The 542,099-nt window shown below is 58.7% G+C and overlaps 14 protein-coding genes and 2 long non-coding RNA genes across 25 annotated transcripts; 8 read left to right on the top strand and 8 right to left on the bottom strand.

Moving 5' to 3' along the window:
• Positions 1-17,134: 17,134 nt before the first annotated feature.
• SSC4D (scavenger receptor cysteine rich family member with 4 domains) lies at positions 17,135-31,181 on the bottom strand. Its single transcript, XM_029082774.2, has 9 exons — positions 31,132-31,181; positions 28,375-28,553; positions 24,117-24,152; positions 22,725-23,030; positions 22,075-22,146; positions 21,469-21,957; positions 19,308-19,622; positions 19,043-19,120; positions 17,135-17,675 (listed from the first exon to the last, which is right to left on the bottom strand). Exons 1-9 carry the CDS (start codon positions 31,179-31,181, stop codon positions 17,359-17,361), a joined length of 1,842 nt encoding a protein of 613 aa, XP_028938607.1. The 3' UTR covers positions 17,135-17,358.
• Positions 31,182-37,836: 6,655 nt separating this feature from the next.
• Positions 37,837-55,412, top strand: DTX2 (deltex E3 ubiquitin ligase 2). 2 transcript variants are annotated; one of them, XM_029082629.2, is made up of 10 exons: positions 37,837-37,877; positions 39,263-39,583; positions 41,840-42,470; positions 47,005-47,066; positions 48,873-49,013; positions 52,268-52,338; positions 53,072-53,227; positions 53,790-53,951; positions 54,261-54,350; positions 54,750-55,412. In XM_029082629.2, exons 2-10 carry the CDS (start codon positions 39,337-39,339, stop codon positions 54,972-54,974), a joined length of 1,785 nt encoding a protein of 594 aa, XP_028938462.1. In that variant the 5' UTR covers positions 37,837-37,877; positions 39,263-39,336; the 3' UTR covers positions 54,975-55,412. The 2 variants fall into 2 exon arrangements, with proteins under 2 accessions (XP_028938462.1, XP_028938463.1); XM_029082630.2 differs by lacking the exon at positions 48,873-49,013 and having other exon boundaries at positions 37,840-37,877.
• A 934-nt stretch (positions 55,413-56,346) lies between these two features.
• On the top strand, positions 56,347-61,837 carry UPK3B (uroplakin 3B). Its single transcript, XM_029081748.2, has 6 exons — positions 56,347-56,750; positions 58,546-58,695; positions 59,319-59,541; positions 60,144-60,223; positions 60,855-60,990; positions 61,188-61,837. The coding sequence occupies exons 1-6, from the start codon at positions 56,666-56,668 to the stop codon at positions 61,339-61,341; spliced, it is 828 nt and encodes a 275-aa protein (XP_028937581.1). The 5' UTR covers positions 56,347-56,665; the 3' UTR covers positions 61,342-61,837.
• A 3,079-nt stretch (positions 61,838-64,916) lies between these two features.
• On the top strand, positions 64,917-75,382 carry UPK3BL2 (uroplakin 3B like 2). Its single transcript, XM_029082469.1, has 7 exons — positions 64,917-64,953; positions 70,067-70,651; positions 72,072-72,224; positions 73,539-73,752; positions 74,173-74,249; positions 74,722-74,845; positions 75,066-75,382. Exons 1-7 carry the CDS (start codon positions 64,917-64,919, stop codon positions 75,172-75,174), a joined length of 1,299 nt encoding a protein of 432 aa, XP_028938302.1. The 3' UTR covers positions 75,175-75,382.
• A 14,139-nt stretch (positions 75,383-89,521) lies between these two features.
• On the top strand, positions 89,522-117,877 carry LOC100083784 (ras GTPase-activating protein 4-like). The gene is made up of 21 exons (XM_029081586.2): positions 89,522-89,599; positions 98,185-98,241; positions 98,634-98,747; positions 99,792-99,853; positions 100,353-100,482; positions 102,956-103,037; positions 104,898-105,029; positions 106,948-107,039; positions 107,786-107,903; positions 108,613-108,766; positions 108,976-109,040; positions 110,133-110,245; positions 110,373-110,565; positions 110,640-110,777; positions 110,934-111,078; positions 111,731-111,894; positions 113,222-113,359; positions 113,599-113,734; positions 113,813-113,933; positions 115,491-115,555; positions 116,012-117,877. Exons 1-21 carry the CDS (start codon positions 89,535-89,537, stop codon positions 116,125-116,127), a joined length of 2,400 nt encoding a protein of 799 aa, XP_028937419.1. The 5' UTR covers positions 89,522-89,534; the 3' UTR covers positions 116,128-117,877.
• Positions 117,878-120,396: 2,519 nt separating this feature from the next.
• POLR2J (RNA polymerase II subunit J) lies at positions 120,397-130,123 on the top strand. Its single transcript, XM_016228472.3, has 4 exons — positions 120,397-120,557; positions 122,040-122,129; positions 129,702-129,876; positions 129,972-130,123. Exons 1-4 carry the CDS (start codon positions 120,505-120,507, stop codon positions 130,005-130,007), a joined length of 354 nt encoding a protein of 117 aa, XP_016083958.2. The 5' UTR covers positions 120,397-120,504; the 3' UTR covers positions 130,008-130,123.
• Positions 130,071-141,534, bottom strand: LRWD1 (leucine rich repeats and WD repeat domain containing 1). 2 transcript variants are annotated; one of them, XM_029082539.1, is made up of 15 exons: positions 141,462-141,534; positions 140,837-140,933; positions 138,996-139,230; positions 133,311-133,427; positions 133,093-133,236; positions 132,791-132,925; positions 131,957-132,160; positions 131,757-131,871; positions 131,565-131,674; positions 131,273-131,480; positions 131,116-131,188; positions 130,803-131,035; positions 130,553-130,717; positions 130,365-130,468; positions 130,071-130,271 (listed from the first exon to the last, which is right to left on the bottom strand). In XM_029082539.1, the coding sequence occupies exons 2-15, from the start codon at positions 140,914-140,916 to the stop codon at positions 130,137-130,139; spliced, it is 2,058 nt and encodes a 685-aa protein (XP_028938372.1). In that variant the 5' UTR covers positions 140,917-140,933; positions 141,462-141,534; the 3' UTR covers positions 130,071-130,136. The 2 variants fall into 2 exon arrangements, with proteins under 2 accessions (XP_028938372.1, XP_028938373.1); XM_029082540.1 differs by having other exon boundaries at positions 133,311-133,382.
• A 126-nt stretch (positions 141,535-141,660) lies between these two features.
• ALKBH4 (alkB homolog 4, lysine demethylase) lies at positions 141,661-144,105 on the top strand. Its single transcript, XM_029082384.2, has 3 exons — positions 141,661-141,762; positions 143,199-143,396; positions 143,524-144,105. The coding sequence occupies exons 1-3, from the start codon at positions 141,664-141,666 to the stop codon at positions 144,058-144,060; spliced, it is 834 nt and encodes a 277-aa protein (XP_028938217.1). The 5' UTR covers positions 141,661-141,663; the 3' UTR covers positions 144,061-144,105.
• Positions 144,106-145,559: 1,454 nt separating this feature from the next.
• ORAI2 (ORAI calcium release-activated calcium modulator 2) lies at positions 145,560-154,531 on the bottom strand. Of its 4 annotated transcripts, none has more exons than XM_029081615.2 (3): positions 154,437-154,531; positions 151,137-151,373; positions 145,560-146,126 (listed from the first exon to the last, which is right to left on the bottom strand). In XM_029081615.2, exons 2-3 carry the CDS (start codon positions 151,359-151,361, stop codon positions 145,596-145,598), a joined length of 756 nt encoding a protein of 251 aa, XP_028937448.1. In that variant the 5' UTR covers positions 151,362-151,373; positions 154,437-154,531; the 3' UTR covers positions 145,560-145,595. The 4 variants fall into 4 exon arrangements, with proteins under 4 accessions (XP_028937448.1, XP_028937449.1, XP_028937450.2 ...); XM_029081616.2 differs by lacking the exon at positions 154,437-154,531 and adding an exon at positions 151,996-152,079; XM_029081617.2 differs by lacking the exon at positions 154,437-154,531 and adding an exon at positions 151,815-151,834 and having other exon boundaries at positions 145,560-146,078.
• Positions 154,532-158,860: 4,329 nt separating this feature from the next.
• Positions 158,861-166,823, bottom strand: PRKRIP1 (PRKR interacting protein 1). The gene is made up of 6 exons (XM_029081677.2): positions 166,669-166,823; positions 164,102-164,180; positions 162,693-162,793; positions 161,884-161,969; positions 161,649-161,716; positions 158,861-159,601 (listed from the first exon to the last, which is right to left on the bottom strand). Exons 1-6 carry the CDS (start codon positions 166,795-166,797, stop codon positions 159,507-159,509), a joined length of 558 nt encoding a protein of 185 aa, XP_028937510.1. The 5' UTR covers positions 166,798-166,823; the 3' UTR covers positions 158,861-159,506.
• A 4,404-nt stretch (positions 166,824-171,227) lies between these two features.
• SH2B2 (SH2B adaptor protein 2) lies at positions 171,228-193,390 on the bottom strand. Its single transcript, XM_029082468.1, is given in 15 exon segments — positions 171,228-171,830; positions 172,598-172,742; positions 172,744-172,770; positions 173,307-173,500; positions 173,646-173,819; positions 173,919-174,013; positions 175,403-175,494; positions 179,354-179,455; positions 181,737-181,781; positions 181,784-182,056; positions 182,058-182,126; positions 182,128-182,240; positions 182,331-182,469; positions 182,471-182,577; positions 193,234-193,390. Coding segments are annotated over 15 exon segments (2,058 nt in total). The 3' UTR covers positions 171,228-171,504.
• Positions 193,391-203,065: 9,675 nt separating this feature from the next.
• LOC114817847 lies at positions 203,066-204,687 on the bottom strand. Its single transcript, XR_003765711.1, has 2 exons — positions 204,613-204,687; positions 203,066-204,353 (listed from the first exon to the last, which is right to left on the bottom strand). It is a non-coding gene; the product is annotated as an uncharacterized LOC114817847 (long non-coding RNA).
• Positions 204,688-205,538: 851 nt separating this feature from the next.
• LOC100084199 (protein CASP-like) lies at positions 205,539-211,021 on the bottom strand. Its single transcript, XM_029082467.2, is given in 6 exon segments — positions 205,539-205,825; positions 208,800-208,917; positions 209,704-209,721; positions 209,723-209,824; positions 210,262-210,378; positions 210,965-211,021. Coding segments are annotated over 6 exon segments (699 nt in total).
• A 15,813-nt stretch (positions 211,022-226,834) lies between these two features.
• On the bottom strand, positions 226,835-431,024 carry CUX1 (cut like homeobox 1). Of its 5 annotated transcripts, none has more exons than XM_029082234.2 (24): positions 430,859-431,024; positions 376,703-376,813; positions 324,574-324,621; positions 316,695-316,773; positions 306,783-306,920; positions 303,387-303,510; positions 301,658-301,734; positions 300,308-300,374; positions 282,854-282,902; positions 276,463-276,567; positions 274,126-274,314; positions 267,773-267,831; positions 265,146-265,194; positions 264,099-264,195; positions 262,349-263,020; positions 260,893-260,958; positions 255,943-256,044; positions 254,740-255,578; positions 252,843-253,011; positions 251,639-251,695; positions 242,320-242,610; positions 236,572-236,760; positions 234,295-234,559; positions 226,835-228,086 (listed from the first exon to the last, which is right to left on the bottom strand). In XM_029082234.2, the coding sequence occupies exons 1-24, from the start codon at positions 430,919-430,921 to the stop codon at positions 227,501-227,503; spliced, it is 4,491 nt and encodes a 1,496-aa protein (XP_028938067.1). In that variant the 5' UTR covers positions 430,922-431,024; the 3' UTR covers positions 226,835-227,500. The 5 variants fall into 5 exon arrangements, with proteins under 5 accessions (XP_028938067.1, XP_039770393.1, XP_028938071.1 ...); XM_039914459.1 differs by having other exon boundaries at positions 252,843-252,993; XM_029082238.2 differs by having other exon boundaries at positions 262,349-262,714.
• LOC114817848 lies at positions 357,972-367,216 on the top strand. The gene is made up of 3 exons (XR_003765712.2): positions 357,972-358,297; positions 362,256-362,447; positions 366,958-367,216. It is a non-coding gene; the product is annotated as an uncharacterized LOC114817848 (long non-coding RNA).
• Positions 431,025-517,173: 86,149 nt separating the features above from the next.
• MYL10 (myosin light chain 10) lies at positions 517,174-525,340 on the top strand. The gene is made up of 6 exons (XM_029082601.2): positions 517,174-517,224; positions 518,557-518,632; positions 519,581-519,685; positions 520,800-520,878; positions 524,547-524,595; positions 525,242-525,340. The coding sequence occupies exons 1-6, from the start codon at positions 517,189-517,191 to the stop codon at positions 525,338-525,340; spliced, it is 444 nt and encodes a 147-aa protein (XP_028938434.1). The 5' UTR covers positions 517,174-517,188.
• Positions 525,341-542,099: the final 16,759 nt, after the last annotated feature.

Genomic DNA, 542,099 nt, shown 5'->3' with positions numbered 1-542,099 from the left:
AAGTCACCCAGCTGGCAAGTGGCGGAGCCGGGATTCGAACCTGTGACCTCTGACTCCCAAGCCCGGGCTCTTTCCACTGAGCCACGCTGCTTCTGGGGTCCGGGGTCTTTAGGGACCTGGGAGGGGGCCGCAGCGGATCGAGGATGGGGGCGACAGGGGTCTAGCTTTAGGTGGACATCTGTAAAATGTCGCTTAGGTCCCACGAAAGGCCTGCTGTTCAGTGGAAAGAACCCGGCCTTGGAAGTCAGAGGTCATGGGTTCGAATCCCAGCTCTGCCACTTGTCAGCTGGGTGACTGTGGGCAAGTCACTTCACTTCTCTGGGCCTCAGTGACCTCATCTGTAAAATGGGGATGAAGACTGCGAGCCTCATGTGGGACAATCTGATGACCCTGTATCTACCCCAGCGCTTAGAACAGTGCTCTTGCACATAGTAAGCGCTTAACAAATACCAGCATTATTATTATGATTGCCCTCCTTCCACACCTCCATCCTCCTCCTCCAAACACACAGCTAGAAAGGAAATCAGGAGGTGATTCATTTAATCATATTTATTGAGCACTTATTATGTGCAGAGTACTGTACTAAGCGCTTATCTTAGCTGATCTGGTCCAGCCCCCTGCCTCCAAGCAAGAGTAGGGTCTGAGATTGAGGGGGGCTCTCTTCTGGGATGGGAGGCTTCCTCGACCTGCCGTGGAAGCCCACGGGTAATGAATAGTATTTGCTGAACGTATACTCTATGCAGAGTATGCTGTACTAAGCGCTTGGGAGAAGACTAGAGTTAGTAGGCAAGATCTCTGCTATCATAGAGGTTGCAATCCAGGGGAATATTGGAAAGGGCCTGTGTATATGCCTCAAGTTGGGTGCTTAGGCTACGGGCCTGGGAGTCAGAAGGACCTGGGTTCTAATCCAGAAGCATTGAGAAGCAGCGTGGCTCAGTGGAAAGAGCACGGGCTTTGGAGTCAGAGGTCATGGGTTCAAATCCCTGCTCTGCCACTCGTCAGTTGTGTGACTGTGGGCAAGTCACTTAACTTCTCTGTGCCTCAGTTACCTCATCTGTAAAATGGGGATTAAGACTGTGAGCCCCACGTGGGTCAACCTGATTCCCCCGTGCACATAGTAAGCGCTTAACAAATACCAACTTTATTATTATTATTGTTATTAATCCCAGCTCCGCCGTGAGTCTGCTGTGTGACCTTGGGCCAGTCACTTCTCTGTGCCTCGATTCCCTCATCTGTAAAATGGGGATTAAGACTATGAGCTCAATGAGGGACAGGGACTGTGTCCAACTCAATTACCTTGTATGTATCTCAGTGTTCAAGTGCAGCGCCTGGCCCACGGTAACCACTTAAATACCGCAATTACTATGATTATTAATACCGTACTAATCACATAAAAAGCTTCAAGATAGGCAGCCCCTAGCTGATATACCCTTTTTGATTTCCTTCATACGATCAACAATATTTGTCAGTTAATTAATCAGTAATTATCGAGCACCTACGGTGGGCAGAGCACAGTACTAAGCACTTTCAAAAGTCCAACGGAAATGAAAGTTCTGTAAGTTTACAGTCTAATGGAAAAGTCCGATTATTTACAGATTGGAGGGAAAAGATGGCTTGGTGAATAAATACTTAAATAGCAGAGTACAGAAATCAATATGTACCAAAGCGCTATGGGTGGCATTGAGTGCCTAAGTGCTGAGGTGGTATTTGGAAGGATACGACGTGGGGAGGAGAAAATGCCTCCGGGAAGGCCTCCAGGAAGAGGTGGGCTTTCAGGGGGCTTTGAAGATAAGGAGAGCTGTGAGCTGGCAGATTTGAGGGGGGAATGGAGTTGCAGGGAGGAAAACGACATGAGCAAAGGATGGGAAGTGGGAGAGTCACGAATGAGGAATGTGCCACTGCTGTCCACCAAGACACTACTGACCAAGGCTACGTCACGGGCCTGCGAGTCAGAAGGACCTGGGTTCTAATCCCGCCCCCTGCCTGCTGTGTGACCGCAGGCAAGTCACTTCCTTCTCTCTCCATCAGTTCCCTCATCTGTAAAACGGGGATAAGAGTGCGAGCGCCATGTGGGACCGGGATTGCTTCCAACCCGATGAACTTGTATCTGCTTAGAACGGTGCTTTGCACATAGCAAGCGTTTGCTAGTGCCATAACTATTAATTATAATTTATTATTAATGGTGTTTGGTGGCCCCGTGAATGCCCCTGACCATTACCTCAACCCTAGGGTGTCCCCTCTGCCCTCTTTAAGGTTGAACCTGGCAGGGCACAACTCCCGAAAGGTCCGTTGCGCACGTGCCTAAGCAGCCTTCGTTCCAGTTCTCCCCTCATTAAGAGAAGCGAAGTGACTTGCCCAAGGTCACAGACCAGACAAGTGTGACTAATTACAACCCTCTAGACTGTAAGCTCATTTGGGGCAGGGAACGTTTCTATCAACCCTGTCATATTCCAAGCGCTTAGTACGGTGCTCTGCACCCAGTAAGTGCTCAATAAATACTATTGAATATTAAATGAATATTGTCCTCTCTCAAGCACTGTAAGTATTCAATAAATAGAATCGATTGATTCATTTTTAAGCCTAAGATTCATTCATTCAACTGTATTTATTGAACGCTTACCATGCGCAGAGTGCTTGGGGAAGGACAATATAACATTCATTCATTCTAGCGTATTTATTAAGCGCTTGCTATCTGCAAGACTCTGCACTAAGCGCTTGGGAGAGTACGATATGACAACAAAAAGATAACTTCATGCCCACAGTGAGCTTCTAAGACGCTGGCCCGTCTCTTAAATACAAACTGGAGAAGGCCAGGAGTTTCCCTAGATTCTGTACCGTTGCTTCCCCGGCTTCGGAGCACGGAATATCCCCAAGAAGAGGGTCACGGTTTCTGCCTTGCCCCCAACTACATGACCCCCAGGACACGATAGCCAGGTGGAGTCTCCCCCACTGCTAGTGAAATGAGGGCACCTTGAGGAGGAGGGAAAGTCGGTTGACTCTGCCCAGCAGCCTGGACAGTAGCGTGGCTCAGCGGAAAGAGCCCAGGCTTGGGAGTCAGAGGTCACTGGTTCGAATGCCGCTCCGCCACTCATCAGCTGTGTGACTGTGGGCAAGTCACTTCTCTGTGCCTCAGTTACCTCATCTGTAAAATGGGGGTTAACTGTGAGCCTCACGTGGGACAACCTGATGACCCTGTATCTCCCCCAGCGCTTAGAACAGTGCTCGGCACATAGTAAGTGCTTAACAAATACCAACATTATTATTATTCTCAGGGTTCCAGCTCAGAAGGTGAAACTTCCCCATTTGAGGCCTCTGGGCATTTGGGGCATCCTGTGGGACATGATTAAGGGAGGTCACGGTGAACGTGTCTGCTGTATGACCTTGGACAAGTCCCTTTGCTTCTCTGGGCCTCAGTTCCCTCATCTGTAAAATGGGGATGGAGACTGCCAGCCCCACGTGGGACGGGGACTGTGTCCAACTGATTTGCTTTTACCACCCCAGCACTTGGTACAGTGCCTAGCACATAGTAAGCCCTCAACAAATTCCATAATTATTATTATTAACTGAATTAAACGTCATCATCATCATCAATGGTACTTACTGAGCGCTTGTGTGCAGAGCTCTTACTCGTTGAGAGAGTACATCCGTGTCTTCTCTAGATGGTAAGCTCATCGTGGGCAGGAATGTGTCTGTTATATTGTTATATCGGACTCTCCCAAGTGCTTAGTACAGTGCTCTGCACAGAGTAAGCGCTCAAGGACGATTGTCTGAACAAACAGTGCTTGACGCCTAGCAATCGCTTAACAAATACCCTCATTATTATTAATATTATGACAGTAGAGTCTAGAGGAGTGTTAGCTTCCTCTTCCTGCCGCCATCTCCAGCTGCCCCACTGGCCCTGCGGCAGCCCCCCGAACCCCGAACCCCAGCCCCAGGCCCGGTGGCTTTTTTCCACATGGAAACTCCCGGAGCAGCCCCGACTCGACCACCCCCAAGCTCCGCAGCGACCCGCGGGCGAAACCTCGCTCCGGCCCGGAGGCAGGATAGAGCCTGGACCTGGGAGTCAGAGAGTCATGTGTTCTAATCCCGGCTCTGCCATTTGTCTGCTGTGTGATCTTGGGCAAGTCACTTCACTTCTCTGCATCTCAGTTACCTCATCTATAAAATGGGAACTAAGACTGTGAGCCCCATATTGGACGGGGATTGCGTCCAACCTGATATCCTTGTATCCACCCCAGCGCTCAGAACGGTGTTTTGAACGTAGTGCTTAACAAATACCGTTATTATTATTATTATTACCTCCCCCTCTTGCCGCATCAGGGCAGGGAGGCGTGACCTTTCCTGACTGCCCCTTTCCCATCATCGGATGTGCATTAGTGTCCCGTGAGCCCGGCGGAGTCATTAATCTCTCCCTGTCCGGGCACTCAGCTGCCACTAGCTTCCTCCCACCGGAGGAAAGGCTTCTAACTATCCCTGGGCATCTCATCCTGCTGCTCGGCCAGGCTCAGGGAGGGGAGACCGTTGAGGACGCCGCCCATCATCCACCCGTGTGGTCATCATCCCCCCCCCGACCCCGGGATCAGGGCTCGGTTTTCCCCACGGGGCCGCAGGATCTAGACTGTAAGCTCATCGCGGGCAGGGAATGTACCTGTTTATTGTTCTATAGTCCTCTCCCAAGTGCTTAGTACAGTCCTCTGCACACAGTAAGCGCTCAGTGAAGATGAATGGATGAATGAGGGGCTCCCTGGTCCTAGTTCCACCCCAGTACGCTGATGCTGTGCGATCTAGGGCAATCCTCTCAACCTCTCTGGGGCTCTGCAGGCTTCAATTGCAAAGGGGAGATGAGGACCTCCTAAAACATGATGAATGGAGGGGCGGGGGTGGTTTGAGTGCTCTGGGGACAAGGCCTTTCGGAGCCACGTTCCGCACTGGTCGGCAGCAGTGTCGTTGAATTCATTTCTGGTTAGTTACCCGGCCCGGGGGCGGAGGGGCAGCGGGGAGAGGGGTCATCTGGTTAACTGGTGGGGGGCTGCCCGGGCCGAGCTGCAACTGTGTTTAAGAGGATTTATTCACGCATTCGGTAGTATTTATTGAGCGCTTACTATGTGCAGAGCACTGTACTAAGCGCTTGGAATGGACAATTCGGCAACAGATAGAAACCATCCCTGCCCGATGACGGGCTCGCAGTCCAAGCCGGTCACTGGGACCTTGAAAGGATGAAAGGGCCGGTGGCCCCAAGATTGTTGGGTAGGACACTCAACCACCTGCCTCCTCCAGGAAGTCTTCCCTGATTCATTTCCAAGACGGTGGATAGCACCCAGTCAGTGCTGTGTGGCCTTGGGCAACTCACTTCACTTTTCTGGGCCTCAGTTACCTCAACTGTAAAACGGGGATTGAGACCGGGAGCCCCACGTAAGACAGGGACTGTGTTCAACCCTACTGACTTGTATCCACCCAAGCGCTTAGCACAGTGCCTGGCATATAGTAAGCACTTAACAAATACCACAATTATTATTATTATTAATAATAGTACTGAATGCTTACTATGTGCAGAGCACTGGAAGTACGATAAAACAAAGACGGTAGACATGTCCCCTGCCCACAACAAGCTTACAGTCTTGAGGGAGAGACAGACATTAATAGAAATAAATAAGTTATGGATATGCACCTAGGTGCTGTGGGGCAGAGGAAGGGGTGAATAAAGTGTGTAAATCCAAATCCACTAATTAATTATGGCATTTGTTAAGCACTTATGTGTCAGACACTGTTCTGAGGTGGATTCAAGCAAATCGGGTTGGAAGCAGTCCGCATCCCACCCGGGGCTCCCAGTCTCAATCCCCATTTTACAGGTGAGGGAACTGAGGCACAGAGAAGTAAAGCGACTTGCCCAAGGTCACGTAGCAGGCAAGTGGCGGAGCCGGGATATCCTAATGGAAGGGAGCATGGAACTAGTAGTCAGGAGACTTGGATTTCAGTCTCGGCTCGGCCATTTGCCAACTGTGTGACCTTGGACAAGTCAGCTCACTTCTGTGTTCCTTGGTTTCCTCATCCGTAAAATGGGGATTAAATGCCTGTTCTCCCTCTGAGACCGTGAGCACCGTTTGGGACGGAGATGACGTCTGATCTGCTTGGACTTAGCACGTGGTAAGAGCTTAATAAATTCCACAGATCTTTCTTTCTCGAGTACCTACTACGGGTAGTGCACCGTACTGAGCGCTTGGGAGAGAGTGGCAAAATGAGCGGACACGAGTCTGATCCGATTATCCAGTATCCACCTCATGCTTAGCAAAGACAAAGCAAGTGCTCAGTAAGTACCGTGATTATGATTACGAGCTACTCACTCCACTCAGAGAGAATCAGCTACGAGGGAGAGAGAGAGAGGAGACTGAGAGTCCATCTCGGTCTGCAGCGAGTCATCGTCCTCCCGATTCTCATCGTCTTCGGGCGTTTGAATTCCTGCCTCTCTGGGCTTGGGACCAAGAAAATGATTTTATGGCTAGCACAGCCAGAAGGACCAAGATAACCGCCAGGAGTAGGGTCCAGTTACAGCTTCCCGCCAGCTAAGAAATGATGCAGTTATTGTCCCGGGGAAGGGGAGAGAGGGGGCTTTCTCCACGCGTCGCCGAGTCCCCAAGTTAATCCAATGATCGTATTTATTGAGCGCTCACTGAGTGCAGAGAATCCATTCATTCGTTCAGTTGTATTTATTGAGCGCTTACTGTGTGCAGAGAACTGTACGAAGCGTTGGGGAGGATAAAAATAGAGCAATAAACAGACACATTCGCTGCCCACACAAGTTGACAGGCTAGAGGGGGAGACGGGCATTAATAAAAATGAATAAATGACAGTTATGGACATGAGACATAAGGGACTGGGATGAATAAGGGTGACGCAGAAGGGAGTGGGGGAAGAGGGAAGGAGGGCTTAGTCAGGGAAGGCCTCTTGGAGGAGATGGGCCTTCGATAATAATAATGTCGGTATTTGTTAAGCGCTTACTATGTGCAGAACACTGTTCTAAGCGCTGGGGTAGACACAGGGTCATCAGGTTGTCCCCCGTGAGGTTCACAGTCTTAATCCCCATTTTCCAGATGAGGGAACTGAGGCACAGAGAATTTAAGTGACTTGCCCACAGTCACACAGCCGCCAAGTGGCAGAGCCGGGATTCGAACCCATGCCCTCTGACTCCCAAGCCCGGGCTCTTTCCACTGAGCCGCGCTGCTTCTCTCGATAAGGCTTCGAAGGGGGTGGAACGATCGTCGGTCGGATATGAGGAGGGAGGGCGTCCCGGGCCAGAGGCGGGATGTTGGCGAGGGGTCGGCGGCGACATAGACGAGATCGAAAACCGGTGAGACGGTTGGCATTCGAGGAGCCAAGTACGAGGGCCGGGTTCGAGAGTGGCGAGGTGAGATCAGAGGGGGCGAGGGGATTGACTGCTTTGAAGCCGACGGTGAGGAGGTGTCGTTTGATCGGGCAACCACAGTACGGAGAATTGTGTTAAGCGCTTTGGGCTCACAAGGAGGAATTCTCCCCCAGTGGCCGCCGTCCTCCAGTTGAATCCAGATTCACCTCCATAATAATAATTGTGATTTTTGTTAAGTGCTTTCTAGGTGCCAAGCACTGTACCGAGAGCCGGAGCAGATACAAGAAAATCAGACAGGACACATTCCCCGTCCCATCTGGGGCTCGCGGTTGGTGGGGAGGAGCAGTGTGGCCTAGTGGATAGAACACGGACCCGGAGAAGGACCTGAGTTCTAATCCCTGCTCTGCCATTTGTCTGCTGTGTGATCTGGGGCAGGTCACTTCACTTCTCCCTGTCTCAGTTACCTCATCGGTAAAATGGGGATTAAGATGGGGGGCCCCAGGCGTCGAACCCGATGACCTCGGATCTACCCCAGCGCTCAGTAAGCCCTGGCACGTAGTGAGCGCTTAACAGATAGCACAATTATTATTATCGTTTATCACTGTGGGGAAAGTTAGCTGGCCTCTCCGTTACTGGCCCAGACTCTAGACTCTGAGGTCGCTGTGGGCAGGGAATGTGTCTGTTTATTGTATTGTCCTCTCCCAAGTGCTTAATATAGTAATAATAATGTTGGTATTTGTTAAGCACTTACTATGTGCAGAGCACTGTTCTAAGCGCTGGGGGAGAGACAGGGTCATCAGGTTGTCCCACGTGAGGCTCACAGTCTTCATCCCCATTTTACAGATGAGGTAACTGAGGCCCAGAGTAATGAAGGGACTCATAGTCACCCAGCTGACAAGCGGCGGACCAGGGATTCGAATCCATAACCTCTGACTCCCAAGCCCGGGCTCTTTCCACTGAGCCACGCTGCTTCTCTATAGTGCTCTGCACACGGTAAGCGCTCAAGAAACATGAATAGCGCTCAGTAAATAGGAATGAATGAACTCTTAGCGATTCCCCTGAGGAGAGGCAGTGGTGTCTTTGTGGACAGTCTGGGCAAGGCAGGAGAATCTGGGCCTAATCCCGCTGTGTGACCTAAGGCCAGTCACTTAACCTCTCTGAGCTTCAGTTTCTTAACCCTTCCTCGCAGGGATGTTGGGAGGATAAGGAGTCAGAGGTCATGGGTTCGAATCCCGGCTCTGCCACTTGGCGGCTGTGTGACTGTGGGCAAGTCACTTCACTTCTCTGGGCCTCAGTTCCCTCATCTGGAAAATGGGGATTAAGACTGTGAGCCTCATGTGGGGCAACCTGATGACGCCGTATCTCTCCCAGCGCTTAGAACAGTGCTCTGCACATAGTAAGCGCTTAACAAATACCAACATTATCATTATTATTATTAAGGGAGATATGAGATGTGAACACGCTTTGGGAATGGGACTGTGAAGGGAGGATGAAGCAAAGGGAGAGGGCCTCCTCCGGTGACTGGGAGGTGATGGGGGTTTGGGCTCTGAGAAGCAGGAAGGCCTAGTGAAGCAGCGTGGCTCAGTGGGAAGAGCCCGGGCTTGGGAGTCAGAGGTCGTGGGTTCGAATCCCTGCTCCGCCGCTTGTCAGCCGGGTGACTGTGGGCAAGTCATTTCACTTCCCTGTGCCTCAGTTCCCTCATCTCTAAAATGGGGGCGAAGACTGTGAGCCTCACGTGGGACAACCCGATTACCCTGTATCTACCCCAGCGCTTAGAACAGTGCTCTGCACATAGTAGGCCCTTAACAAGTACCAACTTAACTTCTCTGGGCCTCTGTTACCTCATCTGTAAAATGGGGATAAAGACTGTGAGCCTCACGTGGGACAACCTGAATACCCTGTATCTACCCCCGTGCTTAGAACAGTGCTCTGCACATAGTAAGCGCTCAACAAATACCAGCTTTGCTTATTATTATTGTACTCTCCCGTTAAGTGATCAATAAATACGACTGATTGAATGAGGGTAACCGTCGGTTTCGACAGGAAGGGGGTTGTGGCCGGTCCCTTTCCCGAGTCCCTGGAGGAGAGAGGGGGGGACGGAGGGAGGGTCGTAGAGGTCAGAGGGCACAGGGTTCCGGCAGAGTGGGGAAGGGGAGAGAGCTGGGGTGTGTCTCCTGCAGAGATAGAGAGGAGAGAGAGGGATCGGATACTCTCCGTTCCAGCAGGCAGCCCTAGCCACCCAGCCTCCCCTCCGCAGTTATTGATCTCCTATCGATTAAGCCAGCGGGCCAGCTCAGCAGGACGAGCCGAAGGTCACTCTCTCCCCGCCTCTGGCTGGCTTCCCCACCTGGGAAAAACGGGAAAGGACCACGGGAAAGCCGGGGGACGGAGACCCACCCCCGGCCCCCCCCGGGCCCTCCTGGAGGGCCGCCCCTCATCTGTAAAATCGCGATTGAGACCGTGAGCCCCACGTGGACCGGGGACCGGGTCCAACCTGATTAACGCCTATCCTCTCGGGCCGAGAAGCAGCATGGCTCAGTGGAAGGTGCCCGGGCTTGGGAGTCAGAGGTCGTGGGTTCTAATCCCAGCTCTGCCACTTAGCTGTGTGGTTTGGGGCAGGTCACTTAACTTGTCTGGGCCTCAGTTACCTCATCTGGAAAATGGGGCTTAAGACCGGGAGCCCCATGCGGGACAACCTGATCACCTCGTATCTACCCCAGGGCTTAGAACGGTGTTTGGCCCATAGTAAGCACTTAACAAATATCAGTATTATTATTATTACCCCGGCACATAGTATATGCTTAACAAATATCTCCCCCCGCCCCCCGCCAGACTGTAAGCTCGTTGGGGGCAGGGAATATGTCCGTATATTGATCTGTTGCACTCTCCCAAGCGCTTAGTACAGCTCTCTGCACACAAAAAGCACCCAGTAAAGGCGACTGAATGAGTGGCTGAATGGGAAAATAATAATAATAATAATGTTGATATTTGTTAAGCGCTTACTAAGTGCAGAGCACTGTCCTAAGCGCTGGGGGAGATACAGGGTCATCAGGTTGTCCCACGTGAGGCTCACAGTTAATCCCCACTGTGCAGATGAGATCACTGAGGCACAGAGAAGTCAAGTGACTTGCCCACAGCTGACAAGGGGCAGAGCCGGAATTAGAACCCATGACCTCTGGACTCCCAAGCCCGGGCTCTTTCCACTGAGCCCCGCAGGCGGTCAGCAGGCCCGACCAAGTGCCCGCTCTCAGTTTTTAGGGGCAGCTCGAAGACAGGGGGATTGATGGGGTGACCCGGAGGCGGGAGGGGAGGGGACCCCCCCCCCCTTCCCTCCCATCTTTCCTTCCTTCCTCCCTCCCCCTCCCCCTTTGCCCGGTCCTGCAGTGCCAACAGGCTCCGTCCTGCAAGTCATGCTAAGCAGGGCTGCAGTGCCCGTCCCAAACTGCATTACGAGGGGCGACCGGCTCCGCAGTGATGGATGCCCAAGGTCCTGCCCCCCGGGATGGGCGGCCCCAGGGATTTTCAGGGGTGGGGGGGTTGAAGGGTTTTTTCCCCTTCCCCAAAGCACCCTCTCATCTGTGATCTCCTGTCTTCAGTCGTCCCCGTGAGGAGGGGGGAGGGAGGGAGAGGCAGGCGAGGCCAGCTGCCCCCCTCTCCCTTTTACAAAGGGGAAACTGAGTCTCGCGGGGGTTAACTGTCTTGACTGAAGTCACACAGCCGGCCAGTGGCTCCGGAGACTCTTGACTCCCTTGCTCCTCCCATAAAGACTGCCCTCTTAATATTAATAATAATGGGATTTGTTACACGCTTATTGTGTGCCAGGCACTATTCTAAGCACTGGGGCAGATATAAGCAGATCGGGTTGGACATAGTCTCTGTCCCACGTGGGGCTCCCGGTCTCAATCCCCATTTTACAGATGAGGTAACTGAGGCCCAGAGAATAATAATAACTGTGGTATTTATTAGGCACTTACTTTGTGCCAGGCACTGTCCTGAGCACTGGGGTGGATTTAAGCAGATCGGGTTGGACACAGTCTCTGTCCCACGTGGGGCTCCCAGTCTCAATCCCCATTTTACAGATGAGACAGCTGAAGCCCAGAGAAGTGAAGGTCACACTTCAGGCAAGTGGCAGGGCAGGGATTAGAACCCACAACCTTCTGACTCCCAGACCCGTGCTCTATCCACTAGGCCACAGCTCTGGCCTTCTCCCTCCCTCCCTTTGGACCAACCCTCTGCCCTCCAGACCCGCCCAGCCAATGCCGGAAACATTTGTTATGTGGTTGGCAGGCTGGGTCCTCCTCTTCCTCCCCTCAGTCCATACCAAGGAAGGATGTTCTTGCTGTGCAGAACACCCAGGTCTGGGGCAGACCTTGCAATTCCAGGCAGAAGCTGGTTGCCCCCCACCTACACGCAGCCCCCCAAATCCCTTCCTCACACCCCTTCCTCAGCCTCCCAGCCCAGTCTCGCCATCCGGTCTCCCAGAGCGTGGGCCTGGAAGTCGAAAGGTCATGGGTTCTAATCCCGGCTCCTCCACTTGTCTCCTGTGGGACCTTGAGCAGGTCACTTCACTTCTCTGGGCCTCAGTGATCTCATCTGTAAAAAGGGATTGACACTGGGAGCCCCAAGTGGGACAGGGCCCGTGACCAACCCAATTTGCCTGTATTCACACCGGCACTTAGTACAGGTTCTGGCACATAGTAAGTGCTTTACAAATACCATAATTATTATTACTATTATCTCCATTCATTCATATTTATTTACAATACAACAATAAACAGTGACATTCCCTGCCCTCTACAAGCTCCCAAGTCTACAGTGGGGGAGACAGACATCAATAGAAATAAAATGACAGATATGTACTATTGGAGGAGTGCTTTGGGGATGGGAAGGGGGACGAGCGAAAGGGAGGCAGTCGGGGCGATGCAGAAGGGAGTGGGAGATGAGGAAAATAGGGCTTAGTCTGGGAAGGCCTCTTGGAGGAGACGGGCCTTCAATAAGGCTTTAAGGGGGGGGGGGAGTCATTGTCTGGCAGATTTGAGGAGAGAGGGCATTCCAGACCAGAGGCAGGACCTGGGCGAGGCGTCGGCGAGAGAGCGAGATCGATCTATCCCTGTCCCGGCCTCCCTTTCCAGCCTCCCTCCTGCCCTGCCCTGCTTTGTCTCCCCAGCAGGGATCTTTGGGGAAGGATCCACCTGGACAGTTTGTAAATTCAAAGTGGTGTCTCACCACGGCCCCCGACGAAGATGTGCCCGGTCGGACGGTCAGAGAGGGGCAAACTTGAGCCTGGAGGCTGGCCTCACCCTGCTCTGAGAGGGGTTAATAATAACTGTGGTATTTGGTTAGCGTTTACTGTGAGTCAGGGACCGTACTAAGCGCTGGGGTGGATGCAAGCAAATCGGGGTCCCTGTCACATGTGGCGCTTACAGTGTCAATTCCCATTTTCCAGATGAGGTAACTGAGGCACCGAGAAGTGAAGTGACTTCCCCAAGATCACACAGCAGACAAATGGTGGAGCCGGGATTAGAACCCACAACCCCAGAGCAGATCTTCTTTCAGGCCCAGGACAAAGGGGCAAAGTTCACCTCCTGGCATTCACCTACCGTCCCCTTCTTCTAAGGGGAACTTCTGCTTGCCTAAAAATAATAATACTTACGGTTCTTGTTAAGTGCTTACTACGTGCCAAGCTCTGTTCTAAGCACTGGAGTAGATACAAGTTAATCAGGTTGGACACAGTCCTTGTCCCCCATGGGACTCACACTCTTAATCCCCATTTTCCAGGTCAAGTCGCCGAGGCCCAGAGAAGTGAAGGGACTAGTCCAAGGTCACACAGCGGGTACCCGGCAGAACTGGGATTAGAACCCAAGTCCTTCTGACTCCCAGGTCCGGGCTCCATCCACTAAGCCACGCCGCTCTGGGGGCCGAAACGGGCTTAGACACGCCAGCTTCCTCACGACTCGGATGCCCGCCTGTCTCGGGTCGGGGTTGGGGGAGGGGGAGTCCTGTGTCACCCAGCGGCGACCGCTGTGACATCTCCATTGTTGGACGGTCTCTGGGGCCGGCAGCTGGCCGGGGTGGCCACGTGATGTTTGTGCCGCCCGCTCCCCCCGGCCCCCGCGGGTCCCCGTCGCCCCTGGGCGGACGAGGGTGGGCAGGGGCTCGGGAGGACTGGTGACATGTGTCTTACCTGCTCTGGGGCTGCCTCATCCTCCGTGGGCCTTGCCAGGTGGCACCTTTGCCCAGCTGAACCGAGGGGAGAAGCTGGGGCCATTCATTCATTCATTCAACCACATTTATTGAGCGCTTACTCTGTGCAGGACACTGTACTAAGCGCTTGGGAGAGTACAATAAAACAATAAACAGACACATTCCCTGCCCACAGAGAGCTTACAGTCCGGCGGGGGACATTGATTCTATTTATTTGCTATTGTTTTAACGAGCTGTTCATCCCCTTGATTCTATTTATTGCTATCGTTCTTGTCTGTCCGTCTCCCCCAGTTAAACTGTGCGCCCGTCAAAGGGCAGGGACTGTCTCTATCTGTTACCGATTTGTACATTCCAAGCGCTTAATACAGTGCTGTGCACATAGTAAGCGCTCAATAAATACTATTGAATGAATGAATGAGTGAATGGGGGACAGTCTAGAGCAGGGGGGACAATTGCCATTCGTCTAAAGGATTGGGGGAGCCCTGTGGGGGCGACCAGGGGATCCCGTGGGTTGGGCTGGGGTGGGGGGGCTTTGAGAGCCCTTAGCATCGGGGGGGGCGGTGTTTGTGTATGCATTTTAGGTGGAGGGGAAGCAGGGCCAAGTCTGTTCCAGGCCCGGTGGGCTCAGCCCGATTCATTCCTTCAGTCGCATTTACTGAGTGCTTACTGTGCGCAGAGCACTGTACTAAGCGCTTGGAATGTACGATTCGGCAACAGATAGAGACAATCAGTCTAGCTTACAGTCTAGTCTACAGTCCCTAGGGATGGATGGATTGACTGGCTTCCGCTGACCTCCCCAGCCCCTCTCCCCCAGGACCCCGGTTTCCAAGAAGTCCTCCCCCGAGCTGGGGTGGGGGCTCAGCTACTGGATGTAACTAAACCTACGGTTGGGTGAGCTTAGTCAACAACCAGCCTGGAGGCAGGGGGTTGGATCAGATGACCCTCCCACCCCCCAGGATCCTTCTCCTACCCTTTGATCCCAAGGTTGGGGGGTGGCCCCAAGTGCAGGGTATGAAGGGAGATGAGGTAGGGGAATAATAATAATAATTGTCCTATTTGTTAAGTGCTTACCGTGGGCCAGGCACTGCTCTAAGCATTGGGGTGGATACAAGTAAACGGGGTTGGCCGCAGTCCCTGTCCCACTTGGAGGCTCGCAGTCTCAATCCCCATTTTACAGATGAGGTGATTGAGGCCCAGAGAAGTGAAGTGACTTGCCCAAGGTCACACAGCAGACACGTGACGGAGCCCGGATTAGAACCCATGACCTCCTGACTCCCAGGCCCAGGCTCTATCCACTTTTCCCTGCTGCTTCTGAAAAGGGAAAGAGGTGGATTTGGGATGCGGGAGGCCGGGGGAGCGCGAGTGGGGGGGATGGATTTCGGCTTTAAGGAGGATGAGGGGTTGTGGAAAAGGTGACTGAATCCCCGATTCCCGGGATCCTGTGCTCACCCTCTCCTGAGGATACCCAGCCCTAGAGTCCTCCCTTCTCTGGCCATTTCCCAGATGGGCAAAATGAGGTCCGAAGTGGGGCCAAGAGGGCGAACCCGGGAGTCCCCGGCCCAGGTCCCCGGACCTCTGAGCCTGCTGTCTGGGGTTGGGGGACGGGGTGGGGGGGGGTCACCCTGTTCTGTCCAGAGGCCGCCAGCTGCCCCACCCCCCAGCCCCCAGGCTCAGCGCACCTCCCCGTCTCCCCCCACCCCGGCAGCATTTGGTGCAGTGCATCTTGGAAAGGTCCAGGGCTGCAGCGCGGGCGTCACCCGGAGAGAGGAGACGGGAGGGCCAGATTCCCAGCCAAGATGCCCGTCTCGCTGTTCGGCCAAGGGCCCGTCTGCCCCGCACCTGACCAGAGGCTGGAGCGGGGGCACCCAGATGGCCCCGGGAAGACGGGACCCCGCTCCCCTCGAAATCCTCAGGGGCTGGGCTGCGGCCCAAGGGTCCGTGAGCCCAGGGGTCTGAGCTCCGCAGCCCGAGCCCAGGATGGAGTCGACCCATCGTTGGGGTGAAGGGGCGGGTGGAAGCAGAGATTCCCCGCTTTCTGCCACTTCCCCAAGGGGAACCTTCACAAGCTGCCTCCCCAAGCTTCCTCTAATGATCCCGTCCCACCCGTCCAACGCACGCTGCTCGCTCCGAACCTCTGAGTCTATGGAGGAGGACAGGGGGCTCACTTTCGGATCCAGAGACCCCCCCCCTTTCTACTCTGTGCTATGAGATCAAGCAGGAGAAAGAGAGAGAGAGAGAGAGAGGATCTGACATTCCCAGCTCCAACGCGTTCCCCTCCCCCAGATCTCTGGGGCCTTGGTGTGGCGGGAAGCAGCAACCTGCTCCCCTTTCCAGGAACTCCCGGCCGAGCCGGTCGATGCGGAGCCTGGCCACCGGACTCCGCGGGATGCCGACCCAGGCCGGGCCGCTGGCCGACCCCAGAGAGGGAGAGACTGCCTAGAGAGGGCAAGGGGCCTGCCTGAGGTCACCCAGCACGGCGGGGTGGTGGGGCGGAGCTGCAGCGGCCCATGGGGAGGGTCTCAGGGAAGGGAGGCTGGGGGGTGGTCTCAGGAGGGAGCCAAAAACCAAGGACACACCCCTCAGGAAGACCTTTCAGAGGGTCATCTGCAGGAAGCGGGGTGTTTTAGTGGAAAGAGCCCGGGCTTGAGAGTCAGAGGACCTGGGTTCCGATCCGGGCTCTGCCTCACGTCTGCTGGGTGGCCCTGGGAAAGTCACCTCACTTCTCTGTGCCCCACTTCCCTCATCCGTAAAACGGGGATTAAGACCGTGAACCCCATGTGGGACGGGGACTGTGTCCGACCCGATTACCTTGTAGCCACCCCAGTGCTTAGAACAGTGCTCAGCATACAGTAAGTGCTTAATAAATACCACAGTTATTATTATCAGTCCCTCACCTCCCGCCGACCCAGCCGTAAAAGCCAGGTCAGGCAGAGGGGCTGGGGAACACGTTCCAGGCCCCGCATCTCTGGGGGGCTCATGTCGGCCTCTCCGGGACCCTGCCTAATCACAACTTCCCTGGGAGACCGGAAAAAAAACCATTCTTTATTGGCTTTGCATCTACATCTTGGTGGGGGGAGGAAGGAGGTGGACCCAGACGTCCCCCCCAGCCCTCTCCCGCCTGGCAGCTGCCCCGCCTAGACAGAGAGAAGGGCACCGTGCCAACTTGGCAGCACCACGGCGGTAAGGCAGCCCACCCTGCTGGCTGCTCCTTGGCCCCGTCCACTCCCGCCCAGGGTCTCCTCTGCCCGTTGGGGGAAAGCTGGGCTCCCAGGGTGGGGTTGACCGGCACCCAGTCACCCCCAAATTCTCTGAGATGCCACCGCCTGGGCCCCGTCCCGGCCCCCGCCCTGCAGCCGGGCACGTGTCCGCGGGGATGCTGGCTCATCCTGCTCCCTAGGAAGTGCGGAGCAGAGAGGCCGGGGCCGGGGGGCCGGGGGTGGGGTGGGGGGCCGGATCGGGGCTGGGCAAGAGAGAGCTCTCCAAGTGGGGAATGCTAAATGTGCCACCCCTGCCCCCGGCCAGGCTCAGACCGCCCCCGGGTCCGGACCCGGTCTCCCCACGGACCCTTTCCTACGCTCCGGATCTCCCCCCACACCCTGTCAGGACTCCCTGTCCCATCCGGGGCCCTTCCAGAGACAGATGGGGCAGCGGGCAGGGGTTGGACGGCTCACCCGCTACCCCCAGCCTAACCTCCGGTCACCCAAGAGAGGGCTGCCTCCATTCGACCATCCCAACCCCGACGGGGGCTGGGGTGCCCCTTCCCCTCTGGAGGGTCAGCGGGGGCTCTGAGGGCCTCACCGGAGGCGGCAGAGAGCCCCCGCGTCCTCCGAGTGGTCACAGTTATGCACGTCCCAGCGGATGTGGGAGCACCGCAGCAGGGCCGCCTCGTCCCCCTTGCACTTGACGTTGTCCAGGAGGATGGGGCCGGCCCCGGGGCCGAAGCGGGCCTCCCCGCGGGCCTCCAGCTCCCGGCCGCAGCCCAGCTGGCGACAGACCACCCGCACGGCCCGCAGGTCCCAGGCGTCGTCACACACCGTGCCCCACTGCCGGTGCAGGAACAGCTCCACGCGGCCTTCACAGCGGTGACTGCCGTTCACCAGGCGCAGGTGGCCTAATAATAACGAGAATTACGGTATTCATCTATCTATTTATTTCTATTCATATCCGTCTCCCCCTCTAGACTGCGAGCTCCCCGTGGGCAGGAATGCGTCTGTTTCTTGTTATACTGTTGTTGTTTGCTGTTAAGCACTTAGTACGGGGCTTTACACACAAGTGAGTGCTCAATAAATACCATCGAATGAATGAATATTGCACTCCCTCAAACGCTTAGGACAGTGCTTTGCACACAGCAGGCACTCATTCGGCGCTTATTATATGCCAAGGACTGTTCTAAGCACTGGGGGAAGTCAATCAGGTTGGACACAGTCCCTCTCCCAAATGGGGCTCACACTCTCATTCCCCATGTTACAGATGAGGGAACTGAGGCACGGAGGAAGTGAAGTGACTTGCTCAAGATCACACAGCAGACAAGTGGCAGAGCTTGAATTAGAACCCACGACCACCGGGTGCTGCTTCTCATAAGGGGGCGGGCGGGCACGGAATGGGCCCCAGCCAGGAAGGACCACAATAAGCCTTCCTTTCCTCTTCTCCCACCCACTCCGCATCACCCTGACTCGCGCCCCACCGCACTTATTATCTGCCCTTTAGTTCTATTCATGTCTGTCTTCCCCTCTAGACTGTAAACTCGTTGTGGACAGTGGGTGTGTCTGTTGATTGCTCTATTGCATTCTCCCAAGTGCTTAGTACAGTGCTCTGCACACAGTAAACGCTCAATAAATACGATTGAATGAATAAATGAATGAATGAAGCCAAGCTTGCTGTCCAGGCCCCAGGCCAGACCCTTCCCTTCCACCCGGGCTCCTCACTGCGGGTCCTGAGAACTTTGGATCAGAACCAGAGCGGGCTGGGGGTGTTGGAAATCTGAGGGGGACGGGGGCGGAGGGGCTGGGGGGGGCTGCGGAATTGGGGAGGAGGGAGGAGCCCAGGAAGTTGGAGGACCAGGTGACTGAAAGTCTGGGACCTGAGGTGGCTGGGGAGCTGAGAAATGGGGGATTGCATCAGTTCACTGATAGACATCCGTGCTGGGTCCCTGGGGAAGAGTCAGGGATGGAGAAGGGAGAATCAGGGGTATCTGATGGTTCGTGCTGGGTCAGCGGGGAGAGGGGAGAGTCGGGGATTCCCGTGCTGGGTCACTATGGGAGAGTCGGGGATGGAGAGAGGCGAGGCAGGGGTGTTGGATGGCCCGTGCTGGGTCACTGGGGGAGAGTCGGATTTTGGAGGGTGCATCCCTATCAGTGAGGGCGGACGTCCAGGAGGGCAACCTGCACACCGTCCTCCCAGCGTCCCAGGAGCCCTGTCGGAGAAAGAGTCGAGGGCCAGATCCGGCAGCATGGGGAAGGGGCTGGGGGGGGTCCATACCGTCTCTGGGAGGGGGGACGGCCGCCGTCGTCACCTCAGGGCCCTCCTCTCCGACACGATCTCCCGCCTCCTCCGGTCCTGAGACAGCACCAGACAGAGTCCCCGGGGGTACTAGGACTGGGCCGGGGCGGGGGCTCCGCCGGGGGACACCCCCAGGCTGGGCATGGGGAAGACTGGGGCCTCTCCGGACCTCCCCCCTTCGTAGCCCCCTCCAGGCGGCCCGGGGGTCCTGTCTTCCCCGGCCTGCGGCCCCCGCCCCGCTCACCGAGACAGATGACGCCCGCATCCTCGTGGTGGCCGCAGTTGTGCTGGCCCCAGCCCAGGTGGAAACAGTCGCCCAGCCTGGCCTCGCGCCCGGTACAGTCCACGTTGTCCAACAGGACCGGGCCGGTGCCGTAGCCGAAGTAGCCCAGGACGGTGGCCCCCAGCGCCGGCCCGCAGCCCGCCTGGCGGCAGGCCACCTGAGCGTCCAGGAAGCCCCAGTCGTCGTCACAGACGGTGCCCCAGCCGCTCGGGTGCAACACCTCCACACGGCCCTGGCAGCTGCCGTTCCCGTTCACCAGCCGCAGGCTGCCACCTGCTCGGGGGGGAAGGAGGGGACGACGGGGGCGGAGGCCAACGCCCACTCCGGGCCTGAGCTGAGGGCCCCTCGCCCCCAGTTCCTGCCTCCCACCATCCCACACGCAGAAAGCCTTGAGCAGGGTGAGCTCGGCCCTGCTCCTCCTCCCCCTCCACTCTCCCAGGGCCCAGATGCCCACCTTCTGCCCCTGGAAGTGGGCATCGAAGGCAGACCGGGCCCCCTCCCACCCTTCCAACTCACTTTTGTCCCCCGGACCCGGCTGGGCCGTCAGGGGCAGCTCGGTGCCCGGGGAGAGCCGGTCTCCAGCATCCGTCACTGTGGAGACACGCGGATCGGGGAGGGGGTGTCCCACGGGCTGGGACCCCAGAGAGACGGCAGGAAGCCGGCCTGAGTGGAGAACGCCCCCATAAACCCTCCCGGGGACCCAGGAAAAGGAGGCGCCCACCATCCTGACCCCAATTGAACTGCAGGCCTACCCGCCTCTAATCTAGCCCCAGCCCATGCCCCTCGCCCACCCCTGAGGAGAATGAGGCAGGGGAGGCGAGGAAGAAACGGGGACCTGCGAGACCCCCTCTAACCGGACAATTCAGGGAAGGCTAACTCTTTCTTGACCGTGATCAAATCAATCGACCAGTGGTATTTATTGAGCGCTTCCTATGTGCAGCGGACTGTACTAAGCGCTTGGAGAGTAATAATAATAATGATGTTGTTGGTATTAATTAAGCGCTTACTGTCCTAAGCATTGGGGTGGATACAAGCTAATCAGCTTGGACACAGTCCATGTCCCACATCTTCATCCTCTTTTTCCAGATGAGGTCACTGAGGGCCAGAGAAGTGAAGTGACTTGCCCCAGGTCCCAGAGCAGACAAGTGGCAGAGCGGGGATCAGAACCCAGGTCCTTCTGACTCCCGGGTCCGGGCTCTATCCGCTAGGCCGTGCTCCTTCGCTAAGTACAATGTAACAGAGTTGGTAGACACGTTCCCTGCCCACAACGAGCTCTGAGTCATGATCCCCCAAAAGGAGATGGAAATAAGGAATCCTCCAAGATTCCCTGCTCCCCGTTCCCAGCTGGCATGGCTGTGGCTGTCGCCTCCCCAATTCCGGTCTCCCCAAGAACCTGGACCTAGCCCCCAGGGGCCCCGGCCAGATTCAGGCGGTAATTCCAACTTTGGTCCCGGGCAGAGAGATGCCCCTTCTCCGAGGGGGTGGTTGGCACCGGTGAGGGGGCTCCTTACCCGTGCCGGCTGCGGTGAGGGCGCCTCGGTGGTCCCGGGTGGCCGAGGTCGGGGGAGTCGTGGTAGAGGAGATGCCGTTCCCTGCACGGAGACGGAGGGAGGTTGGCGGGAACGCAGACGAGACAGAGACGGCAAACGGGCTGGCGGGCCCCTCATCCTCCACCCGGACCACCCGAAGCCCGCACCGCTACGAGGCCAGGAAGGCGGAGATGAGGGCGTGTGGTTCAGTGGTCTGGGGTGACGCCCCCACTCCTTCCCAGGGGTCCTGAGTTTACACCTTCTGCTACCTTCGCCTCACTTTTAACATCTCAAGTCACTTAACTTCTCTGTGCCTCAGTTCCCTCATCTGTAAAATGGGGATGAAGACTGAGCCTCACGTGGGACAACCTGATGACCCTGTATCAAGCACTTAACAAATACCAACATTATTATTATTATTTTGTATCACCTCCGTCAGCCCTCGGGGACTCGCGGTTCTCTTTGTGGTTTGAACATCTCCATTTTCATCCTCTACCCACCGAGCCCTTCTTCCTCCAAGCTGTAAAACCCGCCTCCCCCGTTAGACCGGAAGCTTCCCGTGGGCAGGGATCGTGTCTCCGACCTCGATTTACACTCACCCACTTGCGTAGCCCAGTGCCCCGCATACAATAAACACGAACGGATCGATTGGTACGGGCATGAACCGGGATACTCTGGGGGTACTTTTGGGGCGTGGGGGGCTGCCGGGGCCTCGCCCGGGGCCCGTGTCCACGGGCCGGGGAAGGGGTATTCCACGGCGCCCGCACCGGAGCAGACGACGCCGGCGTCCTCGTGGTGGCCACAGTTGTGGATGCCCCAGCCCAGGCTGTGGCAGGCGGCCAGGCGGGGCTCCCCGCCCTCGCAGTGCACGTTGTCCAGCGCGATGAGGCCGGTGCCGTAGCCGAAGTAGGCGTTGGTTTTGGCGGCCAGCGCCCGGCCGCAGCCCAGCTGGCGGCACACCACGGCGGCGTCGGGCAGCCCCCAGTCGTCGTCGCACACGGTGCCCCACGTGCCCCGGTACAGGATCTCCACGCGGCCCTGGCACGGCGTGCCGCCCCTGGCCAGGCGGAGGCTGCCGTCACCTGGAGGCCCCGGAGAGGCGGGGGAGAGAGCGGGACCACAGTGCACCCGGACTCTGGGGTCTCAGCGCCCTCTCCCCGACTCCCCGTGGGTCCAGGAAACAGCGTGCCCTCGCTCACCTTTCCCATTCAGCAGCACGGTGGGGGTCGCTCTGCTGGTCAACACTTTTCCCACCAGGGTGGGCAGCAGCTCTGGAAAAGAGGGATGGGGCTGAAGGGGAAACGGCTCGGCCTAGCGGATAGAGCACGGTCCCGGGAGCCAGAATCCACTTTTCTGCTGTGTGATCTAACTAAGTCACTTGGCTTCTCTGGGCCTCAGTTCCCTCATCCGGAAAATGGGGATTAAAACCGTGAGCCTCATGTGGGACTGGGTCTGGTCCCACCTGCTTAGCTTGTATCTACCCCAGGGCTTAGAACAGTGCCTGGTACATAGGAAGCACTTTACAGATGCCATTAAAAAAAAAAACCCAGATGCGGTCGAGGATTTTAGCGGGGAGCCGTGGCGGTAGGTGGAGGCTGAGAAGCAGAGATCTTCAGACCCAGAGGGTCTAGAGAGGTCATCCAGGCATCCCCCTGTCCCCGGCTCCTTCCCCTCTCTGTTCCCAGCGCCTCACAGACACGCTAAGACGACGGCAACGGGCCGGTCTCTGTGGGGATGAAGTGGGGGTCCGGGGAGGGGTGACATGGGTAGGTCCGGGCCCCCCCCCGGGGGCACCCCTCCTCCAGCTGGGGGGCCGTGGGGCAGGGGGCCGGAAGGGGCAGGTCCTCACCGTTGCACACGACCGCCACGTCCTCGTAGTGATAACAGTTGTGGACGCCCCAGCCGTGGCTCCCGCACTCGCTCAGGGCGGCCTCCCGCCCCTTGCAGTCCACGTTGTCCAGCAGGATGGGCCCCCGGCCCTGGCCGAACATCAGGGCCGTGGGCACGGGGAGAGCGTGCCCACAGCCCAGCTGGCGGCACACCACGTTGGCGTCCACGAGGTCCCAGTCGTCGTCGCACACGGTGCCCCAGGAGCCGTTGTGCAGGATCTCCACGCGGCCCTGGCACCGGCTCCGCCCGCTCGCCAGCCTCACTTCTGTGGGCACCGGCAGCAGGGTCGGGGGGCGAGGAGGGGCGAGGCCTATCTCGCGGCTGACCTCTCGCCCACCTCCTACCCCTGGCCTGGAACGCCCTCCCTCCTCAAATCTGACAGACGATTCCTCCCCCCTCACTTCAAAACCTTATTGAAGGCCCACCTCCTCCGGGAGGCCTTCCCTGACTGAGCCCCCCTTTCCTCTTCTCCCACTCCCATCTGCGTCGTCCCGACTCGCTCCCTTCATTCCTCCCCCCCCAAACCCCACAGCACTTATGTCTTTATCTCTCAGAGTGGCTCAGTGGAAAGAGCCTGGGCTTCGGAGTCAGAGGTCGTGAGTTCGACTCCCGGCTCTGCCACTCGTCAGCTCTGTGACTGTGGGAGAGTCACTTCACTTCTCTGGGCCTCAGTTACCTCATCTGTAAAACGGGGATTAACCGTGAGCCTCTCGTGGGACGACCTGATTACCCCGTATCTCCCGCAGCGCTTAGAACGGTGCTCTGCACATAGTAAGCACTTAACAAATACCAACATTATTATTTATTTATTCATATCGATGTCAGTCTCCCCCTCTAGACTGTAAGCTCGTTGTGGGTAGGGAATGTGCCCGTTTATTATTATATTGTCCTCTCCCAAGCGCTCAGTACAGTGCTCTGCACCCGGTAAACACTCAATAAATTGAATAATCGAATGATTGAATAATTGGGGGTGCCCCAGAGGGCCGAAGGGTCCCGTCCAGCCCTTCCTACTCTACCCCCACTCTCCTTTGTCTCCACTCGCCAAGCTGTGTGACCCGGGTCAAGCCCCCCGAAATCCCCCATCCTCTACCAGGGTTCCAGTTTTCCCAGAAGGTTTGAGGGACTGATGTCACTGTCCAGCTAAGGCAGCGGGGAGAGGAAGGATGTTGGTGGGTGGACATTGCTGAGCCCATGGGGGGGTTACAGATTTAGGCGCTGTAGCAAGGCCGGGGGTGGGAGAGACCAGGAAACCGCTCAGTCCAGCGCTCCGAGCACAGTCCAGTGCTCTGGATGTACTGGGTGCCTAGTACAGTCCAGGGGACGACTGTCCCGGGGAGCTGGGAGGGCCTACCTGGGAAAGGTAGCGGTGTGGGCTCCAGGGTGCCGGCTGGAAAGGCAAAAGAAGGGGATTAGACAAATTAGACAACCCGGGCCAGAGGTCCCTGCCTTTGCCCTCGGACAGCTAATGATAATGATAATGATAATAATAATGTTGGTATTTGTTAAGCGCTTACTATGTGCTGAGCACTGTTCTAAGCGCTGGGGGAGAGAAGCAGTGTGGCACAGTGGAAAGAGAACAGGCTTTGGAGTCGGAGGTCATGAGTTTGAATCCCAGCTCTGCCACTTGTCAGCTGTGTGACTGTGGGCAAGTCACTTAACTTCTCTGTGCCTCAGTTACCTCATCTGTAAAATGGGGATTAAGACTGTGAGCCCCACGTGGGACATCCTGATTCCCCTGTGTCTACCCCAGTGCTTAGAACAGTGCTCGGCACATAGTAAGCGCTTAACAAATACCAACATTATTATTACAGGGTAATCAGGTTGTCCCACGTGAGGGTCACAGTTAATCTCCATTTTACAGAGGAGGGAACTGAGGCACAGAGAAGTGAAGTGACTCGCCCACAGTCACACAGCTGACAAGTGGCAGAGCCGGAAGTCGAACTCACGACCTCTGACTCCGAAGCCCAGGCTCTTTTCCACTGAGCCACGATGTTGTCTGTTAAGCGCTTACTAAGTGTCAAGCACTGTTCTAAGCCCCGGGGTAGATAGAGAAGCGGCACGGTGTAGTGGATAGAACAGGGGCCTGGGAGTCAGAAGGTCATGGGTTCTAATCCTGATTCCGTCGCTTGTCTGTTGCGTCACCACTTCGCTTCTCTGGGCCTCAGTTTCCTCATCTGTAAAATGGGGATTGAGACCATGAGCCCGGGTTTGAGAGCATGAGCCCCATGTGGAAGGGAATGTGTCCATCCCAATTCGTATCCATCCCAGCACTTAGTAGACTGCCTGCCACATAGTAAGTACCTAACAAATATAATCATAACAATAACACCACCTAATCAGGTTGGACACAGTTCGTGTCCCACAGGAGGCTCAGCCTTCATCCCCATTTTATAGATGAGATAACTGAGGCCCAGAGAAGTGAAGTGACTTGCCCAGGGTCACGGACAGAAAAGTGGCAGAGCTGGGATTAGAATCCGGTCCTTCTGACTCCCGGGCCCATGCTCTATCTACTAGACCACGCTGCTTCTTGGTGAAGATAAAAAACTTCCCCTACTGGAGGACTGGATGGAAGCCTGGCAAATCACTTAACTTCTCTGTGCCTCAGTTCTCTCATCTCTAAAATGGGAATTAATAATAATAATGTTGGTATTTGTTAAGCGCTTACTATGTGCCAAGCACTGTTCTAAGCTCTGGGGTAGATACAGGGTCATCATGTTGTCCCACGTGAGGCTCACAGTCTTCATCTCCATTTTACAGATGAGGTCACTGAGGCCCAGAGAAGTGAAGTGACTTGCCCACAGTCACCCAGCTGACAAGTGGCAGAGAGGGGATTCGAACCCATGACCTCTGACTCCCAAGCCCATACTCTTTCCATTGATCTGTGCCCCATGTGGGACAGGTTCTGTGTCCAACCCAATTACCTTGTGTCTACCCCAGTGCTTAGAACAGTGCCTGGCACACAGTTAGCGCATAACAAATACCGTAACTATTATTAATATTACTATTAAGTCCCTCTCTCTTCCTGAGGTGCTTAAGGTGGGGATGGTCATTTGTTTATCAGAGAAGCAGCGTGGCTCAGTGGAAAGAGCACAGGCTTTGGAGTCAGAGGTCATGAGTTCGAATCCCGGCTCTGCCACTTGTCAGCTGTCTGACTTTGGGCAAGTCACTTCACTTCTCTGGGCCTCAGTTCCCTCATCTGTAAAATGGGGATGAAGACTGTGAGCCTCACGTGGGACAACCTCATTCCCCTGTATCTACCCCAGCGCTTAGAACAGTGCTCTGCACGTAGTAAGCGCTTAACAAATACCAAACAAATACCAACATTATTATCTATCTGTAATTTATGTATATTAATGTCTGTTTTCCCCTCTGGACTGTAAACTCGTTGTGGGCAGGAAATGTGTTTGTTTATCCTTCTTGTCGTACTCTCCCAAGCGCTTAATACAGTGCTCTGCACCCTGTTTGCGCTCAATAAATACGAATGAATGAATGAATGAATGAATGAATGAATGAATGAATGAATGAATGGCAGCCCGGGAATTTACGGGGTAAGGGCGCCCCCTCGCGTCCAATTCCGGTAACGTCTTGTTCGAGTCTAGGCCCTGAGCTGTGGCCACCCAAACTTTGGCTCACCTACGTTAATAATAATAATAACAATAATAATAATAACGTTGGTGTTTGTTAAGCGCTTACTATGTGCAGAGCACTGTTTTAAGCGCTGGGGGAGATACAGGGTCATCGGGTTCTCCTACGTGAGGCTCCCAGTCTTCATCCCCATTTTACAGATGAAGGAACTGAGGCCCAGAGAAGTGAAGTGACTGGCCCACAGTCGCACAGCTGACAAGCGGCGGCGCCGGCATTCGAACCCATGACCTCCGACTCCCAAGCCCGGGCTCTTTCCACGGAGCCACGCTGCTCCTCTAAAGCCCGAGGTCCACCCTGGAAGCCCTCGCCAAACAAGCCAGCTGTCCAGAGGTCCAGAGGACCTCCAGTGGTTGCCTATCAACTTCCGCCCGAAACAAAAACTTCTCACTCTGGGCTTCAAGGCTGTCCATCCCCTCGCCCCCTCCCACCTCACCTCCCTTCTCTCTTTCTCCCGCCCACCCCGCACGCTCCGCTCCTCTGCCGCCCACCCCGTTCTCGCCTGTCCCGCCGACGACCCCCGGCCCACGACCTCGCCTCCCCCAAACTCACTCGCTTCCCCTCTTCAAAGCCCTCCTGAGAGCTCACCTCCTCCGGGAGGCCTTCCCACACTGAGCTTCCCCTTTTCCCTCTGCTCCCTCTCTGCTCCCCCTTCCCCTCCCCTCAGCTAAGCCCCCTTTCCCTCTGCTTCTCCCCCTCTCCCTTCCCCTCGGCACTGTGCTCATCTGTCTATATTTTTATTACCCTATTTATTTTGTTAATGAGGTGTCCATCCCCTTGATTCTATTTATCGCGATTAAGTAGTCTTGTTTTTGTCCGTCTGTCTCCCCCGATTGGACTTGTGAGCCCATCACCGTTGCCGAATTGTCCACTCCAAGCGCTTAGTCCGGTGCTCTGCACATAGTAAGCGCTCAATAAATGCTATTGAATGAATGAATGACTGCTTCTCTCCCCCCGCGAGCCCATCCACGAGCCCATGTGAGGGTCAGCTGGGCAGGGGAAATCGAGGCAGGGCCCTGGAATTGAGGAGGGAGGAGCCCTCAGGGCCATGGAAGCAGCAGGTGGAGCGGATAGAGCATAATCCTGGCAGTCAGAAGGTCATGGGTTCTAACCCCTGCTCTGCCACTTGGCTGTGTGGCCTTGGGCGAGTCACTTCTCTTCTCTGGGCCTCAGTTACCTCTTCTGCAAAATGGGGATGAAGACTGGGAGCCCTGGGCGGGATAGGGACTGTATCCAACCTGATTTGCTTGTATCCACCCCGGGACTTAGTACAGTGTCCAGTACGTTGTAAGCACTTAAATACCATAATTATTATTATTAGGGGTAGAACCCAGAAATGGGGGCCGGGCCACCGGGCACCTCTTCGGGCCTGACAGCAAAGGGGTAGAAGAAATGTCACCAGCTGTGTGATCTTGGCCAAGTCACTTCACCTCTCTGGGTCTCACTTACCCCATCTGGAAAATGGGGATTGAGACTGTGAGCCCAGGCGGGACAGGGATTGTGTCCAACCCGATTTGCCCGTATTCACCCCAGCGCTCAGTACAGTGAGAAGCAGCGTGGCTCAGAGGAAAGAGCCCAGGCTTGGGAGTCAGAGGTCATGGGTTCGAATCCACCTGTCAGCTGTGTGACTGTGGGCAAGTCACTTCACTTCTCTGAGCCTCAATTCCCTCATCTGTCAAATGGGGATTAACTGTGAGCCTCACGCGGGACCACCTGATGACCCTGTATCTACCCCAGCGCAGTGCTCTACACATAGTAAGCGCTTAACAAATACTAACATTATTATTATTATTACAGCGCCTTGCTATGTGTTTACCAAATACCATTATTAATAATAGTGGGATTAATAAAGGAGCAGCTCTCTGTGGTGCGAGTGGACTGGGAAAGGAAGAGGCGGGAGAGAAAACAGGTCGGGACACCGCGTACAGCACAACGAAGGGAAGGGAGAGGGAGGAAGACGAGCTCACCTGGCGGGAGGAGGAGGAGAAGGAACAAGGCCCAGGGGAGCAGGAACGGGGGGACGGTCCAGGGGGCCGGACTCCACGCTCTGGTCTTCTGGACGGGGCAGGGACCAATGCGCATTTCGACTCCTCGCACGCAGGGCCCGGCGGTGACGGTCCGGGGGCCTCTCCGGGAGCGGGACGGGCTGTGGATTGGAAAGCCGAGATCAGCGGCTCCTCCCCGGGAGCCCGGCCAGTGGTGGGAGGTGGACAGGGGACCCGAGAGTTCTCTCCTTCTGCCACCCGGCCCGCACGCTTCTCTCCTCTAACCCTCTCACGGGGCCACCATCTCGCCAGTCTCGCCGCCGACCCCTCGTCCACATCCTGCCTCGGGCCCGGGCCGCCCACCCTCCTCACAGCCGGCAGAAAAGTGTGAGTGGAGGAGAGGGAGGACAGGTGTCGAATGCCCATTTTGCAGACGAGACCCAGAGGCCCGGAGAGGCCAAGTGACTTGCCCGAGGTCACCCGGCGAGTGGGCGGCACAACTGGAATACGAACGCGGGTCCTCCTCCTCCTCTTAAGCCTGTGCTCTTTCTGCTAAGCCACCCCGCGGATAGAGAGAGAGCAGCGGGGTTCAGTGGAAAGAGCCCGGGCTTGGGACTCAGAGGTCATGGGTTCGAAACCCGGCTCTGCCGCTTGTCAGCGGTGTGACTGTGGGCAAGTCACTTCACTTCTCTGGGCCTCAGTTCCCTCATCTGTCAAATGGGGATTAACTGTGAGCCCCACGTGGGCCAACCTGATTTCCCTGTATCTACCCCAGCGTTTAGAACAGTGCTCTGCGCTTAACAAATACTAACATTTTTAAATAGAATCCTGAGAAGCAGTGGGGCCTATTGGAAAGAATCCAGGCCTGGGAATCAAAGGACCTGGGTTCTAATCCCAGCTCCGCCACTTGTCTGCCGGGCGACCTCGGGTAAGTCACTTAATAATACTAGTGATGGTATTTGTTAAGCGCTTACTATGTGCCGAGCACTGTTCTAAGCGCTGGGGTAGATACAGGGCAATCAGGTGGTCCCACGTGAGGCTCATTGTCTTCATCCCCATTTTACGGATGAGGTCACTGAGGTAATAGCGCTCAATAAATACTATTGAATGAATGAATGAATGAAGTGACTCGCCCCAAGTCACCCAGCTGACAGGTGGCGGACCCGGGATTCGAACCCATGACCTCTGACTCCTAACCCGTGCTCTTCCCACTGAGCCACGCTGCTTCTCCGGGCAGAGCTCGGGGTGGACCGACCTGACCTCAGGAGGGGCCCGGAGGCCCGGCACACAAACGGTTCAGCGGGACAAGGATGAAAAATAATCTAGTCCGGGCGTCGGGTTTTCAATACTCCATTCATCAGGCGGGGGCCGGGGGGAGGCGGGAGCGCCCCTCCGAATAATGTCGCCTTTTGTGCTTATCAGCCCGGCCTTCCTCCTCTGTGACAGGCCCCGGCCCGGGCCCGGGGACGAGGCTGAAAGATGGAAGCCGAGAGGTGGGGCGGCCAGACGCGGGAGGGGGGGAAGAAGAGTCTGCCCCGGGGTCCGGACCGATGCGCCCCTGGACGGGTCAACTGCCCCCCTCTCACAGTTTCACGCTGCCCCGGGGCCCCGGGTCCCGCCAAGGCCCGCCGCCCGGGGTTGGCCGGGTTTTAACCCCGGGCCCTGAGGGACGTGGGTAGCGGGGAAGGGGATCCCGTGCCTTGCGTGACCTATTGGAAGCCGCATGGCCTAGCGGACAGAATGCGGGCCTGGGACACGGGTTCTAATCTGCCACCTGTCTGCTCTCTGACCTTGGGCAAATCACTTCACTTCTCTGGGCCTCAGTTTCCTCATCGTTAAATGGGAATTAAAACTGTGAGCCCCAGGTGGGACAGGGACTCTGGCCAATCTGATTATCTCGTATCTACGCCGGCGCTTAGAACAGTACCTGGCACATAGTAAGCGCTTAAAGAATAAAATGATAATATTATAATTATTGCTATGGGACCCCGACCCGGTCCCGGGTGGATCCTGCCTCGGGGGGGGGGCACGAGGATCGAAGTGTGTGTGTGTGAGTGTTGCCAGGGAGGGGGGTCCTGTGTTTTGCCACGAGGTCCTTGACCCGGTCGCGTGGCCTAGTGGATAGAGCACGGGCCTGGGAGTCAAAAGGACCTGGGTTCTAATCCCGGCTCTGCCACCCGTCTCCTGGGCAACCTAGGGCAAGTGCTTCGCTTCCTCCGCGCCTCGGTTACCTCATCTGTAAAATGGGGATTAAGACCACGAGCCCCATGTAGGACAGGAACTGTGTCCAACCTGATTTCCTTGTAATCTTCCCGGTGCTTGGTAAGTAAGCGCTTACAAATCCCACACTTCATTCATTATTATTATTACTATTAATCATATTTATTGAGCACTTGCTGGGTGCAAAGCGCTGTACTAAATGCTTGGGAGAGGACCCTAGAACATCAGACTCATTCCCTGCCCCCAATGAGCTCACAGTCCGGAGGGGCAGACAGACATTAATATAAATAAACAAATAAATAAAAGATAGATACATAAATTACAGGCATATACAGATATATGCATTTATTTATTCATTCAATCGATCGTATTTATAGAGCGTTTACCGTGTGCAGAGCGCCGTGCTCAGGGCTGGGAGAGGAGACCCGGGTGGGAAGTAGACAAGGTCGCCGTCCCCCATCTCGTTCCTCCCGCATCCCTCCCGGAGGCCGGGTCCCGGAGAGGGGGTGGCCCACCTACCTGGCCGGGGGTCTTTCTCCGGGAAAAGGAGCCACCGCTTCCTCGCTCATTCGAGGACTCCAGGCCGGGTGGGGAGGAAGAGATCAGGCAACGGGGCGGAGAGCAGACAGGGGGCAAGGGGGGCCAGCCATGGGCAGCAGGGGTCGGGCCGAGCTCCGGGGGGCCGGGGGCTGAGCCGGGCACTGCCGAGGTCATCGCCGGGGGGATCTCCCGGGGACCCAGAGGCAGGGCCGGGGGCAGGGCCCGGGGGCGGCTCGGGTTTCAGCGAGGAGGGAGCGGGCAAAGGCCTTGCCAGCGGGAGTTGGCACGGGGAGGGGTCGGGTTCCCTTGGCGGCCGGAGCAGGGTGGCAGAGGGAGGGGGAGAGGTCGCCAATAATAATAAGGGGGGGATTTACTAAGCGCTTACTCCGGGCCAGGCACCGTACTAAGCACTGAGGCGGGTTGCAAGCAAATCGAGTGGGATACAGTCCCCGTCCCATGTGGGGCTTACGGTCTCAATTCCCATTTTACGGATGGGGTCGCTGAGGCCCAGAGAGGTGAAGTGACTTGCCCAAGGTCACTCAGGAGACACGGGGGGGAAGCCGGGATTAGAACCCCTGACCTTGGGACTCCCAGGCCCATGCTTAATCCACTAGGCCATGCTGCTTCTCATATGTATAAATACGTATGTATTTATACGTATATACGTGTATATACACATACACATATATATGCATATATATGGATATATATACACACACACATATATGGATATATATACACACACATATATATGGATATGTAGGTGTATATACACATACACCTACATATGCATATATATGGATATACACACACACACACATATATATACATATATATGGGTATATATAAAATCCACTAGGCCAAGCAGCTTCTCATATTTACATATATGGGAATATATATGGGAAGCAGCGTGGCTCAGTGGAAAAGAGCCTGGGCTTCGGAGTCAGAGGTCATGAGTTCGACTCCCGGCTCTGCCACTTGTCAACTGTGTGACTGCGGGCAAGTCACTTCTCTGGGCCTCGGTGACCTCATCTGTAAAATGGGGATTAACTGTGAGCCTCACGTGGAACAACCCGATGACCCCGTATCTCCCCCAGCGCTTAGAACAGTGCTCTACACATAGTAAGCACTTAACAAATACCAACATTATATATGTAATTTATTTATTTATATGAATGTCTGTCTCCCCCTCTAGACTTTGAGTTCACTGTGGGCAGGGAATGTATCTGTTTCCTGTTCTGTTCTACCCTCCCAAGCACTTAGTACAGTGCTTTGCGCACAGTAAGCGCTCAATAAATACGATCGAATGAATGAATGAACGAGGCGCAGGCGGAGCGCCTGCTGAGTCTTCGGGGGCAGACACTCAGCACGGAGCTCTGCAAACCACAGGCGCCCAGTACAGTGCCCTGCACCCAGCTGGGGGTCAGGAAAGCGCTCCGTACAACCCAGCGCTTAGTACGGTGCCTGGCACATAGTAAGCACTTAATAAATATCATTATTATGAAAATGGGCACCCAATATACCGCTCCCCCTATAGCGGGTGGTGTTATTGCTCTTCATGGTGTTTGTTAAGAGCTGTGTGTCAGGCACTGTACTAAACACTGGGGTAGAAACAGGTTAATCAGGTTGGACACGGTCCCGGTCCCACGTGGGGCTCACAGTCTCCATCCCCATTTTATAGAGGAGGAAACTGAGGCCCAGAGCAGTGAAGTGACCTGCCCAAGGTCACACAGCAGACCAGGGGCAGAGTGGGGATTAGAACCCAGATCCAGTTCTCTGTACTCAACAGGAATCCAGTGGCGCTGATGAGGGTGATAAGGTCTAGGAGAAGCAGCGTGGCTTAGTGGGAAGAGGCCGGGCTTGGGAGTCAGAGGACGTGGGTTCTAATCCCGGCTCTGCCACTCGTCTGCTCTGTGACCTTGGACAAGCCGCTTAACTTCTCTGTGCCTCAGTTCCCTCATCTGTAAAATGGGGATTAGGACTGTGAGCCCCACGTGGGACAATCCGATTACCTTGTATCTACCTCAGCGCTTAGAACAGTGCTTGACACATAGTGAGCGCTTAACAAATACCATTATTATTATTATTATTAGGCACAAGGACAGGGGCTAATGAACAAGATTTGCAGATAAGATCACCTCAACTGGGTTGGTTTTTGGGTCAGTCCTGCTTGGAGGCAGGGGAAGCTCTCCATTCAGTCATTCATTCAATCGTATTTACTGAGCGCTTACTGTGCGCAGAGCACTGGACTGAGCCCTTGGATGACCTTAGAGAAGCAGCGCGGCTCAGTGAAAAGAGCCCGGGCTTGGGAGTCAGAGGTCACGGATTCGAATCCCCGCTCTGCCACTCGTCAGCTGTGTGACTGTGGGCAAGTCACTTCACTTCTCTGGGCCTCAGTTCCCTCCTCTGTAAAATGGGGATGAAGACTGGGAGGCTCACGTGGGACAACCTGATGACCCTGGATCTCCTCCAGCGCTTAGAACAGTGCTCTGCACGTAGTAAGCGCTTAACAAATACCAACGTTCGTATTATTATGACCTCCCAAGACCCCTGGGATCCAATGAAAAGACCACAGATTCCTCTATCAAGGGCAACTTTCTCAGGGAGGGAGGCAAGCAGGGTGTCACCCCCAGAGCCCCCGGCCGGAGGCCGCTTCGACCCGCCCCCCCACCCGCTCTCCCCCCTTCTAGAGATGCCTCCGAGGGCGTTTGCGGCCTCCGTCCCAGACAGAATCACCTTTGTTGGTCTCCCTTAATCTCTTCCCTGGCAGGAATTGTGCCACGGGAGCCAGCTGGGGGACGGGGAGGGGGGGTGGGACGGGCTGGGGCTGCGGGCCAAGGGGGCCAGCTTGGGCCTCTGCAGGCTCTGACCCAGGGTCTGGAGAAGGGGGTCTGGACCCCAAACTGGAGAGGGCGGCGGAGTGGGTTTCAGAGTCCGGAGAGGGGGAGCGGGTGAGGCTGGGGGGTAAGGGGGGCTGGGGCTGCCTGGAGTCCCGCCCAGGCTGGGGGAGTGGAAGAATAATAATAATTAATAATAATCACGGTACTTGAGAGTGCTGTACTAAGCGCTGGGGTAGATACAAAACAGCTGGTCATCGGTGGTGGGGGGGGGGGGGCATTGCCTCTGGAGGTTGGTGTGGTGGGCGGGATCATAAAATATCGATAATGGTATTTGTTAAGCACTTACTCGGCACCAAGCACTGGGACAGATACAAGATCATCAGTCCCTGACCCACAGGGGGCTCACGGTCTAAGTAGGAGGGAGGGCAGGCATTGAATCCCCATTTTACAGATGAGGAAACTGAGGCCCAGAGAAGCTAAGTGACCTGTCTAAGTTCATAGGGCGGGCAAGTGGCCGAGCCGGGATTAGAACTCAGATCCTCTGACTCCCAGGCCCGGGCTCTTGCCGTCAGGCCACACTGCTTCTTGATCTGGAATCTTTCTCCCACACCTAGAGAGGCTGCTGGAAACACCAGAGATAGGATCCAAACCCCTCATTGCTTTACCCCGCCGTTCTCTCCCTGCCCTGGACAGCAATAATATTAACGATGGCAATAATAACAATTATTATTATTCTCATTTCTCCGGCCACATTCTGTTTTTTGTTGAAATGTACTCTCCCAGGCACTTAGTGAGCTCTACACACGGTAAGTGCTCAATAAGTACTTATTGAGTACTTATTGGGGAGATCGAATGACTGAATCAAGGTCTTCCATCTCAGGACAGAATTGTTGGACATTCCAGGACTTTCCCAGCAAGTGGAGGAGTGTTCATAAGGAGAATTCTTCGGGCTCCCAAGCACTTAGTAGAGTGCTCTGTACAAAGTAAGCACTCAGTTAATCTGATTGATTGATTGATTGACGGATGGCCGAGCAGGGATTAGAATCCAGGTCCTCTGACTCCCAGACCCGAGCTCTTTCCACGAGGCAACGTTACTTCTTTTTAACCTTTCTTAGTCTCTGTTTCCTCACCTGCAAAATGGGGATAAGATTTCTGCTTTCCCTCATTCTTAAACTGTGAGCCCCAGGCGGGATAGGGACTGTCAGAGCCGATGGCCTAGTGGATAGAGCACAGGCCTGGGAGTCAGACGGTCATGGGTTCTAATTCTAACATCAACATCTCAGTGTCTTTTCCGGGGTCTAGTCCCCGTGCGGTGTAAGTGCTTAAAAGAGAGAAATACATGGAGAGAAATAAAATCAAGCAACAAATAAGACATCACTGGCCCCCTCGATTTCCACTGAGGGAGGAGGAGCACACCTTTTTTTTTTTTAATGGTATTTGTTAAGCGCTTACTATGTGCTAAGCACTATTCTAAGTGCTGGGGTGCATACAAAGTAATCAGGGTGGACAGAGTCCATGTCCACATGGGGTTCACAGTCTTTATCCCTATTTTACAGATGACTGTGGCAGCAGGATTAGAACCCAGGTCTTTCTGGCTCCCAGGCCCATTTCTCTTCTCTCTCTCATTCTCTCAAGGCCACTTGGGATAGGACTTCCCTAAATCCCTCCTTTCCAACTCTCCCACTCCCTTCTGCTTCTCCCTGACTTGTACCCTTTCCTCATCCCTCCTCCCAGCCCCACACCACTTAAGTCCATATCTCTCGTTTATTTATTTCTATTAATGTCTGCCTCCCTCTCTAGACTGTAAACTTGTTGTGGCCAGGGAATTTGTTTATTGTTCTATTGCGCTCTGCCAGGTGCTTAGCACGGTGTTCGGCCCATAGTAAGCGCTCAATAAATACGATTGACTGACGAGGGCAAGCATGGCCTAGTGGCAAGAGTCCAGGCTTGGGAGTCGGAGGACACGGGTTCTAGTCCCGGATCCGCCACTTGTCTGCCGTGCGACCTGGGGCAAGTCATTTCACTTCCTCTGTGCCTCCCCTCATCTGTAAAATGGGGATGAAGACCATGATTAGACTGTAAGCCCGTCAATGGGCAGGGATTGTATCCATCTGTTGCCTATTTGTCCATTCCAAGCGCTTAGTACAGTGCTCTGCACATAGTAAGCGCTCGATAAATACTATTGAATGAATGAATGAGCCCCCTGTGGGACAGAGAATGTGTCCGACCTGATTAACTTGTAATAATAATAATAATTACATTTGTTAAGCGCTTCCTATGCGCAAAGCACTCTTCTAAGCAATCAGGTCGCCCCACGTGGGGCTCCCAGTCTTCATCCCCATTTTCCAGATGAGGTCAGGGAGGCCCAGAGAATAATAACGTTGGTATTTGTTAAGCGCTTACGATGTGCCGAGCACTGTTCTAAGCCCTGGGGTACTCATTCATTCATTCAATAGTATTTATTGAGCGCTTACTATCTGCAGAGCACTGTCCTAAGCGCTTGGAATGAACAAGCTTTATTGCCATTGTTCTCGTCTGTCCATCTCCCCCGATTAGACCGTAAGCCCGTCAAACGCCAGGGACCGTCTCTATCTGTTGCCGACTTGTTCATTCCAAGCGCTTAGTACAGGGCTCTGCACATAGTAAGCGCTCAAGAAATACTATTGAATGAATGAACAAGTCGGCAACAGATGGAGACGGTCCCTGCCGTTTGACGGGCTTGCAGTCTAATCGGGGGAGACGGACAGACGAGAACGATGGCAATAAATAGAGTCAAGGGGAAGGGGTAATAATAATAATAATGTTGGTATTTGTTAAGCGCTTACTATGTGCAGAGCACTGTTCTAAGCGCTGGGGTAGACATAAGGGAATCAGGTTGTCCCACGTGGGGCTCACAGTCTTAATCCCCATTTTACAGATGAGGGAACTGAGGCACAGAGAAGTTAAGTGACTTGCCCACAGTCACACAGCCGACAAGTGGCAGAGTAGACACTTGGGAATCAAGTTGTCCCACGTGGGGCTCCCAGTCTTCATCCCCATTTTCCAGATGAGGTCACTGAGGCCCAGAGAAGTGAAGCGACTCGCCCACGGTCACCCAGCTGACACGTGGCAGAGCCGGGATTCGACCTCATGACCTCTGACTCCAAAGCCCTGGCTCTTTCCAACCCCGCCCGCCGAAAACTACAACTCCCAGGAGGCTCCGCGCGCGGGGACATGCGCAGTAGCGACCGCGTTTGGAAGCCGCGCCGCCAGTTGCCCCGCCGCCCTCCGGCTCGCTCGGGGCGTCTGCCCACCGACCCCGACCCCAACCGAGCGGCTCCCCGCGGCCCGCCGCCACGGTTAGGCGGGGCCCGGACGAATCCCGGGGACGGGCAGAGGGAGGGAGGGAGGGAGAGAGGGAGGGGGAGCCTCGGCCCCGGGGGCGGAACTGGGAGGGCGTGGGCGAGAGACCGGGCGGAAGTAGGGGGAGGGAGACGGGCGGAAGTGGGGGGCAGGGGACGGGGACCCCGGGAGGAATTGGCCGGGAGAGGGGGAAGGGAGACCGGGCGGAAGTGGGGGGGAGGGGAAGGGAGACCGGGCGGAAGTAGGGGGGAGGGAGACCGGGCGGAAGTGGGGGTAGAGGGGGAAGGGAGACCGGGCGGAAGTAGGGGGAGGGAGGCCGGGCGGAAGTGGGGATGAGGGGGAAGGGAGGCCGGGCGGAAGTGAGGGTAGAGGGGGAAGGGAGACCGGGCGGAAGTAGGGGGTGAGGGGGAAGGGAGACCGGGCGGAAGTAGGGGGTGAGGGGGAAGGGAGACCGGGCGGAAGTAGGGGGTGAGGGGGAAGGGAGACCGGGCGGAAGTGGGCAGGACTGGACGTGAGGGGAAGGAACCCCAGGAGGAAGTGGGGGTGAGGGGGTAGAGAGGGAGGATCTGGGGGTCCGGCCGGGGAGGGGAAGGGAGACCGGGCGGAAGTGGGGGGGAGGGGGAAGGGAGACCGGGCGGAAGGGGGGGGGGGCAGGGACCCAGGGAGGATCTGGGGGGGAAGGGGAAGAGACCTCGGGAGGAACTGGGGGTGCGGGGCCGAGGGAAACCGGGCGGATCTGGGGAGGGGAGGGAGAAGGGAGACTGGGCCGAAGTGGGGGGGAGGGGGAAGGAGACTGGGCAGAAGTGGGGGTGGGGGGGAAGGCACCCAGGGAGGATCTGGGGGGGAGGGAGAAGGAGACTTGGGGTGAGGGAGGAGGGAAACCGAGGAACTGAGGGGGAGGGGGAAGAGAGACTGGGCCGAAGTCGGGGTGAAGGGGCAGAGAGATTGGGGGGGCCCTCCCCGCCCTGTCTGGGAGGTGGGGGCTGTTGATTCTTCCCCCAGGTGGAGGCCGCAGGACCCCGACCCTTTGCCCGAGCGGAACCCGCCCCGGCCGTGCCACGATGGGCACGACGGCCGTGGCCGGTCCGACCGGACCGCTGGCCGGGGAGGGGGGTCCGCCCGGGACCCGTCTCCCCGGGGGACCCCGGCAGAGAAGAGGACGGCGCTGCTGCCCTTAGCAAGACGGCAGGCCGGGGGCTGGCAATGCCCAGACCCCGGGGCGGTGCCCCTTTCACAGTCAGGGCCCATGCCGTGCCCCGATGTACTGTTGGTATTTGCTAAGCACTTACTATGTGCAAAGCACTGTTCTAAGCGCTGGGGGGGATACAAGGCGATCAGGTTGTCCCACGTGGGGCTCACAGTTTTTAATCCCCATTTGACAGATGAGGGAACTGAGGCCCAGAGAAGGGAAGTGACTTGCCCAGAGTCACACAGCTGGCAAGTGGCGGAGCCGGGATTGGAACCCATGACCTCTGACTCCCAAGCCCGGGCTCTTTCTACTGAGCCACGCTGCTTCTCTATATGCCCCGATATGCTCCAGCCCCGGGGCCCCTGGACCATTTTCTAATGGTATTTAAGCGCTTACTCGGTGCCAGGCCCGGTTCCAAGTGCCGGGGCGGATACAAGATAATCAAGTCGGTCGCAGTCCCCGTCCCACAGGGGGCCCCCGGTCTTCATCCCCGTTTTCCAGATGAGCTAACTGAGGTACAGAAAAGTGAAGTGACTTGCCCAAGGTCTTCCGCTTCAGCGGGGCCCGGGAGCCCAAACGGGCAGGGAAAACGACCTAGAATCACTGCCCAGTTGCAACTGGGCTTCACCGAGTTGCCAGCACTGGCATCAGTCTTCCCCGGGCTGGCCACCTCAGCCCCCTCCCCTCCCGACACGACCCCCCCACGAGGCCCTAACGGCTGCGTGCCTTGCCCCGGCAGGTTCGAGGCGGCGGCCGGAGATGAGCGGCGGCGAGAGGGACCCCGTCGGGTGAGCCCCCGCCCGCCCTCCCGAGATGGCCATCGCCCCGAGCCCCACGGCCCCGCAGGCGGGCGCCGTGGCGGTGTGGGAGTGGCAGGACGAGGGGGGCAGCTGGCGGCCCTACAGCGGGTCCGTGTGCAGCTACATCGAGCAGTTTGTCTGGCAGCAGGGGCCGCGCGGGGGACCCCAGTCCGCCAGCGTCCCCCTGGGGCAGGCCGACCCTGCCCTGGCCCCCTACATCATTGACCTCCCCAGCTGGACCCAGTTCCGCCAGGACACCGGTAAGGTCGGGGAGAGGCGGGAGCGACGGGGTGGGGGCGGGTTGGTGACTCTAAGGGCACCGTTCAGCGCGTATCCCGTGCTGCACACTGGAGCCGAGGCAAGGTAATTCCTTCGGTGGTATTTGTCGAGGGCTTACTGGGCGCGGAGCACTGTACTAAGCACTTGGGAGAGGACAGGGCAACCGTAAACAGACCCCCTTCCCTGCCCACCACGAGCTTACAGTCTGGAGCAGCGGAGACGGGCGTGGCTCAGTGGAAAGAGCCCGGGCTTCAGAGTCGGGGTCGTGGGTTCGACTCCCGGCTCTGCCACCCGTCAGCTGGGTGACTGTGGGCGAGACGCTTCACTTCTCTGGGCCTCAGTGACCTCATCTGTAAAAATGGGGATTAACTGTGAGCCTCACGTGGGACAACCTGATGACCCCGTATCTACCCCAGCGCTTAGAACAGTGCTCGGCACATAGTAAGCGCTCAACAGATACCAACATTATTATTGATATAGCAAAAAATCGCAGATAGGTACATCGTGATCAGATCGGCCACCGCCCTGTGTCCTACCAGGGCCTCTGAAGCATGGTCGCGATTTACAGGTGGGGAAACTGAGGCTCAGACGGGGTAAGCGACTTGGCTGCGGTCACCCAGTAGGCTAGGGCAGAGTGGCTTTAGAACTTGAGTCCCCCACCCCCCCGGCCCTTGCGCCACTCAGCTGGGGAAACTGTGGCCCGGAGAGAAGGACCGTGGCCGAGGTCTCTAGATTCTGATCCCGGCTCCGCCACTTGTCTGCTGTGTGGTCTTGGGCAAGTGACTTCACTTCTCTGGGCCTCAGTTCCCTCATCTATAAAATGGGGATTGAGACCGGGAGCCCCACGTGCGACGGGGGCTGTGTCCAACCAATTTGCTGGTATCCACCCCGGCACTTGGTTAGGTACCTGACCCTCAGTAAGCGCTTAGCAAATACCACAATTATTATTACCCATCGCCTCTCCTGATCCTCAGAGGGGGATCTGTGGCAAAGATAATAGTAACGATGAGGGTATTTGGTAAGCGCCTACTCTGTGCCAAGCACTGTTCTAAGGCCCGGGGTAGATATAAGGTAATCAGGTTGTCCCTCGTGGGGTTCGCGGTCTTCATCCCCATTTTACAGACGAGGTCACCGAGGCACAGAGAAGTAAAAGTGACTTGCCCAACGTCACACAGCTGACACGCGGCAGAGGCAGGATTAGAACCCACGACCTCTGTCTCCCTAGTGCCTGTCCCCAGGGCAGCTGGTGAGGAGAGCCCTTCGAGAGGGCCCAGGGATCGGGCTGGGGGCAGCGCGGGGCTCCCAGGCCGGGTTGCTCACTCAGCCTCGGATCCCGTGGCCTTCGAGAGGCCGAGCCGGTTCGACCGGGACCCGCCGGACCCCGGGGACCTCACGGCTCCCCGTCGGCCGGGGCTCGGGCCGGGGCCCTCGGGAATCGTGGCCGGCCTGGGCTGCCGGAGACTGCCCCGCCTCCTGGGGAGCGCCGACGTGCCCTGACCTTGGGCCGTGGGGCGGCGTCAGGCCCTGGGCAGTGCCAGCCACGGGGACGAGCCCTGCCCTGCCTTAGGATGGCACTGGGCCAACCCCGGAAATGCTACTCTGAACTGTGAGCTCACTGTGGGCAGGGAATGTCAGTGTTTACAGTTGTACTTTCCTAAGTGCTCGGTACAGTGCTCTGCACACAGTAAGCGCTCAGTAAATACATCTGAATGAACGAATGCCAAGCTGGAAGTGGCTGGGGTGACCCGGCTGCAGAAGGCACTTCCGCTTTGGTCCTGGGCTTCTTGCCTGAGGGGGATCTGGACCGAGCAGCCCAGGCTGGGTCACAGGGGGGGAGAGTCGGGGGTCTCCGGTGGTCTGCCCTGGATCTCTGGGGGAGAGTCGGGGACGGAGAGGGAAGAGTTAGGGGTGTCCGACGGTCTGCGCTGGGACACTGGGGGAGAGTCGGGGATGGAGAGGGGAGAGTCAGGGGTGTCAGGTGGCCCGGCTGGGTCAGTGGGGGAGAGTCGGGGTGTCGGATAGTTCATCCCTGACTCTGAGGGTGGATGCCAGGAGGGCAACCAGCACGTTTCCTTCCGGCATCCTGGTTGGCCCCGACGGAGTCAGAGACCTGGGCTGGACACGGGGCACGGGGCAGGCACCGGAGGGAAGGAGTCTCTCGGGGCAACTCCGAGCCCGCCGGGAAGGGGGTCTGGCCGGGTCGCGCCCGGCCCCACCAACCGCCCCCCGTCCCCCAGGCACCATGCGCTACGTCCGGAGACACCTGTACCCGGCGCTGTCGGCCCCCGGCCGGGGCATCCTGTGGGAATGGCTGAACGACGAGGGCACCTGGACCCCGTACGAGATGAGCGTCTGCGTCTACCTCGAGCAGCAGTTCGCCCGCGGGAGCCCCGGGGCCGACCTGGCGGCCCTGGGCTACAACTACACCGTAGATTACGGCAGCCACACGCAGGTCAACAAGACGTCCAGCTTCCAGCGCAGCGTCCGGCGGAGCCTGGGCCCTCCCTACCCGGCCGCCGCGGTCCTCGGCCCTCCCGGCCACACGGGGCTGGCCTGCTCCTGCCTGCAGTGCCTGGCCGGCGGCGCGTCGGGCCCCGTCTCCCACCGGGCCCGGCACTGGCCGTCCCACCTCCCGGTGTCGTCGGCGCCCCCGGCCCCGCACCGGACGGCCGCCCTCGGGGCCCACCAGGCCTTCGCGCCCTACAGCAAGCCCGCGCTGGCCGGCGGCCGCTCGGCCCCGAGACTCAACGCCGCCCCGGCGTGGGTTCCGCCGCAGCCGGGCGTCCCCGCGGCCCCCCGCCTCTCCCAGCCCGGCCCCGCCGTCCCCGGCCGGCCGCACGCGGGACCTTCGACGTCCAACGGGACCAGGTACGGCCCAGGGGCCCGGGTTGGCGTGGGTTCGTCCATTTAGCCGCGGCGCCTTAGTCTCCTTCCACACCCCCTTGTATCCCTCCCCCTCCCTCTCGCTGGGCCAGATTACAGGGCGTGGGGCTTCCGGGTGCCACCCTGACCTAAACGTTGGCCGGCACATCACCTGCAGAACGGGTCTAGGGTCCGTCCGTCCCCCCCACCCAGGGGATGAGGCGTCTTTAACCGACAGGAAGGTCTGATCCTCTTCCAGGGGCGATGGACAGGCGGTGAGGCAACCAGAAGGGCCGGCCTACGGGGAGGGGAGGGCGAGGGCAGGACCGGGACATGCCGATCCGACTCCGCCAGCTTCCCCCGTCACGCTTCCTCACCCTCTTGAGGGCACCGCCCTTCCCAGACCTTGGGCTGGCACAGGCATGGAAGTCTCACCTCCGCCTGGCCGTGTTTTGGGGGAATAACGGTAGTGACGACCCTGTGGATTTCAGCTGGTACTAGGTAAGCACCGTTCTAAGCCCTGGTGTAGACACAGGGTGACCAGACCAGCCCCTGTCCCACGGTCTGAGAAGGAGAGAGAGCAGGTCCCAGTTTTAAAGGAGGTTCTTGCCATTATCGTTATCAGTATTATTATTACCGTCGAAGCGCTTGCTCTGTGTTAAGCACTCTTCTAAGCACTGGGCTAGATGCAAGTTAGTCAGATACAGTCCCTGGCCCACGGCCTGTCTCCCGGACCGTCCCACCCGGGGCTCACAGGATTGTCTCCATCTGTTGCCGAATTGTCCATTCCAAGCGCTTACTACAGTGCTCTGCACATAGTAAGCGCTCAATACATACTATTGAATGAATGAATAAATAGGAAGGGGAGCAAGCATCGAATCCCCAGTTTCCTGATGAGGGAACTGAGGCTCAGAGAGGTGAAGTGACTTGCCCCAGGTCACACAGCCGGCAAGGGGCTGAGCTGGGAGTAGAACCCGGGTCCCGTCCGCAAGGCGAAGCCGCCCCTCCGGGGTCGCCGGGCCGATTTTCGCGTGAGGGCCGGTGGAAAAGATGGAGAAAGTTGGGCCCCGGGGTCAGCGGTATCTCAGATTTCATTGTCGTATTTACCGAGTGCTTACTGTGCACAGAGAACTGTACTAAGCGCTTAGGACTTAGCGCTCAGGTTCTCTTGGGTTCCATCAGGCGCTCTTCTGGGAGAAATTGGCTCTCAAAGTCCACTTCCTTGTTGGCTTCTACCGTGGCCGGGGCGGGTCGGGACGGGATGCCCCCGGAAAAAGTCGGCCCCCCAAAATGCTGACGCTGCTGTGATGTCGAGTCTTGCTGAACCTAGGACAGGCTGCCCGAGTCTGAAGTCGGACTGGGGGTGGAGGAAGGTTGCGGGGGTGTGTTCGGGGGGGGGTTGCGTTGTCGCTGGGGGAGTGGGACGGCAGGCCTTGCCGACGGATGAGCGGGACCCGGACTAGTCCGGCCCGATCGGTGGCTATTCCGGGTTGGGATGTGCTGCTGACTCTTGTCCCGGGAGAGACGAAAGCAACCTGCGTGGGCGCACACTCGACCGGCGCATCAGGTCAGGCTAAGGTCTCCGTCAGGTCTGGGCCGACCCCAGCCCGCCCGGGTAATAGGCAGGGGCACCCGGCCCGGGAGCCAGGCGGCGACCTGAAGGGAAGAGTCTGGACCGGGTCGGTCCGCGGGCCGGGCGGGACCGGGACCCCAGGAGCGTGCCGGGGAAATACCCGCTCTGCCCGAGGAAGGTGGGCTTCTCGCGCTACAGCACCCGGCCCAGGGTAGTCCAAACGAGACGCGGGCAAGTCCAGCCCGACGTGTTCCTCGCGGGGTCAGAGAGGAGGGAAGATTTAGCAAGCCGCAGAGAACCCCGGGCCCTGTTGCTCGTCGCCGGCCTTTCCTGCCCAGGCGGTCGGTCGGGCCGGCAGGGGAACCTCCTCCCCGCCCTATAGGGGTTTCACCCTCACACCCGGGCAGCCTGCCATCTCTGTGCGTTCCCCGGGGCGGGGAAACTCGGGTCATTCTCCGATAACGGCAGGTCTGAAAGTGCGAGGAGCGCGCCGGGTCACTGGGGCCGCTCCCTCTGTGCCGCCTCTCTGTATCGCGAGCCCGCCCCTGGTCAGGCGAGGCGGGTGGGTGGAGGCTGGCAGGTTTTTAGGAACCTGGTGGCATCTGGGTGGTGGCACTTCCCCCTGAACCCCTCTCCAGACTCCCCTGGGGGAAAGCCCAGAGGAGCATGGCCTATGAGTCAGAAGGTTGTGGGTTCTAATTCCGGCTCCGCCACTGGTCCGTTGCGTGACGTTGGGCAAGTCGCTTCACTTCTCTGGGCCTCGGTCCCCTCATCCGTCAAATGGGGATTGAGACCGTGAGCCCCGGGGGGGGGGGGGCAGGGACTGCGTCCGACTCGATTTGCGTGTATCCACCCAGCGCTTAGTATAGCGCCTGGCACCTCGTAAGCGCTTTCCACCGACCATCATCGTCATCGTGGGGAGCAGGGATCGGGCCCGGGGCAGCCTGGTTTTGGGGCCTCACCGGGCAGAGAAGTTGGAAGAGGGAGGGACCCCCGGGAGGGGGTTAGGTGTCTTTTGGAGGCCGGTTCCGACATGTCTGCTCCACCCTGCCTCGTGGCCCAAGGCGAGGAAGAGGCCTGTCCTGTTCAGCGAGGCTACGCTTCCGGCCATCTGGGGTGCGGTTCAGGACGGGGGCAGAAGGCGGCTTCTGACAGAGCCGTGGCCGTCTCTGGGCGCGGGACGGTAGTCCAAAGTTGTGGCCCCGGGGCTTGTACGAAAGGATCCTGGCGTCTGGAGGTTGTGGGAGCCGGTCACCCCCGACCCCCCGGGGGCCGTCCGCCTCAGGCCTCCCTCTCCGCGTCACCAGGGAAAGGCAGGGACACCAAGGAAAATATCAATCAATCCGTAGTTGAACGGCTTCATTCATCCTTTCAGTCGTATTTAATAATAATGTTGGTATTTGCTAAGGGCTTACGACGGGCAGAGCACTGTTCTAAGCGCTGGGGTTGTCCCACGTGGGGCTCACGGTTTTCATCCCCATTTCGAGGGACCTGAGGCCCAGAGAAGTGAAGTGACTCGCCCACAGTCACACAGCTGACAAGTGGCGGAGCCGGGATTCGAACCTGTGACCTCTGACTCCTAAGCCCGGGCTCTTTCCACTGAGCCACGCTGCTTCTTACTATGCGCAGAACACTGTACAAAGCGCTTAGGAAGTACAATTCGGCAATAAAGAGACAGTCCTGCGCCCAGGCTTAGTGGATAGAGCACGGGCTTGGGAGTCAGAAGGACCTGAGTTCTAATCCCGGCTCTGCCACATGTCCGCTCTGGGACGTTGGGCAAGTCGCTTCACTTCCCCGGGCCTCAGTTACCCCATCTGTAAAATGGGGATTAAGAGTGTGAGCCCCACGTGGGATAGGGACTGTGTCCAACCTGATCAGCTTGTGTCTCCTTCAACACTTAAGAGAGTGATTGACACGTAGTAAGCGCTCAACAAGTACCATAATTATTGTCATTAAAGTTACCTCATCTGTAAAATGGGGATTAACTGTGAGCCTCACGTGGGACAACCTGATTACCCTGTATCTACCCCAGCGCTCAGAACGGTGCGTGGCACATAGTAAGTGCTTAGGAAATACCGACATTATTATTATTACCCTCGGAAGAGGAGAACCGAATCTGTCAGGACCAGCTCTTTGGGCCCGAGCGCGGTGCCCGCTGCTTGAGGGAAAGGCCGAAGGAGAAAAAAGGGGGAGGGATGGGGTTGGGGGGACGTAAGGGGGTGGGTCCGTGGCTGGACGGGCAGAGGGGCCGCCATCCGTGGGACTCTCGGAGACGGCGACGTGGCTGCCTCGGGCCCCGGCCGTCCAGCGCCCACCGCGTCCCCTCCCCGTTCGGGAAGGATGGCGGGGCGCCTCGACCCTCGGCTCCCCGCTGCCGAGGAGACCATCTCTGGGTCAGTGTAGGAGAGTCGTGAGGGGGAAGGAGGGTTGGAGGTGATGGAGTGCTTTAAAGCCAACGGTGAGGAGTTTCCGTTCGATGAGGAGGTGGATGGGCAACCCCTGGAGGTTCTCGAGGTGGGGGGAGACGTGGCCCGAGCATTTGTGTGGCAAAGCGACGTGGACCGAGCATTTGTGTGGAAAAGTGACCTGGGCAGCAGAGCGAAGCCTGGACTGGAGCGGGGAGAGACAGGAGGCAGGGAGGGAGTAACCCAGGCTGGTAGCGTGATCGGATTAACGTGGCAGTGGTTTGGATGGAGGGGAAAGGACGGATTTTAGCGATGTCGTGAAGGGGGAACTGACAGGATTTAGTGAAGGGCTGAATATGTGGGTTGATGAGAGAGGAGTCGAGGAGAACGCCAAGGTCACGGGCTTGTGTGATACGGTCCCTTCCTCCCTGCCGGTTCCGGTGTCTGGATGGGTCTCCCCTCTGAGGGAGGAGGGTGGCCCGCTGGGCACCGACCCCGGGGCTCTGCCCGGCTGGCCGCCCACGCGCTCCCTGACGCTCTTTCTCTGCTCCGCCTTCTCCAGCGCCCCCGGGAGCATCCCCGTGCCAACGCAGAGGTCCAGCCGGATTCAGCAGGCCCTGGCAGGTGAGCCGCTCGGATCCCTCCGGACCCACTGCCCGGGGCGGGGGCGGTCGGTCGGAAGCACCCCGCGAGGTGCCTAGGCCCGGAGGCCGCCGGTGGATGCGGCTCAGAACCGTGGAGCCGTGGCCACTTGTCCGGGGAGCCGTCAGCCCCGGCCAGCGGGGCGCGGCGCCAGGTGAAGCTGTGACCGGGGAGTGGGGTGGGCGGTTTGCCCCGGGAGCCAGCTGAGAGGGTCACATCCTCTACACACCCCAAGCTTCCTGTCATCTTTCCAAGAAGCTCTGAGGCAGGAAACTTTGAACCCAGCACCAGGAACGGGCCTCCCGCGCTGGTGGCATATCACGACAGGGGCTGATCTCTTGTGAGCCTGGCAGAGGCTGGCTCCTCCCTCGGGCCCAGAGGAATTCGTCCCCAGGGTCGATCTCCTCCGCCCCCGGTGCCCAGAGAAATTCCTCCGGGAGGCTGCTCCCTCCTGCTCAGAGAAACACAGCCCCAGGTCTCGATCCTTCAAGCCAGTTGGCACCCCCATCCTCCCTTGACAATGGGAGGTGACCAGTGGGTGAGGGGAGGGAAGGAGCACGGCACTGGGGCCCAGGAGCCCCGGATTTGAGTGCCGCCTCCGTTCCCTGCCTGCTGGGGAACCTCAGGCAAGTCTCTCACCGCTGGGCCTCCATTTTCCCATCTGTGAAATGGGGGACAATAGCACCCTCACCATGACAGAACTGACCTAGGAGGCAGAGGAGCCGAACCCTCAGCCTGGAGATGAGCGGTCCGGTCGCCGACCACCTCCTCCGCCGCCAGACCCAAGCACGGAGACCGCAGAATCACCGTCGCACCGCGATTGGGTTCTCTGTCTCGACCCCAGGGGGGACCCCGCCGCCTCAGGGAGGGGTCCGTTTCTATCCCTCGGACCCCCAACGGACAGCCTGGGTCTTTGGGCACCGCCTGGCATCCAGCCCCTGGAAACAGCCGGTTGTTCTTGTGTCTCGAGTTCTCCCTGCCGGTGCGGCTGGGGGGCGAGGGGGCGGGAAGTTGCCCTCCGAGAGGCCATGGTGCCACCTGATTCTACCCGGGGACCCGGGCCGCCGCAATAGTTTCTCGGACATCTCTCCCGCGGCACCGTCGACCTTGAAGGGTGATGGCCGGTGGTGCCGGTGCGAGATTTCCCGAGCCCGGGACGAGGTCCTTCTGGCCTCTGGAAGGATGATGGGGATTTGAAACTTTAAAACTAGATGAGTTCACCCGCCCGTCCCAGTTGGGAGCGAACCCCTTCAGGATCCGGGGCCAACCTGGCGTGGGACGTTATGGACCTGGCCGGAGCAGCAGAGCAGGGCGCCCCGGCCCTGCCTGGAGGAGGCCCTTCCAGCGAGGGGTTGGCAGTGCCCGTGTCTCCCAGAGAGCTGCTTTGGGTAGCTTCGCGCCCCAGATCCAATCTGTCCCCGTGCCACTCAGCCCTAACCCCATGAGACTAAATCCTGAAACAGATCTGGTCAGTGTCGGAGGCCTGGGGCACCTTCTCTCTGTATCAGGGTCCTGAGATTCTCCACGATGCCCCCCCACCCCCCCTCGGGGGGATCCCAGGGCCGTACCCTCTCCTTCCTCCTCTCCGTCCACCCGCCTCCTGGTCCACTCCCTCCCTTCCTGCTGGCCACCCACAGTACTCTGCAGGGGTCGTGTCCTCCGCCAGGGTTTGATTCGGGTCACGTGCTGAATTGATTGCTTTTCGTTTTTCTCCCCCACCCCTCCGACGCTGGCTCCTCTGCATGTCCGCCTCCCCCCGACCCCCACCGCCCTCCCCACCCCCCACAGGCATGACCGGTGTCCTGATGTCCGTCCTCGGGATCCCCCCGTGCCTGCCTCACCCACCGCCGCCCGCCAGCACTCCCGCCTCCCGTTTGTCCACTAAAAGTCACAGCTCAGTCAAGAGACTGAGGAGACTATCCAGGAAAGGTAGTGCCTCTGGGAGAGAAACCCACCCTCCTCTCGGGGGCTACCGGGCCTCCCGGAAGCCCCCCACCCCCCACCCCGCCTTCCGATGCTTGCGTGTTGCTCCTGTCGCGCCCCTCGCGCCTCTCCCCTCGAGGCCTCTTTCACCCCTGCTCTGCTGCTTTTGGGGAGACGCTCTCCCCCCTCACCCCCAACCCCTCTCACCCTCTCTTTCCTCTCTTGTGAGCCATGTTTAGGAAGGCGGCTGTTCCCCTCGGTTGGTACTGATTCAACCCCGCTTACGTGCCCAGCGTCGAGGTGCTGGGAATAATCACATCGGAGACGGCAGCTTTCCTACGCAGCGCTCGGCATCTAAAAGGGAGGGAGAGCCGGCGTCTTGTCCCCCTTTCGCAGATGAGGAAATGGAGGCCCCGAGGGGTGGCGACTGGCCCGCGGTCATCAGCCAGCGGGCCGGGGCAGAGCTGAGTCTCCCGGGCCAGGCTGGAGTGGTGGGGGTGCCCGGTGGGTGAGAAGCTTGTGGCCAGCCTGGCGACGAGGGCTGCCCCTCCAGCTTGCCCCTCTCTGTGGCTCGGGGAAGTTGTCCGGGAGAGATGGAGCAGTGTCAATCGATCATTGGTATTTATTGAGCTCTTACTGCGCGCAGGGCACTGTTTTGAGCCCTTGGGAGAGTACAACCCAATGATATAGCAGACATATTCCCCGCCCACGACGAGCTTCCAGGCTAGCGTCCACTCTCAGCGTGGTCCCACGATCCAGGACTCTGGGGCCTGGACGGCGTCACGGGCCAAAAAAGCCCGCTCGGCCGCTGGGAAGCGGAGGCGTCGGGGGAGGACGGAGATACCCGTCTGGCACGGCGGGATTGGATCGTCCGGGGTGGCATCCAGATGGGATCCGGACCGAGGGATCGGTTTCTTGCGGTCCCCCACTGCCGGGGACAGAGACCGGGAGCTACATGGAGGGAAGAATCTCACTCCCACGTGGCCACGGGGGACAACCGACCACCCCCAACCCAGGGCAGCTTGTTGCTAGTCATCGTTCGGCCCAAGGAGCGCCCGTGGGTCGGAGTAGCTGGTGCTCACTGGATGCGGTACACTGCGCTAAGTGTTGGGGAAGGTTCAGCTCTCCATGACTGAAGCTAATGGTCCATCCCGGTCCCACCTGCCCTTCGCCTCCCCTTCCTGTCACCACTGCCGAGACCCGATCCGAGCGTGGTCTCTCTCCCAACAGACAGGCTGCCTTTTTCTCTTGGACTGAGGGCATGGTGGGGGGGGGACACCCATTTCTCCTCCCTCCCCGCCATCTCCCAGCCTCCCAGAATACTTCTCCCCAGCCATCGTTTCAGAGAGCAGCGGGCTACGAGCTATCCGCCCTAGAGAAGCGACCAGGCAAAACCACATCCCCCGCCCACCCTGGTCTCAGCCCCGGGGGGTTAAGCTTCTTGCCCATGGGTGTGGGTGGGTGGGGGGTTACCCCTGCCGTGGAGGGGTACCCCCCACACACACCATTAATCCCAGGCAGCAGCAAAATGGTCTCCACAAAGTCTTCCCACAAAGTGGGAAACGCCGCCCCGTCCACCTGAAAGACCTGAGATGCGTCCCAGTTGTCAGGCCGGTGCCCGCGAGCTAACCAGGCGTGGTCTGGCAAAGGCTAATAATAATAATGTTGGTATTTGTTAAGCGCTTACTATGTGCAGAGCACTGTTCTAAGCGCTGGGGTAGATACAGGGTAATCAGGTTGTCCCACGTGAGGCTCACAGTTAATCCCCATTTTACAGATGAAGAAACTGAGGCAAAAAGAAGTTAAGCGACTTGCCCACAGTCACACAGCTGACAAGTGGCAGAGGCGTACCGCGTTGCGGCTGACTCTAATGCGATTCCACCGATCTGCCTAGCGCCCCGCTCCGATCCCATTCATTAACTTCTTTTTTTTTTCCTTTTAATGGCATTTACAAAATGCTGACTGCGTGCCAGGCACATTACTAAGTGCTGGGATAGGTACAAGATAATCAGGTCGGACCCGGTCCATGTCCCATATGGGGCTCACAGTCTTAATCCCCACGATGACCCCTCAAAGACTCATCCAGCTCCGGGATTCCGAGTCCCACGTTGTCCTATAACCCCCTCTCATGGAAATCCGTGCCGGCTTCACAGCCAGCTGGGGTGTGGGCTGGCTGTGAAGGCGTCTGAACCAGGAGCTGTTCCCGGTGGTGGCATTTATTAGGCACCGATGAGGACAGTAGCGCTCTACTAATAGTAATAATTACCTTGTTAAGGGCTTACTATGTGCCAAACACTGTTCTAAGTGCTGGGGTAGATAAAAGTTATTCAGATTGGACACAGTCCCTGCCCGTCATGGGGCTCACACTCTTAATCCCCATTTTACAGATGAAGGAACTGAGACCCAGAGAAGTGAACTGGCTTGCCCGAGCAACAGACAAGTGGTAGAGTCAGGATTAGAACCCAAGTCCTTCTGACTCCCAGGCCCAGGCTTTTATCCACTACCCCACCCTGCTTCTCTCACAGGCGCCCTAAGTGCTTTCCCTGCCTTCTGGGAGCTTCATTCATTCATTCAGTAGTATTTAATGAGCGCTTACTATGTGCAGAGCACTGTCTAAGCGCTTGGAATGGACAATCGGCCACAGATAGAGACAATACCTGCCCATTGACGGGCTTACAGTCTAATCGGGGGAGCCAGTTTAGCTTCCAGTTTAGCTAGAGGAGAGAGGCAGACACGGGCTGTTTACCATGTCGGGAGCGGGCTCGGCCAGCCTTTCTGAGGAATCTTCGAATTTCCTTGACCTTACCCAGCACCCAGCCAGCATTCAGCGGTTTCCATTTCCTCCCATTCCCCGTTGATGGTTTCTGGAGCCCCGGGGGATGCGGAGGACAGGAGGGAGTCTGGGGGGATTTCTCCAGATGGGCAGCGGGACGGGTCCTGGGACGCGGAGGGAGGTGTCGGGGGGGAGAGGGGGGTCTTCCCTTTGGACCGTGGGCTCTGTCCATCCTGGTCCAACACCCCTTCCCTAGTGCCGGGCCTGAATCCAGCGGGCTCTCCCATCCACAGTTTTCCTGCTCCTCCTCTTCCTCCTCCTCCTCCTCCTCCAGCACGCACTAACGCGCTGCAGTTTTAACCCTTTTAACCTGTTTCCCCTCAGGAGCTTGGGCCTCGGTTGCTTTCTCTGCCGGCCCCCGTCACCCTTTCTCCTGACAAACCTCATAAAACGTTTCTCTCCCTCCGTCCCCCGGTCTTCCTGCCAGACGCCCCACCCACTGAGCCCGGGCAGGTGGTGAAACGGTACCTGGACGAGCTGCAGAGCCCTCCGGATGAGGTAATAATAATAATAATAATAATAATAATAATGATATTCGTGAAGTACTTACCCTGTGTCAGGTACTGTTCTAAGCCCTGGGGTGGATATAAGCAAATCGGGTTAGACGCATGGAGCTCACGCTCTTATTCCCCGTTTTACAGATGAGATACAGGAAGCCCAGAGAAGTGAAGTGACTTGCCCAAGGTCTTGTGGTAGAGCTGGGTCCAGAACTCAGATCCTTTTGAGTCCCGGTCCTGTGCTGCTAATAGTAATAATTATGATACTTGTTAAGAGCTTACTATGTATCAGGTATTGTTCTAAGCGCTGGAGTAGATAAAAAAAATTAATCAGGTTGGACACAATCCCTGCCCACCTGGGGCTCATACTCTTCTCCCCATTTTACAGATAAGGTAACTGAGCCCCAGGGAAGTAGTCATGATCACTATGAGATTTGTTAAGCACTTACTATGTGCCAAGCACTGTACTAAGTGAAGTGACTTGCCCAAAGTCACACGACAGACAGGTGGTGGAGGCGGGATTAGAACCCAGATCTGTGTGCTCTATCCACTAGGCCACACGTAATAAATATGATTGAATGGTGAGCGGCAGTCGTCCATGCTGGGAGTGGGTGGTGGGGACTTCATCCTCCCTCCCTCATTCTCGGTGGGCTTAAGGAGAGGGGCCGACGCCCTCGGCGAGGGGCACCCAGACCTGGCAAGGTGTGGGGTGACCGGGCTCTCGCCGTCTCCAGGACTGCATGATCTGCATGGAGAAGCTGTCCGTGGCTTCGGGGTACAGCGACGTGGCTGACGGCAAGATCGGCTCCGACACCGTGGGGAAACTCACCGACTGCGGCCACGCCTTCCACCTGCTGTGTGTGCTGGCCATGTACAAGAACGGGAACCGGGTGAGTCCAAGGCCCTGGGCACCCCCCCAACCCTCCCCACCCCCCGCTGCTGGGTTTCCCGACCTCGGTCTGATCGAAAACTGGGAGAGAGGCCGCGGCCGCCCCCGGTCCGCCCCCCGTCCCGGAGTCTGGGGTTTCTAGGTGGGCCCTCGGAGACGGGGTTCCTTCAAAGTGAGGTGCTGAGGTTCTGGGGGACGGGATTGGCGGGGAGACTGGAGGCAGGGGTGAAAGAGGCTGCTGGGGTCATGAGTTGAGGGGGAGGTCACTCAAATCCGGATGGTGGAGGAGATCAGGAGCCCAAGAGGAAGAACCTCTCAAGTTCAGGATCACCTTGAACTTCCCCCTTGAAACTCGATGGCAAAAGTCAGAAAGTGGGATGGGGCAGCCGTGGGAGACCCGGGGGACCCCAAGAGCACACCGCCTGCCTCGCCAGCGCCCCGGCCCAGGGAGCGGACCCTTCGGGGGTCGGAAGGTCGGGGCCCGAGCGCCCACCTGACCACCCTGGAGAGGCCCTACCCCCGCTGAGCCGCCTCAGCCTTTGGTTTGGGCCCCCCCGGTACAGGACGGCAGCCTGCAGTGCCCCTCCTGTAAGACCATCTACGGGGAGAAGACGGGCACGCAACCCAAGGGGAAGATGGACGTGTCCACGTTCGCCGTGTCGCTGCCCGGCCACGAGGACTGCGGGACCATCCAGATCGTCTACTCCATCGCCAGGGGGATCCAGGTGAGTCGGCCACGTTGGCGGGGGCGGCGGGGGCCGGAGGGGCGGCGTCAGCCCCCTCCTCATTAGTCCCCTGGCAGCGACAGGGGAGAATTATTTGGGCCCGGAGACCTGCCGCCCCTCCCCAGGCCTACGGGGCGTGCTCAGCCCCGGCGCGGAGGCGGGGGACCTTACCCGTGCCGCTCTTGGGAGAGGTGTGACACCTCCCAGCTGGGCCCCCCGATCCCGGGAGGTCCCCCCCCGTCCCCCGCCGAGAGGGGCCGGGCCGGGCGTCGCGGAATCCCAACCGAGTCATCTCCTTTGCCGCCGCAGGGCCCCGAGCATCCCAACCCGGGAAAGCCGTTCACCGCGAGGGGCTTTCCCCGCCACTGCTACCTGCCCGATAACGCCCAGGGTCGCAAGGTACTTATTGCCGGTCGTCTGGGTCCTGCTCTGTCTCCTCCTGTCTAGCGCCTCCCCGCCGCCTCCGCTCTCTGCCTCTCAGACTACCATTCAAAGCTCTCATCCCCTTTCTGGGGGTTTGGCGGCATCGCCCCTGATGCCACGATGCCAGGGGAGCGGCTCGGCCCGCCGCGGCCTGGCCGCCGTTCCCGGGGGGGGGGCGCCGTGCCCTCCCCGTGGCCGGGTCCCGGCGGCCGGTGCCCCCGAGCGAGCTTCCGGGAGGGCGGGTGTCCCCCTGGCCGTGTCATTGCGGGGGCGGCTGGGAGCGGGCAGAACCCCCACTGCGACCCACCCCCTGTCGCACCCCCACCGTTTCCCCCCGCCCCCCTCACCCGGTGTGCCCCGGCGGCCCGCCCCCAGGTCCTGGAGCTGCTGAAGGTGGCGTGGAAGCGGCGCCTCATCTTCACCGTGGGCACGTCCAGCACCACCGGGGAGACGGACACCGTGGTCTGGAACGAGATCCACCACAAAACCGAGATGGGGCTGAACCTGACCGGCCACGGCTACCCCGACCCCCACTATCTGGACAACGTGCTGGCCGAACTGGCCGCCCAGGGCGTGACGGAGGACAGCCTGGGCCAGTAGCCAACTGGGCTCTGAGGCCGGCCCTGCCCCTCCCCTCCCCCGTCCTTGCTGCTCCCCTCGCGCCCCTCCCCGGGCACTGACACCCCGTGGCCTTAAGTCCCGGCCCTCAAGGGCTTCTCCCGTGCGAGCGATAACGGGGGTCGGGGGCCGGGGACCCCCGGGCTGGAAGAGAAGGTTATTTTTGTATGCGGTCCGAATGTTTTTACACAACACGTCGTCCGTCGCCGGCATCTGCCCGGCCGGGGCGCCTGGGCCACCGGGCCCAGAGCGGGCCGAGCCGGCGCGTTGGGGTGGGGCCGGGGCGGAGGTGGCCGTCTCGGCCCGCTGCCCCGCCACCCCGCCCCTACCACGGTGCCTCGTCCCCGCCGGGGCCCCGGATGCCTTTACTTCTCTCCATCACTTGCAATAAATCCTGCAGAGCCATGGTCCTGGCCTGAACGCGCTGTCCTGCTGGCACCCCGCCCGGGGCCCTTCCCGGCCTAACCGCAACGTGGGGGGCGGAGGGCGCAGGTTGGGGCCACCAGCGGGGCAAGCCGAGGAGGCTGCACGGTGGCCAAGACGGCCAGTGGCTCTCCACAGCCCCAGTGCAGGGGTCACCCAGCCCCTCACGGGCGACACCGCTAGCCCCACTCCATGCCCTACATTCTCTTCCCCAAGCTTCCTCTTCTCCCCTCGCTCCCGGCCCTAACCCCTCCGCCCGCTGCCCGGCAGCCTAGGTGGGCACCCGGAAGAGACGGGCGGGGACGCCGCGGACGCGCAGGCGTCTCGCGGCAACAGGAGACGTCGGGCGGGGGAAGAGATGCGTTTAAATCGGGTCCAGATTTAGGGTCTCGAGAGATCCATTTCGTCCATGCCCCTGCCTACAGACCCAACCCCAGCTGTGTCGTCCCGGCCCGCTCTCCGGCAGGGCGCGGGCCCGACCCAGCTGGGGCCGTGAGCCGCTACTTTGGTCGCACAGGGATTGAGGAGGCAAGGTGGGAGGTGGACTACTTGGGCACGGGCAGGATGCTCATTGACGTCTAAAGCACGCAAACGCGTACACTCCCAGATACGCGTGTATCTACCCTGCCCACATCTCCCACACGTACCCACTCAACACCTAGGCGTACACAAAATGGCTAAGCGGTGTGTCCTTCCATGTACTCATCATGCACGTCTATGCGGGCCCCCCACGCCTCCTCGCCGGGGACCACCACGTGCTGGACCGATCCACTGGTGAGGCGAGGCCACGGCTCCCAGGCCGGGGTTTGGGGGGATAGCGGGGCTGAGGCCGGGCTGGGCCCTGCTGCCCCAGGAAGGAATTCCAGCAATGTGGCCCGGAGCCAGGCGGCGGGGAGGGAGGGAACCGGCACCGTCCAGTTCCCGCCGGGCACAGAGCCGGGGGCCGAGACGATGCGGATCGGTGAGGTCGGGGGGGTCCCGGGCCGGACGTGGCCACTGGCAAGCCGGCGCGGCCCCTCCGTAGGACCATCTTGCCGCCGCTAGCCAGGAGGGAGTAGGGAAGGGGTGGAAATACGGGTTCTTCTGGCCTTGGCCCTCCGGGCCACCCGCCCGACTGGTTGGCTGGCAGGGCCGCCCAAGACCCGCCCTGGAGGGAGAGTGGCCGGACCAGCCCCCTCTCGCAGTGCCCTGCGACCCCTCGGTGACGAGGCCCCGTATGACGTCTTGGGAGCTCTGCCTGACCAACTGCCATGTATCTCTCAGCGTGGACGCGACTGCTTCCAGCCCTGGTCCCGCTGCTGGCGGCGGGGGCGGTTGGCCCCGGGGCCGGACTGGGTGAGTGTCTGCCGGGACGGGGAGAGAGTCCGGGAGGTTCAGGTCAGCTCTGTTCATCGCTGCTGGTCAGAATCACTGGCGGACGAGGCACGGGCTTTAAGGTGGGGTCCCCTCCCTGGGATGGGGAGGAGGGCAGCCGGTCATATTCTGCCCTGCCCTGGGCACTATCACCCCCCCCCCCCCGGCCCTTCCATTGCCCGGGCCCAAACAGGTTGGGACCATCTGTATGCCCTCTTCCTGATCCTAGCCTCAGTTTCCCTGTCCGGAAATGGGGGCGTGTGCCCCTTCCTACCCCTGGGAGGATTCAGCAGCAGTTGGAGGCCTATTTGTTAAACACTATGTGCCAAGCACTGTTCTAAGCGCTGGGATAGATGTGGGCAAGTCACTTAACTTCTCCGTGCCTCAGTTACCCCATATATAAAATGGGGATTAACTGTGAGCCTCACGTGGGACAACCTGATTACCCTGTATCTACCCCAGGGCTTAGAACAGTGCTCTGCACGTAGTAAGTGCTTAACAAATACCAACATTATTATTATACAAGGTAATGAAGTTGTCCCACGTGGGGCTCACAGTCTTAATCCCCATCTTCCAATGGGAAGATGCGGTCACTGAGGCTCAGAGAAGTGAAGTGACTTGCTCAGAGTCACACAGCCGACAGTGGTGGGATTAGAACCCACGTCCACTGACTCCCAAGCCCGGGCTGTTTCCACTAAGCCACACTGCTTCTCATAGCGTGAGAGCATGAGATAGCCCTCCCCACCCCCCACCCCCACCCCAGGAGAGAGCCCCACCGAGTCACCGATGGTAGGGTGGGAGCCCACCACCGGGTCTCTGTTCCCCAAGCTTAGTTCATTCAGTAGTATTTATTGAGCGCTTACTATGTGCAGAGCACTGTACTAAGCGCTTGGGATGAACAAGTCGGCAACAGATAGAGACAGTCCCTGCCGTTTGACGGGCTTACAGTCTAATCGGGGGAGACGGACAGACAAGAACAATGGCAATAAACAGCGTCAAGGGGAGCGTGGTGAGCGTGGGCAGTGAGGGTGTGGGGGGATTTAGAGCAGGGACCCTCAGTTCTCCTACCCGGTGGGTGGGACCCCTTATTTTAGGGGTCTGACGTGTAAAGCACCAAACTAAGCCTTCGGGAGAGTGCAATAAGGGGATGGATCAAGTCCCCGTCTGAGGACGGACCGATGGGATCAGGACTCTGTGGTCTGGACAGATGCAGGCGAAGGGGGCAGGGTTGAAGGCGCCGGAACCAGGACAAACGTAGAATTGCTGTTCCCTAAATCCCACCCACCGGGGTAGGAAACCCTCTGGGGCTGGAGGGCGGGAAGGGCGGAAGGATGGGAACCACCAACAGGAAGCGGGTCTTCCCCCCAGTCGGGGAGTGAGCACAGGAAATCCATTCTTCAGGGAGCTGGGCAGCCCGAAGCACCAGCTGGATCAGAGGAGTTTGGCAGACCCCTGGGTGGGCAGTCCGTGTTGGGTCACTGGAGGAGAGTCAGGGAAGGGGAGAATCAGGGGGGTGGGATGGTCTGTGCTGGGTCACGAGGGGAGAGTCAGGAGTGTGGGGTAGTTGGGTCACCGGGGGGGGGAGTCAAGGATGTGGGATGGTCCATCCTGGGTCACCGGTGGCAGAGTTGGGGGGGGCCGGGTGGTCCACCCCTAATCACGAGGGTAGGCGCCAGGAGGGCGACCAGCACGGGTCTCCTTCCTGTCGGAGTCCAGGGCCGGGTGGGCCGCGGGGCCTCCCCGAGGAGCGTCACTCAGGGGGTGACGCTCCCTTCAGAGCTGATGAGCTACAAGCCCCAGGTGTCCGCTCATCCCCTCGAGGGCAAGGTTACTGCCAGCACCTTCACCCTCGACCAGCCGCGCTGCGTCTTTGACGGCCAAGTCGTCTCCACCGACACCATCTGGTTGGTGGTGGCCTTCAGCAACGGTACGTGGGGATGGAGTGGGGGCCCGCTGTCGCTGGGCCTCGGTAGAAGGGAGGGATGAGGAAAAGGGACCACCCCCCTCCTTCCTGACCTCCTAGTCAGTTCCCACTGACACTCCCTAGCCCCAGGATGCTGGAAAAACAACATTCACTACTGCTATCTTCAAGCGTAAAAATAATAACAACTGGGGGATTTGTTAAGCGCTTACTGTGTGCCAAGCACTGTACTAAACGCTGGAATGGATACACAAGAAGCGAATCAGATTGGACACAGTCCCTGTCCCACATAGGGTTTACGGTCTCAATCCCCATTTTGTACATGAGGTAACTGAGGCCCAGAGAAGTGAAGCGATTTGCTCAAGGTCACACGGCAGACAAGTGGCGGAGCCGGAATTAGAACCCGTGACCTCCCGACTCACAGCCCATGCTCTAGCCACTATGCCATGCTGCTTCTCTAAGTATGTGCTTGAGGGCGGAGCCCCAGCTCAGGGCCTGGGTTTGAGGGGATACCATGGACCGGAGCTGGGTTTGAGAGAGGACCCCCCCCAACCAGGGCCCGCTGAGGGCGGATCTCGGGCCCGGGGTCTGTCCCACGGCTTGTCTCTCTCCCCTTCCCCTCCCCGCAGCCTCTCGAGATTTCCAGAACCCGACGACGGCGGCCTCCATCCCCGCCTACCCCAGGCTGCTGACCGACTACTATTACATGACGCTGAAGGTGTCTCCGGATCTGTACCCGTGCGCCGACGCCGGCGGCCTCTCCGTGCTCCGGGTGGGCACCGATCCGGGCTGCCTCCGAGACCCGGGCAGAGAGTACTGCAATGCCCCACTTCCTGCCCCCGGGCCTTATAGGTGAGCCTCAGCCAGCAGGGCGAGACTTGGTTTGTCGGAGGGCACGATCAGGATTTTGCGGGGGCAAATTCCACTTCCATCTGCGACTCCATCCATCGGTAGTATTTATTGATTTTTTCATGGTATTTGTTAAGCGCTTACTATGTGCCAGGCACCGTGCTAAGCCCTGGGGTAGATACGAGCTATTCAAGGTGGACTCAGTCCATGTCCCACGTGAGGCTCATCATCTTTATCCCTATTTTACCGATGAGGGAACTCAGCCACAGAGAAGGGACGCGGCTTGCCGAAGTCACACAGCAGACAAGGGGTGGAGCCGGGAGTTGAACCCAAGTCTGCCGGCCCCGTGCTCTATCCACTAGGCCATGCTGCTTCTCTTCACTGATCGAGAGCTGTGGTCTGGTGGATTTGAAAGGGGCGTTTCAGACAGCAGGGAGATGGGGTGAGCGAGCGACTGGAGGTGAGACGGTTGAGAACGTGGCCCAGTGAGCTGAGGGGCAGCTCTGAGCCCGAGTTTTCCCATCTGCAAAATGGGGCTGGGGCCCGGGCTCTGGTACTCGTCACCTCCCAGAGACGCCCAATCTCCCCCTCTTCCCCATCTCCAGAACCAAGTTTCTCGTGATGGATGAGGCAAGCCACCCCAAGGCAGAGACGCAATGGTCTGATCCAATCACCCTCAAACAAGGTAATCTGGGAATGGGGCGGGGGGGAGAGGGGTGGATGGGGCTTCCTGTTTTCCAATCAGGAAAGTCCCTGCAGCCCTTTCCCTGAATCTCACAGAGGGAACTGGGGAGACCTAAGGAGTCAATCAGTCAATTGAATTTCTTGAGCACTTACTGTGTGCAGAGCACTGTACTAAGTGTACAGTCCAACAATAAGCGGGCACCTTCCCCGTCCACAGCGAGTTTACACTCTAGAGGGGAGAGATTCAGGTACCAGAGACCCCAGGGAAAGCAGGACCTTCAATTGTGCCCCATCCCCCTCATCTCTGTCCTGAGTATTGCCCATGGCTGCTTAGCATAATAATATAATTATTGAGCACCTGATACGGGCCAGGCACTGGGCGAAGTACTGGGCTAATCGCATCAGCCAACCGCTCTCCCACAGGGGGCTCAAAAGCCTTGACCCGAGCCCTAGGCCTGGACCCCCAAGCCAGGGATCAGGGCAACCTGACATGCCACAAGGACCATCCCGCGCCCAGTGGGGGTGGCGTGCCCGTGCGGAAGGAGCCGCGGGGGTTAAGGGGTCGTGTGGCGTCTCCCCCCTACATCCCCACCGCCCGGGTCCGAGATGAGTTTCTCCCCCCATCACCCCAGGGCGAGACCCCAGCTCCGTGGACACGTGGCCCGGCCGGCGTGGAGGCAGCATGGTCGTCATCGCGTCCATCCTGTCCGTCCTCGCCGGCCTCCTTCTGCTCGCACTCCTCACTGCCGCTGCTGGAGCCTGCACAGTGTGAGTCTTGGTGCCCATGGTGGGGGGCGGCTAATGGGCCACCTGAGCCCAAAGAGAGGGAGGCGGGGTTTGGGGGAGGGGTGCCCTTCCTGCCCCCATCCCGGCCACCTCGAGGAATCTGCAGACGGATTGGGGACGGGAAGGGGGCTGGAGCCCGGGAAGACCCCCAGCTCAGACCCTGTGCCCCTCCTCCACAGCTCCAGCCTCTGGAGGCCCGAGGAGGTGACGCCCCCAGAGCAGCTGCGCCTCGGCTCCTTCCTGGCCAAGCGCTACAGCCCCCATCCCTTGCCCCTGTCCCCCGGCAGGGCCCGCACGCCCTCCGCCACCCGTGACCCCTACATCGGCCACTAGAGATGGACCCACCCCCCACCAGCTGTGGGCCCAGAGCCCCTCCACAGGGGGTTGGTGAGGACCAGCCTGCGGCCCTGAGCTGGAGGAAGACCCTCCGTGCAGTGATGAGCAAACCTCCCCACCCCCCACCGCTCCCCAGCAGCCCCCACCACAGTGGGGGGGATGCCAAAAAAATGGGGGAAATAAGAGTGACACTCGCTGAGTCAAAAAGACCTCCCTCTGCACCTTCACCTCCAACTCAGGGACCAGGATGGGGGCACTCCCCAGCAGAACCCCCCGTTTTGGTCTCAGCCTGGCAGTGCCCCCCATCCGGCTCACAGGGCCCCCGAGAAGACTGCAGAAGGGTGGAAAGGTGACGAGTAACCCCCCTATACCTCCCCCCACCTCAAAGCCGCGGGGCCCGAGGGTGGTCCAGGGTCCCCTCCGAAGAGGCAAGGTGGTGGGTCTGGGAAAGACGTGCTTTTACCCCCAGAGAATAAAGTGTACGGGGACTGGATCGTGGCTGTGACTTTTCCTCAGCAACAACCCCCAGGCGTGCCATCTTGTCCTGGACCGGTTCCCGGGACGGGGCGGCTGCCATCGAATTGGGATACTGGGCCCTTTTGGGGAGATATGAGCTTTCTCCGGGACATAAGCGTGGACCCCCTGCTCCTCTCCCCCTACCTCCTACTGAAGGAGAAGCAGCGTGGCTCAGTGGAAAGAGCACGGGCTTTGGAGTCAGAGGTCATGAGTTCGAATCCCAGCTCTGCCACTTGTCTGCTGTGTGACCTTGGGCAAGTCGCTTCACTTCTCTGGGCCTCAGTTCCCTCATCTGTAAAATGGGAATGAAGACTGTGAGCCCCACGTGGGACAACCCGATTCCCCTGTGTCTACCCCAGCGCTTAGAACAGTGCTCTGCACATAGTAAGCGCTTAACAAATACCATCATTATTATTATTATTACTGGGGAGGAGGACCGAGTCCGCAGTGGGACAGTCTGTCTCTCAGCTCTGTGGCCCTGTGGCCCGGGAGGAGAAATGGGAGTAGCAAGGAAGGGAATGGGGATGGGTTGGTTGTCCTTTGGCCTTGCCAGACGCAGCTGACCAGGAAGGGGTGGGACCTAATGGAGAAATGGTCCCAATTATTAGTGAAGAAACTGAGGCTCAGAAAAGGGCCACCCCTAGCCCAGTGAATCAATGGGGGAGATGCCGGGTTGAAAACCCAGAAATCCAGGCATCCGCCCCGGGCCCTTCCTGCTTGGTTCCCGGTGGTCACAACTCCAGTGACGAGGGTCCTACTGAGGCAGGGATCCTTCTTCCCCTTTCACAAATGAGGAAACAGAGGCCCAGAGAGGCTAAATGGTTGGCCCAAGGTCACCCAGCAGGCTATAACTCCCCTCTCCTGACTCCCAGGCAACTCTGCTGACTCTAACCCCATTATCATGTGGGCTTTGTCCCCCTACCCCCCACTTCCATTCTCCAAAGCATTTCAAGAAGCCCCCTTTAACATGGCTCCGCTAGAACCCGATTACCACAAGCCACCCTGGGGGTCTCGTGACCCCCTCCCCACCAGGAGTCCGAGTCTATGACCTCCCTCTTGTCCTGGTTTAGAGAGGGAGGGCAGGGATGAGATGGGGAAACTGAGGCAGGGCCAGGAAAAGAGCTGGGGTGTCCTGGGGCTCTCCTGCTGCCCCGTGGGAGCCCCTGGGCCCAGTTTCCAGTGCCCCTCCCCTCTCTGAGTCAGAGCTGCCTCAGGCTGGGTCCTGTTCACCTCTCCTTCCCCACCCTGTTCTGGGCAGGCACGGTGTCCTCTCGCTTCACCCACCGAAGCTCTTCCCTCCCCCACCGGGACACCTGCTACAAGGGCCAGGTTGCCCGGTGGGCAAGACCGGGGGGGGCCAACCCCTCAGTCTGGTCACAGTTGAATTCCCACCATCCTCTCCAGGCAGGGACCACTCGCCGCCTCACAACTGACCCAAAGTCCAGACCAACAGGGACCTGAACGCTCAAGATCTCTCTTTCTCTCTCTCTTCCCCCACCCTGGGCTGGGGCAAACTACGGTCCACAGCTCTGAGTCACCCAGGAGGGGTAGGGGGGTGACGGCAGTGGGGGAGGGAGGGAAACAAGAGGGTGGGAAAAAGGGGGGGGGGGCCTGAAATGACTCACGGTTTTGGTTTCTTCGCCCTCTTGCAGACCGAACAATAAAGCTGTTTTGCTTAGATTTGGGCAGGTGTCGGGGAGAGGCAAGAAAGGGGAAGCAGGGGGGGCAGGCGGCTAAAGAAACAGCAACATAGGAATGGGGAGCTGTGAGGCAGGTGCTGGGGGAGACGTCCTCGGCTTCTGGGAACAGCGAACGGGAGAGCCCTGGGCTCAGTGCAGTATAGAGGTTGAGGGTGACCTGCTGATGGGTGGCACAGAGTTTCCAGGGGTGCTCAAGGATTGGGGGTGGCACTGGACAGATACGGTACCCTTGTCCCCAAGACCTCAACACGGAGCAAGGAATACAGGTGTGTGTATACACTTTACCCCCTTCACTCCTGCCCTCACCCTAATTACTGACGGTCGTGCTCCCTGGCCCCTTCTGTTCTTAGGGCAGAGAAGTTTAAAGCCCCACCATCCAAACTCTAGAAGTTTAATAGTTATGGTATTTGTTAAGCGCTTATGATGCCCCAGGCACCCTTCTAGGCGAACAATAATCTAATAATCTTTTTATAATCTCGTTGGACGTAGTCCCTGTCCCACATAAGGCTCACAGTCTTAATCCACATTTTCCAGATAAGGGAACTGAGGAGCAGAGAAGTGAAGTGACTTGCCCCCTGTCACACAACTGACAAGTGCCCCTCTTCAAAGCCCTACTGAGAGCTCACCTCCTCCAAGAGGCCTTTCCAGAGTGAGCTTCCTCTTTTCCCTCTGCTCCCTCTGCAGCCTCTCTGTCCCCCCACTTCATCTCCCCTCTGCTAAGCCCCCTTTTCCCCCTTTCCCTCTGCTCCTCCCCCTCTCCCTTCCCCTCCCCTCAGCACTGTGCTCATTTGCTCATTTTATATATCTTTATTACCCTATTTATTTTGTTAATGAGGTGTACATCCCCTTGATTCTATTTATTGCTATTGTTTTTGTCTGTCTCCCCCGATTAGACTGTAAGCCCGTCAATGGGCAGGGATTGTCTCTATCTGTTGCCGAATTGTCCATTCCAAGCGCTTAGTACAGTGCTCTGCACATAGTAAACGCTCAATAAATACTATTGAATGAATGAATGGAAGTGGCAGAGCTGGGATTAGAACCCATTCCCTTCTGACTCCCAGGCCCGCGCTCTGTCCGAGGCCTGGAGGGGCCCGGGGGGGGGGGGGTCCCGCAGTCCATCCCGCTGCTTCCGTGCAGGACCTCCTCAACCACTCCCAGGTGGAGGTTCATTCATTCAATCGTATGTATTGAGCGCTTACTATGTGCAGAGCACTGTCCTAAGCGCTTGGAATGTACACTTCTGCAACGTGCTCACAGGAGGTGTGATGGGTCTGGTCTTCATAGTCTCCAGTGAGCTGGCCTTCCAAACCTAATCCCTCCCGAATCATCCCCTCCCTCTACCTCTCCCTCGAGCCGATGACACCACCATCCTCCCCACCCGGGAAGCCCATACGTAACCTCGGTGTCCTTCCGTTCTCACATTAGATCGTCGGCTAATCCTGTGGATTCTTCTTCTGAAACACTTCCCGGATCCGCCCCATCCTCTTCGCCCAAACACCCCCCACCCACTTTCAGTCTCTTCCCAAGGCGATCAGTTGGCCGTATCGGCCTCCTCCCCGGCCTCTTTACCTCGGGCCTCTCCATAACCAATTTATACATTCCAAGCGCTTAGTACAGGGTTCTGCACATAGTAAGCGCTCAATAAATACTGTTGAATGAATGAATAATAATAATATTTGGGAAGCACTTAATAATAATAATGTTGGTATTTGTTAAGCGCTTACTACGTGCAGAGCACTGTTCTAAGCGCTGGGGGAGATACAGGGTCATCAGGTTGTCCCACGTGAGGCTCACAGTTAATCCCCATTTTACAGGTGAGGTAACTGAGGCACAGAGAAGTTAAGTGACTCGCCCCCAGTCACACAGCTGACAAGTGGCAGAGCCGGGAGTTGAACCCATGACCTCTGACTCCCAGGCCCAGGCTCTTTCCACTGAGCCACGCTGCTTCCACTTACTGTGTGCCAAGCACTGTCCTAAACCCTGGAGTGGATCCAAGGTAATCAGGTTGGACACAATCCACCCGAGGCTCACGGTCTTAATCCCCAATTTACAGATGAGGCAGCTGAGGCCCAGAGAAGCGAAGTGACTTGACCGAGGTCACACAGCAGACAAGTGGCGGAACTGGGATTATTCATTCATTCATTCAATAGTATTTATTGAGCGCTTACTATGTGCAGAGCACTGGACTAAGCGCTTGGAATGGACAAATCGGCACCAGATAGAGACAGTCCCTGCCCTTTGACGGGTTTACAGTCTAATCGGGGGAGACGGAGGGACGAGAACAATGGCAATAAATAGAGTCAAGGGGAAGAACATCTCATTAAAACAATGGCAAATAAATAAAATCAGGGTGATGTACATCAACCGCGTCCTCTGACTCCCAAGCCTGTGCTCTTGCCACAAGGCCACGCTGCTTCCAGCTCCACGTGGAGAACAAAAGTGGGTGATGCGGTAAAGAACCAGTCACACGCACAACAGCCAGCGTCCGTGAGAGGGTCAAGGTGTGATGGGGTTGTGATTTCTACCTAAAAATGTCCCGGAAAGAAAAACCAAAGTGGGCTTGGCCCCAGGCCAGGGAGTCTCAGCCTAGGTTTATGGGTCCCCTGCTCCCTCCTTTCTCCAAAACTCATTTCTTTTCCTCCTTCATCCTGCTCTGGGGCTGGCGGACCCAGTGTCTACAGGGGCCCCAACCTCCCACTCTACCCCTGCCCGCCTCCAGCCTTTTCTTCTCCGGGTGAAAAAAAATCTCATCCTCTTCATCCTTCCCTTCCCTGTGGGGAGGGTCTTGGGGACCCTGCCATTTTCCCCGGGAGAACTGAGCTTGGAAAGCAGCATGGCCTAGTGGGTAGAGCACGGGCCTAGAAGTCAGAAGGTCATGGGTTCCAATCTGGGCTCTGTCACTTGGTCTGCTATGTGACCTTGGGCTAGTCACTTCACTTTTCTGGGTCTCAGTGACTTTATCTGTAAAGTGGGGGATTGAGACCGTGAGCTCCATGTGGGATAGGGAACTGTGTCCAACCAGATTTGCTTGTATCCAGCATTTAGTACAGTGCCTGGCACATAGTGAGTGCTTAACAAATACCATTATTATTATTTGGGGAACAGGTTGGGTGCTGAAGTCCTCCCGCCTCATATTGAAGTGATAAAACTTGAGGGCGCTAACCACCGAGCCCTCAAACTCTCCTCCCCGGAGCCTCCGACCTCTTATCTGCCCCTCAGACTTGGGGCAGGGCTGGACCTCGCTGGAGTCGCCCCCCACCATACACACCCGTGCTCGTCTCTAATAATAATAATGATTACTATGGTATTTTTTAAGTGCTTACTGTGTGCCAGGCACTTTTCTAAGCGCTGGGATGGATCGAAATGGACAAGGTCTCTGTCCCGCATGGGACTCGCGGTCTTCATCCCCACTTTACAAATGAGGTAACTGAGGCCCAGAGAAGTGAAGCGGCCTGCCCAAGGCCACACAGCAGACAAGTGGCAGATCCGGGATTAGAACCCATGACCTTCTGACTCCCAGGCCTGTGCTCTAGCCCCTACTGTCAGCTCACTGTGGGTAGGGAACAGAAGCAGCGTGGCTCAATGGAAAGAGCCCGGGTTTGGGAGCCAGAGGTCATGGGTTCGAATCCCAGCTCTGCCACCTGTCAGCTGTGTCACTTCACTTCTCTGTGCCTCAGTTCCCCCATCTGTAAAATGGGGATGAAGACCGTGAGCCTCACGTGGGACAACCTGATGACCCTGTATCTCCCCCAGCGCTTAGAACAGTAAGTGCTTGGCAAATACGATGATAATAATAACAATAACGTTGGTATTAAGCGCTTACTATGTGCCGAGCACTGTTCTAAGCGCTGGGGTAGACACAGGGGAATCAGGATGTCCCACGTGGGGCTCACAGGCTTAATCCCCATTTTACAGATGAGGGAACTGAGGCCGAGAGAAGTTAAGTGACTTGCCCACAGTCACACAGCTGACAGGTGGCAGAGCCGGGATTCAAACTCATGACCTCTGACTCCAAAGCCCATGCTCTTTCCACCGAGCCACGCTGCTTCTCTATACCAACGTTATTATTATTATTACTGTTCTACTGTCCCCGCCCAAGCAGTTAGCACAGTGCTCGAGTAAGCGCTCGGTAAGGACGACTGCACGAAGACAGGGGACGGTTCAGCCCCCTAAGGAGAAGCAGGGGGGAGACGAGAGGCGGAGGCCTTCAGGGTGGAGGCGTCCAAGGGGAAGGAATGCCGTTGCCGTTGGCAACGATGCCTCTCAGGGCCCCTCCCCGTACCCCATCACCACCTGCACCCAGAGGAATGCCCGGGCCCATTTTTGCCCCTGCCTGCCAGCACCTGCCCGCCCCCACCCGACCTCGCCCTCCCCGTCCCCACTCAGGGGAGTGACTGTGACGGGGACACATCCGAGTCCACCACCTTTCCCTCCGGGCTGGATGGCTCGCTCCGGACATCTCCCGTAGTTGAGGACGAGGGTGGGGATTGCTGGGGTATTGGTTCAAGTGCTTACCCTGTGCCAGGCGCTGTACTAAGCGCTGTGGCAGATAAATAGCATGACTTAGTGGGAAGAGCCCGGGTCTGGGAGTCAGAGGACGTGGGGTCTAATCCCGGCTCCGCCACCTGTCTGCTGGATGACCTTGGGCAAGTCGCTTCACTTCTCTGGGCCTCAGTGACCTCATCTGGAAAATGGGGATGAAGACTGGGAGCCCCCCGTGCGACAACCTGATTAACCTGGATCTACCCCAGCGCTTAGAACAGTACTTGGCACATAGTAAGCGCTTAACAAATATCATTATTATTATTATTCACCTGCTGCCAGGCAGTCATGTCCTGGGGACGGGAGGAGATCCTTGCTGGGAGCTCTCTGGAATAACGAGACAAATAAAAGGTGTGAACAGCGCTTAGAACAGTGCCTGGCACATGGTATGTGCTTAACAAGTGCTAGTATTACTTACTGAGTGCTTACTGCGGGCAGAGTACTGTACTGAGCGCTTGGAAGAGTATAATGCAACAGAATGGGTGAACACATTACCCCACCATAAGGAAGCAGCGTGGCTCAGTGGAAAGAGCCCGGGCTTGGGAGTCAGAGGTCATGGGTTCGAATCCCCTCTCTGCCACTTAGCTGTGTGACTGTGGGCAAGTCACTTCACTTCTCTGGGCCTCAGTTACCTCATCTGTAAAGTGGGGATTAAGACTGTGAGCCTCACGTGGGACAACCTGATGACCCTGTATCTCCCCCAGCGCTTAGAGCAGAGCTCTGCACATGGTAAGGGCTTAACAAATACTAACATTATTATTATTATTATTATTAAGGAATTTACGGCCTAGAGGACTGACCTGAGAGTTTATTGTGTGCAGAACACTGCACTAACAGCTAGGGTGAGTACAACATAGTAGGTAGGTACCATCCCTGCCTTCAAGGGGTTTGAAGTCTAGCTGAGGAGACAGACAGGTAAGAGGTGCAAAAAAAAAATAAAGATTTGTACCTATGTGGCATGGGGGTGGGATTGGGCTGAATGCCCGGGTTTTTAGAGGGCTAAGACTTAAGGGTATGGGAGAGACAATAGGGAGAGGAAATAGGATGGGAGAGGAGAGATTAGTCAGGGAAGCCTTCCTGGAGGAGATGGGATTGGGTTTTTTTGAGGGTTTTGAAGATGGGGAGAGTGGTGAAAGATATGGGCTGAAAGATATGGGAAAGAAAGAGGGCTGAAAGATATGAGAAGCAGCGTGGCTCAGTGGTTTGGAGGGATCGTCTCTGTTGCTGAATTGTACTTGCCAAGCGTTTAGTCCAGTGGTCTGCGCACAGTAAGCTCTCAATAAATACGATTGAATGAATGAATGAATGAATGATGGGAGTGGGGAGGGAGTGGGAGTGGGGCGACTAAAGTCTTCTAGGGGGAAGGGGGTGGGTCTCCCGGGCCCCCCAGGCCCGTCCTCCACAGGGCGGGGAAGTCCAGACGAGCGGCGAGCGGAGGGTTCATTCACTCGGCCGTATTTACTGAGCGCTTACTTGGCGCAGAGCACTGGACTAAGTGCTCGGTGCTGATAATGACGGTACTTGTTAAGCGCTTACTACGTACCAAGCGCTGTTCTAAGCGCCGGGGTCCCACGTGGGGCTTACAGTCTCAATCCCCATTTTACAGAGGAGGTGACTGAGGCCCAGAGCGGCTCGCCTAAGGTCCCGCAGCAGACAAGTGGCAGAACGGGGATTAGAACCCATGACTCCCAGGCCCCCGCTCTAGCCACTGCGCCGTGCCATTCGATCTCCCGGGTCCTGGAGCCTCCCGTGAAGGCAGCTCCCAACCCGTCCCCCCGAATCTGGGGGCTGTCCGGGGGCGGTTCTGGGGGCTGTCTAGGGGGCTGTCCGGGGGCCTGTTAGGGGGCTGTCTTGGGGGCTGTCGTGGGGGCTGTCCTGAGCTGTCCGGGGGCTGTTCTGGGGGCTGGGGGCTGTCCGTGGGCTGTCCTGGGGGCTGCCCGGGGGCTGTCTTCGGGGCTGTCCAGGAGCTGTTCTGGGGGCTGTCTTAGGGGCTATCCGGGGGTGGTTCTGGTGGCTGTCCGGGGGCAGTTCCGGGGGCTGTCCCGGGGGCTGTCTTGGGGACTGTCCGGGGGGTTGTCCTGGACGCTCTCCGGGGGGCCGTTTCGGGGGCTGTCCCGGAGGCTGTCTGGGGGGCAGTCCGGGGGCTGTTCTGGGGGCTGTCCCGGTGGCTGTCCGGGGGCCGTTCGGGGGGCCGTTCGGGGAGTTGTCCCGGGGGCGGGCCGGGAGCTATCCGGGGGCCGTCTTGGCGGGGGCCGTCTTGGCGGGGGCCGTCCCGGGGGCGGGGCGGGGCGGGGCGGGCCGGACAGCCCGCGGGACCCACCGGGACGCCTTAACCTGGGCTCGGGCCAGGGGCCTCCCAGTCGCGCCGCCCGCTCCGGCCGATGCCCTCGGCCTCCAGGACGGCTCCCTCCCGCCCGCGGGACCCACGAGGAGCCGGAGGATGGCCACCCCTCGCCCCCCGCCGCCGTCCCTCATGCTGCCGCTGCCGCCGCCGCCGCTGCTGCTGCTGCTGCTGCTGCTGGCCAGCCTGGGCCCGGTGTCCGGCCTGGGTGAGACCCGCGGCCGGAGGGCAGCCCCTCGGGGGGCCCGGGGGGGCAGTGTCTGGGGGCGTCCAGGACAGCAGCCGGGGGTGACCGGGCGGGCGGCGTCCGGGGGCGTCCGGGGTAGTGGCTGGGAGGGTCCGAGGGCCACCTGGGGGCTTTCGTTCATTCGTTCGATAGTATTTATTGAGCGCTTGCTACGTGCAGAGCACTGTACTAGGCGCTCCTTGGAGCTCTAGAAAAGGAGGCTTAGGGAGAACCCCCTCCCGAGTCTCGGGGTCCCCCCGGCTCCTCAGAGGAGTGGGTAGGGACCCCCCTCCATTCCGTGTCCACTGGGCGTGGATTGGAATTCTGTTTCTGAATGAATCTGGCGAAAACCCCAGTGAGAGGAAAAGAGTGGGAATAGAGGCGCTGCTGCCAATCTCTCTGCCGTCTCCCCAGCCGGGTTGGGGTTGGGGGGAGGCCGAGGGGTAAGATCCGGCCAGGGGCATCCCCGAAGGACACCCACCCCAACCAGAACCCTCTCGGAAGTCCGGAGGCCTAGAGATGGACTCACCCGGCTCTTCATTCCTCCTCTGGCGACCCCCCGTCTCTCTCCCCCTCTGCCAAGTTCTAGGATGCAGGGTGAGGGTGGAGGGTTGGGGGTGTCGGGGGGAAGCTGGCCTCTGTCTTTTCCCCGCCCCTAGCTTCTTCCCCTGTCCCTCCTCCTGCCTCTGCCCCCAGAAACCTGAGGCCGCCGGTCAGGATCCCTGGGGGTGGCATGGGGAATGATGGTCACCCCTGCCCGGAGCCGAGCTGGCTTCTTGTCCTTCGTCTTCGAAGGATAGAGGGATGGTAAAAGGCTTTGGGAAAGTGCCCCGGGTGAAGCCCCAGGGCTTCCAGCGACCCCAGGATCTGGGGCACCTGTGCTCTCTAACGGAGGTCTGAGGGATCAGAAGAACATCAGAGTCCCCTTCTGTCCTTACGCTGGGCCGCTCAGACCAGTCTCCTGCCATTGACCGCTCTCCCGGGGCCCCCATACAGCCCCCAGCCCCAGCCACGTTCAATAAGATTGAATGAATCGTATTTATTGAGGGCTTAATGTGTGCCAAGCACTGTTCTTAGCGCTGGGGTAGATAATCGGGTGGGGCTCACAGTCTTCACCCCATTTGACAGATGAGGTAACTGAGGCCGCTTCCCTGCGGACTGTCGGGACTCGTAGTCTCGGCAAGCACACACGGATGACATTGTCCAGCGATGCGTGAGGGGCGGGGGGTTGCTCGGCGGACGCCGTGAGTTCCACAGCCCCTCTCGCGCGGTGGCTCGGAGCCAGGGTGACCCCCAGGCTGGCCCCTCCGACTGGAGGCCCATGGATTCCCCAACAGGCAGCTGTGTTTTGGGTGCCGACACCCCCTCGTTCTCTCCGTTTTTCCTTCGCTGCCACCTCCAGAGAAGATTGCTTACACTCCGGTCATCACGAAACTCCCCATGGAGGGCAAGATCACCTTGTCCACCTTCACCTTGGACCAGCCCCTGGGCCAATTCAACAGCAGCGCCGTCGACGACTTGGATGACATCTGGCTGGTGGTGGCCTACAGTAATGGTGAGCCAGCAGGAGAGTTGGGGCACCGCCCGGTGGCTCCCTGCCCTTTCGGGGCCAGAGAGCCTCCTTCTGGGAGTCCCGAGTTCTAATTCTGCCTTTCAGGGGCTTCCCAGAGAGCCTGCCCCTCTGGGCCACCTCTTCAGGAAGGGGAACTGGCAAGGGCTCGGGTGGTCTCCGTAGCCACGCCTAGAGGTAGCACTCCGGGAAGGGGCTGGGGGAGGGGAGGGGTGGGTGTGACTGGTGTCGCCCCATCCGAGAGAGGCGGATGAGCCAGGGACCCCACCCCAGGACCTCCCCCTGGCTCCTCCCGGGGGACCTCTCAGCCTCACCGACCCTCTACCCTCCATTTCCAGTTGGGCTGAGCCCGGGGCCTGGGTTGGGGGTGAGATGGAAAACTCAACCTGAGGGCCCGGGGGGACCCAGAAAAGTGGGCGATGCCAGGGAGAGTGTGGGTGACCTCTGACCTCGGTTCCCCTCATTCATTCGATCGTATTTATTGAATGCTTATTGTGTTCAGATCACTGTACTAAGCGCTTGGGAGAGTACAACAATAAACACACACTCCCTGCCCAAAATGAGCTTATAATAATGTTGGTACTTGTTAAACGCTTACTATGTGCAGAGCACTGTACTAAGCGCTGGGTTGTCCCACATGAGGCTCACAGTTAATCTCCATTTTACAGATGAGGTAACTGAGGCACCGAGAAGTTATCGTCTACCTCCCCCCCGCCTCTGTTCTTCCCCCTTCCCCTCCCCTCAGCGCTGTGCTCATTTGTACCTATTATTTATTACCCTATTTAGTTTGTTAATGAGGTGCACATCTCCTTAATTCTATTTATCTCGATGATGTCGTTTTTGTTTTGTTTTGTTTTGCTCTGCCGTCCGTCTTCCCCGTTTAGACCGCGAGCCCGTCATTGGGCAGGGATGGTCTCTATCTGTTGCGGAATTGTAATAATAATAATAATGATGATGGCATCCGTTAAGCCCTTACTATGTTCAAAGCACTGTTCTAAGCGCTGGGGGGGGATACAGTGTGATCAGGTTGTCCCACGTGGGGCTCACAGTCTTAATCCCCATTTTACAGATGAGGTAACTGAGGCACAGAGAAGCGAAGTGATTTGCCCAAAGTCACCCGGCTGACAAGCGGCGGAGCCGGGATTAGGACCCATGACCTCTGACTCCCTAGCTCGTTCTCTTTCCACTGAGCCACGCTGAATTGTCCATTCCAAGCGCTCAGGACGGTGCTCTGCACATAGTGAGCGCTCCATAAATACTATCGAATGAACGAACGAATACCTCCTTGCTTCTGGACAGCCACGGACAACTTCTCGAACCCTGTGAAGCCCGATGAGGAGTACAACCTCTCAGAACTCTCCAAGAAACAGTATTACATGACGATGAGGGCCACCAGGGACCTATACCCCGGGGGCAATAACTCCAGCTTCCTGCACGTGCTCCGGGTGGGCCAGGAGGCCAACTGCACCTCCAAATCATGCAACGGCTACCTGCCGGGGCCCGGGCCCTACAGGTAAGAGCCCCCTGCCCCCTGTTGGGTCACACCCTCCGGCCATTGACGCCTTCAAGGGTAACCACATGGGGGCAGAGTCAGCCCACCCAGCCTCAGCCTCCCCCCCTACCCCTCCACCGCCAGCCCTATTCCTCCTGCTGCTTCCCGGAGGGTCTTGGGAAGGTGGGAATTCTTCCCTGGATTTCCTGGGAGGGGGCAGCTGGGTCCGCGGGGAGGGGTGTGTGTTTCCAGAGGAGAGGAGGCCCGAGGGAGGCAGAAAGGGAGGCCCCATGGGGCCTGGAGGCCGGTAAAGGAAGCACAGAGGCCCTGGGGTCAGAGCCGGGGCCTGCAGCGGTGGCGAAGGGGGAATGACACCTCCTGTGGACGGGAAAGAGCCAGGGTTGGGGCTGGGAGCTCCATGGAGACTTCTTTCCCTCCTAGGGTCAAGTTTCTGGTGATGAATGAGAGAGGGCCTGTGGCAGAGACGGACTGGTCTGACGATATCGCTCTGAGAGAAGGTAATTGTCCGGGGGTGTGGAGAGGGTCTGGCCCCTCCACGCTCAGCCCTGATCCAAAGCCGCTCTGCCGGTGGGCGAGGATCTCTCCAGACCCTAGCGCCGCCAGGTCGGGTGGCACTTGACGGGGTGAGTTTGTGGTGGCGTCATCCAGCTAGAGGCATCAGTGGCAGGAGGCGCTGTCACCCGGGCCGATGAGCCAGATCCTTCCTTCCATTCATTTTTTCGTTCATTCAGTTAGTGCCAACCACTGTACTAAGCACTTTTTGGGAGTACGCTATGAGAATAAACAGACACATTCCCTGCCCTCAACAGGCTTCCAGCACAGGGGTAGACGGAGGCTGGGAAAGCTGGGAGATGGAGCAGAAAGCAGTCTATCCATGTAGAGTTGGAACGGGGTGGCTCTGGCTGAGGAGGGAAAAATCTTTTTCATTCTTGCTGTGCACTCCCTCCCCCTCCGCCTTCCGCTTGCCAGCCAAGGACCCCGGCGACCCCAACCCCACGAGGCGCAGCACTTTCATGATCGTGATCGTCACCATCCTCTCCGTGCTCTTCGCTCTCCTGCTGGGTGCCCTCACCGGCGTTCTCATCCAGGCATGGTAGGCCCCGGAGAGCCGGCACGGGGCTGTGGGGGGCCGTGGGGGGCGAGCCCCAGGATTATAGGGATAGAGCTGGGAATCCCGGGGCTAGTGCTGACCTTCTGGGCCGTTCCCACCTTCCGGTGCCTCAGTTTCCCACTGGGGGGGGGTGGATGGGGCTACCCTGAGGGGCATGGAGGGCCCATCTTAAAAAACACTCCCCACCTGCTCCCCTTTGCAGCTTCAGCAGTTCCGGGAGCACAGACATCTCCAGCCCCAGAGACTCTGGGCGAGTGAGAAATTACGTCACCCACCACATGTACAGCCTCTCTGTCACCGAGAGCAACTGAGGGTCTTCTCCGGCCCCAGGCGTCCACCCGTCCCAGACTTGGACCCGTCCCCTGGCCCGCTTCCTCCAGGCCCCCTTCCGCTCCCTTCCCCAGCCACTCCGGAGGGGCTGACCAGGTGGGACCGATGGGTTCGTTCCTTCGTTCATTCCATCTTATTTATTGAATGCTTAAAGCGTGCAGAGCCCTGTACTAAGCACTTGGGAGAGCACAATGCAACAATAAACGGATACATTCCTTGCCCACAACGAGTTTACGGTCTAGGGCGGGAGGACAGATATCAATACAAATAAATCAATGACAGGTATGGACTTAAATGCTGTGGGGCTGGGAGGGGAATGAATAAAGGGAACGAGTCAGGGCAACGCAGAAGGGAGGGGAAGAAGAGGAAAGGAGGGCGCAGTCAGGGAAGGCTTCTTGGAGGAGATGTGTCTTTAGTAAATCTCTGAAGTGGAGGCGAGGAATTGTCTGTGGAGTTTGAAGAGGGAGGGTGTTCCAGGCCAGAGGCAGGACATGGGCCGGGGTCGGCGGTGAGAGCGAGTCACTTCACTTCTCTGGGGCTCAGTTACCTCATCTGTAAAATGGGGATTAAGACTGTGTCCAATCTGAATAGCTTGTACCTACCCCAGAGTTTAGAACACTGCTTGACTCCTAGTAAGCGCTTCACAAATCCCATTATTATCATTATTTCAGAGTTCTGCACACTATCAATGCTCAAAAGGTATCTCGGATTGATGGATCATGAGGGGAATAAGGCCACGTGGATGCTCTGGGGAAACAGATGTGCCCAGCAAAATCGGGGGATTGTTGCTATTTCTGAAAAGTGAATCGGAGAGGGAAGACCCTGGAGTCCTCGACCCCCGCTAGGCGTTGAGCCCCTCGGGCGACAATGGGGCCTGGGCCTCGGAGCACTCCTATTGGGGGATTCGTACCCCCAATCCAGTCCCTCCAACCCAGTCCCCCCAACCCAATCCCCCATCCCAGAAGGTAGGGAGAGCCAACGGGGCCACCCCCATCCCTCCCCAGCCTCAGTTTCCCTGGTGAACGTCAAACAGGCCGCTCCCTCAGCCGAGGGGAAGCGGTCCCTGGGATAGAATCAGCCGGAACAGAGAGAGAAGCCACCCAGCCAGCAGCTTATGTTTCACTTCACAAGGCCGTTTCGCCCTGCCGTTGTGACATTTTGATTTATCTGGCTGACCGGAGGTGATACAGAGCGTAAAGACAAATACAAGTTCAGGACAGACGAAAGGACCGCACCTTCCTCCAGGCCAAGGGAGGGCAGAGGATCCATTCTCACAGGGAGCTGTGGAGCTGGGAGCAGCAGCAGATCCCAGAAGGGTTTGGAGGGATCCATGGACGAGCTTTCCATGCTGGGTCACTGGAGGAGAGTCAGAGAAGGAGGGGGAGAGTCAGGGGTGTCGGATGGTCTGTGCTGGGTCACTGGGGGAGAGTCAGGGATGGAGAAGGGAGAGTCAGAGTGTAGGGTGATCTGGGCTGGGTCACTGGGGGAGTCAGGGATGGAGAAGGGGAGGGTCAGGGGTGTAGGGTGGTCCATGCTGGGACACTGAGGAGAAAGTCAGGGATGTGGGATGGACAAGGTTGGGTCACCAGGGGAGAGCCACGGTTGGAAAGAAGAGAGTAAGGAGGTGAGAGGGAAGTGAGAATGAGATTGTGGCTATGCCAACTACACAAAAGCCCCTGTCTGAGCCCACAAGCAATGACAGACTATCCAGCAAGGGGAAGTGCCCTTGGGGAAACTGATGAAAACCGGATCAGGGAGGATCAGCAGGGAGATGGGAGGTTGAGGAACAAGATATCAGTTGAGGGGAACTCAGCCCACAGCTGGGGGCAACAGGGAAGCAAATGGGGGCAACTGGGCTGTCCCTTTATGACTCAATTAATCGATCATCAATCTACCATACTGACTGAGCACCTACTGGGTCCCCAGCATTGTACTGAGCATTTGGAAGGGTACCATATCAACAAGATACACGTCCTCTGCCCTCAAGGAACTTTTAGTCTAATGGCAGAAACAGGTTACAACCACTTTCATTTTTTTTTAATGGTATTTGTTAGGTGCCTTGTGCCCGCTGCCGTACTAAGCGCTAGGGTAGATACGAGATAATCAGGTTGGCCACAGTCCCCGTTCCGCATAAGCCTCACAGTCCTTAAATCCCCGTTGTCCAGGAAACTGAGGCACAGGGAAGCAAAGTGATTTGCCAAGGTCACACAGCAGAGCCAGGATTAGACCCAGGATCCTGTGACTCCCACTTTCCACTAGGCCACGCTACTTACTAATTGACTTTCAACTTTCCCACCTCTCCCAAGCAGTATCTCGAGAGGAGATCTTTCACCTTCTCCTAAAATCCACTCCCTCCCCCTGCGTTTCTGACCCCACCATTTGCACTTTTTTTTTGATATTTTTCATTCGGTCAGTCAGTCATTCCATCATATTTGTTGAGCGCTTACTGTGTGCAGAGCACTGTAGTAAGTGCTTGGGAAAGTACAATACAGCAATGAAGAGAGGCAATCCCTGGCCACAAAGAGCTCAGTCTAAAGGGGGAGAGATAGACGTCAGTACGAGTTAACAGGCAGCGTCACCTCTTTTCCCTCCTCGACCACCATCTTCAACCACTCACTCTCCAATGGATCCTTCCTCACTGTTTGTAAACCCGCCCATGTCTCCCCATCCTAAAAAGCCCTTCTTGACCCCATTGCTCCCTCCAGTTATCGCCCCATCTCCTTCCTACCTTTCTTTTCCAAACTCCTCAAGTGAGTTGTTTACACCCGCCGCCTCCACTTCCTTTCCTCCAATTCTCTCCCCGACCCCTCGCGTTCCGGCTTCCGCCCTTTCCATTCCATGGAAACGGCCCTCATTAAGGCCACCAACAGACCTCCCTTCTTGCCAGATTCAACGGCTTCTACTTCATCTTCATCTTCCTCGACCTCTCAGCTGCCTTCGACACCGTAGCCCACCCCCTTCTTCTGGAAACAACCTTCTCGCTGTACCTTGATCTCATCTGTCTCGCCGCCGACCCCTTGCCCATGTCCTCCCTCTGGCCTGGAGCTCCCTCCCCCTTCATATCTTATGCATATCTTATGAATATCATATGCATTCAGGGGAAGCAGCGGGGCTCAGTGGAAAGAGCTTGGGCTTGGGAGTCAGAGGTCTTGGGTTCAAATCCTGGCTCGGCCACTTGTCAGCTGTGTGACTGTGGGCAAGTCACTTCACTTCTCTGGGCCTCAGTGACCTCATCTGTAAAATGGGGATTAAGACTGTGAGCCCCACGTGGGACCACCTGATTCCCCTGTGTCTACCCCAGCGCTTAGAACAGTGCTTGACACATAGTAAGCGCTTAACAAATACCAACATTATTATTATTATTAAAATCATATCTCCCCCGAGAGGCCTTCCTTTCCTAACCCCTCATTTCTCCACTCTACTCACGCCCTCTCTCCATCACGTATGCACTTAGAGTTATATTTCTTAAGCATACACCCTCCCATCAGCCCCACAACGTATGTCTATATCCTTATTCTCCGGTACTTCCCCTATCTGTAACGCATTTTAATGTCTGTCTCTCCCTAAACTGTAAGCTCTTTGAGGGCAGGGACTTTATTATAGCGTACTCTCCCAAACATTTAGTACAGTGCTCTGTACACAGTAAGTACTCGGTAAATACTATTGATTGATCTGCACACAGTAAGCGCTCAATGAATACTCTTGACTGAACTCTCCCAAGCATTTAGAACAGTGCTCTGCATGAAGTGCTCGATATATACGACTGACTGTTTGGTTAATTGATAATTAGGGACAATAGGAGGAAGAACGAGGATAAAACAAGTCATATGGATATGCCAGGACTAAATGCCCGAATTAAAATAGATGAATGTGCAAATACGCTTGCGTATGTGCCTCGACCTTCCCCAACCTGGCGGAGGATAAATTGAGTCCCCTCTCTGGGCTCCTCCATCCCCACGCCCCCACTGCATGGAGGCCAGGGAGATGACGCCTCTCAGACAGTGTCCGCTTTTGTGGGTTGGCAGCCGGTTTGCAGTATCCAGGCCGGGGGGCTGCGGAGTGGGGAAGGGAGGACATCAGCTGCCGGCCTGACCCGTCCTACCCACTTCTCTGCACCGGATAAAGTGCTGTTCCCTCCTTTCCCTTCCGTTGTGCTCGGTGTCCATCCTGATATCTGGCTACTATAAATCCATAATTCAGGCAGGAAAACTCAATCTGGGAGCCCAAAGTTGTCCAGCGCCCCTTGGGAGGGGCATCAGGAAATGACCCCAGACCCTCAAACACCCAGAGCTCCCTCCTCCAGCCCCCGGAAACCACTCCCATCCTCATCCCCAAGAATTAGGATGGCATCTGCCTTTTCCAGCACAGCTTTCCCGAGATGGGTCAAGTGCAAAGCAGATAATCCCTGCCTGGGTCAGAGCCGCCCAGCCCCTCCACCCCCATGGCAGCCTCGGTGTGGGAAACAGCTGGACGATTTATCCCTAAGACCCCTGGGGAGTGGAGGACACAGACCCCTGTTCCTCTCTGGGAGTCTGGGGGAATTAACTGCTCTTGATAATAATAATAATTGTGGTATTTGTTAAGTGCTTACTATGTGGCAAGCACCGTTCTAAGCCCCGGGATAGATACAAGATAATCAGGTTGGACACAGTCGTCGGCCCAAATGGGGCTCCCGGTCTTAATCCCCATTTTACAGTTGAGGGAACTGAGGCACAGAGTAGTGAAGTGACTTGCCCAAGTTCCCGTAGTAGACGTAGTAATAATAATAATAATTCTGGTATTTGATAAGCACTTACTATGTGCCAGGCACTGTACTAAGCCCTGGGGTAGATATAAGCAAATTAGTTTGGGCATAGTCCCTGTCCCATGTGGGGCTCACAGTCTCAATCCCCATTTTACAGATAAGGTGACTGAGGCCCAGAGAAGTGAAGTCACTTGCCCAAGGTCACGCAGCAGACAGGTGGTGGAGTCAGGATTAGAACCCATGTCCTCTGACTCCCAGTCGCCTGGAGAAGGCCTCCCACCCCCCCACCGGTCCTAAAGAGGATCTTCCCCCCCAAAACACCCCGTCCCCAGTGATGGGGGGCTCTGGACAGAGAAGGGTTGGGAGGCCCTGCAGGAGTCGTGCCCAGTGCTCTCGACGTGCCCCCAGCTGGGTATCAGCCGTGTGTGTCCTTGCCCTTTCTCCTGGCAGCTGTTTAGCCAGCCCAGTAACTGGAGAACAGCGGGATAGGGGGTGGGGGGACCAAGGGAGGGTGGGCTGACCCCTCACCCACCTGGACCCCTTGGTACAGACCCCTCTGTCCTGCACCCGTTTCCTTCCCCCTGGTCCGATGCCATCCCTGGGTCTGGACGGGCCCAGAAGGAATCCTGAACATTAGCTGGCAAATGTGGGCTGCGAAGGCCACAGAGGCTACCAAGGCAACCTCCTGCCAGTCTGTGGTGCCACGGCACCTGGCCGCGGTCACTTCGGCCGGCAGTGGGTCAGGGGGTGCCTGGATCCAGGGTCCCTCTCTATGCCCGGCTAGGTAGGGGGGTGCTCCAGGGGTTGGGAACACGGCCCCCCGGGTCACCCCTGTGCCGGGGGTGTCATGTCCAGAGTGGGGTGTAGGGGAGGACGGGGCCCAGCCCCAGGCCAGAGAGTGTAGGCAGGAAAGGGGATTCCCTGGTTGAAACAGATAGCTCATTCCCGGCCAGGGAACAGAAGTAGCCTGTCTTTCCTGGAAACCCCGGAGTCTGGGGGGGGGGGGCCTGGAGGAAGGAGGGAGGGGACAGAGGTGATGGGGAGGGACTGAAGGGTGAGGGAGGAGCTTAGGGTGGGTGGGAGGAATTGGGGTGAGGCGGGGATGGGGGCGAGTGGAAGGGTCTGAGGGTTAAGGGAGGACCTGAGGATGGGAGAGGGGGTTGGGATGAGGAAGGGGATGGGGTGAGTGGGAGGGCCTGGGGGCGAAGGAGGATCTGAGGGTGGGTGGGAGGGGTGTGGATGAGGGAGAGGATGGGGTGAGTGGGAGAGTCTGGTGGGGTGAGGGAGGGGCTGGGGCACAGAGTCTCTGGGCTACCACTGCTCTGACTCTAAGTTTATTAATTTTCCTTCTGATCACCCAGCTTGGCCCAACCGGGGCGCTGAATTGGGTGGGGGGCTTCCTGGTTTTCCACTGCCCCCCCGACCCCCTCCCCTGTCCTTTCGGCCTGTTCACCCACTCCCCAGTGAGCCATGGGGCCTGGCCCCGCTCCCGTCGCCCAGAAGTGGGAATTCCAGGATCCCTGGAACGCCCCACCCCGCTGTCTCCCTGATGGCCCCCTGCTCCCTCATGGCATGACCACACACTGCTGTCTCTCTCTATATTTCGCAGTCTCTCGCTATCTTTCTGTGTCTCTTGTTATAGTATTGTCTCCGTCTCATTGTCTCTTTCTTTCTCTCACTATCTGTGTCTTTTGCCCTCGCCCTCAGTTTCCTGCTGTCTACCCTGTCTCTCTGTCTCATTATCTATGTCTCTTACTGTCTCTCAGTTTCTCGCTATGTCTCACTGTCTCCCCTTATATCTTGCTGTCTCTCCCTCTCTCTTGCCGTCTGTCACTACCTAGGTCTCTTGCTGTTTCTCTGTTCTTATTACGTCTCACTGTCTCCCGCCGTCTCCTGCTGTCTCTCGCTCTCTCTTGCTGTCTCTCCGGCTCCTGGCTGACGTCACGGAGCCAGACGTCTTCCGTGTCTGTAGGAGGGTCAGAAATTCTGGGAGAGGGACACCCGGCCCACGGGAGACTCCTCCCCGTGAAGTCCCCGGCCCCCAGTCTTGTCTGCGGACCCAGAGGCCCGTCTGCCGAGGCGGGAAATGAAGGCTGGGGGCAGAGTTGGCCGGCTGCCCCTCTGGCAGGTTGCCCCCTCCGGCCTAGGGGTGCGTGTGTGCCTGTGTCTGACTCTGAGGACCTGGATCTTTGGTGTCTCCGATCAATCAATGGCATTTATTGAGTCCTCCCTCTCTGCAGAGCGCTGTACGAAGGACTTGTGAGTGTAACTGTGAGTGTCTCTTCCTTTGTCTCCCTGTCTCTCTCTCTGTGTCTCTCTCCCCCACCCCTGGGTTTCTGTCTCTGGAGGGGGTGAAAAGTCACCAAATCTGCAGCCAATCTCATTGGTGGTGTTTCTCAAAGGCCAAAGCAGCCTGTCCTGAGCCTTGCTCTTAGAAACTTGTCTAATGGGGTTAGAATGGGGTCAGGGTCACTGAAGGCAGGGCTGGGGGAAGGGCTAGGGTTAGAGTTGGTTCAGAGTTGGGGTCATGGCAGTTGGGGGCAGACTGGCTTAGTGGGTGGCACGGCTTAGCGGGTAGAGCACGAGCTTGGGAGTCAGAAGGACCTGGGTCCTATTCCAGCTCTGCCACATGACTGCTGTGTGACCTTGGGCAAGTCACTTAACTTCTCTGGGCCTCACTTACCTCACCTGTAAAATGGAAATTAAGAGTGTGAGCCCCATGGGGGGCAGGCAGTGTGTCCAACCTGATTTTCTTGTATCTACACCGAACAGTGCTTGGCACATGGTAGGCGCTTAACAAGTACCGTTATTATTATTATTATTACTGGGGCAGGCGAAGAGCCTCTGGCCAGGGCTGCCTCTCTGGTCCACTGAGGGAGAGGATGACCGGTGATCCAGACTGGCCTTCCAACCCCCACATAGGCATAGTGGGGAGAGTTTGGTCAGCGGCAGTGCTGACCAATGGGCCACCCCAGGGGCCTCTGACCCCATCCCCCCAACCCCCGGCCCCCACCAGCCTCCGGGCATTCCTCCTTCGGTCGGCAGGGCTGGACATGCCGGGAAGGAGCAGAGGAAACCTCCTGACTTCCCCAGGCGGGCCCCACCGGAAAGGACGCAACTCAACATTCTGGGATTCCACGGATAGGATTTTCTGTGTGTCCTCGGGCTGGTGGAGGGACCTCTCTTAGCCCCCCACCCTAGAACCCGGGGGCTTTACAGGCCAGGGACAGGGACTGAGACCCTCCCCTCCCATTTGCCTCGTCCAGCTGGGCCACTTCCCCTGCCCAGCCTCGGTTTCCCCTGTTCTGGGAAGCGGAGGGAGGGCTCGTGGGCTCTCTGGGCCCGAGGCTCCCAGAAAGGTGGGGCAGTTCAAACAGACAGATCAGCCTCCGGAAAGCACTCTGCAAATGTCAAATGTCCTGGAAAGGTTAAATCAACAGTCATAATAATCTCTCTCTCTGGCTCGAAACCCATCTCCGGTGGCTTCATCCTCTCCTGCAGCCCCCAGCCCGGACCACTGACTGGTCCTTGCCAGTGCCCCAGCCTCATCCTGGCATGGGCAAAGGGGCCCACCCCCTCACCAACCCCCTAACCCCCATCCCCATCAATTAGGGCATGAGGGTGGGGGAGCAATATTCCCGGCCTCCCCCATGTCCAGGGAAGCAACACGGTGTAATGGATAGAGCCCGGGCCTGGGAGTCAGAAAGACCCGGGTTCTAATCCCGGCTCCGCTGCCTGTCCGCTGTGTGACTGTGAGCAAGTCACTTCACTTCTCTGGGCCTCAGTTCCCTCATCTGTAAAATGGGAATTGAGACTGGGAGCCCCACGTGGGACAGGGGCTGTGTCTAACCCGATTAGCTCCTATCTACCCCAGGGCTTAGTACAAGTGCCTGGTACATCGTCATCGCTGAACAAGTACCACAGTTATTATTATTGTTATCATCCATCAATTGGCGATGCCATCGAGGGGTTGGGAGGAAGACGGGCGGGGAGGGGTACCCCCAGAAGGGCCAAGATCAGCGGTGCAAAAATCAGGTTCTCCCACCATCCCTTCCCCAACATAGTCTGATGTGGAGCCAGCTCTGCTGCAAAGAGAGGCCTGGGGCTGAAGCTGGAGGCAGCTGGTAGAGAAAGTGGAAGTGACGGTTGAGGGTGCTGGGATATTTCCTCCGTCCACTCCCCCGCTCACCAAGGAGGGCCCCCCCCCACCCCCCTGCCACCCCCAGGGGAGAAAACCTGGGCAGCTGGCTGATTCTGTTTTCCCTGTTCGCTCATCCCAAGTTAGGCCTTGCATCATATCCAGTCCACAGATTAGACGGTTGGCAGAAGCAAGGGTGGAGATCAACTACCCCAAATTCATCCTCCGCCCCTTCCACTTTCTCTACCAGCCGCCTCCAGCCTCAGCCTCAGGCCTCTCGTCGCAGCAGAGCTGGCTCTACACCACTCTGAACACAGAGGCGGAGGGGGGATCCCTCCGGGTAACCCGCTGACCGGCAGGAGCCCCGAGGGAGCCGCAGGACGCGATTCGGCCTGTTTCTCCACCCTCCCACAAAATGGCGTGAACGATGCTGGCCGCGCTCCCCCCAGAGCGGTGGGCCTGCACTATCGGAGCCTCCTTTCCCCCACGCCCACTCTACCCTGGGCACTCTCCGTGGGGTCCAGAGACACTCAGAACACCCCCTTCCTCCCCCCACCCCCGACATTCCCTCCAGTCTCCGCATTGTCCCCGAGGCGCCTGGTCCATGATTGATTCTCCAGTCCTCCCACACCTCATTAAGTGTCCGAGACAAGGTGTTCCACTCCCGGCCCAAATGGGGCTGGGCCCGTCAGCCGCAGAGAGGAGGGAAAGGAGGTGGAGGGAAGGGGAGTGTTTACTGTTGCATTGTACGCTCTCAAGCTCTCAGTAAGGTGCTGTATGTATAGGGAATGCTCGATAAATACGATTAAATGAATGAATGAACCTCTCTAGGACCTGCATTCTCCCCCAGATGCAGGACCTGCATTCTCCCCCAGATGCAGCCACAGTCTCTGCCTGGCAGGGTCCTATTGGGGGTAAGATCTGGGTCTGTCGGGGGCCGGGCTTAAGCTCCTGGTAGCCCGGGGCTAGGAGAGAGGGGAGAAGAGTGCCATGACAGGAAGGGTCCTACACTAGGGTGGCCAACGATGACCCTAGGGGACACCGGACACGTTTACAGCTTGTCACGTGTCAGTTATACATGGTGTTCGTAATGTGATAACCTCACACAAGCTGCGTTGAGGAAGTCCACCCAGACCCACGAGAAGCTGCGTGGCCTAGTGGATAGAGCATGGGCCTGGGAGTCAGAAGGACCTGGGTTCTAATCCTGGCTCTGCCACTTGTCTTTTATGTGACCTTGAGTAAGTCATTTCCCTTCTCCGGGCCTCAGTTACCTTATCTGTTAAATGGGGATTGAGACTGTGAGCCCCATGTAGGATGCGAATTGTGTTTAACCTGATTACTTTGTAACCGGTGCTTAGAACAGTGCCTGACACAAACAAGGTGCTTAATAACATTTTAAAAAAAAACCTCACCTGAACTAGAAGTGGGTCAAGTAGAGGACCCCGGCCGCTCCCCAACTGCTTTGGACTGAGGCACCCCCTTCCCAGGATCTTGTGAACGTGGGCGCCAACTCCGAGTTGGGGGACTTGAGAGCCTGAGTCAAGACGGGGGAGGCTGGGAGATGAAAAGAGAAATGCTACGTGTAAAAGCTTCTGGTGCCAAATCCATTAGTGACGGAGAGGGGAGGATCAAGGTTGTTGGATGGTCCATGCTGGGGCACTGAAGGACAATCAAGGATGGAGAGGGGAGTCAGGGGTGCGGACTGGTCTGTGCCGGGTCACTGGGGGAGAGTCTGAGATGGAGAGGGGAGAGTCAGGGGTATCAAATGGCCCAGCCCAGCCCAGGGCGGGGGGTGTCCAGGAAGTCAGCCAGTGGCCAGGCAGCTTGGTGTCCCTGGAGGAGACAGAGCCCAGAAAGGACGGACTGTGGGCCTGTGGAGCTGACCCAGGAGTGGGTGGGGCAGTGTTCAGGGCAGTTGTCCTCCCCCGGGCCAAGAACCCCTCCCTCCACTCCCCCTCCCCTGCCCCCAGCCTCTGACCTCTTCCTGTTTTTCCTCCTGCTCCATCCTGCCAGGTCAAGGTTTCCCTGAGCTTCGGGTCTGGTCTCCCCATAGGGCTGGAGGGGAGAAAGAGGGGAGGGATGGAAACCCCCCACCCCCGCGCCTTCATGCCCAAGGGGAGCCCGCGTTTGGGGTTTGTTCCGTTCCTGTTCTCGTTCTCACTCTCCCTGCTGGGTGGGTGTCTGTTTGGAAAGGAGGTGGGGCAGGGCCAGGCAGGGCCGGGCAGGGTGGAGGGTTGCCGGGCACCCGTTGAGGGGCACCGCTGATTGATCCCGATCCTGGCATCGGGCCAGCAACGGTGAGACTCCCAGAGGGGGGAAATTAGCCAGGGTGCCAGGCAGTCCCCTCTCTATCGAAGCAGGAGAGCCGTCGAGGGTAAAGGGGCTTATCACAAAATCGGGCCTGCTACGGGTTCATAAACAAGCTCGAACACACACCTCCAGGTTCACACACCTCCAGGTTCACACACAGGTCAGTCATGTAGCCAAACATACGTGGACTCATTGTGGTATTTGTTAAGCACTTACTGAGCTCTGTATTAGGTATTGGAGTAGCTACGAGATAATCAGGTCAGACCAAGCCCCCGTCCCACATGGAGCTCCCGGTCCAAGCGGGAGGGTAAGCAGTGTGGCCTAGCGGAAAGAACCTCAGGCCTGGGAGTCAGAGGACCTGGGTTCTAATTCCATCCCCGCCCACTTGTCTGCCGTGTAATCTTGGGCAAGTCACTTAACCTCTCGGTGTCTCGGTTTCCTCATGTATAAAATGGGGATTCAATCCCATTTCCTTTACTCAGAATGGGAGCCCCATCAGGCGATCAATCATATCTATTGAGTGCTTACTATGTGCAGAGCTCTGCACTATGAGCTTGGGAGAGTACAGTATGACAGTTAGTAGACACATTCCTTGCCCTCAACAAGCTTAGAGTCTAGAGGTGGAGACAGACATTAATATAAATAAATAATGGATATGTACCTAAGTGCTGTAGGGGTGAATAAAAGGTATAAATCCAAATGGAAGGGCTATAAAGAAGGGTTGGAAAAGAGGCATTGAGGGTTTAGTCAGGGAAGGCCTCTTGGAAGAGATACACCTTCAGTAAGGACTTGAAAGTGGGGAGATTGATTGTCTGGTGGATATGAGGAGGGCGGGTGTTACGGGCCAGGGGCGGGAAACTGAGTTACAGCCAGGTTACTTGCTCATGGTCACACAGCAGACAAGTGGCAGAGCGGCTCAAATCCTCATAGAGAGAGCCTGGGCCTGGGAGTCAGAGGACCTGGGTTCCCAGTTCCACTTTGCCTGCTGTGGAATCTTGGGCAAGTCCCTTAACATCTCTGTGCTTCAGTTTCCTCGTCTGTAAAATGGGGATTTAATACCTGTACTCCCTCCTCCTCAGACCGTGAGCCCCAAGTGGGGCAGGGATTGCAGCTGATGGAGTTGTATCTACCCCAGGGCTTGGCACAGTGCTTGGCATATAGTAAGTGCTTAACTGATTCCAAAATAATAATAATAATTATCTATTCCATATTCATGCCTGACTTCCCAACCATACACAGCCATGTGCTAAAAATAATAATTGCGGTATTTGTTAAGCGCTCTCTGTGTGTCAGGCTTTGTACTAAGTGCTGGGGTAGATAGCAAATTGGGTTGGACACAGTCCCCGTCCCATGGAGGGCTCACAGTTTCAGTCCCCATTTTACAGGTGAGGTAACTGAGGCAGAGAGAAGTAAAGTGACTTGTCCAAGGTTACGCAGCAGATAAGCGGTGGAGCTGGGATTAGAACCCGTGACCTTCTGACACCCAGGCCCTAGCTCTACCCACTGTACCATGTTACTCAGCACACACACCACTCCAGACAAAGATACTCATCCCCAGGCTCAGTCATCCATGTTGACGCATATGCTCAAACACATACCACATGTTGTATTTCACATGGACAGACATGTATGTTCAAACCGGTGGCCATGTAGACACATGTGCCACCACCCATGTCGAGGGCATTCAGACACACACCCGCACCCTCAACCCCCCCATGTTGACACGTGCAACCACTAAGAGCACATGCCATACAAACAGAAGCAGCACGGCCTAGTGGATAGAGCCCGGGCCTGGGTGTCAGAAGGACCTGGGTTCTAATCCCTGCTCCACCACTTCTCTGCTGTGTGACTTTGGACAAGTCACTTCACTTCTCTGGGCCTCAGCACGCTCATATGTAAAATGGGGATTGAGACTTTGAGCCTCACATGGGACAGGCACGGGTCCGATCTGATTAGCTTCCATCTAACCCAGCGTTTAGAACAGAGCCGAACACATCATAAGCGCTTAGCAAATACCATAACTCCCCCTCAAACACTCAAAACAAAACAAAAAACTCACATGTTCTCGCAGGTCAACACACCATGCAAAAATAATAATCGTGCTTATTAAGCAGCTGTGGAAAGAGCACAGGCTTGGGAGTCAGAGGACCTGAGTTCTCATCCTGGCTCTGCCACCTGTCTGCTGTGTAACCTTGGGCAAGCCACTTCTCTTCTCTGTATCTCAATGACCTCATCTGTAAAATGGGGATTAAGACTGTGAGCTCCACGTGGGACAACCTCATTACCTTGTCTTTACCCCGACGTTAAGAGCAGAGCTTGGCACATGGTAAGCGCTTGAAAAATGCCATTATTATTGCCATTTATTTCATTTTATTACTTATTACTATTTTGTTATTTATCAAGCACTGTGCTGAGGGCTGGGGGAGATACACGTGGCTTAGTGGCAAGAGCCCGGCCTTGGGAGTCAGCGGTTGTGGGTTCTCATCCCGGCTCCACCACTTATCAACTGTGTGACTTTGGGCCAGTCATTTCACTTCTCGGTGCCTCAGTGACCTCATCTGTAAAATGGGGAGGAAGACTGTGAGCCCCAACCTGATGACCTTGTATCTACCCCGGCGCCTAGAACAGCGCTGGGCACATAGTAAGCCCTTAACAAATAGCGGTATTATTATCATTATACAGTACATCAGTTCCAACACGGTCCCCGTCCCGCCTGGGGTTATCAGGCTAAGGGGGAGGGAGACCATGCCAACCTGCGGGAGGTCACACGGGTCAGACCCAGACCTCACGTTTGCACACGCGTTGGCACAACGGTTTGCACAGCAGTCACACACCTGCTCCCCTCCCTCCCTCCAGACAGGGGGAGGGGGGCTCCAGCAGCCAATGGGAGGCGCCGCTGCCGGCAGACCCCGCCCCCTCAGGCCCCTTCTCCGCGCTGATTGGCCGGGGGCGAGGCCGGGGGCACCGTTATTCCCCTGCACCCACGGGCTGAATGGGCACCCGGTCATTCGGTGGCTGGCTCCCTCCTCCTCCTCCTCCTCCTCCATCTCCTCCTCCTCCTCCTTCTCCACCTCTTCCTCCTCCTCCAGCTCTCCCCGCCACCGGGTCCCCAACGCCCCCCGGGACCCCCCCCCCCCCCCGTCCGGGCCATGGCCCAGCGGAGTTCCCTCTTCATCCGGATCGTGGAAGGAAAGAACTTGCCCGCCAAGGACATGTGAGTCCCCCACCCCGCCCCCCGCCTCATCTTCCCCTCCGCCCGGGGGGTGGGCTGGCTTGGAGGGGCGGGAGGTCGGCAAATCCTTGCAATCGATGGAGGAGGGGGCTTGGGGAGACAGTCAAGGCAGGGGGCGGGGAAGGGGGAGAGGGTTGGGGTCTAGGGGAGGGGGTCAGGGAAGGGGGGGAGGGAAGGGATGTAAGGGGTGGTCCGGGGGAGGGGGCTGGGAGGAGGATTAAGCGAGGGGTCTGGGGAGAAGACTAGGGGAGGGGGTCGAAGAAAGGATTAGGGGAGGGGTCTGGGGAAAAAAATAAGGGAGGGGGTCGAGGAAAGGATTAGGGGAGGGGTCTGGGGAAAAGAATAAGGGAGGGGGTCGAGGAAGAGATTAGGGGAGGGGTCTGGGGAGAAGATTAGGGGAGGGGGTCGAGGAAAGGGTTGGGGGGGGTCTGGGGAGAAGCATAAAGGAGCGAGTCGAGGAAGGGATTAGGGGAGGGGTCTGGGGAGAAGCATAAAGGAGGGAGTCGAGGAAGGGATTGGGGAGGGGTCTGGGGAGAAGCATAAGGGAGGGGGTCGAGGAAGGGATTAGGGGAGGGGTCTGGGGAAAAGCATAAAGGAGGAGGTCGAGGAAGAGATTAGGGCAGGGGTCTGGGGAGAAGACTAGGGGAGGGGGTCGAGGAAAGGGTTAGGGGAGGGGTCTGGGGAGAAGCATAAAGGAGGGAGTCGAGGAAGGGATTAGGGGAGGGGTCTGGGGAGAGGACTGAGGGAAGGGGTCGAGGAGAGAATTAAGCGAGCTGTCTGGGGAGAAGACTAAAGGGGGAACGAGGAAAGGATTAGAGGAAGGGTCTGGGGGATAGGGTCAAGGAGAGAATTAGGGGAGGGGTCTGGGAAGAGAACTAAGGGAGGGGTCGAGGGAAAGGATTAGGGGAGGGGGCTGGACAATCCAATCTCGCTCCGGGAACGGCCCTGGGGATAGGGATTGGGGAGGGGTCGACTCGCCCTCCTTTCCGAAGGGAAAACCCACCTCCATCCTGCCCTCCCGCCCGGCGCTGCCCCTCGCCCATCCTCTTGCTCTCTGGCCCGGGGGGTTTCTGCCGGGGGCGGGGAGGGGCGGGGGGGCTTCCCCATCTTTACGGGAGCGAGGTTAGCAGCTCCGATAGGAGCGGGGAAGGGGATCCGGGATGTGTGTCGGAGGAGTGGGGAGGGGTCCTGAGGGTGCCGCCCCCTGGCCTGTCTGCTGAGAGGCCCCCCGGTCCATCCCGGCCACCAGCTGGTCAGGAGGTCGCCCCCAACGCGGGCATCGCCGTGGTCAAGGTGACTCATCGGGTCCCCCCGGGGTGGGGGGGTGGGAGGAGGGCACCACAGGGCGGAGGGCGGTGGGGGGTTACGGGGGACCGGGCCGGTGGCGAGGATGGCAGCGAGGGCCTGAGTCCCAGGAGGGCGCTGAGCTCCGGCCGGGCAGCCAGAAGCGGCAGGTGTGTTTGACCTAATTCTGCAAGTGGGGAAACCGAGGCAGGGTAACGGGATGGGCTCGGTCCGTGTCCCATCACCCCCATCCGCGCGTTCGCGCGCCCCTGACCCTCCTACCCTGCTCTACCTCCAGGAGACCCCCTCCCCGCTAATCCACTCCCCGTCTCCGGACCCCCCAGCCTGAAGCCCACAAAGGTCTGGGAGTGGGTGTGGGGGGGAGGGTCTAGATTTCTTCTGGGTTCCGGTGCTGGGACAGCTTGGCCCCCCCCCTTCCCCCCGTTGACCTCATCCCCCCGCCCCCGCGACCGGCCATCGGCGGACTTTATTCCCGGCCGCTTTGACCCTGGATTTCCAGCTGAATAGTTCGAGGCCTCGGCAGGCCGAAAGGAAGGACCAGCGGGAGCTCAGCGGTTGCCATGGCAACGAACCGACGGGGTGGGCAAGGAAAGGATGGCTGAACTTGGAGGCGACCACGTAGCCCGGTGGGCTGGAGAGGGGTGGGCGATGGGGACGGGGGGGGGGGGCGGAGGTATTGAGGCTGGGGGCGGGGTGGTGACAGATTATGGACCCCCCTCGACCCCCCACCCCAGCACCAAGGGCGATGGACTCGCATCTGCTGGGGAGGAAGCATGGGGGGTGGGGAGGGGTCCTCTCCGGAAAGGTCTTCCCCCTCACCTCTGGGGCTCCTTTCATCTTTCATTCAATAGTATTTATTGAGCGCTTACTATGTGCAGAGCACTGGACTAAGCGCTCGGAATGGATAATTCGGCAACAGATAGAGACCATCGCTGCCCACTAACGGGGTCCTTCTCCCTCCCTTCCCTACCCCCACCTCGGGCCAGAAATGAGAAGTGGGTCAACCGAGGGAGTCGGGAGCTGATGTCACCTGGAGGCGAATGAGAGGCTCAGCCCTCGCCCCCCGCCCCTCTCCCCCTCCCCAGCCACCCGGGAGCGGGGGTGACGTTGGAACGGCCAGCTGGCGGACACCAGAGGTCAGCGGGGCAGATGCCCCTTCTGCCCCCACCTAGGTCTCCGGCTCGACTGCCCATGGGAGCCCCTCGGGGCCGGGCTGGGGGCCGGGGGGTCCCCACTTCGGGGGGTGCCCGAGGAGAGGGTGGAAAAAGGGAAAGACGTTTGGCTTCCAGTCATGAGGGAGGCAGGGACCCAGAGTGTAAAACAGCGGGGAAAGCTGTGCAGAACCTCGAGAAAATCCGCGTCCCTGGACTTGATAATAATTATGGTACTTGTTGGGTGCTTACTATGTGCCAAGCACTGTTCTAAGTCCTGGGGTAGTCCAAGTTAATCGGGTTGGGCTCACGCTCTTAATCCCCATTTTTTGCAGATGAGGTAACTGAAGCAGGGAGAAGTTAAGTGACTTGCCCAAGGTCACACAACAAACATGAGGGTTGTCCCAGGCCTGTGCTCTACCCACTACGCCATGCTGCTTTCGCCTTTCTCTCTGCTGCCAAACCCCAGCATTTGGCGGGGGTTGGGGAGAGGAAACGGGGGTTCACTGCTCCGCTACTCTAGGCCTTCCCGCTCCCCAGCCAACCAATTTGCTTCTTACAGGGTCAGTTTCTAGGTGGGGAGAGAGCACTGCCCACCAAGTCCACAGGGTCTGCCCCTCTCCCCTCTGCAGCCCACAGCCTGAACCCCTGGCTCCTGGGGATGCAGGCAAGGGGCCTGGATGCTACTTGACTGTCCTCCCTCCTCCCATCTGATCGCTTCTCCGGGCCACTGACCATCTGCCCGCAACTGACCCCCCCAGCCCGCCCCCGCCCCCTCATCCTGGGCCCACACGGGCCAGCTGGAAACCCCAGACAGGCCGAGCCAGGTGGAGTCAGGGGGAGGGGGCCGTGCAGGGAAAAGGAGCCCAGCTCCAGGATGGGCCAGCCGGACAGTGCGGGTTCGGTCTCCCCGTCCTTCTTCCACCCTGGGTCCCCCGGGCCTGGACTCTGTGAAATGAGCTCCCACCGGGGAAAACCCTCACCCCTCACTCCTTCCTTCCAAAGTAGATGGGGTTCAGGCGTGGGGACCATGTCTCCTCTTCCCTTGGCCCTTCTCTCAGTGCCTAGCACAGTGCTGCGTGTGTGTGTGTGTGTGTAATTTATTTCTATTAATGTCTGCCTCCCCCTCTAGACTGTAAGCTCGTTGTGGGAATGTAATGCTTATTGTTCTATTGTACTCGCCCGAGCGCTTAGTATAGTGCTCTGCACATAGCGCTCAATAAATAGGATTGACTGACTGCCTGGCAGTGTGTCTCCTCATCTGACCGGCAGCCCGCCGAGATCAAGGACCGGGCTTCCTCCTCCTCGCCCCTCCTTCCGCACCTAGCACCCAGTGTGTTTGTGTGTGTGTGTGTACGTGTCCCGTCTTCCCATAGTGTTTGTGTACGTGTATGAAAGCTCGTTGTGGGCAGGGAATATGTCTACCATGCATTTAGTAAATAAGATTGTGTCCTGTCTTCCCAAAATGTGTGTGTGTGTGTGTGTGTGTGTGTGTGTGTGTGAGAGAGAGAGAGAGAGAGAGAGAGAGGCTGGCAGCCCCTGGCAGGGAGGGGTGGAGTTTCCATCCTCTGCCCATCTCTGGCTCCTGGTTCAGGGCTCTGCCCACAGTGGGTGCTCAGTACAGAACTCACCTTCCAGTCCAGCCCGATGTCGTCCACCCCCTCGGCCTTTCTGCGGGGTGCGGGGCGTCTGCCTGACCGCTCCCCACCCCTCAGTCCCTTCCCGGAGACCCCCGATGGGTGGGGGAACCCCAGGTTGATCTACGGAGCTGGGTAGTCGTTAATTATGGCCCTGGTGACCAGCTGCCTTCTGCTGCGGGTTGGGAAGAGCCTCGGCCCCCAGATAGAGCCCCCTAGGAGATGGCCTGGGCCTAGAATGGGGTGGGGGGAATGGGGTAGGGGGCTGCACCCAGAATGGGGACCCCAGCCTTGGGGAGCAGAGGGAGGTGCTGCTCAGCGCCCTAGTTTCTATCCAAGAAAACGTCTCCAATCTCCTCCCTCGGGTTTATGCAGTCTTTTGTTTATGCACTGCCTCACCTTAGTAGCAACCTTGTTAGCCCCATTTTACAAGTGAGGAAACTGGGTACCAGAGAAGTTAAGAGACTGGCCCAAGGTCCAGCAGGAGGGTGGCCAGAGTTAGGCCTGGAACAGGTTTTCTGATGGCCAGAACTGTGCTTCTTCCCCTAGACCATGCTGACTTCCATATCCAGGCGGAAATGGCTTTCAGGTCTACTCCAGATCCCTCCTGCTGCAGGGGCAGCCCATCCAGCAAGGGTGCGGGGGCCAGGCCATGGGGTTTTGACATTGTGACTCTCATTCTAAGCCCTTTTCACCCCATCACCTTTGGAGATGTAAGGAAAACCCAGATCGGTCTGCTGGCTTTTTCCCACCGCCTCTCTCTCTAGAAGTTGCTTCCCAGGGGGATGTTGGAGGGGCTTTGATGAGAGCCCCCACTGGACCTGTTCTACCCCGTGCCACCCCCCGACCTCTATGGGGGTCAGGAGGCAGGGGGGCCCTGTCATATTCAACTTCAGGGGATCTTGCGGTTGTGCGTCTCGCTGGATCTCTCGGGTGAAGCAACCAAAGCCAAAGCCCTAAATTTAGCTGCTGCCCCTGGGGTAGGCAGGAACACTGTGTCTTTTCCTGCAAACCCCTTTATAGAAAAGGAAAGCAGAGGGTGGTTATGAGCATGGGCCCACAGACGTAAGATACATTAATTCATTCATTTAATTGTATTTATTGAGCGCTTACTCTGTGCGGGCAATAAGCAGATACATCCCCTGCTCTCAAAGTCGAGAGCGGGGGAGGCAGACATTAATATAAGTAAACTACAGACATGGACAGAAGTGCTGCGGGGCTGGGAGGGGAGATGAACAAAGAGAGCAAGTCAGTGTGATTGATGCAGGAGTGGAAGAAGAGGAAAGGGGGGCTTAGTCAGGGAAGGCTTCTTGGAGGAGGTGTGCCTTCAGTAAGGCTTTGAAGGAGGGGAGATTAATTGTCGGATTTGAGGAGGGAGGGCGTTCCAGGCCAGAGGTAGGACCCCTGTGGGCGAGGGGTCTGACATAGATGAGATTGAGGTACAGCGAGAAGGTTAGCATTAGAGCTCGTTGTTGGGTAGGGATGGTCTCTATTTGCTGCCGAATTGTACTTTCCAAGCGCTCAGTACAGTGCTCTGCCGACAGTAAGCGCTCAATAAATACGGTTGGATGAATGAATTAGAGATAGGGTCAGGGGGCCGGGTGGGGATGAGGTCCGATCAGGGCTGGGGGAGGAAGGTGGGGGGACCCACTTGGGTCAGGATAGAGGAAAGGGCGTCTCCCCGTTTCAACCTCTCCAGAACCTTCGATCAGAAAGGACCAAGTAAATAGGGGGTCCTGACCAGATAGGGCTGTGGAGTAGACCTCACACTGCAGAATACCCACCCCCACCCCTCCTCTGCTCTTCTCAGGAGCCCCAAGCCCTCTGTTGACCCCTAAGTCCCAGGAAGAGAGAGGAAACTGAGGCCCAGAGGTACTTGGAGGTAGATTATGCTGTAGACTGTAAGCTTGTCGTGGGCAAGGAGTGTATCTGTTTATCGTTATATGGTACTCTCCCAAGCACTTAGTACAGTGCTCTGCACACAGTAAGCGCTCAATAAATACAATTGACTAGCTAGTAAAAAAATGAGCCTTATATGGCTTGGCTTTTGGTCCAGGAGCGGTGGCCTGAGGAGACTGTGGTGGCCCAGGGCTCAGGATTCACTCCGGGTGTCCCCAAGTACCCTCCCTCCCTCTGGCCACCAGGATGGTCAGGGAAGAGAGCAGCATCTGGAGGAAGAGAGGGCCGCAGGCTCAGGACTCTGGACAGACGGAGGGTTGGGATGGAGGGAATGTTGGGCAGAGTGAACCCCGAATTGTTGTTCCCCAAATCCCACCCCTCCAGGGTGGAGTCGGAGGGGCGAAACTGGAACAAAAAGCGAGAAACACGTCCTGCCTCGGCAGAGGGTGGGAGGAGGTAAGCAGAGGGAATCCATTCCCACAGGGAAGCCATGCTGCCGGAAACACCAGGAGGTCCAGAGGGCACTGGGCAGATCCACAGATGAGTCTAGGTGCTGGGAGAGAGTCAGAGATGGAGAAGGTAGAGTCAGGGGTGTTAGATGGCCGTTCTGGGTCACTGGGGAGTGTCAAGGATGGAGAGGGGACAGGAGAGTCGGGGTGTCAGATGGTCACATGGGGCTGGCGTCCAGGAGGGTGACCAGCACAGGGTTAGTTTTTTCCCATGCACTTGTGGTTCAGTAAAGCAAAGTCCTGGACTGAACGGACCGTGGGGCTGAGGCGGGGTAACTCTAGACCGCAAGCTCACTGTGGGCAGGGAATGTGTCTGTTTATTGTCGACTTGCACTCTCCCAAGTGCTTATTACTGTGAATGGGGTGGGGCGGGGTCGGTGGGAGGTGTCACTCAGGGTCTCATTTATTGCCCTTGCTTTGGCCGCCCTTTCTGGTCCCCCATCCCCCGGCCAGTCTCCCCTTTCCTCCCTGAGCAGCCGTGTCATTTTGGAGCTGGTTGCAGCAGGCCAGGAGGAGGGGAGGGAGCTTGTCAGGAGCTTGAGGCTTCCTAAGAGGGGAAATCGGGATTCCCTCGGGGGTCCAGGGTACACTGCACTCTCCCTCGACCCCTAGAAAAGTGGTGTGTCATCTGGGTAGAGGGAGCCGTTCCCCAGGCTGTGGCAGGCCCTCCATACCCCCCATCCCCTGCCACGCACTTCCTGTTTGGGTTTGTTACTTCTCTTCTGACTTGTTTTTCCACCCTGGCATGCAAGGTGTGGCACGAGGAAGGGGTGGATTTCCCCTGCCTCCGGCCCTGTCCTGAGGGCCCAGTTCCGCCCCCTCCACAGGAACCGTAGTGGAGGAGTCGCCCACCCCGGCCCCCAGAGGAGTCTGGAATCTGCCCTTCTGTATCCTGCAGGAGGGAAGGGGGTTCTGGGGCTGGGGTGGGGGGAGGTTCCCCAAAAGGGAGCATCCCATCCCACCCTGAGGGACCTCATGGGGCTGGGCCGCCCCGCCCCACCACCAGTCTGGGCTGGGGGGTGGGCACTGGAGTGATAGGATGGCGAGGGAGTGGACAGGGTCAGCTATGTCAAGGGGCTGGCTTTGTCTCAGACCTCCACCCTTCCTGAAACCGGGGGGCTGAGACTGCCTTCTTGCTCCTCCACCATCTCCTACAGTGCTCAGAGCACAACCTCCCTGCTCATACTTTCTCCTCCCTCCCACCCTCCACCCCTCCTAAATAATCCAAAAGCAGCATGTCGTAGTGGATAGGGCACGGATCTGGAAGTCATGAGGAGTCATGGGAGTCGTGAGGAGTCATGGGAGTCATGCGGTCATAGGTTCTAATTCCGACTCTGCCACGTGTCTGCTTTGAGACCTTGAGCAAGTCACTTCACTTCTCTGCGCTTCAGTTACTTCACCTGTAAAATGGGGATTAAGACTGTGAACCCCACATGGGGCAGGGACTGTGTCTAACTTGATTTGCTTGTATCTCCCTCAGCGCTTAGTACGGTGCCTGGCACAGAGTGTTTAACAAAACACCATCATGATTATTATTATGAATCTCAAGCACTCAGTACAGTGCTCTGCATACTGGACGTGCTCAATAAATATGAAATTTTTAATAGTATTTGTTAAGTGTTTGTTATGTGCCAGGCACTTTTCTAAGTGCTGCAGACCCAATCCATATCCCACTTGGGCTCACAGTCTTAATCCCCATTTTACAGATGAGGTAACTGAGGCCCAGAGAAGTGAAGTGACTTGCCCAAGGTCACTGAACAGACAAGTGGTGGAGCTGGGATTAGAACCCTGGTCCTCTGTCTCCAAAGCCCGGGCTCTTTCCACCAGGCCACGCTGCTCCTCTGTTGGTTGATTAACTGGGGAGCGGGATGGACCAGGGAAGTTTGCCACCTCCATCCCCAACTTTGAGAGACCCTCCCCGCCATCTTGCCCCCTCCTTCCACACCCCTTCCTCTCACTAAATACTTGTTGGATCAGGGATTGGTTCGAGGGCTGTCCTTCCCAAAGGCAGGGGGGTGGACTAGATGACCTCTCAGCCTGACCGGGCATCGGGTCTTGTCTTTCAGCACAGGGAGCAGCGACCCTTACTGCATCGTGAAGATCGACAATGAGCCCATCATCAGGTGACCCGTCCCTCCGTCTTGGCCGAACATGGGGTGGGAGGAACCAAGCTCCCCCAACTCCGGCTCCCTCCCTCCTCCAGGCCCCCTTCAAACCCAAGGCCAGACCGACCTTGGATCTGATCCGGGTGGTCCCATCTGCCCTCCCGCCCCTTGGAGTGTGAGGAGGAGTCCAAAGGGAGAACTGAAGAACTGAGGCCCAGAGAGGGCTAGACACCCGCCCCGGGCCACATGGCACCACCAGAGTGGGGTCAGGACTGAATCTCACGACCGGAGCCTCTCCAAGCCCACTCTGAGTCCCCGTCCCCACTCTGCACCTCCGCGGCCGGGGCGGGGGCACCCGGCTCTCGGTTTTTCACTCTGACCAGGACCCCTCTCTCCCCTCGACCTCCCAGAACAGCCACGGTCTGGAAGACTCTGTCCCCATTCTGGGGCGAAGAGTACAAAGTCCACCTCCCGCCCACCTTCCACTCCGTGTCCTTCTATGTCATGGACGAAGATGCCCTCAGGTACGCCGGACCCCTCCCAGGCAGACGGGGATCTCCCGGGGGGTTGCCAGGAACCCCAGCTTCCCCCTCTGGGGCCCACTCCGGCCCCTCCCTCGGATGGGAAGTTTTTCCTCTGTGCTGACCTAGATCCCTCCCGCTGCTTGTCCCTCGTCCTCCCCCTCCAGTCAGGTGATCGGGCTGGGGGGCAGAGAGCATGTGTATGAAACCTGACCCTTCAGGCCTGCCCCGACACCCCTCTTTCCCTCTCATACTGGGGGACTCAAGATAAATAGACCAGCTTTGGGGTCCCGGGCGTCACCCCCGGTTATGGAGAAGAGCCATAAGCCCTCCCCTCCCCCCTTTCCCTGTCCCCCTGGCAGAGCTGAATCATTTGAGAAGGTCAGGATCGGGGCAGGGCCAGATTGCGGGGGTGGGGGAAACCCAGTCTTCTTGGACTCCCGGTGGGATTGGGGGAGGGGGACGGGTTTCCACCTTGTATCCGGGCTCTAGGCTTAGGTCACGTGGCATCCCCCCCAAAAACCAAAGAGTAAACGGTATTATCTGTCCTGGTGCTCCCCGGCCCCTCGGCGGCCCCTCTCCGCCTCAATGGGGCCCTGGCCCTGGTCTAGACACCCTGACATTGTGCTTGAGGCCAAACAGTGAGGCTGAGGGCTGGGGGTGAAGGCTGCCTGGAGGAGACAGTCTGACTGAGGGGACTGGGCTTAACCTCTGGGGGAAGATGAAGAAGGTTGGAAGCCGAAAGGGTCTGGGAGAGGAGGGAAGAGGGAGGAGGAAGAAGAGAGGTGGAAAGAGGAAGGAGGGAGAAGAGGAGGGAGGAGGGGAAGAGAAGAGGGAGAAGAGAGGAGGGAGAACAGAGGAGGAGGAAGGTGGGAGAAGACAGGAGGGATGAGGGAGGAGGAAGGAGGGAGAGGAGAGGAGGAGGGAGGAGGAAGGAGGGAAAAGAGAGGAAGGAGGAGGGAGAAGAGACAGGCTGAGGAAGAGAGGAGGGGGAAGAGAGGAGGAAGGAGGGCGGGAAGGGACCCCCAGCGCCGTGTCTCCCTGCAGCCGGGACGACGTCATCGGGAAGGTTTGCCTCACGCGGGACGTCCTGGCCAAGCACCCCAAGGGTGAGCGACCCCGGACCCAAGGGACCCTTCCCCCACCCCAGGGCCCGCGCAACTCAGGGACCGGTCGAGCTCCCCTAACCCGGCCCGGATGCCTGAGGTCGATAGCCCAGCAACTCTCCCCTCATTCAGTCAGCCAATCCTATTTACTGAGCGCTTACTGTGTGCAGAGCACTGTATTAAGCGCTTGAGAGAAGACAGTATAACAGGCGCATTCCATGTCCACAGCAAGCTTACAGTTTAGAGGGGGAGACAGACATTAATAGAAAATAAATATATGACAGATTTGGACATAAGTGCTGTGGGGTTGGAATGGGACTGTGAATAAAGGGAGCAAAGAGGAAATGAGGGCCTAGTCAGGGAAGGCCTCTTGGAGGAGATGGGCCTTCCCAATCAGGCTTCGGTTTTCCGGGAGGAGGAGGGGGGGTAAGGAGGCGGGGAGAGGGGTTGGAGAGGGCAAACGGCCCCACAGTGACCCCGGGCCCCCTCTGGCCCGCCCCAGGCTTCAGCGGCTGGCTGCACCTGGCCGAGATCCACCCGGAAGAGGAGGTGCAGGGGGAGATCCATCTGCGGCTGGAGCTGGCCCCTGGTGAGGGGGCCCCCAGACTGCGCTGCACCGTGTTCGAGGCCAGGTGACCGCCGACCCCGTGCCCCCACCCTCCAGCCCCCGCCAGCCACCTCCTTCACCAGGGGCCCTGTCATCCGAAACCCTGGCTCTGGATCGGCCGGGCACCCACCACAGAGGAAGTGGGAGAAGGGATCTTGCCCTCCCTCGGTAACCGGTGGCTCCATTTGGAAGCCCTTCCTCTGGTAATAATGATCGTATTTGTTAAATGCATACTATGTGCCAGGCACTGCACTAAGCCCTGGGGTGGGTACGGGCAAATCGGGTTGGACACCGTCCTTGTCCCAGTGGGACTCACAGCCCGAATCCCCATTTTACAGTTGAGGTTACCGAGGCGGAGACTTTGAGTGACTTGCCTAAAGTCACACAACAGACAAACAGCGGAGTCGGGATTAGAACCCAGGACCTTTCGACTCCCAGGCCCGTGCTCTATCCGCTACATGAAGCTGTTTCTCTTGATCTAAACTGGTCCCTCTTGCTGGCCTTCTTTATCTCATTCCCAGCTTCGTTGATCAGAGGCAAATCCCTGCCTCAGAACCAGGTTGTAGTCAATGCCCCAAAGACAGTGGGCGGGACCAGGGAGGTGCTGCCTTTCACACCTGGGGAAAAAAAAAAAATCAGTCCAGAGAGGGCAAGGGACCTGTCTGAGGTCACACAGCCCGGCAGCGGCGGAGAGATCACTCCACTCTGCCTTGCCTCACCAGTTCGAGGGGGAGAAGCCAGAAGCCCTCACTCCCACCCCACCCCCAGGAGAACAGGAGAGGAGGGAGAAGGGGGGTGACGTCCACCTCTGGTGTGACTCACTGTCCCCTCTGCTAGCCCTCTTTCCAGGATGTCCTTCTGGGGCCGGCGGGGGAGGCTTTTATGGGCACGTGTCAGGGGAGGTTGGCAGGGGGAGGGCTCCCCAGAGCCCAGCCTCCTTCGTGGGTAGCGTGGCTGGGACTCCGTGGCTATTTTTACTTCCCTGACCCTGCACCATCCTGCCTCTTCCTCTCCCCTGAGAGTGAGTCATGGAGAATTCCACAGCTGGACATCTTCTGCTCAGCCTGGCTGCCCACCAAACCCCCCTGCAGAGGCCAGTGAGGGACCCGGCGCCCCCTCTACCCGCCAACTCGGGGGCCGGGGGCCGGGGTCACCCCCAGGGACATGCCCTCCGCCCTCCGAGCAGGCTGCCGGATTTCTGACGGTTGTGCTGGGTAACCTAGATAGCGCCTTTGCCCTCTTGGTGTCTCAGTTTCCCCACCTGGGAAATGTAATGAATCTCTGATCTCCGGGCGGGCCCAGCGGGACCTTGTGGGAGAAGGAAGGAGGCAGAGGAGGAGGCTGGGGAAGCAGCGTGGCCTAGTGGAAAGCGCTCGGGGCTGGGAGTCAGGAGGCTTGGGTTCAAATTCCGGTTCTGCCATTTGCCCGCTGTGTCGTTGGGCAACTCCCTTAACTTCTTTGGACCTCAGTTTTTTCACCTGTAAAATATGGATTAAATGCTACTCCCACCTACTTAGCCTGTCCCGTGTAGGACAGGAATTGTGTTCAACCTGATTATCTTATATCTACCCCAGTGTTTAGTATAGTGCCTGGTACGAAGTGAGAGTTTAACAAATACCATTAAAAAAATGGCCCTACCAAGCCCAGCCAAATGAATCTGGAGTGGCTGAATGCGATCCAAACAGGGTGGGGTGTGGGGAGGGACTTGGCATCTCTTGGGGGGCAGGGGAGGAGAGGAGGGGGGCTCGGCGAGCCGGGGGTACGGGAAGTTGCCGGGTCGGGGGGAGGAAGGAGTCCTCGGCACCCTGCCCTCTGCCCTGGAGAGTCTTGGTCCCTGAACTTGGGGGGTTGGGGGTGGTGAATTGTGGAGTTGGGGCTTCTGGAATGCGTTAGGTCTCCGGAGAGATGGAAACAGTCGGTAAGACAGTTTCCTTGCCACTGGGAATTGGGGGGTCCCCGGGGTCTGACCGGTTCAGTGACTGGGTCTGTACCTCGCCTTCTTCCCCCCACCCTTCCTTCCCACTTCGGGGAGGGGAAGGGGGGTCGTGGGATCCCAGCGAAGTTGGATCTATGCTGAGGTCCGGCCCCGCCGGGAGCAGGGTGGCTCCCTTCCCGTATCTGGAACCATGTCAGGCCCCTGCCTCTCCCTCAGTCTCCTAACCCCCTGCCTCCTCCCCCAACCCCCCCAATTCCCTCCACCCATCAGGACTCTCTCTCTGAGCACCAGAAACCGGATGGGGAGAGGGACAACCAGCTCCACCCTATTCTTGGGGAGGGGGCCACCCCTGGGGGAGGAGGAGAGCAGAGTCTTTATCCTCTTTTTATAGAAAGGGGTAAGTTCTCCACGTTCACACTGGGGTTAGAACCCGTGTCCACCGCCCAAACGCTTTGAGTCTGGCCAGGCCCAAACCAAGCAGGGAGGTAAGTAGGGTGACCCACTTAAAGGTGCCCCCAATGGGAGAGTGGGGGGTGATTGTGATGGTGCCTTCCCTTTCCAGGGACCTGGCCCCAAAGGACCGGAACGGAGCCTCGGATCCCTTTGTCCGCGTGCGTTACCACAGCAAGACCCAGGAGAGCGCGGTGAGCGTCAGAGCCGGGATGGGGGACGGGGATGGAGGTGGGGACTGGAACCCAAGACCCTGGAGGAGGGGGCTCATAAGAAGCTCACAGTCTACAGGGGGAGATAGCCATTAACAGTACAGTGCTCGGCGCACAGTAGATGATAATAATGATGATGCTATTTGCTAAGCGCTTACTGTGTGCCAGGCACTGTTCTAAGCACTGGGGTAGGTACAAGGTCATCAGGTTGTCCCATGCTCTCAGTCTTCATCCCCATTTTGCAGATGAGGTCACTGAGGCCCAGAGAAGTGAGGTGACTTCCCCAAAGTCACAAAGCTGACACGGGGTGGAGCCAGGATTAGAACCCATGACCTCTGACTCAAGCCTGGGCTCTTTCCACTAAACTACACTGCTTCTCAGAGTGTAGATTGTAAATTGTAGATTGAATAATAATAATAATGGTATTTACTATGCACCACACCCTGCTCTAATCGCTGGGATGATACAAGATAATTGGGTTGGGCGCAGTTCCTTTCCCACTCGGGGCTCACAGCGGTGTGGCCTAGCGGAAAGCACAGGGGCCCGGGAGTCGGAGGACCTGGGTTCTAATCCCAGTGCTGCTCCTTGTCTGCTGAGGGACCTTGGGTAAGTCACTTCACTTCTCTGGACTTTAATTACCTCATCTGTTAAATGGCATTTCAATACCTGTCCCCCTTCCTACTTAGACTGTGAGACCCAAGTGGTGTTTGATTATCTCGTAGCCATTCAGTCGTATTTATTGGGCGCTTACTGTGTGCAGAGCACTCTGCTAAGTGTTCGGGAAAGTACAAAACAGCAATAAAGAGAGACGATCCCTGCCCACAACGAGCTCACAGTCTAGAGGAGGCGAGAAAGACATCAGTGCAAGTAAACAGACAGCGCTAAAAATAAATAAAATTAAAGATATATACGTAAGTGCAGCGGGGCGGGGGGGGGGGAAGAGCCAAGGGAGCCGGTCAGGGTGATGCGGAAGGGAGTGGGAAATGAGGAAAAGTGGGGTCAGCGTTTAGTGCAGTGCTTGGTACATAGTAAGTGCTTAACAAATATCACTATCAATATTATTAATGAATAAATAAAGCAACCAGTGGGATTTTATGAACACTTAACTCTAGCCAACTTCTCCAGGGCGGGGATCGGGTCTACTCATCCTACTGAACTCTCCCAAGGGCTTAGTACAGTGCTCCGCTCAGAGGGAGCGCTCGATAAATACTGATTGATTATTCCTCGGACTCTTCTGACTAGGCCACCGACCTCTCCCAATCCCCCAATCCCAGGGGTGGCGAGGAATGGCCGGGGATCATATGGGAAAGGGAGGAAAGGGGTGAACGGGGGGGGGGGGCTGGGAGAGGGGGTATGGGAGCGGGTGTCGGACGGCAGCCTCACCTGTGCTCCCCTGCTCCCATGCTCCCTGTTCTCATGCTCCCTGCTCTCGTGCTCCTGTATTCTCGTGCTCCCGTGCTCTCCGATCTCTGTTCTCGTGCTCCCATGCTCTCTGTTCTCGTGCTGTCGTGCTCCCGTGCTCTCTGCTCCCGAGCTCCTGTACTCTCGTGCTCCCATACCCTCTGATGTCCGGTATCGTGCTCCCGTGCTCTCTGCTCTCGTGCCCTCTACTGTCATGCTCTCGTGCTCCCTGCTGTCGTGCTCCCGTGCTGTCATGCTCCCGTGATCTCTGCTCTCGTGCTCCTGTACTCCCGTGATCTCATGCTCCCCGTGCTCTCTGCTCTCTGTGCTCATGCTCTCTGCTCTCGTGCTCTCTACTGTCATGCTCTCGTGCTCCCTGCTCCCGTGCTCCCCCGATCTCTGCTCTCATGCTCTCTGCTCGGGTGCTCCCGCACCCCTCAGGTGGTGAAGAAGTCCTGCTACCCACGCTGGAACGAAACTTTCGAGTTCGCGCTGGACGAGGCCGCGCCGGAGAAGTTGTGTGTGGAAGTCTGGGACTGGGATCTGGTCAGCCGCAACGATTTCCTGGGGAAGGTGAGGCCCGGCCCGGCTCCCCTCCCCATGGCCCTTGTGTATATGTGTACATATTGATCATTCTAATTCCATTTATTTTGCTTAATGATGCGTATGGATCTTCAGAATTCTTTTATAATAATAATGTTGGTATGTGTTAAGCGCTTACTACGTGCAGAGCACTGTTCTAAGCGCTGGGGGAGATACAGGGTCATCGGGTGGTCCCCCGTGAGGCTCGCAGTCTTCAGCCCCACTGTACAGATTAGGGAACTGAGGCACAGAGAAGTGAAGTGATTTAATAATAACAATGTTGGTATCTGTTAAGCGCTCACTCTGTGCCGAGCACTGTTCTAAGCGCTGGGGGAGACACAGGGGAATCAGGTTGTCCCACGTGGGGCTCCCAGTCTTCATCCCCATTTTACAGATGAGGGAACTGAGGCACAGAGAAGTGAAGTGCCTTGCCCACAGTCACACAGCTGACAAGCGGCAGAGCCGGGATTCGAACCCATGACGTCTGACTCCCAAGCCCGGGCTCTTTCCACTGAGCCACGCTGCTTCTTTTATTTCTAACGATGCTACTGCTGCCTGTTTACTCGCTTTGATGTCTGTCTCCCCGCACTTCTCGACTGTGAGCCCGTTGTTGGGTAGGGATTGTCTCTAATTGTGGCTGAATCGTTCTTTCCAAGCGCTTAGTACAGTGCCCTGCACCCAGTAAGCGCTCCATAAATACGATGGAATGAATCCCAGGAGCTCCCTCCTCTTCCCTCCCATTCATCCCTTCATTCCATCGCATCTATGGAGCGCTTACTGCTGATGATGATGGCATTTGCTAAGCGCTTACTATGTGCAAAGCACTGTTCTAAGCGCTGGGGAGGATACAAGGTCATCACGGGGGGCCCTCAGTCTTAATCCCCATTTTACAGATGAGGTAACTGAGGCCCAGAGAAGTGACTTGCCCAAAGTCACACAGCTGACAAGCGGCGGAGCCTGGATTTGAACCCATGATCTCCGAATCCCCAGCCCGGGCTCTTTCCACTGAGCCACGCTGCTTCTGGGTGCGAAGCACTGCACTAAGCGTTGGGGAGAGGACAATACAACAATAAACAGACACATTCCCTGCCCACAACGAGCTTACGGTCTAGAGGGGGAGACGGGCATTAGTAGAAATGAATAAATGACAGATACGAACATAAGGTCATGAAGAAACAGCGTAGCGTAATGGTTAGAGCACATGCCCGGGAGTCATGAGGTCATGGGTTCTAATCCCGACTCCGCCCCATGTCTGCTGTATGACCTTGGGCAAGTCTCTTCACTCCTCAGTGCCTCAGTGACCTCATCTGTAAAATCGGGATTAAGACTGTGATCCCCACGTGGGATCTGCTTGTACCCACCCCAGCGCTTAGTACAGTGCCTGGCACATAGTAAGCACTTAACAAATACCGTAATAAAAGAATAAATATATATTTTTATTATTATTACGAACATCATCTCCGAAGTAGTGGCGATTTAATGACTATTTCTGCATTGACTTTGAACCCCATGTGGGACAGGGACTGTGCCCAACCCGATTTGCCGGTTGGTATCCACCTCAGCGCTTAGTACAGGGTAGGCACACAGTAAGGGCTTAACAGATGCCAGAATTATTATTAAGTGCTGTGGGGCTGGGAGGGGGGAATGAATAAAGGGAGCGAGTCAAGGCAGAGCAGGAGGGAGTGGGAGAAAAGGAAAGGAGGATTTAGTCAGGGAAGGCCTCTTGGAGGAGGATAAGCCTTTGAAGGGAGGAGAGGAATTGTCTGTGGGATTTGAGGAGGGAGGGCGGTCTGCTTTCCCCCTTTCTCCCTCATCCCCCTCCCCGACTCTGCTGACCCTGGAGCCCCGGTGACGCCCCCAAAAGAGAGTGTGACCTCCCCCTCCCCCCAACTTTCCCTTCCCCCCCAAGGTGGTGTTCAGCATCCGCGGCCTGCACGAGGCCCAGCGCGAGGAAGGCTGGTTTCGGCTCAGGCCGGACAAGTCCAAGCCCCAGCTGGACGAGTGAGTGACCGAGCTCGGGGCGTCCAGCATCGGCTTAGCGGGGAGCCCCCACCTCCCCCATCTCCCCAAGGCCTGGGGGGTCCCGGAGCCCCAGGGGGATGGGGCTCCCCGGTGGCCGGAGTCACCCGAGCGGCATCCTGGGCTTGGGGGGCGGGTGGACACTGGGCCCAGGGGTGACCAAGCGTCGCTTATTAGAAAGAGGCCCGGCTGGGGAGTCATAGGTCGTGGGTTCTAATCCCGCCCCCGCCACTTAATCAGCTGCGGGACTTGAGGCCAGTCACTTCACTTAGAGAAGCAGCGTGGCTCAGTGGAAAGAGGCCGGGCTGGGGAGTCAGTGGTGGTGGGTTCTCATCCCGGCTCCGCCACTTCCCTGCTGGGTGACCTTGGGCAAGCCATTTCACTTCTCTGGGTCTCCGTGACCTCATCTGGAAAAATGGGGATTTAAAAATGTGAGCCCCACCTGGGACAATCTGATGACCCTGTATCTCCCCTAGCGCTTAGAACAGTGCTCAGCACATAGTAAGCGCTTAACAAATACCGACATTATTATTATTATTATTATTCTCTGGGCCTCAGTTACCTCCTCTGTAAAATGGGGATTGACATTGTGAGCCCCGTTTGGGGCAAGCCGATTACCCTATATCTTCCTCAGCGCCTAGAACAGGGATTGGCATATAGTAAGTGCTTAACAAATACTATTATTATTATTATTATTATTATTATTATCTCTGTTCCCCTGCGGCCAGGGGGAACCTGGGCTCGTTACAGCTGCAGGTGCAGCTGCGGGACGAGGTGGTGCTGCCCTCTGCCGTCTACCAGCCGCTGGTGCAGCTGCTCTGCAGGGAGGTGAAACGGTGCTCCAAGGTAATAATAATAATAATAATAATAATAATAAAAAGGTATTTATTAAGCGCTTACTATGTGCCAAGCACTGTTCTAAGCGCTGGATCCAGGGAAGGGGCTGGGCTGGGGCGGGGGGAACCAACGGGGTCCCAGGGAAGGATCTGGGGGAGCCGGGAAAGGAGATCAGGAGTCCCCTGGGGGAAGGACTTGGGTCGGGGGGGGAGCTGAGGTCCCACGGGGGAAGGATTTGGAGGAGAAAAGTGGCCTAAGGGGTAGACCCTGGAAGTCAGAAGGACCGGGGTTCTAATCCGGGGTCTGCCACGGGTCTGCACTGTGACCTTGGAGAAGTCACTTCCCTTCTCCGGCCCTCGGTTCCCTCATCTGTAAAGTGAGGATTAAAACCGTGAGCCCCCTGTGGGACATGGATTACCTTGTATCTACTTCAGTGCTTAGAACAGTGCCCGGCACATAGTAAGCGTTCAGCAGATGCTATTCATAAAAAAAGGAGCTGGGAGGGACGGTGTGGGGAGGGGCTGGGGTCTCGATGGGAGGGTATCCTGTATGTTTTAACTCCCCGGTAGTTTTGAGCATGCGGGCACTGCCCACCAAGGTGGGGGCAGAGGGTCACGGGGGCCTGGTGTCCTGGCTTTCAACGGGGCCTCTCTGCAGTGGACCGCCCCAAAGCAGGGTATCCGCTGCTGCCCCCCGCTCACTCCCCACCCCCTGGCAGGAGGAGGCAGGACAGATCATCACCCTGATCGAGGAGACCACCACGGCCCAGTGCCGGCAGGAAGTGGCCACCAACCTGGTGAGGCTGTTCCTGGGGCAGGGCCTGGCCAAGGACTTTCTGGATCTGCTCTTCCAGCTGGAACTGCACAGGGCCGGTGAGCCCCACTGGAGGGGGGCGTCCGGTGGGAAGGGGGTTTGGGGGCGCGTCCTGGTCCCCGAATCCTGGACTCGGATGTCCCCTCATCCCCCTCGGCCTGACCCAGTCGCCCTCCAGACCGCCCCCACCCAACCTTTCCCGTCCGGCCCGGGGCCCACTCCTCACGCCACCCCCCACCTCACGTTCCCCCTTGTATCCCCCCGACAGGAGAAGCCAACACCCTTTTCCGGAGCAATTCAATGGCCTCCAAATCCATGGAGTCTTTCCTGAAGGTGGGTGTCCAGGCCCCCGCAACCCCCGCCCGCCATCCTCACCCCACTGCCTGTCCCCCCTGTGTCTGCCCCGTGCCCTCCCAGGCCCGCTCTGCCCAGCTCCGGCTGTCACCACATCCAGGCAGAGCTCCAACCTCCAACCTCCCTCCACCACCCAGAGTCAGCGGACTCTCCCCGGCCGCTTCCTCGGCACCGTGGAGACCCACTCCCCAAAGCCCTCCTGTGCCCATCTGAGTCAGCCTGGCATTCAGTAGCCTGTCCATTAACGGTGTGGTCTAACGGGCAGAGCACGGAGTCAGAAAGACATGGGTTCTAATCCCCGCTCCTCCCCTTGTCTGCTGTGAGACCTTGGGCACTTCTCTGTGCCCCAGTTACCTCAACTGTAAAAGGGGTTTTAAGACTGTGAGCCCCATGCGGGACAGGGACTTTATCCAACCTGATTAGCTTGTTATCTATTCAAGTGCTTTAGAAGAGTGCCAGGCACATACTAAGTGCTCAACAAATACCGTCATTTTTTTCCCGGGTGCCTGCTGGGTGTGGGGCACTGTGCTGGGTGCCCGCTGGGCACGGGGCACCGGAGTGGGCTTCTACTGAGTGCAGAGCACTGGCCTAGGCACCTGCTGGGTTTGGGGCTCTGTACTGGGCGCCTACTGGGGACAGCGTGCTCTATCGAGTGCCAGCTGGATGCAGAATGTAGTAAATATGCTCGGGAAAGAACAAGACCCTAGACTGTAAGCTCAGCGTGGGCAGGGAATGTGTTTATTGTTGCATTGGACTCTCCCACGCGCTCAGTACAGTGCTCTTCACACAGTAAACATTCAATAAATGCAACTGAATGAATAAACAATAGAAGTAAAAGACACGAGTCTGGGACTCAAGGACCTTAGGCAGTCATGGCTCCCCTCCTTATTCCCACCCTCCCCTCGCCCACCATCCCCTCCGGCTGGACCCCTCTAGACTGTAAGCTCGTTGTGGGCAGGGAATGTGTCCGTTTATCGTTGTCCTCTCCCTGGCGCTCAGGACAGTGCTCTGCACAGAGTCAGCGCTGAATAAATACGACTGAATGAATGACCCCGTGCTGCCCTCCTGCAGGTGTCCGGGATGCAGTACCTACATAGCGTCCTGGGTCCCACCATCACCCGCATCTTCGAGGAGCGGAAGTACGTGGAACTGGACCCCAGCAAGGTGGAGATCAAGGACGTGGGGTAAGGCCGGGGTGCGGTCCTCCCCTCTCACCTCGGGACCCTGCGGGCCTAGAAGCGGCCTAGCTCCAGGCGGACCCTCCCCGGGCCTCCCGGGACCGTGACCTCCTCACCCCCCACACCCGGCCAGGTGCTCTGGGCTGCACCGGATCCAGACGGAGAGCGAGGTCCTGGAGCAGAGCGTCCTGCACCTACAGTCGTACCTGGCGGGCCTCCTGGCAGCCATCGGCCGCTCCGTCAGGTCCTGCCCGCCGGTCATCCGTGCCACCTTCCGCCGCCTCTTCCAGCGGGTCCAGGAGCGCTTCCCGGAGGAGAAGCACCAGGTAGGGAGCCGCGTTTCTGGGTTTCGGGGCCCCGGGGCCGGCCGGCCGCCCACCCTGCGTCCTTGCCCCCTTAGAACGTAAAGTTCATCGCCGTCACCAGCTTCCTGTGCCTGCGCTTCTTTTCCCCGGCCATCATGTCCCCCAAACTCTTCCATCTGCGGGACCGGCACGCCGACGCGCGCATCAGCCGCACCCTTCTGCTCCTGGCCAAGGTGCCAACCGGGCTGGGGGGACCGGGCGCGGGGTGCGAGCTGGGACGACGGCAGGGGGTTCGCGGGGGTGAGGTCGAGGGGGTCAGGCCGCCCCACAGGGGTCTGCGGGACCACTGACCCCCCCCGCCCTCGGCCGGCGCCCCCGGACGGCCACAGACCATCCAGAGCGTGGCCAACATGGATGCCCAGGCCTCGCGGGCCAAGGAAGCGTGGATGGGGCCGCTGCAGCCCACCGTGCAGCAGGGGGTGGCCCAGATGCAAGACTTCATCACCAAACTGGTGGACATCCAGGAGAAGGAGGGTGAGCGGACGGCGATCGGCCAGCCAGGCCGATACGGGGGACAGATGACGGGGGGAGCTGCTGGCGATCAAACAAGCGATATCATTTATACTAATAATATGTGGTATTTGGTAAGCGCTTACTACGTCCCGGGCACCGTAAGCGCTGGGGTGGATCCCGGCAAATCAGGTTGGGCACGGTCCCTGTCCCCTGTGGAGTTCACAGTCTCAAGTCCCATTTTACAGATGAGGGAACGGAGGCACAGAGGAGTGACTTGCCCAGGGTCACACAACAGCCTGGGATTAGAACCCGTGACCTTCTGACTCCCGGGCCTGGGATCTATCCACTACCACCGTGTGGAGCGCTTGCTAGGTGCAGGGCACCGTACTAAGTGCTTTGGAAAGTATGATGCTACAGAATTAGCAGAGGCATTCCCTGCCCATCACGAGCTTACGGCCCAGAGACTGAGCGGCGGTGGGGAGACCCTGGTCCAACAGAGGCCTCGAGTGGGAGACCCCCGCCCCGGGGCCTGGTCCGCAGGCGGCCCTTGGGGTCTGGGAGGAGGAGGCGTGGGGGAACACGGAGGGTAATCTCCTTCCTCCTCGCTTCACCCCATTCCTTCCCTGTCCACCATCCGTCCGTCCGTCCATCCCTCCCACCGGCGCCATGGCAGAGCTGGAACTGAGCGTGCAGGGGGCACTGCTGCCGATGAAGGAGGGACCCCTCTTCATCCACCGGACCAAGGGCAAGGGGCCCCTCATGACCTCGTCCTTCAAGAAACTCCACTTGTCCCTGACCAGTGAGGCCCTCAGTTTCGCCAAGACGCCCAGTTCCAAGGTGCCCTGTGGGAGCGGGGCTGAGGGTGGGGGATCTGGGGGGGCTGGGGGTGCGGGAGGGTGGAACCTGAGACGGGCTGGGGGCAAAACGGGAGGCTGCAGGAGTTGAGTGCAATGGGGTGAAGAGGGTAGGCATCTAGTCTCTAGTCTCTTTGATTTTTAGATCTGTCCGGCACAGTACCCAGTGCTCAGCACAGTGCTCTGTATACAGTAAATGCCCAGTTCGGCTCTGTGCCCAGTAAACACTCAGCACGGCGCTGTGCACCCAGCCGACGCCCAGCACAGCGTTCTGCACACAGTAGGTGCCCAGTACGGCTCTCTGTTCACAGTAGATGCCCAGCACAGTGCTCTGCACATCACAGAGTGCCCGGCACAGGCCGTTAATAATGATGTGGTTTGCGAGGTGAGCAGGAAGCCCCTCGGCCCCTTCCTCCAAATAGCCAAGTATGAATGTCCCCCTCACTCTTTCCTCCTCTCCTTCCTGCCGAGCCCCTTTGCTAGATTTCCCCTGTGGTGAGTATTCAACCTGGCCAGCTGGAAAGAACCCGGGCCTGGGAGACAGAGGACCTGGGTTCTAATTCCGACTCCGCCACTTGTCCGCTGTGTGATCTCGGGCAAGTCGCTCCACTTCTCTGTGCCTCAGTTTCCTCTTCTGTAAAATGAGAATTAAATCCCACTCCCTCCTACCTAGACTGTGAGCCCCCTGTGGGACAGGGACCGTGCCCGAACTTCTAACCTCGTATCTGCCCCAGGACTTAGAACAGTGCTTGGCACGTAGTAAGCGTTTAAGAGGTACCGTAGTTACGTCTCTCCCAGAGCAAATCCCAACCGTGGAAATAACAAGCGCGGGCCTTGATAGAAACTAGGCAGCGGGCCGGGTGGAAGTCAGGTGGCGGGCCTGAAAGGAGTGTCCTGGACCCTGCCTCCCGTCTCTCTCTCTTCTGTCTGTCTGTGTGTCTCTCTGTTTTCTGGTATCTGTCCCAGCGCTTAATTCGATGCGCGACACCCAGTAATTATAATAATAATTAGACTACGTCTGGGTTCCATGTGTTGTGGGGAGGGGGTGATCTCCGAGGCCGTCGGCTGCCGGTGGTCTCTGTAGGTTCTCGGGGGACAGTGAAGAGGGGCGGTGGAAAATGAACGGGGAGGCGGTGCTTGCATTTTGGGGGGGTCAAAGGGAACTTTTGAGGCCGATCGGGGGCTCAGAGAATCACTCCCAGGGTGGGCTCAGCTCTCCGGCCCCCAGCCCGCTCCTCCCCTTCCCCCACGCTCCCCCGGGAGGGGCCTCTCTGAGCCCTCCCTCCCTCCCTCTCCCCATCCACCCACAGACAAGCTCCTTCATCCCCCTGGCCAGAATCCGGGCGGCCGAGAAGGTGGAGGAGAAGAGCTTTGGCAGCTCCCACGTCATGCAGATCATCTACACGGACGAGGCTGGCCAGGGCGAGACGGCCTACCTGCAATGCAAGGTCACAACGGGATCAGGGTGGGCTGGGACCACAGGGGGTGCCGGGACCGGGGGGATCCCGGATCCTGGAGGGGCTGGTCGACGGGAATTCCCCTCTCCTGAACCTGGAAGGGAGGTTCCGGCAGCCGGGGCAGAAAGATGATCCCCCTGCCTTGGTCCTGACTGCGTATTTCCTTGCCTCTGTGTGTGTACATTTGTGTGTGCTTATGTTGGGGTGTGTGCGACGGCGCCCGGCCCCAGTGTGTGAACGAGTTGAACCAGTGGCTGTCGGCGCTGCGGAAAGTGTGTATCAACAACCCGGCCATGCTGGGCTCCTACCACCCGGGCGTCTTCCGGGGAGACCGCTGGAGCTGCTGTCACCAGAAGGACAAGGCCGGTAGGCCGGGGACGGGGAAGGGAGGGGAAGGGGAGGGTCCCCCCAAGCCCCCACACCCCTCACCCCGCCGCCCCTTAGGCCCCGGCTGCGACAAGACCCGCTCGCGGGTGACCCTGCAAGAATGGAACGACCCCCTGGACGCGGACCTGGAGGCGCAGCTCATCTTCAGACACCTGCTCGGGGTGCGGGATGCCATGAGGTGAGAGACCACCGCCTCCCACCCCCCCCCATATCGAGGGCATTTACTGAGCGCATACTGTGGGCAGAGTGCTCTAACAGTAATAATAATTATGGTACTTGTTAAGCGCTTACTATAATAATAATGATGTTGGTATTTGTTAAGCGCTTACTATGTGCAGAGCACTGTTCTAAGTGCTGGGGAAGATACAGGGTCATCAGGTCGTCCCACGTGAGGCTCACAGTTAATCCCCATTTTACAGATGAGGTAACTGAGGCACAGAGAAGTGAAATAACTTGCCCACAGTCTCACAGCTGACAAGTGGCAGAGCTGGGAGTCGAACCCATGACCTCTGACTCCCAAGCCCGGGCTCTTTCCACTGAGCCACGCTGTTTCTCTTGTGTGCTGAGCTGAGCACTGTTCTAAGAGCTGGGGTAGACACAAGTTAAGCACATTGGACACAGCCCCCGTCCCCCATGGGGCGCAAGCTCTTAATCCCCATTTTACAGATGAGGTCAGTGAGGCCCAGAGAAGTGAAGTGACTTGCCCAAGGTCACACAGCAGACATGTGGTGGTATTTGTATTTGTTAAGCGCTTACTATGTGCAAAGCACTGGGGAATACAAGGTGATCAGGTGGGGCTCACAGTTTTAATCCCCATTTTACAGATGAGGTAACTGAGGCACCGAGAAGTGAAGTGACTTGCCCACAGCCACACAGCTGACAAGTGGCAGAGCTGGGATTAGAACCCGTGTCTTTCTGACTCCCAGGTCCCGGCTCTATCCACTAAGTCATGCTGCTTTCTCAGCGCTTGGCGGAGCACAATATAAAGGAGCTGGTCTCTTGTTAGATTGTACTCTACCAAGGGTTTAGTGCAGTGCTCTGCACACCGTAAGCGCTCAGTAAATACAACTGAGTGACGCTGGCTGCTCTATCCCCTCTCCTCCCCGGGCCCTGGGCAGAGCTTTAAGGAGGACCTCCCGGCGGAGGTCATCTGGTCCAGCTCCTGCCTTCACACCCGGGAATGGTCAGAGGAGGCAGGACGGGTGGAAGTGGGGGGTGGGGGCTGGAACAGTTCAGTCAATCAGTCCGTCGGTCAATCCTACTTATTGAGCGCTGACCGACCAGGGTTCTAATTCCGGCTCCGCCGCTTGTCTGCTGTGTGACCTTGGAAAAATCCCTTCACTTCTCTGTGCCGCGGCTACCTCATCTGTAAAATGGGGATTGAGACTGCGAGCCCCACGTGGGACAGGGTGTGCTTGTATCCACCCCGGCGCTCGGTACAGCGCCTGGCACATAGTAAGAGCTTAACAAATACAGTTATTATTACAACTGGGTGCAGAGACTGTTCTTAGTGCTTGGGAGAGGACAATACGAAAAGAAACAGACACATTCCCTGCCCACAACGCGCTTACAGTCTAGAGGGGATAAGCGAGTGAGGGTCTGGGCTATTCTGAAGAGGGGTCACCAACCACAAACACCCCCAGAACCCGGCTCTCCCAGCTGGGCCCCGGGACCCGCCTCGGCCCCTCGGGGTCTCGGTTGCTCTCCCTGAGCCCCTTTCTCTCTCTCTGCCCAGGGAAAAATATCTGGAGCTGAGGGCACCCGGCCAGTACAGAGATGCCCCCCAGGGCCCGAGCGAAGGTAGGTGCCAGGCTGGGGTGGGGGGCACTGAGATCGAGCGCCCCGAGGGTCCGCCCGGCTGACCATACGATCTCTCACTAGTCACTGGAGGTGGGGAGGGGACAGGGAGGTGGGTCAGAGGGGGCACTCCCCAGCCGAGAGCAGTGTGGTCCGATGGAAAGAGCACGGGGCTGGGAATCAGAGGACCTGGGTTCTCACCCCAGCTCCACCCCTTACCCGCTGGGTGACCTTGGCCCCGTCACTTCTCTGGACCTCCGACTCCTCGTCTGTAAAATGGAGATTCGGTGCTGAGACTGGGAGCCCCGGGTGGGTCAAGGATTGTGTCCTTGTATCTGCCCCGGGGGCTTGGCAGATGGTAAGGGCCAAATACCACCGTCGTTATTGTTAACCTGGGAACCCTGATGTCTGCGAGAGTCTGGGGGTGCCCAGTCCTCACCTCCTGCCCCACCCCTCCAGCCCCCGCCGATGGCCCCACCGAGCTTTTCCAGATCCTGGGGGCTCTGGAGGACGCTCACCGCTCCGGCCTGCTGGCTGACCGTGACCGCAATTACCTCCTGGAGCTGCAGACGTGAAGCCCCAGCTGGGAGAGTCCACCCGGCCTCCCGCACCCCGCCTGCGCCCCTCGCTCTTCCTGCAGTCATCGGGGGGGCTGGGGGAGGGTCACACATTCCACGGGGGCGACCTGGGGTGAGGGAAGGGAGTCGGGGAAGGGGGGGGCTAGCTGTGTAGGAGCCAGCGGGACGGGACATCCCCCCTCACGCGGTCTTCCCTGTGGGTCCGGAAGCTGCCCTGGACACTGGGCCCCACGGAGAGAAGCCTGGACCGGGCCTGAACTCGAGCCCCGTCTGTGGATTCGCACCCCGGGGGAGACTCGAGGGGAGAAGCCGGGTACGGGGGGTGTCTCTCCCTCCCTTGGAAAGTGCGGGGCTGGGAACCGCAGGCCGGGGGTGAGGGGATCGAGAGGGGAGGTCCCCACCCGACGTCCCCGGACAAGACCCCCCGCCCCCAACCCCCTGAGGTCCGATGGCCTGAGATCTCCCCTTGCTTCGCGGGAGTGCTGCCTCCCCTCTCCTCCCCTTCCCCCTCCTTGGCTAGGGGTCTAAGGCACCCCCCGTGATCCAGGGGTGGGTTCAGCCATATTAGTTTGGACACTAGAGTCTCCTGCATCGATGCTGGGCACACCTGGGGTCCCCACGATGGTGTTGGGGGGCAACCCGTGGACGGGGGCGAGGACCGATCTGTCCTCCCCGGGGCTCAACGTGGAGCTGCAAGTGGCTGTCCCAGAGCACTGGCTAGAGGCCACTGGGGGAGGCCTAGGCCGAGGGAAGGAGCGGGGCTGTGCCTTGCGCCTGGGAAAGTGGCCCCGAGCGAAGCACAGCTGTCGCAGAAGGGCCTGGACTCCCTTCGAGCCCCTGAGGAGGCTCCAGTCAGAAATCGAGTGAGTCGCCAGCCTGATCCAGCCGGAAGACACCGGGCGATGGAAAGTAAGAGCAGCTGGACAACCCCATGGCCCACCCAGCCTGCTTGGAACTGCTGGTTCCTCTCTTGGACTCCACCCTCAGGGCTAGGGGTAGGCCATGCGACACCTCGTCTCTCCCCCAGTGACCACCGTGGACCATCCCACCCCCTTGACTCTCCCCTCACCATCCCAGACTCTCCCCCAGTGAGCCGCCACGGCCCATCCCACCATGGTCCCATCTGCCATCTCTTTCTGGCTACCCGGCTTCCCGGGAGAACTGGTTTCTGTCCTCTTCCTCTCACTTTTCCCCCCTCTATCCCCCGGGGGGGAGAAGTGGGGATCTCCTTCCCAGCCCCTTTCCCATCTCCGGGGAGGGTCGGGGGCGGAGGGAAGTGGAGGAGAGTTGAGGCCCCAACTGGGGCGGAACGACTCGATCGGGACACAGACTGAAGGCCCCTTGGAAGCAGCCCCCTCCCCGGCCAAGCCCCTTCCCGGGTCTCCTGCAGTCGGGGACTAAAGGTGGTGGCGAGAATCGGCCCCGGTCCCCTGGGGGGGGGTCCCGGTAGGAGCCTCGGGCTGAAGAAGAAAGGGCTAAAGCCCCATCCCGACACGTTGTGGAACACGTTCTGGCCCTGACCCACGAGCCCAGGTGGCCCCCCGTGTCTACTCCATGGGACTGCTGCCTGCTTAGACCAGAAGCACCTCCCCATTCTAGCCTCACCACGTCACGGGATTCCATTGCTTTCCCCATCACAGTCATCCAGACTATTACTACTCCCATAACTATTCCTCATTTCCCTCATTTATACTCAATTTTATCGTCTGTCTCCTCCACTGGATCGTTAGCTCCTTGTGGGCAGGGATATGTCTACCTACTGTATCGTATTATACTCTCCCAAGTGCTTAGTACAGTGCTCTGCACCCAGCAAGCGCCCAATAAATACTACGGATTGATGGATTGGTCGACTGAAATGGGGGGGAAATTCCTGTTCTCCCTCCTTCGTAGCCTGGGGGTCCCTGATCATCTTGTACAGCCTGGTGTAGTGGATAGAGCGCGGGCCCGGGAGTCAGAAGGTCATGGGTTCTAAACCCTGCCGTTTGTCTGCTGTGTGACCTTGCGCAAGTCACTTCATTTCTCTGGGCCTCAGTGACTTCATCTGTTAAATGGGGATCGAGACTGTGAGCCCCACGTGGGACGGACTGCGTCCGACCCGATCTGCTCGTATACACCCCGGCCCTTAGTAGAGTGCCTGGCACATAGTTAAACACTTAACAAATACCAGAAGTATTATTATTATTATTATCCGAGTGCTTGGCAGATAGTAAATAATTAATAATGATGGTAATAATAATCATTGTGGTATTTAAGGGTTTATTATGTACCAAGCACTGTGCAAAACCCTGAAGTAGATGCCAAGTATTCAGGTCAGGTACTGTCCCTGCTCCAACCAGGGTTCATATTCTAAGTATGAGAGGGAACAGGTATTTGATCCCCATTTTAGAGATGAGGAAACTAGGGCACAGGGAAGTTAAGTGACTTGCCCAGGGTCACACAGGAGTCGAGAGGCAGAGTGGAGATTAGAACTCAGGTCCAAGCCGGTGCTCTCTCCACTAGGCCATGCTGCTTCTAAACAAATGTCAATATTATCACTAGGTCACCTATTAGGGTGGGAATGGTGAGAAACCCCAAACAGACAGCAAACCTGACTCATTAAATAATTAACAGTGATATTTCTTAAGTGCTTACTATGTGCTAAATAGTGTGCTAAATGCTGGGTTAGGCAGACGGATAATCAGTTCAGTCCCAATCCCTGACCCTCATGGGACTCACAGTCTCAGAGGGAGGGAAACGGGTATCGAATCCCCATTTTTACAGATGAGGAAACTGAGTCACAGAGTAGTGAAGTGACTTGCCCAAGGCCACGCAGTGGTCGTGTGGAAGAGTCGGGCTCCGAGACTTGCCTGGAGTTGTAGGGGTTGGTTGGAGAAGAGGTGTGAGGGACTAGGGGGTGGGGAGGCGGGATGGGAAGGAGAAATAAGATTTTAGTTAATTTCCCTTTGTCCCTTCAAACTCAGTGTGCTTGTTTGTCCCTTCTGAACTCCTGGGACCTTTTCGGTTTAGGGTGGCAAGAACCCCTGGGACCTGGAAATTTTTCCACTTCATCCAGTCACACAGAATGTCCAACTCGATTTGCTTGTGTCCACCCCAACGCTTAGTACAGTGCCTGGCATATAGTAATCCCTTAACAAATACCAAATTATTATTAAAAATAAATGAGGTGCACACCCCAGCCCTGGGATTCAATATGGGACAAGGACCGTGTCACACTCGATTTCCTTGTATCCACTCCAGTGCTTAGTACAGTGCCTGGCACAAAGTAAGTGCTTAACAAATACCATTATTATTATTACTATCATTATTTTATGTTATATAATATGTTATATCATGTTATTTATTATATAACAATAATAATAAGCAGAGAAGCAGCACGGCTTAGTGGCAAGAGCACAGGCTTGGGAGTCAGAGGTCGTGGGTTCTAATCCCGCTTCCGCCGCCAGCCTGCTGTATGACCTTGGTGAAGCCACTTCACTTCTCTGTGCCTCAGTTTCCTCATCTGGAAAATGGGGATGAAGACGGTGAGCCCCACGTGGGACAACCTGATCACCTTGCATCCTCTCCAGCGCTTAGAACAATGCTTGGCACACAGTAAGGGCGATTGGACTGTGAGCCCGTCGTTGGGCAGGGATTGGCTCTATCTGTTGCCCAATTGTCCATGCCAAGCGCTTAGTCCAGTGCTCTGCACACAGTAAGCGCTCAATAAATACTACTGAATGAATAGTAAGCGCTCAATAAATACGATTGAATGAATGGTAAACGCTCAATAAATACGATTGAATGAATAGTAAGCGCTCAATAAATTCGATGGAATGAATGAAAAAATGCAAAGATAATAATAGTTATTAATAATAATACAGGCGGCATGAGCCCGGGCTTGGGAGTCAGAGGTCATGGATTCGAATCCCGGCTCTGCCACTTGTCAGCTGTGTGACTGTGGGCGAGTCACTTCACTTCTCTGGGCCTCAGTGACCTCATCTGGAAAATGGGGATTAACTGGGAGCCTCATGTGGGGCCACCTGATGACCCTGTATCTCCCCCAGCGCTTAGAACAGCGCTTAGCACATAGTAAGCGATTAACAAATATCAACATTATGATGAGGAGGAGGAGGATGAGGAGCGTGGCCCGAGGCGCATGCGCAGAGGCCTCCCGTCCCTGCGCCCCGCGGCGACTGCGCGGACACCTCCCGGCCGCCAGGGGCCGCTGTGCGGCACGGCCCGCTCCGTCCGTCCGCTCGGACCGGAAGCGGAAATGGCGGCGGCGGAGGAGGAGGAGGAGGAGGAGGAGGAGGAGGAGAAGGAGAGGGAGGCGGTCTTAGCTTTGGCGTTAGTGGTGAGGCGCCGCTCGGTCGGGGCGGCGGGAGAGGAGAGAAGATGAACGCCCCTCCGGCTTTCGAGTCCTTCCTGCTCTTCGAGGGCGAGAAGAAGTGAGAGACGGAAGCGCGGCCGCTGGGGGGCGCCCTGCCGGCAAGGAACGACAGGGGGAGGGGAAGGGGACGACGCACGGGGGCGCTGTGGGGCGCGGGGGAGAGAATTCATTCATTCATTCGTATTTATTGAGCGCTTACTATGTGCAGAGCACTGTACTAAGCGCTTGGAATGAACAAGTCGGCAACAGATAGAGACGGTCCCTGCCCTTTGACGGGCTTACAGTCTAATCGAATTCATTAGATTAGACCTCTACACATCTAGATTAGACTAGACATTAGATTAGACATCGAATTCATTCATTCATTCGTATTTATTGAGCGCTCAATGGAGGGGTCTAGAAGGGGAGAGTTTGACGCTCATAATCATGGCCTTTGTTAATCGCTTACTATGTGCCATGCAGTCATTCAATCGTATTTATTGAGCGCCTACTTTGTGCAGAGCACTGGGCGAGTAATAATGTTGGTATTTGTTAAGCGCTTACTCTGTGCAGAGCACTGTTGTAAGCGCTGGGGGAGATACAGGGTCATCAGGTGGTCCCACTTGAGGTTCAGTGTTAATCCCCATTTTACGGATGAGGGAAGTGAGGCCCAGAGAAGGGAAGTGACTTGCCCACAGTCACACAGCTGACTAAGCGCTTGGCATGTACATTTCGGCAACAGATAGAGACCATTCCTGCCCAACGACGGGCTCACAGTCTTAATAATAATAATGGTGGAATTTGTTAAGCGCTTACAATGTGCAAAGCACTGTTCTATGCGCTGGGGGGGATACAAGGTGATCAGGTTGTCCCATGTGGGGTCAGACGTGAGCAGGAGGGGGGCTCAAGAGCGTGAGAGGCTGGGGGGTAGGGAGAAGGGGACAGGGGCCTTTTCATCAGCTTAGCATTGCCCAGGTTTTCCTTTCTCTCTGTCTCCATTGCTGACCCTCCTCCCCACCTCTACCGTTAACTTTGGGCGTCCGCAGCATGGCTCAGTGGAAAGAGCCCGGGCTTTGGAGTCAGAGATCGAATCCCGGCTCTGCCACCCGTCAGCTGTGTGACTGTGGGCGAGTCACTTCACTTCTCTGGGCCTCAGTGACCTCATCTGTAAAATGGGGATGAAGACCGTGGGCCCCACGCGGGACAACCTGATTCCCCTGTGTCTACCCCAGCGCTCAGAACAGCGCTCTGCACATAGTAAGCGCTTAACAAATACCAACATTATTATTATTAGGTTCCGTGCTGGGTCCCCTAACCTTCTGCAACACTCACGTGACTTCAGCCTCCTCCTCTGCACGCGGGGACTCCCAGATCCAAAATTCTATCTCGATACTCCCCGAGTTAACAAAATTCCCTCTGCTCCTGGCTCCAGGGCATCTCCAGGCAGATGGGGAGGGTGGAGAGAGGAAGAAGATGGGTGGCAGGGAGAGTCCGGGCCCCGAGGGGCAGGGAAGGAGCAGATCCCGCTGACCCTGTTCTCTCCCCCCCCCGCCCGGCCCAGGATCACCATCAACAAAGACACAAAGGTGCCGAACGCCTGCCTCTTCACCATCAACAAGGAAGACCACACCCTGGGGAACATCATCAAATCGTAAGTGGAACCTTCCAGTCAACCAAGCAGAAGTGTCTGTCGAAGGGCTTACGCTGGGAGGAGCGCTGTACCGAGGGCTTGGGAGGTAGTAGACACGGTCCCTTGCCCTCGAGGACTTGGCAGACTAGCCAGAGAGACAGGCGCTGACATCAAGTACGCGTGAAACCGAGTTTGAAGAGACGTACGGAAGTGCCCTCGCCGGGCTGGGTTCCCCAGGGCTTAGGAGATGAGGACACAAGTGCCTAGATGGTGCGGAAAGGTCCGAGTGGCAATACGGGGGCAGATGGGGTGAATCGGGGAAGACCTCCAGGAGGAGATGGGATTTCAGAAGGGCTCGGAAGACGGGGAGAGCAGTGGTGTGGCCTGATGTGAAGCCGGAGGGAGTTCTGTGCAGGAGGAAGAGGTCGAGCCAGAATTTAAAGGCGAGAGAGACGAGAGTGTGGCCCGGTGGCGTTAGAGGAGCGGAGCGTACGGGTGGGATGCAGTGGGAGAGGAGTGAGGCTAAAGCACTGGGGAGAGAACTGACGGAGGTCCTGAAAGTTTCTGCCTGATTCAGGGAGGGCCAGGCAAAACCGTTGGCAGTTTCTGAGTTGAGGGACGATGTGTGTCAAAACCGTGATTCAGAACCGTGATTCAGGGCCCGGGCCGCAGCGTGGAAGGCTGCCGACAGAGAGGATAAGGACTGAGCGGAGGATTCGGGGACTCTACAGTTGACTATCCGGAGGGGCACGGGCCGACGGGGGAGCGGGTCGGTGGACCCAGTTGTGCTCGAGGAGGTTGTTGGGTTGATAGGAGAGCTCACCTACTGATCCTACTGAGAGCTCACCTCCTCCAAGAGGCCTTCCCACACTGAGCCCCCCCTTTTCCCTCAGCTGAGCCCCCTTTCCCTCTACTCCCCCTCCCCTCCTCACCCCACCCTGTGCTCCTTCCTCTTCCCCCTTCCCCTCAGCCCTGTGCTCATTTGTATATATTATTTATTACCCCATTTATTTTGTTAATGAGGTGTACATCCCCTTGATTCTATTTATCGTGATAACGTTGGTTTTGTTCTGTGTCGCTCTGCCGTCCGTCTCCCCCGATTAGACTGTGAGCCCGTCATTAGGCAGGGATGGTCTCTCTCTGTTGCCGAATTGGACATTCCAAGCGCTTAGTACAGTGCTCTGCACATAGTAAACGCTCAATAAATACTATCCAATGAATGTTTAGCTCAGCGGGACATCCAGGTACGGATGACCCAGAGGCAGGAGGAGATGGGGAGACTGCAGAGAGGGAGGGAGGTCGGGGCCAGAGAGGGAGATCTGGGAATTAGGGAGTAGGTTGGCATAGAGTCGGCACCTGGAAGGTGTGAGAGCCGACGAGGGGCAAGTCAGGAGAGGAGGGGATCCAGGACAGAGCCCCGGGGGACCCGCACGGTTAAGGTACTCGAGGCCGAAAAGGAGCCGGCGAAGGTGACCAAGATTGCGCCGAGAGGAAAACCGGGAGAGAAGCAGTGTGGCCTAGTGGCTAGAACCCGGGCCCGGGAGTCAGAAGGACCTGGGTTCTCATCCCGGCTCTCCCGCTTGTCTGTTGGGTGATCGGGGGCCAGTCCCTTCACTCCTTCAGGCCTGAGTTACTTCCTCTGTAAAATGAAGATTAAGACTGAGCCCTAAGTGGGACATGGACTATATCCAACCCGATGAGCTTGTGTCTGCCCCACTGGTCAGTACAGTGCCTGGCACATAATAAGCGCTTAACAAATGCCTTTAAAAAAATCAAAATTAAAAAAAAAAAAAATACAAGAAACTGCCCCAGAAAAGCTCAGGCTAAACAATGTTTCCAGGAGGCGGGAGGGGTCCAGCAGCCAGTGACAGAGAGGCCGGGGAGAATTAGGAGGGAGTGGAGGGCATCGCCGGCCACGGGGGAGTGAAGGGGGTGGAAACCAGTCTGCGGAGGGTAGAGAAGGGGGTCCGACAGTGGTGGTGGTGGAGAGGTGTGTCCCGTCACCCCTCGGGCAGAAGTAGGAGCAGGGCAAGGGGTTGGAGGAGGCGAGTGGGAGCAGACAAGCTTTTTCGGGCCCTGAGTGAAAGCTGAGTGGGAGAAGCCAAGAGAGAGGGAGCGATCGAGCACTTAGTGTGTGCAGGGCACTGTGCTAAATGCTTGGGAGAGTACAGCAGAGTCAGTAATAATGATAATTCTAAGTATGTAACAAATACCACCGTAATCATTACTATCATTAGAGAAGCAGCGTGGCTCAGTGGAAAGAACATGGGCTTTGGAGTCAGAGGTCATGGTTTCGACTCCCGGCTCTGCCACTTGTCAGCTGTGTGAATTTGGGCAAGTCAGTTAACTCCTCGGTGCCTCAGTTACCTCATCTGTAAAATGGGGATTAAGATTGTGAGCCCCAAGTGGGACAACCTGATTCCCCTGTGTCTACCCCCAGCGCTTAGAACGGTGCTCGGCACATAGTAAGCGCTTAACAAATACCAACATTTATTTTTTATTTATTATTGTGGTGTTTGCAGAAGCACCTGTGCTGTATCCTAGCACTGTGCTAAGCACTGGGGGTAGAAAAAACAGACTGGACCGGAAGCGGTCGCCGCCCCACGTGGGACTCAAAGTCTAAGACGGAGCGAGAATGGGTATCTGATCCCGGTCTAAAGAGCGGGAAAGTGAGACCCAGAGAAAGTACGTGACTCGCCCGTGGTCACACAGCAAGCAAGTGGCAGAGTTGGGATTAGAACTCAGATGTCTTGATTCCCACACTTTCCACTGGGCCACACTGCTTCTTCATGGTCACTGCCCTCAAAGAGTTTACAATCTAGCGGAGGCGATAGGCAACAAAGTATATTACAGATAGGCGTTGTAGTAACATTTATTAAATGCCCACTTGGTGCGGTACGCTGTACTAAGCCCTTGGGAAGAAGAGAATAATCAAGTGACACGCTCCGACAATTTATTATCAATCGATGGTATTTATTTGGTGTATTACTGTGTGCAGAGCTTGGGAGAGTACAACACAACAGAGTTGGTAGACACGTTCCCTGCCCACATAAAAATAAATCAAGCCCACACACACGCACACAAACGCACGCTAAGGAGGGTGTAAATAATTGCAAGAATCGACCAAAGGGGTGGTTCAGGTTTCAGGTGCCGGGAGGTTAACGGGGGAAGGCTTGTTGGAGGAGGCGGGGATTTTAGGAGGGCTTTGAACGTGGGGAGCATCTGCTGTGGGGAGGGAGAACAGGGAAATGGAGGAACGGCCCCGCGGGGGGCCCGACGGTGGAGAGCCGGGATGCCCATCGTGAGGGGGGGTTCGTTTGAGGCAGGGGGACATTCAGGCGGGCCAGGCGACGCTCCGGAAAGATGGTCCGGCCAGAGCTGGGACCGGGCCCGGGGCCGGCAGGGCCGAAACAAGGCAGCCGCGGGACTCGGCAGGAGACACCGAGGTTGGGGGCAAGAGGTGTGAGGAGGAAGAAGGGCACGGCTGCTGAGTTCGCGCTGGGATATGTCAGTCGGTCTCTCGGCCGAATTTATTGAGTGCTCACCGTGTGCAGAGCACTGTACACTTGGGACAGTCCGTTCCAACGATGTAATATGTGAGCTCGGGTACCTGAGTATTCACACCCTTCTGGAGCGATTAAAAGAGTCTGGGGGCCCAGCAGGGCTGGAATGGTAGTTGGGGTGTGTTTGGGCGGGGATAACTTGGAGACAGTAGACATTCCATCAGCGGAGGCCTCAACCAAACAGTGCTATTTATTACTATGGGCTAAGCACTGTACTAAGCACTGGGGTAGGTACAAGATCATCAGACCCCGCAGGGGGATCAAAGTCTAAGTAGGAGGGAGGCAGTGAATCCCCATTCTGCAGATAAGGAAACTGAGGCATTAAGGAGTTAAGTAAGTTGCCCAAGGTCACCCAGATGAGTAATAATAATGTTGGTATTTGTTAAGCGCTTAGTATGTGCCGAGCACTGTTCTAAGCACTGGGGTGGATACAGGGTGATCAGGTTGTCCCATGTGAGGCTCACAGTTAATCCCCATTTTACAGATGAGGTAACTGAGGCACAGAGAAGTCAAGTGACTTGCCCACAGTCATACAGCTGACTAGTGGCAGAGCTGGGAGTCGAACCCATGACCTCTGACTCCGAAGCCCAGGCTCTTTCCACTGAGCCACGCTGCTTCTCACAGGAGTGGCAGAGCTAGGATTAGAATTCAGGTTCTCTGCCTCCTAGGCCTGAGCTCTTTCTACTACCAATAATAATGGTGTTTGTTAAGCACTTGCTATGTGCCAAGCACTGTTCTAAGCGCTGGAGTAGATACGAGGTAATCAGATTGTCCCACGTGGGGCTGACGGGTTTCATCCCCATTTTACAGATGAGGTAACTGAGGCCCAGAGAAGGCCATGAACAGAGAGACACAAGGAACGTGGCCCGGTGGCAAGAGTCTTCTCCATGACTGGGTCCAACGCAGTGCGTCCAGCCCAGCACTCAGTACAGTGCCTGGCACATAGTAGGTGCCTAACAGATACCCTTTCATTCATTCATTCATTCATTCAATAGTATTTATTGAGCACCTACTATGTGCAGAGCACTGTACTAAGCGCTTGGGATGAACAAGTCGGCAACAGATAGAGACGGTCCCTGCCGTTTGACGGGCTTACGGTCTAATCGGGGGAGACGGACAGACGAGAACGATGGCGATAAACAGAGTCAAGGGGAAGAACATCTCGTAAAAACCGATGGCAACTAAATAGAATCGAGGCGATGTACAATTCATTAACAAAATAAATAGGGTAACGAAAATATATACAGTTGAGCAGACGAGTACGGTGCCGTGGGGATGGGAAGGGAGAGGTGGAGGAGCAGAGGGAAAAGGGGAAAATGAGGGTTTAGCTGCGGAGAGGTGAAGGGGGGGTGGCAGAGGGAGTAGAGGGGGAAGAGGACACGGCCCGGGGGTCGACGGCGGGATAGGCGAGACCGAGGGACGGCGAGGAGGTGGGCGGCGGAGGAGCGGAGCGTGCGGGGTGGGTGGTGGAAAGAGAGAAGGGAGGAGAGGTAGGAAGGGGCGAGGTGACGGAGAGCCTCGAAGCCTAGAGTGAGGAGTTTTTGTTTGGAGCGGAGGTCGATAGGCAACCACTGGAGTTGTTTAAGAAGGGGAGTGACAGGCCCGGATCGTTTCTGCGGGAAGATGAGCCGGGCGGCGGAGTGAAGAATAGACCGGAGCGGGGCGAGAGAGGAGGAAGGGAGGTCAGAGAGAAGGCCGACACGGTAGTCTAGCCGGGATATAACGAGAGCCCGTAACGGTAAGGTAGCCGTCTGGGTGGAGAGGAGAGGGCGGATCATGGCGATATCGTAGAGGTGAAACCGGCAGGTCTCGGTAACGGATAGGACGCGTGGGGCGAACGAGAGAGACGAGTCGAGGATGACACCGAGATCGCGGGCCCGAGAGACGGGAAGGACGGTCGTGCCATCCACGGTGATAGAGAAGTCTGGGAGAGGACCGGGTTTGGGAGGGAAGATGAGGAGCTCAGTCTCGCTCACGTTGAGTTTTAGGTGGCGGGCCGACATCCAGGCGGAGACGTCCCGGAGGCGGGAGGAGATGCGAGCCCGAAGGGAGCGGGAGAGGACAGGGGCGGAGATGTAGATCTGCGTGTCATCTGCGTAGAGATGGTAGTCGAAGCCGTGAGAGCGAATGAGTTCACCGAGGGAGTGAGTGTAAATGGAGAACAGAAGAGGGCCAAGAACTGACCCTTGAGGAACTCCAACAGTTAAAGGATGGGAGGGGGAGGAGGCGCCGGCGAAGGAGACCGAGAATGACCGGCCAGAGAGGCGAGAGGAGAACCGGGAGAGGACGGAGTCCGTGAAGCCAAGGTGAGATAAGGTATGGAGGAGGAGGGGATGGTCGACAGTGTCAAAGGCAGCAGAGAGGTCAAGGAGGATCAGAATGGAGTAGGAGCCATTGGATTTGGCGAGAAGGAGGTCACGGGTGACCTTAGAGAGAGCAGTCTCGGTAGAGCGGAGGGGACGGAAGCCAGATCGGAGGGGGTCTAGGAGAGAATGGGAGTTAAGGAATTCTAAGCATCGGTCGTAGACGACTCGTTCTAGGATTTTGGAAAGGAAGGGTAATAGGGAGATAGGGCGATAACTGGAGGGGGAAGTGGGGTCGAGAGCGGGTTTTTTTAGGATGGGGGAGACGTGGGCATGTTTGAAGGCAGAGGGGAAGGAGCCCTTGGAGATTGAGTGGTTAAAAATAGAAGTTAAGGAAGGTAGGAGGGCAGGGGCGATGGTTTTAAGAAGGTGAGAGGGAATGGGGTCCGAGGCGCAGGTGGAGGGGGTGGCACTTGCGAGGAGGGAGGAGATCTCCTCTGAGGATACTGCAGGGATAACTGGGATAACCCCAGTAGTTATCCCAACCCTGCCACTTGTCTGCTGTGGGACCTCGGGCAAGTCACTTCCCTCTTCTGGGCCCCGGTTACCTCATCTGGAAAATGGGGATTCAGCACCTGTTCTCCCTGCTGGGACAGGGATCTGGTCCAACCTGACTTTCTTCAGTGTACCCCTGCGCTCGGTACAGTGTCTTGGCACAAAGTAAGTGCTTAAAAAGTACGATTTAGGAAAAAAAAAAGGCGTTGGGTCTAGAGAGGAGGAGACATTAAAATAAATTATGGAGAGGTGAGCCCCCATGAGGGACATGTTTAATTCCCTGTGTCTTCTCTCCCCCTCAGTGCTTAACACAAGGCTCTACACAGTCTAAGCACTTAATATATCCATATATATAAGTGCTGTGGGGGCCGAAAATTGCCCAGTGGGATTTATTGAGCACTTACTTTGTGCAGAGTGCTGGAAGCAGACACTACAGAAGAATTAGCGGACATGTTTTCTGCCCATGAGGTAATGGTCTATGGAGGGGGAGACAGACAGACCTTACTATTCATTTATAATAATATATAATTTAAAGATAACGTACGTTAAGCGCCGTGGGGTCGGGGTGAACGTCAAACGCCCAGAAGTCACAGATCGGCGTGCCAGGACGACGCAGAAGAATGAGGGGGAAGAGAGGGCTTAGTCGGGGAAGGCGTTTTGGAGATGCCATTTTTTTAGGGCGGCTTTAAAGGTGGGGACAGACTTCCAGGCCCGAGGGAGGAGGTGGGCAAGGAGTCGGCGGTGAGATCGAGGTACCTTGAGCAGGTTGGGTGTAACAGGAGACCGGGGAGGTCAGGTCAAGGGGAGGAGAGCCGTGAAGCCCGTCGGCTTGGGGCGAGCACAGTCGGGGCGGAAGAGAAGGCTGAGGTGGTGGGAGGCCCGACTTCTCAAGCACTCGGATACTCACCCAGCCCCAGCTCTAATTGATTTTGGCTTCTGTCTCCCCCACTAGTGCTCAGTACAGGGGACAGTGCTGCAGCAGCAGGGATTAGATGAGGAGGAGGGAAGGGTTCTTGCCCCCCCGCCCCTTGCTCCCTGTGTCCAAACCTTGTGATTTCTCCTCTCCCGAGCTCCACTAGGAAGTCAGCTCCTGCAGGAAGCCGCCTCAGGCGGGAAGGAGGGAGAAGCCTCTTAAGACCCCCTTCCCCAACCCCTCCCGTCCCCCTTTGCAGGCAGCTGCTCAAGGACCCTCAGGTGCTCTTCGCCGGCTACAAGGTCCCCCACCCGCTGGAGCACAAGATCATCATCCGGGTCCAGACCACCCCCGACTACAGCCCCCAGGAGGCCTTCACCAACGCCATCACTGACCTCATCAGCGAGCTGTCCCTGCTGGAGGAGCGCTTCCGGGTCAGGCCGCTGGCGTGGGGACGGGGGGGGCTGCGCGGGCTACCTCCCGGGTGGGACAGAGACCACTCACACACACTCTCTCTCTCTCCCTCCAGGTTGCCATCAAAGACAAGCAGGAAGGCATCGAATGAGGAGATCCTCCCTCCCCCCGCTCGGTGTACGTAGCGCGACCCCATCCACGAGGGCGCAGACTCTTAAATAAACCAACTTTAATAAAAGTGAAAACAGCTGGGTTGGGCCCAGGGGGCTAGCGGCCGTCCCTAATGCTTCTTCCAGATGGCCATGATGTTGGTGTCCGTCACGGCCACCAGGTAGGTGAGGCTGGGGTCCGCGCTGACGGTGTTGACCAGGGTCTGCTCGGGGCCCCGGCTGCGGAGGGCCGGCCACCTCAGGATCTGTGGGCCAGGGGTCCGGGGAGCCGGGTGGTCAACGCCCAAGGCTCCCCCCCCGCCCCACCCCCCGACCTCAGCGGAATGGGCCCGGCTTACCTGGGTGGGGGGCACCCGATCGCGGGACCGTTGGCGGAGGCAGCGGCCGACGTCGTAGACCCAAACGCTCCCCTCCTCGTCGCCGCAGAAGAGGTAGCCCGCCTCTGCAACGCAGGCGCGGGGGTTGAGGGGACGCCGGGGAGACCGCCCGCGACGGGAGGCTCCCCCGTGGACGACCCCCAACTCACCGGGGCAGGCGCTGAGGGTGAGGTAGGGCAGGTCGGTGTCGGCCCACTGCAGCTGGGCCAGGATGACCACCTCCGCCTTCTGCTGCGGCCCGCTCCTGGCCTCGCCCGGCCAGCTCCGGCTCCAGCTCCACAGGGTGACGGAGCCCGGCCGGCAGCCCTTGGTGGCTGGCGGGGACGGGGGCGACGGTGAGGTCGGCGAGCCCCCCCCCCCGGGGCCTCCCTCCCACCTCCCGTCGCCGCCGGCACTCACCCACCACGTCGTCGTCCACAAAGGCCAGCCCGTCGACGCGCCGGCCCCCGGGGCGCGGGCCCTCGGGGAGCAGGAAGTGCACCTCCCACCCCCTGCGCTTCTGGGGCCGGTCCAGCCGCACGTCCCACGCCAGGCAGCCGTCCTCGCAGCCGGCTAGCAGGGAGCGGTCGGGGCCCGGGGCCGCCGGGCACAGGCGCAGCGGCGTCGAGTTGGCCTCCAGCACCAGCAGCTGGCTGGGACGACGGGGAGGCTGAGCCCCCGGCCGCGGCCCCCGCCCCCCCCCCCCCCGGCCGCCACCCCGCCAGACCCTCACCTGGCCTTGAAGTTGTACTCGCAGTCGGGGACGCCGATGTCCCACAGGATGATCCGCTTGTCGTAGGAGGCGGCTGGGCGGGGAGGAGGAGGAGAGGTCAGGGGGGCGGAGGGCGGGCCCGCGGCCGTGCCCCCGCCCCCCGCCGCCCGGCTCTCACTGTAGAGGTGGGTCTCGTGGGTGGGGCTGAAGCAGGCGGTGGCGACGGGCTTGCGGTGCGCCTTGATCTCGCCGTAGCAGAAGCCGGCTCGGACGTGGACCAGTTTGACCACGCCCCTGCGGCCCGCCGCCGCCAGCACGCTGTAGCGCTTCTTGCGCCCGTCGGCGGTGATCATGGTCAGCGCCGTCCAGGCCACGGTGAAGAACTCCTGGGGAAGGCGAGGCAGGGCGGGAGGCGGGGGCCCAGGACGGGGAGGGCAGAAGAGGGGAGGGGACCGGACCGGAGCGCTCACCTCCCCGGGCACTTTGTACTTGTTGAGGACGAGGCCGCTCTCGCAGTCCGTGACGCACACGGACTCGCCGCCGCAGGTGGCCACCGTCTGGGACGGGCGTCCCGCGAGGCCTGCGGAGGGCGGGAGCCGGGGGTCAGGGAGGGCGTGTGGAGGGGCGGGGCGGGTCCGGCGGGACGGGGCGCGGCGACTGACCGGGGTCCAGGGGCGGCTCGAAGGCGCAGTCCCACAGCTGGGTGCTGAAGTCATCCGGGCTGTTGGCTTTGCTGTGGCACTGCAGCATGTGTAGCGGTTCCAGGCTGAGCCCGGCCTGCGACAGGGAGGGCGGTTGGGCGGTGCCCCGGGCGGCGGGGACCGGAGCCCCTCGGGGGTCCCACCCCCGCCCACGGCCTCACCTCGTCGTCAGCCCCGGGGCCGGCCGGCTCCCCCGCTGCGGCCGGGGGCGCCTGTCCGTCTGTTTGGCCGGAGGAGGGGGCCTGGCGGCTGGGCCTCTTCGGGGTCAGCTGGATGCCGGCGACGCCGGAAGGGGGTGAGGAGCGAGCCCGCTTGATGGGGGAGAGGATCCGGGAGGACAGATCCTTCCTCTTCCTGGGGGTGGGCTGGGGGGGGGAGAGAGAGAGAGAAAAAGGTGGGTGGGCTTCTCCTTTCTCCTCTCCTTGGTTGCCCCTGAGGCTCTCTGTATATCTGTCCTCGCCCTCTCCCGCAAGCCCCTCGCCACGGGCCCCAGCTTCAGTGAGAAGTAGAAGCTGTTCCCCACCGGAGCAGCAGGAGGGCTCTGGGTCAGACAGAGGGAGGAAAAAGGAGGAAAAACTTCCTGCTTGTCAACCATCAGGGAGGGGGGGCGGGGGGTCTGCCCCCGGCACCAGGCACCGGCCAGTTCGGGCCCGAGAACCCATCATCCACAGACTTTGTCCACTAAGACACAACTCAGAGGCAGGGCGGCCTAGTGAAAGCCCGGGCCTGGGAGTCAGAGGACCTGGGTTCTAGTCCTGGCTCCGCCACTGGTTTGCTGCGTGACCATGGGCAGGTCACTTGACTTCTCTGGGTCTCAGCTCCCCCATCTGTAAAATGGGGATGAAGACTGCGAGTCCCGTGAGGGTCAGGGACCGTGCCCAACCTGATCATCTTCTATCTATCCCAATGCCTAACCCAGTGCCCAGCACACGGTAAGCCGTGCCAGACCATTATAAAATAAAACTCAACGAAGAAAAAATCCCGCGCATCCTCACCGCGGTCTCCTGGCTTCCCGCCTCCTCTGGACCCCCCGCCTCCTCCGGGCCGTCGCCTGGCGGAGCCGCCGAAGTCTGCCCTCCGTCCCCGCCACCCAGATGGGATGCCAGGAGCTCCTCCGCGATCATCTTCACCTGCAGGGGACGGAGGGAGGGGGGCAGGGAAGTGGCCAGCGGTCAGTCATTCAGTTAATCGTGCTCACTGGGTGCAGAGCACTGTACTAAATGCTTTGGAGAGGACGATACGACGACGAGCGCAAAGAACCGCAGTCTAGAGGGACAGAGAGGAGCCAGGCACGTACCCGCCACTGGGTGAACTCGCTGAGGGACTTGGGCCCGTACTGGATCTCCCGCATGACGGACCTCATGAAGTCCTTGCGCACCACCCTGGGCCGCGCTTTGGGCCCCGTTCGCCCCTGGAAGCTCTTCTCCCAGTGGGCCGTCACCTGGCCGGGAGAGAGCGGTCACCCCGGGGATGGGCCGGCGTCCCGGCCCCTCCCTCCCGGGCCGCCCGCCTTACCCGGCCGGTCAGCTCCCGGTTCAGGACCTTGACGTGGTTGGTCAGTGCGGACGAGTCCTTCCCGTTGACCTTCTGCAGGTTGGGGAGGAGGAAGGAGACCTTGTAGTTGTCGTTGACCTGCACGGCGGGGGGGGGGGGGGGGAACGGGCGGAACTCGATGGGGGCTCTCAGACCGGAGGCTGATCCCACCTCCGCCCTGGGCCTTGGTCTTCCCGTCTCTGCAATGGGGAGAAATGCCCCTTTCCGGGCGGCTGGTGGACCCCTGGGAGATGAGGGTCTCCTCCCGACCCCCCCCGACCTTCCCGGTTCACCACGGTTCCCCGGCAACTCGGGGCTTTTCAGATGGTAGGCTTCAACTCCCATCTCTACGCGGATGACTCCCCGATCTCCCTCTCCTCCGCACACTAGCATTTCCTCCCGCCTTCGAGACACCTCCCGCCGACGCCTCAGACTTAACGGGTCCAAAACAGAGCTCCTCATCTTCCCACCCACGCCCCGTTCTCCCTCCAGCACTGTAGATTGTTGTACTGTACCTTCCCAAGCCTTTAGTACAGTGCCCTGCGCACGGCGCTCGGTAAATACGACTGAATGAATGAATCCTGTCTGACGAGTCCGTAACTTTGGTGTGATCCTCGATCCCCCTCTCATTCAACCCACACATTCCATCTGTCACAAAATCCTGTCAGTTCTCCCTTCGTAACATCTCTACGATCCACCCTTTCCGCTCCATAATACTAACGTCGGTATTCGTTAAGCGCTTACTATGTGCGGGGCACCGTTCTAAGCGCTGGGGGAGATACAGGGTCGTCAGGTGGTCCCACGTGAGGCTCGCAGTTAATCCCCATTTTACAGATGAGATCACTGGGCCACAGAGAAGTTTAGTGACTTGCCCACAGTCACACAGCTGACGAGTGGCTGATCATGTTTTGGGCAGGAAAGGTGTCTTACTGTTGTACTGTACTCTCCCAAGCGTTCAGTACAGTGCTCTGCCCACGGCCCTCAATGAATTGACAATGAATATTAGTATTAATCGTATTTATTGCGCGCTGTGTGTGCAAAACACCCTCCTAAGTGCTCCCAGAGCATACAGTATAACCAAACGCATTCCCTCCTCACAAGGAGGGAGAGGGAGAGGGAGACATTAATATAGATAAATTAATTACAGATACATACGTGTGCGCCGTGGGGAAGGGGGAGAGGACGAATGAAGGAGCGAGTAGGAGCGACACAAAAAGGGAGTGGGAGAAAAGGAGCGGAGGGCTGTCGGGGAAGGCTTCCTGGAGGAGACGTGCCTTCGATAAGGCTTTGAAGTGGGGGAGAGTCACTGTCTGAGGAGGGAGGACGTTCCAGGCCAGAGACAGGATGTGGGCGAGAGGTCGGAGGCGAGATAGACGAAATGGAGGCCCATCTCCCTTTATTAATCCCTCCTCCCAGCCCCACAGCACTTAGGCACGTAAGCCCTAATTTATTTATTTCTACGAACGGCCTTCTCCCCCTCTAGACTGTGCGCTCATTATGAGCGGAGGATGTGTCTGTTTATTGTCGCATTATACTCTCCCAAACGCTCAGTACAGGGTCTGCACACAGTAAGCACTCCATAAATATTCCTCAAGGGTCAGTTCTCGGCCCTCTTCTGTTCTCCATTTACACTCACTCCCTCGGCGAACTCATTCGCTCTCACGGCTTCGACTACCATCTCTACGCAGATGACGCAGATCTACATCTCCGCCCCGTCCTCTCCCCCTCCCTTCGGGCTCACGTCTCCTCCCGCCTCCGGGACGTCTCCACCTGGATGTCGGCCCGCCACCTAAAACTCAACGTGAGCGAGACTGAGCTCCTCATCTTCCCTCCCAAACCCGGTCCTCTCCCAGACTTCTCTATCACCGTGGATGGCACGACCGTCCTTCCCGTCTCTCGGGCCCGCGATCTCGGTGTCATCCTCGACTCGTCTCTCTCGTTCGCCCCACGCGTCCTATCCGTTACCGAGACCTGCCGGTTTCACCTCTACGATATCGCCGAGATCCGCCCTCTCCTCTCCACCCAGACGGCTACCTTACCGTTACGGGCTCTCGTTATATCCCGGCTAGACTACCGTGTCGGCCTTCTCTCTGACCTCCCTTCCTCCTCTCTCGCCCCGCTCCGGTCTATTCTTCACTCCGCCGCCCGGCTCATCTTCCCGCAGAAACGATCTGGGCATGTCACTCCCCTTCTTAAACACCTCCAGTGGTTGCCTATCGACCTCCGCTCCAAACAGAAACTCCTCACTCTAGGCTTCGAGGCTCTCCGTCACCTCGCCCCTTCCTACCTCTCCTCCCTTCTCTCTTTCCACCGCCCACCCCGCACGCTCCGCTCCTCCGCCGCCCGCCTCCTCGCCGTCCCCCGGTCTCGCCCGTCCCGCCGTCGACCCCCGGGCCGCGTCCTCCCGCGGTCCCGGAACGCCCTCCCTCCTCGCCTCCGCCAAACTGATTCTCTTTCCCTCTTCGAAACCCTACTTAAAACTCACCTCCTCCAAGAGGCGTTCCCAGACTGAGCTCCTCTTCTCCCTCTACTCCCTCTGCCACCCCCCTTTCACCTCTCCGCAGCTAAACCCTCTTTTTCCCCTTTTCCCTCTGCTCCTCCACCTCTCCCTTCCCATCCCCGCGGCACCGTACTCGTCCGCTCGACTGTATATATTTCCGTCACCCTATTTATTTTGTTAATGAATTGTACATCGCCTCGATTCTATTTAGTTGCCATCGGTTTTTACGAGATGTTCTTCCCCTCGACTCTATTTATCGCCATCGTTCTCATCCGTCCGTCTCCCCCGACCAGACCGTAAGCCCGTCGAACGGCAGGGACCGTCTCTATCTGTTGCCGACCTGTTCATCCCAAGCGCTTAGTACAGTGCTCTGCACATAGTAAGTGCTCAATAAATACTATTGAATGAATGAATGAAATAAATATGACTGACTCCACCGATAGCTCTTGCCCCTGCAAACCCCCCTGCCCCCGAAGGCCTCGCCGATCAAGTCAGAGACCGCCCGCCTCGGTCGCCCCAACTCCACGATTATTACCGATTCTCCGTGTTCTCCCAAACACAGTGCTCTGCACGTGGTAAGTGCTCATTAAATGCTATGGATTAATTGGGGAGCTCACGCCTGATGGCTTCAATTGGATCGAGGTCGCTGCCCCCGTCCCCGCCAGGACCTCCCTAATTGCATGGCACGGGGGCAGCCACTTGCCAGGAGCTCTGTGCCCGCTCTCTAGATGGCCACAGTCAATCGTTCCCTCTCTCAGGGCTCCTCCCGCTCGGCCTTCACACACGTCCCCAAGAACCTGTCCGCTCCCCCTCGCCTCCTCCGCCCCCCGGCCCCGCTCCTACTCCCGGCCGGGGGACCAGACGCACCCACCACCTCCCCCCGCCTCCGACCCCCTTCTTGACCCTCCGGAGTCTGGTTTCCACCCCCTCGGCCTCCTACGACCTCCCCTTCGCTGAATGTAACACTCTGCTCTCCAAATTCGCCTTGGTCTTGCAGCCACTGGCCTCGGCGGACCTCTCCCGCTTCCTGAAAGCACCATCTAACCTCAGTTTCCTGGGAAGCGGCGTGATCTGAGTGGAAAGATCCCCTAACCGGGCATGGGTTTTAATCGCGGTTCCACCAATTGCCTACGGGGCGACCTTGTGAAAATCACTTCGCTTCTCCGTGCCTCGGTCTCCACATCTGCAAAATGGGCATTAAAAACCTCTTCCTCCTTCCCCTTGGGCTGTGAGTCCTATGTGCATCAGGGGCTGGGCTCAAACTGCTTATTTTCTATCTACCTCAGTGCTTAGAATAGTGCTTGGGACACAGAACCAACACCTCGACGCCATCCTCTCCACCGAACGCAACTCGCTCGCTCCTCTAATCCTCCGCTCCTCTCGTACCACTGACCCACAGCCCTGGATCACCTCCACAGTCCGATTCCTCCCCTCCTGTACACGAGCCACGGAGCGCCGCTGACAGAAATCCAGACACCGGGTTGACCTCGCCGTCACAAAATCATCCTCCAAGGCTTTAGCTCTGCCCACTCCTCCGCCAGGCAACATTACTTCTCTCTCCTTACTGACCTCCGTGCCTGCGCCACTTGTTTCGGACGTTTAACTCCCTCTTCAGACCTCCCGCCCTCCCCATCACTTGCCCCTAATGACCTGGCTACCTATTTTATTGACAAAATTGAAACCATCAGGTGTGACCTCCCGAAAATCTCCCCTGCTCCTCTTCGGCCCCTCCTTTCTGCCCCTTCTTCAACTCCGCCATCTTCCCCAGCAGTATCTCCAGAGTTTTCCTCCCTCCTCTCAAAATCCACCCCTTCCACCTGCACCTCTGACTCCGGCCCTCTGCTTATCAAAACACTTGCTCCCTCCCTTCTTCCCTCCCTGACCACCACCTTCAACCGCTGGCTTTCCAACGGCTTCTTCCCCACTGCTTTCAAACGCGCTCGGGTCTCCCCTATCCGAAAAATAAACGCCCCCGTCCCCTGACTCCAAGGTTCCCTCCAGTTACCGCCCCATCTCCCTCTTACCATTCCTCTCCAAACTCCTCGAGCGAGGAGTCTACGTCTGCTGCTTCCATCTCCTCTCCTCCAAACCTCCTCGCTCTCCTCCAGCTCTCCCACTCAATCTTCGCTAAGCACTGTCAGATTTTCCCCCTCGACATTCCCCAAGTTCCCCCTTTCCCCGCCGGGCAGACGGCCGCCGGCCTGGCCCACGCTCGGACCGGACGGCGGCCACGGCCCCCGCGTCCTCACAGACCTCCCTGCCTCCAGTCCACACTTCATTCCGCTGCCTGGTTCTTTTTCCCCCCAAATTATCACCCCACCCCTTCCTCCCACAACCCTCTAAACACCCCCACTGGTTGCCCATCACAACGGGACATCGAGCAGAAAGCTTTAAGGCTCTCCGTCGGCACTCTCTCCTTCTCCTCCTTTTCCACTCTCTTCATCCATCATCCCCAGCTCACACTTCGTTCCTCCCCATCCGGCCTTCTCACCCTGTACCGCGTCTCTCTCGCTGCCCACCTCTTGCTCCCCCCTTTCCTCCCGCTTCGCATCTGGCAGACCGCTTCTCTCTCCACAGTCTGCCTGAAATCACCTTTCCTCCAGGAGGCCTTCCCTGATTAACTCTAATCTCCCCAGATTACCTGTCCCTGTCCCACCTGTCGCCTCGCCTCCCCCGAGAGCGCTTCTGCCCGATCCATCAATGAACGGTACCAATTAAATGCTTCCCGTGGGCCGGACACCGTCCCGAGCGCTCGGGAAAGTACAGGAGAGTTGGCAGACGCTACCAATGCCTTCAGAAAGCTTACGGTCCGCAGGGAAGGACCGTAAAATAGATTACCGGGGGTGGGGGGATAGAGGGCACAGATGAAAGCCGAGGAGCGGGGGTGAGCTCGGCGTTATGCCCTCTGACTTCCTCCTTCCCGTCTGCAATCTGTCTTCGTGTCGGTCTCTCTTGCTGGCTTGGGAGCTCCTCGCGGGGAGCGGGAGATCGGGTCTACCGCATCCTCCCAAGGGGTCTGCAACGGGGTAGACGCCCACTACGCTTCGGGGCCGCCGGCTCCACCCGCTGCTCTGCCCTGTCTGGGTACCCGGTCCACGCCGAGAGCGCTTCCCGGAGTGTGTCCGCCCTCCATCCCCGCGGCGCGGGCCCGCCGGCGGGCGACTGACCGTGAGGTACAGGTTGTCCTCGAAGGTCACCTCCTCCAGAAGGGGGAACTGGGCCAGGGACGTCAGGTCCCCCAGCTGGTTGTTGGCGCAGTTGAGGACCCGCAGGCGGGGGAGTCCCAGGCCGGTCGGAAGCCCCTCCAGCTGGTTGTCCGACAGGTCCAGCTCGGCCAGCTGCTTCAGGCGGCCGAACAGCTCCGGGTCCAGGTCGCCGCTCCGGAGCTGCAGGTTCGACAGGCTGCGGACGCCCCGGGAGCCGGGGTCAAGGGGCCGGCAAGGGCACGGATCCCCGGACACCTGTGGACGGAGGGTCCGGCCCCGTCCCGCCCGTGGGGCGCAAGGGAGGAGAGGAGGAGGGGGGAGGGAGGGGCACACCGCGCTCTGTGGCTTGGGATAAGTGATACGACTAACATGGCATAGCGGACAGCGGGCGGGGTTAGGAGTCGGAGGGCCACGGATTCTAATCCGGCCTCCGCCACCCGTCTGCTGTGGGACCTTGGCCGAGTCACCTCACTGGGCCTCGGTGCCCTCATCTGTAAAATGGGGATCGAAACTATGAGCTCCATGTGGGACAGGGGACTGGGACCAACCGGATTTGCGGGTATCCACCCCTAGAGCTCGGTATAGTGACCGGCACCAGTAAGTGCTTAACAGACACGGCAAATATTATTCTCTACGTGCTTTGGGAATGATAATACTAATTACGGTATTTGTTAACCGCAGTTCCAAGCAGTTCACTCCGGGGTAGATACAAAGTAATCAGGTTGTCCCACATGGGGCTCGCGCTTTTAATCCCCACTTTACAGATGAGGTCCCAGTCTGCGAGCCCGTTGTGGGGTAGGGATCTGTGGCCGAACTGTACTTTCCACGCGCTCAGGCCAGCGCTCTGCACACAGTTGGCGCTCCACAAATTCGACTGAACCAACGAGGCACCGAGAAGCGGGCAAGTGGCGTCTCCCCCTTTCAGACCGTTAGCCCGCTGTTGGGCGGGGATGGTCTCTCTCTCTCTCCGTTGCCGACTTTCATTCCGAGCGCCCGGTCCAGTGCTCTGCACACACTAAGCGCTCAATAAGTATGACTGGATGAAGGAACCCACGTCCCCTGACTCCCAACCGCGGGTTCTTGCCACTAAGCAGCGTGGCTCAGTGGCAAGAGCCCGGGCTTGGGAGTCCGAGGTCATGGGTTCGAATGCCGGCTCGGCCACTTGTCCGCTGTGTGACTGTGGGCGAGTCACTTCTCCGGGCCTCAGTGACCTCATCTGTAAAATGGGAGACCACCTCGGATCTACCCCAGCGCTTAGAAGAGTGCTGTGCTTTATCGCCGCTGTTCTCGTCTGCCCGTCTCCCCCGATTAGACCGTGCGCCCGTCGAAAGGCAGGGCCCGTCTCTATCTGTTGCCCACTTGTCCACTCCAAGCGCTCAGTACAGTGCTCTGCACACAGTAAGCGCTCAATAAATACAGAAGCAGCCTGGCTCGGTGCAAAGAGCGCGGGCTTTGGAGTCCGAGGTCATGGGTTCGAATCCCGGCTCGGCCACTTGTCAGCTGGGTGACTTTGGGCGAGTCACTTCACTTCTCGGTGCCTCAGTTCCCTCATCTGTAAAATGAGGATGAAGACCGGGAGCCCCACGTGGGACAACCCGATTCCCCCGTGTCTACCCCGGCGCTCGGCACATAGTAAGCGCTTAACAAATACCGACATTATTATTATTATCGAATGAATAGCAGGCGCCTAACAAATACCAACAGCATCATCACTAAGCCTGGGGCGAGGGGCAGATGCAGGTGTGTAGACACGGGGGGGGGGGGGGCGCCCAGGCCACGAAGGGACCCCTCCCCGGCCTTACTCCAGACGCTTGATCCTGCTGAGCCGGTCGCACTTGGGTTGGCCGCGCTGCAGCAGCAGCTGCGCCGACAGCGGAGCCATCGCCGGGCCGGGGGGACCTGTTGGGGGGCAACGGGGTTAGAGGCTGGGGGGGAGGAGGAGGGAGGGGAGGAAGGGGAGGAGGGAGGGAGGAAGGGGGGAGGAGGAGGGAGGGGGGAGGAGGGGGAGGAAGGGGGAGGAGGGGGAGGAGGGGGGAGGAGGAAGGAGGGGAGGAGGGGGAGGAGGGGGAGGAGGGGGAGGAGAGGGGGGGAGGAGGGGAGAAGGGGGAGGAGGGGAGGAGGGGAAGAAGGGGGAGGGGAAGGGGAGGAGGAGGGGAGGAAGGGGGGAGGAGGAGGAAGGGGGGAGGAGGGGGAGGAAGGGGGAGGAGGGGGAGGAGGGGGGGAGGAGGAAGGGGAGGAGGAGGAAGGGGGGGAGGGGAGGAAGGAGGGGAGGAGGGGAGGAGGGGGAGGAGAAGGGGGGGAGGGGGAGGAGGGGAGAAGGGGGAGGAGGGGAGGAGGAAGGGGAGGGGAAGGGGAGGAGGAGGAGGAGAAGGGGGAGAAGGGGGAGGAGGAGGAGGAAGAGGAGACAGGGGAGCCCAACCCAGTTACCGTAGGCAGCCGTGTCGCCCGCAGCCCCGAAGCGGCCTCCCTCCGGACTCCCACGTGCTCCCGCCGCGCATGCGCAAAGCCCTTCTCTTTCCCCCCCACCCCTCCCCGGCCGCGCCCAACGGCGCCTGCGCGGGAGCCCCCCGGACTACAACTCCCAGCCGCCCCCGCGCGCCCCGCTCCCGGCAGCCCCCGCGGCGCGCCGATGGACAGGGAGGCCGCGGGCGGCTGCGGCTGCAGGGGCGTGCGGAGCTGCTTGCTGTGCGAGCGCCCGGGGACACCCCCGAAGGACCTTCCCGACCAGGTGGTCGGGCACGGGGGGGACGGGGGCAAGGGGGGAGCCACTCACCCGCGGCCTGGGCCTCTTCCTAGACCGTAAGCCCGGCAGAGGGCAGGGACCGTCTCTACCTGTTGCCCATTTGTCCATTCCCAGCGCTTAGGACGGTGCTCTGCACATAGCGCTCAATAAATACTACTGCATGAATGGTTATGGTGGGATTTGCTCAGCGCCTACTGTGACCGGGAGCGGTGTGGCTACTGAATACTATTGAATGAGTGACCTCTGGCCCCCGAGCCGCACTGCTCCCGGTCACAGTAGGCGCTGAGCAAATCCCACCATAATTATTCATGCCGTAGTATTTATTGAGCGCTTCCTATGGGCAGAGCACCGTCCTAAGCGCTCGGAATGGACGAGTCGGCAGCAGATCGAGACGGTCCCTGCCCTCTGACGGGCTCACGGTCTAATCGAGGTCGGGGGTTCTAATCCCCGCCCTGCCACTGCTAATGATGATGATAATGTTGGTATTTGTTAAGCGCTTGCCATGTGCGGAGCGCTGTTCTAAGCGCTGGGGTAATAATAATAATGTTGGTTTTTGTTAAGCGCTCACCATGTGCAGAGCTCTGTGCGAAGCGCCGGGGTCTCAGGGTTGGCCCACGTGGGGGTCACAGTCTTCGGCCCCATTTTACGGATGAGGTAATAATAATAATGTTGGTGTTCGTTAAGCGCTTACGATGGGCAGAGCGCTGTGCTCAGCGCTGGGGTGATAATAATAATGTTGGTATTTGTTAAGCGCTCACCGTGTGCGGAGCACTGTTCTAAGCGCTGGGGGAGATGCAGAGTCGTCAGGTTGGCCCACGTGGGGCTCAAAGTCTTCGTACCCATTTTACGGACGAGGTCACTGAGGCCCAGAGAAGTGACTCCCCCACAGTCACACAGCTGACAAGTGGCCGAGCAGGGATTCGAACCCCTGACCTCTGACTCTCAAGCCCGGGCTCTTTCCACGGAGCCACGCTGCTTCTCAGCTGGGTGATCCTGGGCAAGTCGCTTCTCTGGGCCTCGGTGAACTCATCTGTAAAATGGGGATGAAGACCGTGAGCCCCACGGGGGACAACCTGATGACCCTGTATCTACCCCAGCGCTTAGTACAGTGCTCGGCCCATAGTAAGCGCTTAACAAAAACCATCCTCGTCATCATATGTGCCAAGCCCTGGGGTAGATACTAGGTAATGTGGGGACCCCGGCTGGGGCAGGAGCCGTTGCCCGATCCGGTGATCTCGTCTCTACCCCGGCGCTTAGCCCAGTGCCTAGCTCAGAAGGGCTCTGAATAAACACCCGCCTCTGCCCCGTGACAGGGAAGAGAAACCTCTGTGCAAATCCGGAGGGGCCCTGCCCCCGACCCCGGGGTGTCTGGTGTCACCGCCTGCCCGCACCCCTCCTGACCCTGGCTCTTGCCCCCGCAGACGGTAGCCCGTTTCGTCTACTGCCCCGAGACCGGACTGGCCCAGGGTGCGGAAGCCACCGAGGTGCAGGGCCGGGCCTTCCCCTTCCCCGGGGTGACCCTCCTGGAGGACTTCGTGAGCGCCGAGGAGGAGGCCCGCATGGTGCGGCTCATGGACCGGGACCCCTGGAAGCCGTCCCAGTCCGGCCGGAGGAAGCAGGTGAGAGGGAGAGAGACGAAGAGCGGGGTCTGTGCCCACCCCTACCCTCCCCCCGCTATTCAGAGCTGGCCCGGGAGACCCCCTCGGTGGGCGGGCGGGGGAGCTGACCGTCCTCTCCGCCCGGCAGGACTACGGCCCCAAGGTCAACTTCCGGAAGCGGAAGCTGAAAGTGGGCGCCTTCGACGGGCTGCCCGCCTTCAGCCGCGAGGTGGTGCGGCGGATGCAGGAGTCGTGCCCGGTCCTGGCGGGCTTCGCCCCCGTGGAACAGTGCAACCTGGACTACGACCCCGCCCGCGGCGCCGCCATCGACCCCCACCTGGACGACGCCTGGCTCTGGGGCGAGCGTCTGGTCAGCCTCAGCCTGCTGGCCCCCACCGTGCTCACCCTGACGTGGGCCGGGGGCCCGGGCGGCCCCGAGGACCTCCTGCCCCGCCCCCGCCCCGTGGAGGTGGCCGTGGGGCTGCCCCGCCGCTCGCTGCTGGTCCTGCACGGCCCGGCCCGCCACCGGTGGCGTCACGGCATCCGGCGCCGCCACGTCCGGGCCCGCCGCGTCTGCGCCACCTTCCGCGAGCTGTCGGCCGAGTTCGGGCCGGGCGGGGCGCGGGCCCCCCTGGGCCGGGCCCTGCTGGAGATCGCCCTGACCTTCCGCGGGAAGCCGGTCTGACGGGAGAAAGGAGGGACGGATGGACGAACGGGCGGGCCCGAGCCGGGGGGGGGGGGGGGGCCGGAGCGGGGTGCGGGGTGAGGGCCCGCCTGGCTCGGGGGGCCGGGCCGGGTGTCCCGGGACCAGGGCACCGACGGACGGTGAGAGTCGGCGGGAACCTGCTACCCGTGGCCGGGGCGATGCGGGGAGAGGGACGGGGCCTGTCTGGCCCGGGGGCTCGGTGACCCGCGGAGAGCGTGACGGGGCGGAAGCTCCCCCGACGCTCGGCTCCCGGGAGCCCGGCCCTGCCCACAACGGAGCCTCGCCGCCCGCTCCGGGACCTCCTGTGCTGCACTCTCCAGCGCTTAGTACAGTGTTCCGCACACCGTAACCGTTCAATAAATACAATTGAATGAACGAATGCGCTGCTACAGCTGCTCCTGGCCCCCGGGGCCCAGCCCACACCCTCCCAGCAGGGGCTTTCCCGTCCCTGTGCTCTGCTGCCTGGCTAGGTGTCAGGGGTGGCTTGGCTGGGGGACAAGGGGACACACAAGCTCACGTGCACAAACGGGTGTGTGCTGCTCCACCCAAGCAGGCTGGGAGCCACGGGGCAGTTGTTCTGTGAGGTACGGGTCCTGCTCAAGGCCGTGCTCCCCAGAAGTCCCCGAAATCCTAATTTGGGCCAAAAAACTCCCACTCCCCGACAGGTCATCCCAGTTCTGGTGGTGCAGGCCGAGGGCCGGGCCCCTCCGCGGGCTGCGGGGTCCGGCCTCTCCCGCTCGCACGGCAACACTCCCCTCGGGCCGCCGCCCTCCCAGCTGCAGCTCTCCCGCACCGAGGCAGCCCCGTCGCGGCCTCCGCTCCGGCAACGGCTCCCCTCCGCCCACGGCCGTCGGTGACCGGTGGATCCCCTAGCCCCCGCGAGGCCGGCTCCAAAACCGGTTTTCCGGGTCTGAACGGCTCGAGGCCACACGTCCTGCCGACGGGCTTGCGGCCGGGCAGAATTCCATAGAAGAGCACGATCCTGGACCTGCTTCCACACGCATGGGACACGTCCCGTACCCTCTCCCTACCTGTACCTCAGAGTCCCTCTCCCCCACTGGAATGGACCCTTGCGGAAGGCGTGGGTCTCGTCTACTTTCGCTGTCTCCCGAGTGCGGGAGGCGCTCAGTAGACACCGCTTTTGGACTGACACCGCTGGAAGAGGGGCCCCGGCGGACCTCATCCCTTCGCCCGACCGGTTGGCCCCCGGACCGGAGCCTCGGCTGGGGGGATCGGTAGCCCGGAGGGCCAGGCCCTCCCTGGGGCACCCATCCAGGGGGAGAGGAAGAAGGGGAGGTGAATCCTGCCGCCGCCCCATCCTCAATCGCGCCTCCGGACCGGGGTCAAAGGTCGGGCGGTTCCGGGCCACTCAGAGGCAACCCACGGTGGGCGGGAGTCCCTCGAGGCTACCGGCGAGAGACCGCGCCGGCCGGGGTCCCTCCCTCCCCTCCCACGGCGAGACAGAGGACGGAGGGACGACGGCGGCGGCCGCGGGCGGACCAGGTTTATTCCCCTCACACCACCTGCAGGCCGCGGTCGTGGCCGTCCAGCTGCACCTTGAGCTTGTGCAGCTCCTCGATCTCGCGGTTGTGCCTCTCGGTCTTGTGCCGCACCAGCGAGCGGTAGAAGTGGACGGTGAACACGACGAAGATGAGCCCCACGGGCACCATGATGATGGTGGAGACCAGCGCGGCCCGCCAGCCGGCGTGGGCCCCGGCCCCCGGCCCCCGGCCCCCGGCGTCCACCGGCAGGAACTTGATCCAGCACAGGAGGACCACCTCGGCCAGGAAGAGGAGGATGCCCAGGACGGTGGAGAAGCCCCAGGCCAGCTCGATGTAGGGGTGCATGCGCTCGTGGGGGGACTCGCTGATGGAGTTGAGGTTGTGGATGTTGCTGACGGCCTCCACGTTGGGCAGGATGCAGGTGCTGATGAGGAGGGCGAACAGGTGCACGGCCACCAGCACCGTGGTGCAGGCGCTGAAGGCCACCAGCAGCGTCTGCGGGTACCGGTACTGCATCTCCAGCTGCACCTCCACCATGGCCACCTGCCGGGCACAGCGCACACGGACCCCCGCCCGCTGCCCCCTCCGGCCCGGCCCGCCGGAGGAGCCCCGGCCGACCCCCGCCCCGTGGACCTGGGAGACCGGGGCGGGGCTGGGGCCCTGACGCCCGGGAGATCCTTGTCCGCCGGGGGACAGAATGCTAGACCCACGTGGGGCCCCCCGGAGCTCACCTGGCCCACCCCCCGCCTCCGGGCTCCAGCCAGAGGAAACCGTCCCTACGGTGGGGAGTGGGAAATGGTTGGGGGGGGCGGGGGGGCCTCCGCCGGACCCGGACGTCCAAACTCCTCCCAGCCCACCTGGCTACCCCTAACCCTCCAAGCCAAGCGGCCCCACTCGCTGGACTGAGGCCCGACCCTCAACCCTTAACCCTCAACCATTAACAAATTCATTTGTTAATGAATTGTACATCGCCTCGATTCTATTTAGTTGCCGTCGTTTTGACGAGATGCTCTTCCCCTCGACTCTATTTATCGCCATCGTTCTCGTCCGTCCGTCTCCCCCGATTAGACCGTGAGCCCGTCAAACGGCGGGGACCGTCTCTATCTGTTGCCGACTTGTTCATTCCAAGCGCTTAGTACAGTGCTCTGCACGTAGTAAGCGCTCAATAAATACTATTGAATGAATGAATGAATCAACCCTCTGGTGATTCGGCCCGGTCGACTGCGGGAGGGAGCCACCTCGGGCTCACCCCCTCCCCTAGCCTGGAAACTCCCCCGGGCTTCGCCTCCGGCTGACCCCGCTCGCCCCCTCGAAGCCCTTCCACCGACCGAGCTCCTCCGGGAAGCCTGCCCGGATTAATCGCTCTTCTGATGTCTCTCCCTCTAGACCGTGAGCTCCTTGTGGGCGGGGACCGTGTCTCCCGGCTCTGTTGCGTTGGACTGTGCTGCGCGCACGGGAGGCACTCAACCGATTCCATCGATGGGTCGGCTGACTCCTCCCTCCCGACCACGACCCGTAGCCCTCCCGTCCACGTCAACTTCCGTCCCCCGGAGGGTTTGGCCTTGACTCATCGTCTTATCCGTGCCTCCTGTCTCCTCCGCCGCCGGTCAGTTGCTCTGTGTCCTCCACCCCTGGTCCGGAGCCCGTCTCCCCGGCAATCTGGACTCCCCGAATGGTCTCTAACCGGCCGCAGCCCCTTGGAAACCCCGAGTCCACGAGGAACACTCCGGGCTGAAGCACGTGGCCGGGGCCGTCCCCGCGGGGGGCCCGCCGACCGGCCGCGTCTCCCTGCGTAACCTCGGCCAGACTCCCTCCCCCTTCACATCTGACAGACCGTCGCTCTCCCCACCAAAGCCTCCCTAGTCAGTCGCGTTTTGGGAGCGCTCGCTGTGTTCAGAACACTGTACTAGACGCTTGGGAAGTATAATACAACAATAAACGGTGACATTCCCTGCCCACAGAGAGCTTGGAGTCCACATCCATAATTCTTCTTAACGTCTGTCTCCCCATCTAGAGGGTAAGCTCCTTGTCGGCAGGGAATGCGTCTATCAGCTCTGTCGAATCGTACTCTCCCAAGCACTTAGTAAAACACTCCTCTCGCCCCGTTGCCGCTTCCGCACTGTCCCTCCTCCCCCCTCCCTCTCCTTCCCTTCCTTCGAAGCCCATATCATTCGCCTCTACCACCCCCTCCAGTTACTTGTCGCCGTCATCTACCGCCCTCCCGGTCCCACCTCCGACTTCTTCGACCACCTTGACCCCTTTCTCACCTTCCTTCTCTCCTTCTCTCTGCCCACTCTGATCCTCGGAGACTTCGACATCCATACGGATGTACCCGACGACTCCTCTGCCGCCCGCCTGCTATCCCTCCTCGACTCTGCCGACCTCCTCCTCCACCGTACCGCGCCCACTCACCGACTCGGTCACACCCTCGATCTCGTCATCTCCTACCGCTGCACTATCTCCTCCCTCACCGACTCTGAAATCCCTCTCTCTGACCATAACCTTCTCACCTGCCTCATCTCTCACACTCCCTCCCCCTGCAAATCTTCGCTACTGCCCCACAGAGACCTCCGCTCTCTCGATCCCATCCGTCTTTCCAATAGCATCTCTCCTCACCTCGCCGCCCTGTCCTCTGTTCCCACTCTCGACGATCGGGTCTCCGCTCTCGACTCCACCCTCTCTACTCATCTCGACTCTCTCGCCCCCCTTTCCCTCCGCCGCTCTCGCTCCACTAACCCACGGCCCCGGATCACCTCTTCCGTCCGCCTCCTACGCTCCTATGCTCGAGCTGCCGAGCGCCGCTGGCGAAAGTCCAAGCACCGAGCCGACCTCACACACTTCAAATTTATCCTTTCCTGCCTTAACTCTGCCCTCTCCTCCGCCAGGCAAAGCTTCTTCTCCTCCCTCATCGACCCCCATGCCCGTCACCCCCGCCGATTGTTCTGGACCTTTAACTCTCTCCTTAGGCCCCCTGTTCCCCCCCTTCTCCCATCTCTCACCCCCAATGATCTGGCCACCTATTTCCTCACTAAAATCAACACGATCAGGTCTGAGCTCCCCAAAGTCACCCCTCCGCCTCTCCCCTCCCCCCCACCGACCCCCTCCCCTACTTTCCCATCCTTCCCTGCAGTATCCTCAGAGGAGATCTCCTCCCTCCTCGCAAGTGCCACCCCCTCCACCTGCGCCTCGGACCCCATTCCCTCTCACCTTCTTAAAACCATCGCCCCTGCCCTCCTACCTTCCTTAACTTCTATTTTTAACCACTCGATCTCCAAGGGCTCCTTCCCCTCTGCCTTCAAACATGCCCACGTCTCCCCCATCCTAAAAAAACCCGCTCTCGACCCCACTTCCCCCTCCAGTTATCGCCCTATCTCCCTATTACCCTTCCTTTCCAAAATCCTAGAACGAGTCGTCTACGATCGATGCTTAGAATTCCTTAACTCCCATTCTCTCCTAGACCCCCTCCGATCTGGCTTCCGTCCCCTCCGCTCTACCGAGACTGCTCTCTCTAAGGTCACCCGTGACCTCCTTCTCGCCAAATCCAATGGCTCCTACTCCATTCTGATCCTCCTTGACCTCTCTGCTGCCTTTGACACTGTCGACCATCCCCTCCTCCTCCATACCTTATCTCACCTTGGCTTCACGGACTCCGTCCTCTCCCGGTTCTCCTCTCGCCTCTCTGGCCGGTCATTCTCGGTCTCCTTCGCCGGCGCCTCCTCCCCCTCCCATCCTTTAACTGTTGGAGTTCCTCAAGGGTCAGTTCTTGGCCCTCTTCTGTTCTCCATTTACACTCACTCCCTCGGTGAACTCATCCGCTCTCACGGCTTCGACTACCATCTCTACGCAGATGACACGCAGATCTACATCTCCGCCCCTGTCCTCTCCCGCTCCCTTCGGGCTCGCATCTCCTCCCGCCTCCGGGACGTCTCCGCCTGGATGTCGGCCCGCCACCTAAAACTCAACGTGAGCGAGACTGAGCTCCTCATCTTCCCTCCCAAACCCGGTCCTCTCCCAGACTTCTCTATCACCGTGGATGGCACGACCGTCCTTCCCGTCTCTCGGGCCCGCGATCTCGGTGTCATCCTCGACTCGTCTCTCTCGTTCGCCCCACGCGTCCTATCCGTTACCGAGACCTGCCGGTTTCACCTCTACGATATCGCCGAGATCCGCCCTCTCCTCTCCACCCAGACGGCTACCTTACCGTTACGGGCTCTCGTTATATCCCGGCTAGACTACCGTGTCGGCCTTCTCTCTGACCTCCCTTCCTCCTCTCTCGCCCCGCTCCGGTCTATTCTTCACTCCGCCGCCCGGCTCATCTTCCCGCAGAAACGATCTGGGCATGTCACTCCCCTTCTTAAACACCTCCAGTGGTTGCCTATCGACCTCTTCTCCAAACAAAAACTCCTCACTCTAGACTTCGAGGCTCTCCGTCACCTCGCCCCTTCCTACCTCTCCTCCCTTCTCTCTTTCTACCGCCCACCCCGCACGCTCTGCTCCTCCGCCGCCCACCTCCTCGCCGTCCCTCGGTCTCGCCCATCCCGCCGTCGACCCCCGGGTCGCGTCCTCCCGCGGTCCCGGAACGCCCTCCCTCCTCACCTCCGCCAAACTGATTCTCTTTCCCTCTTCGAAACCCTACTTAAAACTCACCTCCTCCGAGAGGCGTTCCCAGACTGAGCTCCTCTTCTCCCTCTACTCCCTCTGCCATCCCCCCTTTACCTCTCCGCAGCTTAACCCTCTTTTTCCCCTTTTCCCTCTGCTCCTCCACCTCTCCCTTCCCATCCCCGCGGCACCGTACTCGTCCGCTCGACTGTATATATTTTCGTCACCCTATTTATTTTGTTAATGAATTGTACATCGCCTCGATTCTATTTAGTTGCCATCGGTTTTTACGAGATGTTCTTCCCCTCGACTCTATTTATCGCCATCGTTCTCGTCTGTCCGTCTCCCCCGATTAGACTGTAAGCCCGTCAAACGGCAGGGACCGTCTCTATCTGTTGCCGACTTGTTCATCCCAAGCGCTTAGTACAGTGCTCTGCACATAGTAAGCGCTCAATAAATACTATTGAATGAATGAATAAAGCGCTCTGCATACGGTAAGCATTCAGGAAATACCATCAGTTGATTGTTTGAGCCGAATGGACTAGGGGAAAAGGCACGGGCCTGGGAGGCGGAGGACCTGGGTCGTGATCCCGGATCTGCCACTTGCCTGCTGGGTGACCTTAAGCAAGTCGCTTGACTTCTCCTCCACTTCCTCGTCTGTAAAATGGGGATTCGGTACCTGTTTTTCCCGCCCTTGGGCATGAGCCCCTTGTCGGGCAGAGATAGGGTCTGACCTGGTTATCTTGGGTCCACCCCAGTGATCAGCACAGTGCTTGACACCTAGTGAGCACTTACCAGAGACCCCCGTGATTATCATTATCTCCTACTTTAAGCACCCTGCCCAAACCCCCGCTCACGGCGCCTTGCCCTCGGCAGGTGCCCGGGAGCCCGCGCCCCTTTACGCGGGCGCCCGCCGGACCTCGCCGCCGGAGAGGGAGACGTCGGCAGACTCACCATGGCAAACCCAGACAGCAAGGCGGAAGTCCTGCTGGAGGCTTTGAGCTTGGCTCTGCTCAGGTAGAGTTTCCTCCACGACAGGGCCTGGACCGAGTGGTGATTGGACGTGACGAGCTCCAGGTAACTGCGGCGCACCCAGTCTCGGTAGTCCATGCCCTTGTGGCCCGGCTCGGAGCAGGCGGGCGTGGCCGGGTCCCCGGGCACGTTCAGCTCCGCGCTCATGATGGTCGCCACCTTAGGGGAGAGGATGGGGAGAGGAAGAGACAGAGAGAGAGCTTCAGAGGGTGGAGAGAGAGGGAGAGTAGTGCTAGACCAGAAGCTCCTCGGTGGCAGGGGTCAGGTCTTCAGACCTGAACGCCTAGTACGGTGCCCCTCACCCAGCGGGTGCCCCCAAATACCATCAACGGACAGGGCGCCCACCCTGGGCACAGGCTCCGCGCTCCTCTGAGAGGACGGGCTGGAAGACGGGTGAGACGCCAGAGCCCGCTGCTCCCCAGACTGAGGAGGAGCTCAATCCGGAAGGGAGGAGTCAAACTGGACCCAGACGGGGCACCGTTCAGGAGCCGGGGACTGGGCCCAGACTGGACTGTGCCATCTCCCACTCCGGCCCGGCACCCAGTGCCCTCCCTGGGCAGCGGCGGGGATATGCAGATTCCGGAGGGCGAGGGGACTGACCGACTTGGGCTGGAGCGGGTCCATCTCCCGGCTCTAAACCACGACGGGAACCCGCCTGTCCCGGTCCCCCCGCCGGACTGACCCACTGCTGGACCCCTCCTGTCTCTGCCCCGGCCCGGAAACTAGACCACCGCGGCACAGGCCGGGCCACGGCAGACCAGCTGGGCCCGAACGGACTGACCGCATCGCCGGCCCCGGATGCGAACACCACCGGATGCGGGTTTTAATAGGCTTCCCCCCCCGCCGAGTCGGTCCCACGGAGGCCGCTCCACTTCGAGGATGGGAGACCCGAGGGAGGCGCCCCAGTTAGCCGCGCCGGAACGTGAGGTGGTACGCGGCTCCCCGGCCCAGCTCTCCGCGGGGGGCCAGCGAGTGCGGATCTGGGGCGCGGCCTGTCCCCGCCGGTCGGCCCCGGTGTCCGGGACCCGGCGGGGAAAGGCCGAATGCAAGCGCCGGGCACCGGGGCAGCTCGAGCGAGCGCTAATTAATCTGGGGAGCGGGGCCTCAAGGTCGCGGGCACCTTGCGGTCACTTGGGTCCGAGCTATTAACTTTTCATTTCCACTGGCGGAGCCTTCAAGGAAAGACCAGACCGCTTAGGGTGACCGCCGGCGGACGGAGGTCTCCGGACCCACTGACCGGGATGCTTCCCGCCCCCTCGCTCTTCCTCGGAAGCCTCTTTGATTATTTTCAAGCAGATCTGGGGAGGTCGGGGGGGGGGGGGATAAGGACCCCTTGGAACTCTCAGGGAGGGAAAAAGCACGCGTCCATCCCCGATCTTTTTTCAGGTCGCCTCCTGGAAGTCCCCCGGTCCCTTTCTAAGGGTGTTTCTAGACCCTCAGGGTGTCAATCCACAGTATTTGCCGAGCCCCTGCTGTGTGCAGGGCGCTGTAGTGAGCGCTTGGAAGAGTACCATAGAGTTAATAGACACGGTCCCCGCCCTCGAGCTCGCCCCCACAGTTCAGACTTCTGCCCTCTCCTCCTCTCCCCATTCTTTGGCTGCCTTCCGTTCCCGAATGCCTGCGGCTTGTAGGAAGGGAGAGGAAATGGGAGGACTGGGGGAGAGCCGGGGAGAGGAAGGGAGAGAGAAGGGAGAGAGAAGGAGATGATCGGAGGTGAGGAGGAAGACTTGGGAGAAGTTTTTCTCAAGGATCTGGGCCCTGGCCGTTCTGTCAAAAACTTCCGGGCCTTTGAGTCCCGAGGACCCCAAAAAGTCACCCAACCAAGTCGGGTCGCCTGTTCCCAGACCCTTCCACCCATTTGGTGAGAGAGACCCCTCCGCCTCAGCCCGCACTCTTGCAGCCGGGCACCGTCCACCCGGCCGCCCCGGGCTCCTGTCCAGGCAGGGCCACCCGAGACCCTGGAGACTCGGCCAGCTTGCTGGTAAGTGCTCCGCTTCCGACTGGGAAACCACCTCCTTCAGCACATCTAATCCATTAACGCCCTCGTTCCCGGCCCGGGGAGCCAGAGGGCACACTATGGTGCCCGGAACCCCACGCCGTTCTTGGGGTGGGTGTGTGGAGGAGGGAGGTCCACCACCACCTACCCTGGCATCTTTTTTAAACTTCCGACTGCATCCAGGAAATCTAGTCCTGGGCTAGGAGCAGGTGAGAAGTGGAGGGGATGTGTGGGAAGAGTCGGGGGTGCCTGAGAAGGGGCGAGGTGGGGGGGGGGGGGGATTGGGGGAAAGAAGGGGGGCGTCCTATGGTCCCCGATCCCTTTCTGTTCAACTGGACTCTCTGGAAGGGGGAGGAGATGGGTCGATCAGGAGGAGGAAAGGAAGAGGGGTGAAAAGGGAGACGGGGGAGATGGAAGAGAGAAGGAAAAGAGGATGGGGGAGAGAAAGACAAGAGGATGGAAGAAGGGAAAGGAGATAGGAGAGAGAAGGAATAGGGGGTGGGGAGGGAAGGAAAAGGGGATGGGAGAGAGAAGGAAAGGGGATGGGAGAAGGAAAGGGGGATGGGAGAGAGAAGGAAAGGGGATGGGAGAGAAGGAAAAGGGGATGGGAGAGAAGGAAAAGGGGATGAGAGCGAGAAGCAAAGGGGATGGGAGAGAGAAGGAGAAGGGGATGAGAGTGAGAAGGAAAGGGGATGGGAGAGAGAAGGAAAAGGGGATGGGAGAGAGAAGGAGAAGGGGATGGGAGAGAGAAGGAAAAGGGATGGGAGAGAGAAGGAAAAGGGATGGGAGAGAGAAGGAAAGGGGATGGGAGAGAGAAGGAGAAGGGGATGGGAGAGAGAAGGAGAAGGGGATGGGAGAGAGAAGGAGAAGGGGATGGGAGAGAGAAGGAAAAAGGGGTGGGAGGGAGAAGGGGATGGGAGAGAGAAGGAAAAGGGGGTGGGAGATAGAAGGAGAAGGGGATGGGAGAGAGAAGGAAAAGGGGGTGGGAGAGAAGGTAAAGGGGATGGAAGGGAGAAGAAAAAGGGGATGGGGAGAGGAGGAAAAGAGGATGGAAGAGAGAAGGTAAAGGGGAAGGGGAGAGGGAAAGAAGGTAAAGGGGAGGGGGAAGGAAGGAAAGGCAGAAGGGACGGGGCGGTGAAGAAGGAAAGGTCCGGCGCCCCCGGGGAGCGGTCCCTGCCCGGGCCCGGCTTGCCCCTCCCCCCGTTTCCGGGGTCCCCGGGACTCACCGGTGGCCGCCGGGCGACCCGACCCGGCCCGGCCCGGCCCGAGGGGCGCTGCCGGCCTGTCGGACAGGCCCAGGAGGCCCAGGCGGAGCGGGAGGGGCGGCGGGAGGAGGAGGGGCGGGAGGAGGGGGCGGGGGGAGGAGGAGGAGGCTGGCGCCGGGGTCCCCCCTCCTCCCGCCGCTGCCAAGGCAACGCCGACCTGCCGTCACGTGGGGAGGGGGGGCGGGGACCTCGCATCACGTGGGGCCGCCCCGCTCGGGGGGGAGATGCCCACCCCCCCCTTCTATCCCACACACCCCCGGCCCGTGACCCTTCCCCCCGGGTGGCCTCGGGCCGCGTCCCCCCTCGGGAAGGCCCGGCCCTCCATCATCAACCCCCGTGGGGGGCAGAGACGACGATGCCAACGGCAGCCGGACGGCCGGGGCCGCTTTGAGGGACCCCGGGCACTAGGCTCCGCCTCGCGAAACGCTCCCCTTTCCGACGTGACCGGGCCGAAACGCTCCTTCGTCGGGCCCGGTCCATCGACGGCAAGAGCCGTCTCCCTCCTCCACCCCGGGACGATGGGCGCAACGCCCACGGCGAGGCCCGTCTGACTCTGATCAGGATAACGGGGGTATTTGTTAAGCGCTCACTCTGCGCAGAGCGCTGGGGGAGAGCCGGGGTCATCGGGTTGTCCCACTTGAGGCTCCCGGTCTTCATCCCAGTAATAATGTTGGTATTTGTGAAGCGCTTACTCTGTGCCGAGCACTGTTCTAAGCGCTGGGTTTGATACAGGTCATCAGGTCGCCCCCCCCCCCGTGAGGCTCACACATCAGTTCCCCATTTTCCAGCTGAGGGAACTGAGGCCCGGAGAATGATAATGTTGGTATTTGTTAAGCGCTTACTAGGTGCCGAGCACCGTTCTAAGCGCTGGGGTAGACACAGGGGAATCAGGTCGTCCCACGTGGGGCTCCCAGTCTTCATCCCCATTTTCCAGCTGAGGGAACTGAGGCACCGAGAAGCGAAGTGACTCGCCCGCGGTCACACAGCTGACGAGTGACCGAGCCGGGATTCGAACCCGTGACCTCTGACTCCCAAGCCCGGGCTCTTTTCACTGAGCCGCGCCGTCCCATGTGAGGCTCACAATCAATTCCCCCTTTTCCAGGTGAGGTAACTGAGGCCCGGAGAGGCGAAGTGACTCGCCCGCAGTCCCCCAGCTGACGAGTGGCAGAGCGGGGATTCGAACCCATGACCTCAGACGCCCAAGCCCGGGCTCTTGCCACCGGGCCACGGACTCGTGAGACGATGATAGTCGCAGACAGGGGATTTGTTCGCCGCCCGCTGCGTGCTGGGCCCTGTACTAAGCGCTGGGGTGGATACGAGCAAGTCGGGCTGGACACCGTCCCCGTCCCACGTGGGGCCCCCCGGTCTCCATCCCTACAATAATAATAATAATGTTGGTATTAAGCGCTTACTATGTGCCGAGCACCGTTCTAAGCGCTGGGGTAGACGCGGGGGAATCAGGTTGTCCCACGTGGGGCTCACCGTCTTCATCCCCATTTGACAGATGAGGGAACTGAGGCACCGAGAAGTGAAGTGACTCGCCCGAAGTCACACAGCTGACGAGTGGCCGAGCCGGGATTCGAACCCGTGACCTCTGACTCCAAAGCCCGTGCTCTTTCCACTGAGCCGCGCTGCTTCTCTGATAATAATAGTGGTATTTGTTAGGCGCTTACTATGTGCAAAGCACTCGCCTAAGCGCTGGGGGGAATACAAGGTGATCAAGTTGTCCCGCCGGGGGGCTCACCGTCTTCATCCCCATTTTCCAGATGAGGCCCAGAGAAGTGACTCGCCCAAAGTCACCCAGCTGGGATTAGAACTCATGACCTCTGACTCCCAAGCCCGGGCTCTTGCCCCTGAGCATCATTGCTTCCCAGCTGACAGACGAGGGAACTGAGGTCCAGAGAAGTGAAGTGACTTGCCCAAGGTCACCCAGCAGACCAGGGGCACGGCCAGGATTAAGAACCCATGACCCTCTGACTCCCAGGCCCGGGCTCTAGTCAGAGATGCCACTGATGGTGGCCGAGGTCCCGGAAATCTCTTCGGCCTCTGGGCCGCGGAGACCCCGGAGGGCCTCCCGGGGGAGGCGGGCTACCCCAGCCACGGGAAAGCGGGGGCAACCTCGAGCCCCATTCGCCGACAAGAAGCCGAAGGAACAGCGGCAGCTCTTCCCCTTCCCCGGCCCTCACCCGCACGGAAGGCAGGAACGTTCGATTGGGAACCGACGAGCTCCTGGAGAGCGCTCGCACTCCCCCAGGCGCTGGGAAACCTCCCCCGGCCTGATTTGACGCCTCCCGCTGGACTGTGAGTTCCCGTGGACAGGGAATGTCGCCGTTTATTGTTATACTGCACCTTCCCAAGCGCTCAGTACAGTGCTCTGCACACAGTAAACGCTCAATAAATACAACTGAACGAACAGGGGGCCCATCTCCCACCCCACGGAGATCCAGGCCCCGTGCCCCGGCCGGGGGAGGTTTCCGGCACCCGTGTCCAGCGGCCCCGTGGCCCGACGGTCCCGGGGAGGAGCGGGAGGGAGATGTCCTCTTCACTCCTGGTCGGCGTTTTTCCGAGGCGGCTGCGGGCGGGGGTGGAGGGGGGGATCCGGGTTCCGGCAGAGGTCGCACGTTACGCACACGCACCCCCGCTCGGAACCCACCGGGCCAGTCTCTGTGCCGCCGGAAATCCAGAGACCGCCCGCCAGCCCAGTTTGGCCCAGTCCTCGGGGTAAAGGACGCATCGGGGAAAACCCCGGGCACATTCCCGGCCCGCCCTCTCCCATTGTGGATGGTGGCCCCCTGAAAAGTGCTCCTCTCTGGAGGATACTTGCTCAACGCTGGGGGAGACCCAAAAAACCCCCATTCCCCGGTTGTAACTCCTGGGGCAGGGAAGAGCACTTGCGGAGCCCCGCTACGAAACTTCAAGCCATACGAGCAGGCCCATCGGATTCCCCATCAGAGAAGCAGCCCGGAAAGAGCCCGGGCTTGGGAGTCAGAGGTCATGGGTTCGAATCCCCGCTCTGCCACTTGTCAACTGGGTGACTGTGGGCAAGTCACTTCACCGGGCCTCGGTGACCTCATCTGTAAAACGGGGATGACGACTGTGAGCCAACCCGGGACAACCGGATGACCCTCTATCTACCCCAACGCTCAGAACGGCGCTCTGCACACAGTAAGCGCTTAACAAATACCAACATTATTATCATCATCATCCCCACACCAAGCCTCCTTTTCCGCTGCATTTCACTAAGCTCACGGATGCGGCCCGGGGCCGAACCCCCTTCCTCTGGGCCTTAGCTCTGCCTCCGAGCAAAACACGCCCCGACGGGGTTTGGGCGTGTCGGCCGGGCCGCGACCGTCCCGGCGCCCGGGGTTGGGCGCCCTTCGGATGGTTTTGGAAGGGAACCAGTTGGACCGAAATGAGAAGTTCACACGGAAGAGGACGGCTTGACCTGAACCGCGGCCTCGCCCGATCCTGCGGTCCCACTATCCCCCGCCGTCCCCGTTTCCTGCCCGACACCACGCCTTCGGACAGCCAGGGGCTGTGCGGCCCGCCCACGCAAAAGAGTGGGAGACCGAAACCCTTCCTCCCCGCCCTCCCCCGGCCACCCCAAGACGGGATATTGGGCCACGGGCCGGCAGGGTCCCATGAGGCCACAGAGGGGTCCCCAGGTGGTTTATCCAAGGGCTCCCCACACCCTGCCCAGTCTCCAAGTGACCAGACCCACCCGGCACCGAAATGCCATCGGCCGCTTCCCCGCAGTGGGGAGGGGTAGGGGAGATCCTCCCACCACCCCTTTATCCCTCCGGTCCAGGCAGGCCCTGCCGCTAGCTCCCAGGCAGCCGTTAGAGGTGCCTGAGCTGTGGATGGCGAAGAGTGGAGAATGAGCAGTGAAGTGTTCCTTCCTAGCCCTGAGAGCGGTACGGGGGGGGGCCGCAAAACCAACCCACCTGGGAAGAAAGCAACCTGCCCAGCCCCGAGAAGGGCACAGGGCCCAGAGAAGGCACGGGGTGGGGCTCGAGCCCCGTGGGAGGTTCACAGGGCCCAGACATTTGCTAATCTCTCCCGGGAAGCTGAATGGGCCCGAGAGACGGGAAGACCTGGGATCTAACCCCGGCTCTGCCACTCGTCCGCTGTGTGACCTTGGGCAAATCACTTCTCCTCCTTGTGCCTCAAATTCCCTCATCGGGGAAATGGGGATTGTGAACCCTACGTGTCCGAACCTAATATTTTATATCCACCCCAACACTTAGAACAGTGCCTGGAACACAGTAAGCACTTAAATACAACAATTCTTCTTCTTTTACGGACAGGCTGTCCCCTCCCCAAGCCCTCACTCGACCCAACCGCCCAACGTGCCCCGCCACCCAACACACTTGACTAAGTCTCTCTAAAATGGAGAGGAGGTTTATTCTCATAACCCAGAGAAAGGAGGGGAATGGATGGTCTTCCCATTTGCCTCTGCCGCGTGCCTCTCCCCGCCCTCTGCCCCCATCTCGGCTCCCAAATCCCGGGCACCGGTCAGGGGCCGAGGTCAGCCTCCACGAGGCCCTGAAGGTTAAGGGGTTTCCCCAGAGGCCGGGGCTCGTGCCGGGAGAACCATCTTGCCCAACGGGCTTCGGTTCTCCATGTTGGCCGCTGCTCCCCCAAAACCGCCTCCCTCCCCTGCTCCCATGTGTCTTTTCTGATTTTCACAAATAGCCGCCTGAGCCCCAGGGCTGCCGGGACTCCTCCGCTCCTGTGTTTGAAAACCAGGCAGCCGGGCGGAGAAACGGATTTCGTTTGAATGCCCAAGAGCTGTTTTCTGGGGAGACCCCCACCCCCGGACCCGAGGCTCCGCCCGAGGGACCCCGGGACGCCCCGGAGCTGCGGGGGTCTCGTTTCGATGTCGCGGCCGGTCGGCGGCAAGATGGGGGGTTCGGCCTGGCTCCCCACAAAGCTCGGGGGCTCTGGGACTGCCGGGGGGCCACACCGGATGGTGTCTCTGTCCTGAACACCCAGCAAGCCATACTTTCACCGGGCCTGGCCGTGGCCCCGTCACCGGCTTCCCATCACAAAGCTGGGCGGGTCCTCCTCTTCCTCCTCCTCCTCCTCGGAGTCACCGGGCGGCTGCTCTTCAGAACGATCAGATCCTGTAAGAGGAGGACACGTTGTTACGGCAAGTGGGATCTGATAGGGTCCGAGCTCAGGATGGGGAGGGGGTCTGCCACGTGCCAACTTTCCTGAGAACCTACATTTGGCTACCACCAAGAGACAAGTAATCACTGCCGACCCTCTAGGTTCCGCCCTTCTGTCTCCCGCAGCCCTGCCCAAGTGGGCGCCTTCCTAAATCCGCCGTGGACTCGCCCGCCTCGACATCTGACACTACAAGGCTCTCCTCACGGGCAGGAACGTGCCTGGCCCGGGGCCTCGCCCGCAGCGGGCGCTCGGAAAATCCCAACATCCCGGGGGGGGGGGGGCTTGTGCTGACGGTGGGTCTCCACCGCCAGCGGACCCCGCGGGCCTGGGGTCGGCTGGGACGGGTCCCGCCCGCCCCCCCGGGCCTCATTTTAGTCAGGGGAGCTTCAGGTGGCCCCGCAAAGCAGGGGCCTGGCAGGACACGGCACCCAGCACCAGTGCCCGTCCCACCCAGTGGTACCACTGAGTCCTGTGGCATATGGCCCCACAAACACAGCGGCCCCCACGCCAACCTGGCCCTTCCTCAGCTGCCGACGACCCCGAAGCCACAGGGCACAGTCCAGAGGTCGGGCCCAGCCGAGCGGGCACGTGGAGCAGACACCATCTACGACGGGTCCGACTTGGCCATCTGGGCGCCCCCAGCGTCTCTCTAGACGGTAAGCTCGTTGTGGGCAGGGAACGTGTATGGTATTTGTTAAGCGCTTACTAGGTGCTAAGCACTGTTCTAAGAAGTGGGGCAGATACAGGGTAATCAGGATGTCCCATCTGGGGCTTACAGTCTTAATCCCCATTTTACAGGCGAAGTGACCGAGGCACAGAGAAGATAAGTGACTTGGCCAAGGTCACGCAACAGACAAGTATTTATTTTGTTGCTATTGATGCCTACTTGTTTTGTTTTGTTGTCTGTCTCCCCCTCCTAGGGTGTGAGCCCATTGTTGGGGCGGGATTGTCTCTATCTGGTGCCAAATTATACTTTCCAATTGCTGAGTACAGTGCTCTGCACAAAGCAAGCGCTCAATAAATACGATTGATACAGTGGGTCTGGCTTGGCTATCTAGACCCCCCCCCCCCACCCCCGCAGCGTTCTGGCCAGATGCCAGGGAAAGATGTGACTTGTTGGAGACAAATGGATCCTTTCATTTACTCATTCAATTGCATTTATTGAGCACTTACTGTGTGCAGAGCACTGTACTCAGCGCTTTGGAGAGTACAACAATAAGCAAACTCCCTGCCCACAACGAGCTTACGGTCTAGAGGGGGAGACAGACATTAATAGAGATAAATAACAGACGCGGACTTAAGTGCCGTGGGGCTGGGAGCGGGGATGAATGAAGGGAGCGAGACAGGGTGACGCAGAGGAAGTGGAAGAAGAGGCGAGGAAGGTTTAGTCAGAGAAGGCCTCTTGGAGGAGACGGGCCTTCAATAAGACTTTGAAGTTGGGGAGAGGAACTGTCTGTCGGATTTCAAGGGAACCCGAGCAGCTTCCGAGCAGCAGGGAGCAGCCGGGGCAAGGCTGGCCGGAGCCTGCACTGGGCCAACGCGAGAACGTGGCGTCTTCCCCCTGCTAAACTGAAACCATCGCGAGGATGGGGACTGGCTCTCACTCCTCCTTTCTGCTCCCTAGGGCCGGGTACCGGCCCTTGGACGGCGCTCTTGACGACTGCAGGGGAAGCCCCTCAGTGGAGCAGACCACCCCATTTCTCCTCCTCTCCGCACCCCGGCAGGATCCTTTCTACTCTCCCTTGGGTCACAGCATCCCCTCCCCAGAACCCCTCACGACCCCGCCACCCCGCGCGGTCTTCCGGTTAAGGCCGAGGGTACCGCTGTCCAGCCGGGCCCAGAGGCCCCCCCAGACAAGGAGCAGATTGACCGTTTCCCTGGTCGGAGCCCCCTGGAGAGATCCAGACCCCCCCCCGCCGACCTTCCGGGCGGTAGAATCTCTCGCCAAGTCGGCCCCTGGGCGTGGCGGACCCCAGGGGCGAGCAGCCCCGGGCCACGTACCTTCTTTCTGCTGCTTCTGTTCCAGTTTAGCCTTCTTGGCCAGCAGTTTCTTCTCCTTCATCTTCTGGCTGGGAAGCAAAGTACACCTGGGTGAGGCACCTGCCCCTCTCACGTGGCAGAGACGGTGCCGGGGTCGGGGCTGCAGGACCCCCACCGCGACTGCCCGACCGCCCCTCCGAGGTCTTGGGCCCGATCTTGGCTTCCCTTCCGGCCCGGCCCCCGCCGCCATCCTCACCGCTTCTTCCTGCGCTTGGCCGTCTGCTCCTCGGCCGCCACCTTGTTTCTCTGCAGGCGCTGCTGGAACTCCTCGTCCTTTCTTTGCTGCGAAGGATGGCTAGTGTGAGGGAGGTCACGGGCGGGTGGCAGACGAGATCACCACGCACCGAGGGCCACGCTCCTCCTCCTCTCAGCTGGCCCTCTTCACTCCTTCCGCCGTTTTTTTCTTTTCATTGACAGTATTTACTAAGTGCTTACTATGTGCCAGGCACCGTACCAAGTGCTAGGATAGATATATATTAATTAGATTGGACACAGTCCCTGTCCACATGGGGCTCATGGTCTTAATTCCCATTTTTCAGATGAGGTGACGGAGGTACGGAAGTGGAAGCGACTCGCTCGAGGTGTCGGAGTCAGAATCGGAACCCAGATCCTTCTGACTCCCAGGCCCAGGCTCTATCCACTAGGCCACGCTGCTTCCCAACCGCCCCTTGTGCACGACTCTGCCACGCGGACGTGCCCCACGACCTGCCAAGCCCCCACCACTTCCCGCCTTCAACAACCCCAGCGGGCCAAGAGGAGCCAGTCCCCGCTGCCCCCCGACCTCCGCGGTCACCCCACCGCCCCTCGAGCCCCTTCAGCTTGGGTCCGCCCGCCAACCGTTTAGCTCTCGTGGGCCTTTCCGTCATCTGCGCCACTGCTCGTGCAGAGAGGGGCGGGGGTGAGCGTCAGTTTGCCGGCCTCCCCGTCCCGGGCCGCAAGGTCCGACGGCAGGGACCCCGGCCTGGCGGCAGCGGACACCCCACCGGCCGGGTTCCTCCCTCTAACCTTCTCGGCCATGGCGTCCATGAAGTCTTGCCTCTGGTACTCCCTCCGGCGGAGGTGGCGGTACACGTGGAACTCTCCGCTGCCGGCGCCGGCGCTCGAACCTGCCGATGAGACGGGTGTGGTTGGCCGCGGCCCGGGCTCGCTCGGGCAAGTCCCGGGGGCTTCGGCGGACCCCTCCCCTCCTGAGAGACTTCCTGTCCCCTCCGGACCCAAGTCCCAGGTCTCAATCTCATCTATCTCACCGTCGACCTCTTGCCCACTGTCCTGCTTCTGGCCTGGAACGCCCTCCCTCCTCATATACGACAATTACTCTCTCTTGCTTCCATGAAGGCCCATCTCCTCCAAGAAGGCTTCCCTGACTGAGCCCTCCTTTCCTCTTCTCCCACTCCCTTCTGCGTCGCCCCGAATTGCTCTCTTTATTCATCCCCCGCCTCCCACAGCCCCACTTAGACCCACAACCGTCATTTATTTATTTATATTCCTATCTCTCTCCCCCTCTAGACCGTAAGCTCACTGTGGGCAGGGAATGGGTCTACTTATTGTTAGATTGTATTCTCCCAAGTGCTGAGTACAGTGCTCTGCACACAGTTAAGCACTCCTGTGCTGGGTGGGGATGAATATGTAGAGAAGCGTATATATATGCACACGCTTCTCTACGTATATATATATTATATATTAGAGAGGCAGCATGGCTCAGTGGAAAGAGCACAGGCTTGGGAGTCAGAGGTCATGGGTTCGAATCCCAGCTCCGCCGCTTGCCAGCTGTGTGACTGTGGGCTGGTCACTTTATTTCTCTGTGCCTCAGTTCCCTCATCTGTAAAAGGGGGATGAAGACTGTGAGCCTCACGTGGGACAACCTGATGACTCTGTATCTACCCCAGCGCTTAGAACAGTGCTCTGCACCTAGTAAGCGCTTAACAAATACCAACATTGTTATCATTCTACGTATCCATTCACATCTCGTTCTCGCAGGTTAATTATTTAAAGGACACAAACAGGGAACTTTATCTCCCCTCCTGAGATGGCTGATCCTGGATCTTCCGCCAGGGTCTTGGGGATAGGGGGGACCTCTTCCTCCTTGCTGCAGGGGTTCCCCGACTCTGCTCGTCCTTGCAGTTCTGTGTCTCGAGGAGGCCTCAGTCCTTCCCCCGGCTCCAGGCTGGCCTCCAAAGGGCACCCCAGGGCCAGGGGCTTTTCAGGGTTCGGGTCCGGTTTTAGGGTATTCGCAAGTCAGGGTGCTCACTCCACAGTCTGTTTTCCCTTCTTCTTGCAGGACAAAGGGTACGCTGCTTTCACCCATACACACCCAGATCCTCACCCACCCTCCACCCCGGCTCTTTTGGGGCAACCTACAATTCATTTTGGATTTTATTTGATTTTTTAAAGCCCAGTTTTCTCCCCCTCCTTACCCATCACATCTCTGACGAATTCAGGGGGAGGCCTGGGGGCCCACTCATTGATCTTCTCTGGGATGGGGACAGTTTTATCCTGCAATGTGGGGACAAGGACAGGTTGACATTTGATTTCTTCAGGCAAACTCTCCCCCCTCTAGCCCTGATCTTCCCCTGGTGGCCCAGAATGGACCACCCGACACCTCTGACTCTTCTCCTCTCCATCCCTGACCCTTCCCCCAGAGACCCATCAGGGACCCTCCCACACCCCTGACTCTCCCCCAGTGACCCAGCAGAGACTCTCCATCACACCTTCCTCGCCCACACACCTGACTCTCTTCTCTGTTCTGGCACAGATCACCCGTCCCACAAATCCAAACCCTTCGGCCCCTTAAATTCTCTCTTCCTTTGCTCCTAGGCACCAGAAAGCCACCCTGGCCATCTTACAGATAGAGAGCCCCTTAAGGAACATGGGCCGTATCTATTTCCTCCTCGTGTATTCTTTCCCAGCGCTCACTACGGTGCTCTACTTAAAAAAAAAATACTACTATTGTAAAAGGGGGATTAAATCCCTCTCCCTCCAATTTGGACTCTGAGGGAGGGACTGGGTCCAACCGGATTATCCTGTACCAACCCCAGCGCTTGACACACAGTCAACGCTTAACAGAGAGTCAGCAGGACCTGGGTCCTAATCCCGGCTCCGCCACTTGTCTGTTGTGTGACTTTGGGCAAGTCACTTAACTTCTCTGTGCCTCAGTTACCTCATCTGTAAAATGGGGATTAACTGTGAGCCTCATGTGGGACGACCTGATGACCCTGTATCTACCCCGGCGCTTAGAACAGTGCTCTGCACATAGTAAGCGCTTAACAGATACCAACATTATTATGCCTCAATTCCCTCACCCGCACATCGGGGTTTAAGATTGAGAGTCTCATGTGGGACATGGTCGTGGCTCAGTGGAAAGAGCCCGGGCTTGGGAGTCAGAGGTCATGGGTTCGAATCCCAGCTCTGCCACTTGGCAGCTGAGTGACTGTGGGCCAGTCACTTCACTTCTCTGGGCTTCAGTGACCTCATCTGAAAAATGGGGATGAAGACTGTGAACCTCACATGGGACAACCTGATGACCCTGTACCACCCCCAGCGCTTAGAACAGTGCTCTGCACATAGTAAACGCTTAACAAATACCATAATTATTATTCTCTGTGCCTCAGTTACCTCATCTGTAAAATGGGGATGAAGACTGAGTCTCATGTGGGACAACCTGACGACCGTGTATCTACTCCAGCGCTTAGAACAGTGCTCTGCACATAGTAAGCGCTTAAACACCAACGTTATCATCATTATGGTCTGCGTCCAACCTGAGAAGCGTGAATCTACCCCAGCACTTTATAATACCAATACTAATAAATATTAATAATAAATGACGGGTTGGACACAGTCCCGGCCCCCCCGTGGGGCTCCCAGTCTCACCCCCATTTTTGAAATGAGGGAATTGAGGCCCAGAGAAGTGAAGTGACTTGCCCAAGGCCACACAGCAGACAGGTGTCGGGGCCGGGATTGACGACCCGGCCAACAGAAAAGCAGCGTGGCTCAGTGGCAAGAGCTCGGGCTGGGGAGTCAGAGGTCGTGGGTTCTGATCCTGCATCCGCCCCTTGTCAGCTGGGTGACTTAATAATAACAACAATAATAATGTTGGTATTTAAGCACTTACTATGTGCAGAGCACTGTTCTAAGCGCCGGGGGAGATCCAGGGTCATCAGGTGGTCCCACGGGAGGCTCACAGTCTTCATCCCCATTTTAAGAATAATAATAATAATGTTGGTATTTGTTAAGCGCTTACTATGTGCAGGGCACTGTTCTGAGCACTGGGGGAGATCCAGGGTCATCAGGTTGTCCCCCATGAGGCTCACTGTCTTCATCCCCATTTTAGAGATGAGGTCACTGAGGCACAGAGACTAATAATCCTGGCATGTGTTAAGCGCTGACTATGTGCCGAGCACTGTTCTAAGCGCCGGGGTGGAGACAGGGCCATCAGATTGTCCCGTGTGAGTCTCACAGTCTTAATCCCCATTTTACAGTCAGGGCTCATGAGTTCGAATCCCAGCTCTGCCCCTTGTCAGCTGGGTGACTGTGGGCGAGTCACTTAATAATGTTGGTATTTGTGAAGCGCTTACCATGTGCCGAGCACTGTTCTAAGCGCTGGGGTAGACCTAGGGGAATCAGGCTGTCCCACGTGGGGGCTCACCGTCTTAACCCCCATTTTCCAGATGAGGGCACTGAGGCCCAGAGAAGTGAAGTGACTTGCCCACCGTCACACAGCTGACAGGTGGCAGAGGCACTTCGCTTCTCTGGGCCTCATCTGTGAAAGAAAAATTCACCTGATGCCCCTGGATCTCCCCCAGCACATAGTAAGCGCTTCACAAATACCGACGTTATTAAGAAGAGCGGCCCGATTTCAGAACTTCCCGGGGGGGGGGGGGGGGAAGGACGGCAGGGGACTGGCCGCCATGACCCCCGCAGGGGTCGGGGGGGGGGGGGGTGAGGTGAAGGGCTTCTTCCTCGGCAGCCCCCCCCTCCGCCTCACCGGCGCCTTCATGAGCCGCTCCAGCTTCAGCCGCTGCTCCTCGGCCGCGCTCTTGGGGATGACGAGGGGCTGCGGCTCCTTCTTGGGCCGCGGCGGCCGGGCCGACGACGACGACGACGAGGCCGCCATCGCCTCAGCGCCCGGAAATGACGTCAGGGGAGGGCCCCTCCCCCCCGCCCGGGGCCCCGCGCGCTCCCCGTCGCCTAGCAACGGCACGCCCCGCCGCGCCCCCGTCGCCGGGCAACGGAGCGCGCGCCCGCTCCCCCTCCCGCCCGCCGGGCCCCCTCCCCCCCGTCGCTAAGCGACGGGGATCGGCGCCCACGTGACGGCAGGGCCGGGGGCCTCGCGGAGGCCGCCTCGCCGTCGGGAACCGAAAATCAAAAATAATAATGTTGGTATTTGTTAAGCGCTTACTAGGTGCCGAGCACTGTTCTAAGCGCTGGGGTAGACAGAGGGGAATCAGGTTGTCCCACGTGGGGCTCACAGTCTTCATCCCCATTTTAATCCCCAGATGAGGGAACTGAGGCCCAGAGAAGTTAAGTGACTTGCCCCCAGTCACACAGCCGACAAGTGGCAGAGCTGGGATTCGAACTCATGAGTCCTGACCCCAAAGCCCATGCTCTTTCCACTGAGCCACGCTGCTTCTCCAAAAATAAAAAAGCGATCCTTACACCTAATAATAATGTTGGTATTTGTTAAGCGCTCACTAGGTGCCGAGCACTGTTCTAAGCGCTGGGGTAGACATAGGGGAATCAGGTTGTCCCACATGGGGCTCACAGTCTTAATCCCCATTTTACAGATGAGGGAACTGAGGCACAGAGAAGTGAAGTGACTTGCCCACAGTCACACAGCCGACAAGTGGCAGAGCTGGGATTCGAACTCATGAGCCCTGACTCCAAAGCCCGTGCTCTTTCCACTGAGCCACGCTGCTTCTCTACCTGGGTCCAGAGAAATAGGAAGGAGGCGAGGGAGCCCTGGGGAGGGATCAGGTTTAGGCAGGCAGCCGGGCATCGGGCCTGGTGGCTCCCGTCTCCTCCCCCGTTTAATAATAATAATAATGTTGGTATTTGTGAAGCGCTTCCTCTGTGCAGAGCACTGTTCTAAGCGCTGGGGTAGACACAGGGGAATCAGGTCGTCCCACGTGGGGCTCACAGTCTTAATCCCCATTTTCCAGATGAGGGAACTGAGGCCCAGAGAAGTGAAGTGAGTTGCCCACAGTCACACAGCTGACAAGTGGCCGAGCTGGGATTCGAACTCATGAGCCCCTGACTCCAAAGCCCGTGCTCTTTCCACTGCGCCACGCTGCTTCTAATAATAATAATAATAATGTTGGTATTTGTGAAGCGCTTACTAGGTGCAGAGCACTGTTCTAAGCGCTGGGGGAGATCCAGGGTCATCAGGTGGTCCCACGTGAGGCTCACAGGCTTCATCCCCATTTTAATAATAATAATAATAATGTTGGTATTTGTGAAGCGCTTACTAGGTGCAGAGCACTGTTCTAAGCGCTGGGGGAGATCCAGGGTCATCAGTTTGTCCCACGTGAGGCTCACAGGCTTCATCCCCATTTTAATAATAATAACGTTGATATTTGTGAAGCGCTTACTATGTGCACTGTTCTAAGCGCAGGGGGAGATTCAAGGTCATCAGGTGGTCCCACGTGAGGCTCACAGGCTTCATCCCCATTTTACAGATGAGGGCACTGAGGCCCAGAGAAGTGAAGTGACTTGCCCACAGTCACACAGCTGACAAGTGGCAGAGCCAAGATTCGAACCCATGACCTCTGACTCCCAAGCCCAGGCTCTTTCCACTGAGCCACGCTGCTTCTCTAGACTGTGAGCCCGTGAGTTTAGACTGTGAGCCCGTCATGGGGCAGGGATGGTCTCTATCTGTTGCCCAATTGTATATTCCAAGCGCTTAGTACAGTGCTCTGCACATAGGAAGCGCTCAATAAATACCCTTAAATGAATGAATGAATGAGTCTCAGGGGGTCCCTCACTGGTCTACAAAGCCCTGTTCCCCTACCTGAAAAGTGCAGCATCCACGATCCCCTGGCCCTTGTAGGGGGTGCCGGAAACAGGCAGCCAAGGCCAAGGTGATGATGATGATGATGATGATGATGACTGTGGTATTAAGTGCTTACTATGCGCCAGGCACTGTACTAAGCGCTGGGGTAGATACAAGCCCATCAGGTGGGACACAGTTCCCGTCCCCTGAGGGGCTCACGGTCTCCATCCCCATTTTCCAGATGAGGTAACGGAGGCCCAGAGAAGTGAAGTGACTCACCCAAGGTCACACAGCAGACAAGAGGTGAAGTCCGGATTAGAACCCACGACCTTCTGACTTCCAAGCCCGGGCTCTATCCACTACACCATGCCGCTTGTCAAGGTGCCACGGAAGCCCGAGTACAGGGGAAGAGACTTGGTCCAAACGTTTAGACCGTGAGCCCATCATTGGGCAAGGGATGGTCTCTATCTGCTGCCGAATTGTCCATTCCAAGCGCTTAGTACAGTGCTCTGCACAGAGTAAGCGCTCAATAAATACTATTGAATGAAAAACCCGGAAAGGCAGGAGGCTTCTAGTCCTACACTCTCCGTCAAAAGCCCTGCCAACAGGGCTTTTTCGGGGTTTTTTTGTTGTCGTTTGGCATTTGTTAAACGCTTACTATGTGCCAGGCATCGTACTAAGTACCCGGGTAGATACAAGCTAAACAGATTGGACAGTCCCTGTTCCACATGGGCCTCTCGGTCTTAATTCCCATTTTACAGATGAGGTAGCTGAAGCCCGGAGAAGTGGAATGAGTTGCCCAAGGTCACACAGCGGAGAAGCGGCGGAGGCGGAATTAGAACCCAAGTCCTTCTGACTTACAGGCCTGTGTTCTACCCATTTGACGGGGGCTCTCTGCCAGACTCAGAGTCAAAGCTGAGGTAGCAGGACCTCCAGTCAATCGGTGGCATTTATTGGGCATTTACTGTGTGCAGAACACTGTACTAAGCATTTGGGAGAGATCAATACTCCAGGGGTCGGGGCCAGGCTTGGGAGTCAGCGGTCGTGGGTTCTAGTCTCGCCTCCACCACATGCCTGCTGTGTGGCCTGGGGAAAGTCACTTCTCCGTGCCTCGGTGACCTCATCTGTAAAATGGGGATTAAGACTGCGAGTCTCGGCGACGGAGGGGGGTCCAGGCCCCCCCGAAGCCAAGCCCAGGAGGCCAACACGTAGATCAGACCAACTGATCGGTCCAGATGCCAGGGGGCAGCGAGCGCTCAGGACACCACGCAGCCGGCCTCGATGCTGGCCACCTCCTCCATCCGTCACTGGTCGGGAAGCCGAAAATCCTTGCAGGACAGAAGACGGAACCCACCCCCAGATGGACAAGGGGTGGTGCTCGGGCCCGAGCTGGAGTCAGGAGGACCCGGTCCTGGTAGGGCGCGGGTCTCGGAGTCAGAAGGACCCGAGTTCTAACCCCAGCTCCGCCACTTGTCCGCTGCGTGAACTCGGTTAAGTCACTTCGCTTCTCTGTGCCTCGGTTACCTCATCTGTAAAATGGAGATCGAGCCCCACGTGGGACATGGAAGGTGTCCAGCCCAATTAGGTTGTATCTACCCCGGCGCTTAGTACAGCGCCTGGCACATGGCACTTAAACATCATTAAAAAAAGGTGGGACCATGTGGTGGGGTCCCAACCCACGTTTGAGGTTGGGGGGTGACGATCGGATCCCTCCCTCTCCTGTTTGCTGTCCAGGGGAGGTATGGGCAGAGGTGGGCGGCCTCACCTTAGCAGTGAGGGACAGGGAGCTCAAGCTCAGGTGCACGGAGTGGCACGATGCCCCTTCCCGGGCTTCCGGGGCCATGATTGGGTTGGGAAGTGTCAGGGAGGAGGCCCGGAGGAGGGGTTGGAATGACGGGACCTTGGTTCAGGAGCAGGTCCTGGATCATGGGAGGATGGGTCAGCCTGGAGGGGCAGTGAGGGGGCAATGGGGGGCAGGCCTGGCCTTCCAGCTCCGAAGTTTTCGAGGTGCCTTGCAGGGTGTTCGCTGAGGAGCCGGCACGAGGCACTTAATCCCAACTAGCCCCAACCTCCACTCAGGCCGACACTGACACGGACATTCACTTTGCTTCTCTCTCTGTTTGTGTCTCTCTCCCCTCCTTCCTCCCTTTCCCTCTTTCTCTCTATTTCCCTGCCCCTGCACACTGGCTCTCTCAAATCCCCTCCCTAGCTCTCAGCCCCCCGCCATACTATGTCATGCTGCTCACCAAATCTCACCCCTCGAAGCAGCTGGGTTGGGGGGGCGAGGTAGGAGAGGGCAAGGAAGGGGTCTTGACCTCCCTCAGCCGCCTCCTCTCGGCCCCGCTCTGCCGGCCCGGGCTGGTAACTCTCTTTTGGGGGCCCCCCAGATACCCCCCTTCGACGCCGCGGCCCGGACCGAGTCTTACGAGGGCGGCCGTCCTCGAGGCCCCGGGGAAGCCGGGGGGGGGATGACGTGGGTGGACGGTGGCCCCGTGCCCCGGCGGGCGGGCGGAAGGGTTGGGGGAGCGAGGAATCGACAGCAGGACGGCCCCCGGTGCAGTCCCTAAAACAGGCTCTTTAATATCACTTCTGTCTTCACTGAAGAGCTTTGACTCGTCGGCCCCAGACCGCCTGCCCGGCCCAGGGGAGAGGGGCGGCTGCCCCGTCTCTGCCCGTCGGGGGACGGGGACGCGGGTGGGCTCCGTCCGGAGGAGCCCCATCCACGGTAACCCAGAGTCCCGAGGGGCTCAGAGGACCCCCGCTGGCCCCGAGCCGGGAGGGGGGTCTTGGACCAAACTCTCAGTCCCCCGGAAGTCTGGCAGGGCCCGGGGCCTAGTAGAAGGAGTACTGGTTCTCCACGGCCCGGGCCCGGCTTCCGGCCCCCTCGCCGCCGTGATAGTCCTCGCTCCCGGGGCCGGGCGGCTCCAGCAGGCGCTCTGCGCTGTTGCTGCGGCTCCGGGCGCTCAGTACGCCGCCGTCCAGGCGGGGGTAGAGCGGGTGTGGGGCCCCGGCGGCGGAGACGGAGGCGGCCGGGCCCTCGGGCTCGGCCAGGGAGGCGGGCTGGAGGGGGCCGGGGACGAAGCTAGAGAAGTACTGGGCCTGGGGGTCACTCCGGCAGCTGGGCGGTGGGGGGCCGGAGCTGGGCCGCGGGCCGGGGTCTGCAACGGGAAGAATCCAAACACAGACCCGAGGGCGTCACGGGGGGAGGGGAGCGGCTACGTGGGCCGGGCCCATCTCCCGGGCGGGGATCCAGGGGAGCCGGGACCCCTGACAACCCAGGATGTGGGAAGTCGGGACCCCCACGTCCCGTGACGTGGGGGGGCCGTGACCTCGAAGTCCCAGGATATGAGGAGCTGGGATCGCCCCCCACGAGGTCCGTGGTAAGTCAGGACTCCTAGGTCCCCCTGATGTGGGGGGCTCAGACCCTAAGGTCCCAGGGTATGAGGTATTGGGACCCCACCAGGTCCCCAGGATGTGGGGGGCGGGGACTCCAAGGTCCCAGGATGTTGGGCCTGAGCCCCGCAAAATCCCCAGGAGGCGGGAAGCTGGGACCCCAAGGACCCCACAGGACAGGCGAGCCAGAAATCAGATGGACGGGGACTCCAGGGCGAGGGGTGGGGCCGGCAGGGTCCATTTAGCTGAGGTCAACCCGACGCTCTCTCTGGCCACTGGGCCCCTCGGCCCCCTGCCGCAACCCCCGTGAACCCCGAGCCGAGCGGGTGGGGTCCCCCGAAACCCCGCCCGAGGGGACAGCGGGAGCCCCGCTGGCCGGAGGCAGAACTGGGGGCCACCGGGGGGGATCCCTGGGTCCCCTCCCATCCATCCCAATCTCCATCGGCTACGGCGGGGGGGGTCGGGGGGAGGAGAGCGGGGCAGGTCCCAAGATCCCCCGGCCAGTTCCCCGGCACCCGGGCTCTCGTCCTACCAGGCAGCGTGGCTGGGGCCGGCACGTAGCTGCGCAGGGTGATGTCGGCTGAGCCGCCGGATTCCAGGGGGATGGGGTGGGCGTGGAAGTGGCGCAGCATGTCCAGGATGGTCTGGAACCACAGGTGCTGCACGTGGCACTGGCCCGTTTTCGTTCAGAGACAGGCGCAGGTGCTGCGGGGGGGGGGGAGGAAGGGGCCCGGGGTGGGTCAGCACCTCTTACCCCTCCCGCCTCCGGAGGAGGGAGGGGGGACAGGGTCGGTCTCCAGGGGACAGCACGGTCACCCAATCCGTCCCCGGGCCGACCAGAGATGGAGGGAGAGGGGGTCCCCCACGATCCCCCAAACTCACGATGCCCCCGGGGACCCCTACCCTGAGCGGCCCCGGGGAGGGCTCCTGACTTGCGATTCCCGCTAGGGGCGCTGGGACACGGGGACGACCGCAGGGAGGGAGGGAGAGCCTACCCTGGAAGCTCACCGTGGGCAGGGAACGAACCCAACAACTCTGTTATATTGGTCTAGCGTACTCTCCCAAGTGCTCAGTACGGTCCCCTGCACGCAGTGAGCGCTCAATCAATATGGTGGATTGAAGCTCTACCAGGGAGAGGGAAACACACACACACACACGGCAGCACATACCCACACTCGCCCGCAAAAAGACCCGCAGACTTGCACCCGGGCCCCGGCCCCGACCTTAGCCCCGACACCTGCCTTGGCCTTGCCCTGGAAGTTGAAGGTGAGCACGTACTCCCCCGGCCGCGTCTCGCTCTGGCGGATGACGAAGAGGCCGTGGCTCCGGGCGCCCCCGGCCAGGACCAGCTGGGCCGCCTTGACCCTCGACAGCGTCCCGTGAAACCAGGGGAAGTCGGCCAGGGCGATCTCCAGCTCCGGCTCACTCTCCTCCCCTGGAGGGGACGGGCGGTGGGCTGAGGTGGGGGGTTACTCCCCAGGGGGAAGGGACTCGGCCCGGCCAGGCCCCCTCCCTCCCGCACCCACCTCGCAGGGTGCCAGGCCGGGTGGTGCCCCCAACGTCCCGAGCGCCGTCGGTACCTGGGAGGAGGCTGGCGTTGGCGGGAGAATCCAGGGTGAGCAGAAAGGTCTCCAGAGGCACGTGGCTCAGCGTCTCCCCGACGGAGTCCCTGCTCCGGCCCTGAGGGGCCGTCACCACGGCGGAGCCGGTGCCCTCGGGCACCAAGGAGCATCTCTCGGGGGGCCTGGGGGGGTCTGGGGAAAGGGCACAAGGGTGAAATGGGAGGCCCTCGCCCTTAGGCGGTCCGCCTCCGCCTCTCCCCTTGCCCCGGCCCGCCCCCTCGCCCGGCCTACCATCACCCAGGAACTCGCAGCTGCAGGAGGCTGCACGGCCCGCCAGGCACGCGCCCTGGACGCAGGAGGAGAGTTCAATGTCGTCCCCGCTGTCCCTGTGGGGAGGGAGAGGGTCCATTCGGGGGGTGAGCCCAGACCCAGGCCTGGGGCATCCCCCGAGGTCCGTAGGCGGCACTGAACCAATCCTGGAACTGGCAGGCTCGGACCGGGGCGAGTAGGGGAGGAGCAGGGCCGCAGCGGGGCGGGGGGAGGGAGGAGAGTCCGGAGAGATTGCGGGGGAGGCAGAGATGGGGACCCTGGAGGTGGGGCTCGCTGAGGGACCACGAGACTCCCCTGGAACGCCCCGGTCCCCGGTCTAGACTCTAAGCTCACTGTGGGCAGGGAATGTGTCTGTTTATTGTCATACTGTCCTCTCCCACGTGCTTCGTACAGTACTCCGCACACAGTAGGCGCTCAATAAATGACTGACTCCCAAGTCATGTGGCCCAGCCCTGGCCCTCTCGGTACAGAAGGCTCCAAGGATTCTGGCTTCGAGGCATCTGCGCAGCTGGAGTGGGGAAGAGTCCGGGGTTGGGGAGGGCCGGCCGGGGCTGAAGCCACAGCCAGGCCTGCGGTTGGGCCTCCGGAGCGGAGGTTGAGCCGAGCTGAAGTTTCTCTGGGGCTGGGCCGCCCCCGGCCGCCACCGCCGGATGACCCCGTGGGTAATGGGGGAGAGGCTGAGGCCTCCGGCTCCGAGAGGGAAAGCAGAAGTGGTCGGGGAATTTTGGGCGCTTTGACGTCGAGACCCAGCGGCACGCAAATCATATGGAAACTGCCAGCTCCGCCGCCAAGCTCCTATTTTCGCAGCAATGATGACCGGGCAGGGGCGAGGCGGAGTGGGTCACGCGGTTCCCAACACGGCCTCCGCGGGGCGGGACGAGACGGATGGGGGGGACGACGGTGGATGGGATACAATCCCGTGGGATGGGATACAGCCCGGCCGACTCACCGACTCAGAGACTCACATCACAGACGAGTCCTCCTGACCCAGGACCCCAGGCGAGCCTGGGTCCTTCAGAGGCCGGGGATCCCGGGGCCTCGTGTCTTGGCATGGCAGGTTGGGAAGTGGGCCGGGGGAAGGGGAGGTCCTGTTCCTCCTGGATCGGCTCAGTCCTTCCCACACCGTCCCCAGAACCCCGGTTTTTGCCAATTAGGGAACTGGGGTTTGGGGATCTCCTTCCGCAGAAACCCCTCACCGAACCCACAGGCGAATCCCACTTCTGCCCTCGGCTAATCCGAGCTAGGCCCCTCCGGCAGCAGCCGTACTTGACTTTTCTCTGGGACTCAGCGCCTGCCCCCTCGGTTCTCCCCTACAACCCGGCCCTCCCGCCCCCGGGGCTCTCCCGCCCTCCCCCGGTCTCCTGCCCCGTCCCGGCTCCGGCCCCAAGGCGCGGTGGCCGAACTCGGCCTGCCAATGACTACCGGCCATCGTCCAGGCGGCTCACCCCGGGTCCGTGCAGTCCTGAATGTCGGCCAGCCACGAGTGCTTCTGCAGCGAGTCGATGGTCTCCAGGATGTACTCGGCCCCGTTCTCCACCTGCCCGGGAAACAGACCCCCGGGGCGTTACGGCCGCCTCTCTCTGCCTGCCCGGTCCCACCGCCCCCCGCCGGCCTCCGGGTCTCCGCCCAGCCGGGCACCCCCTTTCCTGGGAGAGACCCCAAGCCCGGCTGTCCGGCCTCGGAGCAGAGAGCCTTTCGAACCCCCTCCTGTCCAGGAGAGTCCCGTCTGCCTGGTCCGTTAGACTGGATGCTCCTCGAGGGCAGGGATCGGGCGTACTTTACCCTATTCTTCCAGATGCTCGGTACAGTGCTCTGCACACGGTAAGCATTCAATAAATACCACCGATTGAATGACTGCTGAGTGACTGACTGCGGAGAAGGACCTGTGACCTCATCCCCCCCCACAAAGACGTGGCCTCCAAACCGCCCCATTCACCATCCCATGCCATTCATTCAGTCAGCTCGCCCACACCTTCCTCACCTCGTCTCACTGATCTCCTACTCCAACCCAGTCCACACACCCTGCTCCTCTAATGCCATCCTACTCACTAGACCTCAGTCTCGTCTCTCTCACCGCCAACTCCTTGCCCACATCCTCTCTCTGGCCTGCAACGCACTCCCCGTTCACATCGGCACTGCCCTTCAAAACACTCCTCAAATCACACTTCCTCCAAGAGGCCTTCCCTGACTAAACCCTCATTCTCCCTATTTGCCCTTACATTGGGATCTATCCCTCTTAAGCACTTGCTCTCCGACCTCCCTCACCCCCTCAACGTTCATGTCCATATCTTTATACTCTGCCATTTCCCGTCCTCTGTAATTTATTTCGAGGACTATCTCCCCATCTAGACTCCGAGCTGCTTGTGGGCCGGGAACACGTCTACCGACTGCTGTATGGTGCTCTCCCACGTACTTAGGATAGCTCTCTGCACATGGGAAGCTCTCAAAAAATACCCTTGATTGATCGATCGATTAATGCCATCGGATCTGTGTGATCTTGGGGAAGTCACTTAACATCTCTTGTGCCTCCCTTCCTTCATCTGTAAAATGGGGGATTAAGATGGTGAGGGCCTCTGTGGGACAGGGACTGTCCAACCCGATTAGCCTGTATCTACCTCAGCGCTTTACAACAGTGCCTGGACTAAGGTAAGCACTTAACAAATACGTACAATTATGATTATTATTATTAGATCACCTGGGACGCAAATTCTCTGCCCAAGGGACTCCGTCTTCCTTCGAAATCCAGATCATGCCCCTCCCTGCCTTCGAAGCCACCTCCTTCAGGCAGCCTTTCCCTGACTAATCCTCACTTTCCCGGTCGCTGGCTTGGTGGGAGTACTGATGTGTCTATTTTACTGTTCTTTTGCCATTGATGATTAAGTGCTTATTACCTACTAAACTCCGGTTACAAGTTAAAAGATAATCCGGTTGGACACAGTCCCCGTCCCACACGGGACTCACAGTCTAAGTAGCCGGGAGGGCAGGTACTGGAGCTGCGTTCTGTAGATAAGGAAACTGAGGCTCAGAGAAGTGAAGTGACTTGCCTAAGGTCATTCAATTAGTTATATTTGCCCACACATCTGCTGTCAACCAGTCGAACCTCTGCTCTTCCTCAAGGTATCCAGCCATATCTGCCTGTCTGCCCCCATTAAACCACAAGCCCCCAGAGGTCCCTGCTGTTTTTACCGTACGCTCTCCAGGGCCTGGTAAAGCACAACACCCGGCACGTAGCAGGCGCACCCGACCAACGCGCTGGGACTCGGGCCGTCCAGGACGGACCCTCTGCATGGTGACACCCAGCCTACCCCTTCTCTGGAAGCCAGTGGCCAGCCCCCCTTAATAATAATAACGACGAGTGGTGAGACGGAGGCGGGTGGCTGCTTGGAATCGAGGGGTGAAGGCTGATGTCACCTAGAGGTCAGAGAACGGCCTCTGGGGAAAGATGAGCTCGAGGGTTCAGGGGACTGGGCCAGGGAAGAACTGGGGGGATGGACGGGACTTCTCTCTCTGGTTGAGAAGACCTCAAGATAGAAACGGTTGTATAAAGAGTCCGGCCTGCTTTGGAGCTTGCGGCCATTCAGGGGGGAAAAAGGCCAGTGCGCATGGCAACTCCAGCCAGGCCTGCATTCCCAAACCTCCCCCCCCCCCCCCCCAGCGACATCCATGAAAATCCCCGCAGTCTTGCCCTTAAAAGGGGACAGAGCCGGCGGAAAAAGGCAAAGCCTGGGTGGATGGGGGAAGCTTTTCGGGAGAGCCTGCCCCTGTCCTTCCACCCAGGGGGCTGAGGATTGCTAGGGGTGAGAGGGAGGAGGAGGGGAGGGGGCTGGTCCCCCACACTTCCCTTTGGCGGGAAGGAGAATTTGTAAAGCAACAGGACCCGGGCCAGGTCTCGCGGGGAGGTTTGGGGGTAAAGGGGAAGGGAAGTGGGGAGAGGGAAAGGGGAGGGGGACGGGGGATGGGAAGAGGAAGGGGAAAGGCGCAGCCACCGGCCCCTTCCCCCAAGCCATCCAAGGGTCCGGGCTGTCACCCGCCCAGGCCAAGGGCCAGGCGGGGCCGGGGCGTTGGCCCCGGGCCTGGGCGCGCCTGGAGGAAGAGGAAGAGGAAGAAGAAGAAGATAGAAGAAAGAAGAAGGGCAGCGCAGACCCGGCCGGGCCGGAATGTGACGTTGTTCAAGGGGAACTTCTCTCCCCGGGCTCGGGGAACGGGCCCGGGCCTCTGGAGCCCTTTCCCTACCTGCTGCAGTTGCCCTTCATTCTTGTCATTTCATTCGGTCGTATTTATTGAGCGCTTACTTGTGTGCACAGCACTGGACTAAGCGCTTGGGAGAGGACACTGCCACAATAAACTGAAACATTCCCTGCCCACATGGAGCTTACAGTCTAGATCAGCCCGCCCCTCCTTCTGGCCCTGCATGGGAGGGGACAGAGGGGGCCACCGCGGGGCAGGAGGGAGGTCACAGGGGGCAGGAGGGAGGTCACGGGGGGCTGGAGGGGGGTCAGGAAGGGACTGGTTGTAGTAATAGTTTTTATTAAGCACTTAGTAGGTGCAGAGCACTGTACTAAGGGCTGGGAAAGAGCACACAGGAAGACGGGGAGGGGAGAGATGGGATTGCAATCGCCCTCGGCCTCTTTGGCAAGCCTGGCTGCCCGCTACCCACCACAGGAAGTCACGGGGGCCACTGGACTCGAGATGAAGCAAGCTCCCTTTTCCCGGCTGCGTCTCCACCCGCGGGTCCCAGTGGCCCCGGAGACCACCGAGAGGCTTCCCGGGGGCGGTTGCGGGCCTAAACCGTTACTAGGGTCCCACCTCTCCCTGGGCCGATCCCCGGATGCCCCACTGGGGGCTGGGCCAAGACCCCTCAGGCTATCAAGGATGATTATGATCGATGAACACTATTGATTGCCCCTTCCCGACCCCAGGAGGCTGAGGGAGACGGGATTGGGGGTTGGGGGAAAGGGGAGGCGTGGAAGCCCCAGAAGCCGCTTCGGATGGTGCCCTCCCCATAGGGCAAACCGACGCCTTGGCCCGTGGCGGGCCCAGAATAATAATAATAATGATAGTATTTGGTAAGTGGCTACTATGTGTCAAGCACTGTTCTAAGCACTGGGATAGACACAAGGCAATCAGGTTGTCCCGTGTGAGGCTCAACAGTCTTCATCTCCTTTTTACAGATTGAGGAAACTGAGGCCCAGAGAAGTCAAGTGAGTTGCCCAAGGTCACATAGCAGACGAGTGGCGGAGGCAGAATTAGAACCCCGGGCTTTCTGACTCCCAAGCCTGTGCTCTAGCCCCTAGGCCACGGGAGAGCCTAGGCGGGACGGTCACCCCTGCTCCTCCTCGTCCCCGCAGGAGAATCCCGTGGCCCACCGCTGCCCGCTCCCCGGCTCGGCCACTGACCTTCAGCACAAAGGTGTTGTCTTTGTCCGGCATCTCCAGGGGCATGGTGGTCCGCACCTCGATGATGGCCGACAGGGGGATGCTGACTTTGGGTCGGGATGCCTGGAAAGTGACAACGAAACGCAGTTCCTCTAGGGCGGGGATCGGGTCCACGAACTCCACTGCTCTCTCCCAAGTGCTCAGAACAGGGCTCTGCCCACCGCAGACCGTCGATTCCTCCAGGGCAGGGAAGGAGCTACCAAATCCCTCCAACTCCCCCAAACGCTCAATACAGGGCTCGGCACATTAACAGGCTACGTGCTTCTTGCGGGGAGGGATCGAGTTTACCAACTCTCTTCGACTCTCCCAGACACTCGGCACAGCGTCCTGCCACACAGTAAAATGTCGGCTCCTCAGTGGCAGGGATCGAGTCTACCAAACTCTATCGTACTTTCCTAGCTCTCAATTAAATAATAATAACCGTGGTATTTGTTAAGCGCTTACTAGGTGCGAACACTGTACTAAGCAGCCGGGTACGTACTAGATAAAAAGTTTAGGCACAGTCCCCTGATCCACATGGGGCTTATAATCGACGGGGGAGAGAAGAGGAAATCGAATCTCTCCTTTGTAGATGAGGAAATCGAGACCCAGAGAAGTCGAGGTCACAGCGCAGGAAGCCGGGGGAAACGGGGAACTGGAACTCAGATTCCTCAGAACTCTTTGGTCGGGCTGTTCCACTAAGCTGCCCCTGGCTTCCACGCATCAGTTAACTGACAGTCACGGGTTGAGTCTGCAGCGCTCTGACTGCTTGGCTAACTCCCGCTGTCCACATAACACGGTTTCATCACTGGTCTCTGCCCCCACGTAGCTGGTGGCTAATGTTTGCCTACGGTTTTCATGTGCCTGCCTCCCCCGTGAGATCACGTCTTTTTACCGTGCTGCTAAGGCGTCCACGGCAGTGCCGACCGGCCTCGGGGGGGGCCTCCACGGCACTCGCTTCTCCCCGGAGGTGCTCCGTAAAGAGCACTGCGGGCAGGAGGTGCCCGGCACAGGGCCCCGCGACACAGACGGTGCTCACTTCTACAGTCCCCCTGCACACACCGGGTGCGCAGTTGGGTCTCTGCACACACTGGGGGCTCAGTACAGTGCTTTGCACACACTGGGAGCTCAGTACGGTGCCCTGGACTCAGTAGGTGGTCGGTAAACGCCGGTGATGATCCCTCTTTGCCTGGGAAGACACGATCATTATCCTCATTTTACAGATGAGGAAGCTGGAACGACCATCAGCACTCGGGAGCTGGGATCTGAACCCAGATCTCTGAATCCCGCGACCGTTCCACTAGCTCCCTAGGCCCTCCTAGACCGTGCCGACCGTGGCGGGTCAGGCCGGGGCGGAGAGGGGAGGAAAAACTCCAGAGAAAACGAACAAAAAAAAGGTTCCATTCCTCCATGTCACAGAACAAGGCCGAGATGGGCGTGAACCGGGCCCAGCCGAAAGACAGGACGCCCCAGATGCTTCATGCTCAGCCTCCCTCCTCACCCCAGCTCCTCCTCACCCCATCCCCACCCCCACCAATCTTGCCTGGTTCATGGCGGCGTCTCCCTCCTTTTGGGGGAGAAGGCGGGAAGGAAAGCCCCGCGCTGGAGGTGGGAGTTGGGGATTCATTTCCGATGCCTCGGCCGCCCCCCGGCCCCGGCCAGGTCTTTGTCCCGGCCCTGGTGGTCCCCGCTTCTACCTGAGGTCAGCGGGACCCCCAGCCCGGACGTTGGGGGGAGGGGAACGTTCCCAAGTCGGGCATTTATGGCACGGATCTCAAGTTCGTTATGGTTAGCGTTTCCTGAGCAGATCTGCCCAGCCTCTGGGGCGGAGGGAGGCCGGGGTTTCTCCGGAAGGTAAAACGGGGCCCGGGGCCTGATCCATCTGGGATGGGCTAGGGGCGGGGGGCTGACCTTAATGACCTTGGGAGCCCCCTTCCGCGGACACGCCCGCACCCCCGGAGACTGGGGACAGGCACCACGGACGCCCAGACGCCGCCCCGTTCAGAACTCGCCTAGAGGTCTGCACTGGCCTCAACGCGCTGTGCCTCCGAAGCGGAGGGAGCCGCGGCCCAGAGGGATGACGCCGCTGGACTGCGAGGGTTTGGGAAGGAGGGGCCCACGGTGGCTCTCTTGCCCGTGGGGTGGCCCCAGGGGTCCCAGCGGAGGCCCGAAGCGAGTGCCGACGGGTGGGGGCAGATCACGGGACCGAGCCCCTCGGGGGTTGGGGTGGAACCATACAGCAGGGTGGAGAAGACTCCTTCCCTACCCTCAAGGAGCTTACCATCTCACCTCCGCCCACTCCGGCTCCGCGGCCTCCCCCGCCCGGGGCGGGGTGGGGGTGAAGTGGGGGGTGGGGGCGGCTCACCTTAGGGGGCACGTAGAAGTCCAGCAGGAACCTCTCCCCTCCCCCCTCGCGGCCTTCCTGAGCATCAGCCGGCACTTCTGCCACTGCGCCCGGGGCCCGCAGACGGAGTCGTCGCCACCCATGTAGCGCAGCGTGCCCTCCTGGATGTCCGCCAGTTTCTACCCTGGGGGCCGCCGCCGCCCGGCCCCGCCGGCCGCCGCGGCCCCGGCCGGCTCAGCCGCAGCCGGCGGCCCCCACTTCTCGCGCGGCTCGGGCTGGGGCTCGCGGGGGCCCGGCGGGGCGGACCGGGGCCGCCTCGGCTCGGGGGAGGCCCGGCGGTGGCCACATGTCCCGCACCCCGTCCACCACGCACAGGCTCATGTTACGCAGGGAGAAGCCCTTCTTGAAGCGGGGCCGGGGGCGCCACGCGGGCCGACACGTCCTCAGAGCTGCGCGAGTGGCCGTAGGGGGAGGCGGGCCGGCCGGGCCCCGGGCGGGTCTGGCTCAGGGAGCGGGCCGAGCCCCCGCCGGCCGGCCGCCCCGCGCCGTCCAGGGACTCGGTCGAGGCCCCCGCCGCCGCCTTGCCGGCCGGCGGGACCCGGCCGGGGGCCCGGAGGCGCGGGGGAGCCGGGACGGACGCCCGGCTGACCTCCACGCTGAAGACGTCCAGGAAGTTGGCGGCGAAGTGGTGGGAGAAGGAGGCCTCGGCGCCCGGCGTGTCGTACTGTGGGTTGTCCCTCAGGAAGCGGCAGAAACTTGCGGGCGAAGTCGACGGCCGCGGCCTGGGCGTGCAGGGCGCAGAAGTCGCGCCAGTCCGGGAGCTCGGCGACGGCGGGGCGGCGGCGACGTCTGACGGGCGGCCCTCACCATTCATGGTTTCACGGCCCATTCCACCGAGGCCCAGGCAGCTGCCGGGGGCGACACGGACACGGGGGTCGGGGGTGAGGGCCGGGGAGGACCGCGGAGGAGGACGGCACCCCCGCCTGACCGCCCACGGGGCCCCTAAATTCCGGGACTCCCCAATCCCGTCCCCCAAACCCCTGGCTACGTCAACCTCGAGACGCTCCCGGAATAATAATATAATGACGATGGCGTCCGTTAAGCGCCTCCTACGTGCCAAGCACTGTCCTGAGCCCTGGGTAGATACAGGGTGATGAGGTCGTCCCGCGTGGGCTCCGCGGTCTTTACCCCCATTTTACAGATGAGGTCACCGAGGCCCAGGGGAAGTGAAGTGACTTGCCCCCGATCACACGGCGGACGAGGGGCGGAGCCGGGATGAGAACCCACGTCCTCTGACTCCAAGCCCGGGCTCTTCTAGGAAGGAGAATCCCGAACGGCGGCTGGGAGAGGAGCCAGGGGGAGGTCCCCGGGGGCGGCGTGAGCCGCCCCCTCGACCACGCTGCTGCGGCCCGCCTCCCGCCGCAAGGGCCCCGAAGCGGCCTTAACCAGCCTGCCAATAAAGGAGCGTGCAGCCGGGGAGCCCGCTAAGTGCCTCCCCGGTGCCGGGGGACCTGCGTTCGGGCACTTCCCCTTTTCGTTACGGAGCCCCCCCCCCCCCCCCCCCGCCCATCCTGTGTGAGGTTGCGCGGCCACCCGAACGCACATAAACACACACGTTGATGTGAAGGCGGGCACCCCTTGGGGTTCCCCCTGCTCCCGGCAATCAATCAATCGTATAGCTCGTTGTGGGCAGGGGATGTGTCTGTTTATCATTATTTTGTACTCTCTCGAGCGTTTAGTACAGTGCCCCGCACACGGTAAGCGCTCAACAAATAGCACCGAACGAATGTAATCGAGCGCTCGGTGTGTGCAGGGCACCGTACGAGGCGCTTCGGAGAGCACGACACGACACTAAAAACAGGCACGTTCCCTGCCCACGACGAGCTTAGAGTTTAGAGGACCCCAGCTTCGGGTTCTAAACCCCGGTGGACGGGATCCCCCCACCGGGACACCCCAAGGTGGGAGCAGAGGGGGGGGTGGGGTGGCGAGGCAGGGGAGGGCGACCCCGACTGCCGTGGCGGGAAACGAGAACCAACCCGGACCCTCCGTCCCAAGGCGGCTCGCAGTTGGGGAGCCCGGACGCCAGACCCGCTGGGCTGGTGATCTAATCGGGCCAGCACTAATGACGATACCAATAATAATAGGGTAATTGCACCCCTGGCCCCTGTATCACGCTCTCAGGTGCCCGAAGTGCATTCACGGCACCCCTTCCAGCACCCCCCTCCCCCCCCGCGAGGGAAGAGCGAGGCGGGGCTTATTGTCCCCATTTTACAGATGAGGAAACTGGGGCCCAGAGAGGGGAGCTGGAGGACTCCAAGATTCCCCCAGGCAGACGGGGGATAGAGCCGGGACTAGAACCCGTGTCCGGGACTCCCGGAATGGCCACTTCCCGCTCGACCACCCTGATCGATCCCCTATCCGTTCAGAATAATAATGATAATAATTACGGTATATATCCATTGCTTACTGTGTGCCAGGCGCTGTACTGAGTCCTAGGGCGGACACCAGCAAATCAGGTTGGACACAGTCCCTGGCCCACGTGGGACTGGCCCACGGTCTCAAAGCCCATTTTACAGATGAGGTAACTGAGGCCCAGTGAAGTGACTCGCCCAAGGTCACACAGCAGATAAGCGCATTAGAACCCAGGTCCTTCTGACTCCCCGGCCCCTGCTCTTTCCACTAGGCTACGCTGCCTCCCGGTATGGACCGAGCAGGACCTCAGGTTGGCTCTATGGGCCCGGCAGAAGGGAGGATGGCTGGCGGGGCGGGGAGGCTAGACTGACCTGGGGTTCCGTGTGCCCCACCACCCTTCGGCGGAGCTCAGAGTGGTCGGGGGGCAAAGATCTATCCCGCGGCCGCAAACGAAAACCATCCCGCCCTCAGGCTTCTAGGGATGTCCCGGACCTCGTCCTGGAGAGTTAAGTCCAGCCCGGTAATTACCCGCTTCGGATCAATAGCTGGGGCGAAGCCGGGCCACCCTCTGCGGCAGCCAGCTCCTCCCCGTTCAGCGCCGACAAATTGGTTTTTAATAATCGACGGCCATCGATCGGCCGTAAGTAACCCGGGGTCCCGCGGGTTCCTCGGCTGCAGCCTCGGGGGGGCTGGACCCCAGCCACCCGGGGGGAGAAATGGAGGGGAGGGCCCAGTCGGAGGCCCCTGGGGATGTGGCCGCCCATGCGGACAGCTACGGGCCCGGCCAGAGGGATCATCGGAGGGAGCAACATTCCGAGCAGCTGGCCTCGGTGGAATGTGGAATGTGATCCGCATCCCTCTTCCGGGGGAGCGAGCGAGGGGGAGAAGCCGCCGGTGGGAAGGGCCGGTCTGGGGTACGGGCAACGGCACCGGACAGGCCCTGCTTCAGTCTCGCCGGGACAACCGACCTGGGGCGGGGAATCTCCGAGCTCCCTGAGCTCTCTGGCGACAGTTCCCTCGTAGCAGTTTGGATGGAGAGGAAAGAGCGGATTTTAGTGATGTTGTGAAGGTTGAACAGACAGAATTTGGTGACACTGAATGTGTGGGTTGAATGAGAGAGATGAGTCGAGGACAACGTCACGGTTACGGGTTTGTAAGACAGGGAGGATGGAGGTGCTGTCTTTGGGGTTTGTTATACTCTCCCAAATGCTTAGCATAGCGCTTTGCACACAATAAACACGCGATAAATGCAATTGATTGGTCGGTACAGCGATGAGTAAGTCACGGGGAGGACAGTTTGGGTGGGAATATGAGGGATTCCGTTTTGGACGCATTAAGTTTGAGGTGGCGGCGGGACATTCAAGTAGAGACGTCCTGAAGGCCGGAAGAAATACGAGACTGCCCACCCCTTGCAGAGGTACCAGATCACTCCCCGACCTCCAAAGCCTTTTCAAAATCCCTTCTCCTCCAAGAGGCCTTCCCTGACTAAGTCCTCTTTTCCCTTACTCCCTCCCCCTTCTGCATCACGCTTGCGCTTCGATTTATCCCCTTTAAGCACGTTCACCCCACTCTCAGCCCTCACGGACTTCTGTCCACAGCCATAATTGATTTTAATGCCTGTCTTCCCCCTCTAGGTTTTGAGCTGGCTGTGGGCAGGGAACGTGTCTCCCAATTCTGCGGTCCTGGACTCTCCCAAGCGCTTAATACAGCGCCCTGCACGCAGTCGGTACTCAATAAATACGATTGATTGACTGAGGGTCCCTGCAGTCCCCAGAAGAAACTTCCTCTCCTTCCTCTTCCCCCAGGGTTCTGGTCTAAGAGGCTCCGGGGAAGAGGGAGAGGAGGAGCTACTCTTCCCCACACCCAGCTCCTGCCTCCCCACGCTGTGGGGGAGAGCTGGGGCTGCCCCTCCACTTTACAGGTGGGGAAACTGAGACTCAGGGAAGTGGACTGGTCGCTCAGAGCGCAGTGGGGAATCCCCAGGACCCCTGCTCCTAGCGCTCCCCTCCCCCTCTCCTGTCATGAAATCCATCCCCTCTGCCATGTTTCCAAAGAAGGGGCTCAGAAAGCAGGTGGGATTTGGTCAGGAAGCCGACCCCTCCGCCCCCCCACCCCCACCCCCCCTCCCCGACCCCACCGGTCCTGCCTGGCCAGACTCCCGGGCGGCAGGATGTCCCTCCTCGGGAGATGACCGGGCGGATCTGCAAGCCTCCGCCAACTCCTCCCCTCCCTCCTCCGCCTCCAGCAGGGTAACCTGAGCTATCCTGGACAGCTGTTACCCGTCCTACCGCCCCACCCCCCTCTTTAACGCCCCCCCCAGATCCCCAAGGAGGACCAGAGCGGGGGGGGGGGGTGGAAGAGGCAAGCGGGATTCTACCCCGAAGAACCCCCGGGCTCCATCAGCCGGCCGTCCTCGCCCCCACCAGCCGGCAGTATGATGGCCCTCGGTGCAGCCCCCCTGGATGGGGCACTGGGGGCGACACAGAAGGAGGGGTCAAAAGGGTCAGAGGCCGAGTTGGCCCCTATATCCCCCCGAGCTCGGCCCTTCAGTTCGCGCCCAGATCCCTCCTGCGGGGACTGATCCCATCCCACGGCCCCGAACTCACTGATATACCGCGTTGTGGGTCCTCCCTCTGCCCCCTGCACCGGCTCGATCAATCCATCAATCAGCGGTACCGACTGGGCACCTTCTGGGCGCGGAGCACCGTCCTGAGCGCTCGAGAGAGTTAGCAGACGTGATCCCTGCCCTTGCGGAGCTTCTGGTCTAGCAGGGTAGACAGGCGCCAGAACGAATTACAGGTTGGAGGAAGTAATAGAGTATAAACATAGGGGCATTCCACATTCTATTTCAGGAGGACCTTGAAGATGGAGAGCCAGTGGTCTGCCAGCTCTGAAGGGAGCTCCAGGCAGGAGGAAGGGTGGGAGCGAGAGCTCGGCCACGAGAGAGACGAGGAGGCCAGGTCGGTGGGTTGGTATCAGAGGAGTGAAGGGCACGAGCCGGGGTGTGGCGGGAGAGGAGCGAGGCTAAGCGGTGAGCCGATCTGTGCTTGGCGTGGAGAGGGATGGAGGGACGGTGGCCCACAGAACAGTTCCTCTCCAAAGCCGGCGGGCCGGCTCACCTTGCTGACAGACAGAAGTGAGAGGCTGGGTGGACAGAGGGTGCTGGAGGAGGGGAGACGGGCCTGAGCCGGGGGGGATGGTGGTGCCCTGGGTTTGGAGGATCTCTCTAGGGTGGCTCTGAAGGCAGTGGGGATCCATCCACCTTCCTCTGTACTGCCTCGACCCTGGATTAAGCCTGGCCGGGCCACTCCAGCCCATACTTGGCTCTTCTGCCCGGTTCGTTTCTCTGCGTGAATGTTCACTCCGTTTCCCCGCTCCTCATCAACCTCCAGTGGCTGCCCATCCACCTCCGTATCATACAGAGACTCCTGACCATCGGATTTAAAATCCTCAATCACCTTGCCTGCTCCTACCTCACCTCACTGCTCTCCCGCTACAAGCCAACCCGCAAGCTTCGCTCCTCTAATGCCAACCTTCTCCCTGAACCTCCATCTCGTCTCTCTCGCTATCGACCTCTTGCCCACATCCTGCCTCTGGCCTGGAATGCCCTCCCTTTTCATATTCAACGGACGGTGGCTCTCCCCACATTCCCAGCCTTATTCAAGCACATTTCCTCCAAGAGGCCTTCCCTGCCTAAGTCCTCCTTACTCCTTTTCCCTCTCCCTTCTGCATCACCCTTAGTCCCTTTATTCACCCTCCCCCTCCCACCCCCGCAGCCAGCCCGCACCGGCCCCACAGTACGTAGGCACATATCTGTAATTTATTTATATTGATGTCTGTCCCTCTAGAATGGCAGGTCGTTGTGGGCAGGGAATACGTCTATTATAGTATTATATTGTGAGAACAGTACCTGGTGCATAGTAAGCACTTAACGAATACCATAAAAAAGCCAAAGAGAGGTCCGTCTGGGTGAGAGGGGTTTGGACGGAGGGCAGTCGTGCCAGGGAGAGGCCCAGAGGGGGTAGTCAGGATGCCAGGCTTCCGGGCTCGGCCAGCTTCTCGCCGCGGGCTCCTGCCTGAGTCGACTGTCCTCTCCAGGCCTCGCCATTCCCATCCCGCTGCCCCGCGGGAAGACAGAGGTCCGCCAGTCTGCCTCCAGGAATTGCACAGGGGAGCCCCGGGATAAGAGGGCAGGGGTGAGTTTGGACACTCCGCACCACTGGGCCGGCCGCAGTTGGAACCCCAACCAGTTAGTAGCCATTTCCCCCTCTCCCACTTCCACAGTGAGTAAAGAAAGCTGGTGTGTCCGGGGCAAGTTCGGGGCACGGTCGGGGCAGCCTAAAGGCTGTGTGCTGTGCGGGACAGGGCGGTGGAGACAAACTCCCTGGGGTTTTAGTGGCGAAATGGTGCTTATGGTGGTAGGGGGCGGGGAGCCCCTGTGGGGGCTCAGGAACGCCTCAGATCTTAGGCCCCCAGAGGCTGGGAAGCCCAACTATCCCTGGGCCAGGCCCCCCTCCATGGACTTGATGGGTAACGGCGACCAGGTCGCTTAACCTCTCTGAGCCTTAGTCTCCCCGCGCTCCCACTCTCTGAAACGGGGACACCCTTCCCGGCCAGCGTCCCGGTCGCTGATTCGTGGGTAAGGCGCCGTCCGGTGGTCTCTGCCACTGCATTGTCCCTGCCCATTTGGCGGTTCCTTCCCGTGGCCCGCAGCTCCCAGGAGGGAGAGACCCCCTGCCCTTCCCCAACCGATCCTCCCCTGCCCCCAGGGTAAAAATGGCCACAGGGCAGCCCCTCCTGGGGGCGGAGGGAGGGGCAGGGGGAGCCTCCCGCCGGGCTCTGAAACTCACCCCTGTGGCCTCCAGCTCGATGGATGGGGCGGGGTGAGCTGGGGGGATACAACTATCGACCGACCGGTCACCACGCCAGTAGCTAAATGGAGGTTTGACTCCCTGCCCGGGCTTCCTTAAACGGAAACTCCGGGGGCCGGGGTGGGGGCGGGGAGGAAGCGGCCTCCAGGCCCCAGCGGACCCTCCATTAGGAACCCCCAGCTGTCTGCCGGGCTAAGTGGAGCTTCCGGACCAGCTGCCCAGGCCTGCGGGCACTCCTGCTCCAGCGGGTGGGGGAGCGGGGGGACAGCGGGAGAGGGGCTGGGGTGTCCGGCTGGCCTCGTCAAGAGGGACTCCCCCCCACCCCAACACCGTGCACCCACCTGAGGAGGAGGGGGACCACTCTGGGTACAGAGTGCGAGGGCAGAAGGCTGGGCCGAGGTCTCCAACGGGCAGGGCGTCGTACGTCGACAGTACCGGTAGAAGACAGGACCCGCTTGTCCTTTCAAGTCTTCTGTCTCCCTCATTGGCCTGGAAGCTCCTCGAGGTCGGGCGTTACACTTTGGCTTCTCGTCTGGCCCCAGAGACTCAGTCCATTCTCTGTCTGTTGCCGAATTGTGCATTCCAAGCGCTCAGTACAGTGCTCTGCACCTAGTAAGCGCTCAATAAATACGACTGAATGAATGAATGCAGCTACAGTGCTCAACCGAAGGCAGGTGCTCAGTAGAGCGTCCTGCAAGCAGGAGCTGCTTAATCGATTTCGACGGTGGTGATTATTATTATGGCATGTGTTAAGCGCTTACTATGTGCCAAGCACTCCGAGCTAGTCTGACACCCACAGTCGGCTTGCTGAGAGATCACCTCACTCCCACTCATTCATTCAGTCGTATTTACTGAGCGCTTGCTGGGTGCCAAGCACTGTACTAAGCACCTGGGAGAGGACGATACCACAATAAACAGACGCTCTCTCCCCGTACACCACCTAACCTCAGTTTTTCCCATCTCTAAAATAGGCCCATACTATCTACTCAACTACTTGTGGCTAACAGTAACCCATCATTTTTCCAAACTGTGACCCCGGGGCTGGGCATTGAGCAGTGACCACCTCCCTAGGCAGAGGTTTTGGCCACCAACTGGGGGGGAGGGGGCAGGCACAGTGCTTTCCACCCCCCCCCCCACCGGCTCTGATAGAGACCCCCCTCCCTCTGGGGAGAAAGGTTCATGGCACAGGGGATGCGGGAGGCTGTGGTGAGGTCATGTGTGTGACCCAGGAGATGAAGTGTTGGATATCCAGGGCGGCAGTGGGGAGGGGAGGGGTCGGTCCAGGGTGCCAGAGAGGTCTGAGTCCCGGGTGCCGGAGGGAGGAGGACATTTAATCTTGCATCTGTCTCCATAAATTATCCGAGAGACCCTGAGGCTCCTCGCCTGCCCGTCCGCCCAGCTCCCGGCCCCTGGGATAGGGTGGTGGGGGGAGGGGAAAGTCACTCCCCTCTGATCTGGAGAGTGGGGGGGGGGGAGAGAAGCTTTGCCCCCCACCTCCAGAAACAGAGCAGGCTCCTGCCGGGTACCTGTGTACCCACCCCTCCCCCTGCCAAGCAGCTTTGCCTGGGGACAGACCACCTTCCTGATGCCCAGCCCCACACCCTTCAGCCCCTTCTCCCCGCCTCGATGTCCTGGAGACCCTGCATAGCTGACCCTAGACTGTGAGCAGGGGAGCAGCTTGATCTGGAGAGAGGGACAGGGACTAGATGACCTTGAAGGGCCCAAGATCTGCAGGGCTTTAACTCAGCCTTGGAAATGGTCTCTCGCCCCCAGCAGAGGCGAAGAATAGCTGAGGGTAAGAATGAGGATAGTACTCCCCTCCCCTTCAGGGTCTCTGGGTGGGCCGATAGTACGTGAGGCTTGCTTGCAAGGCTTCTTTAATGGGGGCCATCTTCGCCCACCTCCATCCCCGAACAGGAGCAGGCAGGAGGTGGGTGAGGAATAAAAAGAAAGGGGGAGGAAAACGCTGAGCTCTTTTAAGGCCTTGGAGGCAGGGGGCTGGACCAGCTGACCTCTTGGGGAGGCCAGACCTCCCCCGGCCTTGAGCCCCGGTCCAGACCAAACCCTCGCCCGCACAGGAAGCCGAGAGATGATGGGGGAGAGGCAGGATCCTGGGATCTCCAAGGCAGAGCAGCCGCGAACCGGGGAGGGAAGGTGCCAGGTTCCCCCTTCTACCAGCCCCACCGGGGGAGACCGGCCGGGAGAGCTAAGATGGGCCTGGACGCTGTGGCCCCTGCTCCCCAGGCGGAAGGTGGAGGGTGAGCTTCGGCAGGATGGGCAGGGAGGGGGACTGAGAAAGCCACAGTACCCTAGGGCACCCTTATTTCCTCCTCCTCGGCTGCTTTCCAGCGGAGGGTGGTGATCTCAGCATCCTGGCCCCGGCAGCACCGGGACCGCGGGAAGTGGCAAGTGAGCGGAAGGGGAGGAAGCCAGAGGCCTGGATAATCCGGCCCCTGGAAAACCGAGAGGGAGGCAGAGACCATCAATCGGGGGGCGGGGGGAGGGGAGGGGAGGGGAAGTGGGATTACAGGGAACCGGCTGCTCTGGACTCCTCCCCTCCCCGGGGACTTGGCTCATTCATTCAGTCCTACTTACTGTGCGCAGAGCGCTGGACTGAGAGTTTGTCAGCGTACGCTATGACAGTCACCAGATACAACCCCCGCCCCCGAGGAGCTTACGATCTGGGGGTGGGGGGGCCGACATGGATCTCAATAAATAGCAGACGAGGACGTAAGGGCTGGATCTGGATCCTTATCCTCGCCCCCGCCGCCTCTCCCGGCCGGGTGACCGGAGCCGTGGCGGGGGAAGGGGATCTGGGGATGCTGGTGGGGAGGCGCCCCAGAAAAGGAGAAGGAAGGGCCGAGGGTTGGAGGGAGCCGGGCGGGGAGGGCCTCCCGGAGGCGGTGGGGGCCCGTGCGGTGTCCGGCTGCTCGTGGTCGCCGAGCGGCCGGGAGGCTTCAGGAGTGGCTCCCTGCTGGACAGCTCCCGGGGACCGAGGGACGGGGAGGAGACCCGACCCCCAAATCCCACTTCTCCCGGGGGTCCCGGGGGTCCCGGGGGTCCCGGGCGGGCCGAGGGCAGCGTGGAGGGGGCGTCCAGGCTGCCGAGTGGCGCCCGGGCCCGCCCCGCCGCCCCCAGATCCCGGCCTGGGACCCCCGGAGACCGAGCGGGGAGGGGGGGGGGGGTCCCCCTTGGCGGCTCAGGGGCAAGAGCCCGGGCCGGCGAGTCAGGGGACGTGGGTTCTAATCCCGGCTCTGCCACTGGTCCGCCGGGTGACCACGGGCCAGCCAGGTCGCTTCTCCGGGCCTCGGGGACCTCATCTGGGAAATGGGGATTAGGACCGTGAGGCCCAAGTCGGACGACCTGATTAACTCCTATCTACCCCAGCGCTTAGAACAGCGCTTGCCACATAGTAAGCGCTTAACAGATACCATCGTTATTATTCCTTCAGTGGAATCTGAGCACCGGCCGTACCCCGCCCCCTCCCAGACTCTGTCCCAGGATGGGGCGGTCTTCCTCTCCTCCTCGTCCTCCAACCGGACAGGAGACATCACCAGACTAGCGACACTCCCCCCGCTCCCAACACACGCATCTTGGGACCGGGACTCCTGGGTCCCTTCCCTGGCTCCTGTCCCGGGTCTTCTGGGGCGAGCCTCAGTTTCCCTCTGGGTCCCCCAACCCTCCCATCCCCCAGACCACGTGGTTCCATCCCAAAGCAGAGCGGCAGAAATGACGGGAGAAAGCAGCGGAGGCCCCCCGAGCGGGGCACGGGTCTGATTGATTGATTGGGTCGGGAAACTGGGAGATGTGGGTTCTAGTCCCGCCGCCACCCACCTGCCGCGTGATCTGGGTGAAGCCACAAGCCCCGTGGGCCACAGTGTTCTCACGTGTAAAATGGGAAGATCGATCCCTGGCCCTCCGAAGCCCATAGGGAGGATAAAATCAAGCTGTGGCTTTGACTGGGATTTGAGCCCACAGTGGGATTTGGGGCTTGGGGATTTGGCCTGTCCCACGCCTCGCTCCGGCTGTGACCTCTCGCCACCCCCGGCCGAGGGCTCCGTGAGCCCAGGCTGGAGGGGGGTGAGGTGCGGAGAGCGGCCGAGGGCTCTGCCGGGCAGCCCCGGGGTGGCGGGGTGGGTAGACGAGGGCGGCCGGGGCCCGGCTGGCTGGGCCCGGCCTGCCGGGCAGCCTGTGCTTTTTCCCACTTCCCTCTCCGTCTCTCTGCAAACCGAAACCTCTCGGCTCCGTGGGGAAGTCACTCGGGATCCGATCCGGAAACCTGGAGCAATGCCCAGCCTGCCCATTAACTGTCCCCTCCTCCTCTGTCATGGGGTGGGGGTAGGCGGCCTTGGAGAGACTCTGATGCTCCAAAGAGGCCGTGTAGAAAGGCATCGTGCCCGGGCCTCCCCCGCCCAAGCTCCGGGTCCGCCGGGTGGGTGGGTGGGTGATCCTGGCTAGGGTCAGGACAGGGTCCTAGGGCGCGCCCCGTCGCTGGCCCCCGAGGCTGGAGCCTGGGAACCGCACCGGAGGGTCCAGCTGATCCGAGAGCTCCTCTCAGATGGCCGGCCGGGGGAACTGGTCTGGAAAGTCCCCGGGGGCGGAGGGGGAGAGAATACCGTAGGTATGCACACGGGCACCCGTATTCATGCCCACATACCTGAGAGCACACAGTCAGGCCCATCCCCTCTGACTGTTATATGGCACTCTTCGCCAGCACTCAGTACAGTGCTCTGCACACAGTAAGCGCCCAATAAATACACTTTGACTGTGGACCGATGTCAGGAGGTGGGGCCCGGTGGTACCCCGGAGGGCTCGGGGGGGGGGGATTCATCTGCTCCGGGACGTGCTCGGGCCAAAAGCCGGTCAATCGGGGTCCCAGCTGCCCGGCCCGGAGACGACCCCCTCCTGCCCCTTCGCCGCCGGCAGACCACTGCCCTCTCCATCTTCAAGGCCCTTCTGAGATCACATCTCCTCCAGGAGGCCTTCCCTACTTCTCCTCTCCCTACCCTGCTTCCAGTTCAGCACCCCCTCCTCCCCTAAACACAGAGGACCACACTTCCTCTCCCCTAGCAGAGATCATGACCCTCAACTCTTCCGTCCTCACCCAGTCCCTCAGGACAGTGCTCCGCTCACAGCGGGCGCTCAGTACTATCGATCGATTGATGGAAGGGGAGAGGAGGGCGGGAGGGACTAATACAGACCCCAGGCAGGTCCGGTCTGCTCACCCCACGAGGCCAAACTGGACTCTCCCAAGGGGGATGGAGCCTGCGGGAAGGGGGCGGGGGCCAGCGAGACCGAACACATGGAGGCAGCCAACGGAGAGGGCAGATCTTTCTGGGTTCACGGCACGAACACGCGCATATCCCCTTCATCCTCCCCCTGCGGACGAGAACATACTTGCCCACATGCCCAGGGCAATCAGACCCACGTATTAATCCGTCTCCCCCTACGTGCCTCCCAAAAGTCTCGGCCCCCTCAGACCGGGGGCCGAGACCCTGGGCGGGCTCCACTCGCAGGTTCTGCAAGGAAGCAATGCGGCCTAGTAGGAGCAACCCAGATGTGGAAGCCGGGAACCCCAGCTCTGCCGCCGGCCGCCTCTGGGACCTCAGGCAAGTCGCTCTCTGGGCCTCGGTGTCCCCACCGGTGAAAAGAAGACCCCCTCCCAGGGCGGGGAGGGTGCCGTGGAGACGAGGCCGGGTAAGCGGTGCTGCACGCATTCTTAATAATAATAATAATAATAACGATAGCATTTGTTAAGTGCTTACTAGGTGCCAAGCACCGTTCTAAGCACTGGGGGAGATGCAAGTTATCAGGATGTCCCAGGTGGGGCTCACAGTCTTCATCCCCATTTTCCGGAGGAGGCAACCGAGGCACAGAGAAGTGAAGTGACTCGACAAGTGACGGAGCCGGGGATGAGAACCCACGACCTCTGACTCCCAAGGCTTCGCTCCTTCCACTCGAGCCCCGCCGCGTCTCGTAAGACGCGCGGCTTCGGGCACATTCCCACGTTGAGGGGGGCGTCTAGGAGTTCTTAGCCTCTCCCTCCAGACTGGAAGCTTGTCGCGGGCAGGGACTGTGCCTACCAACTGTGTTGTATTAGATCTCTCCCAAGGGCTCGGTATAGCGCTCTGCACACAGTGGGAGCTCAATAAATGCCATCGATCGATTCCCGCCGCCAACTCCGTGGCCTGCCCTCTTCGTCTCCGGACTCGGGGTTGGGGGGGGGGGTCCTCCCCGGGCCGGTCACCCGTGCGGACAGGCGGCGGAGGGGGCCTGGGTCCCAACGGCTCTGCCGGTCTCTCGGAGCAGCAGTTGCAGGTCCGGGCGAGGAAAGCATCATCTTCCAGCATGGCTCAGTGGGAGGGGCCCGGGCTTGGGAGTCAGAGGTCACGGGTTCGAATCCCCGCTCTGCCACTTGTCAGCCGCGTGACTGTGGGCGAGTCACTTCGCTTCTCTGTGCCTCAGTTCCCTCCTCTGTAAAACGGGGATTAAGACTGTGAGCCTCACGTGGGACAACCCGATCAGCGAACAGCGCTCTGCACATAGTAAGCGCTTAACAAATACCAACATTATCACCTTCCTCCCCTGGACTTCCCCGGGACGGAGGCGGGGGTCCCTCGGACTGCCCTCAGGGTGGGCTGGCACCCCATCGGCAAAGCAGCGAGGCCCCGAGCGAAGTGGCTCGGAGGCAAGAGCCCGGGCTTGGGAGTCCGAGGTCGCGGGTTCGAATCTCCGCCACTCGTCCGCTGTGTGACTGCGGGCGAGTCGCTTCACTTCTCTGGGCCTCAGTTCCCTCCTCCGCGAAAGGGGGCTTAACCCTGAGCCTCCCGCGGGCCCACCCGCTGACCCCGTCCCTCCCCCAGCGCTTAGAACAGTGCTGTGCACCTAGGAAGCGCTTCCCCGATGCCCACATCATCATCATCATCATCATCATCATCATCATCATCGGCGGGCCGGCAGGAGGGAGGGCGGGGAGCGGATCCGGGGGAGCGGATGCGCCGGCGGCACGGCGTCTACGCGTGTGTGTGTGTGTCGGGGGGTGGTCGCGGGGGCTGTGATGGACGCCGCGATGGGGGGCGGTGGGGGAGGAGCTCGGGGTGCGGAAGACCCCGGGGGGGGGGGGGGGCGGGTGGCAGGGGACCGGTCCCGGTCGCAGGTGACCCCCGCCCCCCTCGGCCCCCCGTCCGAGCGTCCCCGCGTCCCCCCCCCGCAGGATCACACAAAGGGCTCCGGCGGCGCCCCCTCCCCGGCCCGCGGCCCCCCGAACCCAGCTCCCGGGGGTCACTCACTGCGCTCATCGCCCGGGGGTCGGCGCCGCGCAGCCCCCGCCCCGACACAGCCTGCTCCTCGGGGCCTCCCCGCTGCAGGACACGACGCCGCTTCTCCTCCTCCTCCTCTTCCTCCTCCTCCTCCTCCTCCTCCGCGGGGGCGCGCGGGCGGCTGGACCCGGCGCGCGACACAGAGGGAGGGGAGCGCGCGCGCGCGCCCCCGGACACCGCCCCCCCCTCCCCCGGCCGGCGCGCGCGCCCCCGCCTCGCCCCACGGAATGACGGGGGGGGGGGGGGGGGGGGGGAGGAAAAAAGAGAGGAGGGGGGGAGAGACTTCGTGCCCGCGCGCCAAGCCACCGGTCTTCATTCATTCATCCAGCCATTCAGTAATTCGTTCATCTCTCCAGCCATCCATTCAGTCATCCATCCATTCATGCATCCACCCATTCATTCATCCGCCCATTCATTCATCCGTCCATTCATCAATTCATCCACCCATTCATTAATTCATCCATCCGTTCATTCATTGAATAATCCATCCATCCGATAATTCATCCATCCATTCATTAATTCATTCATCCATCTATCCATTCAGTAATTCATTCATCCATTCATTCATCCATCCATTCATTAATTCACTCATCTATCCATTCGTTCATTCATTCATCCCTTCATTAATTCATTCATCAATCCGGTCAATCACTCATCCATCCATCCATTCATTCATTCATCCATCCGTCCATTCATCCATTCACTCGTTAATTCATCGATTCATCCATTTATTCATTCATCCATTCATTAATTCATCCATCCGGTAATGCATTCATCCATCCAACCATGGATCCATTCACTCATTAATTCATCCATCCATTCATTAATTCATCCATCTATCCATTCATTCATCCACTCATTCATTAATTCATCCATCCATCCATTCATTCATTCCTTCATTCCCTCCCCTCCCCTCCCGTCCGTCCCTCCCCTCTACTCCCCCCTCCCTTCCCCCTCCCCCTCTGCTCTTCCCTCTTCCCCTCCCCTCAGCACTGTGCTCATTTGTATATATTATTTATTACCCTATTTATTTTGTTAATGAGGCGTACATCTCCTTGATTCTATTTATCTCGACGATGTTGTCTTGTTTTTTCTTTTGTTCTGTTTTGCTTTCCTGTCTCCCCCTGTTTAGACTGTGAGCCCGTCACTGGACAGGGATGTTCTCTGTTGCTGAATTGTACATTCCAAGTGCTTAGTACAGTGCTCTGCACCTAGTAAGCGCTCAATAAATACTATTGAAAGAATGAAGCCGGGCGGCCGGAGGCGGGACGGGCCGCGGCGGCTTGGCGGGCGGCGACCGCAGGCCTGTGGACAGTGCGGAGCCCCGTGGTCCCGGAGGGTGGCGAGGGGGTTCCCGCCCCGGGACCCCGGTGGAGATGGGGACCCAGACCCCCGGATGAGGCCAGCCACTCACCCAGCGCCACACAGCGAGTTGCGTGTCCTGGGCATTGCCCAGACCGGGATTTGCCCCAGGCCGGTCCTGCCTTTGTAATCCCTGACGGCCGCAGCTCCCGCAGGCTTCCCCTCGAGGTCCGGCCCAGGAGGAAACCCTGTAGTCCGGCTCAGACCCCCGGTTCGGCCAACTGTGAGCCCCACACGGGACAGGGACCGCGTCCGACCCGGTCTGTGTCCACCCCGGCGCTTAGTACGGTGCCTGGCGCACGGTTCAGCGCTGAACCGATGCCATTATTATTATTAAGTCCTAGCAGAGGAGTTGCAGGGAAACCTTGGCGCGGCAAAGGGTCCCCTCCCCCCCGGCTTCGCCTCTTTCCTCCAGGCCGGGGCCAGCTCCGGCCCTTGCTCCCGAGGCCAGGAAAGGACGGCAGACGTTCCCAGGCCGATTGATTTTGACTGTTCTGGTGACTCCAGTCTGCTCAGGAGGAAGCAAGGAAACAAGACTTTGGGGCCTGCTGTTTACTAGGGCGGGGGCCCCCTCCCTCTGCCCGGGGACTCAATTCTTGCCCCACCTGCAAGGGACTCACTGCCTTGACCTCTGCCCCCTCCTGCTTCACTGGACAGGATGGTCCAGGACTTTGCCATTGAGAGTTGTGGTCCTCCCCCTCTCCCTTCCCCTCAGCACTGTGCTCATCTGCTCATTTGTATATATTTTTTATTACCTTATTTATTTTGTTAATGAGATGTACATCCCCTTTGATTCCTATTTATTGCTATTGTTTTTGTCTGTCTCCCCCGATTAGACTGTAATCCCGTCAATGGGCAGGGATTGTCCTCTATCTGTTTGCCGAATTGTCCCTTCCAAGAGCTTAGTACAGTTCTGTGCACCATAGTAAGCGGCTCAAGAAATTCTATTGAATGGATGAATGAATGTTGTCAAAGTGTAGGCATTGATTTCCCTCCTCAGTGCCAAGCAGAGAGAGAGTTTGTGTCCCTGTCTTCCCAAGCAACTGGCAAGCCCTTCAGGGCAGGGTCCGAGTCTCCCTCCCACCAAGGCCCCATTCAGGCCTCTGTTTGTTTTATCGGTACTTATCGAACCCTGTTCTAAGCGCTGGGGTAGGTAGAAATCGATTAGATCAGACAGTCGCCCTGTCCCACGTGGGGCTCACAGCCTCAATCTCCGTTTTACAGATGAGGTAACTGAGGCAACAGAGAAGTAAAGTGACCTTGCCCACAGTCACCACAGCGGGACAAGTGGCAGAAACTGGGATTAGAACCCGGACCTTCTGACTCCCAGGCCCGGGCTCCATCCACTCGCCACGCTGCTCCTGCGAGGGGCGAGAACCTTCTCCTCCACAACTCTGGCCTTGGGTCGGTTCGGCTCCGCACACGCCCACCTCCCCGGAGCTGCCAGCTCTGGGCCTAGGCTTGTGAGGTCGGGGGGTCCTCCCAAAGTGGCCGAGCCCGATTCCAGCTGAGATGAACGGGCCGGGGTGAGGGCGGGGCGACACGGCCCCGGACGGAGAGAGTTTTTTTTTTCCAGCACCTGAAGGAGCCCGGGAGCAAAACCCGTCTCGGCTTTGCAAGCCGGAAATGCCATCCGAAAACCAGAATCCCCAACCAACTCCTTGGGCTGGTGAGACGCCACAAAATAATAATAATAATAATGATGGTATTTGTCAAGTGCTTACTATGTGCAAAGCACTGTTCTAAGTGCTGCAGGGGGATACAAGGTGATCAGGTCATCCTACGTGGGACTCACAGTTTGAATCCCCATTTTACAGATGAGGGGACTGAGGCACAGAGAAGTTAAATGACTTGTCCAAAGTCGCCCAGCTGACAAGTGGCTGAGGCGGGATTAGAACCCATGACCTCTGACTCCCAAGCCCGGCAACATGGCCTAGTGGATAAAGCACGGGCCTGGGAGTCAGAAGGACCTCGGTTCTAATTCGGGCTCCGCCACTTGTCTGCCGTTGGACCTCGGACAAGCCACTTGGCTTTTCTGGACCTCAGTCACCTCGTCTGCAAAATGGGGCTTAAGACAGTGAGCCCTAGGTGGGACAATCCGATTAGCCTGTATCTACCTCAGCGCTTCGTGCAGTGCTTGGCGCATAGTAATGGCTTAATACCATAAAAAAAAAAAAATAACGAGGCACGGGCGTGCACATAGCAATGCTCTGTCCGGATGGCGCTCGGCCAGGCTGCGGACGGAGGGTTGCCAGGGGAGTGGGTCGAGGAGGCCGGGATCCTCTGGCCGGACTTGTCCTTCAGCCTCCACGGGTGGAGGGGGGCGGTGGGCGGGGGGATCGGACCGCGGACGCTGCTTCTGGTCCCCTGGCACCCCGGCCTGGCCCGCTCGGCTTCCCCTGGCCCATCGATCCTCTGACCCTCCGCCCCCTCCGGCTCGTGAGCTCCTGTTCCCATTCATGCGGCTTCTTCCGAAATGCTAGCCCCGGTCGATAAACTGGGCCAGCCGCCCGGGGGCCTCGGTTAAGGGCTCGGTCGGCGCTGGGTTCGGTCCCGGCCGCCCAGATGCTACTCGGGGGGTACCGGTGGCCGGGGGTGGGGGCGGGGGGACGGCTCCTGGCCCCCACCCCACCTTGCTGTCTATCCCCGATCCCTCCTGCTGCACCGACATCTCTCCAGGTTCTGGGGTCAACTGGAAAAGGACCAGTCATCAGCCCGGGGGCAGCCCGGGACCGCAGTGACCCTCGGACTCTTCTTCTTCCGGCTTAGAGCTCCGTCTCCCAAGGCCCTCCCCTCAGCCCGGCCTGGAAACAGTCGGTGATTTTGCCGGTGACCCCAGCACCCTCAAGTGGGCCGTTCCCGCCCCGTTCATCCCACCCTCTCTGACCTGGGCGGAGAGTTCCCCTCCAGGAGGTTTCTTGTCCCCTCCACTCCTCCTTCTCCTCCTCTTCCCACTCATATGCCCCCCCCCCCCCCCAAGCAGGGCCAGCCCCTTCCCTCTGCCTCCGCCGTGATGCCTACCGAGAGCTCACCTCCTCAAGGGGCCTTCCCAGACTGAGCTTCCCCTTTTCCCTCTGCTCCTCCCCCTCTCCCTTCCCCTCCCCTCCGCACTGTGCTCATTTGTCTATATTTTTATTACCCTATTTATTTTGTTAATGAGGTGTCCATCCCCTCGATTCTATGTATCGTGATTGCGTTGTCTTGTTTTTGTCCGTCTGTCTCCCCCGATTAGACTGTAAGCCCGTCACTGGGCAGGGATTGCCTCTGTTGCCGAATTGTCCATTCCAAGCGCTTAGTACAGTGCTCCGCACATAGTAAGCGCTCAATACATACTATTGAATGAATGTATGAATGAATGCCACCAAACTGGTCCCCGGGTGGAACCTGGGCCCCAGGAGGGACCTCTGCCCCCAAGACTAGGCCTCACCCCTTCCCCGGGCACCACGGGCTGTTTCTTCCACTGTGGTCCCCCGGTCTGGTTTGCACAGAAACCCAGCTCAAAGCCCCCCAGCCCCTGTTCGGTTTGAAACCACCCTCCCTGCCTCCCCCCGACCCCCTTTAGGGGTGGGGGGGTCCCCTCAGCCCAGCCCCTCCCTTCGGGGAAGTAGCATGGCATAGCGGAGAGAGCCCCGGCCTGCTAGTCAGAAGGACATGGGTTCTAATCCCAGCCCTGCCGCTTGTCTGCTGTGTCGCCTCGGGCAAGTCACTTCACTTCTCTGGGCCTCAGTGACTTCGTCTGGAAAATGGGGATTGAGACTGTGAGGCCCCGCGTGGGGCAGGGACTGTGTCCAACCCATTTTGCTTGTATCCACCTCAGCGCTTAGTTTGATGCCTGGAACGTAATATGGCTTAACAAATATCACAATTTATTATTATCGCCCTGCCCGGATGTCTCGGGAAATGGATCGTGAGAGGAGAGTAGCCACAGGGCAGATTGCCTCCCGCTCCCCGAACCCCCTTTCACTGGGGCCCCGAAGCCTCCCGTCCCTTTCTGGAAATCCTCCCTCGATCAGTAGCTGTGACTACAACCTGCCTAGGCCCCAGACCCCTTCCCCCCCCTCCTCCCTGATTCTCCTCCCACCCTCAACTCCCAGGGAAGCAGGAATCATCATCACCATCGTATCTTCACCGTGGTATTTGCTAAAGCTCTTCCTCTATATCGTGTGCTGTACCGAACACTGGGACAGATAGGACGGTGCTCTGCACCTAGTGAGCGCTCAATAAACATCCTGGGATTTGATGAGGTCAGACACAAGTCCCAAGCCCTAGCGGGTCCTTGAATGGAAGGCTTAGCCCTGCCGGACATGCTGGGTCTCTACCTGGGTTCGGCCTGAGAGCCCAGAGAAGCAGCGTGGCCTAATGGAAAGAGTCTAAGCCAGATTCGGGACTCAGGGGGCCTGGGTTCTAATCCCAGTTCTGCCATTTGACCGCTGCGGGACGTCCGGCAAGCCGCTCGACTGTGCCTCGGTTTCTGAGGATCGAGACGGTGGGACAGAGACTGTGTCTAACTCAATTACCTTGCATGTACCCCAGCGCTTAGTACAGTGCCCGGCACAGTAAGCGCTTACCGAGTAGCACAATCATTAACACAATGATGAGCATTCATCTACTGGGGATTAATCATCTGTTCTCTGTACCCATTATACAGGGCTGAAGGATCCCCGCCGGGCTAAGCCACCCCCACCTTCAGATGCCCACCACAGTCCTGGCAGGGCCCCCCGCCTCCGAGGCGGGGCAGACACCTGGTCTACCTGGCCGGGGTCAGGGGCAGGCATGTGGCGGTCACCACACCCGTCGGCGTGGACACACCCTCGCACCCACACCCCACGCTCGGACACCCGACACTTCCGCCGCCTCTGACACCTCCCCATTCCCCCTGCGGGCGAGGGCAGTCCGGCTACCGCTGCGGCTGCCGCTAGCCCAGGTCCTCTCCTGCGGGGCCGGTGGGCGGGGATGCGGACTCTTGATGGAGGGGAGAGGACACGGGGCTGGGAGCCAGCCTCAAGTCCCGACTCTGACGCTGGCCTGCTGCGTCACCTGGGCAAACCGCTTAACCTCCCTGGGCCTCGGTTTCCTCCTCTGTAAAATGGGGTTACGATCCCAGCCGTCCCTCCCTCTTACGACCCGAGGCCCGTGGGGTACGGGGACCCTGATCTGATTCTCCTGAACGGACCCCGGGGCTCGGCCCAGTCCTCGGCCCAGGGTGAGCGCTGAATGAGGCCCAGAGGACGACTACAAGGCTGACGGTGCCGGCCTCCGGTCCGGCGGAGGCCCCAGCTGGATGGCCGGACCCCGGTGACCCTGAGCCGTCCGCCTGCCTGCTCCCCAAGGCTGGGACCACCCACCCCGCCGCCCTCTCCGGGTCACAGACGACGGGACCACGTCCGCTGATGCACGGCTGAGTTTATTCTGGCTAAAGCGTGCCGAGCGCAATGCTAAATCTGCTTGGGGGTGGGGAGCCAGATCGCAGGGGCTGAATGTCGCCCCTACGCCTCCCCCCAAACTCTGCCTCCCCCGATCCAAGTGACCCGATTTCTGGACCACCACCACCACCACCTGCCACCTATGCAGGGCTGGGCTCGGCCAGCGGGGACGGCGTCGATGGGACTCCGGGTGAACGGGAGGCCCTGGGGCAGGTACAGATCCCAGCCGGGGTCTGTGGGAGGCGGGCAGGGGGCAGGGGATGGCGGGCACGGGGAGGACGGGCAGGGGAGGTGGGCAGAGGGCACAGCAGAATGACCAGGGCTGTCTTGCAGAATGCATAAATTCCTGGCAAGGCAGTATTGCCTGAGCGTGGGAAAGGGGCCCGAGATGAGAAGCATTGGCAGAGAAGTCCACCATTTCCTGGGGTGGGGGGCGCACAAGGGGTAGGAGGACCCACACAGCCCAGCTAGGCCCCGTGCCAGACCCCCCCCCCAAATCCCGGCCCCTCTTGGATTTTGCCAAGTAAGCTCGGTGCAGAAATGGCCAAGGACAGGAAACACCGTCACCCAAGGATTGGGGGCAGGCCGGACCACCGGGGTGTCTCCTCCCACTCAGTGACCCTCGCCACGGCGGGTCCCCCGCTCCACTCGACCAGCTGGGAGCTACGGGGAGGGGAGCATCCCTCCCTGGGTCTTAGGGAGGAAGGGGCAGGGCGCATGCAGATTGGGTACAGACCAGCCCAGTGCCAGCTCATCACGGGGCCTGGCCGAGCAGCGGGCAGAGCAGGGGGCAAAGCCGGCGGCAGAGCGAAGTTCCCCGGCAGGGGTGACAAGGGACAGACGGTGGGGAAGGTGGGGGACGGCGGGGGAACCGTTTAATCTTTTAGAAACCGGGAGAGCTGATATCTGATTTCTGATTTCGGAGGGTTGGGAGCGGGGCCGGCTCTGCTCGCCGGAAGGTTCCCAGCATAGCGCCGGGGGGGGGGGGGGAAAGGACAGAGGGGACCCTCCACTTGCCTCCGCCCACCCAGATCACCTCGGGCCAACCCTGGGGGGTTGAGGGGTGGAACCTGAGATTCTCAGAGGCTGCTGGGGTACTGATGGGTACTGGTGTGCCCCAAAGTGGGGGTTGGACAGGTAGGGGGAGAAGGGGTTGGGGGCGCCGGGGGGGGGGCGTGGGGGTCCTTCCTTCACTGCCACATGTCACCGCCGTCCCCGTTCTCGTGGAACTTGTGCAGGTGATCGGCGAACCTGCGGAGAGTAAAAGATGGGCGGGGGGCGCTCAGGGTCAGCACAAACCCCTGGGGTCAGGGGGAGCGGGCCAGGGGCAGCCCAGAGCCGCCCTGTGACCAGGGGAAGCGGGGGGCCCAGCGGGCGGGGAACCCTCCCTCGCAACCGGCGTGTGGGCAGTAGGGGCGTGGGCCCTCAGAGGGTCGGGGCCCCAGGTGTGTGGGGTCCGGAGGGTGGGGTCCCAGGGGTCGTGGGGGTCAGGGCCCGGGAGCACACATACTTCTTGGCGCAGAAGGTGGCGCAGTCTCTCTCGACGCTCTCGCTCCAGGCCACCTTGTACAGGACCTGGGAGACCCGAGCCCCCGTGAGTCCCCGTAGAGCCCCCCGCTGCGCCCCCTCAGGCCACTCCTCGGCGGCCGGGCCGGTCGCCCGGTGCCCCCCCCCCAAGACCTCATCCAGCACCCCCTGCTGCCCCACAGCACTGCCTGGCCCGGGCCAAGAGGCACAGGGTAGTTCTGGCTTCCTCTGAGACCCTTTCCGGCCCCCAAGCCTGGGCCAGTGGACTGACTGGAGAAGCGGCGGGAGCCCGGGGGGACCCGCCCCATCCGCTGGCGGGGGAGCTGGATCGACCGCCGCACTCCGCTCTCGTACGTGCTAGGGAGGCGTCTTCCACCTCTAGGGTGTGTCCCCAAGTAGGTAGGACAGCATCCACGCGCCCAGCACGTCTCCCCCAGCCCCCCCCAGTGCAGTGCCTCCCCCCACCCCCCGGCCGTGGCGGCACTGGAAAGACTTACCAGAAGACCAGGCAGTGAAGGAACAAGGTGGTAGAAGAAGGCCACGGTCCGAGCCACTTTACTGGACAGGACGAGCCGCCCCTACGAAAGAACCGGGGGGCATCAGGCGGGACACCCCCCCGTCCCGGCTCCGGGATCACAAACTGGGTGGGAGGCGGTCGGCTCCACGAACACGGATCCCCGCCATCCCGGGAAGGCAACGGGGGCCCGGTGGATTCTTCTGGTGAGTCTTCCAGCCTGTCGGTCCAACCTGTCTGCTCCAGGCCTGGGACGGGGAGGGGGAGGGGGGCTGGCAGATCCCCCTCCCCACCCCTCCTCCCCCAACCACTCACCATGCTGAGGGGTGGCTTTGTCCCAGGGGCTCAGACTCAGGTACTTCCTTGTGCGCTCCTGGAGGGAAGCACGGCAGGCGTCAGCGGCCGTCCGGGCCGGAGGCCGGGGACGCTGACCCCCCCGGGACCGGCGGCAGGGCTCGGCTGGGAGTAGTGGCCGGGGGGCGGGGGTTAGGGAGCGGTGAGGGGCGGGGTAGTGGTCCTGGTTGGGGGGATGGTGGCTGGGGTCGGCGAGGGGTGATGAGGTGAGCCTCTTTTTTTGGGGAGGGGGCGGGAGGACCGACCCTCTTGCTGAAGGAAGAGAAGGGTCCAGGCGTTCCTCGTACTGCGACGAATACCGGTGTTCGGTGTCGTCGCTGCTGGCCCCCCTGCGTGGGATGGAGTGGGGTGGTCAGGTCTGGCCCCCGCCCCCCCCCCCAGAAGACCCCCCCCCCCAGGGCAGGCTCCCCTCTGCTCTGCTTTCATCGCTTTCTGGATCCGGGACCCCCCACGGGGAAGACCGTGTCCAACCTGATTAACATGAATCTACCTCAGCATTTAGAACAGCGCTTGGCACGGTAGTAAGCTCTTAACCCAGTACCATAATTTATGAAGATAATTAAGGGTCTCTCCAAACCTGGAGCAGCCCGTCACCTCTTCCCTCCCCCAAAGCTCGGCACCCCGCCCCCACACCTTGCGTCAACACCTCCCGAAGGCCACCCACGCAGCCTTCCCTTGCTGGGCCGCCGCTCCCGGCTATAGCACCGAGGAAGGACCCGTAACCCTTAATAATAATAATAATGGTATTTTATGTGACTGTGGGCAAGTCACTTAACTTCTCTGTGCCTCAGTTCCCGCTCATCTGTAAAAATGGGGATTAAGACTGTGAGCCTTCAACGTGGGACAACCTGATTCCCCTATGTCTACCCCAGCGCTAGAACAGTGCTCGGCACATAGTAAGCGCTTAACAAATACCAACATTATTATTATTAAGCACTTACTATGTACCAAGCACTGTTCTAAACCCTGGGGTGGAAAACAGGGTAATCAGGTAGTCCATGTGGGGCTCACACTCTTAATCCCCATTTTACAGATGAGATAACTGAGGCACAGAGAAGTTAAGTGACTTGCCCAAGGTCACACAGCAGACACGTGGCGGAGCCGTGATTAGAACCCACGTCCTCTGACTCCCAACCAGGCTCTTTCTGCTAGGGCCTGTGCCTGGCTGTGCCTGGCACCCGGTTAGTGCTTAACAAATACCGCGATTATTACTATTATTGGTCCTTAGAAGGTGCCCAGTCCAGCAAGTCACTTAACTTCTCTGTGCCTCAGTGACCTCATCTGGAAAACGGGGATTAAGACTGTGAGCCTCACGAGGGACAACCCAGCGCCCCTTAGAGAACAGTGCTTCTCGCATAGCACGTAACAAATACCAACATTATTATTATTATCAGGCAGGCCCCATCCAGCATGGGACGTGGGTGGCGGGCTCGGCGCTCCGCCCAGGCTGGCAGGGGGTCAGGCCACGGTGCGGCGGACGTCGAGAGAGTGATCCGGGACCCCCCTTCCAGCTCCCCGGCGCCGGTTGCCGATCCCGAGAGGTCACACCCGAGCTCCGCGAGGCCCGCACGGGGCCCGGCCTCCGGAACACAGATCACGTGTGGCGGGACCCGGGGTGCAGGGCGGCGTGCGGGAAGGCCTATCCGGACCTAATTACTGCTGCCTCCGATCGCGCGGCCGCCACAGGCCGGGACCACGTCCGGTGACCGCCGGGCCCCCCGCCACAAATCGGCATGTCCACCCCATTTTCACTCCTTATGGATCCACTCCTTGGGGACACCGCCCGCACGCGCACGATGCACACAGACACAGGTACAGGGGCACACAGACACACGTGCACACAGACACAGGTACACACACGTGCCACACCTCAACCCTCCTTCAGAGCTGTGAGGGAGATGGGCGCCGCCTGCTGGACGCCGGGATTCAGGCGTGCGTGAGCGCCCCCCTCCCCATCACCGGCCGAGGGGAACGGGGACCCCCTGAACCCTCACCCCGGGATGGGGGCGTCAGGCGTGGGGGGAGGGAGGAGCAGAGCGACCCTGGGGCCTAGGCAAGGAGAAGCAGTACGGCCTAGTGGGTAGATCACGGGCCTGGGAGTCAGAAGGACCTGGTACTAGAGACGCAGCGTGGCTCAGTGGAAAGGGCCCGGGGCTTGGGAGTCAGAGGTCATGGGTTCGAATCCCGGCTCGGCCACTTGGCAGCTGGGGGACTGTGGGCACTTCACCTCTCTGGGCCTCGGTGACCTCATCTGGAAAATGGGGATTAACCGTGAGCCTCACGTGGGACAACCTGATGAGCCCGTATCTCCCCCAGCGCTTAGAACAGTGCTCTGCTCATAGCAAGTGCTTAACGAATACCAACGTTATTAATCCCTGCTTGGCCCCTTGTTTTCAGTGGGACAAGTCGCTTCACTTCTCTGTGCTTCAGTGACCTCACAGAAGCAGCGTGGCTCAGGGGAAAAAGCTCGGGCTTGGGAGTCAGAGGTCACGGGTTCTAATCCCGGGTCCGCCACTTGGCAGCTGTGGGACTTGGGGCAAGTCACTTCACTTCTCTGGGCCTCAGTTCCCTCATCTGTCAAATGGGGAGGAAGACTGTGAGCCCCACGTGGGACGACCTGATGACCTTGTCTCTACCCCAGTGCTTAGAGCAGTGCTTGGCAAATAACGAGCGCTTAACGAATACCCAACATTATCATTACTATCTGGAAAATGGGGATTAAACTGTGAGCCCCATGTGGGACAGGGACCGTGCCCAACCTGATAAGCGTCTATCTATCCCAGCGCTTAGTCCAGAGCTTGGCACACAGTAAGTGCTTAGTGAGTCGTTTGGACTGTGAGCCCGTCATTGGGCAGCGATTGCCTCTATCTGGTGCCGAATTGTACATTCCAAGCGCTCAGTACAGTGCTCTGCACATAGGAAGCGCTCAATAGATACTATTGAATGAATGAATGCTTAACATATAACATTAAAAAAAATCACATTTCTGGCCCCTGGTAGCGAGCTATTTGGTCCCTCTGTCTAAACTGCTGAAGCGAGTTACTCACTTGCAAGGGCAAACTGGTCCGTAAGGTGGATTTTGAGGGGGACCAGGGGCGGAGGGTGTAGTTCCTCCTCCCCGACAGGATCCCGAGGGTTCCTGCCCCGCGGGGCTGAGGGAGGGCTGGGGGAGAGTCGAGGACGAGGCCCATCGGCCGCTTGTGGACGACGGGACCGTCGGCCGGGGCGGGCTCGTCGCGGGCCTCCCCGGGAAGAGGGTCGGGCGGGAGGCCGGGTGTCCGGCCGTGGCGGCGGTCACTCACCCGGCCGGGGGTAGCTCTGCAGGAACTTGATCTTCTCGAAGAGCTTGATGTTGTCGGCCCTCAGGCTGTCCAGCTCGCTCTGCAGGGCTTGGATCGTGCGCTGCGCCAGGCGGCCCTCCTGGACGGGGGAGGGACCGACCGGTCGGCGCGGCCCGGGGCTCGAGGCCACCCCAAAAACCGGGGGTCCCGGTCCAGGGCCTGGAAAACCTCCCCCGTCGCCTCCCGATGCCTGGAAATCCCGTCCCTCGGACAGCCACCGCCACGGCCTGGAATCCCTGTCCGGGGGGTCGAGGGTCGGGAAATGGATGGACCACCCTCCAGCCGGCTGCACGCAGGGCCCCCGTCAGAAGGCCCATAGTCTAGTCTCGGCTCTGCCCCGACCTGGAGTGTGTCCTTGGGGCCAAGTCGGTGCAACCCTCTGGGGCCTCAGTTTTCCCCGGCTATAAAATGGGGGAGAGGGTCCCCCGCTCGCCCTCTCTTTGAGACCTCTTGGGGGAGAGGGGCCGTCCCAACTCTCCTGTATCGACCCCCAGCGGATGAGCGCCGATTGCTCGGCAGAAATAACCGTGGTATCTGTTAAACGTTATGTGCCAAACACTGTTCTAAGTGCTGGGGTAGAAACGGGTAGTCAGGTCGGACACAGTCCCTGTCCCACATGGGGCCCACAGTCTTCAAAAGGAGGAGAATATGAAGATGATCGCCTCCATCACACCGCAGCCTGGTCCCAACCCCTCGGGGGCTCGGCTCGCTTCTCGGCTCCGAGGGTCCAGAGGGGACCGAGTCGAGGGACCGAGCTCTCCCTCGTCGTTCCGGGAAATAGCCCTGCCCTGCCCTCCTCCGCCCGTGCCCCCCGCCCCCCAGGTTCCCCTCTGCCCCCGACAGAGGCACCGGTTGACCCACTCACCGCCTCCAGCTCCTGGTTTCCGGGCCCGGAAACGTTCTCTCCTGGCTGGAGATGATGGACAGCCAGAGAGTCCCATCTGGCCCTCTGGGTTGGGGGTGCTGGGAGAAGAGGCGTCCTGTGCCTAGGAGGCAAGTCCCCCGTGTCCAGTGACCGGGCGGGCCCGAGGGAGGTCGAGAGGGGAGGGAGCGGAGGGGGGTTAGAGAGTTGCCGTGTTCACGGAGAGGTGACGGCTCGGTGCTAAGCACCGGGCTGGTACGAGCAGGAGAAAATCCCTCACAGTCGTCTCTCAGCCTTGAGCTCTAGGGGAGGGGCTCGGTGAGGGGGTCAGGGGTTCTAGGGAAGGGGTTTCGGTGGAGAGGTTTAGGGGAGGGAGTCGGAAGTAGTCCCAGGGGAGAGGGCGGTGTCCGGGGACTAAGGGAGGGGGACGGGGAAGCCTCGGTCTACCCTGGTCTCGGGTCCCAAACCCGGCGGGTCCGGCAGGCCCGGAAGACCCGGCCTCCCCCGGCCCACGGGGTAGCCCGGGGCTTCGGACTCCCACCTCGCGGGGAACGAGGCTACGAGCACCCCCCGGCCTCCCCGGCCCGGTCCCCCCCGGTGGCCCGGGCTACCGTAGAACAGGGCCGTGGCCTCCTTGATGGGGTCGGGGATCTTCTCCAGGCTGAGTTCCGCAGCACCCTGAGGGCGAGAGGCCAATGTACGTCACACACACAGAGGTCACACACCCGGTGGGCGCCTTCACTGGGGTCGGGGGAGACCTCGCCCTCTGGACTTACTACCTCGGGGGGCCCCTCGGGCCTTCTGGGGGCCCGGACCGGCTACCCAAGCCCGTGGTCACCGGCCCCTTCACGTCTCTCTCCCCACCCAACTTGTAGTTGGGCTTCTATAGGGCTTGGGGCAAGGCCCAGGGACCGTCTGTGCTCCTGCCTGGCAGGGAAAGTACTGAACTTCTCTGGGCCTCAGTTTCCTCAACTGTAAAATGGAGATTGGATACCTGTCCTCCCTCCTACTTAGACCGTGAGCCCCATGTGGGACAGGGACTGTAGCTAACTTGATTAACTTGTATTTACCCCGGTGCTTAAAACAGCGCTTGACACATACTAAGCGGTTAATAAATACCAAGAGAAACGAAGAAGTCGTAATAGCATTTAAGTGCTTACTGTGTGAAGAGCACTGTACTAAGTGCTGATGAAGAAGACGCCCGGGGAAATTAGATGCACTCCCCGTCCCTGGGGGGCCACAATCTAGGGGCTGGTCCTGTCACCCCAACTGTGCCGGGCGGTCTGGGGGTCGGGCTTGAACCCTGAATGGTGGGGGTCATGGCGGGGCCGTCCCGGGCGAGTGCCAGGTTTTGTCACTGTAGCTCTAGACTCTGAAAGCTCATTGTGGGCAGGGAATATGTCTGTTATATTGTTCTTCTATACTCTCCCAGGGCTCAGTAATAATAATAATAATAATCTAATAATCTTGGTATTTGTTAAGCGCTTACTATGTGCAGAGCACTGTTCTAAGCGCTGGGGTAGATACAGGGTAATCAGGTTGTCCTACGTGGGGCTCACAGTCATAATCCCCATTTTACAGATGAGGGAACGGAGGCCCAGAGCAGTTAAGTGACTTGCCCACAGTCACCCAGCTGACAATAATAATAATAATAATGTTGGTATTTGTTAAGCGCTTACTATGTGCCGAGCACTGTTCTAAGCGCTGGGGTAGACAGAGGGGAATCAGGTTGTCCCACATGGGGCTCACAGTCTTAATCCCCATTTTACAGATGAGGGAACTGAGGCACAGAGAAGTTAAGTGACTCGCCCACAGTCACACAGCCGACAAGTGGCAGAGCTGGGATTCGAACTCATGAGCCCTGACTCCAAAGCCCATGCTCTTTCCACTGAGCCAAGCTGCTTCAGCACAGTGCTCTGCACACATTCGATTGCCTGACAGACTGAGGGCCTCTTCTTGAGCTCTCCAAGGGATTTCCCGTCTGGTACCTCCTGGGACCCCAGGGAACCGGGGGTGGGGGTGTAACTCTCTCCATTCCACACTTGGGGAAACTGAGGCCCAGAGATTTGCTCCCTTTAATCACCCCTCCCTAAGTCTCCCGGCACTTGTGTCCAAATCCGTCATTTATTTCTACTAATGTCTGTCTCCCCTTCTAGACTGCAAGCTTCTCGCAGGCAGAGAACGTGTCCACCGACTCTTGATAGAGCACGGGCCTGAGAGTCAGACGGTCGCGGGTTCTAATCCCAGATCTTCTACTTGACTGCTGTGAGGCCTTGGGCAAGTCATTTCACTTCTCTGTGCCTCAGTTAATTCATCTGTGACATGGGATTAAGACTGCGAGCCCCAACCGGGACAGGGACCGTGTCCAACCCCATTTGCCGGTATCCACCCCAGGGCTTAGTCCAGTGCCTGGCACATAGTAAGCGCTTAACGAATGCCACAATTATTATTATTGTTAATAGTAACTGTTGTGTTCTCTCCCAAGCGCTCAGTACAGTGCTCTGCACCCAGTAAACACTCAATAAATACCAATGATTGATTGATTGACCCAGCAGGCCCAGGCATTGTTGGGAGCAGGTCGCGGAGGGTGCCCTGGGGAGGTGGAAGCTGGTCAGAGCCAGGTGCCCGTGGGATAGACTACCTTCCCTACCTAGAGGCCTAGCGGCTACAGCCCGAGCCTGGGAGTCAGAAGGCCCCGGCCTCTAAATCCGACTCCACCCCTAGTCTGCTGTGTGACCTTGGGTAAGTTCCTAACCTTCTCTGGGCCTCAGTTACCTCATCTGCAAAACACGGTTGAGTCCGCGGGACACGGATCGGTTCCAACCTGATCTGCTTGAAATCACCCTGACGCCTTAGGACAGCGCCTGGCGTGTCGTAAGCGCTTAACGGACACCACAGTCACTGGCGACGACGATTACCTCGGCGTCGGGGGCGCTGGAGGGACGACATGGACCGGACCGGTGCTGAGGTCATGTTCCAGCTTGCCTGATCAAGTCCCTCTGGTCCGCGACGGTGGCCACGGCGTCGGCGAACTGGCCCTGCAGCTCGGCGCAGCGTCCTGTGGGGCCGGAGCAGGGACAAGGAGGTCAGTGGGCGGACAGGGTGGGGAGCGGGAGGCCTCTCTGAGACCGACCAGAGAAGGGTGACCCGCACGGTGGTGGTGATAGCAGGGCGGTGGGGTGGGGTGGGGGAGAGTGCCGGCCCGGGCGGTGGCGAGGAGGGGTGCCGACGGGGGTGCGCAGATGCGGGCTGGGAGGGGGGGGGCAGAAGGGGCCGGCCGGAACCAGGAAGGAGGTGGGGGGTAGGCGCAGAGCGGTTATCGTTGCCCCCCCAAATCCCACCCCACCGGAGCGAGGGGTCCCCCACTCCGCAGGCTGCAGCGACAGGAAAACACACCTCCCCGCGCAAGCAGCAAGGGACGCGAAAGGGATTTCTCACTCAGAGCATCCAGTACAGGCTTCGGAGGTGCCCAGGACTGCCTGGCGCATTGCCTCCGGCGCGCAGCGCGGTGCCTGGCCCATAGTAAGCGCTTGACAATACTATTATTATCATCACTAGTAGTAGTACAGTTTTTCAGCCCACCGCCACGGCCACGGCGATAGTGAGACCCTCCGGTTTCTTGGCCGGAGTGCTGGGGGTGAAGGCCCGCCCCGCTCCCACAGGTATTGTTCGGTCTAGCTGCCTCGGCCTGCTCACGCTGTAACTCATCACTTCACGCCATTCATCCGTGGCTGTCGTTCCTCGCCTCCGTCCACGACCCCTTGAGGCTGGGGGCCCTCGGGGACGGGGACTACGGCCTCACCGTTCCGCACCTACCCTAGCACTCAGTCTACAGCTGGGACAGAAAGTGAGCACTGAAAAAATATTCCAACAGGGTAACTCCGCACACGGTAGGCGGCCGGTACGGTGCTCGGCACCCGCTGGGTGCTTAGTAAACGCCGAGGACAATGACCAAGAACTAATGTTTTGACGTTACAGATGGCCGGGTACACCGCAAATAGCAAGAGACGTCTGGACGTAGAGGAGAGAGGATGGGTGCTGGGTCACTGGGGGGACAGTCGGGGATGGACGGGGGAGGGTTGGGGGGAGGGTGGTCCGTGCCGGGTCGCTGGCGGGAGAGTTCGGGGATGGAGAGGGGAGAGTCAGGGGGGTGGGATGGTTTGTGCTGGGTCACTGGGGCAGAGTCAGGGGTGTGAGAGGGTCCAACCGTAAGCAAGGAAGGGGGTGCAGCCCATAATCCCCCCTGGCACCCCAGTGCCCCCCTTGGGGACCGAGTCCTGGCTGGACAGTCCAGAGGTGGCGGGGCGGGGAGTGGAACTGACGCTAAAAGCTCTGTGCCAACGGGGGACGGCCGACGCCGGCTTAAGGCATCGCCAAAAAGGCCTCTCGGGGGGCAGCTTTCCTGGAACCAGGCCAGCGGGACAACAGGCCCCAGCTCGGCGTGGCTTCATCCCCGCTCGGTGCACGGCCCCTGCCGCCCAACACGGTGGGACGCCTGTTGATCTGCTAAGGCCACTGTCCCTCCCGCTGAAGGATGGGCTTCCCGGGGAGGGACCGCACCCCCGGGAGCTCCCCCAGAAACCCGGGTCCCCAGGGCCCGGGAGGGGACGGGGAAGGGAGGGCAGGAAGAAGAGGAAGCGGGCCCGCTAGAGGGAGCTGCTGCCGCTTCAGGAAATTCCAAGAAGTTTTCCCACAATTTTGGGAAGAGGCAGGGATACATCAGCCTCGGGATTGGGGGAATCAGACCCGACTGGGGGATGACGGGGGCGGAGGTCCTCAAGGCTTCCCTCTCGCACCCTCTTCTGGGCCCAGGCGAGGGTCAGCGAAGACTCTTGTGAAAGAGAGGGGCCAGACCCGGGGAAGGGACAGGGCAGGAAGTTCTAGGAGCGGGATCCTCTTCCCGGGGAAGAGTGGCGGGTGGGGGCCAGAGAGATCCCCGCTGACGGGGGTGTGGACTGAGCGCCGACTGTGGGGGAGATACAAGAGGATCCCTGCCCGCCAAGGGACTCCCAGGCGAAGAGGACGGGAGGGCGGGATCTCGTTCCCATTTGACAGAGGAGGGAATGGTGGCCCAGAGAGGGTAAGCGGCTTGCTCCGGGTCACACGGTAAGCCGGTGGAGGAGCCGGGATGATGATGATGATGATGATGATAATTAGAAACAACGATAACGGTACTTGTTAGGCATTTACTACGTGTCGAGCACTGTCCTAAAACCCCCGGGGAAAATCCAAGTCAATGGGGTTGGACACAGTTCCTGTCCCAGCCGGGCCTCATACTCTTAATCCCCATTTTACAGATGAGGTCGCCGAGGGCTGCGAATCGGAGTCTCCAAACTGCCAGTCCTGCCCTCTTCCCCCCCCCCCGCCCCCAGGCCGTACTGTCTTGGGTTGTCCCAACAACGTTGACCAGAGGAGGCTGCTCAGAAACGGCAGTCCCCTGCCTGGCCTGTTGTGGGACCTTGGGCAAGTCATTTAACCTCTCCGTGCCCCGGTTTCCACATCCATAAAACGGGGATTAGATCCCTGTTGTCCCTCCCTCCCTCTTAGAATGGGAGCCCCGTGAGGGTCAGGGACTGGATCTGATCCGACATCCCCGTGTCTCTCAGCGTTCGGCACGGTGCTTGGCACCCAGTAAGCAGTCATTACGTACCGTGGACCTCCTCCGCCTCTCTGCCCTGTCCTCCCCCTGGCTTGGAACTCCCTCCCTCTTACCCAACAGACCACCGCTCTCCCCACCTTCAAAAACCCTCCTAAAAATCACCTCTCCTCCAAGAAGCCTTCCCTGATGAAGCCTTCATTTAGCCACCTATTCTCCCTTCTACACGCCTGAATCTCTATCCTTAAAGAGAAGCAGCGTGGCTCAGTGGAAAGAACCCGGGCGTAGGAGTCAGAGGTCATGGGTTCTAATCCCGGCTCCGCCACCTGTCAGTTGGGTGACTTGGGGCAAGTCACTTCACGTCTCTGGGCCTCAGTGACCTCATCTGTAAAATGGGGATGAAGGCCGTGAGCCTCACGTGGGACAGCCTGATGACCCTGTATCTCCCCCAGCGCTTAGAACACCGGCTTGGCACACAGTAAGCGCTTAACAAATACCAACATTATTATTATTATTATTATTATTAAGAGCTTTGATTCTCAACCCGCCTTCAGCCCCACAGCACTTAGAGCCTTAAATTCTGACGTTTCCCCTCTCTGTCATTTATATACTCTCTGCTCCTCTTCTAGATTGTAAGCGTCTGGATGGCAGGGATCACATCTACCAGCTCTACTGTATTACACACTCTCCCAAGCACTCAGTACAGTGCTCTGAACACAGTGAGCGCTCAATAAATACCACTGACCGTCCACCAACCCTACCGTATTACACTTTCAAGCGCTGGGTTCCGCACACAGTAAGTCCTTAATAGAGAATAAGAGAGAACAGTAAGTGCTTAAGTAGAGAAGCAGCGTGGCTCAGTGGAGAGCACAGGCTTGGGAGTCAGAGGTTCATGGGCTCGAAATCCCAGCTCCGCCGCCTGTCAGCTGTGTGACCGTGGGCAAGGCACCTAACTTCTCTGTGCCTCGGTTACCTCATCTGTAAAATGGGATGAAGACTGTGAGCCCCGTGTGGGACAACCTGATTACTCTGTATCTACCCCAGCGCTCTGCACGTAGTAAACGCTTAACGAATACCAACATTATTATTATTAATAAACACCACTGATCCATATCCACCAACAACTGTACTCCGCTCTCTCAAGTGTTTAGTACCGTGCTCTGCACACAGTAAGCACTCAAATTCCAACCATCAACAGTCTACCAACCCTACTGCATGACACTCTCAAGTGTAGCACGGTGCTCCGCACACAGTAAGAAGCAGCCTAGTAGACAGAGAAAGGGGTGGGGATCAGAAGGACCTGGGTTCTAATCCCGGCTCCAACATTTGTCTGCCGTGTGACCTCGGGCAAGTCACTTCACTTCTCCGTACCTCAGGTCCCTCATCTGTAAAATGGGGATTAAGACTGAACCCCCACTCGGGATACGGTCTGCGTCCGACCCCACTTCCTTGTTTCTACCCCAGCACTCAGAAGAGGACCTGGAACATAGTAAGCGCGTAACCGGTGCTACTGACAAAAAAAGTGCTTAATAAATTCGACTGATCGGTATCTACCAACACTATTGTATTACGCTCTCCCAAGTATTCAGTACAGTGCTCTGCACCCAGTAAGAACTCAATAAATACCACCGATCAACCGTCTACCAATCCCCTTGTACTACACTCTCAAGTACAGTGCTCCGCACATAGTAAGCGTTCAATAAATAGCACTGATCGACTGATTTAGTAGGAGCGGTAAGAATTATGAAGTGGCTCTCTGGTTCCACTCCCCACCCTCTGCCGTCCAGTGCTGGGCCCTTCCCCAAGTGGGGGCTGACACACGGAACGAGAGTGGCGGGGAGCCCCCCCCCCCCGGCCCCGCGTGAGAATCGGGCGACGCTCCCGGATCGGACCTTCGCTGCACCGGTACATTTCCGATCGGAATCAGGCTCGGGAAAGGAGCCGGCGTGACGGGGACGGGCTGGACGACTACCGACTAGACGATGCCCCCACAGTCCAACAATCATCAAACCGCATTGGTGGGGCTGGAATCCCTCCCGGGGGGGAGGGAGCAAGAGGGACTCAGGCTTCCCTCCCCCCGACCACCGGTTGTCCCTCCCCCTAGTTGCCCCCCTTGCTGTCCCGAGTCCAAGACCACTGGACTAGAGAACTCAGGCTCGGCCTACCTCCAGTTCACACACAGATCCCTCCTGCTCCCGGTTCACCCGACGACACATCCCCATTCGCGCCACCCCCGCGCTCAGGGGAGACAGGGAGAAGGGAAGGACAGAGGGAAGACAGAACCCGCGAAGTTCTTTTTCGACCCGTCGCCTGATTATTTTTGAAACGCGGACGCCGAACGTAACATTCTCGCCTCCGCCTCTCCCCGGCAACAAATACATACATACGAAAACCCGGTCGGGCGAAAACCGTCCCTCTGACACGAATTAACGACACCCTCGCCGGTTCGTTTCATGGAACGGCTCCCCCCGGCCCCACATCACGATCGCGGCCGCTTTACAATTCTCTCGCCCCTCCGTTCCAAAACGCGCCCGACGATTCCCGGCGCCCGTCTGTCCTCGCTCCGCCCGGATCGGGCCCTCGGGGGGCAAGCGGCACCGACCCGTTTAACAGAGGGGGAGGCCCAGGCCCAGAGAGGGTAGGCGACCCGCCCGGAGACGCCCGGCCCAGGAGAGACTTGGTCCTCTGGCTTCCCAACGCCTTCGCGCTTTCCCCCGGATCGCGTCGCGGGAGCCCACGCCAACGGCCACACGGCCCCCACGTGGATGAGAAGAGCGAGACGGTGACCGAAAGTCGGGACGCGGTCGTACCAAGGCCCAGCCGGCTGGAGGGTCCCGGGAAGGACCCCACAGAACCGGAAGGCGAGAGACGGAGGGCCCGGCCCAGAAACTACCCCGCGAGCCGCACGGCCCCACCGGGGGACGACGGACGGCAGCCGAGCACCGTCCCCGACGGCGAAACGCCTCCCACCCCCCTCCTTCGGCATCCTCAGCCCGGCTTCCCCCGTCCCATCCCCGCGTCCGGTGGGAATTGTTTTTCTGCTTCCCCTTCGGGCCGGAGCACCTCAAAAAAGACAGCCCACGCATTCTTGTGTTTGTATAAAAGATATTTACTTCAATTATCACACCTAGGGTGCTAGTGGATAATAATAATAATAATACATCATGTGAGTTTCATACAGTGATATTGCTTCTCCATATCATATAAGGACCGTTGTACAGTGCTGAGAACATAGCATATCATATGGCTAACCGAACCGAGACAGAAGAAACAATGCTATTGGCCGACACGAAGGAGCCGCTCCCTGCTCCGGTGCCGGCCGAATAAACTTTTACTTTCGTGTTTCAACAAATACCGAGAAATAAAATGTTACGAAAGATGAGTCACAGCAACACAACATGGCTTCTCAAAGCTACTTGTACAAAAATGACACTTTGTTTTTTGGTCAGTTGGGGGGGGGGGGTCTTTGTGAGGATTTTTTTTCTTTGTCTTTTTTTTTTTTCTTTTTTAAAATCGGTGATTGTGACTATAACAAACAAGCTCTAAAAACGTCTAAGACTTAGTGCGTTACAGAAAAAATATAAAATACTGCTAAAAGTGTAAGACAGCACAATACACTGGGGTGAAACGGAGCTTATTAAAAAAAAAAAAGAACAACAAAAAAAAATCAACCAACAATAAGGTTCTCAGGAAAAAGTACACCGCTTTCTGTTGGAGTTCACCTTGTGCTCTGTTAGTAGTCAGGGTTCAAAAACCAAACTGCCCGTTACCATGGCAAGTAGTTATTGCACAAATGCAAAAGCGTTCAATTTCTCCCTCAACAAAAAAGGGGTGGTTTTGGGGGGGGGGGGGGTCCCTTCTCCTCTCCCACGCTGCCTGGGCCAGATGGTTGCTCCCGATACCTCGGACTCGTGTGTCTCCTCCGCGCCACGGGGAGATTTTGGGGGGCGGGGGGTGGGGGCAAGAGGGGGTCCTCGTGAGAGGAGGCAGGAGACAGCTCAAGATATAGAAATGCATAGACTCTTCGGGGAAAGAAACTGGCCCGGCCCCCTGGGTTGGAGGGGGGGAGGGGTCCGCTGTTGGCTGGGGCGGGGGGCTGGTTTTTATTTAGCGGAGAAACCAAAACAAGACTCAAAAATACAAAAAACCCAAGAAGCCCTCCACAAAGACGGGCTGAGGGGGAAACGTCACGGCCCAAGCGCTCCCACACGTGCAGACACACACGCACACGCACGCACGCACACACGCACACACGGAACCTCGGGAAGCCCCGTCCGGGCCCGCCCCACCCCTCCGGTCAACGCCGAGCGGACCCCCCGACCCCGGATCACCGCGGAGGCCCCGCGCCACGCATCCCGCGGCCGTGGCAGTCTCGAGCCCGTCGGAACCGTGTGTTCTGGCCTAAGGCCGCCGCCGGGGCCTCATGGGCCCGAGACGTTTTCCTGCAGGCTCTAGGAGGCTTTCGAGAGCTTGTCCCTACGTCTCCGCCGCCGTCCCTCTCCCGCCCCAAAGCATTCGTCATCCCGGCGCTCGGAGGAAACCTGGTCGTTTGAAAGGAACTGGGGGGTGGGGGGAGGAGAGGCGGGAGGGGAGCCCCCGGGGACCAAGCCCGGCCAGCTCCAGATCAGGCCACCCTCTCCCAGGCCGGGCCCCCAACGGTCCTCGCCGTCGACGGGCAAGGGCGGGAATCTCCCGTCGCGACCGGTGCCCGCCCCGGCCCACCCTGACGGGTAGCCCGTCTCCGAGGAGGGGCGGGGTGGAGACGCCCGGGCCCCGAGGCTTCCGGCCGCCGTCCGAGAAGACCCCGGGGTGCGCGAGATTAGAGTTCAGGTCGTCGCGAGGCCCGATGGGTCCGCAGGGTCCCGGTAGGAATGGCGCCCGGCGCCCGTGGGCCCGAGCTCTGAGGAAGAGGGCCTCGTGTCTGGGAGGGGCGCCGGGTGGGAAATTCGAGGAGCCGGTCGGCGAGCACGGCGACCGCGCAGATCTACGTCAGGAGGGCGATGCGTCAGGGGGCCTTCTTAAAAAGTTGAACGAAAATGAACAATTTCTATTGCACAAAGCTTTTACACAGTACTCTATATAAGTGCTTCTTGTGAAATTAAAGAACAAAAAAAGAAGGAGCGACGCGGAGAAACTCCACCGCCCCAGTGGAGTTTCTTCCGGGGGGCTAGAGTCGGGGGTGAGGGGGTCGGGGGGGGGGGGGGTCCCGCTCCCCGGGGGTGGGGAGGCGCTGAGATCACTGTGCTTTAGGCTATGTTCACTGAAAACACACGGTGGGGGGCAGGGAACGGGGAACATCGGGGAATAAGGCACCTTTCCTTTCTGAGGACAGAAAGCTCGATAAAATCGTTATCTTCTGAAAGAAATCAAAGCCTACGAAGTACTAGAAAATGCCACACTACACGGGACCGGAGCAGCCTCTAGAAGGATATAAAACTGACCGAGGTGGAACGACGGAAAAGCGAAAACGGAATCGGGACGCCTCTATCTTTGTCTACGTCGAGGAGGAGGAGGAGGAGGATGTAGGGGAAAACGAGGGGCGGGAGGGAGGGGAGGTGAATGAAATGGAATCGATCAAACGTTGCCTGGCCCCACCACCCCCCGCCATCTTTCACCAACCTTTTAAGCTAATCCTGCTGACAACATTGACTCTACAGCTCTGCTCTTGGAGGGAACTAAGTACTTTGGAAAAATCGTATTAAAGCTACACGTCACTTTATATACACCAAAACAATATGTCTAAGTAACTCCCAGGGGCAGCCTGGGAAAGAGCCACTCGGCTCTTGGTTAAATGACCGACGGGGCAAAGGGGGATTTCTTCCTTCTTTTTCCCCATCGCCGGGAAGGAACGGCGTGGGAGAACGGGAAGGGTTACGGAGAGGGGAGGGCGGGCGGGCTTTCGGTCTCAGAGTCGAGCCCGGTCTCGGGGCCGGGGGCAACCGCCCGATCCGGGGCGAGATCGGTCTCCCCCTCGTGTGGAAACACCGGCCTCTAGGTCCGTTCTCACCGTCCTAGCTGGGGGGACCGGACCGGAAGGCCCGAGTAGATGGGCTTCCGAAGGGTCACGCGGGCATGTCTGGGGGGGGGGGGGCCTGAGGGGGCTCTCTCGGGACACGCACTCCCTCCCGGGAGAGGCCGTGCTCTCTGGGCACCCTCCGGCCCGACCCAAGGATCCTTCTGCCTCTCCCCGGCTCGGCCGCCAACCGGCCACACGCGTGGTTACCCAGCAATCCCCTGGGCAGCATCCACCCATCAGGGTTCCCACGTCGCCCGGGGAAAACTCATCCTCCAGTAGCGCTGGGAGCGGATTTTCCCAGAAATCCAGTAAAATCACCGATCCTCCCATAGGGAGGGGCCACTTGGCTGCGGGGGGGGGGGGGGGGAGAAGGTGGGGATGGGCCTCTGACCTCCTTAATGAAGGGGAAAACTCATCCTGTGGGGGTGGCGGGGTGGGGAGGAGGTGCACCATCCTTTCCTAAAAATCAACAGACACAGAGAGACCCTTCGGGCCCCGAGATCTGGGCGGTCGGCGGGGGGAGGGGGAAGAGGTGAAGGTCTGCACCTGAGGAGCAGAGGGAAGAAGGTCCAAAACGGGCACGACATCAAATCTCTTTAGAAACGAGCGGTCGGTGGGAATCCGAACGAACGCACTTGGCGGTGGGCCTGCAGGGGAAGGGAGAGGGAACACCTGAGCTCGAACCTGGGACCCGTGCTCTCGAAAGCCTCCCTGCCAGCAAAGCATCGCGCGGGGCCAATCGCTGCTTCAAACCGAAAAGAGGGGAGTCGGGGAGGATGTTTCCAAAACTAACTGAGACGGCACCTGGCTTCTGTCACACTGGGCGAAATCCAAGAAGCAGCAGAAGATGGAAAAGCCTTCTAATGCTTTCTTCCAAAAGTCTGACCCTTTCCCTGACATCTACGGGGCGGTCTATTAACAACTCAGAGGAAGCCACTTGCAACTGCCTGAAGTTAGATTCCGACGAACCCCGATCTTCCGGAACAGCCAACGTTGTTCCCTCGGTAACAAGGGACTGCCGAGGGACAAGGTAACAAGCTACTGATAACCGGGTCGCCCCTGGAGCCCGTCACCTCGCTTGAGACAAGTCTTCAGAAGGCAGAACCGGCGGAGCCACACCGCGATCGAACCGCATCGCACCCCGGTCACGGTCACTACACTGCCCTGTTCTCCCGCCACGTTCCAGCCAAGTCGCGCCCGCACGAGGTACTCCGCTCCCCTGGTCGAATGTCCGAAGGCCTGATGTTACGCAAAGACCCAGACCCAAAAGAGCTCCAGGCCTTACTGCGGTTGAGGCCGGATCGGGAGGCCGGCTCAACATTGCGGGCCTTGCTCTCGGGAGCCCGGAGGCTGCGGAAGGGAAGGACAGAATCAACCTTTCGGTGGGATTTATTGAGAGCCTACTGTGCTCGAAGCACTGAACGGAGTGCTCGGGAGAGCCCAACGGAGCTGGGACTCTGCCGCCAAAACCGGTGACTACGAGACCAGGCTCTGCCTCACTCTCCCGGGCCCCGGCCTCTCCCGGTTCCCCGGCCGAGGGAAGGGGAACGAGAGATCTCCCGGGACAGCACCCGGCAGGGCAGGGTGCGTGGACTCGGGCCTCTGGGAAAGCTCAGTTGGAATCAGAGTCCCCCGGAAGCCGACTCACGGACGCCACGCTTTCCCGACGGATCGAGGAGCCCGTCCGGGGGATGGCTTTCATCACAGAATTCTCCCCCTCTCAGTTCAGAGCCGCCAAATCCTTAACCCTTCCTGTCACTGAGTGCGGGGTAAGACACTAGGACCCGGGAAGCCACGGCCGGCGGCCCTGGCCCCAAGGGCATCTTAGCTGAGCGCCGTTGCCCGCGGCCTCTCTCCGTCTCAGGCCTCCGGTTCGGCCCGGTCGGACCCCAGAGAACCGACCACTGCATCGTTCCCCTCGAGTGGACGCCCTCCCCGGAGGCTTCACGGCGAAGGCCGGGAGACAGTGAGAGAGGAAAAGCAGAGCTTGCTGTAACGGAGCAAGATGCGGCCCTCCTCCTCCCCCCAGATGGAGCCCACCCCTTGGGCATCCGGGCCTCTCCGTCCGCTCCCTCTGACGCGATGCACCGGGGCCGGAGGGGCACTCTGGTACCTGTCCTTGGAAGGGGAGACTGGGCCAAGAGGTGTTTTCCTCGGATTCCGACCCCAGCACTGGGTTTCGAGCCCTTTGACGCGGGACAGCTGCAAACAACATGGTCAGAGGGAGCTCGCCCTTCGCCAGGGTCAGCGCCGAGCAGAGCGACCTCTCTCCCCGCCCGCTCCTCCTCAACCCCCGGCCCCAGGAGGAGCTCGGGCGGGCTGGGGGCCCGTCCTGTCTTCCCTCTGCCCTAAGAGGAGCTGAAATAAGTGCTCCCCGGGTCTGGAAACCCTCTAGACCACCCCCTGGGGGGGTCACCCCCTCACGCCTTCCGATCCCCGGACCCGACGCCGAGCTCTCCCCGAGACGGGGTGGGGGAACGGGACCGACCGTCTGCAGGCCGGCCTGTCCTCAACTGGGAGGCCCAGGCAGACCTGCCCGGGTCCCAGCGGGGGAGGGTGCTGCCCTGCCAGGGCCCGAGAGGCTCCTGGCCTGATCTCGGCGCGGAGCTGCCAACCCCATCCAACCTCCCAACAGCCCCCAGAAGGCGTCTGCAACGGTTTGGCGGAGCATATGGTCAAGGGATAGTGTTTCGGCGAGGTCACCCCAGCGCTGGAAGCGGAGACCGGCCTGCCCGGTGGTGGAGGTGGTGGTGAGCGGGGACTGGATGGGTGGGTGGGGGGGGGGCGGTCCCTGGGACCCACAGACCAGGAGCAGCCATCTCCCTGGGAAGCCAATGGGCGCAGGGGCCGGGGGGTGGGAGTTCCTCAAGGCACTTGAATATTGCTCATCGGGATGGGAGAGATGGGACGGGGGGCTCGGGTGGCGAGGCAGTTCTCGGCGCTGGTGACGGGTGTGCCGGAAACCATGCTGGTCGGGGGGGACGGGGACGGGGGCGTCTCACCCAAGAAAAAGAAACCGCAGTCAGGAAAACACGCCCGCCCAAAAGCGCGCGAAACTGCACCAACCGATGGCATCCAACCCCCCAAGGTCCTCCGGCCAGAGCAGGAAGGCGGGGACAGGGTCTCCCAGTCAAAGGAAAGAGAAATACAAAACCTCCAAGATCAACCGAAAGAACCCCAAACCGACCGCCCGGGGCCGGGAGGATCTGGCTCCCAGGAGGCCCGATCCCAGTCTGCGGTTCCGAATTCCTTCGGGGCAGAGGCGCCGGGTCTCCAGAAAGGCCGGGCAGCCGGGAGCGCCCAGTCTCTAGCAACACCCGGACTCCAGAAAGGCCCGGCAGCTAGGAGAGCCCCGGGTCCAGAAGCAGTCTCAAGAAAGAGCAGTCCCGCCTTTCGCACCAAACCCCTGCGGCTGACCGCCCCCCCCCCCAAAAGTCATCCCCTCCCCGCCGACACCCTCCCCACCCGGAACTCCAGCTGGGAAGCGGCCCCCCCCGGATCCAGCGGCGGCCCCTCGGCTGACAACGACCCGACCCGGCACGACGATCGGCGGGCCTAGCGCGCGTCCTCCTCCCGTCCCCGTGGCCGGATGGCTCCCGCCCGTCCCGCCCGGCTCACCTCGGACTTGGCCAGCTAGTGCCGCGTTTCTCCCTGGGACGGGGAGGGGGTCCCCCAGACCGGACCCACACCACCCCTCGCCAGACCGACCGATTTCGCCTTCCGAACCTCCGTAGCCGGGAAGGAGAGCCCTGCCTGCCTCCTAGAGCTGCCCGGAAAACTTCTTTTTCCATGAAAAGGCATGTTCCTTTCTCTTCTTCTCTCTCTCTCTCTCTCTTTTCTTAAAGTGTAGTGACTCTTAATTTGTGAAAACTTGAACTAAGTGCTGCTGTCGCAGGTTTAAGAGACTGTAAATGAGATACATAATTTCGACAACGTCATGCAAGAAACGCGGTTTCACATCTTACAGCCCAAGTCTACCGCTTAATGAACGCAAGCACACTGAGGTGTAACATTGGGAGTTTTAACCTTTAGAATCACCACTCCCCGCCCCCACCCCTCCCTCGCCCGCCCCCGCCCCCCTCCCCGCCCCAACACACACAAAATAAAATCAAAAAAGTAATATTAATTAAACTGAAGAAATAATGAATGCACCGTTAAAATGTCATCCAAAGATGCTGACCTAAGACAAGGGTTTCAATGATACACAATATGGTTCAAAAAGTTTTCAATCAATCATATACAGTATGACAACTACATCTTGTAAATTATACCCATTACTGCCGGCAGTCTATCCCACTAAAGAATATTCGCCCCCCTCTCATCCCTTCCTACCAATCAGATAATAAAATACAGCACCTATAATAAGCAAAAAAAAATATATATATATATATATACCGAAATCATCTATTGTTAGTTTTAAAGATATGGCAATAAAGGAGTCTAAATTAGCAAACTTGTCGAAGCCATAACTGATAAAACAGCTTATTGAAAAAAGATGGCAGTAAATGCACTGTATGTGTGCACAGGTACGTAAGAAAATACACGGACGTATAAAATTGCACGCACGCACGCACGCACGCACACCCACACTGTCACCTGCCTCTGTACTCACGCGCATACACAAAGACAACAGGAGGAATCGGAGACAAGTTAGACTTTGGATGTGTACTCGGTCCGTCCCGGGCCGGACGTGGGAGCGAGCGCTCGAGGGGGGGGGGGGGACGGGGAACGGCCCGGGGGGGGGGCGGGCCGGGGGGGCGGGCGGGGAGGGGAGCTGAAAAGCCCGGGTGCCCTCTCTTGCTCTGCACTCTTTTCTACGAGAAAATAAGCTTCCCACAACTTCAACAAATTAAATCAGTGCTTGTGGCGGGAAGAGAGCGAGAGCGAGAGCCAGGCGTGTTACACGACCGCGTCCGGGGTCGCTCTGGCCCCGGGGCTTTGGCTCAGCGACGGGTGGTGGGGCAGCGCCTCCCCGGAAACGGGAAGACCTTCTGCCCCACCTTGGGGGGCGGGGGGGGGGGGGGGGGGGGGGGAGGAGGGGAACGTCCAGCCGATTTGGGGGTCATCCCCCCGCCCCGGGGGCCGCAGGCGGGAAAGAGTGTACTGGCCAACGTTTTCTCCCTTTTCCAACGCACCCGGGAGGCGGAAGTCCCAAATCCAACCCGGCGCACCGGGTACAGGCCTCCGTCCTAACTTGTCTCCTTAAACCTCCGAGATATGAGGTCTGATCAGCGTGCTCTGCGGTTAGAGGTTAAAAAGCAGATTATAAAATACCTAGATTCGGATCTTTTTTTCTTTTTGTCCTGATTTGGCCTAAAATGGAGTGTATTAAACAAACCCCGGCCTGCAAAAGACCAGAGTCGGTTAAAGCTATGAAACAATGTGTGTGCATCTCTACGTGTCAAGATTCTATTTCACTTACAAGAAAACACTGAGTCAGCTACCACAAATTAAGATATTTTTCCTGATGTGACTTTTTCTCTTGTTAAAAAATAGGTGGAGTAAATGTGTGGTTGTCTTTCTTTTTTTTTTTTTTAATTCAAAGTTTCAAACAAGATGATTCTTTTCTTGAAAATATTTAGGAATCCAAACTAGTGTGTTTAGAGTCACCTTGACTGTGCAATCTCTTAGTGGCAACTGAACCGCTACAAAAACTTTCTTTTTTTTTTTATTTTTCTGAAAAATCTCCCCCCCCTTCCCCCACCTCCCCCCCGTCTTTTTTTTTTTTTCCTTTCCCGGTTTAAGAAGATAATAATAGTGTATTATCGCTCTGAAGCCATTAGATGGCAGATAAAAAGGCCCCCTTTTAATATGTGGGTTCGATTTTTTTTTTTTTTTTAAAGCCCACACCGAAGAGGAGGAGGGCACAAGGCAAAGCTGAAAAGAGTTATTCCAGAAACTGTGGAAACCACTCAGGGCAATAAAAAAAACACTCGAGGGTACAAAAAGGCTGGAATACACCAATTTCAGTTTTCTTCCGCGAGAAACCCGGCGACGTGGAACTTAATGCTCTTTCCGTTCTCTAGACGCATCCTGGCCCGCGGCGGAGGGGGGAGGTGAGGGGTGGGGGTGGGGGGCCGCCCCGGGGCCCGCGGGGCGTGCGAAGTGCACAACACGAGAGACCCGGCGGAGGGCCGGCTCGGGGCCCGCCGGACCGGACCGGGCCGACCGCCCGCCCGCCCGGGGCCTCAGAACTCCCATTCGATGGGCTCCTCGCGGCTGGCGGCCTTCTCCAGGCGGTGGATGATGTTGTTCAGGTTGGCGGCCTTCTTCTTCCGCAAGGTGAGGTCGCGCGGGTTCTTGGGGCCCGCGGCCTCGGAGAAGCTGAACAGGCTCGGGGCGCCGCTCGTGCTTGGCCCGCCGGGGGCTCCGGCCGCGCTCCCGGCCGCCTTGTAGGGGCGCCCCCCGGGCCGGGCCGGGGCGGAGGCGGCTGAGGTAGAGGCGTCCTCTTCGGGGCCGGGGCCGGGCGGGCCGGGACTCCGGCGGGGGGCTCCGGGCCGCCCCTCGTCGTCGGTGTCGTCCAGGCCCCTCTCGCCCGCCGGCTCTCCCGGCCCTCCCTGAGACTTGGCGCCGGCCGGCCCGGACTCGTCCGCCTCCAGGGCGCCCCGCCTCCCGTCCGCCGCCGGCCCCTCCGCGTCCACCCCGTCGCAGCTGTCTCCCTCGGAGCCGTGGGCCGCCCGGCTGCTCCGGGCCGACGGCGAGTCGCTGGCCCCGGCCTGGCTCTGGCTTCCCGCCTGGATCTCTTCGATGAACAGCTCCCGGCGGATGCGGGACCTGCGGGCACAAGGAAGAGGGGGCGGTCAGCGGGGTGGGCGGGGAGCCCGGCCGGAGGCAGGGGAGCCTGGGGTGGGCCGACGCCGCTCCCCTCTCCCCCCGCCGCACCCGGGCGTCCCTCCCGGAGCCCGGGGCTCCCCGGGCTGACCCCGGAATGCCGGGCGGGGCCGGGGCCGAGCCCCCCCCCGCAGCTCGGGATCCGTCCCCTGCCGGGTGACCGCCGGGCACGAGGCCCTGGCCTGAGGGGGCGGTCGTCCCTGCCAGAACACGTCTATCTCTCTCTGCCTTTTGGGGGGGGTGGGAGGCGTCGCTCCTCCCACCATTCCGGCCTCCGTTCCGTCAAACCGCGGGAGGACCCGGTGCGGGAAGAGGCGGTGGCCGTGTGGCGGGTGTAGGCCTCTCCACGCTGGACCTGGAGGGGCTCGATGCCCTCTCTGAGTCCGGGCCCTCCGAGGAATGCTGCCCACGGCATCGGATGTCAGAGGGGGCAGGGTCCTCTCGCTGGGCTCCTCGGGTCATCTGGCGGGCTCGTCTGGCCTCCTTCGATGAGGTGGGCGGAGTCGGTTTCCTAGAGCTCGGCCCGGCCCGTCGGGTGACCTCGAAGAGTGAGTCGGCCTGTCCCGCGACCTCGCATCCGGTCTGTCGGTCCGTTTCCTTTATGAAACGCTTGCGAAGCAGGTGAGGAGACTGGCCAAAGCCGCCCCGTCTGGCAGCGTGGAGGGGTCCGGCCGTGGTCTCGTCGCCCTCGCCGGTGAAAACAGAAGGCTACGAGGCTTCTTTCGGGTTCATCTGATGAAGATTTTCGGGTGCCTTCTCCTCTAAGGATCTGCCCGGGCGGCGGTGGGAACGTTCTCCGTGCGGCCTCGGTCGGCAATTTTATTCACCGTTTTGAAGGGGGGAAAGTAAGTGCAGACCCTGGTCCGGAACTGGAAAGCTCGGCCCAACGAGAAGCGGTGCAGCCTACTGGAAAGAGCCCAGGCCCGGAGGTCAGGGGACCCGGGTTCTCCTCCTGGCTCTGCCAGTTGCCTTGGAGACTCGGGCAAGTCAGGGGTCCCCGGGCCAGTCACTTTAACTTCTCTGGGCCTCAGTTTCCTCATCTGTAAAACGGAGGTTTGATCCCCATCCTACTGGGAGAACGGGAGCCTCACGTGGGATGGGGACCGGGTCCGACCCAGCTGACTTATATCTACCCCGGCGCTTGACACAAAGTAAGCGCTTAACACGTACATCGGTAGTTTGAGGGCGCAGAAGCGTCTGCTGGGGGGTGGTGAGGCGGCGACACGGGGATAGGTATGGGATTTTCCCAAAAACCCCTCCGCCGAGCTGTCTCTGGTTGGTTCCGTCACCCGGGCTTCGGCTGCCTTTCCCGCCTGTACTTTGCTTTCTCGGAGGCCAACCTCGGCACGTGTGGACGTATTCGGTTTCATCGATCCTGGTTCCGTCGCTTGGGAATGCTTCCTTCCGCTTCCCCTCTTACCCCGCCCCGTTGGAGGGGGAGCTTCTTGTGGGCCGGGGACGTGTCTTCGGCTTCCGCTGTCCTTTCCCGGGCTCTTGGTAAAGTGCCCTTCCCTCGGTGGACGCCGGTCAGTAAAATCCATCCCCACTCCCTTAACTCCTTCGAGACCATGAATAACTCTCCTCTGCTCCAAACTGGCTGCCCAGATCGCCACGGGCCCACCCGAGAGGAAAGAGCCCGGGGCCGGGAGTCCGAGGATCTGGGTTCCAATCCCGGTTCCGTCACTTGCCTGCTGGGTGAGCTCGGACAAGTCACTTCACTTCGCCTCAGTTCCCTCACCTGCAACATGGGGATTCAATCCCTGTTCCCCCTCTCCCTCAGACCGTCAATTTCAAGTGGGGAAACGGTGATCGTGTCTGGCCTAATTATCTTTCAGAAAAAAATCGTGGCATTTGTCAAGCTATCGAGCGCTTGGGTAGATACAAAATCATTAGATGGGACATGGTCCTTGTTGTGTACCTACCCCAGTGTTTAATACTGGTGTTTGCACATAGTAAGCACTATCATTATTATTATAACTTAAGAAAAGCAGCGTGGCCTTATGGAAAGAGCACGGGCTCGGGAGTCTCATCCCGCTGTAATTCCAGCTCTGCCACTCGTTTACCGTATAACCTTGGGCAACTTCTCCGTGACCCAGTTCCCTGAACTTTAAAATGGGGATTAAGCCTGTTACGAGTGTGAGCCCTATGGGGGGCAGGGACTGTTTCCAACTCGATTATCTTGTATCTACCCCAGCGCTTAAGACAGTGCCCGGCACATAGTAAGAGCTTACACACCCCCCACCCCCCCCCCACACACAAAAAGAGATTTAGTAGTTTGTGGGTTTTTGCTAGATTAAATCCATGGTATTTATTTAGTGCTTACTCTGCGCAGAGCACTTTACTACGCACTTGGTGAGTGCAATATGATAATAATGATAATAATAATAATATCTGTTATCAATATAATAGAGCTGGTAGCCGAGTTCCCTACCCATTCCGAGCTTATAGTCCCAAGGACAGAGGACGAAAAGGCCACTCCGCCCTGGGGCGAAGTGCCCCGGGGACCGCTCATCCTGGGGCCAGGGAGTGTCCCAACCGGGACCCCCAGGAAAGGGACCCCCAGGAAATGACCCTGACAATGGGCAGCTCCAAAATCCTTTTCGCCAACAATCCTTTCGGCCACTGGCCGAGAGGCGAGGAACTCAAGTGGTGAGGGAGATACAAGACAGTCAAGTTGGACCCAATTCCCTGTCCCACGTCGAGCTCACGGTCTATGTGGGAGGGTGAACAACACTCGGCTTTCCATTTTACGGGTGAGGAAACCGAGGCACGGAGAAGTGAAGAGACTTACCCAAGGTGACACAGCCGGGATCAGAAGCTCGTACTGAGCAGGGGACGTGTTTTTTATACTGTTATACTGTACTTTCCCAAGCGCTTAGTTCTCCGCACAAGGTAAGCGCTCAATAAATACAACTGACTGACTGATTAGTACGTAGGTCCTCCGGCTCCTGGCCTTTTGCTCTTTCCACTAGGCCAGGCTGCTTCTACTTCCCTTAGAACAATCCTCCTTTCCAGTCAACCGATCATTGATTATTATCATCATCACATTCGGTAAGCGCTTACTACGTGCCTCGCACCGTCTTACGCGCTGAAGCAGCCACAAGATCGACAGGACGGACGCAGTCCCCGTCCCACGTGGGGCTCCGGGTCTAAGGAGGAGGGAGGAGGACTGAATCCCCATTTCACAGCCCAGGTAACTGAAGCCCAGGGAAGTGAAGTGACTTGCCCAGGGTCACCCAGCAGACAGGTGGCAGAGCCGGGATTAGAACCCAGGCCCAGGCTCGTTCCGCTAGGCCACGCTGCTCTGAAGATGGGGAGAGTGGTGGACTGTCGGATTTGGAGGGAGAGGAAGTTCCAGCGGGAGGGAGGGAGCTTCTAGACTGTAAGCCCGGTGTGGGCAGGGATTGTCTCTCTTCACTGCTGAATTGTACCTTCCAGGCGCTTAGTACAGTGTTCTGCACACAGTGAGCGTTCAATATATACTGTTGAATGAATCAAGGGGTCGCCGGAAGGTAAGACGAGAGCGAGGGACAGTGAGTAGGTTGATGTCAGAGGAGCCCAGTGTGTGGGCTGGGTGAGGTGTAGCGTGGATAGGTGAGGTGGGGGGAGAGACAGCTAATGGAGGGCCTTGAATCGAATGGTGAGGAGTTTCGGCTTGATGCCAAGATGGATGGGCAACCCCTGTAAGTCTCTGAGGAGTGGGGAGATGAATCAATCCACCAACCGCCTTTCCTGAGCGCTTACTGTGTGCAGAGCACTGTGCTGGGACTTTGAGAGAGTACGACATAACAGAGTTGGCGGAAGCGTTCCCTGCCCACGACGAGCTCACCGTCCATAGGGATTCCCAGCCTACGGGGATTCCCAGTGTACCTCCTCTTCCTCTTCTCCAGTGCCCTTCTCGACCTCTGGTCATCTGGCTTCCGCCTCCTCCATTCCGGGAAAACTGACCCCTCTCAGGACATCGGTGACCTCTTTCTTGCCAGAACCAAGGGCCTCTACTCCATCCTAATCCTCCCCGACCACTCGGCTGACTTCAACACGGTAGACCACCCCCTTTCTGGAAACGCTTGCCAATCTTCGCTTCACCGACCCCATCCGCTCCCGGTTCTCCCCCCCATCTCTCCGGCCGCTCCTTCATGGTCTCTTTCGCGGGTTCCTCCTCTAACTGGGGGGGAGGGGGGGGGGGTGTCTCTCAAGGCTCAGTCTGGGTCCCCTTTTATTCTCCATCTACGCCCAACACCCTTGGAGAACTCATTCGCTCCCAGAGTTTCAACTATCCTCTCCTCACAGGTGATTCTTAAACCTACCTCTCCGGCCCTGACCTCTCGCCTTCTCTGCAATCTTGCATCTCCTCCTGCCTTCACGACATCTCTTGGTGGGTGTCCTACCGACATTTCCAACTTAACACGACCGAAACCGAACTCCTCATCTTCCCACCCAAACCCCGTCCTCCCCGCTCTTTCCCGTTACCGAAGACAGTGCCGCTCACCTCCCCATCTCACCAGCCTGGAACCTTGGCCTTGTCCTCAATTCATCTCTCATTCAATCCGCAAATTCAATCTGTCACCTAATCCCTTGGTTCAACCTTCACAAAAATCACTAAAATCCACCCTTCCCTCTCCATCCAAACTGCTACAATGCCGATCCAGGCATTTATCCTATCCCGCCTTGACTACTGTATATCGGCCTCTTCGCCGACCTCCCTGCCTCCGGTCTCTCCCCACTCTATTCCACACTTTGCCCCGCTGCACGGATCATTTTTCAACAAAAACGTTCAGATCACGTCTCCCCTCTCCTCAAGAACCTCCAGTGGGTGCCCATTCACCTCTGTATCCCACAGCAACCCGTCGCCATTGGCCCGAGGGCCCTCAATCAGCTCGCTCCAACTTACCTCACCTAGCCGATCCTCTACTACAGACCAGCACGTGCACTTCACTCTGGTACTAACTTACTCACTGTGCCCCAATTTCATCTCTCTGGCCGTGGAGCCCTTACGCGCTCTCCGCCCTCCAGCCTGGAACTCCTTCCTCCTAGAGAAGCAGCGTGGCTCAGTGGAAAGAGCACGGGCTTTGGAGTCGGAGGTCATGGGTTCGAATCCCAGCTCTGCCACTTGTCAGCCGTGTGACTGTGGGCGAGTCACTTCACTTCTCTGTGCCTCAGTTCCCTCATCTATAAAATGGGGATTAAGACTGTGAGCCCCACGTGGGACAACCGGATTCCCTTGTGTCTACCCCAGCGCTTAGAACAGTGCTCTGCACAGAGTAAGCGCTTAACAAATACCAACATTATTATACGCCAGACCACTACGCGTCCCGTCCTCAATGCATTATCGTCACATCTCCTCCAAGAGGCCTTCCCCAATTAAATCCTCCCTCCCTCCCGCCCCGTGCTCCCTCCCCTTTCTGCATCATCTCTGCCCTTGGATCTGTGACCTCCGGGCCTTTGGTATTCGCCTCACCCTCAACCCCTCAGCACTGCGTACACATCTTTAAATTATCTACACGAACGCCCGTCTCCCCCTCTCGACTGTAAGCTCGCTGTGGGCAGCGAACACGTCCGCCAACTCTGTCGTATTGAACTCGCCCAAGAGCTCGGTACAGTGCTCTGCACACAGTAAGAGCTCAACAAATACCAGCGATGATGACCCCGGGCAATGTACTCAGATCTTTTTACTCAACAAGCGTCGCCTGAAGGCAGGGACCAGGAGGAGTTGGGAGTCCCGGGGGGTCCTACGGGGTCCCGGCTGACACGGGCGGGCGGGACCAACGGCTGCGTGGCGCAATATGAAGCAGCGCCGCCTACCGGCCTCGTGGCAAGGGGGCGGGCCCGAGGGTCAGACGACCTGAGTTCTAATCCCGCTCTGCCGCTTGCTTCCTGGGTAATCTGGGCAATGTCACTTATACTCTCCCAAGCACTTCACGCGGTAAGAGCTCAGTGAATACGAGCGAATGAATGAATGAAATCTCCTGGACCTCAGTTTCTTCATCTGTGAAATGGGGATTTCCTCCCCGTCTCCCCTCTCCCTTCGACCGTGAGCCCCGCGTGGGACGCGGGGCGTTGCGGACGGATCTTCTCGCAACCCGGATCCAGCCCCGGTCCGCCCCCGCCACCCCCCCCCCCCACCCCCGTTCCCTCCCCGGGCCGTCCGCACCTGTAGTTGTGAAACCAGTTGATGACCGTGCTGGTTTTCAGGTTGAGCTGGGTGGCCAGCTCTTCGATGGTTTTCGGGGACGGGTATGGCTTTTGCTGATAGGCTCGTTTCAGGGCCTCCTTCTCCTCGGGGGCCAGCACCACGCGGGGCTTCTTCAGCTGGTGCTGGGGCTGAGGGCTGGCCCCTTGGCTGTAGTCCACGGCCAACGAGGAGGCCTCGCAGGGCTGACCGTCGCTGACCGAGCTATGCCGGCGCTTCATGTAGGCTGCGGGGAAGCACGCGGTCGGTCAGCCACCGAGCGCCGGTCGCGGCCCCGGGGCCGGAAGCCGCCGTCCCCATCCCCTCCGCCGCCCGCCCCGCCCCCCGGGGGGCTCTCTGGAGGGGACAGGGCTCGGGGAACGGAAGGTCCCCTCGGCGCCGAGAAGCCTCTCCGAACCCCGGCCCCGGCTCTCGAGGTCTCCTGCCGGCCTCCGGGTCGACCCCGGCAGCGCGGTGGGGGGGGGGGGGGGGGGGCCCGTAGGGCCCGGAAGGAGTTTTGGGGGAGATGAGGGCGGCGGGAGGGGACGGACGTGGTGAAGTAACACAGAGTGCAGCGGGGAGGGAAGAGGGGCCGGGGGACGGTGGGCACGCGTGGGAACGGGGGACTCGAGGGTCGGCTGGGTAGGGGCGGAGAGAACCGTCCGGCCACCAGCCGAGGGCAGAGGTCCGGGGGGAGAACGACCCGGTCGCTCGACGGATCCCGACGCCCGCGCCCGCCTTTAAGTGTGGTCGGGGTCCGTGAGGAAGGGCGGTTTTAGGGGTCCCCGCGGGAAGAAGGTGGGGTGGGACAGTGCGGCTGCTGCGACGGCAGGGGGCGCTGGAAGGCCGAGGAGCGGGCCGGGCGGCCCCCGACGGGGAGGGAAAGGCTCGGGGCTCGGCCCGCCAACGGGGACCCAGCTCTCCCGGGCCTTCGAGGGGCTGTCGAGGGGTCCGGGGGACCCCGAAACCTCACCCCTGGGGTCCGGCCCGGCCATCGGGGGCCGCCCGGAGCCGGCTGTCCCGGCCCCGCGGACCATCAGGCTCGGGCCTGCCCCGGAACCGCCTCCCGGCCGGGGCTCCGGCCGGGTCCCCAGCGCGACCCGTCGGCCGATGGCCCGAGCGGGCGCTTCGGCACGCGGGGCACTCTATCGAGCCCCTCTTGGGAGCGGAGCTCGGCCCTGGGCGCCTACTACGCCCGGCAGCTCTCGGAAGGGTGCCACGGAAGCCAGAGACGGCGGCGGCGGCCTTACCCTCGAGGAGCCTGACCTATCACCCAGCAGGGGCGACCGACGGGGTAGTATTTGCAGCCTAGGGGAGAGACCCGGGAAGAGGAATGGGTGACAAGGAGATGTCTGAACAGCAGGGGATGAAACGGATATGGATGAGAGTCCTCGGAGGGGGAGGGGTCGGAGGGGCAGGGGGAGGGGTGACTCGGAGGGGGAGGGGCCCGGGGGGGGGTACACGGGGACAGCGGGGCTCGGTCCCCGGAGGCCCGCTTGTCACCGGGCACTCGCGTGCTCCCCGGGACCTCGATCTGGCCTGGTCGGTGGCGGGGCACCAGGCCCTGCTCGATCGCCTCCCCGTCCTGGGGTCCTTTTGGACCCCTCCCCACCCTTGGCCGGGTGGTCAAGACCCTTGTGGCCTGCCCTTCCTTCCCTTGGGGGAGAATTCCTTTTTCTTTTTAATAGTATTTTTTCAGCACTTACTACGTGCCAGGCCCTGTACTAAGCGCTGGGGTAGACGCAAGCTAATCCGGGTGGACAAAGTCCACGTCCCACACGGGGCTCACGGTCTTAAACCCCGTTTTACAGATGACGCGCCTGAGGTGCCAAGAAGGAATGTGACCCGGTCACACGGCGGGCAGACGGCGGAGCCCGAATTAGCACCCGGGTCCTTCTGACTCCCGAGTCCGGGCTTAAGGAAAAGAAAGGATTTGGACGGCACGGATTCTAATCCCAGCTGGCTCTGCCGGTTGGTTGGCTGCTGTGAGACCTTGGCCAAGTCCCTTTACCATTCCGGGCCTCAGTCCTCTCACCCTATGGGCTCTCCCAAGCACTCAGTACAGTGCCCCGCACCCAGTCAGCGCTCCGTCAGTACCACCGACCCATCGCGTCCAACGGCTTCGGGGCCGGCCGTGACTCGTTCCCACCGGCCAATTCGGCCAGGGGCCGTCCAGTTCGGGGTCGGGGCCCCTCACCGGCCGGTGGCCCAGCGTCGGGGGGGGGGGGGGAAGTGGGCCCGGCGGAGGAGGGGGCTTACCTTTCTTCTCCATCCGTTTCATGTCCATCAGCTTCTCCACGTTGTTGGGGTCGTTCAACCACAGCTGCATGCGCACGAACGGCTCCCGCCCCTTCAGGCTCAGCTTGTGCCAGGGCTTGGGCCGGGCCAGGAGGTCCGAGACGGAGCCCTGGGTCAGGCCGAGGATCGTCTCCCCGAACAGACGCTGGCCTAGGGAGACAGCGACACGGCAGTGAAGCCCCAGGGGACGGACAGACGGCCCCGCGCGCGCACACGCCCGCACACGCACGGTGGAGGAGCCCTGCCCGAGGACTGGAGCCGCGCTCCCGGGCGAGACCTCGCGTCAACTCTTGAGGGACGGAGGCTTTCCTGTCCCCTCTCCGCCACAGGAAACGTGGTCCGGCCCGGCCGGGGGTCAGTCGGTCAACTGCGTTTACCGATATAACAGACGCGTTCCCTGCCCGCAATGAGCTCACAGTTTAGAGGGGGAGACAGACATTAATACAAATAAATATTTATATTTATACACGCGGCGGGCCGAGCCAAGACGGCCGACCCTCGATCTCGGTCTCCAGGAGGGCCGGTGGCCCCCGCTGGGGGAGAGGAGCCCGAGCCGGCCGCAGCTGGAGTGGTCAATGGCCATCTGGGCCAACATTTTTGGGGGGGGGGGGGGGCTGCCCGGGCTTAGGTGGATTGAGGGGGGCATCCCGGAGAGCCCGGCAGTCCGGACTCTCTTAATATTTCTCCCATCAACCAATCCATCGATCAATCAAACAACCACGGGTCCGAGAAAGGATCTCTCCCCTTTCTGAGACCCGCTTGGCTTGAGGTTAAGAAAGTTGCCGCTCGTAAGAGGGTCAGCTGGAATCGGTTACGGAAGAGCACTCCAACGCCTGGAGAATCAATCGATCAATCAACGGTCTCAACCGAGCGCCTACCGTGTACGGAACACTGTGCTAAGCTTGGGAGAGTCCTACACAACGCAGTAAGGTAGGCATCGTCCCCGGCCTAGGACGGGCTAGAGGGTGAACTAACGAGGTGAGCATGCCGTTCTGCCTCCCACTCACGGTCCGGACCGGAAGCGGTCACCACTGTCAGGGGGAGGTGGGGGCGGGGGCGGGAACGGTTCTCGACCGACCCCCGCCCGGGGCCACCGTCTTCCCGGGGCGGATCGGACCCCAGAGGCTCGCCGGCACCGATTTTTCGGTCGGCACCGCTCGCCTGCGGCGGGCTATTTCGTCCCGCTCCAAGCCGCCTCCCCCCTCTCTGAGCACCCTCTCCAGACCGAAAGCTCCTGGAGGGTGCGGATCCCAAGGCTCGGGACGGAGCCCCGCGGCGCAGAAGCGCTCGGTGGCTACGTCGACGATGGGCCCGTCCCTACAGAGGGGCCGGGTTCGAGGAGCGGGGGACGGAACCCTAATTCCGTCCCCGTCGCGCCGAGAGGGCCCAAGCCCTCTCCCTCGAGAGTCGGTCCCGTTCGAGGGAAATGAGGTATAAATAGCCTCCGCTTGAATGCCTGGCACACCCAGCCGCGGAAAAAGCCAGCGGCTATTTTCTGAAAATTATTTTTGTTTCCCCAAAAGGCTTCAGAGGATGTGCGAGACCCAAGGAGAAAGTCCCCGCCCCAGATGCCCCCGGACGCCCCCTCCCACAGAGCCCTCCTGCGTCGCTGAGGGCCTTTGGCCGGCTGGGCTCTGAGGCCGCGTCCACGCGGTCCCCCGGGGCTCCACGGGGGAGAGGGGAGCCGGGCAGAGGGACGGGGTCGGCGTGGGCCCCGTTTCTGCCGCGCGGGCCCGTCTGCGAGAGCCAGCCCCGTTTCCGCGACCCCCGCCAGCGAGGGGCGGCTGCGGCCGCCCGCAGTCCGCTAGCACGGGCCCTCCTGGGGGTCGGGGAGCGTCCCCAGCCGTGGGGGCCTCAGGGATGTGGAAGCCCCCCACCCTGCCAGAACAAGAGGCTCCGGGGCCCCGGCCTTCCGGGCTCTCCTCGGCGCTGGGACCCCTTTCCCCGGGGCCTTCCCTGCCTCGGTCTCCTACGGTGGGACCCGACCGGTTCCCCGATTCGGTCTCCTGAGGCGGGACCCGACCGGTCCCCCGCGGGCCCCCGGCCCAGCACAGCCGGGGAGTCTGGGGGCGGAGGGAGGGCAAAGGGCGCCGGGAGGACGGGGCTCTGCCGATTGCTCTCTCGCAGCTGCCGCTGTCTGTTGCCAGCCAGCGAGGGAGTACCTCGCTTCCGCTCCCGGTCGGGGGAGACGGGTGGCGAATCCCACCCCCAAACCACGTCAGAACGGCCGCTTCCGCCCTAAGTGCCGGTGACAGCCCGGCGCAGGCAGAGCTATAATCCCCGGAAGGACTTAGGCTCCGCAATAACGGCCGACTTTGCCCGCCCCCCCCCCCGCCCCCCCCCCCGATACACCGTCAGCTCCTCGAAGGCAGGGCCCGTGCCTTTTGCTCTCCCCCCTGTGCGCCTAAGCGTACGATCCAGTGCCCCGCACGGGACGGGCGCACCGGATCTGCCGGATGACGGCTTTCAGAAGCGGTGGGAGGGAAACCATCGAGGGGGGTTAGTTAAACTCCCCTGTCAAGAACATTTCCTTTGCATCGTCCCTAGCCGGGACCAAGAGCTAGCAGAGGGGCTAGCCTTCTGCCTCGGCCAAAGAGCCGTCTCTTCCCCTCCGCGTTTCCCTTCCGGGGGCCCGGGGCAGCGTGGCCTAGTGGAAAGAGCCCGGGCCTGGGAGTTCGCATCCCGGCTCCGCCACCTGCCCGCTCTGTGTGACCTTGGGGGTATCGCTTTGCCTCTCTGGGCGCCTCAGTCACCACGACTGTAAATCGGGATTAAAAATGCCCCTTCTCCCCCTTTCTTAGATCGGGAAGCCCGTGTGGGACAGGGACTGTGTCTGATCGGACAGCACCGAGCCTCTCCCTGAACTGGGCGAAGTTCTAGGCACCTAGGAAGCGCTTAAGCAGCGTCGCTTAAGTGGATAGCGCCCGCGCCTGGGAGTCGGGAGGACCCGGGTTCTAATTCCGGCTCCGCCACGCGCCTGCCGCGTGACCTTGGGCAAATCCCTTTGCTTCTCTGGGCCTCGGTTACCTCACCTGTAAAATGGGGATCAAGACCGTGAGCCCCATGGGGGACAGGGAGCATCTCCGACCTTATGACCTTATATCTACCCCAGTGCTCAAAACAGTGCTTGGCACACGGTAAGCGCTTAACGAGTACCGTAATCGTTATCGAGACCGCAGTTGGGATTGTTATCGCTATTCCAGCGAGAATCCGGATGGTTAACAGCCACCCGAAGCCAGTGGTGTCTGAACCTGGTCACGCTGACGGACCGTCACCATTCATTCATTCGTTCGTCCGATCGTATTTCTCGAGCGCCTGCTGTGTGCAGAGGACTGTTCTACGAGCTCGCGCTGTACTGAGCGCTTAAGGCAAAGCGACGGGGTGCTTCTCCACCAGGCCCCGGCGGGGGGGAGGGGACGGGTGGCATCTGACTGGCCAGAACCGGGTCGCTGGACCTAACCCGGCTCCCCCGCCCGAACCGACCTCCCACACTGGTGCCGCCGGACCACGGGCCGGGCCCTGAGCCGGGGGCCGGGGGCGTCTCGGCCCAGAGCTTGGGGCCGGACGCCCTTAATTTGAAACATTTAAATTTGTTCCACACCTAATGCAGTGTTTGGGGCCCATTTCCCGGCTCTTCTGCGGCTTTTTAGGCTTGTCAGCCACACTGTAGGAAACAAAAACCAGGGAAACAACTAAGTACAAGCGGCACCAAAACCCACGTCAACAGAAACATGTTTCAATCCCGGCCGGGGGCCGACCCGTCCTCGAGTCCGCCCCCGCCTTCGGGCGGCCGGGGGAGTGCGGCTTGGCGGGCCGGGGGGGGGCAGTTAGGACGCCTGGCCTCGCCATCTGAAAGACGTCAGAGAGACACTGGGGTTCATCGCGAAATCCGGGCTGGCCCCTCCGCCTCGCCACGGGCCGGCCCCGAGTCAGCCCGGGGGGGATTTCCGCCCTCAGATCCCGCCCAACCGGCCTGCGGAGGGGTGGGCTCTGAGGGCGAAGTTCCCCGGGCTCGCCCACCCGCACGCCTGTGAATCGGGGACCGTCACCGGGCCGTGGGGTGGGAGTCGGGGAGTGGGATCTGTCCCCTTGACGCACCTGATCTTTCCCCCACCCCCAGCCCCACGGCGCTTCCCTCCATATCCGTAATTAACTCTAATGTCTGCCTCCCCGGGAAGCTGCCGACGGGCGGGGGACCCGTCTACCGACTCTGCTGTACCGTACTCCCCCGAGCGCCCAGCGCAGTGCTCCGCACCCAGTAAGTGCTCGATAAATACCCCGGATCGATCGATCGATCGAGCGGGGAACCAGGTACAGGCCCCGAGCCACAGCGCCCGGAGTGCGGCCCTCGGTCCGGAGTAGCGGTCGGACTCGCGGCCGCCGGCCGACTCCGGCTCGTGTCCCCCCGACGGCCACCTGGGCCCCGCCTCCGCCGCCACAAGAGTGCTCGTGAACTCAAGAAGCGGCGTGGCTTAGTGGATAGAGCCCGGGGCCCGGGAGTCTGAAGGACCAGGGTTCTAATCCCCGCTCCGCCACGTTTCTGCTGCCTGGGACCTTGGGGAGTCACTTCACTTCTCGAAGCCTCAGTTCCCCCGTCTGTAAAATGGGGATCAAGAGCGGGAGCCCCGGCGTTTAGTACAGTGACCGCTAAGTGCTTAACAAATACCACCGTTACTATTATTTTTATACGGGACACGAACCGTGTCCGACCGTATCATCTTGTATCTACCCCACGGCTCAGGACGGCGCCTGGCATATAGTAAGAGCTTAACAAATGCCATTAAGCAAAACAAAACCTACAACCGCCGTGGCCCTTTTTGACTTGCCCCGTACCCCAGGAACTCTAGAGCGGCATTTCGCATCCACGCCCCCACTGCTTTCTTCCTCCTGCCTCTACTTCGTTTCAGGATCTGATCAGTGCTCGGCACGTAGTAAGAGCTTAACAAATACCGCGATTGTTATTACCCCTGCTACGCGGTTGGCGGCTCTCCGAGGACTCTCACGAGCGCTCGGTACAGAGCCCTGCGCCCGGCAGACCATACTCCGGACCGTAAGCTCGTCCCGGGCGGGGAGCGTGCCTACCGACGGTGTCGTGCTGTACTCTCCCGAGGACTTAACTCATTCGATCAGTGGTATTTATCGAGCCTTACTTAATACAGAGCTCTGCCCCCAATTAGTGCTCGATAAATACCACCGACTGTCTGAGCGCCAGATTGGAATCTGAATCGTACTTTCCAAGCGCTTAATACAGTGCTCTGCACACAGTAAGCGCTCGATAAACGCGACTGAACGAATCTCTTTTGAGGGCAGGGATCTCGTCTACTCCCTCTCTCGTACTCGCCCAAGGGCCGGGCACAGCGCCCTATCCACGGTCGACTGGAAGCGCCTCGAGAGCTGGGATCGGGTCTGCTCTGCTGTTGGGCCCCGAGCACTCCGCACGGTGCCCTGCACCCGAACGGCGGGCACTCGGCACTACTGATCGATCGACAGGACCCGAGGGGCGCCCCCCCCAAACGGGATGTGGGGTTCCCTCTCTCCCAGCCCCCCTCCCAGTCATCATGTTTCCCCTCTTTCCCTCTTTCGGAATTTGCCGGGAGAGCGCGGACCCCCTTAGACGAAGACAGAAGTGAGGGGGGTCCCCCAGGGAGGGGCGGGGGAGCCGCGGCGGCTCGCCCCGCTCTCGAGGAACACGGTGGGGGGCGGCCTTACCGAGGTTGTTGTCCGTCAGCACCTCCTTGACCCTCTTGGTGATGCCGTAGGTGTCCAGCTCGGGCGACATCGCCACCAGTTCCTGAATGCTGAGCGCGGAGGGCCCGGAGAGCGGCACCGGCGTGGCGGGCTGGACGTCGCCGTCGCCGTCCTGCGACTTGCCCTCCTTGCTGCCCTCGATGGTCGGGCACGGCTGCTGCACCAGCTCCGTCAGGCTCTTGACCGATTCGCTGGAGCTCATGGGGGAGGCGGGGGCGGGGCTGCAGCTGGCTGAGGTCTTGGGGGTGCTGTCTGCAACGAGGACAAGGGAGGACCCCTAAATTGAGCGCCGACACGTCTCGGGAACGGCCGTCCGCGTCGGAGGCTCCCGGTGGACCCGGGCCCCAACTCTCCGCCTCCGGCGGCGGGGAGACCCCGACCCCACCGCCCCCGGCACGGCCCCCGGCGGGAACCGACCCCCGACTCAGGTGCTTATTATGCGCCAGGAGCTGTACTAAGCGCCGGGGTGAATATGAGCAAATTAGGTTGGACACGGTCCCCGGCCCACGAGGGGCTCACTCTCTCAATCCCCATTTTACAGAAGGGGTAACTGAGGCACAGAGAAGGGAAGCGACTTGCCCAGGGCCACGGGGCAGATAGGTGACGGGGCCAAGATCAGAACCCGCGACCTTCTGGCTCGCAGGTCCGAGCTCCGTCAGCTGCCCTCGGACGGCAGAAACCGTGGGCCGAGGCTCTCCGGAACCCAGGTGACTTGCAGGGTCCCCGGGCAGGTGGGGAACGAGAGACCCCGGGGACGGCGGGCAGACGGGACGGCTATCTGAAGTTCCTCGGCAGAAGCGGAATGGGAAAGCCGATCCGCCTTCATTTCCCGAGACAAATTGGCCGTTTATCCGATCCGCTATTTACGTTTCGGAATGCGGCCCCTCTATCTGAGGCGAAAATAATCTAAATTCCATTTAGTGTTCATTTGAGCAGTCGGGATAAAGTCATTTCTTATCATCTCCCTACTGGGTAAAAAACAGCTTGAAGGTAGGAAGTCAGCAAGCATTTTCACCAAAAAGTAATTATTGTAAGTGACATTTTGACTGCTGGCACGGCATAAGGCGAACTGCGCATTTCGAAGGACGGGCCGCCGAGCCAAAATGGCAGGGCGGCCCGCGTCGCTGGCGCGGGCGCCCGCCGCCAACTGGTTAGCGGCTGTGTGGGGGCGGGACCGACGGCGGCCCCTCCCCGACTCCGGCCTGGGCTCCGGGCCCGGCGCCGAGACCCCGCGGGGGCACCCCGGGGTCCCCTCGAAGAGACGAACGCACAGAGGTGGTGGGGGAGACCGGGTTGAGGGGAGGGGGAGGGGGGACTCGGGGGCGGCTAGTGCCGTAAGAGAGGACCAGAAGCACTCGGGAGGCTTCCCCGGGATGGAGAGGGTCTTCGGGGTGATGAGAGGGGAGACTGGGGGGGACAGGGAGCCTCGGCGAGGGGGCGGTCCCGCCCCCCGTCGCTCCCCGACGTACGGAGGGGCAGGGCGGTGCAGCATGACCTCCGCCTGGAGGTCTTCCCGCCCCAGCCGTGCCGTTCGGTCCCGCCGCCGAGCGGCGGGGCGTAGGGGATGCGGCCCGGGCCTGGGAGTCGGAAGGTCCTAGGTTCTAATGCCAGCTCCGCCGCTTGCCGGCTGCGTGACCTTGGGCCAGTCGCTTCACTTCTCTGGGCCTCAGTCACTTCATCTGGAAAATGGGGATTAAGCCCGGGAGCCCCAGGCGGGACACGGACTGTGCCCAACCGTATCACCCGGGGCTCAGAGCAGTGCTTGGCACAAAGTAAGCGCTTCACAAGTACCATAATTATTATCACTGTTTGCGGCGGCGGCCCGGGGCGGGAGGGGGATTCCGACAGCGGCCCCCCGCTTCCTCCCACGCCTGCTCCTGCCGACGCGCTGGTGGCGGGGGGCCCCCTCCTCAAAACTAACGAGCTCCTCTAAAGCCCAGGTGACGGCCACGCTACCCTGGCCCGCTCCGTCGGGGAAATCAATCAGCCGGCCCGGGCGGTCCCGGAATACGACGGAGCCCTTTTAGACGACTAATTGATAACGCTCGTCTACGTTCGTCGGGTCTCGGCTCTGAGGCATCTGAACGGATTCCTTCTCGGGGAAGGGTTCCCTGTGCCCTCCGTCCTCTAGCTCCCCCAAGCCCCAAGCGTGGCCAACGTCCACGCCGGTTGTTCGCAGCCCCGCAGTCGCGGGAGGGTGGGGGAAGGGGCCGAGGCATCCTCTAATAATAATAATAATAATAATAATAGTATCTGTTAATCCCTTACTTTGTGCCAGGCGTCCTACTAAGCGCTAGGGTGTAGACAAGCAAACTGGGTTGGTCACAGTCCCGGTCCCCCATGGGGCTCACCGTCTCGCCCCCTCCATTTTACAGATAAGGTGACTGAGGCCCAGAGAGTCAGAAGGACCTGGGTTCTAATCCCGGCTCCGCCACGTCTGCTGTGTGACCTTGGAAAAGTCACTTCACTTCTCTGGGCCTCAGGTACCTCGTCTGTAAAATGGAGACTAAGAAGATGAGCCCCATGGGGGACCGGGACCGCGTCCAGGCCGACTGACCTGTATCCGCCCCAGTGCTCAGAACAGCGCTTGGTACGTAGTAAGGGGGTAACGCGTACCCTAATTATTATTATTCTTACTCTTTAGACTGGAACCCCCGTGTGGGACGGGCACTGCGTCCGACCCGATGAGGTAGTAGACTGTAAGCTCACTGCGGGCAGCGAATGAGTCTGTTTATTGTTATACCGTACTCTCCCAAGCGCTTAATACGGTGCTTTGCACACAGTACGCGCTTGTGGGCAACGAATGTGTCCGTTCATTGTTAAACTGTACTCGCCCAAGAGCTCAGTACGGTGCTCTGCAACACGGTAAGCGCTCGATAAATACGATCGAATGAACGAATGAATATCGGCCCCATGTTCGGTACAGTACCCGGGGTCGGGGGAGGACCGGGGGGGGAATTCCACTCCTCTTCAGAGGCTAGCAGCCGGACGGACCCCGGGCCGAGCCGCCGCAACCAAGCGACCGGGCTCCGAAAGCCATTACGGTCCATTATTTTACGCGTCCTCACACTCCCTCCGTGCTGCTTTCCTTAATTCGTGATAAAATGGCTGAGAAAGGGTACTTAATGTAGGACAGTCGGTAAAAGTAATTTATCATCTTCCCGCTCCGGTGCGCGCGTTATCAGCGAACTCATTTTCCGCATTCATCGTGCAATCGGCCTATTATTTGCATATTAATCAGGCGGCGGACCGTGAAGGAGCGGCTGCGCGGCCGAAAGCGGCGCTCTCTCTCAGGAGGGACGCCGGGTAATTATCATACATCAGTGTTATGATGTGGTAATTGATTAGAACATCTTTCTGCTGGCCCTGGGGAGACCTGCCTCTAACCCGGCTCCGGGCGCTCGGCACGGGAGAGTTCCTCGCGAAGCGAGGAGGGCCGTCGTTGCCCTCTCTTTGCCGGGGGCGAGGGTCCCCCTCCCGTCCCCCTTCCCGGAACGGGAATGAGCTATCGGTGGGGGTGAGCCCCGCCGACCGGCGACCGAGAATCCGCCGCAAGAGACCGACGGGCCCGGTCTCCCTTTGCCCTCCCGGGCCGGGCGGCCCAAAGGCAGCGTGGCGACTTAACTCGGCGCCAAGGCCCCGGCTGATCCTCGTCCTCTCGTGGAGGACAAACAGGAAGGTGCCCGCTCAGACCCGAGCTATATTTAGGGACCTCGCTCTCGCGGGGGAAACGTGAACTCTCGAAACCAGGATAAAGCTCAGGTGACGGTGGGTCCGGCTGCCTCTGCCATCCGAGGGGAGGCTCGGGCCCTACACCGTGGAAGCGTCCCAGCTCTGGGATAAGAGAGGGCGTTGGGGACGAGTGGCCCCTTGGGATCGGATTGGAGGACAGCACGAGACCCGGGAGTTGGACGGGGAGACCTGCACTTTGGCCGGTTTGGGGGGGGGGGGGGACAGAGTGGGGGGATGGGTTTGATTTGGGCGAGGGGATGGAGGCAGGAGGGGAAGGAAGGAGGGAAGGAAGGAGAAAAGAGCACGGGCCTAGGGAAGAGAGGACCCGGGTTTCGATCCCGGCTTGGCCACTTGCCTGCTGGGTGACCTCGGACGAGTCACGTAACTTCGGTTTTTTTCATGCAAGTTTGAATCCCTTACGAGGCCAGGCACTGTACTGAACGCTGAGGTAGATATGAGCTGGTCAGGTTGGACACGGTTCCCGTCCCACACGGGGCTCAGCGTCTCAATCCCCGTTTTACCGATGAGGGAACTGAGGCCCAGAGGTGACTCGCCAAAGGTCACGCCAGCAGACAAGGGGCAGAGCCGGGATCCTCCCGACTCCCAGGCTCGTACTCCATCCCCTTCGCCTTGCTGCTCTCCGTGCCTCAGCATCCCCCCCGTAAAATGGGGGTTTAATACCAGTTCTCCCTCCTCAGACCGCGAGCCCCACGTGCCGCTGGGCCTGTCTGGACCGATTAACTTGTAGCCACCTCAGTGTTTAGAACAGTGCTTGACACACAGTTCAGTGATGCGACTGTGCGCCCGTCAGAGGGCAGGGACTGTCTCTGTTACCGATTTGTCCGTTCCAAGCGCTTAGTCCAGTGCTCTGCACACAGTAAGCGCTCAATAAATACTATTGAATGAATGGATGCTTAACGGATACCATTAAAAAGAGAGAGAGAGAGAGAGAGAGAGAGAGAGCAGGCCTTGGGGGTGGAAGTGGAAGGGAGAGTCTGAGCCCCTGGCTACTTGGCCAACCGGGCGACTCTATGTGGGATTTTTAATAACGTTGGTATTCGTTGAGCGCTTACTACGTGCCGAGCACCGTTCTAAGCGCTGGGGGGGGGATACGGGGTGATCAGGTCGTCCCACGTGGGGCTCACAGTTTTAATCCCCATTTTACAGACGAGGTAACGGAGGCACAGAGAAGTTAAGCCACCTGCCTGAAGTCACACAGCTGGCAAGCGGCGGAGCCGGCATCCCAACTCACGACCTCCGACTCCCAAGCCCGGGCTCTGGCCCCCGAGCCACGCCGCTTCTCTGACTTTTCCCAGGGAGGGGCTGGGGGTCATCCACGGTTTCCCGGACACGAGCGCGGGGGCCGCGGAGGGGTTGTGGGGGTGAGGAGGGTGGGGAGAGGGGTGGCGTCCTTCTCCGGGCTACTTCATCAACCCCCAGTTGTGCAATCCTGTCGAAGTAGGGCAGAGCCTGACACCAATTTGTCTGTCTCCTCCTCTCCCCCCCCCCCCCGCCCCGCGCACAAAGGACAGGCGCGAGGTAACGGAGGACGCTTCATTTCCCAGTAATTGCCCGCTTTGTCTCCTCGGAGCTGATTCTATTTGTCAACAGAAACAGCGCTCCTTGCAGTCTAAACATGATTTAATGAGTTGAAGCAGCGTGGCTCAGTGGCAGGAGCCCGGGCTTTGGAGTCCCAGGTCCCGGGTTCGAATCCCGGCTCCGCCACTCGTCAGCTGGGTGACCGTGGGCGAGTCGCTTCGCTTCTCGGTGCCTCGGTTCCCTCACCTGTCAAACGGGGATTCAAACTGCGAGCCCCACGGGGGGGGGGGGCGAACCTGATCGCCCTGTATCTCCTCCGGCGCTTAGAACGGTGCTCTGCACATAGTAAGCGCTTAACAAATACCAACATCATTAAAATGGGGATTAAGACCGTGAGCCCTGGGTGGGATAGGGACCGTGTCCCACCGGCTTATCTCCGATCGACCCCGGGGCTTAGAACGGTGCCTGGCACACAGTCGGCACGTAAAAATACCACAGTCGTTATCATTACCGTATTCCCTCAAGGACTCAGTCCAGTGTCGCGCACAGAGTAAGCACTCGGTAAATACCGCCGGTCGAGGGATTAGGGGAAAGACGTTCATTTGGTCGGTGGGGGCCGCGTTAGGCCGTGAGACCCTCGGAGGCAGGGACTGGATCTTTTTGTTTCTGGTGTCCTCTCCCAAGTGCTTGGCACACAGTAGGTGTCCAGTACAGTGCCCTGCACACAACAGACCCTCGGTCCACTCCCAGAGAGGCAGCCTGCACACTAGGGGCTCCCAGCAGAGTCCCGCGCACCCGGCGGACGCCACGCACAACGCTCCGCGCACCAAAATTCTCGGCGTTTCCCGGCACGCGGAGATCCGAGAGCAACACGCGGTCCCTGAGGCTAGTGAGGATGAACACACAAACACACACACAAATAGAAAGACGCGCACTTTCTCTCACCCACCAGCAGTTTAAGCACTTCATCAAATCAGTGACGGATCACACTCTTTTAGACCTCACTTGTCTTTCCAGAAAAGCAGGCCGTCTCACCGCGAACGACTATATTTATCTGTGTCTTTTCCCGAACTGTTCTGTCGGGCGCAGTCAAGGACGGAGGCCGGGGCGCCCAGACCGTACGTGGGCCGCGTTATCTAACAGACCGCCGCCCGCTCGCCGCACCCTGCTCTGGGTGACGGTTCTGTGCGGCGCCGGCCGACGGGCCGGGGGACTTGAGGTTCTGGAGCCGCTCAGCCCGGGGGGAGAGGACGAGAAGAATCGGGCCGCCTGTCGTGGGAGCTTCCGTTCATTCATTCATCCGTATTTATCGAGCGGTCGCTGTGTGCAGGGCACTCCGCCAAGCGCTTGGGAGAGGAGGATACAATTCAGAGACACATCCCCTGCCCACAACGAGCTTACGGTCCCAGGGGACGGAGGCTCGGCTGGGGCCAGACTGGTCCGATTAGAGGCCGGATTAGACTGCGAGCCCGTCAACGGGCAGGGACCGTCTCCATCCGTTACCGATCTGTCCGTTCCGAGCGCTTAGTACGGTGCCCTGCACACAGTGAGCGCTCAGTAAATACTACTGAACGAACGACCGCTCTACTCCTCCGTGACAGTGGAAGGCGGGGGACAGAGGGACAGCGCCGGCCGTCCGGACCGGACCCGGAGGCTCGGCAGGGAGACGGCCGCCCCGGCCGGGGGCAGACGGTTGGCGGCGCGGCCGGCCGGGGTGAGGGCGGGTGAGGGTCGGTCCGGAAGGGACCCGATTCTCGCGGCGGGGACCCTGGCTCGGCGGGAGCCTGCACGCCTGAGGAGGATCCTAGCCACAAGGAGTCCAGCTGTAGTCTGCTCTTCCCGAGACCCCCTCCCATCTGGCCACCCTCGAGGCAGCCGAGAGGAAAGCGGGGGGGACGAGGGGAGGCAGATGACCCGAGAGCGAAAGGAGAGTGAGCCCGACGTAGAAAGCGCAATTCAGGTGATGGCCGGATGCGGAATGTGGGCCCCTTACTCATCTTTTTGCCTACGTCCGCATCTGTCATTTTATTTATTTCTATTCACGTCTGTCTCCCCCTCTAGACCGCAAGCTCGCGGTGGACGGGGAATGTGTCCGTTTCTTATCGTATTGTATTCTCCCCGGCGCTTACTACAGTGCTCTGCAGACGGTAAGTGCTCAATATACACGACTGACCGACGGCCCATTTGCGTGACCGGGTTCGAACCCGGACTCCGACTGGGCTCCGGCCCTTCGCCTCCATCGACCGGGCGGCCGGCACCGGAGCGGGCGGGCGCCGGAGGGGGTCCGTGGGACTCGGCTGGTCCGAGGAGGCCCGGGCCGGTCTCTCCCCGCCCGGATTGGAAGGGGAGGGATACGGTGCCGGCGGGAAACTCCGCGGTGCCTGGGAAGGCCCCGCACGTGACGGGAAGTGCCGAGCGGCGGCCCCCTCCTCTCCCTCGCCCCGGGTCATCTCGTGCCTCTTTCCCTCCCCGGAGGTAGTGAGGATTCATCGCCTCACGGTCCGGTGCACACGAAGTGCTCCGCGCGCTTGGCGGGGAGGAAGAGGAGGAGAGGGATGGAAACCGAAGTAGCTTCTATCCCCGGCGCTGGAGGATCCAGGCCGTGGATTTTTAAAATCACTGAAGGATAAGTAACCGTTGAGGGCCAGGCCCGCGTTTCGGAAGCAGATGTGAAGCGGCCCGCTTCTTTTATCCTCTCCAAACGCTCCGCCCCTCCCTCCCTGGCCTTCCTCCCACTGGGAGCTGGGAACGCTGGGTGGGAGCCAGAGATGGGGACGACCGGAAGGGAAGACGCTCTCCCCCTCCTCGACCGGCACGGCCCGATTTGGCCCGGCCCTTGAGGGGTATCGGAGGGAAAGGCCGGGGCTGTGTCGGAAGACCTCGGAAGGGCTGGTGAGGCGGGGTGAGGGACGGTCGTGGGTGAAGCTTGTGGGCGGGGACCCCGTCTCCCAAACGGAGAGTCTCGGGGGACCCCCGGATCGCCCGGCGGGAAAGGAGCCGGAGAGGCCGGGCAGGGTCGCCCCTCCAGCACCGCGGGCCAGACCCGCCTCTCCCCGACGGCGAGAGAGCTCTCCGGAGGTGCCTCCCTCCCCCCCCCCCCGACCACGTCCGGTGCCAACGACCCCGGCCGCTAGGACGGCGCCCTCAGCCCGAGTGGACATCCTGCCCCCGGAGGAACCCGGCACGGGCACGGCCCTGGCGCCACGTGGGTAAGGGACTGCTTCCCGACTGATCGAGCCGCACGGCCTACGGATGGAGCACGGGCCAGGGGGTCAGAAGGACCTGAGCTCTAGTCCCGGCTGCGCTGCTTGCCCGCTCCGTGACCTCGGGCAAGTCGCTTAACTTCTCCGTGCCTCAGTTTCGTCTGTAAAATGGGGATTGAGATCGTGAGCCCCACGTTCAACCTAATTACCTTACCCTACCTTATATCTAAGTTGAACTACTATATCAACTTAGTACAAGCGCCTGGCACATAGGAAGCGTTTAACGAATGCCACTGAAAAAAAAAAATAACCAATCCCCCGACCCATCAGAGTCCTCGCTGCAACCTGTTCCGAGCCCCTCCTCTTCCCCCTCCCCTGGTGCGTTTTCAGTGACGGATCTCCGGGCAAGGGCTGCCGTCAGATCGAGACTGGGGATTGAGACCGTGAGCCCCACGTGGGACGGGGACCGTGTCCAACCTGATTTGCTTGTACAGTGCCTGGCACACGGTAAGCGCTTAACAAACGCCACGATTAACATTCTTCTTCTTATTCCAACCCAACCGGGAGCGCCCCGGCTTCCCGGCCCGCGGATGTGACTGGCGGAGAGTCAGTGCTCGTTTTCTCTCCCCCTCAGACCGCGCGACCCGGGTGGGACCGCGGCCGTGTCCGACCTCATCGTCTCCCGTCTGCCTCAGCGCTCAGCCCGGTGTAAGCACTCGACGGATACCTCTCCCTCCCTTACGGCTCCGCGGGCTCGGGGACCAAACCTGGCGCTAGCAAGCAACGGAAAGAAAGCAGTGCCTTACCTGAGCTCATACATCCCTGCTGAAGGGAGTCCTGCAGTGAAGTCACAGAGTGGAGCACTAAATGAGGAAAAAAAAGGGCGGGAGTCAGGGACAAAAATTAAATTCAAGGCAAGGGACAGCGCCACCGCTAAGCCCAATCATGGAGGGGTCAAGCGCGTCCGTGGGGTGGGGAGAGGGGCAAGTAGGCAGCTCTCATCTACTGACAGGCTACCCGGGCCCAACGAGGGCAAGAACAGAGGGTTGGGCGGGGTGCGTCCAGCGCTGCATTCACTCCAGCGTTCAGTACAGTGCCTGGCACTCAGTAATTATTATTATTATTATTACTCAGGAGCCGGGGCCCGGGCGGTCAGAGCTGCAGGCGCAGTCCGTGATCCCGCCCTTCTTAGGACCCTCGACAGGCACTCGCCGAGCACAGATGTAGCTGCACCCGTCCTGGCGTGCGTATCTGTAATTCATTTACATTAATGCCTGTCTCCCGCTCTAGATGGTAATCTCGCTGCGGGCAGAGAATACGTCTTTGGTCCCAGCGCACTCCGTCAAGCGCTTAGTACGGCGCTCTGCACGGAGTAAGCCCTCAACGAATACGACCGAATGGACCGAACGAATCTATCAACGAGGCCCGCGGACACGACGACCTTTCCAGCGTTCTCATCACGGCCCAGCTGTGTTGCTGTCTCTCGCGTCCTTGATCTTCCTCCCGCTCGCTCTCTCCCCATTTGTCCCTTCCGACTGCTTGCCTATCCTATGCCCTTAGACCGCAGGCTCTCTGAGGGCAGGGAGCCTCTCTCTGTCTCCTGGTGTGCCCTTCCAAGCCTTGCGTGCAATGGGCGCCTAGTACAATGTTCTGCCACACGATACAGGCACTCGGTACAGTCCCCGCTACACAGCGGAACACCCAGTACACGGCTCTGCACGATTAGACCCAAATAAACAGATGCTGTTCCTCGGCAGCGTGAACTGGCCTGCTCCTTGCAACCGCCAGACGACCTCCCTTCGGTTCCTTCTACTTCCCCGACTCAATTCCCTGATCTTTCCGCTCGACTTCGGCATCAACGGCAAGCTCTCAATTGGTCTCTCGTTCGCCGCCGCTCGGAAACCGAGCGGCTGTTGAAGTGCGTGGCCGCGGGCGACGGGCCGCCCCCACCCCCCCCCCCCGCCCCCCCTCCATCCGGCCCGGCCCCCGGAGCGGGAGAGCGGAAGTTACCTTGTCCCGGCTGCTGTCCCAGGACCGGCGGCAGGACGCACTGGCCCAGCTCCCCGTGAAGCCACAGCTGCATGCGGATAAACGGCTCTCGGCCTTTCTGGGTCAGTTTGCTCCACGGCTTCGGCCTGGACAGCATGTCGCTGACGCTCCCCTGTGACAGGCCCAAAACCTTGAGTGACAACCAGAGAACGTGTTGGCGTCAGGGCATCCGTCTCAGTGGCGGAACATGCACGAATGGGCCTCTTCCTTCGGCGGGTGGGCGCTCGGCCCCAACGGGGGGCCCGGGACGGGCGCCGCCCGGGGACGGTCTCTCTGGGCCCGTCGACGGGACACTCTCCCCCGGGGCCGGCGAACCCCGAGTATCTTGCCGCGCTGGGAGAGCCGAGCGCACCCGTGTCCCTCTTGGGTTTCGCCGTCCCCACACGGGATGGGAGGGACCGGACGGGAGGGGCCCAGGGTGCCCCTCAGACTAGCCGCCGGCGGGACGGGGACGGCGTCCCAGCCTGATCATCTCGGACGCACCCCGCGGCTCGCCGCGCTGCTCGGCACGTGCCGAGCGCCTGACGGAGACCACAGTTATCGTCTGCCGACGGCTCGCCCGGGAGACGGGTTCGTCTCCCGGCGGCCTTCGCCTGCGCCTGCACGCTCACGCCCGTGTCAGCCCCCTCGACGGACTCCTTCCCGAACTCCGCCCACCCCCCCGCCCACCCCAACTTCGGAGGGGTTCGGGTCCTGGAGCGCAGCTCGCTTGCGGGACGAGAAGGTCGACGTGCCTGACTCCCTAAGATCTGCCCACAGGAGGCTTCGAAAGCCCCTTCAAGTTGGGTTCCTCGGCGACCCCCGGAGCAGGCCAACGCACAATCCCCAGCCCACAGCTTCTGGACCCCGAGGACGGGGGCTCGTTAATCAGTTGCCTCGTGGTCTCCCTGAGCCCTGTGTCAAACATCGTACGGTCTGTGTATGAGTCGGGGGCAGCGGGTGGACACGCCTCTGACTCCCGGAGAGGCAGGGTGGGGAGGCGATTGTCCCTTCTGGAGCAAAACTGTCCCCCGGGGGCCGTTGGGAAGAGTCCCGTCTTCTGGCCCGTCTCAGAGGAACCTGCCCCGCGCTTCCCGACGCCGGCGAGAGAGGCGAAACGCCTTCGCAAAAATACTATTTCGCGACGTAGGATGGCGGTCTTACGCCCGAAGCACTCTGGCACTTCTGAGCTCGGTCCGGCCTGCGCCATCCCCCGGGAGGTAGGGAGGAAGGCAGGTATTATTAAACCCTGCCGTGCAGACGGGGAAACTGAGGATCAGAGACACCGAGTGACTTGCCCGTGGCCACGCAGCAGGCCGGCGCCAGTGGGACATCGGCCCGGGCCCTCCGGCTTCCAGGCTGGCATCGTGCCGCCTCACCACACGCCAGCGGAGCGACGGAGAAGCAGCACGGCCCAGGGGCAAGAGCCCGGGCCTGGGGGTCGGGCAACCTGGGTTCTAATCCCGGCCCTGCCGCTCGCCTACGGGGTGACTGAGGGAGGGTCCGCTTCCTCCTCTGCGAGATGGGGATTCGGTCCCTCCTCCCGCTCCGCCTCGCGGCAGACCGTAAGCTCCTTCTCCAGACGGTAAGCCGGCTGCGGTCGGGCAACCCGTCTCCTGACTCCGGGAGGTCGTATTCGCCCACGTGCCCAGTACGGCGCTCCGCGCCCCAAAGCGCTCGCCGAATACCACTGATCGACCGCGAGTCCCGCGTGGGACAAGAACCGCATCTGACCCGACGGACTCGGATCCACCTCAGCGCCCTGAGGCGCGTCGGCTCATCCACGGAAAGCGCGCCACGAGCACCGCGACTGTTACGCCGCCAGGCGACGGGCCCCTAGGGCAGACCCGGGGTGGACCCAGGGGGCTCCCCTCTCTACCTTTTCCCCGAAGATCCGCTGGCAGATGCCGTTCTTGGCCAGCTTCTCCTTGACCTGACGCGTCAGCTCTATCGTGTCCACCTCCTGGTACATGTACACCTCGTACTGCTCGGGCGTGAGCGGCGGGACCGAGGGCTTGGGCGGCTTGGACAGGGGCACGATGGGCGAGGAGGGAAGCGGGCTGTTCTGGGGGGTCTCGCTGCGGCTGGCCCCCGTCACGCTCAGCTCCGAGCCCTGCGAGTAGGGGGACTCGGCGTTGGGCCACTCCTTCCAGTACTCCGAGGAGGAGGAAGAGGAAGGGCCCGGCGGCGGGGGGCCACGGTCCGGCCGGCTCTGGCCGCCGGCCTTCTCCTTGCCGCCGGGCCCGGGGCCGGCCTCGTCCGCCTTGGCGTCCTCGGGCGGGGCCGGGTTCCGGCGCTCGGGCGGCCCCGCACTCCACCAGTGGTCCTTCCAGAGGCTCCCCCGGCCCAGCTCGCTCTTGACGGGCCGCGGCCCGGCCTCGGCCGGCCCGAGCGGCTCCGGGGCCGGGGCCTCCTGAGGCTCCTTCCTGAGCCCCGCCAGGCCCTGCAGGGCGCAGACGCCGGGCTCGGCCGCCGGCGGGTGCTTCTTCAGGGACGCGGCCAGGGGCGAGTAGCCGGGCACGGAGGACATCGGGGACGTGGCGACGAGCTTGGGGGTCAGCAGGGAGATGTCCGCCTGAGACAAGGGCGACGGCTTGAAGGCGGGGTCCAGGGCCGCCTGCTGGGCCTCCATCTCCCGGCGGGCCTGCTGCAGGATGGAGCGGATGGCGTCGTCCGAGTTGCCGCTGTTGGAGGCGGACGGGGGCTGGGCCGGCTCCGCTGCGGGGAGGACAGGCGGCGGTGAGCCCGAGGGCCGGGAGGAGGGAGGGAGACCGGGGCGGACGCGCGCGAGGCCCGGGGCGGGTGCGTGGATCGCGTCTCCCGACCCTGTCCCAGTCAACTCACTCAAGCGCTCGGTGCTCCGCGCGTAGCAGGCGCTCGATAAATACCCCCAATCCACCAACCGACAGAGGGGGGAAGGGCGGGGAGGAAGAGCCCAAACCCCATTCTCTACCCGTTCCCCCGACCCGGCGCGGACCTCAACGGGGCGGAGAAGGGGAGGGACGCCCGCCTGCCTCAGCACCGACCCCGCCGGGGGGGCCCGGGGGGGGCCGGGGCCGAGCGGGGAGGGCGAGGGCCGTACCGGATTTCTGGACCTGCAGCTCCCTCTTGGCTTGTTCGAGGATGGATTTGATAGCTTCGTCCGAGCCGGCCTCGGCGCCGCGGATTCTGGTGGTGATGTTGCCTGCCGCGAGAAACAAAGTCGACCGCGTCAGGGGCGGGCCGGGCCCAGCGGGGACGGACGGACCCCGAGCGGGGCGGACGGATGGACCGAGGCCGGTCCCTCTCCCCCGGGGTTGGAGCGGGGACGGGCCGAGCGCCGGGAGGCCCCGGGGGAGGGCCCGACGTCAACCGTGCTGAGCCAGCCCTCGGGCCGCAGCCGAGGGCTCGGGGCAGGGCCCCCCGCCCAGCGGGCGGGCGCTCGGCGAGTGCCACCAGCGCCGACGCTATCACCTCTATTTCTAATCGGCGCCGACTCCGATCTCGCACGGCAAACCCCGGCGAGGACCAAACGCTCAGTTCGGTGCTCTGTCCGCGGCAAGCGGGGCCTAATGGAGAGAGGCCGGGTTTGGGAATCGGAGGACCTGGGCCCTCATCCCGACTCCCCCCTCGTCTGCCGTTTGACCGCAGGCGAGTCGCTTGGCTTCCCTGGGCCTCAGTTTCCTCATCTGTAACCAGAGACTCAACCCTCCTCCTTTCTAGTTAGATTGAGCCCAACCCGGTTACGTTGTCTTTAACCCAGGGCTTAGCACACGGTGAGCACTTGACAGATACTGTAATAATAAACCCCACTGACCGACGGACTGCTTGACCTGTTGCCGCCCGCCCCCCTCTTCTGACATCGACAGCCCTTTTCGGCCTGGAAAGGGGACCCTTCCCAAGCGATCGATCCAACGGTGGTATCGACGGAGCCCTTACTGTGGGCAGAGCACCGTACTAAGCACTCGGGGGAGTCCAACGCAACGGAGTTTACAGACCGAAGCTCACACGGCCCCCTTGCCTCCGGAGACGACGTCCCCCGCCCCCCCCCAGAGGGGTGCCCCGGCCCCCCCTCCCCCGAGTTCAATCCGGGCGCTGCCGGCGAAGGAGCAGCGTGGCTCAGTGGAAAGAGCCCGGGCTTTGGAGTCGGAGGGCACGGGTTCGACCCCCGGCTCCGCCGCTCGTCAGCCGTGTGACCGTGGGCGAGTCACTTCACTTCTCGGTGCCTCAGTTCCCTCGTCTGTAAAATGGGGATGAAGACCGTGAGCCCCACGTGGGACAACCCGATCCCCCTGTGTCTACCCCGGCGCTTAGGACAGCGCTCCGCACATCGGGAGCGCTTAACGAATACCGACGTTATCACTAATCATCTTTCGCAGCAGGCATCTAAAGAAGCACGGGGCCAAACGGAAATTTGGCCGGCAAGCGGCAAGCTAGAGGAGGCTCCGAAAATCCACCAGCCCCCACGGCTCCACCCGGGAGGACGGGCCCAGGTGCCTCCTTCGTTCCCGGCCGGAATCGAAGAGGAACCCGCGGGGAGGGGGCCGGGGGCAGGGCCGTGGGGACTCCCATCGGGGTCCGTCGGCCGGACGTCCCGATCGGAGGAGGGAGAAAAGACGCGGCTTTAGGGTTAGAGACGGGCTTCCTTCAGTTTCCGGAACGGAGGCGGCGAGCCCGGGGGGCGGCCTGCCCCTACCCACGCCGGGGCCGGGGGGCCGGGGGGCCGGGTATTTTCCGGCGGGCGGAGGCCCCGAATCACGTTCTTACTGACCCCGACCGTCCGGGGCCACCGGTCCATACTCCCCACCTGTCCCGGACCCCCCCCCCGCCCCCGCCCATCATGCTCCCGGGGGCATACGGGCACCTTCGATTCGTCTCCCCTCCTACTGGTCATCGGAGCCTGCTGGCACGCTCCCCGCTCTCCGTAAGCTCATCTCTGGACCGTAAGCTCGTTGCGGGCGGGGGGGGGGGGGGGGGGGTGTCCCGTTTATTCTTATACAGTCCTCTCCCAAGCATTCAGTACAGTGCCCTGCACACGGTAAGAGCTCAATAAATACATTTGAATGAAGGAGCGAATACCTGCCGCTGCTGTCGTGGCCACACTGTCTCATATCCTCGGCCAGTTCGGCCCTTCCCCTGCCTGGAACCACTACTAATAATAATGTTGGTATCCGTTAAGCGCTTACTATGTGCCGAGCACCTGTTCTAAGCGCTGGGGTAGACACAGGGGAATCGGGCTGTCCCACGTGGGGCTCGCAGCCTTCATCCCCATTTTACAGATGAGGGAAATGAGGGTCCGAGAAGTGAAGTGACTCGCCCAAAGTCACACAGCCGATAAAGTGGCCGAGCTGGGATCCGAACCCATGACCTCTGACTCCAGAGCCCGCGCTCTTCCCACGGAGCCACGCCGCTTCCACTAATCAGAAGCAGCACGGAGCAGCGGGCAGGGCACGGGCCAGGGAGTCAGCAGGTCACGGGTTCTAATCCCGGCTCTGCCCCTCGTCCGCTGCGTGACTCTGGGCAAGTCACTTCACTTCTCTGCGCCTCAGTGAGCTCATCTGTAAAATGGGGGGGGACTGGGACCACGAGCCCCGTGTGGGACAGGGACCGTGTCCAACCCGATTCGCCCGTGTCCACTCCACTGCCCAGTACGGTGCCCCGCACCTAGTAAGAGCTTAGCAGATTCCACAATTATTATTATTAATTACATCCGCGTTCCCGCCGACCCAGCCGGGAGCGAGCTCCTCGCGGGCCGGGACAGCGACTTCCGCTACGGCTGTCCTCTCTCGGGCTCCTGGGTCCGATCTGAGAGCGTCATCGCCACCCCGGCGCTAAGCGCGGGGCCCAGACGCTGGAGAGCGGTGGCTGGGAACCTCATATGAACGCTGCGATCCTCAGCCCGTTCATTCATTCAACCGGATTTAATGAGCGCTTTACTGCGTGCGGAGCACTGTGCTCGGCGCTTGGGAGAGTACGACAGAACAATAAACGGACACATTCCCTGCCCGCAGTGAGCTTACAGTCTACGGTCTGGAGCCCAACCCCTCGACCCTCTCTCGTCCACACCCCCCCCCCCGTATTCTACCGTTTCCCCACTTTTAGCCCTTGAGATTGTACGCTCGACCTCTAAGATCGTACATTCGCCCCTCGGATCTGTCTGCGGCCCGTCCCTGGGCGAGTCACTTAACTTCTCCGTGCCTCGGTTTCCTCACCTGTACAACGGGGACTAAGACTGTGAGCCCTACGTGGGGCAGGGACTGCGTCCGGCCCGGTTATCCTGCGACTGCCCCACGGAGAAGCGGCGTGGCTCAGTGGAAAGAGCCCGGGCTCTGGGGTCAGAGGTCATGGGTTCGAATCCCGGCTCTGCCGCCTGTCAGCTGGGTGACTTTGGGCGAGCCACTTCACTTCTCTGAGCCTCAGTTCCCTCATCTGTAACATGGGGATTAAGACCGTGAGCCCCACGTGGGCCAACCGGATTCCCCTGTGTCTACCCCAGCGCTCAGAACAGTGCTCTGCACAGAGTAAGCGCTTAACAGATACCGACATTATTTATTATTACTGCTTTAGAACAGTGCCTGCACATAGAGTGCGCTTCGGAAATGCCATCGTCATCATTATCATCAGGGGAAGCGGCGTGGCTCAGTGGAAAGAGCCCGGGCTTCAGAGTCAGAGGTCACGGGTTCGACTCCCGGCTCTGCCGCTTGTCAGCTGGGCGACTGCGGGCGAGTCACTTCACTTCTCCGTGCCTCGGTTCCCTCGTCTGTCAAATGGGGATTAACTGCGAGCCTCGCGTGGGACCACCCGATGACCCTGTATCTCCCCCAGCGCTTACAACAGTGCTCTGCGCAGAGTAAGCGCTTAACAAATACCAACATCACTAGCAGACTGTGGGTTCGCCTCGGGGAGGGAATGCGCCTGCCGGTTCTGTGGTACGGTCCTCCCCCGGGTGCTTAGCGCAGCGTTCCGCACATAGTAAGCACTCGATAAATACCATCGGTTGCTTGAATGATTGATGAACGCCACTGACCCGATTATCTGTGATTTGTTTTAGTCTGCCTCCCCGCATTCCGTAGACCGGAAGCTCCCGTGGGCAGGGGCAGCGCATCTATCAACTCTATCGTACTTTCCCAAGGGTTTAGTCCAGCGCTTGGCACACAAGGAGCGCTCAAATGCCACCATCACGATGGCTGTTTGTCTAAGAGACCACCCCGCCCGCAGGAGGCGCCCGATAAATACTACCGTCGGACTGCCTGATGAGCGGCACCGGGCGGGGACGGACGTTTGCTCGCACCGGCCGAGGTCTGAACGCAGACGTCTCGGGACTCGGTCCCCTAATCCAGTTGTCCACCGGCCGGCCCCGCGGCGGGCGGGGGGGGGGGGGGGGGAGCAGAAGCAGCGCGATCTAGTGGATTCAGCCCGGGCCCGAGAGTCGGGAGGATCTGGGTTCTAATCCCGGCCCCGCCACTCGTCTGCTGCGCGACCTCGAGTGAGTCGCCTCCCTTCTCTGGGCCTCAGCTCCCTCATCTGGAAAACGGGGACGAAGCCTTCGAGCCCCACGTGGGGACAGGGGCCGCGTCCAATCTGACGGGTCCGTGTCCACCCCAGCGCTCGGTACGGTGCCCGGCACGCAGTAAGTGCTTCGGAAATGCCATTTGGGAAACAAAAAAGAAAAAGAGAAGAAAGAAGCAGGGGGTGATCCAGGTTCCGGAACCTGGGGCGACGGGCCAGGGCCGTCCGTCCAGCCCCGAAGAAATAAGGCGCCAGCTCGGGACTTGCACAGGGCCGGGGGCGAAGGCAGGTGGCGGCTGCCCCGTCGACACCCCGACCCCCACCTCCCTTCCCCCTCCCGAATTTTCGCCGGCCGAAAATGGGGAAGGTAGGGAGACGGTGGCCCCCGAGGTTTTGTTTTCTTCTTACTAGCTCTGTTTTTCCATCAGATTCCTCCAGGCCAGAATCCACCTGCACAGCCCTAGCACAACCCGCGGGCTCAGCCCGAGCCACCCCTGCCTGGGTTAGAGCGGCTGCGAAAGGAAAACACCGGCCTGTGACATACCTTCCGACCCATTTCTTCGTTTCGGAACTTCCTGAAATAGCCTGCTCAGGTTCTGGCCTGGATTCTCTGCGGGAAAAACAAGGGTGGTAAGAACAAAACAAGCAGGGGGGGAGGGCGGGGGACGCTGGCTGGGGGGTGGCGGAGACCCCGGGGCTCAGGCCGGGGGGCTCGAGGAAATCTCGGGGCCGGCGAGCGGAAACCGACGGCCACGGAGGGGAAGCAGCGTGGCCCGGTGGAAAGAGCACGGGGACTAAACCGGGCTCCACCACTCGCCTCCCGCGTGACCTCGGGCGGGTCCCTTCACCTCTGCGGGCCTCGGCGCCCTCATCCGTATGACGGGGATTCGCTCCCGGTTCTCTCTCCTGCTTAGACTGGGAACTGCGTGCGGGCCGGGGACTGTGACCGACTCGACTACCCTGCCTCTATCCCGGCGCTTCGCCTGGCACCGAGTAAGCGCTAACAGGTACCAAAATCATTCTTAGTTATTATTAAGTTCACACTGACTTAGAGACCGCGGAAGAGGAGTGGTTTATTATGACGGAGGGAGAGGGAGCGAATGAACGAGACAGAAAGGGGAAGGAGGGGGAGGGACAGAGAGAGAGAGAGAAGAGATTATCTCCAATTCCCCCATCTCTCCCAAGGAAGCCAGGCACCAAATTAAGCACCCCAAAAGACTGATGCCACAGGTCACCCTGGACGCCGCCCCCATTCTTTCCAGCACGGCGGTCTGGATGAAACCCCTGGGATGGACCGCCCCCCCCCCCCCCCCCCCCCCCCCCCCGCCCCCCGATCCCATCTTCAGAAGTCACAGCCTGGCCTCGGTTTACGGCTGTTCTGGTTGGATGGCTCGCCCCGCACCTCTCCCCCCGACGGGCCTCCGAACGGTCCCCGTCACCCGGGCGGAGGGGAGGCGCCGGGAACGACAAGGGCCGCGGGGCCGCCACGGTCCCCTCCGCCGCTACCCAGAGAAGCCCGTGCATCCGAGGACGACGCTTTCCGGGGCCAGGGGCGGGTCGCTCCGGGGAGCTTTAGAGGGCCGGCAAACGCCCATCCTTTCTCTTGGGCTCATCTCCCCGGCCGGCCAGGCCGGCAGCTCCTCGAGGGCAGGGATCGTGCCTTCTCACGCCAGCCCCCCCCCCCCCCCGGGCGCTCGGGCCGCCGCCGCCCGGCCCAGAGAGCGGGCGCTCGGCGCGGGAAGTCGTGGCGAAGGGGGCGGGGGGCTGGGAGGCCGGACCTCTCCCGCCTCCGCCCTCTCCCCCGGGGCGACCTCGGCACTCGCCGCCCCGACCCCAACGGGGCGGTGCGCGGCGGCCCCTCTCCCCCGCCCTGCTCCGGGCCGGGCCGCCTCCCCACGGCCCCGGCGGCCGGGGGACTTCGCCCCTCTCCGGCCCCCCCCACCCCCCCCACCCCCGCCGGGGGCGCGGGCCTTCAGGGGCCCCGGGCCCGAACCGCTCACCTCTCTGCCGGCCCTGGATGCTCCTGAGCGCGAGGATGTTCTGTTCATCCGCCAGGAACTGCTTCATCTTGTGGAAGGGCTCCTTGCCCCGGACGGTCAGCTTATTCCACGGCTTGGGCCGGGCCAGGATCTCGCTCACGGACCCCTGCGACAGTCCCAGGACGTAATGTCCGAATATCCGCTGGCCGATATTGTGCTTGATCAACTGTTCTTTCACCTGCCGGGCGATCTCGGCCGTGTCCATCTCCTCGCCCTCGGAGACGCTGCCGGCGCCCTCGGACTGGCTGGGCGACGGGGCCAGGCCGTTAACGTCCGGGCTCGGCTGTAACGGGCTTGGGGAAGAGATGGAGTTTGTGCTGTAAGGACCTGTTGGGAAAATCAGGCTTGTGCTTCCTGCTTCCTGGATGGCCTTGGAGTAGAAGGACTGTATTAGCTGTCGCTGGAGGAGAGAGTTTAGTGCAAATTTTCCCGTGGAGGCCAGGGGGAGGCTGGGGCTTGCCAGGGATGAGCTGAAAAAGTCTTGACTTAAACCCGTTGGTGAGAACTGGTGGGTACCGTTAGTATTGGTAGCCGGCTCCTCCGTGTTGCGGGGCAACTGAGAGGGAGGGGAGGCCGACAAAGTTCCAGGACGCTGACTCTCAGGCTGGTCTTTCCCTTTTCTCCTGGCTGACCCTACAAGGAAGGTCAAACATAATGCATTATGGGGGATCCGAGAGGGAAAAACCACAATTCAAAATGCAAAGTTTGCCCCACGCCAGGGGAAAAAAGAAGGCCGATTTTCCCAGGGCCAATGAGGTGGTGGGGGTTTGCTTTTCGGTGGAAATTTGTCGGTCAGCCAAACGAGGCCCCCCTGAACGAGCCACATGCATTTTCATGTTTGCACCTTTCTTGTACGTTGCAGCCTGGAGAACCCCCCGCCCCCCGCCCCCCGCCCCCCCCGCAGGCAAAACACTCCAACGCTTACGGCGCCGCCGACGCAGTTAACGCACACGCACACGAACACCCACGCCCAACGGGGAAGGATGGCCGGTGCGGATCGGCGCGGTCGGTCAGTCGGTCGGGCCGGGGAGGAGGGCGCGGGCCCGCCCCCACGACCGACGTTTACGTCCAAGGAACCGGACGGATCACGGCGCAACCGATCGCTCGCGGGTGGCGGGAGGCGAGCGGATCCCCCGACCACCGGAAGCGCGCACGGGTCGCGGACCTCCTGACGGCCGAGGCCCCGGGAGTCCCGAGGGCCCCGCTGCTTCGAACCCGGCCGGAGGCGGGTGGGCGAGGGCGCTCAGCCACGGTGGGGGTTCTCGGGCCGACGGGCCGGACGGCCCACGGAGACGGCGGAGGGCGAGAGGCGGACCGGCGGATCCCTCCCGCCCGCCCGCCACCCAAGCCCCACGGCGCTCCGGGTCCGGGGAGGCCGGCTAGCCGCCGCCGCGGAGCTGGATCGAGGACGGGGCAAGAGAAAGACGAGCCACCCAGGCCACCGCCCGCTCCCGCCTTCACCGCTTCCTCGGGCAGACCCCTCGGACGGCGGGCGGGAGATCCCCCCCCCCCCCGGTTACAGGCACCCGTCTGACCTACGGCGCGGCAGTGGGGGGACGGGCGGAAAGAGAGGAGGGGCGGGAGGAGAGGACGACGCATCGCTCGGCGCTGTCGGCGGACGCGCGGGCCGGCCCCCGGGCTCACGGCTTACCATCCTCTTCCTCGCCCCCCAGAAAACCAAAGGCCGAAGCGGCGCCCGCCGGTCACCTACCGCTCAGGTCACTATTAGACATGCGCAGTGCGGCGTTCTCTGACTGCAGGGAGCGGTTCTTCTCCAGCAGCAGCACCTCCAGGGGCTTCGACGCATCCTAGGCCAAGCCAGAACAGCGGTTCACTCTCGGGGCCGGGGCGGCTGCTCCCCTCCCACCGGCTCCCCAGCGCCTCAAGCTCCCGCCGCAGCCACCGGGCCCCGGGACGGGCCACTCGCTTCCGTCCCTGGGCCGATCCCTCGTGGAGGACGTCCACGTTTTGGGAGGGGTGGAAGAAGTCCGCTCCGACCCTCGGGCCGACCATTCCCAGACCCCCGTGTGCTGTCGGAGGCCGGGTGTAACTTCTCTAAAACCCTTCCCCTCTGGGCGCTTCGGACCAATCCTGACCAGGCCGAGCGCCCCGAGTGCCACTCCTCCCCGAAGGCCGGCGACCGCCTGGCCGGTAGACGTAGGCAAGCACTTGGGCAAGCCGGACCTCGGGCCTGCAGCCGTCCCTCCTTCCCGGAGCTGCCCTTGAAGTCTTTCTCCCCAAGTAGGCTGTCTTCTCCTCGAGGGCCGGGACTGTGCCTCTAACCTCTACTGGACTCTGACAAGCACGGAGCACGGCATTCTGCCCACCGTAAATACTTGATGCGTGCTACCGATCGACCGACGGACCGCCGATTGATGGGGCATCCGGCGAGCCGGCGAGGGCTCCTCTCTGCAGAGTTCCAGGGTAAGAACATTTTGCTTTCACTATACCCCGCTATCCCAGGAGACTCCCCAGTCAACTTGAACGGAAATCACAGCCGAGAGCCCGCTTTTCATTTCGCTCTTTGACGTCTGAGGAGGTCGCCATGGTGACCTTGGGCCTCCCAGTTCCCGACTCCCTGGGCGGCCCCCGCGCCCTGGCCTCCGCTGAGCGGAGGACGAGGTCGGGACGCCGGCGGGTCGGTGGGGGCGCAGAGGCCGGGGTCGAGGGGAGATTGGGCCGGAACGGGCAGCCTCTGGCGGGACGTGGGCAAGGGGCAGGGAGGAAGCGAACGCCCCGGCGCCGTCGGAACCGGTACCTGCGATCCCGCTCCTTCGGACGGCGTGAACTCCATGGACTTCAGGATACTGGCGAGGACGAGAAAAAGGCAATTTATTTTCCTCTCTCTGTCATACCAGTCACGCTGGCGAGCATTTAACATAACCGTTTCCTTCTCTCCGGGAGCCCCCCAGAGCGACAACTCCGACGCCTTCACCTGCAGTTCTACAATCTGATCGGGATTGGAGAATAACTCGCCAGCACTAGCTATCGGATGGGAAAATTCTCTCTCGAGGCAGTCAGGCATTCCCCATACCACCCCGGCATGGCAATTGAGCGCACGGATTTAAAGGTTCGCCAGGAGAGGACCTTTTAAATGGTCGGAAGCAACGGGCGCTTGATTTACGGGGGTTGGGGAGAGACAGCTAGGGGACCCGGCCCGCTGAAGGAGTCGGGGAGAATAAACCAAAATGATCTCCTCGGCTAGCGCGACTCTGGCCGAAAGGCAAATACTGTCCTGATCTCCTGGGTGTGGACCCCCCGGGGCTGCCCCAGTATGCCTGGAAAATGTGAAAAAGGCGCTATGACTCAAACACCCCGAGTGGAATGAGATATTCACCGCCTGGGGAGGTTTGGGAAAATTCTCCTTCTGTCTCTTCTGTCCCGAGAATGACCCCCATCCTTTTTTTTCTTTTTTAAATACTATTTGTACTATTTAAATAGTACTGCTAGGCTCTGTACTAAGCGCCTGGTAGAGAGAAGGTAATCAGGTTGGACATAGCCTCTGTCCCACAGGGGGCTCCCAGTCTTAATCCCCATTTTACAGGCAGGGTAACTGAGGCACAGAGAAGTTCCTCTAGTGCGGGGAAGAAGGCCTTTCTTGTTTTTTTCCAAGCGCTCAGTCCTGACTAAGCCCGGGGTGGGCAGGGAACGTGTATGTCTACCAACTCTGTCGTACTGTAGTCTCCCAAGTGCTTAGCACAGTGCTCTGCTGGTGGGAAACGCTCAATAAATACCACTGATGATGATGATGATACAGCACTCTGCCCGCAGAAGGAGCTCAGGAGAGTGTTCCGAGCACAACAGGCTCACAGCCGGCACTCGATCCGGTGTGCCGCACACAGCATTCGTTCACCTTTATTTAATAAGCACTTACTGTGTGCAGAGCGCTGTACTAAGCGCTTGGGGGAGTACGATACAACAATACGGACACATTCCCTACTCACAATGAACGTACTGTCTAGAGGGAGGTGCCCAGTACGGCGGCCGGTGCCCTGTGGGCACCCAGTACAGTCCTTGGCACAGCAGATGTGGCCAGCATGGAGTCCCGCCCACCGCGGCGCTCAATAAATATCACTGAGTGATTCAGCTGCCCGGGACCCCTCCTGCCCTGTGGCCTTGCCGGTTCAGCTGGAGGGGAGACGACGGCCAAACTCCCCCGAAATCCCGGAGCTGGTAGGCCCCGGGGGGAGTCCACGGAGGATGGCCTCTCTCTCCGCCCCGCTCTGTGGGCCGGAGTTCTTCCTCCTTCCCGGAGGCAGCCCGCCCTGACTCGCCTTCCGCCCTTGAGACCCACGCCGTCACCGCTCGTGAGCAATAACGCTCCGGACGTTCCCAGCGCGCAGGTCTGGAAATCGCCACGAGGAGCAAACGGACGGATCCCGTCGTCGTCTTTGACGGGGCGCCGAAGGGATCGGGAGAGAAGCCCCGCCACTGTGCGACACGGTCGAGCGGGACGACAACGTCCAAACCGGACCCGCCGGCCCGATTATCCTCGTCGGATGGACAGTCACCTTTTTATTTTTACTTTTGAGAAAAATCTTTAATGTAAACCACCTCCCCGCTCTCCGAGCTGTTTCCCACGGTGACTGCACAAGTCTCTGATTTCGTTCTCGAAATCTCCTCAAACGAGAACCCATCTCATTCCCCTGATTTGCGCCTCTTGCAACTTACTATCTCAACTCGGCCAAGAGTTTCTCCCAACCCGACACTCCCCCCCACATCCCACCCCTGACCCGGTCCTCTCACCCACCGCCGAGTTTCAACACTCGGTGACTTTTGAGCGGGGTTTCGACTAGACCGGTGGGGGAGCTGAGTGGGGAGGGGGAGAGATGAGGGGAAGGTGGACTCCGGGAAGAGGGCGGGGGGGGCGGTAATTTTATCTTAAAACGGTCAGATGGAAGGAGAACCACCCCGTCAAAGCCAAGAGTGGGATCCAAGAGGGGAAACGATAGTAATAACGATGGTATCTGTTAAGCGCTTACCATATGCCAAGCACTGTTCTAAGTGCTAGGATAGATACAAGGTGATCAGGTCGTCCCGTGTGGGGCGCACCGTCTTAATCCCCATTTTACAGATGAGGTAAGGGAGGCACGGAGAAGTTAAGTGACTTGCCCAAAGTCACACAGCTAGGTGGCGGAGTCGGGATTAGAACCCACGACCTCCGGCTCCCAAACCCGGGCTCTTTCCCCTAAGCCACCCGCTTCTCGTAGCAGATCTCAGCCGGGTCCGGCCACGACTCTGAACTCCGCTGGGGAGGTCCGGAGCTGGATGGGGAGGTCGCCCGGGCGCCGTGGGGTGGCCCAGGACCCCCTAAGCTGCCTCCTGGGGCTGAAGGATCCCCCACGCTATGACACCGCAGAGATGCAAGCCGGGGCGAATACTCACTTCAGTTCTTTCTTCACCTCTTCATAGTCAGCCTGTCCTTTCAGCTTTTCTTCCAGTTGCTGAGAGAGCGAGAGAGAAGGGGAGAGAGAAAGTTTCACTGGCGGTAATTTCTAAGCCCTCAGAGTCCCTCTTCGGCCCCGGCAAGGAACACGCCTGACCTTTTACCTGGTCTCTTCGGCCTCTCTCGGAGAGGGAGAGGGAAGCGAAATCCTTTTTATTGCCATCGACCGCAGCTCTCTCCGTTGTCCTTAAATTTATTGCGTTGCTTTGTTTATAATGCTAATTCTCTTCCGATGCCTCGGTCACCAGGACTCCCCCCCCCCCCAAACTACCCCCAGGCTATTTCGTAAGCTCCCTGTGGGCCCAAGTCATAGACAAGGCAGTGTTTAGGACTTTAGGACGTCACTTGGCCCAGGATAAGCTCCCAACCCGAGCACCAAATCGCACAGCAAATGCCTTCTGTCCAACCTCACTCACCGCCTGGCCCTCAGTGCCCCGGTCCGCCCGACTCCCGCCACCCACAGACGCAAACCCCGTGCATTCCGACGACGGAGGCAGAGATGACAGTGTCGGGAGGGAAGATTTACGAGAAGTGGGGAAGAGCGAGAGGGGCTGGAAGCCGAGTGGGCGGGAGCTTTTTTCGAAAGCGGGAGCCACGTGGGCTTGGGGCCGTTGGGGTTTTTTCCAGCACGTTTGGCTCCCTCGGGCCCACGCTCGTCGACCCCTTCGGTCGGAGACGAGTCGCCGAGGGCTCCCGAGTTCTCGTTGAGGGTTTCCACCCGGGGAGGGGCCGGCGGGGAAGAGCCTCGAGGGGCCAGCTTGGGGGGAGCCCTGGACGCTGCGGGTGGGGGCTTCCGGCTGAGGGGATTTGCTCGTTCCATTTCCTCGCCCGCCAACGTCACCTCCGACTTCCCAATCTTTCTGTGCTGCTGCTTCGCCCCAAAACCCTGCCGGGAGTCTCCCACCGCTGCTCCCGAGAGGCTGACCGCCACACCGTCGCCTGGGAGACGCCGGGCTCGGATGTGCCCGTGACGCGAGGAGAGGGACGAAGGCCGGCCGGGGCCACGGGATCGGAACCGCGCTTTGCCGCCTTTCTGCATCCCTCTTCCCGGCAGAAGGTGGGCAGGGGGAGTGTCCTACTCTCTGTCAGGAGCTGCTCGGGTGAGCGCTTCCTCTCAGGTGAGGCAGTCCCAGCCCGGGGCCCTTAAAGTAGCGTGGCTCAGTGGAAAGAGCGCGGACCTGGGAGTCAGAGGTCACGGGTTCGAATCCCGGCTCCGCCGCTAGTCGGCTGTGTGACCCCGGGCAAGTCATCTCACTTCTCTGTGCCTCAGTTACCTCATCTGTCAAATGGGGATTAAAACGCTGAGCCCCACGTGGGACGACCTTATATCCGCCCCCCAGCGCTTAGAACGGTGCTCGGCACAGGGTAAGCGCTTAACAGATGCCACGATTCATTTTTTTTTTTTTTTTATTTTTAAGAGCCCGAGTGGATCCATTTGGAGATGAGAATGGCTCTCTAGGTCCCAGTCCGGCGGGTCTCTGGGTGGTTCCCGCGTTCCTGCGGGAGAAGTCGCTCTCCTGGATCCTCCTCTAGCCAAGAAGCTGCAGGTACAGTAGGCCGACCGTCCCTTCCAATGACAGCTTCCCCTGCCGGGGTCGAGGATGCAGAGCAGGTGACAAACTTAGGGGCTCTGAGTTCCGGGTCAGGGAGGAGCCCGTGAATAACAATAATAATAATAATAACGAGGGATCTGTTAAGCACTCACTATGTGCCAAGAACTGGACTAAGCGCCGGGATGGACACGAGCCATTCGGGTCGGACACGGCCTCTGTCTCAGGTGGGGCTCACAGTCTCGATCCCCATTTTGAGGATGAGGCAACCGGGGCGAAGAGGAGTGAAGTGACTTGCCCAAGATCACACAGCGGACGTGTGGCGGAGATGGGATTGGAACCCATGACCTTCTGTCTCGGAGGCCCGTGCTCCATCTGCCACAGGACCAGACCAGACCAGACCAGACCAGAAAGGGGTCTGAGGCCAGGTACGGGAACAGGAAGAGCTAGAGGAGCAAACACGGGCGATCAACGGACCGGGGGGGGGGGGGTCTCCCTTCCCGAGGAAGGGGCTTCATTGAATGGGGGTACGAAACTGCCCCCATGGAGCCTGCTGTTGGCCAGTTACCCTGCAGACTGTAAGCTCCTGGAAGGCAGGGATTATATGGTTTTCACCAAGCGCAGTGTTCAGCACAGAGTAAACTATCAGCTCCGTCCCGGCGGGGATCCTACATCCGCCCCTGCGCTCAGTACAGTGCTTGGAATACAGTAAGTGCTTAGCAAACAGCACAATTATTATCACCCACCTGCCTACTAACTCGAGCGCTCGATAAATACGACTGAAGAAATGAATGGACGCTCCCAAGCGCTCAGCAGAGTGCTCCGCACGCAGTAAGCGCTCAGTAAATGCCACTGACCGACTGGGATCGGAAAAGCATTTTTCAAGCAACCCGTCTGGGCACGGGAATTCCTGGGGAGAATTCCAAAGCCATCCATCAGGTGTTCCGACAGGCCGGTCCGGGTAGAAGCTTAAGTGTTCCAGGTTCCATTCTGAAATCCCGCGATTAGCGAGCTGTCTTGATACGCACGCCCAACGCTGCTGCTTAAGGTTTCACGGGCTTAATTTCCGAGGATGGGGACGGCCAGGCCTGGGGCATTTCCAGCAGCCGGAGATCTGGCCTCCTGGGCAATCTGGGCCTCTAATCATATTATTATTACGACTACGAAAAATAAACGGTAGTATCTGTTGAGCGCTTACTCTGTGCAAAGCACTCTTCTGAGCACTGGGGGATACGAGGTGATCGGGCTGTCCCACGTGGGGCTCGCAGTTTTAATCCCCATTTTACAGATGAGGGAACTGAGGCCCAGAGAAGTGAAGTGACTTGCCCACAGTCACACAGCTGACAAGCGGCAGAGCCAGGATCCGAACCCGTGACCTCTGACTCCCAAGCCCGGCTCTTTCCAACAATAATAATAGTGGTCTTTGTGAAGTGCCTACTACGTGTAAAACACTTTATTAAGCGCTCGGGAAAGTATAAAATAATCAGATGGAACAGTCCCCGTCCCAGATGGGGTTCAGGGTCTACGGAGGAGAGAAAACAGATAATCCCCATTTTACAGACGAGGACAGTGAAGCTCAGAGAAGTTAAGTGACCCGCCCAAGGTCACCCAGCAGGCAAGAGGTACGGATTGGAGAACCGAAGCCAGAACTTGGACTCCCAGGCTCCGGCTCTTCCCGCTCTGGCCACGGCTTCCTCCGCCAGGCCCGAGTCGGTGGCGCGGGGAGACTCCACGGCCTCGGCCTCCGCTGGCCTCCCCCTGGAGAATGAGCCAAGTCCGGCGTCGAATGACCGCGCTCCCGCCGGTTGGGGCCGCAGGCTGGTTATCGGCTGAGCTGATCCGACCACGGGCCCGGATCTTCCAAGTGGAATCTGCCTTCTTCCGCCGCCTTGAAGGCCCCATCCCCCGGCCTTGGTGGTGGGAGCGGTCCTCCGGCGGAAAAGGGGCTCTCTCCCGGCAGGCAGGCGTGGCCGACGGGGCTGATCCGCCTCCGACTGTCGGGCTACCGTCTCTGCCGCCCGGTAGCCTCGCGCCTCGTCGGGCGGACGTTTCGCCGGCGGGTTCTCGGTCGTTCCCCCGGGGAGGCTCACCACCCCGAGGTGGCCGCGCTCCAGTTCGGAGCCGTAGCCCGACCGCTCCCCTGACGTGTCCCTTCCTTCCACCTGGGGCCAAAAACTACGGCGCCGACCAGAGGCAAGATCTGCAGGAAGAGGGGAGGGTTCCAGGGGGACTAGGGGGCTCGAGCATCGCAAGCAGGAGCGGTACGGCCGAGTGGATGGAGCCCGGGCCGGGGACTCAGAAGGACCCAGGTTCCAATCCCGGCTCCGCCGCTCGTCTGCCGTGTGACCTCGGGTAAGTCACCTCACTTCTCTGGGCCTCAGTGACCTCAGCTGTAAAATGGGGATTGAGACCGTGAGCCCCACGTGGGACAGGGAACGGTGTCCGTATCCACCCCGGCGCTCAGTACGGCGCCTGGCGCAGAGTAAGCGCTTAACCAATACCGTAATAACTATCGTCATTACCGAGCACCGGCTAGACTGCATTGGGTCCGGTCTCCGGTGAGATTCGGGGGGGGGGGCCACTGCGTTCAAAGGAACACGCTCCTTTCGAGCTGTTTCAACATCGAGGGGCGGAAGAAAGATTCGGAGCGGCGCCCAGCGCAAGAAGCAGATTCGAGGGAAGAGTGTGAGGAACGGTAATAACGGTACATTAAGCGCTTACTACGTGCCAGGCGCTTTATCGTACTAAGAAGGCACGGGCGAGCCACAGCGAGGTCGCTTCCCGTGCCGACAGGAAGACCGGGCCTTGGGCCGCGTCCGTCTCGGGGTGAACCCGGGGTGGAATCGGCTGTGGCTTATGGATGATGAAACTCGGGGTGGGGAGGGGCCCGTCGGCTTAGGGGGCCCCGGGCGGCAGAATGGCCAAACCGCCCCGCTGCTCTCTGATCGACAGCTCCTGCCGGGGCCGGATGGCAGTCCAGAAAGACGTTCTGCGAGACCCCCGAGGGCCCGCTTAAAGCAACGGGCCAAGCGGGAATTACGACCGAGGCGGCCAATCGATCGACCTAGCGATCGACGGTAGAATCCCAGATACGTCCAACTGGGAAGAAGGAGGTCCAGTCCGTGGGGCCGGGCGGGGGGGACCTCCCGGGCGTTAGATCCGCTGGCATCTGCCTCCGAGGGATGGGCCCAACGCACCCCGCCCGCAGGGGAGACCATCTGGAAGGGGCCGGGCCCCGAAAGAAGTATCGGCCCCGTGGATTCCACCCAAGCAAACTGGATTCCGAAGTCCCCGCTCCGCCAAGTTAAAACACGTCCGAAAGGTGCCGATGAGACGCCAAAATACCCGTGACCGCCCCCAGCCCCCGGAAAGCTAATTCCACCTCCACCTTGGGGCTCGGTTGGCTGTCAGCACGGCACTGTGGCGTAGCAGATAGAGCACGGGCCACAGAGTCAGAAGGTTATGGGTTCTAATCCCGGTTCGGCTACCTGTCTGCTGTGTGGCCTTGGGCGAGTCACTTCGCTTCTCTGGGCCTCAGTTACCTCATCCGTAAAATGGGGACCAAGACCGGGAGCCCCATGTGGGACAGGGACTGTGTTCAACCCGATTTGCTGGTGTTCACCCCAATGCCTGGCACACAGAAAGCACCCAACAAATACCACAAATATCGCTAGTCAGAGAAGGAGCTATGGCCTTAAGGAAAGACCACGGCCTGGGAGCCAGGGGACCTGGGTTCTGATTCCGACTCTCCCACTCGCCTGCTGTGTGACCGTTAACTTTGGACCTCGGTTTCCTCATCTGAAAAACGGGGATTCAGAACCTGTTCTCCCTCCCCCTTAGACCGGGAGCCACGTGCGTGACCGAGATTGTTTCCCGCCTGATTCTCTTCTGTCCGTCCCAGTGCTTAGTACGTAGCTTGACACATGATAAGCACTTTAAAAATATTACAATTATCAACATCGGCACCGTCATTATTGTCAGGAAATGTCGAACTGTTCACACGGCCTGCCCCGTTTCCCAAGCGTTTCCAAATGAGCCAGACCCATCCCAGATCGGGTTCTCACGTGCGTCTGCAAACCGGTGGTCCCGGAGAAGAGGGAGAGGGGGTGCCTTCCCTGGCTAAAAGGGGAGTTGGGGGGTGGGGGTGGGGTCACTCCCTCCATGTCCGGGTCGGATCGGAGGGCCATTTCGCCGCTCCGTCGCCAGAAAATTCCGGCTTCTCCGGGACCCGACGGGATCCGGCCGGAGACTGACGGGGAGGAGGGTTTCGGGAGAACCGCGGGTGAACAGTCTCAATCTCGGCCTCCGGGTTGGGACGAAGGGACACCTTCCCGGGAGACGGAGAGGGAAACGGTGGCCTGGCGATACCAATCGAACGGTCTCCAGCGTCGGTCCTGGGGGCCCGCAAGTCACCCGACGGGGGAGGCGGGGCAGACTGCATAATAACACTGTGCAGCTCGATGCTCAGAAAATTACACAGAGCCAAGAAATCAAAACTGAAGGAGGGCACGGCGGGGGCAGTTGATGTGCCAGGCTGAAGAAACCCCATCTGAGCTTGGAGGGATGGGAGCCAGCCGCGGCTGGAGACCGACCGGAAACCGAGAGGACCCGGGGTTCCCCAGATGGACCGCTCCAGGTTTGGACCGCCACCCCCGACACCTCAGAATGCAGTTGGTGCCTTCGACAGAGGGCCGGGAGAGGAGATCGGACTGGGGGGTGGGTGGGGGGGGGGAGGGCCTTACTTTGAGGGTGCTGTTCTTGGCCGTCAGCTGCTGCTCCAGCTGCGCTATCTGGCTGGCCGAGTTCTCCCTTAGCTTGGTCAGGCTGGCCTGGAGTCTCTGCACGTCCTCCACGAGCTGGGCGATCTCCCGCTCCTTAGCCGCCAGTTCCACCTCCAGGCTGGAGCGGGTCAGCACCTCAATGGCCTGCTCCTAGGGAAGGAGAAAGCCCACCTGTTAGCCAGGCCGCCTCCATCTGGATCCCCATCCCAACAACCGGGCGGGCCGGCGCCCGTGAACCTAGGACACAGAGAATCGGGGTCCCGCCGGGTCCCGCCGGGCCCTCCGTGCCGTGGACGGCTCCCTCGGCCCGCGTCTGCTCGGGGCCCGGGATCCTCCGAGAGCTGCGGCACAGAGATTCCCCACGGCCCCAGGCAGTTTCTGGAAAGGCCGAGGCAGCCCGGGGGCTCCCTGAGGGGTGGCAGGCGGCCCTCGGCACCTGAGGAAGATGCTCGCTCTCTGATGAAATCTTTCAGGGTGCGTCGTCATCAGAGACCGGTTGGCAGCGGTTCCGAAAGTCAAACCCAACTAGCTCGGGCCCTCGGCCGCGGAGAAGTCGGGATCCAGTCGGCATCACCCCGGACGGGGGCCAGATGGGGTGGCGGCTCTCATCCTCGAAGCGTTTCAGTCTTGGACAGCTTCTCGTTCCGTAGCCTCGTCTCTCCCGGAGAAAGGGGCGGGGCCGTCCTGTGCCCTCTCCACCCTTTCTGGAACACTCCTTTTCCCGCCTGCCAGGCCGCTCGCCCGGAGGATCTCAGGTGGTACGACCGTTTACGGAGCCCAGCCGCCGAGACTCAAGCTCTGACGCTGATACCAGGGAGCCGACGACTGTTCTCCATCCCGTGGCCAGAGCGGCCGGCGCCAGGAGCACCTGAGGTCACGATGAGGCCCGAGCGGATGAGGTGAGAGATTCCAGGAGTAGCTTGACGCTCCCGCTTTTGTCCTCCGAGAAACCGGGAGTCCCCCAGGCTGCGAGAACCCTTTTTCGGTCCATGGCTTCCTCCTGCCATCTGGCTGACGCGAGCCCCTCTGTCCCGGCCCTCGTTGGGCCCGGGGGTGCGGGCCCGGCTTTCCGAGGGTCGTGAACTCTTTCGGGGCCCCAAGCCTCTCTCCAAGGGTGGTACAGTTTCCCGGGAATCTGAGGGTTCCAGAGATTCTTCAAAAGCAATTCAAGGTGTCCTACAGTCGCCTTCTGACCTGACCCAGATGGGAAACTCTTCCACCTTCCTTCACGTATGGAATTGCTTTCGTTGAAGCGCCACAGGGAGTCCCAGGGTACACTTGTGCAGAGTCGCCAGAAGGCAAAGGGGTCCGAGGCGACTGGGAAAGGATTCCCATTCCTGACTCTCACCCCGGAGCACCCGGCCTCCGTCGGCTCTCTGGATAAACGCCCCCTCCAAATGCTCCTCCCCGTCAGGACCGCCCTTTCCAGGTCTCAACACCGCCCACTCCACATGCGCCCGGCCACTGCCGTCGCCGCTGGGACAACCCGCCAGACTCCGGCTTGGATTTCTCTTTCCGAAGACCAGGCCGAGGTGGGGCGGCTCGAGGCCACGGACCTTTTCGCGTCGGGGGAACGCGGCCCCCGGCCCCCAGGGCCGATTCCAACTGCCCATCCCCGAGATGTCCGGAGGCTTACTCGACCTGACAGTCGGAGGGGCCCAGGTCCCCGCCATCCCTTTCCGGGCGTGGGGATTCCGGCTGTATTTGAAAGCGCTGGCAAGAATCAGGGAGGGAGCCCAAGGCCAAGGGGCCTGTTGCTGATCCCACATGATTTTTCCCAACTGAAAGGCACGTCCAGTGGGGGGCAGACTCTCAAACTGCACCAGGGAAATGCCGTCACAGCCGCAAACGTCCGACTAACGTGAGGCCCGGCCGGACCTGTGACCAATTCATCACCGTCAGCCGGTAGCCGCTCGAGGGGTGCAGCCGTCTGTCCGAGCGACGGTCGTTCTGACGGTTCCCCCTCAGGCCACGGTGGCCTCCCGGTCACACGCCCACCCGGGCCCCGTGAGCTCCCTTCCACCTGCCCGGCGGTGGCCTTGGTACCTGCGGTCTCCTGGGAGACAGGAAGGGGCCCGGGGGTGTCCGCGAACCCCACAGGTAGCTTTCCTCAATCCCAAAGCTTAGCGAATCCCATCCCCTGGAAGCGGTTCGGATTCTGGGAGAGAGTGGGCGCACCTCCCCCCAACCCCGCAACCAACCCAAAACCCCGGCATGGAAAGGAGAAGGTGCTGCGGGCCCCGGACTGGGGGTCTTGAGGGGTCAGGAGTCGACGAGAACCAGGAAACATTCTCTCACCACGTCGGGTGCCTTCTGGATCTGGGTAGCCAGCTGGAGAGATTTGTTCGCCGAAAAAAGCTGCTCCCTTAAGGCCTCTGCCTCTCTCTGAGCCACCTCTGCCCTCTGAAGGAAATGAAAAGAGACGAGGAGAGAGAGAGAGGGAGAGAGAGAGCGAGAAAGAGAGAGAGAGTTCGGTTTAACAACTGACAATTATTACAAGAACATTCATCAATTCACGCCCGGCTGACTATAATTGATTTTCCTAAACACTCAGCCTAATAAATGCTAGAGAAAAAACCCAGAATGTGATGGATTTTTATTTTAAACAGTACAAGGAAGAAATAATTGAGCGATTATGACAGTAATTTAACGCTAGGAGCAAGGAATCCCCTGCTGATACTAATGCCGCGGCCCACTGAATTTCCCAGACTGAATAAATACAAGTGGAAATGGAGGCTTCTGATTCAATTTCTTTCTATTCTCTCACAGACCAAGGAGATTTTATTGCAGGACTACTCCCGGGAGTAATTCTCACGGGTAAACAGTGAATTAAAGACAGTCCGGCCATTCTCTCCCCCAAAACACGCACAATGCGGTGCTTGTCTTTCAGCCGAGAGCGTCTGCCGGGGATGCAGAGGGGGAAGGACGCCACACCTCGGGCAACGAGGCCCATTTAGTCCAACATCTTTAACCCTTCGCCCAGCAGAGTTTGCCAACGCCAGGGGCCGAAGACTCCCTTCGGCCGGGCCGACTCGCGGGGAGGAAGGGGAGCGGGACAAGACTCCAGAGGATCCTAGAAAAAGCCAGCCGGAGGCAGCGGGGACGCTCTGACCTCCTGGGTTCCGGGCTGGAAAGGAAACTGTGACTTGGACCGCTGGGGGAGAAGCCCCTCCCCCAAGGCACCCCGTCTTCATTAACCGGTTGGCCCGCATCCCCGCTACGGCTCCCGAGGCGCGGAATTCCACGAGACGGGGCCGATCTGGTATCTGGAACGCGACCCAGTTAACGAGCGGAGGGTGCGGCGCGATCGGGGAACAGGAGCCCAACAGAGACGCATCGTCCGTCACGCCGCCTCCCAGCCGACGTCTGTTCGGACTCAAATTCGGTCGCTGGAAAATACCGCCGGGGGAAGCCGGGCCAGCCCCGGGTGTCAGGGGAGCTGGACATATTTTAGGGTCACTCGGTAGCTTCCACAGAAACAGAACGGGGAGACGTCCGTGTCTGGCAAGAGTTGCTGTTGCGTCCCGGTCCGTGGGGGAAACCAGTCGGACAGCCTCGGAACCCCGGCCGGGGGCCTCTCCCGCCGCCGCCGGGCCCCCCCGGGTGCCGTCGGCGGGTCCTGCCTTCCCGCTCGCTTCCCTGCGGCCGCTTCCTCGCATCCGCCGTCACCAGCCACGTGACATCACTCTCGGTTTCCCACGGAGAGGAGGGACAATCCAGATGAAACTGCCCGGTGGGAAATCCCAGGGAGCGGCCGGGGCGAGCCCGAGCCGGCCGGCTTCCACCCGGTCGACCTGGGCCGGCGGGCTTTCCGAAGACAGCCCCAGTCCCTCTTCCGAAAAGGGGCGTCCCGGGTCTCTTTCCTGGGTCTCTTTCCGGGTGTCTCGCGTCCAAGACGGTTGCGTTATCGTTTCGTCACTCGGAAGCCTTGGATCTGCTCGGCCTAGCCCCCTGGCCCAGAATCTCCTCCGTTCTGCCATAAAAGTGGAGTATTTTGACATTTGTTCTGCCTTCCACTACAACAATATCGCCCCGCCTTGGAGAGGAACGGACCCCGAGCCAACCACTAGGTCGCAACCTCAAAGCTGACTGGCTTTAAAGGAAAAAGAAGGAAGAGAAAAAGGCTCCAGAGAACTAGCAACATGTTGAAAGTTGCTGGAACCCACAGCTGCCAGAATACGGCTGCTACCTCACGTTCCCAGGGAGAATGCCGCCCGGATATAAATCTGGCCTTCCTCTGCTCAGATGGGGCCTTTGGCCGGCCGGGGCGGCGGGGGCCCTGGGGATAGAAGGAGGAGCCTCGGAAGGTTCTGCTCCCGGGAGCTCTCCCGCCAGTTCTCCCGCCAGCGTTCCCCGGCCTCGGCTCTCTCCCCGCAGACAGCGTCTCGGGCCGTCTCCCGGCCGGCCCGCCCCCTTTCGGCACCTCCGAGCCGACTTGGACGACTTGGACTTGGACGCCTCGACCCGCCGGGTTCCAAACCTCTCCCACTTTCTGATGTCGACATTTCAACAACTTGCATCTCTCTCTGTCTCGTCCGAGAATCTCTGGCGGGAGGGAAATCGTCGAGGGAAAATCCCTCGTAGCAGCGGAGCGGGTCGGCCCCGCGGCCCATCCGGCCCTGGACTCCGGCCTTCTGGCCCTGACCGAACGTGAAGCTGCCCGGGGACGAGGAAAGACGACGGGGAATGACCGGAAGGCCAGCGGCCCGTCGGCTCCGGCGGACTCATCCCGCGGCCGCTGCGATCCTTCGGGACCCCCGGGCCGAGTTATAATCGGGCCCGGGCTACCTGCTGTGCTCCTGGGCTCCCTCACACGCCTGCCCCGTTCTCCGGACCGAATGGGCCGACTTCAGGAGCCCTGAGCAGCAGGCGGAGATTGGGTCTCAGGGCGTAATGCCTGCGTTCTCTGGCTGACGCTCACCACATCTCGGCGGGCAGTGTGACGCGCCCCGGCTCTGTCGGAGGCTGGAGAAGGCAACGGCTGGCTTTGACGGTGTGGCCGCGGTGTGAACGAGTGTGTGCGCGAGCGCGCACGTGAGCTAACTACATCTTTCCATCTGTCTGACCCCACCGGAAGGTCAGGATTCCAAACCCACTTCCCTTGTCCAGGCCCCGGCCTCGGGTCATGCTCTTCTTTCTCTTCCGAGTGGCGTGGGACTTCTGACGCCGGCCCTCCTGGCTCGAGCTGAGCTTTGCTTTCCCACAGCAGCCTCGCTGAGCTGTCCCCCACTCCCCCGGGGGCCTCGGCGCAGGACAACGGAGCCGGTTCCCAGAAGGCCGAAGGCTTACGGGCGGCACGGCTTTCCGGCGGCACCAGCGTTCACAGTTTGCGCCTCGTACGATTCAGCCTCTCCCGTCTTTAACGGAGCACACGTATACAGGCGTGTCCACACCTGGGTGTGCCCGAGTACCCCGGGGGGGAGTGGCCCAGAAGCCTTCCGCAGACCAGCAGGGGCAGAGCGGAGGGAGGTGACCAGCTGAGCATTTAGAATATGAGAGAGCTCCTCGAGGCGTCGGGTGGGATTTTGTACGACTTTTCGGCCCCAGGTTGCATCTTTTCTCAGTCCATCGACACACTGCCCTGTTCAGAACCCTTACTGTCCCTCACCGAGGTGGTGAGAGTTAAAGCGCGAGCCTTCGAGTGGAATGAGCGGGCGGAAATGAGCGCCCCCGTTAACCGAGGCCGCAGCACGTTGGTGGGGAGGACGCGGAGACGCTCTCTCCGCAGGACATCTCGACGGAAGGCCTCGGGCGAGAACGACGTTATATGCCAATGAACGATAAAATCGCCTCTCTGGGGGAGGTCCCCTGACAAGGAAGGCGGGAGCTTTTTGAGGCTTAGTCCTGTCTCTCTCAGGGGCTGCTCTGCCGTTCCTGAATCGGGCCTGCTCCATCCCGAGGGTCTGCTGGGGGCCGGGGGACACATACTCGCCCCCCCAAAGGATGTCTTAAACCCAGACCCCCCCTCTTCGTCTTGTCCTCCGGGTAGGGCTGGGTCTTATCTTCTTCCTGGATGCCTGAAGCTTCAAATCCAAATCGGCTCTGCCTTCCCCCCCAGTCGTAATAACAGTAACAAGTGTGATAACTGTGGATTTGTTAAGTGCTTTCAAGCACCATTTGTCAAGCACTGTATTAAGCGCTGGGACAGATACGAGGCGAGCGTATCGGGCAGAGTCTCTGTCCCACATGGGACTCACGGTCTGAGGAGGAGGGAGAAGAGGAATTGGAGCCTCGTTTTACAGATGAGGAAACCGAGGCAAAGAGAAGTTAAGGGACCTGCCCAAGGTTGCACAGCAGGCAGACCTGGGATTAGAATCTGGGCCTCTTGGCTTCCAGGTCTGGACTCTTTCCATTAGGCATCGCCCAATGCCAAACGGGCCAGCCCCCGGCCTGCTTGCTAGACCGCTGATCCGACAGGATGGGAAATCACCTATGTCTGGTCAAAACTGTCGGTCTTCCCCTTTAATTATTAATTACGGCATCGTCTGTGAAGGGCCTACTGTGTGCCAAGCACTGTTCTAAGCGCTGGGGTAGATGCACGTTCATCACCTTGGACAGTCTCCGGCCCGTATAGGGCTTGCGGTCTAAGTAAGAGGGGGTGGGACTGAACCCTCAATTTACGGATGAGAAAACCGAGGGACAGAGAAGTGAAGTGACTTGCCCAAGGCCACACAGCCGACAAATGACTCCCAGGTCCAGGAACAGAACAGAGCCCTCGGCCCGGATATGAACGAACTGATGAATCTTTGCTGTCCGATTCACTGATCCGGGGCAAGGATCAACGCTTGTAAGAGTGCTGGTGCTCGACAAATAGTAAAGCGCTTAACAGACGCCATCATCATCATCATCGTATCTATTACTCTGTTGCCCTTCCCCAAGGACCAAGGGCCTTGTGGAACTGAACCGGCTCCGCGGCCTCGATGAATCCGCTTAGCGTTTTCTATGGGCCGAGCACTGTAATTAGCGTGGAGGTAGCTCCAAGATCATCACGTTGGACAGTCTCTTTCCCACCTGGGACTCCCAGTCCATGGAGGAGGGAAGACAGGTACCGAGCCCCCATTTTACAGACGAGGAAACCGAGGCCCAGAAAAATGAAATGATTTGCCCAAGGCAACACAGCAGGCAAGTGGCAGAGTTGGGATTAGAACCCAGGTCCTCTGACTCCCAGGCCCGGGCTCTTTCCCGCAGGATTCTCTGATTCTCTATGGGTTCAGCACCGCAAAGAAGGCTGCCGGATAACCTCCGTTCTTTCCTCCTAGCCCCCGGTCACGGACGTGAGGAGGCTCAGTGGTGCTTTTTTGAAAATGGCATTTGTTAAGCGCTTACTACGTGTCAGGCACTGTACTAAGCGCTGGGGTAGGTACAGACTAATCGGACTGGACACGGTCCATGCCCACATGGGACTCGCAGTCTTAATCCCCATTCACAGATGAGGGAATACAAGCCCAGAGAAGTGAAGTGACTTGCCCGAGGTCACAAAGCAGACACGTAGCAGAGCTGGGATTAGAACCCAGGTCGTTTTTTTTAATTTATGGCATCTGCTAAGGCCTTACTACGTGCCAGACACTATGCTAAGTGCTGGGGTAGATACAAGCTAATCGGGTTGCACACATTCCCTGTCCCGCACGGGGCTCACAGTCTTAATCCCCATTTTGCAGATGAGGGAACTGAGGCCCAGAGAAAAATAATAATGATGATGATGGTATTTGTTAAGCGCTTACTCTGTGCCAAGCACCGTTCTAAGCGCTGGGGTAGATACAAGGTAATCAGGTTGTCCCCCATGGGGCTCACAGTCTTGACCCCCATTTTACAGATGAGGTAACTGAGGCCCTGAGAAGTGAAGCGACTTGCCCAAGGTCACAGAGCAGACAAGTGGGAGGGCCAGGATTAGAACCCAGGTCCTTCTGGCTCCCAGATCCGTGCTCTTTCTGCCAGGCCACACTGCTACTCCAATGCAAAGGACTGGGTTCCACAGACGGCTCTAGCTCTGTGCGAGCCCCGGGACACTCGAGGAGTAAACAGAGACCCACCCCACCACCCCGCTGGGACTCTGAGGGAAAAGTTGCTGGTGGGCGGGGAGAAAGAAACCCCTGAAGAAGAGCGGCAAGACCAAGCGCTCACCTACTACTGGCGATCTGAAATCCCGCCAGCCCGAACTGCTAAAATGGCTAAAAATCACAACTCCTCCAGGAAGCCTTCCCTGACCCACCTCTCATTTCCCCACCACCCTCCCACCCTCCCTCCGATTCTCCCCTCACCCTCAGCCCCACCGCACTTATGTCCATATCCTAATACCGTGCTGCTTCCCCTGTCCGTAACGGATTTTAAAGCCCGCCTCCCCCACCAGACGGTAAAGCTCCTCGAGGGTAGGGATTGCGCCGTCAACGCCGCTGTACTGTCTTCTCCTAAGCGGTTCGGTTCCGAGCTCGGCAGGCGGTAAGCGCTCAATAAATACCACTGACGATTGGCTGAAATCGCCGAGGGAAGGGAAACGCCATGGCTTTCCCAGGAATTATTTTACCTCTTACGACACCAGAACGGACCCGACTTAGCTTGCCGGGCCCCCGAGAGACAGACTCTCCTCACCCCCACCCCCCACCCCCGTTTCCTTTTCCTCTCCCACCCCGGGGAAAGAGAAACGAGCAGCGGCGGATCGAGTTTTACGTCTTGGATCCGGGGAAGAGCCTACCTGATTTGCTCTTTCTAGGTCCGTCATGATCATTTCAATTTCGTCAGCCCTGGAGAGAGGAGGAGAAGACCCCATTAGGAAGCAATAAACGCTGCCTGAGGGAAGGAGGTTAAGCGGTTGGGGATTCAGCAGGTTCCACCACTCAGACACTGATGTTTCCTCAGCGTTTGCTGATTAACCCTCCGCTGGGCCATAGCTCTGAAGGCTGGGTGCGTGTAGCTGTCTTGCCGTGACATCTTTTTGTTCTTTATTGGGTGCGGGGGGCTGGGGGAGAGAAGCTGTCCCCCCACGCCATGAAATCTTTATGCTCTTTATTAGGACTGGGAGACTCTTGGAGGGAGGGAGGGAGAGAATGTGTGTGTTTGTGTGTTCATGTCCTTCTTCCTGTGATTCTTCTGGCTCTTTATCAGGCCTGTAGGATTCTTGCTCTGAAAATACAGAGACGAATACTGACCCTGTGCTCCACGGGGACAGGACATAGTTTGTGGACATTCAAAACCACCAGTGAGTGAAGAGGGAGGGAGAGAAGGAGGGGAACGGGAAAGGAGAGAGGGAGAAGAAGGGAGGGTGAGGGAGCGGGAGAGATTGATAAAGAGATAAATACCCCTTCGATCGATCGTGAACCCTGCAAGGGACGGGGACTGTTCCCCGACCTGATTCTCTTGCATCTACCCAGGGGCTCAGCGCGGTGCTTAGCACACACTAAGCTCTTAACACATACTCCAGTTCTTATTCTTATCCCGTCCCAGGCAATAACCTTTGGTGTTGGGAGGTCCCGGCACTGAAGACCCCAGGACTGCAGATCAAGGGGATACCCCGGGGCTCCAGGAGGCCCGAGGCAAGATGGTGTCCCGGCCCCTGGAGCAGGACCGGGACAAAGGAATGAATCTAAGGGAGAGCAGGCAGGTGTGGAAAACTGGAGGCCAGAGACACCCGGGAGACCCAAGGGGTCCTTACAGCTCAGCCATCTCTGTCTAGGGCCCCTCCAACAGTGACTGGGCCGGGGACGGGGATCGGGATGGGGGTCCGGCGGGATGTCCCAAGTCCCCGGTCAGATGGACCGAGGGGCTGCCCATCAGTCGGCAGGGCCCATGCTCTAATCTCGAGAAAGCCCGGCTCCCACGACTTCCGTGCCGCCCTTTTCCCGGCTCCAGAGGCTTTAGGGATGAGTGGGGATCCCACCCCCGCCCCCTTCCCCCAACCTGGGTGTGGGGGCGGGGGAGGGAGGGGCAGTGAGCCCCCTCGCCATCTGAAACAGAAGCGGGCTTTTTCAGTCGCGTCTGGGGAAAAAAAAGCCCGTTCCAGCTTGTACGGCGACGACATCGTGCCAAGGGGCTATTTTGGGAAGACTTCAGAACGAAAGCGGCGTCTCTGAAGTGAGGTAGGTCCCAGAACACTGACGAGATCGGCGGGAACGCCCACCACGCAGTGTCAAGGCACCAGAGTCGCTGGCGAAGGGGACGGGATGGGACCCGAACGGGACTGAGGGAGGGAAGTGTGGAACTGCCAAACAAATGACGGTGTCATCACCAAATTAAACTTTCAGACTCTTACAGGAAAACTGAGCAGGCAATATAAAAGATATTCTAATGACTCTGGAGGGTAAAATCACCAGAAGACACTAAGTGTCTGAAACACAATGCGAGAGAGTAATTAGCAGTCGAAGGAGAGACGGGCTGACAGGGGGGCCTGGGGTGAGACTGCGTGGGAGGGTGCCAGAGTTGTTCTGAGGTGAGCTTGCCGACTTGCCTAACAAAGTTTGAAGGGAGGACCGTGTGGCCCAGTGGGGAGAGCCCGGGGCCGGGAATCGCGAGAGCCGGGCCGATCCCGGCTCTGCCTCCGGCCTGCCGGGTGGCTCCAGACGGGCCACGTTCAGGGGTTCAGCCTTCTCATCTGGAAAATGGGGACGAGTTCTTGGCTCTCCCTCCCTCCGGGCGCCGGGATGGAGCCCGGGTCCAGTCCAGGCCCGGTGCATCTACCCCTTAACTTCTCCGGGCCTCAGTTCCCTCATCCGAGAAATGGGGATTCGATACCTGTTTTCCCTCCTGCTCAGACTGTGAGCCCCCATGTGGGACCTCGGCTCCTGCTACCGTGCTTGGCCAGTGCTTAACAAAAGCCACATTTACTGTTATTATTATTATTACCCGAGTCCGTAGCAGATAGTAAGCACGGAACTAATGCCGTAATCACGTGTTACAGATACCCTTTCAAACCCTTCATCCTCCTGAGTCCTAAGCACTTTCTCACCCCAGCTTCACGGCACTTAATCATATTCACTGAGCGCTTACTGGGTGTAACCGTGTACAACGCAACCGTGTAACTGACACACTCCCTGCCCACAGTGACTTTACAGTCTAGAGGGGGAGAGAGAAATTAATAGAAATAAACTACGGATATATATCTAAGTGCTGTGAGGCTGGGGTGAGTAAAGGGAGCAAGTCAGGGTGATGCAGAAGGGAGTGGGAAAAGAGGACGTGAGGGCTTAGTCAGGGAAGGCCTCTGGGAGGAGGTGTGCCTTCAGTAAGGCTTTGAAGGAGGGAAGAGTCACTGTCGGATACCAAGAGGGAGGCCAGAGGCAGGACGTAGGCGAGAGGTCGGCGGCGACAGAGATAAAACTGAGGTACTCGAATCCATAACGCTCTGCCGTTTCCCCATCCATCATTTATTTCAGTGTCGGCCTCCCTTTCCAGACTGGAGGGTCCTTGTGGGTAGGAGACATGTCCGTCGACTCTGTTGCATTGTCTCTCCTAAGCCCGGAGCACAGTGTGCTCCGAAGGACGAGCACTCGGTAATAATAATAATGACGGTACCTGTTATGCGCTTACTACGTGCCGGGCACTGTTCTAAGCACTGGGGTAGATACGAGGAATCAGGTGGTCCCACGTGGGGCTCACGGTCTTAATCCCCGTTTTCCAGATGAGGGAAACGACGCACAGAGAAGTGAAGCCGCTTGCCTAAGGTCACACAGTAGCCAAGTGGCGGAGCCGGGATCAGAACCCATGTCCTCCGGCTCCCAAGCCCGTGCTCTTTCAACTAAGCCATACCACTGATTGATCGTCCTTCAGTGACCGCCTTGGGGAAACAGCAGGGCAAGTGGGAGTCCGGAGAACCAGGTTCTAGTCCCGCCTCTGTCCCCGGTTTGCTGGGTGACTGCAGGCAAGCTGCTTAACCTCGCTGGGACTCGCTTTCCTCATCTGGAAAAGGGGCTAATAATATCGACCTCTTCCTACCTCAAAGGGCGCCGTAAGTGTAAAAAGAGAAATCACTGATGTGGAAGGGCTTCGGAAAAACGTGCGTGTTGGATAAATATAAGATGCTGTTATCATCACCAGGGCACGGGCGCCTCTGTTGTATTGTGCTCTCCCAACCTCTTAGTACAGCGCTCTTTCTGCACACAGTAAGTGCTCGATAAATACAGCCGACAGCACTGATCCTGATGTCCCATCTGGGAGGCTGAGATTCTGAGCAGCCTAGATAGGAGAGAAATCAAAGCCCGCAAGGAACTTCCTTCCCACTTGGCTCCTCCAAGACCCATCCCTGACCACCGCCCCCCCCCCCCCCAAATCTTCAAAGCCCTCCTAAAATCCCATTTCTCGCGACTACCGCCACCGACTCCACCATCACTATCGTCTCTACGAGAGTCTCCTCATCACTTCCAGGGAAGGGGGAGTCTCCAATCAGCGAAGAGAGGTCTTGGGGTAACGCCCGGAGCCGATCCATTCAAACAGGAAGCGGCCATTTTGGAAGTTGGATGCAATCCCCGGAAATGAGCGTCCAGTTATCTGGAATGGACGTGCTCTCCGTTCTGGTCAGGTTCCCATTTGTTACCAAGCAACGGCTCGACGGACCAAAATATGCCCGGGGAGAGGAAACAATTGCCTTTGAGCGTGAAGTGCTCCGTGGCGTTCGCTGCTCTCTGAGGGAAATGGAAGGCTCGGGCCGCTGGGGCGTCCTCAGAGAGGGTTGGCCGGCTCCGGAATAAGAACAGTGATGATGACGACGACGATAACGATGATAATTATTATGATCAGGGTACTCCTCAAGTGCTTGCTATATGCCGAGCGCCCTTCTAAGCGCTGGGGAAGATACATCTTAATCAGTTTGGACACGGTCCCTGTCCCCCATGGGGCTTCCAGGCTAAGTAGCAGGGAATAGGCTGAATCTCTATTTTACAGAGTAGGTAACTGAGGCACAGAGAATGAAGCGCTTGCCCGAGGTCAACCTGCAGACACGCGGCGGAGCCGGGATTAGAACCCGGGTCCTCCGACTCCTCTTTCCACTAGGCCGCGCTGCTCCTCTAAGCCGCGGAGAGGGCCCCGGGTCCCCCGGGGTCGGGCTCGGGCTCTGAAAGGGCAGGCCGCCCACGCAGACAGACTGACGTGAGGAGGGAACCGCTCCCACAGAGCCGCGGAGGGGGCCGACACGGCGTTCAGCGGATCCCCCACCCGGAAGACGAGGGGCGCCCGTGGAAGCCGGTGGGGGCTGGGGGGCGGGGGGAGAGAGGGTAGGTTCAGGACGAAAGGAAATCCTTGATCCGGTGGGTGGTCGACATATGGAACTTGTTACCACGGCAGTCGGGCAGCAGAAAAATCCCTTCACGTTCGAGGAGGGAACGGCTACGTTCACGGACGAATGACGCGTCCCGGGCTCCCAGAAGGGGCGTCAGGGATGGAGAGCGGGGAGTCGGGGAGGCAGGGCGGTCCCTGCTCGGCTGCGCGGCGGGGCCTAGGGGAGGGAGCCCGGGCCTGGGAGCCAGGCGACCTGGGTTCCAATCTCACTTCTGCCACTCGCCTGCTGTGCGACCTCGGGCGGTTCACTTCACTTCTCTGGGCCTCAGCTTCCTCATCTGTAAAATGGGAATTCTCAATACCTGTGTCCCCGCCTATTGTGAGCCCTGTGTGGGACGGAGGCTCGTTATCTTCTGTCCACCTTAGTAAAGCGCTTGGCACGGGGTAAGGGCTTAACAAATACCACGGTGATTAGTACTGTCATTATTATTGGGCTATTTGGCGGGCCATCCCTAAACGTGAGGGGGGATGATTAGGAAGGACTCCCATCGATCAGTCAATCGGTGGTATCGACCGAGCGCTTAATGCGCGTGGAGCCCGGTACTGCGTGCCTGGAAGTGTACATTAAAATACGGCTTAGTGGGCTAGAGCCCGGCCTTGGGATTCAGAAGGACCTGGATTCTAATCCCGGCTCCGCCACGTGTCTGCTGTGTGACCTCGGACAGGTCACTTCACTTCTCTAGGCCTCAGTCACCTCATCCGGAAAAGGGATATGGAGACTGGGAGCCCTTCGTAGTTAGAGAAGCAGCGTGGCTCAGTGGAAAGAGCCCGGGTTTGGGAGCCCGAGGTCATGGGTTCGAATCCCGGCTCTACCACTTGTCAGCTGTGTGACTGTGGGCGAGTCACTTCGCTTCTCTGGGCCTCAGTTACCTCATCTGTAAAATGGGGATTAACTGTGAGCCTCACGGGGGACAACCTGATCACCCTGTATCTCCCCCAGTGCTTAGAACAGTGCTCATAATAAGTGCTTAACAAGTACCAACATTTTTTTTTTTTTCAAGGGACTGGGTCCAACCTGATTTGCTTCTATCCACCCCAGTGCGTAGTACAGTGCCTGGCAGACAGTAAGCGCTTAACAGATACCATAATCGCTATTATCATCATTAAAACAGAGTTGGTAGACCCGATCCCGGCCCTCAAGGAGCTTTTAGTCTGGCAGGGGGGAAGAACGCTACATTACAAATCAGAGGGTGTCAAAGCACTTCGGGGGAACAGACCTAAGAGCCCGGGCGATCCCTAAGGCGGGGAAAGAGGGTGAGGAGTGTTTAGAACAACACTCCGTTGAACCGAGCACTTAACCTACCCTGCCTCAACTATTGCATCAGCCTCCGGTCTCTTCCCACTTCAGTCCACTCCTCACTCGGCCGCACGGATTATTTTTCTACAAGACCGTTCAGTCCTTGTTTCCTCAAGAACCTCCAGCGGTTGCCTGTCCAACTCCGACTCAAACGGAGAGCCCCAACCACTGGCTTTTAAAGCACTCAATCATCCTCCTGTTTTCCCTCCTGACTTCCCACGACAACCCGGCGTGCACGCTTCGCTCCTCCGATGCCAACAGACTCGCCGGACCTCGGTCTCGTCTACCACGCCGCCGACCGCTCCCCCGCGTCCCGCCTCTGGCCCGTACTCTCTCCCTCTTCGCATCTGACAGACGATGGCTCTCTCCACCTTCACCGCCTTTCCCAAAGCCCATCTCCTCCAGGAGGCCTTCCCTGGCTAAGCCCTCTTTTCTTCTTCTCTCCCTCCCTCCTGCATCACCCTTTCACTTAGATTTGCCCCCTTTATTCACCCCACCCTCCACTCCACAGTATTTACGTCCACAGCCGTGATTTATTTATTTATATTAATGTCCGTATCCCCCTCTAGACTGCAAGCTCCTCGTGGGCAGGGCTGTATTCCAACTCTGTTCTACTGGGCTCTCTCCCAAGTACTTAGTACAGTGCTCTGCACACGGTACGTGCTCGATAAATTGCGACTGGCTGACTGAGAGGCTAGTCAAGGACCTTCAAGGGTCCAGGTGCCAGGGCCAGAGAGAGAACCCCTGGGCTGTTTGGGACCTCGATTGATTCGGTAATGCAGCGATTTGGGAAGCAGCGTGGCTCGGTGGAAAGGAGCCTGGGCTTTGCAGTCAGAGGTCATGAGTTCGACTCCCGGCTCTGCCACTTGTCCGCTGTGTGACTGTGGGCGAGTCGCTTCGCTTCTCTGGGCCTCAGTTCCCTCATCTGTAAAATGGGGATTAACTGTGAGCCTCCCGTGGGACGACCTGACTACCCTGTATCTACCCCAGTGCTTAGAACAGTGCTCTGCCCATAGTAAGCGCCTAACAAATACCAACATTATTGTTATTAATGGCCTTTCTCGCTCTCTTTTGATATCAAACGGATTTAGAGATTCCTTTCACCATCTGGAGCTTTGGCCTTGCTGAGTAGGGATCACTAGAGCCTTTGATATAACTCAATCCATCCATCAGTGGTATTTACCGAGTGCCTGCTGTGTGCAAACACTGTACTAAGTGTTTGGGAGAGTACAACGATGACAGGGTCGACAGACACATTCCCTGCCCACCCCGAACTCATCCACTCTTCCAGAGAGGAACCACTAAGCTCCTTACGATGGCGGTGCAGTGTGAAGTCCTCGAGGCCAAGACCGTGTCCTCGGCTCCTGGAGGACTCTCGCCAGGCGCTCGGTACAGCGCTCTGTACGCAGTAGGGGGTCAATCAGTCATATATATTGGGCACTTTCACTGCGCAGACCACTGGATTAAACACCGGGGAGAGTGCAGTACAACAGAGTTGGGAGGCACATACCCGCCCCACATCGAGTCTGTAGTCTAGAGGGGCGGACAGACAGTCTATAAATAAATTATGGATCTGTACGTAAGTGTGGCGGGGCTGAGGGAGGGGTGAATAAAGCGTGAAAATCCAAGTATAAGGCAACACAGAAGGGAGTGGGAGAAGAGCGAGTGGTCAACTGACACTACTGACTATCTAATGAGAGCGCTCTTAAATGGAATAATCCCTGTGGATAACAGGCCACGGGTATAGCATTTCTCTCTTACTTTCTAGGTGCTACTGCTCCTTAGGTTTCTGATTTCTCTATGATCGGTCGCTCACACCCACACACTCTATCTAACCCTGCAATGTGAAAATGCAGAGGTGAATACTATGACCACAAACGTTTCCTCTGAAATGCAGCGAGAGAAGCGAGAGCGGCGCGGCACGGGCTTTGGCTGAGGGAGGGTGCGCAATATTCGGAAACTTTTACCCCAGGGATTTGTTCTTTGCATTCAAAAAGCCCAAACCGCCACATCAGCAGCTGGCGACTGACACGCGTCTAAGGACGCTTACTTTCCAAAGCCTCTAACAACCCGCTCAGCAAATCTATTTAGGGTGAAAAATTCCTCCCTTTCGCCTTTTTACGAGTTGACGAGCAAGGCACTGGGATCTTTTTTTTAAACCGGTGTTTGTTAAACGCTCACTCTACGCCAGGCACTGTACTAAGCGCTGGGGCAGATACAAGCGAATCGGGTTGGAAACATCCCATGTGCCACATGGGGCTCACAATCCTCACCCCCATTTTACAGATGAGGGAACCGAGGCCCAGAACGGCGACTTGCCCAAGGCCACACAGCGGACAGGCGGCAGAGCCGGGATGAGAGCCCAGATCCCCCGACTTCCAGGCCCGTGCCCTTTCCGCTAGGCCACACTGCTTCTGTGAACCTGAGATGAAGTCCGTGCCGCTCCGGCTTTACGGCAGCCGCCGATTCTGTTCCCCGTCAGCCTGGGACTCGCACCGATCCCACACCGACCGCTGCGGGGAGCCCCTGGGATCAACGCACAGCCCCGAGAATAAGAATAATTACGGTATTTGTTACGCGCTTACTACGTGCCGGGCACCGTACTAAGAGCTGCGGTGATACGAGCCGGAAAGGCGCCCGGGGGAGGCCGTGGCCAAGAGAACGCATCTACCTTAATCTAGAACGACGGCTTCTAACCGTGTCCCCTGAGCCCCGATCTCAGGGAGGGAGGAAGGGCTCCTGGGGATCACCCCGACTGAAACCCAGAAAGATCCCGCCTCGGCGGTCTGATCTGCGACAGGAGTGGTCGTCTCCGAGAAGGGGGGCTTGAGAGGCCGCCGTACCTTCGCCGGTCCGAGCCCATCAATCCGTGGTATTTATTGAGAAGCCCTCCCCGACTAAGCCCTCCTCTCCTCCCGCTCCCTTCTGTGTCGCCCCGACGTGCTCCTTTCCATTCATCCTCCCTCCCATCCCCACCACGGCACACACGTCTAGATCGGTAATTTATTTATTTATATTAATGTCTGTCTCCCCCCTCTAGACGGTGAGCTCGCTGTGGTCAGGGAATGTGTCTGCTTTTGTACCCTCCCAATCGCTTAACAGAGGGATCTGCACATAGTAAGCGCTCAATACGACGGAATGAAGGAATGTGAGAGTACGACACAATATAACAGACACATTACTTGCCCGCAAAAAGCTTAAGTCTAGGGGTGAGACAGACATTAATATAATCCACTGCTAAAATCTCCCCGCCTGCCTTTATAGGCGTCTGCAAGCCGTCTGGCAAGAGGGGAAACTGCTCACGAGGAGCAGGGTGGCCTCGCGGATGAAGACCAGGCCAGAGAGTCAGAGGACCCGGGTTCTAATCCCGGCTTCGCCGCTCGTCTGCTGCGTGACCCTGGGCAAGTCACTTCACTTCTCTGGGCCTCAGTTTCCACGTCCGTAGAACGGGGATTAAGTCCTCCTCCCTCCGGCTTAGACCGTGAGACCCACGTGGGACAGGGGCCGTGTCCAACCTGAGGCTCTTGTATCTATTCCAGCGCTTAGCATAGTGCCAGGCACGGAGTAAGTGCTCAACAAGTAGCCCGGACCACCTTCCCTGCTGAGCCGCGGGGCCCAAACCTCCTCCTGGGGCAGGGGGGGCGGGGACCGGCTGCCCTGTGCCTCACTTATCTCTTCTGGAAAACGGGGACTCAGACTTGTAAGCCCCATTGCGGGCCATGGATTGTGTTCAATCTGATGACTCTGCATCTATCCCAGGGCTTAATATAGTGCCTGGCACATAGTGAGCGCCTAACAGATACCATTAAAAAAAATAATAAAGCAATCCAGCTATGAACCCGGGCAGTGAGGACCTAGGCAGACCCCTGCCCACTCCCTTGCCAACGGACAGCTGATGCCATGAGACGCCAATGAGAAGCAGCATGGCGTAGCGGATAGAACACGGGCCTGGGGGGGAGGTCAGAAGGTCCTCGGGGATTAGATCCTCTTCCCTCCAACTTGGACTGTGAGAGTCACGTGGGACAGGGGCCGTGTCCAACCCGAGGAACTTGTATCTAATTCAGCCACACTGCCAGGCACATAGTAAGTGCTTAACAAGTACCATTAAAAAATAGAAAAGCCAGGCCCGGACCAACTTCCCCGTCGAGCCGCGGGGCCCGAACCTCCCCCTGGGGCAGGGGGGCGGGCGCCGGCTTTTTCCGAGTTCTCCCGGGACGTTTTCGCCGGCGGAGAAGTCTCTGCGGAGTCTCCGGTTCCCGTCCCACAGCTGTTTAGCTTTCGCAGCGCTCCGGGAGCCAAACAGCTGCAGGCGGAACCGATGGCAGTTGACGCAAACTCACTGGCCCGCTCCTCCCCCCTCCACTGCTTAGTAATACAATGGCTTCGGCTCCTCTAAACCCCCCCCCGCCAGCTGGAAACGGGGTCGGGGAGGTCAAAGGGAAAGAGGATATCCTTGCTCTCCCTCTGACTTCCACTCTGTGAAAACGAGGCTCTTCCGCCTGCCCGGTTCCCGCTGCCCTCGGCCCGGCCTTAGACCGTAAGCTCCCCGAGGGCAGGGAACGGGGCGGTTGGATTCCGCTGTCCTCTCCCAGGGCCTTAGAACGGGACCGGGCTCCAGGAGGGCGGCCTGACGGCGAGATCTCCAAACCTCGGATCCCCCAAGAGCCGTCCGGCTGGCGGGCCAAGACAGCGCGGGATGGCTCCAGGTAAGAGCCGGGTCTGGGCCGGTCGCCTCTCACGGCGGAAACGGTCAAGACGTGAACGGACTCCGGAGCGGAACTAGCCCGTAGGCCGCGGAGGATGCCCGGTGGTCCAGCAAGCTGCGGAGGTACATTCCCCTACCCGAGTCCCCGGCTTGCCCACAGAGGACTCCGAGGGACGTCCCACCATCCTCTCGCCGCCATCGTCTAAATCATCTGTGTCATCTCAAGACCTCTGTCAGCTGGGCGGATACGCCGAGTCACCGGTGTCCCGACCACACCGGGCTTCCGATCGACAACGCCCACTTGACGCTCAACATTCGGCCACGAAATCGGATGACCCCGACTCATCAGAGGGGGTCCACCCAAGGCCCATCTGCCGCGCTCGTGACTGCCGTCTTCTGGGACAGGAAGCCGGAGGGTGTGGCATCTGTGTCAGGTGGAAGTGGTTTTTTTTTGGGGGGGGGGGGATGGAGGGTGAGGAGGTGACCTAATTGGAGACTGCAGCGCGGAAGCGAACGTGAAAACAGGAATGTGGCAGGAGGTGGGCCAGGCGGGAAGGGGAGAGTCAAAGCGTGCCGATCTGGAAATGGTGGAGCACCCTTCGGGGGGTCCTGGACGCTGAGGAGGAGGATGGGGATACCAATATTTGCTAACTACAAGATGGCGCCCGCGGAGAGGGCAGCCGGGACGTGGCTACGGATTTCAGCCGGAGGAAAGATAGTGGGCAAAGAACAGTAGAACCCCAAGCTCCTCAACTCTAGGTTTCAAAATAAAAATCAATGAGAACACCAAAGTAAGCTGCACAGTAAACTCGACACCAAAGTAGGGTGGACGGTAAACTCCCGGTTGTTTCGTCGCGGTCTCTGTGCCGGCCACGTGAAATGGGCTTAACGCTTTTGGTCAAACCCTGTGGGAAAGAGAAAAAGGGCGCTCCCCAGCTAGACCCTCCGTCAAGGGAGAAGAGGTTTCCGCCGCGCCAGTCACCTGACTTTGGGCAAGTCACTTGATTTCCCTGTGCCTCCCTTTCCTCGCCTGTAAAACGGGGATTCGGTGTCCGTTTCCCCTCCCAATTACATCGAGACCCACGGAAAGGGGGGGGACTGTGTCCGACTTGATGAATATCTATGTACCCCAGCATGTGACACAGTGCTTGGTGCATAATAAGCACCTAACACCAAAATTACCGTTATTACAAATCCCCCCGGTGACGAGGTGGCACCTGTGTTTCAACACTGTGCCCTCGCCTGCAGCAGACTCTGGGGCCAGAATGCTGACTTCCCGGAAGTAAAAACGTAACCGGAAAGGGGTGGTGGTGAGGGGAGGATGTCCCTTCTAGAAATAAGAGGAAAGCACAGATGACAAGTTATCCGAATCTGGACGGAAAACTTGCCAGAGAAGCAGTATGATCTAGTGGGTAGAGCATGGGCCTGGGAATCAGAAGGACCTGAGTTCCAATCCCAGCTCTGCCACCTGTCTGCAGTGTGACTTTGGCCAAGTCACTTTAACTTCTCAGTGCCTCAGTTTCCTCATCTGTAAAATGGGGTTGAAGACCGCGAGCCCCACGTGGGACACGGACTGTGTTCAACCGGATTATCTTGTCTCGACTCTGGCGCTTAGTACCGTTGAACATTTAACAAACGCCACCAAAAAAAAAAAAAAAGAGCATCCAAGAATCGGGATAACTTTGAAGTGGCTCAGGCTCCCAGACCGTTCCTCGACTCCCCAGGTTAATCTCCAGGGAAGTCGCGAGGCCCGCTCCTGAGCGTGGAGGGGTTAATCCCGGTGGCGGGGCCGCTCCAAGTCTGTTCTCTGCTCATCGGAGCACTAAATCCGTGAGCTCGGGAGAGCAGGGCGGCCAGGCCGCCGCGCCCGGGTTCTAAGTCCCGCACGGGAGGTCCGGCATTGCGGGCCTAGCCCGGGAAGCTGCCCGGGAGCAGAACGAAAAGGCAGACGGACCAGGAAACCAATCGGCGTGCTCGGTTACATCGCTCGCTCCCTCTCTCCGGTGGGAAGTCTTCCCTCCAGGAGCCGCCTTCCGGGGACCGCGAATCGACGGCCCGGCAGGGGGGTGGGCTGGGACCTCGCCCGCTCTGCCTCCCGCTGCTTCCAGCCCAGGCAGAGGAAGTCAAACTTCACCGGCTCCCATACACTGACCCTTCTCCTCTCTCCCAGGGGCTCCGTCGCATGGAGCAATCAGTGGTATTTACTGGGCGCTCCCTGCGCGCCGAGCACTGTAGTACAATTTGGGAGACGCGATCCCCGCTCTCCAGGAGCTGACGATCTAGAAGCCCCAGGGGTTCTGCACGTTCCGGCCCCCGCATGGGAGGGCACGGCGGAAATCGGCTCCCCGTGAAAGGAAGGTCCGCGCCGATTCTCGGGGACGGAAGACCGTGACGCCCTAGTTACGGAGTTCCAGCTGGAGTTCGGGACTCTGCCTGAGGAGGCTGGAGTCACGGTCCCTGCTCCTCAAAGCCCGCCAACGCTACCGCCTCGCCCGCCTGTTCGCTCTGAACACGTCGGTCGGCCCGCGCCATCTATGCTGGTGAACGACAGTTTCCCCGAACGGGCCGAAGCGGAGGGGGAACCTCGGGCAAGCCAAAGTTGCCCAAGGGGAGGTTTTCCCGGCCAAACCCAGCCGGTCCCGGACCACCTGCTGCCGAGGCGACGGTTCGGGCCTACCTTGAAAGATGCCGCGTGGCCCGAACGGAGCCGTGGGGGGCTCGAAGGAGATCGGGAGACCTGTCGACGGGCCTGGGCACGTTGGGGGCTGGGGGGGCTGGGGTCGCGGAGGGGAGTCCGGGCGGATGGGGGAAGAGATGGCTACTGGAGGGTCTGGTCTCGGGTGACTGCCGTCCCGTGAGCCTTCAAGGGGTGAGGGAGCTCACAGGCCTCTTCCTGACCCCCCCCACCCTCGGCATAGTAGCTAGAGCCCGGGCCCGAGAGGCAGAAGGTCACGGGTTCTAATCCCGGCTCCGCCACTTGTCTGCTGTGCGGCCTTGTGCGAGCCACTTCACTTCTCTGCCTCCGTTACCTCATCTGAATGGGGAGCGAGGCTGAGAGCCCCACACGGGGCAGCGACCGGGTCCAACCCGACTTGCTCGTCTCCACCCCGGCGCTTAACACGGTGCCTGGCACATAGCAAGCACTTAGCAAATACCGTCATTATTAATAAAAAAGAGCCCAGGGGCTGGGCCTCCAGGGGCTTGGCTGGCTCTGGTCAGGATAGGAAGCCTCTGACGGAGCTAACGGACAAATACATCCTACAGACAATGACTCCCACTTCTTACTGAAGGCCCATCTCCTCCAAGAGGTCTTCCCTGACTAAGCCCTCCTTTCCTCTTCTCCCACTCTCTTCTGCATCGCCCTGACTCACTCCTTTCATTCATCCCCATATCCATATCTGTAATCTGTTTATCTGTATTAACGTCTGTCTCCCCGCTAGACGGTAAGCTCGTTGTGGGCAGGGAATGTATCCGTTATATTGTTACTCAGTACTCTCCCAACCACTTAGTACGGTGAGCCCCGCACACAGTGAGCTCTCAATAAATACGACGGATTGACTGACTGACCCCCGTCTGGGAGAGCGAGCCCAGGGACCGGGCCTCGGGGGGTGGGGGGGGCTCCTTAGGGCTGAAGGTGAGGGGCGGAGCCTTGAGCGGGGCTGAAAACGGGCCGGCGAGATGTGCGGCCGAGTCCCCCGGGAGATAAGATCTGGACGGAAAGAAAACACCGGCCGCTTTCCTTCTGCGGCCTGACTTCACCGTGGGTCAGCTTTTAGACAGTGAGCCCTTTATTCGGCCCGCACCCGCCCAGCCCCCATAGAAGGCTGCCTCTCTTCTATTTTTAGGGAAATCATTTTAACTAGGATAATAATTACAGAAACGTGGACTGGAAGTTGATGACTCATCAGGAGGACAGGAAATGGGAAACTTCAAATCCTTAAAGGTAGAGCAAACAGGCCCGGCCGGGTCTCGGGTCTCGAGGCACAGGCCGAGCCTTTCACGCGTCCCGTCCGGGAAGCGGCCGGGGACCGTCCATCCATCAAAATACGGACGGTGGGGAGGGGGACGGGGCTCGGGCTTCCACCTCCCAGCCAGGGCCGGCCCCGAGTGTCTCATGGAAAATTACGAGAGTTCAGAGGAAAAAAGGAGGGAAGCGAGGGGGGGAAGAAACCCAGCCCGAACTGGTACGGTACAGTACAGGCGATGGATATTTTCGCTCGCTCTTTTCTTAACGGTACTCGTTAAGTGCTTACTAGGGGCCAGGCACCGTGTACTAAGCGCCGGGCTCATCAGATTGGACTCGGTCTTAATCCCCATTTTACAGATGAGGTAACTGAGGCCCAGAAAAGTGAAATGACTTCACCCGGGTCACTTGCCCAAGACAGAAAGAGGAGCCGGGATCAGAAGCCAGGTCCTTCCGACTCCCAGGCCCGGGCTCTAGCCACAAGGCCCTCTTGCCCTCCGCTACTGTGATGGCCAGGCGGGCCGGGAGAAAGACTGAGAGGAAACGTTCCGGTCCTGAAAGGCTTCCCCTCGAAGGGATCGGGGAGCAGTTAGGCCGGTTCACCCTCCTCACCCCGGCGGCCTGTTTCCGGATGCTTTCTCCCCGTCCCCCCGCCCAGCTTTTTCACGTGGCAGACGTAAACACAAGCCCTCGAGGGACCCCGGCACCTGGGCTCCCCACTCAATCTGAGGAGGGCTTGTGAGCCTGTGAAACAGCCTCAGAGAAACCCTTTCATCATGCTCTCGGGGAGGCCAGGAGGCCAAGGAGAAAACAGTGCCGGGCGCTGCAATCATTAAGCACGACAACACAACAACTCCTGTGGCGTTTGTTGTGGCCGGGACTGTGGATTCTGCGTCGGCCTTCTCAGCCGCACACGCGTCCACCGGGGAGCTCTTCCGTCGATGGCGTCGGTGTGGCGTCGTCTCCGGATATGGGAGACGGCTTTACGCGTGATGCTACGAAACGGAGATGCGCCCATCTCGGCCGGGGGGCGGGGGGGGGGGGGGGGGGAGGACCGGCCCCTACGTTACACCACGTGGCCCAACGCTGGCCGAGGGGCAAACCCCGGCTAGGCCCTCCGTCAGCACTTGGCGTCATGAGGCGTTATCTAGCCATCCGGCCGTCTGTCAGCCTAACTGTGGAGCAGTTGTCCCGGTGGCCAGGTGCAGAGACTTATCTTTCAGCATTGGGGGGAGCGGCGGGAAACAGAGTCCAGGGAGACCCCCCCCTCATGGGGGTCTCCCTCCTGAGCCCGGCTAGCGCCCGCAGAAGTGAGACGCCTCGGTTGACGGCGTTGAGAGGCGGCGTGGCATAATGGAGAGAGCCGGGCCTGGGGAATCAGAAGGTCATGGGTTCTAATCCTGGCTCCGCCACCTGTCTGCAAGACACTTGACTTCTCTGTGCCTCAGTAACCTCATCCATAAAATGGGGATTGTGACTGTGAGTCCCACGTGGGACCGGGATTGTGTTGAACCCCATTTGCTTGTATTCACCCTGGCACTTAGGACGCTCCCCGACGCACAACAAGCGCTCGACAAACATAATAATAATAATGATTAGGACGCTCGGCTCTGGAGGGCCGCAGCTGGGGCGGTTACCAGTCTCCGGGCGGGACGGGGACCCCTTTTCGGTTGGAAAGGAAGGGGCTGTAGCTCGCTGATTTAACCCGGCCCCGCGGAAGATCTGAAGGGCTGCAATCCTCTTCCACAACAACTGTTTTGGCAAACCCCCCTAGGTTCCAACAAATATTAAACTGTGCTTTGCCATTTGTCTGAGGAATCTGCATTAATAAACATGAAGAAGAACACTTCTACCTCCCACTCGCAATGACAGGACCAAACAAAGACCAGCTGTACTCATCAATGGGTCCTTGTTCAGCGCATAAAGGCTAATTACATTTCACTTCAAGCCTCCGCACGGAAAACTTCACTGCTGCCGTCACGTCACATCGAGCGCCCGCCACCCCGGCGGACGCGCGGCGAGCCTCGCTCGCCATCGGTTCCGCTGCCCACCGCCCAGGTGCGGCTCTACCTCGGGCCCGGGCTGAACCGTAGGCCTCCGGGGTGGGCGGTCTGTCCCCGAGCGGTGCTCCCGGCCGAGGCCCGGGCCCCGCAGCGGACGCTCGGGGCCGGACCGTCCGCGACCCCACTGCCGGGGGGGGTGGCCTGGGCACACGTGGACCCCCGGAGCACCACGGTGGAAGAAGCCGGGGCCCGGGATGGGGTCGAGCGCCCGGAAACAGAGGGGACGGGCTCCCATCGCCCCGGGGAGCGGCCCGGGGCCGAGCCACTGGCGTCCGGAGGGTTGGAGGGGGCCGGAAGGCCGCCGCGGGCCCATTCCAGGAACCCCGCGGCCCCGTGGCGGGAGCCCTAGCCGGCTCCGGCCTGCCCGAGGGCTTCCGCTCCTGCCCGGCCTCCACCAGCTGGGACCGGTCCTGGGGGCCGGAGCCGGGACTGAGGCACCTCGAGAGGGCCGAGGGCAACAGGGGAGGGGTCATCCGGGGGAACGATGCGTGCGGAGGGGAGGAGGCGGCCTAACCCGCCTCCCCGAGGTCCGCGGCGGGGGTTCAGTGCAGCGGCACGCACGTGTGGGCGGGGACTCTGACGGCCAATGTGGAGCTGGGCGGGTCAGGTATTCTCACCCCTCGCGACCCTCGCGTGGCACAGAGTGCGTGCGAGTGTATGTGTGTGTCTCCCCGTCCCCCTCTGCCCCAACCTTCTTCCGCCCCCGCCAAGCGGCCCAGATGAGCAACCGTGGCAGTAGGAGGGGGCCGGGCGGAGGAGCAGACCGCGAGAAGCTGGATGTGGGTGAAGCCAGGACCGGCGCGGCCAACGAGCGGACCAGCGCGGGAAGGGAAGAGGGAGCAAAGGCGCAGACTTACTTGGCAGTAGTTTCTTCATCGTATTTGGTTTTCAGGTCAAATAGTTCTGTTCGAGTTTTTTCCAGGGCTAAAAGGCAGAAAAGACGGAGGCCTCACCGACGGGATCACCCACGCAGCCCCGCCGGCGCCTAATCCCTCTGGACCCACGGCTCGGCTCGCTCTCGCCGCTCCCACCTGGGAGGCTCCGTCTGGGACGGGGGCTCCCCGAGACGCTTCAGAAAACCTTTCTGGGGGGTTTACTTCCCATCGCGAGGCCCGCGGTCTCTGCCGGGCTCTGGCTCCCCGGGAGCTACAAGAGCCCGCTTCCTTCGGGTGAAACATTAATCTCCGTTAGTTCTGGTTTGCTTGAGCAGGGAGGACGGGGCGGGGGCCGAGGGGGAGGGTGGCCCGGCACCCCGGGGGGCTGCAGCTCAGTCCAACCCAACGCTCGCCGGCGACCCCGAGGACCCTAGGCTCGGCAGTTGGGCCCCAGTGGGGCCCCTTCGGCCCTGGAGGAACCCCGGGGGCTTCACGCTGGAGGTCGGCCCGCCCTTCCAATCCCCCGGCAGGCCTTCTCCCACCAGAGGCAGCGAGGCCTAGCGAAGAGAGCACGGGCCTGGGAGTCACGGAGACCCGGATTCTAATCCCGGCTCCACCACTTGTCTGCTGGGTGACCTTGGACAAATCGCTTCGCTCCTCCGTGCTTCAGTTCCCTCCTCTGTAAAACGGGGACTGAGACTGTGAGCTCGATGTGGGACGGGGCGCCGTGACCAACCCAATTTGCTTATTTCCCCCCCAGCGCTTAGTACGGCGCCCAGCGCGCGGTAAATGCTTCCCAAATACCGCAGTTATCATTACTGTTGTTATTATGACCCCCAACCGGGCGGCTCTCTTTCTTCCCGCCCGGCAGGGAGCCGGGAGCACAGAGATCCGGGGTAAGACGGTCACCAGACTGGAAAACTGTGAGCTCCTGGGGGCAGGGTTCACGTCTATCTCCTCTGGTGTCCACTCCCAAGCCCTCGGGACAGTGCTCCGCACCCAGTAGACCCTGAGATCTCTGAGGGCACGTATCCCATCTGCCGACTCTACCGCACTCCCCCGAGCGCTCTCCGCAGCGCTGGGCACACGGCCGGCCCTGAGTCGACGCCATCCATCCCCGCTGTGGATCCGGAGGCGGTGGGGACCGGCGGGTGGTCCCCGGTGCCCATTCCCGGCTGGAGGGGCCGAGGTGCCCCGCCCAGGGGAGAGCCGTTAACACCTCTGGCCGAAAGGCGAATGGCAGGCGGGGCGAGGAGCCGAAACCTCCTCCACCCTCGGTGCCCAACCCGTGACCATCTGGCTGACGGAGAGGAGAGCCTGAGAGAACCCAACCTGTTTGCAGAGTCTGCACTTTATGCTCAGCTTCTTCCAGCTTTGAGGCGGTAGACATCTGAGTCGCTTGCAACTTCCTACGAGGAAACAGAAGAAAATGAATCGGAAAACCCGCTGTCCAGGGCGGGATGCGTTTCTCCGGGAAAAGGACTGGCCAACGGCGATCGGGTGGTCGATATCGGGGACCCAGCGAGACGGCTCTGAGAAATCACGGAGGATATCTCAGAATCAGCCCAGCAGTGAGAAGCGGCACGGCCGAGCGGAGAGAGCCCGGGCCTGGGAGTCGGAGGAACTGGGGTCTAATCCCGGCTCTGTCACTCTTTTTCTTTTTAATGGTATATGTTAAGTGCTCACCGTGTGCCAAGGACACTGTGGTGAGCACTGGGGTAGAAAGAAGCTAATCAGGATGGAGGCGGACCCTGTCCCACATGAGGCTCACAAGTCTTAACCCCCCATTTTACAGAAGAGGTGACTGAGGCCCAGAGAAGTCAAGTGACTTGCCCGAGGTCACACAGCAGACAAGCGGAAGGGCCGGGGTTAGAACCCAGGTCCTTCCGACTCCCAGGCCCGTCCTCCATCCGCCGGGCAACCCCGCTTCACTTCTCTCTGTGACCTCGGGCAAGTCACCTGACTTTTCTGGGCCTCAGTTTCCTCACTGGTCAAATGGTGTTTGGCTCCCTGTAGTCTTTCCTACTTACAACTGTGAACCCCGAGTGAGGAAGGCACTGTGTCCGATTTGATGACCTTGGATCTACCCCGATGCTCAGGACAGCGCTTGGCACCCAGTAAGTGTTTAACAAATACCATGATAACAGGGATTGTCGTTATTATTGTTATTAATAATTAATTAGGGCCCCTTCTCTTCAACATCCATTTCAAGTGAAGCCCACAGTTGGCCGGCTCAGCCCCGAGGCCGTTGCCATTCTTTCGACCATTTGGGTGGGGAAGACGAAACTCCCCGAACTCGGGTTCCCCGACGGGCACAACTCCCTCACCGTTGCCCAGCCGGGTGCGGAACCGTGCTGATCGGCCGCCCGACAGCCGAGGTTAAAAAGACAGAAGCCTCCCAGCTTCCCGAGCCTTTCTCAAAGGGCGCGAGCCCGGCTCCCATTTTGGGGCCGGCGGGAGCTTCGAGATTTGGCGTGAGCGCCGCTCGCGGGGGCTTGGCTGCCGGCGACTCTGGTGGCGGGGGGCAAAGGCCACTCCTCCTCCGCAGAGCCGCCCGTCCCGAGTGCTGTGAGCCCCGTGGCCGAGGCCAACGCCCAGGTGACCCCACGGATGGGGGAAAGGTTGGGGCCCCCGGGTGTGTCGGGGGGGGGGGGGGGGGTGACCCGGTGACCAAGAGGAAGTCGGCCCCCGCCCTGCATTCGCCACCTGGTTTGGCTCCCTGGTTGGAAACTCTTCCGCTGTGGCTGCTTGGGGTCAGAGTGGAGGGGCAGAGAGGATTCTGGCGCCGAACAAAGATCCTAGCCTGATTCTGTGCTTATTGGGTCATTGGTGGGTGGAGGGGAGAGGCGGGGGGGGGGGGGGGGGGGGTCACTGAGGAATGGGGTCCTGTTGATAAAACGGAATAGGAAAATGGGATTTTTCTTCTCGCCGCCCTTCTCTCCCACCTCCCTTCTCCCTCCAAACCTGGCCTCCTGTTCGGAACTTCACCCCTTCACACACACACTTTCTTTCTTTCTCTCTCTCTCTGCCCCCGCCCCCAAACCCTCCCCCCTCCTCTCACCTCTCTTTCTCTGCAAAGTCATTTTGTAACTTCTGTTCCTTTTCGAGAGCTATGTTCTCGGCTTGGCTCTTCAGCGTCTGTTCATAGTCTCGGATCTTCTCTTTAAGTGCTTTTATCGTAACCTCTGCAGAAGGGGAGAGAAGCCGAGAGGAGGAGACGGGTGGCCCCGGGTGCCCCTCCGGCCCGAGGCTCGGTCGCCCGGCCGGGTCGCCGGGCTTTAAACTCTAGCTCCTCAGCCCTGACACAAAATCAATGGCTACGAGTCCCGGCGGAGGCCTTTCACTCCCTAAACGTTAAATTGAACTCTAAACGTCGAGGTGGAGAAGGATCAATGGATTTTTCTGGGAAGCGGAGCTGGGGTTTCTGTAACCCGACTGAAGGAGGAAACACAATCGATGGGGAGAACACGCCACCGTCTTCGTCGGTGAGCCGAAGAGCGGGCCCCCGCCGGGAGGAGATGAATGCCGTTCTGGCGCAGCTCTGGGCCTCCCCCCTCTTCCCGTCCCCTTCCCCGGAAGCTGTCGGTTCACCGCCTGGCGAGCGCTGGCGGGACTGAGCCACGGGCACAGCCCGGGAGACGCCCGGACCGCCCGCCGAGGCGCTCTTCTCTCGGGGCCCGGCTACCGTCCCACCCGGAGCGGTGGCCCAGTGAAGGGCCCGTCTGATTTGGCAGGAGCACCGGACTAGGTGCCGGGCATCTCTGAGTCACTGCCGTCGTCGGCCTGCTTGGAACCCGGGGGCAGACCGCCCGGCCAGCGGGCCGGGGTGTGGCCGGGCGTCGGTGCCCGGACTCTGATCCCGGCTCGGCCGCTTGCCTGCCGTGTGACCTCTGGCAAGTCACTCGGCTTCTTGGTTCCCTCCTCGGTAAAATGGGGATACGCCGGGAGCCCCGGGTGGGGCGGGGAATCGGGTGCAACCTGATGATCTTGTATCGACTCCAGCTCTCGGTACAGTGCTAGGGGGTTTAGCGAGCGCCCAACGAAGACCGCGGTTACCGGGGGCCGTCGGCAGAGGCCGCTCGGGGCGGCCGGTCCCGCCGGAGGAGAAAGCGGGTCGACCCTACGACCCCATCCCTGCGGCAACGGCCCCAGATGAGGATCGGCACTAAGACGGATCGGCATCCTTCCCCGACTTCCCACGGAAAGACCTCATTAATGACGGCGGGAGGAGGGGAGGGGGAGCGTCGCCATCCACGGGGCCTCGGAGGGTTGGGAACACGATTCAGGTCGGCTAATCGCCGGCAGGGCTGGGCTGCAGCCAAGACTTGTCCCCCGAAATAGGTTAGCGGTAAAAGGCCCCCGCTCGAGGAAGCTCCGCTGACGGTCCTTGGCTGTGAAAGTGACGGTACGATCGGCTGTGAGAAAGGCAACCGTCTGGACTCGTCCTGCTGGTGTTCCAAGGACGATGGGCGGATAATAGACGGTCAATCCCGGCCGAGGGAGGAGAAGGGAGAGCTGCCCGGGCATGACGAACCCGGGAGCTTTCCGGGGGACGGAAACGGGTCTCTAGCCCCGACCCCATCCGGCCGAATACGGCGGGCGAGTGAAAATGTCTCCCCAGCGGTTGACTTGGGAGAGTCTCAAATGTCTCCACAAAATGCTCGGGCCTTTAGGCCTAACTCTTTTTACCCTGGAAACACTGCTTTTTTGGAAAAAAGGAGCAGAAATGTGTACGGACCATTAGGGCTCCTTCACGGTTCAGAAGGCAGTGAGTATTTCAGTCACAGTGAAATAGACTGAAGCAAAACCTGGTTTGAGAAACATTTGCCAATGGAAATGTTGAGGCTGATGGATAATAACGGATGGCTGATTTAAAAAGGTTTGCCTTCGCTCTGATTCCTCCCAAATCCGTTCAGTCGTATCTACTGAGCGCTTACCGTGCGCAGAGCTCTGTACTGAGCGCTTGACGGAAACCACCGCGGCTTACGCAGAGACCTCCGGGAGCCACCGCGTCCAGCTCTGACCCGATCGGCCTCTGAGCAATGACCGGGAGGAAGGGAAGGAGGAAACGTCTAGGTAGAGGGGCAGCGTGACCCAGTGGGAAAGGCCTGGGGCCCGGGAGTCAGAGGACCTGGGTTTTAATCCCGGCTCCACTAGATGCCTGCTGGGTGATCTTGGGCACGTCACTTCAATTCTCTGGGCCTCGGTTTCCTCACCTGTAACAGCACAGTAAGCGCTTAATAAATATGACTGGCTGACCGAGCTGCCAACCTGGAGGGAGAGGCTCTCTGGGCAGCTCCTCCGCTATCTTCAAATGGCTCCCTCTGCCAATCCGCTGGGAGGGATGTGTCCCAGATTCGCGAGCCCAGAGACTCCCCCCCTTTTATGAGGCATCCGTTAGGTACTTACTATGCGCCAGCCACCGTACGAAGCGCTGGGGTAGATACAAGCTAATCGGGACGGACACAGTCCGTCCCCCACGTGGGGCTCACAGTCTTCAACCTCATTTTACAGACGAGCTATCTGAGACTCCTCAGAAAATAGAAGTGGCTTGGCCAAGGTCACCCAACAGACCAGTGGTGGAGCTGGGATCAGAACCCCGGTCCTTCTGACTCCCAGGTCCGTGCTTCTCCACTCGGCCACGCTGCTTCTCTTCTACCCCGGGGGGCCGCCTCACGTCCGGGGCTCCCCGAACCAAGGGGCCTGGCTTGTCCGTAGGGGTCCGAAACAGTCATCGGGGAGGTGTGCTGACCAGTCCCCCACGCCCTGCGGCGACGTCAGGGGTCAGGTAAGTGAACCGTGCCTCCTCTCCTCCCCACTTCCTGGGACCATATCAGTTACCCCCGGCTGGAAGGTCTTCCCCAGCTCAGTCCCAAGACCCGGGCCCGTGGAAGTCACTGCCAGGGCACTCGCCCACCCGACTTCCGGGCCTCGGAAACGCATTTCCCTGACCGGTCGGAAAACCTCAGGCGCTCTGCCCTCCTGGGGGGGGCCCCCTCCCCTGAGGGAAATCCTTGCACCCCGTGAGCGACGCCAACGGGCACGGGCCAACGGGGAGACGGCGGTGTGCCGACGTGACGGCCGTCACGTCCGCACGGCTGGACGGGCGAGGCCCTCTGATCTCCGGACGCCGCGGGCTGGGGAGGCAGATCCCATCACGTGACGACTGGGGAAGATCGTCAAGAAGGCTGATCTGGCCCGTCCGGCGGCAGTAAAACTACCCGGAGCTTCCGGGGTGGATGAGAACTCTCCCTTCCGAATATCAAAGCGGCTTCCCGCCTATGCTGTCATCGTCCTCCTTTCCTCGGGTGCCGGCCCCGCCCTGGCCGCCCGAAATGTAATTAAGGCCAGTCCCTACAGCTTGTGGAAGGCAACGGACGACTCGGGGGACGGGAGAAGGGCGGGAGGGAGGGAAAAAGGGAACGAGGAAGGGAGAGAGGGCCACGTCCCGACCTACCTTGATTCTTCACTTCTGCGAACTCCTTGTTGTATTCCTCGAGAGTTTCCCTAAGTTTCTGGTTCTCGGTCTCAATATCGTGCATGCGCTGAACCTTGAGCTGCAGCTGCTGTCCGAGATCCAGGGCTGGGACCGGATCTGCACGCACCGGCGGTGGGGAAGGGGGGGGGGGGGGGAACGAGAGGCGGGGAGAGAGAAAGAGGGAGAAGGAGAGCGGAAGAAGGGGAAGATGGGAGAGAGGAAGGGAGAGACAGAGAGAGAGGAGAAGGTGGGGAGAGGAGGGAAAAGGGGGAAGGGGTAGATAGGGAGAGGGGGAGAAGGGGAGAGAGAGAGACATCAACCCCGAGCCTTTCTTTACTACGTTGGGAATTGTTTCCGCTTGGGAATCGTTTCCGGCTCCCTGGGGGGGGCTTCCAAGGAGGGGCCGAGGGAGGCGACCGCAGGGCCGGGGGGAGACCCGCACCCGGCTACGGCTGCCCGAGCCAGAACCGGGTCTCGAATCCGGTTGGGGCCCAACTGCAGCTCTGACACACCCGCCCGCTACTGCCTATCGTCTTCTATTGGACTCTCCCGAACGCTGGAGAGGGCGCTCTCTACAATCAACCGATGGCATCTGTCGACCGTTCACCGAGTGCGGAGCGCTCTCCTCGGCGCTTGGGACAGTACGGGACCACAGAGCTGGTAGACCCGTTCCCTGGGCACAACGTGCTTACTGTACGCTCCTTGACAGCAGGGCTCGTATCTACACACCCTACTGCACTCTCCCAAATGCTCAGCACACCGTTCTGTCCACAGGAGAAAGTACGTCCTTGAGGGCAGGGAGGGTGTCTATTAACGCTACCGACCTCTCCTCGGTGCTTAGTGTAATGCTCTGCACCCAGCAGACTGAAGTTCCCTGGGGACAGCCATCGCGTCCACTCCGTCTATAATAATGTTGGTATCCGTTAAGCGCTCGCTATGTGCCGAGCACCGTTCTAAGCGCTGGGGTAGACACAGGGGAATCAGGTTGCCCCACGTGGGGCTCCCCGTCTGAATCCCCATTTGACAGATGAGGGAACTGAGGCACCGAGAAGTGAGGCGACTTGCCCAAAGTCACACGGCCGACAAGGGGCCGAGCCGGGATTATCACCCTCGGCTGACTGCTCGGGATAGTGCTCCGCACGCCACAGACCGTAACCTTCTCAAGAGCAGGGGTCGTGTCTACCTGCTCTACTGCGCTCTGCCAAGCGCTCAGTACAGTTCTCTACTTCGCGCTTGCCCTCTATTCACCCCGCCCTCAGCCCCACAGCACTTATGTACATATCTGTACATCCGATTAAAATGGTGGTATTTGTTAAGCGCTTACTCTGTGCAAAGCACTGTTCTAAGCGCTGGGGGGGGGAGGGTACAGGGTGATCAGGTTTACAAGGTCACAGTTTTAATCCCCATTTTACAGTTGAGGTAACCGAGGCACAGAGAAGTTAAGCGACTTGCCCAAAGTCACACAGCTGGCAACCGGCATCCGATTAGACCGTAAGCCCGTCACTGGGCAGGGATCGTCTCTATCTGTTGCCGAACTGTATATTCCAAGCGCTTAGTACACCGCTCTGCACGTAGCAAGCGCTCAGTAAATACTATCGAATCAAGTGAATCAATCTGTAATGCATTTTAATGTCTTCCTCTCCCTCTAGACCGAAAACTCCTTGAGGACAGGGAATATGTCTACCAACTCTTTCGTCGTATTCTCCCAGGTGCTCAGTGTCCTGCGCGCAGTGAGTGCTCAATAAATAGGGTTGATCGCACCCAGGAGGTGCTCAAAAAATGGTGCCGACGGGTGAGTGGCACGGATCCGCCGTGCCGGCGGGATCTTTGCCGCGGAGTCAAGCAGGGATCAGACCCGTGGGGCGTAGGGGGTGCCGTGTTTCGGAACGATGGCGAGACACTCGGGCCACGGGGTGGGGGCAGGCGGGAACGGATGTCACCAAGCGCCCGGGTTACAAGAGGGGCCGGGGCCCCGGCGGCGGGGGCAGGCGTGCCCGGTGGAGGCGGCCAAGCCGTGCCCTCTCCAGCCCGGCTCGGCGCCGTTAATGAAAAAGCGGGGCTTGCCGCCCCGCGCTAACCGGACGGACTCTGCCCTCACAGTGATCCGAGTTAGACCGAATCACCGGCACAGAACGGCAGAGCCCGGCTGTCAGCCCTCGGGGGCGGAGCGGCTCCGAGTTCCGGGGGGCAACCGGGCTCCCTCAGCGAGCTGGGGGCTGCCCGGCGCTCCTCTCTCGCCGGCCAGGAGAGTTGCCATCGGGCCCCGTCGACGGGGGCGGGGGAGCGTCTCCCGCGACCGACCCCGGCCGCCACCCAAAAATCCCTCCCCGCCGGTCGTCCTCCCGTCTCTGCTCCGGAGAGGCCGGACACCTCGCCGGTCTCCGAACAGACACCGGTTCCCCGGCCTCGAGTCGGCAGGGATCGCAGCGGCCCACGGTGTTCCGAAGCCAACAGTCGCTGGATCTCGTATCGAATCCTCAACGCTCCCCCGCCCCCTACCCAGAGGACGGCGTTTGCCGGCGCAAACTCTCTCGGGCTCATAACTGTTCCCCGGGACACCGGGCCGTCACGTATTTCTCTCCGTCCTCCACGGAGGCTCGGCGTGGAGGCGGCCTAACTGGTCGGAAGAGCAAAGAACGCAGGGGCCGCCGAAACCCCTTCCCGCCTTAACTCGGGCGCAGTTGAGCGGCTCAACGCCTGGAGCGTTCGGATCTTGTTTTGGGAGATGTAAAAGGCGTTGCTAAAGTACCTGTTGGGCTTAATTTTTATTACTGGTATTAAAGGAACAGCTAATTACCCCGTGACAACATAATGGCTGCGGCGTGTTGGGGCTGGAACGGGAAACAATGGCTGCCGGCCCCTGCCAAACCCCAACCTGCACGCTCCGGCTCGGGAATCCCGGCTCTCCGCCTCTTAACGACTTCCAACGCCGCCTCGGCGCCACGCGGGGCCGAGCCCTCTCCCGGGAGCGGCCGTCCCCGGACCTCGGCCTCCGCCGGGCGGGCCCGGGAGGCGCGGGGGTCCCGGCGGGGCCGGGCCCGCGGGCCGCCGGGCTCCCCGTCCGACGTGTCCGCACGCGCTCCTCCCGCGTGACGCGCTCCGTGACCGTCGAGCCCTTCCGGGGCGTCGCTCCCCTGCCGGGCGCTTAACGGTTCAGTGGTTAATCCCCGCGGCCCCTTGGAGGCCGGCGGCGATCGCGCACCTGACCCGGGGAAGCCGAGGAGGAGCAGACGACCGCGTCGCCGTCGCCGCCCCGGTTTATCTGGCGTGCCTCCCGAGGAGTCCCCCGCAACCCACCGCCGCCGCTCTGCACATGTAAGCGCTCAATAAATACTACTGAACGAACGAATGAACTTCCAAGCGCTTAGCATGGTGCTCCGCACACAGCGAGCGCTCGATAAATACCACCGATCGGTTGATCGACTGATGTGCAACTGTCTCCCTAGCGAGGCCGTGAGCCGCTTGAGGATGGGGACTGTAATGAATAATCATAATTATGGCATTTGTTAAGCGCTTATTATGTGCCAAGCACTGTTCTAAGCGCTGGGGTGGATACAAGGGGATCAGGTTGTCCCACGTGGGGCGCACAGTCTTCACCCCCATTTTACAGATGAGGTAACCGAGGCACAGAGAATAACAATGTTGGTATTTGTCAAGCGCTTACTACGTGCAGAGCACCGTTCTAAGCGCCGGGGTAGACACGGGGGAACCAGGTTGTCCCACGTGGGGCTCGCAGTCTCCATCCCCATTTTACAGATGAGGTGACCGAGGCACAGAGAAGCGAAGGGACTCGCCCACGGTCACACAGCTGACAAGGGGCCGAGCTGGGATTCGAACTCGTGACCTCCGACTCCCAAGCCCGTGCGCTCTTTCCGCTGAGCCACGCTGAAGTAAAGTGGCTTGCCCGAGGTCGCACAGCGGACAGGCGGCGGAGTCGGGATTCGAACCCACGGCCTCCCACTCCCCAGGCCGGGCTCCTTCCACCGAGCCACGTTGCTTCTCTGTGTACTCTCCCGTATGCTCCCCCATGTGCTCAGTACAGCGCCCCGCACACGGCAGGCACTCAATCGACAGGACTGACCGTTCGACCGGCTGGACTGGAGGCAGTCGAAGCCGCCGTTTCCGCTGACCTTGGGGACCGGGGCTCGTTAGGACGGAGAGCTCCGGGCGTCCCGGACAGAGCCGCCGCCGAGGGCACCTCAGGAAGACGCCTAATGGATGGAGCCCGGGCCTGGGAATCACGGGACCTGGGTCCCAATCCCGTCTCCGCCGATCCGCTGCGTGGCCTTGGGCAAGTCACTTCACTTCTCCGGGCCTCAGTTCCCGCATCTGGAAAATGGGGATCGAGACCGTGTGTCTGTGTGGCCCTGGGCGAACGGCTTCACTTCTCCGGGCCTCAGTTCCCGCATCTGGAAAATGGGGATTTTAAGACCGCGAGCCCCACGTGGGATTGGGACCGTGTCCGACCCGATCTGCTCGTATCCACCGTAGCGCTCGGTACGGTGCTCGGCACATTACAGGCACTGAACAAATACCGCTCTCTCCCGAGTGCTCGGTACGGTGCTCTGCGCACAGTAAGCGCTCAGTGGGTACCACTGACCGACCGATCAGAGCTTCTCGGCGAGACGGCGTGACGGAAAACGCCACGCGACTCCTTTCCGTCTTATATTCGTCGCAGCCGTATTATAGATTCCTCATTCACATTAATGCGTCTCCCCCCTCTAGATTTTAAGATCGCTGCGGGCGGGGAACGTGTCTGCTAATTCTGCCGGACTGTGCTCTCCCGAGGGCTTAGTAGAGCGCTCTGCCCAGGGTGAGCGCTCGGGAATGCGACGCTCAGCACAGCGCCCTTCACACCCTAAGCGTTCAATAAATCCCACCGATCGATGGACTGAGTGCGCGCACATGGGGGTCCCGGCACGGCCGCCGCCCCTTGGCGGAAATTGGGGGCTTCCCCCTGCCCCCCGGCCGTCCCTTCCTCCCCCCCCGCCCCCCCCCGAGCCCGGCTCGGGTGATGACATCACGTCCCCGCGCGCGCTACTTTGCGCCGGGGCACTGGAGGCTAATGTAATCGTACGATTACATAATTAACCCAGCTGTCTCATTAAGAAAATCAACTGGAATTCAGGGCATAATTAGTCATACAGCAATTAGCATGCTGATGAGCAACTGATGAAAAGCCGTCTCGATGCGGAGGGTGCCGGGACCACCCTAGCTATTTCCACGGAGGGGGGGCCAGGGGAGATAGGAACGCGACGGGCAGACTTACGGCCACACGCTCACGCACGTGGGCGCGCACACAACGCCGTACCCGCCGACACAGGCCCAGGCGGGAACCCGCGTCCGCACAGACGCCAACACGCACCCGCCCCTCAGGTGAAGAAAACCGACCGATTCCCCCCCAGGTTCGTTCCCCTGGCCGAAGCTTCCTCTCGACCCGGACGGCGGCTACCGCCCGGGGTCTCGGGGACGGGAGAGGAGCCGAGTGGGATGGACAGAGAAGAGAGAGCTGAGGTCGCTCCGCCTCCCTCCCCCGCCCCCCGAACCCTCTGCGGACCCACCAATGGGCTCCCTGAAGAGGCAGGCTCGAGGGGCCGAGGTCACCGGCGAAGGCGCGGCCACGGCTCCCGATTTACGGAGGCAATCTCCCAACCTCTGCTCCGGGGACCGGGAGGGAGCGGGGAGGTCCTGCCATTGACGGACCGGTTGACTGATTTGGGAGAGGAAGCAGCACGGCTTCCACTTGCCTCCTGGGTGACTCTGGGCAAGTCGCTCAACTTCTCTGTGCCTCAGTTACCTCATCTGCAAAGTGGGGGACACGACAGTGAGCCCCACGTGGGGCAGGGGCGGTGCCCAACCCAATTAGCTTGTATCCACCCCAGCGCTCGGAACGGCGAGCGCTTAACAAAGACCGTATTAAAAAAAAGAAGATAAGAGAAGAGGAGGGGAATGTCTTCTACGTTGAGAGTGCACATTTTGGGTTCACAGGGACGACACACAAACGACCGGAGGCTCTCTCTTTCACCCCCACACACACGCACCCCCAGAGCAGGTCAGGGAGGTGAGAGGTGAGAGCCACCCCACCTCATTTCTGGATAACAGTCAACCCCAAGCAGTCCCTCCCGGCAGCCCACTGCCCGTTAATTCCCGATCCACTCCCTCCCTTGCCTTAAAGCGGGAAGGAAACCCAGCTCCGGCAGCTCGCTCTCCACGCCGTCTGCCGGGACCCCGCTCCTGGGGCGTTTTGAGCGCTGCTATGGGCGAACCGGGGGGCTGGACAGGGTGGACGTTGGCGGGAAGCGTGAACAGTCCATCGGCCCCGCGATCCTCCGGCTCTAGCCTTTCTCCGCTCTCAAACAGGAGAGAGCGCCCGACTCGCCCAGCCCCGTACGTGCAGAGCGCCTGCCGGGAATTTTGGGGAAACCTGGACTCGAGTGGCGCCCAAGCCGGGCAATCTGACGGCCAAGGGGCCACGCTGTCCGCTGGCACAACGGGTTTGGCCAGCGCCGGAACCCCGTCCCCGAAGCACCTCGACGCCCCGGTCCCGCGGCCTTTCCCGCACCGGTCCCGGGAGAGCTTCAGGGAACGCTCGGGCATCGAGAGGGATTTTCCGGAAGTCGGAGCTGCGGGACTACTTCGTCCAAGCAGACGGGACGCCCCGGGGGCCCCGGCTCAACCCCCTCCTCTTTCCGCCAAGCTGCCGACCCCCAAGAGCCGACTCTTCACGGGGGACGGCGAAGCTTCACCACTCCTGGATTGGGGCACCTTGACCCGGACGACGGCCCCGCCGTGTACTCTCAGTCTTCGGTACGGTTCTCTGCACACGGCAGTTAAACCTGACCGAACCGCCGTCCTCCTCAGAGAGCCCCCACGTTGCCGTCGCCGCAGACGGCGAGGTCAGGGGTCATTTCCTGCAAGCCCCGTTACATTCTGGAGGCTTGGCTCCACAGGAACAGGGAAGGAACCACGTCCAGATTGAGAACGTGACAGCTTCAACAGCCCCGGCCTCTACGGCTCCAGCTAACTCTTTGGTGTTTGCTTTCTCTCTTCCCGATTCTTAAAATACATTTTTTTTTGGGGGGTGGGGGATGACTCTTTTAGAGTGGGTGGGCGTTAAAATTTCGTCCGGTCGAGACAATGTGGCGAGAACGAATCCAATCCTCGCTCCCCCCGTGATGACGGCTCCCGAAGGGGACCCACCTCGGAAGGAAGGAAGGAAGGAAGGAAGGAAGGGAGGGAGCGTCCGACGTGAGGCCGAACGGACGGAAATCCCGACGGCTGTCGCTTCTTTCGCCTTTGACGGGCCCCAGCGGGCCTCTCTGCCTCGGGCCCCAGGCCCACTCTTCGGTCCGAGGAGGCCCTCGCCCGCTCCCCGAGCTGGGGCTTCCTTTGATCCCCACTCCGCGCTCTCTCTCGCTCCCATGATCTCTGACCTGACCGTGAAGCTTCAAACAGTCCCCCAGAAACTTGCTCATGACGGGCGGGACCTCAGACCGGCGTCTAACCGGAGGCTGGGCGGCCCAGAGGAAAGAGGCCCGGCCTGCTCGGTCTAGTCCCAGCGGGCCCGAGGGTCTGCTGGGTGACCTCGGGCACGCCCGTGACCTCTCTGGCTCCCCGAAGAGGAGGACGCCACCTTGGGCTCGGCCTCTAGCCTCCTCCTCTTCCTCCCGCCGAACCTCCGCCTCCCACCTCTCCCCCGGCTATCCCGGCTCGGTGGCGGGCGAGCGCTCGGGGGCTCAGCACGGTGCTTGGCACCCGGCAGGCTCTCATCCGATACCGCCGCTCGGCAGATTTCGGGGAACCGCCGGCGATCGTCCCCGTGGCCGGACGTTCGGGCAGTGGCGGGCGGAGGCAGGCGCCTCGAGGGGGTCGCGCCGCGGGGAAGCGGATCCACGAGACCCGCGGTCCCGGTGGCGAGCGAATGGGGTCACACGGGCCGCCCGGGGGGTCGGCTGGCCGGGGGTCTCGGGGAGGGGCGGACCCGGCTCTGTAAGCTAGGGGGCAGCAGAAGTCTTCGGGAGCGGGCAGGGGAGCCCCTCTGCCCCTGCCCGTGGAGGACCCGGGGGGTGGGGGCCACGGGCTGCTCCCTCATCCCGCCGGACCACGGCCCGTCTCTTCTCCAACGGCCGAAACCAGCGGCCGGCCCGGTGGGCGGCCGGTGAAGCCAACTCTACCGCAGACCGGGGCGAGGGGGACAGGCACCCACTGACACGCTACGGGGACAGCGCCGACACCACAGACCCGATGGTTCTTTCCAACGGGACGAGTGGAACCCAAGGTCGGGGGAGGGGGCCGACCTGGAATCTCTTCCTCGTGGGGAACCTGGGCGGGTCCCCGGGGGTGAGACCGGGTGACGCCCCTCCCTCATGGGGTCCTCCTTCCTGAGTCGGCGCGGGACGCCCCCAGGAACCCTCCGTCTCCAAGAGGACCGGGGTGGGGCTCCCAGACCCGAGGACCTATCCCACACCCCAGAGTCACACGTGAACCGCTTAAGCACACGGCCCTACCGGAGAAACACGCATCCCCTCCCCTGCCCCGCTGCCACCGTGACGGCGAGAACGCCGGCGGCTGGGGGGACAGACTCTCGCCCGGTTATCGGGACATAAATAACGGACGGCAAACGTCCGGATCCAAAATTGGCCCCGGCCTTCTCCCTCTACCGCTGGCCGGGGGCTCCGGCTCCCCGACATCCCGCACACGGCAGTGAGAAAGCCGTCTGAAGGCACCGTGCGGGAAGGACCAGAGGTCGAGTCGGGGTTTGGGAAACCGAAGGGAAAGGGAAGATCCAGGAACGGCTAAGGGCGGGCAGCAACACGAAGCGCGAAGCGGCTTAGCGGACAGAGACCGGCCCGGGGGGGTCAGAAGGACCTAGGTTCTGATCCCGGCTCCTCCACGTGTCCGCTCAGCTCCTGCCCCCTCCGACCCCACTTTCTAGACTGCAAGCTCCTTGTGGGCAGGGACCGTGTCTGTTAAATTAGACCGCATTCTCCCAAGTGCTTCATACAGTCCTCTGCACAAAGTCAGCGCCCGACAGATGCCACTGATCGACTGATACTCCCGCCCCCGGGTGGGTAAGCGCCTGGTTGGCACGGACTGTGTCCACCATCTCTGTTGTACTGGACTTTTCCGAGCACTTAGTAGAGGGCTCTGCAAACAGTAGACTATAAGCTCGTTGAGGGAAGGGAATGTGTCCATTTTTCTCCTCTCCTCTCCCAAGAGCTTAGGAGTGCTCTGCGTTCAACAGATGCAAGTGAATGAGTAAATACCACCGACTGATTGACCGACCACCCCAACCCACACGCGCTCGGAACCTCCCACAGCACACAGCCGCTCCCACCTTACAGACCTCACCACCTGAGCAGAGACTCCCAGCCATATCTCCCTCCCCCATTTCCTCGTGTATGATTTCTGCCTCGGTGTCCCCGCTTGCCTGTAAGCTCCCTGAGGGCGGGGAATCGGACCTACTAACTCTACCGCACCCTCCCACGCGCTCGGCGCGACGCGCAGCGCCGACTTCTCACCCTAAGCGTGGGGGGGAGAGGGTGGGGATTTGAGGTGAGGGGCTCTCCAGCCCAGAGCACAGTTACGCTCAACAAACGCGGCCGACGGGGGTGAACGGCTGGGACCCGCGCTCGGCTCCGGCCTTTCAAGAGGCAGAGTCCGCCCCGCGGGGCAGGCGGGACGGCGGCCGATGCCACGGGCTGAGCTCTGGTTTGGCCCAGCGTGTCGCCCGGAGGCGGCCGTTACGGAGGTGCCGTGCTTACGGGAAGAACGCGACGTCCGGGAGAACTCCGGAGGGGAACGTGGCTTGGGGACGGAGGTGGCGTTTCTCGGACGGGGGACGCGGCCCCGCCGTGCGACCGAGAGGACAGAGATCGACCCCCGGCTTACCTGGAACATCAATTAATCTCTTATAGACATTCAAGAAGGCAGCCTCTGCTTCTTTGCTTCTTTTACTCAGTGCATCAATCTAAAGGGGAGGGCAGAAACAGAAATCTCAGATTCGATCGTGAACAGAAAAAGCATCTCACCTCAACCCGGGTCGGGGGGACCCGATCGGCTCCTGACGTCTCCGAGCGCCTGCCGGGCTCGGGAGGTCTTCCGGGGAGGGTCTGATAGGAAGAGGAAGGGGTTACTCCGGCCCGGGCGGAGCGGGTTGAGGGCCCGAGGCCGACGCAAACACCAGGGCAAAGCGGAAGTGCAAACTGCTAGAAATGAGTGGCCAAGAAGCAGCGTGGCCCAGTGGACGGAGCACGGGCCTGGGAGTCAGAAAGGAACGGGTTCTAATCCCGGCTCTGCCACTTGTCTGCTGCGTGACCTTGGGCAAGTCGCTTCACTTCTCTGGGCCTCATTTTCCTCATCTGTAAAATGGGGATTAAGACTGTGAGCCCTACGTGGGACAGGGACTGCTGTGTCCCACCCGACTGCCTTGTGTCTACCCGGCGCTTAGAACGGTGCCTGGCTCGTAGTAAGCTCTTAACAAACACAGTCACCATTAAAATTATTCACGGCCTGGTACCTGGAAGGTCTCCCCTTCCCGCCTGGCCGGATTCTCAGAGCGGAACACCGGGGACTCTGCAGGGGGGAGAGAAGAGGCCCAAAGGGGGGTTGCCATCCGGCCTCATTCTGCCGTTCCCCGAGGAGTGAGAGCCCCCCGCCCTCACACGCACAAAGTGCCCTTCGGAGCCTGCCCCTTCCACGTGCCGCGGTCACCGGACCCAACCCCGGCCACCCCCTCGGAAGCCCCCTCGGCCCCGATCAGCGCCGTGAGGTGGCTCTGGCCGCCCGGGGCCCGAGGACGGCTCGGACACGCCGGGAAACCCGTTTCTCACCTGACTGACCGTGTCTCCCCCCTTCCCCGGTATCGTCACGGAAACGAGGCCGGCCGACCATTTCTACAGGATGTGGGCACTTCAAGAACCTGCCTGGAGTTCTCTTTCGCCGGAGGATCGACTCGGTGAAAAGGACAGGAAACTGCAGATCCCTTTCCCTGGCTCTAATGCCACACTGTCTTCTCTGGCTAAATCCCTTCCGCAGGGAGGCGGGGGAGTGTTGGTCGCCGCTGCCTACGCAGCCCGGCTGAGGCTTTCACCACGCGGGACTCAGTCCCCGCTGACCCAGAAGGAGTGAGATGTGGCAAGGACGCGGGGTTCTCTCTGTACCCCGGCGGCCCTCGAGTGCAAGATTTGCCGCACCCCTTCTCCTACCGGCCCCCCGCCCACCGGCGGGAAGAATGCGACGGCCCGGAGAACTCCAGAGGGGAAAACAACGTGGGGACGGAAGAAGAGATCTGGACGAGGCGGGAGAGGTCCCGCGGGCTCGGGGGGGACCAGACGAGTTAGCGGGGGTCGCCAGTTGAGAGAGAGATGAGGACGCCTGGGCGAAACCCGGTGCTCGGATCGGGGGCCGATCCGCACGAGCGGACGCGCGTCCGCCCGGCTCCGAAGCGCGGTGGGGCCGGCCGGCCGCCCCGTCTCTGCCGCCCTGGGGCACGGTGGGAGCCCGGAGCCGCTGCAGGCCAGGGTGGGGGAGCCAGCCAGGAAGCCACCATCCGGGGCCTTCTCGCCCCCCGACTGGAAGGCTTCGGGTCTGGCCAGAGGCCTGGGGCGGGCGAGGCCCACGACGGGCCGAGGCCGGGAGTCCCTGGTCCGATAGCCGTAGGGGCCACGGTGGAGGGGGCTGGGGGGACGGCTCCGGCCTGGAGAGGCGGGCCGGCTGCTCGGCCCGGGACGGAGAGCGTTCCTTGCTCTCTTTGTGCTCTTCTGCCAAGTCGGTCCCCCACCAGCCCCCGCCCCCAACTCGCTAACCCACTCCGAATCTGACAGGCTGCTTAATTTCTCTATTTTTAATCCCCACGGTACAGATGTAACTAAATTCTGTGCGAAAGTATGAAATGCTCTGCATATTTTATTCACACTTTCAAAAATGCGCCTGCCATTTGAACGTGGGCCTTATTTCTGAACTCTTCGGGGGTTCGTTTTTAACATGTGCCTTTTCCAAAGGCAGTTTACGCTTTCCCCTTTTGGGGAACTGCAATCCGCTGAGACCGTCGGCTCCCCGAGGGTACGGATCGTGCTAACTAACTCTATCGTACTTTCCCAAACGCGCAGTCCAGCGCCCCGCACGGAGGGAGAACTCCGTAAATGCTACAGATCGTCTGACTCCCGGCTGTTTCCGGCGGGGAATCGGGGATCGGGGTGGTTGGTTTTTCCCCATTTTCTCCTCACTCCCGATTCCAGAACCGGACGGCCCCACTCGAGTTACAGAATTCTGCCGCTGGTCCCACGTTTCTCACGAGGCCGATTTCTTTCGTTTGAGACCGGCGATCCAAAAATGACAAACCCTCCAATTTCTCAATCGGTGAAACTTCCTGCCCCTTGGGATTTGAACAGAGTCCGAGACAAGGTCGCAAGCTCCTCCTGGATGGAAAGCTCCTCGAGGGCTGGGATTTGGTCTACCGACTCTATAGACAGCGTACTCTCCCAAGCGTTCGGCGCAGCGTTCTGCACGCAGCAAGCGCTCCATATGTACCACTGATTGATAAGAGTCGAAGCGCACCATTCGCAGGGCCCGTCGGCTTGGAAACGCTCCTGCCCGCGAGCACGTTGCCGCTGAGAGGAAGGCCCCGGGGGTCTCCGAACGGGGACGGTCCGGCCGCCCAGTGGGAAGGGTTCTGCCTCAACTGCCAGTCGGGCCCGGCTACCACGTCTCGCTCCCGTGGAATCTCGGGAGCCGGCACGGGCCCGGGTGGGAGAACCGTCCAAACTGAACTGAGCTGCTCCAGCGTGGTCCGTCGCCCCCGTCCCCGGGGGGTGCTTCCCTAGGCGGTCCGGACTGACCTCTTCTGGGTCGCGTAAGGACTCGGGGAGCCCGACGCCCCAGCCAGTAAGCGGAGGGCGCCCGACGAAGAGCCGTGTCGCCAATCCCCCGGATTTCCCGTCTCTTCCGCCGTCGGCTGGACGTCCCCCGCTTGGTTCTCCGGGTCGTACTCGAGCCGGGGCTCCCCCGAATCCTCCCAGTGGAGAACCGGCCTGCGTGACAGCCATTCCCCAAGGGACGCCGGGAGGCGCCGCGTCTTCGACGCCACCGGACTGGACCCGGGGTGAGGGGAGCGAGGGCAGGGTGGGAGGAACACGGGGGGGGGGGGGGGGGGGGTGTCTCTTCTTCCCCGGTCTCCCGGGCCCCTCGGCCGCTGGCCGACGGGACCTCGGAGCCAGTTACCTCCTGAAACAACGAGCTGGGCTCCGGATCGCCGACCCGCATCTGGGTTCGGCGGGGCTCGTGCCGGGCAGCTGGCGACGCCCGACCTAAAGTGGACGGGACGCTGGCTCGGGAGCGGGCCGCGTGCCGTCGACTTCCGCGACACGGACCGATCTGTTACCGCCCGGGCCCGCTGCCGCCTCCAAAGCTCCCGCTCCGTCCCGACCGTTTATTTCTGACCGCAAAATTACATCGGTTCGACCGAGAGCCGCCTGGGGTCCTGAAGAGGTTAACTTCTGGAGAGCCTGGCCGCTGGCCAGCCCCTATACTAGACGCCGGGGCCAGTACCACGACGGCACCCGGGCTGGCCGTGATTAATAGACTGCTGAATTCGCTCCTTTCCGCATCCACACGCACTGTTCATTCCCCTCGCTTCCATAGATCACGGACTTATCCTCCAGATATCTGACTGAAATTGAATTTGGCTTCTCTCTCAACCGTTCATTTCCTATGTTATGCAAGGTTATAAACTTTTTCTGCATGAGCAGAACCAAACCAGCTGCAGCTTTGGAAGAGAAAATGTGTTTTCCATCAGGAAGCTGGCCTGAACGCTTAACCGCAGTTCTGCCGCCGCCCCTAATTGAGTCGTCGGAGGCTGAGCCTACGGTCAGATGCCGTATTAATTAGGGCCTTTGAAATTACCGCCGGGAAACGAAAGGAGGGAAGGGCAGCGCCAAAGTCCTCCGAGGGCCATCCCCCCGGACCCCCTTCCTCCGGGGTGGCGGGGGGAGGGCGGGAGGTTAAGCCGGTCGGGGGCAGGCAGGGCCGAGGCCGGAGGAGTTCAGTTTCCGGGTTCCATCCTTCAGGCCCCAGGCCGGCAGCGACCTCTTCCCACCCGGGACCGGGGCCGTGGGGTCCGGAGGGCGGGCCACGGGAAATCCTCCTGGCGCCTGAAGGCTTGCCCCCCAACCCCCAAGCCGCCCCCGACATACCCAGTCCTGCTGGCAGTATCGGTCCGAGCAGGGGGGTGTGGGGCTTTCAGTTGGGACCTCTCTCACAGCGATGGATACAGAGTAATCATCTCATCGTCACTCACTCACGCTCTCTCCCCTTCCTCCACCGGGCCCTTCCCACGCACCTGCCCGTCCCTCCGTTGGAGGACACGGCCCCCAGAGCCGGGGTGGGCTCACCTTTGACCAAGGGAAGCCCCCGGGCGACAGCGGGCTGACGGGGCCTCCCAGAAACCCGTAACTCGCCCAGCCACCTCGGTCCCCCTGACCGCCGCCCGACTTGGGTCTGGCGTGCAGGTGGCCTGGTTCGATCCGTACGGAGGCTTCAATCCCCCTTTTCCCAGAAGGAAGCCGTCATCCACTCGGCCGCCGCGGATGGGGTTTTCTTCCCCGCCCCGCTAGGCAGTGCGGCCCGGCGGAGAGGGCCCGGCGCTCCGGATCAGGAGACTCGAGCTCCGGTCCCAGCTCCGCCCGCGCCGGCCTGCTGGGTGACCTCAGACAGTCGCTTTTTTAAAAAAATAACAATATTTGTTACGTGCCTACTACGTGCCAGGCACTGTACTAAACGCTGGGGTGGATCCAAGCAAATCAGATTGGACACAGTCCCTGTCCCATATGGGGATCGGGGTCTCGATCCCCATGTTACAGATGAGGTAACTGAGGCCCAGAGAAGTGAAGTGATCCGCCCAAGGTCACACAGCAGAGAAATGGCAGGGCCGGGATTAGAAACTCCCGACTCCCAGGCTCGGGCTCTATCCACTACACCGTGCTGCTTCTCCTTTTGCAATAATAATAATAATGATGATGTTGGTATTCGTTAAGCGCTTACTATGTGCAGAGCACTGTTCTAAGCGCTGGGGTAGACACAGGGGGATCAGGTTGTCCCACGTGGGGCTCCCAGTCCGAATCCCCATTTGACAGATGAGGGAACGGAGGCACAGAGAAGTGAAGTGACTCGCCCACAGTCACACAGCCGACAAGTGGCAGGGCCGGGATTCGAACCCACGACCCCGGACTCCAATCTTTCCGCCGAACCACGCTGCTTCTTAGACCACCATTCCGCAGGGAGCATCTGGCCGGTTCGGGCCTGTTGGAGGCCAAGGGGGTCGGGGGCAGTCAAACAATCAGTCGGTGGTATTTAAAGAGCACTCTCTGCGCAGAACACTGTACTAGGAGCTTGGGAGAATACAAAAGAGTTGGTAAACGGTGATATCCCTGCCCCACAAGGGGCTTATTATAGTCTAGAGGGGGAGCCGGGCATTAAAATAAAGTACCGAGAGGGGAAATGACAGAGAATAAGGATCTGGACATCAGAGCTGGGGAGGATGGGTGTGGGGCGAATAGCCAAGGATCTAAGGGACACAGATCCAAGTGCGTAGGGGGTCGTGCATAGGGGAAGTGGGGGCTTATTGGGGGAGGGGGGAGGCCTCTTGTAGGAAGGGTGATTTGAGGAGGTCTCGGAAGGTGGGGGGAGCCGTGGTCTGCCTGAATGAGCGGGGAGGACGTGAGCACGGGGTCGGGCGGTAGGACAGACGAGACCGAGGTGCAGAGAGGAGGCTGGCGGTACGCGCAGGATGGGCTGCGCGTAATAAGAGATCGGCAAGGTGAGGTGACGGGGGGAGAGCTGATTGAGTGCCTTAAAGTCGCCGGAGGGGAATTTAAAGCCGACGGAGGGGAGTCTCTCCTGTTTTTTTGCTTTCGGTGGCATTCGTTGAGCACCTACTGTGTGCCAGGAACTGTGCTGAGCTCTGGGTAGATACAAGCCAATGAGGTTGGACACAGTCCACTTCCCACTTGCGGCTCACAGCCACCCCCATTTTACAGGTGAGGCACCCGAGGCACGGAGAAGTGAGGTGACTTCCCCGAGGTCGCCCGGCAGTCAAATGACAGAGTCGGGATCAGAACCCAGGGTCTTCCGACTCCCACGGCTCGCGCTCCGCCCACTAGGCCGGGCTGCCGGCCTTGTTGCGGAGACGGACGAGCGAAGCCCCCGGCGGAAACCCACGCCGACTTTCCGTCCCAAAAGGTCAGATAAGGGCGAATGACTTTTCTGGTGACTGAGCCGACCCTTGTCACTGTGGCCGAGGGGGGATTAGAGAACATTTCTTGGCCGTAAAACAATGCCCGACTAACAATCATAACCATCACGGCAGAGCCGGGGAGGAGAGAGATTTCTGAAGCTACTCGGAGTTGCCTCGCCGCTATCTGTTTGCCAGCTTGCCCGCTCGGCTTGACGCCTCCCCCTGCCTTCGTCTAAACGTGTTCCCCCACGGCCTCGAAGCCCCCTCCTTCAGGAAACCCTCACCGATCGACTTCCCCCCGTCTTCCCCGGTCCCGCCCCTCCCTCGGCCGCCTGCCTGACGGACTTCTCGGCTTATTTACCGCTCTGATCTTCGCCAGGGGCTCACGATGTGCACAGCACAGAACGAAGGCACTCGATTATTTTATATCGGTTCCCTCCCTCTCACCCGTGACCCTCTCGTCCGAGTGCGCTCTCGGTCTCCCTCCCCCTATCAGACTGTGAGAGTGTGTTTCGATAGCGACGTTAGTCATTGTTAATGAAGATATCAGCAATGAAAATAACGATGATAACAACTATAGCAATAATAAAATTACTGGGGTGAAGAAGGAGGGGGCAGAATCTGCAGCTGGGGGGGCGGGCAGGCACGTGTCCACTTGTGAAATGACCGGTCCGGGCAACCGGGCACCCTCCTGAAAAAACCCGGGGCCTCTGGCACCCAAAGGGTCGGGACGGAGGAGCCGGCCGGCTGACCACGGGGGGGGGGATCTCTTCCCCAGGCAGCACCGGCGACAAGGAGAATGGCCACTGTGGGGGCGTCTGGGGTGGCCCGGCGGGGCGGCTGCACGGCCGAGTTCTCACGGACCCGTGTGGGCGCGCGTGCCGTTGGCTTTTCTTACGGATTTCGCAACAAAATTAGCTTACGGGAAGATGGGTCCGGCCCGAGCGGGTTTCAGGTGAGCTGGAAATGCACGCAACTGACATTTACTTCACGGGAGTGAGGAGCGAAGCTAGAGGGTGGCGGGGGAGGTGGGAGAGAGATGGGAGAGGACAGAGGAGGCGGGAGAAAAAGAAGAAGGAGAAAAGAGATGGGGGAGAAGAGAGGAAAGGCCAGGGGAGAGAAGGGGGAGAGAAGAGAGGAGGAAGACAGGAAGGAAAGGTGAAAGGGGGGGAAGGAGAGAAATGGGAAAGGGGGGGGGGAGGAGAGAAAGAGGAAAGAGAGGAGAGGGAGGAAAGAGGAAAAGAGGAGGGTGAGAGGGAAAAGGGAGAAGAAGAAGAAGAGAGGGACGAGAAGGGAGAAAAGAGACCGAGAGAGGATGAAGAGAGGGGAAAGAAGAGAAAAGGGAGAAGAGCGTGAACTCCACCCAACTTGACGCTGCTTGGTAGCTGGATGGGGAGGAAGGGGGAATCCCTGGGGGCACGGTGGTGGTGGTGGTGTTGGCATCTGGTACACAGGCAGGCCCCGGACTGGCTGACCTCCCCCTCCCCGCTGTGGACGGAGGGTTCCGCTCAGAGTGAACGCAACGGGGGAATCGCTCACCTCTCCCTGGAAACTCTTCAGCAACGGAGCTACGAGCTTGCGCAAATCCTGGGGCGCCAGAGGAGAAGGCGGGAGACGGCCATTCGACGACGACCACGGCAAGAAAAGAGAAACGGAGAGTACGTTAGATCTTCCGCAGGCGACCCCAATCGTTCGCGTCGGCCGCCCGGCTCCCGGACCCGGAACGGAGCGCCCGTCAGCCTCGCTGCTGGTCCTCCTGCGCTGCCCAGATACCTCAGATTTCACACTTGGACCCGCCCGAAAATTCTGGCCCACAGGAGTCAGGGGGTGAGGAGCCCCCGGGGAAGGGCGGGCTGACGGGACGCTTCGGACCGAGGGACTTTACACCAGAAGGGGTCGTGGCGGCCGCCGCGGTACGAGCTGTCAGCCTCCCAGTCCCCCGAGATGGACCACCCCGTCTGATTCCCACCACAGTGCTCTGCACACAGTCGGCGCCGCTAACTGCTGCTCCTGGCCACCCGTGAGCCGGCCTCAACTTCTATCAATTCGGCCCGGTGAACGTCAGGCCGCCCCTACCCTGCCAGGCCCAACCCTCCGCCGCTCCTGGGATCTGGCACGCGGTGGGAGATTTCTTCCTTCTTAAAACCCTCTCGGCTCGGGGTCCCCTGAGGCGGTCGGATCTGCGGCTCCCCACTTCCACCCGCCAGGGCCCGGGGCGCCCAGGACCGGATCGATCGGGACCCTCCACACCACCTCGCCGGCACCGCGGCCCGCCCAAACGAGGCGACGGACGGCCAATAAAACAGAATTCGACTACCACACAGGGAGATCAAAACAGACAGACCTGTCATCTGGTAATTATAATAATAATAATGGGGAAGAAGCATGGCCCAGTGGATGGAACACAGGCCTGGGAGTCAGGACCTGGCCTCTAATCCTTGCTCTGCCACTTGTCTGCTGTGTGACCCTGAGCAAGTCACTTCGCTTCTCTGTGTCTCAGCTACCTCATCTGTAAAATCCACCCATCCATGGTATTTACTGAGCACTGACTATGTGCAGGGCACTGTACTAAGCACTCAGTGACCAAGACTATGAGCCCCATGTGGGACAGGGACTGTGTCCAACCTGATTAGCTTGCATCAACCCCAACGCTTACAACAGTGCTTGAGACAAAGTACGTGCTTAACAAACACTATTATTATTATAAGCAGCATTAGTGGTATTATTACTGATGATGACGGCATTTACTCAGTGCTTACACAGACCGTGAACTCCATTTGGGTCCCGATTTTGTTTCTACCCAGGCATTCAGTATGATGCTTGACAGTCAGCAAGCACTTAACAAATACATTTATTAATTAATATTATTATTCAGCGCCAACCACTCTAGTAAGCGCTGGAAAAGATATAAGATCAAGTTGGGCTGAGTCCCCGTCCCGCACGGACCTCCCTTTTTAAGAGGGAGGGAGAAGAGGTATTGAATCTCCGTTTTCCAGAGAAAAAGAGAGAAGTGAGGTGTTTTGCCTCAGTCGAAAAGCAGGCGAACGGAGGAGCGGGGATCAAAAACCAGGTTCCCTGATTCACAAGCCCGTCCTTATTCCACAAGGCCATGCGGTTTCCAGCAGAAACAGGAGGGAAACAGAGACGGAAAAATGTTGCATCAAGGAACGGTTTGTGTTTTAGTGATCGGGGTGCTGAAATACACACAATTGTGTGCGTGTACGTGTGTATCTGAATATCCGAGACAGAGTGAGAGAGGCAGGGAGGGAAAATATCTAGACGGTAAGTTCCGTGTGAGCAGGGAATAAACTTGCTCTGTTGCATTGGACTCTCTCAAGCCCTCAGTTTACCGCTCCGCATCATTAAGTAATAGTCTGTTTTTGTTTTCACGAGCACGACAGTCTGATAAGCACAATTCAGAGAGTGTCTGTGTGCGTGCGTGTGAGAGAGAAAGTGTGGAAACACATCCGGGTTCCAAAGAATCTCAAGGAGAAACGACTCTACTCAAAAGCCTCGGTCGATATCTGCCGTAAAAACTGTCAGCTCCAATAGCAAGACTTCCAATGGCACGGGGAAGGCCAAAGAGAGATTCCGGATCTCGGGTCTGGCTTTAAAGACTGTCGTGAACGGACGGAGCCGGGCCGGGGGAGGGGGTGGGGCTCTGGGTCAGAGCTGCGGGTCTCTCCAGAGGGAGGGAGGCGAGGGGGTGGGGGGCTGTGCGGCTGCTTCCGACGCCCCGTCCACCTGGATCGGCTTCAACCAAAGTCCAGGCCGGACTCTCTGCTTCCCAGGGGCCTCGTGATAATAATAATAACAACGTTGGCATTTGTTAAGCGCTTACTATGTGCAGAGCACCGTTCTAAGCGCTGGGGGAGAGACAGGGTCATCGGGTTGTCCCACGTGAGGCTCACATTTAATCTCCATTTGACAGATGAGGGAACTGAGGCACAGAGAAGTGAAGTGACCTGCCCACGATCACACAGCTGACAAGTGGCGGAGCTGGGGTTCGAACCCATGACCCTCTGACTCCCGGGCCCGTGCTCCTGACACTGAGCCACGCTGCTCTTGTGCCCTCAAAGGTGACCCCGGGGTCCCAGTCATCAGCTCCCCCCGGGGGCCCCAACACCAGCCCTCCCACGGGGCCCCTGATACCAGGTCCCCCGGACTAGTAACAATTATGGTATCTGTTAAGCGCTTACTATGCGCCCGGCATCGTACTGAGCGCTGGAGTGGATACAAGCACATGGGGTGGGATCCAGTCCGTGTCCCATAAGGGACTCACGGTCTCATTCCCCATTTTAGAGATGAGGTAACTGAGGCACGAAGAAGTAAAGCCACTTGCCCAAGGCCACAGAGCAGACAAGTGGTGGAGCCGGGATTAGAACCCATGACCTTCTGACGCCCGGGCCCGTGCTCTATCCACTCTGCCATGCTGCTTCTCCAGGTACCACGAGTGCCCGGCGTGTGGGGGAGCGTCCGTTTCCCTGTGGGCCGGAAGACGCCGATCTTTCCAAAGAACGACGGTGGGATCCGTTTGGCGCCGCCCACGGGCCAGGCACTGTACTGAGCGCTCCGCGGGGACACGGTTAATCCAAAACCCCCGGTCCCGAGTGACCGGGGGAGAACTCAGCCCATGAGGAGTAACGGCGGGAAATAACCTGCATTTTTCCCGGTCCTTTACCCTCAAAACGTGACTGGGGCTGAACAGACCAGTTATATTTTTAAAACTCACTTCTTCTGGCATACGCTAGTCCCTTAGCCATTTGACTAAAATAAATCTTTTTGGCATTAAAGCTGTGGGTATGTTTTTTTTGGTTTTATTATTTTTTTTTTTTAAAAAAAAGGGCAGCTGAAAGAAAAAAAGAAAAAAACACACAAACCAGAAAACCAAACTGCTCATGTACCTCAAATCGGCAGTTCACGTTCAGTCGGGCCCAGTGTATTTTTGGCGGCCTGAGAAATTCCCAGCCCAGCTGGGCCGGCACCCATCGTCTCCGCCTCAGAGAGGCGAGTTCTACCTTCTCCGCACTTAAAACAGCGGGACAAAAATAAGGCCGGCCCACTCTGGCCCGCGGCAATTTCTGGGGTCAGCTGGCAGGGATGCCGCGTGACTCGACGGTCCTCCCGGGACGGGGCGGCTATCGCCGCGCGGGTACCGATCCCGGCCGGGGCTGGGGGGTGGTCTGCCCTCCCGTCCTCCCCTGGGCTGAGATCCCAGGCCCCCTCGGGGGGACTGAGAGCAGAGAAGCCGAGACCGCGGACATCGGGGTACGTGGTGAGCGTGAGCCCGTGGCATCCCCCTGCGGCGTGGGGACATCTCCCGAGTACCAGGCCTCGGGGAGTCGTGACGGGCGCTCTCCGTTTCGGAATCGCGCAGCCAAGCGGGGCCCGGGGACCCGTGGGCAAAGCCAGACGGCGAAACCCGGTGGACGGGCAGGTGGGCGGACGCCGCGCTTGCGCCATTAAGGTCAGGAGGCAATTTTCCTCCCCGGCCGGCTGGGCTCCATCAGCCCTCACCCCTCTTGCGCCTCCGGGGGAAGGTCCGCGTCCACGTCCCCGTTCTGTCCCCATCGGTTCCAGAGAGAAACCGAGATGCCCCCCCGTCCCTCCCGCCGCCCGCAGAGCAGAGGTTGGCCAACGGAAATGCGCCGAGGGAAGAGGTTTTCGGGTGGCGGGGCAGAGGGAACCCCTTCACCCCCACCCACCTTCCCCCGGGTCGGCCCGGCTGCAGCCCTTCCGGGGGCCTCGCCGCGGGGGACGGGGTGGGCCCTAAGTACCTCAAACGAGGGGTCCCGGGGGGGGGCTGCACGAAGGGGTCGGGGTTCTGGGATTGGCCCCACCGGTTCCGTATCCCGAGGCTGAGCGTTTTAACAGTACCTCTTAAGCGTTTAGTATGTGCCGAGCACCGTACTAAGTGCTGGGGTAGACAAAGATAATCGGGTTGGACACAGTCCCTGTCCCACGTAGGACTCAGAAGGACCTGGGTTCCAATCCTGGCTCCGCTACACTTAACTTCTCCGTGCTTCCGTTTCCTCATCTGTCCAACGGGGATTAAGACCGTGGGCCCTACGTGGAACAGGGACTGAATCCAACCCGATTTACTTGTAGCCACCCCGGCGTTCAGTACAGTTCCCGGCACATAATAAGTGCCTGATAAATGCCACCACCATCATCATCATCATCATCATCGATAATGACAGTCGTCATCCCCATTTTACAGATGAGGGAACCGAGGCCCAGAGAAGCGAAGCGACCTGCCCGAGGTCACCCAGCAGGCAAGTGGCCGAGCCGGGATCAGAACCCAAGTCCCCTGACTCCCGGGCCCGGGCTCTATCCGCTAGGCCACGCTGCTTCTCCGTCGCAACGCCTGTGACCACGGCAGTCCCGGTAATAGGGCGGCGGGAGCCACGGCCGGGGAGAGCAGACGCCGTGACATCATTAGTTCAGCTGTCACATTCTATTTTGGAATCGGCTCTTCGCACGAGCGCGGCCGCGGTGTCCCCTGCCGCTTCTCCGTTTCTGCGTTTGCTCTTCCTCCTGGTCGTGGGGGCCGGGCCTTCTCCGGGAACTGGGCTGGGGGAGGCGACGGGCCCGGGCCCTTGGCCCGGCTCGGAGCCCCAGGGGGCTGCCCCCCCCCCCCCCCCCCGGGGTCTCCCAGCCGTGACGCCTCTCCCGGAGGGGGGGCCAAGCCCACAGACTCCCTTTGTGTTACAAGAGAGTCCCAAAGTCAAGTCCGCGGATCGTCCTTTGAAATCGCTGCTCGGCACCCGGTTGGAATCCCGCCCCCGCCCCGTCCCCCGGCTCAAGGACCCCAAGAAAAAAATTCTTCCCGCTCCCCAGTCGCTCCCCAGTCCCTCCCGGCCCCTCCCAACCCCGCGGAAGGGGGCACGTAAACAAGGGTGAGGAGATTCTAAGGAAGACACCTCCACCGGCCGCGCTTTCCCGATGAATTTTTAACGGCCCCGGCCGGCCACCGCTTAGCCTTCCGTCCCCCGGGGACTGCAGCCTTGCGTCCCCCGAGGACCGAAACCTCCTCTCCGGCGGCGGCGGAGCGGGGCCCGCGGTATTAAATTCTTAAACCCCGGGCGGCGTAGATCATATGATCAGACAACTCCGTTGCTCAACCCGAAATGCGATTCAGGAGGAGATAAGGCCCCTCGTGGCTTTGGGCGGCGAAAAACCCTCCCTCGGTGATGGATCACAGAAGGGTGAATCACGTCGTTCTCAATTCGCCATCCGACTTAGGGCCACTTTTCCAGACGGGAGCACGCTCTTCCCCATCCTCCCTTCCCTCTTTCTCGAAGAGGAGGTCGTTTTAAATGATGCTGATCGGTAGGTTTCTCCCAGCCAGATTGATGAATAAGAAATATCCCGAGATACAGAGGCAGGCGCGGGGCCTCGGCATTCTCGGAGAGATTTCGGTTCACGGATCTTGTGAAAATTCCATTAGCTTTAATTATTTATCGACGGTAGATTTAGATGACTCGCTCCTGACCTATTTTTTCCATGTTTGGCGGGGTGCGGGGGGGCAGTTCACCCAGCCACTATTTTCCTTCTGCAATGGCTGCCTTTCTGAATCATACAGCTCTGCTTGGAAGAAGGAACTAAACTCCAAACATATAATTACCACACGGTATAATCTGCCATACTGCTTCCTTTGTAGCGAGATAAAATGTCTATCTTGGAGAATTTTTAGGTCATTAAAAAAGATTATCTCAAAAAAAAGGTGAATTCACGTAGGCTATAATTTCTTCATATTTAAACTTGTTCGCTTCGCTGAGGAGCGAAAAAAAAAAGGGGGGGGGGGGGATAATTTGGCGCCTTGGCAGGAATGCGCTCACTCGCATGGATGGACTCTCGAGATGGTTCACGACAGACGCGCTACAGAACGGAGGCCCTTCCAGGTTCCTCTGTGCCTCGTCCACTTTTTCTCCAAACTCCAGCAGGGCCAACCCCCCTCCTCTTCTCCCTCTCCCTTCTGCGCCTCCCTGACTTGCTCCCTTTATTCAGAGAAGCATTTATTATATTCTGTTTATTACAGAGAAGCAGAGTGGAGTGGCTAGAGCCCGGGCCTGGGAGTCGGAAGGTCGCGAGTCGCTTCGCTTCTCCGTTCCCTCATCTGTAAAATGGGGATCGAGACCGGGAGCCGCACGTGGGACGGGGGCTGCGTCCAACCTGATTTTGCTTGTATCCACCCCAGCGCTTAGCTCGGCGCTTAGCGCGCGCTTAACGACTACCGTAATCATTATCATATTACCGCCATTATTATTATTCATCCTCCCTCCAACCCCACAGCACTTAGGTCCACATGGGCCACTTATTTATTTCTATGCATGTCTGTCTCCCCCTCTAGACTGTAAGCCTGTTGTGGGCAGGGGATGTGGCTGCTATACTGTTCTATCGCACTCTCCCAAGCTGGCTCAGTGGAAAGAGTTCGGGCTTGGGAGTCAGAGGTCATGAGTTCGAATGCCGCCTCTGCCACCCGTCAGCTGTGTGACTGTGGGCAAGTCACTTTACTTCTCTGGGCCTCAGTTACCTCATCTGTAAAATGGGGATTAACTGTGAGCCTCACGTGGGACCACCTGATGACCCTGTATCTCCCCCAGCGCTTAGAACAGTGCTCTGCACATAGTAAGCGCTTAACAAACACCAACATTATTATTATTATCATTACAGTGTCCCACGCTCGGTAAGCGCTCAATAAATACCACCGCCTGACCGCCTGACCGAGAGAGCGGTTCCGATCCCGCAGCTGGTTCAGGTCCAAGTTACGGCCCGGCCGGAAGCGGCCCGACCGAATCCACGAGGGATTTTTAAAGCCACTGAGCCCGGCAGGGCTGACGTTCCCAAAATGGGTCCGGGAAAACTGCCGGGCCGCCGATCGGGGTCTGGGCCTCCGTCACGGCTCCGTCGACTGCACCGCCTTCTTCCGTACTGTGCGCCCGCTGACGGAGTGGGAGCTCCCGGGGGCAAGGGATCGGGGCTCGTCCAGCTAGCGCGCCCTTACCCGACTGCTTAGCAGAGTGCGTTGCCCCCACGGGGCGCTTAGTAAGTACCCACACCGTGGCTGTGGCTGCCAGCCACCGGGACCGGGGCCACCGGGGAGCGGCGCCTTCCTGTCGTAGCCGGAACTGGGGCGGCTGCAGAGTCGGGGAGGATGGACAACCGGCCAGGGGCAGATCTGGGGCCGCGAGAGGGGTGAAAAGGAAACGGGTCCGGGGAGGATCGTGGCAAAGGGGCTCAACGGGGGGAGCAAGACGATGGTGCGGGGTGAAGACACTCCCTGAGAGACTGCCCTCTCTCTCCATGTTTTGCCGCCTTCCCGGCGGCCTCCCGCGCTCACCCCACGGAGCCTGCCGTCCACCGGGAAAACGGCCCCCCGGGTTGGGTTTTCAATAGCGTTCCTGGGAGGCCGAACGCTCGCCGGGCCAATCGGTCCTATTTATTGAGCGCTTACTGGGTGCAGAGCACTGTACGAAGCGCTTGGGAGAGTAAGGTATTACGAAGACGTTCCCTGCCCGCAAGCCTACAGTCTAGAGGGGTGCGCTCTCTGCTTCAGGACGATGGCAGAGGAACGCTGTCTTGCCCTCCCGACACGGCCCCCCTCCGTCGTCATCATCACCACAGATGGGACCGACCGAGCACCTCCTGTCAGCACAGCAGTATATTAAGCACCCGGGAGCGAAGAGCGGAAATGAAACGAAACGCGCGATCCCTGACCGAACGATGACGCTGAGGGAGCACAGGTACCGAACCCCCACTTGGCCGACGAGGAAACTGAGGCCCGGCGAGGCACTGACCCAGGTCCCAAGGCATTTAGACTACAAGCCCCACGTGGAACGGGGACTTTATCTGGCCCGATTCACTTGCAGCTACCCGTGATTAGAACGGTGCTCGACACAGCAAGTGCCTAACGAACACCGACACGCAAAAAAGCGGCAGAGCCGGTATTAGAATCCGGGCCCTCGAACCCTCAGCCCTACCGCTCCTCACGCCGCTCTCCCGACCTCACGGACCATACGATCCAACGGGGAGGAAGGGGGGCAGGACTATTTGCAGAGGGAGACGATCCGGAGATCCAGCCGAATATCGGGCCGGGGTGCGGACGGGGCAAGCGTCACGGCCTAGCGGACAGGACCCCGGGCTTGGGACTCGGAAGGACCTGGGTTCTAATCCCACTTCTGCCACTTGTCTGTTGTGTGATCTTGGGCAGATCACTTCACTCTTCTGTGCCTCAGTTACCCCATCTGCAAAATGGGGATTAAGACTGTGAGCCCCGTGTGGGACAGGGACTGCGTCCAACCTCGTATCTACCCCAGCGCTTAGTACGTGTCTGGCACACAGTAAGCGATTAACAGAGACTGTAAAAAACCACCACATACACACACAGAAAATCGGCTGGATGACGGTATGAATCCGGGAGGGAAAACACGAATGGCTTCATGTAGAAAGGCTCAGCGGGGTCAGGCTCCCCTCCCCGACCCCCGCGCAACAGTAAATAACGAAGGTCAATCATCTGAACGCTCGGGGCCCCGCCGCCGGGAACGGCACCGATTCCTCCCCTAAGGGGCGCCTCGGCCGCTCCTGAGTTGAAGGCGCGATGAGGGAGGGCGGTGCCTTCGGGAAACCCCCGGAGACGGTGATTCAGGAGTGCGACACGACGAACCTAACCGAAGCGGCCCTCTCCCAGAAGCCTCCGTGGCGGCAGCGGATGCCCCCGGGGCGACGCCTCCGCCACGGGACCCCGGCGGCCGGTGCGGGGTTGAGGAGACGGAGCGGCGTTTTGGGACCGTCTAATGCTGCCAGACGGTGTTAGACCGTCGGGTTTTCATTCGCGGCAACGGTGGGAAAAAGAACAAGGCTCCTGAACGTATATTCTCGTTATGCCTTTCTGGATGGAAGTGTGCAGGAGAGGAAAGTGTCGGGCCGTCGCCCGTCGTGAACCCCGTGTGCCTCGCCGAGCCAAACCCTCTCGCATCTACGGGGCCTCGTCCCCGGAAACCGAGGCAAAGGGGGCGGGCCGGGGGCAGCGGGAGCCCCGAGACGGAGCCCGGATTAGATCTCGGGGGGCTGACGAGACCCTCGCTCCATCCCCGCCCCGGCGAGGACCGTGACCTCCAGTTTTCCGCCTCTACCGGAGAGGGGAGACGGCCCGGGGTCGGAACTTCGGCGGGATCCCGTCTTTGCCTCTCTTAAATATCGGTTATTAATTAATGATGCTGTCTGGCTCCCCAGGGCGGAGCTGAGGAATCGTTAATAAAAACAGGCCCGGCTTCTGCACGTACCAAGTACTTTGTAAAGGCTAATGAATAAATAATAACCAGCAGATTCATTCAAACTCATCGATCGGAGCAGAGACACCGCTGCACGATAAAGTCTCGCCGCGGAGGGGGGCGGCCCCCGGCCCGGCTACTTGCCCAGTCGGGAGGCTGCCAACCCGACTTCCCGGCCCGGAGGCCTCGAGACGGCCAGACGGCCCTTCTTCGCCTGAGGAAACTGAACCTAGGGGTTCTGGGCGACGGGTCCCTTCCGACGCCGACTTCAGCAGGACGGAGACCGAGCCGGAGGCTACTGAACGTGAAAGCCGGAATTTTAACACTCGGGGACGTTCCGTGGGGGGTCACGGTGGACTCGTCCGCCCGAACGGGTTGAGAGGGCGAAGGTCGCCACGGCCAACGATCATCTCGCTTCCACCATTTCAGGCCGGCGACGGCGAGGGAAGGCAAGGCCGGGCTGGCCCGGGCAGTGACCGGGCACAGTGGTTTGGAGGAAACCAAGAGAAAGGCCGATTCGCAAACCACAGGGGCACGGATGGGATCCCCGGGGGCAGGACTCGGAAGAATCTAGACGGAAGAGGATCTGTCAGATAACATTATCAACCACCCGCAATCGCCGCGAGAGGATGAGACCGGGAAGCGGGGTGGCCCGGTGGAGAGAGGCCGGGCCCGGGAGTCAGGGAACCTGGGTTCCGATCCCGACTCCACCAGTCGTAAACCAGTTGAACAAGTCGCTTAACTCCTCTGTGCCTCTGTTTCCTCAAGTGCACATTAAGGATTTAATACTTGCTCTCCCTCCTACTTAGACCGCGAGCCCCGGGACGGACGTGGATTGGGTCCGACCTGATTAGCCTGAATTTACACCGGTGCTCAAGACGCTGTCTGACACACAGTAAGTGCTTCGCAAACACCATTGTTATTAATTGCTATGATCACAGTATTCGCCTGAGGCTTTCCTTTGCGCCAGGCACTGTGCTAACCACTCGGGCAGAGCCAGCCGAATCGTCCCCGTTCCGTCCAGGGCCCACGGTCCATGAAGGAGGGTGAGCGGGGATCCCATCCCCATTTCCCAAGTGAGGACACTGGGGCCCAGAGAGGTCGAGTGGCTGATCCAGGGTCACGCAGCAGGGCGGGGGCCGAGCCGAGGCCGGAACCCAGAGCTCTGGATTCCTCCACCCTTTGGTCTCCTGACTGGGCCAAGCTGCCTCCGAACGCTCGGGGACATCTCTTCCACTACCGGTCGCAGTGCCGAGCGGCTCTTCTGATCGCATGGTGGTTAAATGACGCATCGACTCCCTGCCCGTGTGTATTTATTCCCCCGCTAGAATCTGGTCCCGAAGACTCAGGGGAGATGGGGAGGTGGGGGTTGGGGGGCTGCCAACTGTGGAGGAATAGGGGACCTGTAGGCCCATCTGGACCGATTCTCGGAGCCAAAATCCAAGGCCCGAATCAGCATCACCCTCCGGCATCCCCACAACTCTGCCCGTGGTCTCTCTGCCGTGCTGGTCCGGGGATTCCTCGACTTCGATCTCCAGAACAGTTTCCGGCCAAGGGATCAGGTCCTCGTCGGGAGTGGGACAGACACTTCCCACCCCCAAACGGGCAAACGGGGCGCCGGTGCCGCGGTGCCCGCCGGAGTCGAGGGCCCACCCGAGAGAGGAAAAAAGAGGCAGCTTTTCCCAGAAGGGGACGAGTGGGGCGTATGGGGGCGTTCTCTGCTCACTTGGCTGACCCGTCACTGACAATCGAGCCGGCAATTTCACCTCACAGACTGAAACGAGGCCTTCGCGTGAGGGGACGAGTCCACAGGAAGAGCCCTGCCGCCTCTTCCTTCTCCGCAGAAGTAACGAACTGCACGTATAGAAACGATAGCATCGTGGCCAATACCCACGCCTCGTTGTTCAGAAAATCGTGTCCTTTTAGAGGGTAGCTCCGGGCTCTGGTATTTGGAAAATCCATATGCAGCTCCGAGAGATTTCGGCAACCCCTCGGGCCGACGGAGATCGGGGGTTCCTTTCGGGGGCCGCTGTCCGCCCACCGGGACAATGGGTGGGCACGGGGGGCGGGGAGTTCCCACTTGGGACCGCCATTCGGTGGCACCCATTCCCCGTCTTGGCCGAGGCCAAGATACATCCCCGAGAAGTCCGTAAATGGCCGGAGGGTCGGTGCGGGCTATTCCCAGTCCGACCATATATGGCCGGTGTAGATCGACTTATCTCCGGCCATCTCGGCTTTGGCCTCGGAATCGCCTACCTTGGTCCCGCCTCCATCTCCATCTCCCCCCCATCCCAAACCCGGCCGCCGTCAGAGCCGGCGGCGGCGCCCCCGGCCCGGGGCCCTTCCCGCCACCGGCCCGGACGGGTTTCCCTCGGGGGCCCGCTGAGATCACGCCCCCTCCCGCGGGGCCTTCTTCCTCCGACTCTATTTTTACCGAGCGCATGCTGTATGCTGAGCACTGTACTAAGCGCTTGGGAGAGTGCAATATAACCATGATCAGACACATTCCCCGCACACGACGAGCTTACAGTCTAGGGACGGCACAGAGGCTGGACAAGCGCTTGGCAAATACCATAAAAAGTGACAAACACCATTACCATTCCATTATTATTATGACTACCGTTTTACTATTATCGTTAATAATGATGATGATAATAATAATCAGAGTATTTGGCAAGGACTTACCATGTGCCAGGCACCGTTCTAAGCACCGGGGCAGACATGAGATAATTGGGTTGGACACAGTCCCTGTCCCGCGTAGGGCTCACGGTGTCAATCCCTATTTTACGGACGCGGTAAGTGAAGCACGGAGAAGTTAAGTGACTTGCCCGAGGTCACCCAGCGGACGAGTGGCAGAGTTGGGATTAGAACTCACGACCCCTGACGCCCGGGCTTGTGCTCTATCCACCGGGTTACGCTGCTTCTGCTTATTACTGTCGTCGTCAGCGTTATTATTCCTATTACTATTATCTCTAGGTTCCAGGAGCCCTTCTGTCAAAAGGCACCCAACCAGGGCCCGCACAAGCCAATCTGAGACCTGGCATTTACCTTTCCGTGACATCGCCACCGGTCCACGGGGTCATCTGGGGGGCCGATCTGTATATTCTATGACCAAAAATACTTGCCGTATAAACTGTTCGCTGAGGTCCTGACAACGTTACTGTAAATACACCTCGCCTTCGGGAGATCTCCGAGCCAGCGCCCTAAGCGGACGTCTGAGATGCGTCTGCGGCCCCCCCGGTTTCGGCTCGGGCTCCCCTCCCGGGGGAGCAGAGATCAAATCCGCCCCGCCGTGACGCGGGGGACCCAATCGGAGGCGTAAAGATCCAACCCGCGAGACAAGTCCTCCGCTCCCGGGAGCTGCTTTCGTGGGCTTGGCCAGGGAGAGGGTTTTCACAGATAAAATAAATCGTGGTATTTGTTAAGCGGCGCTTATTATGTGCAAAGCACCGTTCTAAGCGCTGGGGAATACAAGGTGATCAGGTGGTCCCACATGGGGCTCACCGTTTTCATCCCCATTTGACAGACGAGGTAACTGAGGCACCGAGAAGTGAAGCGGCTTGCCCAAGGTCACACAGCTGACCAGCGGCAGAGCCGGGATTAGAACCCGTGACCTCTGACTCCCAAGCCCGCGCGCTTTCCACTGAGCCACGCCGCTTCTCAGATCCCCCGGCCACGGGACGGGCCGGCAGGAGGAGCGGTCCTCTTCCCAAGCAGTCAGTCCAGTGCTCTGCAGAAGAGCACGGTGCTCTGCCAAATCAACCGGGCAATCGGTGGCGTTTATCCGACGCCTAGTACGTGCAGAGCACTGTGCCGAGCGTTTGGGAGAGTCCAATCCCACCGAATCAGCAGGTGCGCTCCCTGCCCGTACTGAGCATCCGGTCTAGAGTCGGGCTGCGGGCGGTCCGGCTTTCACCGTGGGGAGGGCAAGCCCTGGCCCCTGAGCCGAGCCGAGCCTGAAAATTCAGCTTCTTTATCCACAGCACCCTTTTGGCCTTTGCTATTATTGTGTATTTATTTATCCTGACCTTTTACTCTGCCTGTCTTAACCGCTTCCTTTCCTTACTTGTCATTGCCCGGTCCCCTTTTAATAACAATAACAATAATGTCGGTATTTGTTAAGCGCTTACTGTGTGCCGAGCACTGTTCTAAGCGCTGGGGGAGATACAGGGTATTCAGGTCGTCCCACGTGAGGCTCACAGTTAATCCCCATTTTCCAGATGAGGTCACTGAGGCACAGAGAAGTTAAGTGACTCGCCCACAGTCACACAGCTGCCAAGTGGCAGAGCTTATGTTCACAGTGAGCCCCCCGGGGGGACAGGGATCCCGTCTAATTTAATAACGTTGGTATTTGTTAAGCGCTTACCATGTGCAGAGCACTGTTCTAAGCGCTGGGGCAGATACAGGATAATCAGGTCGTCCCACGTGAGGCGCACAGTTAATCCCCGTTTCCCAGATGAGGGAACTGAGGCACAGAGAAGTGAGGTGACTTGCCCACGGTCACACGGCTGACAGGTGGCAGAGCTGGGATTCGAACCCATGACCCCAGAGTCCCAAGCCCGGGCTCTTTCCACCGAGCCACGCTGCTTCCCCTAATTAATTCATTTCCCTAATTCATTTCCACCTGCGTATTCTCTCCCAGTGCTCGGTACAGCGCTTGAGCTCATTAAGCGCTTAATAAATACCATTACCCTATTACTCCGCACCCAGAAGGGGTTCAGGCAGTTTGACTGATTCTGCGCCCCAGAGAGCCAGAGGCCGAGAGGGACTGACCTGAAGGTGACCGCAAAGCAATAAAATGCAGCCCCAAAGAGGTGGGGAGGAGGGTCCGGGGAGAATCCAGAGAAGGGGGGAAAGCCCGGGAGCCAGAGGACCCGGGTTCTCTCCCAGCTTGACCACTCGCCTGCTGGGTGACCTTGGACAAGTCACTTCACTCCTCTAAGCCCCAGCTACCCCGTCTCTAAAAGGAACCGAATCTACATTCGGTGAACTGAAGACTGAATCTCCCTCCCCCCGCCAGACTCCGAGCCTCGTCGGACGGGGGCTGTGTCCGATCTAATGGGGCCGTGTCCACCGAGGCGCTTGGTACAGCGTCCGGCACGTCATAAGCAGTTTTAAAAAAACATTAAAAAACCCTGCCACTCAGATAAACCCTGCAGGGCAGTCGCCGAAAGGCCAATTTCGACATACAGGATGAGATCGTACAATGGAATCCGTTGAGCGTTTATTACACGCCAAGCACCGTACCGAGCGCTGCGGATGAGACGATCGATATAAGCAAATCAGACGCAGTCCCCGTCCCACAATGAGAGGGAGGGCGAACAGGCAGTCAAACCTCATTTTCCCGACGACGGAACTGTAGCACGGAGAAGCGAGGTGACCTATCCAAGGTCACCCGGCGGGCAAGTGGCATAACCGGGATTAGAACCCAGGTCGCGTGACTCTTAGGCCCGGGTTCTCTCCACTAGGCCTCAGCTAAGCAACAGATAGGTCGGCGGTGACCCGTTCGTCCTGACAGATGCCGCCTTGGTCAGGAGTAACACGGGGGTGCGGCCGCCGACCGCCATTTTGAGTTGGGGGCGACTAAACTCTGAGGTAGACCCAAGATCTGCAGATAATAATAATAATTTTGGTAGCTGTTAAGCGCTCACTCTGCGCCAAGCACTGTTCTAGGCGTGGGGTAGATAACAAGGTCATCAGGTCGTCCCACGTGGGGCTCCCGGTCTTCATCCCCATTTTCCAGATGAGGGAACCGAGGCCCAGAGAAGTGACTTGCCCAAAGTCTCACAGCTGATACGTGGCGGAGCAGGGATAATGACCGATAATAATTACGGTATCTGTTAAGCGCTCACTATGTGCTAAGCACCGTTCTAAGCACCGGGGTCGATACAAGGCGATCGGGTCGTCCCACGTGGGGCTCACAGTCTTAAAATCCCCATTTTCCAGATGAGGGAACCGAGGCCCAGAGAAGTGACCTGCCCAAAGTCACACAGCTGATACGCGGCGGAGCCGGGATAATGATAATAATAATTATGGCATCTGTTAAGCGCTCACTATGTGCCAAGCCCTGGAGTCGATACAAGGCGATCGGGTCGTCCCACGTGGGGCTCACAGTCTTAAAATCCCCATTTTCCAGATGAGGGAACCGAGGCCCAGAGAAGTGAAGTGACTCGCCCACAGTCACCCGGCTGACAGGTGGCGGGGGCCGGGATTAGAAGCCGCGACCTCTGACTCCCAAGCCCGGGCTCTTTCCACCGAGCCCCGCTGCTTCTCACGATCCCCGAGCCGGTCTAAGGTGGTGTTTGGGGGGGGGGGGGGGCGGATATTTCAAGCCCATTTCACAGGTGAGGAAACTGAGGCCCGGAGTCACACAGAGGGCAAATGGCGGAGCGAAGATCAGAAGGCAGGTCTTGTCTCCCGGGCCTGGGCTCGTTCCACTAGGCCACGCTGTTCTTCTCATCTTTTTGGCCCAAGGCCTCCCCTGGCGATAACTAAACTGGGTCTTGGAGAAACGATTCCTTTATCCGGACGAGGATAGGGAACGTCCCCAGCCCGGGGAACTGCGGCGAAGGGCTGCTTTCGGACCAGAAGGCGGGGAGGGGAAGGGGCAGGCGGGGCCCAAATTCCCGCGGCGTTCCTTCCCGGCTCCGACCGGGAGCCATCGAGTAGACGGCCGGAGGGATCAGCGCGACATTCGCCCAGCGATGTCCTTAAAAATCGGAAACTCGGGGCGATGGGCCTGCCGGGCCCCTAAAGGGAGGGCCTCGACACGCACGGCGTTATTTCGGATTTTCTCTGCCGGAAAGCCCGGGGATGGATGATTGATCTCTGACGGCTTCCGACGCGAATGGGTCGGCGGGAGCTGCCGGGAAGCGGCGGGGCAGCTCCCTGCTCGAGCACGTTTCTGCAATTCCTTGCGAACGCCCCGTTTCGGGAGTCGGCCGGAAAACCGCGGGCCCGACGGAGAGTCGCGCCGGGCCGGGCCGAGCTCCTCGAGGGCCGGCACCGTGTCTTTCAACTCTGCGGAGATCTCCCGGGCGCGCGGTACGGGGCCGCCGCCAAGCTACTCCCCGTCCCCCCGTCCCGGCCGTCCCGCCGCCGCCTCCTCGATGGCCTGGAACCCCCTCCCCCGTCGCCTACGACAGAAGCGAGGAGGCCTGACGGCCGGAGCCCCGGCCTCGGAGTCGGGAGGACCTGGGTTCTAATCCCGGCTCCGCCACGGGCCTCCGTCACTTCACTGCTCTGGGCCTCCATCACGCCATCTGTACAACGGGGATTGAGACCGCGAGCCCCACGTGGGACGCGGACTGTGTCTAACAAATACCGACGCCGTTATTATCATTAGTGTCGGGAAGCGGCGTGACTCAGTGGAAAGAGCCCGGGCTTCGGAGTCCGAGGTCATGGGTTCGACTCCCGGCTCCGCCGCTTGGCAGCTGCGTGACCGTGGGCGAGTCACTTCACTTCTCGGTGCCTCGGTCACCTCATCTGGAAAATGGGGATTAACTGTGAGCCTCACGTGGGACCACCTGATGACCCCGTATCTCCCCCAGCGCTTAGAACAGTGCTCTGCACATAGTAGGCGCTGAACAAATACCAACGTTATTAAATTAGGCAGGATCCCTGTCCCCCCGGAGGGCTCACTGTGAACATAGGCTCTGCCACTTGGCAGCTGTGTGACTGTGGGCGAGTCACTTAACTTCTCTGTGCCTACAACCGTAAACAGCCACGTTCCCTACCCACAACGAGCTTACGGTCTAACACGTTAGGCGCTTAACCAGTAGCATAAAAAAAAAAAAAGACCACCACTCTCCCCACTTTCAAAGTCCTCCTAAAAATCCCACCTCCTCCAGGAGGCCTTTCCCCGTTAAACCCTCTTTTCCCCTAATCCCTCTCCCTTGTCACCTACCCGCTCGGCTCCGTCCCCTTTAAGACTCGCCATTCACCCCACCCTCCGCCCCGCTGCCCTTCGTACGCACCCACGGTTTATCCGCCCGCCCGCCCCCCCCCCCCGCCCCCCCCGGAAACTCTGAGTTCCCCGCGGGCCGGGGGCGCGTCTACCCGCTCAGTTGGGCGGTTCTCTCCCAGGCTCCTAACACGGTGCTCCGCCCGGCGTAGGCATTCGATACGTACCCCCGGTCAACCCGCCCGCCGCAGGCGCCGGATCGATACTTCTGACCGATCGGTCCCCGGGAGCGAGGTCCCCGTGGCGTGCGCCGGACGGCAGACGCCCCCGGGCCCTCGCCCCCGTTCCCGCCGCCCCCGGTCACGCTAAATTTCCGCCGTCTCCTGCTTTCGCATCTTTATCGCACCTGAACAAACAGGTCGCGTTTTCGGGGGGCCCCCGGCCCCGGCCTTCCGGAAGCCGCTGAGGTCCGCCCCCCGCGCGCCCCCCACCCCCACGAGGTGCTCCGCGTCTCTCTCTCTCTCTCTCCGGTCTGACTCCGGTTCCCGAAGGTGAAAGTATTTGAAAGCCGGTTCTATATACTGTATACACACAGCAATTTGTTACTGTGAAAAACCATCTGTTTCTCGGTATTACAATCCTCGGAGGGCAAATTACAGCTAGCGTTCAACATAAAACATCAATTTAAACCATCAACTATTCATAATTCCAATTCTTTATTGGAAACCAAGGACATAAATGTCAGGGAATAAAGCAATATTTCTTTTATTAACTGTTCCATTCATCTGGCTATTAAATAAAACCAGGACCCTAATAAATAGCATTAGCCTTTTACTGACAGCCGCACCAAATGGCGCTATAATTCTCAGATGTTTTAAAACAACTGAAAATGCAGTATTTGGAAAGTTAAGATCTTTAATGTATAATAAAATGAGGACCGATGGGATTTTAATCCCGTCGGAGAGGCGGTTCGCCGGGGGCCCGGCGTCCACCGGGAGGCCTCGGCCCCGGCCCCTCGGCGCTGGGTCTTTCCGCGCGCCCCACCCCCGGCCGGGCACAGGGGACGTCATCCCCCTCGACGCCGCCCCCCGCCCCCCCCCCCCCCCACTCCCGGGACTCCTGCCTCCGCTCGGACCGACGGGGCCGCGGCCCTGCCCGCCGCGTTCTCTCCCCGTGCGCCCGGGGGCAGTCGCCCGCCCTCCTGAAGGCCTCTCCCGGCCCCCGGGGAGGCCGACGGATCCCCGGCGAGGTCGCCACCCACCCACGTCCCGGAGTGGCTCTCCCGGCCCGGAGCAACCCCCCCCCCCCCCCCCCGGCCCGTCCCTCCGGCTGCCGCGGCCCACCGTGACCGATGGCGTCCGTTACCCGCGAGCCCCGGCCGCGGCCTCTCGGCCCCGCGTTTTTACAGGACTACCGTGACTGTAATTATATTGACGATAATACCGTGCATTTATATAGCGACCTCTCCCCGAGGAGTTCGGAGCACTCTCCAGATCCTCGGAGCCTGACTGAATGGAATCTCACATCTGGTACCGATCTGGCAGGGGGGAGGGGGCCCGGGACCCTCGGAGGGGGCGGGCGGGGAGACGGATCAGTAGCAAAACGGCAAGTCGCCTGCTGTCGCCGTCGGCCTGTTCTCCGGAGCGCAGGAGGGTCCCCCCACCCCTGGGTAGGGGGTGCTCGGCAGGCCCGGCTGCGGACCCCGGGGGGAGAGGGGAGCCTCCCGGCTCTCCCGGGCGGGATGCAGGGGTGGCCAAGGGCAAGCGGGACCTGACAGAGCAGGTCCCCCGGGGCATCGGCGACCCCCTTTCGCAAGAATGGAGGGGCGAACGAGAGGAGCAAGAGAGAAGCGGGGTGCGGGGGGATCCCTCGGCTTCGTAAGCCACTAGACCCCCTCCGGGGGTCCCCGGTGGACGCCGAAGACGTTCCCGGAGACGACGCCCCGGTGTCCTATCGCTGCATCGTACTCTCCCGAGCGCCCGGTACAGTTCCCTGCTCTCCGTAAGTACGGCCGACTGAGGCCACGGCCCCGTCCGCGGCCACCCTGGCCCCCGGCCCCGGGGCTCGTCCCCGAGGCCGCACCGCTTCTCCTCGGAGACTCGGGGTCTCAGGAGGAAACCCTGGGACCCGTGGGTGGCGCCGGTCCCCGGAGATGGGATTCCGGCGGGGGGGGGGGAATCTCGGGACAGAGGCCCGACCCCGTTCCCAGACGAGAGCATCAGCGAGGCGTCCCGACGGTGACGAGAAACGAACCTGTCCGGATCTGACCGGCCCTCCCCTCCTTTCCCCTCTTCTTCTCCCCCCGCTGCTCCCGGGCCTTCGGCGGGACCCCCGGGAATCCGACTGGGGGTCTCCGAGGCTACCGGGAGAACCGGACCGGAAGCCCTGTGGAGGCCCGCTGCTCCTGGACGTCCCAGCGCCCCCGGGGACCCCCCGATCGGCCCCCCGGTCGCCCGCGCCCGGGCGAAGCGCTCGAGGCCGAGGGCCGGCCGGCCGGGCGCGGGGCCGTCCCGACGCCGGAGAAACCTACTTCCCCGCGACGGCTCTCCGAGCCGGGCCGCCTTCCCGGGATCGGCTGGAATCGACTCGGCGGCGGCCCCGAGCGGGCGCCACCCGCGGGCCCGGGGGCCGTGCCGGCCGGCCGGGGGGCGCCCGACGCCGACGGGGTCCCGTCGCTCGGCTCTCGGGGCCGGGTCAGCGCCGGCCCGTGGCGTTCGGTCTGGAGAGTCGGGCGTGCCCGGCGCTGCCCGACTCGGAGTTCACCGCCGCCCTTCCCCGTTCAAGATTGAACGCCTTGCTGATCGGTGACTCCTCGTTTCCTCGCGGGCGATTTCGGCTGCCCTCTGTCGCAACACGCTGCTGGAAATAAATCAGACGGCTTATTATTTGATTCCTAATTTTATTTTACTGGGACTTAATCCCCCGCTCGACTCATCCAATGGAAGGCAGGGCCCTGGGTGATCATCATTTCCCGAGATGCTTCCCTGCCTTGGGCTTCTGCCACGACGGTTCCGCTTCCCCGAAGCCCCACAGAGAGCGCCGGCCTCAATAACCGTAACGACGGCGTTCGGTGAGCGCTCGCTACGTCTCAAGCAGAGTTCTAAGCGCCGGGGCGGACGTGAGCTAGTCGGGTCGGGCGCGTTCCCCGTCCCACCCGGGGCTCGCACTCTGAACCCTCCATTTTACCGGCGAGGTGTCGCCGAGGTGCCGGAGAAGTGAAGTGACTCGCCCCGGGTCACACAGCAGGCGGAGCCAGGATCAGAACCCAGGACCTTCTGACTCAAAAGGCCGGTGCTCCAGCCGCTCGGCCGTGCGGTTGCCGCTTCAACCGACGGCGCCCCCCGAGCACTCACTGCGTGCGGGGCGCCGCGCTGAGCGCCTGGGAGACTCCGATACCGGCGGGCCGGCAGAGGCGATCCCGGGCCTCGAGGAGCTTGCAGTCCGGTCCTCGGGGTCGGGGGGCCGGACCGGATGAACTCTTCGAGACCCTTCCGGCTCCAAGTCACGGTGACGGTGACTTCGTTCGGACACGGGGCCGTGGGGGCCGTGGAGTCGGTTGCCCTCGAGCACGTGGGCCGCGCCGCCGCCGATGGCAACGATACCCGCGACGTGTTTTAAGCTCCTGCTCTGGGCCGGGCGCCGTACTAAGCGCCGGCGGAGATAAAAGCTAATAAAATCGGACGCCGTCCCTGCCCCCGGGGGGGCTCCCGCTCTCAGGAGAAGGAGAGAACGGGCCACTTTCGTTCCCGTTGGGCAGATGAGGAAACTGAGGCCCAGAGGAATGAAGCGACTCGCCAAGGTCCCCCGGCCGGCAAGTGGCGGGGCCAGGATGAGAACCCAGGTCCTCCGACTCCCAGGCTCACCTGGCCTCACTCGTCTGCCGTGCTATCTTAAGCAGCGGGGCTCGGCGGAACGAGCCCGGGCTCCGGGGTCACCGGTTCGAATCCCGGCCCCGCCACTTGTCAGCCGGGTGACCGCGGGCCGGTCACTTCGCTTCCCTGCGCCTCAGTTCTCTCATCTGGAAAATGGGGACGAAGACCGTGAGCCTCACGGGGGACAACCCGATGACCCCGTATCTCCCCCAGCGCTTAGAACGGTGCTCCGCACACCGTAAGCGCTTCACAAATACCAACGTCCTTATCGAGCCTGTCATAACCACTCCGGGCCTCAACCTCCCCGGTTGAAAAAAGGGGGAATCGGAAACCCCTTCTCCCTCCCCCTCCGACCGGGGGCCCACGGGGCGGGGCCCGGGTCTACCCCGACGACCCTCCGTCTACCGCAGCGCCGACCACAGCGCTCGGCGCAGGGTAAGCACCCAGTACATACCAAAATCATTATTATTTCTCCGGCGCCGGCACGAAGGCGTCGCCTGACTCCACCCTCGCCTTCCGGGACGTTCCCCACCCCCGTCCCCGGCGTCGCTGACCCTCCCGCTGCCATCCGCTCACGCAGCTGTCGTTCGGTTACGGACTGAACCGCTTCTAGTTTGGGTCATTTGCATCTCCCCACCGTGGGCGGGGATCGTGGCTACCGACCCCGGCGTCGTCCTCTCCCAGGCGCTTAGTCCAGCGTTCCGCCCACGCGAAGCGCGCGCCGAATACGGCCGGTTGACCTTCCTACGGTCTGTCCGGCCCCGCTGTTCGTAGGTCCTTCGAGGCCGGCCATCGTCCCCGTCACTGCTGCTCTCTGTTCCCGAGCTCCCGGCTCGGCGCTCTCCCCTCGCGCCGAGGAGGCGCCCGGTACGGCACCACGCACGGCAGCCAGGTTAGCGCCCCGCAGGCGGCAGGCGCCCGGTTCGGTGCCCCGCACGCAGCGCAGCCGGTGCCCAGCACAGCGCTCTGCACCCAGCGGACGCCCAGCACAGCGTACAGCACCCCGTCAGGGCGCGATAAACGCCGTCGACGAGGAAAAGAGGACACGCCAACGCCGCTTAACAGATCCCCAAACGATTCGGTGAAGGGGGGCTACAGTGGAGGCGTCGGAACGGTCCGTACCCTCTCGCGCTAACTCCCAGGGTGACGGTGGGTAAGGATTCCCCCACGACTCTGTTCCTCAGTTTCCCCCACCTGAAGGACGGACACCAAGGACCTCGCCGGAACCTGTTTCCAAGGGACGGCACGAGGATAAATCACCTCACCCGAGGGAGAAGCAGCGTGGCCTAGGGAGAGAGCCCGGGCCCGGGGGTCAGAAGGACCTGGGGTCCGATCCCGGCGCTGCCAACTGCCGACTGCGTGACCTTGGGCAAGTCACTTCGCTTCTCTGTGCCTCAGTTCCCTCATCCGTAAAATGGGGGTACCTGTTCTCCCTATTCATTCATTCGATCGTATTGATTGAGCGCTTACTGTGTGCACAGCGCCGTACTAAGCGCTTGGAAAGTACAGCTCGGTGACAGAGAGAGACGATCCCTAGCCGCCGCCGGGCCCGCGGTCTAGAAGGGGGGAGACAGACAACGAAACAGAACAAGCAGACAGGCGGCAATGGCGTCAAAATAAACAGAATCATAGATAGACTGCGAGCCCCATTCAGGACAGGGACTGTGTCCGACCTCTCATTCGTTCATTCAACAGTGTTTACTGAGCGCTTCCTATGTGCAGAGCACTGTACTGAGCGCTGGGAATGTACAAATCGGGAACAGATAGAGACAGTCCCCGCCCTCTGACGGGCTTACGGTCTAATCGGGGGAGACGGACAGACGAGGACAACGGCGATAAACAGAATCGAGGGGGTGAACATCTCGTGAAAACAACAGCAAATAAATCGAATCGAGGCGAGGTTCATCTCATTAGCAAAATAACTAGGGTAAAGAAAATATATACAGTCGAGCGGACGAGTACGGTGCCGAGGGGAGGGGAAGGGAGAGGGGGAGGAGCGGAGGGGAAGGGGGGGGGGGGAGAGGGCTTAGCCGAGGAGAGGCGAAGAGGGGGAGCAGAGGGAAAAGGGGAGCTCGGTCTGGGAAGGCCTCTCGGAGGAGGCGAGCTTTAAGTAGGGTTTCGTAGAGGGGAAGAGAATGAGTTCGGCGGAGGCGAGGAGGGAGGGCGTTCCGGGACCGCGGGAGGACGCGGCCCGGGGGTCGACGGCGGGACGGGCGAGAACGGGGGGGCGGCGAGGAGGCGGGCGGCGGAGGAGGGGAGCGTGCGGGGCGGGCGGTGGAAAGAGAGAAGGGAGGAGAGGTAGGAGGGGGCGAGGTGATGGAGAGCCTCGAGGCCTAGAGTGAGAAGTTTTCGTTTGGTAACTTACACCCACCCCAGTGTTCAGAACGGTGTCGGACACACGGCGAGCGCTTCGCCAATACCCTTTAAAGAAAAAAAGTGACCTTCGGCTTCTCGGAAGGGGACTCCGGGAGCCCCGGAAATGGAGTTATTGCTGCTCAAACGACAATAAAAATCAAAGGGGCGTTTTGGTCCCTTGCCGACTTGAACGAGCTCCCGCTATTAAAACATCCACAGTCTATTCACACACCAGCAAAATTCCCCACGTTCGGGCGGATGTGCCTACAGATCTCCCGATCGTCTCTGGCATTCAAGTGGAAAGCGTATTCCATTTTCAGGCTCCAAAAAGACGTTCTGGCTGTATTCGAATGACGGATGCCAGCCCGCGTGCCGCGGGCGGTGTGGGTGACCCCGCTTGGTCGGACATTTTATAGTTCTTTACCGGGCTCGGACGTGAGAGTGTAGGTAAGCGTCTAGGTGGATGCCCTTATTAAAACATTCCCCTACATTTACGCCGCGCGTTCCTTTTAAGAGTTTGTAAAAATAAGAACTTTTATTTTTAAAAGTCTGTAGCACGGCGTACGACGGTGCCGGAGACGTTTTAAATAAACCAAGAGAGAAGTTCTCGGTTCTTGGCGCCGAGGAGGGAGTCACGGGGAGGGGGGAGGGGAGACGGGATCTGAGTGAAAATCCCGGGCTGGCTTTGAAGACGGGACGCGGGACCCGCCGGAGTCCGAGGCTCAGGTCGGGAGCCGACGGCGGGGCCGGGGCGCCAAGCTTGTGCCTCGTCTGGGGGGGGTCACCTGGCGGGGCGGGGCCGGGGCAGCTTTGCAGGGGAGAGGAGGAAAGGCGGGAATGACGACCCCGGGGCGGGGGGGGTCCCGGAGCCCGTCCTAGGACCGGTGTGGGACTCGGTGGACCCGGGCTACGAGGACGGTCTTCCCGAAGGCCCCCTGCCTTCTTCCCCGAAACGTCTGGACAACGGCCTCGGGCCCCGATGGGCGGGGTGGCCTCTCGGGGTCTCGGATTTCACCCTCCGCAGGTCCGGCCAGCCCCCGGCCGGCAACAGGCGGTCAACTCCGGAGCGCTGAAGATCGCGAATGAAACGGGTCAGCCGGTCGGCGCGGGTCACCGAGACTACGGCGTAGGCATCGCCCCTCCCGGGCCCACCGACAGCATCGAGGGGTCACCCCCACGACCCCCGGCTGTTGACCGGGATGCCCGGGCCTTCCCGGCAAAACCCTCCCCTCCCTCGGGATCTTGGCGCCAGTCTCCAGAGGGACTAGAAGAGGACTGCGGCCTGGGGGGAAAAGCCCGGGCCCGGGAATCAGAGGATCTGGTTTCTCATCCCGGCTCCGCCGCTCGCCTGCTGGGAGACCCTGGGCGAGTCACTTCATTTCTCTGGGCCTCGGTTCCCTCATCTGTAAAATGGGGATGAGGACCGGGAGCCCCAGGGGGGACGGGGTCTGTGTCCGAGTCAATTATCTTGTACCCGTCCCGGGGCTTGGCACGGCGGCCGGCACTTAGTAAGGGCTTAACGGTTACCGTAATAAGAGGGAGAGAAAGAGCTGTGGGACAGGAGGGAGGTTCGGAGAGGAAGGACAACGGAAAGTCTAGACCGTGAGCTCGTTGTGGGCAGGACCGCTACACTGTACTCTCCCAAGCCGTCGCACTGCTGTTATGCTCCCGAGGGCTCGGTACGGCGTTTTGCCCACAGTAGGCGCTCAATGAATACGGCCGAACGAACGGCTCTGGGGCCATTTTGCATTCCGCCAACAAGAGCCCCCTCACCCCCAGCGCGAAACGAACCTGAAGGCCTGAGAAGCGCCTAGGCCCGTCCCCCGCGGCCGAGCCGGACGCCACCCCGGAGGCCGCAAATCCGGCCCGTTCCGGAGGAGCCGGGCGGGTCGCCGCGGCCTTCCGGAGGGCGGGCTGGGCCCTGCTGCGGGAAGCGAAGCGGAAACCGTGAATCGGGGGTGAAGGGGGGGGGGGGGGGGGCCCGGCCTCGGTGGAGGCCGCCCGCCCCCTGCGCAAAGGGACACGGCCCCGAAGGCCCCGGCTGGCCAAACCGTCCGGTGTTCTCGAACCTCCTTCGATCAATCGATCGCATTTATCGAGTGCTTACTGTGGGCAGGACGCTGTGCTGAGCGTCTGGGAGAGGACGGCGCAACAATATAACAGCCTGAACATCGGGGGCATTCCCCGGGGGGCTCACCGTGCGCCGAGGGCCGGGGCAGGGAGACGACCGCCGGGCAGGACACGGTCCCCACGGGGCTCACGGTCCGCAGGAGAGGGAGAGCGGGGAACCGGAGGCCCGGGGAGGCCGGGTAATAATACTACTACTAATAATTATGTTGGTATTTCAGCGCTCACTACGTGCAGGGCACTGTTCTAAGCGCCGGGGGAGATACAGGGGAATCAGGCTGTCCCACGTGAGGCTCACGGTCGCGATCCCCAAGGATGGATACTGGGCGGCTTTCCCTCTGCCAAAACGACCCGTCCGGTCCCTGTGTTACAAGAACGATGGCTGGATCAGCCGAAAAAAACCACGGCAAAACGATCCGGGTTATTTCCCTCTCGACGGCCGAGCGCGCGGCGCTCCGGCTGAGCGCGCCGGGCGGGCCGCACCACGTCGGAGCCCAGAGCGGCGGGCCCGTGACGAGACCCTCCCACAGAAAGGCCCTTTCCCATTAGTTAGGCAAGGGAAATAGGAACCTCCCCACATCGAGCAGGAACAAACAGGAAAGGAAAGAATACATGCCTTATTAAAAAAAAAAAAAAAAAAAAAAGGGACCCATAAAATTAAACGCAGCAAGCTCCACCCTCCCGGACGATCAGTTTCGGCAGAAATAATTAGAGATCAGAGGGTTCCCCGGGCGGGCCCTCGGCAGGCTTCCCGCCGGCGGCGGCTGGCCGCGCCCCGCCCCTCCGAGCCCACGGGCAGCCCCGCCAGAGGTCCGGGGGCCGGGGGGGAAGCTGGGGGGCGACGAGGGGCAGGGCCGATTTATTCTGTTAACGAGGTGTCCGTCCCCTTCATTCTATTGATCGTGTTTATCTCGTTAATGAGGTGTCCGTCCCCTTGACTCTATCGATCGCGATTACGTTGTCTTGTTTCCGTCCGTCCCTCTCCCCCGATCAGTAATAAAAATAATGATAATGTCGGTATTCGTTAGGCGCTTACTACGTGCCGGGCACTGTTCTAAGCGCTGGGGTAGACACGGGGGAACCAGGTTGTCCCACGTGGGGCTCACAGTCTTGATCCCCGTTTTACAGATGAGGGAACCGAGGCACGGAGAAGTGAAGTGACTCGCCCAAAGTCACCCAGCTGACAAGCGGCCGAGCCGGGATTCGAATCCACGAGCCCCGACTCCGAAGCCCGGGCTCTTTCCACCGAGCCGGGCGGATTAGACCGTCAGCCCGTCATCGGGCGGGGACGGGTCTCTACCTGTTGCCGAGCTGTCCATTCCAAGCGCTTGGTACGGTGCTCCGCACATAGTAAGCGCTCAGCAAATACTACCGAATGAAAAGGGGGACGGGTCCACCCCACACGCCTTCTTTCGCCCCCGGAGGTAATTGGACGTCCAGACCCCATAAATCCCGAGAGCTCCTTTTTTTTTTAATGGTATGCGTTCGGCGCCTGTAACGTGCCCGGCACCGTACTGAACGCCGGGGAAGATACGAGCCAAGCAGGTCGGACCCAGTCCACGTCCCACGTGGGGCTCACAGTCTTCATCCCCGTTTCACGGGGGGGGGGGGGAACTGACACACCAGAAATGAAACGATAACGACGGCGGTATCGGTTAAGCGCTTACCATGTGCCGAGCGCCGTCCTAAGCGCTGCGGCGGAGAAAGGGTAATCGGGCTGTCCCACGTGAGGCTCACGGTCCTCACCCCCATTTTGCAGATGAGGTGACCGAGGCACGGCGACCGACTGCTCACTACGGACAGAGCCGCTGTACTACGCGCTTCGGAGACGTACAATCCAACCGAGCTGGCGAGCGAGTTCCCCGCACACGGAGAAGTGACAGTCTAGGTTCGGGGGTGGTGGGGGGGGGGGGGGGGGGCCAAAAAGTGACATAAATAAGTCCTTCGTTTGTTAAGCGCTTATCGTGTGCCAGGCACTGAGCTAAGCCCTGGGGCGACACGGGTTAATCGGGTTGGACACAGTCCCCGTCCCACACGGGGATCACGGTCAACGGCGCGACTTGGTGGAAAGAGGCCGGGCTCGGGAGTCCCGGGGCGTGGGTTCGCATCGCGACTCCACCACGTCACTTCACTTCTCCGTGCCTCGCGTCCCGCAACTGCTCCCTGTTGCCGAACTGTACGTTCCAGGCGCTCGGGACGGGGCTCCGCGCGTAGTGAGCGCTCAATAAACACTACCGGATGAACGAACGAAGTCTGCGAGCCCCGCGTGGGACAACCCGATTCCCCTGTAGGTACCACAGTGCTCGGCACGCGGTGAGCGCTCGACGAACGCCGCCGTCATTACTGGGAAGCGGCGTGCGGCTCTGCGCAAAGATCCCGGGCTTGGGAGTCGGGGGCCATGGGTTCGAATCCCGGCTCTGCCACTCGTCAGCTGGGTGACTCTCTGTGCCTCAGTGACCTCGTCTGTAAAATGGGGATTAACCGTGAGCCTCACGTGGGACGGCCCGATCACCCCGTATCTATCCCGGCGCTTAACGTATACCAACGTCGTCGTCGTCGTCATTATTGACGACGATCTCCACTTTCCAGACGATACAACTGAAACCCGGAGAAGTGAGGCGCCCCGCCCGAGGTCCCGCGGCGGACGGGCGGCGGAGCCGGGATCGGAACCCAGGTCCCTCTGGCTCCCGGGCTCGGGCTCCCTCCACCGGGCCACGCGGCTTCTACGTCCCGAGGCGTCGAGGCCGCGCGTTCACCCGGGATCCTTGGGGGTTAACAGCATTCTGGTGTTTTCTCTCCTCTAAAGAGATGAGTCAAGAGTTTCCAAGCACCGATAGGTGAATCACGGCGGGGCGGGGGGGGGGGAGGGAGGGTGGTGGCGGAAGAGGGGAGGGGGAAGGGAAACGGCCCGGAACCGGCACGCGGAGAGAACGACTCCCCGGGACCACAGATGGGTCGCGGGCCGGCCGACTCAACCCCCTTCTCGGCCGCCACCGCCGCCACCCACGGGCCGCCGCTCGGGCCCGCACCCCCGGCCCCCGGCGGCGGGCAGGAAGGGGTCCCCGGGCGCCGGTCGGTCCGGAGCTCCGCCGGGCCCCCGGTCCCGGGGACGAGGCGGGTGGAGTCCTTCGGCCGCCGCGCCGGACCGGCAGCGGTCCCGGAGGCGGCGGTGGGGAATCGAGGAAGCGGGGGGGGGCGCCGAAGGCGAGACGGCGTCGCCGGCACCGCGGTTTCACGGGCGTGCGCGGGGGCGTCCGCGGCGACGATAAGGACCTTCGGGGGGGGGGGTCTTCCGGCCACCCTCGGATCTGAAGCACGGGTCATCCCTCCCGCCCTCAGCCCCACGGCACTCTCGTCTACACCCGTCGTCGATTTTCACCCGTCTCCCCCTCTAGACGAAGGGGGAGAAGCGGCGTGGCTCAGTGGAAAGAGCCCGGGCTTCCGAGTCGGAGGTCACGGGTTCGACTCCCAGCTCTGCCCCCGGTCAGCTGTGGGACTGCGGGCGAGTCACTTCACTTCTCTGGGCCTCGGTGACCTCGTCTGGAAAATGGGGATGAAGACTGGGAGCCTCGCGTGGGACGACCCGATGACCCCCGTCTCTCCCCCGGCGCTTACGACGGTGCTCTGCACACAGTAAGCGCTTGACGGATACCAACATTAGACCGCAAGCTCCTGGGGGGGGGGGGGGGGGGGGGGGGGGGCAGGGAACGTTCCTGTCCCGTCATCTTCACCCTAGCGTTTAGTTCGGTGCTCTGCCCGCGGGAAGTGCTCGGCAGATATCATCGACTGGCGAAGGGTCGTTATTACGGTGCTCGGCACGCGGTAAGCGCTCAATAAATGCCATTGACCGGGTGGATCGTTATGGCGTCGATAATACGGTCCGAGCAGTGGGCTGGAGGAGCAGCGTGGCTTGACGGCAACAGCCCGGGCTTGGGAGTCAGAGGACACGGGTTCTGATCCCGGCCCGGCCACTCGCCGGCTGTGAGACCTCGGGCGGGTCACTTCACTGGGCCTCAGTCACCTCATCCGTAAAATGGGGATTGAAAAATGCGAGCCCCCCCCCCCCCCCCCCCGTGGGACGATCTGATGACCCTGCATCTCCCCCAGCGCTCACAACGGTGCTCTGCACACAGTAGGCGCTTAACAAATACCATAATTATTATTATTATTAATATTATTAAAAGTGCGAGCACCACGTGGGACCACTTAATTATCCTGTATCTACCCCAGGGCTCAGAGCAGTGCTCGGCACGTAGGGAGCGCTTAACGAATATCGTCGTCATCATTACGATTACACAAGACTACCAGATCACGCCCGACCCCGGGCCCGTCTTGTCGGGAAGCGGCGTGGCCCGGCCCAAAAGAGTCCGAGCCCGAGAGTCAGAAGACCCGGGTTCTAATCGCGGCTACGCCACCTGTCTGTGGCGGAACTTCGGGCAGGTCGCTCTGCTGCAACGGGCCTCGGGTCCCTCATCTGTAGAACGGGGATTGATTAATCCCTCTCCGTTGCCTGGGACTCCCCTGTGAGCCGGGGACCGTGTCCAGCCTGAGCATCGCGCAACCAGTCCAGTCGTTAGGCTCGTTTCGGGCAGGAAACGCGTCTGTGACCGCGGTGATATTGGACTCTCCCCGATTCTCAGTACGGTCCTTTCATGCAATAGTATTTCATTCGATAGCATTTACTGAGCGCTTACCATGTGCGGCGCGCCGTACTACGCGCTTGGAATGAACAAGTCGGCAACGGATAGAGACGGTCCCTGCCGTCCTCCCCTGCACGCGGTAAACGCTCGGTAAACACGACCCATCGACTCCCGTTATCACCGTCCCCGCTGGACGAAAGAGAAGCTTCGAGGAGCTTCCGGCACGGCCCAGCGGACAGACCCCAGCCCTGGGAGTCGGAGGGGCCTGGGGTCGAATCCCGGCCCTGCCACCTGTCCGCTGTGTGACCCTCACTTCTCTGTGCCTCGGTCACCTCAACGGCAAAAGGGGAAGACTGGACGCCCCGGGGGGGGACGTGGGCGGTGTCCAACCTCAGTGCTTGGAACGGGGTTCTGGCACCTAGGAAGCACTAAACCGACGCCAGTTCAAAGAAAAGGAAATGAGCGAAATGAGGGCCGGAGAGGTGAAGCGACCTGTCCAGTCCCGCAGGAGGCCGGGACCGGGTCCGCGAGCTCCCGTTCCGGCGCCCGCCCCGCGAAGGCGCCGATGCAGGACGGGCGGTCTCCTCCACGTGTACGCGGGAGGGCCGCCCCGTTGCATTTCTTTTTCTTTTAACCCGGAGTGCTTGACGCCGACTCCCCTCCCTCGCGTCCGACCCGCCGCCAAGCCCGAGTGTCTTCGGGAGGGAAGCCGAGTATCACCTCTCCTACGACGGCTACCATCTCTGTCACCGGCACCGTTGGGGCCGGCCCCGGATAGCGACGGCTGACGGAGTCGTAGGATGGACCGGTCCGGGAAAGGGCGGGAAAGACTATCGCCCGCTCTTCTCGTCGGCGAGCCCGTCGCTGGGCGGGGACGGTCTCTATCTGTTGCCCAAGTGTGCGTTCCAAGCGCTCAGTACAGTGCTCTGCACACAGTAAGCGCTCCATAAATACCACTGAACGAATGAATGGAGGAGGGTGGGCGGAGGGCGCGGACTCGACAGCATTTTACCTGAACGCGAGAAATCTGGCTCTCCCGGTTAATAATTATAACCCTCGGGATCACGATGATAATTTCATCTGTTAAGCGCTTACTATGTGCCGGGCACGGTAATAAGAAAATCGGGTTGGACGCTATCCCTGCCCCACGTGGGGCTCACGGTCTCAATCCCCATTTTACAGACGAGGTGACTGGGATCGAGAGAAGCGACCTGCCCGGGGTCACGCTGCGGGCGATGTGGCAGAGCCGGGATCGGAACCCGTGACCTTGTGATCCCCGGGCCCGGGCTCCATCCACTACGCCACGCCGATCGCGTGCCCCGCGCTATTCTCAGCGCTGGGGTAGATACGAGATTCCCCAGGCCCCACAGGGGACTCAAAGTCTAAGAAGGAGGGAGGACGGGGATTTATTTCCCCATTTTACAGATGGGAACCGAGGCCCGGAGAAGTCAGTCAGTCGATGGTACTTAACGGGCGCTTACCGGGTGCAGAGCACTGTACTAAGCACTTGGGAGAGTATCAGGTGAGACGTCCCCCGCCCACGGCGAGCGGACGGTCTAGAGAAGTGAAGCGATTGGATCGAAGGCACAGGGAAGGGCGGCAGAGCCGGGATTCCGGGCCCGGCGGGGTCTGACAACTATCCCCTTCGGGTCCGTCCTCCTCGGTCCGCTTCCTCCGGGCCCTGGCGGGACAGGGGACCGGAAGCTGGTTCTCCACCTCTCGAGGACGGAGAGAGGAGGCATCGCCGGCTAGAGCCGGTGGCCCCGGGGGTGTCCGCCACGGTCACCCGTCAGCCGGGTGACCGCGGGCCAGTCACTTCACTTCTCCGGGCCTCAGTTCCCTCATCCGGAAAATGGGGATGAAGACTGTGAGCCCCAGGTGGGACAGCCTGATTCCCCTGTGTCTACCCCAGCGCTCAGGACAGTGCTCTGCACGTAGTAAGCGCTCAACAGATACCAACGTTATTATTATTATGATGATGGTCATCAGATCCTTTCGGAAAACGGGGCCGCCGCCACGCCGACCGCACGCGCGTCCCCACGGACCGGGGTGGGGCGGACGGGGTGACGGCGCCCCCGGGGAAGTGGGAACTTGCCGCATTTCAGATTAGCGGAGGCCTTGAAGTGGGCATTTCTGACAACGCCGCTCCGGTAACTGGGGTCGATTTCCTGGCGCTCGGCCGTACGGGGCCGCGGGGCCGTCTCGCGAGTTAATTATAGCTCCGTTATCGGAGTGGGGACGCTCGGCAGGGCCGTCGAGATAAAACCCGGCACGGAGAGGGCTCTGCAGGCGAAGCAACCCGGCGATGCTTTGGCTAGGGAGCGGACGGAGCAGAAACGATTGCCAATTAAATTTCTTAAGCAACATCCCCGGAGAGAAGGCGGTTACTTGCGGTCGGGTGGCGGTGATCCACAAGGCTGCCAGACTTTTAAGGTACGGCGGCGAACGCGCAAAACGTTCGCGGCAACGCCCATCGTGCCAGCACGGTGGCCGGATGCCAGAACCTTCTCGTTCTACGCGTCGGCGGGCTCGGGGAGGCGCGGAAAGATGGGGCCGGCCGGCCCCCCCGCCCCCGCCACCGAAGAAGGCGGGTCGCCCAGAGAGACCGCCGGCCGGGGTCTTTCGGAAGGACGTCGGCTTTCGGCCGGTCCCCGGCGAGGAATTTCCAATTTCGGTGAGGAGGAGGATTCGGGACGGCGTCCGGAACGGCCGGGGACAGAGGGCGTGCTGACGTGCGGGGAGGGGCTGCTCCCGACGCCTCCTGGCCCGCTCGGGATCCCGAGCCAGCCGACGGGGGAGGCGTCGGGATACGGATCTCCGGGCCCCCGCCCCGCCCCCGGGGACCCCGGGGGACCGGCGGCCGTAAGGGGGTCCCCGGAAACGGAGGGGCGGGGGGGGGGGGCCCGTGCGGCTCGTGGCTCCGGGGCCCCCGGAGGTGAACGGCTGCTGTTGGAACAGAAGGGAGGCCATTTTGGATCCCTCCTTCGGGGAGGAAAGCGAAAGCTCTCTCTAAAAACGAACCGTCCTCCGACAGCGGGACCGGGAATTCTCCGGCCTGGGGTGACCGGAGGGAGAGCCTTCTCGCTGAAAGCGGTGAGCAGAGCCGAGGGGAATGCTGTCGCGAAGGAAGGAAATCCACGTGGGCCATCTCGCCGAGCCCTCCCTCTCCCCGGGGACACTCCCCGACTGGGCCCCGTCGCGATCTCGGTCACGACATCGGCCGCCCCCGGCCTCGCGTGCGTGTCGATCGCTCGGCCGGCCGTTCGTTCTCCGGGGCGCACCCACTCGCTCACTCCGCGGGCCGGTTTACATCCGCCGCCGCCCCCACGGACGGCAAACTCTTCGAGGGCGGGGGTCACGCCCCTTCCGTGTTCCCCAGGCTCCCGGGTCGGCATCCCGCCCACCGTCGAGGCCCGTTCCGCTCGAGCTTTCCGAGAAACCGCGCTCCCGTCCTGAAACCAGAGCCCGAGTCCGACGACGGACGTCGGGCAAACGGCCGGGTCCTCCGTCCTTTAAGAGGCGTGGGCCAGTAAGGCCGAATGACGCCTCCGAACCTTTCCCGGGAAGGCCGGGGCCGCATCCCCTTCCCAAGGGGCGGCGTGCCGCCCCCCCCACCCCCCCCCCCCCCCGCCGCCAGCCCACCCGCTCACACCAGGTCGGCGTTTACTTCCCAATCTCCAGCAAGAGCTACGGTCGAAAAGGCCACCTGAGCACCTCTCCCTCTCTGTCTCGGGCGAGAACCCGCGGGCAGCGCCTCGTGGGTCCGACTTAGCGAACGCACGTTCACGTGAGAGGCGGCGTGGCCTAGTGGAGAGAACCCGGGCCCGGGAGCCAGGAGGACCTGGGTTCTAATCCGGGCTCCGCCATCTGTCTACAGCGTGACCTTGGGCAAGTCGCTCTGCCGCTCCGGCCTCACCTGCGAATTGGAGATTAAGACCGTGAGGCCTCACGTGGGGCGGGGGCTACATCCAGCCCGATTAGCTCGTCTCCGCTCCGGGGCTTAGTACGGTGCCCGGCACATAATAGGCGCTTAACGAATACCGCGGAGGAGGGGGGGAAGAAAGGGCTTTAACGGGAAGGTGCGTTGTTCGTACGTGTGTGATCTAGGCGCGAATGCGGCGGAGTAGGGAGCGGCAGCCCCGCGTCGACCCTCGAGCCCCGCGCCGCGCACGCACGCCCACCCGCTTCCTCTCCCTCCCCGCCGCCGGCAGGAAACCGTCACCGCCCGGGCCGCCATCTTAGAAACCACAGGACAGCTGGGTTTCGAGCTCCTGGTTACAAGTGCAGGGCCCGGGGCGGGGAGGGGGGAGGGGGAATCCTGGCAGGGGAGGCAAGGCCGATCCGGCGGAAGCCCACGCGGAATCGGACCGGGGAGCGGGGACCTGGTGGACCACGACCCCCCGAGGGCCAGCGGGTCACGGCCGGGGGCCCGGGACGCCCAGCTCAGACCATTCCTCTCTAACCAACCTCCTGGGAACCAGGAGCCCGGGGCCTGGAATCCTGCCTCGGGGACCACCCCCCCCCCCCCATCCCCCACCCAGACTGGAAGCTCCCTGTGGGCAGGGAACGTCTCTACCAACCCCGTTGTCTTCTACCGTCCCAAAGTGCCGAGTCCAGTGCTCTGGGAAACGCTCAATAAATAGCACCGACTATCCGACTCTGAAATATATAGAGGGAAGCTGACCTGCTCCTGACCAGCTCCCCGAAAACCAGATGCAACGTGGGGATTCCAAATCACTTTGAGCCCTAAATCTTTGGTCCCTGCTAGGAATTCCCGTCTGGGAGGGGTCATTTCACTGGAAATAAAGACCTCAGATCCTCCTGGTCTTCCATCCTTTCTCTTCTCCTCCTCTTCCTCTTCTCCTCCTCCCTCTCTTCCCCTACTTCTCCTCCTCCTCCTCAAGGGAACTTGCCGGGCACTCACTGAGTGCCCGTAAAACGGAGGCCGCCGGGGAGATGCCCGTCCGGGAGGGACTCGGGCTCTGTTCTCCCTCCCTCCTCGATAGGAAGCCGCGAGGCTCGGTGGAAAGGGCCCGGGCTTGGGAGGCGGAGGTCACGGGTTCCGATCCCGGCTCGGCCACTGGGCAGCCGGGTGACCGTGGGCGAGTCACTTCACTTCTCCGGGCCTCGGTTCCCTCGTCTGTAAAATGGGGGTGAAGACCGTGAGCCTCACGTGGGACAATCCGATGACCCTGCATCTCCCCCAGCGCTTAGAACCAACAGTGCTCTGCACCTAGGAAGCGCTTAACCAATACCAACACTACCATTATCGGAAGCCCCGGGCGAGGCGGGGAACTCACGCAATCTGCTTATCCTGAATCTCGCCCCGTACGTAGTACAGAGCCGGGCAATAGTAAGCGCCTGGCAGACACCACAGTTAGCGTGACTCCTCTGGCTATTATTAACTCGAGCCTTCTGACCTAGGCGCTCCTCGGGCGGGTCCGAGGCCTGTCGATCTCGAAGACCGACCGTGGGGCGTCCGGGGGGGGTGTCCGTCGGTCAGTTCTATGTATTGAGCGCTTACTAGGCGCAGACCGCTGTACTAAGCGCTTGGGAGAGGACAACAGACACGTGCCCTACTCACAACGAGCTTCCGGCCTAGAGCGGGAGCCGGACATCTGTCCGGCGGCGGCGGCCCAGTGGACCCTCCAGACCTTCCTGAAGCCGGGGGGGGGGGGGGGGGGACGGGACCCGAAGGCCGCTCCTACCCTCCCCGCCTAGGCTGCTCCCAAATATTAATAATGACGGTGGCATTCGTTAAGCGTTTACTCTGTGCCCAGCTCTATACTAAGCGCTGGGGTGGATACAAGCAAATCGGGTTGGAAACAGTCCCTGTCCCGTGTGGGGCTCCCAGTCCCGATCCCCATTTTAGAGGTGAGGCAGCTGAGGCCCAGAGAAGCGAAGCGACCCGCCTGAGATCACGCGGCAGGCAAGTGGCGGAGCCGGCATTAGAACTCATGACCTCCTGACTCCCAGGCCCGGTGCGGCCACAGAGCCAGGGAGTCAGGGCCCACGGGATCTCCCTGTCTGGAGCGGCTTGGCCTAGCGGCCGGAGCGCGGGCCTGAGAGTCGGAAGGACTTGGGTTCTAATCCCGGCTCTTCCACCCGTCTGCTGCGTGACCCCGGGCCAGTCGTTCCACTTCTCTGTGCCTCAGTTCCCTCATCTGGAAAAGATGGGGATTAAGACCGCGGGCCCACCGGGGGACAGGGACTGTGTCTACCCTGCTTACCTTGTATCTGATCCAGCGTCTAGCACAGGGCCTGGCGCACGCTACGCGCTTAACAAATACCGAAGTCATCGTAAACTGCCTCAGTTCCCTCATCTGTAAAACGGGGGTTAAGACCGGGAGCCTCACGCGGGACAACCCGATGACCCTGTTATCTCCCCAGTGCTTAGAACGGTGCTCTGCACATAGTAAGCGCTTAACCGATACCAACATTATCATTATTATAAAGATGCCTGGCTCCCCTCTAGGCCGTAAGCTCGCGGTGGGTAGGGAATGCGTCTGTCTACTGTTACGACGGACTCGCCCGAGGGCTCGGTACAGCGTTCCGCACGCCGTAAGCGCTCAATAAATACGAACCAACGGATTCCGCTACAGGAGAGTCTCCTACGAGGCCTCGGACTCGAAGACGGTGGGACGATTCAAAACCGGCGGTGGTCGCCTCGGCCCCACGGGTTGTCTCTGCCGTCCCGGGGCCACGGGTCCCGTCCGGGCGGGGGGGTGGCCGGGCTCCTCGTTTTCTCCCCCGAAACCTGCCCCCGCACAGCTCGGAGGCCAATTCCCTCTCGTCCGTCATCTCCCCTTTAAAGGGGCCCGCGTGAGAGAGACGGCACAGAAGCGCTCCGAGTGACCGCCGTGCTGACGAGGCAAATCCGGAACGGGAAAAATGTTCCCAGGCGAACCGACAGGCGGAGCCGTCGGGGGCGGGGGGAGGAGCCGGGGGGGAGCCTTTTATCCTCGGGCACGCCCGTGCCAACCCGGTCTTTGGGAATGAGGAGTCGACTTTTTTTTTTTTTTTTGCTTCTTTCTGTTTGGTTCCGTTTCAGTGACTCCCCGAATGCAAATCCGTGATCGGGGGAGTCTGAGCCGAGAGCGGGTAATTTTCCCGGCTGGGAATTTTCCTGTTCCGACCGGGCCGCTCCACCCTGTTGGCTTTGGGAGTCGTCGCCTTCTCCTTTAGTCATATGGCGCCTTGGAAGGGCTCCAGCCCGAGGTCCAGACCTGACATACCCCCGAAGGTGAGTGTGTGGAGCTTCTAGGATTTAAGCATCTTTTCCGTCTCCTCCTCCTCCTCCTCCTCCTCCTCCTGGGGAGGGCGGGAGGGGGTGAGAGCCTCCTTCCCGGCCGGGAAGGGCAGAGAGCAGGCCTGGAAAGGCGGGCCCGGGGCCAGCGTGGCCAAATGCCGGCTCCCGGCGAGGCGGAGGATCTCTCGGTTGCGGCGTGGCTCGGTGGAGAGAACCCGGCCTTGGGAGTCGGGGGTCGTGGGTTCGAATCCCAGCTCCGCCACTTAACCGTGTGACTTGGGGCAAGTCACTTCTCTGGGCCTCACTTACCTCATCTGCAAATTGGGGATTAAAACTGTGAGCCCCACGGGGGACGGCCCGATCGCCTCGTATCCCCCCCCCAGCGCTCAGAACAGCGCTCTGCACATAGTAACCGCTTAACAGACGCCATCGTCCTATTCTGCATATTCTATTTTACTCTACTGTCCGCGTGTGTCGTCGATGTCGACGCCTGTCTCTCTCTCTCTAGACCGTGAGCTCCTTGAGGGCAGCCGGTTGTGGGCGGGGAGTGTGTTCATTGCCGGACCGCGTCCACGGCGTCGCCGTGGGTCGGACACGACGTGACGACGACTCTCCCAAGCGCACAGTCCAGCGTTCTGCGCACGGTGAGCGCTCACTAAGTAAGCGCTCGATAAATCCGACCGACCGACCGACGGACCGGGCCCGCGGGGGCGTCGGGGCCGGTTCCGCCTCCGGGGAGGGCCCCCGGGGGCGGACGCTGGGAGGAGACCCAACGGTCGGCGCTGATTCGCGTTCCCATTCGTTCATCGTTCCTTCGTCCCATCGCATTCACTGCGCGCGGAGCACCGTACTAAGCGCTTGGAAAGTACAACACGGCAACGAAGCGAGACGATCCCTGCCCGCAACGGGCTCACGGTCTAGAGGGGAGGGAGGGGAAAGCCGGGGGCGGTTCGTGAAACACGAGGCGTCCGTTTAAAATCCCCTTTCTCGGCAGGCCGCGTGCTCGGCGGCGGCGACGCCGAGAGGCGCGGTTCGCGTTTCTTCAAGTTTCATTTTTCACATTCTCCACGCCGGCGAAAAACAAACAGATTCTCTCCCCGGCCCCAGGGAAGGGGGGGGGACCCTCCTAATCCCGACGGGAACGCCACACCCAGAAGCAGAAAGGAGATACCCGGACCGGGGGCCGCGGGGGGCGGCGGGCGCGACCGGGCAGGTGACGGGGAGGCGGCGCGGCCTGGTGGGAAGGGCCCGGGTCTGGGAGTCGGAGGTCGCGGGTTCTAATCCTGGCTCCGCCACGTGTCCGCTGGGTGACCTTGGGCAAGTCACCTCACTTCTCTGGGCCCCAGTGACCTCATCTGAAAAACGGGGACTGAGACCGTGAGCCCCAAGGGGGGGGGGACGGGGACCGTGTCCAACCCGATGTGCCTTGCAACATAGTAAGCACTTAACAGATATCATCATTATTCTTCTTCATAATCCCTCATCCGTCACCGGCCTGCTGGGCGACACCGGGCGATTCACTTAACCTTTCTGGGCCTCGGTCCTCGCATCTGTAAAACGGGGCCAAAATCTCTCTTCTCCTCCTATTTAGACCGAGCCCTAGGTGGCACGGGGGCTGTGCCCAGCTCAGTTTGCTTGGACTTCCACCCCGCCTTGCCTCCAGCGCTTAGTACGACGCCTGACGCACAGTAATCCCTTAACAGACACTACAGTGATCGTTATTAGTGACCTCGCATCTACCCCAGTGCCCAGATCAGCGCTCGCCATCTGGCCGGCACTTAACAGATACCCCCAGTTATCATCATCATCAGGCCGGAGCCCGCCGAGGGTCCGGACGCGACTCCCCGAGCCGAAAATGACGATAATTGTATTTCATTCATTCAGGGGTATTTACTGAGCGCTTACTCTGTGCAGAGCACTGTGCTGAGCGCTCGGATTGGACAGTTCGGCGGGCGCTTCCCGCGTACCAGCCACCGAGCACTGTGGCGGCTGCAGGCCAGTCGGGTCGGATCCGGTCCCCGTCCCGCGTGGGGCTCACGCTCTCGATCCGCATTTTCCAGATGCGGTAACTGGAGCACGGGGAAGCCAGGTGACTTGTCCAAGGCCACACAGCAGACAAGTGGCGGGGCCAGGATTAGAACCGTCCTCCCGCGGTCCCGGAACGCCCTCCCTCCTCACCTCCGCCGAACTCATTCTCTTCCCCTCTTCGAAACCCTACCGAAAGCTCGCCTCCTCCGAGAGGCCTTCCCAGACTGAGCTCCCCTTTTCCCTCTGCTCCCCCTCTTCGCCTCCCCTCGGCTAAACCCTCTTTCCCCCCATCTCCCTCCGCTCCCCCCCCTCTCCCTTCCCCTCGGCACCGTACCCGTCCGCTCGACTGTATATATTTTCATTACCCTGTTTATTTGGCTAACGGGGTGTACGTCGCCTCGATTCTATTTATCTGCTACTGTTTTCATGAGATGTTCCGTCCCCTCGATTCTATTTATCGCTACTGTTTCTGTCTCCCCCGATCGGACCGTGAGCCCGTCAAAGGGCGGGGACCGTCCCTATCTGTTCCCGATCCGTCCATTCCGAGCGCTCGGTCCAGTGCTCTGCACACAGTAAGCGCTCAATAACTACTATCGAACGAACGGACCAACGCGTGACCCTCCGCCTCCCAGGCCCCGGCGCTGGCCACTCGGCCGCTCGCACACGTCTCCGCAGGCGCGCGGGCACGTCACGCGCGGGCCGCGGCCACGAGGCCGGGCGCCGTTTGCGTGTGTGTGTACACACCCGTGTGCACGCGTGTCTCTCCCCATCTCCATTCTTTTGCTTCCCTCGCACCCCAGCCTCCTCGGTGGGAACATTTCGCACCGCGCGACAGCCGGTCCCCGGGCCAGCTCCGTTCACAGCCCGGGCCGGGCCCAGACGGATGACCTAATCCAGAGCGGTGAGGAGGGAGGAGGGAGGCGGGGTGGAGGGGAGGAGGGAGGAAGCAAGGGAGGGGAGGGGGGGAAACGAAGCAGGAAGGGAACCAGGAGGGCGGGAAGAGGGAGGGAGAGAAGGTGGAGAAAAGGAGCGAGGAGGCGGGGAAGTGGCCGGAAGTGAACCAGCGGGGAAGGGGGGGGAGAGGGACGGAGGGAGGGGCGGAGGAGAGAATGACGACGAGAACTGATAACGATGGTATCCGTTAAGCCCTCACCGTGCGCAGGGCACCGTTCTAAGCGCCGCGGTAGAGACGGGCTCGTCGGATCGTCCCACGTGGGGCTCACGGTTTTTAATCCCCATTTTGCCAGATGAGGTCCCTGAGGCCCAGCGAAGTGAAGGGACTCGCCCCCAGTCACACAGCTGACAAGCGGCGGAGTCGGGATTCGAACCCATGTCCTCTGACTCCCGAGCCCGGGCTCTTTCCACTACCCACCTCTCCACGGGTGTCGGATTTTGCAGCCCAACGGCGTCCTAAATTTCCCAATAATGATAACGGCGTTGGTATCTGTGAAGCGCTCACTGTGTGCAGAGCGCCCTTCTACGCGCTGGGGCACATACAGGGTGATCGGGTTGTCCCACGTGGGGCTCACGGTCTTAATTTCCGTTTTGCAGATGAGGTCACTGAGGCCCAGAGGAGTGAAGTGACTCGCCCAGGTCACCCAGCTGACAAGTGGCAGAGCCGGGATTGGAACCCATGACCTCCGACTCCCAAGCCCCGTTTCTTTCCACTGAGCCCCCAGTGGGGGGGGGGGGGAGGTGGAACGCGAGGGGCAGACGTCGGGGGTCCCAGGCGATAAACACCGGAAAGCCGCAACACGCCAGAAGCAACACTCAGCGGCAGCAAAGCCGCGGTGGCTCAGCGGAAAGAGCCTGGGCTTCGGAGTCGGAGGTCACGGGTTCGACTCCCGGCTCTGCCGCTCGTCAGCCGGGTGACCGTGGGCGAGTCGCTTAACTTCTCTGGGCCTCGGTTCCCTCCTCTGTAAAATGGGGATTAACTGTGAGCCGCGCGTGGGACGACCCGATGACCCTGTATCTCCCCCAGCGCTTAGAACCGTGCTCTGCACATAGTAAGCGCTTAACAAATGCCAACGTTATTATTATCAGCACTGTACTAAGCGCTTGAAATGCACAAATCGGCAACCGGTAGAGACAGTCCCTGCCCACTGACGGGCTCACGGTCTGATTGGGGGAGACAGACAAGAACAATAGCAATATTATTATTATAATTACCATTAGATCTACGAGACAGAAAGGTTGGTCGATCGCTCGGCCACCGCCGATCAGATCGGGGCCCGGGCACCCAGCCGTCCTGCCCACATCCGTCAGCAGACACCGACACCGACCGAGCGCTTCCTGGGTGCTCGGGGGAGTCCAGTACAACGGAGCTGGGATTCCTGGGGGGAGTCCAACCGCTCGGTTTAGAGGAGGTTTCGGCAAAAGCCCGACGGGAGCGTTCCACCTTTCTCATCACGCCATGGTCGCGGGGTAAAAAGGCGCTACATTCTTCGAATTTTCCTCTTTTTTTTTTTTTTTAAAGGAGAAACCCTGCGCTGCTTCGCACGAAGCGACCGGTGCCGTCCTGAGCTTCCAAACCGCTAACCGTAGGTACCGTCAAACAACGGGGCAGCGCGGCCCGGTGGAAAGAGCCCAGACTTGGGAGTCAGGGGACCCGGGTTCTAAACCTGTCTGCCGGGTGACCTTCGGCCAGTCACTCTGCCTCTCTGGGCCTCAGTTGCCTCCTCTGAAAAATGAGGATTAAAGTCTGTGAGCCCCATGAGGGACGTGGATTGTGACCAACCCGATTATCTTGTATTCATTCCACAGTATTTACTGAGCGCTTACTACGTGCAGAGCACCGCCGTGAGCGCTTGGAATGTACGGGGGAAGGGACGCGGCTCAGTGGGAAGAGCCCAGACTTGGGAGCCAGGGATCACGGGTTCGAATCCCGGCCCGGCCGCTCGGCAGCCGTGTGACCGAAGCAGCGTGGCCGGGGAAGCAGCGTGGCTCCGTGGAAAGAGCCCGGGCTTCGGGGTCACAGGTCGTGGGTTCGGCTCCCGGCTCTGCCGTTTGTCAGCTGCGTGACTGTGGGCGAGTCACTTTAACTTCTCTGTGCCTCAGTGACCTCATCTGCAAAATGGGGGATCGAGAGCCTCACGTGGGACCACCTGACGACCCTCTATCTCCCCCAGCGCTCAGAACGGTGCTCGGCACGTAGTAAGCGCTTCACGAACGCCGACGTTATTATTACTTCTCTGGGCCTCGGCGACCTCATCTGTGAAATGGGGATTCGGACTGTGAGCCCCACGTGGGACCACCTGGCGACCCGGCATCCACCCCAGCGCTTCGAACAGCGAGAAGATTAGCACCAGAGGAGCGAAGCGTGCGGGCTGGGTTGGAGAAGGCGCCAAGCGGGGTGAGGTAGGAGGGGGCGAGGGGCTTTACAGCCGATGGAGAGGCGTTTGTCTGTACTCTCCCAAGTGTGCTCTGCACGCTGTGAGCGCTCCAGCAATACAACTGACTGAACTCTGTTGCGCTGCGCTCTCCCAAGGGCTTAGAACAGTGCTCGATTAGACCGTGAGCCCGTCCAACGGCAGGGACCGTCTCCACCTGTCGCCGACGTGTTCGTTCCAAGCGCTCGGTACAGTGCTCTGCACATAGTAAGCGCTCAACAAATACTACTGAGCGAATGCTCAGCTTACAGAAAGCGCTCGATACAGGCAGAAAGCTCTCAGTGGGACTGACCAGATCTACCGGAGTAATGTCCTGGAGGCGTTTTCATTCCGACTTAGAACCGAAGCATCATCATCAACGACAGAGACCGTTTTGATCATCTAGATAGAAGATCCCGGCAAGCCTCCGATTTCCTCCTGCACGTAAAACACAGAACCTAATCCATAAACAGACGCGTCTTCTCCTAACCTCCCCCCCCCCCCGTCCCACCCCCTCGGCGCCGTACTGGTCCGCTCGACTGTACAGATCCTCATCACCCTATTTATTCTGTTGAATGAGATGTACATCACCCCGATTCGACTTATTTGCCATTGTTTTTACGAGATGTTCTTCCCCTTGACTCTACTTATTGCCACCGTTCTTGTCCGTCTCCCCCGATTAGACCGCGAGCCCGTCAGACGGCGGGGACCGTCTCTATCTGTTGCCGATCTGTACATTCCGAGCGCTCAGTCCAGTGCTCTGCACATAGTAAGCGCTCAGTAAATACTATTGAATGAATGAATGAACCGTGGGGGTCCAAATCGCCCCTAGGGCTTCCCCATCCCTCTCCTGCTCTCGCCCCCCCCCCCACGCCTCCCGAACCTGAATCGATTCCCAGCGCTTAGAACGGTGCTCTAGTTTAGAGAAGCAGCGTGGCTCAGTGGAAAGAGCACGGGCTTTGGAGTCAGAGGTCATGAGTTCGAATCCCGGCTCTGCCACTTGTCAGCTGTGTGACTGTGGGCAAGTCACTTAACTTCTCGGTGCCTCAGTTACCTCATCTGTAAAATGGGGATGAAGACTGTGAGCCCCACGTGGGACATCCTGATTCCCCTGTGTCTACCCCAGCGCTTAGAACAGTGCTCGGCACATAGTAAGCGCTTAACAAATACCAACATTATTATAGTAAGCGCTTAACAAATACCGACACTGTTACTGAATTTCCCCCAAACAGAGATTTTTAACGACTCCCTTTCTAAACCCAGGTCACCGCAATTTAGAGGTGTGCGTGGAATTCCGCTTGCTTTCAGCAAAGGGGAAACGCCTTCAGAATCAAAGGAGATTCCAATCCCCAACTTGAAAGGGAAAAGTCCACTGGTAATCACAGAGACGAACGAAAGCTCTGCATTCAAAAAAAAAAAAGGGGGGGGGGGGGAGTGGAAAAGAGAAGGAAAAAGGGCCACAGAATCCCTGGAACACTGCCTGCCAACTAAAACACCTACTATGAATTCAGTAATGGGTTAGACAAACATAAATTATAAGGCCAGACATTTTAAAAGGTGGGGGGGGAAGTTGATTTATTGTCACACTGGAGACGCGGCAGGAGAGAGGCACAATTTCATTTTTCCGTATACTCATCAACACTGCAGATGTGTTAATGCCGAAAGAATTTTAAAATAAAAATTACTCTTAACTCGAGTTCTTCCATATCGGTTCGTTGACTTTAAAAAAAAAAAAAAAAGAGGATTTACCAGGCAGCTGGGTTTTTTTTAGAGCAGAGGCCCCTGCGGAGCCCTGACTTTGGGGGAGAAAGGTAATAATAATATTCCATAATTACGGTATTAAAGTGCTCACTATGTGCCAGGCACTGTTCTAAGCGCTGGCGCTGTGTCCCCTCACCGGCCGAATGCCTTCTATTCGCAAATGCCCAGGTGGAAGGAGACGATGGATGCTCTTTTTGTTAATAATGTCGGTATCTGTTCAGCGCTTACTAGGTGCGGAGCACCGTTCTAAGCGCTGGGGGAGATACGGGGTCATCAGGTCGTCCCACGTGAGGCTCACAGTTTATCCCCATTTTACAGATGGGGTAACTGAGGCCCGGAGAAGTGAAGTGACTTGTCCACAGTCACGCAGCTGACACGTAATACTGATAACAATGTTGGTATTTGTGAAGCGCTTACTATGTGCCGAGCACTGTTCTAAGCGCTGGGGGAGATACGGGGTCATCGGGTTGGCCCACGTGATTCCCCATTTTACAGATGAGGTAACTGAGGCACAGAAGTGACCTGCCCACAGTCACACGGCTGACAAGTGGCAGAGCCGGCATTCGAACCCATGGCCTCTGACTCCCAAGCCCGGGCTCCTTCCACCGAGCCACGCTGCTTCTCTAAGCGCTACGTGCCCAGACCTGAACTGAGCGCTGGGGTGCGCGAGAGATGCTCGGGCTCCTTATGGGGCTCAAAGTCTAAGTAGGAGGGAAAACACGGCTTGAATGCCCATCTCGCAGACGACTGAACTGAGGCGCAGGGAAGTGACTTTCCCAAGGTCACACAGCGGGCTAGCGGAGGAGCTGGGATTAGAGCTCGGATCCTCTTGAGGCCCAGGCCCGGGCTCATTCCCGCTAGGTCCCGCTGCTCCTCGTGGGGACGGAGAGCACCCCCGTGCTCTCCCCCTCCTCCCGCGTCCCCTCTCTGGTCGGCGGAGTCGGCCGGGTGGGTCACCCGACCGGTTCGAGGCCCCACCGGGTCCCGGCTCCGCCCCGCGTCTGCCGTGCGACCCTGGGCAAGCCACTCCACTTCCCTGTGCCTCGGTGACCTCGTCGGCGAAATGGGGACTAAGACCGCGAGCCCCACCCGGGACAGCTCGATTACCTTGGATCTACCCCGGTGTTTAGAACAGTGCTTGGCACACAGTGAGCACCTGACACGTACCGTAATTATCATTATTATAGACGAACCTGCCGTCCCCATCCTCACCCCCGCCCCCTAAGTGATGTCAGGGACGGGGACCAGCCCTAGCCATCCCGGGGGTCGTGCGGCCAGCTGGACCGTCCCGTCCGAGGCTCGGGACGGAGGGTACGATGATGATAACAATGATAACAATGATAACGGTGGTATTCGTTAAGCGCTTACTACGCGCAAAGCGCTGTTCTAAGCACTGGGGGATAGAAGGTGATCAGGCTGTCCCACGTGGGGCTCACGGTTTTAATCCCCATTTTACAGATGAGGGAACTGAGGCACGGAGAAGTTAAGTGACTCGCCCGAAGTCACACGGCCGACGAGCGGCGGGGCCGGGATTGGAACCCACGACCTCTGACTCCCAAGCCCGGGCTCTTTCCACCGAGCCACGCTGCTTGCCGAGAAGTGGAAAGAGCCCGGGACTGGGAATCGGGAGGCCCCGGGTGCCGATCCCGCCTCCGCCGCTCGACTCCTCTGGGCCTCGGTCTCCCCGTCTGGGAAGTCGGATTCGCACCTCCAGTCCCCGCTCCCTCGACCCCCACAGCACGTCGGTCCGCAGCCGCGAGTCACTGATAATAATGTTGGTATCTGTTAAGCGCTTACTATGTGCAGAGCGCCGTTCTAAGCGCTGGGGGGAGAAACAGGGGAATGAGGTCGTCCCACGTGATTATCATCACTAATCGCTTAAAAACAGATACCGCAATTATCACTATTAAGAAGGACGGGGGCCCAACCAACCCCTGAGCAGTGGAGAGGGAGGGGGAGGCCGGTCCCTGGCCCTGACGCTCCGCTCCTCTGTCCGTATCTGTGATTTTAGTTGTTCGTATTGACGTCCGTCTCCCCCCGCCAGACCGTGAGCTCGTCGTGGGCAGGGAATGTCACTGTTCACCGTGGCACTGTACTCGCCCAAGCGCTCAGTACAGCGCTCCGCACACAGTAAGCGCCCACCGGACGGGACCGAACGTTTGCTGACCTCCCGCGTTTGGCCGTCACGCTGAGGGCCCAAAACGGAAACACGGGGGGGGCCGGGGGGCGCCGATACGCCTGGGGGCCGGAGGCAAAGTCCTCCCGTGACCCTCGGCGCCACCACCCCGTCGTCCGCCCCGTCCCGCCCTCTCTAACCGAACCTGCAAACCCCGGGCCCCGCCAAGAGACGGGGCTGCGGATTCACAGGCCTCCCCCCTTACCCCGCCGGCCGAGGGGCCCGCGCTCGCAAATCTCTCGTCTGTTCAATTGGCCTAACTTGAAAAACGACCAGTTCCGGGAACGCGAAACCCCCCCCCGCCCGCCCCTCTCCCGGCCGGGCCCGTGTTTCTACCGTTTCCACCCGCAGCCGAGTCACGCGGGGGGGGGGGGGGAACGCCAGCTCCGGCCGGGAACCGCGGGCCGGCTCCGGAGCCGCTCCCCAACGGGGGCCTCCGAGGGGGGCCGCGCCCACGCCGGCTAGCCCGGCTCGGCCACTTGTCGGCCGTGTGACTTTGGGCGAGTCGCTTAACTTCTCGGTGCCTCAGTTTCCTCATCTGTAAAATGGGGATGAAGACCGCGAGCCCCACGGGGGACAACCCGATTCCCCCGCGTCTACCCCGGCGCTCAGGACAGTGCTCGGCACATAGTGAGCGCTTAACGAATACCCACGTTATTATTATTATTAGCCCGCGTGCGCCACCCCGGGCCGGGCGCCGAGCCCGCCGCCTGGACGGCCGGACCCCCGTCGTTCTGGTCAGCGGACCCTAAACGCACGCCCGCTGAGGCCCGAGACGGGGCTACCTCCCCGAAATCTAGGAAATCCTCAATTGGGACGGGCTCGTCCGCGCTCGATCGGTGATATAATAATAATAATAATAATAACGCTGGTCTTCGTTAAGCGCTTACTATGTGCCGAGCACCGTTCTAAGAGCTGGGGTAGACGCGGGGGAATCGGGCTGTCCCGCGTGGGGCTCACAGTCTTCATCCCCATTTTACAGATGAGGTCACTGAGGCACCGAGAAGTTAAGTGACTCGCCCAAAGTCACACGGCTGACAGGTGGCCGGGCCGGGATTCGAACCCATGACCTCGGACTCCAAAGCCCGGGCTCTTTCCGCTGAGCCACGCTGCTTCTCTGATATCTGTCTCGCTCTTACTGTGTGCGGAGCGCTGGGCTGAGCGCTTGGGGGAGAACGGTGTAACGGAATTGGTAGACAAGTTCCCTCCTTAAAACGAGCTTCCGGTCCACGGGAGGAGACGGCCATTGATACGGATAAATAAATTAGCGCTACGATAAATGAATTACCGCCATAATAAACTACGCCCCCAATAAATAAATTACAGATATAATCCCAACAGGGAGTCGGGTTGGCGTGGCGGAGCGACGAGATGATAGAGCGGGGAGAACTCTGACTTCACCGGGATGGGGTCGGGGTCTGGCGGAGAGGGGGTCCGGCTGCGAGTCGGGAGATCTGCGTTCGGGACGGCCGCGTGACCTTGGGCGAGTCATTTCCTGGGAGTCAGAGGGTCATGGGTTCTAAGCCCGGCCGCGCCTCTTGTCCGCCGGGTGACCTTGGGCAAGTCACTTCACTTCCCCGTACCTCACTCACTTCACCGTGACACGGGGACTGAGACCGTGAGCCCCACGTGGGACGGGCACCGTGTCCAACCCGATCCGGCCTGTATCCACCCCAAGCGCTTAGAAGAGTGCCTGGCACCGAGTAAGCGCTTAACGAATACCGTCGTCGTCATTATTCTCATCTTATTCCGATTATTCTCATTATATCTCCTCATCTCCTATCGTGGGGGTGGAAATCTCCCCCCCCCGATCTTCTCGACTCTGCCCGGGACCGGGAAGGGGACTCGGGCTGGGGGGGTGGGGACGGGGCGGCCCCTCGGCTCTGCGGCCCCGCTTTTGGATCCAAAGGGGCTGCTTGGGTCCAAGACGGCCGCTCCACTGGGGGATGGAGCGAGAAGGACCTTATTAATGATAATAATAATGATAATAACAATGATAACGGTATTTGTTAAGTGCTTACTGCGCGCCAGGCACCGCACTAAACGCTAGGGTGGATACAAGCAAATCGGGTAGGGCACCGTCCCTGTCCCGCGTGGGGCTCACAGTCTCGATCCCCATTTTACAGAGGAGGTAACTGAGGCACAGGGAAGTGCAGCGACTTGACGAAGACCATTCGGCAGAAGCGCGGTGGAGCCGGGATTAGAACCCGTGACCTTCTGACTCCCAGGCCCGAGCTCTATCCACTACGCCGTGCGGTTTCCACTGTGCTGCTTCCAACACGAGGGGCATTCGGACCTCGTTAGTCTGCCGGGCCTCAAAGTTTCACGGACCTAACGATAATCTCAATGACGATAACATCTGTGAAGCGCTTACTCTGTGCCAAGCACTGCAGTAGTAGCAACGACAACAATAACAACGATCGTGGTGTTTGTGCCAGGTACTGTACTGAGCGCTGGGGTGGATTCAAGCCAACCTAGTGGGACCCGGTCCCTGTTCCACAAGGGGCTCGGAGTCTCCATCGCCATTTTACGGAGGAGGTAACTGAGGCGCCGAGAACAATAATAAGGCTGGTATTTGTTAGAGGTGAGGCGACTTGCCCAAGGTGACACAGCGGACAGGTGGCGGAGCCGGACGGAACCCGCGACCTACTGACTCCCAGGCCCGGGCTCAGCCCCGGGCCTTGGGTTTCACCCGTTTCTCCTCGGAAGCCAGCGGATGCTCTGCGTTCACAGAGGAGCCGAGAGACCGGCGGGCTTCGTGGGGAAGGGGCCCATCTGACTCGGTTTCTTCAACCCGGGCTCCTCCGAAGAGCTCCTTTCCCCGCCGGGGTTGACGGGCGGGCGCGGGAGCAGTGGAATGGACCTGGCGGCGCTCCAGGGAAGGGCGGGAGGGTAGGCTCCGGGGCCCTGGGGCAGGCCGGGCTCGGGACGGCCCCGGGGCTGACGGCCGCGGGCGGGATCCCGTAGGCGGAAGCCCCGCGTGAGGGAGATGTGGCTCTCGGGGACGGGGCGGAACGACCGGACGGCGCCGTCAGGAGAGGGATGGGGCGCCCGGGGCCGGGGCGTGCGGGGACCCCCCCAGGGACAGTCCGGCGGGAGGGCGGTCCCGGAACCGGCGCGGGTACGCGTGGCCGTCGCCTCCAAGGAGACGCCTGAGGAAGGCTCGCAGCACACGGGGCTCCCTCGCCCACGGGGCCGGACGAGGCCGAGGCCGGACCGGACCGGACCGCTCCGACCCGGGGCTCTTGCTGGAGGGAGGGCGGGAGCCGGACGGGGGCAGGGGGACGTGAAAAGCCGCCTTGGGGGCACCGGCTTAGGGGGGCCGCAAGGGGAGGGGACCAGACGGTCCAGGGCAGGCAGCTCTAAAACCACCGGGCCGGGTTTGGGAGACGTGAAGCGGAGAGATCCGAAGAGGGAGGAGGAGGCGGAAGACCGGCAGGGCGGGCACCGGGCCGTCTGTCACCCCCCGAGGGGCCGGCACCGCCGCTCCCCACCTCTTTTTGAACGCAACAGAGCTGCCCCTGGGACTCGGGCGGGGAGGGTCAGACAGGGGAGACCCGGCGGCAACTCCCGTCGGGCGGCGAGAATCTCGGACGGGGCGTCGCGCGGCGGGGGAGGGCGGAGGACGGTTGGGCCCATTTGGAGCCAGTTTCACGGAAGTAACCCGTCCTCGGGAAAGGCAGCCCACGGACAAGGATCACGTAAACGCCCAGAGAGACGGAGACGGAGAGCAGGAGATAGAGAGACACAGAGCAGGAGGGCAAGAGAGCGAGCGAGGCAGAGAGAGCGGGAACCGGGCCTGTCCTGTCCCCCGACGCCCAGAGCCCAGCCGAAACTAACAGAGTGCCAACGCGGGCGTGGGAAGGACGAAACCTGTCCATCGGTGCCCGCTGGGCGACGGGCCCCGTGGCGTCCACTTCATCTATGTCACCACCGACCTCTCGCCAAAATCCCACCTCTGGCCTGGAACGCCCTCCCTCTTCATATCAGCAGACGATCGCTCTCCCCCGCTTCAAAACCTTATCGAAGGCCCATCTCCTCCAAGACGCCTTCCCTGAGCCCTCCTCTTCTCTTCTCCCACTCCCCTCTGCGCCGCCCTGACTTGCTCCCTTTATTCATCCTTCCTCCCACCCCCACAGCACGTGTATACGTCGGTAACTGATTGATTTTTATGTATTAATGTCCGTCTCCCCCTCCAGACTGTGAGCCGCTCGTGGGCAGGGAATGTGTCCGCTGCTGTTCTGTACTCTCCCAAGTGCTCAGGACAGTGCTCTGCACACAGTAAGCGTTCAATAAACACGGCTGAACGAACGAACGGACGTCTGAGCCGGACGCTCTGGCCAGACCGCAGGGGTCACCCCCCGCGGCACAGAATGAGCCTCTCGTCGGTGGCAATCCGGTCCCGTAGCTCTTCTACGCCCTCCCGGTCCTCCCCTCGTCGAGACGCGCGTCCCGTCCCGCTCCCGCCCCCGCAGCCCCGGGCCAAAACGGGGAGCCACGGCGGGTCCGTGGGACGCAAGCGTTGCCAGCCCTCCGATCCGGCCAAGGGTCTTCGTCTCTCGCTGCGGCCGGAACCGCGGGTCGGGGGAGCACGACCGGACCTGCCGGGATCGGGCCCGGCCTCCGGGATGACCACCCGAGAAGGGCACGGGCCTGAAACCTGAAATCCGCAATAGTGCCCGAGCCAACGCGCCGCTGGCCTCGCCGAGGCCAGCGCTCACAGCCGGAACCGCGGCTCTGTCGGGGCGCGGCACCCCACCTCCGCACGCCTGACGGCCCGGCCCGCGCCGTGGGGGAGGGCCGGGCCCGGCTCCGGCCCGACCGGCCGGGGGTCTATCCCGCGGACCCGGCTCCAGGCCGAAACGAGGCCCGTTGGCGGGGCCGAGGCGCTTCTCCCGGATCGCGTTTCGCCTCACCTCTGGAGTGTTCTTCTTGAACTCTCGACTTTGCTCGATGAGCCTCTTTCGAGACTGCTCACTTTCATCTTGTCGGTTGGCCAACACCGTCGCTGTGGCGTCGAGCTCTCTCTGTCGGGGAAAAGAGAGAAACAGAAACCAAGACCGTAAGTGGCCGCCGCGCCAGGGGAGAGAGACCACCCCCCGTCCGCCCGACACGGCCGCGCTCGCGGCGGGCGGCGGAGGGACGCCACGGTGAGGTGTCCACACACACCGCCGGAGGGCCGAGCGACGACGGAAAACCCGGCGAACCCGCGAGCCGAACGGGAACCCGACCGAGTCTCCGAGGGCCGAAGCCTCGGTAGCACGCACGTTTCCGGGAAGGCGCGACGGAATACTGATTCTAGTGATTGACTGTGGTAGGTGCCAAGCGCCGTACTAAGCATCGGGATAGATACGAGTCCATCAGGTCGGACTCGGAATCTGTCCCTCGTGGGGCTCAAGGTCTAAATGGGAATGGGAACGGGTGTCGGGTCTCCGTTTCGCGGATGGGGAAACGGAGGCCCGGAGATGTGAAGTTACCGGTCCGAGGTGTCACAGCAGACAGGTGGCAGAGGGGGGATCGGAACCCAAGTCCTCTGGGCTCTTTCCACTTCGCCACGCCGCTTCTCCTTTATGAGAGCAGCAAGCCACCAGGGATACCACGAGGACTCCCCGAGGCCTTTCCGTGGGGGGGGGGGGTCGGGATGTCTCCGGGCCCACGTTTAACTCTGTGGCTACTGTCCGAGCACCAGAATACAGACCGCCAAACGGAGCACTTCAAAAAGCACGGCGGAGTCAGTAGACTCCACGGTTGCTGCCTTCGAGGCGCTGGCAGTCAAGCGGGGGAGCAGAGGCTGCGCTTTGATGTGGGAGTCCAAATCAGATTTGTGTTTAAGACTCGAGTAGGAGGAGTGGGGGGGGGGGTCAGAGCCCTTCCTTTCCCCCCACGGGGGACCCGTGATCTTTTGGGAGCAGTGCCCGGCCGCCAGAGGCCGCGGGGCCCCTCGCCGGGGACCGGTCCGCCAAGCCCACCTCCGGGCCCGTGCGGCGGGTGGACCCGGCGCGGCACCACGGGCCGACCCCGGGCGGCGGGGGCCGCTGGCTCCTCGGCCGTTTGCCGACCCGCGCTGCCGGGGCACGTGTCGGAGCCAGCCGGCGCTCTGCCCCCACGTCCCAGGTGCCGGCCGCGGGCACGGAAATCCTGCCGCGTTTCTGCCTCGAGGGCGAAGGGGGGGGCGGAGGAAGGGCCAGCCCCCCGGGAGCCCCAGCTCCCTCCCAGCGACCGAAGGGCCCGACAGAAAAATGACCGTGGGGCCGAGCGCCGAGCCCCGCGCCGGGGACGAGACGATCGAATCACACGCCGTGTCCCTGACCCTCCCGGGGCTCACAAACCGAGAACGCCTCAATCCGCTTCCCCCCGAGGCCCACCCGCACGCGTAGCCGTGGGCTCGCTCTTCACAGAAGACGCCGACCGGGTCCGCGAGGCGAGCGGGGACCGACTCGTTCCCCTGAAACGGGCCAGACCGGATGGGGTCACTGGAGACGGGGACCACCGTGCGGGGGGGGAGATGGGCCACCCCCCCCTCGCCGCTCCCCCCCCCCCGTCACTTCTGGCTTTCAGGAAAGCCTTGGCCCGACACGTCCAACGGGGGAACGTGGGCCAGAATTCCGCAACAGATGTCAGCTCGACTGCACAGAGGAGGGAAGCGTTTAACGGTTTGGTAGACCGCATTTGAAACGTGGCCCAGTTAAGCGGTGGTGACTAGAAAAGAGCAGCAGAAAGCAATGTGGTTAAGCAGGCAGAGGGAGAGAGAGACAGAGAGACAGAGAGAGAGAGAGAGCGAGAGCCAGAGAGCAATAACAGATAAGCAGAAGGCTTTTCAGAAATACAAACAATCTGGTCAGGAGGAGGATGACTTGGGCGCCTATATTTAAGGAAAAGAAGCAGACGTCGAGAGGAGTAACCGGGAAGAAAAACCTCGTTATGAAACAAGACAGAAGACGTATATGGAACTTGAAAAAAGAAGATGAAAGGGAAAATCGTCTGCCTGACCGCCGGAGGGGCGGAGGGACCTTGGGGGAAACCTAACGCGGCGTCCGCAGAGAATCTGGGACGGGGAGGGTGTGAGATCCCGCTTGGGTGGACGGCCAGGGAAGAGGCAGCGTAGCCCAGTGGGAAGAGCGCAGGCGGGGAGGCGGAGAGGCGCTGCGGAGACCAGGATCCTGGCCTGAGCTCAGCGACCTCTCTGGGCCTCAGTTTCCTTCTCTGTGATACGGGGGTCCGCTCACCTTCCCTCTTCGACGTAGGAAAAGGTGGGACGGGAACAGCGTCATCAGACCCAGATATCCTGCCTCGACCCCGCGCCGGGCACACAACGGGCGCTTAATAACCCTAGAATCCCAGAGAGGCACACGCCCAGACTCGACGATGACGGAAGGGGCACGGCCGGGGGGCCACCACGAGGCCGTCGGGCCCTTCCCGTGCCGGCCGCCCGCTCGCGAAGCCCCGGGGCCAGCTACTCTCCTCGGTTCGCCCGGCCAGCCGGCCCACCGGATGCGCGAGCCGCAGCCGGCCCGGCGAGGGCCTGGAAGGTGGCCCTGCCGGCCACGGGGACTCCAGAGGTGGAGGATCACCCAGAGGTGGGCCCCACCCCTGCCCTGCCGCCCCCCGTCCAGCCCCAGACAGACGCCCGCTGCCCCTCTGGGTCCCCAGAGGCGGACCCGAGGGTCCCCCGTCCCTAAGCGCCCCCCCCCGGCATCGAAGCTCTGGGCACCGCCTCCCAGGTAGGGACGTACGGGAGGGGGGCTCGGGACCGGTAAGCAAACGGGGGGTGCCCGACTCTGGGCCACCTAGCCCCCTTCGGGGCCCGGAGCGAAGGTCTTTATCGAACAGGTGGTCGATAAATGCGGGCGGGCTGCTCTTCATCGCCGCCGAAGAAGTCCCAGACCTGTTTCCCATTCCACCAAGGGGCCTCGCAATAATCCCAGCTCTGCTCCCGCCCTGGGCACCAGCAAAACTCATGACTATGTCACTGCCAAATACACGGACTTGAGCCAACCGAATTTAGGCACAGGTGTGCGAGCGAGAGAGCGACACAGAGAGAGAGAGAGAGAGAGAGAGAGAGAGGGAGAGAACTGGAATCGTCGTCTTTTGGGTAGGCATAACAGATGCATTTCTGTCTACTCTTTGGTGGAGATGCAGACAAAATCCTCAGGGGGGGGAAGGACAGCACCCTCTTTTGCTCCCGGGAACCAGCAGGAGGTAGGGTCTCGCGGGAAGCTGTCGTGAGGAATCGGGATGAGGAATCCCTTTAAGAGCACCCGGCAAGAAAAGTGAGACGCGGAGAGTCGACATCTCCCCAGGCTCCGAGGGCTCCCGGCTGACGGGGTGGTCCTTGAGGGGGAGCAGCACTTCCTCTGCCCGGCCCCAGGGGTGATTCCTCGCTGCCCGGCTGCCCGCCTGGGTCGCCGGAGGTGGACTCGAGGGTGCCCCGCTCCAAGTGCCCCGGTGCCACTGGACTGGGAGAACCAATTCTCCCGCCCGAAGTCATCGCGGTGGAGGAGGCCAGGACTCCACCGCCATCTCATCTAACTCACCGCCGGCTTCTCACCTTCGTCCTGCCTCTGGCCTTCGTTTAGATAAGCAGCGCGGCTCAGTGGAAAGAGCCCGGGCCTGGGAGTCAGAGGTCATGGGTTCGAATCCCGGCTCGGGCACTTGTCGGCTGGGTGACCTTGGGCAAGCCATTCACTTCCCCGGGCCTCGGTCACCCCATGTGTAAAATGGGGATTAAGATTGTGAGCCCCACGTGGGACAACCTGATCACCTTGTATCCTCCCCAGCGCTTAGACCAGTGCTTTGCACATAGTAAGCGCTTAACAGATGCCATTATTATTATTACTATTTCTTCTTTATATCCGACAGACAATCCCTCTCCCCACCTCCAAGCCTTACTAAAGGCCCATCTCCTCCAAGAGGCCTCCCCCTACCAAGCCCTCATTTCCTTTTCTCCCACTCCCTTCTGCGTCACCCTGATCTGCTCCCTCTATTCACCCCTCCGCTCGGCCCCAAAGCACTTACGTCCATATCATTTATTTCTTTATATTAACGCCTGCCTCCCCCTCTAGTCCGTAAGCTCGCTGCGGGCAGGGGAAGTGTCTACCAACTCAGTTCTATCGATATACCGTACTCTCCCGAACATTTCGTCCAGTGCGCCGCACAGGGCGAGCGCCCGATAGATGCGTTTGATCGACCGATTGGAGCTCACCCCGCCTGAGCCCCTGCTCCAATAAGCCCCCGGCTTTGCCACTTGTTCTTGGGCGATCCCCGGGCCCTCGGGAGCGGGACGAGAAACCGGACTGAAAAAACCGGAGCGCTCCTCCTCCTCCTCCTCCTCCACTTAAAACGACCCAAAATGCTAACTCTCCCAGACAAGCGCCGCACTTCCCAAAACACTTGCTAGACACTCATTTAAGCAGTAAGATGCGAGAGACTGTTTCATCAGGCAAGTCTCGGTCACCTAATGAGGAACAGGGCGCAGCAGACAAGCAGAGGCGCTAAGAGCGCCAGGGGGTGTGAGGCCGCGGTTCGGGGGGCCACTCGCACCCGTCTGGGAGCGGGGAGAGGAGGAGAAGGAGGGGAGAGGAGGAGGAGGAAGAGAAGCAGGGCAGGGAAAAGGAAAAGGAGGAGATAGAGAAAGGAGGAAGAGGGCTAAAAAGAGGGGCTGAGAAGGGGGCACGGTTCAGTGGCTTTGATACTGAAGCATCTCCCTCCTTTGGCTTCTTTACTCTACCATCTCCCCTCGCTGCAATTTATTTTAATGTCCGTCCTCCCCGTGTAGACTGTCAGCTTCTCGTGGGCACGGACAGAGTCCGCCAACGCTACGGCACTGCACTTTCCCCAACGCTTAGTAATAATAATAATAATGATGTTGGTATCTGTGAAGCGCTCACTATGTGCCGAGCACTGTTCTAAGCGCTGGGGTAGACACGGGGGAATCAGGTGGTCCCACGTGGGGCTCGCAGTCTTAATCCCCATTTTACACATGCGGTAACCGAGGCACCGAGAAGTTAAGTGACTCGCCCAAAGTCACACAGCTGACAGGTGGCCGAGCCGGCATTCGAACCCATGACCTCTGACTCCAAAGCCCGTGCTCTTTCCACTGAGCCACGGCTGCTTCTTACAGCGCTCTACAAAGCGAGCACTCAATAAACGCCGCTGACCGACTGACAGCCGGGCAGTCACCTCATCTATGAAATGGGGATGAAGACGGCGAGCCCCTTGGGGGACACGGACTTTGTCCGACCTGACAACCCGGTATCTACCCCAGGGCTTAACAGAATACCCGGGGGACAGTACGCGTTTTCATTCATTCGTTCATTCCATCTTGGCGAGAAGCAGCGTGGCACGGTGGGTAGAACACGGGCCTGGGAGTCGGAAGAACCCGGGTTCTTCGGATCCCGGCTCCACCACCTCTCCGCTGCGTGATCCTGGGCGAGTCGCTTCACTTCTCCGTGCCTCAGTTGCCTCATCTCCAAAATGGGGATTGCGACTGTGAGCCCCGTGCGGGACACGGACTCTGTCCAACCTGGTTTGCTTGTAATAATAATAATAATGTTGGTACTTGTTAAGCGCTTACTGTGTGCAGAGCACTGTTCTAAGCGCAGGGGTAGATACAGGGTAATCAGGTTGTCTCACGTGAGGCTCACAGTTAATCCCCATTTTACGGATGAGGTCACTGAGGTACCGAGAAGTCGCGTGAATTCCCCACAGACACACAGCGGCCAAGTGGCAGAGCTTGGATTCAAACCCATGACCTCTGACTCCCAAGCCTGGGCTCTTTCCACTGAGCCACGCCTTGTACAGTGCCTGGCACATAGTATGCGCTTAATAAATACTATAATTATTATTATTATTTATTGAGTGCTTTCCGTGTGCAGAGTACTGTATTAAGCACTTTGGAGATTATAATCCAACAATAAACAGACATATTCCTGCCCACGAGCATAGAACCGCTTAAAAAAAAATAGCATTTACTGTTAAATACTTATCATTACTTGCCCAATGACACATGACAGGAAGCTGTGGGGCCCTGGATTAGAACCCAGGCCTGAGTTCTTTCCATTAGGCTGCTCTGCTTCTGCACTCGCCCCTGACACGACATGCTGACAGAGAAGCAGCGTGGCTCAGTGGAAAGAGCGCGGGCTTAGGAGTCGGGGGTCATGGGTTCGAATCCCCGCTCGGCCACCTGTCAGCTGCGTGACTTTGGGCAAGTCACTTGACTTCTCGGTGCCTCAGCGACCTCATCTGTAAAATGGGGGTTAAAACTGTGAGCCTCGAGTGGGCCAACCCGATGACCCTGTATCTAGCCCAGTGCTTAGAACAGTGCTCGGCACATAGTAAGCGCTTAACAAATACCAACATTATTATTATTATTATTATTATTATTATAAACTCGCCTCCTTCTTGGTGGGAGGTGAGGGGGCAGAAATCTTTCTGTTGGCCATTCATTCCTTGGCTTTGGCCATTCCAGAGGCCCCTCAGACAGAACTGAGGAGCTGCGTGACCCTTCACTGACCCAACTTTCCTCCTCCGGATTGGGCAGCCGCGGCGCCCAGGTGGGACGAGTGAGAAGAAGAGTTAAAAGCTTTCACGTAAGTGCTAATAACTTCATCTGGAAACCGCTACTTTCTGGGGTGGGGGCGAGGACTGGGGGCGAAGTCGCACCTAGGTCTTGCAGTAGAAGACCTCTACCTGTAACCGCTTTTCGCGCGTTTTAATTAGCCCACGAAGCTCCTCGCGGCTCTCCTCCGGGCCTCCTCCTGTCCGGCCCCACTTACGGCCGGACGCCAGGCGAGGGGCGAATGAACTGGGAATTTGGACAGACCCCGCTCCGAGCAAAAAGGCCGCAGAACGCCCGCTTCCCGGAAGCGACCGCGCAAAACGAAAGAGGAGCCGGAAGGGATCCGCTGGCGGGGCCGAGGCTGTGGGAGGGCAACTGATGCGGGGACCGAGAGGAAGCGGGGCGGGATGGAGGAGAAGGCGCGGGCCGGGGACGCCCTGGATCTACCGGGTGCCTGCCGGATGACCTTGGGTGAGTCACCTGACTTTTCTCTGGGCCTCATCTGGGAAACGGGGGGTCAGAACCCATTCGAGGTCACGGGTTCTAATCCCGGCTCTGCCACTTGTCTGCCGCGTGACCTCGGGCAAGTCACTTCACTTCTCAGGGCCTCAGGGACCCTATCTGATGGAAACCGTGAGCCCCGTGTGGGACAGGGATGGTGACCAACCCGATCTGCTCGGCCCCACCCCAGTGCTCAGTACGGTGCCTGGCACGCGGTAAGCGTTTAACAAATGCCACGATTATTACTGTTACAGAGGCTGGGCCTTCAGTAGCCACACGCGCTCCCGGCCCCTAAATAACCTCCCCGCGGGGCCGACGCTGACTCACGGCCGACGGAGGCCACGGGCGGACGCCGTAGCGCTCAGTGCAACACTCGACCCAGAGGAGGCGCTTAGCAGATGCCACATCATCATTTGGATCAGAATGAGAACAGAGGACTATTGAGAAATTGTGTGAGTTTCTAAAGGTGGCCCGACTTCGGCAACGGAGAGGAAGCCGAGTCTGGGGACGTGCAAAGAGGAGTGAATGGCCGGAGGGATATTCGCGGGAAAAAGTGGACGTCTGGTGAGGGCAAACTGGGGGGGGGGTGGGGGTGAACCCGAGGAAGTTTTCCCAGGAAACGGGGGTGAACGGGAGGAAGCATTCCCAGGAAATTGGGAGAGAGCAGGTGGAAGGCGGCGTGGCCTCGTGGCTAGATCCCGGGCCTGGGAGTTAGAAGGAGCTGTGTTCTAATCCCGGCCCCACCGCGTGGCTGCCGTGCGACTTTGGGCAAGTCACTTCGCTTCTCTGTGCCTCGGTTACCTCATCTAAGACCGTGAGCCTCCCGTTGGAATACGGACTCTGTCCGACCTGATTAGCTTGCGTTTACCCCAGCGCTTAGTACGACGCCTGACGCACAGTAAGCGCTTAAAAAAATACCATAAAAGTAAAAGGAGGAATTCCCAGAAACGTGGGGTGCCCAGGAGGAAACGCGTCCAAGGAAACTGGGGGTGACGGGAAGGAGGCGATCCCAGGAAAATGGGAGTGAAGAAGAGGAAGAGTTCCCAGGAAACCGGAAGTCTGTCCATGGTAAAGTGGGAGAGAACAGGAGGAAGCGTTCCCGGGAAACTGGGAACGAAAAGGAGGAAGCATTCTCAGGAAACGGGGAGTCTGGTACGGGCAAATGGGGAGGTGAATGGGAGGAAGTGTTCCTGGGAAACTGGGAGAGAACAGGAGGAAGTGTTCCAAGGAAAGCGGGAGCAAATGGAAGCATTCCAAGGAAGTTGGGGGTCTCGTGAGGGCCAACTGGGAGAGAACAGGAGAAAGTATTCCAAGGAAACTGGGAGTCTGGCAAGCGCCAACTGGCAGTCAATTCTCTGCTTCGCCGGGGCCGAACTGAACTCTCTCCCACTACGGCTCCGCGGGAGCCCCAAAGCCAAGCGGCCTCCGACCTCTCAAAGCCAGCCCGCCGCTGCACGGACGGGGAATCGGCGCGGCGGCCAGAACGTGAGATTTCCGTGTTTTCATTTGCTGAAGAACGTTTAGAGCGGAGCTTCCACACGGGGGAAAACTTCTGGAGTACGTAGGACCAGAAACTCGGATCCAATTACCTTTCACATGTTTTCAATCATTTCGCTTGCCAATTTTACTAGTTATCAAAAGACGTTTGTGGTCGAAACGGGGGATGGGTCTCTTCTGGGCTCTCCTTGCAACCAAGTCACTCTGTTGGAAGCCCAGCCCGGGCCGAGCTGCCAGGAACAGGCTGATATGTATCGTCCTCGAACTCTGCTACTGGATACCGGGGGGCAGGACGGGTATGGGTGGAGAAACGTTTCTATTCAGAACCCCGATGTGGGCGCCGGGGGAGGAGGGGGGACTTTTTTCTTGCTTTTTTTAAACAAGAGGTGCTGCTGAAAACAACGAAAAGCGGGCCGTGCGGACGGCAAGCGGTACAGCCTAGCGGAAGGGCCTGGGCCCGTGAGTCGGAGGACCTGGGTTTGAATCCCGGCTCTGCCACTCGCCGCCGGGTAACGTCACATCTCCGGGCCTCAGTTTCCTCGTCCGTGCTCCAGAGCCGTTGCACACCGGCCCCCCCCCCCCCGCCCGGACCCGGGATCCCTCGGACACGAGGCGGCGGGAGGCCGGGGGGGGGGGTCGTTGCTGCAGGTTGGCGCCGGGCGACGGGGCCGCCCAAGTCGGGCCCAATCTGAGGTAACGGCCACGGAGGGAGATGGGACTTTCGGGGCCGCTCTAGGGCCTGGGTCCCGCCCAATCCCGGGGATTGAGGGCTCTCTCCCCAACGGCCGGGGTAACGGAAAGCTGAGAAGGGGGATGTACAAGGGGAAGCAAACAGCGGGAAGGATATTTCTGGAAAACGGGGAGTCCGGTGGAGGCAAACTGGGGGCGCGGTGAACAGGAGGAAGCACTCCCGGGACACCGGCAGGCGCCTCAACTGGAGTCGAGCGTGGCGTCCGTAAGCTCCTTCAGCCACCACGGGAACGGGCCGGTGGGTCCTTCACCAGAGCGAAACGTTAAGAATCCATCGAGCGATGGTACTTTCTGGGTGCAGAGGACTATACTAGGCGCTTGGGAGAATCTCGGTATGACAGAGTTGGTAGACGCGATCCCTGCCGCGAAACGTTAAGAATCAATCGATGGCATTTAGCGAGCGCTTACCGTGTGCAGAGAACTACGCTAAGCGTTCGGAAGAGTCTGACAAAACGGAGTTGGCAGAAGCGATCCCCGCCCGCAACGAGCTTACAGATTAGAAACTCCCCGGTTATCTGCAATCCGAAGACCGGGCCTGATCAACTGAAGCTTATCCAGTCCCGCCCCGGGGACCGGCCCCGGTTCTGATCGGAGGGGGGTTCCGGGGCGGGAACACCGCCGGGGGCACGGTCCCCGAAGGTGCCGGGCCTCGGCCCCCTTCGCGACTGCGTGTGCTCGAAGCCGGTGACGTTCCGGCTCCCCGGGCCGCAGGGGCGGATGACCTCATTAAACCGGCGCCTTCCCTCAGCTTCCGCCCGGAAAGGGGATCCGATGGGATCGGCTGGGCTACCCGGACCGGGAAGGGGTTGCGGTGGGTTGGCTGGTGGCGGTGGGAGCCTTCCCTCAGCCCCGCCCTACCCGGCCACCCACTTTCGTCGCACGGAGGAATATTACCCATGACGGTCCCTTAAACAGAAAGCTCGTTGCGGGCAGGGACCGTGGCAACCAAGCCCGTGGTACCGTACTTTCCCAAGCGCTTAATACGGTCCCCCGCACACGGGGAGCGCTCAACGAATACCATGCTTCATCACCGTACTCGCTAAGCGCCGCGGGAGAAACCCGACAATCCAGGCAAACGCGATCCCCGTCCCACGGGGGGCTCACGGGTTTAGGGCTCTATTACAGTGCAGTCTCCCAAGCGCTCAGTACAGTGTTCTGCACACAGCGGAAGCCACGGGTGAATTAGCTGACAAGGGGTGAGAGCTCTCGCACCAGCGGACTCAGCTGGAAGGGGTGCTCTGGGCCTACGGTGAAGAGAACGGACTCCGCCGCTCCCCAGGCAGTAACGATAACCGTGCTCTCGTCAGGTGCCGACTACGCGCCGAGCACTGTACTAAGCACTGGGGTGGATACAAGATCATCGGATCCAACAAGGGGCCCCTGGTCTAAGTAGGAAGGAGAGATGAGGGAACTGAGGCTCAGAGGAATGAAGTGACTCGCCCACGGTCGCCCCGCAGACGAACGGTGGATTTGGACTCCCCGGCCCGGGCTCTTTCCACTGGGTCACGCTGCTTCTTGAATCCCCATTTTCCAGATGAGGTAACTGAGGCCCAGGAGTTAAGTGACTTGTCCAAGGCCACACAGCGGACCAGTGGGGGATCTGGGATTAGAACCCAGGTCCTGCGACTCGCAGGCCCGGGCTCCCTCCACTGCTTCTCCCCGCGGGTCACCACAGACGGTCCGGAACATTACGGGCTCGAGGTTCTCCTCCAACCAGACTCCGCTTTCTCTCCGGCGGGTTTTGGAGCCCTTTCCGAGAACTGGCAGCCAAGCCCGGCCCCAAGTCGGCTCAACAGCAGAGGTGTGAAGTCAGCTGCCACATCAGAAAGGCGTTCATTTCAGAGCCGCCCCAGCTCATTCAACGCTAATCCTGTCAGGCTCCCTAAGAAACTGGAGGCAGAAATGGAATCGTTCCAGAAGCCGTCTCTTTCTCCCTTTCCTTCCCCCATTCGCCAAATTCCCTCGCCCAGCCAACGGCAGATGGATCACAGCAGAGCCAGACGGATCGACGGAGCCGATCGCGTGGATGAACCGAGCCGATCGACAGAACCGATCGGATGGTTCACCGGGCCGGTCGACAGAGTGGATTTCCAAGTGAAGCTCTTCCCCAGGACGGTGCTTGGCACATAGTAAGAGCTTAACAAATATCATCATCGTCATCATCTTTACTATTATTATAACGATGGTATTTAAGCGCTTCCTATGTGCAGAGCACTGTTCTAAGTGCTGGGGGGCTCACAGTCTTCATCCCCAATTTACAGATGAGGGAACTGAGGCCCAGAGAGGTGAAGTGACTTGCCCACAGTCACCCACCTGACGAGCGGCGGACCCGGGATTCGAACCCATGACCTCTGACTCCCCAACCCGGGCTCATTCCACTGAGCCACGCTGCTTCCCCAACCTTGCGCACCGTATTAAGTGTCTGCTGAGTGAGGAGGGCTGCGTTAAGTGCTTGGGCGAGTACAGTTTAACAGAGTTTGCAAGCCCGTCATCGGGCAGCCCTACCTGGGGCCGATTTGTACATTCCAAGCGCTTAGTACAGCGCTCTGCACATGGTAAGCGCTCAATAAATACCACTGAGTTAACAGACACTTTCCCTGCCCGCAGTGAGCTGACAGTCTAGAGGGGGAAAGAGACGTTAGTATAAATTACAGAGATTTCCGTAAGTGCCGTGGGGCGGAGGGAGGGGTGCAAGAGCGGAGCGGAGTGGAAACGAGGGCGGAGCGGAGCGGAGCGGGCGAAGAGGAAATGAGGGCTTAGTCACGGGGGGCCTCTTGGAGGAGATGGGATTTTAATACGACCCTGAAGGTGGGGAGAGCGATCGGCTGTCAGATGTGAAGAGGGAGGCCGCCCCGGGCCCGAGGCAGGGCCCGGCCGACAGGTACGGCGAGACCGGAGAGACGGAGGCACGGCAAGCTGCAGGCCGCCGTTACGGGAGCCGAGTGCGCGGGCCGGGTCGCGGTAGGAAAGCAGCGAGGTAAGAGGGCGCCAAGTGACTGACGGCTTTGAGGCCGACGGTGAGGGGTTTCCGCCTGAACGCCAAGGTGGAGTGGGGAAAGGCGGACTGCAGGTTTCCGCAGAGAGACGATCCGGGCAGCGGAGAGAAGTCTGGACCGGAGCGGGGAGAGACGGGAGGCCGGGAGGTCAGCGAGGAGGCCGACGGAGTGATCGGGACGGGTTAGGGTAAGTGCTGGGATCAACGGCTTGAATGGAAAGGAAAGGGCGGATTTCGGCAATCGATCGATCCATCGATCGTATGTTGTACGTCTCCCCCGATTAGACCGTGCGCCCGTCAAAGGGCAGGGACCGTCTCTGTTACCGATCTGTATATTCCAAGCGCTTAGTCCAGTGCTCTGCACATAGTAAGCGCTCAATAAATACTATGGAATGAACGAATGCATGTTGTCCACGCTCTTGGATCTATCGCCTGCCAACACTTGCTATCCCCACCCACTTCAGCCCCGCCGCACTTAGGCCTTTAGCAGTAACTTCTTTTAATGTCTGACTCCCCCCTCCAATAATAATAATAATAATGATTACGTTGGCATTTGTTAAGCGCTTACTACGTGCAGAGCACTGTTCTAAGCTCTGGGGTAGATACAGGGTCATCAGGTCGCCCCACGTGAGGCTCACAGTTCATCCCCATTTTACAGATGAGGGAACCGAGGCCCAGAGAAGTGAAGTGACTTGCCCACAGTCACACAGCTGACAAGTGGCAGAGTCCGGATCCCCTCTAGCCTGGAAGCTCCCGGTGGGCAGGGAAGGATAGAGGCCGGGCCTGGGAGTCAGAAAGTCATGGGTTCTAACCCCGACTCTGCCATTCGCCTGCCGTGGCACGTCGGGCAAGTCACTTCACTTCTCTGGGCCTCGGTCTCCTCATCTGTAAAATGGGGATTGAGACTGCGAACCCCACATGGGACGGGGACCGCGTCCAATCCAGTTTGCTTGTAAGCACTCCAGCGCTTAGTACAGTGCCCGGCACGCAGTAAGCGCTTAACAGATGTCATAATTATAATAATAATCATTTCCATCTCTGTCGTACTGTGCTCTGCAAACGGTCAAGCGCTCCATAAACACCACTGACCGACCAATACCGGATACTTGCTTCATCGAGCAGGGGACACGCGTTGTAATGAAATGACAGATAGGGGAAAGCAACTGAGTTTAAAGACAGGGAGGGGGGAGAGAAAGGGTAAAGGAAAAAGAGAGGGAGGGAGGGAAGGACGAAGAGAGGGATGAGGGTACTCGTTAAGGCTTTACTATGTGCCAAGCACTGCTCAGGCGCTGGGGTGGATAATAATAATAATAATGCTGGTGTTTGTTAAGCGCTTACTATGTGCCGAGCACTGTTCTAAGCGCTGGGGGAGATACAGGGTCATCAGGTTGTCCCACGTGAGGCTCACAGTTAATCCCCATTTTACAGATGAGGTAACTGAGGCACAGAGAAGTGAAGTGACTCGCCCACAGTCACACAGCTGACAAGTGGCAGAGCTGGGATTCGAACTCATGACCTCTGACTCCCAAGCCCGTGCTCTTTCCACTGCGCCACGCTGCTTCTCTAAGTTATAAGTTAACGAGGTCGGACCCGGTCCCTGTCGCCCATGGGGCTCCCATTCTTAATCCTCATTTTACAGAGGAAGTAACTGAGGCCCAGAGAAGCCAAGTGACTCGCTCAAGGTCACGCAGCGGACCTGTGGCGGAGCTGGGAGTAGAACCCACGTCCTTCCGACGCCCGGGCTTTAGCCGCTAAGCCCGATAGCGGCTGAGCCCCGAGGTGACCCGGAAGTGCCGACGCGGCGGTAGAGAGGGCACGGAGATCCACCGGGCCACACCCCAATTCTGCCACCCGGAGAAGCGCTGTAACGACGGCGGGGCACTCGCCCCATCGCCAACCCCGAGCCACGCAGTGGCCGGCTGGAGACGGGGCACAACCCGGTGACTCCCGCGTCCGGCCTTCCCCGGTCCCCGCTGGCCGCGGAGGCTCCGGGGGGTGCGGCTCCCCCTCCCCCGGCCCGGGCTCGACGTCTTGTTTTATGGCCCCACCGAAGGTTCCAGTCTCCGGGGCCTCCGGTCCGGAATCTCTCCCGAGCACTAAATCCGCTTTACTGCTCTTCCCCCTTAAACGTGATTTACTCCGCTGGGATTACTCACCCCGGCCACGCAAGCAAGCAGCGTAGCGTGATTTAGGGGCCGGGGGGAGGGCGAGGGTGGGGGAGGCTAAAAGATGCCTAAAAATGCTTTCACTCGAAGCCTCGTCTCCAATCCAGACGAGAGCCCTTTCCCTCCGGCCCGGGGCCCGGGGGCGGGGGGCGGACTCAGCGACCGCTCTCCGCTCTCCGGCGACCAGCCGGTTGGTTTCTTTCCGGCCCGGCTAATCCGATGCCTCACGGGGGTGCCGCCCCGCCTGCTCCTTCTCCCCAGGGGTGAGAAGCAGCTCCTCAAACAATAAAGCTCCCAGCGCCTTCAACTTCTTCCTTCTCTACCGTTTCTAAGGAGAAGTGGTCTGCCCTCGGGGGCAGGGGAGACCGGGGGGGAAGAATCGGCCATTTTTCCACTGCCTCGCCAAAGCCATTCACACCCCAAGTTGAACATGGATTTGGATATATATACACACACACACATACATACATATAATGTGCGCGTGTGTGCGCGCGCGCGTAGATACGTACGTATATATTTCAACCAGCACCAAAACTTTTAAATATCCACGGGAAGATTTCATTTTTATAGGCAATAAACATTAAATCTAAAGGACTGGAACATAAAAAGTGTTTTAATACCACATAAATCACCTTTCCCTCGACAGGATAAATCTCTGAAGGTTTTAAGGACCGCAGTATAAATTTTTATGGCAAATTATCTACACAGAAGCGATCTGCACGAGAGGCGCATTCTCGACCTCTCCTCCTCTCCACAGCCGACGATCCCGGCGATCCCGACGGCCAAACCCCATCGGGAAACCGAGGCGGGGCCCGGGCGGCAGTCAGGCCGACGATCCGGCCGGGGGCTCGCCCTCCGCCGCCTCGCCCACTGTCGTGGCCGAGCCGGGATCAGGACCGACGACCTCCGACTCCCCGGCCCGGCCTCTTCCCACTGAGCCGGGCCGCTTCTCCGAGCGTGGAGATGAGGTACCTCAAACCCAGGGAAGTGACTCGGCCAAGGTCACACAGCAGACACGAGGCGGAGCCGGGATTAGAACCCACGACTTTCTGACTCCCGGGTCCGCGCGCTAAGCCGAGCTCCTTCGCTAATCTCCCAAGCGCTTAGTGCAGTGTTCCGTGACCTGCACACAGTAAGCACTCACACTATACCATTCGCCGACTGATGGAAGAGAAGCCACGTGCCCTCTGCACCACGGAATGTTCCGGTAAGATCTCCCCATTCGCCAGGACCTCAGAGGGGGGTGCTCTCAGGATACGCCCCGGGATATGGAGAAAAGCCCATCCCACCGACTCCAAAAAAAAGGAAATTAAGAATCCACACAGGCTGGGCAGTGATCCTGATCCCAGCCGGGCCACCTGAAGGAGAAAGGAGTTTCCTGAGGACGCGGGAAGGACGGACAAACGGGTCCGGATGGGAATCGCGGGGGTTCTTCCAAGGTGGGGAGGGCGAAAAAATAGGGAGGGGGATTCCTGGGAATACAGTAAATCCGCCTTCTTATCACCCAGCAAACCTGGCAGCGGACCACAACCCCAAAACGCACATCGCGTTAGTTTTTTGACAGCATTTTCAGACACCTTTCATTCGTACGTACTGAGCGCTTACTGTGTGCGAAGCACTTTACTGAGCACTTGGGAGAGAAGAGAACAATAAAAGGACACGCTCCCAACCCACAACAAACTTACAGTCTAGTCCGACTGTAACACAGATTGGGAGAAAAGGGAATCCCCATTCTACAGGTGAGGAAACTGAGGCTGACACGCCCACGGGGACGTAGCAGACCAGTGGCAGAGCAGGATTAGAACCCAGGTCCTCTAGACTCCCTGTCTGGGGTCCTTCCGCTAGGTCAGGTGGCTTCTCGTCAATCGATCGGTGAACGGTACAGTCTGAGTGCTTACTGTGTGCAGCGCACTGTACCAGTAATAACGACGACGGCATTTGTTGAGGGCTTATTATGCGCAGAGCACTGTTCTAAGCGCTGGGGGTGATACAAGGTCATAATAATAATAACGTCGGTATTGGTTAAGCGCTTACTAAGTGCAAAGCACCGTTCTAAGCGCTGGGGTAGATACAGGGTAATCAGGTTGTCCTACGGGAGGCTCACAGTCTTAATCCCCATTTTCCAGATGAGGGAACTGAGGCACAGAGAAGTGAAGTGACTCGCCCACGGTCACCCAGCTGCCGAGCGGCAGAGCCGGGATTCGAACCCATGACCTCTGACTCCCAAGCCCGGGCTCTTTCCACTGAGCCACGCTGCTTCTCTAATCAGGCGATCAGGTTGTCCCACGCGGGGCCCACGGTCTTTGACAGATTTTCCAGATGAGGTAACCGGGGCCCAGAGAAGTGAAGTGACTCGCCCAAAGTCACCCAGCTGCCGAGCGGCGGAGCCGGGATTCGAACGCATGACCTCTGACTCCCAAGCCCGGGCTCTTCCCACTGAGCCGCGCTGCTTCTCTGGCAACCTCAGGGGCAACGACATAACAGAGTCGGTAGCCACGTCCCCTGCCCTCCTCTTTCCGGAGCGGGGCGGGGAAAGGGATGGGCCGCCCGGACGGCCCGAGACCACTGGGCAGGGACCGTCTCTATCTGTTGCCGGGTTGTATATTCCCAGCGCTTAGTCCAGTGCTCTGCACATAGTAAGCGCTCAAGAAATACTATCGAATGAATGAACAAAGGCCGAGCGCGGCGCGATGGGCTGCCCCGAGCGCCTAATGACAATAATAATAACGATAATGTTGGTATCTGTTAAGCGCTTACTATGTGCGGAGCCCCGTTCTAAGCGCTGGGGGAGATGCAGGGTCATCGGGTCGTCCCTCGTGAGGCTCACGGTCTTCACCTCCATTTTACAGATGAAGTAACTGAGGCCCAGAGAAGTTAGAGAAGCGGCGTGGCTCAGCGGAAAGAGCCCGGGCTTGGGAGTCAGAGGTCGTGGGTTCTAATCCCGGCTCTGCCGCTTGCCTGCTGTGTGACCTCGGGCAAGTCACCTAACTTCTCTGGGCCTCAGTTACCTCACCCGTAAAAACGGGGATTAAAAAATGTGAGCCCCACGAGGGACCACCTGATGACCCTGGATCTACCCCAGCGCTTAGACCAGTGCTCTGCACATAGTAAGCGCTTAACGGATACCGCAGTTAAGTGACTCGCCCACAGTCGCACAGCTGACAAGTGGCAGAGCTGTGACAATGCCACACTCCGGGCAGCGGGTCGACCCTCTGGGCCGAGGGCAGAGCCTCGCCCCTCCCTCGCCCGCCCCGCCGCCTACTTGCAGGCCAGCCCGGCCCGGGGGGAGCCCTTCTCCCGGAGCGGAGCCGAGCGGGGCCCCGGCGCTCGCGGTCCGGTCCAGGCCGCCAGCCGGGTGGGCCCACCGGCCCGGTGAACGTCGCCCTGGCCGCGCCGGGCTCCGGCCGGTCCCCGGGGGGAAGAGCGGGATCTAACGGGGTGAAGAGGCTGCTCCTCCACCCTCCCCGCCATCCTGCGATTAGACTGTGCGCCCGTCGAAGGGCAGGGACTGTCTCCGTTACCGATTTGTCCGTTCCAAGCGCTTAGTACAGCGCTCCGCACGCAGCAAGCGCTCAATAAATACTACCGAATGAATGAATACGGCGCTCTCCCGGGCGTTCAGTAGGGCGTGCACAGTATCGCTCACGGTAAACGGGCCAGAGAGGCAGCGTGGCCTAGCAGACAGAGCACGGGTGCGGCGGTGAGAGGACCTGGGTTCTAACGCCGGCTCCGCTGCTCGTCTCCTGTGTGACCTCGGGCGAGTTGCTTAGCTTCTCTGCGCCTCGGTCACCTCCTCTACAAAACGGGGACGGAATCGATCGACCGATCGGATTTATTGAGCGCTCCGTGCGCAGACAACTGTACTAAGGGCTTGGGAGAGTATAATCTAACGGAGTTGGTAGACTTCTCCCTCCGCCTTGGACCGGGAGCCCCACACGCTGTGAGAAGCAGCGTGGCCCAGCGGAAAGAGCACGGGCGTGGGAGTCAGAGGTCGCGGGTTCTAATCCCGGCTCCGCCACTCGCCAGCTGCGTGACTTCGAGCAAGTCACTTCGCTTCTCTGTGCCTCGGTCACCCCCTCGGCAAAACGGGGGCGAAGACGGCGAGCCCTACGTGGGACGACCCGACTACCCCGTATCTACCCCAGCGCTTAGAACGGTGCTTTGTACATAGTAAGCGCTTAACGAACAGCATTATTACCGTTGTTATTACGTGGGGCGGGGACTGGGTCCGGCCTCATTATCATCCACTCACCCAATAGTATTTACTGAGCGCTTGCTACGTGCAGAGCGCTGTACTAAGCGCTCGGAATGGACAATACGGCAACGGACAGAGACAATCCCTGCCCACTGACGGGCTCACGGTCTAAGTCATCATCGCGCATCTACCCCAGCACCTCAGTACAGTGCCGGGCACAAAGGAAGCGCTTACCAAATACCGAAACGAACAAAACCGAGGAAGCTCGATAAATACCGTCGACGGCCTGATCGATCAACGCCGGCCGAGGCCCGCGGGGGTCGGATCCCCGGGGGGACCCGGCTCAGGGGGAGGGGGAAGGAGGAGAAGGACCAAGTCGGCGGGGGGTGGAAACTCCAGGGCGAGACGATCGGGCCCTCGGGAGCCCTGCGGCTCGACGGGAGAGGGGCTTCTTTGAAAAGAGACAAAGATAAGGTGGGGAAACAGATTTCCATTCCGTCTGTACATCGCTCCGTGCTTTGTGCAACCAGAGCGATTCGTCACCGCCGAGCCGGGCCTGCCAGCGATGAAAATTAATGGGAAGGCAGAGGGTTGCTTTTGATGCTGGAAAGGGTCCAGTAAAAACTGGTTTGTACATGGGAACACGGTGTCAGACTAAGAGAGAATCAGCTTGTCTGACTTGTGGTTTTCTTGACAACATTCATCTTCTCTTGGCCTGATACAGAGCAATTAGTGCTTGTCAGTTGAATCATGTGTTATTAAGATCATTCAGGCATTTTTTAATTATGGTGAGTGAGACAGACAGTAAATGAGATCTCCAGCAACTTCGACTTTCCACTTCCTTTTCGGATCAATCTTTAAGCTGCCCCCTCTACTCTTTTTTTTTTTTTTTGCGCGCCCCCCCCGCCCCCCGGTTCTCTTTCCGGAAGGCCAGTCTGTTTATCCCCACAGGCCTGAACTGGCAGCGGCGGGGCCACCCCCGGTCGCCCCAAAAGAACACAGCGGATCACGGTCCCTCCGTCCGATCACACCGGCCGCCCCTCGGGTCCCCCGCCCTCACTCGCTTCCGTCCCGCTCCCGACAACCGCGCGGCCGTGGGCCCGGGGAGCCGCCCGGCACGAGGCCGGACCGTCCGGCGGCCAGAACGATCCGAGCCGGGCGTGGCTCGGGCCCTTCACGTTAGTAGGACGGTGGAGGGGGGGTGGGGGGGGGGGTTGTTGGGATTCTTTCTTTATTTGTCCAACGTACAACTCTCGGAGAGATTGCGGGGCTCTGTTCACCTTGGATGGGGAGCCGTGACTCTCCGCTCTCGATCTCCTTCCGTCTGGGGCCTCTCCATCCCACCCTGGGGGGTCTCGGGGGGTCCCCGCAGCTGGACGGGATCGAACCCAGCGGCCGGAGGGGAAGGGGGCCGCTGCCCCGGCCCGGGCCGTCGGCTTCGCCGGGAGCCCGGTGGGCGAGTGGGAGACGTCCCCCGCCCCGACCACCACCGCCGACGCCTCTCGACGGCCCCGGCGGACCCCCTGCCCGCTGGAATACCCACCCCGGGGGCAAACGACCTCTTTCCCGGGGCCGCACGGGTGACCCGGAGACGGGCTTCCGCAGCCTGAGGGCGAAGGATGGCCTCGGGCACCAGCTGGGCCCGCGCAGGCGGACCCGGCGCCCGGCTCCAGTGGGCTGCGGATGGGCCTCGTTCCACGGGATCGGGCCGAGCCTGGTGACAAAATAAACGGTCACCGGACCGCGCAACCGTGCGACCCGGCCGCGGGTCCACGGGGCGCGGGGGGAGGTTCTCGTGGGCCCCGGGGCCCCAAGTCGCGGGGGGTCGGCCCGCCTGCCCGGGAGAGCAGAGCCGCGCTTGCCCGGCGGAGCCTGCGGCGGTGCAGGAAACGAGACCTCCGGAGGTGAGAAGTGGGCAAGTCTAGGCAGGACCCCTCTAAGACCAGTCGAAGGATTAGCGGCGGCGGCTGGGGGCCGGGGCGGGCAGCGCACGGGAAGGAAGTCCCGGGGAGGAACGGCAGCCGTGGACAAGCACGCGCGGCGGCTGCTTCCCGTCTCTTTGGGGAAAACGGGACGGGAAAACGAACAAAGGGAGCTGGAGGGAGGCGCTCCGGAGGGCAGGGAGCCATCGCCGTTCCTTCCGAGCCCCGGGGGCCGGGGGGGGGGGGGCGGCGGAGGGGGGATCCGACGGGCGGCCTGGACGGGATGGGGCCGCCGGTAACGATAACAACAACGGCAGTATTTGTCAGGCGCTTGCTACGTGCCAGGCACTGAAACAATAATAATAATAATTATGGTATTTGTTAAGCGCCTCCTTTTTGCCGAGCATTCGTTCATTCAATCGTATTTATTGAGCCCTTCCTGTGTGCAGAGCACTGTACTAGGCGCTTGGAAAGTACACTTCGGCAACAGACAGGGACAATCCCGACCCAACGACGGGCTCGCAGTCTAGAAGGGGGAGACGGACAACAAAAGAAAACAAGGAGACAGGCAGCGATGGCATCGAATACCGTTCTAAGCGCTGGGGGAGATACAAGGTGATCGGGTCGCCCCACGGAGGGCTCCCGGTCTTAATCCCCCTTTTACAGATGAGGTGACTGAGGCACGGAGAAGTTAAGCGACCGAGCCGGGATTAGAACCCACGACCTCCGACTCCGCTCTGACTCTGACCACGCCGCTTCTCCACTAGGCCAAGCATACTAAGCGCTGGGGTGGATGCAAGCAAATCGCGTTGACCCCGAGGAGAATAATAATAATGTGGGACGACCAATAAGCGCCTACTACGTGCCAAGTACCCTGCTGAGCCCCGGTGTAACTGAGGCACGGAGAAGTTAAGTGACCGAGCCGGGATTAGAACCCACGACCTCTGACTCCCAAGTCCGTGCCCCTTCCACTAAGCCAGGCCGATCCTCCACTAAGGCACCGCGTACTAAGCGCTGGGGCGGAGGCAAGCAAATCGGGTTGATCCTGAGGAGATTAATAATAATGACGTGGGACAACCATTAGGCGCTTACTACGTGTCAGGAACCGTGCTGAGCCCCGGCGTAGATGCGGTAAAATCGGGTTGGGGACGGTCCCTGTCCCACTCGGGACTCTCCGCTGAAGGGAGAGGGAGAGAACCGGGGAGTCAGAAGACCCTGGGTTCTCACCCCGGCTCCACCACCGCCGTGTGACCTCGGGCAAGTCGCTTCGCTTCTCCGGGCCTCCGTCACCTCGTCTTTAAAATGGGGATTGAGATCGCGAGCCGCTCAGTACAGGGTCTGGCAGTGTAAGTGCTTCACAGATGCCATAAAAAAAAAAAAAGGACGGGCACCGAATACCCGTTTTACAGGCAAGGAGACCGAGGCCCGGGAAGCGGAGGGACCCACCCGAGGTCACCCGGCTGGCCAGCGGAGAGGCGGGGATTAGAACCCGGGTCTCCCGACTCCCCGGTTCTGCCCCGGGGGCCTGCCGTGAGACCTTGGGCGAGACGCTGAACCTCTCGGGCCTCCGTTTCTCTATACGTCGAATCGAGCGAGCCCCGTGGGGGGCGGGGATTGGGTCCAATCTGATAATCCGGTACCTACCCGGGCACTTTGCACATAGCCAGCACTTAATAAGCACCGTAATTATGAAGGCAACGGGTAAGCCCGCCCCTCTCCCCAGCCCCCGCAGGCGATCCCGCCACCCACGGTGGTGGGCCAGGCGCGGGCGGCGGGGGGAGGGAGGCGCGGGGCCGGGGCTGCTCGTCCGCACGGGGGCATCCACGGCTCCCGACCGGGCCGCGTCCTCACCCTGCCACGGCTCCGCCCGCCGCCCCCTGGCCCGTCCTCACCGGGATCCCCCAGGACTCCCCCAGAGGTGGGAGCAAGCGAAGGGGGCACGGCGCCGGGATCGGGCTCCTCGCCCCCGCCGGTCTCGGGCTCTCCAGATGAAGACGGGCACCGCGGTCGGGGAGGCGGCTTCTCGGGTTTGACCGCCGTCGTCGCCCCCCGGCCCTTCACCCTCCTTCACCGGGCCGGCTTTCCGATCCCAAAGGTCGGGCGCCGCGCTCGCCCTCGGCCCGGTCCGGCCGCCTTCCCGCCCGGTCAGCCGGGGCGGCCCCACTGACGGGCATCCGGCTCCGCCGCCCCACGCCCGCCCGCCCGTCCATCGGCACCACCGACCGAGCGCTTACCGTGAGCGGTACGCCGTGCGAGGCGCTCGTCGAGCGGGAACGGCCGGAGCCAAAAGGGACGGTCCCCTGGCTTCTCCCCGGCCCAACCCACTCCCAGAAGTCCCGTCGCCTGGCCGGTCCACCCGGGAACCCCTCGTGCCGGCCGCGGCACGGCCCCCGGACCCGCCGTTAGGCAGCCGCACGAGGAGAGGCGGGCGGCGGAGTCGGAGGCCCCCGCTCCGCCACCCGCGGACTCCCGTTTTCCGACGGGTCCGTCGGCCCGGGGGAGTCGGGGTGCGGTCAACCGGTCGAGGTCCCCCCGGCGCGGCTCCCACCCCGCTTCCGTCCCGGGTGGCGCTCAGACCCTCCCCGGCCCCGGAAGGTCCGGCGTTCGCCCCGCCGAGCCCCAGCTCCGGCCCCGGGACGCCCGGCTCTCCCCGAGCCTCGGTTTCCCGGTCCGCAAGATGGGGCTAACGCCACCCGTCGCCGGTGGGGACGATGGGAAAGTTCGCCGGCTGATGCCTTATCAGGCCCCCGTTTCCTCAGCCAGAGCCGAGAGCCGCTCTCTAAGTCGGGATGAAGGCCCCCTCCTCTCCTTTAAGACCGCTCCGTGCCTCCGGCACGGGAAGAATGCGCTTCTCCCGCCACCCCGTGCCTCCGTAATCCGAATTCAATTAGACCAGAAATCTCCCCGAGAGGGGACGGGGAGGGGGAGGGCGCGCGGCTCCGATTTCAAGGACGGTATGAAACGATTCAAACTCTATCGTCTGGATAATGTTACTGGCAACTACCCAGAGTTGACTTTTTCGGGCCCTCCGCTTCCCACCCTGTCCTTTGTTAAACCGTAAAATCTGGGCATTGGCACTGGGCTCCTTTTTGCAGTTTTTTATTGACCTCCTTGTCCCGCGGATCCTTCCCCGACGACGTTGATTTAACGCAGGAGAACCATCAGTCAGACGATCCACTTGCTAAGCACCATTCAGGTGCCACTTACGATTTCAAAAATGGGGCTCAGACGGTGACAAGGGCTTAGTCCCGGTGGGGGGGGGGGGGGAGACAAAATCCACCTAGAGGGACCCCCGTTCCTCTCCCCCATTCCTGCCGGGCCAAGCAGTAGAAGCAAAAAGCTGATTTCTTTTCCTTCACCAGCCTATCATTCCACCTACACGTTTCTGTCTGGGACTTCTGACAAAACTCTCCGCTTAAAAGGAGCCTAGAGGTGAGTACTCAAAACGCTTCCCCACCGCCGTGTCCTAAAAGCTTAAAAATCTCTCTCTTTCTCTCTATCTCTCATTCTATCGCTCACGACCTCACACCCAAAGACACCCAACTGACAGACGCACACGGGAACACAGGCGCAGACACACACGTAGACGCCCGCTCCGGATGCACGCTAACCACACACAGATGCAGGAGGAGGCAGGGGTCCCACGGCGGACGAGTTCAAAGGCCCCGGAGACTCAGACTCCCGCCTATCAAGGAGCAAAACGCTCTAGGGGACCGTTTTAATGTGCATCCAACGGGTAGGGTCGACCAGTAAACGTAACGATAATGTTGGTATTTGTTAAGCGCTTACTACGTGCAGGGCACCGTTCTAAGGGCTGGGGTGGATCCGGGGTCATCAGGTCGTCCCGCGTGAGGCTCACAGTCTTCAGTTTGACAGTTGAGGGAACTGAGGCCCAGAGAAGCGAAGTGACTTGCCCACGGTCACCCAGCTGACGAGTGGCGGAGCCGGGATTCGGACCCGCGATCTCTGACTCCCAAGCCCGGGCTCCTTCCACTGAGCCCCGCTGCTTCTTGAACAGACCAGTGGTGGTCCAATCAGTCGATCGGGGGCATCCGCCGGGCACTTGCTACGTACTGAGCGCTTGGGAAGGTACGGCAGACGCGTTCCCCGTCCTGCACGGGCTTACGGCCCAGAGGGGGAGACGGATATTAATAAAAATAAATAATTGATCATTCCTAATTTAAAGATCGCTCAGCTACCTACTCTGTTGGACTCTCCCAAGTCCAGCGCGTGGCCCCCCGTAGCCTGGAAGCTCTTCACGGGAAAGGGACTGTTCTCTCCCGAGTGCACGGTACGATAACACCGTCCAACTGTGTGACCCTGGGCGAGCCACTTAACCTCTCTGGACCTCAGGCGCCTCATCTCCCCCCCCCCCCGTTCCCTCTCCCTTCGGCATCATCTCCGCAGTAAGCGCTCAATAAATATGAATTTGGATCTGTGCCTCTGAAGGATGGGCCACTCGGTGAGCCCTGGCCGCGTGCGGAGCCCTGTGCTAAGCACTTGGGAGAGTCCAATGCAAAAGAGTTGGGAAAACAAAATCCCTGCCCTCAAGGAACTTCTAGTTTTACTGGAAAGATCACTTTTCTACAAGGGGGAGACCCGAGTTTTTTCTAGCTCCTTCGGAAAGTTGACAGCTCAATTCTGGGGGGGGGGGGGGGCTAAATATAATAATCATCTTAAAAATAATAATCGTGGTATTCATTAGGCACTTTTTTGTGCCAAGCACTCTCCTAAGCGCTGGGGTACATACAAGCTAATCAGATCCCACATGGGGCTCACAGTCTAAGTAGGAGGGAGCTCAGGGAATCCCTGTTTTACAGATGAGGTAACTGAGGCGCAAAGAATAATAACTATGGTTACTATTTATTAAGCTCTTACTATGTGCCAGGCACTGTACTAAGCGCGGGAGTGCTTAGAAGCCAACTGGATTGGACGCAGTCCCTGTCCCGTATGGGGCTCACAGCCTTAGTCCCCATTTTATAGCTGAGGTAAACTGAGGCTGGGGGAAGTGAAGCGCCTTGCCCCAGTCACACAGCGGACACCATAATAACAACTGCGGTACTTGTTAAGGGCTTACTCTGTGCCAAGCACTGTTCCGAACGCTGGGGTAGATACAAGTTAATCAGGGAAGCCACGGTCCCTGTCCCCCACGGGGTTCACAGTCTCAGTCCCTATTTTACCGATGAGGAAACTGAGGCACAGAGGCTCACAGTCTTAATCCCCACAGAAGGGGTAACTGAGGCACAGCCAAGTAAAGCGACTCTCCCAAGGTCACACAGCAGATGCGCGGCCGAGCCGGGATCAGAACCCGCGACCTCTGACTTCCAGGCCCACGCTCTTTCCGTCAGGCCACGCCGCTTCTCTGATGTGGCAGAGCCAGGATTGGAACCCAGGTCCTCCCGACTGGGGTAGGTTGGACACAGTCCCTTTCCCGCTGGGACCACTAAGGATTTACTGTCCCTTCCCGACTTAGACTGAGGCTCACAATCTACCTAGGAGGGAGAAACAGAGAAGTGACTCGCCCGGGCCGACCCGGGATTAGAACCCGGGTCAGGCCGGGCTCTTCCTTCTAGGCCACGCCGCTTTCCGGGGCGGCGGATCTCGGCTCGCGGAATCTCCCCGTCGCAGAGAACCGGGCGGCCGTTCAGGGAGACTCTCCAAGCCGTCGGTCAGTCAGTAGAATTTATTGAAGCGCTTACACTGGGTGCACGGGACTGTACTGAGCGCTTGGGAGAGGGCGTTATAACGATAAACGGACACATTCCCCGACCACAACGAGCTCAGAGTCTAGACGGGGGGAAGACGGGAATTAAGAGAAATAAAGAAAATTAAAGATATACACAGAAGTGCCGAGGGGCCGGGATGGGGGATGGCTAGCTGGCCGCTAGAAACACAGGCAAAGCAGTTTAATAATAACGATGATGATGTTGGTATCTGTTAAGCGCTTACTATGTGCAGAGCACTGTTCTAAGCGCTGGGGTAGATAGAGGGTCATCAGGTTGTCCCACGTGAGGCTCACGGTCTTCATCCCCGTTTTACAGATGAGGTCACCGAGGCCCAGAGAAGTGAAGTGACCCGCCCACGGTCACCCAGCTGACGAGCGGCAGAGCCGGGATTCGAACCCATGACCTCTGACCCCCCCAAGCCCGGGCTCTTTCCACTGAGCCACGCTGCTTCTCTAGCCTCAGAAACTAGCCTCTGGCTCTAGCCTGGGACCACAGAGAAGCCCCACGGCCTGGGAGGCAGGGGACCTGGGTTCTAATCTCGGCTCTGCCCGCTCGCCTGCTGTGGGACCTCGGGCCTCCTCTGGGCCTCAGTTTGCCCCATCTGCAAAACGGGGGTTCAACCCCTGTCGTCCATTAGTATTTGTTAGGCGCTTACAATGTGTCAAGCACCCTTCTCAGCCCTGAGGTAGATAGCAATTAGAGAAGCAGCCCGGCCTAACGGACAGAGCACGGGCCCGGGAGTCGGAAGGCCCTGGGTTCAAATCCCGGCTCCGCCACCCGTCGACCCGGGGCACGTCGCTTCGCTTCTCTGGACCTCCGTCACCTCATCCGGAGAACGGGGATTCGGACTGGGAGCCCCAGGCGGGAGTCTGGGAGTCGGAAGGCCCTGGGTTCCAATCCCGGCTCCGCCACCCGTCCGCCGGGCGACCCGGGGCAAGTCCGCTTCGCTTCTCTGGACCTCCCGTCACCTCATCCGGAGAACGGGGATTCGGACTGGGAGCCCCACGTGGGACGGGGACGGGATTAGCTTTGTATCTTCCCCAGTGCTCAGAACAGGGCTGGGCACGTAGTAAGCACCGAAGGAACGGCACCAATATCATCGCTTTTATTATTGTCCCCCGGCGGCCGCTGAGTAGCGAGGCCCCGGTTCCGGGAACCGTCGGACGGTGGATAAGTAGCAGGGCATCTGAGTTCCCGCCCCCAGGGAGGACGACACCCCCCCGGGGAGCCTGCAGGAAACAGATTGGGCCACTGCCGCTCCCGCTGTCATTGCCCTGGCTTCAAAATAGACACCCCCCCCCCGGGTCGGCCCGAGCGGACACGGGTCCGTCCCGCGACCCCCGGCCCCCCTCCGCTCCCCTGCTTCCGGGAGGCCCTCGATCGATTGCCGAACCTTCCCCAAGGGAGAACAACTTCAGGCCTCCACCGGCGTCGGAGCGGCGAGTCCCGGCGGGAGGAGCGGGGGCCTGGGAGTCAGAAGGTCCTGGGTTCTAATCGCGGCTCGGGGTTCCTGGGGGACCTCGCGGAAGCCGCTTCGACTTCTCTGGGCCTCAGTTCCTCGCTCGTAAAATGGGGGCCCGATGCCCGTTCTCCCTCCTACTTAGATTGCGGGCCCGAGGGGACGGGATCCGTGCCCGGCCCGATGCTGATGATCATAACAAGGACAACAGTGTTGGTATTTAAGCGCTTACTACGTGCAGAGCACTGTTCTAAGCGCTGGGGTAGACACGGGGGAATCGGGTCGTCCCTCGTGAGGCTCACAGTTACAGATGAGGTAACCGAGGCGCAGGGAAGTTACGTGACTTGCCCACAGTCAGCTGACGAGTGGCGGAGCCGGGATTCGAACCCATGATATCTGACTCCCAAGCCCGGGCTCTTTCCACTGAGCCACGCTGCTTCTGTTAAGCACTCACTACGTGCCAAGCACTATTCTAAACGCCGGGCTGAGCGGGTTGGACACGGTCCCCGTCCCGCGTGGGGCTCACGCTCTTAATCCCCGCTTGACAGACGAGGCTCAGAGGCTTGCCCCCGGCCACACGGCGGACACGTGGCGGGTCCGGGATTGGAACCCAGGTCCTTCCGACTCCGGGGCCCGAGCTCCGTCCGCCGAGCCGCGCGGCTCCTCTCCCATCTACCGCAGGGCTTGGCTCGGGGTAGGCGCTGAACGGATACGACCATCATTATCCTCATCATCGTCCCGACTTGAGGTTTCTCCGCTAGAGAGTCAAGAGTCTCGGCGCGGGGCAGGCCGGGAGGAAATAACAAACAGATGCGGAGGCCTCCCCCTTGTCATCTGGAATTGGGCGGGTGGGACGGACGCCAACAGGTGGCCCGTGCAGGTCTGCCGATTATTTCTTTATTTTTACGCTATCTGTTGAGCGCTTACTGCCCGTCAGACACCCTTCTAAGCAGCGGGGTGGGTACGAGTACCGTGTCCAACCCAATTTCCCTGTACCTACCCCGGCGCTCAGAACAGTGCCCGGCACGTGGTAAGCGTAACGGATACCACAACCGGTCTTATTTTACTCCCAGGTTAACGAGGTCGGACACAGTCCGTCCCGCACGGGGCTCACCATCTAAGTAGGGGGATCCTGAATCCCCATGTTACAGTTGAGGGAACCGAAATCCAGAAGCGATCCGCTCAAGGTCACCCAACGGACAAGCGGCGGAGGCGACACTGGAACCCAGGTCCTCTGACTCCCCGGCCCCCGCTAGGCTTCTCCGGTGACCTCGAACCGGGCCGACTCTCAGCTGGGCCGGGCGGAGCGGGGGCGGCTGCCGATTCCCTGTCCGTCCTCCCGGGCCGAGGGCCGGCGGACCGGGATCGCGGCCGGCCGCTCCCACCGCTTACATCCGGGGGGCCGGTCCCGTCCCCCGACGGCCGATCCCGTCCCTGGCCCGGCCGGCCTCCGGCTGCAGCCGGCTGGGCCCCCGGCCCCTCCCCCCGGCCCCCTCCGCTCGTAAATCATTTGTCCCGGCCCGGCCCAACATTCATTCATTCATTCAACAGTATTTACTGAGCGCTTCCTACGTGCACAGCGCTGGTCTAAGCCCTTGGAACGGACACTTCGTGCAACGGACAGAGACAATCCCTGCCCAGTGACGAGCTTACGGTCTAATGGATGGGGTCTCCCTCTCGACTCCAAGCTCCCTGAGGGCCGGAGCCGCATCTTACTCCACCGAACTGCTCCCAGGTCCCGTCCACAGCGCTCTACCCGCCCCCGTAGTGCTCGACGACGACAATCGGGGCTCGCTGTGTGACCAAAGCTCCCTCAGCCTGGGTGTCTTCTTCCGCACAGGGAGGGGAGTGAAGATTCACCCACTCCTTCCCGAGGAGATTCTGTTGGGGTTCTGGGTTTGTTTGGTTTTTTTTAACGGTATTTGTTAAGTGTTTACTATATGCCAGGCACCGTACCGAGAGCTGGGGTAGACGATACAGGTTTTCGGGTGGGACACAGTCCCTGTCCCACATGGAACCCTCTTCTCCCCCCTTTCCCTCTGCTCCTCCCCCTCTCCCCTCAGCACTGAACTCATCCGCTCGACTGTATATGTTTTCATTACCCTATTTATTTAGTTAATGAGATGTACGTCACCTTGAGTCTATTTATTTGCTATCGTTTTAATGAGCTGTTCTTCCCCTCGATTCTATTTATTGCTATTGTTCTTGCCCGTCCGTCTCCCCCGATTAGACCGTGAACCCGTCGAAGGGCAGGGACCGTCTCTATCTGTTACCGATTTGTCCATTCCAAGCGCTTGGTACAGTGCTCTGCACATCGTAAGCGCTCAATAAATACTATTGAATGAACCACCTTATTCCCCTGACGACCCGAGAAGCGAAGGGACTTGCCCGAAGTCCCTCAGCAATCAACTGTATTTATTTAGCGCTTACTGTGCACAGAGCACTGTACTAAGCACTTGGGAGAGTCCAACGGAACGATAAACAGACACATCCCCTGCCCACAACGAGCTTACAGTCTGGACGGGAAGCCAGACATAAATAGAAATAAACGAAAGTACAAGTGGCGGAGCCAGGATTAGAATCCGGGTCCTCTGACTCCCAGGCCCGGGCTCTTTCCCCCGGGCCACACTGCTTCCCAGGATGACCCCGTGGGAGGCTATGGAGAGAGGGTCCTCCTAAGTGGGCCGCCCCCCCGCGAGCTTCAACTCCCGGCACATGCCAGGAACAGAGAAGCGGCCCGGCGTGGTGGACAGAGCGCGGGCCTGGGGGCCGGAGGGTTCTGGGTTCTAATCCCGGCTCCGCCACCCGTGGACAGATCACTTCTCTGGGCCTCCATTACCTCATCTGTGAAATGGGGATTGAGACCGTGAGCCTCACGTGGGACAGGGACCGCGTCCACCTGGATCTGCTTCTGTCCACCCCAGCGCCGGCGCGCAGTAAGTGCAGGACAAACACCATCACCGTCGTTATTCCAAGCGCTCAGCGCAGAGCTCCGCACGTAGTAAGCGCTCGATAAATACTATCGAATGAATTCATAATCAACATGGGGCATCTCTGCCGATTACGGGCCGAGAAAACTCACGCAGGACGGTCTGAAGGGGCAATGAACTTCTGTGGGGGAGGGGAGGCGGCCCAAGGACTGAATAATATCTGCAGGCGTTCTTGGATTCCTCTATTAAATATTCCTCACCCGAGCGGACAGCGGCCCCGTCTCGTAAACCTCCGTTCGCCTTGGTCTCTCTCTCTCCCTCCCTTTTCTTATTTTTGAAGAAACCCACTCCGGATTAAGGGGGGAGCTTCGGCAGGGGTTGGATTCGGTCCTATGCAGCCCCGGATATTTATAGAATTTAGGGGTTCCGTATTAAAGGCTAATGAATGCCTTCGCCGTTTAAATAAACACGGCCAAAATAAATCCCACTTTCAGCGGGGGCCCGGTCAACGTTAGGCCACTCGGGGCCCGCTCTCCTCAGTGGAGGAGAGTCAGAGATGGGCAGGAGAGAGTCGGGAGAGTTAATAATAATAATGTTGGTATTTGTTGAGCGCTTACTACGTGCAGAGCACTGTTCTAAGCGCTGGGGGAGATACAGGGTCATCGGGTTGTCCCACGTGAGGCTCACGGCTAATCCCCATTTTCCAGACGAGGTCACTGAGCAGTGAAGTGGACTCGCCCACAGTCACACAACTGACAGGTGGCAGAGCCGGGATCCGAACCCACGACCTCTGACTCCCGAGCCCGGGCTCTTTCCGCTGAGCCTCGGATGCCTGGGGGAGAGTCGGGGGGGTTGGATCGGTGGGAGACAGTCCGGGATGGACAGGGAGAGGCAGGAGTGTTGGATGATGATAATAATAATTACGGTATTTGTTAAGCGCTTACTGTGTGCCAGTCACTATACCGAGCACCGGGGTGGATACGAGCAAATCGGGTTGGACACCGTCCCTGTCCCACGTGGGGTTCACAGTCTCAACAACTCACTCTGCAGATGAGGGAACTGAGGCACCGAGAAGTGAAGGGGTTTCCCCAAGGTCATACGGCAGCGTGGCTCCGTGGCAAGAGCCCGGGCTTGGGAGTCAGAGGTCACGCGTTCGACTCCCGGCTCTGCCACTCGTCAGCTGTGTGACTGTGGGCGAGTCACTTCACTTCTCTGGGCCTCGGTTCCCTCATCTGGAAAATGGGGATTAACGGTGAGCCTCACGTGGGACGACCCGATGACCCCGTATCTACCCCGGCGCTTACAACGCCGCTCTGCACGTAGTAAGCGCTTAACAAACGACATTATTATTACAGCAGACACGTGGCAGAGCCGGGATTAGAACCTCCTGACTGCCGGGCCCGGGCTCTAGGCACTAGGCCATCGGGGATGTACGGGGAGAGTCAGGGATGGCAAGGAGAGAATCGGGGATGGAGAGTTGGGGGGTGTAAGCGTACTGGACGACACCTGGGCTTAACCCAAGCGCGAAAGAAATGGGCGCAGCCAATGTCTAGTCACGGAATCGATTCTTTTCAACTCCCGTGAGGCGCGCTCCCTTCCTTCGTATCAGAACAGCCGGGCCAACTCCTCCGGGACGCTGCCCTGGGCTCACCGCCCTCCCTCCGATCGACGTCCTCTGCCCTCCAACCGACCGGCACGGCCGCCCCCCGGGGCCCGCTCTCTCCAGCCTCCGGATGATCCCGCACCGCGTCCCGACGCCGGCCGGTGTGTCGCGGGGAACTGAGGCACGACCTTCCGACGACCGAGCCCGGCGGGGCTGCGTCCGGGGCGTCGCCGAGGGAACCGCGCGGCCGCCCGGCCGCACGGGGGTGAGGCCCGCTCGGTTCCCGGGCACCCGAGCCCCCTCGCCCGGGCTGGTGGACGGTTATCGGGCGGTAACGCCACCCGGGAGATGAAGGGAACGATAAGGTCTGGGGAGAAGAGGCTCCCGGGCCCGTTTTCGACGCCAACGGGCGGGCCGGCGGCAAACTCCTCCACGTCCTTCCGCTCCGGGGGCCGGCGGAGCACTCGCTGAAACCGAAAGCGAAAGCGGCTGGGGCCCGCGGCCAACGCCACGGGAGGGGAAGGGGGGCCGGGGAGGGGGCGGGACGGCCCGGCCCGAGCGAAGTCCACCCCGTGCTCGCTGCTCTGGGACGGGCCCTCTCGTTCGGGGGAACGGTGGACGCGCTGGGGCGGAAACTTCCGGGTCACAACCAGGCGAGGGAGGCAGCGGTCCCGGGGCCCCCGGCCCCGAAAGCGGGCCCACGCCGTGCCCGCCGGGTCGTGCCCGCCGGCCACGCCGAGTCCGAAAGGTTCGGCTACTTCCGCCCACCTCTGAAACCCGTCTCCTCCGTTCCCCATTCACGCAAGGCCCTCGTCACGTCTAACCGGAGACTCGGGAATCTAATCGTTCAAAGGGCAATTAGCCCGGCAACCCCGGGGCCAAGCTCACGGGCCACACCGAATCCTAAGAGTTTGGCTATTTCTGCCCACCTCCCAAACCCGTCTCCTTCGTTCCCAGTGTACACGAGACCCTCTGACCGGACACTCCGGAATCTAATCGTCCGAGGGGCAATTAAGCCTGGCAGAACCAGGGCCGGGACCCGCACGGGACCGCCTCGGCGGAAGGTCACCGCCGGACCGTCGCCGGACCGGGGGCTCCTCAGTAATCAATAACGAGAATAATAATCGCGGCATTTTTAAAGCACTTACTACGTGCCAGGCACTGTAAGTCACTTCACTTCTCTGTGCCTCAGTTACCTCATCTGTAAAATGGGGATTAAAACCGTGAGCCTCACGTGGGACAACCTGATCACCTTGTATCCCCCAGCGCTAAGAACAGTGCTTTGCACGTAGTAAGTGCTTAACAAATACCAACATCATCATTATTATCATTATCATTATTATTATTAAGCGCTGGGGTAGATACAATCAAATCCGTTTGGACGCAGTCCCCGCCCCCCCGGGGCTCACAGCCTCGATCCCCATTTTCCAGATGAGGTAACTGAGGCCCAGAGAAGTGAAGCGGCGGAGCTGGGACCAGCTCCTTCTGACTCCCCGGCTCGGGCTCTATCCACCGCGCCGTGCGGCTTCTGCACGTTCCTCGACCGGGTCTATCACCTCCGCTCCACCGTCCCCTCGCGAGCGCTTAGTACGGCGTTCTGCACGCAGTAAGCGCTCAGTCCGATCGATCGACTGGCCGCGGGGAGGGCAGGGCAGGCCCGGGCCTCCCTGGGGAGGAGACGTGGCGGGCCCGGGGCGGGGGGGGGGGGGAAGAGGAAGCATCTTGGCTCCTCCCACGGGAGTGTCGGTTCTTGGAGGACCCGCACCCCGCCTCCGGCTCTGATGTCGACGGGAGCCGCCGTCGGGACCATAATAATAATGTTGGTATTTGTTAAGCGCTTACTATGTGCAGAGCGCTGTTCTAAGCGCTGGGGGAGATCCAGGGGAATCGGGTTGTCCCACGTGAGGCTCCCGGTCTTCATCCCCATTTTTACAGATGAGGGAACTGAGGCCCGGAGAAGCGAAGTGACTCGCCCAGAGTCGCACGGCTGACGCGTGGCGGAGCCGGGATTCGAACCCGTGACCTCCGACTCCCAAGCCCGGGCTCTTTCCACTGAGCCCGCGCTGCTTCTCTGAGACCATCCGCCCCGGTGGGCAGGACCCGGGGCCGGGAGTCGGGACACCGGGCTTCTCCTTCGGCTCCGCCTTCCGAGAAGCAGCACGGCGCAGCGGGTAGAGCCCGGGCCCGGGAGTCAGGAGGACCCGGTTCTAACCCCGGCCCTGCCGCCTGTCTGCTGTGTGCCCTTGGGCAAGTCACTTCACCTCTCTGGGCCTCGGTTACCTCATCTGGGAAATGGGGATTGAGAGTGCGAGCCCCTTCTGGGACAGGGACTGCGTCCAACCTGATCAACCCCGCGCTTAAAACAGTGTTCGGCACATAGTAAGCGCTTAACAAGCACCATAATCATCATCATCATCACGCCTGCTGAGAAGCCTTGGACAGATCACTTCCCTTCTCTGGGCCTCAGTTTCCTCAACTGCACAATGGGGATTAAATTCCCATTTCTCCCTCCCCTCCGGGCCGTGAGCCCCACGAATGGGCGGGGATCGGGCCGACCAACTCTGCTGAAAGAGCCCGGGCCTGGGAGCCAGGGGTGGTGGGTTCTAATCCCGGCTCCGCCACTTGCCAGCTGGGTGACCCTGGCCGAGTCACTTCGCTTCTCTGGGCCTCAGTCGCCTCATCTGTAAAAGGGGGATGAAGATCGAGAGCCCCACGTGGGACAACCTAACTCCCTTGTATCTACCCCAGGGCTTAGAACAGTGCTTGGCACATAGCAGGCGCTTAACAAATACCAACATGACCATCACAGTGCCCTCCGCGCACGGGAGGCGCTCAAGAATACCACCGACCGACTGATGAACAAATACCGCGATGGCTAGAGAAGCAGCGTGGCTCAGTGGAAAGAGCCCGGGCTCGGGAGTCAGAGGTCGTGGGTTCTAATCCCGACCCTGCCGCATAATACCAACATCATACCGACATTATACCGACATAATACCAACATTATTATTCTTCCAACCCCCAAGCTCCAAAGCTCGCCCGCCGTAGTCACCCTCATCTCCTCTTCTCCCACTCCCTTCTGCGTCGCCCGTGAACTAAGATCCGCACCCTTTATTCACCCCTCCCTCCGGCCCGGACCACTGACGCGTCCATCTGTAATTTATTTTCATTTCTGCGAACGTCTGTCTCCCTCCTCTAGACCGAAGGTCTCTTCTATCGTCCTCTCGAGCGCCTGGTACAGAAGCAGCGGGGTGTAGCGGACAGAGCGCGGGCCCGGGAGTCAGGCAGTTTGAGGGGAGGTGGGACTCCCGCCTGAGCCCCGTGGGCAGAGCGCGGGGCCCGGGTGGCCGACGACCTGGGTTCTAACCCCATCTCCGCCGCCTGACTGCCGAGCGACCAGGTCGCTTCACGTCTCTGTGCCTCAGTTCCCTCATCTGCAAAAGGGGGATTCGATGCCTGCTCTCCCTCCTGCTGAGGCTGTGAGCCCGAGGCGGGGATCTGATCATCCTCTACCCACCCCACTGCTTAGTCCGATGCTTGGCACGTACTGAGACGAGGACCGACTGACGAGCCTCCATCACCACAAACACATTTCATTCCCCACCCAGGCCCGAGCGAGAATCGGCATGGCCTGGTGGACCGAGCCCGGGCCTGGGGGGCCGAAGACCTGGGTTCTAATCCCGGCTCCGCCGCTTGCCTGCTGGGTGACCTGAGGCTTGTCACTTCACTTCTCTGGGCTTCAGCTTCCTCATCGGGAAAACGGGGCTTCAATACCCGTTTCCCCCTCCTACTGAGAATGGGAGCAAGGGCAAACCACTTCCGGATCTTCACCAAGAAAACCCTACGGATACCCGCACCAGAACGATCTCATTTCAGGAGATGGGATGCTCTCTGGAGGGTGCGTCCACGGAGTCGCTATGGGGCGGAAACGCCTCGACGGCATCTGAAGAGGAGAGGAGACTGGGAGACCCCCGTGGCACGGGGACCGTGTCCAACCTGATTATCCTATACCCACCCCAGCACTCAGTACAGTGCTTGGCACGTGATAAGTGCTTGACAAATCCCAGAATTATTATCATTACTATAATTATTACCTGCCGCAGCAGCAGTTCTGCTCCTTAAATCCCTCATTCCGGGGCCGAGCTCGCTAAAGCCGAGGGGCCGCTGACGCGGGACTCCCCAGAGCGGAAACGCCGCCCTCCCCGACTCCGACTCTCCCCACAGGGTGCCTCTCCCCTCCCCGGCGAAACACGAGGTCAGAGGCCAGGGTGGCCACTCAATCCATCAGCGGCAGCGCGGCGGAGTGGCTGGGGCCGGGGCTTGGGGGTCACAAGGGCGTGGGTTCCGATCCCAGCCGTGCCCCCGGTCTGCTGTGTGGCCTTGGCTGAGCCACTTCACTTCTCTGGGCCTCAGTTCCCTCACCTGTTAAATGGGGATTGAGAGCGGAAGCCCCATGGGGGACAAGGACTGTGCCCAACCCCATTTGCTTGTAACCACCCCAGCTCTTAGTCAAGGGCTTGCCACACAGTAAAAACGTCACAGTTAGCGCAGTTATTATTATTATTAATCCATGGTATTTCCCGAGCGCTGTCGGCGAAGGGCCAGGGTCCCTGCACTTGGGGAGCCTCCAGCCTAGCAGAAGTAGAGCAGAGAGGGGCACGAAAGGGGAGAAAGCTTAAGAAAAGCACGCGGAAGCCTCCATCCTGGCCGCCCCACCGCTAGACTGTAAGCCCGCCGTGGGCCGGGATTGTCTCTCTCTACTGCCGTACTGTTCTTTCCGAGCACTCGGTACAGAGCTCTGCACATAAGCGCTCAATAAATACGATCGAATGAATGAATAAGCAAAGGTGCCCTGCACGACTATCACTGGTCCTCGCTAATAATAATAACGTTGGTACGCGTTAAGCGCTTACTATGTGCAGGGCACTGTTCTAAGCGCCGGGGTAGATACGGGGTCATCAGGTTGTCCCACGTGGGGCTCACAGTCTTAATCCCCATTTGCCAGATGAGGTCACTGAGGCACAGAGGAGTGACTTGCCCAGAGTCACCCAGCTGACAAGTGGCGGAGCCGGGATTCGAACCCGTGCCTCTGACTCCCAAGCCCGGGTTCCTTCCGCTGAGCCACGCTGCTTCGCGTATTTACTGAGCGCTTACTGGATGCAGAGCACTGTGCGCGGAGCAATATAACGGACTCATTCCCTGCCCGCAACAAGCTTACGGTCTAGTGAGGGACGCAGCCATTAATAAAAATAAATAATCTACAGATATATGTATATACGTGCTACGGCGCTGGGGGGAGGTGAATGAATGAAGGGTACAAGTCAGGGCGACACAGAAGGGAGGGGGAGAAGAGGACAAGGGGGCTTAGGAGGTGCTCAGTCCTTAGAGAAGCAGCGTGGCTCAGTGGAAAGAGCCCGGGCTTGGGAGCCGGGGGTCATGGGTTCGAATCCCGGCTCCGCCACTTGTCAGCTGGGTGACTGTGGGCAAGTCACTTCACTTCTCTGGGCCTCAGTTCCCTCATCTGTCAAATGGGGATGAAGACTGTGAGCCCCATGAGGGACAACCTGATTACCCTGTACTTACCCCAGCGCTTAGAACAGTGCTCGGCACATAGTAAACGCTTAACAAATACCAACCTTATACGACGGATGGGCGGATGGATGGATGGAAGGATGGATGGATGGATGGAGGAAAGGAATCTTCCGGAAGAGTTTGAGGGAGCCAGATGGCGACCCTCCACCCACTGGTGCTCAGTCAACTTCCCATGGGCCTGTGGCGGGGCCTGGTCCCTTCCACAAGCCGGCCCGAGTGGAAGCTCCTTACGGGCAGGCGACAGATCTAATGCTTGCACCGTAGGGGCCCAAGTGCTCAGTGCGAGTGTACCGCACCCGCTGGTGATTTAATCGCTCTTTCTGAAATTCTACCGCACTAGATTTTGCTAAATCGGTAAAGGAGGTACAGAAGGAAGTCGAACACAAACTGCTTGGACCCACCCCAGCGCTCAGCACAGTGCCTGGCACATCGTGAGTGCTTAACGAATACCGTAATCGTTATTATTATACGGGAAGCAGCCTGGCGCAGCGGACAGGGCCCGGGGGTCGCAAGGTCGTGCGCACTAATCCCGGCTCTGCCGCCTGTCCTGCTGGGTGACCCTGGGCAAGGGACCTCACTTCTCTGGGCCTCGGTTTCCTCATCTGCAAACTGAGGATTAAGAACGTGAGCCCCATGTGAGACAGGGACCGTGTCCAACCCGATTTGCCTGCATCCACCCCAGCGCTTGGTAAAGCGCCTGGTACTCGGTCTGTGCTCCACAAATAGCGGAATTATTGTTATTATTACCACGGCATCGAAGCGCTGGACATGGCTGGGGTTTTCGGGGGGAGTCTGAGAGGGAGAGACCCGGGTGAGTGGAGACGGTAGGGGCTGGGGCGGGGTGGGCTACCGGGACACCATCTTTCCCGGTGACTCTGGACCCCGGGGCTCCCCCGGAGCCGAGAAGGCCCAGGTCGTCGTCTCTCCGGGTCTCCCCAAGGGAAAAGTGTCTTCTGCCCAAGAGAAACAGAGGTTCTTCTGTACTTCAAGATGACATCATGTGGCTCCTAACACCAGCTAGCTCCTAGCCCATTGGGGTTATTTCATTTCCCTTCTTTGATCTCACCCCTTGAATTTCTGGCTTAATTTGAGGTTGCAGCCTAGGCTTCGGCCTTTTCTTTTCTTTGGGTTTATACACAAAATAAAAGACGACCGTCAAAGTATAGGGGTAGGGAGGCGAGGACGTCCGCAGGACGCATGAAAAACCCATTAATTTCATCCATAAAGCAGAAGCGGTACCGGTCATATAACGAGAGCTTAAAGAATTCCAGAAAAGGCTTGTGATGACAAGTCCGTTTCTACCCAGGGATAATCACAGGGCCGGGCATTAAAATGGTGCCTTTGTCTCCTCTCACTCTGGAGGTGCTCGTTCTTTTTCGCTCTATTTCTCCCCCCGCCCCGCTTCCCTCCCTCTCTCTCCCTGCCGAGGCCATGCCTGTCATGCGCCAAGGTTTCACCTGTATACGAAGAACACGCCGCCCCGGTTTGCGGAGAGAGGGGCCGGGCGGTTTCCGGGCAGTCGGGTCTTGCCCCGGCCTGGGTCCCAATCGAGCTCAGGCCCTCCCACTTGCCCGGCGGGCAACCCGTCTGGCCTGGCCAGGTCTGCCCTGCCTCTCTCCCCGGGGCCCGGCGCCCCCGACTCGCCCCGGAGGAGCCCAAGGGCTCACGCCGGGAAGCGGGGAGAGTGGCCAATGCCGGCGTGAGGCCCCGACGAGGGTCGGGGGGCGGCCGGGGAGAAGGCGGCGATGGGCAGAGGAAGGAGAGAAGCAGCGGGGCCTATCGGATAAAGCCGGGGCGGCAGAGGACCTGGGTTCTAATCCCGGCTCTGCCGGCTACCTGTGTGACCCTGGGCAAGGCACTTGACTTCTCAGCGCCTCGGTTACCTCATCTGTAAAATGGGGATTAAGAACGTGAGCCCCATTGAGGGCAGAGATTGTGCCCAACCTGATTATCTTGACTTTACCCCCGCGCTTACTACAGCGCCTAGCGCACGGTAAGTGCTTCCAGCGCTTAGAACGGTGCTTCGCGCATAGTGAGCGCTTAACAAATGCCATGATCATTATTAGCACACACATTACGGAAAACAAAATCCAACAGGTAATGGGGGGCAAGAGGGTGGAAGGAAGCAGGAGACAGGAGACACCGCGTGGCCTAGAGGAAAGAACCCGGGCCTGGAGTCAGAGGACCCGGGTTCTAATCCCGGCTCCACGACGTGCCTCCTAGGTGACCTTGGGTAAGTTACTTCCCTGGGCCTTAGTTTCCTCATCTGTGAGATGGGAATGCGATACCCGTTCTCCTCCTACTTAAGCTGTGGGACAGAGACCGTGCCCCACTGGGTGACTTTTCATCTACCCCAGTCCTTAGTACAATGCTTGCAGTAGAGCACGCACCGAAATATCATTCATTCAATAGTATTTACTGAGCGCTTACTCTGTGCAGAGCACTGTACTAAGCGCTTGGAATCAACAAGTCGGCAACAGATAGAGACGGTCCCTGCCGTTTGACGGCCTTACGGTCTAATCGGGGGGGACGGACGGGAACTATCTTGAAATGTCGCAATTACCCCTCTTTCAAAAGGGGTCAGGAACGTCCACTGGGCGCAAAGCCCTGTACCAAGCGTTTGGAAAGAACAATACCAGCAAGGGACTCGTTCTGCCACCGGGAGCCTCCACTTCAACAGGGGAGACGGACGGAAAAGTATTTACAAACGGAATGATGAGAATAAATAATTGAACGTACAACTGAATAAACACAAATACAAGGGAGGGGTGGGGGGAGACTGAGGGCCGGGTGGCCCCACCCCGTTCCGGGGTTCAGAGCTGTGGGCTACGGTCAAGTCTGCTAGCGTGTGTGTGAGAAAGAGAGAGAAAGGGACGCATGTGTCTCTCTGCAGGATTTCACCATATCCAATAACCTCGGCTAGCACTCATCATCCCCTATGTCTACCCCAGCGCTTAGAACAGTGCTCGGCACATAGTAAGCGCTTAACAAATACCAACATTATTATTACATTATTATCAACCCCTCTGGACTGTAACCTCGTTGTGGGCAGGGGATGTGTCTGTTTGTTGTTGAACTGTACTTCCCAAGCACTCAGTACAGTGCTCCGTACGCGGTGAGCGCTCAATAAATACGACCGAATGAATAAATGAATGCTGGGGGGATGCTTGAAAAATAAATGCTCTGTTCTCAAGTTTGCTCGGCTTCTTCCTCCCGGACCTCGTCCCCGAGTCAGTCCGTTCGAATGACTCCGCAAGGGAAAGGCTCTGCGGACCCCAAGGCCGGAGGCTTCGCCGACCCCAAAGCCCGAGGCTTCTTCCCCTTGGACCGGGTTACGGGCAGAGCCGGGGGGCTTGTCCAGCCAAGCGGCACAAACGTTTTTCACGGGAACCCTCAGCCTTTGCCGGACAAAAATCCCCAACACCCCCATCCCCACCACCAATAATAATGACGGCATTTGTTAAGCACTTATGATGTGCCAGGCGCTGTACTAAGCGCCGGGGAGGATGGATACAAGCAAATCGAACGGACACAGTCCCTGTCCCACGTGGGGCCCGCTGTCTCAAATCCCCATTATACAGATGAGGTAACGGAGGCCCAGAGAAGTGCAGTGCCTTGCCCAAGGTCACACAGCAGACGAGCCGGGATTAGAACCCCGTTCCGGACAGCGGGAGGCTGGGACGTCGCCCGCCCAACCAGCCTTCTGGGGCTCTAAACCACCAGCTCTCTTCTTGAATCCAGGCCTCATAACCATCTCCCATTGTGGCGATTCCCCTCTCCTTTAGAGGGGGATACCGGGCGGGGGTCCGGGGGTGAGAAAGCGATGGACCCCAGGGTCCGAGGGTCCCCGTGCTAGTGTGCGCTTCTGCCCGGCCGGTGCTTCCGGAGAAATCTGAAATCTTCTGTTCAAATCAATCGACTGTATTGACTGAGCTCACCCATTAGACCGTACGCTGGGTGCGGGCAGGGAGCGTGTCTCCCAACTCCTCCGAACTGGACTCTCCCCCAGCGCTTAGGACAGCGCTCCGCACCCGGTAAGCACTCAGTAACCGCTCACTGAAGGCTCGCGGTGTGTAGGTGTGCTGAACTAAGCGCTTGCGAGAGTGCGGCACAACAGAATTGGTAGATTCTCTTCTACAGTCTCGTCTACAGTCCCCGGTGAGAGAACGGGGGGATGGAGCCAAAAATCAGCCCACTTGCTCCCTGATAGTCAGAGCTCTCCGCCGAACCCGGCTGACATTCATTCATTCATTCAAATTTATTAAGCACTTTATTATCATTATTATTATTAAGCACTTGTGTGCACAGCACTGTACTAAGAGCTTGGGAAAGTGCCACACAACAATAAACAGCGACGTTCCCCGCCCACAACTAGTTCACAGCCTAGAGTGGGGGAGACAGACATCAACAGAGAAAAATAAAATGATATATAACCAAGGAGCACGGCGGGGCCCCGGGGAATAGTCCAAAAGCAAGTCAGATGGAATCCAAAATCCGCTTTTCTTCCCCCAAACAGAAAATAATTATGGTATTTGTTAAGCGCCTACTACGTGCCAGGCACTGTACTAAGCGCTGGGGTTGGTACAAGCAAATGAGGTTGGACACGGTCCCTGTCCCACACGGGGCTTAAAGTCTCAGTCCCCATTCTACAGACGAGGTGACTGAGGCACAGAGAAGTGAGCTGACTTGCCCAAGGCCACCCGGCAGACGGGGGACGGAACTGAGCGACGGTTCCACCGTGTCGGCACAAAAACCCGCCCTCCGCTGCTCCGTGTGAGGATCTGGGACTCGTTCGGGGCAAGGCCCGGCTGGATTTCCCGGGGCGGGACGCTCGGGGCTTCTTTTGGGGGACGAGCCGACGTTCCTCTAAGAAACCCTACCTGCCCCGAGCCCGCGCCGGCACCGAGGCCCGGACCACTTCCGGAGGGCCGCCCTCCCGGGTCGGCTTCCCCAGGCGAGCAGCTGAGAAGGCTCGACGCTCGTTGATTCGCCTTCCCGGCAAACCCCGTGGGGCAGGGCCAGCGGGCCCGGTGGTTTCAACGGGGTGGACGGCCCGGAGCAACAGCCCGCCCGGAGGGGGCACGGGTGCCACTCGGGACACGACTACACGCCGCGCGGGCAAGGAGTCCGAAGCGGCAGCCCCGAGTGCTCCTGGGCCCGCCGGGTGAGCGTCTATTTGGGTCTCGGGGTACGAGGTGAGTACGAAATACAGACACCCCCCAACCCCCCAGTGAAACTCCATCCCAGGGTGGGGGGTCGGATCGAGAGCCCCACGCCCCCCACCCTCCACTGATGCCGGCGGCGCGTTCCGGGCCCGGGGCGGCGGGCGAGGAGGAGGACGAGGAAGAGCGATGGCTTCTTCCTCCTACCCCTGGGACAGCTAATAATGTAATGAGCCTTTATTTATGTAGCACCTCGCTTCCGAGGACTTCCAAGTGTTTTACGGAGATCATCTCATTAGTCTCCCGACATCTCCGCGCCTCAACAGGGGAAGAGCTTCCACTCTGGCTGGGGCGCGATGAGTCACCTGGAGAGACAGACACAGAGAGAGAGACAGAGAAGAGAAAGCAAGCGAGCCGGGAGGCGGCCCCGCTCTCTCTCTCTCCCCCGGTCCTCGGCCGGGCCGGGCGACGCGGGCCCCGAGGCGGCGGCGGCAGGGAGGGCGGAGGCCCTGTCGGCACGAGGCGGCGCGGGCAAGTCGGGGAGCCGCTCCCCGCTCCCGGCGTTCGGGCGGCCCGAGTCTCCCGCCTCCGCCGTCTTTCCGAGCGGCGGGGGCGGGCGACGTGGGGGTCCGGTCCGAAGGCACGGAAGGGCTCGCTGTGGGTGGGAGGCGTGTGATGAGAGAGAGGGGGGGACGGGTTACAGGAGATCAGAGACCCACGGCGGAAAAGATCCTCCTCCTCCTCTTCCTCCTCCCTGGCCTCAGAAGGAACGGCGATGGGTCTCAAGCCCGGGCTAAGGGCTTGGAAAGGGAGGCCTTCCCGGGAGAAGGGAGGGGAGAACAGTGGACCTGCTTTTCCCCACTGACCGATCGGGTCAAATGGATTCCCCCCACCCCCCATCAACCAAGGCATCTACTGGGTCCTTAGTGTACGCAGAACGCTTTACCGAACACTTGGGAGGGTAAAAATAATTATTACGCTACTTATTAAGCACTTACTACAGGACAAGCACTTCACTAACCACTGGGGTAGACACAAATGACTAATAATAATTATTATTATGGTATTTGATAAGCATTTACTATGTGCCAAGCACTGGACTAAGCGCTGGGGTAGACATAAATTAACCGGATTGCACACGGTCCCTGTCCCACATGGAGCTCACGCTCTTAATCCCCATTTTACAGATGAGGTCATTGAGGCTCAGAGAAGTGAAGCGACCTGCCCAAGGTCACACAGCAGACCAGCGACAGAGTGGGATTAGAACTCAGGTCCTTCCGACTCCCAAGCCTGTGGTCCTATCACTGGGCCACACTCCTTCACCACTACAACGGAGTCGGGAGAGATGTTCCGCGCCCACAAGGAGCTTCAACTCCAGAAGGGAAGATGGATTTTAAAATATGGCTCCGCACACAAGCGTTGAGGGGCCCAAGGTGGGGTGGATACCAGTTGCTGCCCTCCCAGGCTCGCGAGGAAGCAATTCCACACACACGCCCGCCCGCCCTCCAAGATCAGATGCACTCCCGCTCCCTCAGTTCCCAAAGCTCCTGGGATTTTTCAACTTTTTACTGGCAGACCACTCTTTTCGGCAGGAGCTCCGAATCCTTCGCCACAACCCACGCTAAGTCACGGGGCTGGGATCCAGGAAGGAAGGAGGAAGAGGTTGGGGTGGTGGGGGCGGAAAGTGGGAGAGGAGCGGAGGAGGGTCCTCAGGGAGGGCCGGGGGAGTCCCCAGCAGGGTGGTGGAGCTGGGCAGCCGTGGGCCCCGAGCCTTGTTTAAGGGCAACTCTCCGCCGGCCCCCGACCCTTCTCTTTTATGCCTTCGGGGTTAACTCATCCCCCTCCCAAGTGAGAAAGCGACGGTGGAGGAAGTTCTATCCCTCAGAACACCCCCTCCCACCCCACCAACCTCTCAGCAGCCCCCCGAGTCAAACACCCGCGAAAAATCGGCCCAGAGGCGCAGCTTCCTGTGGGACCCCATTTCCCGGGCAAATCTTCAACCGCACGGAAAGAGCGGGAGCTTAGCACGATGCTCCGCCCGCAGCAAGCGCTCGATAAATACCGCCGATCCATCGACTGGCGGCGAGATGCCATCTCGGGGACCGGGGCTCCCCGTCGGGCCGGGCCCGGGCTGCCGGAGCCCCAATTCGTCAAAAAGCCCGTCTCCCTTTCCGAGCCATCTTGCACTGCGTGCCGAAAATCTCTTTTGCGAAATCACTTCTCCCTTAAATAACGAAATCAGGCCGCCGCCTCCGACACACCGAGCGGGGAGAACCCACCCCGTCGCCCTCTGTATTGCCGGAGTTCCCAGGGCCCGAAGGGACGTGGTTGGAGGGAAGACTTTAGGTGGAACCAGAGTGGGGGGCTGTGGGAAGGGGTCACTTCCAGCATTCGCCGGCTCTTCCCCAGGACCTCCGGGGTCCTCTCCTCATCGGTCACCTGCCAGCCGTTGCTAATGACCCATCCGTGACCAAGGGTGACCACGCCTCGCCCGCGGCCGGATCCCAGTCCGCAGGCCGGGCCGGAGGGGCCAAAGGTCCGGCCCCTGGGTCACGGCCAGAATCCCCACCTCCCCTCCACCACCGGCCCAGACGGGACCGATCCCCGTCTTCCCGGGCCTTCCCCTTTGAGGTTACTCCCGGCAAACGGACACCTCCTCCCTGAAGCCGGGGGGGACGGTTTGGGAAGCAGTTTCCAGGAGAGGCACTGAGTCCTCCCCCCAGGCGAGCGTGCGCCGCCCCCGTTTTGCCTCGATCCCGTTTTGCGGGGAGAGTTCTGCCACCTGGCTTCGTGAACGGGGCCTCGGCCTTTCCCAGGGAGAAACCCAAAGACGGAGCCTTGGCGGGGGGGGGGGGGGGGGGGGGGGGGGGGGGGGGAAGGGGAGAAACAGAAGGAAAACATTCTCCTCACAGTGCGGGAGGCCCCGAGCTAATTCCAGGAGGAATCTTTTTTTAATCGCCTGGTCGCTGCCGGCTCCGAAGGAGAGACGGCCGGATTTTTTTTCTCCCCGGTCGTTTGGGTCTCTTTGGCTTCCGTCCTCAACACGGTCCCGGCCCGCCAGGAGTCCCCTACCAGGTCTGCCCTCCCCTGGCGCCCCGGGCCGGGGGGCAGAGCTCCCTCGGGGTGGGGAGGCCCGTGGTTCTGCCAGCCGAAGGCTGCCGCGGAGGTGGATTTCCAGGCTCAAGGCCCGGGTTCGACCCCTCCGGCGGAGCGGGGGGGAGGACAGGTGAGGGGTTGGGGGGTGGGGGGGAGAGATCATTCCCTCAGGGGGGCAGCCGCCCGGAGACGACCCAACTGTCGGTCAATGGGGAAGGCCTTTGGAGCCAAGGTGCCTCGACCGCTCCCGCCAAAGGCGCTTTTTTCCCCGGTGTTCTTTCTGCTCCTAACTTTCCATTATTTTCGGTTACACCGAGTACACAATAAAATTTACCTGTCACAGCTCAAGTCTATAAATATTCATTACCGAGAAAGGGAAACTATGGAGTGGCTTATTAATGCACAATTCCATGACTGCTACTGCAGTTCCACAACGTATAGATTAAACTGGTTATCTAATTACTCCATTAACACACCCCCCTCCTTGTCTCTGTCTCTCTCTCTGGCTCTGTGTCTCTCTCATAATTCTCCTCGAGCTCCGACCCCACCCTCCCGTTCCTGAAATTGCAGGTCGGCGAAACTCCCCAGGTAAAATGCCGCAACCCCGCCTGACTCAGGCGAAGCCGCGGTTCCACTACTCAAAGAGCCGGAGCCAAATGAACAGCCCTAAGTCAAAAGTGGGCTTGTGTTTGGCTAGAATCGGAGTCGGAGATGGGATTCCAAGAATTCCACCTGTTTCCAATTAGATACTAGACCGGCCGGGCCCGGGTGTTTAAACTGCGCTCACTAGCTACTTACATGAGACAATTCTTCCGGGTTTTTTGTAAATTTTAAATATGTTCAAATAAGATTAAGGGTCTGGCTTAAACAATCAGAGGCAGGAAATTTTCTGTTAAAGCCAAAACGAGCCTCGAGCTACCACCCTCTTGCGGGTTTAGACACAACGGGGCGGGAGAGGGAGCCATTTTTCAACCTTAACTTGGGAGTTTGGGGTTTTGTTAGTTGAAACCAGACTTCTCGTAGGAAAAACGGAGCCGGGCGGAGAAATTCACCTTCAAAATTCTTCGGAAACAGAGTCGAGGAGAAGGAAAGAATTTCAGAGTTGGACTACGGTCTTCTTACAGCACAACTTTTAATGGCCGATTACCCGACGCTAAGACCTGTGTAAATATTGATCTATCCGATCTTTCCCAGGGTCGCTGGCGTAGCCTCCTTTGAAAACTCCTCTGGCCTCAAATTAGGCCCGACTACTCCGTCCGTGCAACTGAGAACGGGAACCTGACCTCGGTCGGGGACCCAGACCGCTTCTGAGGAGATCTCGGAGGAGCCGGGGGAGGTGTTTCTGAGCCCAGATTTTCTGAAAACACGAATCCTCTCTTTGCTCTAAAAAATCGTATCCTCGTCCCTGCCGTCTCCCATGACGGTCTTCACCACAACCCGGATGAACGTAGTTTGTCCGCTCCCATCTTGGACTCTCCACTACGATTCCCGATGCCAGCCCGGCCTCTGAGCAGAGCGGGGCGGGGGGGAAGGGACCTACAAAGGGAACCCCAAATTCCCCAGCAGTGGGGAAGAGGAGTGCTTCAAAAAAAAAAAAAAAACCAAAAAACTACACAACGCCCTAAAGGCATTCCAACCCAGCAGAAAGTATTTTTAAAGGAGCTGAGAGGTTGGTTCATGAAATGCTTTTGCGTTGGGGGAGTTGCAGCCGGGCAGTTTGTTCAAGCTTTTTTGTTTCCTCCCCCAAATTCCTCTTTTATCAGTTGCCACCCGACTCCCAGAGCGGGCCAAACTCCTGACCGGTGGGGATCTCAGCCTGTCGGGCCAGAAAACCATCCCAAGCCCCGAACGGACAGAGAGAGACAGAGCCACGGGGGGGGGGGGGGGGGAGGTAGGGGGGGAGACGGGGAGGAGGAGGGGGGACCCCAACCCCAAAGACAGAAGTGACCAGGAGAAAAAGCTGATGACGGCGGGAGAGTGAAAACATCGGAGCCTCGATTCAGCTCCCCCCGGCCTGTAGACCCGGGGGGAGTGGCCTGGACTCCCAAAAGTTTAAAGACGGGGTGACAGTATTCCCCGCGACGGCGGCATTTTACATTTAGACGGGGCTCGTTCCTTCTCCGAAGCCTGAACGGTAAATTATTGAACACCTCGCAGTAACCCCCTCAGGAAAGGGATAGAGCGAAACGCAACTAAAAAGCAGGCAGGATTAGCACACTAGGTTTTGGTGTGAAAAACTAAGTTGCTCTCTCTCTCTCTGAAAGAAAAAAAATACATATATATATGTCCATCAAGGAAGTTTTGTCCCAGGGAAGGGTCCCGAAAAGCTGAACAGAGGACAGAGGCACAGCCCTCGCCCTCTTTCCTGACCAGAAAAATGTTTACCGAAAACCTCCAGGCTTGCAGCAGCCACACCACCGGCCTTCAAGGCGAAAATGGAAAGAAGATGGGGCTAATCCTCAAAATCTCGACTCTCTTCCTCCCCGTCTTTTCAAAGGCGACCACGGTGGCCGGGGGCCAGTGGGGAGAGGCGGCTGCATCCCTTAACTGGAGGAGACTCCGGGACCTCAGGAGCCGGGAATTAAAAAAGCAGCTATTGCCATTTGCTTCGATATAATCCAGGTCAGGTAGACCAGGAGAGACAGGGTGGAAAGGACTCCGTCTCCCACGTCTCCCGGCTCCCCTTCTGATGGGAGTAAGAATCCAGCCTTTATTCCTGCACAATGTAGCAGCTATTTGGTGGGGGGCGAGGGGGGGGGCATGAAAGAAAGCAAAGAGCGGGTGCGGGTATCCAAGTAGACAAATGGAAAGGTCTAACTCGCTGCAATTCTACTTGCGGGAGTCCAGCCCAAACCGAAACCCCTTAGGCACCGAAAGGACTTCTCTGGCCAGAAGTGGAGTTGGGAAAATAAAGCGTAGGATCACGCTCGAATGCCGCCGTCCCATCCGCTCCTGCGAGGTGCGGGTTTGGGGAGGAAATTCCAGGCTTTCCAGGTTGATCCCGAGGTGCGTTTGAGAGGCCAAAGCCACCGGACCCTAGAATCAGACTGACTGGCAGGTAAAGAATTTTCTTAAAAGGCTTAAATTAAAAAAAAAAAATCTAACGCTAGGCAATCTCTGAGAGCTCATTCAAGTAAACCTTTGTCTTCCCAGTTGCCCCCAATCTCTCAACCATAACTCTTAAAAGTTTAAAGTCCCGCTGATTCCCTGGTGACTGCTGTTAATGGCTGTTTAAAAAAAAAAAAAAAAAGAAAAGAAAAAGAAAAAGAACGAAAGAAAAACAGTAACCGTGCGGTTCAGCAACAATCTCGTAATTAATTAAGTTTCTCGCACAAGAATGATCGGGCAGAGTTTGGTCAGGATGACAAAACAAGAAACATCGAGGAAGTCGGGGTGGCACATTTAGCCTGACAAGGAGAAGAAACAACAAAGATTACGGCTTACATCTAAAAACTCCACAACGGGTTTTGCAGTTTGCACGGGAATTAAATTATGGTAAAAGGAGCTATTTTTACTAAAACAGGGTAGACCAATTTATCAAAAATGCCATTTGGCTGTGTTCATTACATTCAGGAATCTAATTTACACAATAGACACTTTGGAGTAATCTATTTTAGTCAATAAATACTCAAACTCCTTTAAGTTTTAATCTTATCGGAGAGGCATCTCTCGCCGGCTCGTCCTCCCGCCCGGGTTAAGGACAAAATCTGCGGGAATTTCATCGGCGGGAGGTGCCCGCTTTCTCATTCGTCTCGGTTCCAGTAGCCCGGGCGCAAGGCAGAGCAACCAAAATTAAAGTTGTCAGACTCCGTTTAAACGACATTACGATCTAATCCGTTTCATTTTATACCGTCCAGCATCTGGATCTCATTCGCCCTACTCCCGTAGGTATCCCGGGTCACCGTGAGCATTTCTCTGGAGTTGGAGCGCGGTCGGCCAAGTCCACCTTAATCCGAAACCCTGGCGACGGCCATAAGGTGGGGAAAGCTAACTCTACGGCTCTGGCGGTCGAGGCCGGGCCGGGGAGGGGGGACGGACCGCTTCGGCCGCTCCGGCCCCCCACCCCGGACCCCCCCCCCAGGTGTCGTCCCCCTCCCCAAAGCGTCGCGGCCCCCCACGCGTCCCTCGGCCAAGTGGGCCCGCCGCGAGACCCCTCACCTCTCGCCTCCCTTTCACTCCCAGAGCCCTCCTGACCGCAACAAGCCCCCTCACCTTGAACTTCACTTCGGCTATGCAAAACATCAATGTGGCATAGTCCCGGGGTCTTTTCGGACTCCTTCCGCTCTCTACGCGCCCACATGGAGGACGAGGTCGGAAAGCTCCTCCAGGTGGGTGGGTGGGTGGGTGGGAGGGAGGAAGGGAGGGGGTAGAGGAGGGTGCTGACACCGTCGCCGAGCCTTGGCCAAGAGGGGCGCTTAACCGCTTAAAGAGGCAGGACTCAATTTCCCCGCACCAATCCCTTAGGAAGCTGGCGAGGAAAAAAAAATAAAACACATCTCCTCCGGCTGGCGGTCTCGGGAAAAGCTGGGATCCACCAATCTCGCCCCGGCCCCGGCTTCCCCAGCGGGAGCCCGGACGGGAAGCGGGTCGGTGGGGAGTCCGCTCTCCCCTCCAAGTCCCACCGGCGGCGGGTCCCAGGAAAACTGGGGGGGGGGGGGCGAGAGCGGGGGAGAGGGGGTCCTGGGGAGGCGGGAGGGCGGGGACGGACTGGAGGGAGGCGGCTCCGGCCGGGGACCGAGGGGAACTGGGGCGTCCCTTGAGTGTTGAGCCAGAAACGGCCCTTCCTTACCCAGACGGTCAAGGTGGGGAAAGAGGAAGGAAGGAAGGAAATGTCTTCTGCCCCCCTCAAGCAGACACACACACGCACACAAACACATCCTTGCTGGGAAGCCTGGGGGGAAGGTGATTAACTAGAAGCTGATCCCGGGCTGGACTCCTCCACCGAATTCCCAAACGGGCCCTGACCCTGGGAAACTTTCTCCCACCAAGCGCCCTCTCGGCACCAGCCCGGAGAGGGGCCGGATACCGGGTCGGCCCCCCGCGGCCTACCCCGGCTGGGTGGGGAGATGAACATTCAGCCGACTGCCCCCCTCGAACCGCAGAGAATCGGTCGCCCAGCCCGCACCCCCGAGCTGGAGAGACGGGAAAGGGTGACCCATCCGGCCGCCCCCCAATCCCGGGGTGGGGGAGAGAGAGAGAGAGAGAGAAGAGAATCAGTCACCCAACAATCCCTCCCGGCCTGGACGGGGGTAGCTAACCAGCCACCCAACCAGTCCCCCGACCTGGTGAGAGGAGACTCAACCACCCAACAACTGCCCCCCACCTGGTCAGAGGGTAGGTAACCAGCTGCCCAACAGTCCCCCGACCTGGTGAGAGGAGACAACGCCCAACGACAACTGCCCCCCACCCCGGACAGGGGGTAGCCGACCAGCCGCTCAACCAGACCCCCCGACCTGGTGAGAGGAAACTCAACACCCAACAACAACCGCCCCCCACCCTGGACAGAGGGCGGCTAACCGGCCGCCCAAACGGTCCCCCGACCTGGAGACTCAACCACCCGACAACTGCCCCCCATCCTGGCCAGGGGGTAGCTAACCAGCCGCCCAACCAGTCCCCCGACCTGGAGACTCAACCACCCGACAACTGCCCCTCACCCCGGACACGGGGTAGCCAGCCAGCCGGCCAACCAGTCCTCCGACCTGGTGAGAGGAGACTCAACCACCCAACAACAACTGCCCCTCACCCCGGACAGAGGGTAGGCGACCAGCCGCCCAACCAATCCCCCGACCTGGAGACTCAACCACCCGACGACAAATGTCCCCCACCCCGAACAGGGGGTAGCTAACCAGCCGCTCAACCAGTCCCCTGACCTGGTGAGAGGAGACTCAACCACCCGACAACTGCCCCTCACCCTGGACAGGGGGTAGCTAACCAGCCGCCCAGTCCCCCGACCTGGAGACTCAACCACCCGACAACTGCCCCCGACCCTGGACAGAGGGCAGCCGACCAGCCAGTCCCCAAACCTGGAGACTCAACCACCCGACAACAACTGCCCCCCACCCTGGACAGGGGGTAACCGACCGGCCGCTCAGCCAGTCCCCCGACCTGGTGAGAGGAGACTCAACCACCCAACAACCCCCCAACACACACACACACACCCTGGACAGAGAGTAGTTAAGTAGTCACCCAACCAGACCCCCAACGAGGACAGGGGGTAGTTAAGTAGTCACCCAACCAGACCCCCAACGAGGACAGGGGGTAGTTGTCACCCAACCAGACCCCCAACCAGGACAGAGGGTAGTTAAGTGGTCACCCAACCAGACCCCCAACCAGGACAGAGGGTAGTTAAGTAGTCACCCAACCAGACCCCCAACCAAGACAGAGGGTAGTTAAGCAGTCACCCAACCAGACCCCCAAAGAGGACAGGGGGAAGTTAAGGAGTCACCCGACCAGACCCCCAACGAGGACAGAGGGTAGTTAAGTGGTCACCTGACCGGTCCCCCAACGAGGAGAGGGGGTAGTTAAGTAGTCACCCGACCAGACCCCCAACGAGGACAGAGGGTAGTTAAGTAGTCCCCCAACCAGGACAGAGGAGAATTAGCCCCCCAACCATTCTGCCCCCCCCGGCCAGAGGGTCCCTAACCACCCACCCTGTCACCCCCTCGACCTGATGAGAGGACACTCCATCACCCAACAGGCCCTCCCTGGACAGGGGGTAACTAAGTAGCCCCCCAACCAGTCCCCCGGCCAGGGGGGACCCAAAGGCCCCGGCCTGGAGAGGGGGCAGATCCCCAGCCGTCCGACCGGTGCCCCCCTTAATGCGTAGAGAGGCCTGTCACTCCCCCAACGACCCCCCAGCCTGGAGGGGGGGGACGAGGGACAGATGACCAGTCCCCCCTTATTGTGCAGGGAGGCCTGTCACTCCCCCAAGGACCTCCCCCAGCCTGGACTGGGGGGCACGGGGGACAGATGACCAGTCCCCCCTTATTGTGCAGGGAGGCCTGTCACTCCCCCAACGACCCCCCAGCCTGGGGGGGGGGGACACGAGGGACAGAGGACCAGTCCCCCTTTATTGTGCAGGGAGGCCTGTCACTCCCCCAACGACCCCCCCAACCTGGACTGGGGGGCACGGGACAGAGGACCAGTCCCCCCTTATTGTGCAGGGAGGCCTGTCACTCCCCCAACGACCCCCCCAACCCGGAGGGGGGGACGAGGGACAGAGGAGCAGGGAGGGCTAACCGCCGCACCGACCGGCCCGCCATCCCACCCTGCAAATGTCCCGGTGGGGGGGGGGGGGAGTCCCGGGGAGGGGAGGGGAGGGGGAGAGATCTTTCGGGGAGGGGGTTTCGGGGGCCTCCCCTGCCCCCCGTTTCGGCGAGAGAAGGGTCCGGGGCGGGGGGTCCCCGCGAGCGGGAGCGGCCGGGCGGGGAGGGGGGACCCCCCGGCTCCCCGAAAACTTCGTCCCGGCCCCCCCCCCCCGGCGTGGGGGGCGGGGAGGAGGGGGGGCGGGGGTCCCGGCGGGGCGGGGGGGGGGGGGCGGCGGCGGCTCCCGGCGCCATCTTGGGCCGATCGATGAATTGAACAAAGAGGATCAATTTCCGATCGAGCGGGGGATCGGCGGGGGCCGGGGCGGCGGCGGGGCCCGGGGGTCCCCCCGCCGCCCCTCCCCCGCCCCGGGGCCCCCCGCCCCCCCCGCCCGGGCCCCCGCCCCCCCCCGCCCCGGGCCCGGCGGGCGTCGGGGGAGGGGCGGCCCCGGCGGGGGAGGGGAGGAGGGGGAGGGGACGGCAGGGGAGGGGAGGGGAGGGGGCGGCGGGCGGGGGGAGGGGAGCCCCGGGGGGGGGGGGGGACCCGACGCCGCGGCGGCCGCGCGCCCGCCCGCCCTCCCGCGCCCCCCCCCGGCCCCCGGGCGGCGCCGGGAGGCTGACCTGCAGCTGCTGTAAATCAAAGCGCTTCCAATATTGAAACATCGATCCCACATTGGCCGCCATCTTGAGACATATTGAGCCGGACTGGCAGGCTCCGCGCCAGGGGGGCCGGAGTTCACCAGCCCTCCGAGCCCCCGGACCGCCGCCAGGGGGCAGCACCCGCACCCGACGCGCTACCCCACCGACACGACACGACACGACAAGACAAGACACGCCCCGCCCCGACACGCCCCCTCCCCCCCCCTCCCCGATGGACGCACGGAAAACACGGACTGGATTCTCCGCCTCCTCCTCCTCCTCCCCCTCCTCCTCACCTCCTCCTCTCCATCCTCCCCTTCCTCACCACCCTCCTCACCGTCCTCCACTTCACCATCCTCCTCCTCACCATCCTCCTCTTCCTCACCACCCTTCTCACCATCCTCCACTTCACCCTCCTCCTCCTCACCCTCCTCCTCCTCCAGATCATCCTTCACCTCACCATCCTCCCCTTCCTCACCACCCTCCTCACCGTCCTCCACTTCACCATCCTCCTCTTCACCATCCTCCTCTTCCTCACCACCCTTCTCACCATCCTCCACTTCACCATCCTCCTCCTCCTCACCCTCCTCCTCCTCCACATCCTCCTCACCCTCCTCCTCCTCCAGATCATCCTTCATCTCACCATCCTCCTCTTCCTCACCACCCTCCTCACCGTCCTCCACTTCACCACCCTCCTCCTCACCACCCTCCTCCTCACCACCCTCCTCCTTCTCACCATCTTTCCCCTCACCCTCCTCCTCCTCACCACCCTCCTCCTCACCCTCCTCCTCCTCCACATCATCCTCCACCTCACCATCCTTCTCTTCCTCACCACCCTCCTCACCGTCCTCCACTTCACCACCCTCCTCCTCACCATCCTCCTCCTTCTCACCATCTTTCCCCTCACTATCCTCCTCCTCCTCACCATCCTCCTTCTCCTCACCCTCCTTCTCACCACCCTCCTCCTTCTCACCATCCTTCCCCTCACCACCCTCCTCACTGTCCTCCTCCTCGCCATCCTCCTTCTCCTCACCATCCTCCTCCTCACCATTCTCCTCCTCCTCGCCATCCTCCTCCTCCTCCTCGCCATCCTCCTTCTCCTCACCATCCTCCTCCTCGCCATCCTCCTCCTCCTCACCATCCTCCTTCTCCTCACCATCCTCCTCCTCGCCATCCTCCTCCTCCTCGCCATCCTCCTTCTCCTCACCATCCTCCTCCTCGCCGCCCGGGCCCGAAACCCCTGAGGAGGCCGAGGAGGACCTCCACCACCGACGCCCCTCATGATGCCCAGCGCCGGACGAGGGCTCCTCCTCTTCTTCCTCCTCCTCCTCCTCCTCCTCCTCCTCCTTCCTGAGCCGGGGGGCCCGGGGGTGCCCTGCGTGCCCCTGGTGTCGACGGTGCCCCCGGGCCCAAGGAGGCCAAAGCTGAGGAGGGGGCCGAGCTTCAGGCGACAAGACGAGGACCCGGCCTTCCTCCCTCTCTCCCTCCTCTGCCTCCCCTCCTTCATTCGTCCATTCGACCGCATTTATTGAGCGCTCACTGTGTGCAGAGCGCTGGGCTGAGGGCACCATCCCCCCGGTGACCACACACTCACACACATAAAATAAAGAAATGAATAAGTTGTGGTATTTGTTCAGCGCTTACTATGGGCAAAGCACTGTTCTAAGCGCTGGGGGGAGATACAAGGTGATCAGGTTGTCCCACGTGGGGCTCACAGTTTTAATCCCCGTTTGACAGGCGAGGTAACTGAGGCCCAGAGAAGTGAAGCGACTGGCCCAAGGTCACACAGCTGACTAGCGGCGGAGCCGGGATTAGAACCCGTGACCTCTGACTCCCAAGCCTGCGCTCTTTCCACTGAGCCACGCTGCTTGACACACACTCTCTCGCACACGTGCCCTCCTCCACCTCCACCCCGCCGACTTCAAAACCTTTTTGAAGGCCTAGCTCCCGCTCTAGGCCGGGAGCTCTTTGTGGGCAGGGAACATGTTTAATGTTATCCCCAGACTCTCCCAAGCTCTTTAGCACAGTAAACGCTCAATTAACGACTGAACGAATCCCCTCCAAGAAGCCTTCCCTGACTTCGCCCTCTTCTCCCCTTCTTGCCCCTCCCTTCTGCACCGCTCTTACCCTTTCATTTAACCTCCCTCCAATCCCCACAGCACCTACGTATATAAGGCTAATTATGCTATGTGTTAGGCGCTTACTATGTGTCGGGCACTCTGCTAAGCGCTGGATGCATCTGTATATATTTGTAATTTGTCTATTTATATTGATGTCTGTCTCCCCCTCTAGACTGTGAGCTCGATGTGGGCAGGCATATGTCTGTTTGTTGTTATATGGTACTCTCCCAAGTGCTTAGAACAGAGCTTTGCACACAGTAAGCGCTCAATAAATACAATTGAATGAATGAATGGATGGATTAATGAATCAACGGCGTTGTTCCCAGCCCACCCAGACGGGACATCGGAATGTACTGGGCCCGATGGGATCTCTTGGGTTTGAGGCTGGGGGTCTCTCGGGGTGCGGGTTGGGTCCCCCATCCTCTAGACCGTGAGCTCGTTGTGGGCAGGGAACGTGTCCAACAACTCGTTCCCTGCCCACAACGAGCTCACGGTCTAGAGGATGGGGGACCCAACCCGCACCCCGAGAGACCCCCAGCCTCAAACCCAAATAATAATTAGTGTCCTCGATAAGTGCTTGCTATGTGCCAAGTACTGTCCTAAACATTGGAGTAGAGACAACTTCATCAGGTCGGACACGGTCCCGGTCCCCCATGGGGCTCACACTCTTAATCCCCATTTTCCAGAGGAGGGGACTGAGGCACAGAGAGGCAAAGTGACTTGCCCAGGTCTCCCAAATCCTTCTGACTCCTAGGCCTGGGTTCTATCCACTAAGCCACGCTTCTCCCAAGTACTTAGTGCGATGCGGCACACAATGTGAGCACTTAATACAGTCGATCGATCGATCGATTGATTGATTGAGGCGGGGAAGTCTCCCGTGGATGGAGTGGGGCTATATGGGATCGTGACCAGTCTAGGAAAGAATCCAAGGGGACAGGGGAGGAGATTTCCTAGCCTTGGGGTGGTTGAGAGGACAATAATAATAATGATGATGGTGGTATTTGTTAAGCGCTTACTATGTGCAAAACACTGTTCTAAGCGCTGGGGGGGGATACAAGGTGATCAGGTTGTCCCACGTGGGGCTCACAGTTTTAATCCCCATTTTACAGATGAGGGAACTGAGGCACAGAGAAGTGAAGTGACTTGCCCACAGTCACAGAGCTGACAAGCGGCAGAGCCGGGATTTGAACCCACGACCTCTGGCTCCCAAGCCCGGCCTCTTTCCACTGCTTATAGACTCCGAATCTGGGGGCTCATTTACTACGGGGTTCACTGACAGGAAGGGGGGTGCGAGGGGCACGGGGGAAGGAAGGGGTGAAACGGGGAGGGAGGGGGAGGACGGGAAATAAAACTGCAAGCAACCCTCTAGACTGAAAGCTCGTTTTAGGCGGGGAATGTTATATTGTTCTAGCGTACTCTCCCAAGCGTTTGGTACAGTGCTCTGCACTCGGTCAGCGTTCAATAAATACCATTGATTGATAAGGGAAGAAGTGGGGCCGGGGGGAGGAAGATGGGGATAAGCCTGCAAGCACCCCTCTACACTGTAAGCTCGTTTGAGGCAGGGAATGTGTTATATGGTCACACTGCACTCTCCCAAGCGCTCAGTACAGTGCTCCGCACACAGTAAGCGCTCAGTAAATACGATTGCGTGAATGCGCCGCACAGAGCGGGCGCTCAATAACTATCTTTGATCAACTGAGGACGGAGGAAGGGGGCAGGGGAGGACAGGTGCTGAGACTGTAAGAACCCCTCAAGAAGGTGAACTCCTGGGGGGAAAGGAACGCATCTACCAACTCTGTTGTACTGTATTCACTCATTCAATCGTATTTATTGAGCGCTTACTGTGTGCAGAGCGCTGTACTGGGCACTTGGGAGAGTACAATCCAACACTAAACAGACGCATTCCCTGTCCACAGCGAGCTTACAGTCTAGAGGTGGGGGAGACAGATAGTAAGATAAAAAAAGAATTACAGATAGGGACATAAGGATGATGGCATTTATTTGTTAAGCGCTTACCATGTGCCAGGCACTGTACTAAGCGCTGGGGTGGATACAAGCAAATCAAGCTGGACACGGTCCCTGTCCCCATGTGGGGCTCACAATCTCCACTAGGGAGTGAAGGGAGGGGCTGGGGGGTGCCCTGGGTTGGGGGGCTGCTGTCTCCCCCGTCCTTGACCCACCAACTTCCAAGCGCTTCGTCCAGTGTTCTGCACGATGTAAGCGCTCAATCAATACCATTGATAAGGGAGGAGGGAGGAGGGAGGAGGGAGGGAAGACGGAGAGGGGCAGGGGGAGGTCACCTGCTGGCAGCCCCCCGTCGTCCCTCCGCCGGCAGCCGCGGTTAATGACCCCCGAAGCTCGGCCACCGTCGGCCGGGACACCCGTGCTTGGGGTGGGTGCCCCCGCCCCCGGCCCGCGCACACAGGCCCCCCAAAACATGCACCTCCTACCCTCCATAAAACCCCCAGTCCCGGGACGCACAACCCCTTCCCTCAATAAAACAGCCATCCTCACACAACGGCTCCTGGGACGGGTACCCCCTCCTCTCAATAAAAAACCCATCCCACCCCCTGCACGGGGGGCCCCGGAAAATACACCCCCCTCCCCTCAATAAACCACCCATCCCCGCCCCTGGCCCTCCGGCCTGGCGCCGCTTGAGGAGAGCGCAGAGAGGCGCTCCTTGGATGGTTGCCCCCCGCTTCGGGCCGGGTTTCTCTGCCGTTTGGCTGTGGGAGGGAGACGGGGGTGGTCTGAGGGGGAGTCGGGGGGTGGAGGTGGGGAACCTCAGGGCCGAGGCCAGGAGTCTGAGGGAGAGTCTGGGGGTGTTGCTGGGGAGTCTCGGGGGGCGTACGGGGGCATTGGTGGGAAGCTTGAGGGGGAATCTGAGGGCCAAAGTCAAAGGTCTGAGGGAGAGTTTGGGGACTTTGGTGGGGAGTCTGAGGGCTGAGGTCAGGAGTCTGAGCGGGAATCTGGGGGCGTTGGTGGGGGGTCTGGGAGGGAGTCTGGGGGCCTTGGAGGGGAGCCCGAGGGAGAGTCTGGGGGCATCGGTGCGAGCCTGAGGAGGAAGGCCAGGAGTGAGGGAGAGCCTGGGAGGCATTGGTGGGGAGTCTGGGGGAGTCTGGGGGCGTTGGTGGAGAACCTGAAGGGAAGTCTGAGGGCCCAGGCCGCCAGTCTGAGGGAGAGAGAGTCTGGGGGACGGAGGGGGGGAGCCTGGGGAGGGGGAGTCTGGGGGGAGTTGGCCGAGAGCCTGAGGAGGAATCTGAAGGTGGAGGCCAGGAGTCTGGGGGCATTGGTGGGGAGCCTGAGGGCTTTGACGGGGAGTCTGAGGATAGAGGAGGAGAGCCTAAGGGGCGTTGGCGGGGGTCCCAGGGGGTGTTTGGGGGTGGGGAGGTGGGGAGTCTGAGGGGAGGCTCTCCCTTTCTGACAGACACGGAGTCACGGAGGGCTGGGCAGCCCTGGATGAAGACTCTGCCAGAAGTGGAGATGGGGATGGGGGTCCTGTCTTCTTGGGAAGAAATCTCCCCCCAGAGTTTTCCCCCAGAGTGTCCCCATCAGCCTGCCCACGGCTGTGGGCTGAGACGCTCCGGTGAAAGGTTTAACTTTATCACTCCGACACAACACACACAAACTCACGCCATACACACCCGCCCACTCACCACGCTCACATTCACGGCAAATCACACGTACCCCTGACCAAACACACACCACACATGCCCACCCACTCAAAACATCACAGGTGACCTCCACACACACACACGCACACACACAGAAAAAAACCATACACACATACACACACACACGCACATATACACAAAATCCTGAATCTTCTTGGGCACCAGCCCGTTCCCTGCCCCCACCCCAGCCCAAATGTGGGCTAAGGAATTTGGAAAAGAGTTTGTAGGCCCCACGCTTACTGCTTGATAACATTTTCGTGCACACATATGGACACACGCGGACACACAGACACACAGACCCACACACACATATCTCCTCTCCCCCCACACACACACACATACCCGCCCACCCAGCTTCTCAGACATAAAGCTAGCTTTGGTTTGAAATGTGTGTAAGAATGCCTTTCTTTGAAAGAGAAAGGATTACGCCTAATTCACAAAAATTCCAAAATTTGAAAGAAAGAAGAGGAAAAAAAAGAAAAATAAGCCTTGCCACCTCCTCTCCCTGCCCTGCCTCTCCCAACCCCCAGTTTTCCCACAGATGGGGCAAAAAAGCACATTTACAGGACAGTGGGCAAGACGAGACCCTTCTCCTCCTACCTTTTTTTCAGAGGGGAGGGGACAGGCTCGTACCACGAGCCGGTTAGAACGCTTTTTTTCATTTCAAAAAAGATCTGGATTTTTTAAAAAATGTACTCTTCGAAAGGACAGGGATATTTGCTTAAAGGGAGGGAGCCGGGGGCCGTCAGGGAGGAGGCGGCAGAGTCAGCCGGTCCCAACTCTGGCCCCCGTCAGTCACCCCTGGGCTCCATCCTTAAGGCTGTGGGGAGACTCTATTCTCCGTGCCCATCCAAACAACCTCCGGTGCTATTTACAGAGTGCCTCCTTGGCATTGAGAATGGTACTAAGCGCTTGAGAGAGTCCGATAGCGTTGGCAGACACGGTCCCGCCCCCCCCCCCCGGGAGCCCTCAGCCTAGCAGGGGAGAAATAGAGAAGCAGCGTGGCCAAGTGGCTTGAGCCCGGGACCTGGGAGTCAGAAGGACCTGGGTTCTAATCCCGGCTCCGCTGCTTGTCTGCTGTGTGTCCTGGAGCAGGTCACTTCACTTCTCTGGGCCTCAGTTACCTCCTCTGTAAAATCCATTCATTCAATAGTATTTATTGAGCGCTTACTATGTGCAGAGCACTGGACTAAGCGCCTGGGTAAAATGGAGGTTAAGATTGTGAGCCTCATGTGGGACAGGGACTGCGTCCAACCCGATTAGCTCGTAGCTACCCCAGCGTTTAGAGCGGTGCTTCACACATAATAACCGCTTAACAAATACCATCGTTATCATTAAATAGAAGCAGCGTGGCCCTGCGGATAGAGCACGGGGCCGGGAGACGGAAGGACCTGGATTCCAATCCCGGCTCCGCCGCTCGTCCGCTGCGTGACCTTGGGCAAATCACTTCTCTTCTCTGGGCCTCAGTTACCTCATCTCTAAAATGGGCTTAAGACCACAAGGCCCCATGCGGGACAGGGACCGCGTCCAACCCGATGATCTCGTATCTAACCCATTGCTCGGTACAGCGCCCGGCACATGGGGAGCGCTGAACAAATGCGGCCTTGTGATGGCTATTAATTCCGGGGAGGGGGACGTGAGGGAAAAGGGGATAGGGCCGTGCGTTAGGGCGCGGAGCAGTGGGGGACGAGCGGGCCCGGCCCGCCTCGGCTGCCGGCGACCGATCCGGGGCGACGCGGGCGGGAGGACGACACGGACACTCTGAGATGATCCATGGCCACAAACATTCTGACACTCCAGTTGTCATCTGACCACGCTGGGCGGAGAACTCATGACCTTGGGATACCGAAACAGCCGTCTTTTGTCTGGGCCTCCGAGGCCAGCTGCCCCCCTCCGCCCGGGAGTTGAATGGATCCCTGGGATCGAATGGTTCCCGCTCCGGACTCCGCGTGGGGGTGGAGAAGGTGGTGTTCCTTCCAGTAGAGGGCAGCTGCACACTAAGCCACTAGCCACACACTACCACCGGCCACGCGACCCGCTCCCTTGCCCCCAAGGCCCACCCAATCCATAGGCGAGCCCGGGGCCCTCTCCGCTGGCGCCGGCCTCCCCCAGCCGGCAGAAACCACTCCCCTGGGATGGTATTCAATGCTTGTGATTCATGACACGAAATGTCAAATCTAATGATCCTTTTTCTATTACGCAGTCTGTCTCTCCCGGGCTCCATTTCATGTCCCGGCAGCTGCAAGGGGGAACGTTTCCTCCCTTCTCCTCCCCTCCTTCTCCTCCCTTCCCACTCTCGGGTGCCCCGGCCCAGCGCCGGCTAATGGCCTCGGCCCCCTTTCCCGGGAAGTTTGCGCGGACCGGACGGTGCCGGAGGAAGGGCTACGAATCCCTCCCGGAGGGGAGCCAGAAGGAAGGTCTGGCAGATGTTCTAAATCTAATTATCATGTCGATCCCCCGGGGCTCGAGCCCCTCAAAAGTGAAATACGTCCGACCTGTGTAATGCTTTCAAAATACATCTGGATGAAATTCAAGGCTTTCAGTCTGCGGTCGTATTTTAGAGAGAAATCTGACGAGTAGTAGACACCCAGGTTCGAGCGCGGGCCGTATTTATATTATTCCCGTGTTAACCCGGGTTTGAAGGAGTAGGAGATCTGGGGCGGGGTGGGCTCTCATCCATAACCAGCCAACGCTGCTCCGTTAAATGGTACCTGAACCTGTTCCGGGAGAACTTTGTGGGGCTGCGTGCGAGTTATTTTTGGACTTCGCACAGAAAGGGGGCGACGGGTCCCATCTCAAATTAAAGTGCCATTCGGAAGAGAAAAAATGACGACGAGATGAACCATAAAATAACGCTATTCCTGGCCTGATCGTCAACAGACCCTCTGACTCCCCAGTGGGGCTTCACGATGCGTTCTGCTTACGAAAACTCGAAAAAAAAAAATCTTTTTTTTCTCATAGTTTTTGGTTTCATCAAAGATACATTTGCCCTGAAAGATGAAATCCATGAAAGGACTCTTTTCCTTTCACCCCTTGAATTTTGAAAGGAGTTTCTGGACATACAGTCCTCTAGACCGTAAGCCTCTTGTGGCCTGGGAATTTGGCTGGCACACTGTCAAGCTGTACCCTCCCGAGTGCTTAGTACGGTGCTCTGCACATGATAAGCACTCAATAAATGCGACCAGCTGACTTAATCCGCCAGGCTGAGGGTGTGAATGCTAGGAGGGAAACTCAATGAATCCCCAAGCAGGGCAGGTAAGCCCAAATGCGTCTTCTTTCATGAATTTAGCAAATAATCTTATTTTTAAGGGTGAAAACTGGATTAGTCAGCAGGACAAACTGAGCAGCTCCCGTGTGCTGTATTCACTCATTCATTCATTCATTCAGTCGTATTTATTGAGCGCTTACTGCGTGCAAAGCACCGTACAAAGCGCTTGGGAGAGGACAATATACCAACAAACAGGCACATACCCGCCTTCAACGAGCTCACAGTCTAGAGGGGGAGATAGACAGTAACATAAATAAATAAATAGATAAGTAAATTACAGACATACGTGCTGTGCGGATGGGAAAGAGGATGAATGCAGGAGCAAGTAAGAGCGGCGCAGAAGGGAGTGGGAGAAGGGGAGAGGACGGCTTAGTCAGGGAAGGCTTCCTGGAGGAGATGGGCCTTCGGGGGGGGGCTGGTAAAATAACAGACTGAGAGCATCTTGACAATCCCAGCTGGGTCCCTGAGAATTCAATCATTCAATCAGTCCACCTTATTTATTGGGCGCTCACTGTGTGCCGAGCCCTGGACTAAGCACTCGGGAGTCTCCGCTATAGCAAAGTTGGTAAACACGGTCCTTGCCCACAGTGAGCTGACAGGCCAGAGGGAGAATAGTGGGGAAGAAAGATGTGAACAGTTCATCCTCAGGGAACTAATCAATCATTCAGTCAATCAATGGTATTTATTGAGTGCTTACTGGGTACCGAGCACCGTACTAAGAATACAGCAAACATGAAGCTCCTCGTGGGCAGAGATCGCTTCTACCAACTCTGTTGTATTGTACTTTCCCGAGTGCCTGGTAGGGCTCCGCACACAGTAAGTGCTCAATAAATGCCCTTGATTAATTATAATACAATAGCAATGAAACAGGGCGGCCTAATGGAAAGAGCATGGGCCTGGGAGTCAGAGGACCTGGGTTCTAATCCCGTTTCCGCCTCTTAACCGCTGTGGGACCTTGGGCGAGTCAGATAGCCTCTCTGTGCCGCAGTTTCCTCAACTGTAAAATGCAGAATAAATACTGTTCTCTCTCCTACTTTGATTCTGAGCCTCACGTGGGGCAGGGACAGTGTCCGACCTAATTAACCTGTACCTTTCCCGGAGCTTAGAACGGTGTTTGGCAAATGTAAGCGCTTAACACCTACCCTAAAAACAACTGAGCCACGATTACTGCCTACGAGGACCTTACAGTCTAGAGGGGGAGGCAATATTAACGTATGTGTGCGTGTGGGCGGAGGGTGCAGGGGAAGAACTCATTAGACACACTTCCCTTCCACCAAGCGCACGTGTCCTGGGGCCATTGACAGTATTTCCTGAGCGCCTACCCGGTCCGGCGTGCTTGGGAGGGAACCACAGAGTCGACAGACCCGTCTCCTGCCTTCAGAGAGCCTACAATCTCACGGGAGTGTGGGAGAGACAGACACCGAAGCCATCTGCGGACAGGAGGAAGAAGGGGAAGGCGTTTCGGGAGAGGTAGCCCAGCCAGATCACCTGAGGTTGTATTACACTTTATCTTTAAAACTTATTTTGCTCCCTCCCCTGCTTGGAAGGATGCCAGGCTGCTCATCCCCCCTCCCCTCCCATGCCCTGGAATCAGACAAAACGGGACGGTCTGTATAATTTCACGGAGAATCTCGCCGGGTATCTTTAAAACTGCTCTGAAGCTGCTCTTGAGAAACATCGCAGTCTAGTGCCTAGAGCTCGGGCCTGGGAGTCAGAAGGACCTGCATTCTAATCCTTGCTCCGCCTCTTGTCTGCTCGGTGACCTTGAGCAAGTCGTTTCACTTCCCTGGGCCTCGGTTACCTCGGCTGCAAAATGGGGATTAAGACTGTGAGCCCCATGTAGGACAGGGACTGTGTCCAACCTGATCAGTTTGTACCTACCGCAGCACTTAGCACAGTGCCTGAAGCATTAACAAATACCATTAAAAAAAAAAAAGACCCACGAGGTGGTGAGTTCACGACGGTTGCTTATTCAGGGCTCGCCCTGCGCTGAGCGCTGCACTCAGCTCTTGGGTGAATGATGGCTTTTATTTAGCGCTCACCGTGTGCTAAGCACTGGGGCAGAGATGAGGCCATCGGATAGGACAAGTTGTCTGGGCCATAAGGGGCCCAGAGTCTCCCGGGGAGGTGGCATGCGAGATAATCAGCATGGCTTTGTGGAAAGAGCACGGGATTGGGAGTCAGAGGTCATAGGTTCTAATTCCGGCTCCTCCACTCGTCAGCTGTGTGACTTGGGCTAATCACTTCACTTCTCTGTGCCTCCGTGACCTCATCTGTAAAATGGGAATTAAGACTGTGAGCCTCACGTGGGACAACCCGATAACCTCGTATCCACCCCAGTGCTTAGAACAGTGCTTGGCACAATGTAAGCGCTTAACAAATACTATCATCATTGTTATTATTATTACTATTATAATCAGATCAGATGCAGCCCACGGGTGGCTTGGTGAAGTAGGTTGAGCGGAAGCGGATCCAAGTAATCCAACCCTTCCATTCATTCATTCAATAGTATTTTTTGATCGCTTCCTCTGTGCAGAGCACTGTACTAAGCGCTTTGAATGTACAATTGGGCAACTTCCCAAAATAATTGTATTCTCTAAACAGAAGTCAGGGCCCAGGAGCGGCTGATTTGAAGAGCAGAGAGAGACTCTCATTCAGTCCCCACCTCCGAGAGGAACAGTTTCCACTGCTTACATCAAATCCATCCATCAGTCAATCGATCAGTGCTATTTACTGAGTGCTTCCCGTGGGCAGGACACTGGACTAAACACTTGGGAGAGTCCAACACAACCGAGTTGGTAGGTACGTTCCCTGTCCACAACGAGTGTTTCCGCTGAGCTGAGAAGACCAAAACTGCTTATTGGTCAACTTTGCAGGAATGCCGTCAATAGCACCGCGTATCTTAAATATTATTATCATTATATTTCATTACATGAATCATACCTCCCTTCCTACCTTATTTACTACACCCCTTTATTTTTCTCCCTCTCCTGTATGGGGGTTATTAAGCTCAATTAAGGTAAAAGCCCAATAAAGTTCTCCCCCCACCAAAAAAAAACCACCCATACGTTGATCCTAAACTGTTCCTCCTTCCTTTTTAAAATGCCACCCAGGAAATTGCATCGAGGTTTATTAAGGCATACCAATTTATTAAGGCACTGCCTGTCAATAAACCAATTGACTTAATCAAATTCTTTGTCACAGTGAACACTGAAGGATCTTTCTAAAGATGAAACATTTCATTCATTCATTTAATCGTATTTATCTTCATATTTGTCTGCTATCTGACACGGTAAGAACTCTGGGAACGACCAAAGTGGAGGTACTTTTTCGCTCAGTCACACGAAGAATTCTGTGTGGAATAGAGTCTCGGGCATTATGAGACCTCTCTCCATGAAACCCTCCACTACTTGGCTTTTTTGGGGGCAGATTGCAGAAATTGCCTCTTTCCTAGCCCCTCCCCTGACCTCTACACTTTGGCTACCATCACTTTCTTGTGTATCCCTGTGAATTTACATACCTTACTTAGGGAAGCAGCATGGTCTGCCAGAAAGAGACAGGGCCTTTAGAGTCAGAGGCCTTGGGTTCTAATCCCCACTCTGCCACTTGCCTGCTGTCTCACCCTGGGCAAGTCACTTCGCTTCTCCGGGTCTCATTTCCCTCACCTGCAAAATGGGAATTCAAACCCTGCTCTCCCTCCTAATTAGACTGCGAGCCCCATGTGGGACCTGATTGTCTTTTATCTACCCCAGTGCTTAGTACAGTTCTTGGCATATAGTAAGCATTTAACAAATACAATTATCATTAATACTCCTGAAGAATTAACCCTTATACACTTTCGATTTGCCTCCTCCCTCCTATCTGAAATTGATTTAAACGTCTGTCTCCTGGACTGGATTGCCGGCTGAAGGCTCATAGCCTCCGAGAAGCCTTCCCTGACTAAACCCTCCTCTCCTCTTCTCCCACTCCCTTCTGTTGTCGCCCTGACTCACTCCCTTCATTCATCCTCCCTCCCAACCCAAAAGCACATATGTGTCCGTAACTTATTTATTCATTTACGGATATTAATGTCTGTCTCGCCCCTCTAGATTGTGAGCCCGCTGTGGGCAGGGATTGTGTCTGTTTGTTATGGTAGTGTACTCTCCCAACTGCTTAATACAGTGCCTTGCACACAGTAACCTCTCAATAAGTACGACTGAACGAAAGAACGCATGAATGAAGGCTCCTTGTGGGCAGGGATGGCATCTACAGCCTCTACCGTGCTCCCGACCCCGGCTAGCGCTCAGCACAGTGCTTAGCACTCAGCATGGGCTGGATACATACTATTAATCGATTGACTGATGGACGGATTTTCCCAGCTCCAATAATAATGACAGAGGACACAGGGAAGGGCCAATTCCTCAGTATAAGGGACTGTCCTTCAAAGAAAGTTCAAGAGAGAAGTTCACCCTAAAACCATTTTACCGATTCATTTTCCTTACGGTTCCCAGTTTTCCCGGTGACTTCATTTGAGATAACAGATTTCTTTTGGCACAGTTTTATTTCCTGGGACTTTTTTTTAATGGCATTTATTAGGCACTTACTATGTGCCAGGTAATGTACTAGGCTGGGGTAGAGTCAAGATAATCACGTTTAGACACAGTCCCTGTCCCGCAGAGGGCTCACAGTCTTAATCCCCATTTTCCAGAAGAGTTAACTGAGGCCCCCGAGAAGTGAAGTGATTTGCCCAAGGTCACCCAGCAGACAAGTGGAGAAGTTGGAATTAGAACCCAGGTCCTTCTGGCTCACAGACCCCATGTTCTTATCCTCAAGGTCATACTGCTTCTCTTTTTCCCGTTAACCTCCCAAAGCATAGAAAGGCGGCATTTTGGGCCTCTTGACCCTAATGTAGTTTTTTTTTTGTTTGTCTGTTTTTTTGCTCCATCCAGACCACCTTTCCCACATAGTATTACCGAGCCCAGCCCATAGGCCCTGCTGCTGCTTCATCATTCACTTGAGGAATTAAGCAATAAGCTTGGAATAATTTCTGGGTATCCAGTCAGGAAACTGCAGAGAACCTTTTCAGTGTCTTTCATTTAGGAATAAAGAATATCCAGGAAGCTGGATGGAAATAGGTTTGAGATTTTAACACCTCCCCCGCCCGCCCCTCCAGATCAACACTTTACAGTTTAAACGCTCTTTGTCTCTAAAGCACAGGAGAAACTGAGAGAATTATTATTCCTTCCTGGCTGATTGATTTCTTAGGAGACTTGGCAGAGCCCAGTTGAGGAGAGAAAGGAGAGATTCCAGATTTTTTTTTTTGATTTTTTTTTGCAGCACAAGAAAATCAAACTACTTTTAATTGTTTGGGGTTCTTTTTTTTTTTTGGTAAAGCTTTACATAAATCATTTCTAAGTACACTGTATTAACAGTGTTAGTACTGTGTAAATACCCACCGAATAGAAGTACACATTTTGTTACATGTAATTACATGCACGGTACATAATTCATCGCTATATGCCAAATGCATGTGTAGTTATATAATTGTACCAAGAACCTGCCAAACTTGTAAGTACAAACTCTAATGATTTCTAAACAGCAAGCGCTTCCACCTACCACCCTCTCCGGCTCTGGCGTCTCCTCTGCCTCCAAGGCCCTTTCTGGGAAGCGGCGAGGCCTAGTGGATAGAGCCCCGGCCGGCCGGGGGAGTCAGAAGGATCTGGTTTCTAATCCCACCTCCCCCACGTGCCTGCTGTGTGGCCTCGGGCAAATCACCTCCCTTCTCTGGGCCTCCCTTCCCTCATCTGAAAAATGGAGATTAAAGACTGTGAGCCCCATGTGGGACAGGGACTGTGTCCAACCCAATTACCTCGCATCCACTCCAGCCCTTAGTACAGTGCCTGGCACCTGGTAAACGCTTAACAAATTCCACCCATTATTATGATGATGATTATCATCAGTCTTAAGGGACGCCACCGTCGGCCTCACATTCTTCCTCCACCTTCTGGCCAACACATGTGGCCGGCGCTCAGTTCCGTGGATTTTCCACACCTTTAATGACTCCTCTCTGTGCTCCTGCCCTCCGCCTGTTGAACAAGTTAAGGTTGTATTTCCTCCCTCCCCCCTACCACCAATCTTCCTTGGGATAAATGTCTGGATGAGGGGAACGATCCCAGCGGGAAAACCAACAGCCTTAAATCGAACCAGCTGCCAACGTCGACTGCCAGGCCTACGTTCTTGGGAGAGCTTAGGTTGCGGCCGGTCATCCCCGCATCCCGACCTCCCCATCCCGAATCCGTCTCCTCGTCCGGAACTTCCCCTGGGACCCTTGGAAACCGAGAGAAATAAAGGGGCTACTCACTGGTCCCGCCTTCCCCTTTTCCTCCTTCTTCCCTTCCCACCATTTCCTGTTCGGCGGCTGCAGGGAGGTTTGGGGGGGCCGGGTGGGGACACGACACAGAGGCGTTTTTCTTCGTGAACGCTCATTTGAATCCCACATTATAGATTTCATGTTCGGTATTGAAATAAATGTCCTTTTGTGCAGCTCCCTCTAAAGTCACGGCTCTATTGCTATTGCTAGTAAATTATTAGTGTAAATAGTCAGTACCTCGGAGGGTCTTATTTAATGTTATAAGACCTTATATTAATTCACTCCTTTCCTCCTGGGCTGTGAGCCCTGAGTATTGTATTTATATTGAACTTCCATTATTAATATTGCTATGTCGTTAAAGGACATTACAATACCTGCCTGCCAGCCACTATTTCAAGTACCCGGCTCTATCCCTCGTGCTGTATACAGCAGAGACGAGGTTAAAAAATAAAATTAAATTAAAAAGAAACTCTGATGTAGAGGAGGCTTTCTTGTATTTCTACTTGAGATCTTTTATGACACATAGAGTCTCCAAAGTTGTACAGGAGGAGTTGAACGAAGATTTGTTTTATGAAATATAATTAGATTTTCTTTTGTTGTAAGGCACTGTCGGATTGGAGATGAGTTTTTTTTTTTCTTCTGAGGAACTGGGGCTTGCAAGATCTTAAAACTCCGCTCTGATGGAAAAGAGGGCAGCTGAGATTTTCAACAGTGGGTTGGAAAGTTCTTTCATTCCCACAAGCTCCATTCATGCTAAATATTTTATTTAGTGCCTATTTTAACAGCCTAAGTGTTAACAACTGTAGAGGGTTTAAAGACCCAGCTTGAAATTGGACAGAATCTCATAGGATAGCAGATCTGGTTTGGTTTTTTTGTTGTTGTTGGTCGGTTTGTTTGTTTTTTAATTGTTTGGGTTCGGTGAAGAGAGTCGAGAGATGGGGGTGGGTGGAAGATTGAGGATTTTTTTTTTTTTGCGGGGGGGTGGTGGTTGGGGTTGTTTTTTTTTTTTTTTGACAGGTGGAGAAAGGGAGAAGAGATCTGGGAAACGTGCCTGAAATCTTCTACCTTGCATTTTTTTTTTTTTGCTTTTTTTCAAGACATCAAAGCCCTGCTTTTCAGATGGATTGAACCCCGTGGAGGGATTGAATCCCGATCTGCTGATTTCCCTGGAAGATTGCGAGGGAAGTGTTGAGAGTTCTTGCCCCAAATCAGCTGCCATGATTGATTCACTGTGCAACTTTGGGCAAGTTGTTACCTTGGCCTTCTTAGTGCCTCAGGGTTCCCCACCTGTAAAATGGGAATAATGAACGCTTTCTTGTAAAAGGCTTTGAGCTCCTCAGATGAAAGGGGCTATAAAAATGCAAGGTGTTGTTCTATTAACATTCATTAAACTGAATGTAAAATACAAAGGCGGATTGGCAGAAATTGGAGCCATTAAGGTATGGAGGAATCCACGGGTCTCTCCCTCCTCCAGAGCAACTGGGAGGGGGCCCCCGAACCCTACAAATATATTTTATGAAGAAAGACAAACATGTCAACAGCATCTGTGCTTGAAACTCCCCAAAATGATCTCATTCCGATTACCTAATTCCAACTGCTACTCTCAGAAATGATCGTCAGCATCATTAATGGTCTAGTCAGCGTTTGTTTGGCGTTTATCACTGGGGAACCTCAATGTTTGCTCTTCCCATCCCAAACACGGGAAGGGATTTTAATGAGCCTCCCTCTCGGCCCTCCTGCATTTTTCAGATGAGGAAACCGAGGCACCGCGCATCCAAGTAAGTTCGTGGTGGGCAGGGAGCGTGGCCACCGACTCTGTTGTACCGGCCTCTCCCAAGTAGTGCTTAGTAGAGTGTTCTGCACACTGTAAGCGCTTGAGAACTACTGGTGACGATGAGGACGATGGTGGCGGTGCTGACGTTGACCGCCTAGCCGAGATAGGGTTAGAACTCTCAGTTGTGTGACTTTGGGCAGGTCACTTAACTTTTCTGTGCCTCAGTGACCTCATCTGTAAAATGGGGATGAAGACTGTGAGGCCCACATGGGACAAACTGATTACCCTGTATCTACCCCAGGCTTAGAACAGCGCTTGGCACATAGTAAGCGCTTAACAAATACCATCATCATCATCAACTCTCGGAATCCTGGGTCCCGGTCCCGGATCCGATCCCGGTTGGCCCGTTGGGGCCTCCTCGGCCTCCGTCGATCCGACTGAGCCCCCGCTCAGAGCACGTGCTAGCTAGCTTGGGGAGCAATGATCAGAACCTTCTCTTCAGGATTAGACTCCCAAACTCTGTCCAAACTGCTTAGAGAAGCAACGTGTCTTATTAATAATAATAATAATTGTATCTGTTAAGCGCTTCCTATGTGCCAGGCACTGTACTAAGCGCTGCGGCTTAGTGGATAGAGCCGAGGCTGGAAGTCAGAAGGACCTGGGTTCCAAGCCACGTGTCTGCTGTGTGATCTTCGACAAGTCATTTAACTTTTCTTGGCACATAATAAGTGCTTAAAAAGTACCATAATTATTATTACTGTCCACCTAGTGGCAGTGATAACATTTCTTAAGTGCCCACTGTGTGCAAAGCGCTGGACTAAGTACCAGGAGAGGATATGCAGCTAGGAATTCAACACTGTCCCGTCCCTAGAGAGGCTCGCAATCTAATAATGAAAAGTGGGAGAGGGGATGGCGACAGACACATGAGGTCCTGAGGCTTTGGGGACAGCGAGGCCTAGAGGAAAGGGAACGGGCCTGGGAGTTAGAGGTCCTGGGTTCTAATCCCGGCTCCGCATTTGCCATCAAACAGAGTTGGCATCGGGCCCCAGGCCAAACTAGAGGTCTACAGAGCAAGAGTGCTGACCACCCTCCTCTACGGCTTTTAGATCTGGCCACCTGCACACAAATCAATCAATGAGTGCTATTTATTGAGCCCTTACTGTGTGCAGAGCATTGTACCCAAGGCTTGGGAGAGTACGCTGTCAGACACACTCACCACATCTGACTCCTTAAACAGCTTCAGCGGCGTCATTTACAGGCCAGACTCGGTAATAAATGGCAAGACAGGATCCCGAACGGCAGTCCTAGAACAAAGCCCGTCTCTTGGCAGGAGAGGTGTGCTTACCTCAACGTTGCCCTGCCGGGTTGGGCACAGGGTGTGAGGGGGGTTAGGGCGGCGGGAGAAGGGACGACATCAGGGTAACCCGACAGCTGCCTCACAGTGAGCTGAAATTGGGCAACTGTAAAAGTCAGCCAAAGGGACGATCCGTTCCAAGGACACGGAGAGGCTTGGCCATAGCCCACGCTCTGTCTCGGCTGAAAGTTGGGAGGTCCCAGACCAGCCCCGCTCACGCTGCTGTCCTGAAGGAAGCAGAAGAATGATGATGATGGTATTTGTTTAGCGCTCACTATGTGCCGAGCACTGTTCCAAGCGCTGGGAGAGATACCGGGTAATCAGGTTGTCCCACGTGGGGCTCACAGTCTTAATCCCCATTTTACAGATGAGGGAACTGAGGCACAGAGAAGTAAAGTGACTTGCCCAAAGTCACACAGCTGACAGGTGGCGGAGCGGGGATTTGAACCCACGACCTCTGACTCCCAAGGCCGTGGTCTTTCCACTGAGCCACGCTGCTTCTCCGAAGAAGCTTCTTTAGGGTCGTGAGGCAAGGTGCATGACCCGTATGAATGAGTCTGGGTCCCTCATTGGCCTTTCCAGCCCCACCTCCCCACCACCACACACAGATCTAAAGCCATACCCAGGCAGACGTGCTCACAGAACCCACGCAAAATGCCCACACCCATAAAGGCATATGCTTAGTTGCCCTTCGTGCTTGCAGAAAGCACCACTGAGGGCGCGTTGAGCTATTCAACTGCCTAGAGGGAGGGTGCTGTACCGGATGACCCCTGACCTGTCCCTTCCAGCTCTAGCCTTTGAAGAGGTCCTCGTGATGTGACGATGGCGAGGGGGCGAGGTGGCGAAGCCGGGATCAGAGACATTGGCCTCAGCAACCAGATCCCTGGTTATTTCCCCGCCTTTAGAATTCCCTATGCTGTTGTGGGCTGGGAATGTGTCTGTTATATTGTCCTATTGTACTCTCCCAAGCGCTTAATACAGTGCTCTGCACACAGTAAGCACTCAATAAACACAATTGAATGAATGATCTGTATAATATATCACTCGGCACTCAGCAAATACCATTTCAACTTTGACAACTCCTATTACAGTAGAGAAGCAGTGGAAAGAACAAGGGCTTGGGAGTCGGAGGACATGGGAGTCCTCCACTTGCCGCTGTGTGACCCTGGAGAAGCTGAATAATAATAAAAAAATAGTGGTATTTGTTAAGCACTGTTCTAAGCACTGGGGGAGATACAGGGTTATCAGGTTGCCCCAGGTGGTGCTCACAGTCTTAATCCCCATTTTACAGATGAGGTCATTGAGGCACAGAGAAGTTAAGCGACTTGCCCTAGGTCACCCAAGCAGACAAGTGGCGGAGCCGGAATTAGAACCCACGACCTCTGACTCCAAGCCCGGCTCTTGCCCACTAGATCTTCATCCCCATATCACAGATGAGGTCACTGAGGCACCGAGAAGTCAAGTGACTTGCCCAAAGTCACCCAGCTGACGGTTTGGCGGAGCCGGGATTAGAACCCATGACCCTCTTGACTCCTAAGCCCGGGCTCTTTCCACTGAGCCACGCCGCTCACGCCGACCACTACTATTACTACTAACCTTGGCCCTGGGCCTTCCTGGGATTCATCAGACTCGTGTTCTTCCCATTTTTAGCCACGAGTATCTCTTCCCTATTCCAGAATTTAGTTTGGAATGATCAATTTAGCATCACTCAGGCCATCCCGTCCTTCAGCGACTTCCTCCTGCCGTTCTTTCATCTCAGACTTTCTCTCTGTGCTTTGTCAAGGCTCCGGACACCCTGAAAGGGAGCCTCTTTCAGTCAGTCCGGCAGTCATATTTACTGAATGCTTCTGGGAACGGAGCACTGTACTAAACGATTGGGAGAGAACAATAAATCAGGGACAGTAAGGTGCAGTTCTCTGCCCGCAGCAAGCTCACATAATGAAGATGGATAACCTGCCTTCAAACTGGGGCGAGAAATTGATTGTAAATAAGAGGTGAAGGGGAGATTCAGCAAAGCTCCACGAGAAGCAGCATGGCTTAGTGGAAAAGCTTGGGCCCTGGGAGTCCGAGGACTGGGTTCTAATCCCTTGCTTCACGATCCTCGGACAAGCTTAGGATAGGCCAAGTAATTCAATTCCTGTTAGCGTCTCATGAGAAAAGACATCATGGTTCCCAAATGCTTGGACAAATGCTTGTTGTGGTGACCTTGGGCAAGTCACTTCAACTTCTCTGTACAGTGCTCAGCGTTTAGAACAGTGCTTGGCACATAGTAAGGCTAAACAAATACCACAGTTATTCTCTGGGCCTCAGTTCTTCTGTTTCTCCTCCTTTTAGAAAGTGAGCCCCCATGAGGCACAGGGACTACGTCCACTTAATTCTCTTGTATCTACCCCCAGACTTTAGAACAGCACTTTCACTTGTATCCTACCCAGAGCTTAGAACAGCGCTCCTCACAGAGTGGGCGCTTTAACAAATACCATAAAAAAAGAAAGCTGTCCCCTTTCCCTTCGGCTAGACTACACACTTGGCAGCCAAAGGCCCTGGAAAGGGTGTACTTAGCTCGTCATCAGAATCTATTTGTTAATTGCTCGAGGTTCCCTCTTGTTCGCTGCAGGGAGAGTTGCGTTCAATAGACCGTCGGGGGTGGAGGGGTGTTGGAAACGCCTGGTTAACAATCAAATTCTCTGACTTAGAGCGAGCAGGGAGCGTGAGCCCATTGTGTTCCAAGCCTGGGAGTCGCAGGTTAATCAAGCAATAACTCCGAGTCTGCCTCCGTCCTTCTTCAATTTAATACTTACCTGCGAGTGGGAGTAGGGATTAGTTTACACAAGCCCCATAGAACATTTTATTACCCACTAAGTGAAACCGGGTGGCGGGTTTTCCTGTTTGTTTTGTTTTGCCCTGGGTTTTCAAGCGGCCTGTCTGTCTCTGCAGAGCGGGAGGGCGGCGGGGATTTTTTTCCCCCTTCCCCTCATTTTCCCTCCAAATCTCTCCTGGGGAGCGGCACCCCTTCCTGCGGGCCAAGCGGGCCACCGGGCCCCCGTCCGGCCCTCCTCTGAGGATACAGGCCCTCAACGAAAGCCTCCAGAGCCGAGACCGGCTCCCAGATCGATCCCATCGGTGGTGTTTAACCAGATTCGTTGGTGCCCCCCCCCCCCCCCCGCTTAGTACAGTGCCACACGCAGAGTGAGCCCCTAACACATTATTATTATTATTACTGATCAATCGATCGTATCTATTGAGTACTTACTGCGTGCAGAGAACCGGACTAAGTGCTCGGGAGAGTACGACGCAACGGAGTTGGTAGACCTGTTCTCTGCCCCACAGTGAGCTCACGGTCTAGAGAGGGAGACAGACATTAAATGGAAATAAATGAATATCCGATATGGACCTAACTGCCGTGGCGCTGAGTTGGGACGGAGAAGCAGCATGGCCTAGTGGAAGGAGTCAGAGGACGTGGTTCTAATCCCGGCTCCGCCCATGTCTGCGGGTGGCCTTGGGCGAGTCACTTCACTTCTCTGTGCCTCAGTTCCTCATCCGTAGAATACTATTATTATTTATTAATCATTAAAGGGAGCAAATCAGGAACAGAAGGGAGTGGGAAAAGAGAAATGAGGGCTTAATCAGGGAGGGCTCTTGGAAGAGATGTTGCCTTCAGTAAGACTTTGAAGAGGGGGAAGAGTAATTGTCTGTCGGGTTTGAAGAAGGAGGGTGTTCCAGGCCAGAGGTAGGATGTGGGTGAGAGGTCGGCGAAGCGGTAGACCGAAACGCTTACTATGTCTTCCAGAGCGCTTGGAAGAGTACAAAGTTACAGAGCTGGTAGACACATTCCCTGCCCACTATGGGTTTACAGTCTAAAGGGGGAGACAAGACATGAATAGCGTCCTCTGCGGCCCGCCCACCCTTCTGCCCCCTCCAGAATGTCACGTTCTACACTGCCACAGTGATCCTTGGCGGTGCGTGGTTCTTAAGGGGAGGACCGCCTGGCTTTCCCGAAAGACACAGCTCCTCGGTGCATCCTTCAGTGGTTCTCGCTGGTCCCCGTCTGGAAACCGTAATGTCCTTTCTCACGAGGACGTTAACAGGAATTAAATACTTGCCTGTCCTGAGCTAGTCTGAGGTATCGGTGAAGAAAGGGTTTCCTCTGACTTGAATTCAACACCTCCTGGGTTTTATGTCTCATGCCACCCCTAACCCATCGTCTCCTTTTCTTGTTGTCCTTGGGATTCTAATCCTGACCGTTGACATACCTGAGTGGGAGAAGCGGTATGGTCTAGTGGGAAGAGCCTGGGGCTAGGAGTCAGAGGACCTGGGTTCTAAGTCCAGCTCTGCCACCTGTTTGCTGTGTGACCTTGGGCAAGGTCACTTCACTTCTCTGGGCCTCAGTTTCCTCAAAATAGAGAGTCAATATCTGTTGATCCTCCTCCTCAGACTGTGAACCCCTTGTATCTACCCCAGCGCTTAGTATGGGCTTGCATACAGACAACCCTTAATAAGTACCATAAAACAAACAAAAAAACCCACGGTATTCTACCTGTTCAGTGGGTGCTTTGGTTCCTAATCACTGTGTCATATGGATTGGGGTTGATTGCAAGTTATAGTCTTTGAGTTCATCCTCTAGAGATGAAGAGAAGTATCTCTGGCCTAGTGGATAGAGTGTGGGCCTGGGAGTCAGAAGAACCTGGGTCCTAAACCCGGCTCCGTCACTTGGCTGCTGTGTGACCTTGGGTTAGTCACTTCACGTCTCTGTACCTCAGTTCCCTCATCTGTAAAACGGGGATTAAGACTGTGAGCCCCATGTGGGACAGGGACTGTGTCCAACCTGATTGCCTTGTATCTATCCCAGCGCTTACTACAGTGCCTGGCTCCTAGTAAGTGCTTAACAAATACATAAAAAAATCCCCTCATCGATCAATGGTATTGAGTGCTTTACTATGTGAAGAGCCACTGTACTGAGCATTTGGGAGAGGACAGAACACAGGACGGGGGAGAACAGGTATTGAATCCCCATTTTGCAGATGAGGGAACTGAGGCGCAGAGGAGTGGAATGACTTGCCTAAGGTCACACAGCAGGCAAGTGGCGGAGCTGGAATTAGAACCAAGGTCCTCTGACTTCCAAGCTTATGCTCTTTCCACTAGGCCATGCTGTTTCCCTCCAAAGACCCAAGGCAGAGCAGAATAATCGTTGAGAAAAGGAGGACTCCACAGCAGTAGTAGCGAGTATGCCAAGAAATATTTTAGACTCTGGCAGAGAGATTTCTCCCGGCACATCCCCCGGGGTGACCATGCCATTTACCTGGTTCCCTCCCTGTGGTTATTGAATTACGAGCAATTAGTGCAGTGCTCCACACAGGGAAAGTGGTCAATCGGTCAATGATTGATCAACTGATTCACCGGTGAGTTATTCCCGATCCACTTAAAAATGGCATTTATTAAGCAGGAACTCCGTACCAAGTACTGTGCCGAGCCGAGGGGTAAATCCCTGACAGTCCCTGCTCACTCAGGGTTCACAGTCTAAAGGGGGAGGGAGGGTAGATGTTATCCCCATTCTTCTGGATGAGGAAACCGAGGCCCAGAGAGGCTAGGTTTCTTGCCCAAGGTCGCACGGCAGGCAGGTGGCAGAGCTGGGATCAGGGCCCAGGTGTTCTACCTCCCAGACCAGTATTCTTTCCCCTGGGAGGCCCAGGCTAACTCCTGACCACGTGGATTTCCTTTCTGTCGACGCTCATTCCCTCATTTCTGATCATCGAGGCGATGGACCGATGGGCCGACTGACTGATCGTACCCCATCGCTTACGCGTGTCCGCTTTGGTCGCCGAGGACCAATCCATTCGTTAGGAAAATGATGGTCTGTTGTCTGATCTGCAATGATTTAAACACACTTATTTAGAGGTGGAAGGCAACCACTTGTCCCTCGAAACCAGATCCACCCTCTTTCCCTGACCCAGAGGAATGGGGAAACTGTACCAGGAAGGACCGAAGAAGACAATTAAGCAGCTCATAATAACTGGGCAATCCCCCCTCCCCACAATCCACACTCCCCGCTGAGCGTCAATGTCACTTTCACGTTTCAACGTTTCTCCCCGTACATAATTTCACAGTGATAAAAATAAGACAACAGCAGGTCTGTTCCGAGAAGGAGAATAAACCTGGTCGGAAATGACGGATAGTCTTCATAAAGCGAGACCGGGGAGAGGTCTCACACCTAGCGTCGAGACAAGCGTCTTTTACATGGAGATTAATCAGAGTGGATAGGATTTTTAATAATTGAGTGGAGTTTCTACCATGCGAGTAATATTTTATTAAACTTAAATTAAATGTACATTTGGGAACTTAATTTGATATACTGCTTCCCCAGCTATTCTATTTTTCTTAATTGCGCATCTTTGGGAACGGTGTTCTCCTCTCTCGGTGGCGTATCCTCTAAGAATAATAATCGTGGTATCTTTTGGGTGCGTACCACGTGCCGCACACTGCGCTAAGCGCCTGGGCTGATTCGCCATCAACTCGCACCCCGTCCCTGTCCCTCATGGGGGTCACGATCCCACTCGGCTTCTTGGCCTTTTCCTTTATTCAGAACAATGAAACCCCTTAATTTTAGGGGGAAATTGATAGGAAAGCCCAGAACCCCAATCTCTGAAGCAAAGCTCCAAAACGTTAAGGCGAACGGCTAATGAAATATCTATAATAGATGAGGAAGGACGCATAAATTGCCCTGAAACGTAATTCCACCCCGTAACTGCCTCGTGTTCATTGACAGTTTATGAGATTTTCTTCGTCGTTTTTCAAATCGACATACGATCCAGACAAACATTAAACTCAGCCATTCGGTGCGAGGCAAAAGGGAAGGCTAGGCCATTTCTGGCTTTCCAGCTGTCGACGGTTGAAGAATTGCGCTGCTTAATGAGTCTTTCTTTTCCAGAAACGCTATTCATCGGAGGACCAGAAACTCCCCTGTTCATGATTTGTTATTCCTCTAGACCAGAAGTCTTTGTGAGGAGGGAACGTATCTATCAGTTCTGTGTATCGAACTCTCCCAAGCTCAGTACAGTGCTCTCTGTCCACAGAAAGCGCTCATTAAGAGCCATCGATCGATCGATCGATCGATCGATCGATCCAGTTGTCCTTTGGGATCCTGCCTGTGTGTGTCAGTCACCATTTCCTCACTTCCCCTGAGCTCTGTTAGGCTGTGAGAGCTCCCTGGAGCCAGGCTTGGGACTCGGTTAAAATCCCGGAGAAGCAGCGTCGTCTAATGGACAGAGCACAGGCCTGGAAGTCAGAAGGACCTGGGTTCTAATCTTGGCTCCTCCACTTGTGTGCTGCTGTGTGACCCTGGGGAAATCACTTCGCTTCTCTGTACCTCAGTCATCTCATCTGTAAAATGAGGATTAACACTGTGAGACCCATGTGGGTCGTGGAAGGTGTCCAACCTGATTAGATTGTATCTACCCCAGTGCTTAGTACAGAGCTTAGCACATAGAAAAATGCTTAACAAATACCATTAAAAGAAAAAATCCTTGCCTCTTTTCCCAACCCTTTAGTCACAGCAAGCAAAGCACAAATGTAATAAAAAATAACCATGACCCTCTTAAACCAATTAAAGCATTGCTTACTAGTAGTGATAGGGAAGCCTTATGGCCCACTGGAAAGAGCCCAGGCCTGGGAGTCACAGGACCCGGCTTCTAATCACGGCTCCGCCGCCCATCTGCCGTGTGACCTTGGGCAAGTTACTCAACCCCTCCGCTCCTCAGTTTCTTCATCTGTACAATGGAGATTCTCCCGCCTCCTCAGACTCTGAGCGGGATGAGGATAAGGGACTGGGTCCAACCTGAAGATCTTGTAGCCACCCCAGTGCTTAGTATGGTGGTTGGCCCATTGTAAGGGCTAACCAGGTACCTGAATTATTATTATTATTATCAGTAAGCACTTAGTCATGCAGATAAGATAAGAATCAATTTCTCTGATGCTTTCAAAGGCTGGGTAAAGTTTCACACCTTTTTCAATGCAATCTGCTGAGAGGGAGAGAAATACCTCAGATTGTGGGAATGTTCCTTGGGGGTAATAATAGCTTCACTGGCCCAGATGAGTGCCAGGAAGCCAGAAGGGCATCGCTCTGTCCTCTGCAGCAGATCGGCAATGTGGCTTGGTGGCTGGAGAAGTAGCGTGGCCTAGTGGATATCTCCTCACCTGATCTCTCTCCCTCTCTCCAGGCTCACATCTCCTCCTGCCTTCAAGACATCTCTACTTATATGTCCTCCCGTCACTTCAAACTTGACATATCCAAAACAGAGCTCCTATCTTCCCACCCAAACCCTGTCCCTCTCCCAGACTTTCCCGTCACCGGTAGACCGCCGCCACCACCCTTCCCGTCTCGGCGTTATCCTTGACTCCTCTCTCTCTCCTCGTTCAACCCACGTATTCAATCCGTCACAAATCCCGTCGGTCTCACCTTCACGACAGCGCTAAAATCAGCCCTTTCCTCTCCATCCAAAATACTACCACATCAATACAATCACTCATCCTATCCCGCCTAGATTACTGCACCAGCCTCCTTGCTGACCTCCCAACCTCCTGCCCCTCCCAACTCCGGTTCATACTTCAAACTGCTTCCCGGATCATCCTTCTACAGAAACGTTCAGGACATGTCACACACGCACACACCCCCATCAAAAATCTGTATCAAACAGAAACTCCTCACTATTGGCTTAAAGCAGTCCACCACCTCGCCCCCTCCTACCTCACCTCGCTTCTCTCCTTCTACAACCCAGCCCGCGCACTTTGCTCCTCTGGTGCTAACCTTCTCACTGTGCCTCCATCTTGCCCGTCTCACCGCCGACCCCTGATCCACGTCCTATCTCTGGCCTGGAACGCTCTCCCTCCTCACATCTGCCAGACAATTACTCTCCCTCCTTTCACAGTCTTTCCGAAGGCCCATCTCTTCCAAGAGGCCTTCCCAGCTTTTCCTCATCTCCCACTCCCTTCTGCGTCACCCTGACTTGCTCCCTTTGCTCATCCCCCCTCTCCCAGCCCCGCAGCGCTTATGTACATATCTGTCACTTTATATTAATGTCTGTTTATTTGTATTGATGTCTGTCTCCCCTACTCTAGATATGAGTTCGTCGTGGGCAGGAAGTGTCACTCTTTATTGTTATGCTGTACCTTCCCAAGCTCTTAGTACAGTGCCTTGCACATAGTAAGAGCTTAATAAATACGACTGAATGATAAAGCACAGGCCTGGGAGTCAGAGGGACCTGGATTCCAATCCTGGCTCCACCACTTGTCTGCTGTCTGACCTCGGGCAAGTCACTTAACTTCTCTGTGTCTCAGTTCCCTCATTTGTAAAATGGGGATTAAGACTGTGAGCCCTATGTGGGACAGAGACTGAATCCAACCAGATCGTCTTGTGGCTACCCCAGTGCTTAGAACAGTGCCTGGCACATAGTAAGCACCTAGCAAATACCACAGCTATTATTAGGAGTAATAGTATTTCTTAAGTGCTTACTGTGTTCAGAGCACTGTACTAAGAACCGGGAGAGAATTCCCAGGGAGGAAAACCAGCTATTTCCCAGGATATACCCAGAGGGTACTTCAGTCAACCAATCTATCAATGGTATTTATTAAATGCTTACTATGTGCAGAGCACTGTACTAAACACAAGGGAGAGTACAAGAAAAGCAGCGTGGCACAGTGGATACAGCTCGGGCCTGGGAGTCAGAAGGTCATGGGTTCTAATCCCGGCTCCTCCACTTGTCTGCTGTGTGACCTTGGGCAAGCCACTTCACTTCTCTTGGCCTCAGTTTCCTCACCTGCAAAATTGAGGTTGAGACTGTGATCCCCACGTGGGACATGTGTCCAACCGGATTTGCTTGTATCCAGCCCAGCTCTTAGTACCATGCCCGGCACGTAGTAAGAACTTAACAAATACCACAATTGTTATTATTAATAATAATAATAACAACAGTAAACAGACACATTCCCTGCCCACAATGAGCTGACAGTCTAGAGGGTACAGATCTGGAGGACTGATCCAAGCACACCTCATTAAACACATCTGGGGCTACCGAACCAAATACCCTTTCCTCACCCCAGTCTCCCCAGAGAGTTCACCGGCTACTCCTTAACATTCCCCCCCGCAGTCCCACAACACTTTATCATTTCCCCTATGTATAATGGAATTTACACAGTATATAATGTCTTTCTCCCCACTGCAGACTCTAAGTCCTGTGGGCAGGAATCCCTTTTAACTGACTCTATTTTATTGCACTTTCCCAAGCACTTACTACAGTGCTCTGTCCATAAGAAAGGCTCAATAAATACCACTGATTGATTCACCGATGGATGGATTGGCTCCAACTGAGAAAATATTTGCTTTCTGCTTGAAAGGCATTGGCGGTTCTAACTCTGGGGCCCTGCAGTTACCTGAGCCCCAAACAGACTACCCTTTGGGGGGTACGGGGTGCTCTGGTGGGGAGGGGCTTCAGAAAGAGTAAGGGTTTGGAATGACTGACAGGGGAGGAGGGCTACTCACCCCACTTTTTAGACTTCCGCTCTTGCTTTTGCTTCCACATAAAGTGTTTGCTATCAAATCGATCAATATTTTTTATTGCGTTCCCACTGGATACAGTCCTCTAGACTCTAAATTAATTATGGGCAGGGAATGTGTCCACTGATTCTGTCCTATTGTCCTCTCCCAAGCACTTAGTACAGTGCTCTGCACATAGTAAACACTCAATAAAAAACATTGATTGAGCTGTAGGGAATCACTCAGTCTCCTCATCTGCCAAATGGGGATTTATTCCCTGTCCTTCTTCCCCCATAGATGGTGAGCCCAAGTGGGAAAGGGACTGTGTCCAACCCAATTTGCTTGTATCCATCTCAGCACCCAGTACAGTGCCTGGCACATAGTAAGGGCTTAACAAATAATGCAATTATTATTATTATTATTATCTTCTGTCTCCCACTTTTCCCTCTAATTACCACAACCCAACTCCCTAAGTGTACTCTGCCCGGCACCCAGCTAAGCATGAGACTCAAACCACTCAACCCTCAGTTCCTTGAGGGCACGATCCTGTCTACCAGTGCTATTGCACTCCCCCAAGCACTCAGCACAGTGCTCTGGCTCCAATAGGTGCCCCATAAATGCTATCAATTAACTGACCGACTGATCGAGGGACCCAAAATTTCTCCGGGGCCCAAGCTCAGCCTGAGGGCCATTCTCTAAACCTCGTCGGCCTCGGTTTGCCCATCTGTATAATGGATGTAGGAGTCCCCGGGGACCCCAGGAGGTGGTTCTTGTTTCTGGGAGTCCCCGGGGAGGGACGGTCCCTCACCGGGGTCGGGGGTGAGGCTAGCCGTGTGAAGTCCGAAGCTCCGGAGAGTGCCCCGTCCCCGCCGATAAGATCGTATTGACCTGGGGGGTGGCGAGGGGGGAGCCAAGTCAGAGTGGGGTGTGATATCATCAGATGCCTGAGATACTTGAATCAACTTGTTCCCAGCTTTCCCGGGTCATGTTTTCTATCATTCCTGATTCACACGAGATTTCCGACAACAAAAACATTCAGATTAAATTTTTGCTCAAGATGTTTTTCCCTCCCTATACAAACACTATCAAGCATTCTGATCGCAAGAAATGCTTCCCTCCTCTGTAATTACTTCAGACTCCCCTCCCCTTCTTCCCCCCCGCCCCCCCACCCCTAATTGTTTGGTTTCCTAATTTGATTTTGAGATAGGGGCTCTAATGGCTGGGGGGGGGGTGGGCTTCGGTTGCCGGGCCGGCAGGTGACTCAATTCGTCTGTTGATAGAATGGGCTTCGACGCATTGGCCGATGGAACATGGCGCGTTCTGGACCCAACCGGGCCAGTGGCCCCGCGGCCAATCCCTGCCCCCTCCTCTTCCCCTCTAAGACAACATTGCATCAGGAGAACCTAACGCTCGTTTTTATTACCCGCCGATGTTTTCCACTGGTTGCTGGATGTAATAAACAGGGAACGTATCATAACTTCACTGCGGAGAGTTTCATCTCTCTGAATAAAGCATGACTTCACCCCATATAAATGGCCTAGCCGCTCATTATCGTTATTATTATTGCCACCTTAGCGCTATCCATTGATCTTGATTTCACCGCTGGTGGAGCTCGGCTGTTGTGTGGACAAGCCCTGAGCCAGGCTGGGCCTCGCAGGCGGCAGAAGGGGGGGGCAAAAGGCAAAAGAAGGAAATGGAAGAGCATTCCGGGAAGGGGACCCAACGGGAACAGTGACAGTAATCCCGGGCGAGAGTCAGCGCTCCCTGCGTTGAAGGGCTCTGCCAAGCACGGGCATCCATAAGAGATAATCAGCATGGATGCCGTCCCTCTCCCACAGGGGACTTCCAGTCTGACGGGAGGGGAGAGGGAGGATCGTATCACCGTTCGAGGGTGGGTACGCCGAGGCACCGAGAGGTCTCACCGACAGGCCCGGAGTAGAGCTAGGATGAGGATTCAGGTCTCTTGACTCCTGGCCCCTTGCTCTTCGCACTAGGGCTGCCTTCTGGACCTACTTAGAGAGACATTCGCTTCAGAAACAGGGCCGCCATTTTGCCTGGCCTCAGTGGTCGAAAGGGGGGGGCCGTATCTCTTCCCCGGCTAAGTTAAGGGAACCTTCCCTTTTCCCTTCTCCCCGGTGAAACACCGACATCCCACCTTTGTGCGGTGGGGGAGGACCAGAACCTGCCTGATTGGAGGACCACCATCTTGTGGTCTGCTAGATGTCAGGAGACCTTCAGAGAGGTGACAGAGAAGAGATGACGTTCTCCTTCTCCATTATAGCGAAGACTCCTTGAGGGCAGGGATTGGGCCTCGTGTTTCCAGTGCATTTCCTTGGCGCTCGGTAATGATAATTGTGGTTCTCGTTAAGCACTTGAAAGGTGTCAGACAGAGTACTACCCACTGGGGCGGACACAAGATCAACAGGTTAGACACAGTCTCCGTCCCCCACGGAGCTCACAGTCTAAGTAGGAGGGAGTTGTATTTAATCCCCATTTTACGGATGAGGAAACCAAGGCGCTGAGAAATGAAGCGGCTTGCCCAAGGTCACACGGCAGGCAAGCGTCGGAGCCGGGATTAGAACCCAGCTCCTCTGCCTCCCAGGACCGAGCTGTTCCCACTAGGCCACGCAGCTTCCGGATCGGTGCGGTGCCCTCATAACACTCCTCCCATCTCCTCCTCCTTTCCTTCAGCTGCTTCCCTGGAGTTGTCCTTGAGAAAAAGCAAGAGGGGAGGGTCCATCTCGGAGGAGACGAATGGATTCCGGCCCAGAGCCCGGGGTCCCGGCTGATCCCGCCGTGGGCTCAATACTTATAAATGTCCTTGCCCAACCGAACCTCCGAAAATAAATCGTGTCATTACTTTTTCTTAAACGCAGCAACCTCACCTGACATTCAGTTGTCCTCTCCCATCGTGCCTACGTGCAGGTATTTAGAGGAAAGCCATAAACACTTTTGGCATTTTCATCTAAAGGCCTCCGAGTACTCTGTACACAAACGCCTAATTACGCCACACAATACTGCACAAAATGGGGAAGTATTATTACGTCTATTTTACGGGCCAGTAAAACGAGACACACAGAGGGTAAATGTGCCTTGTCTAAAAGAGCTTCAGACTTGGGCCCCGAGGTTCCCCGTCTGAGATGATAGCTCTCCCGGAGCCGGCCCCTCCCGGGTCCAGGAGTCGATCCCGACTCCGGGGGAGAGTGGTGGTCTGGAGAAAGGGGTTGGGGGGCAGGGAGGTGGGCGAAGATGGGGTCGGAGTGGTGCCGCAGACATCCCCTGGTGCTCGTCGGCGATGCATCTCCGCCTCTGAGATCGACGTGCGTCTCTCTTCATGAAATTATGAGCAGCTGCTATTTTGCCGTGTTCCCGAGCGGAGTCGGGAAGACGGCACGGAAAAGAAGCGACACATTAGGGAAACTCCATCTGCCTCTTGGGTCTATCACGTCTCCCTCTCCGGAGAGGGGCACGGCGGGGTCGCCAGATGCCTCTGCTTGGGAAATCCCAGAATTCAAGAGACGGGGAGCTGGGACACGAGACGATGGGGATTTTGCCACAACACGAATACGTCCAGTGGGGCCCGGCTTTTCACTGAGGGGCTCAGGGGGCGGGGGAGAGACGGGGAGGGGCTCTTAAGGAGAAGAGGAGCGAAAAAGCGGTGTAGGTGGGTGGGCTTAGAGAGAGAGAAAGGGTCAGAGAGCAGGTGCTCAGGTCTCGGCAATCAAGAAGGTTGAGATCCACCATGACGGCCATGGGAGTGGAATCGGGGGCCTCCCCAGTGGGGATCGGGGCTTCCATAATTCCCATGTACTCGACCCTGAGGATGATAAACTCGCTCTCACCATCGTCATCATCATCATCAGTGGTATTTATGGGTCGCAAACTGCTTGCAGAAGGCTGTACTAAGCGTTTGGGAGCGTACAATGCAAGAATTGCAGACACCTTTTCCACCCACGTCGGTCACTGAGGAAGCATGTCTACCAATTCTGTTGTACTGTACTCCTCCAGGCACTTAGTACAGCGCTGGGCATGCAGTAAGCGCTCAATAAATACCACTTATTGATTGATTGATAAAAGGATCTATAGGAGACTGCCCAGATGACAGGGGGCTTCCCATTCCCCCAGATGGACTGATTGAGCACCTACTGTGTGCAGAGCCCTGACCTGAGCCAATCAATCAATCAACCAGAGGTATTTACTGAGCACTTACTGTATGCAGAGCACTGAACTAGACGCTTAGGGGAGCTCATTATAACAGAATGGGTAGATAAGTTCCCTGCCCACAAAGAGATTACGGTCTAAAGGGAGAGACGGATGTTAAAATAGATTATGGATTTGGACATGAGTGCTGTGGCCTGATGGTGGGGTGAATTTCAAGTGTTTAATGTCTTTTGAATTGTACTCTCCCAAGTGCTTAGTACAGTGCTCTGTATCCCGTAATAATAATAATAATAATAACTTTGTTATTTGTTAAGCAATTACTACATGCCAAACTCTCTACTAAGCACTGGGGTAGATACAAGGTAATCCGGTCCCACAAGACAACCTAAGGTAGGCAGGAGAACAAGTATCGAATCCACATTTTGCAGATGAGGGAAATGAGGTACAGAGGAAGTGAAGTGACTTGCCCAAGGTCACAGAACAGGAATGTGGCAGAGCCGGGATTAGAACCCAGGTCGTCTGACTCCCGGGCCTGTGCTCTTTCCACTAGGCCATTCTGCTTCACTGTAAACGCTCAATAAATACCTTCGATTGATTAAAGGGTACAGATCCAAGAGGAAGGGTGAGGCAGAAAGGAGAGGGAGTAAGGGAAATGAGGGCTTAATTAGGGAGAGCCCATGGGAGAGTCCAATAGCTATGACGACCTGGCCCCTCTCCTAGAAGAGTTTACATTGGAGTGCACGGAATCTACCCCCGCGTTTAGTACAGTGCTTGGCGCACAGTAAGCACTTAGCTAACACCGGTGTTATTATTCTTAGCACGCACACTTTTTAAAATTCTTTTGTAAGGTGTAAAGTACCTACCCCACCACATAAAACAGTGTTTGACACATAGTCATGCTGAACAAATACCATAAAAAGAGAGAGAGAGACCGGCAGAGAGGGAGAATCAGAGGAAGAGAGAGAGGGAGAGAGGAAGAATGAGGGGGAGAGGGAGAGAGAGGGAAAGGAAAAGAAGAGGAAGAGAGAGGGAGAGAAAGGAAGGGCGGGAGGGAGGAAGGAGGGAGAGAGGGAGGGGGAGAGAGGGAGCAAGAGAGAGGGGGATTGGAGGTAGAGAAGCAGCCAGACCTACAGTGAGCTGTCCAGTTTCTCAGCTGACCCCTCTCTCTCCAGCAAAGAAAGGACTTTGCTGTTTGGAAACAAACGGGGCTCATCCAGCCCCAGCCCTCCGTGTGAAGACGACCCCCACAGTGGAAGAGGGCGTGGGGAGAAGGCTGCTGGTTTGAATTTCCACTTTGATCCCTGGTTTCTGTTTCTCTCCACTGGGCCCAGCCCGCCGGGGAAGATTCTCTAGCCCAGGGTCTGCTCGGCCCCCTCCTCCTCCTCCCCCCCCCCCCCGCCCCCACAGCCTGGGGTCTCTGAAAAATGCCAGCGTGGTCGTTCCTCCCCGAGACTGAGACCAAGCAGCCCCCAACACCCCTCACCCACCCCCGCTCATGTCCACATTCCAGGAAGGGCTACGGAACACTTCGTTCAAACGCCCCAAGTCCTGTCCCGGCCTGTGCCACAGCTCTTGGAAAACCTGGGACAGATGTGCTGGGTCTCTGTCTGTCTCTCTCTGCCCTGTCTCTCTGCCTGTCTCTCTTTCCTCCAGAAGACAAGCCCGACCGAATCCCTAATTGGCATCAGAAGCTGGCACTGCGGCAGCGTGAATTTCGCCCTGAATGACTTCTAAAGTTATGAAAGCTCATTTGCTGGTAATCGGCTCCCAGTGACGTCATGTCATACCTGAACATTTCTCCCCAGAATCCTTGTCTTCTGTTCCCTACCTTCCCACCCCTGGGCGGGCATGGAAAAATGTGCAGAGCCACAAAGAGGTGGGAATTCTGGACAAAACCAAGGGCCCGGCTGGTCGACTCTAGACAGTAAGGTCACTGTGGGCAGGGAATGTGTCTGTTCTAATGTTTTATTGTCCTCTCCCAAGTGCTTAATACAGTGCTTCCACACGGTAAGCGCTCAGTAAATACAGTTGATTGAATACGATTGATTCCCTGATTGTCAGAAGCAGCATGGCGCCGCGGATAGAGCAAGTCGGAAGGTTCTAATCCCAGCTCCACCACTTGTCTGCTGTGTGACCACGGCGGAGAAATTCACTTCTCTGTGCCTCAGTTACCTCATCTGTAAAATGGGGACTGAGACTGCGAGCCCCACGTGGCACAGGATCTGCGTCCAACTCGATCTGCTTGCATCCCCCCCGGGGTTTGGTACAGTGCCTGACTCGCAGTAAGCACTGAAAAAAATACCCATCAATACTATCATAATTATTATTCTCAATTGATTCAACGGTAATGGGTCAGGCGTTTAGGGTCTGCAGATAGGTGTGTGCGGTGGGGTGTTAAGCTGTCTCGGGTAAGTAATCCTTTAGGTCAATTATCTGGAGATGATCCTCTTTTGAGGCAGCAGAAAGCAGCTTGCTTAACCTGCCCCTTGAGGCTGAAATTGAATCAGGGCAGATTGCAGAGCGCCTTCTCTCCGTGCGGGGATGCCCATCAATTAGCTCAGTTTTCTGCGTCCATCTCCCCACCAGATGCAACTGCAGAAATAATAATTCTGGTATTTGTTAAGCACTTACAATGTGCCAGGCACTGGGCTGGATACAAGCAAGTCGGGTTGGACACTGTCCCTGTCCCACCTGGGGCTCACAGTCTCAATCCCCATTTTGCAGATGAGGGAACTGAGGCACAGAGGAAGTGAAGTGACTTGTCCAAGGTCACACAGCAGACAAGTAGCAGAGCCAGGATTAGAATGCCATCAGACTAACGAGAGAATGTAATCCATTCCTCTAGAGTGGAAGCTTGTCGTGGGTGGGGAATGTTTCCATCAACCCTGCTGTACTGGACTCTCCCAGGCGCTTAGTCCAGGGCTCTGCACAGGGGAAGCACTCAGTGAATACCACTGATGATGACGATGATGGATGATAATGACTATCTCCCCCATCTGGCTCCCTGCAGGATGGCCCTGGCCTGCTTTTGTTTGCTTTTTTTTAATGGTATTTGTTAAGCACTTACTGTGTGTCATGCATTGTTCTAGGACCTGAGGTAGAAGCAAATTTATTAGGTTGGACACAGGCTCCGCCCCACATGGGGCTCACAGTCTGAGAGAGGAGGATTGGATCCCCATTGTACAGATGAGGAAACTGAGGCTCAGAGCAATGAATTGACTCGCCCAAGGTCACACAGCAAGCAGTTGGCCGGACCCAAGGCCCCTCTTCTGGTCTTCTGCTCTCCAAACTTATCCTTGGGCTTTTGAGAAGCAGCGTGGCCCAGTGGAGAGAGGCAGGGCCTGGGAAACAGAGGACGGGGGTTTTAATCCCGGCTCTGCCAAATGCTTGCTGAATGACCCTGGGCAAGTCACTTCACTTGAGACACGGCGTGGCCTAGTGGATAGAGCCCGGGAGTCAGAAGTCAAACTCCAGTCTGCCACTTGTCTCGGTGTGATCTTGGGCAAGTCACCTCACTTCTCTGTGCCCCAGTTCCCTCATCTATAAAATGGGGGTTCAGACTGTGAGCACCATGTGGGTTAGGGACTGTGTTCAACCTGATTTGCCTGTATCCACCCCAGTGCTTAGTACGGTCCTGGCACATAGTAAATACTTAGCAAATACCACAATTATTATTATTATTATCATATGTGCCTCAGTTCCTCAACTGTAAAATGAGGATTAAAGACCTGTTCTCCCTTCTACTTAGATTCTGAGCCCCATACGGGAAAGGGACTGTGCCCCACCTAATTCATTTATTCAATCACATTTTTTGAGTGCCTACTGTGTATAAAGCACTGTCCTAAGCACTTGGGAGAGTACACTACAACAATAAACAGACACATTCCGTGTCCACGACGAGTTTACTTGTACCTAATCTGGCACTTAGAACACTGTTTGACGCACAGTAATTGCTTAACAAATACCACTTGAAAAAAAAAATCTCTGGATTTCAAAAGAAGCAGTGTGGCTCGATGGAAAGAGCCCAGACCTGAAAGTCAGAGGACCTGGGTTCTAATCCCCGCACTGCCACTTTTCTACTGTGTGATCCTGGGCAAGTCACTTCCCTTCATTGGGCCTCAGTTCCCTCTGCACAATCGGGATTCAATCCTTGTTCTCCCTTCTACTTAGACCGTGAGGCCCAAGTGGGGCCTAATTACTTATATCGACCCCAGTGCTTAGACCAGTACTTGGCACGTAGTAAGTGCTTAACAAAAGCCACAATTATTATTATTGCCATCGATAATAATAATAGCAATAATGATGATGATAATAATCTCCACAGAGCAGACTTGGCAATTATTTGATCCCACTGTCTGGGGATGATCTCCAAGGGTGCTCTTGGTTAAGAGGCAGAGTGAGGGAATGCGGTGGATCGAGATCGTTCTGTGGGAGACGGCAATATGAGATTCCCTGCCCCCCGCCATCGCCAGCCCTGGAGGACCACCTGTAGGCCAAAGGAGCAGTGGTGTTTACTGAGCACCCACTGGGTGCCAAACGCTGGGGCGAGCACAAGATGATCCCCCAACACAGTCGCATGTCCCACTTAGGGGCCTCATTCCCATTCTACATACGGAGAAAACGAGTACCGGGGAGCTTAAAACGAGTCGCCCACGGGGCCGAGCCGGGACTAGAAGGGCATCTCCTGGCTCCCGGGCCTGGACTCTGTCCCCTAAGCTGGACGGCCTCCTCCTGCCGAAGGTTGAGGCAGCATTCGAGGGTCTTGGTCAGTGAGGAGAATGGCAGGGGGTGGGATAGACCCATCCTCCCTTCAGCCTGGAGTTACGGTTGGGGGCTTCCGAGGGGGACTCAGGGGCTCAAGGCACACCTCTCCCTCTCCGGAGGGATTCCCCCGGGGCCTCCGGTGGGTCCCCGGTCTCCCCGTCCCGGCTCCCGGGCGGCTCAGGCCCCCGGTTCCCGCTTCCACTCGGGTGCGGTGGGCACGATTGCCTCCCTCCCACCCGGCCCTCAGATCGACAGTAAGCGAAACCCCGCCATATGTTGCTACATATGTTTTAGCTTCCATAAATGCTCAAATGTGGTTTTTATGGAAATAGGAGCTACGGCGTTTATTCCGTCTGGCGGAGGAGGCGGGGAGGGGGGGAGAGGGTGTCTGGGGTCCCAGACGCACGAACGAGCGTTTTTAGCCAAATGTGATTAAAGGAAAGTCAGCGGACAGGAAACCCGGCTGAGAGGGCTACCTCTGGGTCAATTGTTCGGGGTTTATCGGTCCGGTCCGAGCTCCGGACGCTGTGGAGGCAGGGGGCATTCAGGGGGTCTGGGGAGCGGGGGCAGCGGAGCCGGGGGGGGGGGGTGGAAGCAGTGGGGTATTTTCATTTTAGTACCCCTCCAAACCGTAGGCTCGTTACAGACAGGGAACGTGTCCGCTAATTTTCTTGTATTGCACTCTCCCGAGGGCTTAGTACAGTGCTCTGAACAGGGCAAGCGCTCAATAAATACCATTGATTGATTGATGATTGATTCCCATGTCAGAGTGGGCTTTGGGGAGAGGCGTGGCAGCTTCCACATTGCCCTCAGGAGGACCAAGGAGGAAGGGGGAAAGGGGAAGGCAGAGATTTAAGTTAATTGGGGAGCAGGCAGCCAGTACAGCACTCTGGAAACAGCAGGCACCTAGTACGGCGCTCTGTACAAGCAGGTACCCAGGACAGCACTTCACAAACAACGGGTGCCCAGTACGGTGCTCCGTACACAAAACAGGAGCTCAGTGCAGTGATACCAGGCATCCAGTACAGTGCTGCACACACACAGCAGGTGTTCAGTACAGCACTCCTCCAACAGCAGACACCCAGTAAATAGCATCGTATGACTGACCAACGGGACGAGTCCAACTTACTTGCACCAGGCTTCCACGGAGTTCCTTCTTGCCATGCCGGGGTGGGGTTTTTTCCAGGCCAAATTCGCAGAAAATTCACGGCTGCCAAGCCCCTGACCTAGATCCTCATCCTTCATTCATTCATTCATTCATTCATTCATTCATTCATTCATTCATTCAATCGTGCTTATTGAGTGCTTACTGTGTGCAAAGCACTGTACTAAGCACTGGGAAAATACAATACAACAATAAACAGGCGCATTCCCTGACCACAGAGAGTGCACAGACTAGATCAAGAATCATGTCTCTCCCACTCTAGACTTTAAGCTCATTGGGGGCAGGGAACACTCCCTATTTTACTCTCCCAAGTGTTTAGTACAATGCTGAGCACACAGTAAGCACTCAGTAAATACCATCGATCGAGTGATTGATTCCAGAGCATGAGAATGGGGGACAGAAAAGGAGGAAAGGGAAGCATCCCAGTTTTCCCAGCAGCCCTACCACAAGACGTGAAGACCCCAGGACCCAGGTGGGAATCCAAGACCCCCTTCTCCCACACCGTGCCCCCCACCCCAAAGGAAGGGCAGTCTCTCCCACCCCCCACCCCTCTGTCTACCCATAAGCCTCGTTGCTGCCAGTCTGCCCCAGGCACTCTGAGAGTGCGAGAAACCTCCTGTTTTCACTCTCCACAGCTCTGGGTTTGTCCACGTCGATGCTTCATCCTTCACAAACTCCGCAAGAAAAGCAGGGTACGGAGAGCTAATAATAGTAACTGTGGTATCTGTTAAGTGCTTACTGTGGGTCAGACACTGTACTAAGCGCTGAAGTGGATAGAAGCAAATCGGGTTGGACCCAATTTCAGTCTGTGGGGCTCATAGTCTCCATCTCCATTTTACAGGTGAGGTAACTGAGGCCCAGAGAAGTGAAGTGACTTGCCCAAGGTCACCCAGCAGACAAGTGGCAGAGCTGGGATTAGAACTCCAGGCCCATGTTCTATCTACCAGGTTCCTTTTTTTTTTTTTGGGTGGGGGATAAAATGGGATGGGGGGCCAACTGTCTCTGTTGTTTTAACCAAACTCCTGCGATATTTAGTAATAAATCATCTCCGCTCCCAAACGAGTACTTTCCCTAGGGATTGAGGGGCATCGGCATGTAATCTCAGGGTCTCGATCTCCTCCGGGGATTAATATATATGTTGCCGGTAATTATAGGTTGATAATTATATAATTTATAGTATGTATATCATAATTTGCAAGGGACTGGGCAAGATGGCAGGGTGAAGGGTGGAACCATGTTATAAGCTCATAAAAAAAGTAATTACGCTTCTTTCTGATCTAGCTTTTGCCTTCCCGGTCAGGTGCTGGGATTGTGAAACAGGTAATGATGGGTAAATTCCACAATTATCTGAGGTTCAATAAACCGCCGGGAACCAGACTCTCCTCTGTGGTGTGGGGCTGGATCTCCTTGACCCGGAAAGGGGCAGGGGGCAGGGGGAGGGGCGTGGGGATGTCCGGATGGATGGTCATTCTGAGTCACCGGTGGTCACTGATGGACAGGGTTAGGGTTGGGGGTCTCTCTCCAGGACCCTGCCCACCCAAGGTTCTCCATATCATCATCGCCTGTGGCACTTATCAAGCGTCTCCTGTGCACGGAACACTGTACTAAGCGTTTGCGAGAGTCCAGTACAACAGAATTGGTACACACATGTATGGGAGGGGTCGCAGTAAGAGAACACTTTCCCAACGACTTGGAGAAACAGCATGGCCTAGTGGACAGATCACGGGTCTGGGAGTCAGAAGGTCATGGGTTCAAATCCCACTCCACCGCTTGTCTGCTGTATGACCTTGGGCAAGTCATTTCACTTCTCTGGGCCTCAGTTCCCTCGTCAGTAAAATGGGGATTAAGTCTGTCAGTCCTGTGTGGGACAGGGACTGCGTCCAACCTGATCAGCCCGTTTCTACCCCAGCGCTTATACAGTGTCCGGCACCTGGAAAGCGCTTAACAAATACCATAAAAAAAGACTTTTCCAGTTGAATTCCGAGAGGGAGGGGCCCCGTCGGAGAAAACGTCGATTCCGACTCGTCCGCCTCTCCCCGCGTGCGATTTGGGGCTGTCGTCCGGGGCCCGGTGTGAGGCCAATTGGAGGACGGTTTGGGCTTTATCTTTCCCCGATCGCCCATTCCCAGTAATAAGGAAAGCTGCAGAAAGCCCTTGGCCCAAGATAGAATAATGGAATGCAATTATAATAATGATACTTTGTACTTCTAGGGTGCCTTTCATCTGTGGATCTCCAAGTCCTTTATAAACATTAATTAATTCTCATAACTCTGCAATGAGGTAGGTAAGTATCATTATCCCTATTTTACAGATGAGAAAGATGAGGCCCACCGAGGCTAAGACATCCTGAAGGCCGGATGGCGGGGTCCACCGAGGCTTGGGCTCCCTGGGGGCGAGGCGGGGGGGGGGGGGCGGTCTAGGGCCTGAGGAAACGTTTTAGAATCGGACTGCCCGCCTCCCCCCACCCTTTCTCCCTTTGTCTCCAATACCGCCGATGGGCGGGAGGACCGTGGCCCTCTGGGAAAATCACTGCGTTTTCATCCCGGGTTCTAATCCCGGCTCCGCCGCTTGCTTTGGGCAAGTCGCTTTCCTTCTCTGGGCCTCAGTTTCCTCCTCTGAAAAATGGGGATTAAATACTTATTCTCCCTCCCCTTTAGACAGAGCCTCACCAGGGACGGGGGCTGTGTCTGGCTGGTCCAGTGCTCAGCACCGAGAAAGTGCTTAGGAAATACCACAATTATTTATTACTATTTCCCCTCCTTCCCTTTTCTGCTGCTGCCTGCACCTACACTGGCAAGGATAGGAGCCGATTATCCTTGGGAATGTAGGGCCCACAGGGGGCCAGGATTGTAAGGAATGAGGAGGGTGGGAGGGGGTGGAGGGTTTCAAAGAACTGGGGTCCAGAGAACCCCCCGACTGGCCACCCATCCACCTGTCTGCCCTCCTCTGGACCTTCCGGAAGGAAAAGTCATCTCATCTGGGAGGCGGCCAAGCTAGTGGATCCGCCAATCAGTTAACCAGTGGTATTTATTGAGCGCTTACTGTGTGTAATAATAATGATGATAATGGTATTTGTTAAGCGCTTACTATGTGCTGTGCACTGTACTAAGCGCCGAGGAGGATATAAACAAATCAGGTTGGACACAGTCCCCACCCACGTGGGGCTCACTGTCTCAATCTCCATTTTACAGATGAGGTAACTGAGGCCCAGAGAAGTGAGGTGACTTGCCCAAGGTCGCACAGCAGACGAGCGGTGGGGCCGGGATTAGAACCCATGACCTTCCGACTCCCAGGTCTCTAGCCATCTCGCCATGTGTAGGGCCCTGTCCTTTAGGAGCATACAGTCCAGAGGGGGAGACCAACATTAAAAGAAATGACAGAAAAGGGAAATGGCGGCAGGTAAGGACCTCGGCCTAAGTGCCGTGGGGCTGAAGGTGCGGTGAATATCGAGTGCTTAGAGGGCGCGGATCCGAGCGCCAGGGCGATGTAGAGCGGAGGGCAGGGAGGGGAAATCAGGGCTTTGTCTTGAAGGAGAATCTGACTTTGAATCGGAAGACCTGGGTTCCTGCCTAATAATCGTGATAATAATCATAATAATCCTTATAATCATCATAATATCTGGCAAGTGCTTACTAGGGGCTGAGTACTGTGGCTCAGCTTGTGAGTTCCTCTGAGACTCTGGGCAAGTGAACTGATCTTCTGGGCCTTGGTCTGCTCACCTGTAAAATGGGAGGGAGAACTCCTGCCCCGACTGGGGAGGTGACGGGCTAGGGGTGACCTGGGATCCGGGGAACAACGGGTTATGGGGTGACAAGATGCCAGCACCGGGGATCCCAACCTCGAGGAAGTCCCCGCTCGGGCAGAACCTTCTTCGACTCTGCAAAGGGCCTACCGTTTACTGAGCACCTCTGCACACGCCAGATACACTTTACACGGAACAGGCACTCAGTACAGAGCTCTCCTCACTGCAGATGCTCAGGACAGCACTGTGTCCTCAACAGGAGCCCACTACGGCTCTCTGTCCCCAACAGGTACCCAGTATAGTACTCTGCTCACAACGGACGCTCAGTACAATGCTCTACCCACAGAAGGTGCTCGGGACAGTGCTCTGACTACAGCAGATGCCCGGGACGGGACTCTGCCCAAGGCAGGCACCAAGTAGTGTTTCGCTCAGTGTACTGAGCGGCTGCTCCGGGGACCGGCGCTTCTTGTAGCCCGGGGCACACCTCTAGCTCTGCCTTGCGGAATAAGGGTGACGCTGGGCCACCCTCGGGGGGACCCCCCATGCCTACCACAGAAGGATGCGGTGAGGACGGGCGAGATAAATGCTTCAGTAAGTGCTCTGAGCGCTTTGGAAGAAAGACACCAGAAGTACATAAATGATTACGACAATTATAGCGGGTAATGAGGTGACTAATGAGCGAGGCTCCCCGTTCCCCCACGTTCCACAGGTCTCCCGGGAGGCCCGCGGAGATTCCGGCCGCTTTCCAAACTGCCCAGAGAAAGGGGTTCCCCAACTCGCCCACCCGTCTGTGGATCTCCAGTTTGGGGGCTCCTTCTCCATCCCCACCTGGCTCCTCAGGCCATCTGTGGGGAACCCCTGGTTGGCGGGGGTGGGGGGGCGGGGAGCGGAGGGGACACCTCCCTGGAAAGTTGGGGGGAAGAGATGCTGTCCTCTGGTGGCTGGGGGGGGCCCAGGGTCTTGGGGGACTCAGTCTAGGGTGGGCCATCACGTAGCCCCCTCTCAGTCTGCCCACCTGGAGGACTCGATAAGACTCTCCTGGCTCCATCACCACTGGGATTGATTGCTATTGATTGCCTATTGCTATTGCTATTGCTATTGATGCCTGTCTACTTGTTTTGTTTTGTTGTCTGTCTTCCCCTTCTAGACTGCGAGCCCATTGTTGGGTAGGGATTGTCTCTATCTGTTGCCAAATTGTACTTTCCAAGTGCTTAGTACAGTAAGTGTTCAATAAATACGATTGAATGAATGACCTTAGTCCTCTTTATCTTCCTTTTCCTCCTCCTCTCCCTCCTCCTCTTCCAAGCGCTCAGCACAGGGCTCTGCACCAAGTGAGCTCTCAGTAAAGGCCACGGACAGATTCATCGATTGGTTCCCGCCTGCCTTCCTGGGAAAATCCATCACTTACCACTGAGAGAGGCATCTTTATCCTCTTCATCTTCCCCAGTAGGTACTGGGCACCTATTCTGCGCAGAGCACTGTTCTGAGCACCTAGTGTTTGGAGAGCATTCTTCCTAGGTGCTTGGGAGACATACAGCAGAAGTATAAAATACAATCCCGGTCCTCTCCCAGACTTCTCTATCACCGTTGATGGCACGACCATCCTTCCCGTCTCTCAGGCCCGCGATCTCGGTGTCATCCTCGACTCGTCTCTCTCGTTCACCCCACGCGTCCTATCCGTTACCGAGACCTGCCGGTTTCACCTCTACGATATCGCCGAGATCCGCCCTTTCCTCTCCACCCAGACGGCTACCTTACCGTTACGGGCTCTCGTTATATCCCGGCTAGACTACCGTGTCGGCCTTCTCTCTGACCTCCCTTCCTCCTCTCTCGCCCCGCTCCGGTCTATTCTTCACTCCGCCGCCCGGCTCATCTTCCCGCAGAAACGATCTGGGCCTGTCACTCCCCTTCTTAAACAACTCCAGTGGTTGCCTGTCAACCTCCACTCCAAACAGAAACTCCTCACTCTAGGCTTCGAGGCTCTCCGTCACCTCGCCCCTTCCTACCTCTCCTCCCTTCTCTCTTTCCACCGCCCACCCCGCACGCTCCGCTCCTCCGCCGCCCGCCTCCTCGCCGTCCCTCGGTCTCGCCCGTCCCGCCGTCGACCCCCGGGCCGCGTCCTCCCGCGGTCCCGGAACGCCCTCCCTCCTCACCTCCGCCAAACTGATTCTCTTTCCCTCTTCGAAACCCTACTTAAAACTCACCTCCTCCAAGAGGCGTTCCCAGACTGAGCTCCTCTTCTCCCTCTACTCCCTCTGCCATCCCCCCTTTACCTCTCCGCAGCTAAAGCCTCATTTTCCCCTTTCCCCTCTGCTCCTCCATCTCTCCCTTCCCATCCCCGCAGCACCGTACTCGTCCGCTCGACTGTATATATTTTCGTTACCCTATTTATTTTGTTAATGAATTGTACATCGCCTCGATTCTATTTAGTTGCCATTGTTTTTACAAGATGTTCTTCCCCTCGACTCTGTTTATCGCCATCGTTCTCGTCCGTCCGTCTCCCCCGATTAGACCGTAAGCCCGTCAAACGGCGGGGACTGTCTCTATCTGTTGCCGACTTGTTCATCCCAAGCACTTAGTACAGTGCTCTGCACATAGTAAGCGCTCAATAAATACTATTGAATGAATCCCTCCCTTAATTTTTCAGCACCCTGAACCATCTCTGGCTCTTCTGCCCTGATTTATGCTCCAGTCTGCTCGATTTGTTTTTCACAGTGTTGAAGAGACTTTTGTGTTTATCTCCTCTGTTAGAGTGGAGGCTCCAGTGGACGGATAACATGTAGTTTCTTCATTGTGCACTTCCCAAGCACCTAGAACAGTGCACAGCACCAAGAGGGTGCTCAGTAAGTGCTCAATAAAGACTATTTAAGCACACAAACAGTCCTCTCACAAATACTTAGTACAGTGCACTGCACAGAGTAAGCGCTCAATAAATACAATTGACTGATCGACTGAGGGAGGGACCGCTGTTCCGGTTAGAGCTAATCCGAACCGGAGGCTATGGGCAGTGACAGCTGGCAAAAGACTCTTCTTCCGGGGAGCGGAGAGGTCCCATTTCAGCCTTTCCCCTGCCCCCTTCCACGTCCCCCAGACCCCATGCCCAGCCCCGCATTTCCAGTCCCTCCCCTCGGCCGTTCCCCAGGCTACAGCCCCCGTTTTCCCAGCTGGAAGACACTCAGCCCGGAAGGCCGTTTCCTCCCTCACGCCTTGTCCTGATGCATCTCCCCGGACAAGGGTCAGGGAGGTCAGGGGATGGGAGGTCAAGGGGTCAGGGGTCATCAGGGAGGGCCGCCTGAAATATCAGCCAAACCCCAGGTCTGGGGAGGCTGTGGCGGTGAGGGGCACTTGGCTCAGAACCTTAGGCCATAGGCCGGAGGTGCCCCTGGCCAAGCCAGCCCTGAGGAGGAGTCCTTGCTAGTGGGCCCGTTGCTCACCTGAAAGGCACAATTTATTGGGAAAGATGAAAAAATCCATTATCGAAGGATTCCAGGTGGAAGCCCGGGAGATCCGGGGAGAAGGAAAACCCGGGAAGGATTCGCTCCCCCGGACTCGCAGTGGCAGAAGCGAACGGCATCAGGGCGCACATCTGTGATGCATTTATTCCATGGTCACCTCGGAGGCCAAGCCCCGGGGAAGGGGAGGGGGAACGTGGGGACTTCACCTGAAAGGAAAACTTCCAGAGGAATTTTCTCTAGGCAGTCCTGCCTGTTCCGCTCGCCCTCGGCTTGGGGCCAGAAACCAGGCAAGTTTCTCCCCTTGGCCGGAGGATGGGATGAGAGGAGGCACAGGACTTCGGAGGGCTCGGAGAGGAGCCTGAATTGTAGCCAGCCGAGAGGGCACCAGTTGGGTGTCTGAAAAGACACTTTCCATGAACGATTCGTCTTTCTTATTCTTATTATAGTTCTTGTTAAGCACCTACTATGTGCCCAGCACTGTTCCAAAGCACTGGGGTGGATCTGAGGTTAATCAGGTTGGACACAGTCCCTGTCCCACATAGGGCTCACACTCTTACTCCCCATTTTACAGATGAGTTAACTGAGGCACAGAGAAGTGAAGTGACTTGCCCACGGTCACACAGGAGGGATTAGAACCCAGGTCTTTCTGACTCCCAGGCCCGTCCCCCAGCCACTAAACTCCACTGCTCCTCCAGCCACACTGCTCCTCTTCATCATCAGGGTCTTTATTAAGTGCTTTCCCAGCTCCAAGCCCTGGGATCGATTTGGGATAATCAGACCAGAGGAAGTGCCTTGCCCACCTGGGGCTCTCAGCCTAAGGAGGGGGAGAGCAAGGAGCTCAGCCGGCACTGGACCCGTCCAGAGAGGATTAGTGTCTTGCCCAAGGTCACACGGCAGGTCAGGGGCAGAATTGGGATTTAGAAGCAGGATCACCTGCCTGCCATGGTTTTTCCCATGGCCTTTCCTGCAGGTCTTCAGATTTGTCCAAACCCTGCTGCCACCCTGAATCGTAACCACAGTTATTATGAATATTATCGACTGGTCGGCTTTGAAGCGCTCAGTCAGCTCTCCCCACCTACCTCACCTCACTCATTTCCTACCCCAACCCAGCCTGCACACTTGGCTCCTCCAATGCCAACGGACTCACTGTACCTCCATCTCGTCCATCTGGCCGCCGATCCCTCACCCACATCCTGCCTCTGCCCTGGAACGCCCTCCCCATTCGTATCCGACAGACGATTTACTCTCCCCACCTTCAAAGCCATCCTAAAATGCCCTCTCCTCCAAGAGGCCTTCCACGATCAAGCCCTCATTTCCCCTACTCCCTTAACCCTTCTACGTCACCCATACACTTTAATCTGTCCCCTTTAAGCACTTGATAGATCGATTGATTATTGATGACATGAGGGAGAGAGAGATGTGCCTTATTTATTCCCCCCATTTCACAGAGGAGGAAACGGGTCCCGAGAAGTTAAGTACTCGACCAAATTCCTGTATCAGGCTGGTGACGGGACGGTGACCAAGTGTCTTGATCCCAGACCCACGCGCCTTCCACTAGGCCATACTGTCTCCGTTCTTTTCCTGCAGTTTCCCAGATGCCCCAGCATTTCTCTCACACAACCCAGAGATCCTGGGCCTCTGATTCTTGCAGAGCGGGAGAGGGTGGAGAGGGTCCCCTCAGGCAGAAAATGCTGCTCTCTTTCCCCCAGAAAGGTGAAATTCACCACTCAGATCCTTTGGTGGGTAGCAGTCACCAGAGGCTCTAGAAGGTGGCGTGGAGAAGCAGCGTGGCTTAGTGGATAGAGCAAGGGCCTGAAAGTCGGAAGGTCGTGGGTTCTAATCCCAGCTCTGCCACCAGTCTGCTGCGTGACCTTGGTTCTCTATGCCTCGGTTCCCTCATCTGTAAAATGGGGATTAAGAGTGTGAGCCCCATGTCTGACCTGATTAGCTTGTTCCCACCCCAGAACTTAATACAGTGCCTGGCACATAGTATGCGCTCAACAAATACCATCATTATTATTATAATGATGTCTGCCCCTTGCTTTTCCAGAGAGAGTTTGGCCACCTCAGAAGGATTTGCAAGACACTCGGGGTGAGGGTCCCAGGGTCCAGATCAGCGGCCCCCTCGGGGAGGCCTCACCAAACAAGGGTCCGGAGGCCAATCCACTTCCCCGTCAGTGTTCGGGCTGAGTGCCGGGCGTGGTCCCCGGGCACGGGGTGGGTGACTTGTGTTTCTCCAGGGCAGGGCAGAGCAGGACAAGGAGGAAGCCACGATTCAGCATCTGAAGAGGGAGGGGATGCTAACAATTAATAATTAGCAATAACGATTAATGCGTGTCCGCACCTCTAGACTGTAAGCTCGCTGTGGGCAGCGAATGTGTCTGTTACACTGTCCTACTGCCTCTCCCAAGAGCCTAGTACAGTGCTCTGCACACAGTAAGCGCTCAATAAATGCGAATGACTGACTGACACCTCCAGGGCGGCCTGCGAGCCCAGAAGCATTGGGTGGTCCCGGCCCTGCCCCTGCCTGCCGGCACCGGCGCTTCAAGTGCCCGGGCTGGCACGCTCGGCCGTCTCGGCTCAGAGGAGACTCAGGAATGCGGCAGGGCCGGCCGGGGGTGGGGGTGCGGGGGGTGGGCCCGCCCGGCCGGGACCAGGGAGCAGAGTCGGACACGGAGTCGCGGGGCCTGCCGAGCTGGAGGGAAAGCGGCCATTTGAAACGCCCCCGCTTTGCGCTGGGAGCCGGGATGGCTTTGCGACTTCTTCCCCGGCACCTCGGACTCCGAATGTGTTTACTGTTGTATTGTCCTCTCCCAAGCGCTTAGTCCAGTGCTCTGCACGCTGTAAGCGCTCAATAAATACGATTGAATTTATGAATGAATGAATGAGGGGCCGCCGGCCTTCCAGCTGGCCACAGCCTGAGACCCAGACACTTAATTCCCTGCCCGTTCAACTGCAGGTCCTGGGATCCCAGGGGCAGCCTGGGATTCTAGGGGGGCTGGGTGACTGAGGCTGTATCATAGAGTTTGTGTCACCAGTGCTGTGTCCCCAGGGACAGTGTCACCAGGAGAAGCAGCGTGGCTCAGTGGAAAGAGCACGGGCTTAGGAGTCAGAGGTCGTGGGTTCTAATCCCGGCTCCGCCGCTTGTCAGCTGTGTGACTTTGGGCAAGTCACTTAACTTCTCTGTGACTCAGTTACCTCATCTGGAAAATGGGGATTAAGACCGTGAGCCCCATGTGGGACAATCTGATCACCTTATATTCCCCCAGCACTTAGAACAGTGCTTTGCGCATAGTAAGTGCTTAACAAATACCATCATCATCATCAGGAGCTGGGTCACCATTCATTCTTTCGATCGTATTTATTAAGCGCTTACTACGTGCAGAGCACTGGACTGAGCACTTAGGAGAGTCCAATAGAACGATAAACAGACACATTCCCTGCTCACAGCGAGGTGGGGAGGTGGGGAGGCAGACGTTAATATAAATAAATGACAGCTATGGACAGAAGTGTTGTGCGACTGGGACGGGGGGAAGAACAAAGAGAGGAGGTCAGGGTGACGCAGAGAAGGAGAGGGAGAAGAGGAAAGGGGGGGCTTAGTCAGGGAAGGCCGCTTGGAGGAGACGGGCCTTCGATAGGGCTTTGAAGGTGGGGAGAGTCATTGTCTGTCGGATTTGAGGACGCAGGGCCTACCGGGCCAGAGGCGGGATGTGGGCGAAGATTCCTCAGGGACCGTGTCCCCAGTGGTAGCGTCACCAGGGGCAGCATGGCCTGGTGATTACAGCACGGGGCTGGGAGTCAGAAGGGTCTGGGTTCTAATTCTGGCTCCGCCACTTGTCTGCCGTGTGACCTTAACTTCTCTGTGCCTCAGTTACCTCGTCTGTAAAATGGGGATGAAGACTGTGAGTCCCCCATGGGACAGGGACTGCGTCCAACCTGATAAGTTTCTATCTACCTTAGTGCTTAGAAGAGTGCTTGGCACATAGTAAGCGCTTAACAAATAGCACTATTATTATCATCATCATTGCTGCTGAGGGGGAGAAAAAGAGACGAGAGAGAAAGGTTGTTCGTGTGGTGGGGTGTATGAATGTGATCGAGTGTGTCAGAGAAGCAGCGTGGCTCAGTGGAACGAGCACGGGCTTTGGAGTCAGAGGTCATGGGTTCGAATGCCGGCTCGGCCACTTGTCAGCTGTGTGACTTTGGGCAAGTCACTTAACTTCTCTGTGCCTCAGTCACCTCACCTGTAAAATGGGGATTAAGACTGTGAGCCCCACGTGGGACAACCTGATTCCCCTGTGTCTACCCCAGCGCTTAGAACAGTGCTCGGCACATAGTGAGCGCTTAACAAATACCAACATTACTATTATTATTATGTGTGAGATGGAGTGTGTCTGTATGTGTTTTTGTGCAAGGTGGGGTGTGTATATCTGTGAGGATTGTGTGTGGGGGGGGATGGGGTATATAATGTTGGTATTTGTTAAGCGCTTACTATGTGCAGAGCACTGTTCTAAGCGCTGGGGTAAACACAGGGGAATCAGGTTGTCCCACGTGGGGCTCACAGTCTTAATCCCCATTTTACAGATGAGGGAACTGAGGCACAGAGAAGTTAAGTGACTTGCCCAGAGTCACACAGCTGACAAGTGGCAGAGCTGGGATTTGAACTCATGAGCCCTGACTCCAAAGCCCGTGCTCTTTCCACTGCGCCACGCTGCTCCTCTATGTTTGTGGTGTGACTGAATAGGTGTGTATGTGTCTTACGGGGGTATGTAAATGTGACTGTATGTGTGCAAAAGTGAGTGCCAGATAGGACATGTATGTTTGCGTGATGGGGAGCCTTTGTAACGGGATGTGTATGAGACGGGGTATGTGTGTATGCTTGAGTGCCAGATAATGTGTGTTTGTGAGATGGGGAATGTGTGTGTGTTTGTGTGTGTGTGTGTGTGTGTGTGTGTGTCGAGGTATGTCTACAAGAGTGAGAGACAGGACATGTGGGTGTGATAGCGAATTTGTATGTATGGGGACTAGGGGAGTATGTGTAGATTATAAATGTGAGATGGGGCATGTGTGTCGTGTAAGAGAGAGAGACAGAGTGTGCATGGGTGTTTGTGTTTGTGTGTGTATGATGGGATGTGCCTGTATGAGTGTGAGATAGGGCATGTGGGTACGATGGGGAATTTGTGTGTGCGATGGGGGGGATGTTTGAGTGTCAGATGTGTGTGTGAGAGGTGTGTGTGTGTGTGTGAGAGAGAGAGAGAGAGATGTGCGTGTGTGTGAGAGAGAGAGAAAAGGGGTGTGTGTGTGAGTGTGTATGAGTGTGTTTTAGAGAGAGAGCCGGGGTGTGTATGTATGTATGGGTTTAGGCAAACCGTCATTACACGGTTGGGTGAGGACACATCAGCGCTGGGAGCCTCCTCCTCCTCCTCCTCCTCTTTAATCTCTCGGGAAACCTGGCTGGAGGGAGGAGGCCTTTGCTTTGCAAATTCTGGGGCCCGCCCGGCCCAGACTGCTCTTCTCCCATGGCTTCTGCACCCAGGAGCTACTCAGTACACTGCTCTGCAGACGGTAGACACCCAGTACGGCACTCTGCACACAGTGAGTGACCAGTACAGTGACACGCACGCAGTCGGTGCTCAGAACAGAGCTCTGCACACAAGTAAGGGCCCAGTCATTCCTGGCGATGGTGGTGATGATGATGATGATGATGAATGATCCCGACGGCAGCGTGAAATCCGGACTGGAGTGGGGAGGGACAGGAGGCAGGGAGGTCAGCGAGGAGGCTGATAAAAGTAATCAAGGCGGGAGAGCATAAATGCTTGGATTAACACGGTAGCCGTTTGGATGGAGCGAATCCCGGCTCCACCACTTGTCAACTGTGTGATTTTGGGCAAGTCCCTTCACTTCTCGGAGCCTCAGTTCCCTCATCTGTAAAATGGGGATGAAGACTGTGAGCCCCACGTGGGACAACCCGATCACCTTGTATCTCCCCAGCGCTTAGAACAGTGCTTTGCACCTAGTGAGCGCTTAACAAATGCCATCATTATTATTACGGAGAGAAAAGGGCGGATTTTAGCGATTCGGGGTGAACTGAGGGGATTCAGTGATAGATCGAATGCCTGGGGTGAAAGAGAGACGAATCGAGGATAGTGCCAGGCTTGAGGGCTCCCGAGATAGGAAGGATGGTGGTGCTGTCTACAGTGATGGGAAAGTCAGGAGGAGGACAGAGTTTGGCCGGGAAGACGAGGAGTTCTGATTAACAAGGGATGTGCCTCAGCCCATGGGGAGGGGCTCCAACACTGGGGTGTCTCTGAGGGGTGGGGAGAGGGACAACTCAGAACTTTCCCCTCCTTGTCTACAAGTGTCTGCTTCTGGTTACCCTGAGGCAACGACTATTTTTCCACTCTCTCTCCCCGGCAAGCAGGCGGCTCTGGCCCCAGCGGCCCGGCCTGGGCTAGTAATCAAATACCAACTGTGCCATTTGCTGAGCGCTTCCTGTATGTCAAGCACTGTACTAAGCACTCGGGTAGATCTAAGATCTCTAGACTGTAAGCTCATTATGGGCAGGAAATGTGTCTGCTAATTCCGGTGTGTTCTCCCAAGAGCTTAGGAAAGCGCTCAGCACATAGTAAGTGCTCGATCAAAGGTAATCGGGTCGGAACCTAGCCTCACATGGGGCTCAGTCTCCGAGGGAGAGCAAGAATATTATCCCGGTTTTCCAGTTGAGGAAACCGAGGCCCGGAGAAGTGAAGCAACTGGCCCAAGGTCACACAGCAGGCAAATGTTGGAGGAGTGATTAATGTTGCTATTTGTTAAGCGCTTACTATGGGCAGAGCACTGTTCTAAGGACTGGGGTAGATACAGGGTAATCGGGTTGTCCCACGTCAGGCTCACAGTTAATCCCCATTTTACAGACGAGGTAACTGAAGCCCAGAGAAGTTAAGTGACTTGCCCACAGTCCCACAGCGGACAAGTGGCCGAGCCGGGAGCCGAACCCATGACCTCTGACTCCGAAGCCCAGGCTCTTGCCATTGAGCCACGGGATTAGAATCCAGGTCCTCTGGCTTCCAGACCAATGCTCCCTCCACTTCAGGCCCCGCTGCCGCTTCATTCCTCGGGGGTGACCAGGACTGGAGGCAGGAGTGGGAGTTGGGAGGGAGGAGCTGGAGGAGCAGTGGCGGGGAGGAGGAGAAGGAGCAGCAGCAGCAGCAGGAGAGAGGGGAGAGGGAGGGAGAGGCTATCTATAGTCAGGTGGAGGGTAAGGCCCTGTTGGGTACTGGGGCGAGCAGACCAGGGGAGTGGACCGGACGAGAGGAACAGAAACCGCGGCCAATCGTCTTCCTTAAGGACTTCCCTGACTTGGCTTGTTCCAGCCTGGGGAGGAGAGGGGAGAGTCGGGGGGCGGGGTGGGGGGGGGGTCTGTGCTGAGACGGGAGTGTCAGGGCTGGAAAGGGAAGAGTCAGGGGTGTGGGGTGGTCCATACCGGGATGGTCCATGCTGGGTCATTGGGGAGAATCAGGAATGGAGAGGGGAGAGTCAGGGATGTTGGATGATCCGTGCTGGGTCCCCAGGAAAGAGTCAGGGACGGAGAAGGGACAGTCAGGGCTGGAGAGGAAAGAATCAGGGGTGTGGGATGGTCCATGCAGGGTCACTGGGGGACAGTCAGGGATGGAGAGGGGAGAGTCAGGGGCGTGAGGTGGTCTCTGCTGGATCACCGGGGGAGAGTCAGGGATGGAGAGAGGAGAAACTGATCACTCCTTCCCCCTCCTCCCCATCCCAGCCCTCCCCACATCTGCTGCTTTGACAGACTGCTCCCCCGGCCCCCACAGTGGCCTGGGCCCTGCTCCCCCCTCCGTCCGTCCCTCCCCCCCGACCTGTCCCTCCTCCCGCCCTGCCGGCCGGGAGCCAGTGGAGCCCTGACTCCAGCCCAGGGTTTACCTGTGGCTGGGTCCCAGGTGAAATATGTGCACTGACAGCCCGCTCCTTAGACAGACAGACAGACAGACAGACAGACAGAGGAGCCACCCGTCTCCTTCCTCCCCTCCGAGGAGGAGCTCATAAAAAACCCTGTCTCCTTTGTTAGGCCTGGCCAAATCCCCAGACAGACAGCAGCTCCTCCCCCATTGCCTCTCGGCGCTGGAGGCCGGCGCGTTCATTCATTCGATCTCATTTATTGAGGGCTTACTGTGTGCAAAACACTGTACTAGGCACTTGGGAGAGGACAATACACAGACACACTCCCTGCCCACAACGAGCTCACAGTCTGGAGGCTCTCGGGCCGCCCCCAGACAATCTCTCAGCCCTTCCCCTTCCCTGCAGGCTCACCCCGCCCAGCCCAGCCCCACTGTTCTTCCCAGATCGCCCCCCTCCCTTCAAAGCCTTATTAATAATTATAATAATAGTTACGGTATCTGTTAAGTGCTTACTAAGTGCCGAGCACTGTACTAAGTGCTGGGGTGGATACAAGCAAAGCGGATTGGACGCAGTCCTGGTCCCGCATAGGGCTCACACTCTTAATCCCCATTTTACAGATGAGGTAACTCAGACACAGAGAGGTGAAGTGACTTGCCCAAGGCCACACGACTGACAAGTGGCGGAGCCGTAATTAGAACCCATGACCTTCTGACTCCCAGGCCCGGGCTCTATTCCATTCTGCCATGCTGCAAATCCCCTCTCCTCCGAGAGGCCTTCTCCGACTAAACCCTCATTTCCTCTTCTCCCACTTCCCTCTATGTCACCCTCGCACATAATAATAATAATAATAATAATAATAATTGTGGTATTTGTTAAGTGCTTACTCTGTGCCAAACACCGTACTAAGCACTGGGATAGATAAGAGATCAGGTCCCACATGGGGCTCACAGCCTAAGTAGGAGGGAGCACAGGTAGTGAATCCCAATTTTGCAGATGAGGGAACTGAGGCACAGAGAAGTGAAGTGACTTATCCAAGGTCACAAACCAGTTATGTGGTGGAGTTGGGATTAGAACCCAGGACCTCTGACTCCCAAGCCTGTGTTCTTTCCACTAGGCCACGTGGTTTCTCTGGATTTGCACCCTTTATTTACCCCTCCCTCAGCCCCACAGCACTTATGAACATATCTTTAAATTATATGTAATAAATTACTTATTCGTATTAATGCTTATTTCTCCCTCTAGACTATAAGTTCCTTCCGGTCAAGGAACGTGTCTGCTAAATCTGTCAGAGAGCAGAGCGAGAGGAATTCCATGGAATCCCACTTTTCCATCCGCTCGGAGCCTGCCGGGGAAACCATCCGTAACCGTCTCTCTTGTCCCTCGCCCGCGGCCCGACGGGGGTGTCGGGGAAAGGATTGAGAGGTTTAAATCCCCCAGACAAAAATCGATCGGCGAATAAGTAAAAGACTTAAAGACACTGACAGCCGCAGATGAATTTCCCCCGAAATGGCATTGTTCAATGGTCTTGGCAATGACTCCTCAGGAGAGCCATCCCCTTACCTCTTACGTCTTCGACTCTATGATTTTGCCCCTCTAGATGTTTTAGTATTATTATTATATTTGTTAAGCCCTTACTATGGGTCAAGCACTCTTTTAAGCGTGGAGACAGATACAAGTTAATCAGGTCGGACACAGTCCCCGCTCCACGTGGGGCCCACAGGCTAAGTAGGAGGGGCGACAAGCATTTTATCCTCATTTTACAACTGAGAGAGCTGAGGTTCAGAAAAGTCGAGTGACTTGTCCAAGGTCACGCAGCAAGCAAATGGCAGAGCCACGATTAGAACCCAGGTCTTCTGACTTCCAGGCCGGGGCTCTTTCCACTAGGCCATGCCGCTTTTTATGTCTGTCTCCCCCATTTCATCTCATCTGCAGGAGAAGCAGCATGGCTCAGTAGAAAGAGCCCGGGCTTGGGAGTCAGAGGTCATGGGTTCTAATCCCAGCTCCGCCACTTGTCAGCTGTGTGGCTTTGGGCAAGTCACTTCACTTCTCTGTGCCTCAGTTCCCTCCTCTGTGAGCCCCACGTGGGACAACCTGATCACCTTGTATCCCCCCCAGCACTTAGAACAGCGCTTTGCACATAGTAAGCGCTTAACAGATACCATCATCATCATCATCATTTAAGGGGAAGCTCCTTGTGGGCAGGCAACGGGTCACTCGATTCTTCTGTACTTCCCAAGGGTCTAGTACAGAGCTCTACACAAAAGGGGTGCTCATTAAATGCTACTATTACTGCTACTAAACCCCGGTGCCTAGGGAACTACATCTCTGTTTTCCATTCTATTGGTATTTGTGAAGTGCGTACGATGCGCCAGACACTCTACCAAGCGTTGGGGTAGACACAAGCTAATCAGTTTGGAGACAGTCCCTGTCCCACACGGGAGCTCACAGTCTTAATCCCCATTTTCCAGCTGAGGGAACTGAGGCACAGAGAAATTGAGTGACTTAGCCCAGGTCACGCAGCGGCAAAGTGGCAGAGCCAGAATTAGGAGTCAGAAGGACCTGGGTCCTTGCGCTATCCACTAGACTAAGCTGCTTCCCTGTTATCAGTGGTTCATTAGTATTGCCAACTGTTTAAAGTTCATCTGAATCTACTTGAAAGCCACTGCAACTATTTAAAATTCAGTGTTTCCTGGAGACCGACTCTTCAGCTTCGCAAATTGATTCCCAGTGAGAAGTTCGTGACCTCTGCCAACCCTCAGAGATATGTCAGAGAGCAGTCAGGCAACACAGACTGATCAAGCAAGCTTTTTCCCTCTTCCACCTCTTCCGCGATTTCCTTGAATTTCACCAGGGGTGACAGAAGTCAGGTACTGTTTCAAACGTTTTTGGAACCATCTTCCTTTTAACCCCTTATTCGCCTCTGACACCGCAGTTGACCCGACACGACGTCTGGACAACGGGAGGGTTTTCCAAGGACACAGCTACCGTTTTGGAGCAGTCGTAGTAACTTTATTCCCCTTTTTTTCCCATCATGTTCGATCCAGAGCACACTCCAAAGAACTGAATTTGGGCAAGGGAGCAGCATGGCCTAGGTGAGAGAGCGCATGGATCTAGGAGTCCGAGGACCTGGGTTCTAATCCCGGCTCTGCCACTTGCCTGCTGGGTGACCCTGGGCCAGTCACTTAACTTCTCTGTGCTTCGGTTTCCTAATCTGTAAAATGAGAGTTAACTACATATTCTCCCTCTCACTCAGACTGCGAGTCCTATGTGGGACAGGGGCTGTGTTCAGTTTGATTACCTTGTATCTACCCCAGTGCTTAGCACAGAATAAGTGCCTAGCAACTAGCATAGAAAAAAGGAAATCTGGGTGCTAATCTCAGCTAATAATTAATAATAAAAATCGTGGTATTTGTTAAGCACTTACTATGTGCCTGGCACTGTACTAAGTGCTGGGATAGTTACGAGTAAATCGGGTTAGACACAGTCCCTGTCCCACATGGGGCTCACAATCTTAATCCCTGTTTTACAGACAAGGGAACTGAGGCACAGAGAGGTGAAATGACTTGCCCAGTGTCACACAGCAGACAAGCGGCGGAGCCGGGATTAGAACACAGGTCCTTCTGACCACCAAGCCCGTGCTTTAGACCACACTTCTTCTCCTCTGCCACTTGCCTGTTGGGCATATCTTGAGCACGTCTATTCTCTGCTCTGTGCCTCTGTTTCCTCCTCTGTAATATGGGTATTCAATGCCTGTTCTCTCACCCCCTTAGGCGCTGAGTAGCGGGGACCGGTTCCTGACCCGGTTATCTCCTATTTACCTCAGTGCTTGGCACAAAGTGGGCACCTGACAGATACCAAAACGGTTACTCTCATTCTTCTCTCAAACTCAGTCTCCTGGAGACTGTGAGCCCATTGTTGGGTAGGGATTCTCTCTATTTCTCGCCAAATTGTACTCTCCAAGTGCTTAGGACAGTGCTCTGCACACAGTAAGCGCTCAATAAATATGATTGAATTAATGAATGAATGTCTGCCGACTCCGTTGTACTGTACTCTCCCAAGAACTCCGTATAGTGCTCTGCACACTGTAAACCGCTCAATAAATACCACTGATTGATGGGTTAAGAGGGAGCTCCTTCTATTTCTCATTCTCAGGCCCCCCACTTGCCCACGTGCAGCCCGCTTTGCATCTCGGGGACCCCCGGGATTACCTCCGCCCCCGATCGTCTATGACATCATCCCCCGGCTGCACCCCCAGCTAAGGGAATGGTTGGCAGAAGACCCGGTGTGGGGCCGTCTCCTCGGACCCACCGAGGTGACCCTCCCTTGGCCTGCCCCCTCTGGGGCGGGGGTTGGTCCCGAAACACCCCCGGGGAACCCCCGACGAAGACGGTTGCTCCGGCCGAGCCCCCCGCGAGCCCCTTCCCAAAGCCCCCCACCCCCCCGAGGCGGCAGAGACGCGGCCCGGTGTTTAGACAGCAGAAGCTTATGACGGATCCCATTATTTCTCTTGCACAAGGGGAAGGTGTTGAAACAACCAACCGATGCCGGTGTTGAAATAACCTGTCGTTTCAGCGTTTTCACCATCGTTAACCAGATGTTGCGGCGTTCGGAGGCTTTCGGCCTCGTGGGCTGGGTTGGGGGGCGGAGAGCTGGGGGGCGCCCCGTGAAGGGAGAACACGTGCACTCCCCAGGACCTGGGAGGACTGGCGGGAGGGAGGGAGCCCTGTGAAGGAACGCGGCTACCTGCTCTGTTCTACCGTACTCCCCCAGCTCTTAAAACAGTGCTCTGCACACAGTAAGCGCTCGATAAATACCACTGAGAGATTGATGGAAGGCCACGGCCCCTCTATCCCCCCTGCAGCTATATTCCCCCACCTCTGCCCCTCTATCCTCCCTGAAATTCCAACCCCCCACAGCTCTATCTCCCCCCAGACCCCTCTTCTCCCCAGCAATTTTAGCCCACCGAACCTCACAACTCTATCCCCCCTCTCGGCCCCTTCCCTAAATCAATGCAGTGACTCCGGTCTGGGTCTGGCAACCAAGATGATGGAGGGGATGGAGATGTGTACACTGGCCTGACGTAGTTAAGGCACTCACTCAGGGCTTATATAGTGCTCTGGGTTTTTTCATTTTATCGGTTTTCCTTATCTGAGTGATCGGAATGAACGATCGATGGACCGAATGATCGTACTGCCATCGATTTCTGCGTGCCGACTCCCCCGTTAGACTAGACCATAAGCTTTTTGAGGGCAGGGATCGCTTCTTTTCTTTCTTTGGAATGTCCTCCAAGCACCTAGCTTAGTGCTTTGCACACAGTAGATGCTTAGTTCAGCTCTCTGCACACAATAGGGCCTTAGTACAGAACTTTACAAGCAGTAGCTTCGATGCAGTGCTCTCCACAAAGTGCTCACTACAGTGGAGCAGGATAGCTCTTTATAGTGCTCTCCACATAGCAAGTGCTCAGTACAATCCTGTTGCCGAATTGTACATTCTGAGCGCTTAGTACAGTGCTCTGCACAAAGTAAGCGCTCAGTAAATACTATTGAATGAATCTAGCGCTGTGCACACCTTAGGTGCTCAATAAATGCCAACGGTGATGAAAATCCCAAAGAAAGAATTTAAAGCTGATGGGATATCCTGCAACGACCAAATGTTCACGAATGGAGTGGTTTGCATTTCGCCTCGGCTAATAATAAAAATAATATTAGTAATTGTTAAGTGCTTACTATAGATACAAGTTCATCAGGTTGGTCACAGTCCCTGTCCCACACAGAGCTCACCGTCTTCATCCCCATTTCCAGTTGAGGTAACTGAGGCCCAGAGGAGTTAGGTGACTCGCCAAGGTCACACAGCAGACAAGTGGTGGAGCTGGGATGAGAACCCAGGTCCTCCTGACTCCCAGGCCCGGGCTCTAACCACTGCGCCATGCTGCTTCTCTAATTAAATGAATGAGTGGCTTCTCCAGGGGCGAAGAGGCTGGCTGACCTGATCCGGCTGGATCCGCTCTCTGGGGCTTCTCTTCCCTTAGGTGTTCCTGAGGGGACCGCACACGAGGGTTTGTGTGTGAGTGTGCACACGTATGTTTGCTGAGTTCATCAGAGAAGCAGCGAGGCTTAGTGGAAAGAGCACGGACTTAGGAGTCAGAGGTCATGGGTTCTGATCCCGGCTCCGCCACCTGTCGGCTGGGTGACTTGGGGCCAGTCCCTTCACTGGGCCTCAGTCACCTCATCGGTAAAATGGGGATGAAGACCTGATCGCCTTGTATCTCTCCCCGTGCTTAGAACAGTGCTTGGCACGTAGTAAACGCTTAACGAATACCATCATTATTATTAATAATAATAACAATCTCCCCAGGGCCTCCCTTTGTCCTGACTGTATCTTCTGGTGACAGTGAAAGGTATTTTTGGATGGGCCAACAAAGGCGGCAGGATGCGGGGAGACTGTGTGTGTGTGTGTGTGTGCGCGCGCGCGTGTGTGTGCATGAGTGTGTGTGTGTGTGTGCATGTGTGTGTGTGTGGCGGGGTGCGCTGCAAACGCTGCTGACTCATGCCCCCAAATTACAGCCTTGTGCAGGCGCCTACAAGCACCCGGGCGGGGCCTCCCCAACAGACAGGGCACCTCCGCGGGGACAGCGGGCAGGAAATCACCCATCCCGGGGTGGGGGGCGGGGCCGGGATCCCACCCCGGGACCCCACGGATCAATGGCCGGACACCAGTCCAGGGCTCGGAGCCAATGAGAGCGGAAGCCGGGCGGGCCGGCCCAGCCCGGGACGTTGGGTTGGATCCACCGGCCGGTGTCCCTAAGGGGGCACTGGGGCAGAGTCAGGGGCGTGGGATGGTGCGTGCTGGCTCGCTGGGGGACAGTGAGAGAGAGAGAGAGAGGGGAGAGTCAGGGGTGTGGGATGGGCTGCGTTGGGTTACAGGGCGAAATCAGGGACGGTCCATGATGGGTCACTGGGGGAGAGTCAGGGATGGAGAGGGGAGACTCAGACGTTTGGGATGGTTCATGATGGGTCACTGGTGGAGAATGAAGGATAGCGAAGGGAGACTCGGGATGTCAGGTGGTCCACGCCCGGTCACTGGGGGAGAGTTAGAGATGGAGAGGGGAGAGTCAGCCGGGGTGAGATGGTCTGTCCCCTAACCATGAGGACGAGTGTTCAGAAGGACAACCCATCCCAGTTCCTCTGAGTACCGTAGCCCCGTCCGAGTCCTGTCCTGGGTGGGTTGCTGGGGGCAGAGAGGGAATTAGAACTCAGGTCCTTCTGATTCCCAGGCCCGGGCTCTTCCAAAAAGTCCATGCCGCATCATCTATTTATCCAGCTACATCATCAGGCATGTTTGTACCTCTACCTGATATGTCCTTGTTTCTGCTCCCTCCTTCCAGTTTTTATAAATAATATCCGTCTGTTTTCCTGGCCAAAAGGAACAGGTCTTGTTACTCCTCTCCACCTTATTTTTAAAAAAATGGTATTTGTTAAGCACTTACTATGTGCCAGGCACTGTACTGAGCGCTGGAGTAGATACAAACAAATCAGACTGGAGAAATGGTAACCCTCACGGTTCTCTCAAGTCTGTCTACCCACTCAGTCGTATTGGACGCTTCCAAGCGCTTAGTACAGTGCTACACATGGTAAGTACTCAATAAATAGCACTGATTGATCCCAGTGCCCAGGACGGTGCTCAGTGGCGGAAGAGAGCACAACAGGAACATGCTAGGAGACCGGAACGCTTCAACTGGAGCCCCCGCCTTCTGGAAGCTTCCTGTCTTCCAAACGACGTAGCTCATTCATTCATTCAATTGCCTTTATTGGCGCTTACTATGTGTAAAACACTGTACTGAGCCCTTGGGACAGTACAGTACAACAACAGACGCATTCCCCGCTCACAACGAGCTTACAGTCTAGTCTAGTTAATCAGGTTGGACACAGTCCCTGTCCCACGAAGGGCTCACGTCGTTCATCCCCATTTACAGTTGAGGTAACTGAGGCCCAGAGGGTATTTTTGCCAGAAGGAGGAAAGGGCACACGCAGGGACACACACACACACTCACAAACACACGTGGACACACACACACACTAAAGTTGGCTCGCCTCACAAACACACCCATAGAGGCATCGTGTTATCGGAGGATAATAAACTCCCCAGGGCTCTGGGCCATTGACATCTTTAATAGCCCCAATGGGGTAAAAAATTCATGACCGCCAGTTAGGCGGGAAAGAAAGAGATCGATATTCCCCGTTTAAGGAACACCGCTTACGCGTCCTCAGAGCCCACAAATCTATTTTATGTGCCGAGATCTATCGGCTAAGAGAGAGATTTTTTCCCCGGGCCAGACCGGGACGGGGTAATGCTGCCCTGAGTTTTCTTCCCCAGTGAGGGGTCTTCCAGTGGGTGGGGTCTCCCGGGGGTTTATGGGGTGCTCCTCACCCTGGGGGCAGAAGGCTGAGCTATCTGACACCTTGGGAGAGGACAGGGTGTCCTGGCGGGGTGTGGGCAAGTGCTTCAAAAATAATGTGTGTAAGTCCAGATTGGCTCTTGGTGGTTGGAAATACGTAAGTGTGGAGTTGGTGCTCGTGGGCTGAGGTGGAAGTTGAGAGGACAATATGTTCTAGCAAGGGGACAAAGGAAAGAAATCGGAAGGCCTCCTGGAGGAGGTGTGGTTTCAGAAGGGCAGATCTGTCCCTTATCTGGTCTTCCCTGGATGAGAAACAGCACAGCCTAAGGGGCAGAGCCTGGGGCCTGGGAGTCGGAGAACCTGGGTTCTGATTCCAACCGCCCGCTGCGGGACTTTGGGCAAGTCCCTTTGCTTCTCTGGGCCTCAGTTTCCTCATTTGGAAAATGGGGATACCCTATCCGTTCTCCCTCCCTCTTAGACTGGGAACAGGGGCCGCGTCTGATCTCCTTAGACTGAATCAAACCCAGCGCTTAGTACAGAGCTTGGCACCATAGTGAGGGCCTAGCAGATAGCACTGTGGTTAGTATTATGATTATCACTTCCACTGTGACCCAAACCTGCGGGAGTGGCTTTTATAATAATAATGATAACTGTGGTATTTGTTAAGTACTTTCTATGTGCCAGGCACTGAACGAAACACTGGGGTAGATACAAGATAATCGTGCTGGAGATCGTCCCCGTCCCACATAGAGCTCAGAGTCTCCATCCCCGTTTTACAGATGAGGTAACTGAGGTCCAGAGAAGTGAAGTGATTTGCCCGAGTCACCCAGCAGGCAAGTAGCGGAGGCGGGAATTAGAACCCAGATCCTCTGAGTCCCAGACCCGTGCTCTTTCCACTAGGCCGTGCCGCTTCCGGGTCTGCCCCGTCCACCTCCACGATGACTCGTGACCCAGAGCGGCCGGCGGTGACCCTGCCAAGGAGCACCCCGCATGACCACCTCCGATCTCTCCGGGGTGAGGATAAGGAGGGAAGCCCCCTTGGCTTTTTCCACAAAATATAAAGCCAGGGGAAAAGCCAAAGTGGCCGGGGCACAGCCCTCTCCCGCAGGACCAAGACTCGGCCTGGCCTCCGGCGGCGGGGGGCTCCCCGATCCCCAGCGCCCCCAGGATCAGTTGAGTCACGGGCGAGTCTGCGTCCTGCGGCTGGACGTCCTTCCCCTTCCCCAGGCGCCCACCCCGGGTCTGATTCCACACTGACCGTCCGGTTTCCAGCCGGTCAGTCCCTGCCCGGTAGGGTAGCGCCACCCGACACCTGCTTGTCTGGAATTTGTCTTTCCAGCTCAGAAGCGGGGCCCGTGGTCCCGGGGCCCTGGCTGGGGACCACCCATCACCCCTCTCCCTGGGTCCCCTGGCATAGTAGACAATAATGTTAGTATTTGCTAAGCGCTTACTATGTGCAGAGCACTGTTCTAAGGGCTGGGGTAGATACGGGGTCATCAGGTTGTCCCACGTGGGGCTCACAGTCTTCATCCCCATTTTCCAGATGAGGTCACTGAGGCCCAGAGAAGTGAAGTGACTTGCCCACACACAGCTGACAAGTGGCAGAGCCGGGATTCGAACCCATGACGTCTGACTCCCAAGCCCGGGCTCTTTCCACTGAGCCAAGCTGCTTCTCAGCGTGAACAGATGCTCAGTACAGAATTCTGTACCCAGTAGCTGTTCAGTAAATACCAAGGGAGTAAGATCATTTATTAAGGGCTTATTGTGTTCTACCCCTTGACGCTGTTTATTGCCATTGTTCTCGTCTGTCCCTCTCCCCCGATTAGACCGTAAGCCGGTCAAACGGCAGGGACCGTCTCTATCTGTTGCCGACTTGTTCATCCCAAGCGCTTAGTACAGTGCTCTGCACATAGTAAGCGCTCAATAAATACTATTGAATGAATGAAAAGTGTGCAGAGCACTGTACTAAGTACTGGGAGAAAATACAAAAGTGGGAATTAAACACGGTGCCTGTCCCTTATGGGGCTCACAGTCATTGTCAATGGAAGGTCATTATGGGCAGCTAATTATGTCTGCTAATTACATTATATTGTTCTCTCCCAAGTGCTTAGTATAGTGTTCTTTCCGTAGTAACTGCTCAATAAATAGGAAGCAGCATGGCTTAGTGGATAGAGCACGGACCTGGGAGTCAGAGGTTATGGGTTCTAATTCCTGCTCTGCCACTTGTCTGCTGGGTGGCCTTGGGCAAATCACTTCACTTCCCGATGCCTCGGTTACCTCATCTATAAAATGAAGATTAAGACTGTGAGACCCACGTGGGACACGATTTCAAAGCTGATTTGCTTGTATCCACTCCAGCGCTTAGTACAGTGTCTGGCACATAATAAGTGCTTAACAAATACTATAATAATAATTATTATTATTATTAATAAATACCACCGATTGAATGAACGATGGAAGGCTCTTGGGAAGAGCCCCGAGGAGAGAATTTTGATCCGTGTAAAATCAAGAGAAAATTTGGGGATAGTGGGATCGGGGCATGGTCAGGATCCAGATGAAAAATGTTCACCTGGGTTGCCTGCAGTAATTCCCGTTCCTGTCCGGAAGGGTCCCAAGAAGGGCCCCTGGCCCAAGCCGCCTGGGAAGAGTGGCTACTACTTGGGGGCAAGGATTATGTTTTGCTGACTCTACTGGACTCTCCCAAGTGTTTGGTACAGTGCTCTGCACCCGGTAGATTGTAAACTTTGAGGGCAGGGATAGCGTCTGTAACTCGATCGGATTCTCCCGAGAACTCATTACAGCGCTCACGTACATAACCACCGTAACTTATTTATTTCTATTAATGCCTGTCTTCCCCTCTAGACTGTAAGCTCGTTGTGGGCGGGGAAGGCATCTGTTATATTGTACTCCCCCAAGCATTTAGTACAGTGCTCTGCCCACAGTAAGTGCTCAGTAAATGCGATCGATTGATGGATTGAGAAGCAGCGTGGCTTAGTGGAAAGAACACGGGGTTGGGAGTCTGAGGTTGGGAGTCCTAATCCCAGCTCCGCCGCTTGTCTTGGCTTTTAACTACTCTGTGCCTCATCTGTAAAATGGGGATGAAGACTGTGAGCCCCACGTGGGACAACCTGATTACCTTGTCTCTACCCCAGCGCTCAGAACAGCGCTCGACACATAGTAAGCCCTTAACAAATGCCATCGTCATTAATATTGTCACCCCAGCGCTTAAAACAGTGCTCGGCACACGGTAAGCGCTTAACAGATGCCATCATCATCATTATTACAGTTCTCTGCACAAGAATAGTTTCTCAATAAAGGTCGTTTATAGACTGATCAATTGCTGGTTCGATGGCAGGGGAGGGTGGAGGGCCCAGAAAGGGGTGTCCAGTAGGGCCATCCTAGGTGGGGGTTGGGAAGGAAAGTGGGGGGGAGGTGGGGGTCTCTGGGGGTCCTACCTGTTTCCTGCCGGTGGGTTCTGAGTGCGAAACACTGGGCCTGGAAGGAGGACCGTTCAGGTGATCCCCGTTCCTTGTTAGGATGTCGCCACCTCGTGTCCAGAGCGGGTGCTGCGGCCTCTCTCTTCCCCACCTCCCTTCCCCCCCTCCCCCCAAACCCAGCCAGGCCTGGGGATGGGGTCACCCCCGCCCCCCCAAACACCCCCACCCCACCACGGTTAAGCCCAGGCTCGTTCCCAGCCTCATGAAAAGTCAAAAAAAAAGACCCCACGTGTCTGGCAGAAAAGGCCCCGGGCCTGCGAGTCAGGGAACCTGAGTATTGGTCTGCCGTGGGACCCTGGGAAGGTCATTTCACTTCTTAGCTCTATGCACCCCGCAGGAGTCCAGTAATTAATAATAATGATGGTATTTCTTAAGCGCTTACTATGTGCCAAGCACTGCTCTAAGCGTTGGGGGAGATACAAGGTCATCAGGTGGTCCCACGTAGGGCTCACAGTCTCCATTGCCATTTTACAGATGAGGTCACTGAGGCCCAGAGAAGTGAAGTGACTCGCCCAAAGTCACAGAGCTGACAAGTGGCAGAGCCGGGATTAGAATCCACGACCTCTGGCTCCCAAGCCCGGCTCTTTCCACTAAGCCATGCTCCTTCTCTATAATAATGGCATCTGTTAAGTGCTCACTGTGTGCCAGGCACTGGACGAGGGGCCCAGCGGTCTGCACACGGTCAGAGTCCGGTACGGTGCCCTGCACCCAGGAGGTACCACTGATTGATCGTTTGCCCGCCGGGCCTAGCTCTCCTTTGTCAATTATTAGACCGTAAGCCCGTCAAAGGGCAGGGGCTGTCTCTACCTGTTGCCGATTTGTCCATTCCAAGCGCTTAGTACAGTGCTCTGCACATAGTAAGTGCTCAATAAATACTATTGAATGAATTATTATCAGTGATTTATACTGTTTCCCTATTTAAGGGTTTGGGAGAGCGTCACTGCCACGTTGGTGGGAGCCCGGGAAAAACTTCTCGGTCATCTCCCTCCCCCTCGTTAGTCCTGGGTGGGAGGGCTGGCAAGGTCCCCGAAGACCCCCCAAGAACTCCTGAACTAGAGAAGCAGCACCGCGTAGTGGTTAGAGCCCGAGCTGGGAGTCAGAAGGTCATGGGTTCTAATCCCAGCTCTGCCACTTGTCTGCTCTGTGACCTGGGGCAAATCACATTACTTCTCTGTGCCTCAGTTACCTCATCTATAAAATGGGGGTGGAGACTGTGAGCCCCACGCGGGACAGGGACCGCGTCCGACCCGATTTGCTTGTATCCACCCCGGCGCTTAGTACAGTGCGTAATAATCACCGAACCTTGGGGTAGCGGGCTTCCTGGGGGGCCCGAGCAGATGTTGTCTCAGTGGGGGCTCCCCCAGAACATGTCTGGTGGATGGATTGAGACCCTCCCATCTTCCCACTTCCGAGACCTTCTCGGGGTGGGGAGGGGCTCCGCTCCGGCCCTCCCCGTCCTCGAAAGACCTCTGCTAGCTGCAGCTGGCCGCAGCTGGGGAGGTTAGCGATGGGGCTGAGGGCTGGGAGGCCGGAGGTGGGCGGTAATAATAATAATAATAATAATTACGGTACTCGTTAAGCGATTACTGTGTGCCAAGCGCTGTTCTAACCTCTGGGATAGCTACAAGTTAATCAGGCTGGACACGGTCCCCGTCCCACATGGGGTTCACGGTCTTAATCCCCATTTTCCAGATGAGGGAACTGAGGCCCAGAGAAGAGAAGCGACTTGCCCAAGGTCACGCAACCGACACGTGGCGGAGGCGGGATCGGAAGCCAGGTCCTTCTGACTCCGCTGCACCATCCATTAGGCCACACTGCTCTGCACATAGTAAGCGCTTAACAAATACCAACATTATTATCATTATCTGCCGTCCGGTTGACGCCCCCTCCTGAGGAATTTCAGTCCCCACTGAGGGTGGAGGGAGCGTTTCTCCCGCTCCCTCCGGCCTGCCGGACCACCACCTCCCTTCAGCCCGTCCTCACCCCCTTCGAGTTGAAAATGCTGCAAAAACAGGGCCGAGTTAGTAATAAGTTACTTTAATTGGATGTTTTCGCTATTGGTATGCAGGGGTTATCTTTGAATGGTTCACTGATGTCCTGCCAAGTACCAGCTGCTCAACCTTGCTGTCTTCGGCACATGTGTGTGTGTTTGTGTGTGTGTGGTGTGCATATGTGTGTGTGTGTGTGGTGGGAGGGTATGTGCCCTAAGTGTGGTGTTTGTGGGGAGTGTGGTTTTTTGTTTCGTTTGGTTTCTTTTATGGCATTTTGTTAAGCGCTTACTATGTGCCAGGCATTGTATTCAGCGCTGGGGTAGATACAAGCTAATCACGTTGGACCCGATAATAATAATAATGTTGGTATTTGTTAAACGCTTACTGTGTGCAGAACACTGTTCTAAGCGCTGGAGTAGATACAAGGTAATTAGATTGTCCCACATGAGGCTCACAGTCTTAATCCCCATTTTACAGATGAGATAACTGAGGCACAGAGAAGTTAAGTGACTTGCCCAGTCTATGTCCCACATGGGGCCTTCAGCCCCATTTTACAGATGAGGGAACCGAGGGCCGGAGATGTGAAGCGACTTGCCCAAGGTCCCACAGAACACAAGTGGGAGATCTGAAATTAGAATCCGGGTCCTCTGACTCCCAGACCCAGTCTCTATCCACTAGGCCACGCTGCTGTCGGGGGCGGGAGGCAGAGTGTGGGTGGGGTTTGTGAGTTTGTGTGTGTGTCTATGTGTGTGGCATAAGGTAGTGTGTACGTCTGGAGAGGGTGTTGTGATGGCTGGGTAATGTATGTGTATGTGGTGGAAGTTTCATAAACAACATCAACAATAAACTGTCCTATAACAATGGCATTTATTGAGCGCTTACTGTGTGTGTCCTATTGCAAATAGGGGTTCACGCTGTCTCTCTCTTTCCGTTTCTCTCGGTCTCTGTCCCCATTCCAGCTCCCTCTCTCTGCCTGTCTGTCTCTCCGTGTCTGTCTTTTGTTTTCCTCCTTCTCCGTCTCAGTCAACGGAGAGTATTTATTGCACACTGACTGTGTAGACAGCATGTGTACTAAGCGCTTGGGAGAGTACAGTAACAAAGAGTCGGTAGATATGATCCCTGCCCTCCAGGAGCTTATAGTCCAGCCATCTAGTCTCTCTCTCCCACCCCCTCACCCCCATCCCCCTTCCTCTTTTCCTTTGAGAAATGAAATTCTGTTGGGCAGCTCCTGACCGGGGCCAGATCCACTGCCGCCTTGGAGAGTTTTGAAGGGGTCAGGGGGAGGGAAAGGGGGAGAGGGCCGAGGAGGAGAAAGCAGGGACAAGGGGGAGGGGGAGGAGAGGATGGGAGGGGGGAAGGCGAGAGGTGAGGAGAGGGTGAAAGTGGGGAGAGGCCAAGAGGGGAGACGGGGGAGAGGGCAAGAAGAGGGGGGGCAAGAAGAGGGGAGGAGGAGGAGAGGGTGGGAGGGAGAGAGGGAGAGGGGAAGGAAGAGAGGGGGGAGAGGGCAAGATGGGGGAGGTCAAGAAGGCGGAAAGGATGTGAAGCAGGGAGAGGGTGAAGTGGGAGAGGGTAAGAAGGAGGAAGGACCAGAAGAGGGAGAGGGCAAGAATGGGGGAGAGGGGAGGAGGTGGAGGAGAGGGGGAGCAGGTGAGGAGAAGGCAAGAGAAGGGAGAGGGCAAGAAAGGGGAAAGGGCAAGAAGCGGGGAGGGGTTGGAGGGGGAGAGGGTAAGAAGGAGAGAGGGCAAGATTGGGGGAGAGGATGAAGGGGGAGAGAGGAGGAAAACGCCTCCCCTTGGCTACAAACAGGAAGTTCCTGTCCAGCTCAGCTGCCCCGGGAGTTTCTGTGTGTGATCATCTGTGTTGTAACTGGCGACGGGGCTGGCAAATGAGTCACTAACCAAATTAACTGAAGTTTCCTTTGGGGAAAAATGTAATCAGTTACTCCCCTCAGATCCACTTCAGCAAGTTAAGTCTCACGGTGTTTTTCGGGGGTGGGGGAGGGATGGAGAAAGGAGAGGCCGCTGCTTGGTCAGTCCTGAAGGGACTAACTTCCCTTCCCTGGCTCGAACTCAAGGGTCAAGGGATTTGGCTGCGTTGTTGCTGGGGGATCCTGGAACCCTTGGGAGAGAGCACCTAGGGAGGGCTTACACGGTTACTAATAATAATGGCAATAATAATAATGGCATCGGTCAACACCTCACTACACGCCAAGCACTATATTGAGCACGGGGGTAGACACGAGACGATCCGATCGGACACCATCCCTGTCCCTCACGGGGCTCACGGTCTAAGGGAGAGGGAGAACGGCTATTGAATCCCCATTTTATAGATGAAGAAACTGAGGCCCAGAGAAGCGAATTGACTTGCCCAAGATCACAGAAGAGGCAAATGACCGAGTTGGGATGAGAACTCACGTCCCCCGCTTTCCAGACCCGAGCCCGCGCTGGTTCCACTAACAACCTAGTCACTGAAACTCGATCTCGCCTATCTCGCCCCTGACCTCTCGCTCAAGTCCTGACTCCGGCCTGGAGCTCCCTCCCTCTTCATATCCCACAGATGATTCCTCTCTGTCCGGTTTCAAAGCCTTATCGAAGGCCCATCTCCTCCAAGAGGCCTTCCCCGACTAAACCCTCCTTTCCTCTCCTCCCACTCCCTTCTGCGTCACCCTGACTCGCTCTCTTTATTCATCCTCCCTCCCAGCCCCGCACCGCTTGGGTCAATATCCATCACTCCCTTATTTATATTAACGTCTCTCTCCCCCTCTAGACTGCAAGCTCGGTGTGGGCAGGGAATGTGTCCGTGTTGTCGTGATATACCCTCCCAAGCTCTTCCTACAGTGCTCTTTGCACAGTGAGCGCTCAATAAATACAGTAGACTGATCGAATGATGGATTGTTTCTCCATCACTCCTTTGACAATCAGCAAACTCTCCGTCGCCCGGGGCTGATTATCCGCAAGGTGGGTTATCCAGCCGCCTGCCTCCCCTTCCTCTTTCCTTCTGGTCTACACCCATTAGGGTGGTCGGAACAAAGTCTGACCCTCCCGGCCCCCATCGGCAGAGGTCTATCCCTCTGCCCTCCTCTCCACCCTCCTCGGCCTCTCCCCGCCGACTGGTCAGCCCCCAGATGGTTCACTTCTCGGTGCCTCGGTTACCTCATCTGTAGAATGGGGATGAAGACTGTGAGCCTCACGTGGGACAACCCGATTACCCTGTCTCTACCCCAGCGCTTAGAACAGTCTCGGCACATAGTAAGCGCTTAACCAATACCAACACTATTATTATTTTTATTATTATGCCCTCCCTGCAGCTGCCTGCAGTCTGTGTCCCCACAGCAGGGACGGATTTCCTGCGCTTAGAACAGTGCTTGACTCGTAGTAAGCACTTGCCAAATATCATTATTTTGCCGCTGTGGGACCTCTGGCAAATCGCTGCAATTCTCTGGGCCTCAGTTCTCTCATTTGTGAAAATGGGGACGAAGACTGTGAGCCCCAAGTGGGACAGGGACTCTGTCCAACCCGATTAGCTGATACCTACCCCAGCGCTTACAACAGTGCTTGACCCATAGAAAGTGCTTAACAAATACCACCATCATCACGGCTGGGAGGGGGAATGGATACACGGAACGAGTCAGGGTGACGCAGAAGGGAGTAGGAGAGGAGGAAAGGGTAGGAGTGTGGCAAGGAAGCTCAGGGGAATGGCGTGACCAGGAAGGAGAGAGGATCAAACAGGGAAGACTTCCTGGAGGAGGTGCCACCCCAGGCCTATAGCTCGGGCCTGGGAGTCAGAAGGCCCGAGTTCTAATCCCACTCTGCCACTCGTCTGCTGGGTGACCTTGGACGAGACACTCAACTTCTCTGGACCTCAGTTTCCTCCACTCTCCAGTGGGGATTCAATACCTGTTCTTCCTCCTTGGACTGTGTGGGGGGAACTAAGTCAGACCCGATGATCTCGTGCCTACCCCAGTGCTTAATACAGTGCTTGGCACATAGTAGTAGTAGTAGTATTTGTATTTATGGGTGCCTTTATTTGTTGTCAAGGCTGAATTGATCTTGATCTTGAGCTCATGCTCATGTCTGTCCCGCTTCCCGGATTAAACTAAGGGAAGCAGCGTGACTCAGTGGAAAGAGCATGGGCTTTGGAGTCAGAGGTCATGGGTTCGAATCCCAGCTCTGCCACTTGTCGGCTGTGTGACTGTGGGCAAGTCACTTAACTTCTCTGTGCCTCGGTTACCTCATCTGTAAAATGGGGATTAAGACTGTGAGCCCCACGTGGGACAACCTGATTCCCCTGTGTCTACCCCAGCGCTTAGAACAGAGCTCTGCACATAGTAAGCGCTTAACAAATACATTATTATTAAACCCTCTTTTCCTTTTCTTCAATCCCTTCTGTCCCTTCTTCACGTCTCCCTGACGTGCTCCCTTTTGTCATCCCCCCCCCCCACCCGCTCAGTATTTAAGTGCATATCTGTAATTGTATTTATTTACATTTATGTCCGTCTCCCCCTCTAGACGGTAAGCTCATTTTGGGCAGGGAATGTGTCTGTCACTTTACCGTAACGTACTCTCCCACGCACTTAGTACAGTGTTCTGCACACAGTAAGCGCTCAGTAAATACGATCGACTGACTGCTTGTGGGCTGAGTCCAAATCCCAACTCTGCCCTTGGCTTGCTGGGTGGCCTCCGGCAAGTCACTTGGCCTCTCTGGGCCTCATTTTTCTCCTCTGTAAAATGGGGATAATAAACACCTGCCTCTCCCTGCCCCTCGGGGATGCTGAGAAGAGAAAATGGAAATAATGGGTGTGAAAGTGCTTTGGGGAAAGACGAGGTGTTATTAATTCACTAGGGGCTGACCCCGGGGGCAGGGAGTGTTGGGGGTGGGGAGAGGTTGGGAGAGGGGGTCCTTATTATTAAGATCCCTTATTATTAAGAGAAGGGGGGGTCCTTCATGTAGAGACATAAATGAACCCCCAGGCAATCATCTCCCTGGCACACCTGGGATGGGGAGAGGAGCTTTAGGTTGTGGGGGGCAGACTGGGCCCCGGGGGCATGGGGGTGGGGGAGGAGGTGAAAGGGCATTGTGAAAGGGATTTTGCAATGGCCTGGTCACAGACATGAAATGCCCAGGTTTGGGGGGGGGGGCTGTTGAGGGCTTTATTTAATTAAAATATAATTATTATGATTATCGTATTTGTTAAGCACTTACTATGTGCCAGGCACTGTACTAGGCGCTGGGAAAGATACCAGATAATCAGGTTGGACACAATCCCTGTTCCAAATAGGGCTCATAGCCTTAATCCCCATTTTCCAGAGAAGTTCAGCGACTTGGCCAAGGTCACACAGAAGACAAGTAGCTGAGCTGACCCGTGTCCTTCTGACTCCCAGGTCCATGCTCTATCCACTAGGCCATGCTGCTTCTCTTTTAATTGAACTCTCCCAAGAGCTCAGGAGAGCGCTCCGCACACAATAAGTGCTCAATAATTATTATTGACGGATTGATTTCTCTCCCTCTTCACATCGGACAGTGACTCTCCCAGCTTCAAAGCCTTAGTGGAGGCCCATCTCCTCCAAGAGGCCTTCCCTGACTAAGCCCTCCTTTCCTCTTCTCCCACTCCTTTCTGCATCATCTCAATTTGCTCCTTTCAGTCACCCACCCCCTCAGCCCCACAGCACTAATGTCCCTCTCCGTCATTTATTTATTTCCATTAATGTCCGTCTCCGACCCTAGACTGTAAGTTCATCGTGGGCAGGGAACCTTTCTAACCAACTCTGTTCAACTGCACTCTCCCAGGGGTCTGGACACAGTAAGCGCTCAAGAAATACGATTGATATACTGATTGATTGATGAGCTCAATGTTGGCAGTGAATGTGTCTCTGGGCCCAAGTAGGTGCCCAGTATGTAGTGCTCTACACCCAGGAGGCGTCTGGTACAGTGCTCCGCACCCAGGAAGCATTCGGGACGACATCCTGAGTTCATATGCAGCGATAGCAGGGACCGTGGTGAGCGTCTTTTAATGTTCTGGGTGAGAGAATGATTTTGAGAAGGGTCAGGTTACCTTGCCCCCTGAATTGCTGAGCCTGGTCAGTCGCTGCCTCTCAGCCTCCCTGGAAACCTCGGGAGGACAAAGGAGATCCATGGGTGGGTGTCCCTGGGGGGGGCTGTCTTGCTGGCCATCTCCCACCCCCGGCCCCCCTCAGCCCCCGAGGGAAGAGCTCAGGGAAGGTAAGGGCCACCTGGGGGGCGAAGTCAGTCAGTTGTATTTACTGAGCGCTTACTGTGCGCAGAGCACTGCACTAAATGCTCGGGAGAGTCCGACAGAACAAGAGAATAGACAAAATTCCCTGCCCACAACAAGCTTCCAGACTGGAGGGTGAGACAGACAGAGGGCACGGGTGGGAACACGGCTTTGACCCGAGCCTGCCGGAGGACCTCGGGCCGGGCACTCAGCCTTCCTGGGCCTCAGTTTCCCTCTCTCCTGGGCCGCAGGGAGGGACTTATCCCTGCCTCTACCGGCCTCTTGGGAGTGGACCGACATTTAGATGTTGGAAGGGTGAGGTCGTGGGGAAAATGAAACGAAAGAAATTTGACCCCAGGGTGAAGCCAAAGCACGGAGGGTGAATGGGCAGCGGGGCAACTTTGCAGGAGACTGTGCCTGCCCCATACCCCCCCGTGCCCCCCGTCCTCCGGCGCTTGGATGGCTTTTGTGTCCGGGGCTGGGGCCTGGCTGGAAATGGATCCCACTGCTCCAATCCTCCGTGATCCCCCGACAGCTGCAGCTCTCAGCTTCTGGACACCCGGCTTAGTGTGGGGCTGGCCGGCGGGGGGCCGGCGGGGGGCCGGGAAGGGGCCGGGAGGGAGGGGGGGAAACTGATCCCTGGGGCCTGGGGGAGAAGGGCCCCAGCGCTCTGATCCTGGGCAGTCTGCCCTGTGGACGACCCAGCCCTGGCACCCCACCCCTCGAAGGTGCCCGGGTGGTCCCGGTGGGTTGACCCCTCCGGCCGACGTCGGGTCCGGGCTCAGAAGGGACCCGCGCCCAGACCAGAGCACTCTGGGACTGGTGACAGGGCTGGCCCCGCGTTAGCGGGGCTCAGTACAGCAGGAGGGGCTCAGTACTCTGAGCACAGCAGGGGCTCAGTAATAATAATTATGGTATTCGTTAAGCGCTTACTATGTGCCAAGCACTGTTCTGAGTACTGGGGTGGATACAAGATAATTAGGTTGTCCCGTGTGGGGCTCTCAGTCTTAATCCCCATTTTACAGATGAGGTAACTGAGGCACAGAAAGGTTAGGTGACTTGCCCAAGGTCACCCAGCAGACAAGTGGAGGAGGTGGGATTAGAACCCACATCCTCTGACTCCCAAGCCCGGGCTCTTTCCTCTAATTTAAGCTGCTTCTCAATAGAGTACGCCGTCCACAACAGGGACTCAGGACAATGCCCTGCCTACAGTGGGAACCCAGCACAGCTTCCAGAATACGGTGGGGGTTCAATACAGCCCCACCGTCCACCCAGTAGTCAATCAATGATATTGACTGAGCGCTTTTGGTGTGCTCTAGACTGTAAGCTCACTGTGGTCAGGGAGAGTGGCAGATACATTTCCTTATTGTCCTCTCCCAAGTGCTCAGTACGGTGCTCTGCACAGAGTAAGTGCTCAAAAAATCCTCTTGACTGACGGCAGAGCACCGTACCGAGCTCTTGGGAGAGGACAATACAACAGAACTGGTAGACATGTTCCCTTCCCACATCAAGCTCACGGTCTACAGGGACACTCAGGGCAGATCCCTGAACACGGCAGGAGCCCAGCACAGTGCCCTGCACGCAGTAGGTGCTCGATACAGTGCTCTATCCACAGGAGGCGCCCAATAAATAGCCTTCTCTACTGGGGGCAGCCCGGCTCCTCCTGCCGTGGCTCTCTCTGGCCTGGCGTCAGGGAGGGCGGATGAGGCTGGGATCGCAGCCGGAGTAGAGAAGCAGCGTGGCCTGGTGGCAAGAGCCCGGGCTTGGGAGTCAGAGGACACGGGTTCCAATCCCGGCTCCGCCACTGGTCTGCTGGGTGACCTTGGGCAGGCCATTTCACTGCTCTGGGCCTCAGTGACCTCATCTGTAAAACGGGGCTTAAGACCGTGAGCCCCATGCGGGGCCACCTGATCACCTCGTATCTACCCCAGTGCTTAAAACAGTGCTTGGCACATAATAAGCACTTAACGAATACCATGACAGAATAGTTCTCCGGACCGGTTTAAAAAGGGAAGCCGGAGAAATTGGATCCTCCCAGAGAGGGGGTGGACTGGCGGCCCTGCCGGTGGGACGGGTGACAGGGACGTGCGGAGATGGGACGGGGAGGGCACCCCATTGTCATTAGAGGAACCAGCCCGACCTCGTGCCCTTGACTTACCCGAAGCGAGACCCGACGTTTAGCGCCTAACATGGGCAAGGCCGCTGCCTCCCCCGGGCCCCCTCCTCCCGTCCCGCCCCGGACCTCCGCCGGACCCCCGCCAGATTAGTCTGGGAGCCGTTGGCTTTCACCGGTCCCTCCGCACCCCCCCGGCGCCCGCCCCCATCCCCGGCTGTGCCCGGGCCTCAGCTGACTGCCAAGGGACCCAAGAGCCCGAGTCCTTGAACGGTCTGGGCCAGAGCAGGTCGGAGGCGGTGCAGCCTGGAGGGAGGAGCCCGGGGTGGGGGGTCAGGAGTCCTGGGTTCTAGTCCCGACTCTGCCCCAGCCTGCAGGCTCACCCGGGGAACGTTACAACATCATCATCATCATCAGCATCATCAGCATCATCATCATAATAGTATTTGTTGAACACTTCATACGTACCGGGCACTGTAGCGAGTGCTGAGCCAGAGGCCAGCTAATCGGGTCGGACACTTTTTGCAGAGTGCCGTACTGAGTACCTACCGTGAGCTGAGTGCTGTACTAGGCACCTTCCATGGGCAGAGCACTGTGCCGGGCTCCGGCCACGTGCAGAGTGCCGTACTGGGCGCCTGCCGTGTGCAGAGTGCCGCACGGAGGACCTACGGTGGGCAGATCTGGGGGGAGCCTTCCTAAGAGACCCGCAACCCACTCCGGTGCTTGGCCCTCAGGTGGGGAAACCGAGGCCGGAGACGGGCACCGTCCAGGCGCTGCTAACAAGCGGGTGACGGGCAGGCTCGAGGCAGAGCAGATGCCCGGGGGCTTGGGGTTGCGCCGGGTTGGTGAGGTGCCCGGGGCTCGGGTTTCTGGGGGGCCACGGGCGGCCAACGGCCGGGGGGTGGGCGGGCGGGCGGGGGCCGCTCTTCCTGGGTGGGCCCGGGCCCCGAGGCCGAGCCCGTGGGTGGGAGAGCCGCGGGGGGACCGGGCCCGGAGCCCAGAACGGCTGCCCACGGTGGCGGTAGATTCGCTCTCGGCCCCGCCGGCGGCCGGGGAGGAGCTGGGCCCGGGCCGGGCGGGGGCCGGGGATGCCCAAGGGGCCCGGCCCGACCCCTGCCCCACCCTGTCCCGCCCTCCAGCTCAGGATGGAGCCAGAAAAGACTAGACGTGGATGCTGGCCTTCAGAGGCCTCGCGGTGGACGGCCAGTACAGTGGCCTGCCTGCAGCAAGAGGCCAGGAGAGCGCCGTGCACACAGCAGGCATCCGGTACAGTGCTCGGAGTCCGCAGCCGTAGCCCAGGATAGTACTCTGTACACGTCGGGTGTCCAGTACAGTGGTCTGCCTGCAGCAGGAGCTCAGGATAGTGCTCTGCACACAGCAGGTAACCAGCAGAGCAGGGGCGCAGGATAGCACTCTGCCCAGAGCGGGCATCCAGTACAGTGCTCTGCACACAGCAGGAACTCAGGACGGTGCTCTGTACGTAGCAGGCGCCCATTATAATACTCTGCCCTCAGCTGGCGCCCAGCCCAGTTCTCCACTCCCAGGAGATGCCCAGAACAGCGTTCTCCCCACAACAGGCATCGAGTGCAGCGCTCCGCACGTCCCGGGGACCCAGCCCAGCACTCTGGCTGGGCACTGCCCCCGCCCCCGCCCGGGGTCACGGGCCCCGGACCGTCCCCCGGTGCCCCCGTAAATGCCACTCTCTGTCTCCTGACCGTCGAGGACCTCTCCCACCCTCCCCACCCCCGGGTCACCCCCTCCCCATCGTGACCTCCAGCCGAGGAAGGATCCGAGACGCCGGACGCCCCACCCAGGCCCCCCACCCTTGAGCCGGTGCCCATCCGGGCCGCCCCCGGGGGGACAGGTGCCCGGACGGGGGGCCGCGGGTCCAGTTACCACCGCCCAGCTATTGTCTGAGCGGGACCACCCACCGCCGCCCGCTATAAAGGGGGCAGCTGGCATAGTTGGCTGACACACCGGAGGCCGAGCCAGCGGGCACCGGGAAGGCAGCAGGGCCATGGTAGGATGGATAGCTCTCACGGTCTCTCTCAGCCTCTCTCTCACTATCTCTCTCGGACCCTCTCTCTCACTGCCTCACTCGGCATCTTTCTCGCTCTCTCTCTCACTCTCTCTCTCACGTCTCTTGGCATCTCTTTCTCACTACCTCTCAGCTTCTCTCTCACTGTCTCTCTCACCCTTTCTCTCACGGTCTCTCTCGGCCTTTCTCTCACTGCCTCTCGGCCTCCCTCTCACCACCTCTCTAGGCCTCTCGCACTTCCTCTCGCAGCCTTCCCCTCACTGTCTCTCTCAGCCACCGTGTTGCTGCCTCTCTCAGCCGCTCTCATTCTCTCCATCCCACCGCTTTCCCTCACGGTCTCTCTCTCTCCATCCCCCTGCCTCTCTCCGTCTCTCTTGGCCACTGTCTCTCCACTCTGTTGCTCTCTACCACTATCTCTCACTGCATCTCTGTCTCACTGTCTTTCCGACTGTCTCTGTCCCCTTCTCTCACTGCCTTTCTGTGTCTTGTCTCCGCCAGCTCTCTTTCTCACTGACAGTCTCTGCCCCCTCTTACTGTCCGCCTCACTTCTTCTCACTCTTTGTCTCTGTCTCTCCCCCTTCCTTTTCTTTCTCATCCATCCCCTCTCGGCCTCTTTCTCCTGTTTTACGAGAGCCCTGACCCCTCTCACCCCTGCCGGATGGGTGAGGGGCCGGAGAGGAAACGGAGCAGGGCGGAGGTGGGGGGATCGGGACCTGGGAGCTGAAGGGGATGACCGCGGTGAGGCGGGGGGGTGGGAGAGTGGCACCTTGGCTCTAGGAAGGTTGCTTTTTCCTTTCTAGGCCTTTGATGAGTACTGGACCGCCTCGGGACAAGCCCTGGCACCCTCCCTGCCCTCCCACCCCTTCCTCTCAGGGCACCCGGGCCCTGAGATGGGCATATTTGTTGCTGAATTGTACTTTCCAAGCGCTTAGTACTGTGCTCTGCACACAGTAAGCGCTCAGTAAATACGAATGAATGAATGAACAGAGGAGCTGTGGTATCTCCTGAACCCACCACACTCGAGAATTTGTCTTCGGCTCTCAGGGGCCGCCTGGCCTGAGGACGGGGTCTGGACCGGAGAGCCCCGGTACCTGCAAAGGGATCGATGGTCCAATCAGTGTCAGGATCATCGGTCTGTACTGAGCATCAAGCGTGTGCGGTGCGCTGGACTGGACACCTACTGTGTGCAGAGCACTGTGCTGAGCCCCCACTGGGTGTGCTGAATTTAGGTGGGTACTTGGGAGCAGAGCACTGGACCGGGAGCTCGCTGGACTGAGCATTTAGAGGAAAAACCGAAGTACATTCTACCTGATCTCCAGGAGCCCTCAACCCAATGAGAGAGCCAGAGATCAACAAAACATTGCCCAATTAAGAACGAAAGAACCCGTATTAAAAAACAGACTCGGGGTTGGGGGGTGAGAAGTCAATAACAAACAAACTAACAAACAAACAGATAAGAGCATGGGACTTCTTAGGAGGTCAAGGGTGTGGTGGACTGGGGAGGCAGAGAGGAGGAGCAGGCAGGGTGAAATGGGATTGCAGGAGCCACCTTGAAATCTCGGTGGGATCGGGGGGATACGGGGAAGGGATGTCCAGCATCCCCCCGTGGCCCCCCGGCCTCGTCTGCGCGGGGCAGACGCGATCCGTCCGGCAGCCTCCTCCCGGACACGAGCCCTGGAACAGATCAGGACGGGAGGATTCGAGGCCCAGAGAAAGACCTTAATGCAAGAAAGCTGCGAGTCCCCCCTTGCATAAGGAAATGATCATTTTTATTAATCAGAGGGCAATGTATACAATTATGCTAGATGAACTCTTTGGGGAGGGCTTCTGTCTTTATGATGTCTTCGGGGATTTATAAATATTACCAAGGTTTTACGGCATCGTAAGACTTCGGCCTTTCGACGGAGTTCCTTTCGGAGGATTAGGGGAGAGAAGGTACCGTAGTGAAAAACCATTCCAAGGCACGGTTCCAGGCTACCGGGCCCCAGTGAGCCACGCCGGGGAACGGGAATGGGCGGGGAATGCGGGAGGATTGTTTGGGGACCACACAGACCCCGCAGGATGATAGTCCGAGAGGGCCAGGCGAGGGCCAGGGTGGGGATTCTGACTGAATTCTCTCGGAGTTCTGGTGGGAGATGGGAAACGGTGAGGTCTCGGGGTGGGTGGGGAGAAAGGAGAGGGGAAGGGGAGGATGAGAAAAGGGAGAAAGGGGAGAAGAAGGGGAGGGGAGGGAAAGAGAGAATAATAATAATTGTAATATTTGTTGGGTGCTTAGTATATCCAGCTATCGTACTAAGCGCTGGGTTGGATACAAGTAAATCGGATTGGACAAAGTCCCTGTCCCACGTGAGGCTCACATTCTCAATCCCCCTTTTACAGATGAGGTAACCGAGGCCCAGAGAAGTGAAGCGACTTGACCAAGGTCACACAGCAGGCAAGTGGCAGAGCCGGCACTAGAACCCAGGTCCTTCTGACTCCTAGTCCCGGGCCCTACCTAGTAGGCCGTGCTGCTTCTCCAAAAGAAGTGGGGCCATATGAAAGGGGGTGGAGAAGAGGAGAGACAATCACTCAGTCAGTCATATTTACTGAGCGCTTACTGTGTGCAGAGCACCGTACTGAAGCGCTTGGGAGAGTAAGATAGAACAATATAAGAGACGCGTTCCCTGTCCACAATGAGCTTCCAGTCTAGAGAGAAGGGAGAGAGGGGCAGGGAGAGGAAGGGGAGGAAAAGAGAGAAAGGAGAGGAGGAAGAGAGAAGGAAGGTGGGAGGCTGGGAAGGAGCAGTTTGTGTGTCTGCTGCATGAGTGTGTATCGGGGGTGGGATTGCGGGGAGCGACTCTGCATAGGTGGGTCTGTGTGTGCATGCATGTGCTTGTGTGCCTACGTTTGTGTGTGAGCACGAATGCGTCCGTGCGTCTGTGCGCACGCATGTCTTTTCGTATGACTGTGAGTCTCTGTCCGGTGTGCACCCAAGGGTCTGTGTGTGAGATTGGGCGTGGGTGCGTATGTTTCTGTGGGACCATTTGTGAGTGGATCTGTGGAGGGGGGGGACTTTGTGTGTGTTTTGCGTGTGTGTGTCTGCGTCTCTGGGAGTGCGTCTGTATGCGTCTGGGTCCGCCTGCCCGCGTGGGCGTTTGTGCTTATGTATTTGTACGTGTTTGTTGTGTGTGTCTGTGGGCTTCTGTGGGCGGTTCTGTGTGTGTTTGTGGACGGGTTTATGAAACGTTGTGTCTGGGCGAGTGTGTGTGTGTGGTCCTTCCCTCAGATCGACAAGCATGGGGTGGGGGGGGGCGGGCAGGGGGACCCCTGCTGAAACGCTCCCTCCCACTTCTCCTCCACACGGAGAAAGCCAGGCGACCCGCCTTCAACGCCTTCTTGGTGGAAGATCAATCAGTCGATCAGTTACATTTATGGAGCGCTTAGTGTGTGCAGAGCACTGTACTGAGCGCTTGGGAGAGTCATTAGATACCATCCCTGCCCTCGAGGAACTTACAAATCTACTGTGTCCTGGACAGAGCGTCTGGGAGAGCGCAACAGACTAAGCACGGGTGTGGGAAACAGAGGCCCTGAGTTCTAATCCGGACCCTGCTACTTGTCTGCCGTGTGACCTCGGGCAAGTCACTTCACTTCTCTGGGCCTCAGTTTCCTCCTCTGTAGAATGGGGGTTAAGACTGTGACCCTTATATAAAGACACGGACAGCGTCCCACCTAATTATCTTGCGTCTACGGTGCCTGCGTGTAGTAAGCGGAGAAGCAGCGTGGCTCAGTGGAAAGAGCTGGGGCTCGGGAGACAGAAGTCGTGGGTTCGAATCCCGGCTCCGCCACGCGTCAGCTGGGTGACTGTGGGCAAGTCGCTTCACTTGTCTGGGCCTCAGCGACCTCGTCGGAAAATGGGGATTAACTGTGAGCCTCACGTGGGACGACCTGATTACCCTGTATCTACCCCAGCGCTTAGAACGGTGCTCTGCACATAGTAAGCGCTTAACAAATACCAACGTTATTATTAAGCGCTTAGCAGACGCCATTTAAAAAGAGGCTTACAACTCTAAAATCCACTGATCGACTGGGCCGCCTGCTGCTGGGGGGGAGGGGGAAGGTCAGGACCCCAAGAGCAGACTGACAAGCAGAAATGGGCTCCTACTGTTAAGGCAACGGGGATTTGCTCTTCAGGGCAGCCATGATGGGGCAGGCTGGGTGGGTCGCCCATCTCCTCAAAGAAGCCTTCCCTGACCAAGCCCTCCTTTCCTCTTCTCCCATTCCCTTCGGTGTCACCCTGACTCGCTCCTTCTGTCCATCTCCCCTCCCAGCCCCATAACACTTATGTCCATAACCGTCATTTATTCCTTTCTATTAACGTCTGTCTGGCCGCCTCTAAGGGAATTTGGTGATAACGCACACGTGTATGGTAAAGCTCCTCACCCCTGGCTTTAAAGCCCTGTACCACCTCGCCCTCCCTCCTACCTCATCTCGCTACTCTCCTTCTGCCACCCAGCCCGCACGCTCCGCTCCTCTCCTTCTGGCCGTGCCTCCGTCTCACCCGTCTCGCCGCCGACCCCTAGCCCACGTCCTGCCTCTGGCCTGGAACGCCTTCCCTCCTCCAATCCGACAGACGATGACCCTCCCCCGCTTTAAAGCCTTACTGAAGACACGTCTCCTCCAAGGGTCCTCATATATTTAACGAGCGCTTACTGTGTGCCCAGCACCGGGACTGAGCGTTTGGGAAAGTACAATAGAACAATAGAACAGGCATAATCCCTGCCCACAGTGAGCTCACAGTCTAGAGGTGGAGACAGACGTTAACAGACATAAATAAAGTACAGATATATACGTAAGTGCTGTGGGACTGGGAGGGGAGGTTGAAGAAAAGGAGCAGGGCAGGGCAACGTAGAAAGAAGTCGTGACCTCAGGTAACCTCTTATTTCAGCACTGACTCCTGAACACATCTCCCCTTCTCATTCATCCTCCTATCTATAATTATTGTTATTATTATGGTACTTATTAAGCGCTTACCATGTGCCAAGCACTCTAACCACTAAGCCACGCTGTTTCTCAGCAGAAGGGGTGGAGGGGAGGAAATAGGAGATGGATTATTATTATTATTATTATTATCATAATGGTATTTGTTAAGCACTTACTATGTGCCAGGCACTGTACTAAGCACTGGGGTGGATGCAAGCAGATCGAGTTGGACACAGTCCCTGTCCCACGTGGGGCTCACCATCTCAATCCCCATCTTTCCAATGGGGTAACCGAGGCCCAGAAAAGTGAAACGACTTACCCGAGGTCACACCGCAGACGGGTGGTGGAGCCCGGATTAGAAACCGTGACCTCCTCTGACTCCCAGGCCTGTGCTCTATCCACTACGCCGTGCTGTCCCTCCAGGAGGGAAGGCCTCCCGGAGGAGGTGGGGTCTCGTCAGGGCCCGAGAGAGAGAACGTCCCCCAATCCCATTCCGGCCTGGGCCTCCCAGCAGCCTGAGAACCGGTTTATTATTATTATTTCTAGCGGCTAAAAATAGCAAAGTCCACTAGGATCAGCATCGTGGAATGAACGTTAGCTCTCCTGATGTCACAGAACGAGTGATCTGGGGCTGCTGTTCGGCCAGGCACCGTGGGGTGATTCATGATGCCGGCAGGGAAGTTAACAAACTTTTTCCAACCCTCGAAACCCTTCCCACTGCTCCTCCGGAGTCTCCTCTGCACCCTCGGAAGCTCAGAGCGGGGAGCCGCCCCCACCCCCGGCCCCCCACCCCCTGCCCTCTGGATTTTTGAGCCTTTCGGGGCTGAGTCGGGAGACTGCATTTAGTGGAGGGCTGCGGGGAAGCTGGCTGGGGAGGCCTGGGATTTGTAAAATAAAATGAGAAACAAGGATAATAATGTTGGTATTTGTTAAGCGCTTACTATGTGCAGAGCACTGTTCTAAGCGCTGGGGGAGATACAGGGTAATCAAGTGTCCCACGTGGGGCTCACAGTCTTCATCCCCATTTTATAGATGAGGGAACTGAGGCACAGAGAAGCTAAGTGACTTGCCCCAAGTCTCCTAGCTGATAAGCGATGGAGCTGGGATTAGAACCCATGACCTCTGACTCCCAAGCCCGTGCGCTTTCCACTAAATCACGCTGCTTCTTAGCAGGATGTCCTCAGGACCACCCCCCCCCCTCCGTCCCTGCCTCCAGGAAGCCCCCCAGGTGGCTTAGCTCTAGCATTTCCATAAGAGGGGGTGCGGCCTAGCGAAAAGAGTCCGGGCTTGGGAATCGGAGGAACTGGATTCTAATCCCGGCCCTGCCGCTTGTCCGCTGGAAGATTTAGGGCAAGTCTTAACTTCTCTGGGCCCCAGCTTTCTCATCTGTAAAATGGGGATTCAGTTCAGTTCTCTCTCCCTCTTAGACGGCAAGCCTGGTGCAGGATGGGGATTGGGTCTGACCCAGGGTTTAGAGCACAGTGAGACCTTAACAAAGACCACAGATTATTATTACTAAAATGCCAGAAACCAGTAAAAATCCCATCTGTGAGGGTTACTGCTATGGAGGGTTATTAATAATTAATAACACGGTACTCGTTAAGCACTTACTATGGGCCAGGCACCGTTCTAAGCGCTGGCGTTGATACAAGATAATCAAGTTGGACACAGTCCCTGTCCCACATGAGGCTCACAGTCTTAATCCCCATTTTACAGATGAGATAACTGGAGCACGGAGAAGCGGGGTGACTTGCCCAAGGTCACACAGCAGATACGTGGTGGAGCCGGGATTTGAAACCAGGTCCTTCTGACTCCCAGGCCAGGGCTCTATCCATTGAACCACACTGCTAGAAAAAGGATTTGTGGGTGATGTAGGCCTGGGCTCCTCTACAGGGGTGGGGGGGGGTCTCACTGTGTGCAGTTCACTGTACTAAGCGCTTGGAAGAGGACAATATGACGATATAAGAGACACATTCCCTGCCCACAGTGAGGTTACAGTCTAGAGGGGGACACAGACGTTGATTAAAAAATAAATAAAGAACAGATATGGACAGAAGTGATGTGGGGCTGGGAGGGTGGATGAATAAAGGGAGCGAGTCAGGGGGAGGCAGAAGGGAGTGGGAGAAGAGGAAAGGAGGGTGCAGTCAGGGAAGGCCTCCTGGAGGAGACGGGGCTTCAATAAGGCTTTAAAGGAGGGGGAGAGTCATTGCCCGTGGGCTATGAGGAGGGAGGGCGTGCCAGGCCAGAGGACGTGGGCGAGAGGTTGGCGGCGAGATAGACGAGATCAGCAAGGGGGCAGGAAGCACCGTCCCGCCCCGGTCCCCACCCCCGGCTCATTCACACCGGGAAAACCCTGGGTAGTTCAGGAGGTCACAACAACAGCAGCAGCAGCAGCCAGGGAATGTACTGGGTACCCACCTTCTGCAGAGCCCTGAGCTGGGCACCTCCCGTGGAAGAGCATGTCGGAGGCTACTGGCCCTCATTTCGGCCGGGCTGGAGGGTCCCCGGTGTCGAGGGCTACGGGTGGGGAGAAACGTCTTCCAATGCTGACTTCTGTCTTCCAATCAATCGGAGCACTTTAGTCACTTAACTTCTCCGTGCCGCAGTTACCCCATCTGTAAAATGGGGATCAAGACCGTGAGCCTCACGTGGGACAACCTGATGACCCTGTATCTACCCCGGCGCTTAGAACAGTGCTCTGCACATAGTAAGCGCTTAACAAATACCAACATTATTATTATTATTATTAACCAACACCGGCCCCTGTCTTCCAGGCTCCCAAAAAGGCCAAGAAGAGGGCAGAAGGAGGCGCTGGATCCAACGTGTTTTCCATGTTCGACCAGCCCCAGATCCAGGAATTTAAAGAGGTACGTGGACCTGCTGTGACCCTGGAGCTCTCCTCACCCCTCGTCCCCAGTGCTCACTTAATAATAATAATTATGGTACGTGCTAAGCGCTTACTATGTGCCAAACACCGTTCTAAGCGCTAGCGTAGATTGGACACAATCCCTGTCCCACAGGGGGCCACTCACATTTAATCCTCGTTTTACAGGTGAGGGAACCGAGGCCCGGAAAAGTGAAGTGATTTTTCCAAGGTCACAGAGCAGACATGAGGAAGAGAATGGATTAGAACCTTCTGTCTGTCAGGACCATGCTCTAATAATAATAATGATAGTATTGGTATTTGTTAAGCGCTTACTAGCGCGAAGCACTGTTTTAAGCACCGGGGGGATACAAGATGATCAGGTTGTCCCACGTGGGGCTCACAGTCTTCATCCCCATTTTCCAGATGAGGGAACTGAGGCACAGAGAAGTTAAGTGACTTGCCCAAAGTCACCCAGCTGACAAGCTGTGGACAAACTCCCCATCCTCCTCCTCATCTTCTTCACCCTCCTCTCTAGGCTCCACCTTCTCCCTGACCTCCTCCTCTTCTTCTCTGACCTCCTCTTCCCTCCCTTCCTCCTTCCTGTCATCCACACCCTCCTCCCGGCTCCTTGCCCTCCCCGACGGCTTTCCCAAATATTTGCAACAGTGGCATCCCGGGAGGCCTCGAGGCTACACTAGTGCGGGCACTCCCATCAGTCAATCAATCAGTCAATCAATCGCACCGAGTAGTGACCGTGCTTGGGAGAGGGGGGTGCCGGCCCGAGGGAGACGAGAGGCCGTGAGGCTCAAGGAGGTGGGGATGCAGGGCTGAAGGAGAGACTGTGAGCCCGTGTGGGCTGGGATTGCCTCTGTGGCCGAACCGTACTTTCCAAGAGTTTAGTACAGTGCTCTGAACGCGGTGAGCGCTCAATAAATATGACTGGATGAATGAATGAGGGGCTGAGGGAGACAAGAGGCCACGGGGCTGAGGGGGATGAAGGGATTCACGTGCTCAGGGCACACAGAGGGGAGCGGTGGGAAGGGGATCACGTGGACGGGACGCTCGAGGGCGAGGTCCCCCTGCAAGGGCGCGTGAAGGATGGGGACCACGTGGGCGGGGGGCGAGGAGAAGGATGGGAAGACATCGGCCACGTGGGCAGGGCGCTTGGAGGGCGAGGCCCACGTGAGTTTGGGTGGGGGACCCTCACTGGGGACTGGTGCAGCGGGCGGGGACTCGAGTCACGTGGGCAGGGCGCAGCCGGCGGGCGAAGGCCACGCGGGCGAGGTGTGCGACGAGGGCGCGGGGCTGAGACTGTCCGGCCACCGTCGCCCAGGCCTTCACCATCATGGATCAGAACCGAGACGGCTTCATCGACAAGCAGGACCTGAGAGACACCTTCGCCGCTCTAGGTAGGACCCCGGCGGCCCAGCGCTGTCTCCCTCCCAAACAGGAATCCGTGAATGGGGGAGATGGGAGAAGCGGTGGGGGGGGGGGGGGGGGTTCGAGATGGACCAGCTGCTCCTTTCCTCCTCCTCCTCCTCCTCCTCTTCTCCCTCTTCATCGTCATCATCAACTCCTCCTCCTCAGCATCGTCATCGATCAATCGATTGTATTTACTGAGTGTTCACCGAGTGCAGAGCACGGTACTAAGCACTTGGGAGAGGACATCGTCAACAATTCCTCCTCATCAATTCCTCCTCCTCATCAATTCCTCCTCCTCATCAATATCAATTCCTTCTCCTCCTCATCATCAGTTCCTCCTCCTCATCAGTATCAATTCCTCCTCATCAGTTCCTTCTCACCTCTTCATCATCAGGTCCTCCTCCTCCTCTTCCTCCTCAATATCAGTTCCTCCTCCTCCCCATCAACAATCCCCCCTCCTCGTCAACAGTTCCTCCCCTTCCTCATCATCGGTTCTCCCGGGATCCTCCAGTGGGAAGCCCCCCGCCCCCCCCACCGCGGGAGTCCCCCTTGTCTTTCGCTGTCAGGGAGCCTCCGGCGGGAAGGGCTTGAGCTCCGGGTGGCCCAAGGCTGGCGGCACCAGAACCAGGTCCCGGGTTCTGCCCCGGGCTCTGCTCGGCGAGGCGGTGCCCGCCCCCGGAGCCGGTGAGAGGAGAGGGTGGCGGATGCCACTCCCACCGCCCTGGCCGTCTTCCCGGGGAAGGACGCGGGGCCGCCCCCGAGGGGCCGGGGTCATCGGAGCCGCCCTCTGCCCTGGGCGAGAAGCGTGTGTCGGAGCTGCCTCCCGGGAGATGGAGAGATTTGGCCTCGCCAAGCCCACGTCATGATCCCCGCCACCCCCGGCCGGTCCGGCCTCCCTGCCCCCGGCCCTCAGCGACCGCCTGCTCTGCTCCCAGGCCGCCTCAACGTCAAGAACGAAGAGCTCGAGGCCATGGTGAAGGAGGCCCCGGGACCCATCAACTTCACGGTCTTCCTCACTATGTTTGGGGAGAAGCTGAAAGGTGAGTTCCGGCCCTTGCCCGCCGGGCAGCGCGGGTCCGTCCCGCACTCATTCATCCGGTCATTCATTCAGCCCCCTCTGTGAGGAGCAGCGTGGCCCAGTGGATAGAGCCCGGCCCTTGGAGTCAGAAGGACCTGGCTGCTGATCCCGGCTCCGCCGCTTGTCAGCTGCGTGACCTTGGGCAAGTCCCTTCACTTCTCCAGGCCTCAGTTCCCTCATCTGTAAAACGGGGACGAAGACTGTGAGTCCCAGGTGGGACGGGGACTGTGTCCAAATCTGACTGGCCTGTATCCACTTCAAAGTGTAGAATAGTGTCTGGCACATAGTAAGTGCTTAACAAGTACCATTTTTTAAAAAATAATTCATTTAGTCGTATTTACTGAGGGCTTACTGTGTGCAAAAAGATGTTCCTTTAGGGCCCAGGTTCTCCCCTAGAATCGTCTGGGCCAGGAGCCAAGCCACTGGGTCAGAACCCTGGGCCGGGCTCCTCGGCGCTTTGGATTTCATCTACCCTGGGAGTTTGGGGTGGAGGGAGGTCTGTTTCCCTGAATCGGAAACCGTTCCTGAATGTATCGAAGGCCTGGCCCAGTGCTTAGTACAGTGCGCTAAATCCTACTGTTACTTCTAACAATAATAATTATTGTGGTATTTGTTAAGCGCTTACTATGTGCCAGATACTGTTCTAAGCCCCGGGGTAGACACAAGGTAATCGAGTTGGACACATTCCCCGTGCCACGGAGGGCTCACGGTCTTAATCCTCATTTTACAAATGAGGTAACCGAGGCCCAGAGAAGTGACGTGACTCGTCCAAGGTCACCCAGCAGACTAGTGGCGGAGCTGGGATTAGAATCCAGGTCCTCCTGACTCCCAGACCCGGACTGTATCCACTAGTCCACCCTTCTGCTTCTATTCCCACGTCTCCTAGATGGCCCGGCCTACATCGCCATACCGAGCCTTGGGGAAGGGGTTCGAGGGTTGGGGTGGACACCTGACTCCGGCCCCCACTGGAGGGTCTCCAGTGCCGCCGGGGCCCCATCTCGGCCAGCGCGGGACGGGAAGCCGCTTCCCCGGCCCCCCCCCGAGGAGCTGACCGTGCTCCCGTTTATTCCCGACAGGCACCGACCCGGAAGAGACCATCTTGCACGCTTTCAAGATCTTCGACGCGGAAGGAAAGGGCGTCATTAAGGCGGATTAGTAAGTGTCCCTCCGGCCCTCGAGTCTCTTCAGTCAGCCGTTCCACAGTATGTACCGAGCGCCTTCTGGGTGCAGAGCGCTGCGCGCGGGTTTCGGGAGAACAGAACGGAGGCCCGGCCTCCGGGCGCAGCTATTGCAGGAGTCGAAGGGCAGCTGGAAATTCTTTTCTGGGGGTAAATCTTTCTGCTCTGCAGATGAACTCAGGTGATCGAGAGTGCGCCCAAAGGGAACACCGCTGACGGTGACCTTCGCCCAGGGGTGTGTGTCTGGGCGGGGGGAGAAACGGAAGGGTCTCCCAGAGGCATTTGGGTTGCTTTTACCAGTGGCGATGGTCTGTGCCAAGCCTTCCACACGCTCTTATCTCCGCAGCTTGCGTATCGTCCGTCAATCGGTCGGTCGGATGTATTGAGCGCTTGTCGCGTGCACTGTATTGAGCGCTTGGGAGAGTATCCTACGACAATAAAACAGACACGTTTCCTGCCCACGACGAGCTTACGGTCTAGAAGGTCTCAGTGTCTGAGCTCACGGCCTTACAGTAGAAGGGGTGATGATAATAATAATAATACTGGTATTTATTAAATGCTTGTTAAGGACTGTTCTAAGTGCTGGGTAGGTACATGCTAATTAGGTTGGACGCAGTCCCTGCCCCACACGGGGCTCACTGTCTTCATCCTCTATTTGAAAGTAAGGTAACTGAGGCCCAGCGAGGGGAAGTGACTAGCCCAAGGTCACACGGCAGACGAGGGGCAGATCCGGGATCAGAACCCAGGTCCTTCTGAGTCCCAGGCCCGGGCTCTATCCACTAGGCCGGGCTGCTCCCCCGGGGTGGTGGACTCCCTCCCCGGGCCAGGGCTCTCAGCCCAGCGTCCCCAGGCTTGACCTCTCCCCAGCCCAAGCCCTCGGGCCAGTAGCCCCAGGCCAAACCTCTGGTAGTCCACGGTGGCCCAGAGAGGCTCAGGGTAATGGACCCGGAGACTTCCGGACTCCGGGGACCAAGATGGGGGCGCCGTGCGGAAAAACCACACGTGGCAGAGTAGCCAGAGCACGGGCCTGGGAGTCGGAAGGTCATGGGTTCTAATCCCCGCTCCGCCACTTGTCTCCCGTGTTCCCTTGGGCAAATCACTTCCCTTGGCTGGGCCTCAGTTACCTCATCCGTAAAACGGGGATTGAGACTGGGAGCCCCACGACGGACATGGGCTGTTTCCCATATGATCTGCTTGCATCGACCCCAGGGTTCAGTACAAAGCCTGGCACGGAGTAAGCCCTCAACGAACCAGTAAGCCCTCAACAAACACCACTGTTATTATTATTACACCTGATGTCACGTGCCCTCCCTGGCCCCGGCCCTGCCCCGTGCCCGCTGTCGCCGGGCCTGGACTCCGAGCCTGGCTCATCCCGACTCCCCGACCAGATGGCCGCCGCCCGGCCTGCTTGCCCTCTGAAGCCCGCCCCGGCCCCCTACCCCGCCTCTCCCGTCCCGCCTAAAATTCCCCGGTCCCTCTCGCCCCCGCTCTGTCCCTCCCTCCCCCGGCCCCGTGATCCTCTGGTCCATCCCAGGAGGGGCTGCACCACTTCTGGATGGGCCTCCCAGGCCTAGTAGACGCCTCACTCTACTAGGCCCGCCAGGGCCAACCCAATCAGCGGGACGTTTCAGAACCCGAAATTGGCCCAAATCGGTTCGTTCCATATTAAAGTAATCAAAAAACGGCGAAAACATGTCGACGGCCCATCCAAATTTGCTCTGTCCTTCCGCGTACCGGCACCCTGAGGGAGGAGGGGTGGCGGGGGTCCTGCCGTCCCCCAGAGGATCCGCACCTCCCGCTCTCCGCTCCCCCCCCCCCCCCCAGAGATACCCTCTCCCTTCCCGGTGGGGTCGGGAACGGCCGGGGTCCCGGACCGCTCCCCCTTCCCCGCCGTCCGCCCCCGTCCTCCCCCCCCGACCGCCCCGCCGCCCCCTCGGCCTCCGCTTCAGACGGGGCTCGGCGGGGCTGGCGCCGGCCGAGGAAGACGTCCCCGGCTCCGCCGACTCCAAAGGCAATTTCTGAAAATTGTCCGGGAATCAAAGGAGCCACCGAAATATTTTCAATATTAGAACCAGTTGAGATTGGCCAGGCCCCGCGCCTGCCCACCCGCCCTCCCGGCCGGCCGGGCCCTGCTTTCTGCAGAGACACCAGGAGGCCCGAGTCGCCGCCGGGGCCCTTTTCCGGAGACAGATCGTACGCGAAAAGCGGCCCAACATCGAAGGTCGGAAATTGTGAGTGTTGGCGTCTCTATAAAATAAATAATGGAAAATGTGCATCGCTCTCCATTAGCGCCGCCCCTCCTCGTCCCAGGCCAGCGGGTGCCAGCCCGCACAGCGGATTATAATTAGACATCGAGACATCTGATCTCTCCTCCCCCGAGGACACGGCGGGGCCGGTGGACGCTCCCCCCACCCCCGGCTCTGCGGAGCGCGACCCCGGGAGCGTCTCGAGAAGCAGCGTGGCCTAATGATGGTGTCGGTTTAATCGCTTGGTACGGGCCAAACGCTGTTCTAAGTGCTGGGGTGGATACGGGGCAATCAAGGTGGGCGCAGCTCCTGTCCCATGTGGGGATCGCAGATCTCGTCCCCATTTTCCAGACGAGGCACCTGGGGCCCAGAGGTGCGAAGTGACTTCCCCAAGGTCACACAGCAAGCAGATGGCATTGCTGGGATTAGAACCCGGGTCCTTCTGGCTCCCAGACCCATGCCCATCCACTAAGCCGCACCGCTTCTCGCGGAAGGAGCCTGGTGGCCTAGTGGATAGAGCCCGTCTGCCGGGTGACCTGGGTAAAGCCACTTCACTTCTCCGTGCCTCAGTTCCCTCATCTGTAAAACGGGGATTAAGACTGTGAGCCTCACGGGGGTCCACCTGATTACCCTCTATCTCCCCCAGCGCTTAGAACAGCGGTCTGCACATGGTGAGCGCTTAACAAATACCGACATCATTATTCTCTGGGCCTCATCTGGAGAATGGGGATGAAGACCGCGAGCCCCACGTGGGACGGGGACTGTATCCGACCCGATTTGCCTGAAACCACCCCAGCGCTTAGTATAGTGCCCGGCACAGAGTAAGCGCTTAATAAATACCACAATTATCATTTCAGGGTCCTCCTGGGGGCCGAGCACCGGGCCAGCCCACGGGGATCACGTTTAAGGCGGGACGCCTGCCCTCGAGGTCCTTACGTTCTGGCGGTGGGTACGGTTGAACCAAAATTAAGACAGCAACTGGGAACATTAGCGACAGATATTTCTAGTAAGTCCATCTCCCCCTCCACACCATAAGCTCCCTATGGGCAGGGAACGTACGTGCTGATTCTCTTGTATTATCCTCTCACCACTTGGTACGGTGCTCTGCACACAGTAAGCGCTCGGTATATACCGTTGATCGACCGGTATAAGGGAACGATAGCAGATGTATACGTCCCGTACCTGGGGCCCGTGAGTGGGGTCCGTGTGCGGGGTCTTTATGCAAGGCCCGCGTGTGGGGTGTGTGGCTCTGTACGTGAGGCGTAGTCATAATACTACTGATATCGGTATTTGTTAAGCGCTTACTACGTGCCAAGCACTGTTCTAAGCGTGTACAAGGCGGGCGTGCCTGTGGGTGCCCCCGGGGGCCCCTGACGGAGTCCGTTTTCTACTTCAACAGCATCAAAGAGAAGCTCATGACCCAGGCGGATCGGTTCAGCGAGGAGGAGGTAAGGCTCCCTCCAGCAGTTCGTCGGCCTGGGTTGGCCGGCTGGCAGGGGGTCGGACGGGTTGACCCCCGGAGGCCCTGGCACCGGGGGAAACGAGCCCGGGTGCTAAGGCTCTGCTTTCAGACTTGCGCTCTGGCCTCGGACAGACACCTTAACCTCCCCGTTCGCCCATCCGTCAAGAGGCGTGGGGACGGGGGAGGTCCCGGCCCGGAGGGGTCCTGAGAGTCAGGAAGGACAGGTTGTGGCGGGTGGGGGGCCCTCCCTGCCCTTGCCCACCGTTGGCAGGGGCACCCCCTCTGAAGGTCCCCGTCTTACATTTCCACGCCCCTGGGGTGGGGGCCGAAGAGGGATCCCCGACCGGCAGGGGGCCGGGGGTCTTAACGTGGAGTGGACTGCCGGCCGGTGGGGGCCGGCCCGCTCTTGGCACCTCCGGGAGGGCAGACCCGCTCCTTCGGCCGGACGCGGGGGGTGCCGGGCTCCAGCTGGGGAGCTGGGGGAGGAGCCGGAGTACCCTTGGGTCGAGCCCCAGCTCTGTGAGGGGGGCTTGGGCACCCGCGGGTGGATTTCCGACGCGGTCTCGGGAGAGGCCCCGCCACACGGTCCCTGCGCCCCGCCGTCCGTTGCCCACCGCCGGTTTCCCTCACAGATCAAGCAGATGTTCACCGCCTTCCCCCCCGATGCCCACGGCAACCTCGACTACAAGAACCTTTGCTACGTGATCACCCACGGGGAGGAGAAGGACTAGGGGGACCCCGGGGGTCCCGAACCCCAAGGGCCCGCCGACCCGAGGCCCGGGCCGGCGGACGGACGGACGGACGGACGCTGCAGAGGTCCCTGTGGAAACACCCCGGTTTTGGGGGGCGGTGAGGTGGGGGGGAGGGGGGAGAAAAAGCCAAAAATTCCAATTTTGTTAGTTTTTCCCACACTTTTTTACTTCCAGCGGTTTCGCCTGGAATTTTCCTGATGAGCTGGTGCTTTTAATTTATTGACAGTTTTAATGGCGACCAGATGGTCCACAGAAGAGAGACATATCTGCTCCCCACCCCGGCCCGCCTTCCCCCCTTTTCTCCATCCCCCTCCCGGTCCCAAAACCCTAAGTTCAAGGAGCTAATTACAAAGTCCCACCGCCTGTTGCATCCCAGAGAACACTCTGTAAATAGAATTCTGCTCCGCTTCACAACCTCAAACGAGGAAGGCATAAATAAAAATCAGATTTGGGGGTGAACCGATTCGGGGTGCATCGCAGACGGGCATCTGGAAGCAGATGTTTCTTGGTGCCTCTCACCGGCGGGAAGGGCTTCTCTCCTCACGACGACAGGTTTCCCCCAGAGGAGAGACCGGCCTCCCAGAATGCTCCCTTCCCAGGCCTCATCCTGCCCACTTTTTTTTTTCAAATGGTATTCGTTAAGCGCTTCTTACGCGCCAGACACCGTACTAAGCGCCGGGGCAGATACAAGCTGTTCCGGTTGGACGCGGTCTCTGTCCCACATGGGGGTCACAGTCTTCATCCCCATTTGACAGATGAGGTCACTGAGGCACGGATAAGTGACGTGACTAGCCCAAGGTCACACAGCAGACAAGTGGCAGACTGGGATTCGAACCCAGGGCCTTCTGATTCCCAAGACCATTCTTTATCCACTAGGGCCAGGCTCCTTCTCACCCTACAAGCGTAGTCCACACCCTCTCACGCTCGCTTCACCACACCTTAGATGCATTCGCTTCGCTCTTGTGAGCCGCCACGGACCAGATCGCGTCCGTTGCCCGGTTTCCAGGGCTCAGAGAGGTTGAGTGAGGGGCCCAAGATTGCACAGCGTGTCAGGACCCGAATACCTGAATCACCGCCCAAGGGGTCCTCTTCCCCTAGGCAACGCATTCACTTGACATCGGGGAGTTAAAAGAAGTAGCTCGTTGCACATCCCCCGCCCCCCCCCCCCCATCCCCGTTGGGGTCGAAGACCCTCAAGGACAGGGTTCAAACCTTTTATTTCTTTGGTATGTTCTCCAAGCTCCTGGTTCAGAACCGTGCAGGAAAAAGTGCTCAGAACAACGTCCTGTACACACCGGGCACCCAATACAGTGCTCGGCACACACAGGCAGGCAGCAGATCACCCTGCCTTCAGCAAGCTCCCAGTAAAACAGTGTACACGGTAGACCTCGGTACAGCTCTGTGCCCACAGTATCCGCTCAGTACGACGCTGCGCACCCCACAGACGCTCAGTACAAGGCTGTGCACAGAGTAGAGGCTCATACAGTGCTGGGCTCGCAGGAGGGGCCCATCCCGCCGGTGAGAAATAATAATAATCTTGGTATCCGTTAAGCGCTTACTATGTGCAGAGCACTGTTCTAGGCGCTGGGGGAGATACAGGGTCATCAGGTCGTCCCACGTGAGGCTCACAGTTAATCCCCATTTTACAGATGAGGTAGATGCTCACCGCCCCCCCCCCCCGTGAACACGTAGCTACGGAACCAGATCCGAGGTCCTGGTGGAAACTCTGAAGGAACCTCCAGGGTAGCCCCATTCTTGTGTGGCCCCCCCCGGCCCCCCGTGAACCAACACCCCCCGCCCCGCTCCGAGTCATCACCTTGTGCCCATCGATACTCCATTAGAGTGGAAGCTTCCCGAGGGCAGGACCTGGGCGACACTCACCAGCTTGGTTCGCCCAGAGTGAGGGGTGGGCGCTCAGTAGCTACGCCATACGAGCGGGCCAGGCCGGTCAGGGAGAGGTGCCCCCACGCAGATGGCACTGTGCCACTCCCTGCATCCGGGCCGAGATCCCCGTCCGTAGGGATCCGCCGGTGAGACCGGGGGCTCCGCAGACCGCCGGGCGACCGGCTCGGGTGGGAGTGGAGCCCCGGGATTCGGCACGGGAGGGAATCCCCCAGCCTCCCTCGGCCTCCAACCTCATCTTGGCCTCCCTCGGCTCCCAACCTCCACCCTCCCCCAAGCCACCCCAGATTCCACGCTCCCTTGGCCTCCAGCCTCTGCTTCTCTGGGCTTGGAGGGTCACTGATCAGCCGGTCAGTCAATCATATTTCTTGAGTACTTGCTGGGCGCTGTATTAAGTGCTTGGGACTCGGTGGATAGAGCGCGGGCCTGGGAGCCAGAAGGTCGGCGGTTCTAATCCCGGCTCCGCCGAGCGTCTGCTGGGCAACTTGGCTTCTCTGGGCCTCGGTTCCCTCATCTGTAAAGTGGGGGTTAAGACTGTGAGCCCTGCGTGGGACAGGGACTGTGTCCAACCTGACTTTCTTGTATCTACCCTGTCACACAGAACAGTGCTTGGCACATAGGAAGCACTTGAGTACCATTATCATTGGGAAAGTCGTATGTAACAATATAAAAAGATACCTTTCCTGCCCATGATAAGCTCACGGTCCGGGGCGGGGGCCAGTCATCAATAGAAATAAATAAATGACAGAGATGGATGTAAACGCTTTGGGCCTGGGAGAGGGGGTGAATAAAGGGAGCAAGTCAGGGCGATGCAGAAGGGGGAAAGAGGGTTCAGTCCAGGCCAGAGCAGTACGGCTGGTGCAGTTGCCCCTCACATGCCCCCAAAGACCCTGCTCCCACCCCTGGATGCTCCCGGGGCCGGGAGGGGGAAGGGGGCCGGGGAGGGGACCGTCTCCCCGACGTTTCATCAGTGTTCGTTTGCATCGATAGCTGCCATCTGCTTCCACTGACCTTCCTGTTTATTGACGCGATGACCTGGCGGGCGACGGGGGCGGAGAGGGGACCACGGGGTGGAGTGGGGGCAAGAAGAAAGGAGAGCGGGCCGTGGGAGCGGGCCGTGGGGGGTGGGCCACGGGGGATCCGGGGGGGGCCGCAGACGGGAGACCCACAGTGGACACGGCAGGAGCCACTAGGCTCCGTGGGGCCGCCCGGGAAATGCTTCCGGCCTGCCACCGGGCTGGTCCCGGGGGCAACCCCCGCCTCCGGTGGGCTGCATCTTGCGGAAAAACCGGGGCCTTCCGAGTACCTTGACACACCCTTCAATCCGGGGTTCTCCGGCCATCCGGGGGGCCGGGGTCGTGGGCGGGGGGACGGCGCTTACCCGTTTGCCGGCCGCCTTGTGAAGATTAATTGCTTAATGTCGGCAAATTGCTCCGCGGGGCGATGAGGGCCAAGCACCGTCGGGGTCGCGAGGCCGAGGAGCCGAGGGGTGAAACGCCAAGCCCCCACCGTCTCCTGGAGACAGAGGTTGGGCCCCGTCTCGCCCCCGTCTGAAGAGCCCGCAGCTGGGCTCCAGAGCCCCGGAACGTCAAAAAAGAAATAAATAAATTACGGATATACACACGGCTCCGTGCCCCGTCTCCCCTCCCTCCCCGGCGGAGTTGTGCAACCTTCAAAGCCTTATCGGAGGCCCGTCTCCTCCGAGAGGCCTTCCCAGACTAAGCCCCACTTCTCCTCATCTCCCACTCCCTTCTGCATCGCCCTGACTTACTCCCTTTGCTCTTCCCCCCACTCCCAGCCCCAGAAAGCCCCCCGCTCCCAGACCGTGCCGGGACCGTCACCCTGACCGGTTTCTAATCGACCGGTCGACCGACCGACCGGTCGCATTTATTAAAAATGACAACCCCGGTGTTGGTTAAGCGCCACGTGCCGAGCACCGTTCTGAGCGCTGGGGGAGATACGGGGTCGTCGGGTCGTCCCGCGTGAGGCTCCCGGGCTTCGTCCCCGTTTACGGACGAGGGAACCGAGGCGCCGAGAAGCGAAGCGACTCGTCCGAAGTCACCCAGCGGACGGGTGGCGGAGCGGGGGTAAGAACCCACGACCTCCGACTCCCGAGCCCGGGCTATTTAGTGAGCGCTTACCGCGCGCGTAGCATCCTACCGGGCGCTTCGAAGGACGCGGCGCCACGGGACCGGCAGGCGCCCGCGGGAGCCGACGGCCTACACGGGGAGGCGGACGTTGACGCGAAAGAGATCGCTTCCATCGTGCCGACGCCCCGGGCGACCGCGACGGGAAAGGCGTGAGGGGGGAGAGGGTGCGCGCGGTGCGACGGGGACGGGGCTCCGCACAGAGTAAGCGCTCAGTAGATGCTATCGAATGAATGAATTTGACGGACGGGTCCGGGTGAGGGCGAGTGTCGGGGGGGGGGGGGGGCGTGCAGAGGCAGGTTGTGACGAGCCGTAAATTTGACTGGTGCCTAGGGGTGAGGGCAAGTGTGGGGGGCACGTGGTGGGTAGTGTAGTGTGTAGCGTGTAGCGTAGTGTGGGCACGGGGGGAGGCGGGGTGTGCCGCAGTGTATAGAGAAGCAGCGTGGCTCAGCGGAAAGAGCCCGGGCTTGGGAGTCAGAGGTCACGGGTTCGAATCCCGGCTCTGCCCCCTTGTCAGCTGTGTGACCGTGGGCGAGTCGCTTCGCTTCTCTGTGCCTCAGTGACCTCATCTGGAAAATGGGGACTAAGCCTGTGAGCCTCATGGAGGACGACCTGATGACCCCGTCTACCCCAGCGCTTAGAACAGCGCTCTGCACATAGTAAGCGCTTAACAAATACCAACCAACATCTGAGGGGCGGGGATGTGTAAGGACGAGTGGGAATGCTGGGGGGTGGGGGGCGTGCCTGGCTGTCGGTGTCGTGCGGGAAGCGGCAGGCTTCCAGGGCAGAGGCCTCCGCCCCCTCCCCCTCCCCTCGTCCTTCCTTCCTTCCTTCTTTCCTTCTTTCCTTCTTCCCTTCTTTCCTTCTTTCCTTCTTTCCTTCCTTCCTTCCTTCGCTCCTCTTCCTCCTCCCGCTCCTCCTGCCCCGCCTCCACCCTCGGGGCCCGCGGGGCCGCGGGGCTGCACCTCCCAGCGCGGCTCAGCAGCACCACCTAGCGGACGCCCGGCCCGGGGACATTTCTGCCTTTCTTTTTTCCTTTTTCTCTCTCTCTCTTTCTTTCCTTCTTTCTTTCTTTCCTTCCTTCTTTCTTTCTCTCTCTCTCTCTTTCTCTCTTTCCTTTCCTTTCTTTCTATATTTCCTTTCTTTCTTTTTCTTTCTTTCTCTCTCTTTCTTTCTCTCTCTCTTTCTCCCTTTCTTTTCTTTCTCTTCTTCCTTCCTTCCGTCCTTCCTTCCTGCCTTCCCGCCTGCCTTCCTTTTTCTTTCATTCAGCCATCCTTCTTTCTTTCTTTTTCTCTTTTTCTTTCATCTATCCTTCTTGCTTTCTTTTTCTCTTTTTCTTTCATCCATCCCTCCTTCTCTATTTCTTTTTCTTTTTCTTTCATCCATCCACCTATTCTTCTTTCTTTTTCTTTCTTTTTCTTTCATCTATCCTTCTTGTTTCTTTTTCTCTTTTTCTTTCATCCATCCCTCCTTCTCTATTTCTTTTCCTTTCATCCATCCACCCATTCTTCTTTCTTTTTCTTTCCTCCATCCTTCTTGCTTGCTTGCTTCCTTTTTCCTCTTTCTTTCATCCATCCATCCTTCTTTCTTTTTCTCTTTTTCTTTCATCCATCCATCCCTCCATCTTTCATTTTTCCTCTTTTTCTTTCATCCATCCATCCATCTTTCTTTTTCTCTTTCTTTTTCTTTCATCCAACCATCCTTCTTTCTGTCTTTCTTCCAACCATCCATCCATCCATCCATCCATCCATCCATCCATCCATCCATATTTATTAAGTGCTCACTCTGTGCTTGGGAAAATACAGTGCAACAATAAGCCCCGGCATTCCCTGCCCCCAAGGACCTCACGGTCTTGGTGGTTGGGGAGGCAGAGAACGATACGAATAAATAAAAGGACAGATAAAGACATAAGTGCTGTGGGGCTGGGAGTGGGGGGAAGAGCAAAGGGAGTAAGTCAGGGCGATGCAGAAGGGAGTGGGAGATGAGGAGAAGTGGGGCTTAGTCTGGGAAGGCCTCTCGGAGGAGACGGGCCTCCGATAAGGCTTTGAAGGTTGCACAACTCCGCCGGGGAGGGAGGGGAGACGGGGCACGGAGCCGTGTGTATATCCGTAATTTATTTCTCTATTCATTTATTTCTACTAATGTCTGTCTCCCCCCGTGAGCTCATTATGGGCAGGGACATGTCTGTTTGTCTCTCTCCCAAGCGCTTAATCCAGTGCTTTGCACACGGTAAGCGCTCAGTTAATACGATTGAGTGAATGACCCCGGAAAGGGGCCCAGTCTTCCTTCCCACCAGACATTAATATCAAAAAAAAGTTACAGATATGCACAAATCAAGGGTATTGGGTGAGCACTTACTGTGTGCGGAGCACTGTACTAAGTGTTTGGGAGAGTTCCGTATGACAATATAACAGACATATTCCCCATCGACTCTATTGGATTCTCCCAAGCGCTCAATACAGTGCTCCGTCCCCGCTAAATGCTCCGTAAATATAATCTTTCTGTCGCTTGACTGACGTTCTGCTGGTCCCGCCGCTTCTGGTTCTACTGGTCAATCAATCAATCAGTTCATCGATGGCATTTATCGAGCACTTACGTGCAGACCAGTGTACTAAGCGCTTGGGAGAGCACAACGTGACAGAATGAGCAGACGCGTTCCCTGCCCACAATAACCTTCCGGTCCAGAGAGGGAGACAGAAGCTGATATGACTAAATAAATGAAACCATCTCAGATCCCACTCAGAGGGTGGGATGGAGCAAATAAGAATAATGATAGTCAAGACATCAGTTAAGTGCTTATTATGGGCCAGGCACTGTTCTAAGCACTGGGGGAGATACGAGGTAATCAGGTCGGACACAGTCCGAGACCCGCATGGGGCCCGCGGTCTCGATTCCGCTTTTACAGCTGAGGTAACCGAGGCCCAGAGAAGTGAAGGAACTTGCCCGAGGTCACACGGCGGACAGGTGGCAGAGCCAGGATTAGAACCCGTGATCTGCTACGCCCCGCTGCAAAACCCAGCAGCTCCCGTCTCCTTGCCGGAGAGACCGGGTGACGTGGAGTTTGTTGCTTCGCGGGCCCGGAGAAGGGATTTAGGGTGTTTCTGTTCTAAGAATTTGAGTAGGGGAGGGGAAGAAAACCGCCGAATCAAAGGCCGAGGATTGAAAAACAAGTTGGGAGAAGGTATAAAACAAGATTTATATCTCCATAATTTCCTCTAATTGCTGTTGGGAGACAGTCACGTCTCTTTTGATGCTCTGACTCTGGGCGCCCCCCCGGCCACCGGGCCTTTGCCAGATTGGCAAGGGACCAGAGCGGATTATCTCAGTCTCTGGGAGGGGAGGGGAGGGGAGGGGAGGGGAGGGGAGGGCAAGCGGAGGGGGTGGGCTTCTCCCCCCAGCATCTAGGGGGTGCCCCTCGGGCAGGTGCGGAGCCTGGGGCAAAGTGGGGGGGTGCCACCTGCTGCCCGGACCCCCTCCTCCCCTCCCCGGGAGAGGCGGGGTGGGGTCGCGGGGACCGACGGGGAACGCGCCCCCCGATTCTGTCGACGGTACTCTCCCGAGCGCTTAGTACGGTGCTCTGCACTTCGTGAGCGCTCCGCAGATACCGTCGACTGGTTGATTGATGGAGGAGGCGGTCTTAATTCCTTCGACCGGGATTCGGGCCCCCCACTCTTCCACCGTAGGATGGCTCTGCTGCTCCTAATCATAATAACTGTGGCATCTGTTAAGCGCTTACTATGTGCCGGGCCCTGGGGTGGATATAAGCTCATCGGGTTGGACTCGGGCCTCCTCCCGCATGAGCTTCGCGGTCTCGATCCGCCTTTCCCCGATGAGGGAACCGGGGCCCAGAGAAGTGAAGTGACTCGTTCGAGGTCACACGGCAGACGAGGAGCGGAGCCGGGATTAGAGGCCCTGACCTTCTGACTCCCGGGCCCCGGGCCCCGGCCACTGGGCCGTGCCGCCGGCGGGCCGGGGCCGGGGCCCACGGGAGCCGGGGGCCGGGGGCGCTACCCCCCGGTGCCCTCCTTGCCCCACGGGAGACCGGAAACCAGTTCCTGGGAGCGGGAGACTCCCCGCCTTGAACCATCCCCGTTTCCCACGCTCTCCCGTGGAACTGGCGGTGGGGGGCGGGAGGGGCTTCTGCGAGAGGCGGCGGGACGGCGGACCCCCCTCCTACCCCGGATCGTTTCTCGAGTCCGACGGGGTTCCACTGAGCCTCCGACCCCCGGCTCTCCCCTTCCTCCTCCTCCTCCTCCTTCGCGCCGGGGCCGATTTACGGGAACTCCGGTCCATGTGTTTGCTATTAATTGACCCTGGGATCATGAAAATGGTGATTTTTTTCCAATTTTAGTTTTAAAAGAGCCATTTGATGTCCGAGGCTCCTTTCTGGGCCTTGAATAATGAGCTTGGAGAAGGCTTTGTTGTCCCATCGAGGAAGTCACTCCGTGCCAAGCGGGAAGACGGGGACCTTGCCAAAAATCTGGACCGCCGTCTGCTCCGGGAACGCTGGAAATCTCCTCCCCTGTCACGGACTCCGGGGGGGACCTTTCTGTGCGGGGCACGGTACCGGGCGCCTACTGTGTAGGGGGAGATGTACTGAGCATCTCCTGTGCGTAGGACGCTGTAGCCGGAGCCCCCGCTTTGCAGGACACTGTACTGAGCACTTACTGTGTGAAGAGCATGCTGATGGATGTCTGCTGGGTCAAGAGCCCTGCCTTGAGCCATAATGGCGCATAATGGAGGCGCAGGGTGGCTCGGTGGATAGAACGTGGGCCTGGGACTCAGAAGATCACGGGGTCCAATCCCAGCTCCGCCAAATGTCTGCCGTGTGATCTCGGGCCAGTCGCTTCACTTCTCTGGGCCTCGGTTTCCTCATCTGTAAAACGGGGATTGAGAGTGAGAGCCCCGTGTGGGACAAGGACTGTGTCCAACCTGAATATCTTGAATCTTCCCCAGCTCTTGGAACAGGGCTTGGCGCATCGTAAGTGCTTAACAAATACCCATAATGATTTTTTATTATTATTGTTGTTGTTACTATTATCAGAACACCATACTGGGTACGAACCGGGTGCAGAGCAGCGTGGCCTAGTGGGATCAGCCCGGGGCCGGGAATCAGAGGACCTGGGTTCTAATGACGACTCTTTCGCTTGTGCGCTGGATTACCCTGGGCAAGTCATTTCACTTCTCTGGGCCTCAGTTCCCTCTTCTGTTAAATGGGGACTCGATGCCTGTTCTCCCCCCTACTTAGTCTGTGAGCCCATATGGGACCTGTTTAGCTTGTATCTACCCCGGCGCTTAGTTCAGCGCTTAACACATACCAGAATTATCAGTGCTTAGTATAGCGTCTGGCACACAGTAAGCACTTTTACCATTAAAAAAGAGCACTCTAATGAGTCCCGGTGGACTGGTGAAAAAAGCACGGCCCGGAAATCGGGACACATCTGGGTTCTGATCCTGGCTCTGTTACTTGCCTGCTGAGCGATCTTGGACAAGTGGCTTCGCTGCTCTGTGCCTCCGTTTCCTCACCTGAAAAATCGGGATTCAAGAGCTTGTTCTCCCTTCCCCATAGATTGGGAGAGCCTCGTTTGGGATGGGGACTCTGACCTGTTTGTACTGCATCGAACCTAACGTGTAATACCTAATTAGCACCTAACTTAGGAGGAGCCGCTTGGCCTTGTGGAACGATCGTGGGCCTGGGGGGTCGGAGGACCTGGGTTCTGATCCCGCCTCCACCACTTGTCAGCTGGGTGGACCTTGGGCAAATCACTTCACTTCTCTAGGCCTCATCCATAAAATGGGGCTTGAGACCACGAGCCCTGTGTGGGACAGGGGCTGCGTCCAACCCAATTTGCTTGTATCCACCCCAGCGCTTAGTACAGTGCCTGGCACACAGTAAGCGCTTAAAGAATACCATTTCAAAGAAACCAACTGATAGCACAATCATTATAATGGGTGCAGGGTGCTGTCCTGGGCTCTTCATTTTAAAGAGCATCAATCGATCATGTTTATTGAGCTCTCACTATGTGCAGAGCACTAGAGTAAGCACTTGGGAGAGTACAGCATAACAGAATTAGCAACGTACTGGGCACCTACTGCGTGCGAAGAACCGGACTAGCCATCTGCTGCGTTCGGAGCACTGTATTAAGCATTTAGAAAAATACGGCAGGACCACGAGACTCGGACAGTCAGTAAGTCGGTCAGTCGTATTTATTGAGCGCATACTGTGCGCAGACCACTGTACAAGCGCTGCGGAGAGTACACTAGAACAATAAAAGGACACATTCCCTGCCCACAAGGCGCTAACAGTTTAGAGGGGGAGAAGGACATGAAGAGGAATAAATAAATGGCAGAGACGGACATTAATGCCGCCATCTCCAAGCAACGGGCACAGGAGGACCAGCGGGCATCTTCCACTTTCCTCCGCCCGACCCACGGGGGCCCGGGGCCGAGCCCGACGCCAGGCCGGGCACGGAGACCCCCTCGGCGGGTCCGGGAGGATCCAACCAGCGGGCCTGTGTGGGCCGGGCGGGTACGGGGCTACCCGGGGCCCCCGAGCAGTAGCCCCGAAGGCCACATCCCGACGGGCCGGGGTCCCTCGGGGTCCTTGGGCCGGCAGGGTTGGGGCCGGTGGGGCCTTGGCCACGGAGGAGACCGGACCCGTGGTCTCCTCGACCCCGCGAGAGCGACGCGCCCGGCGATAAACAGAGATGAAAGGAGACATGGAATGGTACAGAGCTTGTAAAAGCCGGTCGGGTTTTCTCCGTCTTCATTCCCAAACCCACCCAAATTAAAGCCACACATTGCCTTTATTTTTATCCGTTTACGGGGTGGCGGGGAGGGCCGTGGGGGGAGGGGAAGATTGGGCGCTGGGAGAAGGCGGGGGGGCCTTCCGGGGATCAGCCAGTCAGGCGGTCATATTTATTGAGCACTTACCGTGCACTAGGGAGAGTACAGTACAACAGTAAACACGTTCCCTGTCCATCAGCTTCCTCCTTTCTGCCAGGGGTGGGGATCTCTCCTCCTCCTCACCCCCCTCCTTACCATCCCCCCTTCACTCTGGGTTGCCCCCTCCCCTCTGCGCCTCCAACCCCCCCCCCCCAGGGATATTTGCTAGACGGCGGGGGGGGGCGGTTCCCCAGCTGACACCCCGTTTTCTGAGCACCCAGCGTGGTCTCCCCCTCTAGACTGGAGGCTCGGTGTGGGCAGGGAACGGGTCTGCTAACTCTGTTGTGTTGGACCCTCCCTAGGGCGTAGTACAGGACTCGGCCATCGTAAGCGTTCAGTAAATACCGTCGATCGGTTGGATCACCACCTGGCCGGGAAGGGAGGGGTTGGGGGGTCCACCCTGGGTTCTGGGGTCCTCCCCCGGTGGGGGGTCCCCTTGAGCTCTTGCAGCCTGAGCAGCGGCCTCCGTTTGAAAATATATCGTCCCCTCCCCTTCCCTCTAGGCAGGGCTGGACCTTCTGGGTTTCCGGGGAGCCGTCCCCCAGGGGCCCGCGGCAGCGTGCCGGATGGCGGGAATCCTCGGGCGAGTCCGCCATCTGCCCGAAAGAGGCACTCAGCACGGTGCTCCGCCTCCAGTGAGAGCTCGGTACGGTGCTCACCACGCAGCAAGCCCTCGACAGGCAAAGGCCAGAACAGGAGACGGAGCCAGTAATAAGTAATTCAGTCGGAAAGAGTAGCGCGGTTTCCGCCTCCGAGGAGCTTCCAGTCTATCGGGTGAAGAACACTGTGCTGAGCGCCTGGGAGAGTCCACTAGAGTCCGTAGACCCTATCCCCGCCCTCGAGGAGCTTCCGTTCTATCGGGGGAGACCGGCCCCGAAATAAATCCCGAGGAGCAGAAGAAGAAGAAGAAGGCCCGCCGTCCTCCCGGCCCGAATCGGCTAACGAGAACCACACGCGTGTCAGGATCATCACGGACCAGAGACTAATGAGACGGTGGAAAGATTGAAATGTAATGAAAGATAATAGGCAGAAGATGAAATTTTTGCAACCTCTCTAGCGCTGCTAAAGAACCGAAGACAAAGCTGCAATTTTGGAATTCTAGTGGATTCCTTCATTACAGATCAAAGAGCGTTCGGCTTGAGAAACGCGGACAAGACGGAAAAAAAAAAAACGCCACTACTGGAAGTGGATGAACTGAATTTAAACAAAACCATTAAACTATGCCGGGATGCTGAAGCTAATTCATGGCATATGCAATTGATGGGAAACTACAATGGATAAGGACGCAGGGCGGCGGCTAAGCCAAACTCTCCTCGCGGCGGATCAAATGAGGAGACACGACAGTATAGAGAGAGGATGGAAAAGACGTGACATTACCAAAAATGTCGTAGGAGTCACCGACCACAGGGATGTCCGGCGATTGGAAAAATCTGTTTCTGCTGCAACGGATGCAATCATTTTGGTCTTCGTTAGGAGAGATCAAATCTGGGCACCGGGAAGAAGCGACGGGGGTTACTCACTCAAAATGACGGCAAACCATGGAGCCGCTCCCCGTGGACCAGGAAGGCAGCTCGGGGAATTCAGAAGCGACTGTTGGAAAGAGAAAATCGGAGAGCGGCGCTAACCGTGCTATCGGGCGGGCGCTTACTGCGCGCCGAGCACTGTACTAAGTGCTGGGTAGATATGGCGCCCGCAGATCGGACACATTCCCTGCCCACGCAAGATTCACAGTCTAAGAAGGAGGGAGAACGGCCACTGAATCCCCATTTTACAGATGAAGAGACTGAGGCCCACAGAAATGATAATAATAATAATAAAAATAATTGGGATATGCGTTAAAGTTTACCGTGTGCCAAGCATTATCCTAAGCTCTGGGGGTAGATATCGAGAAGCACCATGGCCTAGTGGATAGAGCACGGGCCTGCGAGTCGGAAGGACCTGGGTTCTAATCCCCACTCTGCCCCTTGCCTGCTGGGTGACCTTGGGTAAGTCACTTCACTTCTCTGGGCCTCCGTTACCTCATCTGTAAAATGGAGATGAAAGACCGCGAGCCCCAAGTGGGACACGGACCGTGTCCGACCCGATTAGCTTGTATCTACTCCAGCGCTTCGTACAGTGTCCGGCACGTAGTAAGCACTTAACAAAAACCATTAAAAAATAAATACAAGTTAATCGGGCCCCATCTAAGGCTCGCATTCTAAGTAGGAGGGAACGGGCACTGAAGCCCCATTTTCCAGGGGAAAGGGAGTGAAGCACAGAAAAGTTAAGTGACTTACCCAAGGTCACCCAGCAGACGAGTGAGTGGTGGAGCCAGTTTTAGAACCCAGGTCCCCCGATTTCCAGGCCTGTAATCCGCTAGGTCACGCCCCTTCCCGAGGTCTGTGTGATTTGCTCCCCTCTAATAATAATAATAATTATGGCATTTGTTAAGCGCTTACTATGTGCAGAGCACTGTTCTAAGCGCTGGGGTAGATACAGGGTAATCAGATTGTCCCACGTGGGGCTCACATTTTTTTAATCCCCATTTTTACAGATGAGGTAACTGAGGCATAGAGAAGTTAAGTGACTTGCCCACGGTCACACAGCAGACAAGTGCCGGAGCCGGGACCATAAGCTCGCTGTGGGCGGGGAACGTGCCTGTCTACTGTCATACTGTACTCTCCGAAGCGCTTAGGACAGTGCTCTGTGCACAGTAAGCACTCAGTAAATACAATTGAATGAATGAATGAACACGGCAGAGGCGGGATTAGAAGCCAGGACCCTGACTCCCGGGCCCAAGATCTTTCTACCAGGCCTTCCTGGTGGACGTAGCCCAGATTGGATTCCTAAATGGAACCACTCCGCCACTTGCTTGCTGCGTGACCTTGGGCAAGTCACTTAACCTCCTTGTGTCTCAATTTCTTCAACTGTAAAACTGGGATTCAATACCTGCAGCTACCCCAGCCCTCAGAACAGTTCTTCACACATAGTGAGCACTTAAATACCACTTTTTTTTTTTTTTTAAAGTTGATTTTTCTCAATACAGATGCTCAGGTCAATATTCTCCCAACCCAGATTAACAAGTGAAGGACGAAATCCAAATAATAATAATAATGTTGGTATTTGTTAAGCGCTCACTATGTGCAAAGCTCCGCAGATGTTCAGAACTAATCAACCTGACCGATCACGGGGAGTATTTTCTTGCTCTGAGGATCGACTGGGGTGATTCGTTGATTTGAGGGCGATAAAGGGGGCAGGCTGGCGATTTCTAATGGAGCGACAGTTTGGGTTTTCAAAGTGACTCCGGAGAAAGCGCAGGGTAAATGTGGAAGGGAGACACGGCAAGAAGTTCCCGAAGGCACTTAACGTTGGTATTTGTTAAGCGCTTACTATGTGCAGAGCACTGTTCTAAGCGCTGGGGTAGACACAGGGGAATCAGGTTGTCCCACGTGGGGCTCACAGTCTTAATCCCCATTTTACAGATGAGGGAACTGAGGCACAGAGAAGTGAAGTGACTCGCCCACAGTCACACAGCTGACAAGTGGCAGAGCTGGGATTCGAACTCATGAGCCCTGACTCCAAAGCCCGTGCTCTTTCCACTGAGCCACGCTGCTTCCCCATAACTTTAAATTATATATTATAAATGACTTAGTCACCTATATTAATATCTGCCTCCCCCTCTAGACTGTAAGTTCGTCGTGGGCAGGGAACCTGACCGCTAATTCTGTTGTATCGGACTCTCTCTAGTGCTTAGTACAGTGCTCCGCACATAGTAAGCCCTCGACAGATACCACCGATCGATCGATCGGATGATTGAAGGTGGCATAGGAAAGTGACTCGTGGACTATAAAAATGAATCTAAGAAAGATTACAGTCCAGCGTGGACCGTTCGTTTTAAGGGAAAAATTAAAAGAGACATCTAAATTGAAACTGAAGGGAATAAGAGAGAAAATAGACAAGTCTGTGGATTGTAAATTAGACTATAAACTCCCATTTGATGGGAAACTCCTTGAAGGTAGGGCTCAATCGATCCCTGAGCCCTTACTGGGTGCAGAGCACTGTACTAAGCGTTTGGGAGAGTATACTACGATAGAGTTGCTGGACACCATTCCCCTCCCTCAAGGACCTTACAGGGTATTGGAGGAGACGGACATTAAAATGAATTAGAGAGAGGGGGAGCAGAAGAGTATAAGGAGAAGGATATAATAATTGTGGAATTTGTTTAGCCCTTACAATGTGCCAGACACTAAGCACCGGGGTGGACCCAAGCAAATCGGGTCGGGCGCAGTCCCTGTCCCATGTGGGGCTCACAGTCTCCATCCCCATTTTACAGATGAGGTGAGTGAGGCACAGAGAAGTGAAGTGACTTGCCCCAAGTCACACAGCAGACAAGGGGCAGGGCCCGGATTAGGACCCGTGACCTCCTGCCTCCCAGGCCCGTGCTCCATCCGCTGCACCGTGCTGCTTCTCTACTGTGAGGCATTTGAAGTTCACCCGCAACATTATTTACAGATCTGTAATTTATACGTTGTAAACGATTTATTTATATTTATGTCCGTCTCCCCCTCTAGGCCGTGAGCTCGTCGCGGGCAGGGAACGTGTCTCCCAGCTCCGTTATATTGTCATCAGTCGCTCATATTGATCGAGTTCCGTACGCAGAGCACCGTACTAATCACTCGGGAGAGTCCAATATATCAATGAACAGACACACTCCCTGCCCACAAAGAGCTCACGGTCCAGACGGGGACACAGACGTGAATATAAGCAAATGAATGACAGCTATGGACGTAAGCGGTGCGGGGCTGGGAGGGAGGATGAATAAAGGGAGCAAGTCAGGGCGACAGAAGGGAGTGGGAGAAGAGGAAAGGAGGGTTCAGTCAAGGAAGGCTTCTTGGAGGGGACGTGTCTTCGACAGAGCTTTGGCGAGGGGAGAGGAATTACCTGTCAGATACGAAGAGGGAGGACGCTCCAGGCCAGAGGCAGGACGCGGGCCAGGGGTCAGCGGCGAGACACGTGACATCGAAATACAGTGAGGAGGTTGGCGTTAGGAGGAGAGGGCAAGGCGACGGACGGCTTCAAAGCCGACGGTGAGGAGTTTCTGTCTGACGCAGAGGTGGGCGGGCAACCTCTGGAGGTTCTTGAGGAGCGGGGAGCCGTGGACCGAACGTTCCTCCGAAGGTCCCCCGGATCCAACCCTGAGCCCGCAGTGAGACCTGAGGACGGCTCGGCTCATGGGAGGGGGGCAGGTCGGAGGGCGGAGGGCAGGATAAATGAGGGACAAAAGACCAGACGCGGTCGTCCGTGCCACGCACCCAAGAAGAACGAGACGTTTTCTCCGCTCTCGCTTTCTTGAACGGTATTTCTTAAGCCCTTACTGTGCGCTAAGTGCCGGGGTGGATCGACCGATCGACCGACGGTATTTATTGAGCGCTAACTCTGTGAAGGGAGCACTGTACTAAGCACCAGGGAGAGTCCAATACAACAGAGTTAGCAGACACTTGCCCTGCCCATAACGAGCTTCCACTCAGTCCCTGTTCCCCTGGGGACTCCCAGCTTAAGAGGGAGGAAAAACAGGAATCTTCTCCCCACTTTACTGAGGAGGAAGCGGAGGCCCAGAGGGGCTAAGGGACTTGCCCGGGGTCACGCAGCGGACCGGGGCGGGGCGGAGCGGGATCAGATCTCAAGACTCCAGACTTCCTATCCCGTGCTCTCTCCACTAGGCCGCCAAGCCTCCAAGAAGCCAAGCCCGAAAAGTCCCCGGATCGC

This window comes from Ornithorhynchus anatinus, chromosome 17 (assembly GCF_004115215.2).
Source record: "Ornithorhynchus anatinus isolate Pmale09 chromosome 17, mOrnAna1.pri.v4, whole genome shotgun sequence".
NCBI classification, from domain to species: domain Eukaryota; kingdom Metazoa; phylum Chordata; class Mammalia; order Monotremata; family Ornithorhynchidae; genus Ornithorhynchus; species Ornithorhynchus anatinus.
Note: the sequence above shows the minus strand (reverse complement) of the source record. Positions and strands in the feature narration are given on the sequence as shown.

What these genes read in the sequence shown, in the direction of transcription:
- LOC100083784 (XM_029081586.2), top strand. Translation starts at nt 89,535, where the DNA reads ATGGCCCAGCGGAGTTCCCTCTTCATCCGGATCGTGGAAGGAAAGAAC. An exon ending in GACAATGAGCCCATCATCAG is followed by an intron (nt 98,242 to 98,633) that starts GTGACCCGTCCC and finishes TCGACCTCCCAG; the next exon opens with AACAGCCACGGTCTGGAAGA. An exon ending in TCCCGGAGGAGAAGCACCAG is followed by an intron (nt 110,566 to 110,639) that starts GTAGGGAGCCGC and finishes TTGCCCCCTTAG; the next exon opens with AACGTAAAGTTCATCGCCGT.
- LRWD1 (XM_029082539.1), bottom strand. Translation starts at nt 140,916, where the DNA reads ATGGCTCCGCTGTCGGCGCAGCTGCTGCTGCAGCGCGGCCAACCCAAG. An exon ending in AGGACAACCTGTACCTCACG is followed by an intron (nt 133,428 to 138,995) that starts GTCAGTCGCCCG and finishes CCCGCCGTGCAG; the next exon opens with GTCAACGACAACTACAAGGT. An exon ending in CACCCTCAGCGCCTGCCCCG is followed by an intron (nt 130,469 to 130,552) that starts GTGAGTTGGGGG and finishes CCTGCGTTGCAG; the next exon opens with AGGCGGGCTACCTCTTCTGC.
- CUX1 (XM_029082234.2), bottom strand. Translation starts at nt 430,921, where the DNA reads ATGGCGGCCAATGTGGGATCGATGTTTCAATATTGGAAGCGCTTTGAT. An exon ending in TGAAGAGTTTCCAGGGAGAG is followed by an intron (nt 316,774 to 324,573) that starts GTGAGCGATTCC and finishes CCTCCCCTTTAG; the next exon opens with ATTGATGCACTGAGTAAAAG. An exon ending in GAGGTGAAGAAAGAACTGAA is followed by an intron (nt 265,195 to 267,772) that starts GTGAGTATTCGC and finishes CGTCCTCGCCAG; the next exon opens with TATCCTGAAGTCCATGGAGT.
- PRKRIP1 (XM_029081677.2), bottom strand. Translation starts at nt 166,797, where the DNA reads ATGGCGGCCTCGTCGTCGTCGTCGTCGGCCCGGCCGCCGCGGCCCAAG. An exon ending in ATTCGTCAGAGATGTGATGG is followed by an intron (nt 162,794 to 164,101) that starts GTAAGGAGGGGG and finishes TCTCATCGGCAG; the next exon opens with GTTCGAGCGCCGGCGCCGGC. An exon ending in GCCAAGCGCAGGAAGAAGCG is followed by an intron (nt 161,717 to 161,883) that starts GTGAGGATGGCG and finishes TTTGCTTCCCAG; the next exon opens with CCAGAAGATGAAGGAGAAGA.
- SSC4D (XM_029082774.2), bottom strand. Translation starts at nt 31,181, where the DNA reads ATGAGCGAGGAAGCGGTGGCTCCTTTTCCCGGAGAAAGACCCCCGGCC. An exon ending in TGCGGGCGTCATCTGTCTCG is followed by an intron (nt 19,121 to 19,307) that starts GTGAGCGGGGCG and finishes GTGCTGTCTCAG; the next exon opens with GACCGGAGGAGGCGGGAGAT. An exon ending in CGTCCCCCCTCCCAGAGACG is followed by an intron (nt 17,676 to 19,042) that starts GTATGGACCCCC and finishes CGTTATTATTAG; the next exon opens with GCCACCTGCGCCTGGTGAAC.
- POLR2J (XM_016228472.3), top strand. Translation starts at nt 120,505, where the DNA reads ATGAACGCCCCTCCGGCTTTCGAGTCCTTCCTGCTCTTCGAGGGCGAG. An exon ending in CTCTTCGAGGGCGAGAAGAA is followed by an intron (nt 120,558 to 122,039) that starts GTGAGAGACGGA and finishes CGCCCGGCCCAG; the next exon opens with GATCACCATCAACAAAGACA. An exon ending in TGCTGGAGGAGCGCTTCCGG is followed by an intron (nt 129,877 to 129,971) that starts GTCAGGCCGCTG and finishes CTCTCCCTCCAG; the next exon opens with GTTGCCATCAAAGACAAGCA.
- UPK3BL2 (XM_029082469.1), top strand. Translation starts at nt 64,917, where the DNA reads ATGACACCACCATCCTCCCCACCCGGGAAGCCCATAC. An exon ending in GGGCCCGGTGTCCGGCCTGG is followed by an intron (nt 70,652 to 72,071) that starts GTGAGACCCGCG and finishes TGCCACCTCCAG; the next exon opens with AGAAGATTGCTTACACTCCG. An exon ending in CGATATCGCTCTGAGAGAAG is followed by an intron (nt 74,250 to 74,721) that starts GTAATTGTCCGG and finishes TCCGCTTGCCAG; the next exon opens with CCAAGGACCCCGGCGACCCC.
- MYL10 (XM_029082601.2), top strand. Translation starts at nt 517,189, where the DNA reads ATGTTCGACCAGCCCCAGATCCAGGAATTTAAAGAG. An exon ending in AGATCCAGGAATTTAAAGAG is followed by an intron (nt 517,225 to 518,556) that starts GTACGTGGACCT and finishes ACCGTCGCCCAG; the next exon opens with GCCTTCACCATCATGGATCA. An exon ending in AGACACCTTCGCCGCTCTAG is followed by an intron (nt 518,633 to 519,580) that starts GTAGGACCCCGG and finishes CTCTGCTCCCAG; the next exon opens with GCCGCCTCAACGTCAAGAAC.
- ALKBH4 (XM_029082384.2), top strand. Translation starts at nt 141,664, where the DNA reads ATGGACAGGGAGGCCGCGGGCGGCTGCGGCTGCAGGGGCGTGCGGAGC. An exon ending in CGAAGGACCTTCCCGACCAG is followed by an intron (nt 141,763 to 143,198) that starts GTGGTCGGGCAC and finishes TTGCCCCCGCAG; the next exon opens with ACGGTAGCCCGTTTCGTCTA. An exon ending in AGTCCGGCCGGAGGAAGCAG is followed by an intron (nt 143,397 to 143,523) that starts GTGAGAGGGAGA and finishes TCCGCCCGGCAG; the next exon opens with GACTACGGCCCCAAGGTCAA.
- ORAI2 (XM_029081615.2), bottom strand. Translation starts at nt 151,361, where the DNA reads ATGAGCGCGGAGCTGAACGTGCCCGGGGACCCGGCCACGCCCGCCTGC. An exon ending in TGCTGTCTGGGTTTGCCATG is followed by an intron (nt 146,127 to 151,136) that starts GTGAGTCTGCCG and finishes TGTGCCCGGCAG; the next exon opens with GTGGCCATGGTGGAGGTGCA.
- UPK3B (XM_029081748.2), top strand. Translation starts at nt 56,666, where the DNA reads ATGTATCTCTCAGCGTGGACGCGACTGCTTCCAGCCCTGGTCCCGCTG. An exon ending in CCTGCCCCCGGGCCTTATAG is followed by an intron (nt 59,542 to 60,143) that starts GTGAGCCTCAGC and finishes CCCCATCTCCAG; the next exon opens with AACCAAGTTTCTCGTGATGG. An exon ending in GCTGCTGGAGCCTGCACAGT is followed by an intron (nt 60,991 to 61,187) that starts GTGAGTCTTGGT and finishes CCTCCTCCACAG; the next exon opens with CTCCAGCCTCTGGAGGCCCG.
- DTX2 (XM_029082629.2), top strand. Translation starts at nt 39,337, where the DNA reads ATGGCCATCGCCCCGAGCCCCACGGCCCCGCAGGCGGGCGCCGTGGCG. An exon ending in TGCAGAGCCCTCCGGATGAG is followed by an intron (nt 52,339 to 53,071) that starts GTAATAATAATA and finishes CGCCGTCTCCAG; the next exon opens with GACTGCATGATCTGCATGGA. An exon ending in TGTACAAGAACGGGAACCGG is followed by an intron (nt 53,228 to 53,789) that starts GTGAGTCCAAGG and finishes CCCCCGGTACAG; the next exon opens with GACGGCAGCCTGCAGTGCCC.